Raw genomic sequence first — 556,655 nt, 5'->3', positions numbered from 1 at the left:
AATCCCAGCCAACACAGGGCACAAGGCAGGAACCAATCCTGGGCAGGGTGCCATCCCACCGCAGGACACACACAAACACACCAAGCGCCAATTTAGAATTGCTAATCCACCTAACCTGCATGTCTTTGGATTGTGGGAGGAAACCGGAGCGCCCGGAGAAAACCCACGCAGACACGGGGAGAACATGCAAACTCTACGCAGGGAGGACCCAGGAAGCGAACCCGGGTCTCCTAACTGCGAGGCAGCAGCGCTACCACTGCGCCACCGGGCCGCCCATATACGTACATAACACGGAAAAATATGAAAAACACAAAGAACACGAGGCTCACTGACTATGACCAGGGCTGGATGTGCAGTGTCACGGATGTCAGTGGCAGCACAAGGGCACGGAGTAATGTTCAGGGGTTAGACGGGCATCAGCATGACAGGATGAGGACATATAAAGCTGAACCCTGGCATAGGACAAAGCCTACAGGTAGTTGTGGACTAGCTGACAAGGAGTGATCCTCTTTTGTGTCCTGGAACCTCTTTATGATGGTCTTCTGGAGGTCTCACACAAATTGCATCACTCACATGACACCCACACACACACATACATACAATACAATTTATTTTTTAGAGCCCAAAATCACACAAGAAGTACCGCAATGGGCTTCAACAGGACCCTGCCTCTTGACAGCCCCCTAGCCTTGACTCTCTAAGAAGACGAGGGAAAAACCCCCCAAAAAAACCCATATAGGAAAAAAAAATGGAAGAAACCTTGGAAAAGGCAGTTCAAAAAGAGACCCCATTCCAGGTAGGCTGGGCATGCAGTGGGTGTCAAAAAGAAGGAGGTCAATACAATGCAATACAATACACAGAACAGAACAAATCCTCAATACAGTATAAAAATAAAAATATTACAAGTCCTGAGCAGAATTTAACAGTAGATGATATCCCATAATATGATTTGGATTTGTTTAGAGGCCTGGAGACCTTGGCCATCAAGCTGCCTCCCCCTATTGGCCATTCCACAGCTGAGCCAGCCAATCCGATGAAAGGACCTCTCTACCCGACGATTCCTGTGATCCTCCATCAGGGATGACTTTACCTTAGGCAGGCAAAATAACTTGGCAGGTGGGCAGTGGCACCAAATGCCACATTTGAGTACTGAGATGAGAAACAGAATAGGTGAGGGTGAGTAACAAATACTAACCATCATGTTACTTATGTTTTAGTGCTAATGACTGACAACAGAGATGAAGTCTGTACAGTTAATCAGCAGCTCTAGTCAGGGTGAGCTAAACTGAAGTCGTGAGAGTTAAAAGCTGAGACCGAAGGGGCATCTCTTATAGTAGAAGGCAGATCACCCCACAGTTTAAGGACCCCCTGTAACCAAAACCTCAACCTCCCACTGTTATTTTATTAATCCTTGGAATCGTAAGCCGACTGGCATCTTAAGATCATAATGTATGTTCCGGTTTGTAAGTCATGATAAGTTCAGACAAGTAAACTGGACCTCGGCCATTTAATGCTTTATATGTTAAAAGGAGGATTTTGAAATCTGCCCTAAACTTAACCTGGAGTCAGTGTAAGGATTTAAGAACTGGAGTTACGTGTTGGTATTTTCTTGTTCTTGTAATAATTCTTGCAGCAGCAAGAACAGTATGTATACAAGGATATGTCAGTAGTAAGATTTCTTTGGGCAGGGGGTGTGAAACCTGCTGAAATTCACTGACGGATGAATGCCTCCTGAAACTGGAGCATTGGGAGAACATGCAACTAACACTGGGAACTGAACTCATAAGTCTCTGGGGATGTCAGGCAGCAGTGGTAACCAGTGCATAGCACAACACTGCTAAGATCAGGTGTGTAGGTGGCCAAAGGCTATCATGGCAACATCTGGGCAAGGCATGAACCAGTCCACCACAGGGCCAGTCAGATACGACCCGTCGTCACAAACTGTCTGTCTTTTAACGAAGCTGTGACAATAGGGTGCGCATGCAAACTCCACTCTAGATAACAGCAGAGGGTGTCAACTCTTCAAACCTGGGACACTGGGGCCAGAAGGTAGAAGCTGTACCCAGCCGCTCCCCTGGGCACCATCAACAAATACTAAACTAGGACTGGAAAGGAAAAGAAATGCAAGCGACATCCAAACGTGGGCCACAGCATCGATTTGATTAAAGCTCGTGTCTATTTCTGGCACTAAGCGACTCCCCGCAGAGCAGGACGTTTTTCTTTCCTTTTTGTATTTTCATGTTTCCTTTCAAATTTCCCTCTTTTTGTGCACCAGCATGCATGTAATTATTGCCTTTTGTGTAAAAGCGTAGCTTGAGCCTTCCATTATAGTTCTAAATTTACTCACAATCCCCTTGGTGGCCCCTCTGCATCTGCCTGTATATCTCAAACAGTAAATTATTAACTCGTTATGAATTTTCATTCTTTCAAATAGATGATCCTCAACAAATGTGTGTGAAAATGCAGATTTCTTTCTTTCCATTGTCCGCAATGTTTGCGCATCTTATCAAAAATCTTCTCTCCTCCTCTGAGTGTCATCAGCCCATAGTTTAGATTATCCATGGATGCATTGTGAACCCATTTATTCGCTTCAGGGTCCTGGGGCAGCGTCAGCTATCATCTTTAATTCACTGTGTGAACCCATGGGCAACACCAGGCTCCGCTGGAGACAGAATGGGATTAGGACGTCAGGAGGGCCGAGGTGCGATCTGAGAGGGGACGACGTCTGATTTAACCAAAACCAAAACATGAAAATGTCTCTTTGTGATCATCTCAGATTAAACACATCCATTGATCTAATCGTCACCTCTCCAAGGCTCAAAGTATTCACAAGCAGAACCTTGAACTTCCTCCTACGGCAAAAACAAACAATCTGAAGCACATCCATCACCATAAGGTCGGTCCAGCTGGCACATTCTCCATGTCATTCCAGTGACATTTAGCCTTTACATATTGTGAATGACAATATACAGCTGGCATACTACTTTGACATCTTTATTATGTTAAGGTTCACCTTATTGCAGCTGCCTTACCTGATTAACATCAGGCCACACCTCTCTGCACAAGGTTTGTTGCATTAGGCCACACTTACTACAGCTGCCATTACTTGATTAACATCAGGCCATGCCCCTCTGCTCAATGTTTATTGCTTCAGGCCACGCCCACTGCAGCTGCCATACCTGATTAAAATCAGGCCATGCCCCTTTGTTCAAGGTTTATTGCTTCAGTCCACGCCTACTGCAGCTGCCATACCTGATTAAAATCAGGCCACGCCCCTCTGCTCAATGTTTATTGCTTCAGGCCATGCCTACTGCAGCTGCCATACTTGATAAATATCAGGCCACGCCCTCTTTGTTCAAGGTTTATTGCTTCAGACCACGCCTACTGCAGCTGCTATACCTGATTAACATGAGGCCACGCCCCTCAGCACAATGTTTATTACATTAAGTTACACCTTCTGCAGCTGCCATTCTTGATTAACATCAGGCCATGAGCCCCTCTGCTCAAGGCAGGATGTCTGGGCTCGCACCCACTACAGCTGCATTACCTGCTCATGACATTAGGCCACTCTCTTCTCCAGCTGTCATTCTGCTTTGACATCAGGCCATGTCCCCTCCTCATAAAGTATACTAGAATTGGCCACACTCCATCCACTGCTTATGCCATCAGGTCACGCTCATTTTCATACACTCTCCTCGGCAGCACTCATACTACATTGATATCAAGTCATACCTCTCCACACGAGGCTTGTTGCATTATGTCTCATCATTTGCATCCAATCCACTGCTTATAACAATAGGGCACGCCCATCTCCACACACCTCCTCACATTTGGTCACTCCCCTCAGGGTCTACCACTCTTTCAGCTATTTATGACTTTAGGCCAACAAATCTAGTAACAGCTGCCATACTGTATACTGACATTAGGCCACACCTATTTTCACTCAGCCCATGACATTAGGCCACTCCCTTGTCCAGTTGTAATCCTGCTTTGACATCAGGACTTGACCCTCTTTAACATGTCTATTAGAACTGGCCACACCCCCACCCACTGTTCTGCTGCTTAAAACATTTGGCAACACCCAATTTTATACTTTTCATGACATTAGGCCACTTGTCAAGACCAGTACTGTCACCTCTTCACTTGTCAAACTGCTTTTAGCATCAAGCGTTGGCACTCTTTCTACTGTTTGTGACTTCAGGCCAGCATACCCAGTTGGAACGCTCATACTGTCTGTGACATTAGGCCACACCCACTGCAGCTCCATTACCTGCTCATGACATCAGGCCACGCCTACCTTCATACACTCTTTTCTGCAGCTGCTAAACATCTTTGGCTTTTGGTCACACCCCTTCAAGTAAGGCTTACTACTTTAGACCACACCCTCTGCAGCTGATCCTGCTGCTTATGACAACAGGACACGCCCATCTCCACATGCCTCATGACATTAGGCCACTCCCCTCTGCAGTTTTAACATCAGACTCTCTGACTTTACACCAGCTGCCACACTGTTGCTGTTGCCTGCTGCCTCACCACGATGGTCACTGCTGGAGAGAAGACCCTTTAAAAACATAAGATGTTGCAGTTGATCGCTCAGGCACATGCTAGGCACACAAAGCGTGTCTCAGATAGGACATTTTGAAAGTTTAAAATAATTGGGCTGAGTTTCAAGATGCCTCCTCAGTGACAAGCTCACCATAATACATTCAACTTGGCAAAGATTGTGATGCCTCCTGTGTGTGTGTGTGTGTGTGTGTGTGTGCAGTTGACCCGGTCATGTATGTTAACTCTGGGGTCTGCTCAACATTGACCACCACATATGGTGTCACCCCAGCTTCACGACCAATGACCTAAAACCAGGGAGGTGAATTTCAGTTTCTGAAAAGTCTTTTTACGTCTCTGTATTTGGTTTAAACGGCTGTGCTGCTAAGAGTTCCGTGAACTTGAGACTCTGAGAATTGCACAAATCGAAAAGGCTAACAGATGGACCAAAAAACCAACTTAAGAACTTATGAATTTTACCAGGGACATTCAGGCTGGTGATGCTCACTCAAAGCTGCTGCTAACTTCCTCTTCAGGGTTTTAGTGCCAAATGTGATGCCAACATTTTGAAAATGATTTTATTCACTCTTAAGAATGATTGAAAAGTGCTGGCAACCTGTCCATGGCTGTAAACGACTTGGGCCTCCCTGACTGTAAACTTGATAAAACGGGTTTGATAAAGTAAAAAAATTAAGTTGGCACAGTGGCAGGGTAGATCGGGCTGCTGCACCTCAGTGCCCCAGGAGACTGAACTGAAATCCATGCCCAGGCTCTCTTTATGAGGATTTTGCACATTGGCCTCATGGAAGGTTTCACCCCACAGGGCTGAGAGGTGGCTCTGTGTTTAAGGATCTGCGTATCTGGAAGGCTGTGGGTTCAAACCCCATTACTGGCAGAAGGGATCTTACTCTGTTGGGCCTTTGGGCAAGACCCTTAACTTAAAACTGCTCTAGGGGTGCTATACAATGGCTGGCTCTGCATATTAAATCAAAAAATTAAAAATATGAAATCCTTCAACTGATTCAGGGTTCTAAATTGGCAGCATGCTGTGCAATGGACTGACATCAACCACATCTCCATTAATTTAAAATGGCATCATTGTCCAATCTGCTTAATCCCGATCAGGGTCGCATGGGGGTCTAGCATGGGGCGCAAGGTAGGAACAAATCCTGGACATGGCACCAGTCCATTGCAGGGTGAACACACACACACACACACACGCACACAAGGTCCAATTAATTTAACCTGCATGTCTTTGGACCCAATGGAAACCCACACAGACACAGGAGGAGCATGCAGACTCCACAAAGGGAGAACCCAGGACACGAACCCCTGGTCTCTTCTCTGCCAGGTAGCATGGTACCACTGTGCCACCGTGCTGCCCCAAATACAAAAGGTAAAAAAGTTAAATATGAATGAAAAATAAGCTCTTGTTTGTAGGCCAAGCAGGTCAGCTCAGACTTTTCTATTCCCAGCTACACATTGCAGGTCATTTATTAATACATAATGGATGCAATTTTTACGTGCAGGATAGATAGATAGATAGATAGACAGATATGAAAAGTGCTATATAATAGATAGATAGATAGATCCATCCATTTTCTAACCCGCTGAATCCGAATACAGGGTCACGGGGGTCTGCCAGAGCCAATCCCAGCCAACACAGGGCACAAGGCAGGAACCAATCCTGGGCAGGGTGCCAACCACCGCAGGACACACACAAACACACCCACACACCAAGCACACACTTTAGAACACAATCCACCTAACCTGCATGTCTTTGGATTGTGGAAGGAAACTAGATAGATAGATGCACTATATAATAGATAAATAGAGAGACAGACAGACAGATATGAAAAGCACTATATAATAGATACAGTAGACAGACAGACAGATAGATAGATAGATATGAAAAGCGCTATATAATAGATAGACTGACACCGGAGCCACGTATAAAACACAAATAAACTTTTATTGTCTTCACCCGTGGGGCACGTCTTCCCCATGTCCCACCAGCACAGCGCTGTCCCTCAAGCACAAAAACAGCAACACAAAATCACAAAACACTTCTCTTCACCACCATTCCTCCCAGTAAGCGTTGTCCTCCTCCTCCTGACTCCCGGAGTGGTGGCTGCTATCTCCAGGTGCTTGATCACCCGTTTCCGGTTGCACTTCTGGGTGTGGCTGGAGAACCTCCCAGACGGGCTCAGGAACCCTTGCAGCACCCCCAGGTGGCCACCCCGGGTCCCAACAGGGCTGTAGAGAACTCCATCTCCCATGGAGCCCTGCCAAGCACTTCACATCTCTGCTGCTCGTGTTGTGAAGAGTGGGGCTGAACGTACCCCAAGGAGACGCGGTCACTCCTCCGAAACCCCCTCTCAAACAGTGTTACAATGGGAGACAAATACAGTTTTTTTTTTTTTTACCTCCTCTTTGCTCAATCAGCTGCTGCTGCTGCTGCCGTGTAATCTTCATCTCACGCTGCGCACTTCTGTCATATCATGTATGTCCACATATTCGATCTCTTTTTGCTTTTGTCTTTTCATCAATATTGCATTGAAATTTGATTCTGTGTTTGGACTTTCATCGTGACAACGCAACGTATAAGTGCCCGTGAGTGAGTTTCATTTCTTTCTCTCTACATACAAGAAATGTGTCTGACAATAGCATTCACACAAATGAGAAATGATGTCTCTCACGGGATTTCACTTTCGGGGCGGCACCGTGGTGCAGTGGGTAGCGCTGCTGCCTCGCAGTTAGGAGACCCAGGTTCGCTTCCTGGGTCCTCCCTGTATGTTCTCCCCGTGTCTGCGTGGGTTTCCTCCCACAGTCCAAAGACATGCAGGTTAGGTGGATTGGCGATCCTAAATTGTCCCTGGTGTTGTGCTTGGTGTGTGTGTGTGTGCTCTGTGGTGGGCTGGCGCCCCACCTGGGGTTTGTTTCCTGCCTTGTGCCCTGTGTTGGCTGGGTTTGGCTCCAGCGGACCCCCGTGACCCTGTAGTTAGGATATAATGGATGGATGGATGGATGGATTTCACTTTCACCAAACAACAAATCTTTTAATTCTCGCAGATACGCCTCTTCATTGGGAAGAAACACTACTTTTCTTTTTCCCTGATGGCAACACGAATTAGACGATCTACAAGCCTCCAACTTAAAGTTTAAATCTGAACAATATATTCAATCTCTTTTCGCTGTTCTGTTATTTCATCGAGTAATATTTTTTGTTTCTTTGCACTAATGCGATCTTTACTGTCTTTTTTTTGAGACTTTTGAATTTTCGTACTTCCATTATCTCTAACCTGCTCTGCATGCGTACCACGCCAACGTTTTTGAATTCTTCACGATGTTCTACTTTGTCATCTACTCTTTGTCTTTTATTTCCGGCCCCAGGGTGTGGTTAAATCTCTTGGCACCAAGTCTTATCTTGCGGGGTGTACAAGTGTCTCTCCGAGAAAATCCCATCTTGTCTCCTTCCAACCTTGCAAGATTTTTTTTTTTTATAACAGAGAGACATTTTTATGAATATCCATATAGTGTGTTACATTTTGGGGGGTACACTCTGCCTATGCTGCAACACAGTACAATTTGTTGCAAGTATAGGGGTCTGCTTGCTTTCTGCATGCACTGTGATTTTGGTATACGACTCGTGTTATTATCTATTTATTCAATAAAATCGCTAATTATTGGGTAAAGCACAGTGTTAACACTGTGAAGCCCCTTTGAAGCCCCCGCTGCCCTTTCCTCTCATTGGCTCCTCTCAGCCTCGTGCTAAAGGCCGCTTAGCTGGAAGCCGAGGCCTGTGCTTTGATTGGCATCCTGGGTTATTAAAACTGCAGGTTGTTCTCCGTGATTAAGCAGGAATGAACAACCAAGTACAGGGTCCCCAGCAGAGAAGATTTCTTTTGGCTTTATAAGGACATTTTTTTTTTTCTTCTTCTTTTTATGCAACACATCACACAGGGAGCAGCGGGAATCGGAGTTCAAATGTTCGGCTTGCCTCCCGACTACGAACTCGAAGCCCAGAGAGGGCCGGGTGCCCCCGCAATCATTAGAAGCAGGCAGGCGGCGAGGGCGGCATCGTGGCTTATGACATCACCCACTGTGCAGAATAATGACCGATGCCACCGGACGGCTGTTTGATGGCACCTTTCTCTGCGGAGTGGCGGTGGGTTTAATGAGGTGGCTTAGGGCACAAATTGGCTTCTCTGCTGGTTCTTCTGATGACTTCAAAGAAGTGCGTTCTGACAACTGAGTACATCCAGATGAAAGGGCAGGCGAGGCTTTGAAATCGCTGGCGCATCCGCACTGTGGAAGAGAAGCGTTTGTCTCTTTTTACCTTTACAGGATGAGGAAGGAAAAATAAAAGAAAGAAAAGAAAAACATATCTGCTTCTTAGCTAAAGGAGACAAAGCGGCTCCAAATACCATCAAACAAGTGGGAGCAACAAGTTGGTGGTCTTCAGGTGTGACAGCGTCCAAAACTGATTGGCGTTTTAAAAAAAGAGGAGAAGAAGGAAGGTGGTGTAGTACGGCAGCAGAGGTGCCACCAAGCTCTTTGACCCTTCTGATGCCCATCTAGGTTGGCGCTAATGCCTTTTGGGTACCACGGAGGTTTTCTCTGTAAGAGGAAGTGCTGCCGTGAGGCACTGAGCCCGACGCCAACGTCATGACTGTACTGACTACAAATTGAGCATGTGATGGCTGTTAGGGTTCTACAGGACGTCAACAGAGTTCATATTACAGAGATGAGGAAGTTCTATTAAGATCTGGCAACAGAGAAAGACTGGCTCGGGCATCTGATCAGGATGCCTCCTGGACGCCTCCCTGGTGAGGTGTTCCGGGCACGTCCAACCGGGAGGAGGCCCCGGGGAAGACCCAGGACACGCTGGAGGGACTATGTCTCTCGGCTGGCCTGGGAACGCCTTGGGATTCTCCTGGAAAAGCTGGAAGAAGTGGCCGGGGAGAGGGAAGTCTGGGCATCTCTGCTTAAGCTGCTGCCCCCGCGACCCGACCTCGGATAAGCGGAAGAGGATGGATGGATGGATGGATGAACAGAGAAAGACAATGAGAAAGATGGACAATCGGGTAGTTACAAGGAAAAGCTGCAGGGAGAAAAGATCATGGAGGATAGAGACTAACATTCATGAAGAGTCTTTCTGATTGGATGAGACTGGCCAGTTGGAAGCATATTAGTTCCTTACAACATTTTAGAACATTAGAACAATCTAAAGGAGAACTGGCCATTCAGCCCAACAAAGCTAAACAGTCTTGTCCACCTAGTTCTTGGAGTTTTGAAAGTCCCTAAAGTCCTACTGTCTGCCACGCTACTTAGTAGCTTATAGATAGTATCACAAAAACGAGACATAAACAGATAAAGGTTTGGGGCAGCCACCCGTATAATATGGTATCCCGGCTGCAAAAGTCGTTTTTATCAAATAATCCGCACTGAAGTGCATACAACTGAGTCCAGAACAAGACTGAGGGAAAAGGGAAAAAGGGGCAGGCTTTTAAAGGGGAAGACAGGAAGTGAGGTCATAAGGATGGGGCCCACGTTCTTCATTCATTGGATTGAGCCCGGACGTGACATCACAGGGGCTGGAGTCGGTAAGGTCTACTTCCATTGGCTCGGTCCCAGAAGTGACGTCAAGAGAGCCAGGTGGAATCTCCCGGGAATGGTCTACAGGAAAGGGAGAAAAAGAGTCAGTGCACTCTGCCACATCCCGGCCTGCCTCAGAACTGCCTACATCAAGCCCTTTAGCTGCCTCCCATGCGCACGTATGTGACAATAGATAGATAGATAGATAGATAGATACTTTATTAATCCCAAAGGGGAAATTCACATACTCCAGCAGCAGCATATTGTACTATTAAAAACCAATATTAAATTAAAGAGTAATAAAAATGCCCATGTCCAAGTAGTAAAAGTGTCCAGGGAACAAGTCCACATAAAGGAAAGTGATAGGAGTGATCAGTAAAATAGAGAAAAAAGGTAGAAAAATAAATTCATACACAGAGCTGCTGGAACGACTGCCTTATTGCATGCGTCTACAGTTCTCTGTGTAAAGAAAAAGGTCTTAATGTTTGTGCGAAATTTACCCTTCCCAACTGTGTCCCTGTCTTCTTGATGAACTCATTTTAAAGTCACCGTCTCGATCCACTGCACTAATACCCTTCATAATTTTAAACACTTCAATCATCAACAACAACAACAACATTTATTTATTTAGCACATTTTCATACAAACAGTAGCTCAAAGTGCTTTACATATTAAAGAATAGAAAAATGAAAGACACAATTATAAAACAAAATAAATCAACATTAATTAACATCGAATAAGAGTAAGGTTCAATGGCCAGGGGGGACAGAAAAACAAAAACTCCAGACGGCTGGAGAAAAAATAAAATCTGTAGGGATTCCAGACCATGAGACCACCCAGTCCCCTCTGGGCATTCTACCTAACATAAATGAAACAGTCCTCTTTGGATTTAGGGTTCTCACGGAAGGACCTGATGATGATGGTCACGTAGAGTTCTGCCTTTTAATCCGTCCATCATTGTTGGAGCATCATGAAGCTTTGAGTAGGTGGAGGTGGCGCAGGCCACCACCACAAAGAAACCGGAAAAAGAAACAGAAAAGAGAGTAGGGATCAGTACGGATTTTAGAGCCACCATGAATAGTTATTATGATGAATTGAACATATAGAGTATCAGGATTAAGTTAAATTAAATTAAATTGAAGTTATAGAAAGGCCATGTTAAAGTAATGTGTTTTCAGCAGTGTTTTAAAGTGCTCTACTGTATCAGCCTGGCGAATTCCTATTGGCAGGCTATTCCTGATTTTAGGTGCATAACAGCAGAAGGCCACCTCACCACTTCTTTTAAGTTTTGTTCTTGGAATTCTAAGGAGACACTAATTTGATGATCTAAGGTTACGATTTGGAATATAAGATGTCAGACACTCTGATATATACGATGGGGCGAGATTATCTAAGGCTTTATAAACTACTGTATAAGCAGAATTTTAAAGTCAATCCTGAATGACACAGGTAACCAGTGTAGTGACATCAAAACTGGAGAAATGTGTTTGGATTTTCTTTTCCCAGTTAGGATTCTAGCAGCTGCATTCTGCACTCGTTGCAAGTGATTTATATCTTTTTTGGGTAGTCCTGAGAGGAGTGCGTTACAGTAATCTAGTCGACTGAAAACAAATGCGTGAACTAATTTCTCAGCATCTTTCAGTGATATAAGAGGTCTAACTTTACTTATGTTTCTTAAGTGAAAAAATGCTGTCCTAGTGATCTGATTAATATGCGATTTAAAATTCAGATTACAGTCAACAATCACCCCTAAACTTTTTACCTCCGTCTTGACTTTTAATCCTAATGTATCCAGTTTATTTCTAATAGCCTCATTGTATCCATTATTGCTAATCACTAAGATTTCAGTTTTCTCTTTATTTAACTTGAGAAAGTTACTATTCATCCATTCTGAGATACAAGTCAGACATTGTGTTAGTGAATCGAGAGAATCGGGGTCATCAGGTGCTATTGATAAGTACAGCTGTGTGTCATCAGCATAGCTGTGGTAGCTCACGTTGTGCCCTGAGATAATATGACCTAACGGAAGCATGTAAATCAAAAAGAGCAGCGGACCCAGGATGTCATCTCTTAGCCTCCTTTTGCTTAAACTGTAAAGGCTCAGCTCTTTTAATCTTTCCTCATAACTCATCACCTGTAGCCCTGAATCAGCCTAGTCGCTCTTCTCTGGACCTTTTCTAGCGCTGCTTTGTCCTTCTTGTTGCCTGGGAACCAAAACTGCACACAGGACTCCAGATGAGGCCTCATCAGTGTTTTGTGTTATAACCTCCTGTGACTTGTACTCCACACATCAAGGCGCTATATGACCTGACATTCTATTAGCCTTCTTAATGGCTTCTGAACACTGTCTGGAAGTCGATAGCTTAGAGTCCACTATGACTCCTAAGTCCTTCTCATAAGTTGGACTCTCGATTTTCAGACCACCCATTGTGTATTCAAACCTCACATTTTTACTTCCTATGTGCAATACTTCACATTTAATGACATTAAATTTCATCTGCCCAAGCCTGTATGATGTCCAATTCCTTCTGTAATGATTGACCGGATTTGCAATTATCTGCTAATCCCACTAGCTTGGTGACCTCTGCAACCTTAACCAGCTTGTTACTTATATTCCTATCTAAATCATTTATATTTATTAAAAATAGCAGTGGCCCCAGCACTGACCCCTGCTGGTCACCACTGTTAACATCGGCCAATTCTGATGAGGTTCCTCACACCATCACCCTCTGCTTCCTGTGTCTTAGCCAATTCTGCCCGTATCTACACCCCACACCCTGAACTGGCACTTCTTTTAGTTTGATGCCCACCCTCTCATGTGCAGAGGCGGCCTTTGGGGGTGGCAATTAGGGCAATCGCCCCAGACCCTGCGATAGGTGATTCTTTTGTCACCATCAGCTCATCATACAAATATGCGGGGCCTCTGCAAGACATTTAAATCCGTTATAGACTGAAATACGGTGCGTGGTGGCTTTCTTCGGAAACCACTCATAAAAGAGGACTTGTTACTTTAGAAGCCTTTCCCGGCATCTATACCAATAACCAAGAAAGCTCTTAGCGCGACATTTTTGGTTTGAAAATACCGTAATAATTACTCCCTTCAGTTTCGGATTTACACTGGGTCAGCAAAGAAGGCGACGCTAATACCATGCAGGTCTCTCAAAATGGCCTTATCTCGACTCTTCTTTCTTGTCGAACTATAGAGTGAGAAATCATGTTTCTTGCTTTCGGGTGAAAAGAGTGGTCCTTGGCAAGGGCGTTCCTAACGGACGCCTCTGGTCAATTCCTGTGACTGTTGCGAGTGCGGAAAGAAGCTTTTCAAAGTTGAAACTTATCAAAAATGATCTACGATTAACAACGTCGCAAAACAGACTGTGCAGTTTAGCTATTTTGTCCATCGAAAAGGAACTTGTCTCAACATTGGACTACGAGGATCTTATCAACGATTTTGCTCAGAGAAAAGCCAGAAAAGTGGACTTCCGTCTGTGACTGTCAAAGCAGCTGTTTGGTAAGTGTTTGTTTTATTACAAGTGTTCTGGTTCTCCGTAATTAAATTAATTTGCCGACTCCAGTGGGTTCAGCAGAAACAACTGTTATCTAGCTTGTTAATTTTGCGTGCAAAATGTTTCTGATTCATTAATTTAGTTGGTTAAAGGCCACTAAACCAATATAAGAACAATTACAATACGTAATGTAATCAAATGGCCAATGGTTCCTACATAAGGCACCATGTTTTTTAACAATAATAAGGCGGACAAGCCCGTTAGCGTGGTGGTATAGTATATAGCCTACACTTATGGCTCTCGGCCCTGCATATGACACTCGCCCAAGGCCCCGCGTACTCCTAAGGCCACCTCTGTCATGTGGCACCTTATCAAATGCTTTCTGAAAGTCCAAATAAATAATCTCATCTGCTCCACTCTGGTCGTATCCTTTCGTTGCCTCCTCATAAAATTCCAGCCTGTTAGTAAAACACGACCTCCCTCTTCTGACCCCACACTGACTGTCCTGTCCTTGCCAGGTGCTGCTCAATCGTATCCTTAATAATTCCTTCCATTAATTTTCCTGTGATGCACATTAAGCTTACTGGTGTATAGTTGCTTGGATCTGCCCGGTCACCCTTTTTATATAATGGGCTGATATTTTGGCATTTTCCAGTCCTTTGGAATCTCTCCAGTGCACAGTGACTTCCTAAAAATATGTGTCAAGGGTTTATATCTGCACTCGCTGGCCTCCTTAAGAACTCGACGGTAATTATCATCTGGTCTTCGAGAACATTAGAACAATTTAGACGAGAACAGGCCATTCAGCCCAACAAAGCGCACCAGTCCTTTCCACTGAATTTTTCCGAAAGAACACCAAGTTGAGTTTTGAAGGTCCCCAAAGTCCTACTGTCCACCACACTACTTGGTCGCTTATTTCAGGTATCTGTGGTTCCCTTCCTAATGTTTGTGTGAAATTTACCCTTAGCAGTACAGAGGCTTGTGGAAGGTCATGGTCACCAATGCTAGGTTTAGATATGGTGCCTAGAGTAAGAAATGAAACAAGAGAACACAAAGGTTTGGGGGACCAGAGGTGACTGCTGTTTATTTAGGAGAATGAGACGTAAAAATAGAAGCTGGAATTTTGGTGACTCTTCGTATCCTTTTCAGATGGGAGTCTACGGTTAACTGACTCTGTTTTGTTGGAGGTGGTTCTTATCAGGTGCAGGCAGCAAGGCGGAATCTGCCAGGCCTGTCCTTCGTCACCGTCCCTGTGCATAATTTTTATGGACAGAATTTCTAGGTGTAGGATGACCTGTTTTGAAGGCCTCAAGATTGCATCTCTGCTTTTTGCAGATGATGTGGTCCTGTTGGCTTCATCGCGTGGTGGCCTCAAGAACGCATTGGTTGAGGTTGAATGTGAACTGCTCTGGATGAGGATTGGCACCTCCGAGTCTAAGGTCATGGTGCCCTCTCCAGGTTTGACATGAGGTGCTGCCTCAAACGGAGCAGTTTAAGATTCTCGCAGTCTTGTACATGAGAGAGGGAAGATGGGAGTGAGGGATCGGAAAGCTCTCCGCAGTGATGTGGATGTTGTATCAGTCAGTTGTGGTGAAGAGGGAGCTGTTGATTTACTGGTCGATCAGCTATGGTCACAAGCTGTGAGTAGTGACCGGAAGAACCAGACCACGGAGAGGAGTGGCAGAAATGAGTTTCCTTCACAGGGTGTCTGGGCTCAGCGTTAGAGATGGGGTGAGAAGCACAGATTCAGAAGGAGCACAAAATAGAGCCGCTGATTTTCCCCATTGAGGAGGTTCGATATCTGATTAGGATGCCACCTGGACACCTCCCTTCAGAAGTGTTTCAGGCATGTCCAACCAGGAAGAGACCTCGGGCAGACCTAGGACACGCATGTGAGATTAGATATTGGCTTCAAACCTTTAAAATGGGATTTAACTACTCAAAGACAAATAATCTCCTCAGACAAGCCATAATGGACAGTCATTTGTGGAGCAGCCGTTTAGGATCAGCGAGACAGAGATGGATGGCGTATTACAGAATGCACTCGACCAGTTTAAGCATCTCAACAGTACAGAGAAGAGCCAATTGATGTTCATGGGGTGCAAGTCACAAGTGCATCTCAGGGCCAGAAAACTCAGAGTCAGCATGGAAATCATAGCTCAGGGTATTCAAATGCAACGCCACGACGAGCAACTCGAAATCAAAGCCTCGGAAATGCCAGACGCCACACGGCCACATGCAAGAAGATTATTTATCATGGCCTTTGGGAATTGTGTGCGCCACAGGAGCAAAGTCCTTCTGTTGCTCTGCTTCTCGACAATGGCTGCCTCAATATACTGACTTTATAACGTTCTGTCTATCTGGATATCTGCATACATACATCTGGTGCCTTTCACATCCATCAATCTGTACATTACTTAAAACATTTTTACATCTATCTGTTCTTTCCATTAATAAAAATAATGAATAAAATGCCTTTAACGTCTATCAATATATTTATATCTGTGCTACATATGTAACTTATTAGCTATCTTCCCTGAAGAGCATGTTACTCTCTATTATACAGTGTCTTTCATATTAATTTGTATATCTATCTCTGCACTATATAGCACCATTTATCATCAATTTATCTTTTCTAAAAAGCTCATTCCATTCGAATTAGTGTGGTGCTGAGGTGTCGCCCATTGAGCGGATGTGCTTGGGTCCTAACTTGGGATCCTGAGGTGGTTTGTCATGTGGTGGGTGCAGTAACACATTGTATCAGTGCTGCTCACAACCTCGCTCTCTTTCCCCCTTTTACTATCTATTTATTATACATTGCCCTTCACATAAATCTTGTGATGGACGGCCGACCGAAACCCTCAGGACGCTAGATGGTGACTTCCCTGCAGCTTAGCGATGCCCCAGATTCCCTCAGGGCACTATGGGAGATGGAGTTCGGCTTCACAGCCCTGCTGAGTATCGTGGGTGCTGCTGCAGAGAGGCACGGGGACTTCTGTTTCCCTTATAGCCCAGAAGTACTCCAAAGCCATGGGGGTGGAAGGACAGAAGTACTTCTGGGCTGAAGAAAACACAAGTCCCCATCTGACCCGGAAGTGCTGGTGAATCACATAAACGGAAGGACAGAAGCACTTCTGGGTCAAGGACCATATAAAGGGACTAGTGGAGACCCAGAAAGAGAGCCGGAGTTGGGAGGGAGTGTGACAGAGCAGCTGGGAGGAGAGAATTGTTATAATTATTGTATTGTTGTTATAGTTATTGCCTGTTTGTTGCGGTGGAGGTGCTTTGGGGCACTATTGAGAAGAAAGTAAAAATTATTCTTAGCACTTTTAACCTGGGTTATCTGTTGGGGAAAAGGTGAGCAATAGTGCCACGTAGAGTCCGCGATCACAATCTCTATATTTATCTCTGCTTTATATACTGACATTTATTATTAATTTATCTTTTGTAAATAGCTCCTTTCCTATCTGTTATATTGTGTCTGTCATATCTGTATCTAATATAAAGTCATTATTTATTAATCTATATCTCTATTGCTGCATTATATAGGGTGTCACACACGTACGCATGTTAGGCAGCTAAAGGGCTTGAGTAAGGGCAGGATGTGGAAGAGTGCACTGGCTCTTTTTCTCCCTTTTCTGCAGACCATTCACAGGAGATTCCACCTGGCCCTCTCCAAGTCACGTCTGGGTCTGAGCCTATGGAGAAAGACCTTGCCGGCTCCGGCCCCTTTGATGTCACATCCGGGCTCGAGCCAATGGCTGAAGACCCTTGTGAGCCCGACCCCTTTGACCTCACTTCCTGTCTTCCTTTTTAAAAGCCTCCATCTTCCCCTAATCCCTCAGTTCTGCTTTGGACTCAGTTTTGTGCACATCAGTGATGTATTCATTTTTCGACTTTGCAGCCAGGTTCCCAAATATACGGGTGGCTGCCTCAAACCTTGCTACGACTCTGTGTGGCATTTGTAACAAGGGGCATTTATTATTCATTTTTCTAAATAACTCCTTTACTATTGTATAGTGTCTTTTATATATATTTATATATATACAGGTATATATACTGTATATATATATATATATATATATATATACTGTATATATATATATATATATACTGTATATATATATATATATATATATATATATAAACTGCTCAAAAAATTAAAGGAACACTTTGAAAACACATCAGATCTCAATGGGAAAAAGAAATCCTCCTGGATATCTATACTGATAAAGACTGGGTAATGTGTTAGGAGCGAAAGGATGCCACATCGTTTGATGGAAATGAAAATGATCAACCTACAGAGCCCTGAATTCAAAGACGCCCCAAAAATCAGAGTGAAAAATTATGTGGCAGGCTAGTCCATTTTGCCAAAATTTAATTGCAGCAACTCAAATTGTACGCAGCACTTTGTATGGCCCCTGTGTTCTTGTATACATGCCTGACAACATCGGTGCATGCTTCTAATGAGATGACAGATGGTGTTGTGGGGATCTCCTCCCAGATCTGGACCAGGGCATCACTGAGCTCCTGGACAGTCTGAGGTGCAACCTGGTGGCATTGGATGGACCAAAACATAATGTCCCAGAGGTGTTCTATTGGATTTAGGTCAGGAAAGTGTGGTGGCCAGTCAATGGTATCAATTCCTTCATCCTCCAGGAACTGCCTGCATACTCTCACCACATGAGGCCAGGAATTGTCGTGCACCAGGAGCCACTGTACCAGCATAGGGTCTGACAATGGGTCCAAGGATTTCATCCTGATACCTAATGGCAGCCAAGGTGCCTTTGTCAAGCCTGTAGCGGTCTGTGTGACCCTCCATGGATATGCCTCCCCAGACAATCATTAACCCACCACCAAACTGCTCATGCTGAATGATGTTACAGGCAGCATAATGTTCTCCATGGCTTCTCCAGACCCTTTCACTTCTGTCACGTGCTCAGGGTGAACCTGCTCTCATCTGTAAAAAGCACAGGGCACCAGTGGTGCATCTGCCAATTCTGGTATTCTATGGCGAATGCCAATCAAGCTGCATGCTGCTGGGCAGTGAGCTCAGGGCCCATTAGAGGACATGGGGCCCTTGGGTCACCCTCATGAAGTCTTTCTGGTTGTTTGGTCAGAGACATTCACACCAGTGGCCTGCTGGAGGTCATTTTGTAGGACTCTGGCAGTGCTCATCCTGTTCCTCCTTGCCCAAAGGAGCAGATACTGGTCCTGCTGATGGGTTATGGACCTTCTATGGCCCTCTCCAGCTCTCCTAGAGTAACTGCTTGTCTCCTAGAATCTCCTCCATGCCCTTGAGACTGTGCAGGGAGACACAGCAAACCTTCTGGCAATGACATGTATTGATGTGCCATCCTGGAGAAGTTGGACTACCTGTGCCAGCTCTGTAGGGTCCAGGTATCGCCTCATGGTACCAGTAGTGACACTGACTGTAGCCAAATGCAAAACTAGTGAAGAAACAGTCAGAAAAGATGAGGAGGGAAAAATGTCAGTGGCCTCCACCTGTTAAACCATTCCTGTTTTGGGGGTCATCTCATTGTTGCCCCTCTAGTGCATCTGTTGTTAATTTCATTAACACCACAGCAGCTGAAACTGATTAACAACCCCCTCTGCTACTTAACTGACCAGATTAATATCCCATAAGTTTCATTGACTTTATGCTATACTCTGATTAAAAAGTGTTCCTTTAATTCTTTTGAGCAGTATATATATATATATATATATTGTCAGGGATGCCAGGGGCAATGACCCGGCCGGGACGCCATGTGGGTCTACGCCCACCCTGGATCACGTGGGGGCCGCCTTCCTGGTTTCTTTGGGGGCCACGGGTTGAGGGCATGGAAGCCCCACCCTGTAGGGGCCTGTGGTCACCGCCAGGAGGTGCCACAAAGCCTTGGGGACCTGCTACCTCAGCACTTCCGCCACACCAGGAAGTGCTGGGGGGAAGAATTAAAAGGGTGCCCGGAGAGCTGCCGGGAGAACAGCCGGCACTTCTGCCACGCTGGGGCATGGCCAATGAAGGAGTGTCGGGAATCACCTGGAGCTCATCCAGGAGAATATAAAAGGGGCCGTCTCCCTTCATTCAAGGCTGGAGTCGGGTGGAAGCAGGACGAGGCAGAAGAGAGTGTAGAGGCGGCCCGAAGAGAAGGCATTTGTGTGGCCAGGACTGTGTGTTGGGGTAATTGTGCACGAACTGAGTCTAAGTGACTTTAATAATTTGTAAATGTTGTAAATAATAAATGTGTGGTGGTGATTAAGAACATGTCCGCCTGTCTGTGTCCGGGTCGGCTCCACAATAAATATATATATATATATTGTAGAAATGACCCGGACACAGACAGGCAGACATGTTAAAAGTCACCACCACACGTTTATTTTACAATATTTACAAAGTCCAAAGTCAGTGCACACACAAACCCCAAGTCCTGGCCAAACAACACCTTGCCTGCCTTCGGGCCGCCTCCACTCTTGCTCCTTCTGCCTTGTCCTGCTTCCACCCAACTCCAGCTTCGAATAAAGGGAGGCGGCCCCTTTTATTAGCACCTGGATGTGCTCCAGGTGAACTCTGGCAATCACTCACCGACACGCCCCTGTGTGGCGGAAGTGCCGGCTGTACTCCCGGAAGCTCTCTGGGTGTCCCTGCTCCTCTTCCCCCCAGCACTTCCTGGTGTGGCGGAAATGCTGAGGTCCAGGGCTCCAAAGGCATTGGGGCACCCCTGGCGTGACCGCGGGCCCCTACAGGGTTGGGCTTCCAAGCCCTCAACCCGTGGCCCCCAAAGTAACCAGGGTGGCGGCCCCCATGTGATCCCAGATGGGCGCACGCCCACTTCCGGTTCCTCAAGGTGTCCCGGCCGGGTCGTCGCCCCTGGCATCCCTGACAATTATATATATATATGCGTATATCTATATCATAAATTGCATTTCATCTAAATCTCTCTCTCCCTCTAAAAATAGATATATGCACTGTGTATATATATATATATATATATATATATATATATATATATATATATATATATAAATATATATATATACATATATATATATATTCAGTATATATCACCATTTATGATCTATTTATCTTTTTTATCATATAGTGCCTTTCTATCTATCTATCTCTTATATAGTGCCTGTCATTTATCTTTTATATAGTGTCTTTCTATCTATCTATCTATCTATCTCTTATATAGTGCCTTTCTATCTATCTTTTATATAGTGCTTTTCTATAGTGTCTTTCTATCTATCTATCATTTATATAGTGCCTTTCTATTTATCTTTTATATAGTGCCTTTCTATCTATTTGTCTATCTATCTATGTATCTACCTTTTATATAGTGCATTTCTATCTGCCTATCTATCTATCTCTTATATAGTGCCTTTCTATCTATCTATCTGCAAAACACAGTGACATTTATTATTTATTTATCTTTGACAGTCAGTGGGGGGTATCAATAAATGGGAATTCATCAAGCTCTGTGGCACATCTCCCCTCTGTGGTGGTATACACACACTCTGGACTGTGAGCTCCAGGCATTGATGTGGTTCTTGTAATAATGCAGGTGTTCTAATATCAGAGACATTTTCGGGGTAACACAGGTGTGGGACATTGAGTGGCACCTATAGGTGGGACTGCTGGACACTTGACAATGAGTATCTTATAAATCCATAAAGCCACATGTAGCGCGTCAGTGGGTCACCCTCCGGGTTCCTCCCAGGTATGTAATTTCACTGCAGGCTGAGAGAGGGCACTGTCGCTAACTATACCATTCTCCTTGCCTCTGCAATGCCAACAAACCATCCAGTGAGGGCAACTGATTCCGGACCTTCCTGCCCCAGGACCTTAGAAGCTCAGGCACCCAGAAGGAGGCATCACTTATTGATGGGAAACTTGAAGAGATGGAGCTCCTTCAGACCCCCAACTAAAGTGATCCAAGATGCCTTTAGAGACAGAGGGTCTTCAGTTTACAATGCCAGTGGGTGACTTTTTTGTTATTGTGCCACAGTGTAATATATTTTGTCAAACAGGGATGGCCGGGTTGGATCCCCAGCATTTATTTTGTCTTTCAATTCGCCATTCCCTCAGAAGACTGCACTGGATATTTACTGTAGACACAACAACCAGCAGATCTGAATGAGCTTACAGGATACGGTGCTGCAGGAGATGTTAAGAAGAAGAAAATAGGGTGGCTGTCCACATTCAGTGAAGTGCCTGGTATGAAACCTCCAAGGACTGGCATGTCATGACCCCCAAGATGCCTGTGTTTTTTGAATATGAAGACCCCCCCCTCCCCAGGGAGGGATGAGTGTCCATCTCTAAAGGGGCTTCTAGCCCGGCATGACATGCATTGCCATTCACCCAAAAGAGTCTGCCTGCCTGTCTCTCAGATGGCCCCCTCGACACACTTCAGTGCGACAAGGACACAGTTGACAAAAGAGGAGAGTGGCACACCTTCTGGGAAAGGAATTCTTCTTCCTTTTTCTTTCTTTCTTTCTTTTATTCACACTAAAGCTTGGAGCCCAGGGAGATCGTAACATTTTCCTACAGCAGACCTTTCATTGAGAGTTCATGAAATGGCGTGCTGTTCCATCAGGTGGCTTTGCTGGAAACCGGTGTCATGTCGGGTCACATCATCGTCTGATGAAGGGATTGTTGAACGGTGTAAACTCGAAAAGGGCGGCTCGATGGGAGACTTCAGAGTGAGTTAGGAGGCATTTGTTTCTGATGTTAACAGTAGAAGTAGAATGGTATTCGGTGGATTCAGGAAATAGTCAGATCCATTCACTTTTCACACAATTTGTTTTGTTGCAGCCTTTGTGCTAAAATCATTGAAATTCATTTTGCCTGATGTTCTCAGGCTCTTCTAAAGTATGTGGTACTATCCTGTGACGAGAGGGGGTGCTGTTGCTGTCAGCGTTGTCTCCATTTCCCTCACAGCAAAGAGAACCCGCCCCTTGAGGGCAACAGAGCCAGAGAAGTCCCGCCCCCTCCAGTCCGACCGTCCTGTCTTATTTGGACCTAAGAGCCCAACTGTCAGGAATGACGCCAGACTTGTAGTTCTCTAGAAGACGCCACTAGAGGGCGATGAGTGGCAACTACCAGTGCTGCTTGTCTGTGCCATCATGCACCTCTTCTCTTTGTCTGTTTTGTTTGAAATGAAAAGAGGTTTGCCCAGCTGGCACCCCAATTATTCTAGGACTTGTTCTGCCCTTCTCACTCTGCTGCTCAAAAAACCGACATCTCTCATCAAACAATTCTCAATCCTCCACGATGTCAAAGTGAAAAGAGGATTTTAGTCATTTTTGCTACATTTTTAAAAGGTAAAAACTGAAACATTGCCACAAGTATTCAGACCAATTTCCACAGTTACATTATGAACTTGCTGCTTTGTTTCTGGGTCATACTGGAATCATTGAGTTTTGCCATCATAATAACAAGTCAAGTGACTTTAGTGTCATATCATCCATACACCATATTGTATCATACAGTTGCATAAAATCACGTTCACAGGAGTGCATTGCAACATATACATAAACAGAGAGCAAGTGTAAGACAGAAAACAAACTATACATATATCTATATCTCTATCTATATATACAGGGTGGTACATATCTAAGTATGCAGATCCAGATCGTGTGTATGACTTTGATTTATGCGGGGACGATTCCAGTCCGGCACGAAGACGATTTTTCATGTCGTCAGTTCGCACACTTCTCGATGGTCCGGGATTTTTCGGGTGATTTTCTATGTAATAAACTTAATAAGTTATAGAGTAATGAACAATGCATAATTAGATCTGGATCACCCTATATATATATATATATATATATATATATATATATATATATATATATATATATATATATATATATATATATATACTTAACCACCGGCGCCGCCGCGAGTGGCAGCCTTTTGAGCAGCTCCGTGTACGACTTTTATTTTTCTACCTTTTTCTCTATTTTACTGATAACTCCTATCCCTTTCTTTTATGTGGACTCGTACCCTGGACACTTTTTACTACTTTTACTACTTTTTTACTACTTGGACATAGATTTTTTACACACTGAAACTCGTCTATTCAAGTAGTCAACTTCAAACGCTGAGAACAAATGCCCACGCTGGTGTGGTTCCGTATTTACCTGACGAGTTAAGAAGGCGGTATCGTGGCAGCAGAGCCGGAGCTAAGCAAAAATCCCTTGGGATTAATAAAGTATCTATCTATCTATCTATATCTATATCTATATCTATATATATATATCTATATCTATATCTATATATATATATATATATATATATATATATATATATCTATATATATATATATATATATATATATATATATATATATATATATATATATATATATATATATATATATATACACAAATCCAACATCTGTCTGTCTGTCTGTCCGCGTCTCATGAGAGAACTACTTAACGGATTTAGATCGGGTTTTTTCTATATTTAGCTTGTACACTGCGGTCGATTTTGCGACTTCTCTCATCGCGCTAAGTATCACAGTCCACTTGCGGTACCGATTTATTTGCGTGAATCCAAGAGAGAGAGAGAGAGAGAGAGCTGCAGGCTGAGGGCCTTCCTCACTCACAAGACCAGCCTACATTCAAGTCGCTCTACCTCTCGCCATGTGTTGAAGTGCACGTTGCTTCCGCTTGGCTAGCAATACCTGTTTGTTCAGCAGACATCATCATCTAGAGATTGTTAACGAGTAACGTTTGATGTTTTTGAGATTAGACAGACCGGAGCTCCATGTGTTTTAGAGGGTAGCTGCTGATTACCAGAGATATCACGACCACACGCTTTTCTCCCCGCGCGGGGAATGCTGTCCTGTCAGAGACGTACCAACCACCTGCTTGGCCAGAATTACATTTTTTTTAATTGGTTTTTAAAGTTTGTCCTGTTTTACTACTACGTCGGTGGAGCCGCAGGGGTCAGCTACTCTTATATATAAACGTCTACGTGTGGAAGCGTGTCCAGTATGTCTGTATGTCCGGCCCAGAAGTGTGAGGCTACATCATGACGCTCAAAGAGAGCGACTCTGTCACCAAAGTGAAACCTCCAAGGGGAGAGAAACTCACTTAGCCACTGATAGACAATGGAGGAGAGCAGGTCGGCAAAAACGAAACTGACGCGGAAAGAGAGCCTTGCTTAGCCGCTAATGCACAAGCGATGCGACTGATTGATTGATTGATTGATTGAAGTGCCAGAATCCATGGTTTGTAGGAATCCGAGCTTTTTACAGCACAGGCTTACACAGCTAGTTATACTACAAATACATAAATAAATAAAAGGTAAGTGAATAGATAGTAGGGGCAGCATGGTGGCACAGTGTTAGCGCTGCTGCCTCGCAGTTAGGAGACCCGGATTTGCTGCGTGGAGTTTGCATGTTCTCCCCGTGTCTGCGTGGGTTTCCTCCCACAGTCCAAAGACATGCAGGTTAGGTGCATTGGTGATCCTAAATTGTCCCTGGTGTGTGCCCTGCTGTGGGCTGGCGCCCCACCCGGGGTTTGTTTCCTGCCTTGTGCCCTGTGTTGGCTGGGATTGGCTCCAGCAGACCCCCGTGACCCTTTAGTTAGTATATAGCGGCTTGGATAATGGATGGACCCTTCTTTTCAATAACAATCATAAGCCTTCCATTCATAGAGTCATAGCAGTTTCTTGATCAACTTTTTGTTCGGCAGCAATCACAGCCTCCCATCCCAGACGCTGTCCACTATCCAACCTGCTGTATCCTAACTACAGGGTCACGGGGGGTCTGCTGGAGCCAACACAGGGAGCAAGGCAGGAAACAAACCCCGGGCAGGGCGCCAGCCCACCACAGAGTAAATAACCAACAACTAATAATAAAAAGACAAATGTAACAAAGTGTAGTATGGCATACCGAGAGTGACGGCATGGGTGTACCAGCCCAGGAACACTGCCACCTAGTGGGTTAGGGGGACTGTACAATCTGTGATATTCCCCCCACCCCAAATCCAACCATTGCATAGCTACGTCCAGAAACAGGCACACCGGGAACGTCAGTCCAATGCCATCTCCTAGTACAACATACATCACTGGTAGTGGAGGACTTTGGTAGAACACCAGTCTCATATCTGAACCCAGCAGCTTCCCAGAAGGCAGCACTTCAGCGGTATGCCACCATAATGCTTACCTGGGACAAACCTCAAACACCTAATATCAGTGACAAACACCAACATTTGGGGAAGGAAAAGAAATAAAAAAGAGCCGGCAGGTGCATTATGTGCATCAATCGAGGTAGAAAAACTGGCCGAGTGGCGTTCTGTCAGATTTAATTGTGTTGTCAGACAAGCAAAGAAGGCAGTGCTTCCATCCTCATGCTGTTTTAACCCGTAGTCGTTTTCTCCTTGATTCCCTAGCAGGCAGCATTTTTTTACATGTGATTGTCTACCATTGAAGGCTGGTTTGCATTTTACAAATTCTGCTGCAGCACAGTCTGTCATCATACTGAACATCAAGTCTGTCCATCTTACCCAACTCGTATCCAGGGTGGAGTCATGGGGCAGCTAGAAATGACACTTAAAAGATTTCAGCACAAGGCCGCATCATAACAAAATGTGACAAACATGAAGGGTGGGAATACTTTCTGAATGCGCTGTATAAGTGGGCTCTCTCAAGTGAATCGGACTTTCTAGTCAGCCTAACACAACAGCTTTTGGTTTGCAAGGCAGCAGTCATCCCCTGATGCCAATCTTGAGTAATTCGGACCAGGATGCTGGAGGGGGAGCCTTCATATTTTTTTTATCGTTAATCCTCCAAGGCCTCCGTGTTTGCACCGCTTGTATGATCTACATATAGATTTTCAAAAAAAAAAAATGCACGTGCCACCAGGAGAAACTTGAAGTTTAACTGGTTCAGATGCCCGTTGTGGTCTCTCTAGCAGTGCCAAGCTCTACGCTCTGTGTGAATATTCCAGAAAGAGCCAATTCTTACATTTTTAAAGTCTGTTTAAAATGTGACCCAACTCCCTGGACTCTGCTCTCCTCCTCACTTTGACCTGCACTGTGCATGTCGGACCCCCTGCAGATTTAGAGCAGTGGCCATTTAAATCTATCGACTCAGTGATATGGCAATCATGCGCCACTGCAGTGAATCCCTGGCTGCTGATGCTGCAGGTTAATAACACGGACTAGCGGGTGATATTTAAAGCACACGGTACGCGGGTGTGAACAGTGGCAGCCATTCAACAAAAGGATTTACGGAAATCTCCACATATTGGAGGATTCCCAGCTGTTCTGAGGAATGAGGAAGATCCCGTAAGGACTTGGGAGACGATTCCTCTTTCAGCTTTCTTAGTTCCCTACTCTGCCAGCTTTTAGGATATTGCTGTCTTTGCCATCCTTCTCAGCTCAATCCTCACGGGCACACAGCGCAAAGAGTCCAGGACACAACTCATAATGGCACGCGTTTGACTGAAGCGCAGTTTCCTGCCAGTTTCTTTCTTACTTACTTATCCTGGCACACGGCACTGAACAACTCTGGCAATGTTGAGTAGTTTCGCAATTTATGGGGAGGCCTTTAGACAACTAGGGTTGAATGGCCACTTCTTGTCACAGTTTTCTGAATGTACCGGCCTCCATTGACAGGTCTAATTGTGTGACCCCTAAAACCAGGTGGCTGCGCTGTGATGCCCCGGTGCCCGCAGTCATGGGCTTCTTCTTCACAGCTCTGCAGGAACTTTTTCCTTAAGGCAGTGTTTCTCAACCTTTAAGTATTTGCGACTCGAGTTTTCATAACAGTTTTAATCGCGCCCCCCCTAACGTTTTTTTCAAAGGAGCCCACTAATACCAGTTTGTTCTTTTTTAATTAATGATATATCATAGATGCATATTTTATTATACCTACTTAACTTTTATCGACATTTATCTCACTCTAGATTTATTTTTCTAGCATCAGAATGCTTTCAATAGATGTATTTTTTATATTTTCGATTCTTGTTTTTTTTTTTTTCACATCTTCGTGCCCCCTTTTTGTTATTCTGCGCCCCCCTAAGGGGGTCCGCCCCACAGTTTGAGAACCACTGCCTTAAGGGGAGGTATGTTATTACTACTGTAGGTACCTAAGAAATCAGATTACTTTTTACCCTTTTTTTTTGTTTTTCAATAAAACCTCCGGTGCGAAACAGGGCCTCGCATGCACTCTTTAAAGTTAGAAGGCACAGAACAATTTCCAATTACATTCTAACTGAACGTTTTCTATTGCAAATGGCAAAAAATGTTCCGCTTCACTTATTTATCAGTCACGGGGACAAAACAGCTGCAGCTGCTCATAAAGGCGGGTCTCGGTGGAAAAGTAAAAAGCCTGCCGCCGAGTGCTGTCCCCGCTGAACGCGGACCTTCAATAAGCCAGATAAAATGTCATTTGCCTGCCATACTAAAGGGCCAGAAGACTCCTAATTAGTTGTGTAGCCTTTATCACTGGGATGATTATCATTCAAATAAGCTGTAACTTCAAGAATATTAACTTGACTTGGCCCCCAATGGACTGGCCTTGTACCCTCTGGCACCAGTGCTGTCGCCAGTCTCTCATGAACCACCCCTGAATTGGATAAAGCGGGTCTGAGAATCTTTTGTTGTTTTATGTTCTGTTTATTTGATGTGCATATTAGTCTTTTATATTTTGATATTCGATTCATATTAATCGTCATGAGGATGGTAAAGGAGTCTTCTTCTTCTTCTTCTTCTTCTTCTTTCGGCTGTTCTCATTAGGGGTTGCCACAGCGGATCATCTTCTTCCATATCTTCCTGACTTCTTCATCTTGTTCTGTTACACCCGTCACCTGCATGTCCTCTTTCACCACATCCATAAACTTTCTCTTAGGCCTTCCTCTTTTCCTCTTCCCTGGCAGCTCTATCCTTAGCATCCTTCTCCCAATATACCCCTCATCTCTCCTCTGCATATGTCCAAACCAATGTAATCTCACCTCTCTGACTTTGTCTCCCAACTGTCCCACCTGAGCTGACCCTCTAATGTCCTCATTTCTAATCCTGTTCATCCTCATCACACCCAATGCAAATCCTAGTATCTTTAACTCTGTCACCACCAGCTCTGTCTCCTGTGCCACCGTCTCCAACTCATAGAACACAGCTGGTCTCACTACCGTCCTGTAGACCTTCCCTTTTACTCTTGTTGATACCCGTCTGTCACAAATCACTCCTGACACTCTTCTCCACCCATTCCACCCTGCCTGCACTCTCTTCTTCACCTCTCATCCACACTCCCCATTACTCTGTACTGTTGATCCCAAGTATTTAAACTCATCCACCTTTGCCAACTCTACTTCCTCATCCTCACCATTCCACTGACCTTCCTCTCATTCACACACATGTATTCTGTCTTGTTCCTTCTGACCTTCATTCCTCTCCTCTCATATCTCCTCAACCTGTTCCCTATCGCTACAGATCACAATGTCATCAGCAAACATCACAGTCCACAGGGACTCCTGTCTAATCTCGCCTGTCAACCTGTCCATCACCATTGCAAATACGAAAGGACTCAGAGCCGATCCCTGATGTAAATCCCACCTCCACCTTGAATGCATCTGTCACTCCCACCGCAGACGTCACCACGGTCACACTTCCCTCGTTCATATCCTGTACAACTCTTACGTACTTCTCTGCCACTCCCGACTTCCTCATACAATTCCACAGCTCATCTCGAGGCACCTTGTCATATGCTTTCTCCAGGTCCACAAAGACACAATGCAACTCCTTCTGGCCTTCTCTCTACTTCTCCATCAACATCCTCAGAGCAAACATTGCATCTGTAGTGCTCTTTCTTGGGATGAAACCACACTGCTGCTCACTAATCATCACCTCACTTAACTGAGTTTCCACTACTCTTTCCCATAACTTCATGCTGTGGCTCATCAATTTTATCCCCCTGTAGTTGCTGCAGTCCTGCACATCCCCCTTATTCTTAAATATCGGCCCACCAGTACACTTCTTCTCCACTCCTCAGGCATCCTCTCACTTTCCAAGATTCCATTAAACAATCTGGTTAAGAACTCCACTGCCATCTCTCCTAAACACCTCCATACTTCCATAGGCATGTCATCTGGACCAAAGGATGGTGAAGGAGTATTATGGCAAAAATATGAAATTGGAAAAAAATATATACTTTAGGAACCAATTGTTGTAGTTACTACAGGTCAGAGCGGTTAAAAATGCTGAAATTGACTAGCCAGCTAGCCTGGGGGAATACAGATGGCTGAGATGGAATGGGGATGAAATGGGACTGGAGTCTTGCTGAAAGAGGACTGGGGTGAAGCAGGGAGTCACCTTACACTATCATATCTCACTGAAGGTACAGGAGGTACATCCAGGAAGCTGGACTAACATAAGGACTGGTGTGTCTGTGATACTTCATATCAAAACGGTGGATGCAGTTTTAATCAGGCAGGTGCTGCTGCTCAGATTTGTGAGTAAAAGAAGGATGAGCTGACACGGAGCGGTTCATGGGGGAATGGTACTAATTAATTATCTACCTGCAAGTGAGAGATCAGAGCAGCCATCTCTCAAATTAGCAGCTCCGGGCAGCAATTAGTGCAGTGCCTACACTAAGGGTATAGCAGCTCTGAGTAAAGGGAGAAGGGTTAGAAAAATAAAGAAAGAAATTGGAAGAGGATCTGAGAGAACCAGAGCGTGCTCGCAAGTGTGGACCAGTCGGGTAAAAGTCTCCAAGAGGGAGCATGAAAGTTCTGGGGAGATGGGTCAAACCTGATGAGCAGAAGTATAGAACAGGGGACATCGAGGGCTTCAGTGGACTCATTGTGTGTACCAATGGAAGAGGCAGGAAGAGACAGCTGAGCTCTAGTGACCTCTCAGTGGGCACCAATGGAGGTGGGAGAGAGAGAGAGAGCTGAGCTCTAGTGAACTCTTGGCAGGTAACAAAGGAGGTGAGAGAGAGAGAGAGAGAGAGAGAGAGAGATGGGTTCTAGTGAACTTCAATGGGTACCCACAGAAGTGGAAGAGAATGAAAGAGCTGGGCTCTAGTGAACTCTTAGTGGGCACCAAAGAAGGTGGAAGAGAGAGAGAGAGAGAGAGAGAGAGAGACGGGGTTCTAGTGAATGCTTGGCAGGTACCAAAGGAGATGAGGTGAGAGAGAGATAGCAAGGTTCTAGTGAACTCTTGATGGGTACCCACAGAAGTGGCAGAGAGAGAAAGACAGAGAGAGAGAGAGCTGGGTTCTAGTGAACTCTCGGTGGGTAACAAAGGAGGTGGGAGAGAGAGCTGGGCTCTAGTGAACTCTCAGTGGGTAACAAAGGAGATGAGGTGAACTGGGTTCTAGTGAACTTTGATGGGTACCCACAGAAGTGAAAAAGAGAGAGAGCTGGGCTCTAGTGAACTATCAGTGGGCACCAATGGAGGTGGAGTGGGGTTCTAGTGAATGCTTGGCAGTTTCCAAAGAAGACCAGGTGAGAAAATAGCAAGGTTTTAGTGAACTCTTGATGGGTACCCACAGAAGTGGCAGAGAGAGAAAGACAGAGAGAGAGAGAGCTGGGTTCTAGTGAACTCTCGGTGGGTAACAAAGGAGATGAGGCAAGAGAGAGTTGGGCTCTAGATAACTCTCGGCGGGCACCAATGGAGGTGGGAGAGAAGGAGAGATGGGTTCTAGTGAACTTCGATGGGTACCCACAGAAGTGGAAGAGAGAGAGAGATGGGGTTCTAGTGAATGCTTGGCAGGTACCAAAGGAGATCAGGTGAGAGAGAGAGCAAGGTTCTGGGTGACCTCTCACCAGGTATCCACAGAAGTGGCAGAGAGAGAGAGAGAGAGAGAGACTGGGCTCTAGTGAACTCTCAGTGGAGATGGAAGAGAGAGAGAGAGATGGGGTTCTAGTGAATGCTTGGTGGGTACCAAAGGAGATGAGGTGAGAGAGAGAGAGCAAGGTTCTAGTGAACTCTCGGTGGGTAACAAAGGAGATGAGGCAAGAGAGAGTTGGGCTCTAGATAACTCTCGGCGGGCACCAATGGAGGTGGGAGAGAGAGAGAGATAGGTTCTAGTGAACTTCGATGGGTACCCACAGAAGTGGAAGAGAGAGAGAGAGAGAGAGAGCTGGGCTCTAGTGAACTCTCAGTGGGCACCAATGGAGGTGGATGAGAGAAAGAGATGGGGTTCTAGTGAATGCTTGGCAGGTACCAAAGGAGATCAGGTGAGAGAGAGAGCAAGGTTCTGGGTGACCTCTCACCAGGTATCCACAGAAGTGGCAGAGAGAGAGAGAGAGAGAGACTGGGCTCTAGTGAACTCTCAGTGGAGATGGAAGAGAGAGAGAGAGATGGGGTTCTAGTGAATGCTTGGTGGGTACCAAAGGAGATGAGGTGAGAGAGAGAGAGCAAGGTTCTAGTGAACTCTCAATGGGTACCCAGAGAAGTGGCAGAGAGAGAGAGAGAGCTGGGTTCCTACTAACCTCTTGCCGGGTACCGACAGAAGTAGCAGGGAGAGATCAGAGAAGACCGAGTTCAGTGGTCTGCTGAATGATTGTGAGCGAGAGCACAGGAGATGTGAGGCTTGCTGGTGAGAGGAAATAGTGACGGCGAATCGGGACTCTAATTTTGCCTTTTATCTATTTATTGCATTTACTTCACCACACTGTTTTTGTGGATATAGTTATTTATTGAAACATTTTTTGACTGTACAAGGACTCTTTTGTTTTAAAAGAGAGAGAGAGAGAGCATACAGTTAGTATGTCTCCTTAGTAAAAAACATACAGTTTTTTGCCGTTTAAACTTGTCGTTGTCTCCTCACTTGCCCTAGTCCATCTTGGTCTATGAACTGCTAGACGTCCTGAAAGAGGTCAATGCCCATTAGCTGTGTACAAGGGGCATCAAAATGTAACAAAGAAGCTGTTTCTTTCTGCCACTTTCCTTCCTGAGGAGATGCCATTTCTGCTACTGTATGCAGAAGGCAAGACGGACCAAGCTGGACCAGAGACTAAGACAGAGAGCCACCAGGTAATCTAAGCATACTGGATGCTTAACATTAACCTGGTTGTATTAAAGTATTATTATTTTGCCATTGTTTGCACTCTTCTTGCTTATATTTTGGGCGATAGTACCTAAATAAATGTGTAACTTTCTCTCCTGTCTGTTATAGTGGTCTGTCTTGTTGCCTGAGATCATAAATATTAAAGGTAGTGTAACATATGAGGTCTATAGCAGAGATTCGGGGTCATTTTATTCGGGTCTATGTAATGAAGAGTTAAACAGAGAACAGGATGATCCTACCAAGAAAACACATTAAGTATTTGTAGATACATTCTCGATCCCCTTTAATTCGATTCAGGGTCACAGTCTGGAGACAGTTCACCTTTCTTTAAGAACTGGAACCAATATGAGGTTAATCAATAGAACAGCTTTATTGGAAAAAGGCGGCAAGCAGCCATGGCAGGCTGACAAGCATTTCTGATTAATTAGTCAAAGGCTCTTTCTTTTACAGATGGCGTAACATTAGTAAAGAAATAAAAAAAAACAAAATACCTGGGGGGCTCCCACTTCTCTGCTGGGAAATGAAGGTGTTGGCCTGCTTATGTGGCTTACTTTGGAGGCCTCACACTCTTTTGCCGTATCTAGAACACCTGCTTGTAGCACTGTCAGGGTGCTGACACCTACTAGACAGATGGGAAGGTTTCATACAAAAACACGGACAGACAGACAGACAGCACTTTATTTGTCCCTGCTCTTTACAGAAACTCAATAAATAAATTATAAGCAAACAGACACCTTTATTTGCTAAAAAGAATAAAACATTCTGACTTGGCCAAGGATAAAAAGGCAATCACAGTCCCAGTGAGCCTCTATTAAGGCATATTCTTATTAGTTGGTCGCCCCCATAGTGTTTCTTCACACAGTTCAGCTTAACCACCCAGCTACTCATAATGAAGTAATCTAGTATTCTCAGGCCGAAATGACTAATGGGGAGCCTTGCTACCACACTGCATTGTTAAAATTAGGATCAATTAGCTCCTAAGGAGCAAAGTGACCCAGAGGCTTTGGTGGAGATGGGGGGATAGACTTAATCTGGCCTTGACACAATCCATGATCATGATGTTCCAAAGCATCGATTCTGGATGTTCTTTTATGATTACAAGACTTCGGCCCAAGCGCTGTCTGAGGCCACACACTTAATACAGTTGTGCTTGAAAGTTTGTGAACCCTTTAGAATTTTCTGTATTTCAGTATAAATATGACCTAAAACATCATCAGATTTTCACTCAAGTCCTAAAAGTAGATAAAGAGAAACCAGTTAAACAAATGAGACAAAAATATTATACTTGGTCATTTATTTATTGAGGAAAATGATCAAATATTACATATTTGTGAGTGGCAAAAGTATGTGAACCTTTGCTTTCAGTATCTGCTGTGACCCCCCAATAACTGCAACTAAACGTTTCCGGTAACTTTTGCTCATTCCTGCACACCACCATTCCTCCGTACAGAACAGCTTCAACTCTAGGATGTTGGTGGGTTTCCTCACATGAACTACTCGCTTCAGGTCCTTCCACAACATTTCGATTGGATTAAGGTCAGGACTTTGACTTGGCTGTTTCAAAACATTCACTTTATTCTTCTTTAACCATTCTTTGGTAGAACGACTTGTGTGCTTAGGGTGGTTGTCTTGCTGCATGACCCACCTTCTCTTGAGATTCAGTTCATGGACAGATGTCCTGACATTTTCCTTTAGAATTCTCTGATATAATTCAGAATTCATTGTTCCATCAATGAAGGCAAGCCGTCCTGGCCCAGATGCAGCAAAACAGGCCCAAACCATGATACTACCACCACCATGTTTCACAGATGGGATAAGGTTCTTATGCTGGAATGCAGTGTTTTCCTTTCTCCAAACATAACGCTTTTCATTTAAACCAATAAGTTCTATTTTGGTCTCATCCGTCCACAAAACATTCTTCCAATAGCCTTCTGGTTTGTCCACGTGATCTTTAGCAAACTGCAGATGAGCAGCAATGTTTTTTGGAGAGCAGTGGCTTTCTCCTTGCAACCCTGCCATGCACACCATTGTTGTTCAGTGTTCTCCTGATGGTGGACTCATGAACATGAACATTAGCCAATGTGAGAGAGGCCTTCAGTTGCTTAGAAGTTACCCTGGGGTCCTTTGTGACCTCGCCGACTATTACACGCCTTGCTCTTGGAGTGATCTTTGTTGGTCGACCACTCCTGGGGAGGGTAACAATGGTCTTGAATTTCCTCCATTTGTACACAATCTGTCTGACTGTGGATTGGTGGAGTCCAAACTCTTTAGAGATGGTTTTGTAACCTTTTCCAGCCTGATGAGCATCAACAACTCTTTTTGTGAGGCCCTCAGAAATCTCCTTTGTTCGTGCCATGATACACTTCCACAAACGTGTGTTGTGAAGAGCAGACTTTGATAGATCCTGTTCTTTAAATCACACAGGGTGCCCACTCACACCTGATTGGCACCCCATTGACTCGAATTTCACCTTCAAACTAACTGCCAATCCTAGAGGTTCACATACTTTTGCCACTCACAAATATGTAATATTCGATCATTTTCCTCAATAAATAAATGACCAAGTATAATATTTTTGTCTCCTTTGTTTAACTGGTTTCTCTTTATCTACTTTTAGGACTTGAGTGAAAATCTGATGATGTTTTAGGTCATATTTATGTAGAGATATAGAAAATTCTAAAGGGTTCACAAACCTCCAAGCACAACTGTATATAAAGAGAGTAAACCAGAAGCCCTTTAGCCTCGATCACAGCGACGTGCCGTTCTGATTATTGCTTATAGTTGCCACACACTGCAGGCTCCTCCTCCTGCATCCTTGTACTGGATTAAGCCGGTTTCCGGATGTCATTTTATATTAAATATTCTGTACCTCCTGTACATTCACAATTTATTTTTCTCTCTCTCTCTCATTTGCCTGCCCTTGAACCCAGGGCACGTCTCTTTCCTGATTTATCTTTGTGAGTCTTTCACAGTCTGGTCATGAACAAGCACTTTGAGTCTCTAAATAGCTGAGCTGCGTCACCAGCACTATTTATATGTTATATTTGAACATTTCAGCTAATATTTCAGAGTAGCTTAAGGAAATTTAACGAGACAGCTTGTTAGACTTGGGCCAAAGAAGTAGACCGAGTCCCATTAGTTAAACATTAATTGATTCAAAGATGTCTGGCATGCGGTATGAAGATGGAAGGAGCCGAGGCACAAAAGGACAGCAGATGTCATGGCACCGGCTCTGTCAGTCATCTCAATATACTCAAATGTGAATTGTTGTCTTGTTTTTATCATGAAACACCAAGTGATCATGGGAGATCGTGCTGCTCATGAACTTTGTTGACATCAACTGAACCTTAAAAACATTTTTTATGGAGAACATGCAAAGTCGGATAATTGAGAAGTGTTACCTGTAATTTAAATCCCCAAGCAGTGAATGTTCTGTCAGAGAGAACGTGTCAGGATTTGGTTCTGATGTTTCACTTAATCCTTAATTTGTTGCTGTCACACATGTGTGTTTCTGTGGATCACACACACCTGACTGACTCACATCTTGGGATGAGAGGGGGCACTGCCACTGATGGCATCCATCCATCCATTATCCAACCCGCTATATCCGAACTACAGGGTCACGGGGGTCTGCTGGAGCCAAGCCCAGCCAACACAGGGTGCAAGGCAGAAAAACAAACCCCGGGCAGGGCGCCAACCCACCGCAGGGCACACACACACACACCCTGCACACACTAGGGACAATTTAGAATCACCAATCCACCTAACCTGCATGTCTTTGGACTGTGGGAGGAAACCCACGCAGACACGGGGAGAACATGCAAACCCCTAGAGTCCTGACTGCGAGGCGGCAGCGCTACCCACTGCGCCACCGTGCCACCCATTGACGGTATCGACTCTTTATATTCTAGCAGCCAGTAGAAGAATGCAAAATGGCTTTATTGTCATGCCATCCATACATCGAATTGCAGCATACAGTGGCACGAAATCACATTCCCCCGGGCACCGTGGAGCAACACATAAACAGAGGACAAGTGCAAGACCAGTAACAAACTATACTATACTATAAATAGACGAATAAATAATAGGTAATTGAATAGATAGCAGCAAATAAACAAGTAAATAATAACAACTAATAATAAAAAAACAACAGTAGTAACACGCATAACAATAAATAAGCTCCTAGCAGCAGATCTGAGGGCAGGGGGGCAGCAAGGAGTACAAGCTGTCACAGCACCGGGCAGAACAGGTTTGGGTGCTATGGTACCTTCTGCCAGATGGAAGAGAGACAAAGAGACCGTAGGGGTTGCGGGTTCTCCAAAATGACGTGGGCTTTGCGGATACAACACTTTATAAAGTTGTCTTTAATGGAGGGCAGAGGTGTCCCAACGATCTTTTCTGCTGTCTGCACTATACAATAAACTTATTTTTTTGCACTGAGTGCAGACGCTGATCACCACGAACACTTCTCAATTAAAATACAAGTACAGATTATACTAATTACTAAATGCAGAGCTGGTACACAGCGAAAGGCGGATTTGTGAAAACACAAAGAACAAGAGTAGAAACTGATTAGACATCAATGGAAGCCAACGACATCGGTCCATTCCTTAGTTGATGAACTACGGCCATTTGACAACGGTGAAGATTAAAACTATAAAAGTGAAAGTCAATAATAAAAAGTCGCAGTCCTGGAGACCTCGGCCGCCTACCCGCCCATTCTGATGAGACAAGATGAATTTTCCATAAGCAGGAGAGCAGCCTGGCAGTAGAGCAATGGCACCAAGTTACACATCCAGATACCGAGAAGAGAAACAGAAGAGAGGAGGGCTGGGAACGGTTTATAAATATTGTATGATGTTTATTTCCATACAAATGACTAACAAACAGAAATGCAGGGTGCACAGCTAATCAGCAGCTCTAGTCAGGGTATGCTACATAAAAGTGGTGAGTCTTCAGCCAGGATTTAAAAGCTGAGTCCGAAGAGGCATCCCCTATAACAGCAGGCACTATCTGTTGAAGGGCCTTACAGTCAGAGACTCTGCAGTTTCCAAACCAGACAGAGATGCAGCAGGTCTGAACGCTCTCTATGTAGAATGATTTCCTCAGCCACTGAAGGAAGTGGAGGCACTGCTGCAGCTTCTTGGCTATGAAGGTGGTGTTAATTGACCAAGTAAGGTCAGATGTCAAGTGCACACCAAGAATTTGGTATTCTCGACCAATTCCACCACAGAGCCTCATGATGTGCAGTGGGGTGTGGACACCACGGTCCTTCCCGAAGAAAACAATCATCTCTTTCATCTTGTCCACATTATGAGACAGATTACTGCACTTGCAGCAGTCCACCAGTCGTTGTAATTCCATTCTGTAAGGTGGTGAGACCCACCACCATTGTGTCATCTGCAAAAATTAATGATGGTGTTAGAGCCGTACAATCTTGAGTCAGCTATGCAGACTGTATAGAGACAACGACTAGACTTGTGCTGCAGCTGTTAGGTGCAGTTTGCCTACAATATAGATGGATGGATGTCCTGGGGCCTCATGCATAAACGGTGCATAGGCACAAAAATGTTACGTGCGAACGTTTCCACGCTGAAATCGCGATGTATAAAACTTGGCGTAAAGCCACACACATTTCCATGGTAGCTCATACCCTGGCGTACGCAGGTTCTGCGTTCGGTTTTGCAGACTGGCCGCACCCAGCGTCAAAGCAGTGCTACTGTTCCAGTGTGGTTACCCTTTCTTTTTTAGATCCACATCCCTGATGCAGCTTTATCATATACAGTGAAACTAACCGCATATTATTTATTAGTGTAACGCATCTGATTGTAATTAACTTGTAACAATATAATGGTCCAAGGAACAGCCATAGTAGTGCTACTGTTCCAGTGTGGTTACCTTTTCTTTTTTAGATCCACTTCCCTGACACGGCTTTATCATATACAGTGAAACTAACTGCATATTGTTTTAAATTTAAGGCATCTTGTTGTAATTAACCTGTAACAATATAATGGTCCACAGAATGGTCAAACTATTCTAAATACCATAACTGCTTTAGCGTTGTTACTCTCACTTCTTCTTCTTCTTTCAGCTCCTCCCGTTAGGAGTTGCCACAGCGGATCATCTTTTTCCATATTACTCTCACTGCACCACTCGGAGTATTTACCGTATTTACGTGTGTAACACACGCACATATTTTTCCTGAAAATTAGCATTAGTAAATCAGGTGCGCATCATACACGAGGAAATGTAATTCTGTAATGTTTACTTCTTCTGCTTGCTCTCTCTCGCTCGCTCTCTCTTGCTCGTGCACTCTCTCTCTCTCTCTCTCTCTCTCTTGCTCGTGCACTCTCTCTCTCTCTCTCTCTCTCGCTCGCTCTCTCTTGCTCGTGCACTCGCGCTCTCTCTCTCTCTCTCTAAACGCTTCCTATACAATCACAATGCGCGTCGTACACGGGGCAAAACGATTTTCCCGATTTTCTTTGTAAAAATTAGGGTGCGCGTCTTACACGAGAGCGCGTGGTACACGAGTAAATACGGTATATCAAAATGAATGATGGTGTTAGAGCCACACAATCTTGAGTCCGCTATGCAGACTGTACAGAGACAACGACCAGACTTGTGCTGGAGCTGTTAGGTGCATTTGGCCTACAATATAAATGGATGGATGTCATTTATCTTCAGGAACCTAGAAGCTCAAAGCCTATCATGCACCTCCATTATCATTTTCTAAGCCAACTTAATCTTGAGCAGAGCCTCAGAGATTATCCCAGCAAGCTTAGGCATCTCATGCATAAAACGGGGAGAACATTGCCAACTGGCATGTGAACCCTGCTGACCACTGTGCCACCACGCTGCCCAACATATCATGTGAAATGTTTCATTTAGGATGAAGTACCAACAAAGTGATATTCTTGACAGCTTATACTGTACATTTTCCTGTTCTTGTCTCCAGTCTCATCCATTTCTGATGTGGTCCATAACAAGTTAACAGTCAGTGGGCCAGTATTGATCATAAAAACACTGCTATTGATAACGGAGGCTCAGGGTCACCACGGCAGGCCGAGTCCTATTGACTCCATTGGCAGGCTCTTTCCATTCTTACCAAGCTTTGTCCCATAGGAGCCACTGAAGCGGCCAGCTTTAAATGGTGTCACCGGGCTTTGTCATTTGAGGCCTTTTCCTCACGTTCCAGAGTTCTCTCCTTCTGGCTCAATTAGCCATCCCCCTCCTTCTCGTTCCTCTGCTCAGACTGTCAATAAGATTCTACAGAAAATGAGCAAACACGTAATTATTGAATTATAAATTGTCGCATCCGTACTTTTACACTGACAGTCGCCAAAGCTGCATGTTCTGCTTTGTCTTTTCTGGATTAAAATGATCATTAGGTGACACCGTCTGATGTTGTCCAAAATCCCGACATCCAAAGTACAACAAATGTAGAGAAAAATAAAAAGATAAAGGGACACGTGAGGGAGCTGCGATGTGCAGTATAATAGCAATCCGGCAAGTGTTGTCCAAAAATGTACAAATGACACAAAACCCACCCATCGTCCAAACAGGCCATGTGAAGGCACACCTGTTCAGACTGGCGTTAATCCGAAATGTAAGGCTGGTAGGTCATCTGACCAGCTGCTTTCTATGGTACCACTGGTTTAAGAGGGAAGCACACAGGAGCTCGCTTTATTGACTCTGCCCAGCGTCTTTCTTCAGGGCTGCAGCTTCTCGGCAGAGTCAACTCACTCCTTGTTCGTCGCCTGGAGGGAAAAAAAGGGTTTCTATAAATAGCGGCCTTTTCTGGGCAGCATTCGTTTTGATTGTAATAACGCTCCCGTAACAATGTGGCTGCTTGGAAAGGCCATTAAAGTATTAATATGGCCGTCTGAAAGTATTGGTTCACTTGAAATAGTGGCTTCATAAGTCCTGATTGCACTCAAGGGGGTCTGAAAGGGCCAAAGGCCTACAGAGAGCGCTGATGGAACAGAAATAACCAAACAAACAATTATCACCGCCATCTATCATAAATGTGACCCCTGAACGAGCTTCATTAGATCGCCCGAATGATATTGCGGAAGGCGCATTAGTATCAGCTGGTGAAAATTTTCTTGATGGGTATGAGAACGCTTTTAGGCTTTGTGTGTGAGGAGAGTCTTTAATTTCTTTGGCCCCCCGCATTTTTTAAATGTGAAATTGCTGATGTTCATTTGGTTATTGCTATCGCATCTGCCGTCTCTCGTCCGTTTGAGTGAATTTTCAAAATGCGCACAACAATTAAACATTCATAAAAGAAATAAGAGAGAAAGTGCTCTTGTATCCTGGGGCACTGAGTTCACGTCACACGTTCTGTTCAGGTATTCCCTGCACTCCTGCCTCATTCCAAAGACGTGCCCAGCAGGATGACTGGTGGCGCTAAGCTGGCCCCACGTGTATGAGTCGGCGTCTTAGGTTTTGTCTTTCATGGGATTTTTGTTAATATAGAGAGGCAGGGCCACCATGACATCATGTCTGAGAGACCGGCGACCTTGATGTTTAAGTATTGTGGTTCTTTGTAATTAATGCTCAGATTTGTTTGTGGATATTTTTGCTTTTGTGTTTGGGGTTTCTGATTGTTGGAGAACAGAGCAGACTGGTTTCCTTTGGATTGCATTTCCGTCAAGTCATTTTGCCCTTTTTTTACATTTATTGTTCTCTTTTTAAAATACTTTTAAATACATCTGTTGGGAGACAAAGTCAGAGAGGTGAGATTGTGTTGGTTTGGACATGTGCAGAGGAGAGATGCTGGGTATACTGGGAGAAGGATGCTAAGGACAGAGCTGCCAGGCAAGAGGAAGGCCTAAGAGAAAGTTTATGGATGTGCTGAGAGAGGACATGCAGGTGATGGGTGTGACAGAACAAGATGACGAGGACAAGAAGATATGGAAGAAGATGATCCGCTGTGGCGACCCCTAACGGGAGCAGCCAAAAGAAGAAGAAGATTCAAGTAAAGTTTCCGCTTTGGCCTTGTCCTTCCACACCAGAGGTTTTATGACTCACTGTGCCTTGAAGGGTATTCTTGTGCATGTTGAACATGTGAAGTACTGTTTGAACTTTAAAAGCTACTTCCTTATTTTGGGCCTGTGCAGGCCTAAGCCTGCCTGCAAAGTTTGGGGTCTGCATGCCTGTTATATAGCTTATTTTTGGGGCCAAACCTAGTGACGGTCCTGGGGCCTCATGTATTAACGGTGCATATGCACAAAAATGTTACATGCTAACGTTTTCACGCTCAAATCGCGATGTATAAAATCTAAACTTGGCTTAAAGTCAAGCACATTTCCATGGTACCTCATACCCAGGCGTACGCAAGTTCTGTACTCGGTTTTGCAGACTGGCGGCACCCAGCATCAAAGCAGTGCTACTGTTCCAGTGTGGTTACCTTTTCTTTTTTAGATCCACTTCCCTGACACGGCTTTATCATATACAGTGAAACCAACTGCATATTGTTTTAAATTTAAGGCATCTTGTTGTAATTAACCTGTAACAATATAATGGTCCAGGGAATGGTCAAACTATTCTAAATACCATAACTGCTTTAGCGTTGTTACTCTCACTGCACCTTCTTCTTCTTCTTCTTCTTCTTCTTTCAGCTGCTCCCGTTAGGGGTTGCCACAGCGGATCATCTTTTTCCATATTACTCTCACTGCACCACTCAGTGTATTTATATCACTGTATCTGAGTGTGAATCACAGCTGTATAGCAGCTGATCAGGAAGAGAATTATCGGTATACAGCATCAAGCACACGCTGCCTCAGCCATACTGTCTATTTGAACTGCTCCCATACGCCAAACGCTTCAGAGCCTTTCCTGTACGGACCTCGCGGTTCACAAAAAGGTTCATCCCAAGAACGCTAAACGCACTCAATCAGTCCATCAAGTGCTGCTTGTAGAACTGTTTGTACTTATTAGTGCAATCACCTCGCTGTAAACTTGCACTACAGTTATAAAATTGCACAACTTGAGCCACTTTATTAAGTGCGTATTTATATATGATGATGATATCATTTTAAAAATATGTTTATTATATTATACAGATAAAACTTTAACTTCATTTAAATAATCTATATTGTTAATAATTAAACATGTGAGGACACGGTGTCGCTGAGCTAGCATGGATCTGGTCCTCCATTCACAGATTGTTCCAGCCTCGCGCTGTATGCTTGCTGGGACTGGCGTGATACCGGAAGGACAGAATAATTAAACATGTACTATGAAGATATTTCAATGTTCCTTAAAAGTTTTGAAGAATCGGCGTTCTAAGCTTACAGATGGCTTAACGTCTATTACAGAGCTGATTGTGTGGCGATTGGGTATTTGGAGAAAGAAAAGTAAGGACAGGAATTGGGGGTTAGTATGTTTGAGAGACACAGTACTACACTCAGCGCAGCAAGCATCTTGTGTGAGACATGAATGATCACTGCGCCACCGTGTTCCCATGTTAAATAACATGATTTAACTCCTATCATCATGAAAATGATATCACGTATACATCTTCAGTATTTTAGTTATTCAGAGAGCTGTAATATCAAGAATGCAATGGAGTGTGTGTCCTGTCAGAGGAAGTGAAAGCCTGGAAGCACGTAGTGATTCACACACATAGAGCGCACAGAATATCAAATACAAAACAAAGCATTTAACGTGCTACTTTAGTTACGATGGGATTTGAGAAACTAGTAAATTAAACGATTTGAAGATGAAGTTTATGATGTTCTACTTTAATAATAAAATAAATTATGTGATTAAAGTGGAAATTTTGGGATTAAAGTTGACATTTCGTGCTTTTCCCCACTGTGTGCCTATTTTTTTTCTCTGTACCCTAATAAGCATTCATATGACACTCAGACGGTGGGCTACGACTCACCTTTTCACGGTGACTTTGATATCTGACAACTTCTTTTCTATTTCGGGCACTGTGCAACTTTGTGAACTTGAACTTTCGAGTTTCTCTGACACTCTCTGTCACTCGATCAACTTCCTTTTGTTGTTTATACCACTGTTTAAACCAACAAATATTCTCTGAAATTGTTCTGTTTTGCCTTTTCACAGAACGCTGAGCTTAAGGGCTATTTATATTGATTTGCATATTCAAAGAGGTGTAATTCTGGGAGGAGACGGGGCAGGACAGCAGGCGCGTGCACGTGGGTTACTTTTCAAGCTGACCGGGATTTATGTAGCAGAAGAACGTTGAAGTTGGCATTCACACAGATTTATACATCTGGATTTTTTTGTGCGTACGCACATTTCTGCTTTTGTGCTTACGTCATATTATAGTGCGAATTCTACGCACGGCGTTATGAATGAGGCCCCTGGTCTGGCTGGTGGTATTTGCTGGCCTGCTCACCCCTTTTGCTATTTGGTGTGCACATATTCACAAGTGTGAGTATTAGTTGTTAAAGTTAAATATTGCTCAAATGTTACAAAGCTTTTTGCTCACACAACCATAGTCACATGGGGTAAAATACCAAGTAGTGTGGTGGACAGTATGACTTTAAGGACCTTCAAAACTCAACATGATGTAATTCAAGAGAAGTTAGGCGATTAGCGACGGGGAGCTGGTGGGATCAAATGATCTGTCCTTGACAAAATTGTTCTAATATATCATATGCATTGCATTTGTCATTCCAAAGGATGACACATCACAGACATTTGTGAGATATACTGTAGATAGATAGATAGATAGATAGATAGATAGATAGATAGATAGATAGATAGATAGATAGATAGATACTTATACAGAAGCTCTGGAGATATTATAACAAATGATGACAACTAAAATCCCCCTCAAATATGCACAAGAACTATAAAAGCAGTTTTGAGGTGGCTGCTGATATGATAGATAGGAAAGGAGCTATTTAGAAAAGATAAACAATTTATAATAAATGTCACTACATAATGCATATATATATTTTATATATAAACATCTATGCGTGGAAGTGTGTGTGTCTGTCTGTCCATCCCGGATGTGCGAGGCTACGCCATGAAGCTCAAAGCTAAAGAGAAACTGCAGAGAAAAGAGAGAAACTTGCTTAGCCGCTGATACACAAGCGAGGCAAGCACATTGGCAAAACAAGACCTCTGAAGATAAAGAAACTCACTTAGCTGCTGATAGATAATGGAGGTGAGCACGTAGGCAAAACAAAACCACCGAGAACAGAGGACCTCGCTTAGCCGCTAATGCACAACCGATGCGACTGACTGATTGAAGTGCCAAAATCCATGGTTTGTAGGGCACGGGCTTACACAGCTAGTCTTATATAGATTGATATGAAAGGCAATTAGTTATAGATATAGATATGAAAGGCACTATTTAATAGATAGGAAAGGAGCTATTTACAAAAGATAAATAAATAATACATGTCACTATGTTATGCAAATATACTAAAGATAGATAGATAGACAGACAGATAATGTTTGTTTCTTATACAGAGGCTCAGGAAATATAACAAATGACATCAACTGAAATCCCCTCAAATATGCATAAGAATTATAAAACCACTTTTGAGGTGGCTACTGATATTAAATGATAACATTTTATTCTATATTATATCACTAAACCCTGTTAATCCAGATTGGTCTTGTGCCAGTTGGAGCCTACCCTGGCAGCACTTTGCCTGAGAGGTTGTCAGTTCTTTGCATGGCTCATTCACACACATGCATGTACACAGAGCCCTACGTTAGCCAAATGAAATCCACAATGACAGTAAGAGTACCATGAAGTTGAGGCGTTGAGTTCCCCGAGCGTATCCCACACAGACATGATGAGAATATGCAGACACTACACAGACAATAACTGGGTGTGGGATTCTAATTCAGAACTGCAGCGGTCAAAAGTGCCGTTATAAATATTTACATTGCCACCTCCCAGGGAATGTGCAGCAAATTCTTTGAATTAATTGACAACAACTTTATTCTTATATTTTGGCTCCGATTACGTGAAGTTACTTTGGTTCTTTGATTTACAATTTTGATGTCATGTCCTTGGTTATTAGAGTTTTGTCCTCTCGATATCGATGATTGCCTGTTAATAAAACCCCACACTGTATCCTGAGTCCATTTCTTGTGGAGTTGTTTCAGGATTCATATATTCATACACAGCCCCTTAGCCTCTCTCACGCTTTTCCAATTTTTGTCACCACTATTACAGACATCTATGAAATAATAAAAATAAGTTACAGAAAAAGCCAAAAAATAGACTTTTTTGCTTAGGTGGAAAAAAAAAAGAAAAGACAATTGAAAGAATGATAAGAAATGGTTAGAGCTGCACCAGATAAATGCCTGTGCTACAAAACTGCAGCCTCTCGAAAATTACTGATGAGTCAGGCAGCACATGCAGTGTCAGAGAAAATGATAGCCTGCTGCGTTCTGAAGCTCTCTGCATGGCTATTGATACGCAGAAATGTGCGAGCTGGGAGCTGCAGGCCTCGAAATGATGACACTGACACAAAGTGTTGGCGCGTCTGGATTGTCATCTAATGCTCACATAATCATCAGAGCGACTGTGTAGCCTCGTGTATGAATTGACACGTGGCGTTCTCTCTAATATCTGAGTCAGATTTTTAGTAAGCAAGGAGTGACATGGCAGTGATACCTCATTGATCCCATGTTCTGAGTTTGAATCCAGCACCTGCATGGAGTTAACATGTTCTCTCTATGTCTGCTTGGCTATTCCAACAGTTACCCCAAGATGTGTATTGTTGGATGATGGCAGACTGCATGGTGGATTCACAAAGTAAGATGCTGCAGATGTTCTATCACTATGTTTCCTTAGAAAGTTGGCATCCTTCAACATTTGCAATAAGATGCTGCAGATGTTCTATCAGACGGTTGTGGCGAGCGCGGTGGTGTGCTGGGGAGGCAGCATAAAGAAGAGGGATGCCTCACACCTGGACAAACTGGTGAGGAAGGCAGGCTCTATTGTAGGAATAAAGCTGGACAGTTTGACATCTGTGGCGGAGCAACGGGCGCTGAGCAGACTCTTGTCAATCATGGAGAATCCACTGCATCCACTGAACAGGATCATCTCCAGACAGAGGAGCAGCTTCAGCGACAGACTGCTGTCACCGTCCTGCTCCACTGACAGACTGAGGAGACCCCACACTGTATGACTCTTCAGTTCCACCCGGGGGGGTAAACGTTAACATTATATAAAGTTATTGTCTGTTATACCTGCATTGTTATCACTCTTTAATTTAATATTGTTCTTTATCAGTATGCTGCTGCTGGAGTGTGTGAATTTATCCTTGGGATTAATAAAGTATCTATCTATCTATCTATCTATCTATCTTGCCTACTATACTAAAATTAGGATCTATCTATCTAGCTATCTATCTATCTATCTAAAATTCTCTTCTCTTTCTGCAAACTTTATTGTGCTGTAGAATTAATTTTGCCATTTTGACCCTCAATCTAAACTCAATAACCTGTAATGACAAAGTGAAAATGTGCTTTCAGAAATGTCTACAAAGTTTTAAAAATCAAAAACTGAAATCTCTCTTTCATAGAAGTACAGCAATCCCAGTTTCCAGTCCTCGTGGGCAAGTCCCCCGCCCAGCTTTACCAACCTGGATTTGGACACTTTACCCCATTCCTCCTGGTAGATCCTCTCAAGCGTGGTCCGCTTGGATGTGAAGCGTCTGTAAACTTCTGGTGCCATCTTTTAGGTCTGTGGTCTTTGGCTGGGCCACTGAAGGACACTCAGAGACTTCTCTTGGCTGTAGCGTCAGGTCACTGTCATGCTGAAAGGTGAGCCGTCAGCGCGGTCTGAGGTAGCATGCACTCTGGAGCAGGTTCTCTTCTGAATTTGGCTACAGATAATCCTTCATTGAAATCTGACCAGCCTCCCTTGTCCCCTGATGCTGCCACCACCATGTTGCACCATAGGGATGGTAGCGGACAGGTGTATTAATGAACCTTACAGGTACGTTTACGAGGTTCATCTACTCCTGTCCTTAAAGACTAACACACACACAGATACACACATCCAGACAAAGTCTCGAGTGGTGCCCAACTGCCAGTCACTCTGCCACATTCTGGATTCTCTACATACTGACTCTCTACCACCAGCACTAACAAACAGGCGGCCATCTTCATGACACACAGGGCCGGTTTAAGGTGGGTGCTATTGATGCTGCAGCATTAGGCCCATTCCTGAAATGGGCCCAGATGAAAACAGATGAGAATTTTCCGGAAGCTGAGCAGTTTTCCTTTGCTATATTAACCTCAAAATAATTCTTAGAATGAAATTTGGAGTCTGACATTCAGATGCCTAGACACAGCGTTACTTATTATACAGTTGCTGCTGTTCTTTGCGCTGTGACGTAACTATAACGTCGTTGTGTTTATTGTTAACCAAAGATTTCAAGCTAATGCTATGAATTTTACGTTAAACAGTTTACTTAGTAAATTAGCGGCATTTTTTGCTACTTTATTATTGTTCGGTAAGTGCCACGTAGTAAATTTTTCACTTTGAAAGTTAGTTGTACAGTAAAAATCGATGGCTATTTAAATGGTTATCTGTAAAGGTAAAACTAAAAGGCGCGCGGGCCCGGCATGGACGTTTAGAATTTTTAAAATCCTCGACAGGATTCTGGTCTATTATGAAATTTAAATCGTGGACAAATTTTTCCCCTCAAGAGCCTGAACTGAGTCACTTTGACCCAATGTCTCTGCAAATTCGTTTCGTAAGAGAATTGCGAATTTCATTGTTAGGTTTTCTGCATTAAGTGCACGTTTCTGACAATTGCTATTGAGTGTTGATGTTACATAGTTTGATGTTAATCTCGAGTTGTTACGATACTACGTCGTTATTATTAGTCATGTTCAATAAAGGCTGGCTCGTTGCGTCGCAAGCGATTAAGTCTCCTTGGTCGGTCTGAGTGCGCATGTACGGCGAGTGTCGAATGCACAGGCGCCAATGCTGAGAATAAATAGGCCTTTATTCCGCTGCAGCATCAGGCCCAATTTCGTCTTAATCCGGCCCTGGTGACACACATTCTTTTAGTTATACGCCACAAGCAAGCGATTCTCTAACCTGGAGGCGTGCCTTAGCCAAAATCACGTCTCATAGGATTCATTTACTCAGCAAGCTGCAACCCGCAACCAACCAACCAACCGACCTTCCTCCTCAATCTCCGTCGTCTCAAGACATAAATGTGGCGTAATGCTGTGCAAAATCAATGTGAAACCTAATCAGAGTCTAGACGGAAAAAAACAATCACAACTCAGGAGAAAAAAAAAAAAAATTTCCATCGAGATGTATTTGGACGTGGCCGTCTAACGAAGCCGGAAAGCCATGTAAAACACAGCTGGAAAACTCGACATACCCATTTAACCGCCAACGTGATGAGCGGCTCCGACAAAAACACAAAAGAAATTGTAGTGACGCATGCCGAGCTCAGCGTGTCAAAACGATCGCAATCCAAGGGGCACCGGCAGCCAGCAAATGAAGGCCCCTGATGGGACAATTGAGAACTTCAAAACTGACCGACTGCTCTTCCTACTCATTCTGTCCATTGGGTGCCATATCGGGGAGGAGCAGTAATTACGGCCGAAGCTTTACAAATACAAAAGCAACTGTTTGGATTGGAATGACTCGTCTGAGTGGAGCCACTTAACGCTTGCCAATCACCACTCGCATGCTTCACATGATGGATGTACTGTTGAAAAATTAGAACATTTAAGGCGGCACAATGAAGAAATTATGGTTGACAAAACAATATTAGTCTTTGGAAGTCTTTTTAATAGCATGTCGGAACAAAAGAGCAATATGCTCTAAGTTGGGCGGCACGGTGGCGCAGTGGGTAGTTAGGAGACCCGGGTTTGCTTCCAAGTTATGGAGTTTGCATGTTCTCCCCGTGTCTGCGTGGGTTTCCTCCCACAGTCCAAAGACATGCAGGTTCAGCATTGGCGATCCTAAATTGGCCCTAGTGTGTGTGCTTGGTGTGTGTGTGTGTGTGCCCTGCAGTGGATTGACGCCCTGCCCGGGGTTTGTTTCCTGCCTTGCGCCCTATGTTGGCTGGGATTGGCTCCAGCAGACCCCTGTGACCCTGTAGTTAGGATATAGCGGGTTGGATAATGGATGGATGCTCCATATTTGATGGCGTGTTATTCAAATCATAGATACAGAACAAATCTTTGTGTTCATGTAAAGAGTTGATCTGATGATGCAAGGTGTGATGACATCCGAAACAACATTCCATGGCAACCAGGAGCCATGTGCCAGCATCGAGAATAACAACATGGCCCTGCCCAAAAGCAAAGTAACTTATGTTATGGTACCATAAATTAATGAATCATTTTATTAGAAACTGCAGTGAGCTGGCACCCTGCCCGGGGTTTGTTTCCTGCCTTGTGCCCTGTGTTGGCTGGGATTGGCTCCAGCAGACCCCCGTGGCCCTGTGTTCGGATTCAGCGGGTTGGATAATGGATGGATGGATTTTATTGGAAAAACATTATTTTGTATTACGTAGTCAAATAACAAAGCAAAGGACAAACCCCTGAAAATCAAAGGAACAAAAATGACAAAGCCAGAATGTTAAGCAAAAACTTTAGTTGAAAAAAAGACATCAAGAGTTCAAAATCAGAGAGATACTTTTAGAAAGCAAATTTGTTCAGGAAGGTTTGTGTTATCCGGAATCTCGGGTAAGGAAATGATGTTAATTGACAACACTTAAGTCACGACCTTAGAGGACACACCTCCTAGAGACCAGGGGACGGGTCCTAGCAATGAGCACAGAAAATAGTGGTGCCCAATACCTAAGGAAAAAAGGCATTATAAAATGGAACAAAATACAATAACTAACTGTAAATACTTGAGTGCAGGGCAATTAAATAACATTGACTGAATATTTAATCTTGAAAACCACAATTGGTTTTGTCAAATCTGAGAAAATACAACAAAAAGGAACAAAGTATCTACTGGATGACAGCTCTATCTATATCGAGTGCTGGTCCCAGAATGAACAGTCTCCATTAGCAGTTTGGCTGGCTTATATAGGGGATCCTTCTGGAAGGGGCAAGACTTTAGGCTCTGCAGGGGAAGGGAGGTCAAGAAGAGGCGGGACTTCAGGCACTGGAGGGGAAGGGCCAAGAAGAGGCGGAACTTCAGGCACTGGAGGTTAAGGGCAGTCAAGAAGAGGCAGGACTTCAGGCTCAGCAGGGGAAGGGAGGTCAAGAAGAGGCGGGACTTCAGGCTCTGGAGGGGGAGGGAGGTCAGGCAGGGGTGGGACTTCAGGCTATGAGAGGAAATGAGGTCAGATATCTTCATGGACTTGCCCATCAATACAGCAGATGATAAGGGAGAGGCAGTTAGCAACAGCACCTCCTCTCAACCCACTGTGAAACTGCTTATTTTACAAGAGCCTTGAAGGTGTCTCCTGAGCGTGTGCATGTCCCTGAATATGCTGTAATCATAACAGCTGCCAGTCCATGACAGTCCCTGTCAATAGCTTGGCCCAATCAACCTAACATCCAAGTCTTTGGGATGGAAACTCCACCGAAACAGAGGGAGAACATGCAAACTGCTCACAGACAGTGGTCAGACTGGGATTTGAACCCAGGACTCTGGAAGCTGTGAGTTGGAAGTGCTCAAATTTCAACAAAATGCCACGGTTGAACCAAGGGGACATAAATCCTTTTCAGTTTTATTACCAAATAGACATAAAGGACACAAATGACTCCTTACAATCTACAGTTCATCCAGCTCTGAAGTGACATGCAGGCAGGAGGCAAATTGAGGCCAAGTGTAATGGTCCCATTTTTCATAGATAAGCTGCCCAAAGCGACGTTTATATAAATGCTCTACACGGGTCAATTAATAGGCAGTAAATGGTGAACTGTGTTTATGTACAAAGTTAAAGTACAGCAGAGAAAGCCTTGAGCGACGGAGTCTCAGCTCTAGTGAGTGATGAGGATCTGACTTGAAATATCCACTCATAAGCCTAGGAGGCATTTGTCTATCGCCATAAAAAATAAATGTGGTTCAAAGATTCATCATTTAAGAACAAGGCAAAGCAATTAAAGCACAGTGAGATCTGTGACGAATGGAAAGGTCATTCCATAACAGTTGTCATGGTCCTCTGTGCTTTCAACATGTCAGATCCACAGTCGCATGTCAAATTAGATAGATAGATAGATAGATAGATAGATAGATAGATAGATAGATAGATAGATAGATAGATAGATAGATATGAAAGTCACATAGTGTGGGGGTCTCCTCAGTCTGTCAGTGGAGCAGGACGGTGACAGCAGTCTGTCGCTGAAGCTGCTCCTCTGTCTGGAGATGATCCTGTTCAGTAGATGCAGTGGATTCTCCATGATTGACAGGAGTCTGCTCAGCGCCTGTCGCTCTGCCACAGATATCAGACTGTCCAGCTCTGTGCCTACAATAGAGCCTGCCTTCCTCACAAGTTTGTCCAGGCGTCCTTCTTCTTTATGCTGCCTCCCCAGCATACCATCTCGTAGAAGAGGGCGCTCGCCACATCCGTCTGTTAGAACATCTGCAGCATCTTATTGCAGATATTGAAGGACGCCAGCCTTCCAAGGAAGTATAGTCACCTCTGTCCTCTCTTACACAGAGCATCAGTATTGGCAGTCCAGTCCAGTTTATATAATAAATGGGTCTCATCTGTATATGAGTGAAAATCAATGTACATTTTCTAATGATAGTTCTCAATTGGCGCTTTTCCACTGCATAGTACGGCACGACACGGTTCAGTTCAGCTCACTTTTGGGGGGTTTTCCACTGGGAACGGTACCTGGTACCTGGTCCTTTTTTTAGTACCACCTCAGCCGAGGTTCCAAGCGCCGAACCGTTACCAAAACGTGACGTGTAAACTCTGCTGGTCACTGATTGGCCGGAGAAAATCGTCATTACTGCGTCACTGGCTATTCTTTTCTTTAAAGGTACACACACGCGGTTTGTGACAAGTTTGTGTCCCGTCTCTCCATCGCTGGACGCAGTTTGTTGCATAAGTGGATGAATGTTTCTTCAGACATTCGAAAGTTCTCCAGCCACTGAGTGTTTGTAAAACCGGGAACAATCACATCCCACCACTCTGAGGCACGGTTAAATGTCCAAACAGATGGTCTGTTGTGGCGACTTTTTTGCAAAATGTGGAAGATCTGTAATATACAGAATCAGCATTTTAATGTTACACTGGCAGTTAAGTTCATTTTATGCTTTGCAACAGTGATAAAAGTTAGCTAGTGATGTGCTTTTTTTAGATGCTTACCCTTGCGCGTCGTCGAGCTAAAGTGTTGTCGTTGTCTGCGTGTTGTTGTAAAAGTTCCACGGTGTCACGGCAGTAGAGGCGGCGCAACTATAACGACACGTGAATAATCCCGCCCACTCTAAAGCGGTACTAAACTGCAGTCGAAACGCAAACCGAGCCGAATTGAGCCGAACCAAGGTGAGCTGTACTGAACCGTGCTGTGCCGTACTATGCAGTGGAAAAGCGCCAAATGAAAACATGTAAAGTGAAAACTTGGGATGAGGCCTATTCTGGGGTCAGACTGAGTGATGATCCTGGTCTGGCTGGTGGTATTTGGAGACCCTGCTCACCCTTTTTTGCTACTTAGTGAGCACTTCTTCACAAAAAGTGTGGACATACTGTCTCGCCTTAGATTTGGAAGGTCAGGTTGCCTGGGGTGAGACCTATTCTAGGTAGGCTAGGGAAGGCCTTGGTCCGGTTAACGGGTCTTTTCCAAGGCCTCACACCCATCTTTCACTTTTTTGCATTGCACTGCCACTCTGACCACTCTGACCGTGTCTGACTTTGTCTGTTGTAACTGACTGTGGACCGCCCAGAGGTTTATTTTCTTCAGTGATGCTGCTGCTGCTGACTGGAGGTTTTGTTTTCCTCTCGTTTGTTGTCAACTGTTCACAGTTCAACAATTAATTAGTAGACTAATAGCGCTGGGCTGCATTTATGTTAATTGGTTTCAAAGTACTTTTGTTATGCTGTGTCTTTATGCGGACTCTTTATGAAATTAGCAATCTGTAAAGTCTGTGGTCACAGAGGCTCTGTGCCTGCACTCAGTGAAGGGCGCTATACAAACATGAACTGAACCGAGTTCAATTAGGAATGCTGTAGATTGTCATTTCTGTCCTTTGATGGGTGTTTTGGTGACGTTTGGTTACTGACACAGTTTGTCACGTACAGATTTTGCATATCTTTCTCCCACGTCCTAAAAGAGTGCGCGTTGGGTGAACTAGAAGCTCAAAATTGACCCCTATTTGATGGACTGGTGTCTCATGCAAGGTGGGCAGAACTGGACAAGTGGAAGGAATAGAAGTAGAAAATCAACATCCTTTACAGAGCAAGACACCTTACAAAGCAACAAAAATACAATTCCAGGTAATGAGATGAAACACAAGGTCATTCAGTACACAATAAACCTTGGTGAGTCTGCAAAGTGTATACAGCTTTATGATATTTTACAGCTAATACATTCTAAAAATAAAAAAGGTACTTGGGAACAGAAAAGTTGCTTGTCTTCAGAGTCCTTCTTGATGTTTGTACCCGTCCTTAGCGTGTCTCTCTCTGCTTGTTGGCTCTGGGCCCCCTGAAGTGACAGAGCTAACCGGCATCTTCACAGGAGCTAATGAAGTGCTGCTCTCTGTGACCGTGACACTTCAGAGTCGTCGTCGTCATCATCTCTGCGCTGAGCCCTGGAGGCAAGAAAGGCAAGGCGGCCGTTTATCATGTTGTGCCGAGTAGACTCTGCAGCGCAAGACCAATGCAAAGCATTGTCAAGGAGTGTGACATCTGGATGGACCGCCAGCTTCACATTATCTATTTACAGTCACTGATAAGAAGTGGCTGGCAATGAAATAAAAAAGATATTGGTATAAATTCCTCGTATTGAGCCATGGTCCGCCATACCAAGCAGCGAACTGGAATAGGGTAAGATAAAATTCAGTTTGATCAGAAACACAGACATCTAAACCCAGCATGGGCTACAAGGTGGGAGCCAAGCCAGGATGGGATACGATTCCATTGCAGGGCACAGATAATCCAACAGTCAGTCGTCAATTTGTTTAGTGAACTCATTTAATTCCATTTTAGACTTCTGAGAGTTCTGAATGTACGGTGTCTGTTTATGAGATAGATAGATAGATAGATAGATAGATAGATAGATAGATAGATAGATAGATAGAGTCATGCACAAGCACATGGGGAGCAGCTTTAAGACCCGACACGCATTGCGAAAAGTCGTGCCAGGGGACGATGGCAGTGTACTAACCTCTCTCTCTCTCTCTCTCTCTCTCTCTTCCCATAGAAAAGACGAAGTGCCGCCGCCATAATCCTGCCCGGACAACCAAAACAACAACACTTCCGGGTTCCTTTCTTCCCTCTGGTCCCCCATTGATGACGTCCACTACCCATCCACCACCACGCCTTCCCAGCATTCCACGTTGCTAATTTCTGATCCGGCTCTTTAAATGTCCATCCTACCATCCATTATGTTTCTAATGATTTTTGTAGAAAATAGTTGAACTGTTAAGTTACAGTATACGGGGTTCAAAACCTCAAACCTTGACCTGTTTTTGTTTCATTTATTACAATAGATAGATAGATAGATAGATAGATAGATAGACAGATAGATAGATAGATAGATAGATAGATAGATAGATGTGAAAGGCACTATATTGGATAGATAGATAGATAGATAGATGTGAAAGGCACTATATTAGATAGATAGATAGATAGATAGATAGATAGATAGATAGATAGATAGATAGATAGATAGATAGATGTGAAAGGCACTATATTAGATAGATAGATAGATAGATAGATAGATAGATAGATAGATAGATAGATAGATAGATAGATAGATAGATGTGAAAGGCACTATATAATAGATAGATAGATAGATAGATAGATAGATAGATAGATAGATAGATAGATGTGAAAGGCACTATTTTAGATAGATAGATAGATAGATAGATAAGGCACTATATAAGATTAATTCCATTTTAGACTTGTAAGTAACAATTGTACTGTGTCTGTTTATGAGATAGAGAGATATGAAAGGCACGATAGATAGATAGATAGATAGATAGATAGATAGATAGATAGATAGATAGATAGATGTGAAAGGCACTATTTTAGACAGACTGACAGACGGACTGAATGGCCAAAGGTATGTGGACTGTCCTCCAAATTATTGACTTCAGGTTTTCGTTGTCAGCAGCTTTATAAACTCAAGCACATAGCCAAGCGATCTCCTTTGTCACCCACTGGCAACAGAATGGGTCGTACTGAAGAGCTCAGGGACTTTAAGTGTCTCACTGCCACAGGATGCCACTTTGCCACAAGTTAGTATGTGAAACTTCTGCTCTGCTAGATCTGTCCCGGTCAACATCCTCTTAGCCATGAAGTGGCAGACCACGCAGACTTACAGAGTGGGGCCTCTGAGTGCCAAGGCACATAAATATCGTTAATCCCGTGTCATCACTCACAACAGATTTCCAAACTGCCTCTTGAAGTAACAACAGCTCAAGAATTGTGCATCAGGCGCTTCATGAAATGGGCTTCAATGGCCAAGCAGTTGTACACCAGCCTAAGATCATTATGGGCAATGCCAAGCACTGGCAAAATTAGTGTAAAGCACACCACCCGCCATTGGACTCTGTAGCAAGGCATTGCGTTTCACTATCTGGCAATTTGATTGGCCAATCTGGGTTTGGCAGACATCAGGAAAAAGTTACCTTCACAGTGCCAATTCTAAAGTTTGGCAGAGAAGGGATTATGGCAGGGTTTGGACTGGGCCCCTCAGTTCCATTAAAGAGGACTTTTAATGTCACAGAAGACAAAGATATTTTACACAATCTCCAGCTTTGTGACTACAGCTCAGTGAAGGCCCTTTTCTGGTCCACCATCACTGTGCTCCTGTGCACAAAGCCAAGGTCTAAGAAGACAAGAAGTAACTGCAGTGACGACACAGAGCCCTGACCTTAACCTGATTGACCAGCTTTAGGATGAACCACAATGCAAATTGTGAGCCTGGTCTTCTCATTCAACTTTAATGCCTGATCTCATAAACTCTCTTTTGACTGAATGGTCGCAAATTCCCACAGACACCCTCCAAAAAAGATTGGAAGTTGTTCTAGCTGTAAAGAGTGGGCACTTCTGTATTAACGGTTCTGGAAAGGGATGTCCGGCAAGCTCATGTGGGTGTGATGGTCAGGTGCCCAAAAACTGATTGTATGTGTGGCCAGTCTCTCTAGTTGGTCTTCAGGTCTAGAGAGCTGGAAGGAGAAAAATACCCTCATGGCATCTCAGCTGGAGCTTTCTAGTAGGCACATGGACGACTCTGAAGTCAGCTGGAAGAGGATTCTTTGGTGTGATGAGAGCAAAGCTGAGCTTTTTGGCCAACAGTCTAAACACCATGCTTTTCTGCCACAGGCCCTGGGAAGCTTGTCAGGGGAAAATGAATTCAGCAAAATACGGGTAATTCCTGGAGAAAAACCTGATGCAGTCTGCAAGAAACCTGAGCCTGGGGAGAAGACCAGCAAGACAACAAGCTCAAAGTATAAAGCCAAAGAAACACAGCAATGGCTTCAAAGCAACAATGAGAATGTCGTGCAGCAGCCAAGTCAGAGTTCGTATCTCAATCTAATGGAGAATCTGTAGCAGGGTTTGACAAAGGCTGTCAACTCAGAACCTTCATGACACCCGACAGAGCTTGAGCAGAGCTGCAAAGAGGAACGAGGAAAAATGGCAGAGCTGATAGAGAGGAAGACCACTGCACACACACTCAAGCCTATCATGTCTGCCATCTCCTAAATACTGACTTGAAGGGGGTGAATACTTATGTGATCAATTATTTCATGTTTCATATGTAATTCATTAACCCCACATTGCAGAGATTTGTTTTCACTTTGACGTTAAAGAGACTTTTGTTGTTGATCAATGTCATAAAGCCAAATTAAATCCACTGGGAATTTCCACATTAATTAAAGGATTAGTGTCTGACCGGTGGCTATGTTTCTGCCATTCCAACGGATGGCGCATCACAACCATTAACACAGCTTTTACAAATCTCATACCAAATGGCCTACAACAGAGACACATGCATTGCATTTATCACTCCAACAGTTGCCGCATCACAAACATGTGTAGTAATAATATGCATTGCATTTCCCATTCCAACAGATGGCGCATCACAACCATTAACACTGCTTTTACAAATCCCATACCAAATGGTGTACAACAGAGACTTACGCATTGCATATGCTATTCCAACAGATGGCGCATCACAACCATTAACACTGCTTTTACAAATCCCATACCAAATAGCATATAACAGAGACACATGCATTGCATTTATCACTCCAACAGTTGGCGCATCACAAACATGTGTAGTAATAATATACATTGCATATGCTATTCCAACAGATGGCGCATCACAACCATTAACACTGCTTTTACAAATCCCATACCAAATAAAATATAACAGAGACACATGCATTGCATTTATCACTCCAACAGTTGGCGCATCACAAACATGTGTAGTAATAATATACATTGCATATGCTATTCCAACAGATGGCGCATCACAACCATTAACACTGCTTTTACAAATCCCATACCAAATAGCATATAACAGAGACACATGCATTGCATTTATCACTCCAACAGTTGGCGCATCACAAACATGTGTAGTAATAATATGCATTGCATTTTCCATTCCAACAGATGGCGCATCACAGCCATTAACACTGCTTTTACAAATCTCATACCAAATAGCATATAATGGAGGCATATGTATTGCATTAATCACTCCAACAGTGGGCGCATGACATGCAGTTGTAGTAATAAACTCTATTGCACTTGTCATTCCATGACCCATATCAAATGAAATAAAACAGAGGCGTGCACATTTTACGATGCCCTGCAAACGTTAATGCGGAAGTCTACATTGGTTACTTATATTTCGGCCCACCTTAGATGGGTAGAGCACCTAGCATTCATAATAAAATGTGTACCCTCCCAAGAGGATAAATCCTTTGCATAGACAATAATTCTTTTCCATCTGTGTTCTTTTAAAACATACTCATTTATTATATGTGAAATAATCTAGTGTACTGTCAGTCCATTTAATATAATTAGACATAAGTAAAGGGGCCTCCTGTGTCTGGGCCTTCTCTTCCTGTCGCCTCTCACCCACTAATGAAGTCGGTTCAATTTTTCTGCCGATTTACTTCTTCTCTTTTCTTTTGCTCTGCAGCTCTTGCGGTGACACGCACTCCTTCTGTGTTCGGCTGAATAATAATTATTGCATAAGGCCTGTTTTACATAATAAGACCTGCAGCGTACAAAGAATGGGAAGCCATTTATTCGCGGCAGGATTCCATCCTGCTTTGCACTGAAATCCGCTTTTTATAACTGGCAAATGTAGAGCATTGTGTTCTATTCACCTAATCAATCAAGACCCCACTTACAAGAAATCAGCCGCTGCTGGGTGCTGCTGGCAGAACGTTTGGCTTTTTAAAAATAGTGACATCCAGCAGAACTGCATCTGGGAAAGGAGTCAGAGCGACGAAGGCTTGAAAGTTAAACGCGTGGAACTTGAGGGTCAGTTTGTTGACCGCAATTTAATAAGGTGACAGTGGGACGGTATGGACAGACACAGTGTCCTTTAGGTTATCCGAATTTAACAGGGACAGGCGTTAGAGACTGTGGATACCAAATAAAATATCCTGCTATGTGAGGTAAGCAGTAAATATCTCTGTATCCAGCAAGGTGTGCTGAAAAAGAGGAATTCACACTTTGTATCATGCACAACATTATGGGATGGTCGAGATATCTGTAGCTACATTAGAGTTGTGTTTACCCTTGGAAAAATTCATCAAAAATGCTAAAGTTCTTTAAAGAAAAAATAAAATGTGACTACATGTAACAGAAATGTAAATACCAAAATGTCAGCGTAATTATGGTAAGAGCAGCATGTCTAGTGTGCACGGCTGTGCTGATGCAGATTTAGTACATTTCCATCGTGTGACATACACTGTGCGCAGACTTATTAGGCAAGTGATTATTTTGACCATATTATCATTTTTATTTTATACTAGCTGATTACCCAGTGGGCGGCACGGTGGCGCACTGGTAGCGCTGCTGCCTCGCAGTTAGGAGACCCTTAAGGGTTCGTTTCCCGGGTCCTCCCTGCGTGGAGTTTGCATGTTCTCCCCGTGTCTGCGTGGGTTTCCTCCCACAGTCCAAAGACATGCCGGTTAGGTGGATTGGCATTGTCCCTAGTGTGTGTGTGTGTGTGTGTGTGTGTGTCCTGTTCTGGGTTGGCACCCTGCCCAGGATTGGTTCCTGCCTTGTGCCCTGTGTTGTCTGGGATTGGCTCCAGCAGACCCCCGTGACCCTGTAGTTTGGATATAGTGGATTGGATGATAGATGGTGTGGTGGGTTGGCACCCTGCCTGGGATTGGTTCCTGCCTTGTGCCCTGTGTTGTCTGGGATTGGCTCCAGCAGACCCCGTGACCCTGTAGTTTGGATATAGTGGATTGGATGATAGATGGTGTGGTGGGTTGGCACCCTGCCTGGGATTGGTTCCTGCCTTGTGCCCTGTGTTGTCTGGGATTGGCTCCAGCAGACCCCCGTGACCCTGTGTTTGGATTCAGCGGGTTGGAAAATGGATGGATGGATACATCACTCTGTGTGTAATGAATCTATATAACAAATGAGTGTTACTTTTTGATTTGAATTACTGAAATAAATTAACTTTTCGATGATATTCTAATTTATTGAGATGCACTTGTATACTGTAGAAGTGAGGATTTCGGTTAAAAGAAGATCAGATCCCAGGGAGAGGAGGTCTGCACCAGGGGTATTCTTCAAGTCCTTACCTCTTTGACCTGCTGATGGATGTTTTGAATCACGGGATACAAGACCAATCCCCCTGGCACAGGCCTTGTGCTGATGACATTGTGTTGTGTAGCACCAGAAAGGGGGAAGACGAGAGTTAGCTGGAAGAATGGAGAAGGGATTTAGGAGACAGAGGGTTGAAGAAGATAAATAGAAAGAAGGAGACAGGATACAAGAGGTTTAATGATGATCAGGATTCAGAAGTTAGCCTGCAAGGGAGAACTCTTGAAAAGATTGGATATGTTTAAATATCTGGGATCAGTGGTAGCCCAAGATGGAGAATCAGATGCAGAGATAACCCACAGAGGGTGGCATGGTGTGGTGGCGCACTGGGTAGCGCTGCTGCCTGGCAGTTAGGAGACCCGGGTTCGCTTCCCGGGTCCTCCCTGCGTGGAGTCTGCATGTTTTGTCTGTGTCTGCGTGGGTTTCCTCCCGCAGTCCAAAGACATGCAGGTTAGGTGGATTGGCGATTCTAAATTGTCCCTAGTGTGTGCCCTGCGGTGGGCTGGCGTCCTGCCCAGGGTTTGTTTCCTGCCTTGCGCCCTGTGTTGGCTGGGATTGGCTCCAGCAGACCCCTGTAGTTAGGCTATAGTGGGTTGGATAATGGATGGATGGATAACCCACAGAGTGCAGTGTAGATGGAACAAAGGGAGAAGGTATCAGAAGTACTCTGTAGAATCAAAGAATCGAGTTGAGGTTTTGAAGACAGCAAATGAGGTATGGAACTGAAACTTGGGCAGCAAAGAGAGCACAGCAGGAGAAGAAGATGGCTGCTGAAGAAATGAGGATGTTGAGATGGATGTGTGGAATCACAAAAAAAGTACAGAATAAGAAATGAGACAATGAGAGGTGCAACAAAAGTGACAGAGATATCTAAGAAAATACAGGAAAGTCGAAGGAAATGGTATGGACTTGTGACGAGGAGAGACAAGGAATATGTGGGGCAAAAGAGTGATGGGAATGAAAGCGTAAAAAAGGAGAAAGTGAGGGAGGCCAAAGCAGAGTTGGATGGCTAAACTAAAAGAAGATCTAAAGAAAAAGGGTTTGACTGGGAAGGAACTGGGTGGAGGAGGTTCACCAAGCATATCGACCCCACGTAGAGGTGGGAAAAGTTGAAGAAGAAGTTCATGACAAAGGTCGGGGAACACCGTAATAAGACATTCCAGTGTCATCAAACTGAAACTGCCTTCTCCAAAAGAGTTGGTAGAACACACTCAAGGGAACTCTTTGACTAGAGAAGCAGGTTGTTAAGACATTGACGCCTTCCTAACAGACGTTGTTATCTATCAGGTCACGTCAATTATTTATGATCCGACACACAGAATGCAGGTGGAAGAAATTTGATTTTATGACAGTCTAAATGTGTGCTTTGAATTCTACATTTCTGACCTTGTAAGCAAAAAAAAAAAAAAAGTTTTACAGTAGCAAAATATCACAAAGCTCCTTCAAGGGCTATGACTGAAAATCGATGGAAGAGTCACGTAGCGTGATGGGAGCTGAAGTTTTCCGACTCTCACATTCAGATCCTTTTTTTTTTTTTTAAGGGTTTCTGCTCCATCTGCCTGGACGCTCCAAGTCGTGTGTTTGTGTGTGTGTGTGTGTGTGTGTGTATGAGCATTATGCGGTGTCTGGGGTGACGTTTAATGCTACTGAAGCTCTGCTACCCACTCGTGACCCCTTGGGTTTGCGAGGTTTATGTGGTGTTATAATTAGACATTCTGTGAACCCCACAAGCCACCTTAGTTTAGTGTCCCTCTTGCAACCGTCCATTAGGCTTTCGGCCATGTTGTCTTTATAAGAAGCGCGTGTTTACAGCTCCAGAGTGTTCGTTGCCATTATAATTAAAGCCTGCACTTACTGCTTCACTTCTTGTGTGTTGATGCCCTACAAAAATCAGACCCAAACAGTTCAGCGTGTTTTCTCCATAATTGGCTGCACAACAGACTAATCGCTGAGCCTAAACTGCAAAACATCCCTAATTACTCCAGCAGGGTGCCTTGCATTAAAGCCGACAGACATCATTTTGTTTACCTTGTGCTGGTCTATTTAACGATAGCCTGTGTGACAATGGCAGAGGCTGCTCTCCCCATTTATACATTTTCATATCTTCTGTTTGTGTTCAGTCCACCCCTGCTATATAACTTATACATTTTAAAGAAGTTGCACTTCCATGGAGTTCTACAGTAGCTGACTTCAGATCTAATAGTTTGGGTTTAAAGCCCGTGCCCATTCACTGCCTACGCACAATGGAGACCCCTTCGCTTTCTGCACACTTTATTATGTTGTGCATTTCATTTTTGATGGGCAAAATTTCAATTTTTTCCCCCATCAATCTCTCAGTACAACCCATAATGACATCCATCCATCCATTTTCTAACCCGCTGAATCCGAATACAGGGTCACGGGGGTCTGCTGAAGCCAATCCCAGCCAACACAGGGCACAAGGCAGGAACCAATCCAGGGCAGGGTGCCAACCCACCACAGGACACACACAAACACACACTAGGGCCAATTTAGAATCGCCAATCCACCTAACCTGCATGTCTTTGGATTGTGGGAGGAAACCGGAGCGCCCGGAGGAACCCCACGCAGACATGGCGAGAAAATGCAAACTCCACGCAGGGAGGACCCGGGAAGCGAACCCGGGTCTCCTAACTGCAAGGCAGCAGCGCTACCACTGCGCCACCGTGCCGCCCCATAATGACAAAGTGACCATCAATTTATTTAAAAAACTAAACCTTAAGTCTCTCCTTCATTCATAAAACTATTCAGACCCTTAGTTCAGTACTTAGTGGAAGCTGCTTTGGCACCTTTAAGTCTACTTGGGTAAGTCTCCACAAGCTATTCAAACCTGGGGCCTCATGTGTGTAGAATTCGGACTATAACATGACGTAAGCACAAAAGAGGAGATGTACTTACGCACAAAAAAATCCAGATGCATAAATCTGTGCGTTCGCCAACTTCCACGTTCTTCCGCTACGTAAATCCCAGTCAGCGTGAAAAGAAACGCACGTGCACGCGCCTGCTGTCCCGCCCCGTCTCCTTACAGAATTATGCCTCTTTGAATATGCAAATCAATATAAACCGCCCTAAAGATCAGCCTTCTGTCAAAAGACAATGGCAAAAGTATGAGGGAAAATAGCAGAATTTCAGCGAATACCAAGTTGAGGCAAAGAAAAACGTACTATTCGTCGGCTTAAACAGTGGTATGAATAACAAAAGGAAGTTGATCAAGTGACAGAGTGTCGGAGAAACTCGAAAGCTCACGTTCACAAAGTCACACAGTGCCCGAAATAAAAAAGAAGTTGTCAGATATCAAAGTCGCTGTGAAAAGGCGAGTCGTAGCCCACCGTCTGAGTGTCATATTAAAGCTTATTACGGTACAGAAAAAAAATAATAGGCACACAGTGGGGAAAAAAGCACAAAATGTCAACTTCAATCACATAGTTTATTTTGTCATTAAAGTAGATCATAAAGATCATCTTAAAATCATTTAATTAACCAGTTTCTCAAATCCCATCATAACTAAAGTAGCACAATAAATGCTTTGTTTTTTATTTGTTCTTCTATGTGCTCTATGTGTGTGAGTCACTACGTGCTTCTTTAACGGGCTTTCTCTTCCTCCGACAGGACACAGAATCCATTACGTGATATTACAGCTCTCTGAATAATTAAAATACTGAGATGTATACTTGATATAATTTTCATGATGATAGGAGTTAAATCATGTTATTAAACATGGGAACACGGTGGCGCAGTGATTGTTCATGTCTCACTCAAGATGCTTGCTGTGCCGTGCGCGACCTTCGATGAAATACTTTATTGTAGCAGTCCTGTCTCTTTCAAATGTACTAACCTCCAATTCCTGTCCTTACTTTTCTTTCTCCAAATACCCAATCGCCACACAATCAGCTCTGTAATAGATGTTAAGCCATCTGTAAGCTTAGAACGCTGATTCTTCAAAACTTTTAAGGAACATTGAAATATCTTCATAATGTTTAATTATTCTATCCATCTGTTCTTCTAGTGTCGCGTCAGCACCAGCAAGAATACAGTGCGAGGCAGGAACAATCCGTGAACGAAGCTCAAATTACACGGTAGCGCTGCGGCACCTTGTAGTTAAAATGAAAGTTTTATCTGTATAATATAATAAACATTTTGCTGCATTTTATCTTGAAAATGATATCGTTATCATGTGTAAATACGTGCTTTAAAAAAGTGGCTCAGGTTGTGCAATAATATAAAGTGTATCGCAAGTTTACAGTGAGGTTATTGTACTTATAAGTACAAACAGTTCTGCAAGGAGCACTTGATGGACTGATTGAGTGTGTTTACAGTTCTTGGGAGGAAACTTTTTGTGAAACCTGAAGCATTTGCCGTATGGGAGCAGTTCAAATAGACAGCATGGCTGAGGCAGCGTCTGCTTGATGCTGTATACCGATAATTCTCTTTTCGATCAGCTGCTGCTGTGATTCACACTCAGATACAGTGATATAAATACTCCGAGTGGTGCAGTGAGAGTAATATGGAAAAAGATGATCCGATGTGGCAACTCCTAACGGGAGCAGCTGAAAGACGAAGAAGAAGAAGGTGCAGTGAGAGTAACAACGCTAAAGCAGTTATGGCATTTAGAATAGTTTGACCATTATATTGTTACAAGTTAATTACAATCAGATGCATTAAACTAATAAACATTATGTGGTTAATTTCAGTGTATTTATAAAGCCGCGTCAGGGATGTGGATCTGAAAAAGAAAGATAAACCACACTGGAACAGTAGCACTGCTTTGACGCTGGGTGCCGCCAGTCTGAAAAACCGAGCGTACGACAGGGTATGAGCTACTGTGGAAATGTGTGTGGCTTTACGCCAAGTTTAAGTTTTATACATCGTGATTTGAACGTGGAAACAGGCTTACTCAACATTTTTGTGCATACGCACCATTTATACATGAGTCCCCTGGAGTTTGACAGTTTATCCCTTAGCAATATTAAATAGAAAAATTACAAAATTGTCAAAAAAAAGCAACAGAAATGACAAAGAAAAGGAAAGTGTACTTAGGTCAGTGGTCAGATCCTGGCTGAAAATATAACAAAAAGGGTCAGTGGCAGTCATTAGAAATGTCAGGATGGCCTGATCAGTTTATACTCAACAGATTTTATATTTGATCAAAGTAGAACAAAGTCACACCAAAGTAATAACTGCAGTAGAAGTAGCATTGCCAGGAGCACAGAGTACAGGAATATTCTTACTTGTTAGCCCACCCAACCCTCAGCGTGCCACCACCCTTCAGTGCCATGATAAACGACAACGCATTAAAATACAGAAGTCAGTTTTATTTAACAGAAAACGCAAACCCACTTACCCGATGTTTCTGTTACTTCTGCTTCCACACCAACATTTGGTTATACTCCAGGTTCCTGAAATCATGTGAAAAAGCCAAAATGAGCCATTTCATATTTTATTTCAGGTTGTTTAGAAGTACCCACGCTGCCATAGGCCAGAAAGTGCTCGATAGGATTTGTTCATTTATATTAAACAAGGAATGATAATTTTGCCAGAATTTCCCAACTTATATCAACACAGCTTTAAAATACAAAAAAAAAGAAGAGAAAGTGGAGTCACAGCAGCCAAACGGGAAGAAATTCATTCATTTAATTTTTGTCATGTCTGGACAGCAGAAGTCCATAGTGCCAATCGTGTATGGGACAAGTTTGACAGCATGGTTCTGATGCCCAGGTAAGTTGGATAATGATCTGATACTGAACTCGGGCTTGATCTGGAGGACTTTTCCAGCCAGGGTGTGGACGCCTTTCAGTTTTCCAAATGATAACAACTACAGGGGCACATTGGACAGAAATGGCAGCATCCAGGTGTGCAACATGGCCGAAATGTGAGAGAGGACAATGGCAATGGTATCCTTGATAGGATTCATGGTGGTGCAGGAAATGACTTCAAGCCATGCCAATAAAGTTGGAATATTTGGCATTGGTGTCACAGGTTAGAAGAATCCAAGTGTTTGCATATTGGAAGCCAGCGTGGTTCACCTCTCCAAGCCATGCAGCAGGATTGATATATTCAGGCCTTGGTGTTGATCGTAACATTCTGTTGGTGAAATTGCGGCCCTTTAAGTACTGAGTAAAAGGTCTGAATACTTGTGTTAATTTGATGCTTCAGTTATCATTTTTAATAAATTAACACATATTTTTAAAATTCCGTTTCTGCTTTGTCATTCTGGGTTGCTGAGTGCCGGTTGTTGTGGGGAAAACATGAATTTGATTTTAGCAGAAGGCTGTCGCAAGCGAAGGGGTTGGAAAGCTTTCTGAATCCACTGTATGGTATATAGTGGGGGCTTTGTCAGAAATCTTACCACTCACCCAGTATGCTTAAGAAAGATGGAACAATCCCACAGACTTACATAAAAACAGTGGTCACAGTGGTATTCTGTTGGTCATTCTGATCAAAAGTAGGAAAGGCAAAGCCAGCTTGACGTGTTCCTCAAACTTTCCCATTCTTGAAAATGTCACCACTTCTGGAGTTCAATCTTGTCCTTGATAAGTTCTCGTCTGAATTTTCTGCGGAGTACGTCAGCACTTTATTGCCATTTTAGTGCACAACCCCTCGCTCCACTTTGGTCTTTCCTGAAATAAACACAGGAACAGCAGTGTAATTCATTTAAGATCTTAATTGTCAACTGTCACTCTCTGAAGCTCGGGGAAGCACACAATCAGTGATCTACGCAAAAACAGATTTAGGGTAGAAGAATGTTATTTAGCATCCTACAAATTTATACCTGATGTCCATGGCACCCTCAGTGTTTCTCAAACTCAGTCCTAGGGACCCCCTTTGGCTGCAGGTTTTTGTTCCAACCAGATTCCTAATCGGTGACAACACCTGATAGCACTGATCTCATTTAATTAGCTGCTATTATTTTTTCTTTTATTCGACGTTCAGAAAAGCATAGCAGTACGATTTTTACATTTATAAGACATTTATAAATACTTCTGCCTTTGCTATAGATTTAAATGCTTTTGTTGATTTCATTATACTTTGCCCTTTCTCTGTGCAGTTTTTCCCCCATCATTGAATCTTAATAATGACAACTTAAAATGAGCAGAGCAGACATGCTGGCAAACAACACACTGAATAATCAAAGGCTGCAGCTACTTTAGCGTCAGACCCACTAATTAGTAAATAATGGATTAGTTAAACAATTAGTTAAACACCTTGAAATGCAGAATGAAAATCAAGATGAAAATACTGTTAAAAAGAAAAAAAATACACTATTCCTATATAACTGCTTGGTTCTTTTTAATATTATTATTTTTTTTTGCAAACTTAGTTTTCCAATTAATATATTGCTCCCTAAACACAGAACTTGGGAAATATCAGTTCACTTAATTAGCCCAGGAGTTCAATTAAAAACAGAACCTGGTTAGAACAAAAACCTGCAGCGACAGGGGGTCCCCAGGACTGACGTTGAGAACCCCTGCTTTAAAGTCAGGTGGCTTGTCCACAATCTTAGATAAACAGATAGATAAACAGGTAGATAGATAATAATTTTAGTGTAGTAGGCAGGATAGATAGATAGATAGATAGATAGATAGATAGATAGATAGATAGATAGATAGATAGATAAATAAATAGATCCTAATTTTAGTGTAGTAGGCAGGATAGATAGATAGATAGATAAATAAATCCTAATTTTAGTGTAGTAGGCAGGATAGATAGATAAGAAAGGCACTATATGATAGATAGATAGATAGATAGATAGATAGATAGATAGATAGATAGATAGATAGATAGATCCTAATTTTAGTGTAGTAGGCAGGATAGATAGATAGATAGATACTAATTTTAGTATAGTAGGCAGGATTAGATAGACAGATAGATCGATCCTACTTTTAGTGTAGTAGGCAGGATAGATAGATAGATAGATAGATAGATAGATAGATAGATAGATAGATAGATAGATAGATAGATAGATAGATAGATAGATAATTTTAGTGTAGTAGGCAGGATAGATAGATAGACAGACAGACAGACAGACAGATAGATAGATAGATAGATAGATAGATAGTTAGATAGATAGATAGATAGATAGATCCTAATTTTAGTGTAATAGGCAGGATAGATAGATAAGAAAGGCACTATATGATAGATAGATAGATAGATAGATAGATAGATAGATAGATAGATAGATCATAATTTTAGTGTAGTAGGCAGGATAGATAGATAAGAAAGGCACTATATGATAGATAGATAGATAGATAGATAGATAGATCCTAATTTTAGTGTAGTAGGCAGGATAGATAGATAGATAGATAGATAGATAGATAGATAGATAATAATTTTAGTGTAGTAGGCAGGATAGATAGATAGATAGATAGATAGATAGATAGAGAACACACTATATAATAGGTAGGTAGATATGAAAGGCACTAAATGATAAATAGATAGATAGATGTGAAATTCTTTCACCTGGAGTGAAATTACCAGCAAAATACATTCCAGAGACATTACTTTTAAATATGAGTTATTGTTACAAAGCTATTTAATAAACAAAAATGTACCAACTGACTCTTTGTTGAAGTAAATAAAAAATATCAATATAAGTAACATAGTCACCAAATGCAGTTGAATGTTGTGCCATGCCGACATTGTCTTTTTTACTATTATTATTTCCTATATGTTTTTGGTATCTGCTTTAATTGGATTAACTTAAAGTGGCGATTTCTTGGGGACTGTTACCAATAGCTGTGGTGGGCTGGCGCCCCGCCCGGGGTTTGTTTCCTGCCTTGTGCCCTGTGTTGGCTGGGATTGGCTCCAGCAGACCCCCGTGCCCTCTAGTTAGGATATAGCGGGCTGGATAATGGATGGATGGATGGATGTTACCAACAGAATGAAGACAGCATGTGCTAATTTTCTTCTAGGACAGCCTTTACTGTCCAGCACCTTTTGATCTGAACAGAAGGATCCCAAACTTGGAAGTGTGTTGTTGGCCTGCTGCTCTCTGGGTGGCTCTGCCAAACTACAATGACAAGCGAAGGGGGCTTTGTCCTGTTGGTCACCTTTGTCTTTGGCTGCACCATGCCAGCTGGACTCCTTTTTCTTTATTCATTAAAAGAGTTCCATATTCCCCATCACTTCAGTAGCACAGATACCGAATATTTATGACTTGATAAAGAATGGAGGCTGTCACGAGTGACACTATTAACAGGTGGTGGCCACATCCTCTTTATTTCAGTGCCATATAATTGTCTTTAGATCATGACGCGATCACAAGTAATTTTTCCATGACATTTCTAGACTGCAGCTTATAATTGATATCTTTCCTGTTCTGTCAGTCATTACCATTATTCCGGTGCCTCTGTAATTTAGCATTTTTTTTTTTTAGTGACAGGAATAATGATTTTCTTGTAAAAATCAAACGAAGGCCCGTCACATATCTGATGCAATCCAAGGAAGCTGACAAAAGGCAAGCATACTTTAAGTCTGGGTGACACTTGTAATGGATGGCCTCCCTTTTAATGGAAGACCCTTCAGGGCCTGCTAGAGACAAAAAGACAAGAAGATATAAGAAAAAAAAAAAAAAACCTAACTGCATAAATAAAGGCATACAAATCAGGCCAGCACAAGTCCTTGTTGATGTAATAAAAGTAAAACATAACCTAACTTTGTGAGCAGTTAAAACTTCATCTGAAGGAAATACGAGAAACAATCGTTTTCATGTTAATGAGTTTTTTCTCAGTTTCGTATCCCAATCATGTTTTCAAACACTATGGCAAAGTCTCAGAGGATTATTTGAATGGGATCCAATTACAGACTAAAATCTTCATTAAAGCATCATTGGACGATATTTTTACTTTGCTGACATCATACTAATTGGCTACGATGTACCACTTTGCCATAGGAGTGATTCTAAAGTGGCAGCGAGCTAGCAAATTGTTGAAAAACGTTTAATTAAAGGCATAACAACGCAAGGCTAAATGAGCCGGGGTGTAGGCTGTGGAATTTCAAATGCGTTACTGTGGGCAGCTGGGCACAAGGAAGCACGACAATATGTAAGAAATCATGAAAAATTATGAGAGGCTGCCTGTTTTTTAGATGTTGGCAAAACAACTCGTTTGTGAGGTGTAAGGATTTGGATATGCGCTCTTAATTGCCTCTGCTTCATTACGGCAGTAAGTCAGAATTTATATTCAGTTTAGTAGAAGCGCATTTGCACTTATGAGCACAACGAGCTATAGAATAACTGCAAATGTAAAGGGACAAAATACAACGTAAACTCAAAACGTAATGTTCAAACATAAACGGAGTCATCATGCTATAGATATGTGTGTTTCCATATAATACCACTGATTTTGAGGAAAATAAATTAATTTGCATATATGGATGGGGCAGTTCTATGGTCCAGAGGTCAGTGCTTCAGGGCCCTGGACCAGGCTTTTTAAAAGACATCCCATCTTCTTCTTAGATTTAAAACAAATAGTAGGCATGTTAGGTTGTCTGGTAAGCCTTTATGTATGAAAATGTGCTATATGAGTAAATAAATGTCGTTGTTGTATGTGAGACCAGCAGACGTGAGTGCTGTCATGTCTGAGTGTGCCCTCTGATGGGCTCATCCAGGGTTGGCTTTTGCATTGCCACTAAACTTTCCAGGACAGACTTTAATTCCCGCAAGGCCATACAGCGGAACAAAGGAGTTTAGAAAATTACTGGATTCTGTCACAAGTAAATAGTCATCTCCTGTCATTATTGCATATTAGATAGATAGATACAACAACAACAACTTTTATCTATATAGCACATTTTCATACAAAAAGTAGCTCAAAGTGCTTTATATAATGAAAATAAAAGACAAAATAAGAAATTAAAATAAAACAACATTAGTTAACATGGAAAAGGAGTGAGGTCCGATGGCCAGGGTGGACAGAAAAAAACAAAAAAAAAACTCCAGACGGCTGGAGAAAAAAAAAAAATCTGCAGGGGTTCCAGGCCACGAGACCACCCAGTCCTCTCTGGGCATTCTACCTAACATCAATGTAGTTAGGGTTCTCACGGAGTCACTTGATGTTGATGGCCATACAGACTTCTGGCTTTTAATTCATCCATCATTGTTGGAACATCACGGTGCTTTGAGTAGAGACACCGGAAAAGGAAACAGAAGAGAGAGTAGGGGTTAGTGCAGATTTTAGAGCCACCATGAATAGTTATTATAATGAGTTGGATATACAGAGTATCAGCATTTTAATTAAAGTGAAGTTATGAGAAGGCCAAGTTAAAGTAATGTGCTTTCAGCAGTTTTTTAAAGTGCTCCACTGTATTAGCCTGGTGAATTCATATTGGCAGGCTATTCCAGATTTTAGGTGCATAACAGCAGAAGGCCGCCTCATCACTTGATAGATAGATAGATAGATAGATAGATAGATAGATAGATAGATAGATACTAATTTTAGTATAGTAGGCAGGATTAGATAGATATGAAAAGTACTATATAAGACAGACAGAACGATAGATAGATTTGAAAGGCACCCTATAATAGATAGATAGATGTTAAAGGTATTATATGATAGATAGATAGATAGATAGATGGATAGACAGATAGATACCATATAATAGATAGATAGATGTTAAAGGTGTTATATGATAGATAGATAGACAGATGGATAGATATAAAAAGCACCCTATAATAGATAGATAGATGTTAAAAGCACTATATAAGACAGACAGACAGAACGATAGATAGATTTGAAAGGCACCATATAATTAATAGATAGATAGACGTTAAAGGTATTATATGATAGATAGATAGATAGATAGATAGATAGATATGAAAGGCACTATATAAGATAGATACATAATTTTAAAGAAGCTGAATAAAATACTACATTATGACAAACAACAAATACACTTCAAAATGACTAAAAAAGAAATAACACATCTCACCTGGCTAAAGATAAAAAGTATAGTCCCAGTCCCTGTGAGGCGCTATAGAGACGTATTGCTGGTAGCATAATGGAGCCAGCAGTAGGGTTTCTTGACACTCTTCTGCTAATGATTTGTTGGCAGAAAATCATGTTAGCGTTTATGTGTCAGAGAGAGGATGTGTAGCATTGTTCATAATGGCACTCAGTTTTGTCTTTATTCTCTCCTCCTCCACTACCTCCAGAGGATCCAGCGTGTGTCCCATAACTGAGCCTTGTTGATTTGGTGGGCCTCACCTGAAGTGATGTTGGCAGCCCGCATTGCACACAGTTGAAGATGGCACTGGCCAGTGGTAGAAGATTTAAATATTTTTAACCCTGTATGTCAAAAACACGCAAAAAGGTTTTATTTCAAGACTGATGAATTTGTTTACTGCGGTAGACTTACTTAAGGAACACTGTGCCTTTTGAATTCTTCTCAAGATTATCCATGGATTTGTTCTCAAACCCTCTGAAATTCAGTTATGGAGTTCAGAAAGGCTGGAGGCAAGTGAATCAACCACAAGTGTGGTGCTGTTTCCTTAGAATTATTGATCTATTAATCCATATTGTAATCCACTTAAAGCCTTAAGAATGCTTGGTGGCTGGAGTGTGGCAAGAAGAACTGGGCATGAGACAGGAACCAACCCAGTATGAAGCACTAGATAATCGGCACTTAAACACTCATAAAGTCATGGTGCCCAGTTTAGAGTTACCAATTCACTTAAAGTGCTTGAGGACTTTGATGGAGCACTGGAGTATCTAGAAGAACACCCACATAGACAGGGGAGAAACATGGGCAGAAGAATAAACACCATATAGCCACAAGGTGCTACGGTGGATTTCCAGTTCCATAACGTGGCACAATGATAAATCCTCCTTCTAAAGAAATACAGTTAAAAGCTCAGGGTTTCATTTTTCATCCTTAGGACGAAATCTAAAACTTGCTGCAATACAAGACACGAAGAAGAACACTCTGCAATTGAAGCGACTTGCCAGCCTGACTGATTTCATTTTGTTGTCTCCACGCGCTGCTTCATAAAGATTATTCAGCAAGATTCATTTAAAAAAAACAACACAGATGACTGTAATGTCGCCAGTTTGATAAACCTGATGAATAGCTTTCATTTTGTTAATTTTAATGAAGCGATTTATTCTTAAGCCCTTGTGATCATCTTCAGGAAAATGAATGCTAGTTATCCCCCTTTCATAAAATATGAAATGAAAGTAATTTTATTTCCATAATGTTTGAAGTGCATAATGAGCAGCTAAAAAAAAAAAATCAACATTCTGATGGCTCAGCGAGATTCCCCAAAATCTCATTAAATAATGCTGGGTATACTTTTACAGACTGCATTTTCTAAATCATGCGTATTCCCATATCTCTTAGAAACTGACAAGTTTAATGCGTCCAGGTAATGAACCAAGGACTTTACATAACTTAGCCCCCTGTCTTTATATACTGGAGGAGGTTCAACCTTCTTGGCACCTGCCTGCCTGCCTGTCTGTCTGCCGTACAGCACACTGGAGTACATGCTCCATAACTTCTACTAGGCCAGCTGCTCTCTTCTTCCTGGGTCTGCCCATTTTTAGGACATCCAGTGTACCTGCGGCACAAAGAATCCCTGGTGATGTGATGATGTGTCATACCTGAGGGGCCAATTTCTGTGTCACTTCTTATGTGACCTAGCTGAGATTTTCTAACCTTACCTGCCTAAAAAACTGCCAGACCACCCATCTCATCTATACTAATAAAAGGCAAAGCCCTCACTCAGTCACTCACTGACTCATCATTAATTCTCCAACTTCTCGTGTAGGTAGAAGGCTGAAATTTGGCAGGCTCATTCCTTACGGCTTATTTACAAAAGTTAAGCAGGTTTCATTTCGAAATTCTACGCGTAACTGTCATAACGGTCGACAACGTCCGCCATGTTGAACTTCTTTCTTATTTATGGCCCCATCTTCATGAAATTTGGTAGGCGGCTTCCCTGCGTTAACCGAAACCAATGTACGTACTTATTTCGGTGGTATGACGCCACTGTCGTCCGCCATATTGAACTTTCCAACGGTCTTTGTTACTTATTAGCCCATCTTCAAGAAATTTGGTACGCGGGTTCCCAACGCTAACTGAATCCTACTTACGTACATATTTACGTCCATAGCCTGCAGCTCGGTCACCGTGTCAGGTGGCGTTGGGTCCCCCATCCCAACGCCTCCCACGTTGTTGGCTGCCTGCCTATATAAGGCCGTCCGTCGCTCCGGTCTCTACATTCCCTTCCTTGTTTCGCCATGGGATTCACGTCTCCCCGCTGATAACTACAACCTTTTTATTTAATCCACAGCTTCTCCGCTGTTTTATTGTTCGTTTATTACGATTATAGTTATTGTGTAGGTATTTTAGACTTACTTTACATTGTTCAGGTGCCCATTTCCTTTATCGTTCCAACCTTCTTCTTCATCCTAGCGTTTATCCCGCTTGGCAGGGTCCGCTTTTCTGCAAATCCGTCTCCATTTGGCACGATCGAGGGCATCTTCTGGGGCGGCATTGACGATCTTCATGTCTTCCTTTATTCTGTCCATCCACCTCTTCTTCGGCCTGCCACGTGGGCACTGACCACCAGGATCAAGCCTCATAGCCGTTTTTGCTACCGAGTTGTCGTCTGCGCGCACAACGTGTCCATACCACCGTAGCCGTGCCTCGCGCATTTTCTCCATGATCGGTGCGATGCCGAGGCGCTTTCTGATGTCTTCATTCATGACTTGGTCCCAGCACGTGTGGCCTAGGCACCACCTCAGCATTCGCATTTCTATCGTGTGTAGGGCCTGCTCGTGCTTGGCGGTGGCTGGCCAACACTCCGATCCATACAGGGCGACTGGGCGGACTACAGTCTTGTAAATCTTGGCCTTGAGGTGGTCAGGCATTCGGCGGTCACACAGCACGCCCGTTACTTGACGCCACTTCGCCCACGCGGCGTTGATCTGAGCTCGCACATCGGAAAAAAGGATGTCCCCGTCGTTACTGATCGTCGATCCCAAATACTTGAATTCATGGGTCTTCTTTAGGTCTTCTCCGTCGATGCTGATAGTGCCATCGGTTTGGAGGCCAGCTTCCATGTATTCAGTCTTCTTGATGTTGAATCTCATGCCATGGTTGGTCAGGTGTGTCTTCCATTGCTGTGTGTGTTGTTGCAGCTCACTTCTAGATTGGTTCGCCAGGAATACGTCGTCGGCATATAAAAGTGACCATGGTTGAGGAGATCGGCGGTCGCTGTGTCCATACAAAGAATGAACAGAAAGGGCGAGAGGGCTGAGCCTTAGTGTACTCCCACGTTGATGGCGAAGGGCGGTGAGATTCCCACGGGACATCTGACTACACTGGTGACGTTTATGTAGAGCAATTTGACCCAGTCGACGTAAGCTTCCGGGACTCCGTGAGATCGCAGGGCATGCAGTGTGGCACTCTATCGAATGCCTTCTCCAAGTCCAGGAATGCCATGCGGACCATTAGGTTTTTCTTTCGGTTTCCTTTATCATTCCAACCGTACCCCCATTAACATGTCTATCGAGGTGATCACCATCGATCAAAGAACTGTCACTTACCGAGTGGTTTCCATGACCAGAGATGGCACCTGCCTTTTCCATTCTCGGTGTTACATATTGCACGGCCATATCAGGCTCACTCTTGATATCCGGAGGAACATTGTGTCTTATGTATTGAATGACTGGGACAGGTTCAAGGTGTGGACTGATGACGGTACAGGAGATAATTAGACTACACAGGAGCACTAGAAGAGTGAAATGCTTAAGCCCTTCACCTATGGATCTGCATGTGAGTTGATGGCTGCCGTTGAATTGTTCGGTTGTCGCTTTCAAGTGTACCGAAATGGCTAAATATTTTACACCTTTCGGCAACCGCCAATGCCTCTTAAACATCTTAGATTGACAGGTGACGATTTGAGTAGTGGACACTTTGATGTTCATGAATGTTTAAACTCTCAAAAGCTGGATGTGAAGTTATCGATGAAACTGGTTGTGTGCTTACAACGCTTGACAGATGGCGAATGTCACTTCAACACAAGTCCTACAAATACTGTCGTCATTGAAACAAACCATGAAACTCAAACCGATTATGACAGCAGCAATCCAAGCTGTGAGATTTGATTCAAGATTACTGTTCACATGGCCAACTGTACGTTACATGCTCAAGAGTAATCTCAGCGCACAGCTTGGTCATATTACAACCGGAGGGCCGAACTCACAATGTGGTATACAAAGAGATCCTTAACAATTTATTATTGGTATATTTTCCCTCAGTTTAAAAAGGTGTAATTATCTTCTTAATAAAAATTTTAAGGCAGTACTTCGCCGCTGCAAAGTGCGGGTATTTTGCTAGTCAATAATAAAGAAGAAGTATCCAACAATTACTGGAGATTGTGAACTTACTATGGAAGATTGACACAGGAATTGTATCAAAATAAAGAAGATCCGGTCTCGGATGCTAAGAGAAGTATGTGAGCTGCTAGAAAACAACCCAACAATGATATGGACTGGGGGCTCACCTTTGCTTTATGGTTGTTGTATAAGCCCAGGTTTAAGTGTCAAATAAAGTCTTTGCTCAGCATGCTTTCAATATATTGGCATCCACATCTCCTAATCACATCTGTCTTGCTCACCCTATGAAATGTCATTTCCTTTGGTTCAGCTGCCAAGCTATGCCAATAAAAATAGATTTTGGCTTTTGTCCTTGCTACTGATGGACGTCTATTGTACACACAGAACAACTTTGACAGGCTGCAGTACATTTTTCTTCAATAGAGAGTGTATTAACTTAATAATTCTTTACATGTATATTGTGCTTTTTCTCACTACTTAAAGCGCTTTAAACAGTGAGTGGGGAGCCACTTCAGCTACCATTAATGGATGATGCAAAGGCAGCCATTTTTGCGCCAATATGCTGACCACACATTAGTGGTCAAGTGGTAAAGGGTTGGGACATACTTAGGCAATAAGAAATAGGGGATGATTAGGGGGGGCAGAATGACTAGGTTATGGTGGGCAATTTAGCCAAGACATCGGGATACTCCCTACTCTTTTCGAAAGATGCAACAGAGAGTCAGGACCTTGATTTTACATCTCATCCAAAGGATGGCACAATTTTCAAGGCGCAGTGTCTCCATCACTGCACTGGGCCACTGGAACCCACATTCAGGCCACAGGGTAAGCGGCACCTGCTGGTCGCACCAACACCTCTTCCAGCAGCAACCCAAGCATTTCCAAGTACTGGCCAGGCCCAAACATGCTTAGCTTCAGGTGGAGGACCTGTTCAGAACTGCAGGTGGTGTGGCTGCTGGTCATCACGACATCCAATACAGAGAAAAACAAAGGTGTAAGGAGTACTGGGTACGGAAGAATGATGGGCACTTAGAAACACACATGGCACCACATCCTGAACGAAGAACCCTAGCATCTCATTTGATCTCAGCGGATTACAACTTCATAGATACTGTAGATAATCTGCTAGATACTACAGAAAACTGGATTCTTAAAATTGGTAATTTACATGTGTTAAAAAAAGTATTACTGTATAAGCACATGAGAAAGTAAGCATTGTTTTATACTAAGCATTAAGATGTAAGAGTTAGGATTAAAAATACTTATGCCTACATATTCTTTATTATTTTGTATAAGCCAGAAAACACCAGTATTTCATAAGTCAAAGGTCTACGCTGGTATCCCAAAGGTTGCCGGTTCGAATCCCCGTCACTGCCAAAAGAGATCCTACTCTGCTGGGCCCTTGAGCAAGGCCCTTAACCGGCAATTGCTCCAGGGGTGCTGTGCAATGGCTGACCCTGCACTCTGATGCCAAGGGGTCTGCGAAAACTAACAAATTCCTAATACAAGAAATTGTATAAGGCAAAATAAAGAACAAAAAAAAAAAAAGGTCAGACGTGCTAGAGAGCTGAAGAATGGACACCTCGCTTAGAGAAGGGAATGTGAACTCTTTGGTTGTAACTTAACTTAATTTAATCCTGATACTCTATATGTTCAATTCATCATAATAACTATTCATGGTGGCTCTAAAATCGTACTGACCCCTACTCTCTTTTCTGTTTCTTTTCCGTTTCTTTGTGGTGGTGGCCTCGCCACCTCAACCTACTCAAAGCTTCATGATGCACCAACAATGATGGACGGATTAAAAGGCAGAAGTCTACGTGACCATCATCATCATCAGGTCCTTCCATTAAAACCCTAAATCCAAAGAGGACTGTTTCATTTATGTGAGGTAGAATGTCCAGAGGGACTGGGTGGTCTCATGGTTTGGAATCCCTACAGATTTTATTTTTTCTCCAGCCGCCTGGAGTTTTTTGTTTTTCTGTCCCCTGGCCATTGAACCTTACTCTTATTCGATGTTAATGTTGTTTTGTTTTGTTTTTATAATTGTGTCTTTCATTTTTCTATTCTTTAATATGTAAAGCACTTTGAGCTACTGTTTGTATGAAAATGTGCTATAGAAATAAATGTTGTTGTTGTAAATCATTACAGCAAGCAAGCTGGGATAGTAAGGGGAGAGAATTGCCCTTATCAAACAGATAAGATGGACAGAGGGGGTTTGACACCCCCTTAACTAAGAATTATTGGTGGAATCAATTAGAGGCAGAACTAGAGCAATGGAATGCTACGAGTCAGATGAGGAAGAATAATGGCTTAAATAATAAGAATTGTAATAAAAGTAAAAGGTGCCCATTGCTGGGGGCTCATTGTTCCATCTTAAGTGAGTCTTTATGCGTGCCATACAATAAAACTTATAAATAATATAAATTATTTTATATTATATTATTTATTATATCAATTATAAATTCTGCTGTCTGCTCGGAGTCTCTGAATGCCTTCATTGAGGCTTAGGGTGCCCTTGTTAGTCCACTTCAACAATACCACGAACAAATCCATTTCCCATTTGTACCTCTAAGACAATAAGACAGAGATCCGGCCACTAATAATAATCTACAAAGCTGGACATCAAGACGGTTAACCGTCAGGAGACAAAGAGTACAGATAAGAGGAGAATGGAGTCAGGGGTCGTCCTTGGACTGTTATTTTCTTGTGCTTTATATTAATGATACTGATTTCACTATTGTTATAGGACTCCAGGACTCCAGATGAAGCCTCACCAGTGAGTTATAAAGCTTAAGTATTAAAACAATCCAGATGAGAACAGGCCATTCAGCCCAACAAGCTCACCAGTCCTATCCGATTAACTCCTCCAGAATAACATCGACGAGTTTTGAAGGCCCCTAAATTCTTACCACACTACTTGCTCACATATTCCACTTGTCTGTGGTTCTCTGTATAAAGAAAAATTTCCTATTTGTGAAAAATGTACCTTTAACAAGTTTCCATTTGTGTCCCCGTGTTCTTGATGAACTCATTTTAAAGTCAGATCCACTGGACTGATTCCCTTCATAATTTGAAACACTTCAATCGTGTCTCCTCTTAATTTAAACTGTAAAGGCTCAGCTCTTTTAATCTTTCCTCAAAACTCACCCCCAGCAGTCCTGGAATCGGCCTCGTTATTCCCCTTCGGACTTTCTCCAATGCTGCTATGTCTTTTGTTTTGTAACCTGGAGACCAAAACTGCACACAGAAAACCAGGTGAGGACTCATTTAACTTGTGCTCTATACATCAGGAAACGTAGCACTGTGTGAGCCCCCCTAATGGCACCTGTCCACAGTCTTTCTGCAGACAGTGACCATTCCACTTCAACTCCCAAGTCCTTCTCATTTGGTTTTGATCTGATAGACTTATTAAACTCATGAAATTTGCAGATGACACTAAACTTGGTGGAACGGCAGACACTGAGGAGGCAGCAAAAGGAATTTATTCTGTAAGTGCCATGAGCATGGGAAAGGCGCTATATAAATAAAATGTATTATTATTATTATTGTCCTGCGGTGGGTTGGCACCCTGCTCAGGATTGGTTCCTGCCTTGTGCCCTGTGTTGGCTGGGATTGGCTCCAGCAGACCCCCGTGACCCTGTATTCGGATTCAGCGGGTTAGAAAATGGATGGATGGATGGATTATTATTATTATTAAGGAGACCTGGCCAAGCTTCAGAACTGGGTGAACACTTGGAAAAAGCAGTTTAATGCAGAAAAGGGCAAAGTGCTACAAGTGGGCAAAAAGAATGTCAATTATACTGTAAATGCAAGATGGGAGGCACTGAGCTATAGCAAGTGACCTCTGAAAAGGATTTTAAGCGTGTGTATTGACACAACATGTCCATTGTCTAAGAAACAGATGAAGGCTCGAGCCCCAAAGGTTTAATGAAAGCATGTGGGGGGCCACAAGAAGATGGGCATCAGTGGAGCGAAGAGCTTTGTTTGGTACATGATGGTTTATCTAAGTGGATAAATATGAAGGAGATTTTTGCGTATTGTCTTGAAAGTTAACGGCAAAAGTTAACATGAATACTCTTTTCAATTAGAAACCAATTTAAATGGCATAAGACCAGGGCTGTAAGAGAATGAAACATTGTACGGGCAGTGGCGGTTCCAGACCAACTTTACCAGGGGGGCCAGTGTTTTTTCATGGGGGCACAGAACAAAAAAAGGGCAATATTTAATTGTTTAATATATTAAGTGAATTTATTTGGAGCACAAACAAAATGAATTGAACATTTAACAATACAACATACAAATGAATTTCAAACAAAAGATTTCACATACTGTACATATGCACAAAAAACACATTTTAATTTTTGTACAGCAACATCTCTCTTTTTTGTATGCAAGATATTTTTCTTTTCATGTAGGTGTGTATTTGTTTTGTTATAAAGTTACTTTTTTACGGCATGACACTTAAATGTACACTCACATTTTCTGTTCAGTAATCTCTCATCCTCCAGCACTGGTAACACAGTAGCCTGTAACATTATAACAACAGTATTCTGCGTTTGTGATTTCTTGCAAAACCGTCCACAAATGCATCAAGGTTCAAAGCCTTGGCTCTTCTCGATTCAATGCTTAGCATAACATCAGCTTTAACAATTTGTGCTAGTGGTCTTCTTTCTCCTTTTTTCCTCTTCTGCATCCAAAACCCGCCGGCAAAAGAGTGAGCGTGCAGCGCCGTAAAGAGTCCGTGTGGAACGCTCCGGCATGTTAGTTCCAGTTTCCGTGCCAGCGCATATCACCGTAAGTAATTAATTAAAATTTTATCTCTTCAGCACAGGGGCCAGGGCCAGTTCGACAGGGGCACTAGCCCCTGTTGGCCCCCGTCTATAACCGCCTATGTACAGGTGAAAGCATAATTTGTGCAGGAAGGCTGGGGTTGTTCTAAGGTTCTAGGCCAAATCTTAATTCCAAACAATGGTTAATTTTTCTCATTAGAAATTACTAGCTGTGTAAGCCTGTGCTGTAAAAAGCCCAGGTCCTAGAAACTATTGAAATCGTCAGAAAAAAAAAAATGAAATGTCAGGTAATTGAAAGGAACTACTCTGGGCATCTCTCTCTCCTAAGAGGATTCGTTTTGCTAATGTGCTCACATCACTTGTGCATTAGCGGCGAGAGGAAAAGTAAAAGGGATACCATTTTGCCGATATTAGTGGCTAAGCGACTTTGTCTTACTTCTGAGGTTTCGTTTTGCTGATGTGCGGCCCTCACTTGTGATTTAGTGGCTAAGCGAGTTTCTGTTTGCTTGTTTGCTTACTCCAACTCCACCTCTCACTTCTGGGCTGGACCGAGACACACACTTCCACACGTAGATGTTTATATATAAGACTAGCAGACCTGGCGCGCTTCGCTGTACGTTTAACCGGCTAGTTTCGGCAGTGGATCGTGGTTTTTCCATTCTAGACGTCCTGTCTTTTTCGGATTCTTTTAACCGCCTGGTTTCGGCAGCCAATCGTCCTTTTCCCAATCTAGAAATTCCACCCGGGGGAGTAAATGCGAACATTAATTTTATTTTAATTCTTTTTCATTTTTATTACTCTTTAATTTAATATTGTTTCTTTGTATCAGTATACTGCTGCTGGATTATGTGAATTTCCCCTTGGGATTAATAAAGTATCTATCTATCTATCTATCTAGAAATCCTGTCTTCTTTAGATTCGTTTAACCGCCTGATTTTGGCAACGAATCGTTTTTTTCTAACGTAGAAGTCGTTTCTTGTTGAGATTCGTTTAATCGCCTGGTTTTGGCAGCCAAGCGCTTTTTTTTCCAACCTAGAAGACCTCTCTCGAGATCCGTTTAATGGCCTCGTTGATTGCATGTCTTCCAGGGTAGTTTCAATACCCATTTCTTGCACGGAGTCTTCTCCCCTTTAATGAGTGACTGTGTAAGCACCGTGTGTACTAAACAGTAAATTAGTAAAGGAGAAAGGACTAAACACTAAGGAAAAAGAACGGCAAGACCGCGTCAGCTGCGGAGCTCAGCTCGGAGCGAAATGAAGAGAATGAAATGACGTGAATGGGAGGGGAGAAGATGATCACGTGACTCCCCCACCCGCCTTAAGTCTCAATCCCTCCACAAACACACAAACGCAGTCTCTCGGATCCCAACTCTGCTTTATATATATATTGTGACAGTAGGGGGCACTATTGCTCCCTTGAACCCTCAGGTACCACGCCAAACACCAGGTAAAAGTGCAATAATTCTGTTTTATTATAATAATTATGTGCACCAAGCACCCTCCACTCCACACTACTCATAAACCAAATCTATACAATAATAAATCAATAATCAACAATCCTCCACTCCCAGACGCGTTGCCCTCCTACCACCCAGCTCAGCTCATTGTCTGGGAGTTCCCGTAGTCCTTTTATACCCCCTGACCTGGAGGTGTTTCTGCCCAACAGTCCACAAGTCCTTATTTCTTCCGGGTTAGGGTAAATAGTCCTTATCTTCACCCCGGAAGCACGTCACTTCTTCCTGTCACGGGATTATGACGCACTTCCGGGTTATAGGGCATAAATGAGTCCATTGGCCTCCCGACAGCGACTCCCAGTGGTCTCCAGGGTATCCAGCAGGGCTGTGCATAAAAAACTACATAGTCCATGAGGCCCTGCTGGAATTCGGGACCCGTCCATGCTGTCGGGAGAACTCCTCCTGGCGGCCCTGGGGCGAGGGCCGGAATAGGAAGCCGGCCATCCATCACAATATAGATAAGTTTACTATACATAATTTTAACCTTTCTGAAAAGTTCAATTGAAACAATTAGCATCAAAGAGAAAAAAAAACTACATGCTGTTCTCTGCAAAAAACTAACTTCAGTTTTAGCTGTTAATTTGCCAACATTTCCCACCTTTTGAAATTACCAAAGCATAATGTTTAATGGTCTCATCCTGATGTCACAGGCAGATGAGTACCGCAATCACTCTCCACCGCTATAACTGTAATACTCTCATCATTTTACACTTAAGTATTTTTGAAATCAAAATATAATACCAGTCTGGCAGGAAGCACTCATCCATGCAAAGAAACACTTCTGTTGTTCTTGTTGTTAAATGCCACTGTCAGAGGGGATAAATTATGGTGTAGCTTTTGCAAATAATTATTAAAAAAAGACTGTTGCAAGGAGCCAACTACCTTAGATAATGGAAAAATAAATATGGTAGCGTTGGAAAAAGATTTGAAATAGTTTGAGTCACTTAACTACTATAAGATATCACAGAAGATTATGCGACTTTCCGCTATGCCAGAATATTGAACTGAGCTTGTTTCAGCATGTTATATGCAGCTTTATAGAATCTGATAATATTTTGTATTTTATCTAACTAGGAGAAATGATTACATTATGACATTGCAGTAATAAACAATAGCTGCATTTTTTATGTACTGCAAAATAAAACATGCAATTTTATGAAATTGCATTTGTATCATTAAATCAAATATCAAATTTTCCTTTGCAAATCTGTGGGTAGCACACGCATATCTGGTTTATCAATCATAAGGCAGAAAACATTAAAATAGTACGACAATGTAGACAAGAACTGGCCATTTAGCCAAACCAAGGTCGCCAGTCTTATCCACTGAATTCTCCCAAAAATAACATCAAGTCGAGTTTTTAAGGTCCCAAAAGTCCTCCTGTCTACCACACTCCATGCTCACTTATTCCATGTCTCTGTGGTTCTCTGTGTAAAGAAAAACTCTCCAATGTTTACGTGAAATTTATCCTAAACCAGTTCCCAACTTTGTCCTCATTTCAAATTCACAGTCTTGATCCCTTCATAATTTTAAACACTTCAGTCATGTCTCCTCCTAAGGCTCAGCTCTTTTTAATCTTTCTTCATAATTCATTCCCTGTAGCACTGGAATCAGCCTGGTTGCTCTCCTCTGGACTTCTTTCAACACCGCTATGTCCTCTTTTTGCATCCTGGAGACCAAGGGTGCAAACAGTACTCCAGAGGAGGTCTAACCAGTGCGTTATGAACCTTGAACATAACGGTAACAAACCAGATACAGTGATCCCTCGCTATAACAAGCTTTGACTTTCGCGGCTTCACTCTATCGCAGATTTTAAATGTAAGCATATCTAAATATACAGTATATCACGGATTTTTTGCTGTTTCGCGGATTTCTGAGGACAATGGATCATTTAATTTGTGGTACATGTTTCCTCAGTTGCTTTGCCCAGTTGATTTCATACAAGAGATGCTATTGCGAGATGACTGAGAAGCTACCCAATCAGAGCACGTATTACATACTAAATAAAAATCCTCAATGATATACGATATGCTTCCCTGCGGTGCTTCACATACTTGAAAGCCCAAACAGCACGTATTGATTTTTGATTGTTTGCTTGTCTCTGTCTCTCTCACTCTGACATTCTCTGCTGCTAACGGAGGGGTGTGAGCAGAAGGGGTGTTCGCACACTCACCTAGAGGATACGGACGCTCCTCTAAAAAAATGCTGAAAGACTACCTTCACATTGCTGCCTTCCTTGTAGCTGCTTTGTCTGGCGGTGCCTCGCATACTTAAAAGCCCAAACAGCACCTATTGATTTTTGACTGTTTGCTTTTCTCGCTCTCTCACTCTCTGACATTCTCTGCTCCTGACGCGCACTCCTTTGAAGAGGAAGATATGTTTGCATTCTTTTAATTGTGAGACGGAACTGTCATCTCTGTCTTGTCATGGAGCAAAGTTTAAACATTTGACTAAAGGGTGTTATTTCATGTCTAGAGGACTCTAATAATGTTAGAAAATGTATTTAGAAGGTCATAAACAGATTTTCTATGCTCTAACTGCGAAAATGTTCGATTTATAAATAAAGAATCCTACTTCGCGGAAATTCATTTAACGCGGCAAAGTCTGGAACGGATTAAACGCGATAAACGAGGGTTGACTGTAATGGAGAACTCCCCACCAACATCTCCGGCCCTCGTCTCATAGTCGGCTCTCTGCCTTGCTGTACTTTGCAAAGCAATGCAAGGAGTGTTTGGGGGTAGCCTTTGGAGTCTCCAGTGCATTTCTAGTGATATAAACATTTGAAGAGTAGGTAATTTTGGGTAGCTGTTCCCATGTGGTGAATTGAGTTAGATGTAAAATGTTATTTTCATCAAAGAGTGGCAAGGTGGTGTTGTGATAACACTAATATACAATCATGCCCGAAATTATCAACACCCCTAGAATTTTCCCAGAAAATGCACCATTTCTCCCAGAAAACTGTTGCAATTCCAAATGTTTTGGTATACACGTGTTTATTTCCTTTATGTGCATTGGAACAACCCAAAAAACAGAGAAAAAAAGCCAAATCTGACATCATGTCACACAGAACTCCAAAAATGGGCTGGACAAAATTATTGGTACCTTTTCAAAATTGTGGGTAAATCGTTTTTATTTCAAGCATATGATGCTCGTTTGAACTCACCTGTGGCAAGAAACAGGTGCTGGCAATACAGCAATCACACCTGAAGTCAGTTAAAATGGAGAAAAGTTGACTCAACCTTTCTGTTGTGTGTCTGAGTGGGCCACACTAAGCATGGAGAACAGAAAGAAGAGCAGAGGACTGTCTGAGGACTTGAGAACAAAATTGTGGAAAATATCAACAATCTCAAGGCTACAAGTCCATCTCCAGAGATCTTCATGTTCCTTTGTCCACTGTGCACAACATAATCAAGAAGTTCACAACACATGGCACTGTAGCTAATCTCCCTGGACGTGGACGGAAGAGAAAAATTGATAAGACTGCAATGAAGGATAGTCTGAATGGTGGATAAACAGCCCAATCAACTTCAAAACATATTCAAGCTGTTCTGCAGACTCAGGGTGCAACAGTGTCAGCTCGAACTATCCGTCGACATCTGATCAAAATGAAATGCTATGGCGGGAGAGCCAGGAGGACCCCACTGCTGACACAGAAACATAAAAAACCAGACTGGAGTTTGCCAATATGTACTTGAGGAAGCCAAAATCCTTCTGGGCGAACGTCTTGTGGACAGATGAGACCAAGGTAGAGCTTTTTGGTAAAGCTCATCATTCTACTGTTTACAGAAAATGGAATGAGGCCTACGAAGAAGAGAACACCACAGTACCTACAGTCAAACATGGTGGAGGTTCTAAGATGTTTTGGGGATGTTTTGCTGCCTCTGGCACTGGATGCCTTGACTGTGTGCAAGGCATCATGAAATCTGAAGACTACCAAAAGATATTGGGGTGCAATGTAGGACCCAGTGTCTGAAAGCTGAGTCTGCGTCAGAGGTCATGGGTGTTCCAGCAGGACAATGACCCCAAACATACCTCTAAAAGCACCCAGAAATGGTTGAAGACAAAGCGCTGGAGAGTTCTGAAGTGGCCAGCAATGAGTCCGGATCTAAATCTGATTGAACACTTATGGAGAGATCTCAAAATTGCTGTTGGGAGAAGGCGCCCTTCAAATCTGAGAGACCTTGAGCAGTTTGCAAAAGAAGAGTGGTCAGAAATTCCAGTTGAGAGGTGTAACAAGCTTGGTGATGGTTATAGGAAGCGCTTGATTTCACGTATTTTTTCCAAAGGGCGTGCAACCAAATATTAAGCCAAGGGTGCCAATAATTGTGTCCAGCCCAGTTTTTGAGTTTTGTGTGAAATGATGTCAGATTTGGCTTTTTTTTTTCTGTTTTTTGTGTTGTTCCAATGCACATAAAGGAAATAAACGTGTATACCAAAACATCTGTAATTGCAACAATTTTCTGGGAGAAATGGTACATTTTCTGGGAAAATTCCAGGGGTGCCGATAATTTCGGCCATGACTATATAACAGTGCAACAAGGAGTGATTGCGACTCCAGTCACTTCTTAGATTAGGGTTGCACCAGAATACTGGTACTGTAATGGTACTACACCAGCATTTGGTACCGAAGTAACAAAATGTGTGTACTGTACCGTTTCATTTCCGGTATTCTGCACAACCCTAATCTCACTTCATTCTTAATGAATCAAAACAACTGGAAATACTTGGTGGACACAAGAAAGAATGAAAAGTGCAACTTGGTAACAGAGCAGCGTTACCAGAGTTAATAAACCAAGATTTTATGACAATGAAGGGGTAAACAGGCACAGTACCCCAAATACCGAAGGGCTTAATGGGGTTACGGGAATTGTTAAATCTCTCTGTGGTGCTCCAATACTCGTCTAGATGAACTTTCATGGCTGCTTTAGAAAGTTATAAACATTAGAGAGCTGTGAGCTACCTGATCTTGATATGTCACAGATGCCAGAGACTTGTAATTCACACATGACACAGCAGCTTATATTTGGCCACTTGCAAAATCAATACTGTAGAATACATTCAGGCTGAGAACATTTTGATTACCCCTCTTATTCTTTTCAGCTTAATCCATTTAATGAATACAATTACATACAAGGCACAGTCAACTCTCCTCATTAAAATGAATACTGGTTTGGACTGCCTCACCCCCCGGCTAGTGCTTCGGCATTCATGTAAAACAAAATTCACAACCTTTAATTGAAAAATGAAGACAATTTACCTCAAGATGGTGTACTCGTCCTGTTTATATGACATACGATATGTTCAAGGAAATCTTTACTCTGTAACTTCTGTAGATAATGGGCCACATCTCTGCTCTGCTCTTGATACCTGACCTCAGGATAACAAAATGTAAAGCTTTCTGAAACATAATTTCATTTCCTTGCTCTTTTGAAGGTGCCATGATCCACAGATGTCATTTCCAACTCTGCTCTCTGTTCACAGTATGTATTCACCGTTAAGCTTTCTTCATTTCAGGCTGCTTACTGTTATACAGCTGATTTTATCTTTTGTTCTCTGTCATTCAAACTAGAAGATAGAAAAAAAAAACCAAAATGTAAACTTTTTCAGCAGAGACAAAATCTTATTCAAATGCAATAACTAATATAAATAAAAACAGGAACTAAACTTTCTATAACATCAAAAATATTGGTGATGGATTTCATTATAGATTAACTGTATATTATCTTCTACCCCTAGGCGGTCTGAACACTGAACTCTGTGCTGAACTCTATTATTAGTTGTTGTCATTTATTTTCTACTAGCTGTCCCACGTGGCTCTGCCCACATAGTAGTGAAACAGGACAAACTTCAAAATCAATAAAAAAAAATAAATAAAAATGTAATTCTGGCCAAGTGGAAGGTACTGTAGGTACACTCCAACGTCAAAAGTTGGCACTGTATCTGATTGTTTCCAGCTCCGATGGAAGTGCATCCCCCATGCAAGGAGAAAAGCACGTGGCCGTGATATCTCTAGCAATCAGCAGCTACCCTCTAAAACACATGTAGCTCTGATCTCTCTCTCAAAAATGTCAAATGTTACTCCTCAACAATCTCTAGATGATAATATCTGTTGAACAAACAGGTATCGCTAACTAAGCGGAGACAAGGTATGCTCCAACAATTGGCAAGAGGTAGACTGATTCGAACGGAGGCCGGCTGGCGTGTGAGTGAGGAGGGCCCTCGGCCTGCAGCCTCTCTCTCAGATTCGCACCAATAAATTGGTACCTCAAGTGAACTATGATACTTAGCGCGATGAGAGAAGTCACTAAATCAACCGGAATGTTCAAGCAAATTATAAAAAAAACAAAAAAAACTAAAAAAACAGATCTAAAATCCATTAACTAGTTCTCTCAGGAAAGGTAGACAGACCTAAATACAGACAAATGTTTTCAATTTATATATATTGAAAATTATTACAATCTATTCATTTACTATTATGTATCAGTTTATAGTATAGAATATTTCTTTACCTGACTTGCACTTGTCCTGTGTTTATGTATATGTCGCACTGCAGTCCTGGGGAATGTGATTTTGGACCACTGTATGCTGTAATATGATGTATGGATGGTGTGTCAATAAAGCCACAGATTTATAAACATTTTAGCTAAGCCTCAGTCCTTTACAAGCTGCAAAAAATATCAGTTGTAACATCCTAAAGGTGTTGACTGATGACAAAACTGAACACATAAATAAGGTCTTGGAACAAGTTTTCAAACTTTTATTGCAAAACAATTCACCAATAGTTACCTGCTATGCTGGACATGAATTTTTTAAAGATTTATTTTCTGAAAAAAATTAGGTGATTATACTAGGCAGCTCAAAGCGGCAGAATGGCGGCATCACATAGGAATATTCAGAAACATGATTTCAAGTTTTATGAATGCTTAATCATTGAGAATTCAAGTAAAACGAACAGATTACAATATGCAAGCTTTCAAGGTAGCAAAGGCCCCTTTCTTCAGGCAAGTGTGTTTAATCACTTAATGATGCTGACACATTGTTCAGTTGAGCTAAAGATGTTATGCTGCACATTTTCATGGATGGATTCTACTTGCCCCAATACCACTTTCCATCGTCGCAATGTCTCCATATTTGTTTCTGTCTGGATTAAGTCAATGTAGGAAATTAATTGAAGCTTCTGTATGCTAGAAGCACGTGGTCAAACAGCTGGATGTAACTTTGTGCTGTCGTTTTCAAGAAAATTCTCAACAACATTACCGAATGACTTCCATGCAATTTCCTCCAGTGTCACTAGCAGATTTTAGAACTGCATGTCATCGATGATGTGTCTGAATTATTTACTCTTTACTGCTAGAAAAGTACAACATTTGCAAGTTTTGAAAGCAGAGACTATTCTTGATTGCTGGTTAATTTCAAACAGCTTGAACATACAGTTTGTCCTACAGTAGGGCTCAGGGGTACTCAACTCCGATCCTGGTGTTTTGTAGTGGCTGCAGGTTTTCATTCCAACCAGTTTCAAAATTGGATGCCAGGCCTAGCAGACAATAAAAACTGGTATTTAATTATATGGCTTGTTAGTGCTTTCATTCTTCCAGGACAAAGTTTTATCACAATACTATCCATATGTCTTGTTCTGGAACAGATATGTACCTCTTGATCCTTCCCTTCTCTCTCATTTAACTCAAAATATTTTATTAGCGCAGATACTTCATGATGCACATACAGTAAACAGGTTTAAATGGAAACCCGTTAGCTGAAGAGCTTTGACATTTAAAGCTAATTACTAACTGATAGCTGAATTTAAAACTTAACAAAGGTGTTCATGAAAATTAAGTCCAAAAAAAAAAAAAGTCTGCACCTCATTTGTGTTATTTTCGTGGCCAGGATATTAAGATGCAGGCAAAGTCTGGGGAGTATACATTTTAAAAAACATGAGGGTTTTAAATTAGTTAAATTTGTTTTTCTGTAAATACTTTCTTACATTCATCCTTCTCTAAATCGATTAATACAGTACTGGAAACATAACAAGTATAGTACAAGTTGGATGTGAAATAGTAAACAGGTTGTCAGTTTATCTACAATCTACAGTCATGAACGTGGATAACGGCTAAAATAGTGTGACTGCATAGTGTACATGTGGCTAAAACAGGTTTACTCTGCAAGGCAGCAGGGTTCATTCTCCCCAACAGGTGTCTGAATTTGACAAGTATTGGAAAATCTTTGAGTGTAGCGTCAGCACCTCCATACTGACATCAAACAGTAGAGAGTGGTACGGTTATGTAATTGAGCATGTCAGATGGGTGCCATTTGTCAGTGGCAGCCTACTGTGAGGAAACAACATGCTTGATAAGACCGTGAAGCCTCAACTGGCCTATATGAGTCTGAGAAATCTGGATTGTTGTTAGAGACTGGGAACCTTTGTGAGGCTTACTCAACTTATTACCATCCCAACTCTCACCAGGTCAAGCAGCTGTAAAATAATGAGAAGCAAAAGAACGAAAAACCACAAATACATGCGCATAAAATCACTCAAGAACTTTCGTCAATATCTGAACAGGTTACAGGCACCATTACTGTTTATAAATCCGTCAACAAAAAATGGCAATACAATAACTAACTTAGTTAAAAAAATGGTATTACAAAAAGAGATGAGCATATTAAATAAAGGTGAAATTAGAGAAAAATCAGACTGCTTTAATCATGCTAATACTTTTAGTGAAAATGTATACCAAAGAGTCATTATTGTCAAGTAAGTCACAGCCTGCAAACATATTTATTACGGCATTCTTTGAAACTGGTGAATTTATTCCTTTAATCATTAAGGAGAGGTATTCGCAATAGTTAAAAAAATGAATCTTTATTAAATGAAAAGAATTATTCTGGCAGGTCAAATATGAAATAGAATATACAAAAAACTTTACATCAGTTTTCCCATTCACACAAAGCAAAAAAAAAAAAAAAACAAAAAACATAGAACCTGAAACTACCAATTTCATTTCATTTTTATAAGAGGAACGAAGAATGAAAACACACCTTGGCAGTTAAGGATCACACAGCAGTAACCTGTGCAAAATTCCCAAGTTACGGAGGAATAAGAATTAAAATCTAAATACTGTCCTTCTAGAGAATCCAAACTATTTTGAAAATATAGTTAAACTTTTAAAACCATATCCAAAAGTATTGTTTTGAGAAGTAGATACATAAGAGATATGAAGAATGTAAGTTTGATAGCTTTAGAAACCCTGATAATTTAGTCCACAGTCCTTAAAATGTAATCTTTGTTTATTATTGATAATGAAAATAAACGGATATATCTAGATTTAAATGTCTTGAAAAATACAACTGGCAAGATTCAGTATGATTGGACAAGTAACAGTAAAGACAATGTAAAAACGGAAAAAATAAAAACATTTTTCTTAGTGGTTTGTAAGTGCCTAAATCACACCCTTTGGCATAGCTGACCAATTTTATAATACACTGTTGTTTTGACAAGAAATTAAAAACTAATTGTAATGAAAATAAGAACCCAAAGGTGGTTTTACTTTATTATACAATAAAATGCATAAAACACGTTTTCTTATTATTCTGTGTTCATTTTTAACACTCTTTTTCTCTTACTGTCTCCATTCAGATATTTGATCTTCATCATGTATAGTTCAGCCCTCTGCTCATATATTTTATTTTTTTAATATAGGTTTGCTGGTATCACATGAAGTCATTAAGTTCTGCCTCAATGGCAGCTGCCATTTCATCTGCCTCTGAGCTGCTTCTCTCTTCATCTTCATTACTTGAATCTTTACTTGATTCACTGTCTGAGTGTTCAGCTTCATCTCCAGCGCCATTTCGTTTGCGTTTATGTCCCCTTGAACAAGAAAAAGAAAAAAAAAAAAAAAAAGAAAGAAACAAAGGTGAGGTTTTACTATTGGTAATACTAACATTACAGACTTGCAGAAAGTATTATAAATGGAGGTGAAAATGCAAAACAGAAATAGATTAAAAATTATATAAATATAAAATATATGAATGTATGATCATAAAATAACTGACACCCTTAATAAATGAAGTAAACTTAAAAAGTTGATTACTGCAAAGGAACACAGTACATAAGTATAGAATAAGTCATATTATATAATATAGTAAGAAAGTAAGTAAAAATGTATATATGTATATATGTATATATATATATATATATATATAATAGAGCACATTTAAAACAATTGAAGTTGACAAAATTGCTGTAATGAATAAAAAAAAGAGTCAACAGTACAGGAAGGGATAAATAAACAATACAAAGCGACAAAATATAATAAAATAAACACACACCACCGGAGGCACAAGCCACCTCAACAGATAAAACCGTTGTAACGTTGAAGGGTAATGAACTGCATAACTTGGGGGCTATAATTCAGCACATATAGTCACCTTTTGATGTGGAACAACAAGCAGCTGTTGTTCACATTACTGCAAAGATCTACCAGGGGAGTAGGGTGTAATAAGTTTAGAAATATACGAGGAGGCATGGCTAAGAAGTGCATTAAAAACAAACAATAACACCTTAAACAGGACCCAGTAATAGACAGGAGGCCAATGAAGAGAAGCCAGGACTGCTGATATGTAGTCTCTATTATTTTTACCCATTAACCTAGCTGCAGCATTTTGGATCGGTTACAAATTAGCTAAAGAAGAGTGACTAAAACCAACATACGTTGAGTTACAATAATCTAATTGCGAGGTAACAAAGGTGTGGATGACCATCTTCAAGGTATTAAAAGAAAGGAACAACTTCATTCTGGAGGTCACCCAAAGTTGGCTTTTACCAGAAAGTTGACTTACTTATCAAATTTCAGATCAATGTCAAAAAAGTCTGGCTTTACAAATGATGAGAGCTGACCAAAACCAAATGAAGACAGGTCACGGTATATATTAGGGTAACACATAAGAACCTGTTTTCTTATCATTTAACTGTAGAAAAAGATAGGTTATCCATGTCTATTTCCTCAAAGCAGTTCTCAAGTATCACCAAACTTTAAAGGAAAATAAAGATGACAATCTTCAGCATAAAACTGAAAGGATACCTTATATTTTCGAATGAATCTCCCCTAATGTAAGTAGATAAAACAAAGAAAGGGAAGGCCCCAAAACTGAATCTTGGGGGACACTATAGTTAACAGTCTCTGTAGAAGAATATTCCTTTCCAATATTAACCAACATGGTTCTGTTGATTAACTATGAACTAAAACATCTGAGGAAGCACTCACAGAATTTCAAAAGATCTCTGGTCTCAGAATTAATCTGAATAAAAGTGTACTCTTTCCAATGAATTCTCAAGCATATAATATTAGATTAGACACCCTACCTTTTATCATTGCAGAACAGTTTAAATACCTCGGGGTAAACATCACAAGTAAACATAAAGCTCTATATCAACAAAATTTTGCGTCTGCATGGAAAAAATTAAACAAGACTTGCATAGATGGTCAACTTTTCATCTCACACTAGCTGGAAGAATTAACACTGTTAAGATGAATATTCTTCCTAAGCTCCTTTTTTATTTCAAAACATCCCAATATACATTAATAAATAATTCTTTAAGCAATTAGATTCAACAATAACCTCATTTATTTGGAATTCAAAACCTCCACGCATCAAAAGAGCGACCCTACAAAGACAAAAAAGGCAGAAGGTGGCATGGCTCTACCTAACTTCCAGTTTTATTACTGGGCAGCAAATATACAGGCGATAAGAACCTGGACACAAATAGAAGAACATACACAGGCTTGGACCGCAATAGAAGTAAAATCCTGCAGTACTTCTTTGTATTCCTTGCTCTGTGTTCCAATAAACACACGCTATCGGCAATATACAAATAACCCAATTGTGCTCCACTCACTTAAAATCTGGAACCAATGTAGAAAGCATTTTAAGACAGAGAAGCTTCTATCTGTGGCACCCCTGCAAGAGAACCACCTCTTTCAACCTTCACAAACATATGCAGTTTTTAATATCTGAAAAAAATTTGGAATTAACTTGCTTGGAGATCTTTATATAGACAACGTCTTTGCATCCTATGAACAATTACATTCCAAATTTAACATTCCAGCTACACATTTTTTCACTATCTTCAAATCAGGAACTTTGTTAAACAGAACCTTCCAGATTTTCCTCATCTTGCACCCTCATCCACGCTGGAAAAAATATTGCTCAATCTCAAGGAATTAGACTCCATCTCTACAATATATAAAATCATTTTACAATCCCTTCCTTTCAAAGATCCAAGAGGACACTGGGAAAAAGATCTTTCAATTAATATATCAGAAAAGGAGTGGAAAGTAGCAATACAGAGAATTCACTCAAGCTCCATATGCAAAGCATACAATTATACAACTCAAAATTATATATCGAGCACATCTGTCTGACTAAAACTCTCAAAATGTTTCCAGGGCATGATCCAACCTGCGAACGTTGCAACCAAGCCCCAGCCTCACTGGGTCACATGTTCTGGGCCTGCACCAAATTAACATTATTCTGGACAAAAATTTTTAATTACCTTTCAGACAGCCTTGGACTTATAATCCCTCCTAACCCATTAACAGCTGTGTTTGGGGTTCTTCCAGATGGGCTTAAAGTGGAGAAGGACAAACAAATTGTGATTGCATTCACTACACTTTTGGCACACAGACTTATTCTGATAAACTGGAAAAGTCAGTGGGAAACCGATGTGTTATATTATTTGAAATTGGAAAAAATCAAATATTCAGTTAGAGGATCCGTACAGACTTTTTTCAAAACATGGCAGGATCTAATCAGTAATATTTTAAAATAAGTTTATAAAGCACAGAGAATTTATTAATTTAGGTATGTTTACAAGCCTTAAATTTTACGCCGTTTGGCTTGCTCTCTCTCTCAGGGGTGGGGGATCGATCTGTTCTTAACTCAATTCTTCTTTTTGTAAAAACTTGATTGCTTTGTATGGATTGTAATAAAATTAATAAAACAAAACAAAACAAAAAAAAAAACATCTGAGGAAGGTACCTTGAATGCCAACAATATGGTCAAGGCGTTGAAGGAGTAGGTTTCGTTCAACTGAGTTTAATACAGCAGATAGTTCCAACAATATTAAAATAACACCATCTCCACAGTTAGTAGCAAATCTAAACATACTGTTTATATATATTCCCTAATGCACAAAAATTTGCTATTTTGTCTTGGTCAACATTATGTAGGGTACTTTCTTTGGAAAAAAAAGAACTTTAATGCAACTCATAATTGTGGCAATAAAAAAAAATTGCTGATGATACAAACCAGTAAATATTCTTTTGTTTTAATGCCGAAATGATCTATACATCGAAAGACAGAAAGATCATTATTTGTCCAAAATAGGAAATCTAGCTTATTATAGAAACTCAAATACTATAATAAAAACAAACAGCAGCAGCCAACCGTATGTCCAAGAAGAGTAACACAAGAGAAATCCAGCCATGCAGCATTCAGCTTTTGTCTGCCACTGGCTAAACAGTTCAAATTACTATTAATGTTTATAGATTTACATTCCTACTAGCACATATGAGTGTCAAGATACAGTATGTGAAGTTGTATTTTTAAAACAACCCTAAATAAGGACAACCAGAAACAGTTATAATAAAACAAAACATGCACATGACCTCCCTGTACAGTTTACTACAACTGGTATTACTTACTGTCAAGTGGATAACGTACAGTGGCAGTTTCTTGATAAAAGTCCAACCTAATCTGCCAATTTGGTAATACTGTATTACTACATGAATAGTCAAAACCCGTATGCTGTCTCCAGAACATTGTCTCATCAACCTATATTGCCATCTCATTTGTTTTCTAGGATTACAAAATATTAAAATTATTAAAATATATATCCCAAACTCTTCTCTGCTCATTTCTAAACTGATATTTTTGTCTGCTAACTTTTCTGCCACTATCTTAGCTAGGTTATTTTAATGTATTGTTCTACTAACTTTACGATACACTGGGTAGTTTTTAATGTATGGATAGATGTTTCCAGCAGCCTGCCACTTGTCTATATAAAGGAAGACTCTCTTAAGAAGTCATGCAGCTTGATTAAACCTCAGTAATTAAGTTATAGAACATAACCCACTATTACAAGGTGCAAGAAAAAATATATAGACAATACACAATCTGACGATGAAACTTATGTATGGTAAAGGGTCAGTTTTGTTTGATTACCATGTACCTTTTCAGTACTGTAGGATTTAAATTTTATAATACAGTATAATGGATTTATTTCATTTATAATAAATTCAATTAATATAAAAGATGATGCAGTATATGTGGGCATCTTTGTTTCAAATTTTGTGTCCAGTTGCTGTTTTTGGTGGAGGATTCCTGTTTTCCACACATATACACATTTTTCTCAGTATTTCTTCATTTTGTGACTCTAAACAGATCCCATGAACGTGTGCCTGCATAAGGGAGTGCACTCTGCCAAGGAATGTCACCATGTTCAGGTGTGGTTTGAGCTTTTTGCCTTTTTTTCTTCACAAAACCACTGCATAGCCCATATATTTCAATGTTAACGACTAACCAACACCAGTGTTAACTGAGGGTCTCTCTATATGCTTCCGGTTTCTTTGTAGATTCATATGGCAATTAAAAGTTGTTTATATGGGCATCTTTAAATATGCATATAGCTATAACTGTGAGAAAGGAGTTGATAATATTTACTATGTACCTGAAAGTGAATATCTAACTATTGTACATTATGAATACAAATAAATTGTGGTTAAGAACAATCTGCGTGGATTTAACTAGTTTAATTATAAATAATAACTGTTTAAACATCCATTTGGAATGACATTACAGTAGAGTCTCGCTTATCCGACATAAACGGGCCCGCCGAACGTCAGATAAGCGAAAATGTTGGATAATGGCAGGTGTTAAGAAAAAGCCTATTAAACATCAAACTATGTTATAATTTTACACATTACGAACCTAATAATCATGTTTTAAACAAAACAACAGAATAAATTAACTGAAAAAATGAACTTACAGTTACAGAATTGTCTGACGTTAAATACAGTATGTACTGTACTTAAAAAGTTCAGTCCTGTGATTATTTAAAGACATTTTTGATCGTAGTCTGCTTTCCTGACGAATGCCGTTTCTTCTCTGTGAAGTCTCGCCATCTTTGCAGCATCATTATGTCGATTCCTGTAGCTTCATCTTGTTGCTCAATGTAATTAATTGCAGTTTCTAGCCGTAACTTCGTCACTAATATAGTCAACATCCGTACGAGCGTATACTGTTTACTACAGCATTGTGACTGTGTGTGTGTGTTTGTGCTGTGATGTGTGAGTCCCCATATTGCACCCGAAAACTCGAAGCTGAGTCTCAGTACTTTTAGCAACACCATCTTTATTAAGCTTGAAATAGCAAGGTTATTTAATGTAGCGGGATCTGCCATTCTCCTACACAGACACAGCAGTCAGGCAGGGTCGGGGAGAAAGTAATACTGAGCCCAGCGCATTTATAATGTCCCTTGTTCCTTGTGTCACCCATCGATGGCAGGCGCTTATAGCATGTCCGCGACCTTTTCCAATTTGCTTTTACATCGAACTGCTACAGCGCTGGGAGACTGCGATTGCTTTGGGACACTCTTCCACATGTCATCCCGTTAGGTGGAATTACACAAGTGTTTAGAAACTCACTTACACCAGCCATGATTCTTTTTAAAGGTAAAGTGCAGGTTAATTTGCTTTATGCATTTTTACTTTATATTTTGTATTAATCATTTTTATATGAATAGTTTTGGGTTGTGGAACAAATCATCTGAGTTTCCATTATTTCTTATGGATTTGCATTGATATACTATTGCTTCGGACTGCGAGCAGGTGTCCGGAACGAATTACACTCGCAAACCGAGGTTCCATTGCAATTAGCTGCGGTAGAGTCGGGAGCAACAAAAAATAGACTACACTCACTCACGCAACTTGCAGTTCTTGTTGCCGATGGATGCATATTTTTTTTTTTTGCAGTGGAATGTGGGATAATACGGAATGTTGGATAAGCGAAGGTAGGGTAAGCGAGACTCTACTGTACAGTATTTAAAATGTATTTAACTTTTTTAATCTTTTATCTTCAGTATCTTATTTTATTTTACTTAAGACTTAATTTACAAAAATTGGTGTGTGCCCTCTGTCCCACTATTAAGTGATGTTTGGTCACTGACTGGTGCTAAAATTGTAATACATATAATGCATACACATAGCATGTATCATGAGTTCACTGTGACCAGGTCTTAGCAGATGAATGTACTACTGGGTTATTTATAAATAAATAATGTATACCCCAAAATTACAGTGATATTGACATAAACAAGAATAAAAAAAATGAATAGCATTAATTATATTAAAAAATGTATACTTTTTTCCCTACAATCCTGTTTACCATGATACTTCATCTCCCTCTAACTAAAACCTTCCAACCCCTATTCACAGTGTAATCAAGATTAATATCTGATTTTATTTATGTACTCCTTATGTATTGTGTTTCTAAACAGGAGTAATGCTGGTAGACTGAGTAATACAACTGAATAGGCCACATAAGTCACTGTCTTTTACTCACCACATCTACACTAGCACTATATATTATATTAATATGCTATTTTTACCATTATTTGTGAGGTTATTTTACTGTATTATTACTGCTTTTCTTTATAATTCTATCTTCTTAAAGTAATATGCAACTCTACTAAGCAGTATGATGATTAGCTCCATTATAGTTGCCATAGAGTATTCCATAGTACGTATCTACAATAGCAATAACGAGTCTTACTTAACAAACTACATGAAAATGTTTCCTCTGAAATAATGAGAGAGACCAAAATGTAGATGTGTGGCGACAGTGAAGTTGTAGCATTTGGTGAATAGCTACTTTATCTATACAAAAGCAACACAACCAAAAGTGGGAGCATAACCATGAAACATTTGGTGAATCCCCATGTCATCAATACATGTAGCACAGCAGCCAGAGAACAGCTAGAAGTTTTTGGACTGCTAAAATCTGAAAATCATCACTGTGCAGCACACATGCAACTCTGAGGGATATGTCCCTTGAACAGCCTTTCTTGGAAAGAAAAACACAACATTTGTTTGTACTTCACTTGCACTCTACAAGTATCAGTTGATCAAAACAGTTACAACACCTGGAGCATAAGAGCAATGGTGTATGCAGCATTTACCACAGATGAAACATACTTTCCAGTGAAATGCTCAACTAAAGCTAGCCTAGTTTTAATAGGTTGCTACAGAATACCTCATCAAGGTTCAGCTTTTTCATTTTAATGAAGATTTTATTACAGTAATTAGAAAAGAAATGGAACATAGTTTGAACAGAACTACAACAACAGAGACCATCTATGCCAGGCAACTATTAGTCATAACTGATGTATATTCCAAAAGCTGTGGTGGATGGATGGACAGACAGACAGGCAGGCAGGCAGGCAGAGCAGGAAATCTGGCATTTTACAGAAGCTCTTATATATATATATATATATATATATATATATATATATATATATATATATATATATATATATATATATAAATACATAAATAGATAAAAATATACATAAACACACTATGGCTTGAATGCACACCAGAATGACTAAAACAGTAACAACAATGTATTTCTTTTATAGCCCATAATCACACAAGGAACGGCCTCAAAGGACTTTAATGGGCCCTATTGTTTTTGACAACCCCCAGCTTTGACTCCCTAAAATGACAAAAAAAGGAAGAAAATTTAAAAATAAGGAAAACTTCTGACTTGAATGTCTCAAAGAGGCATTATACAGGTGTATTTCTGTTGGTATAAAGGAACCCCAGTGGCATTTCTGGACACACCTCTGCTAAATAATTTGTTGGCTGAAAGTCTTCAGTGTTAGCGTGTCAGAGAGCGGACATGCATCAGTTTTGCTATTATTCTATCCCTCCACTACTACATCCAAGGGGTCCAGAGTGTGTTACATAAAAGATCCTGCACTTTTAATCAGCTTGTTGATTTAATGGGCACCTCTTGAAGTGATGTTATCAGCCGAGCATACCACAACTTCGAAAATTGCACTGGAGTTGTAGAAGATATAAAGAATGTCACTTCCCACATAAAAGGAACACAGTCCCCTAAAAAAAAAATAACAGCCTCCTCTGACCTTTCTTCTATGTTACAAGACCAGTCCAACATGTCAAGTTGCAGGAGTGCACCACCTCTATATCCATTCCCTGAATAGTGGCATAGAGGCTCTTTGGGGTGGTGAAAGTCAATAATCAGTTACTTGGCTTTACTGATGTTAAAGTGCTGACAATTCTCTTTACACCAAGAAATAAAGTTCTGAACCGGACTCCTCTCTTCTGCCTCATCCTCCTTATTGATACACCTGTAAGAGCAATTATCTGGGAATTTCTGCAAATGACATAATCTGTTATTGTATTTATAGTTTGAGGTGTACAGAGGGAAGAGAAAAGGGGACAGGACTGTTACTCGTGGTGATCCAGGGTTGCTCACACAGTCATTCAGTCTCAAACACGATGGTCTGCCTAATAGATAAGATACATATACTTACAGACACAGGTACGTATAATAGATATATATATATATCTATCTATATCTATCTAACTATAGGGTCCAGGTATCGCCTCATGCTACCAGTAGTGACACTGACTGTAGCCAAATGCAAAACTAGTGAAGAAACAGTCAGAAAAGATGAGGAGGGAAAAATGTCAGTGGCCTCCACCTGTTAAACTATTCTTGTTTTGGGGGTCATCTCATTGTTGCCCCTCTAGTGTATCTGTTATTAATTTCATTAACACCACAGCAGCTGAAACTGATTATCAACCCCCTCTGCTACTTAACTGACCAGATTAATATCCCATAAGTTTCATTGACTTTATGCTATGCTCTGATTAAAAAGTGTTCCTTTAATTCTTTTGAGCAGTATATATCTATACTGTATATGTATGTATATGTATGTATGTGTATATATATATATAGATATAGATTATATATATATATAGATAGAGATATATAGATATATATATATAGATATAGAGATATCTAGATAGATATATATACATACATACATACAAATATTTGTATGTGCATAAGTAGATATATACACACCCTTTCTTTCTATATACTCTAATACACATAACTCCACCACACATTTCTTTCTTCTGTAACCCACTATTACTTCTGTCTTACAAACTGTCATTCGTTTACAATGTTAGGCACATTGCAATGTTTTCTCTATGACATTTTCAACATGGATGCTGCTGATACAGGCACACTTTGATCAAGATAAATGTAAATTTGCATAGGATTCACAATATGTAATTTATACAAACATCAAATTTACTTGTATTAATTGGATTCTAAAGCAAGGCAAGAAATCTTTTAAGAAATAACTGATGTCTGCAATGCAGAAAAAGAAGAAATCTTACATCTGTTTTCTGTAGAAAGATAAATTAGTTGTGATTTTACTTATGTCTGATGCTGTTGCGGCCACTTTCAGTTTTTGGGAACTGTTGCCTCAGCACTTAAAAAAAATAAAATAAAAGTACACTACTTCAAAGCAGTATGATTTCAGGTGGAACTTTACCCACTTGAGTAGTTCTAAACAAAAATATCAATTAATTTAAAATGCATGATAATGCAGTCTAAAAAGAGATACCCATCAGCTTCCCTTATGCATTATTACCCCGTTCTTTGTTTCAGCATTCCTACACATTTTAGATAAAGCCTCTTGCTGGTATTTTGGAGTACAATTGAATTCAATGAAAAGTTTAAGTCACTATAATTTACTTTAAAATATTACTGAGAAGGCAAAAAATACTGTGAAGTAAGCTTATCTGAAAACTTGCATTTCTAAAAATGTGAAGCAAGTTAACAGACATCCCCACCAGATTGTTGTATACAACATTCAATAAACTCCCTGCAATAGTCAGAAGATGTTGGCAGAAATTATACACACATACACTGTAATCTGCGCCACATAACGCACGTTAATGTGTTACCCTAAACACTGGTTGTGGCTTCAAGAAAGATTAGCAAAAAACCAAAAAGTAAACGGCACAGAAGAGAGGAGAAGCCAAACAAAGAAGCAAAGAGAAAAATTCAGTCCCTTTTAGTCATTTTTAAAAGAAAATTTTTAAAATGATTTCTTTTAAATTAGGTGACCAAAGTATAGGGCCTATTACAAATTATTTGTCTTAATACTTAGTAGAAATTCTCCTTGGATGGTTGTTGGGACAAATCCTTTTCCTATAATATTCAGTAAGGTTACAAAAGTCGCTGGAGCAGATCTTACACCATTCCTTTATGTGGAAACATTCCACATCTTTGATGTCTTTAGGTGTGTTTTTGGATGAGCCACTTTAATTAAGACAACAGGCTTTCAATGAAAACTTTGTATTATTATTTTAAATGTATTATTATTGTTTTCTATTTCTTAAAACAAGCATGGTTTACTTATTTTAATTCAGCTCTAACAACTGAGACTTGTTCCAACAGAAAAATGTCATCAAAACATGGTAGGAGTCACAACAAATTACTGGCTTTACCAAATGTTAATGTGTTAAATAATTAAATACCAAATCCTCACATATTGCTAAATTAAAGACACATTTCTAGAAGTGTTGCTCAAAGCTATTTCATGAATTTAATTCTGCACATTTCAATGGTAAAAATTCTTAAAGGGGAGTAACAATTTTCTCTAGCCCTAGAGAGGTCTAGCCTGGAAGCTGCAGCCAAACCAAAATATAAAAAACAAGAAACACAATCAAACATAAACAATTTATATATTTTTTGATTTTCTCACAAAGCATTTTCTTTCATAGCTGATTGTTAAGTTCTACGCAGTACGTGATTTGATCTGTTTAGTGCAGACCTTAAGAAGGCAAAGATAATTATAACTTTGGCTTTAAACAAACCAGCCACTACACTCAGTGGTGTCATACGGCATATACTAAAATCCTACTCGCGTAATTAAGCATAATATATAATACTGGAAAAATAAGCAACATGACAGCCAGACACAGAGCGTGACATTTGTTGTTACTATTTTAAAAGGTCAAAGCTCCAGCCACATATACATTGTGACAAGCAAGGCGCTAGTCAGATTACAAACTAATTGACTATTTGTCACTTGTTATACTTCTTTTTATAAACTGGCAGACAACATTGACAAAAGCCAATCAAAACAAAAAAAAAATGTGCAGCCTCTGCACCTATGGCTTTTGGCACACACAAGTAGTGTCCAAGAGAGTAACTTATAACAAGTACTGAAAACGTTAGGTTTTAAACATGGCTATGTCCAATACATGTGTTTAAAACAGTACTTTTGGTGGTCTACTTTTTTGTTTTAGCTTCCTTTACACACTATAATGACTGAACAGTTTTAGGTTATATCACACTAAATGCCAGTAAGACTCAATTAATCAAAGACTTAATTATTCAGAATGCAGTGAACCAAACGAATAATCTTCTGAGTGATGCATTACATAGAGACTGAAAATTAAAATAACAATACTGCTACTAGTCTTGGTCTTTCCTTGGAGGAAAGGTTATACAGATTAGTTAAGTCCCAGAAACAAAGAATACGGTGACAGCACTATAACAAAGGACAAAGAAGTATGTATATTCAGCCCTTTTTTTCAATTAAATAAATATTGCCCTCAATACAAAGCATGAGCGGTTTATGGGTGAAATAAAACCCAGAAGACTAGAAATGTTGGTGATAAATGATACTTTCACACTATACACTGATGTCTGCAATCAGAAATTATTATCTAGAAAGCAAAAGCATATCTAAGAAAAAAAAAATGTAGTTTTACAGACAAGTCCTGCCAGCTAAATGAAAAAAGTGGAACAACACCCCATAAAATAAAAGTATTAGGTTTCCCTACAGTGAAAGACTATAATATATATGTTTGATTTCTCAATAAATTCATTATATTTGAACTGACATTATACTTTAGTGCCTGACACTTTATGTGGCTTAGGGATATTGGGCAAGTGTTATTTATCACTTTAGATGACAGGTATTCAATTTCCCCAGGCAAAGTAAATATGCAGTAGTGAATAATGCCCAGTTGATGGAACCACATGCACTGTATTTCTTTTTTTAACGTTCTGTCATCAAATTGTAGCCAAGTGTTATTCTAGTTACTTTTTTAATACTTAAAATACTGCATATGTAAATGTTATTTGCTTTGAACTTTAGCAATTGCCTTTAACTTGACAGTCTCTTTTTGGTAAGGTGTTTTGAAACAGGTCTCTAAAAAGGGTATATACGTAAAGGCTAACTGACTAAAAAAATCAATAAACTACGGAGGATGAGTTATTAGCTAACGTATTAATATTAATTTATCTGTTGCTATTGGGATTGACTGAAAAATGAAAATTTAAATAAGGCCACCAACATAAAAAGCAACCACTGCAGTCCAAGCAGTATAAGGCGAAGTGTGAAAGTGTTTGGGTGCTTCAGGTAGCTTTATGTCATTTCTCAAAACTTCTGAGAACCTAATGAGTTTGGTTTATAGAAACAAGTTTAAATCCCAAAGCTAATATTAACAAAGCATGATTAACAAAGCTATATACTGTACATTATTTATATCTTTCTGATATCTAATATTTTAGACCTCAAAACACTTTTAACAGAATTTTTTCTAGGGCAAGCGAGGCATAGGCACATTGCAGAGTTTCAATGATTCTTTCATCTGTCTCCAAACTACAAGTAAAGAATGCACAATTTCTTAGCAGGCACTTAATATTTTTAGTAATCTGAAAATTATCAGTTGATATTTTAAGACTTTCTCTTATAAAGCCATTGGAATCTGAACACATAAGATCTCTTTCTTCCTCTCACTGCAGCTTTACAGAAAATCCTGTCTTCTGCATATATTTCACGTATGTCAAAGCTGTAATAATTTAAATATAATTTGACTGGGTCAACAAATTAGAGTGCATTCATTATTTACTCAAAAGACCTTCTGTTCATAATAATGGATAAATGCCTTAATTACTGAATTAAAAAGCTAAAGTGAATGCTAGAGAATTGAACATTAAAAGCATTATTAGAGATGGGGAAAAAAGCTGCTTAAGTGCTTATTGTAAATGTTGCTGTAAACAAACATAAGTGCTTTTGTGATTCAGTGTTTTGTATACATCATATGTTCATGATAATTCACAGTAGAAGTACTTATACTTAGGCACATCATGCATTCGAGTTGCCATTTTTATGCAAGTAGCTTTTAAGAAAAGAGAGTAAGAAAATTTCAACTAAGAACAGCGACTAACAAAATGCGCATGGTAAATTAAGACTAAATTGGTCCTGTGTGAGTGAGTATTGAAGTGTGAGTGAGACTGCCTCGTGATGGACTGGCTCTTCTGTTCAGGATAGGTTTCTGACTTGTGCATGATGATGCTGGGATGGATGAAGAACAGTCATGAAATAAAACTGGTTCAGAAAAAAATGAGTTGCAAAAGTATTCTGAATATGAATATATTATGTTAGTATTATAGCATATTTTATATATATATATATATATATATATATATATATATATATATATATAAAAAATACACAAACATACATTCATATACCTCTTCATCTGCTTGTTAAAGCAAAAATCTAATCAGCCAATCAATCAGCTCAATGTATTTAGGCATGTACACATTGTCAACAAAATCTGCTGAAGTTCAAACCGAGCATCAGAATGGGAAAGAAAGGTCATTTAAGTGACTTTGAGTGTAGCATGGTTGCTGGTGCCAGACGAACTGGTCAGAGCAGTTCAGAAATTGCTGACCTAGTACAATTTTTTTTTTTTTTTTGAACAAAGAATGGTCTGAACAAGGGAAAATATCCAGTGAGCGGCAGTAATCTGGGAGAAAATGCCTTGTCGATGCCAGAGGTCAAAGGAGAAGGGTCAGACTAGTTCGAGCAATTAGAAAGGCAACTGCAATTCAAAAAGCCACTTGTTACAACCAACATATGCAGAAGAAGAGCATCTAGGAATGCACAACACATTGAACCTTGAAGCTGATGGGCTACAGTGGCAGGAGTCCACACTGGGTGCCACTCCTGTCAGGCAACTGAGGCTACAATTCTGATCAAAATTGGACAATAAAAGATTGTAAAAATGTTGCCTGGTCTGATGAGTTTTGATTTCTGCTGTGACATTCAGATGGTAGGGTCAGAATTTCAAGTCAACAACATGAAAGCATGGATCAATCCTGCCTTGTATCAACAATTCAGGCTGGCGCTAGTGGTGTAAGGGTGTGGGGAATATTTTCTTGGCAAACTTTGGGTGCCTTATTAAACAACTGAACATCATTTAAATGCCACATGCTACCGGAGTATTGTTGCTCACTATGTACATTCCTTTATGACAAAACAGGCGTATCCATCTTCTGATGGCACCTTCCAGCAGGATAACGTGCCATGTTACAAAGATCAAATCATCTCAAACTGGTTTCTTGAACATGATGATGAGTTCACGGTACTCAAATGGCCTCCAGTCACCAGATCTCAAACAAATAGAGCACATTTGGACTGTGTTGGCAGACTCTCATCATGGAAATGCAGCAAATGAGTGGACCAAAATCCCTGAAGATCGTTTCCAACACCTTGCTCAATCTATGCCATGAAGAACGATGGCAGTTCTGAAGGCAAAATGGGATTCAACCCGGTACAACCAAGGTGTACCTAATGAAGTGGCTGTTGTCTGTCTGTGATGTGATTACACGTAGAACCACTGGGACTAGAACCTTAATCTTGGTTTTAATTGAAAACTTATGGCATGATGCGTGCTGGAGAAACAAAAAATCTGATTGGCAGCAATCTCTGCAAAGTTATCAAAGTAAGCATATTTCTTATGGCAAACTGATCGAGAAAGTGGCATAAGAGAGTGAAAAAGAAAAATAGCAACATCTGCCATGTGTGAAACAAAGTGCAGTAGCCGATTTTACCTTAAAGGAATACAGTAGACCCCCATGAAGTTGCGGTTCAGGGTTCGCGGACTCAGTCGTTTGAGGATTTTTCCTTAGAACCTAACTATTAATTATTAGCTGAAAGCGCAAATATCCTCCGCAATTTTTTATTGCTTTTTTCGTGGCAATACTGTGTTGTAGAGAGAACGGGAAGCAACCGCTGAAGGAAACTCAGTTTGGGATAGTGAAAGTTGCCAATCCGAGAGTGTTATCTCCCTGCTGCTGATTGATTGCTGCCCTGCAATGCGACTCCAGCTGAGTGTCCTCGTGTTTTCCATTTTGTTATTGTATTAATTTTGTTATTCTTAAACACACAAGATGTCGCAAATTGCCCTGCACCTTCTAAGGCTTCTGGCATTAAGTCTAAGTGCCAGAAGGAGTTTAAAACACTCCAGGAGAAGGTTGAACTACTGGATTTGCTCTGGGAACTAAAAAGTTATGCTGCAGTAGTGCGCCACTATGGCATTAATGAAAGCACCGCACGCTACATAAAGAAGAACGAAGCAGAGATCTGGAGTACCGTATCTGTAAGTATCTGTGATAATGCCAAAAAGGTAACAACGGTAAGGAATAAAGATATATTCAGGATGGAATCTGCCTTGGCATTGTGGATCACCGACTGCAGGAAGAACATCATCCCCTTGGACGGTAACATCATCCATGAGAAAGCACAATTGTACCAACAGCTCGCTACAGGAAACAATGTAGCAACTTCTCATCACAATGTTCCTGAAACCTATAAAGAAAAGCCAGCACGAAACCCCACCAGAAGAAGACCCGTCCAAAGATACGACTCCTCCTGAAGCTCCTGAAGAAGAGGTGCCACCTGAGGAGTTTTAAATCCTCTGCATCGTACTGCACAGCTACATCATCATCAATATCATTCATCATTGGTGAGTACCTGTACATTTTACTGCATTTTAATTAAATGAAATTATTATGTATTTACTCTACTTATAACAAAGAAAATGTGCTTGCATGAATTACAGTATGTATAGCGGTAACAACGGTATTTTACATTCTAGCACCGCGGGAGACATAGCAGTACAGTACTGTACAGTAGACGGGTTTACCTTTACATTCTGTTTTTAGGTAATGTATTAAGATAATTTTTTAGGTAATGCATTAAGCTAAGTTTGCAACAAAATGAAAGTGTTTTTGGGGCATACTGTATTTAGGGTTTAAACTATAAAAATAGGCATTTTTTAATCACATCCAAAAGTCGCAGTTTTTCACAATTCGCGGGTGCTCTAGGAATGTAACCCCCACGAATTTTGGGGGTGTACTGTAATTAGATTGAAAACCCAAGCATTTTTGGCGCTAAACCTGCTAGTACACATTAACTACTGGGGCCAGAACCTCGATCTTGGAAGGACTGCAGGTCTGTGTGTTTTAGTCATACTAAGGGGTTTTGGTGTTTCCCTGCTGCCACATGACTGGCTCATTAGATTACTTCATGGGGAAGCCAGAGTACTGGCGTTTCTGATAACTTACTCAGTGAAAGTATATTTTCATAGTCCATGTACTGTCAAAGGAGTACTACCTCTTTCTTATATCTCTGCATGCCCCAGGCATTACTTGTGGCATTCTGATAAACATGCCAGTGTATGCACATGGTACCTTTACATCATTGCATTTTTAGAGAATTCCACCAATTTTACCAAATTTATCATTTTTATATATACTGACATTTGAACATCATAATCTAAAAACAGCACTGGTATTGTCTAATGTAGTTTATTTTTTGCCATAGCAATGAAGTACAGTATAAATAAAATATTACTGCATCTTATAAATGAATTATACCAAAACAAAAACAAAAAAACTGACTTCTAAGTACTGAAACCTTTGCAATATCTTTTAAAATAGTTTCTAGGGCAGCCAACTGACTTGTTAAGTCACAGCAGCTGAATAGAGCTATGAAGGTGCAGTGTTTAGATGAAATAAAACTGTCCATGACAAGTCTCACAGTTATTGTAGTTCCTAACAAAAACTACATGATGAGATGGAGTTTCTATAGAAAACCCTGCACAAGGTTCTTGAAAAGCACCAGTCAAGGAGGAAATATTGAAAATATGTCAAAAAACATACATTTCATTTTAAAGAAACAGGGAAAATCAGAACCGCAACGATTCTGTGTACAACCGGGTATCCATGAAAACTAAGTATTCAGGAGAGAAAAAAATAATCAGGAATTCAACTATTAAATTCTATGGTAATTTAAAAATAATTATTGCCTTCCTTGGCTGACCAGAGACAAGCAGAAGTTTGAAAAGAAATGCCCACATACTTAGAAAATCAGTTGATCAAAAATTATATATAATTATATATAAAATCTCATGTGCAAGAACCTGAGACTAAGCTGAGGACATCTGAAAGATCAGTAGCTTTTAAGCTGATCATAGTGTGTTTTCAATACTTTTTTGTTTCTACCAAATAAATTTACATTTACTTTTCAGGTGCCTTCCATGGTGTTGATGATTTGGTGCCAGCCTCATACTGGTTTCTGGGGGCTTTGGTTGTGAGGTTGTTAGTGCACGTAGATACATTTGAGATGTATGCCAGGCTATTTAAGAACGAGGGAATGCTGTTGGCATTTTTCTGACCTTTACAAACAAAAAAATGAAAAGCACTTCATGTTCCCATAAAGATTTAAATGAAAATTCCAGTTTTTTTTAGCTTCAAAATGTTCATAATGCCCCACACAAAGGACATCAACCATCGACACATTGTTTTCAAAGAGAATGGCAAAATGTAACCTTTACAAAAGGTAGAATGATAATGGAGATTGACAAGTGGCCCAACAAAACATAAGAAAAATGGAAGAACAAGCGTCCACACACAGACAAACAATAAATAAAAAAGAAAAAAAAAATACTAAATTATACAAATAAACATAATTCACAACATTAACAGAAATTATAACAACCAAAGGACAGAAAAAAAAAGGAACAAAGAGGCCATAAACAGAAATTTAAATGTAAGCCAGGGTAGTGAGCGTAGTGAGTGAAATAAATATGTAAGGAATCAGTTTGTTTTTTTAATTTGATATTACGTAATTATTGTAATGATCAATGTCAAAGAGATGCAATTAAATGTTTTATAATATATAACAATAAAATATGAAAAAGTCTGGAGAGGAGTGAACTGTAGGATGTCGTCAAGATAAAAACTTTTTTAAAATCATTAGTCCAATAAAAACTGCTAGGGTACAATGGGAGTTATTTTGGTTGTTTTGTTTTGTTTTTATGGGCATATTAGATCTTCACATATTATTCATATGCATTAGCTCAAGAGCAAGGTCATAAAGTAGATAGAAATATTGCGACACTTATTAAAAAATAAAGCATTTTGTAATGCAAAGCCACAGCCTATCTACTTGAGCTAGACTGCAGGTGCTCACTATATGTATTGCATTTAAATGCTTAGCCTGAAGGGATAAAATATTTAAAACATCTTACTCATTAGTAGTCTAGAATTTGGCAAAAATTGTAGACAGGCTCCTGGCAATTTGGTACAAGAACATCGTTCAAAAGATTTAGGCAGCAATGTTAGGTTTTTGTGTGTCTATCTTGTTAAGAGTTTCATGATGACTCATTGGAGTGGAGGTAAAATTTCCTAGGCTCTGTCTGAGAAATACAGCATTTATTCAAACAACTCACCCTGCTTTCAAAAATGCAACTTAATTCTCTTCGTAGAGGTATAGAGATATTGTGGATTCTAAAAATGAAATCCAAACAGAGAAAATGGAAAAGGTGAAACTCATACCTGTCTGTTTCATGATCTTCATTCTCCTGCAGGCGGTTAATCAAGACAATTGACATCAGTTTTGCTAACAGCTACTACTCTTATCAATTGTGTCCTCATGTAGAGAGTTGGAAAGTGGCATGTAAATCGTGTCTGCATTATGTCGGCAGCAATGTAAGCAAGCTTGCCTCCCTGGATGTCTGCACAGTTGTCTTTACCTGGATTCAACCTATGAGACATATCTTACGTACAGTAGCATGCATGCACCTTTCACAAGGGGGTAATTGAGAATGTTTCCTAGATTTTGGATGAGTCAAATCTCTGTTAATTGAATATGTGTATTGAGAAGTGCAAAGCTCATTCTCAGTAGACAAATAAATGACTTGCTACAGTATGTCCTATTTCTTTGCTCAAGGCAATAAGACGAAGCAGCAAGAAGCTCTAACCTGCCTCAAGAGGCTTTTTCAGAATAAATGTGAAATTTGAAATGCAGTGAGCAAAAAATACAAAAAGGAGGCAAATAGATGACAAGAACCCCAAAGACATCCATTTATATTCTTTTTTGGTAACGTGTGCAAAGAATGCAAACTTATACACAAGCTGGAAGAAGTATAAAGTGAAAATGTGGAAAAATTACAAGCTTCCTCACTAGCTAAGCTTTGACAAAACCATAAGTAATACATGGTATGATAAATAAGAAAACATGAAAGGAACCACTCTCCCTGGTTCGATTAGTCACTTTTAACTGATTAGAAGTTAAAGGACAATTTCAAGCATGCCACCTATATCAACACCTTATGCACAAAAAGCCTAAAAGTTATTTTATATACTGTATGTAAAAGTTACAAAAAGAATATATAGCAAAAGACGATAATATATAACATTTAACCTACGTTCAAACTGGAACAGACTGCTCAACTGCCTTCCAGCCAGTTACTACAAAAAGTACTCTCACCACACACATCATGTCTATCTTGACCTTTGTCAATTTATCCAAAGTCTAGAGCCATTCTCCTATAGGGTTGAAGTCACAGCAAACATGCATTTTTAATGCTTGCAACACAATTCCAGTTGCTGAAATCCAAGCTTTATATGTGAAGACAAACGCCTTCAAATGACACTCTCTTTAGCCACAAATAATGATTCCTTTGTGCATAAGATGACAACTTATCCTTGAAGAGTTTTCTAGCTCATGATGACTTGTCTTTGAAGACTTGTCTACCCCTTTCAGAAATAAAGCTTCCAATATCATTTACTTCAACCAACCTGACAGAGTGCTTCTAGTGTGATGTACCTCTTCTGAGGTCAGCAATGTTATTTCTATCATCTTGAAAACTGAAGTTGCATGTGCTTTTCCCATTCAAAAAACTTAGAATGGAAAAACCTTTAAATTAGTACATAAATTTATAAACACTCACCGGGTAAGTGAGATATGTTCCGTCGCTCTCTTTTTGAATATTTGTTGTCAGGCTTTATCGTACTGTGCACCTCAATGGTAGCCATTTGCAACTGCTTTAAACAGTACCATTGTACATTTTCAGTAATAAAATAGGAATGTTGACAACCATGGCATCTTGACAAATAATAATATGCTCTAATTGTAACAACAAATACCTTTACTTTCCAGTTCTATTGTGTAAACTACAATACTAGTTATAGTGTTTATGTAAATTTCATACAAACTGTGTTGGTATTAAAGTTTCTCAGTTAACATAATTGAGAATGCAGTATTAAACTTTAAAACATAGCTATAAATATCTGCATTTTTATTGCTCTCTTATGGTTTATGTTTAACAGCAGAAGAAGCCAATATAATGTTAAAGAGTTATATGTGTGAACAGAGAGAATACAGAAACCAACAACATTAAGAAAACCAATAATTAACAGAAACTTGTTTTATTTTCTATTTTACTGAGATCCAATTTTGTAGGAAGAAAATGATCGAATCTGACAAAAGGGGCAGTAAATTAGGAGAAAGACCATCAAATAAGCAATAAACATAAGAAAGAACATCACTTACTGTGCATTTGGAAGAATTAAATTAGAAAGACACACACTTAATACAACACAGTAAGAAATGTGACTGGAGTCAGAGACCTCACTTATCTTTGTTTGTTTTTGATCATTATTATTTATGAGCCATTACCTTTCATTAGAATTCCTAACGTCAAATGCATTACTTTTTGGTAGCATTAGAAGTGCTTAACAGGAATCCCTGTTTTGTATTCTCCCAAGATAAATTCTGTCTGATGCGCTTTTTAATTTTATTATGTGATTAAATGAGGCAAACATTGACATATTACTGACTTTGACAGTGTAAAGGTGAAAAAAATATAGTCCAGGACAAGAGAGAAAAATAACTGCTTAAAAGTGACATTTAATATTTTAAATGATGTAACTGGTCACCTTATAGGACTTCAACTGCCTAAATGGCCAGGTGGTGGTCGTGGTAGAGGTGGGATGGGGGTTTGTGCTCATGCTGAAACTGCATATGTATCAAGTATCAAGATAGGGCTACTTATAAGTGAGACAATGGCTCTCAACAATGCACATGTAGTCAAGTAAACTTGTGGAGCGAATGTGTTACTTAGTAGCCAAGTGTCAGACATTTTATTCATGTTTATATTTTAAGTTAGGAGCACCTTCTCTCTTAAAAAAGTGTTTTTCTGTTATATGCACTACTAGGGGGCTTCGCTCGCCAACCCCTTTCACCAACCGCCAGCGGTACTTGCCGTTGTGAAGAGGGGGGCTGAACGCACTCCGAGGAGATCGGAGCGAAACCCCTCTTCAACGGTGATACAATGGGAAACAAATAATTGTTTTTTTTACCTCCTCTTTGCTTGATCAGCTGCTGGATTGCTTGTGCTGCATGATCTGCATTTCATGCTGTGATTTGAACGTTTAAAAGCATGTACAGCAGCTGTCCTTTTGTCTCACTGCCTTGTCTCTCTCCTCCCCCAGACATACTCACACATTATGCGATCTCTTTTCGCTGTTCTGTTATTTCACCGAGTAATATTTTACGTTTGTTTGCACTAATGTGATTTTTACTCTCATTGTTTTGAGACTTTCAAATTTTCCTACTTCCATTATCTCTAACCTGCTCTGCAATTGTATCATGGACTTGCTTCCAAAAGTTGCAGGTATGACAAGACTTGACCATCTCGTGGGACGTGAAAGTGTCTCTCTTCAAAAGATCAGGTCTCGTCGCAAGAGATATATTAAGTTTCAGAAAGATTAAAAAAAATTGCAGACAATATTCAGAAGCTCCCTGAAGTAGTATGCCTAAAGCCAAAAGAAAAAAAAAAAAAACTCTCCAGCAAAAGACACACTGATGTTTTTACATCTTAAAGGGATGATGCATAAATGTTTATGACTAGCTGAATCATTCTGCACAAGCATATCTGTTTTTAAGGTTAGCTATTTCAAAAGTGTCTACGGAATGAACAGACTTATTAAGGAAGCTACTGTTCATCTTAGCAAATACTGTAAGTAAATTGTTCAGAATGAATACTATTAGACACAGCCATGACACTTAACAGCTGCTTTTGTTCCCCACTTGTTAAAGGAGCAGCTTGATCAGACAATAGTGAAGCAGCAGAAATGTGAGGGGGAAGGGACATGAGGTGATGAGGTGTGATGCTCATCTTGCAGAAAATTTCACTCAGCTTTAGGGAAAGATAAGAAGGTAGCAGCACAATCCTTCAGATTGTACCTGCTTCAAATTGGTTTTCAACTGACCAATCATTTTTCAGCCTGGTTCTGTATATGTGAACAAGCAGGTTCTAGTAATGTCTTCAGCGATACAGCATGTGTGAAATGAACAACAGAAACTAAATTTATGGAATATATACATTGTTGTAAAGCTCTTTGTTACATCATGAAAATGTAATGCTTTGCTTTTGATGAGATTTGAAAAGATGAAAAAATCCTAGGAAGACTGAGTACTATCCATACTTTTTTTCCATTTGATTATGGCAAATCTGACCTACACTTTGCAGACTGATAGACATGAACAACCACTCTTCTAAAGAATTTCACAAACACCTTTCAATTGTTCCTATGTTGTTACAGAACCATTACTGTAATGGTAAGAGTCACATTTAGTCATATTAAGTTTGGACAAGCTTGGCTTAAATGAGGCCTGATTAAAATTCAAAGTATTTAAGCTTTTGACTCTAATTATCTCTTTAAATGGGCTCAATAACAAAAACAGGATCTATCAAATTGTAAAATGAAACAGTAAAACAACAAGGTTTGAACAGTCAAATCTGACAGAGCTAATTAACGAGCACACATTTAGGAAAGCAGAGTGCATTCTGTTAGGCATAACCGACCTACTACAGTCACAAGGCCATTATTGCCATCAGTCCACAGGTTTCTGCTTCAAGGATAAAAAAATATTTAGTTCAAATACTTCTTCCTTCCAGATGCTATTAGAATCTTCAAATTAAGTTTTACTTTAATAAACATACAAATACTTATACTGTCAATCATTACTTAAGTCTTAGTGTTGGTTTAATTTTTTACATGCAATAAGTATAATTGGAGTTTCTATTATGTTCATTACTATACTTACTTATTACTTACAAAAATGTTTGGTGTAAAAAGTACAATGCTTTATTAAAACAACCTAAACCATGTTTCAAAGTGTGGTGACATCATTATGTTTGCTTGACGAGTTCTTGTTTGCAGTGTTTAAAATGTGATGTCTTGGTCTTTCTGTAAAAACCTCAGAATAAACTAAATTTCTTTCTTGGGACAATAAACTTGAACTGAACTGACTGAGTTAATAAGAGTCAAAATTGCATTATACACATAAATACTGCATACGAAACAAATGAAAGTAGCACAAGGCTCTGATGCAATTACTTCCCCCATCAAGTTCTTCTGTATACGGTACTTGAATACAACCAATGTAAAGATCTGTCCAAATTCACTGTCAAAAATTGTATTAATGCAGAAGACGGGAGCAAACAGATTTAATAACACTTCATACTAGACTCAACTTTAATATTTTATGCAATACACTCTATCCTGCATTTTTTTCTTATATGTATTCTCATTTCCTCAAATTAATGTTTGTTTCTTTGTATGGCAACCATGTCATATCACACAATCCTGGCAACTCAGCTCAGCAAGGGATTTAATTTCTGTATTTATTTAAGGACAGTGTTCCTACTGTGTTTTTCTATTTCAAGGAGATACAGTAATGACTAGAAGTCTAGAAAAAAAGGTCAAGAATAGTCAGATGAAAACTATAAATAATTAAGAAGCATACTTCCAATTAAGGTACTTTAAAAACGGCAGACATCCGAGACTATTATTTCAAGCAGAAATGACGGGGAACTTTGTTTTTCAGATCTTTCTGAGAATACGACTTAACAGTATATTACTGTAAACTGAACTAGGCTGCAGTGCCAGCTTTGGTCAGCACTGAATGTTACCATTTGTATACATAGGGAAAAGGATTTTGCATTATTATTATTTTTTTAATTTATAAAAAAACATCTTAACCAGAAACTGCAGATCATTCTGCACATAGAACACAGGATGCAACATGAACATCAAGTCAACTTAATCCTGTTTAATTTTGTATACACAGAGGTTTTTGCATTTACTGCACATAACCCAGATAAGCCAACAGAGGTGTGTGTCTATGCAAGTTTTTTTTTTTTTTATAAAACCTTAGAATAATAATTTAAAAAACTGAAGACGTTGGCCTATTAGAGTGTTGATGATGTTTCATTATCAGGCTGACTATAGATTGTAAGATATTAAATGTGGTTTCTATTTTGAGGGTGCTACAATGGTGCTCAGATTAGCAATGCTGTCTAACAGCTCTAGGGACCTGCATAATCACTGTGTGGAGTCTGCAGTCTCTTTGTAGGGTTCTTCCAAGTCTTTTGCCTTTCACCGCATCTTTCTAGTATGTGCATTTTATGAATAGTATGCAGTTTACAAGTTCAAATTAGAACTCGGTGAGCATAAATATGAATTGATAGCAACCTTAGTTACCTTCTGCCTATAATTCCTATTGTACAAAACATAATAATAATTGTTTACATTTATATAGTGGTTTTCTCGCTAGCCAAAGCGTTTTAAACAGTGAGTTGGGAGCTACTTCAATCACCATAAATGTGCAGCATCCACCTGGATGATGAGACAGCAGCCTTTATTGCATCAGTACGCTCACCACAAATTAGCTGTTAGGTGACAGATAGATAGATTTTTTATTAATCCCAAGGGGAAATTCACATAATCCAGCAGTAGTATACTGATACAAAAACAATATTAAAGAGTAATAAAAATGCATGTAAAAACAGACAATAACTTTGAATAATATTAGCGTTTACCCCTCCGGGTGGAATTGAAGAGTCGCATAGTGTGGGGGAGGAACAATCTCCTCAGTCTGTCAGTGGAGCAGGACAGTGACAGCAGTCTGTCACTGAAGCTACGCCTCTGCCTGAAGATGACACTGTTCAGTGGATTCTCCATGATTGACAGGAGTTTGCTTAGCGCCAGTTGCTCTGCCACAGATGTTAAACTGTCCAACTTTACTCCTACAATAGAGCCTGCCTTCCTAACAAGTTTGTCCAGGCGTGACGAATCTTTCATCTTTATGCTGCCTCCCCAGCACACCACCGCGTAGAAGAGGGCACCCGCCACAACCGTTTGGTAGAACATCTGCAGCATCTTATTGCAGTTGTTGAAGGACGCCAACCTTCTAAGGAAGTATAGTCGGCTCTGACCTTTCTTACACAGAGCATCAGTATTGGCAGTCCAGTACAATTTATCATCCAGCTGAACTCCCAAGTATTTATAGGTTTGCCCCCTCTGCACAGTCTCCTCTGATGATCACGGGGTCCATGAGGGGCCTGGGCCTCCTAAACTCCACTACCAGTTCCTTGGTCTTCTGGTGTTCAGGTGTAAGTGGTTTGAGTCACACCATTTAACATAGTCTTTGATTAGCTTCCTATACTCCTCCTCCTGCCCACAATAGCAGTGTCATCAGCGAACTTTTGCACGTGGCAGGACTCCGAGTCATAATGGAAGTCAGATGTATGTTGGCTGAACAGGACCAGAGAAAGTACAGTCCCTTGCGGTGCTCCTGTGTTGCTGACCACAATGTCAGACCTGCAGTTCCCGAGACGTACATACTGAGGTCTGTCTGTAAGATAGTCCACGATCCAAGCCACCAATGATGAAGGGATGCGAGATACAGTAGTTAGTCAGTTAGATTCAGGGGATGATAAGGGGGCCAGAATGACCAGGCCCTCGGTTTTATGTCTCATCTGAAGGGCAGAGCCATTTTTACAGTACAGTACAGTTTCCCCATCACTGCACTGGGGTACTGGGATCCAAATTCAGACCACAGAGTAAGCACCTGCTGCTGGCCTCACCAACATCTCTTTTAGCAGCAACACAAGTCTTTTCCTGGATGGTCTCACATCCAAGTACTGGCCAGGCCCGAATATGATTAGCTTCAGGTGGATGACCTGTTCTGAAGTGTATACAGTATGGCTGCTGGCTGTGAAAAATAAGTGCCTTTCATAGCTAAACCTGTTTTGGGCATAATAATAATTTCTTGTGTTTTATCGTATACATAAGGAAACTTAAAATTGCTCATAATATACAAAGATCATCCTTTTGCTAGTTATAGATTTATTTGCAAATCTGGACAGCTTTTTCCATTTATTTTCTTTATACAAGTCCAAGTTGCTACTGGGAAATAATTGACACATCACAACAGAAAAAAGAGCGATAATTATAGTAACAGAAATGGACTTTGTGAATCTGAAAGCCAAGGCCTTCTAAAAGCCTCTAGGACATAAAAGAATTAAGAACTTTTAAAAAACAATTAAAACAATAAGTGAATACATAGTTTATTAAATGTCTATTATTCTTAGTCCATCCAGGCTTCTTGTTGTCTATGGCTGTTCATTCCTCTCTGTCAGTAGTTCACCGCCACTTTGTGATGGCCCAGATGCTGGTGACATTGGGCTCATTCCTTTATCACAGGACATTGATAGTCATAAGACAGATGGACTAGTGCAACGAGGACAAAAATGCTTTATTAAAACAACATAAACCATTTTTTCAAAGCGTGGTGACATTCAATAAAGTCTTGAATAAAGAATTGATTAAAATAGTAAAAGTACAGAAGATAGATTTATTTATTGATAAGTTTTATCCATAAACAGATAAAACCATGTACAGGACAAATTTCTCTCAATACTTCACAGTGGTCCACTTACTTGCCTCCCCCCTCAATCAGGTTGAGAGTCTGACAAATGCAGTGAACCTTTAGATTTCTGTCTCAGACATCATCCGAGTCCGGCTCTCTACTACTACCTCCACAGGTCCAGAAACCACACTGATTTGCAAAGGTTAATTTTACAGAAATGTCATAGGGTATGAAATAAGAAGTTCATGTCAGAAAATCTTGAAATGTTACCATGTTGGCAAAGCTAAAAAGAAAGCAAAGCTACACCCCATCTACTGTATGTCAAGTTTTTCTGTAGTAGTTTTTCCCTCCCTGCACAGTGGTACTAACTCACTGTTTAGCGAAATGTAAAAATAATAAACCGCTGATACACTAATACAGTAGATAATAAAGTCTGCATTGTGTTCTTATCCTTAATGTCATTGGCATTTTATTTCCAACACCATATTTTCAGTAAATTGCTATATAATGCTGCAGGCATGCCAAAAAAACAAAAAAACAAAAAACATGCTCTGAAAAAGGAACATTGAAAACAATATATGAAAATTCAGTGCAATTCCCAAATCTATGGATGGCCATAGATCAGGTAAAGATCAAATAACAACGTATTATGTCAAAAACTCAGAGATGGTGAATACTGCCTCCACAGAGATGTAATGCAAAAAGCCTAAAGTAAAGCAAGATCATATGAGACAGAAAAGCAGACCTAGCAGAGTGTCAAGTAGGTGGCATTTTTAATGCAAATATTATAATGTTGTTTACTGACACTTCTGTGCTTTAATTAGAGAAATAAAAATCTGGCACAAAACACTTGAAAGGCTGCCAAATACTTGGCACATGCTACAATATTTAAAAACTAAATGTACTCCAAAACAATATTAATCTCATTATTTTTGACATTATTTTCTAATAGCTGTTGGCACAGAAAGAAGTAAATGATCAACAAGCAAAATGAACAAAATATTAAATATGTAAAATAAAAAATGGTTATCAAGTGAAAAAAGGAAAACATCTAGCAGAAATTTAAAGGTTGAAGCAAACAAAAATGTAAATAAATAAATGAGTAAGATAGACATATTAAACAGAGCAGTACAGCTAGAGCTATAGGTTTAAATTTCCCCTTGGGATTAACAAAGTATCTGTCTATCTAATACCAAATGTCGGATTTTTGAACAAAAAATGTGTACTATAAAATTGGTATTGGCCTACTCAAGGCAGGAATCATTTCACCACACAATAATGCAACCTCATCCAGTCTACCTTATTATGCAGCATTTACAGCTGTTACTGAACATAAGAGCATGTTATTACACTGATAAGGAACTTCATGGAAACACAGAGAGAACAGGCAAGCTCCATTCAAGCAGCCCCTCAGCCTCAAAGTGAACCTTGAACCTGTGTGTTGTCAGGCTAATCACTATTCACAAAGTCTTCGAAAAATTCAGACTTGAAGAACTGTACTAAAGAAAGCTTTTACTTAAATTAGGTATAATAAACAGTTATAAATGAACTGAACTCATTATGATGATGTAGCTAAGCTTAGTTGATTCTCTTGGGCAAAACAACTCAAGAGTAGATGATGTTTATCTAACTGGCTATCTTATATCATACAATTTGGGCTACAGGACTGTAACCAGGATATTTTCAGGAAAAATAATATATCAATATAAAATAGCAGATTAACACCAGAATTTTAAGTCATACAAAACTTACCACATTTAAAACATTTTTTTGTTTTACCTGATCATAAAAATTAACTTAGAATACCTCATTAAAAAAGAATTTCAAGAAATTGCCTTTTTATTATAGTTTTTACAAGTTAGTGCCATTCAGGAATAGCTGAATCATGCTGCTTCTGCATAATGCTTTCCCCTAACAACAATCAGGTGAGCTAATGTGGGAAGAATGACAACTGCTCCCCATTCAACAATGGAGGGAAAATGTGTGATGCTTTGACATTATTTTAAATGCGGTATAAATTTACATTGCACCACTCCTGTGTTATGATTTAACAGGTCAAACTAGTAAAAGGCCTATGAATGACAACAGATCAATTAATGGATGTGTTCACTAAAAACGACCAACATTACATTCAAAAGGAAATTGGCAACACACTGAGTAGTAGTTTCAGTATCTTGAAAATATAACAGCACCATAAATAACTGCAACTGATATTTGAACAAGTCATTGCTGTATCTGTTAAAACACAAATGGTGGTGTTTATACAGTATGATTTCATTTGTATTTGTTATGTAGTTGACTCTTAAAAATAAATTCACTCACCTACTCTTAAAGTAACACACACCACGGTGTATTTTACTTCTTTGCCAGGACACTTTGGCCAGTGGTACCTTTGCAATTTCCTTTATAGATGGGGTGCACTTTCTAGTGTGAACAGAATAAGTTTTAGCATAAAAGGCATAAAGGACGCATAAGTGAGGAAAATTAAATTGTGCACATTTTTGTGAATCATGTACATTACATAATTATGGCAAAAAGTACTCTTATGCTTCCTAGGAAGCCTGTGGGGTTGTGGCAAAATGTACAAAACAGAAAAACCTTTCACGGTCATACATAGTCACATATGATCAATTTTGAGCAGCCAATCAACCTTAGCTAAAACCCTGTAGAAATGTGGAAGGAAACCAGAGAATTTGGGGAATACAAGGACATACATTAGGCAGAATGTGAAAATTTTGCATAAATAGTCTAACAGCATAAATGAAATTCTGTAACTTGTTTGCATATTGTGTATGAAAAATATTGCTTTTTATTTGCTTTTACATATAAATATTTACCATTTGCATTAAATGAATATACACTTATGATTTTTGTCTCCAAAAACCACATGATGCTAATGCTGTTTTTAAGAATACCTACAGTATACAAGCATACCATTATCCACTACTACATTTGTTGAGAAGTGTGCACTGTTAGCTACTAATATAAAGTTAATTTAAAGGCTTTTAGTAAGTCTGTTAAATAAGGTCAATAACAGATGCAACCTATAATCATATTGACCTAGCACACCTAGTGAACCATAGCCTGAAGGTGACTTTTAGATTGATGAAAACTTAAAATGTTTAAGCATACATAAAGTATACAGTATATAGCCTACATACCGTATGCACAATATTCTGTTTAAGTGTTGCTTTATTTTAATTTCAGAACTACTAAAATACCAAATTAAGAGAGGACTGAGATATTCTAATTAAGGGTCACTATTATGTATTTAGATGCAATTATAAGAAACAGTGTTTGTTAAAAAGATGAGTGGCTAAAGATAAAAAAAAAAAACACTTGATTAAGACAAAGGATAAAAATGAATTACTATAATTCTACTTAAGTACGTAATCTAGTTTGTATGTAAGAATATGTGTTAGATTTTTTTTTTAGAATAGCATTAAAAGGGTCAATGTATTGATCCAGATTCCAAAGATCTGAAAGAATCTCAGCCTGGGTCTCAGGGACTTTCATCTAACCTTTGAATGCTTCTGGTGACTAATCTACACCAAGGGTCATAAAGATCAATCCTTTGAAATCAGAAGTTAAATTATTAAACAGTGGGGTGCATTGATGCTATGAATTGTGAAATAAATTACACTAACCACAGTAGACACAAAAAGGCTAGCTGTACAGCTCAAAATATAGAAACAGGTGTTGCTCATAGTGCAGCCAGCGTCCCTCTTTCCTGTTGTGCACTCATTTTATTATAGGGACAATAGGTTGTGCTTTAACTCAGACACTTCCACTTGAAAGAAAGAAGTGTGAAATATTTAGGAGCCCACAATCTTTCTGAAGAATTGCACAAATGACACATTTTCTAAATACAGTATGCGGAAGTACACTGGATTTAAGGAGTATATTGCTAATGTGACTCTACAGGAACAGTTTAACCCCATATGCTTAAGAGTGAAGAATTTAGCATTTGCTGGAAGTAAACGCCATCTTCATAAAGTAGGTAAAGTTTGTTATTTTGAACTTCTTAATGCGGAGGGTGGGGAATCAACAGTGATTATAAAGTAACATGAAGAAACTTCAAGGTATTCAAGACAGAATGAAAACTGTACAAATGGAAACACTGTGCCTTTTGCCTTATTTGAAGTAATACAACATGTACAAATAACAATTTGTCAAATTGCAGCTTTTGATTTGAACTACAGAGAGAAAATTCATTTTTCCCCCTCAAATGAAATTATTAAAAAGAAGGATGACTATTTTAATCAAGAACTTACAGTATGTAAACCATGTTTGATCCTAGTGTATAAATATTAAAAAATGTAGAAAAAATATGTTCACATCAACGCAGGAATTAAAAGTCTGACTAATAAAAACGAGCAGTCAATATACCTAACCAAGGGAAGAGGTGTAATATTGATCAGACTAGAAATTTGCTGAACAACTCTTCACTGTTAAGATATGCAAACATTTGTTACACCTTGAATACTTTGTCTAGTTTTTACTCACTGTTACAGCCACAATATTCCATTTTTTAAAATGATTCTGTAATCACATACTTTACATTTGCTTCTATAAAGAAGATGTTGTACAAAACCCTGTAAGGTGTGAACTTGGGTGCAAAGATTTAATTAACCCATTTTCTGATAACCATAATAAGAACCTACGTTATGACTACTGTATAAACAAATGAAAGAAAGACATTCATTTTGAGATTAACTAAAACTTGACACAGTCATGATCTTCCTTTATCCACACAAAACCATCACAAACAGTTAAATCACTTAGCCACATTATGAAAACTCTTCCAGGCTTCAAATGGCTGGTATCATTCTTGCACACATGAAATAAATCAGTCTTCTGAAAGATGCATCAGTTCATTAACTACAATAAGGCTATGGTATAAGCATACTTCTTTTTTAAGATTAACAAAACCATTTTCGCAACTGTTCTCTTGAAGTACCCTTTAAAGATATTTTTTTCTGTAAAGCTAACACTATTATTCAAAACATACTTTACAATAGCCTTCTGATTCTCCTTTTTGCAACAACACAGGCTTGTTCTACTAAGTTATTGATCTCTCTTGGCAAATACAATATTTTATCTACAACTACCCATTTTGTGGCCACAAGGAAACATACTGCATATTATTATTATCACTACTTACTATTTGGCGGACATCTTCATTTAAATTTCAAATATAAAGTAAGTTGGCACTACAAAATTTGTTGACCATCTGACAAAACATCTCTACCTTACACATGGTGTTTATTTATTTTTTAATATTACATACAGTATTTGAAGTACACTTTAAGTGTTCAAAAGTATAAACCTGAGCAGGGGGAAAAAGTTGAGATACTTTAAATTAATTAATTATGCTGTGTTTTAGTATTGTTCTTATACGAAAACTTTTACAGAAGCCAATGGTTTATAAAGTATCAGAAAGTCATCAATCCATTTTGAACAGTATCAATTGTGAGAGAGGCAAAACCTGGACAAACGTTCATCCTGTAATTTCTGCCATTCCATCCAGGTTCGACTCGGTCCTTGTCCTATGTGGTCTCTGATTTCCTGCAATTGTAAACTGGGCTAAGCAGTTTGATGAATGAATTTCTCTAATAACCAAGTATTGCCTAGTGTCTAAATTAGCAACCATTTCCTTTAAAACCTAATGTGGAATAAGGTGCCAAGATCAACATTTAAACCTTCCATATAAGGAGCTACTAAAGCACAGATTAATAGTTAGTTCTGTCTTAACTGAAACAAAACATCAATAAAACAATAGAATTAAAAGCTGGGAGGAAAGCCAGAAACTTACTCCTGTTTACTGGTCTTTGAAATGCATAGTAAAAATAGAGACTCTTGGTTCATGATAAACTTGGCATGGTTTGCACCTGGCTTTGTTCTATCCCACCATTAAACACGTTGGTGCTAATTATGGAAAGCAATAATGTCCATTGAATTTATCCCAACCAAAATTACACACACTACTTTTAATAGACATGTTAGAATATATTGAAAATTACAATTTAACATTAACATAGTATGGTTGTGGCTTTCAAAGATACTACATTATAACTGTGCTACAAGTATACTGAACTGCTGGCTGGTTTACTGTACAACAGCCAAATTAGCTATTAAAGAAAATTTGAATCACATTGGGAAACACTACCCAAGAACATTAGCACTGTAAGAGGTTGCTCCTTGAAGTCAAACTTTACACCAGTGGTCTTCAGTGGCTGCAGGTTTTCACTTAAACCAATTTCTTAATTACAATCCAATTTATTTACTACTAAAGCTTTCCGATATTTGGACTTAATTTTAGTTACCTTGCCTGTTACAACTCCTATTAAAACCTTGCCTATTTTAATTTTTAGGAGCTGCATTTATGTTTTAATTGTTGCCAGTTTTCTTAACCAGAAATTACTTAATAATGAAATGCAGATAACCATTAAACCAGCAGCTCTCCAGCTAACGTGCTTCTTTTTAAACCTGTGCATATGCACCAAGAAGCATCGGTGTTAGAATAAATGAGAGGGGCATTGGAAGGACCGTGAAGTTTGAATCTGTTCTGGTCCACAAAACACATGGACAGAAGGAAACTCAACAGTGTAATTAAAATTTCTCTTGGATGAATGAAAGCACTAACAAGCCAAATAGATAAATACCAATTTTCATTATCAGCAAAGACTGAATTCTAATTAGGAAACTAGTTGGAAGGAAAACCTGCAGCCACAGCAACCATTGAGGACCCCTGCTTTACACTAATCTTTCAACATGCAATATGGATCATTGCATCTCTTAACATCCGCCAGTCAGATTCAATATTTTCTTAGAGATCAATAAAACGTCAGCTGGTTTCCACGCAATACTTACCAATTATAAATTTTACACAAAATAAGTATGTCTTTAGATAAATCTAAGGCTCTGATGATCACTTAAAAAATTAATGTGCTTCTTTATTTTGAAAAATAGCTGCTACCATATCATGTACCATACAGTATATTGGTGGTAAGTTAAAAACCTACTGTCAACAAAAGGCTCTCTGACACTACCTTATCAACTATCCAGCCATGTCCTAACCTTTTTCTCAAGACTGCAGGGAGCTGGAGAGAGTTTGGTGGATCTTAATTAGCCTGGTGTGACTGAATGAGTCCTACGACAGGCCTCATCCAATATGGTACTAATAACAGTATGGATAATATTTTTGTCCTGTTTTCAACAAAAAGTAAACACTGTCCAAAGCTTAGTACTCTTAGTATTCCCAGGCAGTACTAAACAATACACAAGTAGAGTACATAGTTAAGAAACTTTAAGAGAAGAAATTCACTTGCACCTGGATAACACTTTAGTTCAGATATTGCAAAAGAGCATCTGATCTTCATTTACTCCTGTGTAATAAGGCCTTAACAAAGGCTTCTTTTGGTCTTCATAACATTTATAGAACATTGGCAGATTGGTTATTCATCTCTGTGCAGTGTGGCCTATTGACTTGATGGTAAAATGATTTAACATGGATGATTTACAGGTTGTATACTAAATATGTAACATCAACAGAAATGTGTCTTAATTAAGCCATCTCAGACCACTCCAAAGTGACGTGTTATTAATAGGTCACACAGCCGAGATGGATAAATACTTTACTGATGCTTTGCAAGTGTTATGAAGACGTACAGAAGTGTTTGTTAAGGTCAGTTGCATAGTAGTCAATGAGTAATGGATGCATTTTTGCAGTACCTAAATGAAAGTTTACTGCAGATAAACAAAAAATGAATAGGAACAGCTAACAATTAGAAGTGTGAAATATGTCAGACATCAACATACACTTAATATTTAATATATTTCAAAGACTTTGTATGCTGTGATGCTGCTATTTTCACCAGTTTTTATGTCAAATGTACAAGGTGAAAAAGCCAAAAATGTTTTGTAAATATTTACACTTTAAACCCAAGAAGCAACACAGCTTTTAGGAAAACATTTCGCAAGTCACAATTAAAATAAAATGCTTTCTTTTAAATGACAAAGTTATTTAAATATCAGTTTTAAAGCTTTCAAACTAATGCATTAGGGCAATCACTAACATTTTTAGTATTTACTTGGAGTTAATAAAAGGAACATACTTCATTGATAACTATAAATACCTCCTCATGATCTCTTTCAAACAATGCAGCCAAAAAAACGTTATTTATTGTAGATTAGGTTGGAGGTTACAGTATCAGTAATGAATCAAAGGCTAAACCAACCCAGAACTTTGTCAAATTGTGAAATGTTAATGCCTGAAATCATTTTGATAGTATGGACCTTGGGAATCACAAAAGTCTTTTAATGAAAGTAATATGAACATAAAACTAACACATGAATTCCAACCAGAAGGCACCTTAAACAATAATTGAGCATAGGTTCAAGCGCAGTGATGAATCACAGTTTATGTTCATGCATGTACCTGCACAACACAATATATGCAACATGCACTCTCTATATCCACAAATGAACAGCACAGGGTTTTACACTGCTCCAGGAGAATGCCTTTTCCCTCGAATGCACAGGATTTTCTCTGGGTATCCTGAGCTTCCAAGAATATCAGTTTCAAACTATGGGTGACTTTAAACTATCCTGGAGAGAGTGATTGTTTGGTATATGCATAAGTGGGTCTTCTGATGTTCAGGTTTCCCTTTTTGGGTTCGTATCCAAGCCTTCCACATAGGCTTCTGCAGCCCTGAAGTTGATTAACAGGTTTGATAATGGATGGAAAAAAACTTTTATTTAAATAATTAAAATGCTATACAAATCCACTTCCTTAAATGACCTAAAGAACTATGCCAGTACTTACTGATTGGATGAATGCCTTCAATTTTAATGAAAAGAAAAAAGAAAAAAAAAATCACAAACACTAACAACATTACTATTAACATAATGCAATGCAAAATCTTTTTCTCCCTTCTGAATGACGAACCGTTTGAGTTTATGCAATATTAACTATTAGGAATAAACAAGTTTTATCACACTCCATCAACACCTGTGCATTTTTAGAACCCGGTTTACTTTTGTCATTTGACTAGGGATTCCTGGTCACAAATACTTAACACAGGATAATCTTCCCCAGAGTTGGAATTGATAAATTTTCCCCTTGAACACAGGATTAAATAATGATTCTTTCAGTCAGGCTTAGAGTCTCTTTATTATTCAAAACATTAACTTACTAAAGCAGAGCTGGAACAGTTACCTTTTCATGACAACACAATCTCACTAAAGCCTTCTTTATCGCACAGAGACTTGAAATGGCTCTGGTCACAACAGTGGTCTAAAATTCTGGCATCAGTAAGTAGATGGTTGAAACCACTTTACAATACAAAACAGAAGTCTGTGCAGCAAGATAGTGCTAAGGGCAATCAAATGTCAACTATAATGCAGACGTATGCATGTTATCTAGCAGCACAGACAGAGCCATCTTCATTGAAGCTTTCTTTCACGAATAAACTATGAAAGTGAACAACTTTCAGTTTCTTAAAAATAATTGATAAATGATGCAGCTGGCCATATTACACACTGATAAACAGATAAGCCAGAAATGAGCATTAGCACATTACAAACGTCTTTAACATCTAGTAGGGCCGACAGCATTGCTTAAATGTTTTCAATTTTAAGAAGCTGAAGGATTAGGCAGTGGGGCAGATGAAACTGAAGAAGCAACTGTATCACTCAAGAAATGTACTTTGTCAGCTGAGATATGAAAAAACTTTTCTATGACATTCAGAAATAATGTTAAGCTTACTAGTGCCATCTTTAACTTAGAATCACATGCTGTATTAATATGAATAAGTATAATTTTATGCAAAAATTACATAATAAAAATATAATGTAAAAGTTAAGAGTGTTTGAAAACAACGTAAAAATTAAATCAGAGGTAAGGACTAACTTTTTCTGTATTAATTTGGCTTTTAGTTATTAACCACTTTTTGTAACTCTCAATTGCTACTGTTGTGGTTACAGGTATTATTATGTTTGACAACCATATTTAAATTGATTTCAAAAAAATATATCTATATATTAAATACCTTGCTTACCCCATTTATTTTTGTAGTGATAATCAAGAAAAAGTTTTAATGTCTTGATTTCATGCAGGAAGAGAGAAAAAAGTTTTATATAACAGAATTCAATGGTGATCATCACAGTATAACAGCAAATGATTTGGAAAACATCCATGAAAAAAAAAATTAAATAGATAAAACTCATGTTACTCATGTCACATACTTCACTTGTCCATTACTCAGTCGTATGCTCGAAACGTGCAAAACACATGTATTTTTTGCTAAAATATTATTAATAGTTACTTCAGTAAAAATCACCTTACAACATAAACAGGAACAGGTTTGTCATAATACCATATTTCTGAATACAGGTCTCTTAACCAATGAATGAGGGGGAGGGGAAGTAACACTGATGTTATGTTCTTTCAGATCTTTTACTGTAAAATATCATGAGATTGCAGGTCTCTACTGGTAAACAAGTACAGACTTTTATTTTATGTGCTTCATTCTGAGTTAAGAAGGACCTGTAAACATTTTTGTTTGCTCAAAGACAGAACAAAGTTCTAATTAAATACATTTATATTACTTACAGTACTGTTCCTTTAGAGAAAATGTTTATTTCTTGTTTATACTGGGTGTGTCTGGCATACAGTTCTATAGTAAATGTTCTCTTGTTTGATATCAAAATAACTGCGAAATGAAATTAACAGATGTTCTGAAATGAATTAGCTTAGGAAGGGGTATAACAGTTGTGAGCACAGAATGCTGTCTAGCACTAAACTCTGGCATTTTCATTACATTCTCAATAAATGTTCATGTAGTTGTCTCTTCATCACTCTTACTGACACTGCAATGACATCAAGCTACTAGCAGGACTCATTTGCATAGTTACTCGATATCACCTGAAGCATCTTCACAAATTTCTCATTAGGATATGATTAAATAACCAGCTTTAGCAAACGAAAAGTAGAAAAAATTTAAATTTACAAATATTATGCTAGAAGCAGTCAGAAACATAATAGAAAACAATTTTGTTATTATTAATTACTTGTAGAATTATGCAAGCATCTGTTTCTTCTTTAGAAATAGAAACCAGCAGTCCTTTTTTCCAGTTTCCACATCCGCAGGTAATTTGGAACTCTATTTTGAGTAATGCAACATAAGACAGGTGATTTTTAAGCGTTATGTGCTTCAGCACTTGCTGGTCTGGCTCTGTGAGTTTGCATCGTTTACCACTTCTTGTCTGAGCTGCTGTTGTTCCTTAAAGTATCTATCTATCTATCTATTTATCTATCTAATACCTCCACTTTACAATAATAGCACTTATAGCTGACTGGGCAAATCTAGCAGAGCAAAAACTTTGTGCTGACTTGTGCCAACAATGTAATCCAATGACAACGCCATGTTTAAAGGCACTGAGCTGTTCAGTACCACCCATTCTACAGCCAATGTTTATCAATGATTGCATGGCTATGTTTGATTTTATGCCTCTGTTAACAATGGGAGTAGATGAAACACCTAAAATCAATTTTGGACAATAAAGTATGCCTAGCATGTTAAAATGACTTTTCAGTGTGACATATTAACAGCTCATGTGCCTTTAGAATATGATGTTACATGACCATTTCCAAACCTTATACTGCCTTACATATTGCAATTTTAGGTAAACCAACATAGTGAAGTGAAGTGGTTTTACATTGTTATAGTGTACAATATTCAGTGTTACAACTTGGGGTGAAGCAGGTTGTGATCCAGACTCTTCCAATTTAGAATTTATCACCAACCTCTGTAATTGCATCTTGGACTTTCAAACCAACAGACCTGAGGATATGAGGACTGGTAGCAAGACCTCCTCTACACTGACCCTTAATACAGGCACTCCCAAATGTTGTGTGCTGAAACCCTTTCTGTACTCCTTCTTCATCTCTGGCTGTGTGGCCAAGATATAGTTTTAACTCCAACATTATATTTGCTGATGACACCACCATGATAGACCTGATTACCAACAATGATGAGAGAGCATACAGAGCAGTTATCTACTTGCTGATTGAGGTGAGCTAGGACAATAATCTCTTCCTTTATGTCCACAAAACCAAGAAGCTGGTAATTGACTTCAGAAAGCAGACCACACATTCATACACATTGGAGGGGATGTGTTGAAAGAGTGAGCAGTTTAATACTTCTTGGAGCGGACCATAACTGACTAAATGAAGCAGGCACAACAGACTCTGCTCAGCCACCTTTCACACTCCTTCCTTGTTGCAAACAATACAGAACCATTGGTAATTGCACCAGTATACTCAGGGATAGTTTCTTCACAGAACTCTGAAGGTTGCTAAACAATCTATCATAAAAGCAAATATTGTATATGTATCTGCAGTCAAATAGGGGTTTTTATTTGCCATTGTAGCAAGCAATTCTTTCAGGAGGTTTTCTTGGTCTGCGAGACCTCAACTTGACCTCCACCATTTTTGGTAACTGCAATTTATTAATAACACTACAAACTGAAGAAACAGCTTTGCTATCTTCTTGTAGCCTTCTCCTGCTTTTAAGCATAAATTGTTTCATTTTTCAGGGTGCTGGCCAGATGCTTAGAGGAGACCAGGGCTGCTTATTGTTGGGACAAGGTTTGAGGAGTCAGAAAATTTATATAGCTTTGCAATATGCATCACCTGGGGTTTCCTAACAATGACAGTGAACAAGCCATAGTCCTATCGAGCTAATTAAGATCAGAGACCCTGGTAAAAATTATCTGAGACCTCAAATACCTTGAGTTGCCCCAACATTTGCATGGTGCAAGAAATCTGCAGCAGAGACCTGAAACGCAGTATACAGTATGCCATGCAAAGCATGCCCAACTGTAACGTGGGACGAACATCTAAAACACTTGCAAAACATACAAACCGGATTCCAAAAAAGTTGGGACACTATACAAATCGTGAATAAAAACTGAATGCAATGATGTGGAGGTGCCAACTTCTAATATTTTATTCAGAATAGAACATAAATCACGGAACAAAAGTTTAAACTGAGAAAATGTATCATTTTAAGGGAAAAATATGTTGATTCAGAATTTCAACAAATCCCAAAAAAGTTGGGACAAGGCCATTTTCACCACTGTGTGGCATCTCCCCTTCTTTTTACAACACTCAACAGACGTCTGGGGACCGAGGAGACCAGTTTCTCAAGTTTAGAAATAGGAATGCTCTCCCATTCTTGTCTAATACAGGCCTCTAACTGTTCAATCGTCTTGGGCCTTCTTTGTCGCACCTTCCTCTTTATGATGCGCCAAATGTTCTCTATAGGTGAAAGATCTGGACTGCAGACTGGCCATTTCAGTACCCGGATCCTTCTCCTACGCAGCCATGATGTTGTGATTGATGCAGAATGTGGTCTGGCATTATCTTGTTGAAAAATGCAGGGTCTTCCCTGAAAGAGATGACATCTGGATGGGAGCATATGTTGTTCTAGAACCTGAATATATTTTTCTGCATTGAATGTGCCTTTCCAGACATGCAAGCTGCCCATGCCACACGCACTCATCCAACCCCATACCATCAGAGATGCAGGCTTCTGAACTGAGCGTTGATAACAACTTGGGTTGTCCTTGTCCTCTTTGGTCCAGATGACATGGCGTCCCAGATTTCCAAAAGAACTTCGAATCGTGACTCGTCTGACCACAGAACAGTCTTCCATTTTGCCACACTCCATTTTAAATGATCCCTGGCCCAGTGACAACGCCTGAGCTTGTGGATCTTGCTTAGAAATGGCTTCTTCTTTGCACTGTAGAGTTTCAGCTGGCAACGACGGATGGCACGGTGGATTGTGTTCACTGACAATGGTTTCTGGAAGTATTCCTGAGCCCATTCTGTGATTTCCTTTACAGTAGCATTCCTGTTTGTGGTGCAGTGTCGTTTAAGGGCCCGGAGATCACGGGCATCCAGTATGGTTTTAAGGCCTTGACCCTTACGCACAGAGATTGTTCCAGATTCTCTGAATCTTTGGATGATGTTATGCACAGTTGATGATGATAGATGCAAAGTCTTTGCAATTTTTCACTGGGTAACACCTTTCTGATATTGCTCCACTATCTTTCTGCACAACATTGTGGGAATTGGTGATCCTCTACCCATCTTGGCTTCTGGGAGACACTGCCACTCTGAGAAGCTCTTTTTATACCCAATCATGTTGCCAATTGACCTAATTAGTGTTTATTGGTCTTCCAGCTCTTCGTTATGCTCAAATTTACTTTTTCCAGCCTCTTATTGCCACTTGTGCCAACTTTTTTGGGATTTGTTGACACCGTGAAATTTTGAATCAACATATTTTTCCTTTAAAATGATACATTTACTCGGATTAAACGTTTGATCTGTCATCTACGTTCTATTACAAATAAAATATTGACATTTGCCATCTCCACATCATTGCATTCAGTTTTTATTCACAATTTGTTTAGTGTCCCAACTTTTTTGGAATCCGGTTTGTATATGAGAACATTGCAATGCTGTCGGAAAGGACGGACACATGGTCTCTGATATATGCACATACCAATTCAACCAGACACATGCTTAACTGGGACATGGTGCAAGTAAGATTCAGGGCTAATACTGAAAGTGTCAGAGAGCTGGCTTAAGCATGGCTGTCAAATTAAAACACCATTAACAGATACTTGGACATGAATCCAGCATATGCAGGCTTAAAAAAAAAGAACAACATCCAAATAACTGAAAAAAAAAAACTTTAAGACAAACATCCTCCGAACCACACCTTGCTAATCCAATTCTTACACCCATGATTTCTGTATGTCTAATCATTTTCCTCTGAAGATAAGACCTGGTAGGTGTTGAAACCCAGGAATATTACATCTCTCTGTTATATAAAAAAAAAAATCTTGGGATGAGATGAGACCTGTTCAGAGAGACGAGACAGAACTTTCTCAGAAAGACATTTTCACGTCCCACAAGACGAGACTGTGCCAAGAGATTTAACCAGGCCCGCGGCCGGAAAAAGAAAAAGAGTAGATAACAAAGTACAACGTCGTAAGGAATTCAAAAACATTCAAAAACGAGATACACATGCAGAGCAGGTTAGAGATAATGTAAGCACTAAAATTCGAAAGTCTTAAAAAAAATGATAGTAAAGATCGCATTAGCGCAAACAGACGTAAATTATTACTCGGTGAAATAACAGAACAACGAAAAGAGACTGAAAATATTGTTCGGATTTAAACTTTAAGTCTGAGACTTGTAGATCGTCTAATTCATGTTGCCAGGAGGGGTCAGTTCTGTCTCTCAATTAAAAGAATATAAAATCTTCCCCTTCATAGGGGCGCGCCTTGGGAGCGGGACCCCCAACAGGAGCAGAGGATGTCTGGGGTATCTAAAATATAGTTTATCTAGAAGTCATAAGTACCTCTTCCTCTTTTGATGACTAAACAATATGTCAAAAGACTTCTTATGTGCCCTTACTGCGCTAAATAATATAAAAACAATGCAAGTCTAAGTATTTTAAAAATAGCTGATGAATCTCTATTTATTGCCAATGTTTTTTAACATGTTATTCGCTTTCCAATCCACATAAAAGTATAGTTCTGAAAGGAAAGACAGAATTAATGAACTGAACAATTCTGAACGTGCTGCTAGTACACGTTAACATTATTAGCTTGGTAAGGATAAAATAAGAAACAGCTGCTTCTTAGTTTTACAGGTAGATTAGGATGTAAAATAATACACCCAATTTAAAGCGTGCTGATTAGGCTTATTAGGATAGTTGTTCCCATAGCAGTTCACATTTAGCTTAGCAACAGTTGCTTATAAATATATTTGCACAAGCCCTATTATAACTATACAACTAAACCAAAAAAAAGAGAGGTAAACAAGAAACAAACATTAAGACATGAACCTTTCAGTGGTCACCATCCTCACAAAAACAAATGCCTTCTGACTTCATAACTGTGCCATTATTTCACTAGCAGTTTGCAAATTTGAAATTTCCTATAATTTTCTAATAACGTACAGCTCAAGCATAGCTTTTATGTTCAGTGTTAATGTCTTTTTAAATGACTGCAGTTTCAATTTCATATCTGATGGTCAGTCATAAAAGCTTAATTTTTTTTTTCTTTTTAAATCAAAATATAAGCAATGTTTCTCTGCTATCCTCAATTTCTCCTGTGAGTGGGAGTTAAAGGCAGTTTAAGCAAATCTGTTTACAGTATATAATGAAAAAAACAGAAAATTCAGATGCAGGAAACACTAGCTGGAACACCCTATGTTTTCTGTAAAAGGCAATCAACTGTATATTACATTAATGTCAAAGCAATGTCTGCCCAGCCACAAAAAGTACAGTTTAAACAGCAATGTTATGCAGCCTAAGGGGAACTGAGCACTCATCAAATGGGATTTTAAAATAAACTCTTAAAGCACAGAGTAGATTCGGTCCCATATGGCCTGACGGCAAGAGTACATCAGGTGAAGAAAAACAGCCTATGAAGCTAGAGATTAGGGCATTTTAATTTTTACAGTTTACTAACTGCTGAGCAAACGAAAAAAATGAAATACATAAAAAGGGAACATGAGAATTATTAATGCAAAAATAAGAAAGGAAGATTTTTGTTAAAAAAGTGTAAAAGTATAAAAAGTCCCCTTTGACCATTAAATGATTTGCCAGGCTGATTGAGAAATGTTACATCTTATGCTTCAGAAATGAAAGTCATTTTGCACACCACAAAACTTGAAAAACGAATGAACAGGCCAGCTGAATGGAGCCACTTGTTTATTTTTTTTTTAAAGACAAATATATTTTGGAGGTAAATAAAATAATTAATACAATTAGTATAAAAATGAGTTCTCCTTTCAAACAATTCCTGTATATAACACAATGACAGCATATTGTTAAGATAACACATAGTTTGCCAACATGTTGCTAACTTGAGTGTCAAAGGGTGATGGAGAAATGCTTGCATTGCTAAGCTCTACTATGTGGTACTTGTAATAACAGCAACACCATCAACAAAAACTATGTTTATTCATACAGCACATACACAAATGTACCTCTAAATGCTTCATGAAAGTAAAAGAAAAATGAAAGTTACTAAAGAAACCAAAATGAAAGAATGCCTAGTTTCTAAGTCTGCAATGGTTAAAATGGTCAATGTCTAAGTTCAACTTGATAACACATTCTATCGTCAGATAGCAAAGTTATTAATTTAAAAAATATACATATAAATATTGTTATTATGTTGCACTCAGTGAAAACAGCTGTACCTGCCACAGTGAATATATGCAAAGCTATGTAAGGGTATCCACCTTCATGACACTTTAGTCAACCTGTAGAGAACCTTTAACATAAGGCGGATTGTACCATGGTGCTCCAGGAGACACTATCAGAGCTTTCTCCGTAGCAATTACAAACCATTGCATAATCTTCGACTAGACTATTTTTTTCTGCTATTTTAAAAACATTAATTTTACTTATGGACATTTACTTGCTGTAACCCTCTTCACCTAAAAATTCAGATTTTGCTGGTTCCATCAAGTACAAGGAAAGAACCAGCCCACACAGTGATACCAACCCATCACAGATGACACACATACACACACACACCTAGGTTCTCTTATAATCAGGCAGTTTATAAATTCAATTTAGACCAAGACAAAAACGTAAACATATGTAGTTGGTAAAGCTCCACATATACACAAGGAGAAATTTATTTATTGCTCTGATGATGATCTTTCTGATCATAAAACAGGTCATTACAATAGCAACTGATGAGAAGAATTCATAATTAATTGCAGAATTACTGTATAACATTAGAATAGCCCTGTAGAGTGCCTTTTTCTCTGGCACAATTTGGGTCAAAAACTAATCAGCACATTGGCATCTCATAACGGGCTTACGTTTTGAGTTTGGTATTTTTCCGTTCAGCCATTTCAGCTCTAGACCATTCTCAAGAAACTGTGATAGACAGACAGACATACACTCACAGACAGACAGACACCCATCATTGAGATATCAATGTTTTCAGTATCAGGGGAACCTAAAATGTTGAAAACCGGAGATCGAAATTTTTGACGAATTTAAAGCAATAAAATATTAGGCTCTATACTGCAGTTGCATTTATTTAAATATTTTTCAGTTTACAGTTTAATCTTTTGTTTTCTTCTAAGAGTTTCCCATAGTTACTTCTCAAGATCACTACTTGGCAGTACATGTTTTATATGTACATGAAGATGTTTTATTAAATAGAGTCCTATACTGTTAATGTGTTCATGCGTGTGGAAGCACATGTGCGGATGTAGTTGCTGCTGATCAGTATTTTGGAAAGTTATCTGATAATCTATTGAAATTCTATACAACCCATTTTGAGTATTTAACATACAGTAGTAAACAGTCCTAGTAATGCTAATTCAAGAAGCAGTATTAATCTTCCTAAATGCAAGTTAGTAACTTTTCCAGGTTTTGCTTCCCATCAAAATTCCACTCTTATTAGATGTTTCAATACATATTAAATGTATAATTTTTAATAATATAATTTTTTCTTCCCCACATAATAAAAATGGTAAGAGATACAACTAGGTTTACAGATATAGAAATTAGAACAACTGCATCCATTTTGTCATTTTCAAATCCAAAATTAAAGTCATACTTGGACCAGTTGGTCTGTAATGAAGAAGCTGTTTCACATCAGTTTGACAAAATGAGGGCAATATGATTAAGTACATAATGGGGAACTTCTGAATACTGTATGAATATTGTCTTCAAAGTGATACTCATCCATAAATATACATTCAGAATTAACTAAAAGTAGTCCTCTTAATATGTCCTTCAAATAATGCAATACAAGAAAAATAGAAAACACTGCTGATAAGGTCAACATGCAAGCTGTTCACTTTAGTACTGCTATCCTTGTCACAACAGGAGCAAAACATTAAGCTACCAAAAGTTGCAAGTTTTACATTACTAAAAGTTTTAGTGCGTATCTGACAAATATACAACCTACCATGAATAGAAGGTGCCTTTGTATAATGATCTCTAAATTCATCAATACTTTAAAGAATGTGAGATTAGTAAAGATGATGTTAATTAGGTACAAGATATGCATTATCAATATCATGCACATTTTATCAGTATTGTTAAAAAAAAAAAAGATGTCATTAGGCAATGGTAGCATTACATTGTTAGTGTTTATGCATTTAAAGCCTAACTCTATTTTCTCTTAAGAGCTTGCATGTAATATCCTAATGCGAGGATTTCAGCTTGAATGATCATTTAAGAATCTCTTACTAACTTGGATAACAATACATTTTTCTTATTCAATGATATCATCCATAGATTTCACAAGCTGTGCCCTTTCATGCTGATGTACAACTAAAATGCAAGGTGGTATTTAAGAATAGGCTGCCTTGTTTGATTTTCATCTTCTGCTTATACCTCAATCAGTTATAAAGTCCACCTGTCACTCATTCATTCATTCATTATTAAGTTTTCGGGAGCAAAACTGGATTAATGGATTTAAAGCTATTGTTTTTAAATTGTTTTTTTTTTCTCAAAAGGATATATTCTGATACACATATTCCAATGTAGCCATGTTAACAGTAACCATTTTGATCAAGTTTATTCAGAAAGAAGAACGGAGTATGAGAGTTAGAAGGCAGTTGATTTGCATGAGGAATAAAATTTAGACAGATGTATTTAAAAGTCTATTTCAGTTTGCAAAATCAAAAGGAAACACTCATTGACTATGGAAAGGGCAGTCAGTAAAATGTCAGATTTAAACTGTAACACAGGATCTTTAGTTACTTTTACTCCTAAAGGTAGCACTTGAATTCTGATGCTTTCTCTTCATTTTGTTTTCTCTCAAACATTTTTATACCCAAGTTGCCTGGATAATGCTATGGCCTTAAATTAGCTTGTTTAATTAGTGCTTTTATGGTTGTGAGAAAAATGAATGTATGTTTACAGAAACAGAAGTTTTTATGAAATACACTTAAAAAATGTTGGTTAACCTTAGGTTTAACAATATAAGCACAATAACTAATGCATTTGCAATTAATGAATTGTATAATGAGCCAATAAACCTATATGCAAGATGCCCAACTCCAAGTTGTAGCCAGGCTGGAGAATTAACAAAGATGTTTAGTACACCATTCTAACAATATGAGGTATATTAGGAAGTTAAACACATTGTAAAAGACACAATCAAACATTTAGCCGAACTGTCAAAAATAAGACATGAGAGGGTCAGACGTTGTTCACCGAGTACAGTACTAACATTGCTCTACTAACATTGCTCACTTTCCCACTAATACCTAATGTTAGCAGAATTATTGGTTACCAGGAAGAATTAGTTTATTATTTATACTTAAGATGTCCGTCTGACAAGAAACAAAATGCTCAGACTTCTTGGAATGTGCCTTGACTTAATTACTTATTATGCTGAATAATAGCAGCTCCAAAAAAAAAGAATCTTTCTCAGAAACAAAGGTACTTTGAAGAATAAAATAACTGCTGAAGAAATTCTACCTTCAAAATGCCAAGCACGGGTAATGAAGAAGGGCTGAAAGCTTTATAAATTATTACAAAATGTGCAGTAACACTGAATTGGACGAGTAATGCTCATTATTTCTTAGGCAATAATATGTGTGTTAAAAATGATTAGTTTCTTGTATTAATCATATTAATTAACTGGTATGTTGTCAATCTACCTGACATTTTGGTGAGCTTGCTGCATGCTCTGTTAAAGGTTACCATCTGTAGAAACTGTTAGTCTTGTACAGCTACATTTCTTGCAAAGAACATTTAGTTAAACTTTTTTTAATCAAAATAATATGTTTTGGCTTCTCTATTTCAAAAGTTATAATCTACCATATAACAAAACACTAATGTCTGAGGAAGAGCAAGAGTGAGACACACGAGGTGGAGTAAAAGCGTAGGCGGCACACTGAGATTCGCTTTTAAAGATAGAAGGTATAAAAGCAAACCGAAGGTGAGCAAGTCACCTTGAAAATAATGACGGTATGAGAAGCAGGTTTTACTTGGAATGTGCTTGAGAAAGGATACCAAGAAACAACACTGAAAGTACTTATATGGCAAGAGATGTCAAATATTTTTAAATGTACTCTATTACCTGTGTTTGACAGGCAATATGGAGAGTCTTATATATAAACGTCTATGCGTGGAAGTGTGTGTGTCTTTTCGGCCCGGAAGTGAGAGGTGGAGTCGTGGTAAAGACTCCACCTCCGAGGAAACAGAAAACTCACTTAGTCACTAATACACAAGCGAGGCGAGCACGTCAGCAAAACGAAGCCTCAGAAGAAAGACAAAGTCGCTTAGCCGCTAACATTGGCAACATGGTATTCCCTTTTACTCTTCCTCCTGCCGCTAATGCACAAACAACATGAGCACGTCAGCAAAACGAATCCTCCTAGTCAAGAGATGCCCAGAGTAGTTCCTTTCAATTACCTGACATCTCTACATTTCAAATTTTTTTCTGACAATTTCAATAATTTCTAGGACCCCGGGCTTTTGAAAGCGCAGGCTGACGCAGCTAGTATTTCATTTATTATAAAACGTGTGTTTTAAATTATGCAAACATACGTAAAGGAAATAGAATTGTAATAGCCACATATTTTCTGTTAATTCACATGATATAGATCCATAAATTATTGGTTAGAGACAACTTTTTTTTTTAATTTTAGTTCTGTACATTACCACAATAAATTTTAAATGAAACAACTCAGATGCAGTTGAAGTGCAGACTTTCAGCTTTAATTCACTGGGGTGAACAAAACGATTGCATGAAAATGTGAGGCAACTAAAGCATTTTTTTTAACACAATCCCTTCATTCCAGGGGCTCAAAAGTAATTGGACAAATTAAATAACCACTGTTGTCTTCCGTGGACATCCAGGTCATTTTGCATTGCTGAGTTCACCAGTGCTTGCTTTCTTTCTCAGGATGTACCAAACTGTAGATTTTGCCACTCGTAATATTGTAGCAATTTCTCGGATGGGTTTTTCCTGTTTTCGCAGCTTAAAGATGGCTTCTTTCACCTGCATGGAGAGCTCCTTTGACTGCATGTTGACTGTTCACAGCAAAATCTTCCACATGCAAGCACCACACCTCAAATCAACTTCAGGCCTTTTATCTGCTTAAATGATAATGAAATAATGACGGACTTGCCCACACCTGCCCATGAAATAGCCTTTGAGTCAATTGTCCAATTACTTTTGAGCCCCTGAAATGAAGGGATTGTGTTAAAAAAATGCTTTAGTTGTCTCACATTTTTATGCAATCGTTTTGTTCAACCCACTGAATTAAAGCTGAAAGTCTGCACTTCAACTGCATCGGAGTTGTTTCATTTAAAATTCATTGTGGTAATGTACAGAACCAAAATTAGAAAAAAGTTGTCTCTGTCCAAATATTTATGGACCTAACTGTAATATAAAATCTGCCTATGAAATCAGTGCGATCCTGCCAAAATTGAATGTCTAAAAAATATATTGTTATAAATAAATAAAAGTATAATCCTAAGAAAAGTAAAATATTTTACATTTTGGGCCTTGTATGATAACAAATTCATATGCACATCTGAGTACTGGTAACCATTAGATATACACAAATGATAAAGCTTTGGGATTTAAAGAACTATCAAGATTCATGGTCAGTCTGTTGTCAATGAGACACTAAATATTTATAACTAGCCGACGGCATTCAGCGGTGTAAGAATAAGAACGGAAAACGGTGAGAAAGGAATTCAGAAATCAAGAAGAAAGAAATACTTCTTGAAAGACGCAGTTGTGAACAGGTGTTTTGCTGGAGACAACAGATAATGAGTCGAAAGATCTAACCCTAGAAAAAGCCACGTACAACTGACTGTGGCTGAAGACTGGTTGTTGTAGATTAAGGCAAATCTTTGCAAACATTTGTCCTTGGGACTTGTTGATGGTCATGGAGAAGGCAAGTCTGAGTGGGAATTGTGTGCGTTTAAATTTAAAAGGGAGATTGGTGTTGGAAGGAAGGAGAGAGATTCTGGGAATGAAAATTGTTTCAGAATTTTGGATAGCAATCTGTTTGCCCTATGTCGTAGTGAGAGTGCATTGCCGTCGTCAACTGTTTGTGTCAAGAAATAACCCACTGATAGGAACAGGCAGTTGCCGGATCCTGGAATAGAGATGACGTTGTGCAAAAACCCATCGACAGATTAAGATACCGTTGTTCATTTAATAACAAAAGCTTAGGAAACAACCGTCACAGTATAATGAAAATAGCAAGGAGCTAAACCAATGCCAAAAGTCGAGAAAGACCTTCCTGTAGCAGGCAACGGAAAAGACTCCCAGGCGCACACATGGCCGAAGTGAAAGGTCACGCGGTCAGGCTGGATATAGGGCGGTGAAGTGACACCAACGGGGTCATGAGAGAGGAGCGGGGAATGTGGTAGTCCGAAGGAGGAATAGGAATCGAGAAAAGCGGTATGGGGGTGTATGGGAGGCCGCAGGCAGCGTGGGGAAGGGTTTGGAAGAGGAGGAATAGGAATTGAGAAATGCCGTGTGGGCTGCGTGTGGTGTGGACCGGGTCTGAAGAGGAAGCAGGACGAACCAGAAGAGAAATATATATGAGATATTGTTCTTTACAGTCTGTACTTTCATTGCTGTCGAGTTGCCTAAAAGCCATAGCCACGGTCTTTGCCTGAGAAAATTGTAAAAGAAATGCTCAACCTATTCAACAGTGTGGTTAATAAAAGATCCCTAATTGTCCAGCTCTTGTAAAACACTAACAGTGACAGAGTTGTCCCAAAATTTTAGAATATACCTATGATTGTCCTTACATGTATTGAGGAAGTCAAAAAACAACAGTGATAAAACAATAAAACAGCAATTTAGGGGACTGGACTGCACTAATGTGTAAGATTCCTATCATAGCCATTTAGCTGAAGAGTTAAGAATGTAACATTTAATAAAGATCTGTTTTCTTAAATGAACTGTAAAAGTTTTTATATGGATGCATGACATATTTAGGTGCTTAATATTTTCCTCCTCAATACATATGACTGGTTGGCAGGCATTCAACCCAAACTGTAAGAAGTACATCTCTGTACTGGTTTCCAAACAAATTATTTATATCTTTAAGTTATGACCCTCTGTAATAAAGACAAAGGATAACACAGCTAAGGTTAGGTTATTGAATCAAATACACAGTTCACTTTTTGAACAGCAAAAGGATAACCAGAATGGCCATTCTCTTATAATCCAGTATGTGAAGACATAAAATAAAACCGTATGGACAACTAACAAAATCCTTAAATTTTATGTAAGAAATCCTTATTATTAGAACAGATTTAGGGCAGATGGTGGATATTGGGATGTGAAAACTATCTACAGTGAGATTTATAAAAAATACAAAATGAAAACATACCTCTGTGTAGCATCTTTCAAACTGCCTTCTTCACTTGATGGTGTTGAATGTCTTTCTTTAGTTGCAGTTTCAAGATTATCCACAGGTATACTCTTTGGTGCAGGTGTTAGTTCATCTTCCTTAAATTTCTCCGCTTTTCCACCTTCACTTTCATTGTCACTTTCTTCTCCTAAAATGTCATCCACCTGTAACATTACAGTACATTTTGGTTGATAATGCAGCCACTTAAAAAATAAACCTCAAGTTATCAAAACAATTCACCATATTTATTACAATGCAATAACTGTATTAGGAGCAAAAAAATCTTTCAAATATATTAACTACGTGTAATAAGAATGTAAATAACTATATCTGTGGTATCTTTTGAAATGAAGAAATTTACAATAATGAACACTCTTGTTGTTTTTCTAGTCAGAAGACTAAATGCAATAATATTTATTATATATATAACAAAACAAATCATATCTAGAGTGGATGGTTTCATTCTTCCATCTAGTCTCAAGAGACCACTAAGACTGCTTTTTATGCGATTCATATTTTCGGTACAGTATCTAATTAAAGATTAATCAGATGGTCTGTTACTGCTTGTAGACTGTAACAATTTAAACAATAATGAGAATACCAAACAAAAAAAAAAAGTAAAAAAAATAAATAAAAATCTATGAATCATTTTTATATATATTTTGCACATGATCTGCTACAGTACATTGAGCTTTTGTTAAAGACTTGGGACACGGCAACTGGCAAGTCCTACGTTCTGGGAGTACCACCTAAGGCCATTCAAGGTAATTTAAGGCAGGTTTAAAACAATATCAGTGTTTCTCTGTAATTAAAATGAGTAATCATTCCAGTCCAGGTTTCCTATTCCTTCTTTTTTTATTATATATGTATCTTCAGTGGAGGTCTATATTTAGAACAAATAAAATCCCTCTTAGCTCTCCTCTCATATTCACTCATGTTATACTTTTCCAGTGTCTTTATCCCCTAATTCCAAACCTATACACTCTCATTACTTACTGCTGTGCAAAATCTCCTAGAAACTCTTTATCACTTTCCATTACCTGGTCTGGCAAATTCCTTTCCGATACAACAGTGTGTTTGAATTTTGAATTCAGAAATGTTAAAATCTCTCTCTCTTCCAATTCTTTCTATGAGCGTCCCCTGCCATGTCAGATTTCCCTTATTTTAAATTCTCAATTCCCTCCCCCAATGTACTCCAGCAGAGGGTAATATTTGTTGTCAGATAATATAGAGAATTTAGGCATTTATATTTTAGTATTAAACATCACATTGTGTGTGCTGCTTAATTCCCTGATTCATTGTGTTTAAGTCCTAGCCTGCCATGACACAGCTTGCATGTAACTTTAGTCTTATGTGAGTGACAAAGATTACTGACTAACTATATTAAAAATAAAAAAGTGACTGTAATAAGAAGAAATCTGGAAAAAAAAACTAGTTTTTAATGGTATTTAGAACTATAAAACACAGCAAACTACAAATTAATATCAAAGAGGTGGATACATAACTTGAATTTTTTGCAGTTCCCTTACAGCCACATGGTTTCTCCGAATTTTATTTTAATGATTAATACATCAAACATGTTAGTACCTTCCAAGTTCTCTTTCCAAGTTACTTATTGATTAATTTATTTTAGAATGTATGAGCACCCCCGGGCTTCTCTTCCATTCAAGTTCCTTGAATGTAGACATAATTTATTAAAAATTAAAACAGCACTTGTTGGGCCAACTCAAGATAGGAGTTAAAAACGGACATTTCTGACGTTTTATCTTTAACGTGGTAATGAACTAGAACTACTTCTGAAACTCCAAAATGATGAAAACTAAAATTATGATTTGATGGCCACAGAGCTAAAATCAGATGTAGACATGACTTTAATATTAAGGAATCTCTTTTTAACCATTTAAAAAAAAAAAAAAAAAACCTGTAAGAAACTTGATTCATTTTAGATGATCCTGGAGCTGGAATGACATCAAAGTCCTGCAAGTAATTTTCCTTTCCATGTCTCATTATTATACACACATTCTTGCCCACAGACAACCTCTTTAACTGCAGCAAATATAAGGGCACTGTAGTAAGAGTTACAGACTATTTAAAGAACAAACAGGGGCTGCCAGGCAACCTGGCAAATGTAATTAGTGCTTAAAATATCCATTCTAACAGGGCGTTTCAGGCAGTAAACATGCCATCTTTTTAGAGAAACACTCAATAAGACCGCCAATTGTACTATAATTACATAAAATACAATAAATAAAAACAGCCAGTTTAGAGTGTCAGCCAGTAAACAATACATGATGTATAAATTACAAGAAATGCAGTGAACATATTGATATTGACACAGTTACTGCCTGAGGGTTTGCTGTATACAGGATATCTTGTTCTGCTGCCTCTGTGGGGGGAAATTAGATTTGTAAGATTTACCAGAGGGATATTATCTTCATTCTGCATCATTATAAAATAACTTCAATGTCGAAGTCAGAGTAAATCTACTACTATAAAGAACAACCTAAAAAGCCTGACCTTTGACTACTCAACAGACACAACTAATTTTTGTGGATTACAACCAGTAATTACAACCAGTGTTGAATTGTAGAATGAAAATACAAACATCAGTCATTCAGTTACAGAAAACACACCGATTAGCCATAACATTAAAACCACTGACAGATTAAGTGAATAACACTGATTACATTGTTACAATGGCAACTGTCAAGGAGGAAGATATATGAGGCAGCAAGTCAACAGTTGGCTCTTGAAGGTGAGATGTTGAAAGCAGAAAAAATGGGTAAGCTAAAGGGTCTGAGCAACTCTGACACGGTCCAAATTGTGATGGCAAGATAACCAGGTCAGAGCATCTCCAAAACGGCAGGCTTTGTAGGGAGTTCCTGATATGCACTAAATAGTACCTTCCAAAAGTGGTCCAAGGGATGACAACCAGTGAACTGGCGACAGGGTTATGGGGACCCAAGGCCCAGTGATGCATGTGGGAGTGAAGGCTAGTCTGTCGGGTCAGATCCCATAGTATAGCTACTGCTGCACATATTTCTTAAAAACTTAATGCTGGCCATCAGATACAGGTGTCAAAACACAAAGTACATTGCAGCTTGTTGTGTATAGGGCTGCAGAGCCATAGACCCGTCAGTGTCCATGCTGACCCCTGTCTACCATCAAAAGTGCCTACAATGGGCACATGACCATCAGAACTGGAACATGGTGCAATGGCAGAGGGTGGCCTGTCTGATGTATTATGTTTGCTCTTAAATCGCTTCTCCGCAATCATAAATATACACCTGACCGAATTGTGTATTCTTTGAAATTCAACTTGTCGTTGCTTTAACTGTTGTGGGACCACAGATTCTCATAGCGTATGGTCTATTATTGTGTAAATCCACATTTTGTGCATAAGAATGACGCAAATGCAAAAAGACTCTTTGCCTTTTATTTCTGACCTTGATTTGTCCTGCTCTTTTTTCAATTACACCTGGTTCTGATGATTGATCACCTTTTGTTTTGCGGTAATGCGATCTTTTCTTTGATACTGTAGCGACTGACATGATAAAGTGTCACAAAAGTTTTACTTGAACAATCGCTGACTTCATAACCCCAAACACAACTTTCTAGCACCCTCTTCAATCCCTCATCCCCCATGTCTTGCCCCTCTTACCGCATCAATCAATACCCCGCTATCAATCTTCCGTGCTGTACTCCGCCCTCCCTCAATCGGACCAAACAGTCACTTAAAACCAAAAAGGCCTCAACCTGGCTGGGATGCTGCAATACTTTCGAATTTTACTGGTTTCATATTCTGTACCTTTCTCTGCATGTGTATCGCACCATCGTTTGTTTGAGCCTTTTAAATTCCACTGCTTTCATAATCTCTTATCTGCCTTTTTTTCCTCTCCAATGCCTTTGGGTGTCTATTCTCCACATTGTCCTTATACGCTTTATATGTGTTGAGAGCACAGGATGTGTGTGCACTATGTGCTTTTACACGACTGACTGTTTTTTGATGGATGTGCTCTTGTATGATATCATTTCTAAGTAGGGTGTGTCTTGCAAGAATCTCATGTTTCATGTCCCTGCAAGACGGCCCTGGGACAGTCTCTTGGCACCAAGTCTCATGTTTAAGGTCCCCGCGAGATGCTCCGTGGCAAGTCTCTTTTGTCTCACGGGTCTTTTAAATGTCTTCTGAGAACTTCTGAGAAAATCACGTATCATTGCCTTGCTTTTGCATTCCAGGATTTCTTTTTATAATAGAGAGAAAACTCATCTTATTCATGTCTGTCAAAACCTTTGTTGCTCAGTAATTATTAAAGTTTGTTTGTCTTCATATTGCAAAAAAAGGGATCTCACATACACAGGTGCATTTAACCTTACACAGACAGGAGACTTCAGTTTAAAAGTTGTAAATGAACACAGGTGGCTTTCTGTCAGAAGACTGTCTCAATTCTACTGGTAGCAGCTGAGGCTATGCACTTTACTGAGTATGTGCTAAGGTTTAAATATGTTTCAAAGTTTATTCTTTCCAGTTTTGTGTTTTACTTGATTTTCCTTTATAATTAATGCAATTATGGTACATCTAAATGATTAGTATGCTCTGTCATCCAAACAAAGATAAAAATTCTACTTAAATGCCATCCATCCATCCATCCTCTTCTGCTTATCCGAGGTTGAGTTGCAGGGGGCAGCAGCTTGAGCAGAGAGGCCCAGACTTCCCTATCCCCAACCACTTCTTCTACCTTTTCCAGGAGAATCCCAAGATGTTCCCAGGCCAGCCGGAAGACATAGTCCCTCCAACATGTCCTGGGTCTTCTCCGGGGAAGACTTAAATGTGTCATAAGAAAACATTGTGGTAGCAGTGGGGTGAGATATAATACACAGATATCAAAAATATAATGTGGACTTGTATGTTAACACAGTAGTGTTTTGCCAAAATGTACTGTGTAAATCCAAAAGGTATACTAAAATCAGGATTACCAACTGATTCCACATGAATACCTATGACAAAATGTAACCTGTCATACTTAGTTTACCTATTTATTTATTCACTTCTGCCACCATGGACATATAATCTTTTCAGGCTCACACCAATGACTTTTTAATTGCTAAAATAGAACTGGGAATGCTAAAATTGTAACACCATGTCAAAAGAAGGCAGACTTGCTCTTAGGTTAGGCCAATTTGTTTCCACCTTTGGCAAAATTTATCCTGCTACGCCCCGGGCTCACAAACACATTCACTGGCTGAACTAAATAAGATTAATTGTCATCATACATAGTAGCATCATGACTGCATCAAGCCATATTTGCAGGTCAAATGCTGCTGGGGTATAAATTCTCAACCCTGAAACAATATCAGGCATATTGCTTTAACGGTGTTTTCATGTGATAGTGAAAGAATGCCACCAATAAAACTATATAAAACTGATTACAAGTCCAAAGAATGCATTTACATTTGAAAGCTGACAAAGGGGAAGGTAAAGAACAATCAAATAACCTTTGTTATAATCAGTATACATTTTTTGAAAACCATAGTACAATCAAGGTTTTAAAATAATAAATAACAGTAAGTCAAAAGATAAACTGAAACTTGCCTTCTGTAAATGTGATCCTATATTTCTTCTTTCACAGTTTTTTGTTCATTTCTGCCCCCTGCTGAGCTTCACCAATTAGGACATGTTATGTTTTTCTGTATAATTTAATATAGTTGTGCTTTAACATGATACTGTATCCAGTTGGTGCTGCCTTGTTTTAATGTGGCATCACGATATTCTTATCAAGTCACTTTTTTTTTTTTTAATATACATATATAAATATTTGGTCATATTACTCTCAGGTGTGTCAACCAGAGGGCTGGTTGATAAGTACTATAAAATATCATCTCCAAATAAACTTATACATAACTGGAATGCAACTCTTCCCATGTAGCATCTGCAGCAAAGTATTACAAAAGGAACTTTACTTGGAGTTGTGCTCAGATTTCATTGGTAACTGCAGTGCCATTTTTAAGTATATAAACTCTTGAAAATTCTCCTGTATTTATAAGAAAGCACACTATATCTCAAGATGACAGGACTTTTTTTTTTTTTTTTAATATGAGGAGAAGAGATAAAGAGAGCAACTTATAGGCTGCCACGTTAAATGACAAGCCAGTAAATAAATAGCAATCTAGAGGCAAAATTTTTTCTTATATCTCAGTAAACAATATTTAAGGTCACTCAGCTTTTGGAAAATGTCAAAGTTAAGTATTAATGGAAAATGGACAGGCCCACAGGAACAAGCTCTGTCAGTCATGTTGATAAGAGGCAATGATGGATCCAAACCTTCTGTGATCCTGCTTCTTGCAGCAAGATAATATCATATGTCTTATATTATGAAATTATCGTCGATGGCATTAAACAAATAAAACCAATAAAAATGCTATTTGGATTGTAAATACACATTTTCAATAACGCTACAACATCTAGATTAATAAAGGCCATCTTAATATTGACTAAAGGTCAATAAATTTAGCACAGAAACAAACAAAGCACAATTTTCCTTTATTATGTTTCCTGAATGAAAGAGAAAGCAGATATTTTATATAAGGAATTGTTATTTAAAGTAAAATGCTATCTTGCTGTCCACAGCAAACCTGGGCCTAACACTGAGTGGCACCAGGCAATTTCATTAACATAGTCAGTAATTACATGCTGTAAATGTTTTGATACAATAACTGAAGTGTTTGTTCACACTGTATGTTTAACCAAATATTTACACACACAACATTATTTACAAACACAATCTGTGTTCTGTTGGATACTGTGATGGATGTAGTATGAGCAAGAAAACCGGTATCAGTCTGAAAGTGTGTGTTGAGATGTTCAAATGAGTCGTAAAATATTTCCTTGCAGTGCCAATATAAATTCTATACTAAACATACAAAGATATTTTTCCAGACACATATGTAAATAGAACCTACATGCTAAAAGAGGTAAGGAATATATTTGTACACCTAACCTGTTATACCCATCTTAACCTGTTATAAAGAATAGTGTTTATAGTACATTAGTTATAGTGAATGTAAATCTCAATGGTCATATTATTTCCCCAGCTGGATATTATTTACTTTATATATAACATATACGTATAATTTATAAACATATACAATATTCCTTGAAATATACAGTAAATCTCTGTGCACGTTAGAGATCTTTTTAGTCTGAAGCAAGAATATACAAATGAACAAAATCTCCAAGTAGAAGTAAAATCCACCTTAATAAAAGGACAAGTGTCTGTGTGTCTGTCTGGTTACTAGGGTTTGAAGGAAAACATGTAGAAGAGTCAAAAAACAAAACACACAAGGATCTAAAAGTAAGAAAAAATGGTCTTATCAGCTTATTTTTTTGGCCAATGGTATACGCCAGCAACAGGAGCATTGTAGTGACTTTCTTGAAACCCTTGGGCCACATGAATGATGTTTACAGCTGTAATGTTAATGACTGATAATTTAAATGAATTAGTGAAAATAAACTGATGCATATGTCAGGAAACCGAAGCCCTAACATGACTAGGCTAGAGTTGCTAAAGCAGCCCAATGTGGTAACAGCCACAGCTGCATTTTCTCAACAACAACTATATGAGTGGTCAGCTTGATGAGCGATGCTGAGAGAAGAGGTGAAAATGGGTAGCTCTGTCCAAAGGGAGAAAGTCTGCTGTAAGGGAAAGGGATCAGGTGCGTATTATTATACTAGACCAAATGGATAACATGTGTATAAGACAGAAAACATGAGGCTACGTTGACTACTAAAATTTCAAACCATTTTAGATGGATAGCGCAGCTAGTCAGTAATATTACATACAATTTAGAATGCAAATTAATTTGAAACAACTGGATTAAAGATTTTAAAAAGTACATTTCTCTTCACAAAAATTACAAAACCAAAAAACGTCTCTAAAATGAACTCAATATTGCCAACTTTTGCACCATTGATGACCCTTTCATCAGCAAATAACGTCAACTGATGGATCCCAAGAGTATGCATTGAGCATGGTAGGTGCATAGGTTGACAGCTGAATTGTGTAAAGATTACACCACAAGCAGCTTAAAGGCACTTTACTGTGACAATATGTGATCTCATTAACCCAAAGGACTTGACATAAATTAAGGAGAAAGCAAACATTTACAGTTAAATGGAGCTAATAATCAATGTTCTAACAGACTGACCATTTCCCTCCAGTAATAACACTATTTGCTATGAAGATATTGTAATGCCTGAATAACAGTCAAAACATGCAGAGTTTCTTGGTTCCAGAAATTAAAACCTTAGAAAAAAAATGCCAGGTCAAAATTTAATATGTGCAATTAATGTGGAAAAACAAACAATATTAATACTAAAACCTAAACTAAAACCACTGTCAGCGTGAGAACAGCCAGGCACAATGAAAACTGAGTTGGCAGAAAATAATTTTATTCTTGCTACAATGAATAACGGTGATCATTTAAGCTAGTTCGATATTATTAGAACATCAGAACTGTGACAAAGGCCAGCTACTCAGCTGAACAAGCTCATCCATCTTAATTCATATTATTCATTTATGCATTTAAAACCAAATATTATCAATATTTTAGAAAACCAAGTGTGAATTCTTTAATAAACGTTTCTATAAAGCATTTCAAAAAGTAATGCTTTATTAAAATCCTATAAGCTTAATCAAAATGTGTCAAAAGTTTGATAATATGATAAAGTATTTATAACAGTGTTACAACTACTTCATCACAAAAAGAGCTTAAAAGAACCTCAATCATCCATTCACAATAATGCAGACCTACTCAATATCAAGCTGAGTGGTTTACAACTTGAGCTTTTTAACTTTAAAAAATAGAATGTTTGCCTGTGCATACTTTAAATGTTCATTGCTTAACTGAAATCATTTGCTGCTCTCCTCTTCAATTTCAGCCAGATCCAGATGACTGAACACACTCTCCAAATATATATACAATACTGTATTATTTTTTTATCGATTTAAAGAAGAGAGAGAACTCTTTAAATGAGCTGCAAAAGGAAGTACCACCAGAAATGACAGACTCACTGTCAGAAGCATTGCTGCTAACAAAGAGATTACAGAAGTAAACAAGAACTACTTTAAAATAATTAGCAAATCTAACAAACAAAACCTTACAGGTTGAACTATTAACTAATTTGTGGAATGCATTAAAATGGTAGTAAAATTTGATTTTCAGGAAAACTTAATTGACCATTAGGAACAATTATAGGAATATTTACAATAAATGAAAACACAGGACTTCAATCTTAAAAACATTCTCATCATTCTTTTATTAAACATATTCCTCAATGTGCCTCTGACACTCCAGTATGAATTCTTTAAAATGTTTATGAATGTAATTCACTAATGAATCTATATAATAAAACACAAATAGGCATCACTTTAGCACTGAGTTTGCCCATTTCCAATGAATCAGAGTTGAACATGTTATGTTATTTGAAAACCTGATCATCTGAAGCCATACAGAAAAAGTATCGGAATTTGAACCGCACTTGTGTTATTAATTGACATTCATGCAACTGATGGCTGTAAAATAACTGGCTGTATTTTTGAATTTGTCAGACGAAATTTGACAGCAGATTTTGTAATAATGAAGTCAAGCCAAGTGGCTTTGAGACCATTACAGTGCAAACCTTTAGCTGAGCTCACACTAGTATGATATAATAAAGCATTAGCTGTATTCTAACCTCTTTATCCATGCTTTCCAGGTCCTCTTTGCACAAAGTGTACAGTGGCATTGTCTCAGACATACTTGGCTGCCGCTTTCTACGTGATGGACCAGGCTGGTCATCATCCATGCTTGAATCATGCAATGCTTCCTCCCCTAGGGCTTGATAAGGCTGGACCACTCTGAACAAGAAAGGAGGGAGAAAAAAAAGAAATAAAATATATATTAATGAATAAACTTTACTGCGTGAAAACAAAAGTCTGCAGATATTAGCAATTGATAGTAATCAACAGAATTGCACATTAACAACAAAACCAACCAACCTGTGAATGTTGCACTGCACCTCACAGCACATTACCAAGTCCCCAAATTAAGAACCTGGAAGAAATATCCTGCAAGAAACTAGATCACAGGAATTGTAAAGCATAAAGCTATATTCTCATTAAATACTTTAGCAATGCAAGTGAATTCAAGAAATTCTAACTAGTAAAGCAAGCTGAAGTATAGGTGGGTGTTAATGGTGATAGCTTAATTTTGACAGATATATATTTTATATAAAGCATTTGTTTTGCTTAGTTAAATCAGCCATGAAATTCTGAACATTAATATTTTGGCTTTGTCCAAGTTTCCTCTCATCTGTTCTTATCCTTCCTTGTCAAATGTTCAGTTTCTGAATTGATCTGCTATAAATCTTTCCTAATTTGAGCACTCTGAATTTCACAACTGTACTCTCATGAACCACTGCACAATCATATCTCAAAGCTATACCATTAAAACACTCAATATTTTATTCAGGTTATTATTGGACAGACTATTCCAATTGCTATCACCCCTATACAACTCATTACAACAGCTGCTGTTCACCTAGTACATTTTGCTCTTCCTTACACTCAGGCTGCTCCTCTGCTTTTCTTTATCCACAGGTTTGCTGGATCCCGTCAAAACCTCTTATTCTGGTTGACAGCTTTCTGCCTGGTACTTCTCACTAGCTCCAATGAACCGTTCTCAGGTTTGCTCCTCCATGAAGATACCATTACATTTTCTTTACAGCTGGCCCTTTTCAGAAGCATACAACAGAATTTCTTTCTTTCATGCCCTGCTAAGAGCTTCACCTTAATAAAAGAACTACTCCCAAATCTGCCGATGCTCTTCACGTGACATTCGGAATGGCGACATTTTCTAGCACTTAACTCTGCTTTGGTGCTAAATGCAGTTCAATACTTCTCATACGCTATCAAAGACTGCTGTTCACAAATGGCTGTTAACGTTTTTATCTCATCAAGCATTAAAACATATTGAATATATTTTGATGGTATAAACGTGTCTGCTAAATAAAGGCTATTAAAGGATAACAACCTCAACTAAAAGTAGCTTCTTATGAATGATCTAATAACTGTGTATTCTTGTATTACCTTAAGGAGTTATCTGAAATGCATCAATCTGAGATTTCTTATAAATTTAATTATTTAAGCTAGGAACAGCTCAACACCTTTAATTCATACTAGAAACATTCTCTTCCTAATTGTATGCACATTAATTTGCTTAGCTGATACTTTTATCCAAAGAGGCTTACAAAAAGGGTCAACATAAGAGTAAACATCAGTCTGGGGGGCTGTTTAGAGAAAAAGTGATTTACGGACAAGGTACAAAACTGACCATCACAAGTAAACTGCTCAGAACTAAATACAAGAACAAAAACAGAAATTAATTGCTTAAGTGGGCTCTTCCTCTTCATTTGGACCTGACTATAATCTTTAAGACTGCTGATTTTTGATTGACAGACTAGGAATTGCTTCTGCATGTGTTAATTTTCTCCCTTGTTGCTAGCAATCAGTCTTCTTTGGTGGAATTCAATACAGATTTATTGTCCCAAAAGGAACATAATTGTCAATGGAGTTCTTGCAAAAAGACCAAGACATCACATAAAAATCATAGCAGCTAAATAAAAAATAGAAGTAAAAGTAATATTTCTAAAATCAAATCATATGTCATACATATAAAATTAAACCAGCATTAAGACTTAACCAATGGGTATTACAATGAAATTTGCCCTACAAGATAAGCATATGGATATTTAAAGCTATTTGGAAGATTAATAGCATTTGGGGAAAAAGGAGTACTTGAACTTGCTGCTTTATATCCTAAGAAACAAAACCTTGAGACAAGAATGCAATAACTGGAACTGTGAAGGTAGCAGGTACGTTTTCTTTAATAATATACACTGATTTCCATCAAACCACCTCAAAAATTGGGCTAGCAGACCTTGTTATTTTATTCTCTATTTTACTTTGTACCCGGTTTGTTACAATAATATTTCCAAACAGACTAAATGTATTTATTTATATTCATTAAAAAGAAATAAGAATGTTGGACTTGTCTTCTGGAGACACTAGAGGCATTGTTGAGCACTTTTACAGTTGACCTCTGTGTGTTGATTAACACTCAGTTTTAAGTCCATGACTGTCCCAAGATATTTATAACTTATCATTCAGCAATGTTTACTATCTGGCCTTTGGTGATTGTTTCTTGTGGGCAAATGGAAAAGGTTCTAAAGAGTTTCTTCACTAGACTTTACCATAAGGCTTCATCCTGGCCCATTTCTTTTAAATAGCTAAATTAATAACATAAAAATATATATTAAAAATGCTTGTTTTCCTAAAAACTACCATTTTCTGGTTACTGAATAGAAAATTAAGAATTTGAGAAAAACATGTATACAGTGCAGATATGTACATATTACTAAAACAACGCAACTTATTGATCAGCCCATGCAAGTTAATAATTTCACTGTAACCTGTACACATGACAATGATGACCCTATAAACCTAAGAGCAAATTACCGTATTTTTCGCTGCATAGGACGCACCTGACCATAAGACGCATCTGGGTTTAGAGGAAAACAAGAAAAAAAAAATATTCTGAACCAAATGGTGTACTAATATATTTAATAAAATATAGCAGAATAATATTCCAACCATGTAAACAGCGGTATTAAGAACCATCATCACGGTCATTAGCAAATGTGGAGAGACTTTATGGTTCAAGCACTCTTCCAGTTTTATGGAAAACCCAAGAACTCCTCATTGCTAGTGTCAGATTTTATGAAGCTCAGTTGCTCACAATCACTGATATCACTTTCTTCTCTATCGTCATATATGATACTATCTTCAGTCCCATGTAAGGCATTGCTAATGGCAGCTTCCTCCTGCAGCTACAGACTCTTCAGTACGTGAGCGACTCTCCACATTAGCGTTTAGATCTGGACAGTGCATGTGCCCAAAACATCAACATTTATATGTTACTTACATAAAAGCCAGATCGAATATTATTTACCTTGATTTATTTACTTACTTCCTACAGCGTAAAGTCACAACTAGACTGAGAGCTTCCTGTGTTTGATCAACACGGGCATGCTCAAAAAATAAATGTATAATGCCATGAAAAGTGCACGCCTGACACTTCAGTTCATAAGCAATGGTCCGAGAATGCAGTCGGACTACTTTTTTGGGCATTTTGAGATTCAATTCTGAGTGTGGGAGAGACAAAGACGTGAAAGGCAGCTGTATAATAGAGAGAGAGAGAGAGAAAATTGACAAGGTGCTGTCTTCACTCACTTGGAAATGGCCATAAAAAATCCTATTTGGTGAATCTCTTGAATATGGAAGAAGTTTTCAGACACAAGCAGTAATTTATTTACATTGATTTTAAAACTTTACTAATGTATTCAAATGCTCAATAAAATGAATTAAGTTTGCCCATTCTGCATTTCCTGCTGTATCTGTCTGAGGCCCACAAACTGACTAACACCAGCTCTTTCAGGAGGAATGAGCAAAAAATCCTGCCACGTACTTTGAGAAGCTTGTGAAAGAAAGAAATTAAAAGCCAATTCCACAAAATACATATATAGTGATTTTTGACTCACTAAACATCTGATAAAGTAAATAAAAGCTAAAAAAGTCTCAGCCATTATTTTGATGACTACTTGTAGAAATAAAGTTGATACCCAAATGAACTTAACACAGGGAATGAACAGACACATGGCATGTGCGAGATGTGAAACACTGAGTTTGAAAGTGTTTAGCCCAAGTGTATAGAAACATTTAGTTTAAACTGAATATATTTTGATACTGACAGTATTTTTTACATTACTCTCATACTACCATGACTCTTTAACTTAGACTTGATCAAATTCTTGTACAGCTTATTCCCACCTTATTCCCACCTTCCCCCCATTTCTGTTAACATATATAACATATTAATGTTTAGTTGTCAAGAATTATAATATTTAGTCCTGGTATTTCTCATTTCCCACCAAGATTTTAATTTTAAGATATTAATACACACACCCCACAGAGGACCTACTCAGAATTACCAATGTTATGTTGTTAAGCATGGTGCTGAAGGGCAGCAATGCGTTAATTAGATGTGTAAGTAAAAAGAAATATCACTATACTTTCTAAACATGACAATATACTTCACATACTGCTTTACGATGAAAATAAATAATAATTGGGATCAACAGTGACATAAAAACTGTCAGTGGCCTTTATAGAAGTAGATGTATTTGATGTTGGTTTCTTCTGCATTGATGACATCTTTTATTTTCCATGAACTCTGCATAAATATAAAATCTAGTTTTCCCTAGAAAGTCTGCCATAAACATTCTGCACGTAAAATAATTATTTCTTATTATTATAGAAGAAATATTTCTTGAAATGGTTATATATGTATTATTTAAGTCTACACATATTATTATAATAGCATTATAAAGGTATTGGTGTAGGCATGAAATAACTCCAACAGCACTTGTTGACACACTTTTAATGAATAATTTGTTGGCTGAAATTACGTAATTACAGAGTGTATATTTAAACATATCCACCTGAATAAAAGGATAACTGCCTGCATATCTGGGTGTAGTGCCAATCCCAGCCAACACAGGGTGCAGGGCGCCAGCCTACACAAACACACACACCAAGCACACACTGGGGACAATTTAGAATCGCCAATCCACCTAACCTGCATGTCTTTGGATTGCGGGAGGAAGAACGAAGGGATTGTAGTCTATATTTGTGTTATTACCATTATCTTTCCCTTGCATGTGTGGATGACAGTCATCCACAGAATGATTTCTGGATCCAAAAATGGCTGTTGTGAGAAATAAAAGAATAATGTATTGCATCCAAAATTTTGCAAAACAGTTATTGTATGCTTAATCCTTCTCATCTTCTTTTGTTCTTCATTTGTGCAATGCCTGGCCCTGATGTACTGGAACTCTTTCTCTCTGGCTGAATCCAAAGACATGATTATAAAATGTTAAGAGGTGGACAATCTAGAAAGTCTGGGCACCCAGGACTAATTTTTCATTTTGGAAAAACACCTCTCTAGACTCGCACAAAGCCTGGTAGACTGCTGGAAGTTTCAGATCTTTGGTCTACAAAATAATTTCTTAATAAAAAGCAATTTGATAAAAACAAAAGACCAAAGTCTTCATGTATAATCTTAGCTGGGTATCGCTATTAAAGGCAGCGGTTTATAGTGTGCCCAGTATCCTTAACCACCATATCACATGCACAGACCTATTAGTGAGCAATGTAGCCAAACTAAGCATCAAGTTTATAAAAATGGAAATCAAGACCTAGTCAGAAAACAATACCTTCCTCTAGTGTACTGTTGGCTCTGAAAAAGCTCCGTACTATTAGCCCAAACACTGCAGTGTGTAATCATAATTTTTCCTTTTATGGCAAGGATACCCAAAAACATCCTTTTTTTCTCACCTTATGGTTTCTTTAATAAATTATACACTGTGAAAGGAGAGTGATTTCTCCATTTTATTAAAATAAGGCATTTCTTTCACAAAGGAAATGCAAGGCAATGATTAAGAATTATTTAATGGAGTACATGGAGTAAAGTCCTTTGCTTTTTCAATGGGCTTTATAAAACACATTTTATCTATTTACTTAAAAAATGTCCTTAATCATACTAAAAACGTTAAGTGATTAGCATAATGAATTTAGTGCACATTTACAGTGTGTCAAACTCTTAAAAATTAAATTAACCCTTGAATAAAGAAATCTTGAATCAAGATTTCTGTAATGATACTGTACTTTTTCTGAAATTGAAATATACAGTCGGATGCATCCTTGTTAAACAGTTTTCACAAAGTTTTGAAAACTTCCTCATCAAAAAGTCTTTATTATCATAGCACACAATACAAAACCAGAAGTATTATTTAAAAAGAGACAGGCTGGAACTATAATGACTGAAAATGCAATCCTGAAACACTACAACTATTATGTTTGAAATACAAAGTGATCAAACAGCAGAAGTTCTTAATAGTGAGACTTTTATTATTTATCTTGGAAAAGAACATTTGAGCGAAGACATAATCAAACCATAAAACATACATTTAAAAAAAAAAAAAAATCAACATTACTTCAATTATAAAGGGAGATGAATACATATAACTCGGTTATAGTTAAAAGAATACTCTGAAATAGACAACCTTAACTCTACCTGAAGGAAGACTGCTCTCCATGGACTGAGAGAGATGCTGGAGGCTGGATATAGGATGGCTGGGTACAGCTTTGTGACCCCTTTCTGATCAACTTTCCAGTAACTGCATCATACGTTCTAATTTCAGGACCCGGCTGTCCCTTTGGGTGGATTGGTGTTGGGTGAAAAAGTGGTGTCTGAAATGCACCTTGGATCTCAGGAAATGTTGCTGGACTGTTAGTCCTAAACATTAATCACAGAAATAATAATTAGTAAGAATGGAAGGAGCAGACTGATTTACCACACTTCACACAAGGTTATTTAAAGTCTATAGATCTATTTATTTCTAAGTTTATTGATCTTGAAAATTGAGTACGCGTTTAGCATGAATCCAGCAATCATGCAATTTATACAGCTGCATCTACAATTCTAATAACTTCAAACTGTTGGTGTTCGTAAAGCACTGGGTCTCTTAAAATTAGCAGTAAATTTATGAAATGCGATAAATACAAATATTAAATGTTTTTTATTTTCATAGCAAATTTCAGGAATAAGTAATTAAAGCTTAAAGACAACAAAATAAAGTGAAAACATGAATATCTACAAAAGAAAAATGAGATTAGCACCTACAGTGCAGGCTCTTTAAGCAGAATTGTAAGGTTTTATTAAAGTAATGTGAAAATGTAAATTAAAAAAAATATTTATTATATAAAACTGCAAATATAATAAAAATGTGTATAGCTGACAGTTACACAGCATAATAAAAAAAAGTTAACTAAAACCCAATATTTGGAAATGTAAACAAATACAGATATCTTTATTACAATAATTTCCTGCATTATGCATTTAAAAAAAGCTAAAAACTTTGAGTGAAGTGTGGCTTTAAATAACATGAAATTGCAACTTTAAATCATAATTAAATCAACCAAAAAGAACAGGACAATTTCATTTTGCCTCTAAGGTACAGGCAGCATTCTAACAATTATATATTTGCCAGGTAAGCTTTTGCTCATGAGAAGCTAAAAGAAGCAAAATATGGATAGGAAAAACAGTCTGCTCCTCTTGCTCATCACCACAGGTGACCAGTTCTAGAAATTATGTTACGCTATTAATCCTCACTCAGGTGAAGATTAAGTGAGGAAATTAAATAATAGGGTAAGTAGTTTACATTTGTTAGCATTTCTTAAGCACTTTTTATTTCAAATGGTGTTTAAGACTTTCCCACAGTTTCTTTATTTTTTATATTTTGCATATTGAACTAATAAAGTAAGCAAATATTACTTCTAGTATATTGACATGATCAGTACTTTCATTACCTAATATACCATTTAAATTCAAACAGGAGTGTGCTGTGTTAAGAAAAAAGTTGGGATAGTATGGAAAGTGGGGGGTGAGGGGAGCTACACGCAGTGATTCTTAAATTTGCTTTGACTTTTATTTAAGCGCAGACAGCATGAACCTAAGATATTTCATCTTGTGTCTGGTTAACGTCATTTCATTTGGTAATATTACATCCATTGTTGCATTTCTGGCCTATAACACATTCCAAAAAAGTTGGGATGGTAAAGCATTCACTACTTTGTAATGTCGCCATTCCTTCTCACGAAACTTAAGACATTTTGGCACTGAGGATACCAAATGAAGTGTTTCAGGTTTTAGTTTGCCCATTCTTCCTGCAAATACGTCTCAAGGTGTGCAACAGTACAGGGTCATTGTTGTCACATTTTTTTTCGTTTCAAATTGTTTTCACACATCCTCTCTTGGGGACAGGTCAGGACTGTAGGCAGGCCAGTCCAGTACCCGTACCCTCTTCTTCTGCAGCCATGCCTTTGTAATGTATGCAGAATGTGGTTTTCCATTGTCTTGCTGAAAAAGACATGGATGTCCCTAGAAAAGATGTCCGTTTGAAGGCTGCATATGTTGCTCTAAAATCTCAATGTACTTTTCTGAATTAATGGTGCCATCACAGAGGTATAAATTAGATCTGCCAAAAGCAATGACACATGACTGACACTGGCTTTTAGACTTGTTGCAGAGAACAATTTGGATGATCTTTTTCATTTTTGTCCAGAGCTCATGGCGTCCATTTCTTCCAAGAAATGGATCTGGAATACCAATTTGTCCGACCACAATATACATTTCCACTGTGTGATGGTTCATCCTTGATACCATTGAGCCCAGAGAGGTTGTCGTCGATTCCGGACATGGTTAACATAAGGCTTCTTTTTTGCACAGTAAATTTTGAAGTGGCATTTTCAAAAGTAACTCTTTGCCCAAGTGGTTATATCAGCTATTGGTGAGTGATGGTTTACGATGCAGTTCCATCTGAGGCATCAGAGATCACAGGTGTTCTGCTTAGGCTTGTGACATTGCCCTTCACGCACTGTAATTCTTTCAGATTACATGAATTGTTTAATGACATTATATACTTCAGAGGGAGTAATATGCAAAGCCCTTCCAACATTTCTTTGAGGAGCATTGTTTTTAAACATCTCAATACCAGGGATCCTCTGCCCATCTGTGTTCCTCAAAGACTCAGCCTTTTGTGGATACTTCTTTTGTACCAATTCATGATTACAATCACCTGTTGACATCAACTTTTTGAAATCACATCATTTATTTACTTTAACTCATTACTGGCCCTAATCTGCCCCGGCACAACTTTTTTGGAATGTGTTGCAGGCCTGAAATGCAGGAATGGATGTACATTAACAAATGAAATGAAGCTAACCAGACAAAAATGAAATATCTTATTTGGTGTATACTGTCTGTGCTGAAATAAAAGTAAATTTAAGAATCACTGCATTTTTTTAATTTGCATTTTCCACACCATCCCAACTTTTCCTGATTTGGAGTTGTATTTCATAAATAAGTGCTGTATGACTACAGTGATTTAAGAAAAGTTATTTTACATAACATGCATACATACACATTGGGGGAGTGGATATTTAGGGCGGGAAATGACAAAAAGGAGGCATTCTGGACAGTAGGCCAACATGAACAGGCCCTGGGTGAAATACCAATAATAAAAGACAGGTAGTCTGGTGTGACGCCCTGGTGCTCTGGCACCTTGTACCTAGCTTGGATCAAGGACACCTGTAATTGTAACCAAGTGACCAGAGTGAGAAGATAGACAAACACAGACCCACGTTCTTTATATAAAAAAAAAAAAAATACAAAAGATGTTAATTATATATGTAACAATTCACAGTCATGTGACAAATTATTATGATGAAATCAGTTCTTGTGCACTGACACAATCAAAAAGTGCAGTTTGATAGATAGATGGTTCTTGCTCTCTTTACACTTCCCATCATTGCCCAAAGCAGGGAGACTACACTAGTTTACAGTAATGCCTCTATTCCAGTGGACTTCATTTTATACACACTGCAAGCAATTCCAAGCGATTCCCAATAACACCTGCAGTGTCTGTCCTTCCAAGTTCTTGCCTCCACCTCAATAATTGGAGAGCCTGATTCCAGAACACTGCATAACCTTCCTCCTCTTCCTTGGAGCTTGCAGAAGGCTGCTATACTTCACTATCAATTTATGTACATGCACAATTTTTTTCATTAATTTTATGCATAATTTCTCCCAATTCTTTAACTTTTATTCAGATTTCGGGGCAGTTTAGACCCGAACTTCCCCCATTACAGCTCTCCCTCCCTTTCAACAAGGTGTGGGTGGCATGCAACGCAACTCACTTAACCTCAGGTGGTACTTGACGTCCAAAAGTTTGGGAGCCCCTGCTCTAGAATGCTCCACAGGGCCACCTTCTGAACAAAATAAGTACTTTATTTGGCACAATCCACCACACTTTTTTGCTCCCCATAAAATACATGGTTCTTTAAAAAAAAAAAAAAAAAATTTCATAAATTTACCTCTGAGTTTTGACGTAGTCCTCCTTCAGTGGAAAAAGCTGTTCTTCTACTTTCTCCCACCGTTCTAGACATGCCCATAACCAATCTGGATTGACAATGCAAAGGTGTTTGCAGCCTTGTGCTTGCCTTACTTTTTCTGTGCCTAGGTAAAATATAAAAAAAATATCACTTTGACAAAAATAAACTTCTTTGTACTATAAAAATTGTTCTGCATAATATAACAGTGCTTCAGGAAAGCAGAAGGATGGACAAATTCTTCAGAAGCAAGATATTAAGTAAACAAACATACTTCAAGGAAAACTAACTCATTCTGCTTCTATCTGAGAGACAATCAAAAAATATTGTTTTAATTTTAGACGTTTACACTTATGCTATTATAGTTATTTGGGTGTGTAGAGATCTTAAGACGCCCATTATACCCTAGATGTTTCATACAGGGCTATTTTGAAGCCCTCAAATAACCCAATACTTGTGTCTTTGCCATGTTACAGAAATATCCAGATTCTTTCAGATCCCTTTCTGTGTAACAAATGGATACACAAGTGATGATAAAACCACAGAGTCCCAGAGATAAGAGTATGGAGCTGATTTCTATTCCAAGAGGAGCCTTTAGTTGATTGAAGCTGGTTAAATACATAATAAACAAACAAATGTTGTTTTATAATCACTTTTATGAAGTCCCTCAAATACCACTCATATATTTAAAGTTAGCAGTAAACTAGCTTTTTCATTAACATAGATGCACTTTCTTACCTGAAACATCTTAGCACACAGGTTATAACGCTACCATGAGAAGACAGATGAAGAGACACAAACATACTGCGTATTTTATACATAAAATAAATATAAACTAACCACTACAATATGCCACATCTAAAACAAGACAGGAAATAAAAGATTTTTTTGAATCTACCTGGAAAAAAATGAGGATATTATAGAATTTATTTCTCAGTTAATTTTGAAGACTAACAGAACAATTTTTACCAAAAAACATCTTGGTTACACTCTCACTGCAACATTTGTTGTTGAAGTACACACTGCAAAGACAGGCTGCCCTTAGCAGAGGAGTTCAAGTAGCCTTAGGCTTTGTTTTTGTGCTGCATGAAATTACAGACTGATTAGGATGGCACTGGTACTGTCACTTTTGTGGATAAACTATTGATCCACTGTACTGAAAGAGAAGCCGAGTTTCCCAAAGTGCTCTAAGGTAGGTGGTAGGTAGGCAGACATTTTAGACTTATTATCCCAGAGGGAAATTTGTTTGCAGCAGGAAAGTACAAAATACATGACAATTGTTGTTGCAATCAATAATGATTTCTAACCATACATAGAAATAATTCTGAACTCAGCAGGGTCCTGAAAACTAGCAGAATTCAAAATGCTCATTCCTCTCAGGATAAAAGATTTAAATCTGTTGCTGTTCTCCCTTGGGAATCTAAATCTCCGGCCTGGTGGCAATAAATGAAACTTAGAAAACAGAGGACGGCTGCTGTCTGACAGAATCAAATTGGCCTGCTTTCTAACTTGTTTGTGATACAGCCGTGGTACAAAAATAACGTTACTGATAATTTTAACAATGTTATTCAGACAGTTTTTGTTCTTAGTACAAAGATTCCCAAACCAAACCATAAAAGTGAATATAACAACAGATTTGATAAAATGACTTACAAAAAGGTATCATCATTTTGTCTATTTTAAAACAACAGAGTTGCCTTACAATCTTAGCACTAGTTTGGAAGGATTACATCTTTCAGCAGAACACAATAAGAAATCCTATGTAAACAGGAGGAGGCAGTCAGCAGGAAGGCAGGGAGCTGGAAAGAAGCATACCAGATGGGATTCTAAGGCTTCATGCCACCAGACTAAATATAAAAATAAATTTTTTCTTTTTAGTTATTATACATTTTTTAATGTATATATGTCTTCAAACTGTGCCTTTCTGTAAGCAACCCTGTCAAACATTAGGAATGCACAAATGGGCTACAGCCAGGGGCCCAATTTAAAATTAAAACAATCACAAATATGAACCTCTCTCAAGGAATAACTGAATATATACACTTACAGTTTCCCCTACTTGTACCACTCCACATCAGGTTGACTTTATTAACAGTATATAGTCAGTAACAAAAAAAACTGCTGTACTATGACAAGTGTCTATGCACTGAACAGACAAAACATTATGACCACCTGCCTAACATGCTATTGCATCTCTTGTGTGCTGTCAAAACAGATCCTGTCCAGATCAGTAATGTTTATGGCTACAGAAGAATACTCCAATATATTTAAAAGACTTGGATGTGCTTAATTCATTTTGGCTTGGAAATTATAAAGAATCATTTCATCTTGACATTCTTTCTTAGTATGAATATTTCATTCTCAGCTGGAGAAACCAACTCAGAAGAACAATGTCAATTTAACAGCACATTTAATGATATTGACAAGCTCCTTAAAAAAAAACAAAACAATATTCCCAATTAAAACATTATGTATAATGCAAAGTAATTACATTTTTGTATCTTTCAAATTCAAAATAATACAGTCGACCCTTGACATACAACCGGCCTGACATGCGAACAACTTGATTTACGACCAACATCTTACATTACGACCCCAATGCGGTCACGTGTATCCGCTTGTGCGATTGTAAACAAACAGCCGAGAGCGTTCGTAAGCGTCAGTCGGAGCCCAGAAACATGTGTTTGTGGACGTAATTTCGGTCAGTGCAGTGATTTATCTATCTATCTATCTATAATTCACTAAGACCATGGCAAGCAAGACGCATAATTGCTAAGGAAGGAAGAGAAGGTAACGAAGGTAAAGAAAGCGATTGTTAAGGGATGTTAGCTAGCGGGCTGGCGAGGCACATGATGATGTCATCAGGCTGAGTCAGCACCGGCTTGTTTTGGAGTGTATTATTACAGCGGTTCACAACACGGCCAGCTTTGAACTGAGTGCTCGATTACTGTCATTATTAACTTGAGAAACAGCAATCACAATCGAAATGAACAAGGAAATTGTGCGGAAATATGAGAGTGGCGTTCGTGTGACCGATCTCGCTGATATGTACAGCATGTCGAAATCCACCATCTTGACAGTTTTACAAAGAAAAGATTTGTATAAAGAGACTCCTTCTAAACAATAACCACCTTCCGTTTAATTCTCCTTCTCCTCCCTTCCTGCAGCCCAAAGACGTCAAATTAAATGGCGAGTACAGTATGAAATTGTTGTTTCTGGTAGGCTAGGCACTTTTTATAACTTTTTAGTTAGTACATTAGAAAAATTATTGGTGTTTTGGTAAATTATGCGCATTATACAACCCTTTTTTATTATGAAAAGGTTAAGTAAGTGTTGCTGTGGGAGGTTCGGAGCGCATTATGGGTATTTCCATTATTTCTTATGGGAAAAATAGTCTTGACTTACAACCAACTTGAGTTACAACCAGCCCTCGCGAACGAATTGAGTTTGAAAGTCAAGGGTCCACTTTAAATGCAGATCATATAGAGTATACAGCCTTCTTCCACATTGTGCATAAAATGATGGTAAAAAGCACATCTCAGATCATTCATAATCAATAGTAAAGAAGGAATTTAGCATGCCAAATGACCCAGAAAAGTTATTAATCTGCTTCTGAATGCTAAACAAACATATGGTACAGCATAAGAAATACATTAAAAGTGGGAGCTTGAATTGTAATAAAAGCAGTTTCCATTTACTTTTTTATCTTAACCATTCAAGCTCTATATGCCTGAAATGAGGCTTATTTTCCTTCATTCACCTCCCCTATTCCAGCCTCTCTTCCTTCCCACACAATCCATTTGTGCAGCTATGCTACACTGGGAGAAAGCGGGGGTGAGCATTATTATTATACTCGGCTGGAGATTTCAAAAAGTTTCAGTCCAATTTTAAGCAAAAAAAAAAATATATATAATGTATCAGTACTTCCAGCTTTTCCTTCTTTGGTTTAAATGTCTACTTTAATCTTTTTAATATTTTAAAAATGAATGTATGTATTTCTTAACCAGGATGGACTAACAAAGATATTTAATTAGTTAAGGCCATTCCTGGAGTTTTGAGAAATAATTGAAACTACAGTAAGTCTTTGTACTTAGCTAAAAAAAAATAAATAATTACTGTTCAAATTTTATAATTTTGATGAGTAACTGTATAATCAATACTGTTTAACCCATGGCATTTTTCATTTCTGTTGGTATACTGTACATAATTTACAAAAAACTACATCTTCTCTATGAAACATTGACACTTCTAGTAAAAAGGGATTCATTATAGTTTTAAAATGTCACACTTGTTCTTAAATTAGAATGACAATGGAGAAAATAAAATGTAAGGTTTATCTTCACCAGGGACATTAGCATTATGTTTTAAGGCAGGCCTCCAGTGTACAACCAGTGTACCGAGGTTCAGCTAATGATCACTTTTTATTCAGCTAATCTGCTTTAAGAGTTTAAACCAAATAATCATATTGGATATACGATTAATTTAAATTTGCATTGAGAAAATAAAATGTCTTGCTCCATTGTAAAACCAGAATAGCCATATTCTCACACTAAACTAAAATAAAAAAAATATTGTGAAAGTAAATCAGTCTTAGCTAACTGACAGGTTAACAAACAGTTTAATATGCGAGGTTAAAAGTGAATCAAAGTATTAATATGTTATGTTGGTAATGTATGTGATAGTAAAAGAAAGTGGAAATCATTGTTGGTTAATCTGTAGTCCTTGCAAATCCTCATTTTTACATCTTGAAAGGAAACAGCTCGAGTCTTCTCTTCTTTTGTTTATATTGCAGCCTCTCCAGCTTTTCTTATTGACTTCCCAATGTGATAAAATATACATTCTGTACTTCTCAAGAGAGACTAGTAACACTACACAGTATGCAGATAAAAAAAAAAAAAGTGATTTTAGCTTCAAGACTGAAAACATGTGAATAACTTTGATATAAAAGCTTGAAGAAAACACTTTTAAACAGGCTAAAGAAAAAAACAAAAAGTAATGGTCAGATTGCAACTCTGAAAATATTACATTTTTAACCAGGATTTAAAGGGGACACAAACAGTTTAGTGCAGGCATGTGTGCAATTGTGCCTCACAATGGATTGTGAATCAGATTGAAAACAGCGGGTTTAGAAATTAATCAACTAATAAATATATCTTGCACATGAATTCTAGAAAAAAAACTGTCTCTAACATTTTGCATTTAGTGTACTACTCCATAACCAGACTGCTTTTTATCTTGTTAAACAATGTAAGAACCCTTTCAAATCCAAAATGACATACCTGACCGAAAACAGTAATGAAACTACAGCACTACTTCAACTTTTATGATTCAGCATCAAATCATCCACATCCAGCCATACCTTACATGTCAACTACAAGCAAGATACTCAGAATTTAAAGATACCTTTGTAACTAATTTAGACAGAGTAGATTCAAGGAACGTACACACTATCGGAATATATAAAAAGGGATTGTAAACTTACCAGGTCTTGCTGCTATTAAGTGTGTTGTCCGGTTAGGATCCTTGGGGTTGAGCAGAAGGTGTTTACTGATTTTTGCACCAAGTGCAGTTGCATGATAGAATTCTCTTGTTCTTTCCATGGGGTAATTGGTGGGATAAAGTCCACTAAAAGTAACAGTCAAGCCTGCAAACACCTTGCCTTTCAACTCCGGGACTATCTTTCGGATATCTGGCATTTCGGAAGACTCTTTTAGAAGGTATGTGTCATACTTTGAGTAGTACTCCTTGTGTATGCGGACCAAAACCTCTTCCAAATATATCAAATGATCATCCCCATCCATGTCCACTTCCTCATCTTCATGTACCTCTTCTTCCTCCATACTTTGGTCCAGAGACCCTCCCACTGTCAACTCAGATTGCTCACTATTCTGGGACTCTGTCTCAGCCTCTTTCTTATCAGAGCATCCATTTTCCAAATCATCCAAGCCATCCTGTTCGGTGTCTGCTTGAAGCGGCAAAGCTTTTTCTGTAGAATCTTTGTGTTTATCCTCGGATGGCTGCTCTTCGACCTCTTTGTCTTCACCTTTACTCAAGGAGAATTTTTTTGTACTGTCAGGGTCACTATCCGAGGAGTTTTTGCCTGTTCCTGATTCATTTTCACTGTCACTGGACAGATCAAAGTCCAAATCATTTGTGACACAGTCATTGCTCCCGCTTTTACCCGACACGTTATCCATTACCGTAACAATACTATCCTGCTCTGTCAAAGTAGTGTTCTGTTCCCTTACATTCATACATTCATTATTCCTGTCGGAGTCTGTCAAAGTATTGATGACAGCGGCCTCCTTCCCTGATTGTATCTTGTCACAGTCTTTACCCTGAGAGCTTGTAGCATCACACTTTGTGAAAGTCTTTTCACATGACACACTTTTGCTGCCATTCTGTTCCTTGCTACAGTTCCTGAGCCCATTGCTCCGTTCCTCAACTGAGGAAACCAAAGAGTCTTTGGGAGTCGTCATAGTTTCTGAGGTCTCTGCAGATTTATTCACATGATTTGCTGTAAGCACAAACAAGAACACAAAATCAACTGGGTGATTGAAAGAGATATTTAATTTTCACATTGCTTAATTTTGAAGTTTCTATTTATCTTGTATATTGCAACTTTAGATTGCACTACACCTGTCCAAAATAACTGCCTGACAAAAATTGCCATCTATCACCATGACTCTTGTGAAGTATTCTTCTGGATGAGCAAGTTAAATTATAAACTTGGTAAAAATGAGAAGGAAACCAACTTAAACTGTTACCTGTACATTTTTGCCTATAAGCATATTCTCTGTGAAATAACATAACATGTTGCCAGTTCCTGTTTTTTATTTATTCTGTAAATTTTATCTTAAAACACATGCCAAAAATTTACTTGACAAGTGCTGGTATAGGAAAGGACATGTGTATACATGTGCAAGAGGCAACCATCCAAGAAAGTCTACGATGAGAATCAAACCTTAAATCAGAAAGTAATCATTTGGCAGAGAAAGTTTCTGTGGTTACAAACACCTGCCATTGTGGGTAGGGTGGGTTGTGTACTGTTTTCTAACACTATAGCAAACGATCAAGGCATTAACAGACTAAAATGTAGTACAATGTGTCAACAAAATGTTTTAAAAACACAGGTAAAAGTAAACTCGACCTTATTTAAAAAAGCCCCTTATGTTTGCACCTTCATTACCTTCCAGGTTTTGAGTGTGGTGATGGTGATAGATGGAGTGTTTATAACAAATAAACAGAACAAATATAGTGATGTGAACTTAAATATGCCATTCTACAGCTCACATTATTTCCGGGAACACTTTACTATTGTGCAAGGTAATCCAATTTATTAACATTGTAAGTGCTGTTCTTCTTATAGTATTGTAATGATTTGTTGACCATTTTCAGATGTCCTTAAAACTTCTATTCAGAAATAGTGCTATTGCTACAATCAAACCTTACCTCCATATTAGAAGTTGACTCATAGTTTCATCCTTTATAACTCTCAGATGGACGAATGCAAGTCCTTCCATAATGGCTCCATGGCTTTATCAGGTAATCCCATCAGATGAGCCAATTACTTGCATCTCATGTCCATTTCAAAATGCTTTTCAAGACCTTATTCGTTCTCAAGGCCCTGAAGTTGAAGACCCCAAAATGTCAGAGTAGTAGATAGCAGAATGCTGGAGACTTTCAAATCTCCACCATATATTGCAAAAAAATATGTGAATTGGGATTGATGAGTAAAAATTGGTCTGAAAGACCTGTGCTCATCAAATTAATTCTTACTTGGCTATGATGGGGAACAAAAGTTTAACTCTGAAGCAGATTTCCTGCACTAGATGTTACTAATCTAGATTTGTACCCTTCTTAACCAGAAACATACACTTTCTTTCAGCAGCAAAAGCCTCCAAATTATGGAGTCTTAAATAGAGAAATTTGAAAGAGGTGAGAAACTCGCTTTATTGATATAAAGACCTACATTCAGACGGTCTTGCTATATTTCAATGTACTACTTTGTCAAAGGAGGGAAAAACGATTAACGTTAACGGATTTTCTTACTCAGTGACTTATTCTCAGAGGGTAGCCATTTTACTCTTCATTCTTACATGAAACTCATCCTCTTGCTCAAGGAGAATGTGGCCCAAATAAATATACACAAACTAGAAGAACAATTTTGCCAACTTATGTTAACATTAACTATGTTCATTTCGACATATATGGCTTTAAAATTAAATCAAAATCTGAAAACAACATTAATTGTAAAAATCTGTGCTTTGGTAACAAAGTACACGCCAAAGTGATCTACTGTATTACTGGTCATGAAAATATAGAAATGAGCAGATGGAATTACATTTTAATTTTTTATGGTTTAACAAAATACACTAAAATGTTAAAATCAGAACCAACGTATACTTTGATGTTAGTCCCTGATGAAGCAGTGAACCTAAGAAAAATATTTTCATGATCCTGATAAATGGCACTTGTATGTGATTTGTAAAACTGAAAATCTTTAAAAACTAAGCTACAAGGAGGAGATATGATTAAGTGATTATAATGTTTTATGCAAGAAAGTAAAAACAATGTCAGGGCAAAAGAAATTAATAAACTATTTTCCTTAAAAAAATATTCAGAACAGATCATTCCAAAAAAAGGAACTATTTTCAGAAAATATGAACAGATTGCCTATGTTAACAATGCACTGTTTTTAATATAAGCACAGAACAGTTAAATTCCTGCAGCTCACGTGGTAAAAAAACACCCAATTGTACATTTTGCTCATTTTGATTTACACAGCACATTTACATTGGCTATTGCTTAAAATATTAATTCTTCCTCGACTTCCAATGACTGTGTGCCCGGACAAAATGCTCTCCTCACTGTGTCATTTTATCTACATGTTTCTTCCTTTTTCTTATAAAATGCTGTATTACAAATGTCCATTCCTAACAAAATCATTAAAATACACTCTTAAGGGATAGGAAATATTTCAAATAATATGAAGTACTTCTAACTCCGTACCAGTCTATTACAAATTAACCAATATATACATTTTCTACAACTAAAAATCACATATTTTCTATCAGTAAATACTTTAAACTTTTTAAGACATACAACTTAAGCAAAAACATGTGCTCTATATGTAAATGATCATTATATTACTGTATTAAAAGTCTTCAGGAACACTCATTCAGAACAACTCAGATGAAGCCAAGATGTGTATTATTGTTTAAGAATATTATATCAGGAGGTGCCCAAAATAAGTTAAAGCTGCAAGATGCCCATAAAAACCTGAAAAAAAATTTAGCATTAAAAAGAAATTTCCTTACAAATTATTAGGAACGGGCGGCACGGTGGCAGTGCTGCTGCCTCGCAGTTGGGAGACCCGGGTTCATTTCCCAGGTGATCCCTGTGTGTAGTTTGCATGTTCTCCCTGTGTCTGTGTGGGTTTCTTCGGGTACTCTGGTTTCCACCCACAGTCCAAAGACATGCAGGACTGCATGGCAATTCTAAATTGTCCCTATTGTGTGCTTGGTGTGTGGGTGTCTGTGTGTGTGTGCACCCTGCCCAGGGTTTGTTTCCAGCCTTGCACCCTGTATTGGCTGGGATTGGCTCCAGCAGACCTCCGTGATCCTGTAGTTAGGATATAGAGGGTTGGGTAATGGGTGGATGGATTATTAGGAACAGATTGGAAATTACTTTAACCTCACCCCAGATTTATTTATTTTGGTCTCAGTATAAAGCAATCTTAGCATTATGCATCTGAGGAAAAAAAAAAAAAAGTATATTTACCTTTCTTTTTAACTTGAGCTTCCTTTGAACCTGGTGGTGCATTGATGTCTCCTGTCCCTTGAAAATATATGTATTTCTTTACTGTTATGAGGTTAGGTGCAAATTTCCAGACATCCTCTCGATCATCGATAATACAAACCATGGAATCTCCACATGGAAACAGATTTCTGAAGAGGGGAAAAAAATGGGGTGGTGGAATGAAGAAATAAAAATCGTAATGTAAACTGCTGTACTGCCTTCAATGAACATATACTGTATACACCGAACACCAATTTAGAGAACACACTATTTATGTTCATCAACATTATTTTGTCTTGTATTCAAATTTTTTTAATTTACTTCGGTAAATAACAATAATCATAGGAAAAAGTAACAGTAACAATAAGCAACAACAACATAAATCACTTTATAAAGTGTGTCTGTAAAGGACTCAAAGTTTCGGATGCCTATATAGAACGATGAGAGAGGACCAACACACACAACAAGCCCAAAAACAGAAAGTAGAATTGGAAAAAGGAATATTTAGGGATTAAGATTAATAGAATAGCAGGGACCCTCAACTGCAATGGTAAATTTAGTGGAATAAATTAACTCTCTATTGGTCAAAGTTTAATGCCCTGTAATAAAACGCTGGGTCTGGTAGCGATATGCTGTGTTCCCCTTTATCACAGTCTCGTACAATTCCACAGAAAGATAAAATATAGGCCAGAAATGAGGTCTGTTCTATGAGGGAGGAAGGGGAAGCACGTCACTAACAAATTAACAAATTAAAATGTGGCACTATTTATTTCCACAGTTGCCTAGAGTGTCCATCTAGATTGGAAGGACATTGGAAGAAAAGACCATGGAAAATTGGATTCCTTGACACTTTTAAAGATACAAAGATAATTAGATGATGCAATGTCCTGCAAAAAAGATGAAATGTTACTGGCAAAATATTTTAATGAGCTAGCTAAAGGACTGAAAGGTGGGAAATGGACTGATGGCACAGGAAACTTTACAGAAAGAGTAAACTTTGCTTAAATGATTTTATTATCAGACAAGGTTCCAAATGTACTAAACAAACCAAGAATATGAAAAGTCAGGATCATTACCAAGAAAGATCAAAGCACTGATCATATAAAGAAATGCTATAGTATAACCATGAGCTACAATAGGGGTAATCAAATCAATACCACTATGACCAACAGTAAGAGCCCCAACTTATATATTAAAAAATAAAGGAGACAGAGTCAGGAAAAATGAACATCTGATGGCCTTAGTAGGGTTAGTCAGGTATCCTTTCTGTTCTTCTTCAAAATTACATGGAGGTTGGTGAAACTGAGAAACTTTAATATTAATGGCCTCAGCTGGGATGAAGTATGGCTAGGTGTATAAAATACCGAGAGCTGGAAACAAAGATGACCAGGGCTAATTTCAATGACATTTCCACTTTCAGAAATCTTTTTATTCTAAGGATGTGAACATAGTTTATGCAGTTTCTATCTTCTGGTTCAGCGAGCTTAGTTCCTAATGATGCCACCAAACTGTCCAACAAAGTAATCTGTTATCATGGTGGCAAATAAATTCCAGCAGCATCTTAAAGTCCAAAAAAAAATGTTTTCATCAGTTTTGATTTCTTGTATTTTATTTCGGGAAGAACCAAGCTCAGCCTGGAAGCTCTGTTATATGGATTGTTCTTGGCAGAAAGCTAACTGACAACAAACTGCTTTAAATTATCAAAAAGAATCTGCATATCTGAACAGCCAGTGCATCCTCACTCAGAATGCAAAGACTTCTTTTCAGGGATGAAGACTTCAGAGTAAGACAGTCTCAAACTGGACACCATCATCTTTTGGTTCCAGAATGTAAGTTTTTTTTTTTTTTAAATATAGTTATGTAATTCGAGGGTATGAGAATTCTAAAGTTAAGAAACAGAGAGTATGGCTGAAGAACCACCTTAGCGCATGTCCGCTAGCCACCAAATGCTACATGATCTTTTGTTATATGACTTTATAAATGCCACATGTGCAGTGTAAAATATTTGGTTAAATACAGCATTTTGAAGATTTCCTATTAGTGAAAATATTAGAATGTGCTGTTCATAAAAATGTTTGGAAGGAGGAATGCAAGCAACACACAACAAGTACACCTTTCACTGGCAATAAAAACAGGAAGGCAAAAATAGAATTTGCAAGGAAGTATAACCCATAAATTTGCCAAATTAAAATAAAGGCATGCTGGCACTAAGGTGCAGCTGACTCACTGGTAAAAGTGTAAAGATGATAGCAGCAAAAAAAGATTCTGATTAGTTAGAGAAATTAAGCTTTCCCTCCACAAAAAAAAAACTATACAAATGGTATTGAATAGGAACTAATCATTGCTGAAAACAATAACCCAAAATGTTTGATATGCTTAACCATGAATCTCGCTGGAGATGCAATCACCAACATTTTAAACCGGTCAAGTCAATCTCCTTATTTAAAATGTTAATACTGTGCATTTCACTTGCTAAACGGATGAGAAGGTGGAGTTAAATTAGACGTCAATTTTACCCCATCCAGGGCAGATGAAAGAATGCTTACTTGATACATTTCAGCTATCATAGTCCTGCTTTAGGACAGACAAAGCTACTGCATCTTTATGTATATCATAAAATAAAGTGAACATTAATGGGATTTAGTGAATGCAAAGCTATTTCTTGGCCTTGAACATCGCAATGATAGAACCTGTCTCACTCATAGTCAAAAACATCTATTAATAAAAGCGCTCTAGCTCAGTTGGAAAAAAAAAGTGAGTGGGGCAGGAGCCAGACAAGTACAGAGAATTACACAGCTCACTTTATCGACTACACTGTTTATGTGAACTATGGCTGTCACATTCATTTCGATTAGTTCACATCATTGCTACAACAGATGGACAGATAAGGCTAATTAATGTGAAAACAACATATTTAATGTACATTTGATTATTAAAGTTTCCTTACAGGAAATACTCTGGTTTCAGAAACTACTTTAGATGATAGGTCTAGTGTGAACTTTTAGCCCAAGTGGAATAAATTAACACAAAGTTCATTAAAGGCTTGCATCATTTGAAGCCATTTATACAAATCATCATCTTTCAGTGGTACTCTGGAAGTAGAGCTGAACAAATGATATCATGAAAGTGAGGAACAGTTTAATGGCTGTAAGTGGCATTGAAAAATTATGTGTAGCAATCCCATTTTCATCACACTTTGACTTGATCAGGATCAAGCACCAAATGCATCAGTGAGGCAGGAGGAAGAAAAGGTGCTAATGACTTCAGAATCAGAACTTTCATCGGCTTGTAGAAAAATCAAATTTCTGCACTAATAATCTCACTGTGTTACTGTTTAATATTTTTAAAATGTATATGACCTGCTGCTCAACTAAACAAAAATTTAATTCTATAAACCTATAATTAGCATATAGCAATTTAACCAATTACATCTAAAACAATAAAAAATGGCATATCAGATTGTGTCAGCCTTCTAGAAGCTAATTCCAGTGTATAGTGGGATTACAGGAGATACAGGGATTCTATATTAAAAACTGCACTATGTACAGTAGTTGAAGTGTTATATAAATACACATATACTGTATAAACAAACTCACAAAAATTCTACCTGAGATTCCCAGTCTTAGAGAAAGGATCAATACATTCATCTCTTGACAAGATTCGATGTGAAAACAACTTCTTTTCAGGATCTAAAAATCCTTTCAAAATGGAAAAAATAAAATAAGATTTACACAATTTGGAATAAATATGTTAACATAATTTTGAAAATTACTGAGTCAAGAAAAAGAAAGTACATTCTAAGAGTAAATATTTATGACTAAATCTAATTATTAAGAAATATATTCATTTTGCATTAAATTAATATGGTTAATGTGTTAGTATTTAAAAAATACTTTTAAGATGGAAAACCCTCACACAAAATGGGATTAAGTACATATATTTGATTAGCGTTCCCAATAGATATCTCTCAGAGCAGTATTGTCATTAAGTTCCAGTCCCCTTTCAATTCCCTGCAGGGCCCGACTTGTGCAATGTCAGGCCTTGCAGCGACACACTCAGGAAATTACGTGTATTAACATTAAGAAAGAAAGAAAAAAAACTGCAACAAACAAAAATGTAGAAAAACAGAACATTTGTTTTAATAGTACTAACCTCCTTGTTTTGAAATGTAAGAACATCTGCTCAGTTTTAGAGAAGGTAAAATTATTTGGCATTTAGTTTATTTTCATATTGAATGAAATCAGAAGGTATAGAACCTCTCTTAATAACGTAAACTAGAGAAATGCTGCCACCCAGTGATCAGTTTTTGCAATCTTCATTACTGAAAGAAAACCTGGATATGCACCGTATATCCCTATGACCCTCCTCAGGACTTAAAGCAGATTTGTACATTAATAATTACAGATATTAATTTCTTAAATGAATATACTGGAGGCACAGTGGTGCGGCAGCTCTTTTTCCCATACCCCCAAATGTGTGTGGGTCAGTTTACCTGGCAACTCTAAGCTGACTACAATGTGAGTGTGAGGGCCTGTGTATATAGATTAGCCTTGCAATGGACTGGTGCTCAAAACATGCATCACTGACCAGCACTATTTGAAATGTTATAGAGAAAGCATTTACCATCTATGTTTGGTTCTCTTATCTTTGAGCCGTACAGAGTCGTTTCTGACTTTTGCAGACTCACCAACATTGTTATTGCTTTTTGGAAAGATGTACAACCAACATACAGTTTTTCAACTTTATACATCATGTCCCTGTACAGTATACATTGTGAAGATGAGCAGAGACATAATATTCCACTCATCAACCGTTACTGGTATCTCAAAACATGCAATGGTAGAATGACAGTAATCTAAAAGGGAAGCTAAAACAAAAGTGTCCTTTTTAGTGACAATATCAGAAGAACAAAGTGTAAGCAGAGATTAAGCAACTCCACGTCTCAAATTTGCATCATTAAATGTGAGAATAAATAAGCATGAAGAGGACTATAGACAGACAGGGATATCCTATAGCACGCATATAATGCATATTGACTACAGTACTCAACCAACCATTTAATAAATTATCAAAAACTCAGAAAACATAAAAATTGCTTTTTGCCATACTTTGTTAATCTTGTTATTAGTACTGTACTCATACCAAAGCATATTAAGGTTTCACAAACTGTAAATTACTTCTGTGTAGTTTTGCAATAACTTGCTGATGTCAGTTTTAAACAAGAGACATGCACTTCGGATACGAATACTCTCTAAAGAGTCGAGTAACCACAAAATGTATACTAATACGCTACAATGCACAAAGTCAGGCAGCAGGGGAGAATGGCATGTATGACAAATTTCTGCCCTTGTTTCTGAAGAGGCATGTGAATGTTACTCGATAAGCAGACAAAAAAATGGTTGTTGCTAACAAACAGTTTGACAGATTATTTTGTGTCAAAAATTTCCTTTGTGTGCAGTAAACTTTTTTTTTCATTTTTATAAACACTGCTTACTATAAGAGCTAAAGTTAATGGCAACATTCACCATTAGTGAACAATGAATTGATGATTTATACTGTAAAATGAACTAGGCTATTCAAAGTAGATTAACCAGTGGATTTTATTAAAATTAAAACACCATCAGAAAGAAGAGGGGAAAAGAGCCTTGTTTGAATGAAGTTAAAGGAAATTTGTACTGCAGATTCTGTATGGTATACAAAAGGTGGAAGTTATCATTAGTGTAAGGGACGGTAAACTCCATTAGCACTGTGAAATTAACTTTTAGCACCCAAACATTACCATGTAGTAAAAATGGAGTAAAAAGCAAAGGTTGGAAAGGTTGTGCAAGGCCTGAAATATGTGGACATATTTATTCTCTCTCTAGAAGATTATGTACAGATGTCAAACATGTTTAAAGTTAATTTGTTAAAAAGACAAATTTTTGGACAAATAACAAACCTATTTATTAGTAATTTAAACATTTTGGAGTCAATATCACTGACGAACTAATGTGGCCACTGTACATCTCAGTAATCTAAAAGGCTCACCAATGCTTTTACTTACACACATATATAAGGAAAGCCTCAATGTGTCCATCTATGCTTACCAAATATTAAAAGGTGGACAGCCGAGTCTGTATGTTACAATCCATTTCAATATGACACCAGTTCAATTCAGTGCCTCAAAGTGTGATGGAGTCAGTACAAAATATTATTGGTACGCACTGTTCGTTTTTTTTACCCCCTACATCATGTCACAAGTTGCCTTAAAAAGGCAAACAGTTTTACTAAAGACACCGAGGGTCCTACAAAGACTCTTTTTCACTCGTCCATGCTGGCAGAAGGCGTAGAACTGCTACTGCTTGCAGCAGTAGATTCAATGACAGTTTTTATTCTACAGTTTTAGGGCTACTCAACAGCTGCTTGTATTGCTAAATACATAATATGTATGTTGTCTACTTTTATATTAAACTTACGATGTTTTACTCAGTCTTTTGTTGATATTGTATTATTATGACTACTATGTAAATATTTGTGGTAGACAAGCAAGCGACAGTAGAAGTGTGTAGAATGACATTAAAAATTTGTTACATTTTGGATTCATGTTAAAAACACCACAAAATAGTAATATTTAAGAATTTGCTTTAGTGAATTATTGCTATTTAAACAAACGCAGAAACAATCAAACCAACTAGTGTTGATTTTTTACACCAGACAATCATCTAGTGCAGGGGTGGCGAACTCCAAGCCTGGAGTACCGCAGTGGCTACAGGTTTTCATTCTAACCCTTTTCCTAATCAGTGACCAGTTTTCACTGCAAATTAACTTTTTCCCCATCACTTTAATAGCCCTGTTAGAAGAGTTCAGCCCTATGAATTAATTCCTTTCTTCATTAAATGACAGCCAATCAGAAATGAGATGTGAAACGAGCCAACAGATGACCAACTAAACTGGGGCTTCAAACTCCAACCAATTTTACTCCAATCACTTTCTTAATGAGAAGCCAACTCTTGCTGTTAATTAAACCAGTTAATTCAATTCCGTGGCTTGTTGCTGCTTTCATTCTGCCACAACACACATTTCGAAAACTGTTGTTTTTCTGTTCTTTCTAAGAGCACCGTCAAAATGTTTTGGTGACCTGAGAGATCAACCTTACCAAGACCATCACCTCTCTTTAATTGCAGATATTGTATAATGGGCACAGGGGAGCTAGTCATGTGACGGCTTGTTTTGTGTCTCATTATATGAAAACCTAAGCCACTGCGGCACTCCAGGCCTGAAGTTCACCACTCCTGATCTAGTGCATTTGAGCTTTCAAAATTTGTCACAGTGATTTCCCTGTCTGATAACAAACTTTGTTGTGTAGACAAAAAGTGCTGGACTGTGAACTGAATTCAGTTGCATTTTGAAGCAATCACAATGTCCTTGGCTTCTTACTGAAATCTACTAAAACAAAAAAAAAAAAGTGAGAAAGTCTGTTTTGCTAAAGATAAAATTATTTTCTCACCTGCAATTGTGTGTGCATATAGTCTACTACCAAAAGTGAACACGTGCAACTCATACAGTTTGGCAATCTTCTCAAGGAAGTCTTTGCAATGAGGCCGCAGTCGCGTGTGTAACATGGGTTCTCCTCGTCCCAGCTGGAAATGGAAGATTCCCTGTGGATAAAACAGAAAAGATCAACTTAGTGGGGGAAGAAGGAAAAAAAAAAAAAAAAAAACACACTAGCAAAGGTCACACCCCAAAAATACAGTAATGACTAGTGTTGATTGGTGAAATGCGCCAAAGTATTTTTTGCAGCGAATATGGTGTATCTTCTGGTGATCTTGTTCATCGAATATTTTCATGGAAAGTTGCTGTGTGGTTGGCTTATGCAAACATTAATTTTCCCTGAATCCCATGGTTCTTTGAGAGTCCAGCAGAACTGTCGTGCATGCCCATTGTAAAGGCTCCCTAAAAATGAACGTGTCCACATCACCATGCAGGATCGCTACAGTGCGAGTGCCATAAATTTTGTCATCAGTCTTGTCATACCAAACATTGTGTCCACAAATTAAAGGCATTAAATTGCCCAGAACCTGGGCAAAACTGAAATATCTGCAAGATCGATATGTAAAAGCAAAGAAAAAACATGGAGGAAAACCAGGGAGATACTTTGTTGTGCACTTAATGTTTGAACTATAAGCAGACCAGGGTGTGCATCTTCCATGTACCAGAGTATAAATGGACTTTGAGATTGTTGCTGCTCTGTTTTGGGCATGTATGATTTCACCACCAGATAAGTACTCCAGGTTTCCACCCCACATGCATTAAAAAAAGAAAAAAAAAAAACTTGTAGTATTTTTATGTACTGCTACCAGATATATAACACTGGCTTCTATGCAGCATCGCAAGTCAATATGCATGAATTATTACCCATGTTCCCAGCTACCATTAAACGAGCTTTAAAAGGAGCTGTTTCCCTTCCTGAGACAGAAAAAACAAGAGACCCTGAGGAGGAGGAAGAGGAAGAAGAAGAGGAAGAGGAAGAAGAAGAGATTTATTACTATGCTCAAACCTCTTCATGAAAGAAGAATTCTCAAAGATCGGGGGTTTTGGTTTGGGGTCGAAGACATTCCAGCTGGCTCCTGGAGCCACAATCTCAAAACAGAATAAGACAGTCCCATACCTCCACTTTGTTCTATGGCTAATGTGTGTCCACGACTGAAACGATATATATTTTATTCATTGCTAGTTTGTGGCCATACATGCCATCTGCATCTTTTATTATTTGAGTCACAGTGGTGCAATTGTTACCACTGCTGAATCACAGTTCATGTCACTTTTTTGTCCATAATAATCGGTCCAAAGAGTTGGCAAATGCTTTCCTAGCCCTCAGGGACAATTAAAACACCATTGCACCTTTATATTCCACTTAAAACTAGGTCAATTCCTTGTTCGTCATCGACTTCAATATATTTCACAGAGTTTTGTGAAGTTCCCAACCACTTCCATGATTTATTTCACTGAACTCACAGAATTGTGAACTCCACAATGTTCACTCATCACTAGTAATGATGGCACGCAATCCTGAAATCAAACAGATCATAAATCATTTTGTTGATCAGCTGTGCTGTACAAAACACATATATTGAACTTGATGCTGATCTTGCTCTCTTTATAGGAAGCCAATTCATTAATGTATAAGTGAAGGGGTACTTGATTGTTAAGGTCAGTGTTAATTCTTTGTGTGTGCTTTCAACATTTTTTTAGTAGAGATAGACACAGGGATTAGAGCACAGCGGATAAGCTATCTACTTCAACTAATTGTCAGGTTTAGAGGTAAAAACGTCCCAGTGATTGTTTTTTTAAAATCACTCTCTGTTGCTGATGCTTTGCTGCTGCTTTCCATGTATATTTCACCACAGTACTTGTCAGTATGATGCATGCTGTGGGGAATGATGACATACAGTATGGTTTTAGTTGCTTTAAGCACACAAGAGCAGGCAAGTGACATTGCAGTAGTCATCCTTTATAGTAAGGGGACAGGTAAAGCTTGCAACTTTTCTAAACATCACAAAATTGCTCTACATCATTTTGTATAATTCTATGTTCTTCTTCAACTTTTAAATAATCTGTTCCTTACTTTGAGCTTGTATTTTTGTGGCTGTTCACACCTTATTATTTTCCTATTATTGTCTGCTGTTTGTCCCTAGTGCATTTAGCTATTTGATGTTTCAGGGTGTCTCTTTGCAAGTTAGTTATAAGAACTGTCAATGTTCTCAAAAGGCCTCAGAAGTGAAGAAGCTCTTTCAGAGTCAATACAGTCTAACCTTTACATCCTTTCCTGTCAGGTTTAATACTAACGTGCCCTCATCATAAACTCTAAACATTCAAGTGCCACAAATTTCTGATTCATCACCAAGAGGAAAAAAAAATGATAAATCAATATACATCAATGCTCTCGGAGAAACAACTGCAAAATAAATTTTAGTAATAAAAAAGTCCTTCCTACAAACTGAAGGGAGCTGAAAATGCTATTTTCAGTAGCAAAATAAATGTTTAATGTAAAATAAATCGACTGGGCAAGACACAAGAAATAATGTTTTATTGAAAATGTGCCAATGATGCATAATGAAAAATGTGTATTCTTTCCTATACTTGAAATCACTTCAATGTATCAAGATATTATTCTTATTGGAGTTTGCACTTTTTGCTCACTGGCAAATCCAGAATAATTTCATATTCTACCTGGCAAGATGTAATCTGAAGAAGGGGCCTGAGTTGCCTCGAAAGCTTGCATATTGTAATCTTTTTAGTTAGCCAATAAAAGGTGTCATTTTGCTTGGCTTTTCTCTACATTCATAATGGCTAACACAGTACAACAACCTAGTACTATATTCTACCTGGGAAATTTAAAACTTAAAATTTAAAAAGATCTACTATACATGACTGTAATACATTTTTGGTAAGTAAGGCTACTGTTTAAACCCTGTGGTGAAGGAAAATGCGATCTCCTCTCTTGTCAATTACCAATGAAAATACATTTTGGAACAATATAAATCAGATGTCCATTGTCACATACTTGTACTTATTGTGGGTTTTGTCATTCAGCCTTTCCCTAGGCATTCCAACAATGCACCACAGTGTAAGAAAAGCCTCAAAGACTGTTGACAAACAAATGTCTTAAGTTTTAACTTATTTAGTATGGAATCATTTTGGATAACATTTTAATTGATAAAGATGTGTACTTTTTATGTTTAATTCAGTAGGCACGAGGAATGTGTTGTGATCTGTTGGTAAATGTTTTGCATATGCTGAGATTTACATATGCCAAAGAGACTCTATTTCTCTTGACTGCATAATTTAGGAAGTGTAGTAACTCTTTAAAAGTCAGGTTATTGTTTATGTCTATCCAATATAAAGGAATCAACAATTCCATCCATTATACTGAGTTTTAGAGTAGTGTCAAGTATAGAAAACTTGGACATACTGTACTGTAGCCAACAACATTCTTGAAGCAAGGCCATGCTGCAACACACTCACTCAGGAAAGACAAAGTTAATGTGCAAAGTTATGTTCCATTATTGATCATTGAATCATATGTATTTGGACAAAAAGGGTTCATCAAACCACAAACCCATATTTGTTGAGTTTGGATCAGACATTCTCCCAGCATCTATTTGTAATTGTAACCTGAACTTGCCAAATATTTGCTTACTGGGTTCAATGAGTATTCCAAAATGAATTTGTGATAGTCTGAGTGTTTGTATTTGTGGGCCCTGCTTTCCAAAATTCTATTTTAAATCAGGCTTAACATACAGTATGTTAATAAGATTAAAGATATTTTTAACCCCAATCACATTTTAACTAAAATGTTTAATCACAATTAAATTTGCTTAACAAAACAGATCCATGGTCTAGAAGCTACAGAAGGAGTGTAAAGAATTATCTATACTAATAAAAGGCAAAGCCCTCACTCACTGACTGACTGACTGACTCATCACTAATTCTCCAACTTCCCTTGTAGGTAGAAGGCTGAAAATTTGGCAGGCTCATTCCTCACAGCTTACTTACAAAAGTTGGTCAGGTTTCATTTCGAAATTCTACATGTATTGGTCATAACTGGAACCTACTTACGTACATATATACGGCCATAGCCTGCAGCTCGGTTGCCATGTGAGGCGGAGTTGCGTCCCTCATCGTCACGCCTCCCACGTAATTGAGTGCCTGCCCATATAAGGCCGTCCGTCAGCAGCAATCCAATAGACACGCTGCCGCTAAATATTCGCGGGTGAAGGACTGTGCTTATGCAAACGAAGATGAGATGGTCAGGGATAGAATAGTTTTTGGCACAAACTCAGCGAAAGTGCGAGAGAAACTTTTAAGTGGCGGGTCTGAGGTAACATTAAATAAAGCCGTGAACATCGCGAGATCGCACAAGCACAGCCAAGAACCTTAGATGCATGTACTCCGAGCGGCTCACGTGAACTGACTTTGCAGGTTTGGGAAAGGAAAACCCGTGTATGCAGTGTGTGATGTCTCAGATAAAGAGGAAGACAAGCTGTTTATTGATGCAGTAAGAAAGGAACAACCCTCTGAATCTGAACAAGCCTTTGTATACATATCAATAGGAAAGCAAGGTGTAAAGCTTAAGTTTAAATTAAGTTCATAGACACACTACAGTTAAATATTCGCAGGCAAATCCACAACTTAATACCGGGAATGCCTGTTAAACATCTTAGATTCACGAGTACCGATTTGGGTAGTGAACATTTCGATGAATGAAACCTGTTATCTTTACAATGGTTGACAAACACAGAATATAAGTTGAACACAACACATCCTCCAAATAAGAACCTGATTGAAAGAAATAATGATAATCAAATCCTTGATGACAGCAACACTCATAACAGTGACAAAACAATTACATTGACAATCATGTTACATTATTTTTAAAATGTTTCCTTTTCTTTTTCATAACTTCTTTAACACACTACTCTGCTGTGAAGCACAGGTATTTTGCTAGTTTCTTAATATAAGAAATACTGTTATTGTTATGAAACTGGGATGGCTGCATGTGCTCTGAGGTTAGGGGACTGTTATCCTCTTGGAATGAAAGAAAACCTACAACATGGTATGGTGGGTCTCCCCTATAAATCATTCCATAGGGATATGCCTTGAAGTGCATTTATGACTAAAGCCAGGAAGCACTTCTTTACGCTGTGAGAATTTAGAACAAATTACACAAAATATATAGCTGAAGCAGAAACTTCAACAACTTTTAAGAAGTATCTGAATGATATATTAGATATTAGCTAAATAAATGTTTGAGAAATTTCTTATGTTGCGCTCAGATGACCATAGGACTCCCATAATAATGGGATTAAAGTAAACCTAGTAGTTTTTTTGTTTTTACTATTTAAAAGAACATTCCACATATGCACTCATCCACTTGTTAACACCACAATATAGGATGATTTCTTTAAATTCATTACATCTTTAAATATCTACTCAGAAAAAGTTTGGGTGTATTTGCAAATAAACATTTTTTGAGTATTTCCAATACCATGGTCCCAATGCCATCCCCCATAACTCATTTTCACAGCATATGTTTCGGATGCGACCCATAAGCACTCCGCCATACATGATATATTTTCATGACTTGATTTACGTTTAGTATACAAGCTTCCTCCAAAAAAACTATATCTTCCTTTCTTACTGTACTTATAGTTTTTAAATTATTTTGATTGTTAAAAATATAGAAAACTCTTTCTGCATATATAATTGCCTAAATCAGTTGCCTTTTAATCTTACATCAAGTGACTTTTTGAACTTCAAAACAAAGATACTAAACCACAAAAAAGGTTGCTACATTTTGTTTAAAATGTCCAATATCTATATCTAAAGCAGGCATATGTCAAGCATAAAAAACAACTACCTTCCTGGTGTCCGGTAAAGCTACAATGAGCTTACATTATTTGCCATGGCTTACCTTGTTCGACATTCTCTGGCAATGCTGCTCTGTTGTGTGGATCAGAGTCTGGTCCAAGTCAACCATAAGCACCAGCTTCTTATTTCTGTGCAGACGGTGTTGGTCTTCTCTTCCTAGCTGCTCAGCTTGCTAATGAGAAGAAAGAAGAGTGACAAGGGAAGTTGTTTTTCTGGATTTGGTCTTTGTTTGGAGATATTTGTAATTTAACCAAGGTACTTTATTTAAAAGGCAGTAGGTAAGATACTTGAAGGCTAAACAATAAAACAAATGACAAGTTACATAAGAAAGGAGAAGAAAGATCATCTTGAAGGGAATACAGAAACGGGCTGTTAGATTGCATTTGCTTGCTGATACTGAAGAAAACACGGAAGTCACAATAGAAATGGAGAAAATAAAATTGTAGAAGCAACAAGAAAAACTAGAATGTTGATGCTTACACAGGTCAGAAAAACAAAATCAAAGAAGTGAATAACATGCAATAAATTATTAAATAAAGCAAAGCTGAAAAATAACTTACCTCAGAACTGACCATGAGCTCTGGAACACTGTGAACCATTGATACACTGGCTGTAGAAAATGGGATTTGCTGTTTCCCATTTTTGTTTTGTAATCTGAAAGGAAAAAAATATAAATACACCAAAAATATTACAATCTTCCATAAAATATCTTTTTTTTTTTTTAATTCATTAACTTTGTTAAGAAACAGTTTTATTCCTGTAATATTTTACTTTCTATTAAAACACAATTTTTGTTTTAAAGGAATACTATATTTGATACTATAACAAAAATGTAAACTGAATATGAAAATCTTTATGCATAACCTTCCAATGCAAGTCTTAGCAACATGATTTGTACATGCCTTTCAATAATATTTCTGTGTTACTTTCATTAATTTCACTACAAAAAATTAAAAAGTGAAAGATACATTGAACCTAAGAGTACCGATATACCACTCAAAGAATTCTACAAACGTTAATGCCTTTGTATCACTGGCTCTAAGTTTAGCCCACTTGTACCAGGCGTCTATTGTTGTCTCCAACAGTACAAAGGAAAACCCCTTGTATACTGTACAAAATTAAAGAAAGCTTCATTTTTTTCAAATATATAGTTAATTTAGACAAGCAGTTAAATAAAGGTTGCAGTTCTCAAGCCTGACCAGTGTCTAATAAAGTAACGCATTTGATAATCTTAACGAAATGCATAAGGTTATCTCAAAACGTTTTCATAAAGCATAAACAGTAAAATTTTAAATTCCCTTTGGGGACAAATAAAGGTATCGCCCATGTCATATATATTCCATATTATATGGGTGGGCAAAAAGTAGGTTTACAGTTGTGAGTATGTGAAACACGGAGTTTATTCTTATACCAGCAATGGTGCACTGCACGATAACATGCAGTGAATACACTTGACTTGAGCATTCATAGTTTTCATACTCTCTCTTTACGTTTAGCATTCGTTTGCTCAGAGGTTGATGCGCTTGCTGCTTCTTGAGCAGCTCTTCTATTCTCCACCCTAGCGGCCCGCTTCTTCTTTCGTCGGCATCTTTTCTCGTTAAAACTGATTAAGTCTATGTTTGTGTTGCAATTACTTAGTATGTTTTCTTTAATTTTTCACTTAAGTCTTCAATCTAGCTCAAGAATGATTTAAGATATGAAGAGGTAGGGGAAGTGACGGCGAAGGTGGTAGGGATGACAACGGTATCTGAATGTATGCTCCGCACGGCTGCCCTGCTGGCTGCTGCCGAGAGTCGATTCTACAATAAGATAAAATAGAAATAAAAAGAGGAATAACCTTGGAGGTCAATCATCACCCCAAAAGTAGACAGCAGAGGTCACGTAGTATATGTGTACCAAATTTCAGGTCAATAGGTCAAACGGTGTTTGAGCCACAGGTGATATAAAATCCTGGACAGACAAACGAACAGCCACGGTAGTGTATTATATATAAAGATTATTCTTCATTAATTACTGTATTATTTATTTGTATTATTTGTCTTCTTCTGCTGATTATTACTAAAGTGTGCTTGAGTGTAGCAATCAAAACCTGCATGCCTTTTTCTATACGAACAACCTTAAACCTACTTTTGCCTAACCCACCCATACACACACACACACACACACACATCTATATATGAAAATAGAATACATCTAAGTTACTTTATTACAAAGCCTATGATGGGTAAGCTTGTTATCTGGATTTTCCAAGTCAATCATCTATTTGTTGTAGTATCTTGCTTTGAATACGCATGTTTCCTTTTTATATAATCTACAAAAGTAAACATTTTTGTTTAATTTAGAAAACTCCAAAATATAAAGGCAAAAATATGAGATCTTTCATTCACATCATTGGGTTAAAAACTCAAAATTAGCTATGTTATATATATGAAGGAGATTAGCTCTTGCAGGAAGCAAACTAATACAAATTCAGTTCTTAGGAAGAACCACACTTGCTGACTTCAAAACCCAACTGATCCCAAAAGTGTGCCAGCATACTGCTGATCTTATTCGAATAACTAACCAAAAAAAAAAAAAAACAACCCACAGTAAATGACCAAAACAATCTTAACAAACACTATATGTTTATGAGCAGCATTCTGTTTTACTTACTGTGTGAGGTCTTGACCACATTCTGCACACAAACCTTTCATTACAATTGGGTGGCTACATTCTTCCACTCTGACCAACACAGCTCTGAAAAACAATGCAAATAAAATGTTTCAGCACTTAACATACATGGTCAGCCATTGTTTCTTTAAAGGCTTCTGCCGTTTAGATTTTATATATACACACTGACAAAAGTGAGGTTTAAATTTGGGAGATCAGCATGGTCACATATAAAGTAACTAAATTACAAGTCCATTTTCACATTCACAACCACTACCAGTGGATGGTCCATCAGGATCACAGCAATATCTTAACAATACAATAAAATACAATACAAATTTATAGATGGCACTGTACAACCATTTCACGATTTTCGGTACCAGAAGTAAATGTCGACTTTCCACTTTGCTTTGGAATCATTCTGGTACAGGTACTGTGGACTGAAAGCTGGCATTGACACCAAAGTGAAAATGTTAGTATTGATACAACTCTACGTCAGACAGAGGTGAGATACCTGTAACGTGGATTCCTCTGCTGCCTTCAGTGGCAAGTTGACTATACAAGAACATAAGAAGATTGTGTCACCTATCATATATTCTTTCCTACCAGCCCTACAGGACAATGTTTAGCTACATAATGCTAAGCACAAATGAAAACACAGTATTTTGCCTTGGCCAGCCCTGTTCTCACAACACAGATAATGTATATATCATCCTGGAATGGCAATTACAATTCACTCTACATTAATGCCATGTTGTAGAAGTGGGTTATACGATGCCTGGATATGTTATAGGACATCATTTGATGCACAAATTCCTCTGTATAATGAAGAAAAACTACTTTTCTTACCTATCATGGGAGTTTTACTCGGTAGCAGCGACACCAGTTCTTAAGGACCTATGAATAATCTTGTGAAGTTTGAATTTATTTGAATAACAGCTCTCAACCAAACTAGACCCACTACATTTTTGCAAATGATTATTATTTAGCTGAAACTTTAGCAGAAAGTGGGTAACAAATCATTATACAAATTTTAACTGCTGCTGAAATGGCAGGATAAGTTTCTTGTTCATGGCGAGGACAAGGGTATAAAGTTTGAGCATTGCAGTACAACATTTAAATCTCAAAGTGGAAAGTGTTTTAATTTAAAATCACTATTAAAAACTTCTGTGCGCTACATTTTATTTAGTAATATAAAAGATAAAAATGTAAAGAGCAGTGAAAAGTTAAACAGCGGTTGCACACACCAGATCATCAGTAGCCTCTAAAGACATGTAACAATTTTCATTAATTCCTTCACATTTCATATTGAGAGGCAAGCAAAGCACATTTAAATATAAGAGACACAACCATTTATTTTACTATTATATACAGTATACAAACAAACCCATGCACACTCATTCCTACTGCTCCATTCTCTAGAAGGCAAACAGTAACATAAAGTCATGGAGGGAATAAAAGGGTAATTGGTTTTGTGTTTGGGGTCTTCTCCCAAGGCTCAGGTTTCTTGCAGACTGCATCAGGTTTTCCTCCATTCATTTTATCCTCACAAGTCTTCCAGGACCTGCCGCAGTGAAGCATCCCCAAAGCAGAATGCTGCCAACACCATGTTTCACATTGGGAATGTGTGTTTTAGATAGTCTGCAATGTTCAAACACGGCATATATTCTGATGGTCAAAAAAGTCAATTTTGGTGCCTCAAAGAAATACTTGTAACTTGTGTCACTCTTGCTATCTCACAAGATATCTTTATAAAGCTGTTTTTTTTTTTACAAAAACAATAAAAAAAATATACTGTACATATTAATTCGCATCAGTGTTTACTTATACTTAGAAGCTACCTCAGGATGCCCACAACTTTGGTTCAGTAGGGCAAATGTTATTCTCAGATGCTAACAAAAGGACCAATTTATAATTTTCACAGATGTGGATCCAGTCATGTGCACATACAAACGAACATTATAGCAGAAACACCTACTCTCATTAGAAGAAGTGTCTGTGCACTTTCATTATTTTGCATCCTTGCTGATGGCACATGTGCTGTGACTAAAATACAGATGCTTTTGAGAAGCAGCAGAGATTTGCATATGCAAACTGTATGACACACACTTGAATATAGTATAAAAGGAGAACTATTGACTTTATGTATATGTGTAGGTAGTTCTGGTTTAAGAGCCAGTTGATTGAGTTATCCGTGTGATTTTGCCGACTGCATTCCTGTCACCTGCTCTACCAGTTACATACAGCACTCATCGCGCGTGCCTGTGTTCAGCATGCATATCCTAATCACTAATCCGTTACATACCATTACTAAATAAAAGTGGTAAAAGCACACCATTATTTTAATCAGCTTTTTCCAATCGTTTAGATGTGGTAGATGCTACCTTTATGACACATCTTTTCTCATGAGTGAGCTTGTGGCTTGCAAGCTGTTGAATTTTTATAGACCATTTCACAAAAAGTCTCACGTTTGGTTTCTATACAGCCAGTTGAGTGAAGCAAGCTCTGGTAGATTCACCTACAGGATTACAGTTTTAGTGTCTCCTTGTCAGGTTAGAAAGCAGGGCAGAAAAGTTGTACACCACCGAAATATTTCCTACTTTATCTCCTTATTAGACGGTTGGCGAACACTTGGCATCATATCCTGTAGTTCCCGCAAATTTTTCTTTTTAGGATAGCGAGTGTGAACTGCATGTACAATTCACGTCCACTGAAGTACAGAAAATAAAGTGTGCATGCAACTGACTCACGAGTACATCATTATACCAGCATTCCTAAACCAAAAAGGCATTCAGACAGTTGCAGTGAATATTTGAGACATATGTTTTAACGTTAAGTGAGAAGTCATGTGCATAATGGATAAATAAAACTTCTGCTGGGAGATTTATTCTTGATATATTTTTCGTGCAATTAAAAAGGGAGTTCCCTTTTAAAAATGAATAATTAATTATTACGAAATGTGATCAAAATATACATTCCTAATTGCAAGCTTAACTAATCTGTGTAAAAAATACAAGATTTACTATATTTACAAGTCATTAAAATATACCCTGGAAAGCAGATTGCTTAGGGCTTTTTATAATCAAAGTGTGAAAATGATTACAGTTGTGTGTGCTGGCAGTACTGCTTTAATCTAAAAACAAACCTCCAACATTTATTACTGTATGCCATGCTAGTCAAGGCTATAATTGCACGTCAGATCTGAAAAAGCTTATATCATAAAGCAGTAACCTAAAAAACATCATCTGTAGAGCCTCGCAATCACCAGAGTTGGCATTATGAATACAAGGCATATTAATCAATTGACCACATGTTCCTATGTGATTACTAAATGCTTAATGCAATGTTTCTGAACTTTTTATTTCTGCAATTTCTTTTTAGACTTCACTTCCTGTCACAATTACAACCCCAACCAGTGCTTGATTTAACCAGTTAAACCAGACAGCTGCATAAATGGTTCCAAGACTCAGGTCTGCACCATAAGCACTGTTACAAAACTTTAAAAACACACTTTTGTGTTGAAATATATCAATGCATACTCAACTAAACATTAATAAAATCTTACATTGGACAGGAACTTTTCTTCTCACAACAGTAAAGAAGCACACTCCAAACATGCATACAAATTCCGGTTGTAAACTATATTTATTATTATTATTAAAAACAAACAGAAATCAAATGCTCTTATATTAAAATATAATGCTCAATAGCTTAAACATTTTTATACTTGGATTACACTTGTTAGTCTTATGAAAATATAATGAAATTTTATAGACTTAATATAATATTTAAAATCACAGCATGTTGGCACAGTGGGTAACGCTGCTGTTGCACAGACTCACCATCCCAAGTTCAAAGTCTGAATCCAGTTATTGTGTGGAGTTTGCACACTCTCCTGATGTGTGTATGGGTTTTCCACTTTCCCAAAAGATGTGATTAATTGGCGACTCCAAATTGGCCCTGTGTGAATATGTGCAGAAGTAACCCCCAATGATAGACAGGCTCTTTATCCAGAGTCGTTTCCTGCCTTGCACCACGTGCTGCTCGGAGAAGATACAGCTGTCCACTATCCTTAACTGGACAGTAGCGAGTGAAATGAGGAACCGATATTGATATTAGCATTATCAAAGATATTTTATATGAAACAGCTTGCAAGTGCAGGGTTTTTGAATTATTGCTTTATTCAGTCTTTACTGAAATATAAAAAAATATATTGCAATGTCTTTGGTATAAGCCGACAGAAATAAACATACTTTACAAAGAATATAGTAGATCTAAAGCCAGAAACATTGTCAAGGCTTAGCGATACAGAACTTATAATTTGATTCAATTTTCAAGAGAACCCAATAAGCAAAGGCCAAAATATCACAATGTTCAGTACTTTGATCTTCCACAACTTTTTCTGAATGTTACATAAAATCTCAAGAGGTTCACTGCTTCACCTCCAGTTATAATGTGTGGGTGTGAGGAGTATGAGGGGAAAAAAAATGAACGAGGATAAGAGAAAGAGTTTACAACAGGTATATTTAGTGCTGCAGTTTGCTGATGGTTTAGTTTACCCAGTATGTCATTTCAAGCTGCAGACTATCTAAACAAATAACTAAAAAACACACTACTGCATGACACGTGGTGCCTATTTGTCCTACCACCTCCCTGGCAAAACAGTTCTCTGCTAAGCAAGATACTAAAAAATGTTCACTGTTCTGTTACATACCATATGAGCGGACAAGTAGCAGGTGAAAAGATAACAGTTGCAGTGACTTACCGTTAAAAAAAAAACAAAACAAACAAAACAAAAAACGCTTTCTCCTTTTTAACTCACACCCTAAAAATACCCACACTTTGGCAGAGGTTGAATAACTACACTAATTATCACACCAGAAGCGACACATCCATACAGCATAAGGCCTCATCCATCCATCCATTTCATGCCACCTTCACTCTGTACTGAAACACAATAAGTTTGAATATAAATAGCAGCCTTCATAGCTTTCATTTGTGTGACTTATTCCATATTCACTCATGGTGTAGACTGTGATGCTGGCCATTACATCACTGTTCATTGGGATTAAAAGTTCAAGTAAAGTTTCCCTGGGTAGTTGAAATAGTTCAGTTTCCAACAAAATATCACCACCCCTGCCAGAATTTCAAGTACCCCTTTGCAGAACCTTGTGTAAAGTACCTACATAGTGCAGAGAAATAAGGATTCAAGAAGCTGGATGTAAAATACAAGTTGCTCAGACACTAATATAGTGTTTACTATGCTGGTAGTAAAAAAAAAAATACCTGCACACATCATACAGATCGTTACATAAGAAAATTTTCATACAGTGGTGGTTGAAAGTTTGTGAACCCTTTAGAATTATATATATTTCTGCATAAATATGACCTAAAACATCATCAGATTTTCATTCAAGTCCTAAAAGTAGATAAAAAGAAACCAGTTTAACAAATGAGACAAAAATATTGTACTTGGTCATTTATTTATTAAGGAAAATGATAGAATATTACATATTTGTGAGTGGCAAAAGTATGTGAACCTTTACTTTCAGTATCTGGTGTGACCCCCTTTGCAGCAATAACTGCAACTAAACTTTTCCAGTAACTTTTAATCATTCCTGCACACTGGCAACAAAACATTCTTCCAATAGCCTTCTGGTTTGTCCACGTGATCTTTAGCAAACTACAGACAAGCAGCAGTGTGTTTTTTTTTTTTAGAGAGCAGTGGCTTTCTCCTTGCAACTCTGCCATGCACACCATTGTTGTTCAGTGCTCTCCTGATGGTGGACTCGTGAACATGAACATTAGCCAATGTGAGAGAGGCCTTCAGTTGCTTAGAAGTTACCCTGGGGTCCTTTGTGACCTCGCCTTGCTCTTGGAGTGATCTTTGCTGGTCGACCACTCCTGGGGAAGGTAACAATGGTCTTGAATTTCCTCCATTTGTACACAATCTGTCTGACTGTGGATTGGTGGAGTCCAAACTCTTTAGAGATCTTTTCCAGCCTGATGAGCATCAACAACTCTTTTTCTGAGGTCTTCAGAAATCTCCTTTGTTTGTGCCATGATACACTTCCACAAATGTGTTGTGAAGAGCAGACTTTGATAGATCCCTGTTCTTTAAATAACACAGGGTGACCACTCACACCTGATCGTCATCCCATTGATTGAAAACACCCGACTCTAATTTCACCTTCAAACTAACTGCTAATCCTAGAAGTTCACATACTTTTGTCACTCACAAATATGTAATATTTGATAATTTTTCTCAATAAATGACCAAGTATAATATTTTTGTCTCATATGTTTAACTGGGTTCTCTTTATCTACTTTTAGGACTTACGTGAAAATCAGATGATGTTTTAGGTCATATTCATGCAGAAATCTAGAAAATTATAAAGGATTCACAAACTTTCAAGCACAACTGTATATGGAAATCTATCATTTGGAACTATCACAAATTATTTTACGATTTACAATATACATATGTGCATGTATTGTGATAGATGGGTGGTATATTAATGAATCAAGAGATTTATCTTTCCTTAAGTAAAACAGACAGGGAGAGAATGTGCAATGTTTACTGAGTGGCAGACACAAGCCAGCAAGACCAGAAAGGTGATGAACATAGTATATATAATGAAAACTGAAAATAACTAGAGGAGATAAAAAAAAACAGTTGGAAAGATATATTATTTGAGTTGGTTCTTTGAGGCACAGCTATTTACGAAACTGTTAAATTTTTTGGGGAAAAAAAATTCTGTTTCCTTCGTTAATATTTCAAATTTTTATTCTGTGAAAATATACCACGTCTGTACAGAAAATACATATATACAGGTTACTACATTTAGTGCTCATTTATTTTCAGTCATTAAAGTGTTCAGAAGATACTGAGATATATCAAATATCACATTTCTGGTCAAAATAATCACATTATCAGTATAAGCCCTAGCTGCCAAGCAGTAGAATGAATTAAAGAGTGACAAAATAAAAAAGTGACATTACAGATACTGTACTCTTGACTCCGTTATTAGTGGTTAGTATTGCTAAATCACACATTTGACCTGCAACACAACATTGTGTGAAATTCACTCTGAATAGTGCCGTTTTCCTCTCATATCCCCAAAAAAGGTTAGATTTATCTGTGGCTATACACTACTGTACTGTCCGATGAGTGAGTTTTCATGTTGTGTTATTTAAAACTAAATCTAAGCATTTTCATAAAGACAGGTGAAAATTCTGAATTGTGAAATTGGCAGAAATCCATTGAACATGTAGCTATGCCATTTTGTAGACATCAGCACATTTTGTACTGGTTACTGCAGTAGCTGACTGTAATACAGACTGCCGAGTGGAGCACTTTAGCTATTAAAAGAGAGGCAGAACCATCCACCAAAACAACTTGGCAGCGCACCAAACAGCAGATTTTCATTATGTATCCACCCATTTCTCAAACCAACTTTTCTATTACACAGTCACAGCAGAAACTTAGTCATTAGGCAAGAAAGTTAGTGACTTTTCAGCAGTAATTAAGTGCAGTGGCATCTCATTACCAGTCCTGAAATTCATTGTTTTCATACAATTGCACTACAAAGCAAATGGGAGGATCGTAAAAAGAAGAAATCTATTAAGAAATTGTACTGTTTAGGCCAGGCAGACAACAACACACACACTGTATAGTGTATAGTGTGCTACCATTATACTATGTATTTCTTCTTCAAATTCATTAGAAACAACAAAAAAAAGGGTCAATTTATACATGAAACACAAAAATATTTTTTATTTATATAGCATTTTCCCGTAAAGTGCTTCACAGAAATTAATAAGGAGCAAGGAGACATGTACAACATTGGAGACAAATAATATCTGCATAAAGCACTACATAAAGATAAACACAGAAAACAAAAAGCTCTGAATTTCAATAAGAAGCACAATATACAACATACACAATATTCTACAAGAAATCCATGAACAAATACCATAAATTAGGATACAAATGCAAATCATCTTCTAATCAATAAGATAATCAATAATATCAGCATTTTAGTGTGGCTGGAACTTATTCTGGCTGCACTGGAGGCAAAATAGGAAATCTACCCAGACACTGTGCCAGGCCGCAGCAGGACCTATGCGTGCACTCTCTCATGTTTCACTACTTGTTTATTTTGTTAGGGTTAGGGTATTCTCTATAATATTGTGGCATGGGGTAAAAGTGATTAGTACTAATGGCTCACAACACCACAGGCTTTGGTTCAAATTCAGGCCCAGGTGCCTGCCCCTGTGGCCATCTGCCCATGTCTGCATGGACTTTTTTCTTCCGACTTGTATGCTGTGCCACACCCCAAAGATATCCATGCTATAGTTGTAGGTAATTCTGAATTGTCCCTACATAAGTGAGTGTGATTATTATAGACTGGTGTCTCATCCAGAGCTCGTTCTTGTCTTAAGACTAATGGTACCAAGATAGGCACAAGCTAGCTATGACACAAACTGAGTAAGTGGTCTGAAAAAATAAATGAACAAAAAAAAATATATCTAGGGATGATTGCTGATTAAAGAGAAATGCACATATAATTTGTAAAATATTATACACATGCACTATTAATATACACAGAGTAAATAAATGAAACTAAGTGGACAACAGCCAAACCATAAATATACATTGTAAACAAATAACAAAAAAAATTGATTTCAAAAGGCTAAATAAAATGCATAATTGCAATCTCTAATCCTATGCTACATATACTTTGTGAAATGTGAATTTTAATAAAGAAACAATAAAAATAAATCTAAATTAAAACAAACATACCAGTGCACATTATTCCCTAGCAAAGCACCTTTTTCAATTATAAGGAAGATGGAATAGATTTAAGCAATGCTCTTGGAAAAACCAGTGTGCTGATGTAACACAAGCAAAGAAGCTTATGAAATAGTACCATAATGGAAAACACATAATTGCATCACTCTGAAAGATATGCACCATTTACCCACAGGGTCACAAGCACTTGTTTTAATTATCTATCACCAGTGGGAATAGCAGGAGCAAAAACTTTGTATTAGAGATGTAACTGTCAAGATTTAATTTTAAATACATTGCTATTAACCTGAATATTTGAAAATTTATTTTAAATTAATACCAGCTTGAACTTCAGCATGAGAGTCCGAGAATTATATATTTTATATTAAAATACCTCATACCTAAATAAAGCAAGAAAATCCTGTTGCTCTTCCACAATGTAAAAAAGATGGCTAGCATTTTCCACTTTAATCCCATTACGGAATTTGTTCAGAAATACAAAAACAATATTCATACAAGCTTTGAGAGAAGGTTAATGTGACCAATCAGCTGTGACTTGCAAATGATTTCACATGTTGTGTCACACATTTAAATAAGGATGTCTGAAAGTATAGCAAGACGTGGAGATTAATCACTTTTTAGTACAGCGCCAAACATAATGCAACAGAGGTGTCTCCACTCATCCTCTGATTGTAATGGACATGGCTATAGTTATCCGTCCATCTATTTTCTAACTGGTTTATCCAGCTCAGATCATGGCAAGCAGGTCCTACTCCTGCTAAATTGGTCACTAGGAAAGAACACACCTTGGATCTAAAACTAAAACTATTTCCCTCTTTCTGTGGCTAGGGAAAAGAGCCGTTTCATATGTTCACTCCAAAATCAACTTTATGAACTGGAACATTATTGATAAGAAGTATAGTTGCTAGGAATTTCTCTTGGTGTTACAACACAATAAACAATGTGTAACACCACCACAACATTATATACACATTAGGGAAAAAAGCACAAAACACATATATAAAACAATACAGTAAAGCAGAATAACACTCCTGTCTAATAATATATCAAATCCTATATGAAATAATGATAAATGTTAACTTATATTGAAGGGAGGAATTTAAAAATTAGGAAAGACAGAAATTAATCACAAACTGTGGTTAACCAAAGTGACTGCAGTAGGACAGAAACTGTTGATATGTCTAGCAAGAGTGTGACACTTTTCCTCAACAATAATAAATGAATGGTTGCCCAGGTGCGTGTAGTCTTTTATTTTAAATTTCACACTCAACATGTAAAAGGGTTGGTAACCTTTTATTTTGCTATAACACTATTTGGTTCAAATTTATTTTTACAAATGCATTGGCCATAATTGTTATACTAAACCTTAAGGTTGTTTCACTAATGCAGTTTTTTTCCGGCCAGTGATGAGGTCTATGCTAGTCACTAGAGATGCTACATGAAGATGCACAGATCTTTATGCTAATCTGCTAGACACCAATGTTAAATGGTAGTTACCATACAAGATCCAAAGTTAGGCAGTGTGGTGAACTTTCTCTCACCTTTTAAACTCAAAGCACTTATGTTTAGTAAAAACAAATGTTAGTCTCCACCATTTTGCCCAAAAGACATGAAGCTTGGCAATGATTATCTTACTGTAACTTTTCTTTTGCAAACAGAAGAAATCTGACTGTGTTTTCAAGGCTGGACCAGAGATACTTCTTGTGATGATAACAATAATATGCCCCTTGTCATTACAGTTTCTTTGTGTGTGTGAAATTAAGAAGCACAAATATTTAAGCAAACTGCTATTTTTCTCCGATTTTTCAAATGGCCTGTATTTTATAGGTTGTTATGCCATGTGTATTTTTAAGGGATGGCAACTAAATAGAATTATCAAGCAGTGTGTGCTGATACGAAATATACTAGTGTTCTCACACCCCTCAGCCTTTGTTTGATCTTACATAGTCTGGTGTCCTAGGCTCCTTCCAGGCTAGAACTTACAAAAGGCAATTCCATCTCCTGCAGCTTTTAGCCACCTTCTATTAGTCATGAAGTGCTCCTTGTCATCTTGGATTCTTACCCCTGGAAAACTCTTGCAAACATAAAACTGCTTCACAATGCATAACAGAACAATGCTTGATGCCACTATCTCACAGCTGCAGGAGACTGGGTTCAAGTCTTAACCAAACCACCTTTAACGCAAACCCCTGTGTCTGCATGATTTGTTTTCTCCAGGTATTCAAACTTCCTCTTCACATTCCACAACATGTGTGAGAAGTTGATAGGCAACTTTAATATTGCCCAGTATAAAAGAGTGTTTATGAGTTTGTGCACGAATGGGTTAGCACACTTCCCAGGTTTGGTTCCAGCCTGGTAAAAGATGCTTCTAGCACAGGTCGTGGCTCTTCATGATCCTAATACTAGACTAATTTGATTTTCGAACAAGTTAATTGACCTCTTTATCTCATTCAGAATACTACTGTTCTAATAGCATTCTCTGTCAGTCACTAAAATTATGTTATTGTTCTGCTTCTCTCTCCCTTCACTGGCACCCAAATTCTACTAGGATCCATCTCAAAACATGTCTGACCTGCAGCTCCATGTGCTACTCTATTCTTTACCTACTTCTGTCCCTGGCCTCTCTGTGCTTCATACCGAGAAACCTAATGCTTCCTATTAACTGTACTTCCTCTGTGCAGACAAACTTACACGTCAGACACTTGGCTTTATCACAGAAGCTACAGAAACAGCTGGTCTTGACCATCTGAATTAGAGGATTCCAAGGGTATCCCTACAGGATACGACTTAATTCTATGAAGCCTGGAAATAATCTCATTGTTGTGCTTGGAGCAGATGGGACTGTAGTTGGTCCTGTGCAGGACAAAACATTCTAAAAGGAAGCAGGAGATGTATTAAACAAAAAAACAAACTATATAGTTGTATGTCATCCTCTGACTTCAACTGTTCCAATCCTACTAATTCTTTACAGCCTCTAAAAGATGAAAGTTACTACTGCATTGTTTAAGCTTTCTTCCTCTCTTCTGTCTTCTATCTATAGCTTTGTAACTACATCAGCCATCATTTAACTCTGCTTTTGGTATATGGATAGTCTTAAGAACGGGCTACAGTACTAAACTTTTTGTATTAGAAATGTTGCTCTCTACAGCCCGATACCATATTTCACTGTCAACCGAATAAATATGGTTACGTACAGTTTCCATAAAATGCATTCATATCCCTTGAACATTTTCACGTTTTACTGTTATACAACATTGATCAAAGTGGATTTCATTTGGCTTTTTTGACAAATGATCAGAAAAAGACTATTAAATGTAAAAGTGAAAACAGATCTCTGCAAAGGGCTCAATTATAAAATTTACAAAAAAAAAAAAAACCTCGGTAAAATCAAAAAGGCGAAGTGTGCAATACAGCAGATTGAAGCACCACAAATTATTTTGTTAAAGGCATGATGATTCTATCTTGTTGAGGACACGGCAAAAAAGAACATAGGATGTTTTAGAATAAGTAAACTCACCGACACTCACTGCTGCTAATCAATCTGTAAATACAGAGTGTGAACATGCAAAATTCATGCAGTCCCTGGTGCTATAAGGAACAAATGTCGGCTCTGTGCTACCATTCTTCTTATGCTAAAACATCTTTACTGAACTTGCTAAACTTCAACATGATTAAATTTAGCTGAATATGTGTTGATAAAGAAGTTTGAGTATTAATGTTTGCCCAGCCCAATCCAGGAATTGTTTCTGCCTTGCTAGGACTACTGGGAAAGGCTCCAGGTACCCTTCAACCCTGTCCTGAATAAGTAGGTTTGGAAGATGGATGGATGAATACGTATAACGTCTGTTCAGTTCTTGTCGTTCTATTACATGCTACATGAATGCACTCTCACTGAAGTACACAAATGTTTTATCAAACTACTGGCAGCAGGCAGTATCTTTGCAAAATAAAAAAAATAAATAAACCTGCTGTATTACGAAAGAATTAAAGTGATCCAAGCGTGCCTTTTTTAGTTATTATTATGCAGTTGTCTACAGAAAATTAAACATCTAAGCATCAACATTCATTTTCAATAACAGTACTTGGTAAAGACTTTCTGAGGTGAATTCACACCCCTGGCCCTAACTGGTGCAGCGGAGGAATGACAAACTTGGCCAAGTGTGGTGCACAGCCGATCTGCTTTAAAATGGCTAACTCTCACAACAATGGTTTGCTACTATCCTTCTATATAAAAGCGATCGGGATTGTCCTTCCGTCTCGTGAGTGCTACGCAGGCACGGAGTTTTACACACGCCCTGTCCATTTTGCAATGCACGATGGGATTTGTAGTTTCGTTTTTCCAGGTAAAAGGTGATTTTCTACTCCAGACTGTGCGATATCTTCTTCTTTCTTACTATATAAAAGCGGTCGGGATTGTCCTTTCGTCCCGTGAGTGGAAAGCGTAGCGGTATTCCGCTTATCACAGACTTACTACTTGCAGTTTGCGGTACGAAGCGACAAGATGTGAGCAGAGTTCTGGTGCTCCCATCGTTCCCTTGCTTTTGTGCGCGATGCGCTGGAAAAATAGACAAAATTATGTCTCCGGAAATAATTAATGTTGATGGAGTACAAATGCCTCACTGTGTAGTAAATATCAGGGGGGTTCAAAAGGGCGACCTCAATATAGAAAAAAAGTTTAAATTTCATCACAAAAATAACAGAAACTACGAGTATTAAAGTAATACCGCTCAAATGCAATATAACCAAATTAATGAGTTTGTATAAAACATCAAATTGATCTACATATTGAATTGCCTTAAGAAGTGGTCAACTTAAAAGTCGGTCGCCTTAAAAGGCGGGTTAGCCTAGTATCTTCATAAAACACGGTTATGGTGTATTGCAGCATGTGTGCAATATCAACACTTGGCTTTGAAATACGTATGTATTTTGTAAGTTTCAAGGCTTTTCTTTATAATAGGATGCCTGTACCCTTCACCTCTATTACATTACAAAATGCAACAGTGGGCTAGTTACTCATTTTTTTTTTATTTTATAAAATTTGTTTCACCTTATAACACCATTTAATATGGGAAACTAATATATAACAAGATTGTGAAGAAAGGACTTCAACCCTGGACCAAAAACACCACCTATCTTACAAAAAGAGCCCAGCAGCGTCTCTACTTCCTGCAACGACTGAAGAAGGTGCACCTCCCCAAACCCATACCACCTTCTACAGAGGCACCATAGAGAGCGTCCTGACCAGCTGCATCACAGTCTGGTACGGAAACTGCCATGCCTCCGACCACAAAGCCCTTCAGAGGATTGTGCGGACCGTGGAGTGCATTATTGGCAGTTCACTACCCAGTCTGCAGGAGATCTACACCTCACGCTGGCTTCATAAAGCCACTAGCATCATGGTTGATCCCCACCACACCTCCCACAAACTGTTTACTCCTCTTCCATCAGGAAGACGACTCTGCAGCATCAGGAGCAGGTCTGCTAGATTGTGCAATAGTTTCTTTCCTCAAGCAGTCCGGCTCCTGAACACCATGCTGCCCTCCTCCACACTGGACTCTTTACTCCTTACACTCTCTGGATTACATAGCACTACATAAAACTGTATATTCTTTTTTTTTTTTATATCATATATATATATATATATATATATATATATATCTTGTGTATTGCACCTTTTGACTCTGGAGGACGATATTTCGTCCTACTGTGTACTGTAAGTATATTGTTAGGATGACAATAAAGCTCTACTTGACTTGACAAGAAAAAACAAAATACCAAACTGATCCTTTAACCTAATACATACCAGTGTTGAGGGTAGAGTGTTAAAAGTAATGTGTGTTACATAAACAAGTAATACTCATTTTAATGAAGTAAAAATATCTGTGTTACTTTAAAAAACAGATAAACTTACTACAGAAGTTTATTCCAATCCCTCCAAAAAAAGTACAATCAAATTAAATATCTTGATATATATTTAATCCTGCATGTGCCGAGGGGCAAATTTAACCAATCCAGTTTGGGGCCACAGGGAACCAGTGACTATCAAAGTAGCACTGGGTGTAGGGCAAGGCATAATGAACAGTATGGAGAGTTGTAGAGTTCAATCAAGCCAAGCAGAAAAGTGTGTGCTATTATGCAATCCAGTACCAGAAACCTATAAATAAAGTATGTTTACTTTTCACCCAGCTGTTTGCTATAGATCTGCTGAAACAGTGTGAGCAGATGATGCAGTGGCCAGTGTTCTTACCATGAATTGTTGAAGGCTCAGGTCGGGAATGGAAAAATGGGATGGCTTTTATTTATTTTGTGAAAAACTAAATATATTTATAAAATATATGAAGGTGCACATCTGGGCTTAGAATTTAATCTGTGGTTGAAGTGGGGGGGGGGAAGAACATTCAATTGCCAGTAATTTCAGTTTCTTAGTTTTTTTGCATTTCAAACTTTACACAAATTCATAATCAATGAGGGGCTTAATCCCTCAGAGTTCTGCGATGACATACACACATTAGATCAGTGGGTGGGAGTGGGGATGTGTGAGATTTCCTCTTGGAGTGTTAATCAGGATGACATTTGGAAATTAGATACAAGACTGAATGAGAATGTTGGCAGTTGAGTGGAATTTGGCGGTATTCAACTATTTACTGCAGTTAAGCTGACACACTATAGGTGTACTTCAAACACTGCATTTAATAACAAATGATGTGAAAATATGCAGGTTTTCATACAAAAGAATAAAAAGTAACTCACTGTTTGTTAAGTGTTACATTTTATAATGTGTAATTATATACTTAGTTATTTAATTTTTGTAAGTATTGTAATGAAATTACTTCTAAAAAGTAACGTTTCTTAACACTAATAAACACACCTCTTGAGGACGTGGGAGAGACAACAAAGCAACCCACCGTGCCACCGTCCTGACCTCAAAAAAAAAATACGTTTAAAAATTACATTTTATCAACTAAAGCTTACGCAAAGGTCCAAATCAAGAACGTTTGCAATTAGTTGATACTGAATGCCATCCATCCGTTCATCTTCCACACCCGCTAAGCCAGAGAGGGTCGCGGAGGTGCTGCTGCCTACCTAGCAAGAAAAGGGCGCAAGGAAGGCAGCAATCACACACACTTATGGGAGCCAAATTTGCGTAGCCAATCTACTTAACCTGAATATTCTTAAACGGACTCAATAAATATATAATCCACAGAGCCTATTTCGAATCAACAATATACCCAACATGCTCGTGTTTGAAATGTGGGCGGAAGACCCACGCTGTCACCGAAGCGTTGAGAATGTTTATAAATATGACGCATTCACTACAATAACCCATCTGTCTCTTCGCGTTCATTCACACTTCGTCCATCCCATCGACACTACATCTAGCAGCCTTTAAACAACGGCAGGGCATAAACTTCAAATCAGACAAGCAAGCATTCGTAACGAACCGAAGTCAGCGAGCCGAGATCGGATCGAGACTGGCCCACAGGCCGGAGTCTCGGCGCACCAAGGCAACTGGCGCCTGGCGATACGCTACGCGACTAATCACGTGGGCTGCCCAGCTGCCGCCTCCAACCCCCCCCAAAAAAAAGTGTCCGAGAGGCCCCCTATCCCGCGTGGCGTCAACAATGACATGCTGAAGTGTCGAGATAACAACAATATGCAACTTTTTAGGCGAATGGACATGTACACAGCGGCCTCGAGTGAGATCCAGCACTCCAACATGCAGCACACACCCACCCACTGATGCCGAGGCAGAGCTCTCGCTTCTAGGCCTTAATCTGCAACTGCTACACTGTTTTTAAATATATCAATAATTGAGGCATCAGAGTTAAAAAAGGGCGACATGCTCGACGTAAGACAGACTGTGGCACGATAAACCAGAGTTGCCCACGCTGGGGAATGGAACGCGTCGCGGGACAGAACTGCACGTAACCGAGTCCTGCCTCCTTGCCTCCCCATCCATCATGAGTTGCTCGGCTGCTGCATGCTCCTTTATACTTTTTAGTTTAGAAACAAAATGCGCAGCTTTCTCTCTCCGCATGTGTTTGAAAATCGGCACGGTGGTCTTGCACTTTAAGCATTCACTTCAACTAAAAACGAGTCCCCTTTCCCCATACTAAGCAGAAGCGGGCATTTTCGGAGAACCATTCGGTCCAAACCCGCTGTCACCACTCACCAGTAGACGGGCCGTTTGTTTCCATGGCTACATGGTGGTCTCGAGAGTGGTGGTACTTCTTACTTTTCCAAACCTAATAGTACATTTTGTGCATATAGCACTTTTCCAATGCACACCTGTCAACTACTTCACCATGTGCACCCAAACATAATTTTTCTTACCCTGGAGAGATGACTTGTCCGAGCTGACAGCACAAATCCCGGACGATACCGGCGCGGTCCGACTTCACCTTCCTTTCTGCTGACCGGTTCAGTCTCTCGCCGCTGCTATCGTCTCCGGCTTCTCGTTCTGCAGGAATAGGTACACACAGGGCCAACACCGAGTCGATGTTCACCTGCGAGCCGGGCTTCACTTTCCACTCCACTAACCGTAAGGGACGGGCCCCCACCGGGCAGCGGATCTCCGTTACCTGCTTGGAAAGGGCCGTAGAAGTGGCTCTCACACCTCCACCACCACCACCACCGCCTCCTGTGTCCGCAGGGTCCTCCATTCGCGTCGCGCACGGCGAGTCCCTGGGCGGTGCGTGGCAAAGCGACGGGGATCAAGCGCGACGTTGGGTTTAAAGAGACAGCCCCGCGCGCGCGGATACAAACAGAACGACACGGGCGCTGCTGTTGCTGCTTCAGCTTCACGTTCGCTCTTCCCGCCCGTCAACAGGAAACACAAGACTTCGAGAGACGACAGCCGTGCACGGGCTTCCGGGCGGCAGCGCTCGCTGCAGGAGGAGGGCGGGAGCGAAATTTCACCTCTTGCGGGGCGCCTCTTCACTTCGTCACCACGGCCGAGGTGACAACGCAGGCGTTGAGCTGCCCTTCCTTAGATAAGAGAACAGCGCTTTGCTTTTTAGGATAAAGTGGAAATTTGTGTCTGGACATCTTCATAAACTTTGGCGCTTCCGTAGGCTGAGGAGCCCAAGCTCTCCAAGGTAAAAGGCTGAGCGGAAGGCTATAATGGAGAGCTTGATTTATTATCATTTGAGTTGTATAGCAGAGAGTTCCATGGCGGTCTGCTGTCAGCAACTTCTCATTCATCACTTTGAATCGAGCGTGCATTTTTCGTCTGAATAGCGCTTTGTAAATTTCCACCCACTTGGGACATTTTTGAAAAAAATAAGAGTTTGATTTATTTACGTATTTTCTCCATAATGTGAAACTATCCAGTTTCATTCATTCGCTAACACAAAGTAGAGTAACTCTTTGACGCTTCTTCGACCAGTGAATGCTACACCACCACAACAACAGATGGATATACTGTACATCTTGGATACAAGTTGCCATCCATCAGTGAAAATAGTCGTATATAACCAAACCTACTGTGTAAATGGAACGGGATCGTGACGTAGACGTTACGTCACATCGGTGTGCGTGATCTACAGCTGTAAAGTATGAACTACGCATTGAAACGTACAAATAGTGGCAAGTGTACACTTATAAAATTATTAGGTTAGTGACATTTAAAATAATCATATTTGTTGATTTTACGTGGCATTTATTAAGCTGAAAACAATCACATTATGTTGAAACAAAAACATAAATGCTCTTTTAACAGATTCGTAATTGGCCTCATAGATTATTTTCTTTACTCACCTATTTAAAGTTAATCGTACTCAAAATTAACACTTTTTTATTACTCAAAACACGGTATGCCCATTTTCACAGTTGATTTACCTAAAATAAACAACTTTTATAGATGTGGCCATCTTATATTTGCATAAAGATCCTCCGCTTTTGTTGCATTGTGGTTCAAGCTGTCTCAGCACCTTTGCAGAATTGAAAAGACAGTCAAAAGACTTTTATTAAACGGATTTTTTTCCACGTAGGTTTTTGCATGGCCGTGGAAGCTGATTTATGATCACTTTTTCTTAAATCTCGGGCTAAATTTGTTGCCCACCCTCTCTCACGAAAGAACCTTTTTCATTGCCTCCTATACAACAGAATTACTATTGTTAAAATGACCCAAAAAGTGCAATCAATCAAATTAAAAGGTAAAAGTCTTCTATACTTTTAACTATTTGCATTAAAACAATATAAAGGATTATGTAAATATTAATTACACCAAATATCTATAGAAAGTTTTAAATAATCTAAATGAATTGGAAATAACCCTTTTATTTTTTGAAATTACTAAAATCATCTATGTGCAGGTTAAAATAAAATAGATATGCTTAGGCCAACAAAAATTAAGTTTTGATCAATAAAAGCCAAAAAAGCAATGAGTGAATATGTTTGAATTTAGTTTTCTTAACAATTGTACTTTATGTTGGCGTTTGTATATGTTAAATCCACACTTTTTGATTGAATGGAAGTGTGAGGCATAATTGATGTACGTTCATTCAAATTGTTTTTGGAGTATATGGAGGAATATTTTTGGCAAAATAATGATAAATAGATTAGACATACAGTATATAAACGAAAGACCTGTGTGTGTGTGTATGGTGCAGTCCGCCCTGCTCACACTTAACCACAGCCACTAGATGGCACATGTCCGCACTTTTATTTTTTTTCAGTGCTTGCATGCACCTCACTTCTCACTACGATAGACGTGTGAGCAGAAAATACTGCCGCGCAACAGTCACGTCATGCTAATGACACAGACGAAGAGACACAGCATTTAAACAAAGCAAACGCTTCGGCTCAACAACGTGCAAGTGAAACACCTCAGCAACAGAGGGCAAGGCTTGAAGTTTTCTCGTAAAACATTGTCTATCTGGAGGAATTTTCTCGAGGCAAAGATTAATAGGACTCTTATGCCAGCGATACGGTTAAGATACGTTCTCACCAGTGTCTTCTCTTACAAAAGCCAGTGGGGCAGCAAGCACAGGTGGGTCCACATCCTCTGCCCTGGGTAATTCTTAAGAGTTCATCAATTAAAACTGCTAGGGAGTCTTTGGGTTGTTTTTTGCCCCGAAGACCACACACAGCTAGTTTTATTTATATAGCACCTTTCCCGTGCTCAAAGTGCTTCAGAGAAATTCAAAATTAACAACAGGGCATATACACCACAGGATACTAGATCCGCATAAAACACTAAATAAAGATAAACACTGCACATGAAGTGGAAAACCTAGGCCTAGAATAAGAGTCAAAAAAAGTCTGAATTAGTTTAAGCTGGCCTAGTTTGGAGTGTTCATATGGAATGTAATGATTTACTTTGTGAGGTACAAGTACATAATAAACAAGAATAGTTGTTTCAGATATTTGAAATATTAAAATTTGCGCTTCAATTTAAATGTTTAAAGTCTAAATATTCTCGATTCTAACAGAAATTTGTAATTTTTCGCCCTCTGATGGAGGTCCATAGACAGCTAGGCCCTTAGTAAAGAATGAAAAATCACATCATAGTGATAATCACTAACCTGGAAATAGCTTAAAACGATACCCCACATGACTATGTTTGAAATTTGTCATTTTGAACCTTCTGGGAGTGGCCCTTACAGGGCTAGAACCACCGGTAAGTGAATAACATTTTATATATATTACCATTTTCATGACTGGCAACCCCCAAATAGCACTCCACATGCCCATATTCCATCCATCCATTATCCAACCTGCTATATCCTAACTACAGGGTCACAGGGGTTTGCTGGAGTCAATCCCAGCCAACACAGGGCACAAGGCAGGAAACAAACCCCGGGCACGGCGCCAGCCCACCGCAGGCTGCACACACACCCACACACTAGAGACAATTTAGGATCGCCAATGCACCTAAATGGCATGTCTTTGGACTGTGGGAGGAAACCCACGCAGACACGGGGAGAACATGCAAACTCCACGCAGGGAGGACCTGGGAAGCGAACCCGGGTCTCCTAACTGCGAGGCAGCAGCGCTACCCACTGCGCCACCGTGCCCATATTACTAATCTCAATTTTGTGAAAATGTGTAACTTTGACCCCTTGTACCCCAATGGGGGTGAACCCTGGGAGTTTTTTGATGTGGCATGAACATCTTCAAGACTTTTTGATCATTTTTGTATTCGACATCTATTGAGTTACACTTCATCATAAGGGTGTAATTTCTTGCGCAAAATATAGTCCAAAATGGCTTAAAAATGAGGATTTGTATGGAGTAGAGAGCCAAAAATAGGGGTGAACTGAAAAAAGTTTGACAACTAGACACTGAGGCAAGTCATATGGTATATAATATGTTGGGGTTTTCTCATATTGGTGAGTAAGGAGGCGCTGTACAAAAAAAAATAAAGAAGTGATTTTAAGATGTTCATAATATAAAAACCTGAATAAAAATACAAAAAAATTTTTTTAAGTAGACCCTAAACAAATAACATAACTTGTGATACAAGTGCATATCGACTTGAGCACCTGGACAGAGAGGGTAAACTTAGAAAGAAAGGTCAGAATGTCAGGGTAAATTAAGAGCCTTCCTGAACAAATGAGTTTTAAGTTTTGTGAAGGTTAGGGGGCACCAGTGAGCCCCAAACACGAACACACATACAGTCCCAGGTTCAAAGAAAGGGTGTTTTATTACAAAAATAACTTGTTCACAGAAGCACTAAACAAGTTGTTTTCTCCTCTCGTTTTCTGTCCTCTCCATACCACACTGCACTGCACTGCACTGCACTGCACTGCTCTACTCCAGTCGAATGTTGCCTACCAGCTCTGACTCGCCTGGACAAGGCATTGTGGTCCATTTTATTGAGGACCCTCTAGTTCTTCCAATGAAAGAGCTTCAACTGATGGAAGCACTTCCAGATCATATGAAAGTCCCAAATAGTAGGGAGTATATCTTATATATGGAGCGCCCTCTTGTGGCACCACTGGAGACCCCAGCAGGGCTGCATTACTGGACTATAATTCTTGCCATTCTCTACTGTTGTCTGAATGGGCACCGATTTCCAGGGCTGCTGCCATCTACCATCCTGGGGGATAAAATGGCTCCTGGAGACAGTCCTTTACTGTCTTTACCTTCTATCCCAGCTAGGAAAGGTACCAGAGGTATAACGTGTTGGGATGCCTGTCCATCTGACTGGGACTTCCTGTCCGGGTAAGGATTTTTCACCTCTCTTAGCTGGGATGCCAGTTTCTTTCCATATGTTAGTTTCAGTTGTTTTTTAAAAGGATGTATTGAATCAGCTGATCTCGTTCACAGGTCTGCAAAATTAAATTAATAATTGTTTTAATTATAAATAATAGTTTTATTTGCATTCTTGAATACAAGTAACAGATCAAAAATTTACCTCATGTCACATTTTAGTACAAAATTGAAAACAAATTTAATAAAAATGTAACAAGTGACCACATATTTATGTATACAATATAATTCTAAAGTACTGTACTTTAACTACTAGTAGTTAGTACTTTTTACTAAAAAAATATTGATTCAGGCTAATATTTTTAAACATACTGTATATATGAATAAAAGATTAATACATATGTATTGACCCACATATAACTTCTCTAGCTTTTGCCACTTTTTAGTGTTTTTTTTTTTGGTAGCCCCTCGTTTGTACACTTATTTTTTTTGGTGTGTCCCTATGAATCATCCAGCAGTAGTCCGACACCAAATTCACATCTCAGTGTCCCTGCTACCTTTCTTCTATTTTCTTGATATCCTGATTGAATCTTTTACCCTGCTTTTCAATCACCACTCCAAGATTCTCTGGGAAAATTCCCAACTGTGAATCCAAAAATGTGAACCTTGACTCATGTTTTAATCCAGCTGCTTAGTAATAATAATAATAATAATTCATTACATTTATATAGTGCTTTCTTTGCTACTCAAAGCACTTTACATAGTGAGTGGGGATCCACTTCAACCACCACTAATGTGCAGCATCCACCTGGATGATGGGGTGGCGGCCATTTTTTTTTTGTGCTCACCACACATCAGCTGTTAGGAGATGAAGGGGTGAGAGATAGTTAGCCAGTCACAGGTGGGATTATTAGGGGGCCAGAATGATGAGACCATGGGTTTAGCCTGGACATTTGGATACCCCCTACTCTTTATGAAGGATGCCCAGGGATCTTTTATGACCACAAAGTAAGGACCTTGATTTTACGTCTCCTCCAGAGGACAACACCACTTTTAGAGCACAGTGTCCCCGTCACTGCACAATGGCATTGGGATCCATATTCAGACCACAGGGTAAGCAGCAACCCAAGCCTTTTCCTGGTTGGTCTTCCATCCAAGTACTGGCCGGGCCTGAACAGGCTTAACTTCAGATAGATGGCCTCTCCTGAAGTGCATGTGGTATGGCTGCTAACTAATATTTTTCCCCACTATTTATTTATAATTTACATCTTTATTGTTTCCAAAAAACTAAAAAAAATACTTCTATGGATTTACCCAAGCCTCTCGTTCCAAGTCTTTCATTGCACCATGAAATTCTGCATCAGAAATCCATTTTCTATATCAGGTCCAGAAAAAATGCCCTCTTTCCATTTAGCGTAAGACAAGCCTGGAATCTTTCGGCACAAATCCATAAAACAGGCTCCATCTTTTGATAGGGCTTTGACAAACTACTTGGCAGCTGCACTTTGTATGGATATACCAAGCTAGGTCCAATGGTGTTTTTGGCATCATGATGTAGCTTTCTTCTAGCTGGCCATTCCTTCTGAGCTCAATGTAAATTCTTGGCTCTGCTGTCCAACATACATAAAAAAAAACCTGAGAATTTTGTATGCCTTGACTGCTGACCCAGTAAAACATACAGAATGTTTTGGTCCCAACTTATAAACCTAAGAACGTATGAAGTTTGACAAATGAGAGGAGACCATTCAGTCTATTAAGCCCATTTGTTTAGCTGTGATAGAAGATTAGAAGGGGCACCAGCCAGTTGGGACTTAGCTGGTACGGGATGTAATAAAAGCAGGTGATAAAAGATTAGAAGGGGCATCTGTGAAAAGAGACTTTGAGTAGTTGGCGCAGGATGTAGTAAAAGCAGGGACATGTTTCTCAGCCTCAGAAAAAGAAAGGAATGAGCAAACACAGGATATGTTGCTGAAGATCTGCCATCTTGAAACGGCTCCATCCAAAGACCATCCAAAGCAGCAGGTTCAGGCCTTCTTAGGTTTAGCAGGATACTACTGTCTGTTTGTGCCTTGTTTTTATGAGAGGGCAGAACCCTTAACAGATCTTACAAAGGAGCGGGTTCCTAACACGGTGATATGGGAAACTAAAACAGAAGCTCCATTCTGTGACTTAAAACAAGCCCTAATGTCATCACCTGTGCTAATAATTCCTAAGTTCTCTTTATCTTTTATCTTACAGACTAACGGTTCAGACACAGGTCTTGGTGCTGTGCTGAACCAAAGCGTTAATGATGTTGAACACCTTAATGATGTTGAACACCCCATTATGTTCCTGAACCGGAAACTACTGGATTGGGTGACCAGGTATGTGGTGGTGGAAAAAGAAGGCTTAGTGATAAAATGGGCTATTAAACAGTTGAGGTACTATCTCCTGACAGACCATGCACTCCCTACAGTGGATGGCATATCATAAGGAGTCAAATCCACATGTCACCAGGCCCTTCTGCCTCATTGGTCCAAGGTCCTCTATCATTGAGGTGGTCTCCATACCAAAGCTGATGCTATCTCTCGTATTCATGACCCTACAGGTCTAGATAAGGGTTTAGCCGTCCCTGACACTCATCAGAAACAGCTTAAGGACCCTGATGGTTGTAATTCCCCACCGTTCCAGGGGCTGGCACTGTGTCTTAATGCTTTTCCTCTTCCTCCCTCAGCAGACTGGACAATTGACAGTAAAACCTCTGACATCACTTCTGGTGTCCTGACCCTGCCTTTTCCTTAAGACCATCCATCCTCAAGCAGTTCTTTTTGGAACTCGTATCACCGTTTTTACAATTATTATGTGTTTTTTTTTTGTGTTGCTGCATTCCAGTTATACACAGTCACCAGGGTGGTCCTCCAACTTTTTATCACTGTCTGTCTGTGGGTAGAATAAGGAAGGGAAAAATCAAAAATGGCACCAAGATTCCTTGCAGAAGAACAAGGTTTGGTAATAACATCACCAAGAATGATTGAAAAGAACTTCATTTTCCTAACCTGAGTTTGAGTGCCAATTAGCGTGAGATAAGTTTGTTGTAGTTTAATTTTAATGAGTTATAATCCATCCAGATTTTAATTTCATTGAAGCAAGTTTTGAACTGAGAAAACTCTGATGAACATTCACTCTTAACACTGAAAAAGATTTATCATTCAATAAATAACTATGCAAATAAATAAGAATACTCTGAAATGTGACAGTTCATAAATAATGGAATCTGAGCGTGGTTCCATTTTCCATTGTACCATGGTCTCAAATTCAAACGCTCATTCACATCTGAGCGCAGTTCCAATTTCATTCATGAGTGTTTTGCAGAAATGGTTTATTTTAACAATATTTTAGAACAAAATCTATGTGTTTGGGATGTTGTGAGCATACAAGTGGATGACTTGCTATGTAAATTATGCAACACGAATAACGTGAGATTTTTTTTGGTGTTATTTTCTGTTGTCCAGCGTTGGCCCCCATTGGCTTGTCATTCTATCAGACACTTTGTTCTGTTTAAATCACATATTCATCAGACCACTAGGACAGCATTTTTTCACCTAAGAAACATAAGTAAAGTTAGACCTCTTATATCATTTAAAAAGATGCTGAGAAATTAATTCACGCTTTTGTTTTTAGTCGATTAGATTACTGTAACGCACTGCTCTGAGGACTACCCAAAAAAGACATAAATCATTTGCAACGGGTGCAGAATGCAGCTGCTAGAATCCTAACTAGGAAAAGAAAATCCGAACACATTTCTCCTGTTTTGATGTCGCTACACTGGTTACCTGTGTCTTTCAGAATTGACTTTAAAATTCTGCTTATAGTTTACAAAGCCTTAAATAATCTCGCTCCATCTTATATATCGGAATGTCTGACACCCTATATTCCAAATCGTAACCTTAGATCTTCAAATGAGTGTCTCCTTAGAATTCCAAAAGCTAAACTTAAAAGAAGTGGTGAGGCGACCTTCTGCTGTTATGCACCTAAAATCTGGAATAGCCTGCCAATAGGAATTCGCCGGGCTGATACAGTGGAGCACTTTAAAACACTGCTGAAAACACATTACTTTAACATGGCCTTCTTATAACTTCACTTTAACTTAATCCTGATACTCTGTATGTTCAATTCATCATAATAACTATTCATGGTGGCTCTAAAATCCGTACTGACCCCAACTCTCTCTTCTGTTTCTTTTTCCGGTTTCTCTGTGGTGGCGGCCTGCGCCACCACCAACCTACTTACAGCACCATGATGCCCCAGCATTGATGGACTAAAAGCCAGAAGTCCACGTGATCATCATCATCATCAGCATCAAATCCTTCCGTGAAAACCCTAAATCCAAAGAGGACTGTTTCATTTATGTTAGGTAGATTGCCCAGAGGGGACTGGGCGGTCTCATGGCCTGGAATCCCTGCAGATTTTATTTTTTTCTCCGGCCGTCTGGAGTTTTTTTTTTGTTTTTTCTGTCCCCCCTGGCCATTGGACCTTACTCTTATTCTATGTTAATTAATGTTGACTTATTTTATTTTCTTACTGTGTCTCTTATTTTTCTATTCTTCATTATGTAAAGCACTTTGAGCTACATTTTTTTGTATGAAAATGTGCTATATAAATAAATGTTGTTGTTGTTGTTGTTTGTTATCTCCGTTCTGCATGATAACTCGAGGATGAAAAATTTTCTCGGCCCTCACTACAAACTACATGGGGTAAGTATTATATAATTTTTTTTTTTTTATTGATTTTTATTGAAATCACACAACATTCCATACAAATAAATACATTTTTAAAAAAATGAGATCAAAACAAATCAAACCCCACCCCTGTGAAAGAAAGCTAAGCCAGTAAAACTTAAAGCTAGTAAAAATAAGTAAATAGATTAATTAATAAGTGAATAAAGATAAATGGAGAAGAAAAATCTGCTTCGTCAGTGCTTTAAAAGCTTGTTCTAAAATGTTATCGATTAGATCCTGCCAGGTTTTGAAAACGTTCTGCACAGATCCTCTCGATTTTTTTCCTTCGATTTTTTCCAGTTTCAAATAATCTATATAACATCAGTTGCCCATTGACTTAAAAGAGGAGAGTTAGGATTCTTCCAGTTGAGCAAGATAAGTCTACGTGGCAATAGTCTACAGTTTGTTTGTCCTTCTCCATGTTAAGCCCATCTGTGAGCCCACCAAGCACAGCTGTTAGTGGATTAGGAGGGATTGTGACATTCAAGGCTGTCTGAAAGGCATTTAAAGATTTTGGTCCAGAATGATGTTAATTTGGTTCAGGCCCAAAACATGCGACTCAGTGAGGCTGGAGCTCGATTGCAACGTTTGCAGGTTAGATCTTGACCTGGAAACATTTAGGACAATTTTAAACGAGAAAGATGTGCTCGACACATAATTTTGAGTTGAATAATTGTATGCTTTGCACATATGGAGCTCGAGTGAATTCCCCGCATTGCTACCTTCCACTCCTTTTCTGAGAAGTTGAGTGAGAGATCCTTTTCCCACTGTCCTCTTGGATTTGAAAGGGAGGGACTCTAGAATGGTTTTATATATTGACGAAATGGTGTTTGAGTCCTCAAGACTGTTCAATATTTTTACTGGCATAGAGGTAGGTGGGAGGTGAGGAAAATTTAGCAGGTTCTGTTTAACAAAGTTTCTGATTTGAAGGTAGTGAAAGAAATGTATTGCTGGAAAGTTAAATTTGGAATGTAATTGTTTGTAGGATGCAAAGATGTTGTCTGTGTACAGATCTCTAAGTGATTTAATCCCAAATATTTTCCAGACATTGAAAACTGCATATGTTTGAGAGGGTGGAAAAGGTGGTTCTCGTGCAGAGGTGCAACAGATAAAAGCTTCTTTATCTTAAAATGCTTCCTACATTGGTTCATATTCTGAGTGAGTGAAGCACAATTGGGTTGTTAGTATATTGGCGATAACTTGCATTTATTGGGGCACAAAGCAAAGAATATAAAGACGTACTGCAGAATTTTATTTCTATTGTGGACCAAGCCTGTGTATGTTCATCTTTTTGTGTCAATGTCCAGGTTTTTATAGCTTGCATATTTGCTGCCCAGTAATAAAACTGAAAGTTAAGTAGAGTCATGCCACCTTCCGCTTTAGGGCTTCGTAAGGTCACTCTTTGGATACGTGGATGTGTTAAGTTCCAAATAAATGAGGTTATGGTTGAATCTAATTGCTTAAAAAATGATTTATTGGTGTATATTGGGATGTTTTGAAATAAAAAGAGAAGCTTAGGAAGGACATTCATCTTAACAATGTTAATTCTTCCAGCTAGAGTGAGATGAAGGGTTGACCATCTATGCAAGTCTTGCTTAATTCTTTCCATACAGAGAGAGACATTTTGTTGAATTTTATTTTATTTTTTGGAAGGATTGTTTCTTTATGCATTGTTCTCACTGACTTTGATTTTTGGGGTTTGTATCAGGAAGAGTGAAAGGGAAGGTCTACAGGACAGTAGTGAGACCAGCTATGTTATATGGGTTGGAGACGGTGGCACGGACCAAAAAACAGGAGACAGAGCTGGAGGTGGCAGAGTTAAAGATGTGAAGATTTACATTGGGTGTGACGAGGATGGACAGGATTAGAAATGAGGACATTAGAGGGTCAGCTCAAGTTGGATGGTTGGGAGACAAAGACAGAGAGGCGAGATTGTGTTGGTTTGGACATGTGCAGAGGAGAGATGAGGGGTATATTGGGAGAAGGATGCCAAGGATAGAGCTGTCAGGTAAGAGGAGAAGAGGAAGGCCTAAGAAAAGGTTTATGGATATGATGAGAGAGGACATGCAGGTGATGGGTGTGACAGAGCAAGATGACAAGGACAGGAAGATATGGAACAAAATGATCCATGGTGGCAACCCATAATGGGAGCAGCTGAAAGAAGAAGATTGAGCTCTGATGAAAGATTGGTCTGACCTCCCGTGAATGAACTTGTCACGAACCACGACTTACACCTCCCTCCTAGTCCTTCCTCATTAAAATACTTGTCTTCAGGGCATCAGTCCATTGCATGCCCATTTATTTTTTGGTACACTGTATTAAATCCCAAGGGGAAACTGTTTTTTTGCATGAGCTTTGGGGGTCAGAGTGCAGGGTCAGCCTTTGAACAGCAAGTTTCAAGTTAAGGGCCTTGCTCCAGGGCCCAGCGGCGTAGGATTATAGACCCACACTCTTGTGCCAGTTCAAAATCATCAAATAACTTAACCTGCACGTCACTGGAAATGTGAGAGAGAACTTAAGAGTACCCATGTTTGAACCCAGGATGCTTGTTCTGGGAATTGGTGGGCGCTATATAAAATAATAAGTAAGGGAGTTCAGGTGGGCAGCCAAGATAGGGTAGACAGTGCAGACATTAGAGGCAGGAGACTTTTCTCTTTGACTTTCTTTAACATTATCTGCCAATTGGCTCCGGCCTTTGTTCCTTGCTATAATAATTCTATTTCCATGTTTCAATGTGCAAAGTAAATTTTGAATTCAAGCCTTAGCATAAGTCAAAAGCTTCCTTTAGTTCTGGTCCCAATAAGCTCTTTTCCACTCTAACTCCTTATTGTTTTGTACGGCAATATAACAAAGAGAGAAACTGTCAAGCTTGTTCTGGTACAGCCTGCAGAATGGACCAAAAACATAAATGGGGGTATTTTATTTCCCCCCAAAACTCTTCAGATTTACCTCCCACCGGTATTGAATACTTTCTTGCAGAAGCCAACAACTAAAGGATGACAGATGAGGAGAGGATAAAGAATCAATATGAGAATTAGAATGATTAGTGAGAAACAAGAAGGCACGTTCACCAGTCGAAAGATTTATCACGCTAGATATCCAAGGGCTTATAGTGATATGCCCAAATGAATGCTAATGATGCCGCCTTCATTTTTATGTGCACCCTGTGATGGACCCTGGGCGTCAGAAAGCCCAAACCCCGACACGAATACAGAATCACAGTCCTGAGTTCAAATAAAGGTTGTTTATTAACCACAAATACCTTCGTTATGGTACAAAAAGCACAACCCACAAGTTTTCCTTCTGTTCCCAATAATTCTCTCACCACTGCACTGCCCTCCTCCAATCAAGTGTTGCCTCCCTACCACCCAGCTCCGAATCACCTGAATAAGGGAGTGCAGTCCCTTTTGTTACAGACCCAGGGTGATTGGCCGATGGAAGTACTTCCGGGTCTTACAGAAGTCCATAATAGAGAGCTTGTCTCCCTACAGTGCCTTCTCATGGTACCCAGAGGCCACGGCAGAGCTGCTCTGCTGGACTACATATCCTGACATGCCCTGCTGGTTCCTTATGGTGCACCGAACTCCGGGGCTGCTGCCATCTAGCGTGTTGGGGGAATAAAAAACCTCCATCCACATTTTCTCTTTTTAATGGGCTGTCTGTCCGACTCTTCCGATTCTTCGTTCCAGGTCTATTCCCTTTCCTGACCGGGATGTCCATCCAACCTGTGTGGCATCAACAACCCTAAAATGTCTTTCAGATATGCATTACCATCAAACCCTGAGGGCTTATTAATGGTACTGCAAACCCACTCACAACTGAATATCACCGGGAATCAAGGTAGGAGATGAACCATAAAGGTATCTGTGCTGTCTGTCCATTCTGGAGTCGTGGCTCTTGAGTCTTAAGTAAGTTTTGTCTGTAGTGGTAGGGTGTTGTACCATGTTAGCCATTGTGGATGCAATGAGAAGTCAAGAAAAATGACCCCTTTTATTGACGCACTAAAAAGATTGAAAGCTTTCGAGGCAAACTGAAGTAGGGGCCCGAGTTGCCTCAAAAGCTTGCATATCATAATCTCCATTGTCAGCCAATAAAACGTTATAGCTTATGGAATAAACATGGGCCGTCCTGCGCGCCGAACACAGACAGGCAGACCACAGAAGTCCAAAAGTATGCACTTTTCTTTTCTTGCCTTTTTCCAGCACGCAGCGCACAATCCAGGAGCAAATAATGCTCAGTCTCTTCTACTTCTCTCTTTGTTTCTCTCTTCACCGCCTCCACTCCTCCATGGAAGCTTTGTTCTCCACCTCCCGACTCTGGCTCCCCGAGCAGGGGGTGCTGGCCCCTTTTATAATACCCCCAAAAGTGCTCCAGGTACTTGATGGCCGACTTCTGAGTGTGGCGGACGAACTGCCCATGAGGGCTCAGCAGCTGCTGCAGTACCCTCTGGTGACATTCCACGGATCCCAATAGGGCTGCACCAAACTCCAACTCCCATGGAGCCCTGTGGGAGTCCTAGGCACCACTGCAACCCATTGGGGCTGCCATCTAGCACTCCATGGGAGGTAATGCTCTGGCCATGCTTGCTCTCCCGGTCCTCCCAGCGTGGAGGCGTCCCGGCCGTCCAGCACAAGCTAAATGTTTAATGTCATGAGGGTATTTGAGTCAACCGCCCAACTCAGTAGATTCCACCATACTCCCACAATCCACTGTCTGAAAAAGTGTTTCCAGGTTCCGATTCGAAATTTGACAATGACGCAGAGGTTACTCAAGTGGTTATCTAATGTCACTCCCACCATCCAAAGACATGCAGGTTTGGTTGAATTGGTGACGATAAATTGGTCCTGGTGTGTGTGTGTGAATGTGTGTGTGTGTTTGCCCATGAGATGGACTGGCACCCTGTCCAGGGTTGGTTCCGGCCTTGTGCCCTATGCTAGCCAGGATAGGCTCCAGCCTGTGACCCTGGCTTGGATTAAGTGGAATAGAAGATAATATGACATTCTGGAATGAAATATCAGGTGTTTTCAGCTGTTAAGGTAAAACCAAAAATATAAAAACAAATCAGCGGGTTTAGTTGTTCGCCAGTTTGCACACTTGGTTCAAGCTACTAATAAACTTCACCTGTAGACACCCTGCCAAGTTAATAATTCTATATGGTAATTATAATTCTTTAATTTTATACAGTGCTTTACATAGTGAGTAGCGTGCCACTTCAACCACCACTACTGGGTGGCACCCATCTGGATGATGCGACGGTAGCCATTTTTGAGCCCCGTGTGCTCACATTTGCTATTAGATGGTGAAGTAGTGATTGAGATAGCCAATTAGAGACAGCGGGTGATTATTGGGCCAGAATGACTTGACCGTGGTGGGCAATTTAGCCTGAACATTGGGATACCCCCTACTCTTTACAAAGGAAGCCAAGGGATCTGTTATGACCACAGAGAGTCAGGACCTTGGTTTTATATCACATTAAAAGACTGGCACCATTTTTACATCACGGTGTCCCCGTCACTGCACTGGGGCATTGGGATCTACATTCAGACCACAGGGTAAGCGCCCCCTGCTGGCCTCACTAACACCTCTTCTAGCAGCAACCCAAACTTTTCTCAGGTGGTCTCCCATCCAAGTACTGACATGCTTAGCTTCAGGTGGGTGACCTCTTCTGAGGTGCATGTGGTATGGCTGCTGGTTATAAAGGTCTTACCGCTTTATTGCCAAATGACTTTTCTAAGGCTTTAATGATTCAACAACAACATCACTCTCAATTGATAACTGAATGCGAATGTGATTTTTTCCATCAGTGCGGTGCTACCGCAAGGAGACAGCTAAGTTGTACAAACCCCTAATAAATAAGTAGAAACGTTTTTCAAGTTGCGATCTGCCGTCCATAAAGTGTTTCAAGTAAAGGTTTTGTCAGCTGGCACATTTCAACTTTAGACTTTTGAATGATGCCTTGATATACAAAAACAGCAGTTGGTTTCGTTTGATATTGGCTTTTCAACAGAGCAGAGGCTGTGGTGGTCTACAGCCGGAACCCTTGGCAATACTGACATCAGACCACATGGATGTGCACTTGGTCAGTGGGTTTCAGGGTGTGCTGCTGAATCAGTTCCTGTGCTCGTCTCTCGGGCTCACTCAAAATTACAGGGCGCCACTTATGAACAGATTGAAATTCTGTATGGGATCATCTTGGTTTAATGAGAGTTGTCCAACACTCTTATCACACCGGGCACATTCAGAAAGTGATGTCTTCGTTTAGTGTCGGAGCAAAATCATCACCTCGGTATGCTTCAGTATGTCTAGAACTAGAATTGAAAATGGCGCCATTGTGCATTTCTGAAGGACTGCTGCTGCTCTCGTACGATAAACACTTCTTCTTGACGGGCCTTACACTGCGTCAGCCCATATTCAGCTCAGCCTAGTCCCACAAATTGTGTTCCAACAACTGCCTTCGGTCAAGGGCTGCCATCCAGTAAACTCCAGAAGTGCATCCCTGCTACTGCTGGTGGGCGAGTTACATCAGGGATACAGTAAAGGGGCTAAAGAGGACGCAATCTGCCAGTCTAGAGGCAGGAATGTCAGTCAGTCAGTCATTATCCAACCCGCTATACCCTAAGACAGGGTCACAGGGGTCTGCTGGAACCAATCCCAGCCAACACAGGGCGCAAGGCAGGAACAAACCCTGGGCAGGGCTCCAGCCCACCACAGGGCACACACTAGGGACAATTTAGGATCGCCAATAACCTGCGTGTCTTTGGACTGTGGGAGGAAACCCACACAGACACAGGGAAAACATGCAAACTCCATGCAGGGAAGACCCAGGAAGCAAACCCTGGTCTACTTACTGCGAGGCAGCAGCGCTACCACTGCGCCACCGTGCTGCCCAGAGGCAGGAATGGATCTTTGAAAAACAAAGAACGTATATTTTGGTTAATGCTCTGGTCCTCCATGTGGCCCACAGGGTCCTGCACTGCAGCCCAGGTTTGGCTAAATCCTAAAGGTTCATTTAACACAGAAGCCTGCTGTATTAGCTGCCGACTGAAAATGTCTGAACCACTGTCTCCTGTTAGTGACTACGTGGAACTGCCAAATAAATATATATATATATATATATTTTTTAATGTAAGATCTTTTGTATTGTAAAATAAGTACCATAAATAATGAATTATGTTGGTGTTTTGACCTTGAACTTCAAGCACAGCTACTTGATGAAGAGTATAATTGTAATTGCTCCTTTTGCCACTAGGTGTCACTCAATGCATTCATTTTTCATTTTAGGACATGAAAGAGCCAAACACTCAAGCAGATCCTAAAGTCAAAAAGATCTTTAAGCATTTTTATTTTCTTCATTTTATACCTTCTTACAAATACAGATTAAACACTCAAACCTTACAAAAGCCATTCAGTTATTTTTAACAAAATTTCAAAATATGGAAGCTTAAGACCTAGCAATAAAAACAAGTTGGACGATATTGGCATAGCATAAAGTTCAGGTGCACTTGTGAAATACCAACTCACGTTTTTTATTTACTTTATCCAGGAATCAGTTATTACATTTTTATTTATTAAATAATTGGTGTAACAATGAGTCACATTCAACCGACAGTCAGTCATTTTCTAATCCACTTTGTCCTGAACAGGGTTGTGGGGGTCTGCTGGAGCTTATCCCAGCCAGCATAGGGCACAAGGCAGGAACAAACCCTGGGCAGGATGCCAAGGCAAACACACACACCAGGGCCAATTTAATATCACCAATCCACCTAACTTGCAATACGTTGGACTTTGGGAGAAAACCCACACAGACCAGGGGAGAATATGCCGACTTCACACAGAGAGAACCCAAAATGTGAACACTGGTCTCCTTACTCTGAGGCAGCAGCACTACCAGTGTGCCAACATGCCGCCCATATTCAACAGTAGTTGTGATAATACAATGCAGTTCCATGTGGTGGTAGACTCCATTTAATACAGGATTTTTAACAGAATTTTACAATGTGGTTCAAAGCGGAGAACAAGTAGCCTTTTGGTGGCTCGGTAGCTTTCATACACAGCAGACTGCAGTTCAAGTGATGTGACATGATGGCATCGACTGATGTGTGTTAGTGGTGGAGGGTCTGCGACTAACTGTTTTTCAGTTTTTCGTAAACATATTTTGAGGGTGGCACGGGGCAGTGGTGCCTCGCTGTAAAGAGTTGCATCCGATGTGTGGCGTTTGCGTGTTCTCCCCGTGTCCGGTTTCCTCCCAATGTTCAGAGACATGCACGGTTAGGTGAACTGGTGATGCTGAGTTGTCTTTGGTGTGTCTGTCTGGTGTGTGTTCTCTCTGCGATTGACTGGGTTTGTTCCTGCCTTGCCCCCTATGCTAGGTGGGATTGGCTCCAGCACCCCCCTGCGATCCTGTTCTGGATTTAAGCGGCTTAGAAAGTAAAAGGAAGAAAAATAAAATCGCATTTTTGAAAGTACACCCAATAGAGGAGCATCTGATAATTAGCAGTTGATAAATAGCTATTAATAGAAAATGACTAATTCCTATTACAATCTCAAGAGCATGGAGGAGATACCAGGACATGGGCCATTACACGATGAGAGCTGGGCAGGGCTTTAGAAGGGCATCAGCCCAGCAGCAGGACTGGTATCTGCTCCTTTGTGCAAGGTGGAGCAGGAAGAGCATCACCAGAACCCACCAATGACCTCCAGCAGGTTACTGGTGTGCCTGTTTCAGACCAAACTTTCACAGACAGACTCCATGAGGGTGGCATGAGTACCCGGCATCCTCTGGTGGGACTTGTGCTCTCAGCTCATCACCGTGGTATTCGGCAGAGAAGACGCAACTGGCATCTCCGCCATTGGAACCCCATTCTCTTCACAGATGAGGACATACTGATACTGAGCACATATGACAGACGTGAAAGAGTGTGGAGACGCCTGTGACGATGCGGGTTCCACTCCATGCTCCCATCTGGCTTCTGGGAGCTCTTGAACCCGACACTGTCGGTAATGTCACCGATGAGCTGGACAGTGAGGCACAACAAAGCATGGGGATGGTGCAAAAAGTGCTTTTATTTAAAATCAACAAACAAAACCAAACTGTGTCCAAAGTGCAGTGCTTCGAAAATGTTTCAATAAATAGATAAATAAATAATCCAATAAAAACGAGTGAACTGGTGGAGGTTAAAATCCAGCAGAAAAAATCCTTTTAAAACTGAGGTTAAAACAATGGCTGGAAGCCGTCCTTTTAAAAACTGATCCCGGTGCCTTTCTACTGGAGACTCCCCTGCTTCTCCCATCCAGGCTATGCACCAGAGGAGCCACCCTACCTGCAGTTGACCTTCTTTCTTCCTTCTACAGTTGGTCTGTTCGCCTTTCCGATCCCTGGCTCTGTCTGGTAGGCTTCACCAGACTGTGATTTGGGCTCCCCAGCGACCAGGGCGCTCACGCTGGGGATTTCACGTCCCAAGTCCCGACTCCCGCTGCATTCTCGACCATATGCGGTGAGCCATCCGTCCTTCCGGACACTCCCGTTCCTCACTGAATGCTCAGCGGGAGTGACCACAATCGACTCACTGCTCAGCTGCACCTTCGCTTGTTCACACACCGGCTTTCTCCTCCCTGCTTCTTACCGTCTTCTTCTTCTTCTCCTCCTATAACCTCTGTTCATTCTCCTTTGCCCCAGCCGCCTCGCGTTTCTATGATTTATCATGGGGACGTGGATCAGGTGTGGCAATTAGCAGCTCCTGGCATCAATTACGCATGCGGACGACTCCTCACCTATGCACTTAAGCGAGGACCGCCCGCATCACGAATTCACCCGGGAACCGCTCCCGCCACACTACCACACCCCCTCTCTAAGCCACGAGTGCGGTGGCTATCCATCCATCCATTATTCAACCCGCTATATCCTAACGACAGGGTCACGGGGGTCTGCTGCAGCCAATCCCAGCCAACACAGGGCACAAGGCTGGAAACAAACCTTGGGCAGGGCTCCAGCCCACCAAGTGCAGTGGCTATTTATTTAAAAAGTGGACTTTTTGACTTGAGCTGTGGACCCGCTACACCACAACGCCATGGTGAACGTTATGAAGCCTGCAATGTCATCCTGCATGACTGGTGTGGCGGCGGGTCAGTGATGGTCTGAGGAGGCATATCCTTGGAGGGCCCATGTGCTAGGCAGTGGTACCCTGAGTGCTGTTAGGTACCAACATGAACTCCTTAGAGCGATTATCAGATGGTGGTGCAGTGGGCCCTGGGTTCCTCCTGGTGCAGGACAATGCCCGGCCTCATGTGGTCAGAGTTCCTGGTTGACGTAGGCATTGATTCCATTGACTGGCCTGCCAATTCTTTAAATCTGAATTCAATTGAGGACCTATGGGATGTTATGTATCCCATAACACCACCAAGTAGTGCCACAGACTGTCCAGGAGCTCATTGATTCCTGCCCAGGTCTGGGAGAAGATCCTACAGGCCTCCATCCGCCGTCACATCAGGAGCATGTTGTCGGGAGTAAATACAGACATGTGGGGGCCGTTCACACTACTGAGTCACATTACGAGTTGACGTGATGAAATTCACACAAGCTGGATCAGCCTACAATTTCAGTTTTAGACTTTGATTTTCGATATCGGATCCAGCCCTCAGTGGGTCAGCAATTTTGGTTTCCATTGACCGTTGTTACATCATTTTGTTCTCAACCACAGTATTACTCAGTAAAGATTTTCCACTTGAATATTTTGTTCACCAAGATCTGATGTGTGATTTAAGTGTTCCCTTCATTTTTTTTTTTTTGAGCCGTGTATTTATCTTTTGTGTTCTGTGTTGTCCTTGTATGTTCACCAGTAAACTCCTGGCAAATTCCTAGTACACATTAGTGTACCACCCAGGCAATTAAGTGAATTCTGATTCTGACTGTAAACATTTGAAGAAGAAGAAGAACATCAACGCAATGGGTGGTCGGAAAATCGAGAGTACACCTTATGAGAAGGATTTAAGAGTCATAGTAGTGTCAGGGATGCCAGGGGCAACAACCCGGCCGGGACGTCGTGAGGGACTGGATGTGGGTCTGCGCCCACCCTGGATCACGTGGGGGCCACCGCTCTGGTTGCTTTGGGGGCTACGGGTTGAGGGCATGGAAGCCCCACCCTGTAGGGGCCCGTGGTCACCGCCAGGAGGCGCCCCAATGCCTTGGGGACCTGTTACCTCAGCACTTCCACCACACCCGGAAGTGCTGGGGGGAAGATTTAAGAGGACACCCGGTGAGCTGCCGGGAGAACAACCGGCACTTCTGCCACGCTGGGGCGTGGCCAACGAAGGAGTGTCGGGAATCGCCTGGAGCTCATCCAGGAGAATATAAAAGGGGCCGTCTCCCTTCATTCAGGGCTGGAGTCGGGTGGAAGAAGGACGAGGCACGAGAGGAGTGTGGAGGCGGCCCGAAGAAAGGCATTTAGTGTTGGCCAGGACTTTGAGGACTGTATTGGGGTGTGTGTTGTGCACGGACTGTGTCTGTGTGACATTAACTTTGGAAATATTGTAAGTAATAAACACGTGTGGTGATGGAAATCAACATGTCCGCCTGTCTGTGTCCAGGCCGGGTCCACAGTAGACTCTAAGCTATCGACTTCCCGACAGTGTTCAGAAGCCATTAAGAAGGCTAACAGAATGTCAAGATATATAGCACAATGTGTGGAATAGATAGATAGATAGATAGATAGATAGATAGATAGATAGATAGATAGATAGATAGATAGATAGGATACTTTATTAATCCCAATGGGAAATTCCCATACTCCAGCAGCAGTATACTGATATAAAACAATATTAAATTAAAGAGTGATAACAATGCAGGTAAAACAGACAATAACTTTGTATAATGTTAACGTTTACCTCCCCGGGTAGAATTGAAGAGTCACATAGTGTGGGGGAGGAACGATCTCCTCAGTCTGTCAGTGGAGCAGGATGGTGACAGCAGTCCAAGGAGGTTCTGCTCCACCTTTATAACACACTAGTGAGGCCTCATCTTGAGGGTTCACCAACAAAAGCACGACGGACATATGAGCGCCGACAAAACCGCGACGGACAAACTCGCTAACTGGTTTTCGACAAATGCACGCTGACAAAATCATCACGACAAAATCGTGAGAGAGGCCAAGAGAGTGGGACGCGTACGTGCGCATTATGTACGCATTATGTGCTAGGTTATAACTGTATTCAAAGATGCTAATTGCACTGAGTTTCGTTCCCCCGGAAGATGTTGGGTCCTCTTTCGATGAACTGAGCGAGAGTAGACCCGACAATCTCCAGAATGTTTGTGATTACTGGGAGGACAATTACGTTGGTCGATTGAGATGCAATCGACGGGCCAACCCGTTGTTTCCTATCACCATGTGGAACATGCGAGAACGTGTTGCTGATGGCATGCCGCGAACAAATAACTCAGTCGTGGGTTGGCATAACACGTCGTATACAAAGCGGAATTACCAGCAGTCAGGCAGCCAGCAAGTCTAAATACGCTCAACTATCAAGATGTCTTGTTGCAATTCTTCCTACATATGCAGGGCGTGATCTTAAGGACTATCTGCGTGCCGTGTCTCATAATATTGACTTCTAAAATAAACATTATTATATATGCTTTAAACTAGTAATTCATATTTAATGAAACTTGTGCGATTTTGTCTGCGCAATTTTGTCGACATGATTTTGACGCCGCGTTTTAATTTTGTCGGCACTCATCTGGAGTCCTGTGTGCAGTTTTGGCCTCCAGGCTACAAAAAGGACATAGCAGCACAAGAAAAGGTCCAGAGAAGAGCGACTAGGATAATTCAGGGGCTACAGGGGTTGAATTGTGAGGAAAGATTAAAAGAGCTGAGCCTTTACAGTTCAAACAAAAGAAGATTAAGAGGAGACCTGAGTGAAGTGTTTAAAATGATGAGGGGAATTAGTCCAGTGGATCGAGATGGTGACTTTAAAATGATTTCATCAAGAACATGGGGACACAGTTGGAAACTTGTTAAGGGTGAATTTTGCACAAACATTAGGAAGTTTTTCTTTTCACAAAGAACGATAGACACTTGGAATAAGCTACCAAGTAGTGTGGTAGACAGTACGACGTTAGGGACTTTCAAAACTCGACTTGATGTTTTCTTGGAAGAAATAAGTGGATAGGACTGGCGAGCTTTGTTGGGCTGAGTGGCCTGTTCTCATCTCGAGTGTTCTAATGTTCTAATCAACCCTCCTGGCCAGCTTCACCTATGAATAGCTCAATGGCTTGGATGAACATCTCCTCATATCAGTGTTTCCCAACTCCATACTGCAGTCCAACAAACAGGATAGTCTCAAAGGGGGGAGTTTACATCTCTTCATCTTTTGTTCATCTTATCTTATGTAATACCAGGTCTTTAACCCTGATGCCACCGGGGTGTGTTTATCCACTCAAGTACCCAAAGTGTGACATCACCCAGTTTGGTTTGCACGCTACTGTAGGCGTCTCACACAGGACGGCCACCGGACTTTAAAAAAATAAAATAAAAAACAGCTTAGGGTTGGTAAATAAAGGAATTCTTCAAAGCTGAACAGACAGCAGGAGGCGGCGTTGAAGACCTCGGGAGTGCACACAGTAGTAATTGCTACTTGTTCATAACCATAAAGAAGCTCTTCTGCCTCATAGACTCCGAAAGGACTGGTAAACAAGCAAGAAAACGAGTTTTCATTTGTTATTTCTAATAATAATATATCATATCATTCGACATTTCTGGTAGGCAGGCAGGCAGGCATTAATTACTAAGCAACATGGATCACTGTGTGGTGGACGTGTGGTTGAAAGGAGAAGGCGGTGCTGACGTGAAGTGCGCACATCTGGAGAATCTCTCGCCTAAATGGTTTTTTATTTATTTGATTTCCAGAAGGTGACCAGAGTGTTCCTGGGGTAACTGATGGCTGGCTAACATTCTCAAACTTCCCTTATATCAGGAAGATTGCTTGGCTGGCTATTGGATAGAAGGATGGAGCCATCAGAGGGCCCACTAGTGTAAACACCCACTCTCACACTTGGCCACTTTATCAGATAATCCAACCTGCAGATCTTTGGGAATCCATCCATAAATCCGTCCATCTTTATCCTGAGCAGGGTCACGAGGTAGCTGGAGATGATCCCAGCAAACATGGGGTGCAAAGCAGGAACAATCCCTGGATGGGACGATGCCAGTCCATCACAGGGTGTACACACACACAAACACACTAGAGAGCATCGCCAATCCACCTAAGCTGCATGTCTTTGGACTGTGGTAGGAAGAAAACCCGCCCGATACCATCAGTGTAGCTTCTGGTGACAACAGATTTGATCAGGTGGGATTGAGAAGGTGCACACTCCACATTGGAAACGAGCAGACATGGGATTCCAACTTGGGACGCTGGATCTATGAAGCAGAAACGCTAACCACTATGCCATCATACCATACTGATGGCTAAATAATACCCACAAATAAAAATGCCAATATTAGATTAGATAAACATTATTAATGCCATGGGGAAATTCAAAGAGAAATATAAAGAGGTTCTGTAGAAATGACGCTTGAAGCCAACAGCCAGATACTGGGTGGCGTGTGATCTTGGTGGTTCCCAGCTCACATGTCTGTTTTTCCACGTTTATATCAACTGGCTGTTGGCTTTGTGCCTCCCAGCTCCAGAGTGCCGGGTTCAAATCTTGGCCTGGTCACCACCTTTGCAGACTTTACACCTTTTCCTGTGTTGGTTTCCTAACTGCAGTTTCCCTAATGCAGTGCTTCTCAAATTTCTCAAAGTTTGACCTCGGGGAACATGCTTTTTTATTTTTCTATTTTGATTTTTTTTACTTTTCTAGAATAAAGTGCAATACCACTCCACTACATTAAGGGGCAGTGGCGCTCTCATTGGCAGAGTGTGCGCAGGGAGCATTCGCTCGGTGGTGTAGGGGTTTTGTTTGCACTGAGCATGCGCGCTTTGCACACAGTACAAAGTATACATACAGTATAAATGATACTGTTTATAGTCGCGTGGGGGGTGCAAGATGTGTTCTTCTTCCTAGGGGGGGCATGACAGAAAATAATTGAGAAGCACTGCCCTAATGTGACTGACTCCTGTGATGGACCCCTTTCAGGGTTCATTTTTGCTTTTCACCCAATACCATAGGTGTAGCTGGGGAGGGTGAATTTAAGGTTTGAACCCACCTTTGGAATATATTTTATGCAACTTCACACTAATTATCATTCATGTGAATTTTCACAGCCTCCCTCAAATAAATGGCTGATTAGGCCCCAGACTGGAACTGACAGTATACGCTCCTGTCCCAAGTGAGAGTAAATTTGATTAAGAAGGCCCAAGAAGTGGTAATGGCAATAAAATGCATTGCATTTGTCATTCCAACAGATGGCACATCTAAAATATTAACACTGCTTTTACAAATCCCATGCCAAATGGTATATAACAGAGACCTATGCATTGCATTTGCCATTGCAACAGATGGTGCAGCACAAACATTAACCCTTGCTTTTACAAATCCCATGCCAAATGGTATATAACAGAGATGTATGCATTGCATTTATCATTCCAACAGATGGTTCATCACAAACATTAACACTGCTTTTATGAATCCCAATATTAGATGGCATACAACAGAGGCTTATGCATTGCTTTTAGCATTTCAACTGATGGCACATCACAACTATTAACTTTGTTTTTACGAATCCCATACCAAATGGCATATAGCAGAGACATATGCATTGCATGGCGCACTAGCAAATGTTAACACTGAGGTCTATGTTGATTTTTTAGATTTCAACCCTTCTTATATGGGTAGCACAGCTAGTTAAAAATGAATGAAAAAAAATATAAAAAATGAATTTAAATCTAAGCCAAGGGGGGAACCTTGGCATAAACTTAACAACTATGAGCATACAACTGAATGACTTGAGATGTGGATTACGGGTAACGTGAGATTTCTTTTATGGTTGTGTTGATAATGTTTGCTGTTGTCCAGCATTGCTCACTTTCCATTCTGTATGAAAACATGAGATTACTTTTTATTTCTTGGCTATCAGTACAAACCGCATGGACTGAGTAAGTAAGTTTTAAAACATACCTTTCCTTGGTGGAGTATTCTGTTCAAATATTGTAATGGTGTTGACAAGTTGCATCAGCCTGTGGATACTATTAACAGTGAGTCACCAACTGTATGCGTTGGCATTCCATCTTTGAAATGAGCAGCTTTAGTGCCAGCTGCTGGGGAGCCCATAAAAATGGCAAGGCTACCACAGTCACATGATTTGCAACTGGCACAGCTAAAGTTGTCCTCTGTCGGAGACTTCAAGCACCATGTTGCACTACAATGTCTAATAAAGCCCTCAAGCGTTAAAACTAAACAGATAAGGGTAAACATCTGCCATTTACAAAACCCATGAGAAATGTGCAGATTCCCAGTGGATGCGTCTCTGGATGCGTGTCCAGCACTTTTCTTTTCTCCCTCATCCTCTCATATTCGGAGCAACCTCAGGCTCAGGATTGCCAGGATCTGTCAGCTCCTGACGGGTCTCATCTGCAGTGCATTAAAAAAATGCAAATGCTGCCATATTGAAACCCTGCCTAGAGTCTGGCTTCTAAAATGACACATCTGTGGTTGAAGTGCTGTTGTTTGCTTTCCACCAGACGCACAAATTCCTTTTCATCAACTCCCTGATAAATGAACACATTTGGACTGATGTGAAAATAATAGGCTTTTACATTTCACATGCTGTTGCCGATCAGCGGGACACGGCGAATGACACAGCTGCAAGAACGTCAAAAAAGATTGATTTTATATAGCCACTTTCTTGTATATACGTGGGCATTGGTAAATGTTGCACCCTCATAGCTATGATCGCTATGTGGAGTTTTGGGAATTATTAGTCGTTCTATAATAATGATTTTTTATGACACTTAGTTAAAACTTTATTTTATTTGTATTATCGCAATGCCATTTTCATTTACCATTATTTTAATGGACACTAATTTGTGAAGGTTTAGGGTGGCTGTGGCCATCTTATTATGCTGTTTGTGTGTCAATCACTATCACGTAAGGGAATGTCAGGTGACACGTCATTGGGTGACTGTGACAATTGACATGCTGGTCGCTATCATGTGAGGAGATGTTGAGCAAAGTGTCATTGGGTGAACGTGACAATTAACATGTCGTGACAATTAACATGTCGGTCACTGTCTAGCGAAGGGATGTCAGGCAAAGCATCATTGGGTGACATGTCGTTGGGGGACTGTGACAATTAACATGTCGGTCACTGTCCTGTGAGGGGATGTTAGACGAAGCACCATTGGGTGACACATCATTGGATGAATGTGACAATTAACACATCGGTCAATGTCATGTGAAGGGATGTTGAGCAAAGTGTTGTTGGATGACATGTCCTTAGGTGTCTGTGACAACATTTTGGTCACTATTATGTGAGGGGATGTTAGGCAAGGCATCACTGGGGGACATCGGGTAACTGTGACGATTAACATGTCAGTCACTGTCCTGTGAATGGATGTTAGACGGAGTGCCATTGGGTGACACATCATTGGATGAATGTGACAATTAACACATCGGTCACTGTCATGTGAAGGGATGTCAGGCAAAGCATCATTGGGTGACATGTCGTTGGGGGACTGTGACAATTAACATGTCGGTCACTGTCCTGTGAGGGGATGTTAGACGAAGCACCATTGGGTGACACATCATTGGATGAATGTGACAATTAACACATCGGTCAATGTCATGTGAAGGGATGTTGAGCAAAGTGTTGTTGGATGACATGTCCTTAGGTGTCTGTGACAACATTTTGGTCACTATTATGTGAGGGGATGTTAGGCAAGGCATCACTGGGGGACATCGGGTAACTGTGACGATTAACATGTCGGTCACTGTCCTGTGAATGGATGTTAGACGGAGTGCCATTGGGTGTTGGTCAGTGTCCTGTGAGGAGATGTCAAGCAAAGCATTTTTGGTTGACAGGTCATTGGATGACTGTGACAATTAACATGTCGGTCACTTTCATGTGAGTAGATGTCAGACAAAGCATCATTGGGTGACATGTCTTTACGGGACTGTGACAATTAACATGTCGGTGAAGAAGAAGGAGAACATCAACCCTCCTATGAATAGCTCAATGGCTTGGATGAGCATCTCCTCATATCATTGTTTCCCAACTCCATACTGTAGTCCAACAAACAGGGTGGTCCCAAAGGGAGGAGTTTGCATCTCTTCATCTTTTGTTCATCCATCCATCCATCCATTATCCAACCCGCTATATCCTAACTACAGGGTCACGGGGGTCTGTGTCTGCAGGGCGCAAGGCAGGAAGCAAACCCTGGGCAGGGTGCCAGCCCATCTTTTCTTCATCTTATCTTATTTAGTGCCAGGTCTTTAACCCTGATGCCTTGTGTAGCCCACAGGGGTTTGTTTATCCACTCAAGTACACAAAGTGTGACGTCACCCAGTTTGGTTTGCACGCTACTATAGGCGTCTCACACAGGACGGCTACCGAACTTTAAAAAAATAAACAATTAACATGTCGGTCACTGTCATGTGAGGGGGATGTTGGGCTTGATCAAGGTATGTGATATCCCACCTGGGCAAGAGGGGGCGCTGCGGCTAACATACTCTTCTCCTTCACTCCCGAGAAGCACAGAGAACCCGCCCAGTGAGGGCAGTTAGCCCCGCCCCTTCCACTTTGTGCCTTATAAGAAGCCCAGCTGCCTGGAAGCAGATGTCATTTTGCACTAAGAGTGACCCACTGGACAGAACTCGAGTGAACGACCCTTATTCAATTACCAAGACCCGGATACTTTGTTGTTGTGTTTAAGGGGCTATTTACTTTATCGCCAAAGAGGCACATTTTGTTTTGGACTTTAGTTATTACTGTATAATGCTGCAATCTGTCACTCCTACACCTGCCAATATATATATATATACATATATATATACTGTACATATTAATATATATACATTAGCAAAATACCCGCGCTTCGCATTGGTGAAGTACTGCCTTAAAATTTTTATTAAGAAGAAAAGTAAACCTTTTTAAACTGAGGGAAAATATACCAATAATTATTTGTTAAGGATCTCTTTGTATACCACATTGTGAGTTCGGCCCTCCGGTTGTAATATGACCAAGCTGTGCGCTGAGCTTACTCTTGATCATGTAACGTACAGTTGGCCATGTGAACAGTAATCTTGAATCAAATCTCACAGCTTGGATTGCTGCTGTCGTAATTGGTTTGAGTTTCATGGTTTGTTTCAATGACGACAGTATTTGTAGGACTTGTGTTGAAGTGACATTCAGCATCTGTCAAGCGTTGTAAGTACACAACCAGTTTCATCGATAACTTCACATCCAGCTTTTGAGAGTTTAAACATTCATAAACATCAAAGTGTCCACTACTGAAATCGTCACCTGTGAATCTAAGATGCTTAAGAGGCATTGGTGGTTGTCGGAATATAATATAAAATATTTGGCCATTTCGGTGCACTTGAAAGTGACAACCGAACAATTCAGCGGCAGCCATCAACTCACATGCAGATCCATAGGTGAAGGGCTTAAGCATTTCACTCTTCTAGTGCTCCTGTGTAGTCTAATTATCTCCTGTACCGTCATCAGTCCACACCTTGAACCTGTCCCAGTCATTCAATACATAAGACACAATGTTCCTCCGGATATCAAGAGTGAGCCTGATATGGCCGTGCAATATGTAACACAGAGAATGGAAAAGATAGGTGCCATCTCCAGGCATGGAAACCACTCGGTAAGTGACAGTTCTTTGATCGATGGTGATCACCTCAATAGACATGTTAATGGAGGTACGGTTGGAATGATAAAGGAAATGGGTACCTGAACAATGTAAAGTAAGTCTAAAGTACCTACACAATAACTATAATCGTAATAAATGAGCAATAAAACAGCGGAGAAGCCGTGGATTAAATAAAAAGGCTGCAAGAAGACGTGAATCCCGTGGCGAAGCAAGGAAGGGAATGTAGAGACCGGAACGACGGACGGCCTTATATAGGCAGGCAGCCAACAACGTGGGAGGGATTGGGACCCAACGCCACCTCACACGGTGACCGAGCTGCAGGCTATGGACGTATATACGTACGTAAGTAGGATTCAGCTAGCTTTGGGAACCCCCGTACCAAATTTCTAGAAGATGGGCCCATAAGTAACAAAGACTGTTGGATAGTTCATTATCATGGCTGACAGTGAAGTCATACCACTGAAATAAGTACGTACATTGGTTTCGGTTCGCGCCTACCAAATTTCGTGAAGAAGGGGCCATAAATAAGAAAGTTCAACATGGCGGACGTTGTTGACCGTTATGATCATTACGCGTAGAATTTTGAAATGAAACCTGCTTAACTTTTGTAAGTGACCTGTAAGGAATGAGCCTGCCAAATTTCAGCCTTCTACCTACACGGGAAGTTGGAGAATTAGTGAGGAGTGAGTGAGTGAGTGAGTGCTTTGCCTTTTATTAGTATAGATATATATATACACACACACAAGCACACACATTGTTAGTTATGTTACAATATTTGTTGTTATGATTGTCTGTTCAGAAACTTTAAAACCTGTGGTCAGAAACTGTCCCTGAACAAAGTCAAGATGTTAGCAGAGCTATCATGAAACTTGACTGATATGAGATGTACAACAGAGCATCTGCACAAACCCTTTGTGGAACTGGGGGAACCCCCCGTCCTTCCTGCAGACTGTTTTCCTGGTTTAACTTCCTAGAGTTTGTTAGAGCAGCTGTGAACTCTTTACTGTGTTCTGTTTCAAGGGAAGCAGCCAAGTCATTCATGGGATTAGTCTTGTAAGACCCCAAAAATTGCGGCAAGTATCCCCCAAAAATGTTTCACTTTTTTTTTTTTTGGTTAAGCGTTTTTCTTCATACACTTGAACTACTGCTGACTGTTGTTATACAGGTCGACCAGCAGATGGCGACAAACAAACAGGCAATCATGCTCTGCAAATTTTAAAACTTGTTTCTCGGTTTCTTTGGACTATAATTGTAATATCTGCTTACAAATGTCATTTTTAGGTCATTAGAAAACATATGTATTTCTGAACATCATCATCTGTTTAATATAAAAGGGTCATTTTATGAGGTGAATGCAGTATGACCATTACCAGCAGGTCGTTAGGTTTCTTTAGCTGGAATCGTCCAGATCTTCCCAAGCAAGAAGAAATCATCAGCCAAGTAGGATGTGCTGTGGAGAGGTCGTCTGTGTGCCTTGGACTGGGCTGCTGGTACGAGCCGTCACTTCTGCAGGGCCTCCCACAGGTATGAATGGCTCCATGACAGTGGTGTAAAAAGAAAGGTGAAGTCCCTGTTGGAAAATTCTGTTTAACTGGTTCATTGTTTTAGCCAAAAAGTCACAAAAAGGTGATTATTTTTATTAAGGTTTTGGCGCCATCTGGTGTCAAAGACAGGTAATAGCAATGCAGGAATTTCATCCACTCTGCGTCGTCTTCTGGTTGAATGACAACCTTACCTTCATCACGTGGACTTTTATTCTTCATAGCCAGGAGGAGTGGCGCTGGCAGTGACGACGGGTCTCCTCCTGTTTGTGTTTCTTCACTCTGTGGAAGGAAATGAAAAGAGAAAGACGAAACGTTCTACTGCCCCACTTGCACCCTTAAAATCGGACTCATCAAGCCTACGTGGGCAACACTTTGAGGATCGACTTAAATGTAAAAGAGTTTTAACGTGCTATCAGATGACCTAACGTGAAAGGTACCAACTAACCTATAAGGTTGTTTTCTTAATGGAGGAAATGAAGACATGTCAAAACCAGCCGTGTACCTGTTACCTCTTCCCTGTCTCAATGTCCATATTGTAACCCGCAAATTCAACCCTAGGGGACCTCCAATGGCAGGCTGCTCACTGACTGGGATCTGCCCTTTATTTCCAAACCTTTACTTCAACCCAGTTTAAAGCACCAATTAAGAAATTCACTTGAGGGTCTCCTAAGGGCCCTCAGGAGGTCAAAGAGTGGACAACCCTGTACTCGACTTTACTGAGTAATAATAGCAATTAGACAAAGGCTTTTACTTTAAAGTGTTTACTTGTAAATGATACTTATTTGCTTTAAAACCAGTAACAACGTATTGAAGGTAATAACACAGAATCATACAATCTGAGGGCTTTAAATCTTCCTTCAGTCTAAGCACAAGAAGAAGTATGATGCTGATGGCCATCCCACTCCCAGACATCTTTCTGTTCTTGAGCGTTATGAGGGTCAGATGACGAAAAGCTTCGAGTTTCATTTCAGCCTCTGATGCATCTTTAGGATTGCGATCTCCAAAAGTGTCATCGTAATTGGCAAAGCGGGCATCCTCCTACCAGTACAAACACGGCACACGTCTGATTGCTCAGCAAAATGTATACACATGTCAGAGATGATTCCCTTTTTTATTTTTTTACTAGAGATTTTTATTTCAGTGCTAAAAATCAGGCAGACCTCTGGGTAATTAATGCACGAAAACACTTCTAGACAGGATCTCGACATCTTCCTCTATGTGTCAATCGATTGAATTTCGCTGGAAGTGCAACACAGTTTGTTTTGCACAATTCAAATGGAGTTCAGTTTTGCACTACAGACACTCCTCACGCAATGACGATTTCTGTATCCTATGACTGACCAGGTTGTTAAGCGAATTGGTCGATAAGCGAGGTGATGCCCCCTACCGATATTTGACGCATACTGCACTGGTAGTGGGTTTGTGTTATTATGGCTTTAAATCCTGTCGATACTTTCACTGCCTCTTTCACTCTAATCTTTACACTTCAAGATCATCAAAATGGTCGACTGCGCCAGCTCCAAGTCACATGATATCGTTTTAACTTTCTTACCAGCTTCATAGTCATTTATTATCTTCATTTTCATCTCAAGAGTGATAGCCTTCCTATGGAATTCAATTTTTCACTACAGAAACTCCTCATTCAATAATGATTTCTGTATCCTTTGACTGATTGGCTCGTTAAGCAAATTGGTCGATAAGCGAGGTGATGCCCCCTACCGATATTTCAAGCATACTACACTGGCAGAGGATTAGTGTTATTATGGCTTTAAATCCTGTCGATACTTTCACTTCCTCTTTCACTCTTATCTTTACCCTTCAAGATCATCAAATGATTTCGTATCCTATGACTGAACAGAAGCTGCCAGCTCCAAGTCACATGCTATCGTTTTAACTTTCTTATCAGCTTCATAGTCTTTTGTTATCTTCATTTTCATCTCAGGATTGATAGCCTTTTTCTGGAATTCAATTTTGCACTACAGACACTCCTCACTCAATGACGATTTCTGTATCCTATGACTGACCAGGTCGTTAAGCGAATTGGTCGATAAGCGAGGTGATGCCCCCTACCGATATTTCAAGCATACTGTACTGGCAGAGGATTAGTGTTATTATGGCTTTAAATCCTGTCGATACTTTCACTGCCTCTTTCACTCTTATCTTTACCCTTCAAGATCATCAAAATGGTCGACTGCGCCAGCTCCAAGTCACATGATATCGTTTTAACTTTCTTACCAGCTTCATAGTCATTTATTATCTTCATTTTCATCTCAAGAGTGATAGCCTTTTTCTGGAATTCAATTTTGCACTACAGACACTCCTCACTCAATGATGATTTCTGTATCCTATGACTGACCAGGTTGTTAAGCGAATTGGTCGATAAGCGAGGTGATGCCCCCTACCGATATTTGACGCATACTGCACTGGTAGTGGGTTTGTGTTACTATGGCTTTAAATCCTGTCGATACTTTCCGTGCCTCTTTCACTCTTATCTTTACCCTTCAAGATCATCAAAACGGTCGACTGCGCCAGCTCCAAGTCACGTGATATCGTTTTAACTTTCTTACCAGCTTCACAGTCATTTGTTATCTTTATTTTCATCTCAAGAGTAATAGCCTTCCTATGGAATTCAAATTTACACTACAGACACTCCTCCCTCAACGACGATTTCTGTATCCTATGACTGACCAGGTCGGTAAGCGAATTGGTCGATATTTAGTCGCCGCCCCCTACCGATATTTCAAGCATCCTGCACTGGTAGTGGATTTGTGTTATTATGGCTTTAAATCCTATCGATACTTTCCGTGCCTCTTTCACTCTACTTTACAAACTACTGAGTACGATTTGAAGTTGCTGCAATGAAATTTCGGCAAAATGGACTCATCATTTTTTCACTTTGATTTTTGGGGTGTCTTTGCACCGAGCCCCCTGTTGGTTGATCATTTTCATTTCCATCAAACGATGTGCCATCCTTTAGTTCCTAACACATTACCAGTCCATATCAGTAGAGATTTTTTTTTTCCATTGAAATCTGGTGTGTTTTCAAAGCGTTCCTTTAATTTTTTTGAGCCGTTTATAGTGTTTGGAGTTTGTTTCACTTCTTCTCATTAATATATATATATATTCACTTTATTATTTTACATCCTGTTTGCCTTTTTGCTTATTTTGATCATCGATTGGGGAAGTGATTTGGAAGAAGTACGGCTTGTCGAGTCTAACGCTCCCTCAGGTTGCCGGTCCACGGGTCTTGGAGATGTACTTGCCGGTCCGGACAATTGGGTCGGCTGTTACAAGACAAAACATGCAACTTTGAACCCCAGCCGGGGAGGAAATGCTGGCTGAATCGTGACATGTGACACCAATTGCCCCAAACGTGATTGTGCCCTGAAATGGGGCGGACCATGTTTAAGAAAGCGTGGTGTGGCCAAAATGTGCACACATCCACTTAAATGAAAGTGCACTTTCATCACGATGTGTGAATTATTTGATTTGTAATTTTGAACTGTGGAGCAGAGGGGGGAAATCAAGGGGAGAAAATGTGCCAAACATTATGGAGGGCACTTTATGAGGGATCATCATGAGCTGACACCCATGAGTCCAGTGTCCTGGGTTTAAATCTCAAATCTCATTTGCTCTCTGTCTGAAGTTTGCTTGTTTCCCTTGGGGTTTCCTCCGATATCCTCAAAGACGTGCAGTTTAGGTTGACGGGTGACTGGCCCCCCTGGACGTGTGCATGAATGTTGGGTTCCTGCCTGACCTCCAATGCTGCTTGGCATGGACCTGAATTAGACTGAGCAGGTTTTGGGATGTTAGCGGAATATTAAAAAGTGCCAAGCCAGTGAGGTTCATGGTGAGGAGGAGGAGGAGGATGTCTGTCACTCAAGGGGGGTTTCACGGCGACTACTCAAACACAAAGTAATTCCAGACCTTCCGCTTGAGGCGCTGTGTTTCTGGTAACCCATCTGATCTGAAACATGCATGTAATTGGAAGTCTTCAGCCTCTGAAAACCCAACACACCTCAGGACGTCTAGACAGGCAGCTGGCATCGGTCCTTCTTTAAAAGAAAACTCCTTCTGTCAGGCAAGCTGGTGACTCAGCAGGTCGATGATATTTTTAGAATGTGGTCACACTGGGATGAGAGTGACCACCCCGGGCCTTCACAGAATGGGCCAGACGGTGACATCCGGGGAGGATACCTCCGTAACATAAAAAAAAAAAAGAAACGCTTTTGAAAAATGACTGTCATTGGAAAAGAGTGAAGGTAAGATTCTGTTAGGACAATTTTCTATTATCAAACATCCAAATGTTAGCAAGCAGCACCTTTAATTGAGAGAAATATCAGTAAAGGCTGCAGTTCAGAAGTCATGATGAGCGAAAGAAGTACGTTTCAATTGTGAAAATGACACAAAAATGAATTTTGCGGATGATTCCTTCATTGCGAAACGCAAAGCTCACTAAAAAATAGTGACAGACGTAATCTGTCACACTCCCGTCAAGTGTCCAGCTGCTATACCACCTGCACCTCAGAATAGGTCACCCACCAGAAGATAAGCATATTCAGGCTTGGCCAGTACTGGGATGGGAGACCCCTTTTTATAGGACACCTGGAAGGACTCCAGGTGTCCAACGTCCTTCTTCTGGCAGCACTTCCAGGTGAGGCAAAAGTGCTGCCAAACAGGGCTCAGTAAAAGTTCAGGCGCCCCCAGCAGGGTTCACAGGCCCCAACAGGGTCCCCATGGCCCCAAGGGGCTCTATTGATCCGGAGGAGATAGTGTCCAAAACAAGTCCTCCCTCCCCAGTCTTTCTGTGCCGAAGGTGTCCCGGCTGGGTAAGGGCTTTGGTGGACCACCACAGTTGATAAAAGTAATTCTCTTGGTTATGTTAAACATTTGCCTCTATATTAGTGCCTAGTATATGGGAGGGTCTGTTATAACTGAACTGAAATGAAATATTCTGACTAGTTCTTGTCCCTCTGCCTCCAGATTAGTCTCAGTTAGTGACCTGCCTTGCTGTAGGTAAGGCACAGAGGGCACACAGTTTCAAATCGTGCCTAGTTCTATGTAATGTAACATGCTCTATTGAACATGCAGCGCCGTACATATAGGATGTACTGAACATATGAAGTAAAGCATAGAGAAATAACATCTTTAAGTGTAGAAAACAACTGAAGTTTAACAAGAAAAAGGTAAGTTTGAAGAAGAAACATTTCTTCTGTTATATATTTTTGTTTTGCATGTGTAACAACTTTCCTCTTTTCTTGTGTGAACCGTTTGCCTTAAATTTTATTGGACAGAGAATTTTCTTTTGGTACACACTTGACTCATGCCTGATCCTGCCTCACCAACTGAGCAGATGCACAAAGTGTTTTGTTTTTGAACTGCTAAAAGCCTTAGCCCCAGTTTGATTGCAGTGCAGGCTGGGAAAGCCTGACGTTTTGAGTTTGGGGCCTGGCTGACTGGGGTGAGGCCTGTATTGGAGGCAGACTTAGGAGATAAGAATATAAGAAATTTGACAAATGAGAGGAGACCATTTAGTCCATCAATCCCATAGTTTAATTAATAGTTGGGCTGTCCCGATAGCTTATCAGATTCTTCAAAAAATGTCTCACGACTTGTCTTGAAACATAAGAAATTTTACAAACGAGTGGAGACCATTCATTTGCCTCTATATTAGTACCTAGTATATGCGAGGGTCTGTTATAACCCCCATGAGCTGAACTGAAATGGAGTATTCTAACTAATTCTCGTCCATCCGCCTCCAGATTAGTTTCAGTTAGTGACCTGCCTTGCCGTAGGGAAGGCACGGAGGGCACACAGTTTCAAACCGTGCCCAGCTGTATGTAACGTAACGTGCTTGAGTGAACATGCAGCACCATATGTATAGCTCGTACTGAATGTATGAAGTAAAGCATAGAGAAATAACTCATCTTTAAGTGTCGAAAACAACTGAAGTTTAACAAGGAATAGGTAAGATTGAAGAAGAAACATTTTTGCCTTTTATTCTTCGTGTGTAACAACTTTCCTCTTTTCTTGTGTGAACCGTTTGCCTTAAATTTTATTGAACAGAGAATTTTCTTTTGGTACACACTTGACTCATGCTTGATCCTGTCTCACCAACTGAGCAGATGCACAAAGTGTTTTGTTTTTGAACTGCTAAAAGCCTTAGCCCCAGTTTGATTGTGGTGCAGGCTGGGAAATCCTGACGTTTTGAGTTTGGGGCCTGGCTGCCTGAGGTGAGGCCTGTATTGGAGGCCGACTTAGGAGATAAGAATGTAAGAAATCTGACAAACCAGAGGAGACCATTCAGTCCATCAAGCCCATAGTTTAACTAATAGTTGAGCTGTCCCAATAGCTCATCATATTGTTTAAAAAATGTCTCACGACTTGTCCTGAAACATTTGAAATCTGACAAATGAGAAGAGACCATTCATTTGCCTCTATATTAGTACCTAGTATATGGGAGAGTCTGTTATAACCCCCACGAGCTGAAATGAAATGGAGTATTCTAACTAGTTCTCGTCCCTCTGCCTTCTAATTAGTCTCAGTTAGTGACCTGCATTTCCATAGGGAAGGCACGGAGGGCACACAGTTTCAAACCGTGCCCTGTTCTATGTGACGTAACGTGCTCGAGTAAACGTGCAGTTCCATACGTATAGCTCGTACTGAATGTATGAAGTGAAGCATAGAGAAATAACTCATCTTTAAGTGTAGAAAACAAGAAGAAGTTATGTCTGACGAAGAAACATTTTTCCTTTTTTTGCCTTTTATTCTTCGTGTGTGACAACTTTCCCTTTTCTTGTGTGAACCGTTTGCCTTAAATTTTATTGGACAGAGAATTTTCTTTTGGTACACACTTGATTCATGCTTGATCCTGTCTCACCAACTTAGCAGATGCACAAAGTGTTTTGTTTTTGAACTGGTAAAAGCCTTAGCCCCAGTTTGATTGTGGTGCAGGCTGGGAAAGCCTGATGTTTTGAGTTTGGGGCCTGGCTGACTGGGGTGAGGCCTGTATTGGAGGCAGACTTAGGAGATAAGAATATAAGACATTTGACAAACGAGAGGAGACCATTCAGTCCATCAATCCCATAGTTTAATTAATAGTTGAGCTGTCCCGATAGCTTATCAGATTCTTCAAAAAATGTCTCACGACTTGTCCTGAAACATATGAAATCTGACAAATGAGAAGAGACCATTCATTTGCCTCTATATTAGTACCTAGTATATGTGAGGGTCTGTTATAACCCCCATGAGCTGAACTGAAATAGAGTATTCTATCTAGTTCTCGTCCCTTCCCTTCCAGATTAGTCTCAGTTAGTGGCATGCCTTGCCATAGGGAAGGCACGGAGGGCACACCATCTCATCCAGATTCGTCATAACGGGTTCTGACAAATGAGAGGATGCCATTCAGTCCATCAAGAACGTTTGTTCAGCTACTAGTTACGCTGTCCAGATGTCTCATCCAGATCCTTCTTAACGTTTGGTAACAGCTCGCTAGTTTGCTTGTTTCACATTCCCACAACTCTTTGAGCAAAGATGCCCCTCTTAAATGCACAAACCCTCAATTTCCAATCCTGATCAGATTTTCGCTTACTGTAAGGCCTGTTCACCTCTTTTTTCTGTTGCCATTTTAAAAGATAATAAGAACAAAAAGCACCGGCAGAAATGTCAAATAAAAAGAAAGAAAGAATTGGGCCAGGGATCAAGCCCTGTGTATCCCATAAAGCTAAGAGGCCCCTGATCTAAGTTAAGTTAAGCAGGTTTGAAAAGGGAAGGATGGATGGATTTATTGTGCAGTGAAATAAAATAAACACAATAAATGCAAGCAAAAAAATAGAATTTTGACATTTCTGATGGGGAACGCTGTTGTGAAAAATGACCATTGATTGCACCCTGAAGCTTTCCTTCTCTGCTTTTCTGCCATATGGCCGAGTCTTTCTGCTCTCTATCTCTATAGCCCCCCCCCTCCACAGACCCCGGCGTGGGTGTGATTCAGCTGATGTAACTGCCATCTTGACCCAAATGAAACCCAGATGTTCCAGGGGGCTCCTCGGCTGGTGAGTCATCTCTCACTCTCGCTCTCTGACCAGACTCCTACACCGCCAGCTCTTGGGATCTCAATTTAACCAAACCGTTCCCACCGGGCCGTCCCACACGCTGACCCGGCCTCTACTTTCATATTGTTTCTGTATGAAAAATTCAAACAAAATTCAAACAAATCAAAGCACCAGATCAGAGCAGAGAGGATCACGTCAGGATTATTGGACGATCGCTAATAACGGTGACTCACAGCATTCGAGTTGGGAATCATCAGAACCGAATGATAAAATCAGACATGTGCCCACCAGTTTCAATGCAGCATTGTTTTTACAGAGGGTGGGATTATCAAAGTCCGTCCATCCATAAATCTCTCTGCTTGTTGACCTGTCACTCCATTACGTTTCCGGTTATGAAGGAACCAACCTTGGCTGGCCTGCCTGTCCTTTAGCATTTGCTGCTATTTCTTTCACTGCACAAACTCATGGGTATGTGTTAGGTAGCACAGTGGGCTACTGGACAGCATTGCTGCCCACCCTGGCTCTAGTGGACTGGGTCCAAACCACAGCCAATGTACTATCTCTGTGTGATTTATCATGTTTAGCAGCCATACCACATGCACTACAAAAGAGGTCATCTGCCCGCTACCCAATGGGCACCGTTTACGAAAGTAAATGCCAAGGGGCTCCTTAAACTCAAGCATATATACAAAGTACACAAAAGGGGGCCGTTTATGCTATTGAAGGGACACACACACACACTCGGGACACCGAGGTGGGCCATCCAGGAGATCAAAGTCTAATGATATCAAATACCCAGCAGGCATACCAACTACACTTCAGAAGAGGTCACCCACCTGAAGCTAAGCCTGTTCAGGCCCAGCCAGTACTTGGATGGGAGACCACTTAGGAAAAACTTGGGTTGGTGCTGGAAGAAGTGATGGTGAGGCCAGCAGGGGACGCTTACCCTGTGATCTGAATGAGAACCTCAATGCCCGAGTGCAGTGTGCTGTAAAAATGGTGCCATCCTTTGGATGAAACATAAAACCGAGGACCTGACTCTCTGTGGTCATTAAAGATTTCCTGGGCATCCTTCATAAAGAGTAGGGGGTATCCCAACGTCCTGGCTAAACTGCCCATCATGGCCTTGTCCATTCCGGCCCCCTAAATCATCCCCTATCTCTAATTGTCTCTCTCTCTCTCTCTCACCCCTTCACCACCTGAAAGCTAACATGTGGTGAGTGTCCCGGTGCACAAAATGGCTACTGTCACATCATCCGGGTGGGTGCTACACATTAGTAGGGGTTGAAGGGGCTCCCCATTCCCTGAAGCACTTTGAGTAGTGAGAAGAGTCCTATATATCCATCCATTATGCAACCCGCTGTATCCTAACTACAGGGTCACGGAGGTCTTCTGAAGCCAATCCCAGCCAAACACAGGGCGCAAGGCAGGAAACAAACCCTGTGCAGGGCGCCAGCCCACCGCAGGAGTCCTATATAAATGTAATTAATTAATTATGGTCTCCTTGTGTCCAGGTATATTTTATTCTTTCTGCGGGTGCATCCCTTAGTGAATGCATTGGACATGAACATCATTTCTGTCTTGGACCCAGTGCTGCTGGGAAAGTCTCCATCTTCTCAATATCCTGTACAAAAATTGAAATAAAGAGGTTCATAAAATGGTTTGATTGAACCATATCACAAAAATGCTATCCGTCCATTTGTCTTCCTAATTAGCCAACCCCATATATGTGATGGGCAGCACGTTCTAATCACAATGCCGCACAACGTTTATGTGGCATCTCTTTAACAAGTACTCTGCTGTTTCTAAAGTGTTAAAAGTGTTACAGAAAATAAAATAAAGAGTTGAGTCGAAGAGCAAGTAGGTTAATGGGAGCACTGCAGGACAATTGGAGAGAGCTGATGAAAGAAAGAGTGGACAGAATATGGAGAAAAAGAGATGGGGAGATATTGGTGATGCCCTGTGCCCGCAGACAATGGGCACCAACCACTTTTGGGATGCTTTGTAGTCACAAATGGAGATGGACTTGGACAAGGAGGGAGATAACAAGAAGTTACTTTGAAAAAGTGCAAGCAGTGCATGTTTATTACAAAGCAAAACTCAGCAGCGTCGTTGTGCAGTCATTTAAAAAACGATCCTTTACTAAATCAGTCAGTGCAGTGGGTAAAAGAATCAAATCCAACACAGAGTTCAGACCAGGAGTTTGAATCAAAACCAACCGTCTCACAATTTCTGGCACCAGTGCCCCTCTCTCGTCTCCCTTGCTCTCTCTGAGTTTGTTCAGCAGGTGCCAAGCGCCACTGATGGTGGTCTTCTTGGCTCTCTGTTGACCACCTCAGCCAGTAACCATCAAAAGTCCCTTGAGACCGTCTCTCTCTCTCTCCCTGCCACCTCCTTCGATAACTATGGAGAGATGCCCAGAGCCCTCAATCGCCCCTGCTCCGTCTTACTCAGTTCCTTCTTTCAGCCAAGGCTCTCCCTTCCAAGATCTCAATTATGTTTATTTTGTTCTTTTTTACTTTCTCGTATACGAAGTATAGGGAAAGTATTGTAATAGTCCAAAAATTTGACCTCAAGATTTTGATGGATCTCAACGTTTTAGACCTCTCTGAGTCCGATTTACTTTCTCGTAGGGAAAGTATTGTAATCGTCCAAAAATTCGACCATGAGATTTTGATGAATCTTGATGTTTTACACCTCCCTCAGTGCCATTTACTTTCTTGTAGGGAAAGTATTGTAATCGTCCAAAAATTTGACCTCGAGATTTTGATGAATCTTGATCTTTTAGACCTCTCTGAGTCCGATTATTTTATTGTAGGGAAGGTATTGTAATCTCTTATGGAAAGTATTGTAGTTGGCCAATAATTAGACCTAGAGATTTTGATGAATCTTGACATTTTTAGACTCGAGTCCGATTTACCTTCTTGTAGGCAAGATTACACTGTACTTTTCACTACATTCATAATGGCTAACACGGTACAACACCCTAGTACTACTTTCTTGTAGGGAAAGGATTGTAATCGTCCAACAATTCGACCTTGACATTTTGATGAATCTTGACGTTTTATACCTACCTGTTCCCAAAAATACCATTTTTGGAATTATGTTTGCGTGTCTGTCTGTGTGTGTGTATGTGTGTAAACACGATAACTTGAGTACACTTTCACTTTGGTCAACCAAATGTTGCATACAAGTATTAGGTACAAAACGTACATTTCTGTCACGTTTTGAGCTATTTCTGTTAACCGGAAGTGGTACTCTACCTTTTATTCATGCAGCTGCAGAGTCTGATTTATTCAACTTTACTTTTCTAATAATTGTTCAATATACTATTACTTTGATTTGATTTGTTGTTGATGGTTCTTTAATGTACTTAATAAAAAATATAATCATTGTCTTGCAATTTACTTCTCAAATATCCATCCCATTATACGAAAAAGTCGAGGGGAGACCACTGCGGCTTTTTTTTACGCTAACACCGTTGATTTTTTATTTTCTACTTTAAGATTATATTCTGCTATGTTCTTTGTGTTTTGTGGGTGGTTCTCCAAGAGGTGTGGCTACCTGCCCCAGCCCAAGAAAATCCACAGTCCTATGCGGTTCATTAAATACACTCAGGGTGTGGAGAGCTTCTCTAGTGTGTTTTTCATGCTTCCCTGAAATTCTGGATTTTTCTTACCAAGGTTGTAAAAACTGATTACTGTTATTTTAGACTAACAGCGTCATAAGCAGACAGCAAAACAAAAATACACATAGGCATCAGAAACATTGTGGGCTCCTGTGATCCTGTGGTCCCCGGCCAGTGCCCATTGTGTCCGTATGTTAAGATGACGCTGATTTTAGGGCAAAAGTCTAAGTTAGTAAGATCAACAGGGAGAATGCGTTAAATACAAATCATTTATTTAATTCTGACCCTCTGCATCAAGAGGAGCCAACTGAGGTGGTTAGGGGCATCTGATACAGATGCCTCCCAGGGCCTCGCTGTAGAGGTTTTATGGGCACAATCAGCTGGGAGGAGACCCCTCAGAGGACCCAGGGCATGCTGGGAAGGATTATATCTCTCTGATTGCCTCAGACCACCTTGGGGTCCTACAGTTTTAGTTGGCAAGTGTGGCTGGGGAAAGAGAAGTATGGGCCTCGCTGCTAAGACGGCTTCAGACAAGTGGTGGAAAATAAATTAATAAATTATTTGAATTTTTGAAAAATATTATATAAATAAAACAGCATTAAATACAGCATTTGTATTGGAAATAGAAAAATAATAACCTAAATTAAAAGAATCTTAAAAAGGAAAGTAAATGCAAACTAAATGTAAGGTGCACATGGTAATAAAAATGCATACAAAGTGCACATCGTAATGTTATAAAAAAATGAATAGAAAAGTTCTTCTCATAGAAATGAAAACCAACGACAGCTCACACAGTTATCAGTGTAACGTTCAATCTCATTCATTGCCCTTCAAGCAGCCTCATAGAGTGAAGTGAGAAGGTCAGGAGTTTTTGGTGTTATTGTTTGTTTTGATCATTTTTCTTTATTTTACTATTGATGGACGTGCTTGTGAGATTTTTCCACTTTCTTTGACTTTTTATATTTCCGTACGGATCGATAGCACAAGTTTATAATAGAGAACTGCCTAGTTTTGTGCCGTCCTGTCGTTGTCTCTCTCACTCACCCTGGTTCATCCTTGGCACAACTGCTTGATGCCCCCTCCTCTTGGTTGATGGTGGGTACGGGGGCATCACAACTACAGCAATCCCATAATGGTGCCCATTAGGGTAAATGCAAAATTAATGAGCGCTGTCTGGGCATGAAGGTGCCCTCCGATAGACTGCCACCCTGCCTTGTACATGGTGCTACCTGGCAGAAGCTCTGCCTGCCAAAGAACTTGGTTGGATTAAATGGGTTTGGTGACGGGTAGAAATGACAACTTCTTCTCCTTCTTTCAGCTGCTCCAGTTAGGGGTTCCCACAGCAGATCATCTTCTTCCATCTCTTCCTGTCCTTATCATCTTGCTCTGTCACACTCAACATCTTCATGTCCTCTCTCAGCACAGCCATAAACCTCCTTTTAGACCTTCCTCTTCTCCTCTTACCTGGCAGCTCTATCCTCTATATACCCCTCATCTCTCCTCTGTACATGTCCAAACCAACGTCATCTCGCCTCTCTGACTTTGTCTCCCAACCGTCCCACCTGAGCTGACCCTCTAATGTCCTCATTTCTAATCCTGTCCATCCTCATCACACCCAATGCAAATCTTAACATCTTTAGCTCTGCTGCCTCCAGCTCTGTCTCCTGCTTTCTGGTAATCAACGACTGCCATTTCGTATGGAAAAATAGCAACATGGATCTTTTGGTCGTCAGATATTCTAGAGCAATAAATGCAATTTTTAGACTGCCGCCCTGTCCAGTGCTATTATACCAGCTTGTGCCCAGTGCTGCCAGGATAGGCTCCAGCCCGCCCGTGACCCTCCATTAAACCAAACATGTTTGAGAACGTGTGGGGATTTCCTTCAAGGTGTAAACTTTTCATTTGTCTGTCTGTCTCCGCTCTTTGACAATCCATCCTCCTTACTCATAAAATGTGAGAAGATGTCTGAGGAGTGCATTGTAGCCCTTCAGCAGGGATTCTTCAAACAGTGGAAAATCTGAGTGGTTAACACACACAAGCGTGTGAGTCAGAGACCTGTGTGAATTTTTAATGGATTATGAAGAAGGCAAGAGAAAATATAAAAATAACTTCAAGCAATGTGACTGAAAGGGAACAGAAACACAGGACTGAACATCGAATGTATGCACCTGCACTGACAACCTCTACAGATACAACCGAGCCTGTCCACTAGAGGGTGCTGGTGGGCCATGCTTTGGGTTTCCGAAGGCCTGCCAAACTTCACAGCGTAGGCGACATTAACAAAGAGCAGCCAGGGGCAGAAGATTACTGCACCGGCCAGGAATATTTAGGACAAATCTGGGCAAGCCTTCATCTAACAAGGCGGACAAATTAAGAAACGCCTTGGGCCAAAGAAAATACAATACTGGTGTGGTGGCTACCTGCAGATCATCGCTGAGTAATCTCCATGTAGCTGATCCCTGTGATATACAAGTCTGACTCTTGAGAAAACGTTTGAGCCTGGGGGGCACAATTGACTGACAAACGCTGAATGAAGACTTGGAGTTAGCGCTGAAAAGAGAGAGAACTGAGCACAGAATAACTTAACTTTACATCACAACACTCAACACAACTAGCATAACATAACATATCATCATATGAAATATAAAGTGACATTGCAGAACAGAAGATAATAACACAATATAACACGGCATGATGTGTCCTAAAATAACATCATAGAACATAGCGGAGTCACATAACAAAACAAAACATGACATCAGGTAAAATAACACGACACGTCGTAGCAATGTTAGTTACACAGATAGTTAGATGTGAAAGGCACTATAAAATAGACACTGTAGAAAAGAAAGAGGTGACGTTCACTGAATTAGATGAATAGGTGGACAGATACAAAAGGCAGTATATGATAGCTAGATAGAAAGAGAAACCTGATACATGTGATGCAGATAGATAGATAGATAGATAGATAGATAGATAGATAGATAGATAGATAGATAGATAAGGCACTAAATGATAGATTGATAGATAGATAGATAGATAGATAGATAGATAGATAGATAGATAGATAGATAGATAAGGCACTAAATGATAGATAGATAGATAGATAGATAGATAGATAGACAGATAGATAAGGCACTATATGATAGATAGATAGATAGATAGATAGATAGATAGATACGTAGATAGATAGATAGATAGATAGATAGATAGATAGATAGATAGACCTTTATTTGTCTCCAGGGGGACATTTGTTTTTTTACAGAAGCAGAACATCGTATAACATCATAACATAGCACAACATAATAAGATTTAACATTACATGACATAACAATAAAACACACCATTATATAATGTAGCATTTAGCATAATAACATAAAATTACATCACATAACATAATATGGTGTAACATAACACAACATCTGTGGTGGGTTGGCACCCTACCCAGGATTGGTCCCTGCCTTGTGCCCTGTGTTGGCTGGGATTGGCTCCAGCAGACCCCCGTGACCCTGTGTTAGGATTCAGCGGGTTAGAAAATGGATGGGTGGATAACACAACATGGCATGATGTAAAATACCACAATGTGATGTAAAATAACAGCAGAATACGACATAACTACATAACATAGCATAACATAACATTTTATAACATCATATACTATAACTTTACATGACATAATACAATATAACTCAACATGAATTTACATAAAGTAACAGAACATAGCATAACAACATACCACAACATAATAAAAAATGATGTAACATAACATAACATAACATAACAGAAAATAACTTGATGTTAAATAATATAAAATAACTTAGTTTGATCATATAACATGAAATGACATGATGTTTCATAAGTTTGCATGAGATAACACATCACAACATGACATTACATAAAATAATAGAACAGAAGATAGCATAACAAGGACACAGTTGGAAACTTGCTAAGGGTAAATTTCGCACAAACATTAGGAAGTTTTTCTTTACACAAAGAACGATAGACACTTGGAATAAGCGACCAAGTAGTGTGGTAGACAGCAAGACGTTAGGGACTTTCAAAACTCGACTTGATGTTTTCTTGGAGGAAACAAGTGGATAGGACTGGCGAGCGTTGGTGGGCTGAATGGCCTGCTCTCGTCTCGAGTGTTCTAATGTTCTAATCACCTATGATATAACATAACCTAACATAACACAACATGATCTAACCTAACTTGATCTTAACCTGATACAACATAACACAGTATCACATGATATCATAACTTTGCATGATATGACATAACATAACACAACATGACATAAAAAACATTAAAATAACAGAACACAACAAAACATAACACAGCATGCCATAATGTAAAATAACATAACGGCACTTATTATGGCCACAGAACAGAACAGAACGCAGCATAGTCATATAACACAGCATTACTTGATGTAACCTATCCTGACCTTAACCTGATAAAACATAACACAGTATAACATGACATAACAGAATATCACACAATATTACATACAAAACTAAACAGAGCGCAGCATAGTAACATAGCATGGTATGATGTAACGTATCACAACATGACTTAACAGATCACAGTGCAGCACCATAACACGCCATGACATGATGTGCAATGACATCACTGAACTAACACAACACAACACGTGCCGTGAGATAATTCAGCTCTACATGACAGACGTAACATGATAACTCTTTCCTCATCCCCAGGCACTATATCAAAAGCTCCCATAGAAAGGTAAGACATGTTGTTTCATGTAGTGTCGGACCCCCTGAACCCCTTTGACTCCTGTAATGCAGATTAGTGTAGTGCCACCATGCAATTGTATGTATTGAGCTACAATAAGCACCATCAACATACAGAGTCACAATTATAAAAGACGTGACGCTCAGTCACTCAGAGAGTCCCCTGCAGCCAGCATGTCTGAAGGTCACTGTCCATCCAATAATTGTGGTGTTAGATGAATTGAACGGCTAATCTGAGCAAACAGACGCCCCGGTGCAAGGTCTCCATAAAGTTTAGGTGAGCCCATCTCCCACAGCTCCAGAAGATGGGGCTTCCTCGTTAGCAGCATTTAGTCCAAGTGAGTGGAGATCTTCCTCCTACTGGAAACGAGCATAACTCTGTCAAACTCTCACTTGTACCCAACATCACCCCATCGTGCTGCTGTCAGTGGATTAAACAGGTCTGGCTGAATTCCTATGTGAGTACGGCAGACCACCTGGGATTTTTCCATTTAAATCAAGAAGGAAAAGCAAGTTGACAAGACAGATGCAGACAGACACCATGTAATGCACAGACCGTCTGCACGTTTAGAGTGTACATATTCCATACAGCTCCCCAATATATGCTCTTTTGTTACCACATGACATTAACGCAACATAAAATAACATAGCATGACATGACGTGACGTGACATAACTTGACATTCCCAAACCTGGCTCGCGGGGCACCAGCGCCTAGCACTGACGTCAATTATGTTCTAACTTTACATGTGCTTCATATCTTTTGCATGTGTTTGGTTTTCTTCATCCAGTTGATTACCCGGTCTTGCCAGTCTTTTCGCTTTATAGTTCTGTTTTATATACTTTACCCGGTGTCCTAAGAATATCAGACTTGTTACCTATGCTTGTCTTTTTCATTTAACTCATATACAGAAGAGGTTAAGCATAAATTCACAATTTGGTCAAGATTTGACAATACGGTACAGAAGACAGAAGCCAATGCCCAGAATGCCTGTGTTATTGACAAGTCTTGCCGTGAAGGTCCCTGCTGTGTCATCTCGATGTGAAGAGTGACGTCTTCTGGAGATCTGTAACCTGAGGCCAACTGTCTCCTTTGATAAAGATCAGAGCAAGACTCTCAGAAATTCAAAAGCAGCCCACCGACTCTACCCATGATGATCATCAATTGGGGAAACTGCTCTTAGTGACACAAAGTAGCCCACCAACTCGGGTTGAAGATAATCAGGGCCTCATTCTCAGGAATCAGAAGTAGCCTACTGACTCCGCTGAAAGTCACTCTCCTTACTTTTCTATCCGAGACACTCGAACGTTGCCATCTCTAGCCGAGTTTCTTCCTTCTACGGAGTGGACTGCTTGATCCTAACCAGCCAGGCTTCCCGATGGGCCATTCTACTCGCTGTTGTCATCAACGTGTTATGGCTGGCTAGAGCTACCAGCATGTCATCTGCCCTCATCCTTGTAGATCTCCCTTCTGAATTCCATGCCACCCTCTCTGATCATGGCATCACTGGGACTGCCCTCAGGTGGCTTGAATCCTACCATTTGGGCAGACCATGTAGTCTCATCCACCACTTCCGGACTCTGACTGCTCATGCAGGAGAAATAGCATCTTTTATGCCAAAGCTGGGAGTGCTTCTGGTGCCACAGCATTGCACATTGGTAGCACTTCCAAGTCAGATGAAAGCCCTCAAAGAAGGTCCAACACTCCCAGCCCATGCCAGTCCATTTCAGACATGTTCAACAATTTTTATTATTTATTGATAAATGTTAATTATTCTATTATTTTTATTAACTAGCTGCACTGCAAGTAGACTTCAGCGTTAACGTTTATCGTACACCATCTTCAGGAATGTATTTTGTAATGCATGCAATAACACAATGCATTACATTTCTTATTTCAACAGATTGTGCGTCACAAACATTTGTAGTAATAAAATGCAATCCTACCAATGTTTCTGATGTGCCATCTGTTGGAATGGCAAATGCAATGCCTGCAAAAGTTTGTGATGCACCATCTATCGGAATGAAATATACAATGCCCAAGTCTCTGTTATATGCCATTTGGTATGGGATTCCTAAAAGTAGTGCTAATGTTTGTGATGTGCCATCTGTTGGAATGGCAAATGCAATGCATATGTCTCTGTTATATGCCATTTGGCATGGGATGTATAAAAGCTGTGTTAATGTTTGTGATGTACCATCTGTTGGAATGACAAATGCAATGTCTGCAAAGATTTGTGATGTGCCATCTTTCAGAATGAAATACACAATGCCCAAGTGTCTGTTATATGCCATTTTGGTAAGGAATTCCTAAAAGTAGTGATATTGTCTGTTTTTGCATGCATTTTTATTACTCTTTAATTTAATATTGTTTTTTGTATCAGTATACTGCTGCTGGATTATGTGAATTTCCCCTTGGGATTAATAAAGTATCTATCTATCTATCTATCTATCTATCTATCTATCTATCTATCTATCTATCTATCTATCTATCTATCTATCTATCTATCTATCTAATGTTTGTGATGTGCTATCTGTTGGAATGACAAATGCAATGCATATGTCTCTGTTATATGCCATTTGGCATGGGATGTATAAAAGCTGTGTTAATGTTTATGATGTGCCACCTGTTGGAATGACAAATGCAATGCTTGTAAAGGTCTGTGATGCGCCATCTATCTGAATGAAATATATAATGCCCAAGTCTCTGTTATATGCCATTTGGCATGGGATGTTGAAAAGCTGTGTTAATGTTTGTGATGTACCATCTGTTGGAAAGACAAATGCAATGCTTGCAAAGGTTTGTGATGCACCATCTATCAAAATGAAATATACAATGCCCAAGTCTCTGTTATGTGCCATTTGGTATGGGATTTCTAAAAGCAGTGTTAATGATTGTGATGCTCCATCTGTTGGAAAGACAAATGCAATTGATTTTATAACTGCAAATGTTCTTTTGGAATGACAGAGATATAGCTCTTGTGTCTCAGCCAGGGTTCCTCCTCTAGCTGGGGATTCAAATTAATCCTTTATGCCTGTTTTGCTCATTTTTGATTCTTTGATTTATGTTGTGCATTATTCTTTACTTTTGATTTTGGCTTTGTATGCAAGCTGCCTGTGTTCTTTCTCAATTGTTGTGAGGGTGGTCCCCCAAGAGGAAGGGGGCAACCCTCCACCCTGTAAATCCAGAGGCTCCTTTTTTGCTTAGTTTGCTCTTCATGTATTTCCAGTGCTTTATTTTGTGAGATAAACCCTTTTTATTTTATAAAGATTTGCTGTTTGCCTTTATTAGTTGCTGGGGTTTGACAGTGATATCTCCCTCTAGTGGCCACTATTAGAAGTGCTTTTGGAACTTACTGGGTTCATATGTCCTTTGGGACTGCAAGTTCATGACAATAGATAGATAGATAGATAGATAGATAGATAGATAGATAGATAGATACTTTATTAATCCCAAGGGGTAATTCACATACTCCAGCACAATACCAACCGGATGGACCGACAAACCCACAGACCTACAGACCAAAAGACCCTCAGACGATTATCCTTTTTTATGGTGGATTTGAGTTTTTCTTTTGAACACATCTTCGATTCTTGTCAAGCCTTACAGGTCGCATTTAACGGGAAGCACTCTGGTCTTCCGCATGCGACATTGGATTTATAATGGACTTTCATCTTCTCATGGCAACCTCGAAGTGTTGTCTTTTATCTAAGTGCAGCATCTTCACTGCTCTCTTTTTAAAATTTGTTTATTAAAATAAGGAAGACATTTAGGATTTACTTATCTTATTATTCTCGCAGGAACAGCTAATGGCTAACCTCTGACCACATTTAAATTCTTAATTCGCTATGGGCACGTGTTGTCTTGCATAAATGTGCACAGCCTAGTAAAATGTCTTTTTAATAGACTATTTTATGTATTAGAAAGAAAAAGAAATGTACTGGAGATCAAACTGGGTTAATCGAGAGTGCTTAGCAGGCAAACCACCTGCAATATTGTGAAGCCAAAAAAAAAAATTCCTTCTGTTCCCATAAAACACCAGCCTTGGGATGAGATGGGCATTCAGGGCCTTGGTGACTCAGCAGCCATTTCCTTTAGGGCATAGATTTGTCTTTTTCTTTCATCCGTTCATCCATGTGCCCAGGTCAGGGTCACATGACATAGGATCTATCCTGGAAGTGGCATGGTGGTCCATCACACCGACAGGGCCGTCTTAACAGCATCATAGGCACCTGGGCAAAGTAGAGCACAGGGACCCCTGTTTTTACAGCAAAATTGAAACAAACATAGGCATCAGAAAAGATATGGGCCCCTGTGCTTCTAGGGCCCCCGGGCAACTGCCCAGCATGCCCATGCGTTAAGACGGCCCCATTTTAAATTATTCATTCTCCTAACACAGAAGATAAAACAGGACGAAGGGACTTAGACATAGGAGAGCAAGCAGAGTCCACACAGGTAGCGACCTATCAGTTGGCATAAACTCACAGCCTGGAGGTATGAGGTGGCAGCAGCTGCATAATCCAGTGCTATGTTCCAGTGTGGCGAGGAAAGTAGGAATTTTATTTCTGCTGCAACCCACCATCCAAAGAAATATGCTTATTTTTAAAATGTCCCGCCATCCTCAGGCACAAGGCCAGAATCAACTGTGTGAGGTGTGCCAGGCCATCAGATGGCACTCTCTTGATGGACACGATGCCACTTTAGAGCTCTGAACCTCTGTACTTTTTGGATGCGGAGGAGTCAGAAAAACCCTCATAGACCAAGAGCAGGAGGGGACACGAAGCCCCCAAAACTTAAAAAAAAATTGGGTGAGTCAGCAGTGTGCCACCATGGCGACCAACGTGCATCCAAGATGGAATACCCCCACCCTAAAAATGAGTCGCGTTGTAATTGGCGCACCTGAATCAATTACAGAAGAAACACACGGGTTTTTCAACTTTTTTCTTTAAATACAAAATCACTTTGCCCGTCATGAATTTCTCAGATAAAACAGACTTCGCTGTAATGAAAATGAGTTGGAGCACCTTGAAGGCAAACCTCACATAACTGAGAGGCAAAATGAAAGAAAGGAGGCAAAAAGGTTCAAGTGGTCTTTCCAGACTGCAGTCGGAAGCGTTGAATGAGCCAAACGTGGCGGCGAAGCCCCTTGAGAGGAAGCCGGACCGGAAGGGGCGGGGCCAGGAGGCGACAAGCCGGAAGTGGCGTCACGGGGGCTGGCGGTCATCCGATCTGTAGGAACAAAAGGAGGACAAGCATTAGGCAGCAGTGCCAACCGCTGGCTCGGAGTGGAACTGCAACTGGATGAGCCCTTAAGTTGTGTTCCCAATTGCAAGTGTGTGACAGGGAAATTAGCTAGGACCAAAAAGTAAAAAAGTTTATTCTAATGGAATATTAGACCTATATATGTTATATCTGCGGTGGGTTGGCACCCTGCCCAGGATTGGTTCCTGCCTTGCGCTCTGTGTTGGCTAGGATTGGCTCCAGCAGACCCCCATGACCTTGTAGTTAGGATATAGCGGGTTGGATAATGGATGGATGGATGTTATATCTCTATATATATATAAAATCTAATGTCTGTCTGTCTGTCCACTTTTCATGAGATAACTGCTTAACGGATTTAGATCGGGTTTCTTTCTATAATTTGCTAGAACATTCCAGTTGATTCTGCGACTTCTCTCATCGCGCTAAGTGTCACAGTTCAGTTGTGGCACCGATTTATTTGTGCGAATCCGAGGGAGATGCTGTTGGCCGAGGGGAAAGGGAAGCGTGACATCAGAAGTGGGGAGCCAGGTGGGGCCCACCTCAGTCACGCGCCAGCTTCTCGCCACTTGTTGGAGCGCACCTCGCTTCCACTTAGCTAGTGATACCTGTTTGTTCAGCAGACATTATCATCTACAGATTGTTAAGGAGTAACGTTTGATGTTTTTAAGAGAGATCAGAGCTCCGTGTGTTTTAGTGGGCAGCTGCTGATTGGCAGAGATGTCACGGCCATGTGCTGTTCTCCCCACGTGGGAGACGCTCTCCCGTCAGAGCTGAACACGATCAGATACACTGGCAACATTTGACCTTCTGCTTGGCCAGAATTACATTTTTTAATGGTTTTCAAAGTTTGCCCTTTTTCACTTCTATGTGAGTGGAGCCACGGGGGACAGCTAGTATCAGCTTCTGCTGTTACCAGCATAGGTGAGATATCCCCACCCACAAGTACAGCAGCACAGGTGAGCAGAGAGCTGAGGAAACTTCGTGCCAGCAAAGCAGCGGGTCCAGATGGTGTATCGCCACGACTGCTGAAGGCCTGTGCGTTGGAGCTGGGGAGTCCTCTACAGCGCATCTTCAACCTGAGCCTGGAACAGGGGAGAGTCCCGAGGCTTTGGAAAACATCTTGCATCACCCTAGTCCTAAAGGTATCACGTCCTAGTGAGCTGAATGACTTCCGGCCTGTCCCTCTGATGTCACATGTGATGAAGACCATGGAGAGGCTGCTGCTTCACCACCTGAGGCCACAGGTCCGCCACGCCCTCGACCCTCTGCAGTTCACATACCAGAAGAAGGTGGGAGCGGAGGATGCCATCATCTACATGCTACACTGATCCCTCTCATACTTGGACAGAGGCAGTGGTGCTTTAAGAATTATGTTTTTGGACTTCTCTAGCGCCTTCAACACCATCCAACCTCTGCTCCTTAGGGACAAGCTGACTGAGATGGGAGTAGATTCACACCTGGTGGCATGGATCGTGGACTATCTTACAGACAGACCTCAGTATGTGCGTCTCGGGAACTGCAGGTCTGACATTGTGTGCAGCAGCACCGGAGCGCCACAGGGGACTGGACTTTCTCTGGTCCTGTTCAGACAACATACATCAGACTTTCAATACAACTCGGAGTCCTGCCACGTTCAAAAGTTCACTGATGACACTGCTATGGTGGGCTGCATCAGGAGTGGGCAGGAGGAGGAGTACAGGAACCTAATCAAGGACTTTGTTAAATGGCGCGACTCAACCACCTACAAATGAACACCAGCAAGACCAAGGAACTGGTGGTGGATTTTAGGAGGCCCAGGCCCCTCATGGACCCTGTAATCATCAGAGGTGACTGTGCAGAGGGTACAGACCTATAAATACCTGGGAGTGCAGCTGGATGATAAACTGGACTGGACTGCCAATACTGATGCTCTGTGTAAGAGATGACAGAGCCGACTATACGTCCTTAGAAGGTTGGTGTCCTTCAACATCTGCAATAAGATGCTGCAGATGTTCTACTAGACGGTTGTGGCGAGCGCCCTCTTCTGCAGTGGTGTGCTGGGGAGGCAGCATAAAGAAGAAGGACGCCTCACGCCTGGACAAACTGGTGAGGAAGGCAGGCTCTATTGTAGGAACGGAAGCTGGACAGTTTGACATCCGTGACAGAGCGAGGCGCTGAGCAGACTCCTGTCAATCATGGAGAATCCACTGCATCCACTGAACAGGATCATCTCCAGACAGAGGAGCAGCTTCAGCGACGGACTGCTGTCACCGTCCTGCTCCACTGACAGACTGAGGAGACCCCACACCATGCGACTCTTCAAATCCACCTGAGGGGGTAAACATTAACATTATACAAAGTTATTGTCTGTTATACCTGCATTGTTATCACTCTTTAATTTAATATTGTTTTTTGTATCAGTATACTGCTGCTGGATTATGTGAATTTCCCCTTGGGATTAATAAAGTATCTATCTATCTATCTATCTATCTATCTATCTATCTATCTATCTATCTATCTATCTATCTATCTATCTATCTATCTATCTATCTATCTATCTAGTTAAAATATAAAATCCAGCGTCTGTCTGTCTGTATATCTGTCTGCTTTTTACGAGAGAACTACTTAACGGATTTACATTGTTTTTCTTCTATAATTTGCTTGAACATTCCAGTTGATTTTACAACCTCTCGCATTGCACTAAGTATCATAGTTCGGTTGCGGTTGTGATTTATTTGCCCGAATCCGAGAGCAGTTGTGGGCCGAGGGGAGAGGGAAGCGGGACCTCAGGAGTAGGGAGCCGGGCAGGGCCATTCTCATTCACGTGCAGGCCTCCATTCAAGTCAGTCTACCTGTCGCCACGTGTTGGAGTGCACCTCGCCTCCACTTAGCTAGCGATCCCTTTTTGTTCAGCACACATCATCATTCTTTAACCTTAAAGAAACTGTTCAGAATTTCATTGAAAACTTACTACAGAAAAGAAAAAAGTAATCCAAAACAGAAATAGAAGATAAAAGTGAATGTAAAAACGATGTCATAACTCCCCTCGTTTCACCGATGTCTTTGAATTAGAGTGTCGTCCTTTATTTTAATGACCGTATCTCGACTTTAACGGTTGACGGCCATTCCAGCATCGTTTCTCACAATTCTTTCCTCGATCATGGCACTTCTTGTTTTCCTGACTGTGGGACTTTCGGATTTCCATCTTGTCACGTGTGTGCATTTGGGAAGCAACTGAAGGGCTTGAGTGATTGTACTTCCCTACCAAGACATGAGGTGGCGCTGTTTAATAACACTCTCTCTTCTCTTCTCCTCCCTCTGCAGAAAGGAAGGTTGGGGCTGTCACCATCTATGACGTCAGTTCCGGGGGTCCGTCCACCTCTTCTTTATGACCTTTGACGACTCAACTTTTCTTTATCATTTTCAACTTGTTTAATTATGCGGGGTGGGCTACAAGGTGCCCCAAAACACTTTTCTGCCTTTGTTCTCTTTTTACATCCATCCTTGAGGTTGATCCATGATGTTGTATTTGCCTTTTTGTGAGAAACTGAATCCTGATCTTCTACATATGGAGATGGGGATGGATGCTCAGACCATCCCAGATTGGGATTAAGACATGGAAAATGCTTAGGTGAAATTTCAAACCAATCGTACAATTTCCTAAAGCTGCCTTTTATTTATTTATTTATTTATTTTTTCTCTCGGTATGACTCAGTTAGGAAACAAGCACTTGTGCTGTGACTTGAGTCAGAGGCTGAATAATGAAGCTCGCTGCTGTATTTACATCTGTGATCATTAAGGCCTCGTCTTCTCAAGCATCATTACTTGGAGCCTTAATGCAGCGTAATGTATTACAGGGCTGTTTAATTCTTTCTTCTTGGACTTGATGTGATTTGACATTACTCAGGGTAACCGAGGAGCTAAAAATCAATAAGGCTCTATAAGCGTCTCAGACTCTGACTCGGCCTTAAAACATTAGTAGCCACGTGCATTTATCAAAAAGGGTGACAATAACTTGGGGTCTTTTTAAACGGCAACTCTGGTGGTCAATTGAAACACAAACTGAAGCCCTCAAGGTCTTGGTGTGACCTTAGAGGAACGACGAGGAGGCCACAGATCTTGGGGTGGAAGGTCCTGTTTGGGAGTGGGTGCAGCATGTATGACCTTCTCTCCATCTCCCCTGTTATGAATTTAACCTGGAGAATAGGAGAGGGGGAAACCGAGGAAAAAACCCTGGCCAGTATAAAATTATTATGGTGGAATAAAATGCTAAATAGTAACAGTAATACTACGGGAAATACTAAATAGTTCACTAATTTTATTAACCCTTAAACCACCACATACTTGGGGGCTAATGCACCAAGTCAAGTTGGGGAGCCTGCATTGGTACAGTGCGTTGGCACACCCACTACACGATGAAACAGCTCGGGATCCGGGTTGGAAACCCCTCAGGCAAACACGTGGTCCTGTCCCACCCTCCAGAAATGATCCCTATCTGCTGCAGCCAGGTGTTATGTGGGCTGCCCCTTGGCCTGGTCCAGCTACTCGGGTCCCCAACAATGAGGAACTTATGAACCGGATCACCCTCTTTACGGCCGTAGTTCTGTAACTGGCGCTCCTTCACAATGCAGGTCATGCAACACAAATGATTTTCCGGAGAGACACAGTACCAAAGGAGTCCAGTCTTCATCTCAGGTCACTGGATAGCGTCTGTGTCTCGCAACCATATAGCAAGACAAGAAGCACTAGGACACTAAGGACTTGGATCTTCGTCCTTTTCTATACATATCAGAAGTGCCACACACTCCTCTGCAGCGACCTCATGACCCCCCATGCTCTCCCAATCCATCTACTGACTTCATAGAAGAGTCACCAGAGACATGAATGTCACTGCCAAGGTAAGTAAACCTCTCAACAAGGTCAACACTCTCTCCGCAGACAGACACACTGCTGATTGCCGTGCCCAAGAGGTCATTAAAGGCCTGGATCTTTGATTTTTATCAGGACCCTCACAAGCCCAGACACTCAGACTCCTTGCTCAGTCTCTCGAGCATCCCGATCAGAGCCTCCACTGACTCCGCGAAGATCACAGCATCGTCAGCAAAGTCATCCATCCATCCATCCATCCATTATCCAACCCGCTATATGCTAACTACAGGGTCACGGGGGTCTGCTGTAGCCAATCCCAGCCAAGATCCGTCAATCTTTCTTCCTCCACAGATGCCCCACAGCCGCTGGACCCCACGACCTTGCCCAATACCCAGTCCATACAAGCATTGAACAGAGTAGGAGCAGAACACACCCCTGACGCGTGTTAATGCACCCCTGGACACCAAAGACTTATTTGCTGCACTTTTTAAGGAAACGTCACAATTCACCAAGAAAAAGTGAAGTTTTAATGGAACACATATTTGTTTCATGCAAAGAGCATCACAATTACTGCAACTCTGATCATTGCCAATAAGCTGTAAAAACTATATAAAAAAAAAAAGACCAACAATCTATTATTATATGTACGAGGTACAACTGACGCCATTGATGAAATTCAGTAAATCACCGAGCCAACTGCACTTGAACTGGCTGCACGCAACACACAGAGGCCAACGCTGATGCTGGCAGGCTCGTCTAGTGCAGCAGCTGAATCCCAGGGACAGTGATGCTGATTCACTAGGGGGCGCCAGTGCTCATGAGCTGGCTGCTCAACGAATGTACGGCGTGGACTGATCAGCTCCGATGTGTTGGCAAATTGAACCGGGAACCGACTCTCTCCGGTTGCGGCATTCAATGACTGTACGTTCGCCGAATATACTCAGCTCCGGCGTGTTGACAAATTGTACTGGGAACCGACTATAGCCGGTTCCGGCAATTTAAGGGTTAAATTTGATATAATTTGTTAATCCCCTGGGAAGGGGGCTGGGATATCGTCTTTCCGCATGAATCTTTGGGGGTCTTAGGGCAGGGTCAAGCATTACACAGCACCCCTGTAATAAGTTTCAGATTAAGCGCCTCGCTCAAGGGCCCGATGGGTCCTTCTGGCAGTAGCTGGATTTGAACCGGCCTCCACCATGAATGTTCCAGAGTTACAAAATTAATCTTCAAGGCTGTTTTTTTTTTTTTTGGAGAGCCAAATGACGGCCCTACCCAGAATTAGTGTAGTTGGTCCTAAGAATTTGCTCAGCGAGTGCAAAGGGTGCTAAGGATAGAGGGTCGGCTCAGGTGGGATGGTTGGGAGACAAAGTCAGAGAGTCGAGCTAGCGTTGGGTTGGGCATGTGCAGAGGAGAGATGCTGGGTATACTGGGAGAAGGATGCTAAGGATAGAGCTGTCAAGTAAGAGAAGAAGAGGAAGGCCTAAGAGAAGGTTTATGGATGTGGTGAGTGAGGACATGCAGTTGATGGGAGCAACAGAACAAGATGTTGAGGATAAGAAGATATGGAAGAAGATGATCCGCTGTGGTTACCCCTAACAGAAGAAGAAGAAGAAGAAGAAGAAGAAGAAGATGAAGAAGTGTACATTTGCCCTCCTTGTAGACCCAGCTACTGAGCTGGGCAAAAGTTTACTATATACGGGCTTGGGAAATTTTATTGCAAAAAAAAAAAACAGACAATAAAAAGAATTCTGCGCATTGGCTTACAACTAAAGGTTTTGAAAGATGAATATTAAAACACAGACTCCTCTTTGAATTTTAACGAATATTCTTATGGTTATGCTTTATTACAATGGTTTCCAACGACAGGACTGGCATCCTGTGAAGCCGATCCTCAAAGCCATTTTTTTTTTATAGGTCCATGAATGACACGCATAAGCCAAGTAAATTGTGTTCTGAACATTTTCCTCTTTGAACGATCGTGAGTTACAGCAAACTTTGTCGTCTTCTCTTGATACGCAATTTTTTGGGGCTTCTTGGGAAAAGCTAAAAAAAAATATTAACTAGGAGAGCGAAAATGTTTAACATTCCTTTTTTTTATTCCGTGAAAAAAAAAAAAAAAATAAAGAAGTCGTCTGCATCTCCGTCGGCGTTGAAAATGTCTTTGTTGTGGTTTGATTAGAGGCCTCGTATTTTTCGCAGCCCTGCTTGTCTATCGGTGTCGGCCAGTTTTAACTTTTTTTTTTCATATATTATTTATTTTTACGGTGATGTGGCTTATTGAAGTCCCAGCTGTTAACTTTTCTTTCTCACATGCATTTAATTAATCCCCTTTTGCAAATGATTGCCTTTAAACACCATAAGCCTTCCCAGATATTTATAAAGTTTCTCTGTTAATTTGCATTGCCTGATAAAAAGGCAGTTCATGGCTTTGTGGTGAGGTTTGTCTTACAGTACATCGGTGACATCAGAAGCCAAATTCTCTTTTCTTTTTTTTTTTATTTTAATTATATTGTTGTTATGCCTCCACAAAGTCAACATGTCAATGATGGCTGCATTTCAAAACGAGAACAAAAGTCGCACTTGGTCAAAGACCAAGAGCGGAGTGTGCTGCGCCGAACAGATGAGTCAAGTCGAGTGGCTTTACTGTCAGGCCGTCCATACAGCGCATTGCAGCGTACAGTGGCATGAAATGACAGGACTGCAGCGCAACACAGACAGTCATGCATACGCATCTGAGGATCACCACTCCAGGACCAGAGGGGGCGCTGCTTCCAACAGTGTTACCTCACTTTTCCCTCCATAGAGTGGAGAAGACGCCCAATGAGGTCAACTGACTCCACCGCATTCTGGTCAAAGCCCATCATTCGCACCAAGCACATCTCTGAATACAGAGACCCCTCTAACCTTGACTCGAGAGGCGCCTTTATGAGTTTCTTTGTTTTAAACAACGTTTGCTTCCCCAGCGAGCGCTTGTTTTGCTTAATCTGTTTCTAAATAAATGGAAAACCGGAAAGTTTGCTGAACTCTGATGATACTGAGTGGTCACAGCTACCTGCTGGGCACCGTTTACAAAAGTAAAATTGGGCACAATCCTTACATCAAGGGGCTCCTTCAATTCAAACATAGAGGGTGAATCAAAGTTATGTTAACACTAATGGTATGTATGTAATTATATACAATTTTTTTGGACAATTTATGTGCCACATATCATTATATATTATTATTCTTTCTTCTTCTTCTTTCGGCTGCTCCCGTTAGAGGTCGCTACAGCGGATCATCTTTTTCCATATCTTTCTGTCCTCGTCATCACCTGCATGTCCTCTCTCACCACATCCATAAACCTTCTCTTAGGCCTTCCTCTGTTCCTCTAACCTGGCAGCTCTATCCTTACCATCCTTCTCCCAGTATACCCAGCATCTCTCCTCTGCACAAGCCCAACCCAACGCTAGCTCGCCTCTCTGACTTTGTCTCCCAACCATCCCACCTGAGCCGACCCTCTAATGCAGCGGTTCTCAAACTGTGGGGCGTCGAATAAATGAACAAGACATCAAAATTAATTTTTTACATTTTTATTTCAATTTTAAATTTGCAAGCATATAATCACAACAAATGCATTATAACTAAAATTAAAATAAAACATTTCTAAAGCATAGATCTAATGACTAATGGCGCTTTTCCACTGCATAGTACGGCACGACACGGTTCGGTTCAGCTCACTTTTGGGGGGTTTTCCACTGGGAACAGTACCTGGTCCTTTTTTTTTAGTACCACCTCAACCGAGGTTCCAAGCGCACCAAACCGTTACCAAAACGTGACGTGTAAACTCTGCTGGTCACTGATTGGCCGGAGAAAATCGTCATTACTGCGTCACTGGCTATTCTTTTCTTTAAAGGTACACACACGCGGAAGTTTGTGTCCCGTCTCTCCATCGCTGGACGCAGTTTGTTGCATAAGTGGATGAATGTTTCTTCAGACATTCGAAAGTTCTCCAGCCACTGAGTGTTTGTAAAACCGGGAACAATCACATCCCACCACTCTGAGGCACGGTTAAATGTCCAAACAGATGGTCTGTTGCGGCGACTTTTTTGCAAAATGTGGAAGATCTGTAATATACAGAATCAGCATTTTAATGTTACACTGGCAGTTAAGTTCATTTTATGCTTTGCAACAGTGATAAAAGTTAGCTAGTGATGTGCTTTTTAGATGCTTACCCTTGCGCGTCGAGCTAAAGTGTTGTCGTTGTCTGCGTGTTGTTGTAAAAGTTCCACGGTGTCACGGCAGTAGAGGCGGCGCAACTATAACGACACGTGAATAATCCCGCCCACTCTAAAGCGGTACTAAACTGCAGTCGAAACGCAAACCGAGCCGAACTGAGCCGAACCAAGGTGAGCTGTACTGAACAGTGCTGTGCCGTACTATGCAGTGGAAAAGCGCCATAACTGACGAGCGGCGCCGCCGCTGCTATTATTTTCAATCCAGAAAGTCTAAGACGTATTGGTATCTGTCGCAAACATTCGGGTATCAGTAGATCAGGTGATAACGTGGCGCGACTGCACCACATTGGCAGCGTAGCCAATATTGCCAAATTGAGTTAAATAATTTACTGCGTATTGGGTTATTTTCATGATACAACTAACAGCGGTATAATATTTGTCGGATGACACATTGGTGTCCTCATTTACGAGATTTTTAAAAATTAAAACATATTTAGTCGTTTCTTTACATAAAAAAAATAACGAATTAAGAATTTATTCTTTGTTTTTGGGATTAGAATTACTACCAAAAACCACACAAGGCATTTTAACAGTTACTAAAGTTGTTAAAAAAAATAAATTGCAAATATGTCATCGAAGTCAGCCGAACACATGCAACTCTTATGGAAGTAGAAATGATAGGATACCGCGACAGCACACGAGTATCATACCGTTGTTAGCTGTATCATGGGCAAGTCTCATCTATCTTATATTATGCAGGGGGCGCAGAATTATTCCAGGTAGGTAGAAATGGGGGGCACGAAATACGGAACTTTGAGAACCGCTGCTCTAATGTACTCATTTCTCATCCTATCCATCCTCGTCACACTCAGTGCAAATCTTAACATCTAAAATTTTGTAAAATTTTGCCCAATCAATATGCAGACAACAATACAAATGATTCCAATTATTATATTATGTCAGTGGTTCTCAACCTGTGGGGTGGGCCCCCCTAGGGGGGCGCGAAGATTTGAAAAAAAGAAAACAAGAATCAAAAATATGAAAAAAAATATCTGCTGAAACCAAAACAAATGAACTTAAACTACATTCTGGCACTAGAACAATAAATATAGAGTTAAATATGCATCTACATTTCAAAAAAATGTTAGGGGGGGGCGCGATTAAAACTTATGAAAACTCGGGTCGCAAATACTTAAAGGTTGTATTATGTATTATTATTATTATTATATATGTGTTGAACGTGATGGCGAACAGGCTGAGACATTCGTGTAAATCATATGAAGTACGTTTTGTAAATGAATTGTTTCCACCATTCAAATGTTAACGTAATTTTGACTCACCCTGTATATACACAAAGGGCTGCTGTTAGTTAGACACCGAGGGTGACCATACAGGACATCTACTAATATCAACTACTCAGCAGCCATTCCACATGAACTTCAGAAAAGGTCACCCACCTGAAGCTAAGCCTGTTTGGATGATAGACCATCTAGGAAAAGGCTTGGGTTGCTGCTGGAAGAGGTATTGGCGAGGCCAGCAGGGGGCGCTTACCCTGTGGTCTGAACGTGGGTCCCAATGCCCCCTGTGTAGTGACGGGGACACTCTGTTGTAAAAATGTGAATGAGGCATAAAACCAAAGTCCAAACTGTTTATGGTCATAAAAGATCCCGGGGCAACCTTCATAAGGAGTAGGGTGTATCCTGATGTCCCCGGCTAAATCGCCCACCACATTTTAGTCATTCCAGCCCGCTAATCATCCCCGGTTTCTAATTGGTTATCTCTCTCTCTCTCTTGCCCCTTCACCACCTAACAGCTAATGTGTGGTGAGTGTACTGGTGCAAAAATGGCTGCCATTGCATCATTCAGATGGGTGCTACACATTAGTGGTGATTAGAGTGGCTCCCTACTCACTATATAAGATACTACGTAAATGTAAAGTAAAGAGTCATTATTATTATTACCCACTATGGACAATGAGGGGCAATATCCATCAACCCCACCTAGGGCTTCGACTGGCACTGGCAACCACAGAGGGGCTTCCGGTGGACAACAGACTTCCAGCATATAAAACCATGAACAGCTCATTTTCTGTATTCATCCTTTGGACCCTTCTTCCCTGCTGATCTTTGCACAGGGACTGATGAACGTGGAGGAAGGTTTCACCAGAATGACGAACAACGATGGAAAAGCAGCATGAGAACAAGTGGACTCCATCAGTGCTGACACTTGGACCCTAAAACGAGAAACATCAGATGCTTAGTACAAATGAAAAATCAGATGGCAAACGTGTAGCTCAGTTGAATTAATGTAATCATTAAGTGATTAAACACACTAGAGTCAATACAAGTTCATTTCAAGTTTCTCCAGATTCCTACGTCTTATCGTCAATCTGAAATTATATTTGCGTTTAGCTTGAAGCTCTTTAACACAATCACCACAAATGTTTCAGGAAGCAAAAATGTTCTTGTCCAGTGTTTTAATATCCTACTGTATCAGTGTTCTCTAAATCAACATGGAAGAGGAGATTCATCTGGTATAGCGGATCTACTGCAGATGGATTGGGAGATCATGGGGGGGTCATGAGGTCGCTGGAAAGGGGTGTGTGACACTCCTGATATCTCCACAAAAGGATGAAGGTCCAAGTCTTTAGAGACCTGGGGCCTCATGTATAAACGGTGCGTACGCACAGAAATGTTGCGTAAGAACTTTTCCACGTTCAGATCGCGATGTATAAAACCTAAACTTGGCGTAAAGCCACGCACTTTTCCACGGTACCTCATGCCTTGTCGTACGCAAGTTCTCCGCTCGGTTTTGCACCCAGCATCAAAGCAATGGTACTGTTCTTGTGTGATTACTCATTATTTTCATGACGCGGCTTTATAAATACACAGAAACTAACCGCATATTGTTTATTAGTGTAATGCATCTGATCGTAATTAACTCGTAACAATATAATGGTAGAGGGAACAGCCATAGTATTTCAAATACCATAACTGCTTTAGCGTTGTTACTCTCACTGCACCTTCTTCTTCTTTCAGCTCCTCCCGTTAGGAGTTGTCACAGCAGATCTTCTTCTTCCATATTACTCTCGCTGCACCACTCGGAGTATTTATATCACTGTATCTGAGTGTGAATCACAGCAGCAGCTGATCGGAAAGAGAATTATCGGTATACAGCTTTAAGGACACGCTGTCTCAGCCACTGCAAAACGTTTTAAAGCCTTTCCTGTACGACCTCGCGGTTCAAAACAGTTTCACTCCCAAGAACTTTAAATGTACTCAATCAATTGCTCCTTGTAGAACTGTTTGTACTTATAAGTACAATCACCTCACTGTAAACTTGCACTATAGTTATAATTATATTGTATTTACATATGATGACGATATCATTTTTAAGGTGAAATGCAGCAAAATATGTTTGTTAAATTATACACATAAAACTTTAACTTCGTTTAAATAATCTATATTCTTCACTGGGAGTTTCGTGAAGGATAGAATAATTAAACATGTACTACGAAGATATTTCAATGTTCTTTAAACGTTTTGAAGAATCGGCGCTAAGCTTACAGATGGCTTAACGCCTATTACAGAGCTGATTGTATGGCGATCGGTTACTTGGGGAAAGAAAAGCAAGGACTGCAGTGGCGGCTACGCCAATATATATTGAATATAAAACAGAAAGAGAAAATAACAACACAGCTAAAAACGCAGCGCAAATTTCGACAAAAGATAATGCTTGTCATGAGCACGAGGCTCATGAAACACATGTTTAATAACGTGCTTTAGCTCCTATCATCATGAAAATGACATCACGTATACATCTCAGTATTTTAGTTATTCAGAGAGCTGTAATATCACGAATGTAATGGACTCTGTGTCCAGTTGGAGGAAGAGAGCCAGTTTAAGAAGCAAGTAGTGATTCACACACAGATCACATACAGTAGAAGATCAAATACAAAACAAAGCATTTAACGTGCTACTTTAATTACGATGTAATTTTGAGAAACTGGTTAATTAAACGATTTTAAGATGAAGTTTATAATGTTCTACTAAATGACAAAATAAACTACGTGATTAAAGTGGAAAATTCGAGATTAAAGTTGACATTTCGCCTTTTTCCCCACCGTGTGCCTTTTTTCTCTGTACCCTAATAAACTTTCATATGACACTCAGACAGTGGGCTTACAACTCTTCTTTCCACGGCGACTTTGATATGTGACTTCTTTTTTATTTCCGGCACTGTGCGATTTTGTGAATGTGAGCTTTCAAGTTTCTCCAACATGCTATGTCACTCGATCAACTTCCTTTTGTTGATTATTCCACGGTTTATTTGAACAAATAGTATGTTTTTCCTTTGCCTCCACTTGGTATTCGCTGAAATTCTTATATTTTCCCCGTGCTTTTCCCATTGTCTTTTCACAGAAGGCTGCGCTTAAGGGCGATTTATATTGATTTGCATATTCAAATAGGCGTAATTCTGGGAGGATTTGGGGCGTTACATAATGCGCGTGCACGAGCGTTAGTTTTCACGCTGACCGGGATTTATGTAGCGGAAGAACGTGGAAGTTGGAGTACGCACAGATTCCTGCATCTGGATTTTTCTGTGCGTAAGCACATTTCGCTTTTGTGCTTACGCCATGTTATAGTGCGAGTTCTACGCACGGCGTTATACATGAGGCCCCTGGTGCGTCCTGTCTTGCTATATGGTTGTGAGACATGGACACTATCCAGTGACCAGAGATGAAGACTGGACTCCTTCAGTTCTGTGTCTCTTCAGAGAATACTTGGGCACCGCTGGTTTGACTTTGTGTTGCTCATGGAGTCCCGAATGAGGCACATGACCTGCATTGTGAGGAGGGTGTGTCAGTTACGGCACTACGGCCATGTGGCGCGTTTCCCAGAGGGCTCATAGGATGTTCATTGTTGAGGACCTGAGTGGCTGGACCAGGCCACATAACACCTGGTTGCAGCAGATAGAGGGTCATTTCTGGAAGGTGGGACTGGACTGCCTGTGTTGCCATCCAGGATCCTGAGCTGTTTCATGGTGTGGTGGGTGCAGCCATGCTCTGTACTGGTGCAATGCTCCCCAACCTGACCCTGATACCAGATCAATGGATATTCCACCCAGGACTGATCTGAAGGTTGGGTTGACCCGGTATGTCCATTCAAGTTTGATTTACTCAATACTCGCACTTGTTAGATGTTCCTCAAAACCAAAGTCACAGTTTGTTCTGCTCACATTCAAACCAGTGACTAGAGAAACACTTGCTAGTTCTTTCTTCTGTGATATGTGTGGGTGATTCACGGACATACAGGCGGGAGACGCTTTATTGTATGGAAAACTCTGCTAAGAAAGAGGAACAAACTTAAAATACGTGCATCGGTGTGGGAATGAAACAGATGAGTCATTTATTCGAGACGAAAGACAATAAAGCAAGACGGCAAACCATGGAAACTTATCACCCAAACGTAGCAGTCCAACCTGGAGGAGAGGCGACTTGGGACGGCAGCTCTGTTTGTTAGAAATGAAAATGAAAACAGTTGGGAATCCCAAAACAGAAACAAACCTGCCAAAAACTTAATAACCGCTTATAACAATACAGGGTGGTCCAGATCTAACTATGCAGATCCAGATCGTCTGGATGACTTTAATTTATGCAGGAAAGATTCCAGTTCGGCGCAAAGACAATTCTTTGTGTCGTCAGTTCGCACACTTCTTGATGGTCCGGGATTTTTTTTGAGATTTTCTATGTAGTAAACTTAATAAGTTATAACGTAATGAAAATTGCATAATTAGATCTGGACCACCCTATACATTTCATTAGCAGCAGATTTAGGTATGGGCGACATGGTTGGCAGCTGCCTGCGTCAAATGGTGCTATACAGGTTAAGCCAGTCACTCTGTAAGGGGCACCATTTCTGAAAGTTAAGGGGCACTGTGACAGTCCGTGTCAGCGCCACACTCCCTTGTCTCTTCTTGGAGCCTCTTCAACCCCAAACCATCCATAGTCATAGACCGAGGTGAGCCGGGCAAATGAGGGCACACACATTCAGCAAGGGGTTGGTGCAAAAAAAGGGTTAAATGCTCTTATTACAATCTCACAAAAACAGTGTTCAGAAAGCGCAGTGCAATTCAATCAAATCCACAAAATTTAGTGACCGTGGAGGTTGAAATCGACTCAATAAATAGGCCATTAAAGCGAGGTTAAAAAAATCACAGGCAGATGTGACCAGTAGGGGGCACTGCAGCATTTCCAATCTCAGACACAGTCCCAGGTTCAAATAAATGTTTTATTTCTCCACTAATTGCCTCACAATGAGGTACACTAAGCACAGTACCTTTCCTCTCCTCTCCTCTCCATCTCCGGATCAGCTTTGTCTTCCTCCCTCCCTACTCTGACTCCCTGGAGGAGACTGGACGACTTGCTTTTATGTGAATACTTCTGGTACTGGGACATAGTCTGATGGAAGCACTTCCGGGTCAGACAGGAGCGTCCTGAAGCGTGGAGTCCCTCTCCCTGCTGTATCCTCTGGTGACACCCAAGGACCCCGACAGGATTGTCCCTCAGGACTACAACTCCCAATATATCTCTACTGGGTTCACGCCAGCAGAGCGCTGCCATCTACTAGACTGGGGGAGGAACTGCCCTAAGTGCACCAGCATCCCCACATTATCCATTTGCGTCAATACCATCCCGGCCAGATTATGCCTCCTACCATGTTAGTATGGTATCCCAGTCGGGAACGGTTCCAGCAGGGCACTCACGCAGGAAACAGTTCTTTAAAAAACACACCAGCTCCGGTGCATACTTCTAAAATCCCTGACTTACCCTGTTTGGATTCTGCAGCACAAGGAGACGTTCACCAACAGGCCCAGACAACTCTAATATCCTGGTCTGAGTTCCAGCCCGCCAATCCCTTGACGTTCCACGGGGTGCCAGATCCTCATCGTCTTCACTGAGCACAGCCCCCTCTTGAGCGCCGGCCACATGTTCCTTCCCCAGGGCTCACTTTCCCGTCCACTTGCTTCCTCTCTGTCTTGCGCCGGCTCTCTCTTACTCCTGCCCTTCTCTCCGTCTGTTTCTTTAACCTCTGTCTCGCTCTGTTCCGATTCTTTTATTCTTTCTCTTTCTGTTTCTCCCTCTCTGCTGTGCTGGCTCTTCTCTATATGGCCTGATTAGCAATACGCCGTTACCTCCAAGGCGGGAATGAAGCACGCGATCAGCTAAGTACCACAATCAACCCAAATGGAGCCTGCATGTTCTCAGGATGCGACTGTTTATTTAAAAAATGTTAAAGGACACACCTTCACCACACAACACGCACCTTTTTTCTTCAGCTGCCAATTCCCAGCAATATATAAATAATGTCTACAATGACAGCACAGTCCTTCCGTGCCTCCAGTCCTCCACACAGGCTTTGTCCTTCTTCCTCCTGACTCTGGCCCCTCGAATGGAGTGAGGCGGCTCCTGAGAGTGCTCCAGGTTGCTCGTCAGGTCTGGTGGAAGTCCACTGTAGGGCTTTGCAGCTCCGCCTGGCGGCCCCCACGGAACTCAGCGATACTCTACCAGACTCCAGCTCCCAGCATGCCCTGCAGGAATCCATGGTGCCACAGCCCTCTAGTGTCCCAGGGGAGGCAGTGCCTCACAGATGCTCTCCACCCCTGGTCCTTTCATTCAGCTGGAGTCCTGGCTTGGGTTATGGCCGAGGCCGCTCGTCACAAATCATAACCAGAGAACTCAAACTACACAAAAACAGGATTATTTAAACTTTATTTTGTCACAATTTGTTTAATAAATCAAACACATTCTTATAAAACCCATAAAATGTTGTTGTTCTCCTCAGTTGCCTTTGGTCTATCTCGGGTTCTAGGTGCCAACCGAGTGTTGGGTATGTCCTGGCACGGTGATCCCTGACAAACATTATCAGCATTACTTGATAGAGTTTTGTATTTTTTTTAGTTTGCATCATTTTGAGTTTTGGTGTTCTGCCCTGAGTGGGCTCTCAACTCAAATCACAATGGCCGCTGTCATTTAAAGCCTGAGCCTGTTGACTTCATCAGTTATGGTGTTTGTGCTATAAAGAGCCTAATGAAATTATACTTTTGGTTAATAATTCATTTTTTAGCATGTGGTATTTGTTACATTGCAGTTGAATTTAATTACAATTTACTGCTGTACGGTGGATGAAACTGCCAGCAGCGTCTTTATGGTGCAAGTCCTCCAGCTGTGGGACACTTTCCTGTAGTAGCGCTATGATGCCTTGTCTAGAGCCGCGTGCTCCGGGCCTACACAGGCCCAACAATGGAGCAATGGTTTGTAAAAAGATTGATAGATGGATAGATAGATAGATAGATAGATAGATAGATAGATAGATAGATAGATAGATAGATAGATAGATAGATAGATAGATAGATAGATAGATTATTAATCCCCAAGGGGAAATTCACATACTCCAGCAGCAGCATACTGATAAAAAAACCAATATTAAATTAAAAGAGTGATAAAAATGCAGGTAAAAAAGACAGTAACTTTGTATAATGTTAATGTTTACCCTCCCGGGTGGAATTGAAGACTCGCATAGTGTGAAGGAGGAACAATCAGTCTGTCAGTGGAGCAGGACGGTGACAGCAGTCACTAGATAGATAGATAGATAGATATGAAAGGCACTATATAATAGATAGATAGATAGATGATAGGAAAGGACATAAATAATAGATAGACAGATAGATGATAGGAAAGGACATAGATAGATAGATATGAAAGGCACTATATAATAGATAGATAGATAGATAGATAGATAGATAGATAGATAGATAGATAGATAGATAGATAGATAGATAGATAGATAGGGAAGGCACTGTATAATAGATAGATCCGGGGATACAGCCGGCACTTCTGCCACACTGGGGCGTGTCGGTGGGAGATTGCCGGGAAGCACCTGGAGCACATCCCTTCATTCGAGGCGAGAGTCGGGAGCGGAGTGGACTGAGCTTGAAGCAAGGAGGCGGCCTGAAGAGGAAGAAAGGCATTGTGTGGCCAGGACTTTGGGGACTTGTGGGGTTTTGTGGTGCACCTTGTACATAGTAGTGTAAATAAACATTTGTTGGGTGAAATGAACGTGTCTGTCTGTCTGTGTCCGGGCCAACCTCTTCAAGATAGATAGACAGATAGATACTGTATAATAAGCTATAACACAAATAAATGGTAACATATTGTGACTTCAGGGGGCACTCACGAATCAATTCTGAGCCCAAATAAAGACCCAGGTAGCCAAAAGTATAAAAGTATAATAAAAGACGATGCAGGTGTGAAGACCTCCCTTCTTTACAGGTCAGGGCCCACTGGATGGGTTTCATCAAAGGTAGCCCAGCTCCAAACTCAAAGGCAGGTGTGGGGCCCACAAAGGCCCAAAAAATAGGAAAGGCTTTTAAAATGTTGTGTTTTCAATCATAGAATTTTCTATAAATATTGGCACTGAGGGCAGAAGATTTAAAGCTCAGATCTGACCGAATTGACGGCCACAGCCTGATCACTCATTCAGTAGCTCCAGGACTATGAGGACTCCATTTTTAACTCCATTTTATTTTTGATTGTTTTCTTTGCTACCTTAAATCAAGTAAACTAGCAGTCAGAGCAGACAGTGGAGGAAGAGCCCCTGAATACTGTAGCAGCCTGGGGGTCAAGGACTGATGAAGACAAGAGTGGCACAGTTGATTATGGTCTTTTGGGGGCTGATAGTTAAGTGACTATCAATCTGACACAGTCTGTAAATAGGGGCGAAAAGAAAAGGCAGAGAGAAGATTCAGTTATGAATGGCAGGCCTGTGCTGTCCATCCATTCTGAGCCTGCTGAGGCAGCGCTTGTGAGACAAACTTGACCAGGCCAATTAATTAAAGCGTTTAATAAAAAGAACAATGAATTGTTGACTAAACAGAGGTGAGGCAGGCCATTAGGGATATAAAAAAATGAACCAACTCTTCTTTAAAAAAAAGCCCCCCAGCTGGCCATCTTATTTATGTTTTCCCCTTAAGGGATTTCCTCTTTTTTGTTCCTTTTTTTACCAGCGTGTTACAGACTCAGCAGTGCATCATCGTCATCATCATGATCAGCATTGCTGAAAATAACATTTAGCACATGTGGCTCCTGCTTCAGGTAGCTGTATATTAGTCAAAAATGTGTAACTAAAATTTAGTTTTAACAGTTTTTTGCACTTCAGGACCCAGCATGTTGTGAACAGTGCAGCCCTCTGACCACTAGGTGGAGCTGTGCCTCCAAGACCACGAGTACTATTGGCCAAGGGTGGGCCAGGACCACTATGCACCCATCACCGGTGGCCAACAGAACAGTTTGTAAAGAGAAACACTAATACAACCTGACACTTTCTACATCTCCAATCCCGGCTTCTACTGTATCTCAGTGTGATATATTTTATTTTGTATATTATATTTTCTTTGCTTCTAATAGATTGGAATGGAATAAGAAGGCAATATAGCAATTGAACCACTCTTGTCCACTAACATTTCAGGTTTTGCCACTTTCAGGCTCTATAGATGTTGATTTCTTTCATCCTTTACTCTGCTAAAGGAAGTCATTTGGATGTAATTTGGTAATGATAGTCATAAAGGGTAAGATGGGCACCATTCACTACATCTATCTATCTATCTATCTATCTATCTATCTATCTATCTATCTATCTATCTATCTATCTATCTATCTATCTATCTATCTATCTATCTGTCTGTCAAAAAAGAGGATGTACATCTCAAAAAATCAGCAAAAGGCCTGACTTGCCATCACTACAGGTCTGGGCCCACTGGAGAGCCTGGCCCCAAACTCAAAAGATAGGCATGAGGCCTGCACAAGCCCAAAATGGAGCAATGTCTTATAGATAGATAGATAATAGATAGATAGATAGATGGATCCTAATTTTAGTATAGTAGGCAAGATAGATAGATAGATAGATAGATAGATAGATAGATAGATAGATAGATAGATAGATAGATTGATCGATGGTACTTACATTGTCTCAAGGATAAATTTAGGTTTTAACACATATAAATGGTAACATATTGTGACTATAGAGGGCACTCACAAGTCAACTATGAACCCAAATGATGAACCAGGCAGCCAAAAGTGTAAAGGTGTGCAAATAGAAGATGCAGGCCTTAAAAAACAATAGAATACCAGAGTTTTCTTCTTCAAAGGTGTGAATCCAATTTCTATTTTTCTTCCCAAGCTCAAAAGGCAGGTGTGAGGCCTGCACAAACCCAAAAGAGGGAAGGCTTTTACCTATATAGATAGATAGATAGATAGATAGATAGATAGATAGATAGATAGATAGATAGATAGATATGAAAGACGCTATATACTAAATAGATAGATTTGAAAGGCACTATATATAGATAGATAGATAGATAGATAGATAGATAGATAGATAGATAGAAGACACTAGATAGATAGATAGATAGATAGATAGATAGATAGATAGATAGATAGATAGATAGATAGAAGGCACTATATAGATAGATAGATAGATAGATAGATAGATAGATAGATAGATAGATAGATAGATAGATAGATAGACATGAAAGGCACTATATAATAGATAGATAGATAGTATTATATTTCATCTGAACGTTCTCCACTGGCTGGGCTTCAAGTTCCTATTTCATGTCTCTGTTGTCTTTCATGCATGAGTACTGCCATCTCACACTTTATGGCACTGCCTGATCTGCGTCACCCCACATGATGAGCATACTATGAACTTACTTCATAATTCCACATTGATTCCTTGTACATTGTGTCCTCATTGATGGGTTAAACATGTTGTGCCCCTTGCTGTGTAGCGCAGATGGGGTAGTGACAGGGACCGCCCCCACCAAGTATGTAACACTGATCGCTTGCATTATGGACTCTGTGGGAGTGGTGGTACCCACCTGTATGTGTATTTACTGCCAGTACTCCCAAGCTAAAGGAGGGAAGTGCCAGTATGGCAGGCCGGTGCAAATGAAGCAGACAATTTAACACCGATCACTGTGTGCTTGTCAAGGTGAATCCATGGAGAATTAGCCACACTGCGTGGTGTTGAGTCATATCAAACCATAAAAAAGTCTGATTCAGAAAACATGAGTCCTATGATATAGAAATCACAATAGATGTATTACTATTTATATTTCTATCTTTTTGATGTTAGGAAAAAATTGTGAAACATCTTTTGCAGACACAGGGTAACAAAAATGAGGAGTACGACTCCAGACAAAGGAGCGAGCCAGTGCCACACTGGCATTGCATGCAAAAGATTGGAACTCCGTAAGCACAATGATCAATAATTTTATTTACTTGTTGCTAGTTTGCAGCCATTTGTTATGTTTGTTTGTAGTTTTCGTTCCATCTGCATCTTTTGTTGTTGAAAGCCTTGTGTCGCAGTGCTTGGAACTGCTGCCTCACAGCTCAGGTCACATTTTTGGTCACATTAGCCAGTCCAGTATGGATGACAAACACTTCCGTAGCCCCCAGGGACACTTAAGTGACCACTGCACTATTATGATCCACTCAAAACCGCCTCACTTTCTCCTTCCCTGTCGACATCAATGCATGTTTCTCCATTTGGCTAAGATCCCGAACATTTCAGCCATTTCCCTAAACTCATAGACAGCTCATGCCAAGGATTCACAGCTCCACAGTCCCACTTGTCCTACTCAAGACCTGGCTTGGGCACAGTCAATGTGAAGTTGGCACATTCTTTGCATGCCCGTATGGGTTTTTTCCATGTTTTTTAGGTTGGCCTCACCGGAGGGTGTGTGCCCCATGACAGAGTGGAACTACAAACCAGTTCACCCAGTACTGCCTGGAAAGGCTTGGGACGTGGTGACCCTGAACTGGATTGCTGAATGTCTAAGAATCGTGTAAGTTGATAGTTTTGATTGAGCAAAGTTTCTGGAATTTTTTATAAGAAGAAAAATAAAACCAAAAAGAGACCACAACCTCCCTCCCCTTTAGTCCGCCATACACAGCACTTCGGTGATGGCCTGAAGTTTTAAGCTCTCCATAATTTATCACCATGTTTGCTCCTGGAGGTATTTTAATGCTAATATAACTGAGAGACATTACTTGGTGTTTCGAGATGAAGAATCATCTATTTTTTATGACATATAATATAGAAATCGATAAAGAAAAAGGGACAATAAGCTGGTTCCGGATAAAAAGAATCATTCACTTGCCAATTTAAAAGGAGGCAGCAGGGCCCAATAGGGACTCTGTACCCTCTTTGTGAGCCTTTGTTGGCAGCCACCGCGCCGTCCTAATGCCCACGGCCTGCTGCTCTCCTCAGATGTTCTCTATTTTCCATCTCTTAGAGCTGTGCCCTTGGACCCTGGCGCCGGCCTGGGTTCCAGCTATTTACTTAAGTTCTTTTTTTATACTTCAGCTTGGGAGACAGAGATAGCATTGACATTATTATCAATTAATCAGTGGGTAGAATTTAATTAAATGAACACGCAAAGAAATAGCAGCATGGCCACATGGCAATTCACGGTGACGCGTCAATGCAATTCCACCTACGTGAGAGAGAAGGCAGATTTCGTTTTTTAATTTTAGTGGGAGCAGAAAATGTGATGTAATCGAGAGCCGGGGTCCGATTTAACATGGGGACACAAGTTGAAAACTTATTAAGAGTAAATTTCCACAAATGTTAATTTTTCTTTACACAGACACGAGTAGTGTGGTAGGCAGTAGGACTTTCGGGGTCCCTCAAAACCTGACTTGATGTGATTTTAAAGAAGTCTGTAAATGCCAGACGTACGTTGTGTCCCTGAGCAAGACCCTTCACCTGCAATTGCTCTGTCCCGTGTATGACGTTAATCTACATCCCACCCTTCAAGCAGGTCCTCCAACTTACAAGGAAAACCTTGGAGGTTGGTGGCAGGATTGGCACTCCAGCCACCATCAAAAAACCTCCTACTGTTCCAGTGTGGTGCTGAGGTGCCACCCGTTGCATGGCTGCACTTGGATCCCAATCTGGGTGGTTTGTTGTGTGGTGGGTGTGGCAACGTGCTGTACAATCAGCACATTTATGCCAACCCCTCTCTTCTCTCTCTCAGTGGATAGGATTGGCAAGCTTGTTGGGCTGAACGGCCTGTTCTCATCCAAAATCTTCTTCTTCTTCCTCTTTGTCTTTTCCCACTTCTATGTGGGGTTGATGTGCTTCATCAACCTTCTCCATGCACCTCCTTGCCAGTCAAGTCCCTTTTCCTTCAGATCTTCTTTTACTTTATCCTGATGAACTCCACTTTGGCCTCCCTTCACTCTCTCTTCTCCTGGACTTCCAATCCCATCATTCTTTTGCCCAAATCTTCATTGTCTCTCCTTATCACAGGTCTCCACTGCTTCAGCCTCCTTTCCTGTACTTTCTTAGATATCCTCTCCCACTTTTATTGTGCCTCTGATTGTCTCATTTCTTATTCTGTCATTTTTTCGTAACTGCACACACATCCATCTAAACATCCTCATTTCTGCCCCATCCAAATTCTTCTTCTGCTGTGCCCCCTTTACTGGCCCTGTCTCTGCTCCATACATCATTGCTGGTCTGACCGCTGTCACCTTGAATTCTTCAATCACACGACACTCCGGATACCTTCTTCCAATTGTCCCATCCATACTGCACTCTATGGGTTATCTCAGCAGGTGATGCTTCATCTTGGGTTACCACTGATCCTCGATGTTCAGACTTCTCCACTCCTTTCAACAGCCCTCCATGCAGGCTAATGTCTGAATTCTGATCCTCATTACACCTCTTAGATTCCATCTTCTTCCAATTTATCGCCAATCCTCCATCTTTCAAAGCTCTCTTCCTTTCTCCCAACTCCCTCTCCACTCCCTTCTTTGTGGTGGTACACAACACAATGCCATCAGCACAAAGCAGCACCAGAGGGACTGATCTTTTACCCCATAAGTCAACACATTGTAAATGATCCTAAAAAAACAGGGAAAAAAGGTTTGGGGGGAGCCTCCCATATACTTGTAATTGGCTGCCAAAAATGAAGCAAATTGGTGGTTCAAATGATAGATAGATAGATAGATAGATAGATAGATAGATAGATAGATAGATAGATAGATAGATAGATATAAAAGTCACTTTATAATAGATAGATATAGATAGATATGAAAGGCACTATAAGATAGATAGATAAAATGACATACAGACAGATATTTTAGCGTAGTTGGCAGGATTAGATAGATAGACAGACAGGGCATTGATAGATAGATAGATAGATAGATAGATAGATAGATAGATAGATAGATAGATAGATAGATAGATATGTTATCAATCCCAGGGGGGAATTCACAAATTCACAAATGATACAGATCAGTCCATAGGAAAGAATGAAGCAAACAGGCAACAGGCATTATGGTCATATAGTTGGAAACAGGAAATGATGTCATCAGACAGGAACCGGAAGTGATGTCCTTGGGGCTGGGGCCAAAAATGACATGGCCCGAACCAGAAGTGACATGCTTGGGGGCCGAAAACCAGAAAGCGACGTGGTCGGGACCGGAAGTGACATCTTCTGGGGCCCCGGAAGTGCCATCCTCGGGGGCCAGAACCAGAAGTGAAATTTTGGGCCTGGACCCAAGAGTGACGTCCTTGGGGACCGGAACCAGAAAGTGACATGGCCGGAACCGAAAGTGACATCTTCGTGGGGCCCAGAACTGGAAGTGACAACTTGGGACAAGAAACGGAAGTGATATCATTGGACCCCAGCAGAATTTCCCCGTGACCGATCTGTCAATGGAAAAGAACAAGGATTAGTGCACTCTGCCGTCCCCTGGTTTGACAAGAAATTCTCGTCTTTTGAACCTTTTAGCTGCCTCCCATTAACACGTGTGTGACAACATCCATAAGCGAAGCAAAGAGTTAAGGACTTCAAGAAGACCCCCGGTGTAGACCTCCTCTAACTGGGCTCCTGTCTGGTATCCCAACACTACTTTTAACCCTAGTCCTCACTCCCTCATGCATATTCCTGGACCATCCTCACACACTTCTCAGGTCCTCCTTTCTAAGTCGTGCTCCTCCAGACCTCTTGACATGAGACTCCACCATAAGCCTCCTCCAAGTCGATAACCGATAATGGTAATACCTCTCACCCACTCCGAGGTCCCATTCCAAAACCAGATAAGCTAAAACAGTCAAAGCAAAAACTTCAGAAAAAAAAGTAGAGAAAGCCGTGCATGTCGCAGATGATGGCAGCATTATCATGCAAAGGCCAAATGGATGCAGCTCTAACAGTGATGTGACATCTTGATACAAATCTGCAGCAGTTGGCATGCAGCAATTCTAGTACCATGACAGATTTGTATCCCAGTGTGTGTGTGTGTGTGTATCAGCAGTTGTGTCTGGGATTCTTAGCCTCTTGCAGGAATCTCCGCTAATCTAAGGAGAATCCCGCCTTCCTTCTGCTTACTTAATGTCAAGAAAATGAGCCTGACGTGAAGCAGGAATGGGGTCCGCTGGGGTCCGCCATGTCTCGTTTGCACAGAGAGAGAGAGAGAGAGAGAGAGCGAGAGAGATAAAAACCCCAAACCTCATACCCGTCAGTGGCCGCATGTCACATTATCCGCTTGTGTTTTAATAACAAACTTATTTTCCAAAGTCTTGCAAAAATGAAAAATGAGAATTACAGCATGCAGAATTATGGTTTTCCTGGAGAGTCAGCAGTTAGTGAATAACCTTGAAACTTTAAAGCTAGAAAACAGCTTGCAATTCTTTAGAGGCCTCAGAATTATAAAAAAAAAAAAAAAAGCCGTGTGTCTCCGCGAGCCCATGAAACGTGGAGGCCCACCATATCGGATTGCTTACCAAACAGGCCTATAATCCCAGAGTAATCCCATTTGTGTTTATTTTATACTGTTTTGAAAAGTCTTGTATTCTGAAATTGCCTATTTTATGGCAAAGTCTTACACTCTCCAGATGTTAACATTTTTGCAGTTTTCTCGTTTCTAATGCCACTGTGTGCTATTTTGCCTTTCAGAACTAAAGAAAAGCAGCACATTGAACCATATCGATGTTCTCACTGCATCAGCAAACATTATCAGCTGATAGCACACATGCACGTTCCTGGCTAAGGTGAGGTAAGCAGTTCCACCCCAGGATGATAGGGGGCGCTGACACTAATGCTATCTTCACCTTCCTGCTCCACAGGAAAGAAAAAAACACCCAATAAGGACAACTGACCCCGCCCCAACACCCAGAGATAAACACCCCCTCTCCACCCAGAGATAACCCCGCCCCTTCTGGCCTCAGCTCTATAAAGCCGGCCCATTCCAGGAAGGTGGCCTCAGATACCCAACTAAAAGTAGTGAAGGGCAGATATCCTGAGCACTGACCTGACTGATAAAGCCTTAAAATTGCTTTTTCTGTTTGAGCCACTTGTCCTTTTTGTTAATATTAAAAGGGGTTACCAAGGGGGTACTTCAACTTTTCTTTGACTCCTCGAGTTGTCTGCTTACCTCGACTAACCTTATGCTGAACACCCAGTTTCTAATTATTTATGTCCATCTGTGTATTTTCTGAACACACCTTCTTCCTTTTATGGTCACGAGGAGGTGGAGTCTATCTTCAGTGTCCACTTTATTGGGCCCACCTATTTGTTAAGGCAAATAGTCCACTCCTCCAAACAACCCATCATGTGGATACAACTCAGTCTGCAAAAAGCTCAAAAGCTTTAGTTGCTCTTCAACCACACATTACGTTGGCCAAGACGTGTTACGTAAATCAGATCTTTTCAAATTCACATCTGCTACTCCTCCCAGAAATGATATTATTTTACATGTTATTTAGGCTGTGTAGTTTGTGTGCTGACTCAAGGTGAGACAGTGAGAATAGGATCATGAGAAAAAGACATAGTCATGGAGAGGCAGAGATCAACACCACAAAGGACAGCCAACCAAACGGCTACAAAACAAGGAAAATCAGAATGCTAACGCAAAAATCAGCTGTTAATGCTTCTGGACATATCTTCAGTGATGTTCCGGGACGTTTTAGGGGTCTTTTAACACCCTCCAGGTGACCCAGTTGAGGTGGATCAGACCTCAGCTTGAGTCCAGATGGCTAATTGGCCACATTGCCCCATGGTTCTCCTCTTTTGAGCCATGACAGAGGGAGCTTAATATACCATTGAGGGAGAAGACTCTAAGAGGGGGGTAGTAATAGCAACCCTGGGTATACACCTGACAGGGACACATAAGGTCCTTTGCAGGTCCACACCAGCAATTGGGCGTTAAGTTTTAAAATACATTCCTCATTCTCTTGTGTTGTTACATGAGGTGTCAAAACTGACTAACAACCCCAAGATGGAGGACTGGTTTAGCTCTTATGCTGATGGTCCTTGACCACACGTGTAATGGCTCTCTTCAAATTGGGCAGACCTGGTAACTGAGCTCCCCTTGAGTGTCCTGGTGATTGGAGTTTGTGTTACCATTGATGATGCAGGCTGTGAGTGGAGGGTAGAGTAGGGTCCCTGGGTGCGGGTCAGACAGGGTCATTGTCAGGGCCACACCAGCGATCTGTCATAAGGTCGCTAAATCCATTCCTCCTTCTCTCTTATCCTCCAGTTTGTTACATTTCAGAAGTTGTAATATGACATACGAAAAACCCCGAGAAAGGGGATTGAGTTAGGAATGATACTGTTGGCCCTCTCTACCATGTGTATGATGGCTCTCTTCAATGTGGGCAGACCTGGCCTCATTGCACCCTTTAAGCATTCTAATAGATGGAGTTTGTGTTCCCCTCAATGGTGAAGACTCTAAGAGGAGGGTAGTGTAGAGACCCCGGGTTTGGACCTGTGAAGAACACAGGGCAGATCTTGTGTAAGGTTGCTAAATCCAATCCTCCTTCAACTCGTGTCCTCATGGTTGTTACATGAGGTGTCAGAAGTTGTAACAGAACTCTACTAACAATCCCAAGATGGAGGACTGGTTTAGCTCTGATGCTGGTGGTCCTCTCATCCATGTGTGTGATGGTTCTCTTCAGAATGGGCAGACCTGGTCACCTAGCTCCCCTTGAGTGTCCTGGTGGATGGAGTTTGTGTTACTATTGATGATGAAGGCTGTGAGTGGAGGGTAGAGTAGTGACCCTGAGTCCAGACCGGACAGGGTCCTTTGCAGGTCCACACCAGCCATCTGGCTGAAGGTTGCTAAATCCATTCCTCTTTCTCTCGTATTCTCCAGGTGGTTACATGAGGTGTCAGAAGTCATAATAGAACTCAACTAACAACCTCAAGATGGAGGAATGGTTTAGCTCTGACTCTAGTGGTCCTCACGACCACACGAATAATGGCTCACTTCAGAGTGGGCAGACCTGGATGCCTAGCTCCCCTTGAGTGTCCTGGTGGATGGAGTTTGTGTTACTATTGATGTTGAAGGCTGTGAGTGGAGGGTAGAGTAGCGACTCTGGGTTTGGACCTGAGAAGAACACAGGGCAGATCTGGCTGAAGGTTGCTAAATCCATTCCTCCTTAACTCGTATCCTCCAGGTGGTTACATGAGGTGTCAGAAGTCATAATAGAACTTGACTAACAACCCCAAGATGGAGGACTGGTTTAGCTCTGATGCTGGTGGTCCTCTCATCCATGTGTGTGATGGCTCTCTTCAGAATGGGCAGACCTGGTCACCTAGCTCCCCTTGAGTGTCATGGTGAATGGAGTTTGTGTTACCATTGATAATGAAGGCTGTGAGAGAAGGGTAGAGTAGCAACCCTGAGACCAGACTGGACAGGGTCCTTTGCAGGTCCACACCAGCCATCTGGCTGAAGGTTGCTAAATCCATTCCTCCTTTACTCATATCCTCCAGGTGGTTACATGATGTGTCAGAAGTCATAATAGAACTTGACTAACAACCCCAAGATGGAGGAATGGTTTAGCTCTGATTCTGGTGGTCCTCTCGACCACACGTGTAATGGCTCACTTCAGAGTGGGCAGACCTGGACGCTTAGCACCCCTTGAGTGCTCTGGTGAATGGAGTTTGTGTTACTATTGATGTTGAAGGCTGTGAGTGGAGGGTAGAGTAGCGACTCTGGGTTTGGACCTGAGAAGAACACAGGGCAGACCTGGCTGAAGGTTGCTAAATCCTTTCCTCCTTCACTCATATCCTCCAGGTGGTTACATGATGTGTCAGAAGTCATAATAGAACTTGACTAACAACCCCAATATGGAGGAATGGTTTAGCTCTGATTCTGGTGGTCCTCTCGACCACATGTGTAATGGCTCACTTCAGAGTGGGCAGACCTGGACGCCTAGCTCCCCTTGAGTGTCCTGGTGGATGGAGTTTGTGTTACTATTGATGTTGAAGGCTGTGAGTGGAGGGTAGAGTAGCGACTCTGGGTTTGGACCTGAGAAGAACACAGGGCAGACCTGGCTGAAGGTTGCTAAATCCTTTCCCCCTTCACTCATATCCTCCAGGTGGTTATATGAGGTGTCAGAAGTCACACTAGCAACCCTGATATGGAGGACTGAGTTAACACTGACGCTGGTGGTCCTCTCTATCACGCATACAATGGCTCACTTCAGAGTGGGCAGACCTGGCCGCCTAGCACCATTTGAGTGTTCAGGTGGACAGAGTTTGTTTTCCCTCGATGGTGAAGACTGTGAGAGGAGGGTAGTGTAGCAAGCCTTCGGTCCGAAGTCGAGAGGAACACACAAGATCCTTTTCAGGGCCACACCAGGTTGCTGAATCCATTCCTCGTTGTTAATAACTGAAAAATCGGGAGCACGGCAGAACCCAACCCTAGAATGGCGGGCCACTTGTGTCTCCCTCAAGTTCACATCCCCAATTTTAAGTCCCCTATTAGCCAAACACACACACACATCTCAGAACTACAGGAGGAAAGCAGAGCACCTGGAGAAAACATTTGATTTATCTTCCGATTTATTGGACGACACAAAGCAAGTCCACCGGAGGATAAAAAGCCGGGCATTTGAAGCGGCTTTCCTCAAATTCAATCCAGTTGTGAAGGCTTAGCGTACGGACCGCTTTAAGAGCCTGCTGGGCTTGTTTGTAGCTCGCGCGCGTATGCTCACCCACACATAATGTCTCTCTAATCCTGCGCGAGGGTCGCCAATGAGTTCATCGTCTAGCAGCTGGAAGTAATTTGCTTCTATACGTTTCCGTCCCAAGTGATTGCAGACATTGTTTTAATCAGCTTCTTAATATGTATTCCATTTTAGTTTCGACTGTATCAGACACCAAATGAAGAAGCAGAAAAAAAAAATGAATTGCAGGCCTTCACAAACAGACACTTTTGTTTCTTTCCCATTTTTTTTTTCTGATTCTGGCAACTGGTGTGAACTGTCATCTGGCTCATGAAGACTTATTTTTATTATTATTATTTTTTTTTTGGGTTGTTGGACTAATTCCATGGGCAGCAGGTGTACTTTCTGCAGTGAATTGCTGCTCGTGTTTTATTAAATTACTGGTACTTCTTTCTTTCAGCGCTCCAGTCAAACACAGGGAGCCGGGGTATTCTGGAACTTTCTTTTAAGAAAAAAAAAATAAAAAAACAAAATGGTGAATAAAAAAACAAAAAAAAGAATGGGAACAATCAGATGAATTTGTGGAGAGCAATTTTAAAGGAACGTCAGGAAGGGGAATGTAGGAAATACATCTGCCTGGACGAAAGTCACCAACCTGAAGAAGAACACTGAGGCCAGACATTCTCCACCTGCCTCCTGTCCCGCCTCCTGTCCCGCCCACAACTTCAGCTCATTCACCATTGGACGGAATCACGACTTATCAGAAGTGCAAGAGTTATCACCAGGGCTGCTGGTTCTCAGCCTCCTTTCCTCCTCTTATGATTTCTACTTTTTCCTCCCTTTTTTGACATTTTTTCCTTGTTTTTTATCATTTAGGTTTGTCTTCGTTTTCTTTTTTGTTTTCTGTGTCAACTGAGACTTTCAGGTGCTGCGTTATTTGAAGCTGCAGTTACTTCCTATATTATGGGAATGGGCCCACTGGGGTCCGCTGTGTCTCGTTTGCACAGAGAGAGAGAGAGAGATAAAAATCCCAAATCTCATACCCGTCGGTGGGCGCACATCACATTATCCGCTTGTGTTTTCATAGCAAACTTATTTTCCAAAGCCTCGCTCGATCGCTTGCTTGCGCTCTCTCTTTCTTGCTCTCTCTCTCGCTCGATCGCTTGCTTGCGCTCTCTCTCTCTTTCTTGCTCTCTCTCTCTCTCTCGCTCGATCGCTTGCTTGCGCTCTCTCTCTCTTTCTTGCTCTCTCTCTCGCTCAATCGCTTGCTTGCGCTCTCTCTCTCTTTCTTGCTCTCTCTCTCTCGCTCGATCGCTTGCTTCCTCTCTCTCTCTTCTTCTCTCTCTCTCTCTCTCTCTCTCTCGTCGCTTGCTTGCGCTCTCTCTCTCTTTCTTGCTCTCTCTCTCTCTCACTCGATCGCTTGCTTGCGCTCTCTCTCTCTTTCTTGCTCTCTCTCTCGCTCTCGCTTGCTTGCGCTCTCTCTCTTTCTTGCTCTCTCTCTCTCTCTCTCTCTCGCTCGATCACTTGCTTGCGCTCTCTCTCTCTCCCTCTCTCTCTCTCTCTCTCGCTCGATCGCTTGCTTGCGCTCTCTCTCTCTTTCTTGCTCTCTCTCTCTCTCTCTCTCTCTCTCACTCGCTGCACAGGGAGAGACTGAACACGTGCGGAAAACATCGGCGCATGCAAACCGGAAGGAAAACTGGCTTGTTCGTCACCCGAGTGTATGGTCGTGAACAGATGTGAAAGTTTGGCAGACTTTTTGGTCGTAACCCGATTTGTAAGTGGTCCGAGTCGTTCGTAACCCGAGGTTCCACTGTATAATATGCTACCGTGGCTGTCCGTTTGTCTGTCCAGGATTTTAAATCGCCTGTAGCTTGCAAACCGTTTGACCGATTGACCTGAAATTTGGTAGACATATACTACGTAGACATATGGGCCCACTGGGGTCCGCTGTGTCTCGTTTGCACAGAGAGAGAGAGAGATAAAAATCCCAAATCTCATACCCGTCGGTGGGCGCACATCACATTATCCGCTTGTGTTTTCATAGCAAACTTATTTTCCAAAGCCTTGCAAAATTTAGAATCTTCATATACATATAGACATATACTACGTGACGTCTACTGTCAGCTTTCGGGGTGATGACGGGCCCAGCCGGTGCAGCTCACCGTATCTCACATTGCAGGCTTGTGATCGTCATCTCTGATACACCATGTAGATCTGTAATGTATCGTACTTTTAAACCCCGTAAAAGAAACTGTTCTACTGACTCAGCTTGAATGTCAAAGGATGGGCCTCTTTGTCACTTGAACGGGTGTGTGGCTTAGTCCACTGCATCAGTTCTTCGACATTTTCACAAATAGATTAATCGATATCGTTGTCTAAAAGGGTTGCCAACACTGTCATTTCTCCTGATAAATCTTTGGGTTTCTTTCTGAAGTACATGATTTCTTCGGCAGATCCATTTCTTCGGCAGATAGTAAGCATTTTTCTAATTAATTTCTGTGATATCTCATTAACCTCCATTTCCCGAACATGACATGTTGAATTAGCCATGAGCAATTGGAGGAAGACGATTCACCAATCAAAACACGGTATGCGCTCCACTTTGACGAGTGACCGTTTTATTTCAAGCCGTATTTCACGATGTGCTAGAGGGAATATTATGGACAAAATAAAATAAATAAATAAGCAACAAAAGCATATTTTGTGACACATTTATTTATTTGTGCTGATCTTTCATGCAGGTTTTATTTATTTGCACATTTATTAGTTTAATTTGGTCCAAAGTATTCCTCGATAAAGGGTCACTTTTCAGGTTTATCTGATTTAAGCAATACCACCCCAGGCCAAAAGGGGACGCTGTCACTAACACTGCCATCTCTTTTTTTCACCTACGGTGGTGAGAAGACGCTCAGTGAGGGCAAATGACTCTGCCCCTTCCAGCCAGAGCCCTTAACAGTCCAGCTGCCCCCAGAGAGAAGCTTCTCAATCCTGCCAGCAGAACGGAGCCCCCGAGAGAACCAGAAAGTCACAAAGACTACTTTTTGACCCCTCTAGGTCAGGTGGAACCTCCCGATGATAAGAGAGTCTGCCTCCAGAAGCTCCCCTGAGGACCCCAACAGGGCTGCCCACCAAAACTACAACTTCCATGCAGCTCTGCAGGTGCCCAAACAGGACGCATGCCAAAGTGGTGTCGCCACCTAGTGTACTGTGCAAGCAAATGGTCCTGGGATGCAGTCTCCCCCCAACCTCGTTCATCTATTCTAACAGCCTCTCGACCAGGAAAGGTACAACTAATCAGTCAGGTCAGGATGTCCACCCACCCACACCCTTCCATTAGAAGGGTCTCCTGGTCAGGTAAGGAACCATACATCCCACCTGGGATGCCAGCCAGCCCATGTTGCCCTTTATATCACATTTCTTTCACCTTATTCTGGTTTCCTGCCACATTCCAGCAGGTGCCCACTGGGTTAACTGGCGACTGAAAACGGGATTGGTATAAGTGAATGTGGATGTGTGCCCTGAGAAGACCTGCCACCCCATCGAGTCACGGCTCTTGTGTTGAGTCAGCTGGTTCTCGGCTCAACTGTTTGATCCCTGTTGCCAGGTAACGGAAGCAGTTGATTCAAAAATGTTAACGGACATTTTTTGGGACAGAGATGCTGCGATGCCCGTGCTGCGAGTGATCGCAATAACAGTGATCAGCCCAGACTTTGAGAAGCACTTTAACAAGCAACCTTTTACACCAAAGCTCACATTCCTTCAGGATACGCTCATCAGCTTGGACAGTTTTTAGTCTGTGTCATGAGGAGTTTCATTTTTAGACACCAAAGACCACTTCCAAGAAATCCAGCTTTATTATTTTTTTTTTAGAGGGTTTTGAGTTAAAAGGTTCCAGGAGCACATGTACTCAGAGACATTAGTCATGATACCTTGAAACTGGAATTAATGGTCATGCCAGTCTACCCACAAGTCTTAATCTGAGCTGGCGTCGCATGCCTCTGTATTAATGCAGATGAAGTTAATTTCTATAGACATGTCAGACACGAGAACTTGGGCAGCGAAGGAAGAGAGTGACGCCCTAGAATGGAGAAACACCGATGAGGTCACTTCCTGCACCTCTGTAGCCACACCCCTTTTGGTCTGGACTGTATATAATTGAAGCCTCCACTGCAAGTCGCCATTTGCTTTCAGACCAGCTTCAGAGAAATATGGAGCTGCACACCTCTAAGAACCTTCTTACATAACACTGGTGCTTATTTTCACTTTCCTTTAGTTATTCAAATTCAATGAACCATCCTTCATGAGCCCAACCTTCATTTTACTTTGTCCATTTTCAATTCACAATGTATTATGCTCCGTTCTACATCTGCTTTTTTCCATTTGGGGGTCATAAGGAAGCTACTCCAGCACTGTCAGACAGCCATACCACATGACCTTCCACCTGAAGCTAAGTATGTTCGGGTCAGGCCAGTACTTGGAAGGGAAACCATTCAAGAAAAGCTTGGGTTGCAGCTGGAAGAAGTGTTGGTGAGGCCAGCAGGGGGCGCTTACCCTGTGGTCTGAACATGGATTCCAATTTCCCAGTGCATTGATGGGGACCCTGTGCTGTAACTTCGAATGAGATGGTCATAATGGGTATCCTTCATAAAGAGCAGGGTGTGTCCCGATATTCTGGCTAAACTGCCCTCTATGGTCTGGTCATTGTAGGCCCCTAATCATCCCCTGTCTCTCTCATCGCTTAACAGCTCATGTGTGGTGAGCGTACTGGCGCAAAAATGGCTGCCATCGCATCATACCGGTGGATGCTACACATTGGTGGTGGTTGAAGTGGCTCCCCAACTCACTATGAGTAGTGAGAAATGCAATATATAAATGTAAAGAATTATTATTATTTGAGATATCAGAGGTGAGAGATGAATTGCATGGCCATACAGTTTTTTTTTTTACACTTCAGTGAATATTCTGATATTGTAAAAAGATCACAAGAGAAAATGTAAAATGGTTAGGAGTCCAAGATCAAATCCACATCTATCTATCGACCTGGTGGCATGGATCGTGGACTATCTTACAGACAGACCTCAGTATGTGCGTCTCGGGTTACTGCAGGTCTGACATTGTGGTCAGCAACACAGGAGCGCCGCAGGGCACTGTACTTTCTCTGGTCCTGTTCAGCCAACATACATCTGACTACCAATACGACTCATAGTCCTGCCACGTGCAAAAGTTCGCTGGCGACACTGATATGGTGGACTGCATCAGGAGTGGGCAGGAGGAGGAGTATAGGAACCTAATCAAGGACTTTGTTAAATGGTGCGACTCAAACCATCTACACCTGAACACCAGCAAAACCAAGGAACTGGTGGTGGATTTTAGTAGGCCCAGGCCCCTCATGGACCCCGTGATCATCAGAGGTGACTGACCTATAAATACCTGGGAGTGCGGCTGGATAATAAACTGGACTGGACTGCCAATACTGATGCTCTGTGTAAGAGAGGACAGAGCCGACTATACTTCCTTAGAAGGCTGGCGTCTTTCAACATCTGTAATAAGATGCTGCAGATGTTCTACCAGACGGTTGTAGCGAGCGCCCTTTTCTACGAGGTGGTGTGCTGGGGAGGCAGCATAAAGAAGAGGGACGCCTCATGCCTGGACAAACTGGTGAGGAAGGCAGGCTCTATTGTAGGCACGGAGTTGGACAGTTTGACATCCGTGGCAGAGCAACGGGTGCTGAGCAGACTCCTGTCAATCATGGAGAATCCACTGCATCTACTGAACAGGATCATCTCCAGACAGAGGAGCAGCTTCAGCGACAGACTGCTGTCACCGTCCTGCTCCAGTGAGAGACTGAGGAGACTCCACACTATGCCACTCTTCAGTTCCACCCGGGGGAGTAAATGCTAACATTATATAAAGTTATTGTCTGTTATACCTGCATTGTTATCACTCTTTAATTTAATATTGTTCTTTATCAGTATGCTGCTGCTGTGAATTTCCCCTTGGGATTAATAAAGTATCTATCTATCTATCTATCTATCTATCTATCTATCTATCTATCTATCTATCTATCTATCTATCTATCTATCTATCTATCTATCTATCTATCCTATCATCTATCTATCTATCTATCTATCTATCTATCTATCATATAGTGCCTTTCTCTATCTATCTATCTATCTATCTATCTATCTATCTATCTATCTATCTATGTCTGTGTGGAAAGATGAATTTGAAAAAAATAACAGAAGTTGTGCATCAGCAACATCGGTGCACCTTCCATGGTGAACAATCACAACTGAGGGCACATTTGTGGTTCTTTGAAAGGCGGAGAACAGAAATATTGGAGAAAGTGTCAAGTCGAAGGTGGCCGCTTCTTCCTCAATGCTGTTGTCCTCCCGACTAAGCAGGACATCACTACCCAATCTTCGCCCCTCAATGGTTTGTCCTGTTTTGCTCTTTGCACATATCAAGATTGCCCTATGGCTCCGCCCCCAGTCCCTCCCCTTCTACCTTCAGGTTTTCTCCTGGCTCCTCCCATTCTTGTCTGTGGCTCTACAACATTAGGATCGAAGTGTGAAGTAGGAAGCAACTCTGGTAGACATCAGTCCACTTATTAATAATGTAGCGCACATGTTGTTGGGTTTTTGGTGGAAAACAGAAACAGAGCCTTAAGGAATAAAGTAATTTATAAACATATTTTTGAAAGGATACCACATGGAGATTCTGAAAATGGGATAACAGATTTATGTATCAGTCTTTTTGACTTATTCAGTGCTGCCAAAACGTATCCTGGTAGCAAGGACTCAACGTAATACTTTATTTTACCGGCATTAAAACGGTTAAGCATTAATGACAAATACATAACTTAAATGAAGTGATATTTTTGAGAATTTTACATTTCTAAGTGCCACTTGTGAAGAAGAATTTTTGCAGGGATTCCCATGGTATGCTGGCTTGGAAACTTTTTAAGACGGCCTGAGACTTTAATTTACACATCGCCATCCAACTCCTGATGCATGAACAATCCCTATTCTCCAGGAGGATCTCCTTCCAAAGGCTCCTGATCAGTAACACATGTTCAATCAGTGTGCCAAAAAAACGAAAGGACGAATTTGGAAACTGACTATGCAAATTAATCTTTCTTTTTTTTTTTTTAAGTGTAGCCTTCACAAACCCCAGCTTCTCAAATCCAAGATTTGTTAGACTTTTTAAATTCCCTCTTTGTTTCAGAAATAAAATGTAAAGTTGGCAAGGATGGACCACCTCAACCTTAGATCAGTCTGCTTCTGTTACTGAGAAATCCCCTAGCATAGTCTGCTTCTGTCAGAAAATACGGCCATGGATTCCTCCTTTTGCTGCTCCGGTAAGCTTGAATATCACTGAGGTTATCTAACTCACAATATTTCAAACAAATAAATGTTATAGTCTTAACAAAACGCTTTCTGAACCACATGTGTGTAGAAGAATATCCCAACCGCATCCTGGTACAAGGCAGGAACCGAAGGTGAATGGTGTGCCAGGCCATCACATCACTGTGACGACACACGAAAAGCGCAACTTAACATTTTCAATTCCAAAGGGCGTAGCAGTGGCAGATAAGGTCAGATTAAGACCCCCTGAGACCCCTGGAGGACTCTGCTCCTTAAAACGAGAGTAGATCCTGCTTTTAACAGGCCGACTCATGGGCGCTGGGTCAATAAATGCAGCGTGTCATTTCTCAAACTTTTCTCGAGCTTTTTATCGGGTGGGAGGTATGGGTGCCCCCCTTGGTCATTTCCATTCTCCGATACTCGATTATTTCATCACTAGCTGTGTAAGCCCGTGCTGTATAAAGCCCGGGGTCGTAGAAACTACTGAAATCACCAGAACAAAAATTGAAATGTAGAGATGTCGGGTGATTGAAAAGAACAACTCTGGGCGTCTCTCTCCTAGGAGGATTCGTTTTGCCGACGCATCTGAGAAAGAAAAAAATTAACTGCTTGCAAGCTAATAAGGGTTAAAAGCTGACAAAGCGGTTTTGCTCTAACGGCAGGTTATTCATTACAGGCGTCTGTCATAAGACAGGGTGCAGTAACCTGACCGAGGACAATTTTCAGTTTCTTTAGGAACCTGTCTATTTGACACAGGAAAGATGACCTTACCTTCTTTAGGGTCTATCTGACAGGCAAAAAGAAAAGAACAGATGGCTCATTAGTGTAATGAAATAAAATGTTTAAGTAAACCATATTATGCTTTTTGATTAAGCAAGGAGAAGAGGGAGGAAGAAGAAAATATAAAAAGCCAATCAAAAAATTGTAACTTTGCTCTTCTGCCTTGCAACGTAGAATCCAGGTACTCATCTGTGACTGAATACAAATCTAATTGATTGAACTTGTCCTGTCTTCCTCGGGGGGTTTTCTTCTTTACATCGCTTGTGCATTAGCAGCTAAGCGACTGTCTTTCTTCAGAGGTTTCCTTTTACTGACGTGCTCGCCTTGCTTGTGTATTAGCGGCGGGGGGAAAAGTTAAAGGGATACCATACTGGCGATGCGCTCACCTCACTTCTATATTAGTTAGTGGCTAAGCGAGCTTCTCTCTCCTCTGAGGTTTCATTTTGCCGATGTGCTGGCCTCAATTCTGTATTAGCGGCTAAGCGAGTGACTCTTTCTTCTGAGGTTTCGTTTTACTGACGTGCTCGCCTTGCTTGTGTATTAACTGCGCGGGGAAAAGTTAAAGAGATACTGTATTGCCGATGTGCTCGCCTCGCTTGTGTATTAGCAGCTAAGCAAGTGACTCTTTCTTTGGAGGTTTCATTTTGCCGATGTGCTCGCCACGCTTCTGTATTAGCGACTAAGCGAGTTTCTCTCTCCTCTGAGGTTTCATTTTGCCGATGTGCTAACCTCGCTTCTATATTAGCGGCTAAGCAAGTGACTCTTTCTTCTGAGGTTTCGTTTTGCTGACGTGCTCGCCTTGCTTGTGTATTAGCGGCGGGGGAAAAGTTAAAGGGATACCGTTTTGGCGATGTGCTCGCCTCGGTTCTGTATTAGCGGCTAAGCAAGTGACTCTTTCTTTGGAGGTTTCGTTTTACCAAAACGCTGGCCTCGATTCTGTATTAGTTAGTGGCTAAGTGAGTGACTCTTTCTTCTGAGGTTTCGTTTTACTGACGTGCTCGCCTTGCTTCTGTATTAGCGGCTAAGCAAGTGACTCTTTCTTTGGAGGTTTCGTTTTGCGACGTGCTGGACTCGATTCTGTATTAGTGGCTAAGTGAGTGACACTTATGAGGTTTTGTTTTACTGTGTGCTCGGCTCGCTTCTGTATTAGCGGCTATGCGAGTGACTCTTTCTTCTGAGGTTTCGTTTTACTGACGTGCTCGCCTTGCTTGTGTATTAGCGGCGGGGGAAAAGTTAAAGGGATACCGTTTTGGCGATGTGCTCACCTCGCTTCTGTATTAGTGACTAAGCGAGTTTGTCTTTCTTCTGAGGTTTCGTTTTGCTGATGTGCTCACCTCGCTTCTGTATTAGTTAGTGCCTAAGCAAGTTTCTCTTTCTTCTGAGGTTTTGTTTTGCCGACATGCTGGCCTCGATTCTGTATTAACAGCTAAGCGAGTGACTCTTTCTTCTGAGGTTTCATTTTGCTGATGTGCTCGCCTCGCTTGTGTTATTAGCTGTCAAGTGAATTTCTGTTTCCTCGGAGGTGGAGCCCTTACCCCGACTCCACCTCTCACTTCCGGGCCAGACAGACAAACACACACACACTTCCACGTGTAGACATTTATATATGAGATGCGTTGGTGTGGTCGCCCTGTTTAGATTGTTTCATTGAGCAGACCCCTGGGTGCATATCGAGATTGTTCTGATGGTAGATGGTAAATGCATCCTGGGCACAAGAGAAAATCCAGAGAAAAGTGACAAGGCTGATTCTTGTACTGAGAGGGATGAGTTAACCCTAACCCTACAATTCTTGTCCACCACAAGTCATACATATAGGACTTTGGATGAAGAGTGTTGAACGTACTTCCATCTCTTGGTAGTGAGCTGACATGAGTTCTTTAATTCACATCATAGTACTTGAAGCTTTTTTCATATCCATCTGTGAGGGACAATACATGAGGACCGGCATCTCGGCCAGAGTTCTACTACTCCTAACCTGGTCAGGACATAATATGGCACGGAAGGACTGGCGAAGACAATTTGCGCAGGACATTGTCTCCTTCAGAACGCTAAGTTGTAGCCCTCCTGGGTTACGGTACCAGCACGGATTCCCACAGGGCAGGTTAGAAACTGGAGTTCATTGGCACAGTCCTGTTGGGTTCCGTAGGGGACACCAGGGGGTGCTGAGGGGACTAGCGAGCCCTGCTTTGTTGGGTTCCTGCCTCATCCGGAAGTACTCCCAGACTACAGTCTCGGGGCACCAGAAGTGTTTCCTGTTTTTCAAGAAGAGCAGGAGGAGGAGGACAAAGCTTGTGAGAGAAGTGGAGGAGAAGTGACAGAGAAACAGAGTCATGGTTGTGGGGTGAGAAATGCTTAACTGTAAAAGTTTCCCACAATAAAATCCTCTTTGTTCAGTAGCAGACTTGTGTTCAAGCCTGTGTGTCAGGTGTTTGAGGAGCTGCAGTGCACCCTGGGGACCACATCATCCCATTTTATGAATATTGACTATTTTAGTTAAGAAATAATAAACTCCATACACCAATAATTCCAGTTTTAAATTGTGCTTTTTTATTATACATATATCAAAAAGTCAAACAAAAAATATATAGAGACTTGCAAACTTACAATATACAAGCCAAGTAAACCAAATTTAACAATTAAATAATGCAACAGAAAATATTTTGTACTCTGGAGTAGAGCGGGACGACTCTTTATTTTAGCATTGAAGAGATAAACACAACGGAGAAACGAAAAACGCCCAAGCAAATGTTACTTCCACGTTTGTCTTCAAATGACCTGAAGGTAAATGTAAATACACGTCCACCACGTTAAACAGCCTGCTAAAGAGGTGACCGCCGAAGGGAATCGCCCTTTGGAATGTGAGCGTGCTCCTTGCGCCTTTCAGCCAGCCAGGAAGTGACAGGCTCGGCCGGCATTAATAGTGCTACCCCCCCTTTTACATTCAGATGCAGTAAACTTTTCCAGGTAATATATTGAACACTTCATGGACACCAAAGCAAGACGAGCAAAAGACAAACGACAAACACAAATGAAGGCCATTCTAGAAAGAGGATGAAATTAGAGACGAAGCAGGACTGAGAAAAAGTCTTGGTATGTCTTGAGAATATTTTACGTGTATCTGGGGAAGGTAAATAAAGTTTGTCGATCATCAGAATGAAGAGGAATTATTATATTAAATATTAGAATGGGTTTGCATTTTATCCAGAATTCCCGAGTTCTTGATGGTTGCTGGCACAACGGACATTCAATGCATGTATCACATTTCTCAGAATGGTACACTTACGTGATAAGTCAGATTATAGATCTACGTAGCTCCACAACGATCAGTTTATATTATAAAATAGCAGATTGCCCGTTACCGTTGCTTAGACGCATAATGGCAATGGACGTTTTTTCGAACACTGTCCTAAATGCGATATTGTAAATGTTTAATCCATTCATTCTTGTTTGCTATGATGTGTCGTATGAGCAACCTTTCACCTATTCTTTGACCGTGCTTTCTACATGATCATGATGACATGACCAACGGTCAAGGACAGTAGTCGAAGGAAAATTGAGCTACACTTACATCTTCAACCAGCAATCAGAAAAGAGAATTCTGGGAGAAATGCTAATTTTGAGTCCAACTTTAAATAGAGTTCTGCGAGAAACCTGAACTTTGGATCCATTTTTCTCGAATTCTGAGGGAAACCCAGACGGTCAAGAAACATTTCATAAAGTTCTGGGAGAAATTCAAACTTTAAATCCATTTTTTTGTAGCATTTTGGGAGAAACCTGGATTTTGATGCAATTTTTCATAGAATCTGGGAGAAACCTGAACTCTGGATGAATTTTTCACAGAATTCAGGGAGAAACCCACACTTTTGGAGGAATTTGTCGCAGTATTCTGGGAGAAACTTGAACTGTGGATCAAATCTATACAATTCTTTGAGAAACTCGGACCTTTGAGCAACTTTTCATAGAGTTCCAAGAGAAACTTTGAAACATTGAATTCAATTTTTCATAGAATTCTGGGAGGATCCTAAACATTGGATCAATTTGTCACAGAGTTCAGGGAAAAACACAAACTGGATTAATTTTTCAAAGAATTCTGGGAGAAACTTGGACTTTCAATAAACGTTTCTTACAGTTCTGGCAGAAACTCGAACTTTGAATCAATTTTTCTTAGCATTTTTGGGGACACCACATTTTGATACAATTATTTTTAGAGTTCTGGAAGAAACACGAACTTAGGATCAGTTTTTCGCAGGGAACTTGGACAAACACAGGGTTGATTTTTCATAGACTTTTTGTAAGAAACCCAAACTTTAAAGCAACGTTTCATCGAGCTCTGGTAGAAATTCGAACTTTGAATCCATTTTTTGTAGCATTTTGGGGGGAAACCCATATATTGAAGTAATTCATTTAGGGTTCTGGGAAAAACCTGAACTTTGGATCAATTTTCAGAGAACTTGGGGAGAAACACAAGCTTTGGATCAGTTTTTGACAGAATTCTGGGAGAAACCCAGACTTGACGTATGGCTGTCCTTGACCAAAACGAGAGAGAGGGAGAAAGAGACTGGCTTGATCAAATTATGGGTCTTATTTTTTTTTTTTTTTAGACGTTTCCGCCTGTCCATGTGAACTGCTGCATACCACACAGTAAAGTCAGTTCATCACCTCATGAAAGGTTCCTTTAATGAGGTAACTTTTGTTAATAGAAAAAAAAAAAAATCTGACCGCATGCACAGAAAAAGTCAGCCCTTTATAAAAGAAACATACATGCAAAAGTTAGGCTTACAGATCTGAGAACTATCAGTACAATAAAACAATTTACATAGACAGATACGGGTCATCTGGATAACTCCTATACATACATCCCCAGGATTAGAAGCCATATTTCATTTTAGAGTTCACAGTAATGTGCAAATATTACCAATATGGCATCACAAGTAAGACATTGTGAATACAGAAAACATCATTTCTTTAAATTCCCATAAATACATTATATTTAGAAGGAAATACATTTCACCATGTGCCTTAGCATCAGAAGCCTGAAAAAAATAAAACCAAACCGACGTGACTCAGTAATAATGTAACCAGGTCTAGCACAGAACACGATCGACCGGCTAAGGCACAATAATTTATATTCATCGATATCTATATACAAATGAAACCATGCTACAAACTACTCTACACACGTAAAAATGTTAACTGTTTATTTGCATACAATATGCTGTTCACTGTATATATGAATCTAAATTTATAATATAATGCATAGGATCGACATGCCCTAAAATGATACACATCTACTATATAGAAATGCTACTTAGTATCGAATGAAGCATTTTATTCTGAACTCCATTAAACATATAAAGATCAACTGGTTTGCTAGCAAGTTAATTTTAAAAGGTCATTTAAATCGCAACTGAATTCTCACTATGAGACACTTGCATAGCTTCTTAGCCATCCTACTCGCAAACTGAAAATATTACGTCATGGTGAAGGACTGTGACTAGCAGGTGGAAGTTCTCAAGGCTTTGGTATCAACTGAGCTGCTATTGCTAGATCTTGGAGTAAGCCAAGAAAGATTGTCCGAGATTTGGATTAACTTCACAAAAGTAAGAAATAAAATGAACGAAAGTGCTATATTTACAAGCAGTTGCAATTTGGTTTCATGAAAATGTAATTCAAAATATGTGTGGTGTTGATGAAAGATTTTTTTTTTTTTGGATTGTCAGGATTTTAAAGTTTTAATGTCAAACCGCAAAAAAACTGAGTACATTTATGGGTGGAGTGGCTTTCTGGTGTTAGCGAAAAGTCGTACTCAAAGGAAGCGCCACTTTGTAAAGATTTCAAGACTTCTCCATAATACATTTATCAGTCGACTGTTCGGTTTGCCATTTACAGCGAAATAAGCGACCATTTCCTAAAATCAGTGTCGAGATCGAGCTCATATTGGAAAAAACGTTATGTAAAATTCAGCACTCAGTAGACTCGTAGACTACAGCGTTTAACTTTTTAAGGAATACTCCATCCAAAAAGGGATGCATTACTCACCTCACACTATAGGTACTGATGGCTGAGAATAAAAACTTTTAACTACATGTTTTCATCCAGAACAGAGATAACAAAATTCCAGATACAACGGGCTTCCAGATTTTTAACAATAAAGCAAGCAACATCGAAACATCCCTTAAAAAAAAATCTCGAATTACTTTGCATAATCCACATGTCGGTTACCCACTCATATGTTCACAACATCCACAACACGCATATTTTTTTGTCACCCATGAGAAGATTTTACAGAAATGGTTAATTTAGCCTGTGGTGGGCTGGCGCCCTGCCCGGGGTTTGTTTCCTGCCTTGCGCCCTGTGTTGGCTGGGATTGGCTCCAGCAGACCCCCCGTGACCCTGTAGTTAGGGTATATAGCAGGTTGGATAATGGATGGATGGATGGTGTTAGGAGTTTTCTGAGCATACAGCTGGATAACTGACATTTGGATTATGCGACACGAGTAATCTGAGATTTTTTCACAGATGTTTTGAGATCATTTTTGGTTGTTAAAATCGGGTTGAAATTTTAGCCATCTGTTCTGCCTAGAAATGAAATTGACGGGCAAGGAAAGGGTAAACATTAGTCAAAAAAGACACTCAAGTGTCAAAACTAGATAGAGTCCTGTCAGGCTGTTGTATACAGATAAGTGGGTGCCTGGTAACTTGTTTGCGAGATCTGCGAGATTCTCACACAAAACACATTAGGCCGCTTGTTGTCGTCTGCCTTATTGAACATAGACACTGTAAGAGTGCGATTCTCATTTAAAATGTTATGATACAGATGAAATAATCAGTCTAAAATATTGGTAACGTTTTACAAACTGTTATTCTATTTAAATAATTTATTATCAAAACTACTAGATTCGTATGATATTATAGATAAGTTTTCCGTAATCGATTTGTTGATGCTGTCTACAGTTCCAAAAAGTGCGAAATGTGAAATTATCGTCCTTAACATTAGAACTTCACAATAGATTTGACAAGAACAGGCCATTCGGCCCAACAAAGCTCGTCAATCCTATCAGCATAATTTCTCCAAACATTGAGTTGACTTTCGAAAATTCCTAAAGTCCAACTGTCGACCACACAACTTGTTTTTCTGTTCTCAGTAAAAAAATATACAGAAACTCTTGTATAGCATAACCATTTTGATTAAAGGCAGCTGCTGAATTAATATAATAAGGTAAAATGGCATAACAGTCTTAAAGTTTGTTATTCCAATTCAGTGAAGTCAGAGATGCAATAAAGTTGTCATGAACACTATTTTGTCCGCTTAAGATATTGTGAAGATCTGACAAATGATTAGACTGCTTAAATAATTTCATAGCAAAACTACGAGAACTGTGATATATTACAAATGAGTTTTTCGTAAATCTTGCATTGCAAAGTGCGAAAAGTGGTCTCGAGCATTAGAACATTATGAGAACAGGCCACGTGAGCCAAATAAGCTTGTCAATCCCATCGGATTAATTTCCTGAAACATCAAGATGATTTTCGGAGACTCCTAAAGTCCAGCTGTCGACCACGCGACTTGTTTATCTGTTCCATGAATCTATGGCTGTCGGTGCGAATATACACTTTCTAACGTTTGTGCAAGTTACCAAACCAGCCCGATCTCCATCGGTAAAAAAATATAAAGAAACTCTTGTGTAGTATTAGCATCTCAGTTAAACGCAGCTGCCAAATAAATATAGTGAAGACGCAACATGGCATAACAGTCTTAGAATTTGCTTTTCCCAATTAGGGATGTGAAGGAAAGGCGTTGTGACCACTACTTCATCTGCTACAGATATTGTGAAGATTTGACAAACGATTCGACTGCTTAAATAATTTAGTATCAAAAGTACGAGATTCACAAAATATTACTAACGAGTTTAACGTAAATCGATTTGTTGAAATATTTCAGATTACCATTCACGCGGTTAAATGCATCTTATGTAAAAGTCTCAGATTTGTGCTATTTCAATATGGGTCTAACTCACCTCGATGAAGTGAAGGATAAAATAAAGATGTTGTGAAGCCGATGGTTGTGAAAATATGACAAATGATCAGACTACTTCAATAATTTCATATCAAAACTATGAGATTTGTGATATATTTCAAACAAGTTTTTCATAATCGATTTGTTGATACTGTCTACAATTACAAAGTGCGAAATGTCGAAATGTGGTCCTGAACATTACACATTCTCAACAGTTTTTTACGAGAACAGGTCTTTCAGGTCAACAAAGCTCGTCAGTCCCGTCAGATTAATTTCCCTAAACACACTGAGTTGACTTTCGAACATCCCTCAAGTCCTACTTCTTACCACACAACTTATTTATGTGGTCGATGATTCTACGGCTGTCTGTGAGAATATATTTTATAATATTTTTGTAGGTAGCCTAACCAGGTTGATCTCCTGCTGTAAAAAAATAAAATATAAAGGAACACTTGTATAGTATTGCCATCTCGGTTAAAGGCTGCTGCCAAATAAATAAAATGACATAACATGGTTTATATGTATATATATATATTTTCCATTCAGAGATGAGAAGGAAATAATAAAGATGTCACGAACACTACTTCATCTTAGGATGTTGTGAAGATCTGACAAATGATCAGACTGCTTAAATAATTTAGTATCAAAAGTATGAGATTCATAAAATATTACTAACGAGTCTAACGGTTTGTTGATGATATGCACATAAATATTTCAGATCACACTTTACGCAGTTAAATGTGCTTTGTGTTAAAGTCTCAGATTTGTGCTGTTTAAACTTGGGTCTAACTCGCCTCAATGAATAAGATGGTCGTGCGTTTGTCTCGTCGTTCTGAAACGACATCTGTACAACACTTCGACAGGCACTGTGGCGGATTGAGTTCTGCACTTAAGCAGAAGTATTTGTCACGTAGCCTTCTGTAAAAATGAGTGCACTGTACGTCAATATCACGTTTTATGGAGATGATCAGTGACAACTGATCGATCGCAGGAAGCATGACAAGGAGAGCCGTAAAAAGGCACTCTAACAATAAACTCCTTTTGGCAGTGAATTGACTTTACAGTTTCTGCAGCAAAACTTCTCGCCTAAGAGAGAAGCTTCGTAAAATTTGGATGAAGGCCTGGAATACAATAACAGCAAACCTTATACCAAGAACATTTACATTTATAGTAAAAAATAAAATAAAATAAAGCACAGCACAAGCGTAAATGTCATTTATCGATTTCTTTTTTGATTTACTTGTAAACATAATTTCTTATAAAGAAAAAAAAAATGAGTGTCCTCACGTTCAATGTCTCTTACATGCATCTTGTCTTTGTTTGTACAATATAAGAAAACTTTAAGGCACGTCCACCAACTATCAGACGTTTAATCAAACTGTGCCACAGACGGGTCGGAACAGGTGCAGTCTCCTAATTGGCTGGCGTTGAAGTCCAATCTCCTTATTGGCTGTGAAGTCCAATCCTTTTTTTTTTTTCGTAAATTGATTTTTATTAAAAAAAAGCCAACAAAACAACAACAATAAAAATAATCCTATCAAGGAGTTAGTCCGTGTCTTTGTTTAAGGCCATCAGGTTCTTTGTGTACTGTTGCTGACAGAGGTAAGGCTTTTTTTCTTAAGACATTCAACAAGGCTGGAAGATCAGTTAGTCATTTAAATGAGATTACATACGATTCCTGCAGTTACACGTGTATGATTGTTTTCCTTGGTTGCATATTTCATGTGTTTTAATAAGTCACTGTGCTTTGGAGATTTCTTTTTTTTTTTATCCTTTTCCAGGATGATTTCAGCAATTCCTAGGATAGCTTGAAACTTTATGCATGGCTGTGAATGGAGGTGCTTGAAAGATCGTTCCTTATGATTTCATTTACTGTTGAGAGAGAGAAAAAAAGAAACACAACATTAATTATGAGCAGCGTAAGCCATCACAAAATATGAGATTGTGAAAAGAAAGAAACTGCTGAGTCACATCAGAAGAAACACAACATTAATTATGAGCAGCGTAACACATTACAAAGTCTGTCGTCGGGGAAATAAATCGCAGAATCACATCGAAAGAAACGTAACATTAATTATGAGCAGCGTAACCCATCAAAAAAACTTGCATTGAGTAAAGAAAGAAACAGCTGAGTCAGATTGGAAGAAGCACAACATTAATATTGAGCAACGTAAACTGTTACAAAATACGAGGATGTGAAAAGAAAGAAACTGCTGAGTCACATCAGAAGAAACACAACATTAGTTGTGAACAGTGTAACCCGTTACAAAGTCTGTCGTTGTGAAAAGAAACCGCCAAGTCACATCAGAAGAAATAGAACATTAATTATGAGCAGCATAACACGTTACAAATTCTGTCACTGTGAAAAGAAGGAAACTGCAGAGTCAGACTGTAAGAACCACAACATTAATATTGAGCAATGTAAACTGTTACAAAATATGAGGTTGTGAAAAGAAAGAAACCGCTGAGTTGCATCGAAAGACACACAACATTAATCATGAGCAGCGTAACCTGTTACAGAGTCTGTCGTCGTGGAAAGAAACCGCTGAGTTACATCAGAAGAAACACAACATTAATTATGAGCAGCATAAAACGTTACAAATTCTGTCACTGTGAAAAGAAAGAAACTGCTGAGTCAGACTGGAAGAACCACGACATTAATATTGAGCAACGTAAACTGTTACAAAATATGAGGTTGTGAAAAGAAAGAAACCGCCGAGTCACATCGAAAGACACACAACATTAATCATGAGCAGCGTAACCCGTTACAAAGTCTGTCGTTGTGAAAAGAAACTGGTGAGTCACATTGAAAGAAGCACAACATGAATTGTGAGCAGCGTAACCCGTCAAGAAGACTTGCATTGTGAAAAGAAAGAAACTGCTGAGTCACATCGAAAGAAACACAACATGAATTATGAGCAGCGTAACACGTTACAAATTCTGTCACTGTGAAAAGAAAGAAACTGCTGAGTCAGACTGGAAGAACCACAACATTAATCATGAGCAGCGTAACCCGTTACAAAGTCTGTCGTTGTGAAAAGAAAGAAACTGGTGAGTCACATTGAAAGAAGCACAACATGAATTGTGATCAGCGTAACCCGTCAAGAAGACTTGCATTGCGTAAAGAAAGAAACTGCTGAGTCACATCAGAAGAAACACAACATTATTTATGAGCAGTGTAACACGTTACAAAGTCTGTTGTCTTGGAAAGAAACCGCCGAGTAACATTGAAAGAAACGCAACATTAATTATGAGCAGCGTAACCCATCAAAAAGACTTGCATTGTGTAAAGAAAGAAACTGCTGAGTCAGATTGGAAGAAACACAACATTAATATTGAGCAACGTAAACCGTTACTAAATAAGAGATTGTGAAAAGAAAGAAACTGCCGAGTCACATCGAAAGAAACGCAACATTAATTATGAGCAGCGTAACCCGATACAAAGTGTCGTCATGAAAAGAAAGAAACTAGTGAGCCACATCAAAAGAAGCACAACATGAATTATGAGCAGCGTAACACGTTACAAATTCTGTCACTGTGAAAAGAAGGAAAATGCTGAGTCAGACTGGAAGAACCACAACATTAATATTGAGCAACGTAAACTGTTACAAAATATGAGGTTGTGGAAAGAAACTGCTGATTCACATCGAAAGAAACACAACATTAATTATGAGCAGCGTAAGCCGTTACAAAGTCAGTCGTGAAAAGAAACTGCCGAGTCAGATTGGAAGAAACTCAACATTAATTATGAGCAGTGTAACCTGTTACAATATACGAGGATGTGAAAAGAGAGAAACGGCTGAGTCTCATCGAAAGAAACACAGGCCTCGTTATAGATTTCTAGTGCATTTTAACAAAAACCAACTGAAAGTTAATTTTAATTCCCATTGTTTTCCATCAGCTGATCTCGGTACCATAGACTTGCTTACCGAAGCTCCCCATTGCACTTGTGCTCCACCACACTACTTGGTTTTGTATGGCATGTTAATATGGTTCTCCGAGTGAAGAAGAACTTACCCTTAACGAGTTTCCAACTGTGTCCCCGTGTTCTTGTTGAACACTCTTAATTGCGGACATCTTGGGTTTGAAATAGAATGTGTTAACTCAGAGATACAGCCAAAAGCTCAACCACTAGTAGTGGATGCACGTACAGGACTGAGAATGTAAGCAGTAATAGCGCTGGTTTTGCACTCCGCCTAGTGCCAGACTCGCAAATTAACTTCCAAGCTGCCCTGAAATTTGAAGTTATGCTTCAATTTTTAATTTTTTCACTTATTTAAATAATTTTTCATTTATTGGACATGAACGTTTGCATTCTTTAAAAGTTTGTAACTTGAAGATTTGTAAGTAGGAGACTTACTGTTGTTATGTGAAAGAATAAATTGGAGGTAACAGTAAAGTATTTTGGCTTGCAGTAAATACTGCATACGCATTTGTTTGCAAATGTCATGAAGAGAACTACTGAAATGGTAAAGATATACTAGGAGAAGGTGGATGTCATATACAAAATGTATTAAGAGATGATTAAAAGAACAAGACTGAACAATAGTCACGGACACGGGAATTTCAAGGATAATATCTAAACCTAAACGATACAAGAAGAACAAGATTATGATAAAATAGACTTTTATTTACTAAGTTATCTGGGGGTGTAAGCCGAGTAAATGTCAGGTGATGTGTATACATTACTCAGCACTATTATGTAAATTCAGTTGTTTATAAAAATAGACCCCTGCCCTTATTTCTTTGACCGTTTTGTAACAGACTGCTGTGATGAATGCTCCCTCTTCAGCATTTGCTATAAGAGTAAATAAAGGACGCAATGGATGAGTTTCCTCCTGCCTGGTTTTGTGACTCAAAGACGTTTTATCAAACTTGTCCTAGCAGAGGATAAGTTGCTTTCTTCAAATAATAATTTCATTTTTTCCACAGTAGCAACTCTTGACAGTAGAAAAGTACAACTGGAGATGTTAGGCATCCCCGAGGGAGTTGTTGCTACATAAATGTTAGGTCTAAATGCTACTCGGTGTGTGTCTGTCTATCTTACGATTCGTTACAATACTTTTAGATATTAGCTGATTCACTACACACATAATGTGAGCAGTGTTAAGAAGGGTTCCACTATGATACAAATGTAGAAATAGTAAACTATCTTTTAGTTATTGAAGTCGTACACTTGCTAATTTAAAGTCTCAGCCCGAGGTGTCTATGTGGATTTTGCCTACCTGTGCAAGTTGTTCACCACTTTCTCCGGCTTTCCTACCACATCCCACAGAGGTGGTGGTGGTTCACTGTGAGCCCTGTGATGGACTGGCACCCCGTCTATGCCTTGTGCCTGCTGCTGCCCTCATCACCCTCAACCTGTGAATTGACTCTGCTGATCTGCATGTCATCTCATTTAGGCATCTCAGGTCAAGTCCTATTTGACTCAGTGTCTCAACACCAAAATGAATAGATCCGCATCAGGCGACTTGTGAATCTACAGTGGATCCAAAACGCATTCAGTCCCCTTCACTTTCTGCTCACTTTATTTTGTTGTACATTTCATTTTACGTGGACCAGCAATTTACATTTGATAGCCCATAACGATAAAGTGAAGGAATTTTTTTGCAGAAAGGCTTGCAAATTCATTAAAACTCAAAAACTGATTTCATCCAGTTCCTAGAAGTGTTCAAACCCTTTGCTGGGGCATTACATATTGTGGTCAGGTCCATCCTATTTGACATGTTTCTAGAACTTGATTGGAGCCCACCTGAGGTAAATTGAATCGATTGGTCATCATTTAGGAAGGCACGCATGGACCTGTGTATTCAGGCAAGAATATTAAGCCTAAACCAAGCCATGATGTCCAAGGAACTCTTCCCGTAGACCTTTGTGGTCAAATTGGGGTGAGTCATAGATGAGTGTGACGGCATAAAACCATTTGTAAAACTTTTGAGGGTTCTGAAGAAAATGGTGACTTCGATAATTGTGAAGTGGAAGAAGCTTGGAGGTTTCAGGACCCTTCAAAGAGTTGACCATTGAGCCAAACTGAATAACTGTGCAAGAAGGGTTTTCATCGGGGAGATGATTGAGAACCCACCGGTTATCTAACAGATCTTCATATAGCCTCTGCTGAAATGGGAAAACCTGTTGCAAGGATGACCATCTCAGCAGCTCTCCGGCATTTAAGAAGTCTCCAGTTTGGTGTTTGCTTAACGGAAGTAAGAGGACACAAAGAGCATAAGGAAAAAGATTTGCAAAAATTGAACTCCAAGCACAATGTCTGTCAAACCTCAGGCACTGTTCGTCCCCTGCCAAATGCCATCTCTACTGTGAAGAAGGAAGATGGGCAGCATCATGTTATAGGGGTGCAGGGACAGGAAGAGTGATAAGAACTGAGGAAAGGATGAATGCAGCCAAATCCACAGAGTTCTTTGAGGAAAACCTCAGGCTGGGGTGAGAGTTCACCTTTCGGCACATGAGTGGGAACCAAGCCTACAGCTAAGACAACGCTGGGGTTTCTTTGGGACAAGTCTCTGAGTGTCCATGAGTGGCCCAACCCTAGCCTAGAACAAAACCCTGTGTGTGGAAAGACCTGAAGATGGCAGTTGACAGACACTCCCCATCCATTCTAATGGAGCTGGAGAGAATCTATCATGGGATACACTGCCCAAATTCAGGTGGGCAAGGCTTATTGAGACAAGAAGACTCAAAGATTGAACTGCTGTCAAAGGGGCTTCAACAAACTCCCGAATTAAGGGTCTGAAGACTTGTATGAATGAGAGATTTCAGTTTTTGATCATGTTTTCTCTTTGTCAGGATGGGTTATTGAGCCCTAACCCTAATCCTAACCCTACCCCTAACCCTTAATTTATCCATTTAAAATTAAATCTACAACACAATAAAGTGTGCAGAAAGCGAAGGAGCCCAATTACTCCCAATTAATCCCCTGTATGCAAGGCTTCCATGGCGTACTCCTTCAGTCCGGCTACTCCACGGAGTGACCATTACATCAGCCTGAGTGTTTGAGGAAGTATTTCTTATCTCCTCCAGTGCCTCCATACTTGGTACCCCTAATCCAAAGGACGCAGGAAGGATTATCTCATACTATCTGGCAGTGAGAACCTTTGTGCCTGTTTTCCTTAGAGATGCCGCTCTTTTCTCTTCCTCCTGCAAAATGTCAACCCCTTCATTTTCCCACACTTCAAACAAGAGCCGTTTATCAGTTGTGATTCTTGGCAGTCGACGAGGAAATGGCTGGACATGGCAGGAGCCAACCGAAGCTAAACAAAACAGCAGCACGTCTATTTTCCTTGATGTCCACGCTGATAAATGAAAATGTCACGGCTGAGGCGATGGCTGCATTCACAGATCCTTTACTCGATGACCTAAATTGGGGAGAAGTCACACGGAGAAGCTGCGCTGCGCTTCTTGAGCCTGGTGCTGCAGGTTTCCTTTTTCCTGTCACCGGGGTTGGCGCAGATTACGGGACCGGTCCTGCTCTTCTGATTCTCGAGAGGCGAGGCCAGTGGGTCAGTCATGCCTGGCAGGCTCAGACAACGAGAACATGCAGAACCGAGCGCCATTCTCCTGGCTCTTTAGCTCACCTGCCTACTAGAGGTGGCTGTGCCACAAGTGCCAGGGTGGGATGGATGTTTTTCAGACCCCTATGAGGTTGAATGCTTTGTTCTCAAGCTCCTTTACCATGTACTGACTTATTTCTTTCTACTTATTTCATTTTCTTGTATTGGTTAGGGTCAAAGTGACAACACGCCAGGCCTACTGTTACCCCAGCTGGGTTCTGATGTGAGATGTACAGGCTGACCAAGTGCTAGGGTGTTGCCTCCAGGGGGTTTTATTAGATAAATGAAATGCCTGGGGTTTGTTTCCTGCCTTGCACCCTGTGTTGGCTGGGATTCGCTCCAGTAGACTCCCGTGACACTGTGTTAGGATATAGCGGGTTGGATAATGGATGGATGGATGAAAAGATACAATATTTACTTACTGTTCTATTAAATTGAATTCAGTTATTCAAATCAGTTTATTCTTGGACTTCAACTGTCACTGAGTGCAGGCTCAGAATGCTCAGAATGAGTTACAATTACAATATGAAAAGGGTAAAGTCAAAAACTCACTCCGTTCATTGGAAATAAGTGACTCACGCCTCAGGGCAACAGGGAAGAGGGAAACAGAAATTAGACTCATCGGTTAAACACATGGGAACTAAAGTCACATAAATATAAAGACATATTAACAGAAGAAATTAGATAAGAAAAAGAAAACAAAACCTACAACCGTCCATCCTTATTATGGAACCTTCTGTCTCCTGCACTGATCTGCATGGAATACGATAGTAATTTGTAGGCAAAATCCCTAATGGACTAGAATTATAGATATGAAAGACACTAAAATACAGATAGATGACCATGAAAGAGTGACAGATAGATAGATAGATAGATAGATAGATAGATAGATAGATAGATAGATAGATAGATAGATAGATAGATAGATAGATACTAATTTTTTTATAGTAGGCAAGATAGATAGATAGATGTGTGCCCAGAGAGTGTCTTTGGGTGTCCTAATCAGGTAGGAATGACAGGGTCAGGAACCCCAGTGTTGACAGCCTTTCTAATTTTACTTTATTAGAAAAGAGAAAAAAAAAACAGAAGGAGACGTGGCGTCATTGCTGTCACTGCACCAGAAGCCCTAGCCTTTCTGCACAGCTGACATTTAGGAGTGACGCAGACCAGACGTAGGGGTTCAGTATTGAACCTGCGTCCAGGAGAAATGGCATTGCAGCCTTGGATCCGCTACATCCAGACCCAGGAAGTCGCTATTAACACCACATGGTCTGTTTGTCATTTTCTTTTCTCAATTAAGTGATCTTTCTATGAAATAGTCTAACGTCACAGTCTACAGCGGCTCATCTGTGTTGTCTTGTTTTACAAACGACACTATATAATAGACAGATGAAAATGAAAGGAGTTATACGGCAGATAGTCAGACAGATGGATAGATTTGTAGTCCTTTTTGCATTTTCAGATGTCTATATTACATATATTTATTTTCAAATGAAAGGTGGAAATGACAACAATGGGAACTTCATAAGCTGGTAGACAGAATCTGTCATCTGTCTTGTCTACTATACTAAAATATCTATCTATCTATCTATCTATCTATCCTGCCTAATATACTAAAATGTCTATCTATCTATCTATCTATCTATCTATCTATCTATCTATCTATCTATCTATCCTGCCTAATATACTAAAATGTCTATCTATCTATCTATCTATCTATCTATCTATCTATCTATCTATCTATCTATCATTTATATAGTGCCTTTCCTATCTATGTTTCATTGAGATATGTGAAGAAAACTTGAGTATCTAGAGAATCAAACCTAATAGAGCCAAGGACGAATATTCCAACTCCACAGAGAAGGTGCATTTGAACCCGCGTGTCTTGGAGCCGTGAGGGGGCACTCAAATACAATGCCACCTCTCGAGCTCTACAAAGTGCCAACTGCCTTGCCCATTTCTCTTCCACCATTGCATTTGAAGGACACTTTCAACCTGCTTTTCTGTTGTCTGCCTGCCGTTTAAAAGGCGGCTTGGTGTGTTTAAGCCTTTATTTATTTATTTCAAATCAGTTTACATTTTCCCAAAACAATGCTTTGTACCGCACTGAACAACAGCATCTTGCTGAAAGGCAGACTTTAAAATAAATAAATAAATGAATGCCTATTTTTACCTAAAGAGACTCTTGCTTGTAACTCCAGGCACCTCTGCCAGTTTATTACTTTGTGTGTTGACACCTACCTCTAACCGCAGGGTTTTATTTTTATCTACTAATACTTTCCATTTTCAAGTTCATGTTTTCCACTGACACAATAAAAGGAAAAAAAAAAGACAGAAAAAACAGCAAAGCCGAGCCACCAGTCACTTTGAGGCAGAGCTTTGCCCGTACCTGCCGGCGCTTCACTCCCTAAGAAATGCAGCGAGCCACTGAAACAGGATGTGGCGACTGTTAGATCACAAAAAAGACACACAAGACAGTGCAGACTATTTATAGCTAACTGATGCTGCTGTTAAATATACGCGAGCCATCTCAAGAGAGAGCTGCTTGTGCTTCAAGTGCAAACCACAAACCCCTTTGTCTTGTTTTTGTTGAAAAGGAGTATTCTATTAATAGAAAATATTTGTTGCAAAACAACACGTCGAAGGGGCAGCAAGCACTTGCATCTCGTATGCTCATCAGCTTTGGCGCCCGAGTCGAGTACACACCACTTCATTTATGGCAGGTATAAACCGAGGGGCATGCCATCCAGGGGGTCGATATTTCCTGCCTTATGCCTGATGCTGCCGGGAGGGGATCTGGTGCCCATGACCCCTGTATTGACTAAGAGAATGAAGGATGGATATGTGAATGTTGTTGGGCCGGGCTGACGTCTCATCCAGTGTTTCCTTCAGGTGGGCTTCCAAGAGAGGACTCGCTTCTGAAAACAAATGTGTGGATGATGATTGGTTCAGCACTGCCACCCTGCCAGCTCCATGCCACTGGGTTCAAACTGCAGTTGTACACACACTCCTGGGTCAGGCAGAGTGGTGGCTCTGATGGTAGGGATCTGCACTGGTAATCAGAAGGTTGACGGTTCGAATCCCATAAACGCCAACAGTGACTCTACTGCTCCGTTGGGCCCTTGAGCAAGATCCTTAACCTGCAATTGCTCCGTCCTGGGTATGACATTAATCTGCAGCCCTCCAACCTGCAGGGAAAATCCTGGGGGTTGGTGGCAGAATTGGCACTCCAGCCACCATAAAAAAACCTCACACTGGTTCCATTTCATTTAAACTGGTGTGGTTCTGAGTTGTCACGTGTCACCTGGACTCGGGTCCTAATCTGGGATCCTGAGTTGGTTTGTCATGCGGTGGGATCGGCAATGCTCCTAACCACTCTGGGTCTACAATGGATGATATGAGTGTTCAGTTAACTGCTTCTAAAACAAATAAATGAACACAAGTGCCAGTGTGCCTGACTAAACTGTGCCCAGCAGCCAAGAGGTCTTCCACCTGAAGCTAAGCCTGCTCAGGCCCGGCCAGCACCAATGCTGCCAATGGACTTAAAACTGAGGTCCTGACTCTCTATGGTCTTTAAACATCTCTGGGCATCCCAATGTTCCGGCTAAATTGCCCACCATGGACTAGTCCATTCTGCACCCTGTTTCTAATTGGCTATCACTCTCTCTCATTTTCTCACCCTTTTACCACCTTACAGTTCATGTGTGGTGAGTGTACTGGCATAAAAATGGCTGCCGTCGCATCATGGTGGTTGAACTGGCTCCCCACTCACTATATTAAGTGCTTTGAGTAGTGAGAAAAGTGCTTGGGTTGCTGCTGGAAGAGGTGTTGGCGAAGCCAGCAGGGGGCACTTACCCCGTGGAGTGCAGTGACTGGGGACACTTATTCTGTAAAAATGGCACCGTCCTTCTGATGACATGTAAAACTGAGGTCCTGACTCTCTGTGGTGTTTAAACATCTCTGGGCATCCTTCATAAAGAGCAGGGGGTATCCCGATGTCCTGGCTAAATTGCCCACCATGGACTAGTCAATCTGGCGCCCTAATTATCCCCTGTCTCTAATTGTCTAACAGTCTTTCACCACTTTGCCACCTAACAGCTCATGTGTGGTGAGTGAACTCACACAAAAATGGCTGCCGTCGCCACTATCATATGGTGGCCCACTGGTTAAAGCCTATGATCCAATCTGAGTCATGAGTTCATATCCTGGCCCTACAGGTCTGTGATATAGCGGGACTACGGCACGTGCATTTTAAATAAAGATATAATACACTCACGTTTCTGGGTGGGGTGTAGGTAGCGTGGCGGATGTGGGGGTGGCTGATCCAGTGTTCATGTGAGCATGTGACTGTGGGATTGACCTGTTCCCTCATTAGTGCCAGCACCATGAACGCCGCACCTGCCAAAAAGGGAAGTGAGGTGCTAGGGGAGAACAAAGAAAAAGAAAAGAATGAAGGCATGGAGGTTTAAAAGGAAGGAAAGGAGAAAAGGGGCAGGAATGGGACGAAGTGAGAGAGGATGCAGGCAGTTGGGATAAGTGAGCCCCCCAGTCGAGAAGTGTTCAAGAGGGTCCGCTCCGGCTTTTTGGGAAAGGAAAAAAAAAACACGGAGAGAAGGTGCAAACTCCACACTCAGCCACTGGATTCGAACCCGAGTTCTTTTTGAGACAACCACTTGATCACGAAGAAAGTGCGCCTATGATAAAGCAGAATTCTAGTCAAGGGGTCAACTCGGGGAAAAAAAAAACAAAAAATGAATGGTGATGAATACGCTTGTGCTTGAAGGCAAGCAACTCGCTAGAGTACAAGATTAGGAGAAAATTACAGTAAAAGAAGACGAGAACTGGACATGCAGAAAAACGCTGCCAAGTGAAACGGGGGAATGCAGGTAATGAGAGTAAAGTGCACTAAATATTAGGGAACTGATTGTAATGGGAGTATTAAATGACATCACTGGAAAGGCAAATCGGCGCAGCCGAGGGCCAGTGTGCCCACTAACTTAATGTGCGAGTGTGTTTCTAATCTGTGTGCGCCCTTTGTGGCGGCACCGTGAGGCATCGTTTATGAAAGACAATCCTTGTGCTTTAAACAAGACTAAACCTCGGCTAAGCGATTTCTTTTAAGAAGCCAGGCTCCTTAAGGGGCTCCTTTTTTTTTTTTGCCTTTAATGCAGCCGCAGTAACATATCGCCTTGATCTGCTGGGCTGGCCTCCTGAATTAGAAGAACACAAGTGCCACGTTGGGCCACATGGCCACCCTGGCACTGAAATGGCTAATTTTTAATCTGGCATAGATAGATAGACAGAAAGATATACATGAAAGGGACTATATAATAGATAGATAGATAGATAGATAGATAGATAGATAGATCCTACTTTTAGTGTAGTAGGCAGGATAGATAGATAGATAGATAGATAGATAGATAGATAGATAGATAGATAGATAGATAGATAGATAGATAGATAGATAGATAGATAGATCCTAATTTTAGTATAGTAGGCAGGATAGATAGATAGATAGATAGATAGATAGATAGATAGATAGATAGATAGATAGATAGATAGACGTAGATGTAAAGGGCACTATACAGCGGACAGATATGAAAAGGCCTATATAAGGTGGGCACCTTGGCACTTTTAATTGTAATGCAGGTTGATTTTAAAGCATTCATTGATATATCTCACTGTGAAAGGCAAAGTCACTTTAAGGAATAAAATTTAATGAATGGATTAAAAGAGAGGCATTAGGCATCACCATTAAGACAGCATTCACACAGAACTACTGAACACATAAGGGGACATCCATCCATCCATCCATCCATTTTCTAACCCGCTGAATCCGAATACAGGGTCACGGGGTCTGCTGGAGCCAATCCCAGCCAACACAGGGCACAAGGCAGGAACCAATCCTGGGCAGGGTGCCAACCCACCGCAGGACACACACAAACACACCAAGCACACACTAGGGCCAAATTAGAATCGCCAATCCACCTAACCTGCATGTCTTTGGATTGTGGGAGGAAACCGGAGCGCGGAGGAAACCCACGCAGACACGGGAGAACATGCAAACTCCACGCAGGGAGGACCGGAAGCGAACCGGTCTCCTAACTGCGAGGCAGCAGCGCTACCACTGCGCCACCATGCCGCCCACGGTGGACGGCCCCTAGGGGACATGCGAGTATATAATGCACAGCGTTGTCAACTCAGTCATACTTTAGTCATAAAGCTGGCATAAGTATTTGTTAGCAGATCGATGCCATGTGCTTTTTCAAATGAATGGTCCCATTTAATCCATAAAATTATCCTGTCATGTGCCCACCCTACACATATAGGCTGTGGCTCTTGTAATACTGTGTAATGAACTGGCACATTATAAAGGTAGTTTTTGTTCAATTATCTGTTTTATTTTCATAACCAGGAAAGCCATTTACACAATCAGCTGAATATAAGATGGGGCGCTTCTGTAATCAAATGGACATTTGCAATCAAAGTGAAATTATGCTGTTTTACTATGTGTTTAATGTAGTTTGTGGGCTTAAAGTTAAATATGAAAGGCACTATATAATAGATAGATAGATAGATAGATAGATAGATAGATAGATAGATAGATAGATAGACATAAAGGCACCATATAATGTTCTAACATGAGCCATGCCAGGGTGATGCCTCCGCCCAGCGTACTAGGGTGAGCCCATTGTTGCAAGACTCAGGGTCCCGCAATTCTTTCGTTATTCTGGAAACCCAATTGGGAGAAAGGGAAAAGTCACCATCCCAGCAGGGATTCCCATCCATCCATATTGTTCATCCATTACGGCGGACTATCAGCCAGGTTCCGGTACGTGTGTATAGCTTGTCACATCAAACCCAAGAAGACCCCCAGGTTTGACCTGCTGCCAAAGTCCTGGGTTAAGGGTCTGAATACTTTCATATGAGTTTTTAATTTTTAATAAAGTCCTAAAATCCTGTTTTCACTTTAATCGTTGTGGATTATTAAGTGTTGTTTGATGAAGTAAAAGTGAGTTGAAATGACTTTTCGCACAAAATGTGTAAAAGGTGAAGGGGTCTGAATACTTTGCAAAGTCGCTATATATAAAGTGATGTTAGCATACAGGCCTTTCCCCAAACCAGTCTGCAGCCCACTGGGCAAAGCTGCACTTGTTTCAGCAGCATCAGAGAGCACCGGCAGACGAAATAGCAGCTGTTGGGGAGACAGTGATGCCGACTAGTTTACCTCCTCTTACTGCAAGAACATCCCTTTGCTTTCTTTTCACATGGCAGCCGGTTTGCCCTGAAAGTGAAAATCCAACCCAGCGCAAACAAACAGTCAAGGTAGGAAAAATGTTCCATTGTAGTGCGCGTCCCTCATTTGTGTCAGCGCTATTCATCCGTGCCAAAGCGGAGCATACTCAGCTGGGAGGATCATGTTTTATTAAAGGCTGGCTGCTGCTACTTGTTGTCAGTCAGCTGCTGCTTTATCCTAGGCAGGCCTTCCAAAAATAGCATGCCCTGTGGCGATGGACCATTGTTGTTAACAAGATAAAAATAAGTTTTTGGTTCCGAACAGATCTCGTACACTTGAAAGGATGAAAGATCGGACTTTTGTGTGTGCGCATCGCTGCTGAATGGAATGTTCGCAGGTTGGCTTTTTCCATGACTCCACTGTTATGTTCCAACACCTTGCGCTCCTGCCCGTGTTATTTAAGGAAGCCATTGTGTGCCAAGCCCGCTTTGAACTTCATTCCAGCAGCCCTGCCTGCCCGTGGCAGGCCACGGCACCTTCCCGATTTGGATCCACCCGAGCGCGTAATCACTCAGTAATCCGTTTCATTAAAAGGATGAATTTGAAATTGTCTTCTACAAATCCTCACCTCGCCTCCAAAGTGACACATTTCTACAAATGTGCTGAATCACCAGAGCAGGTATTTGCAGGGAAAATCTGCCCACGAAATGAAGGCGAGCAGACACCCGGTGAGACGGCCTCATGCTCGGTGGTCTGACTTGACTCTTTACACGCGAGACCTCTGGCAGTGGTGGTTGGACTTGGTCCGCTCCACTGATGTCCACCAGAAGGTCTCACGAGTAATTCATTACGTGGTCTTAATGTTCTCGAGTGGCCCAGCTAGAACCCAACTGAACATCTCAGGAAAGACCTGAAAGTAGCTGCCCACTGACCTTCTCCATTCAACTTGACAAAGCATGAGGGATCTCAAAACCGATGCGCTCGAGTAAAGCAACCAATGCAACCAGGGGTCTCGCAGAGCCAGGCATGATACTCAAACAAGAAAACACGTCTGGGGACAACAACGACAACCCGGTAGAAAAGTGTGTAGTAAACAACAGGGGAAATCCTGTGCTGCAAGGCTCCTCCTATAGGGCTTCTTCCTAAAATACCCTTCCCCAAAATCTCCAGTCCGTGCATTTTAGCCCACCATTGGGGTTTCAACTATGTTGTTTTAACTAAGACATCACTATATGACCTAACAACAGCAAATCGAGTTTAGATAAGCATTGTGATCTACGGATGAACAACGTGATAAAACGCTCGGCTATTCTGTTACGGCATGTGACATTGCATTTCAATTAGACAGTAATGTTAATTGTTCAGGCGTGAAGTCAGAAGGTGGATGTTGTGCAGTCGCGTCTGTGCTTTACTGGTGTCATTAGGCAATTTCTTGATTCGGTATGCTGAGTCCTGAAATTCGCTTCTCCTGTGGTTCTTCGTTCTTCTTCTTCATATCTTAAATCATTCTTGAGGCAGATTGAAGACTTAAGTGCCAGCTTAAGTGAAAAATTAAAGAAAACACACAAGTAATTGCAAGATAAACCCTGACTTAATCAGTTTTAGCGAAAAGATGCTGACGAAAGAAGTGAAGAAGCGGGCTGCTAGGATGGAGAAAAGAAGAGCTGCTCAGGAAACAGCAAGTGCATCAGCCTCTGAGCAAATGAATGGTAAGCGTGCAGAGTAAGAGGAGGAAAACTAGGAATGGTCAAGTCAAGTGGATTCACTGGGCGTTATCGTTATAGCAGTCGCTGTTTCTGGTACAACCGTAACACACGTCTGGCTTCAGCGAGATTATACCACCAGCAACCTTCAAGTTTAGCCTCATTTTGTCCACTTTCTGCTACACTGATTTTACTGCCTATAACTTCATCAAGCTTCACTCAATAGTCAAGTCCCATCCTTCAAAACAACATTCAGACCTTACTCTTACAGAACTTGTACAGCACACATATATTACAGCGAATAAGTTATAAAACTCAGTAGCGTATTTACTGAAAATTGCACTATGAGTGTTTACTTGTGTCCATAGGTGTTGGAATAAACTTCCAAACACTGTGAAGTGTCAACAAATGTATGAGGAACACATGGAAGAACATTGTTATCTCATATCGACAACTAATATGTCAAGTCTTACTGTTATGAAGCAATACAAAACTCATATGAAAGTATTCAGAACCTTAACCCAAGACTTTGACAGAAGTTCAAACCTAGGGGTCTTCTTGGGCTTGACGTGACAAGCTATACACATGTACAAGTGCTTAGCTGATAGTCTGCAGTAATGGATGAACAATATGGATGGATGGGAATTCCAGAATAACGAAAGGATTGTGGGACCCTGCCTCCTGGGACCACAGATAATATCCTAAGCCCACTCTCCCTCCGGTCCTTCCATCACATTGGCGTCTATCTATCTATCTATCTATCTATCTATCTATCTATCTATCTATCTATCTATCTATCTATCTATCTATCTATCTATCTTGCCTACTATACTAAAATTAGGATCTATCTATCTATCTATCTATCTATCTATCTATCTATCTATCTATCTATCTATCTATCTATCTATCTATCTATCTATCTATCTATCTATCTATCTATACCCTTCCCCAAAATCTCCAGTCCGTGCATTTTAGCCCACCATTGGGGTTTCAACTATGTTGTTTTAACTAAGACATCACTATATGACCTAACAACAGCAAATCGAGTTTAGATAAGCATTGTGATCTACGGATGATCTATCTATGCATCTTTCATTGAGATGTGGGAAGAAAATTTGTGTATCTCAAGAGTAACATTAGCCCACGGAGAATATGCAAACTCCATGCAGAAGGACCTACAAAAATCTATCTATCTATCTATCTATTGTGGCAGGCAGCTGGGGTCCATGCCCAGCCAGGACGCCCCTGCACACTATTTTCAGGGGGAGCAGCCCTAGACACTGCAATACCCCGGACTAGATGGCCACCCCCTGGGTTGGAGCAGTGCCTCAGTTTCCCACAGTGCTCCATGGGAATTGAGTTGGGTGCAGCCCTGTTGGGTTCAGCAGGCACCACCAGTGCGTGCTGTGTTTGGGACTTCTGATCCCGGGTGGGCAACATATTCATCACACCCGGGAGTGCAGCCGGAACTTGGTGATCAAGCACCTGGAGCACTTCCGGGTGAACTATAAAAGGAGCCAACGACCACCACTCAGCGGCCGGAGTCGGGTGGAGGTGGATAAGGTTTCCTGGGAGGAGTAGTGGTGCCAAGGAGAAAAAATAAAAGTGCTTGGTGTAACTGGTGTGTGATTAATGTGGGACTGTGTATTGCCTGTGGGACACGGGGAAGATGTGTGTCCACAGGAGAAGAAAAATAAATACTTTTATTTAGGTTACACGTGCCTCCTGTGTTCAGTCTGTGTCTGGTCGGATGCTATATAGCGTCTTCTTACACTATCTATCTATCTATCTATCTATCTATCTATCTATCTATCTATCTATCTATCTATCTATCTATCTATCTATCTATCTATCTAATCCTGCCAACTACGCTATCTATCTATCTATCTATCTATCTATCTATCTATCTATCTATCTATCTATCTATCTATCTATCTATCTATCTATCATACAGTCCCTTTCATTTCTATCGATGTATCTCGAGAGTAACATTAGCCCAGGGAGAATATGCAAACTCCATACAGAAGGAACTACAAAAAGATAAATTCTGGTGTCATTTGAATGCCGAAGCACCCCCTCATGTTGTAGACAGCGGTCTGTCCGTCAAATTGCACACAACTGAATCAGGATGTTCAAAAAAGTTTATGCAGAAATTCAGCCATGTTTCAGGGAAGAAAGAAAAACTTTGTGACGTCGTATCAGGGTACGCAGTATGATGTTTCAATGGCAAAACACAATGAGTGCTTTTCTGCAGCCTTTGTAAAATTTAGCATTTTTGTTCGGACCTGCTGACAGGTCCAAAATCCTGAAGTTGAGTATAACAGGTTAAGAAGTAATCCCCCTAATTCTTTAAACCATTTTTTTTATTTTGCCTTCCTTTTACAAAACCGAGAATGCCAATGTTTAAAGAGAGTAGCGCATGTTGTAACTGAGTTTTGTCTTGGCCATATAATGCATATGCTCAGTCATTGTCTCGCTGAGGGTAACTCAATCTTGCAGCCACTTAAACCTCATGCGTCCGCGGACCACAATGCTTTCAGCTTCTTCCGTGAGTCTACTGCGTATGAGTGAACACTTGATTCTAAAGTATAAATTGAATTTCTCTGACGGTGATATAATTACTTCTTCCTTAGACAGATTCAAAAACATTAGATAGATTAGGCAATTTATCAGGCCTTATTAGATCAATCAGTCGGAGATTTATGATTTAAGTGGCAACGTAACCACTGAAACAATGCCTGAGAAGACGGCCAAATTGAATTACCAAGAAATATTTAGCATCAGCTTCACTCCCAAATATGATTGTGTGATGCAGCGGGCTGCTACAAGAATACAGGATGAAGAATTTGTCAGAGTGAAGGCTCAACTGCCGTGAACCGTCAACAGCATAAAATCGAGCAATATGGCGTTACTAGGATTTCATCCTCAGGTGGGCACTTGAACATGTGGGGACAGCACAGCAAGTGAATGCCACAATGAGCTAAAGCTTCTTGTTTTAGAGACTTTTCAGCCCTTTAGGGTGGACACTTTCCAGGCTCCGCCCACCAGTCACCACGCCCCCTTGTTAATGATTTTCATTCAAGCCTCTCACAGCAAAACAAAGCTTATTCTGCGCAAAATTCTGAGAGTACAAAAAGTGAAATATTTTGTTTATTCACCCATCCATTTTGCGCCACTTATCTGGGTCCAGGATGCGGGGGCCAGCAGTTTGAACAAACATCCCTTTTCCCTGCCACCTCCTCTGAATCCTCTTGGGGTGAAAGCTGGGTGTTCCCAAGCCATTCGAGAGATATATTAGGCGTCCCAGAGATGTCGTAATCAGATGCCGGACCACCTCAGCTGGTTGCTTTCAATCCAGAGGAGCAGCAGTTCTCTCCCTATCACTATGGCTGAGCCCCAACATCCTGCCATGGAAGGTCATTGCCATCGCTTACATCTGTGATCTTGTTCTTTCAGTCACAACTCAAAGATTGTGGCCATAGTTGAGGGTAGGAACTCAGATCGACCAGAAATCGAGAACTTTGACTTTTGGTTCAACTCCCTCTTCACCACGACTGACCAGTTACGACAGACACCACTCTGATCTGCCTGTCGATCTTCCGCTCCCTTCGCCACTCACTCGTGAACAAGACCACCCCGGGATACGTCAACTAGTCCACTTGAGGCAGCACCTCGTCCCCAACTTGAAGAAGAGGGCGCCTGTCACCCAAGTGCACATGGGAGACAGCTAGAGGGACCAATCAAAGGTAATTCCATGCCAGGCCAGGGGGCAGCGGGGTACACTAATCTTTCCTCTGAAATTCCTGCAGATCAAATACAGGAAATTCTGCCCTGAAGACGTCACTTCCGGTTCCGGCCACCAAGTGACGTCACTTCCACCAACCTACTATAAAAGCATGACCACCTCCACATGTATTCAGTTCTGTTTTGGACTCAAACCTGTCCACAACTTTGCTTGTATTTGCCCTTTTGCAGCCAGGGATTAAGTATGCGGGTGGTCTGGCCCAAACCTTTCTCTGTGTGTCAAAGCTGATTATTTTCACACAATCCCACCCTTTTCTTGCTCAGCACCATGTGATTCTCATATCGACCGTTTCACATTTAGCCCACTGTGCATCTGAGGTCACAGCCCGATGACGCCAACAGGTTCACATCACTGGCAGAGATGAGATTCTGAGATCACCAAACTGCACACTTTCCACTCCTTAGCTGTCATTGAAATTATGAACACGGTCGGTGACAAAGGGCAACACTGGCAGAGTCCCACATCCATCTTGAACGAGCCTGACTTACTGCTCAGCAATGCGAACCAAGCCTCTCGCTCCGGTTACTCAGGGAATGAATAGCCCATAATATCAGGCCCATACCCCATATGCCCTCCTACAGGACACCCAGAGGGAGGCGGTCATATGAAGTGGCAATTTATATTAGACATGCAGTATATAAACGAAAGACCTGTGTGTGTGTGTGTGTGTGTGTGTATGGAGCAGTCATCCTCAACCACAGCCACTAGATGGCGCAGGCCTGCACTTTTACATTTTTTTTGGGGCTTGCATGCACCCCACTCCTCACTACAAAAGAACTGTGTGTGCAGCAAATGCCGCAGTGCAATGACACAGGCGAAGAGACACAACTTTGAAACAAAGCAAACGCCGCAGCTCAACAACGAGCAAGTGAATCATCTCAGCAATGGAGGGCAAGGCTTGAAGTCTTCACAAAAAACATGGGACTTTCTCAAAACAAAGATTAACAGGACTCCTATGCCAGCGATACGGCTAAGACCGCCAGTGGGGCAGCAAGCGCAGGTGGGTCCACGTCCTCTGCCCTGCGTAATTCTTAAGAGTGATCGGACGCCCTCTCAAAGTTCACGAATATAGTGAAACTGCTAGGGAGACTTTAGGTTGTTTTTTTTGGGTTCGCTTCCCGGGTCCTCCCTGTGTGGAGTTTGCATGTTCTCCCCGTGTCTGCGTGGGTTTCCTCCCACAGTCCAAAGACATGCAGGTCAGGTGCATTAGTGATTCTAAATTGTCCCTAGTGTGTGCTGGGTGTGTGGGTGTGTGCCCCGTGGTGGACTGGTGCCCTGCCTGGGGTTTGTTTCCTGCCTTGCGCCCTGTGTTGGCTGTGATTGGCTCCAGCAGACCCCCATGACCCTGTAGTTAGGATATAGCGGGTTGGATAATGGATGGATGGATGTCTGGTATAATTATATACACTGTGGCGGACCACCAGGGCTATTACATGGTCGGGACGCCAGCTGGATGAAAGGACCGGTGGGGAGAGAGAAAGAGATAGCATCGGCGAGGCACTACCTCCCCTGGGACGCTAGAGGGACAGCCATTCCTGGGTGGGTGTGGCACCATGGATTCCCGCAAGGCATGCTGGGACTTGGGAGTCTGGCACAGTCCTTTTGGGTTAATCACTAACACTTCAAAAGTGCTTTACGGGGCAACACAAGCAGGAGCTCTAATCACTAACACTTGTGGCGGACGCCAATGTGATGGAAGGGCCGGAGGGGAGAATGGGCTTAGGATATTATCTCCCCTGAGTGGTTATAGGAGCCATGGATTCCTGCATGGCATGCTGGAAGTTCTGTTGGGCGCTGTGGGGGCCACCAGGGCGAGATGCTGAGCCCTACAGTCTACTTCCACCACATCTGATGAGCCACCTGGGGCACTCCCAGGAGCCGCCTCACTCCATTCGGAGAGCACGAGTCGGGAGGAGGTGGACGAAGTGGAAGGACTGAAAGTCAGAGACAAGAAGAAGACAGAACTGTGATTCGGTGCTTCTGAGGAGCTCGGAAAACGCTCCAAGTGTGAAAATAAAGAGTCTCTGCCTGTCTGTGCTGGGTTAGGGCTGCTGTACGCGCCACCTTACTGAGCGATGTCTTAGGACCACTACATTGATACTGGGTAGGACCTCCTTTTGGCTTCAAAAACCCTAACCCTTCTGTGGATTCCACAAGATGGTGGAATCATTCCTTTGAGATTCTGGCCCATGTCGATACGATTGCATCATGCGGTTTCTGCACATTTGGCAGCCATTCTACCACATCCCAGAGGTGTTCTGTTGGATTCTAATCCAGTGACTGGGAAGCTGGGCATGCTGGGCAGTTGCTCGGGGGCTCCATGAGCACAGGGGCTCACGTTTTTTCTGATGTCTATGTATGTTTCTGTTTTGCTATCAGTGCTCTACTTTGCCTAGGGGCCTATGATGCTGTTAAGATGGCCCTGCTGGGAAAGCCACTGAAGTCTTTGTCACGATCATGTGTGAGGTGGCTTTTGCTTTGTGACTTAATGCATTATCACGCTGGAAGTAGCCATTCAAAGATGGGTCAGTTGTGTATACGAAGGGAAGCACACCGCCAGCCACAATACTCAAACAAACTGTGGCATTCAAGTGATGATTAATTGGAATCAACTAATCAACAGGCTCAAAGTATGGCAAGGAGGACACATCATTACACCATCATATCCGGTGATATATCCGGCCTGTTGCTCTGACGTCACATGTGATGAAGACCATGGAGCGGCTGCTGCTTCACCACCTGAGGCCACAGGTCCGCCATGCCCTCGACCCTCTGCAGTTCGCATACCAGGAGAAGGTGGCAGTGGAGGATGCCATCATCTATATGCTACACCGATCCCTCTCACACTTGGACAAATTATGCTTTTGGACTTCTCTAGCACCTTCAACACCATCCAACCTCTGCTCCTTAGGGACAAGCTGACAGAGATGGGAGTAGATTCACACCTGGTGGCATGGATCGTGGACTGTCTTACAGACAGACCTCAATATGTGCGTCTCGGGAACTGCAGGCCTGACATTGTGGTCAGCAGCACAGGGGACTGTACTTTCTCTGGTCCTGTTCAGACAACATACATCAGACTTCTAATACAACGTGAAGTCCTGCCACGTGCAAAAGTTCGCTGATGACACTGCTATTGTGGGCTGCATCAGGAGTGGGCAGGAGAAGGAGTATAGGAAGCTAATCAAGGACTTCGTTAGATGGTGCAACTCAGACCACCTACAACTGAACACCAGCAAAACCAAGGAACTGGTGGTGTATTTTAGGAGGCCCAGGCCCCTCATGGACCCCGTGATTATCAGAGGTGACTGTGTGCAGAGGGTACAGACATATAAATACCTGGGAGTACAGCTGGATGATAAATTGGACTGGACTGCCAATACTGATGCTCTATGTAAGAAAGGTCAGAGCAGACTATACTTTCTGAGAAGGTTGGCATCCCTCAACATCTGCAGTAAGATGCTGCAGATGTTCTATCAGACGGTTGTGGCGAGCGCCCTCTTCTACGCGGTGGTGTGCTGGGGAGGCAGCATAAAGAAGAGGGACACCTCATGCCTGGACTAACTGGTGAGGAAGGCAGGCTCTATTGTAGGCACGGAGCTGGACAGTTTGACATCCGTGACAGAGCGACGGGCGCTGAGCAGACTCCTGTCAATCATGGAGAATCCACTGCATCCACTGAACAGGATCATCTCCAGACAGAGGAGCAGCTTCAGAGACAGGCTGCTGTCACCATCCTGCTCCACTGACAGACTGAGGAGACCCCACACTATGTGACTCTACAATTCCACCCGGGGGGTAAACGCTAACATTATTCAAAGTTATTGTCTGCTTTTACATGCATTTTTATTACTCTTTAATTTAATATTGTTTTTGTATCAGTATACTGCTGCTGGATTATGTGAATTTCCCCTTGGGATTAATAAAGTATCTATCTATCTATCTATCTATCTATCTATCTATCTATCTATCTATCTATCTATCTATCTATCTATCTATCTATCTATCTATCTATCTATCACCACCAGCCTGGACGTTTGATACTAGGCAGGTTGGGTGCAGGGATTCATGCTGTTGGTACCTACCTTCCATCGAGATCATCAGACCAGTCTTTAACTGTCCAGTTTTGGTGAACCTGTGCCCACGGTAGCCTTAGCTTTCTTATTTCTTTGGCTGAGTGTAGTGTAAACCCCACGTGATCTTCTGCAGTTGTAGCCCACCCCCCTTCAAGGTTTGACGTACCGAGCGCTTTGAGACGCTCTTCTGCTCACCACAGTTGTGCATTGTGGTTATCTGAAGAGACCATAGCCTTCCTGTCAGCTCAAACCAGTCTGGCCTTTCTGTTCTGATCGACAAGACTTTTCCGTCTGCAGGACTGCCCCTCACTGGATGCCTTCTTTTTGCTTTTCGCACCCTTCTGAGTACACTTGAGAGACTGCGGTGCGTGAAAATCCCAATTCCAGAAATACTCATAACCCCAGAAATCACGCCACGTTCATAATCACCGAGATCCCATTTCCTTCCCGTGTGAACATTAACTGAAGCTCCTGCCCGATCGTATGTACTGCATTGCTGCCATATGATTGGCTGAGTAGATAATTGCATGGATGTTCCTAATAATTTGTGCAGTTAGGGTATAAACTGTCTGTAAATACACACATTGGGAACAAAGTAAAAGCTACACTGCAAGTCCTCCACTAAAGACATCAGACAAGGAGGCCTCACTAAGGAATAAAACGCATGTCGATCGCCATCCCGTTTTCATTGGGTCCATGATGATAAAAGAAAGGCAGACACAACACGGCCTTAATAATTCATGCACACAGTTCCAAATGATATAATGTCCACCAGATAGTCTACATTCACACAGCCATTTAGTGCACCTGCCTGATCCAACTTTTACAGTTGATGGGAGCCAGAGGCTTTCCAAGCAGCACAGACAGTCCTGAGTAAATAGCAGGAAATAAATAATAAATACTGAACTGCCGTAAAAACGTCTTTCGTATGGACTTCAATGGAAATCAACATGCAATGAAAATGCCCAACATAAAGACAACGGTGATCACCATTTCCCAACAGGTCATTAAAAAATGATAACTGCAGATGTACCCGTCCGATGTCATGGTAGAGTACACTGCGTGGGACGCCAGTCCATCGAAGGAGGCGCCATTGCTTAAACCCCCTCACTCTGCATCATCTCTGGAAATGTGGGAGAAAAGGGCCAGTGCACACCATGTCACCTGGTCAGGAAAGGTCCCGTGTGCCGCTGCGGCCCGTCATGACCCCTGTTGTCAACACCTATCTCCAAAAAGGGTGTACCCATGGACAGTTCTCATGTCACTTAATGCCTGCTGTTTATAATGAGACACACACGTCTCCTCCAGATATCCGAAAGAACAGCGTTAGTTAAGAGGGTGTGAAAGAAAAATTAATTGTTTGCAAGCTACTAAGGGATAAAAGATGACAAAGCTGTTTTTCTATAATGGCATCTGTCATAAGACAGGGTGCAGTAAGCTGACTTCGGACAACTTCCTCTGTAGGAACGCATCTGTTACACACAGGAAAGATGACTTTTCCTTCTTTAGGGTCCTTCTGACACGTAAACAAAGCAGAAACAGATGGCCCATTCTGCTTAGGTGAACGATATTATGCTTTTTGATAAGTAAGGGGAAGGGGGAGGAAGGAGAAAATATAAAAAAGCCGACCGAAAAAGGGAACTTTGCTCTTCTGCCTTGCAACGCATGAATCCATGTACTCATCTGTGACGGAATAAACAGCCGATTGATTGAACTATTCCTGCCTTCCTTAGAGGTTTCTTCCACAAGGGCAAACCCTCTCCTCACTCTTTGTTTTGATGGAGCAGAAGAAAACCAACAACGCCCTCTAGTGTCAGAAATGGTGGTGTGTAACACTGGAGCACCTCAGGGTTCTTCTCCTGCCTCCTTTCCTGTTCCTCATCTATACAATGGACCACCAGTCCAATAGGAGCATTTGCCATCTACAGAAACTTTCAGAGGACTCGTCAATCACAGGCTACATTAATAACAGAGAAGAGTCGGAGTACAGGAAAGTTGTGGAGGTCTCGGTCTTGTGCATAGACTACAACCTGTCATCCTAAGGTTGTACTGATGGTCTCCAATGGTTTTCTGCTTGTTTTTCAGGCTCATTTGGTTATGGACAATAGTTTTGTGGACACCTCACCGTCATGCCTAGATGAGCTTGTTGGGCATTCCATTCTAAACCCTTGGATATTAACCCTTAAACCATCGCAACTGGCTATAGTCGGTTCCCCGTGTGATTTGCCAGCACACCAGAGCCGAGTATATTCGGCGAACGTACATACGTTGAACGCCACAACCGGCTATAGTCGGTTCCCCGTGCAATTTGCCAGCACACCAGAGCTGAGTATATTTGGTGACCGTACATTTGTTGAACACCACAACTGGCTATAGTCGGTTCCCTGTGTGATTTGCCAGCACACCAGAGCCGAGTATATTCGGCGAACGTACATACGTTGAACACCACAACCGGCTATAGTCGGTTCCCAGTGCAATTTGCCAGCACAGCAGAGCCGAGTATATTCGGCGAACGTACATTCATTGAACACCACAACCAGCTATAGGCGGTTCCCAGTGCAATTTGCCAGCACATTAGAGCTGAGTATCTTCGGCGAACGTGCATTCGTTAAACGCATCAACTGGCTATAGTCGGTTCCCTGTGCGATTTGCCAGCACACCAGAGCCGAGTATATTCGGCGAACGTACATACGTTGAATGCCACAACCGGCTATAGTCGGTTCCCTGTGCGATTTGCCAGCACATTAGAGCTGAGTATCTTCGGCGAACGTGCATTCATTGAACGCCTCAACCGGCTATAGTCGGTTCCCAGTGCAATTTGCCAGCACACCAGAGCAGAGTATCTTCGGCGAACGTGCATTCGTGCAATTTGCCAGCGCGCCAAAGCTGAGTATATTCAGCGAATGTACATTCATTGAACGCCACAACTGGCTATAGTTGGTTCCCAGTGCAATTTGCCAGCACGCCAAAGATGATCAGTCTGTGCCGTACATTTGTTGAGCAGCCAGCTCATGACCACTGGCGCCCCCTAGTGAATCAGCATTACTGTCCCAGGGATTCAGCCGCTGCACTAGACTAGCCTGCCAGCATCAGTGTTGGCCTCTGTGTGCTTGTGTACAGCCAGTTCAGTTGCAGTTGATTTGCTGAATTTTATCAATGGCGACCTTGTACATATAACAATAGACTGTCGTAGTAGTTTTTTTTTATAATTTTTACATTTCATTGGCAGTGTGTAAAATGATCAGTGCTGCAGTAATTGTGATGCTCTTTGCATGAAAAAAATGTGTTCCATTAAAATTTCACTTTTTTCTTGGCGAATTGTGACGTTTCCTTAAAAAGTAAAGCAAAAAAGTATTTGGCGTCCGGTGGGTACATTAACCCCCACCCCTTTAAGGGTTAATGAGGAGTTGCCCACAGCCACCTCCACTCTTCTTTCCTCAAGATTTTGGAGTGGGTCTGTGTGTGGGGGGGTTTGTGCCGAGTCAGCCAATAGGGCATTTGTGATGTCGGATGAGAAGACCTGCCTCATATCTGTCGTTCCAATTCATTCGGGTTCAGTAAGGTTGAGGTCAGGGCTCTGTGCGGGTCACTCGAGTTCCAGCATGTCTTGGAAGTGCACAGTCGTCTATAATGTCTTTGCTGTCGATTTAACAGCACCCTTCACTGGAACCGAGACGCCTAGGTCAAACCCTGCCATTAGCCCACCTCCACCAAGACTGTACAGTGGGCACTACACATTCCAGAAGGTGGTGTTTTCCTGGTGCCGGCCAAACCCAGTTTGGTCCACCAGACTGGCATATAATGAAGCATCATTCATCACTCCACAGAAGACGTGTCCACTACTCCAGAGTCCAATGGCGGTGGCCTGCTTCACACCACATCAGCCAACCAGCATTGCGCATGGAGATCTTAGACTTGTGTGCAGCCGCTCGTCCATGGAAACCCATTTCATGAAGGTCCCAGTGCACAATTCTTGTGCTGCTGTTGCTTCCTGAGGCAGTCAGAAACTGTTTTGTGAAGGATGAATCAGAGGAGAGAACATTTTAATGCGCTATGCGCTTTGGCCCTCGCCAGGCCCCACTCTGTGAGTTTGTGTGGTCTACCACTTTGTGGTTGAGCTTTTGTTTGCTCCTCACAATAACAGCACTTACAGTTGACCGGGGCAGGCCTCGCAGAGCAGAAAGGTGACATCCTGTGACAAGGGCCACATTTAAAGTCACAGAGCTCTTCAGTTCTGTTTGTCAAAGTAGACAGCACAGCCATGCGCTTGAAACACCCCATGTGGAGGGGCGTCCACATACCCCTTTATCTTTACTACCAGGTCCTTTAGTAGAGCGGTGGTCTTTCAAAAGCAATACAAGCAGCAGCTCTAATCACTAACACTTGTGGCAGACGCCAATGTGATGGAAGGGCCGGAGGAGAGAGAGTGGGCTCAGGATATTATCTTCCCTGGGCATCCCCCCCTGGGTGACTGTGGCACCATGGATTCCCGCAGGGAATGCTGGGAGTTGGAGTTTGCTGCAGCCCTATTGGGTACCATGGGTGCCACCAGGGAGAGCTGCGGAGAAAGCAGAGCCCTGTAACATCGGGGAGCACTTCCGGAACACGCTAATCCCGGGTGTGGCTTAAAAGGTGCCAGCTGCTGCTACTCCCGGTGCCAGAGTCGGGTGGAAGAGGACAGAGCTTGCTGGGAAAGAGAAAGAGAAGAAGAGAAGAGAAGCAAGAGAAAGAGGAGAAGTGACCTGTGCCCTTTGTTTATTGTGCTTGCTGTACTGTGTTGAGCAGGTGGGAAACGAGAGAAAGCGTTTGCCACCAGAAAAAAAAAATGGAAAAGGTGTGTGCTGAACTTGTGTCCTGCGTCTGCTGGTGTCGGGATTGGGGAGCCGGGCGCCCCCTGCAGGCTACAAAATATACGCACGGGTGATGAGGATGTCCAGGCCAGTTTGCAGAACATCTGGTGGGGCCTTTCATGCAGAATCTCCTCATGGTCTGCAGGCCATAAAAAGCCATCCTGCTACTCCTCATTCTTGTGACTGCCCAAGAAGTGTTTTCAGTTAGTTACGTCGGTGCTCATTTTGCAGGGTGATGCAAGTTTTCTTGAAACTCTCACTTTCTGCAGCCTTTCTGCGGCCTCCGTGACTCATTTGTTCTATACGTATGCTACCAAGTAGTGGGAGTTTAACACACCGCGCATAGCACGTCGTTGACGGTTTCTTTTCCTTAGCTGTCATCGTTAATGTGATATTAATGACACTTGTGGATTCCTTTTAAATCTGGGGGGGATACGTACTGACTGCATATTGGGCCTGCCTACCCAGAGATTCCCCTTTAGCAATTACTCATTTACCTTTAGAAGATCTGCTTGTGAACACTCAAGTGTTGTTACAGAGTCTTTGTTGATCTTACTGATAAATCGATGATGAATATGCTAACTGTTGATCTCGGGCAGCAAACATAAACTCTACTACTTGAAGTTTGTTTGTGCCACCTTTAAAGACGCCTTGTTAGCTTAACTGTAAATTGGCCCATTGTGAGTGAGTGAGTGTGGGTACAGGGGTCAGTGTGCCCTGCAATTGACTGGTGCTTCATCTTGGGGTGATTCTCACCTTCTGCGCCATCCAGCCATCCATTTTCTGAAGTCACAGGGAAGATGAAGCCTAAAATATCGGTCACAAGGCAGGAAAAGCCCCTGGACAGGGCACTAGTCTACTGCAGGGTGAACACACACACACCAAACACTCACTATAGCCAATTTAACATCACCAGTTCACCTAACCTGCATGTCTTACGACTGTGCGAGGAAACCCACGTGGACACGGGGAGAACATGAAAACTCCACACAGGGAGGATCCGGGCAGGAACCCCAGTTTTCTTATTTATTGTGTTCTGATCAAAGATTTTTATTTGTCCTATTAGTAAAAAGGCAGCAGGCAGAATTCTACATGGAATGCTAATCCAAACCTGAACACTCACACACACGGGTGGTCAAATCGTTTTGAGCTGAAACTCTTAACAAACACATGTTAATATTTTAATATAAACATCATGAACACTAATAATACACGTGTTAGAACTAAACTGTTCTTGGTCATTTACGGAAAATGTTTTGTCTTACTTGTGCAGCTCTGCTGTAACTGATTTCAACAGATCAATAGATAGATAGATAGATAGATAGATAGATAGATAGATAGATAGATAGATAGATAGATAGATAGATAGATAGATAGATAGATAGATAGACTATATGATAGATAAAGATAGGCACTATATGATAGATAGATAGATAGATAGATAGATAGATAGATAGATAGATAGATAGATAAAAGGCACTATATAGATAGATAGATAGAATATATGATAAATGCACTAGATAGATAGATAGATAGATAGATAGATAGATAGATAGATAGATAGATAGATAGATAGATAGATAGATAGATAGATAGATAGATCCTAATTTTGGTATTATAGGATAGATAGATAGATAGATAGATAGATAGATAGATAGATAGATAGATAGATCCTAATTTTATAGTATAGTAATAATATAGTAGGCTATATACTATTCCTGTCCCTCTTTTGTATTTCTCATTATAATAGATTTTAATAAATAGATATTCAAAAGCACTATATAAAAGCTACAGATATATATAAAAGTCATTATATAATAAGCAGATATTCAAAGGCACTATATAAAAGACATAAATAGACATATATATAGAAAGCATTTTATAATAAATAGGTATTCAAATACACTCTGTAATAGATAGATAGATAGATAGATAGATAGATAGATAGATAGATAGATAGATAGATAGATAGATAGATAGATAGATACTCTATTTCTAAAAGATTCAATGACCTTCTAGAGTTCTTTTCACACCTTATACGTCTTTTTATATTTATTTTAGATATGAATGTAATTATATAAAATACATAAGACAAGTAGATAAAAACACCATTTAAAATGACATCCAAATAATCCAAAGCCTGTTTAAGATCTGTCCCCTGCCAATGTCCCGTGCTTTCACTCGCTCATTTCTGTCGTTGCCCCAGATACTCCACCAATCGCAGTGAGCTTACTAACCTGAATATTTTCTGCTTTGTGCCACAAGTCCATTTTGATTCCAAGCCACATAACTTAGTGGTCTGGAGCTTTTAAGAGAGTATTTGGTCCCGGGGATAGTTAACAATGCTAAGTAGGACATTTTGTACTTAATGCACGCATTACTCAACAGTAGTGAAATGTGATGGTTTGGGGGGCCGGTGCAGTTAGTGATGCGCCTTCCTCGCGTATTCTAAAATAATAACTAAAAGCAGTTGCCGTCTCGCACGCAGCTTGGAGCGTTCAGAAGCTCCCGGCTTATGTTGTCATAAAAGTGTCGTTCATAAATCGTTGGTCGCCCTCTGCCAAGAGCTCATCAGAATATATTTACACTTGAAAAGGAGACGCAGCTTTCCCCCCGAATCCCAACCTCACTTCGTTCTTACAACTGTGTCAGCCACATTATTTTCACAGTCCCTACTGCATTTGCCAGCAGGAGTCTGGCAGACGCACACAAACCCCTCATAAAAAAAGGCACTTAAGTACTTCAATTCTATTTAGACTTCTGGAAGTCACTTCTCTGTTACCTAGTATTCATTTTGTACTAAATGGTTTGAATTAAACGGAAAAAGCGTGGAGTAGGACAGAAAAATGGCAGAAGGTCATACAGAGAACTGTTAAGGTGTGAAGTACACGTGGATGTGTCATGATGGCAGTGACATACAGTCAAAGGGACTTCCTTGCAAGGCCGTTTTTTTCCTGTCATTCATTCGGACACTTTCATCATCCTGAATGCTTAATAGATATTTCTTCATCATGCTTCTTATCCACATAACATAACTGTACTCTTGGCCTGTCATGTACTTTGGAGTTAGTGTCTGTTTTTTGGATTTTGCCAATCTTTCACGTGGCTACGTTCACCTGCCTTATTGCTTACTTGTGCCTTTTGTAGCTTTCTTCTTGGATTATGGACTTAAAATAAATATTACTTTTTTTATATGATTTTGCTTATTAATGTGAAAAAAGAAACAATATCTAAAATACAGAATTCAAATTCCAAAAATTTCAAAAGCCAAAATTCAGTCAAAAAATACACAAAGAAATCTCAAATTTCAAAAAAAAAATTGAAAAGGAAAGTAAAATTTTGAAAAGACAAATAACAAAATGGCTATTAAAGTAGATTAGCAAAAAAAAAAGACCAAAAATAACAAATCAAAATCTAAATCATGCCACTATGCGCAAAGACGGCCGTATTCCATTTTTTCGCTGCAGCGTACTGCAAGTAAATGGTTGCATACCGGCATCTCCCATGCTGACCTTCAAGGTTGACCCCCTGCCCTTCCCATCCGATTAAATGCACGAATATTTTCCCTATTGAAACTACAAGGGGAACCCGCCCCATTCAATCTAACGTGTGGTTATTATCCCGATTGGAACTACAATGGAAAACTCCACCGATTCAATCAAATGTACGTTTATCATTCTGATTGAAATACCAATAGGAACCCTGGGTCCACCATCCAATCTAAATATATATATATATATATACTGTATATATATATATATATATAAAATCCAACATCTGTATGTCTGTCCGTTTTTCACAAGAGAACTAGTTAACGGATTTACTTCGGGTGTACCATAGTTCGATTGCGGTAGCGATTTATTTGCGTGAATCTGAGAGAGAGGCTGTGGGCCAAGGGCTCTCCTAACTCACACACCAGACTTCTTTTGAGTCGCTGTTCCTCTCACCACGTGTTGGAGCGCACCTTTCCTCCGCTTAGCTAGCGATACCCGTTTGTTTAGCAGACATTGTATTCTACTGACTGCTAAGGAGTAACGTTAGACATTTTTGAGAGAGAGAACGGCCCTATGTGTGTTTTAGAGGGTAGCTACTTGCCACAGATATCACGGTCATGTGCTTTTCTCCCCACGCGGGGGACGCTCTCCCGTCAGAGCTGAACATGATCAGATACAGATACATATCAGATACGTCTATTGGTTTTTAAAGTTTGGAGTATGTTGGGAGAAGGATGTTATGGATAGAGCTACCAGGTAAGAGGAAAAGAGGAAGGCCTAAGAGATGGTTTATGGATGTGGTAAAGGAGGACATGCAGGTGATGGGGGTAATAGAACAAGATGACGAGGACAGAAAGGTGTGGAAGAAGATGATCCGCTGTGGCAACCCCTAACAGGAGCAGCCGAAAGAAGAAGAAGAAGTCCTGTTTCACTACTACATGGGTGCAGCAGTGGGGGACAGCTAGTCTAATGTATGTGTATCATCCCAACTGAAACTCAAAGGGGGACCCACCAGTCTTGGTCCCACCATTGCTGGCTCCTTTCTCGTACCCACACATCTCTTGGTGCAGCAGTGCCAGCAATAGCTGTGAAAACAGCAAAAGTGAGCTGTCTGGCTTTTATTTTTGCCTTCTCGCCCTTATGATGTACAGCTGACAAACTGTTTGCCATCCTCAGATGCAATGCATACACCAGCTACTAGTGCGTCCATTTTTGTTGGTTTCAATACCACGAGTCGACTCACAAACATGAAGTTTTTTTTTATTAAGACTTGTGCCAAAAAGAATCAAAGCGTGCTTTTTCGGAGGACATATGCGTTCACATTACAGTTAGATACAGCAGGTCATTTGTAGGTATGAACGTGTCATCGACTGAGGGAACACAACGTCCATAACAGAAATGTTGGGGCACCAACCTGGGTCGCCCCTTGAAAGAACTGCAGAGTTCCAAAATAAACAGGCGCTCGATGGCGCAAAGAAACAGAAGCAAACAAAAAGCAAACTGCCTACGTCAAGGCTCGGGGTGGTTCACTGCTCTGACGGTATTCGCTTATGAGCTCCGCTCTGCGGTCTGCTCTCTTCAGAATGAGACAGTTTCTGTTGAGAGAGCCCCAGCTTTATAGCGGCTGGACTGGAAAGGGGCGGAGTCAGGCACCCTCCGTGGGCGGTTTCTCAGGGCTGTGGGAAAAAGAAGAGATGACACCACCAGCGATAGGCTAATGTGTCCCGGAGTGGTAGTGCTTTGTTCTGATGTGCCAGGAAGGTTAGCCTGAAGCCCATGTGACATGCCGGATCAAAATTTGGAACGTTCCACGTGATAATGTGAACCGTCAAGGGAAGCAAAAAAATCAGAATTGACCAATGAAGCTTGTGATGTGAACGTAGCGTCCAGGGTATGGCATTAGGAAAGAGGAAGGTCTGTGCGGCGTGGTTTGGGATGATTTTGGGTCCTTAAGTGCTGCCATCATTTATTTTCGTCGCTAGGTCGTTGCCAGGGGCGTGGCCTCTGAGGTCGGGACCCATGAGCAATCAACTCGACGAGATAAAAAGACAGCCGTGAGTCGAAATCCTTATGCGATCTGCGGATACCAAACCTCTAAAGAAGTTCAACTTTATCGTTGTCTGTTTTTGAACCGCGTGCACTTTGCAGTTCTGATCCTCTTATTCTCTCAACCACGGTGATTGGGTTTCGGTTTCGTTTCAGGTTTTACCTGTTTTTTGTTTTTTTTTTTTACCCGGATTTTCTTCAAAAAAATTATATCTATCAGTTTCCTGACCGAATTCGTCTTCCTAGGTGGGCCCAACAGGGGTGGGTAGGCAAGCAAACCTCATTCATGTGGACTCGAGTCCATTAACATTTTCAGCCATGAAGTTATGATTTTGATGTTTTGCGATGGTCAGGGGTTTGTTTCTCTCTTGAGTCCTTTGCTAGCTGGGGTGGGCTCTATCACCTCCCCAACTTCCTCACAAGACCCTGTCCAGGACTAAGCAGCATAAAAAATGACTGACTGACTTATCAATGTGCTGGTTACAATAGTGAGCAGCTCAATCCACGACGGACTAAATCCACATTCTGTTTCTTTATATGTCAAGGCCGGTAAGCAGAAAACGCATAAAACTTCACGGGTGAAAGAGTCTTGTGAAAGAAGAAAGGAAAAAAAAAAAAAAAAAGAAAAAAGCTAAGGGCACGTGCAGTTGTTTGCGCCGAAGGAAGTGATTACAAGCATATAATCAAGACAGCAGAAAAACATGTTAACCGGAGCTCCCTCAGGAGAGCAGAGGGGTTTTCTCCACTGGTTTCCGAGCGCATACAGAAGCATCTGCTCGACTGCACACGTGTCAGCTCCACCTCCCCGGCGTTCACTCGAGGGGAACATTTCTTTCTGTTTTCTTTACTTTACTTTCTGGGTGCCAAAAACGTTTTATACGATTCACACAAAGCGATATCAAATAACTCGCAGGACCCCCGGTATACTGAAAACACAAAATATCCCCCTGCCCACCCCTAGCACCACCACCACCATCCTGACCCTTTCTGGCTTTTATGGTCGAATGCTGCCAAACGTCGCCATGTGCAGAACTGCAACTGTTTCTAGTTTTCTAGTGTATTTATTTATTGTTTTTAAAGTAGCGCACACACACGCACACACACTTCTTTCGGGCTGGCCTCCTGTCTTCTAGCCTCTTTTTCCTGTTCAGTCTGGGCCATGAGCAGCTGCCGAGACCTGATAGAGAGAGATGGCTCAGGGAGGAAGAGGAGGATGACAAAGTGGCTGATAGCAGTTCACTGCACAGCACTCAAGTGTTCCGAGTGATAACATCACATGTAATCAGTTTTATTGTTTACTGTTGGGTGGGGGGGCTAAAAAAAAAATAAAATAAAGAAAGAAAGAAACAGCACATGGCAGCCGGGGGAATTCTTATTCTCTGAGTGATTACTGCAGCTTTAATCATAGGGACTGCTGCACTGTAATAACTATCAAAAAATTATTAGCGTATGTCCCCGCAGACCAGGCTGAGCCCTTGGGCAACGATATGGAGCGCCTTGAATGGGATCCAGATGACTTCTGTGCTGGGAAAGATACTGGGCAGCGATGCTGTTACTAAAGCTCTTTCACTGGGTATGTGGCGTAGTGCAAGGGTGGGCAACATCGGTCCTGGAGGGCCGCAGTGGCTGCAGGTTTTCGTTCTGGCCCAATTGCTTAAATAGAGACCCTATTGAATTTTATGGCTTGTTAGTCAGCAACGTTAGTTTCTTATATTGTAGATTTATGTATATCCCAATAATTCCAAGCCTAATACGGGTCACTTGCAGCCGGTCACATTTTTCTCTTTAGTGTTTTATGAAACCAAATCGTGCGTGATGGATCCACACAGGTGTCAGTGGAAACAAGTGGGATGGAGAACTGCTGGCTCCTTTGTCATTTGCATCTTATTGCTAATAAGGAGCCATTAAACGCAGCAAAGGCAGCTGTTTAAGACTATATTAAGCAATTAAGGGTGGGGGGCCTTAACAAGCGAGACCACTAAAATGAAGCATCAAAATGTCAGTTGTGCAATAATTGACTCCAAATTGAGAAACTGGTTTTGAACAAAAAACCTGCAGTGACTGCGGCCCTCCAGGACTGTCGCTGCCCACCCCTGCCACCCCTGACCTAGTGGCTCACACATTTGGACCTTAAACCACAAGGCTGACAGCTCAGTTCAATTCCTTCCTCTGCTCCACTGTGTCTTCTTCTTCTTCATCATCATCATCTTCTTTCTTCTTCATCCATCTGCTGATGCTGATGTTTTAACAAGATGTCTCCATTGTGCTCGGCTTCTCGAAATATTAAGATCAGTTCTCAGTTTCAATCCGTAAGAGTCCAAGCCGTCTTTTATGGTGTTGTTCTGTTTCATTCTCTGCTTTCCTCTACTCAAACCCACCGAGTGGACAGTGAGAGGAGGGTTTGGAGCAGACCCTCCGAATTAGTGGAGTGGAGTTGATCATTTGGAGGAGAGATGGTGCGGCGCTGGGTGCTTATTTAACCTTACTGGATTCTTTTGTATTATCAATTTTGATTCTTTCAATTTTTGGAATATTAATACTCCTTGGAAGAAGAAAACCATTTCTTTTAGATTTATTTTTCACTGCAGAGCTCCAGAAGGTGCACTTTTTAATACCTGTAAATTGTTGCTTTTATCTCCTGATGGACTCTCTTGTGGTATGTGATGACCCACCAGGACGAGAGGCGGTGGTGGTGGTGGTGGGGGACCAGCGCTAAACATCATCTTCTCCTTCTCTCTCTCCGCAGCAATAAGAAACCACTCAATGAGGACATCTGACTCCGCCCTTTCCTGGTTCCCATCTATAAGAACCCTGGATTCCCGGAAAGAAGGCGTCACGTGTTACAAGGACGAACCGATAGACGGAGCTCCTGTGAGAAGGTGACCTACAAATATTTTTACTGTTTTAGACCCAAAACCTTAATAATAGTAATTTTTTACATTTATATAAAACTATTCTCACAACTTAAAGCATTTTAGCGAGTGGGAGCCACTAACCACCACTAAGGTGTAGCATCCAACTGGATGATGTGATGGCAGCCATTTTTGTTTGTGTCTCACCACACATGAAAGACTGAACACAAGAAAAGGATCATAGGAGTCATGCTTATTTTTGCATTCGTGTGGCCGACGATGACGTTTAACTCGTTTATTTTTTGCACAGTTTAACGACATCGAAGTATTTTTTTGCCATAGGAGAACTCCAGATAGTGACTTGTGCACTTAAACATGCATTTTTAAAAAGCCAGGTTTCTACTTTAACCAGGTTATTCACCTTAACCTTACTGATGTGTGTGTAAATGTGCTTAGTGTGTCTGTGTGTCTCACTCACTCCTGGTTTTCTAGGTGGGACATGAACTACGACATGCCCAGGGATTAAAGTAGTGCAAAGATTTAAGAAGCACTGGGCATCACACATCCCGTTCCCCACCTTGTATCCAATGATGCCTGGATAGGCTGTAGCTCTCTGTTAACCAGAACTGGAGGAAGAGGGCTTAAAAATATGTTATTTTCACACATATCTGATATCCCATCCAGGGTTGGCCCCGATAAAGTTTGATAAAGCAACGTTCTCTCACCTTAAGGATGAATCTCATACTCAAGGACATCAGTGGAAAGGAAGGGGAAGTGAGTTTAGGACTGAAAACAAGTAGCACTTCTTTTACGCAAAGAGTTGTTGGACTCAGGAACAAACTACCGAGACATAGAGATGAAGCAGAAACCTCGACAACCTTGAAGAAGAATTTGGATGAGATATCGGGATAGAGTAGCTATTAGCTAAACAACCAGGCTTGATGGACTGAATGGTCTCCGCTCATTTGTCAAATTTCTTGTTTCAGCACAAGTCTTGAGAACCATCAAGAAGACTCTAGATGAGATATCAGAATGGCTTAGCTGCTAGCTAAACAACCAGGCTTGTTGGACTGAATAGCCTTCTCACGTTTGTCAGTTTTCTTATGCTTCAGGACACATCTTGGGACATTTTTTGAAGAATCTGATGAGATACCAAGGACAGAGTAGCTATTAGCTAAACAACCAGGCTTGATGGACTGAATAGTCTCCTCTCATTTGTCAAATTTCTTGTTTCAGGACACGTCTTGAGAACCATCAAGAAGACTCTAGATGAGATATCAGAATGGCTTAGCTGCTAGCTAAACAACCAGGCTTGTTGGACTGAATGGTCTTCTCGCGTTTGTCAGATTTATGTTTCAGAAGAAATCCTGGAGACATTTTTTGAAGAATCTGATGAGATATTTGGGGCAGTTTAGCTATTAAATGGGCCTGATGGACTGAATGGTCTCCTCTCATTTGTCTAATTCCTTATTTCAGGACACGTCTTGAGAACCATCAAGAAGACTCTAGATGAGATATTGGAATGGCTTAGCTGTTAGCTAAACAACCAGGCTTGATGGACTGAATGGTCTTCTCGTGTTTGTCAGATTTCATATGTTTCAGGAGAAATCTTGAGACACTTTTTGAAGGACCTGATAAGATATCAAGGACAGAATAGCTATTAGCTAAACAAACAGGCTTGATTGACTGAATAGTTTCCTCTCAATTGTCAAGTTTAAGGATAGGTCTTGAGAACCTTTTTTGAAGAATCCGATGAGAAATCAGGACAGCTTAGCTATTAGTCTTAACTAGTGGGTTTGATGGACTGAATGGACTCCTCTGATTTGTCCAGTTCCTCATGTCCTGTCCTGAACTACCACGCTACCGGGATGTCTCTGCTATCTTGACATTTGCTACATGCAAATAAAGCAACTCTTCTGTTGCCAGGTGGACAAGTTGAGGAGATCCTTGTGAAATTGCATGTTTGGTGGTATAATTTGGCAAAACACAGGCTTTATGGAATTTGAGTGCTTTGCTGGAATGTTGGCTCTTTCACGGTAATAAAAGTGCATTCTTCTGAATATGACAAACTGACAAGGCGTCTGCACGTTGTGTTTACCCGTGTTAGACACGCTTGGTGGGCTGACGTTTGTGTTTAACACTTTCACTGCTTATTACTTACAAACAAAAAGGAACAACATCATCTGAGGTTTGGGAACGTGACGTGGCAGTGGACCCTTTCCAGATGGGATTATACAATTACATCAATTATTTTGTATTGTGTAAGAACGCTTAGGGATGCCAGGAGGTCAGTCAGTTCATTTACATTGCTCAGTAGCCTACTGACTCAGTTACCATCATCGTATTCCCTCCAGTTAGCCATTTGTTTCATCCGATTAACCAGTTCAGAAGCAAGAACTAGCCCTGGACACCAACACACACATCCGCACTCGGCCAATTGAGAGGTGCCAGTGAACCTAACACCCTGTGCTGTGATCCCCAAAGGTCATGCGAAAAGACAATTTCCCCTCTGGGATTAATAAAACATACCATCATCATCATCATCATCAAAATACAAACTATTTTTACAATAAAAGAAAGAAAATCTGAGTAAAAGAACACAAAGACGTCAAGCAAAGTCCACACGGAGAGTCCGGGATCTGAATCCAAGTCTCTGGGGCAGCGAGTCGGCAGCAGCACTAAGTGCTGCACCAGATGTCTCTGACAATTTATACATAATTGCAGCAAATACTCATTTTCATCCCAACAGACTGATCCGTCTCTCAGTAACAGAATTACTTTAAAGAATCAATTGGCTCTAACCAAACTGGAAGTGTCACCTTTGTCTCACTCTACAGTACATCTCAATGCAGTGTGTCACTAACTGGCAGCCAGGAATGATGTCTGTGTAGAGGTTACAGTTAGAGTTAGGAATAGGGTAGGGGATTAGGCCTCCATCAGAAGGCCTCTTGTGCAACAAGGTGATGCGATGACAAGGAGCACCAAGGGGTGAGGAGCAGCCCAGCGTTTTTAACAAACTGTACTACATAAAGTAGTACACTGTAAGGTGCGTTCTTTACTACTGTGCATACACGCTACACTCTGGACACTCTCAAAACTCTTCTATACAATCTCGACTCTAAACTCTCTCTTCATCCCACTCACTATACTTCAGACTATCAAGTCATGTGCTCTTTACTCTAAACGCTCTCTTTCATACAGTCACATTAGACACTCCATGCTTCAAACACTCCCAGTGCTCCTCTAGACACTTGACTTCTTTATAATCTCCTCCATATACTCTTTAGTCCAGACAAGCTCTGTACTCTAGACCCTCATTCTCTGTACTCTAGACCCTCCCTACATCCCTCTATACACCGACTGTACATTAGACTACTGTATCTTCATACACTTTCGCACACTCACTTCACTCTAAGCACTCTGTATACCATTCCATAGAATCTTTATAGACATACTCAAAACTCCTCTATAATTTCTATTCTCTAAACACTCGGTAAAAGAATCTCTATACTCTAAACACTCTCTGTACATTTCTATACAGTCTATATTCGCAATACCCCCCCAATAATATGCAATATATCCTTTATACTCCAGACATACTCAGTATGCATCTATATATCTTTATACCGTAAACACTCTCAATACTCTACAATAGACTCTCTGTACTCTACTAGCTAAACTTCATCCACTCTTAATACTCTGTAATATACTTTATAATCTCTCTAGACTTATTTATACAATCTACAGAATATTCTAAATACTGCAGTCTCAACACTGTGCAATATATATATATATATATATATATACATATATATCTAGACTCTAAACACTCTCAGTATTGAGTCTATTTCTCCATATGATAACACTATCAATACTGTGTAACATAATCTCTATACTCCAGACAGTCTCTCTATTCTTATATCAAACTCTATACTCTAAACACTCGCTGTACTCTATAAAATACGCTCTATACTATTGATACTCTCTTCACCAGACGTTATACGTACACCTTCCTAATAATAATTAAGAATTCTTTTAATACTATCTCTATACCATAGGCATTGTAAATTCAATCTTTACACTCTAAACACACTCAGTACTCCAAAGTTTATTCTCTATACCCTAAATAATTTTGGTACTGTGTCATATACTATCTCTACTATGGACGATATACTCATCTATGCAATCTTTATACTCTAAACACTCTCAGTACTCTATCATATACTCTCTATACCAGGGGTCCTCAATCCCAGTCCTGGAGAGCCGCAGTGGCTGCAGGTTTTTGTTCTGACCTGGTTGCTTAATTAGAAAGCAATTCTTGCCATAAAAGCACTAACAAGCTATGAAATTAAATTAACTCTGCTATGTCAGGTCATTCTCCTATCCTAGATTTTCTTTCCCTTTCTATCATGCAAATGATTTGAAGGCGAAAATGGACGAGTAATTCTCAGTCCTTCACTTTTTTCTCTTCATTTTTCTTCCAAGTATTTAATTAAACCCAATAGTGCAGATAAATACACACAGGTGTAAATGTAAATAAGCTAAATGGAGAAATGCTGCTCTCTCTTGTCATTTGCATGTTATTGATAATAAGGAGCAATTCAAATAGCTGTTTAAGACAAAATTAAGCAATAAGGGCTCAAAATCACTAAAGTGAAGCAGAAGTGTTACTTTAGCAATAAGTGCTTTTTATTAAGCAACTGGGTTGGAGCAAAAACCTGCAGCCACTGCGGCTCTCCAGGACTGGGATTGAGGACCCCTGAGCTAGACTATATGTTGTGATGGACAGCCGGGGATCCTGCCCGGATGGGACGCCCTTTTCAGGAGAAGACCAGGGGAATGGGCATACTACAAGGAGTACCTCCCCCGGGACATGAGAGGGCAGCCCCCTTGGTTTACATCGGGCCACGGAATTCAAGCTTAGAAGCGCAACCCGGTGGGGGTCCGTGGCCACTGCCAGGGGGCACTTGGACAGTTCCAGAGTCTGGACATGCAGCACTTCCGCCACACCCGGAAGTGCTACGAGAAGAGGAGAGGGGTTCCGATGCGGCACTTCAGTCACTCCCGGATGTGCTGCTGGATGTTAATCTAGGGACACCTGGAGCACTTCCGGGTGCACTATAAAGGAGGCCGCCTCACTCCATCCTAGAGCGAGAGTCGGGAGGAGGAGGACTAAGCTTGGGAAGAGAGGAGTAAAGGTGGCGAAAGGGAGAGAAAGACTGAATATTGTGTTGGAGCACTGTGTTGTGTGCAGGACCATAAGAAATAAAATGTGTGCATTTTCTGTCTGTGTCTGGGGCCTATCTTCTACAGTGTATAATTTCTATACTCTAAACATACTGAATATTCTGCAGCATATTCTCTAAACACTCTTGGTGCTTTGTCATGCTTTCTGTATATGCTAGACTATTTCTATACTCATCTATACAATCCCTATTCACTAAACACACTGATGACTCTACAATATACGTTTTATACTCTAAACGTTTTGGTACTCTGTCATATACTCTCTATACTACATACAATCTGTATGCAATCTCTAAATCCTAAACACACTCAGTACTCTGTGGTTTATACTCTAAATTCGTTTGGTACTCTCATATTCTCTCTATACTACATATAGTCTGCATGTAATCTCTATACTCAAAACACACTCGGTACTATGAAATATGTACTCTAAACATTTTTGTTACTCTGTCATATATTCTCTATACTATAGACCATCTCCTATCCTATCACCTATACAATTTCTATTCTCTAAACGCTCTCAGTATTCTGTCCTATACTCTGTATGCTATAGACACTCTCAGTACTCCACTGTCACACACTCTACACAATCTAAATACTTTCATTACTTTACTGTGTAATATACTCATTATACTCATCTCCATGGCTCCTGTACTCACAACCCTCTCCATATCCCTCTAGATACTCTTAGTAGTCTGTTATAAACTCTCTATACTCCTCATAATTTGCTCCCTGGGCTGTTTTTTGTTAAAAAACCTTTATGACAGCTGGATAAAAGGAGAATCGCTCCAGCAGTTTGTGAGGGTCTTCATGGCGACCATACACCCTGAGTCAGTGTGTCTGCCCCCGATATGCCAGACTGTTCAAACAGCAACACCATCCAGACAAGGGAGTAATCAGAAGCAGCCATTCCTTTAACGAATGGTCAGTTCAAATAAAAATGACAGGGAGGTCAAAGGACCCCCAATTCCTGGTCTTCTTTAAATTCGTACTAAATACCAGATGAGGGTGTCATCACAGCCAGTTAACTATATGATTACTTTTACAGCTGTATGGCCATGAAGGACTTACACAGGTGGGCATTAGAAGCTGTCGAGGTGATGACAATCGAAAGGGGCACAGAGGCAAGAGGCACAGCCAGGGTGGAAAAACAGAAATGGGGGGTGTGTGGGGGGGTGCATGATAGAAAAATGTAAAGAAGATGTCAGGCGGGCAAGAGGGACACCAAACATATGAGTACAGTGCAGGGGGGACATAGCCATAGTGGCAGCAGGTGAGGGCCAATGTACAGTTTGAGCAGGCAGGCACCACTCGGGGGGCTACAACCCAAATATATTTTTTGTGTCTTCTTCTTGGATTAAGTGGGTTTGAGAATGTTATGGTAATTTATGGTATTTATTCTGATAATTTTGTGTGGATTTGATTAAAACTAAGAAGCTAATTTTCCTTTTCATGTTTTCAGTTACAACAGTGAAACCCGGCAGTCACTGCTTTGTGCTTCCATTAACTGTTTTCCATTATAAATTCCTATTAAACACTTTTATCTGATTCTTTATATGGGAAAGAAAGGGAAGAGAATGGAAAATGACAAAAAAAAAAAAACAGTAATAGAATAACCAGACTGACAATGACAGATAACAAGACAATAGTGACATCTTGAATTCAAAATTCCAATTAAGTCAAACACAATCGGAGTTCGACTTTCTTATGAAATAACCACTAACTGCTATCAGGTGTGTATAAGGAACTGAAATAATTCACTCATCATTCCTGCTTTTAGTTTCTTGTTATGAGTTTATTATTTTTTTATTAAATTTGAGCATTTGTCATTTTGTTATTTTAACCACCCTGATATTTATTTCTCTTTATCAATAAAAATATGTGATTTCTTCTGGATGTGATCCTCCCCAGAGGGTTAGTTTATGAGGATTCATGGACCTGAACACATTTCTAAAGTTATTTTTTGTGTTTTAATAGTTATGTAACGCCCCAAAGAGAGTGGGCTTTGTTTTTTTTTTGCAGTTTGACGTATCACTTGATGTATCTTTTTTATGGCAATGAATTATTTCATTCTTTAAGCCTCATTTATAACTGAGAATTTAGGCTCCTTTTTATGTTCTTGAACAGAACCAGTACTTATCCTTGGGGGCTACAATGCTAATAGCTTTTGGCTATGGATATAAACTCTAAATAATGAAAGGCTTTTAAAAAGTGCCGGGATTTCATGAGGGAGACTCGAGTCTGCTAGCGGCCCATTTTCATCGCATGCTGTTTGCTGCTCTACAATCAAATATCGAGCGTAAAGTGGGGGGTCGTGTGGGGTTAAGCACCACTCTGCAGAGCCCAAGTCTCGTCAATAACCTGATTTTATAGCTTGCTGTTTAAGACCGTCAAAGAAGTTTAAAAGAACTGACCAAACAACGCTAGAGTTTGTACAAAGAAAGTCAGGAAATGTCCCACAAACTCAAAAACGTTATCTATCTATCTATCTATCTATCTATCTATCTATCTATCTATCTATCTATCTATCTATCTATCTATCTATCTATCTATCTATCTATCTATCTATCTATCTATCTATTATATATTGCCTTTCTATCTATCTATCTATCTATCTATTTATCTATCTATCTATCCTGCCTATTATACTAAAATTAGTATATGTCGTGGCTGACACTTGTGCAACCTTTATTGAACTTCTCTATCCATTCATAAACACTTCTTCATGACAAAACACTTTCTCCATGTTGTGCCCAAAGACTATGATAAATATTGTCACTGGGCACACCCTCACACCAGTAAAAAAAATCACTAGATGTTGCTCTTCTTTCGAGCAGAACACAAGTGGGGTGGACATTGTTACTCCCGCTGCAGTTACAAATGATCTGACGTAACACAATGACACCTGCACAGCTGTGACTGAGGAGATAGAGATGTCATACAGAAACTGGACTGTAGATCATTTTTACTCATTCTCGTATCTATCTATCTATCTATCTATCTATCTATCTATCTATCTATCTATCTATTATATCTGCCTATCATATCTATCTATCTATCTATCTATCTATCTATCTATCTATCTATCTATCTATCTATAGTATCTATCTATATCTATCTATCTATCTATCTATCTATCTATCTATCTATCTATCTATCTATCTATCTATCTATCTATCTATCTATCTATCTATCTATCTATCATATAATGCGTTCTATCTATCTATCTATCTATCTATCTATCTATCTATCTATCTATCTATCTATCTATCTATCATATAGTGCCTTTCCTATCTATCTATCTATCTATCTATCTATCTATCTATCTATCTATCTATCTATCTATCTATCTATCTATCTATCTAGGGCCTGTCGGCAATACACCTGGGGCGGACGAGTGGAAATACGATCTCAATGGCGAGACTCGATCATTTTATAGTTTTAAGCACCTGTTAGGCTTATTTAAGGTGTGCTCTATTGTGCCTACTGGATTCTCTGATCACAGTTTGGTGTGTTGTACACTTATTTGTAACACTTACAGACCCGTAGTCCATACTGGCATTTTAACACACTCCTCCTTAAAGATCAGAACTTTAAAGAGTTATTTGTTCATTTCTGGGGAGGCTGGAAGGCTATGAAGAAGGAGTTCACCAGCTTACAACAGTGGTGGGAGGTTGGGAAGAGTCACATCCGGGCCTTGTGTCAGGAGTATACCAGAAATGTCACCCGAGTATTGCGGTCAGAAATGGCAGCTTTAGAAATTAAAATAGCTGAATTTCAACAGCTTCTAGAGAAGGGTCCAAATGAGCAGCTTCAGGCGAGCCTGACTTCTGCTAAACTGGGGTTGGCCCACCTGCAGACCAGAGCTCAGGGGGCTTTAGTGAGGGCCCGCTTTCAACGACTGACTGAGATGGATGCACCAACTCAATACTTTTTTGGTTTAGAGAAAAAAAACTCGCAGAGTAAAATCTTACATTGCATAAGAACACCCGATGGCAGAGAGACACAAGAGCCCAGTGAAATAAGGCAGGTGGTCCGAATTTTATGAACTTCTGTTTGCTGCAGATGGTGATGGTGGCAGTGAACACCAACAGGCCTTTTTGCAGGACTTACCGCAGCTGCCCAACGCAGATGTGGCACAGCTAAATAGAGAGGTGACCTTTGCAGAACTCACCACAGCCCTGGGACAGCTGAAAACAGGGAAGGTCCCTGGAATCGATGGAATACCAGTGGAGTTTTATAAAGAGTTCTGGGATGTCATCGGCCTGGACTTATTGGAAGTGTTCCGTGGAGTTTTCAGACCGGCTTGTTACCACAGAGCTGCCGTGAGCCGTGATCACGCTGCTGCCGAAGAAGGGAGACTTGTGTCTCATTAAGAACTGGCGGCCTGTGTCTCTCTTATGCGCTGATTATAAAGTTCTCTCTAAAGCCTTAGCCAACAGGATGGTCCAAGTTTTAGGGAGAGTGGTGCATCCTGATCAGAATTACTGCGTGGCTGGCAGGTCCATCTTTAATAACATTTTTTTAATTCGGGACATTTTGGCTGCTGCAGAACTGTTTGGTTTTCAGACTGGTCTTATTTTTCTTGACCAGGAAAAAGCTTTTGACAGGGTCAGTCACTCATTTTTATGGAATGCCATGAAGGCGTTTGGGTTTGGGGGGTCTTTTATTAAATATATTCGCTTACTTTATAGTGACATTTCTGGTATCATAAAGATCAATGGTGGCTTGTGCCCTTTCAGTGTCAGAAGAGGAGTCAGACAGGGCTGCTCTTTGTCCGGCATGTTATATGCTCTGGCGCTGGAGCCTTTCCTGGTGCACCTGAGGAAGGTGCTGACTGGTCTCTCCATCCCCAACTGCAACATGGACCCTGTGAAAGTCACTGCTTATGCAGATGATCTTGCTGTAGTCATCACAAGCCAGAAGGATTTGGACAATTAACAGAAGGTCTAGGAATTACAGTAAAGCATCGGCTAAAGTGAATTGGAACAAAAGTAGTGCAGTGCTGTTGGGAACTGGACAGGATGTAGTCCTCCTCGACTGGAAGGAGGTCTGCAGTGGACAACTGGAGGCTTCCTGTACCTGGGAGTCCATCTTGGAGATGACCACTACATCCAAAAGAACTGGGAGGGTCTGTTGGACAAGGTTACAGCTCGGCTTGCCAAATGGAAGTGGATACTCCCTCAGTTATCCTATAGAGGACGGATGCTGGTCATTAATAACCTGGTGACCTCCAGCCTGTGGCACAAATGTATTTGTTTGCAACCTCCACTTTTGCTTGTTCAGCAGATACAGAAGGCGATCATAGATTTCTTTTGGACTGGTACCCATTGGATACAGAAGGGCGTTCTATTTTACCATTGGATGAAGGCGGACAAGGACTTATTGACATTACCAGCAGGATTGCTGCTTTCCGCCTTCAGACCATTCAAAACTGTTGTATCCTGTTGAGCAGAGCCAGTGGATGAACTTAGCCGTACTCTTCTTTAAACAGGCCAGGCATATGGGACTTGGGAAAAGTTTACTGCTGTGCCACTTGGATAAGATCAAGACTTTACAGGTGCCAGGTTTTATAAAAGCCTTTAGCAGCATGGCAACTACTGGCGATAAAAAAGGACTGTGATGACCTCTCCACATTTTGGGTCCTTCATGAACCACTGTTCTACAATCCTGCTGTTGGCACTGCTACAGGAATTTCTGAAAACTTTATTAATCATTTCATAATACATGGAATAACCACGATAAAGGACATAATTGACTGGGAAAATTACACTTGGAAAAGTGCACAAGTGGTAGCAGTGGAGACAGGAGTGCACTCAGTCCGCTAATGGAGAAGTTTCTGTGGCAGGTACAATCATCAATGGACAGGGAATCCATGACACTCCTGCACGGAATTTTCTTATCACAACTGAAGCCAATTGACAAACGCCTTTTCCAACACTTACTGTGTCTCCGGCTGTTGAACTGAGGGATGGTGAGACTAATGTTTTAGCCTTAAGTTCTCTAGAGGCGTTATCTCTACCTACAGTGCCGGGGAAACAGCTGTACAGGATTTGTGTGAAGGTGAACAACCTGGAGCAGCTGAGGACACGAAGACACGACACACCTTGGAGAGACAAGCTTGGAGCCCCTCAGGACTGAACCCTGCATGGAGGGTTGTACAAGCCGCCATTGGCCAGTAGGGTGGGAGACCTGCAGTGGAGGTTGGTACATGGGATACTAGCGGTGAACTCCTTCTTATCGATTATATGTCCGGGGGTCTCAGATTGCTGCCCTTTTTGTGGTCTGAGGGAAAGTGTCTTTCATGCTTTTATGTATTGTGAGAGGCTCCAGACCTTTTTTAGTAAAATTGAAAGAATAGTAGAAGGGCTGGGGGTCCCGTATAATGGCACGGTGTTTGTGTTTGGGGTTAAATTACTAAACACACCAGAGAAAATATGAACTTAATTAATTTTATTATCGGGCAAGCAAAACTGTCAATATGGAAGACCCGTAAAAACAAGATTACTGGGAGTGGAAATGAAGATGTTGTTGTCTTTTTAGAAAAGTATGTGAAAGTAGGATATTAGTGGATTTTAATTTTTATAAGTCCACAAATAATTTAGCAAAGTTTAAGGAAATGTGGTGTGTGAATAATGTGCTTTGTGTATGTGATGAAGATAATTTGCAATTTGTGCTCTGAGTTTGGTGTTTTACTCCTTTATAAATTGGGTTGATAAATTAGAATAAGTGGGATTGGAGGGTGGAAACAATGGGAGGGATTAAATAAATATATATTCCAAGAACAATATGAATATGTAATGGTTTAAAAGTGAATAATCATCATTAGGAATGTGTGTACGTGGTTTTTTGTAAGACTTAAGTTTTGAGTTTACTGTGTTTTTTTGTGTATTTATTCCTGTGTTTATTCAATAAAGTTTGGTTTTAAAAATAAAAAAAATCTATCTATCTATCTATCTATCTATCTATCTATCTATCTATCTATCTATCTATCATATCTATCTATCTATCTATCTATCTATCTATCTATCTATCTATCTATCTATCTATCTATCTATCTATCTATCATATCTATCTATCTATCTATCTATCTATCTATCTATCTATCTATCTATCTATCTATCTATCTATCTATCTATCTATCTATCTATCTATCTATCTATCTATCTATCTATCTATCTATCTATCTATCTATCTATCTATCTATCTATCTATCATATAGTGCCTCTCTTGAGATTCAGAAAGGGCACTTAACAACGGAGAAGCGGAACACAAAAGCCCCACTTAACTCAAGTGCCCACTTTACAGAGCGGCTCAGACACACACTCCACACACACGTCTGCTCCGATTTCACTGAACTGTGCCCACCTCTCAACGCACTTCAGCCTGAACTTGGACAATCATGCTGGTCGGCTTCCATTTAAACATGGCAGGGTTTTGGGGACTCAAGTGGCTTCTCTCAGGTGAGGATTGTGCTGTTGGTGACTGTTAAAGTCCCCCTCTGTGATTTTGCACCTAGTATGTCATCCCCTGTGTGGAGGTCTATGAGCTTTATGGTTTAAAAAATATATATGTATAAAAAGCTGCAAGTACCAGTGACTGGGACCATGCAGCTTCAGGAAATATCAAAAGCCGATTAGGATTACAGTCATAATAGTTAATTCAATTTATATTTCAGTTTTCTCAGTGCTCAAAGGACTTTACATGGAGAGATAGCACCCCACCCAAAAACGTGAGCGTATTATCTATTTATTTATCACAAACCTGTAGGGCCAGAATTTGAACCCATGATTCTGATTGGATCGTTGCCCACCATATGATAATAATAATAAGTGCTGAGCCACTTGATCCACCACTAATGTGTGGCATCCACCTGGATGATGCGATGGCCACCATTTTTGCGCCAGTATGCTCACCACACATTAGCTCTTAGGTGGTGAATGGGGTAAGAGACAGTTAGCCAATTAAAGATGGGATGATTAAGGGGCTAGAATGACTAGACCGTGGTGGGCAATTTAACCTAGACATTGGGATACACCATACTTTTTACGAAGGATGCCCAGGGATCTTTAATGACCACAGAGAGTCAATACCTGTCCCCGTCACTGCACTAGGGCATTGGGATCCCCACACAGACCACAGGGTAAGCTCCCCCTGCTGGCCCCACCAAAATTTGAGTGCCTAGTGGGCCACTTTTGGTAAGCAGAACTGGCACTGGCCAGGTTAAGTCACATGATGTTGACGCTCATCAGATCCAGAAAGTTGGCCACTGTAAATACCACCTATAAAACAATTACACTTAACATTCAGGGTCAAGAGGGGCAACACCAGGCACCCCAATGCAGTTTAAAGTCACCAATGTACCCAACATGGGACGAAAACAAGAAGAGCGTTCAACGTAGTCAGTGCTTGGGCCCAGGATGCCAACTCGGGAGTCTGTACGTGTGCCACCACAGTGCCCATAATGCAACTGGGCTCTCTTATAATTTGTACTCCACCATCTTTCTCAGGTGAATGGAGTCATAAATAATAAAGACATTTGTTTATAATAAAACAATAACCGGTAGGCAATCTTCAGCCTCTGGTGCATTATCATCTCCAGCATCTGACCCGACATTCCGAGAAGGCAACCAGGGGGATGGCATTTCTTGTCCGTGCCAAATAGGATTTGGTGATGGCTGTCTCTCCACTGGGAGGGCCACTAGAGGTCGGGGGGGTGAGAAGAGTAAAAGCAACTCTCTTCCCGCTGTCTCGACAGTCTCCCTAAAACGGTCTAGCACTCCTGAAGTGATCTGGCTGCCTCCATTAAAGTTCTGACCCTAATGAATTATTCCCCCCCTTTCAATAACTAATTCCTACCCACCACTCCAACCTCCAATAGCCCTCCCCCCTCACCCCCAAATGTTAACGACTCAGCATGTTTTATCACAGCATGTACTCTCTCAATCATCATTAGAAATGTGGAGAGCCTGGTCCTGGGCACCTGGCCAGATTAGCAAAAGTTTCCATGAGGAAAGCCTTTTGTTTCCTCAACAGGAGAAAGCGGTGGCAGGGAAGAAGGCTGTTAAGATTTTGTTATTTTTTTTTTTTTTTGCCGGCTGGCTTGTTACAGTGAGACGATCTTTGTTAACTAGAATGCTCTACCTGCCTGTGGCACCGATCACATCTGGACTCTCGAAAAAAAAATCAAAGAGACCAGCCTGCCGTTTTACGAAAAGCAAAAATAAAGACATAATTAGGGCTGCGCCAGACAAAACTACAGGGCTTCATAGTCAATCACGGTAATTATGAAAATCTTTGAATATAAAGAAAAGAAATCTGTACAGAGTAATTGGGTCTATTATGTTTCATTTTTAAAACGTACGCCACGTATGCAAATATTTCAGTTTGCCCCTGTGAGCATTAAAGAAAGTAAGAGCAGTCGGGGCAGTGCACATAAATAGGGGAGGACGATATCCATCATGAATGAATCTGGGCACAAACGTGTATGGAGAAATAGAAGAAATCTTCATTAGGAATGATTATGACGTTTAAGGGTGGGCATGGTGGCACAGTGGTTAGTACCCCTCCCTTATAACTCCAATTTCCTGGATTTTGATTGGTGACTGTGGGGAACTTTTACTTTCTCGTATACGAGGTATAGGGAAAGTATTATAATCGTCCAAAAATTCAACATTGAGATTTTGATAAATTTTGATGTTTTAGAACTCTCTTAGTCCAATTTACTTTCTTGTAGGGAAAGTATTGTAATCGTCCAAAAATCTGACATCGAGATTTTGATGAATCTCGACATTTTAGACTTCCCTGACTCCAATTTACTTTCTTGTAGTGAAAGTATTGTAATCGTCCAAAAATTCAACCTCTGGATTTTGATGAATCTCGACATTTTAGACCTCCCTGACTACGATTTACTTTCTCGTAGGGAAAGTATTGTAATCGTCCAAAAATTCAACCTCTGGATTTTGATGAATCTCGACATTTTAGACCTCCCTGACTACGATTTACTTTCTCATAGGGAAAGTATTGTAATCGTCCAAAAATCTGACATTGAGATGTTGAATGAATTTCGATGTTTTAGACCTCCCTGACTACGATTTACTTTCTCATGGGAAAGTATTGTAATCGTCCAAAAATTCAACCTTGAGATTTTGATGAATCTCGACCTTTTAGACCTCCCTGAATCCGATTTAATTTCTCGTAGGGAAAGTATTGCAATCGTCCAAAAATCTCCCAGAGTTCGAAAATATATATTTTTTTAATTATCTCTGTGTGTCTGTCTGTCTGTGTGTGTGTGTGTGTGTGTGTGTAAACACAATAACTTGAGTATGCTTCCACTCAGGTCAACCAAATTTTTCATACAAGTATTAGGTAAACAAAGTAGATTTCTATCAACCTTTGGGCTATTTCCGCTAACCAGAAGTGGTACTTTACCTTTTATTCATGCAGCTGCAGAGTCTGATTTATTCAACTTTATGTTTATAATAATCATTCAATATATTATTAAGTTGATTTGATTTGTTGTTGATGGTTCTTTAACATACATAATATAAAAATATAATCATTGTCTTGCATTGTCTAGGGGAGACCACTCCCAATTTTTAGAACATTAGAACAATTGTGATGAGTTCAGGCCCTTCATCCTAACAAGCTTCTCCATTGTATTCATCGAAATTCTTCAAACTAACACCAAGTTGAGATCTGAAGGTCCCTAAAGTCCTACTATATGCCATATTGGCCCATGATCTCAAGTCTTCAAGATAATACACATTGTTACATGGAATAAATGGCCAAGTAATGTGGTAGACAGTAGGAGTTCAGGGATCTTCAAATCTCAACTTGTTATTTATAAGTCTCTAAAGTCCTACTGTCTACCACAGTACTTGGTCATTTATTCCATGTATCATGTGGTAGACATTAAGAGCTTAGGATCCTTCAAATCTCAACTTGATAGTATCTGAGGTCCCTAAAGTCCTACTTTCTACCACCCTACTTTGTCATTTAATTCATGTATCAATGTGCAATACCGCAACATTATTTGAAGGTCCCTACTGTCTATGATAGTACTTGGTCATTTTTTTGATGTATCAATGTGAAGTGTTTTCAGGAAGTTCCTATAGTCCTACTGTCTACCATACTGCTTGGTCATTTATTCCATGTATCAAGTGGTAGACAGTAGGAGTTTAGGATCCTTCAAATGTCGACATGATAGTATCTGAAGGTCCTTAAAGTCCTACTGTCTATCATACTACTTGGTCATTTATCCCATGTATCAATGTGAACTATCTCAGTGTTTTGGAAGGTCCCTGAATTCCTAATCTGTACTAGAATACTTGGTCATTTATTCCATGTATCAAGGTATTCTTTCTTGATGTTATTTGAAGGTCACCAAAGTCCTACTGTCTACCATAACTACTTGGTAATTTATTCAAAGTATCAAGTGCTAGACAGTAGGACTTTAGGAACCTTCAATTTTTAGAATGGTGGTATTTGAAGGTCCCTAAAGTCCTGCTATCTACCATACTACTTGGTCATTTATTCCATGTATCAATGTGAACTATCTCAATGGTATTTGAAGGCCCCTAAAGTCCTACTGTGTAACACACTACTTGGTCGTTTATTCCATGCATCAATGTTTACTGTCTTGGAGATTAGAGATCAGAGCTTGCAGTGGGCCAGAACAGCGAATCAGTTTTATTCCATTTGAGCCTCAGCACTCTGGCAGTAAATGGTTGTGTTGCTAGTGTACAGGGGGACCCTTCTTGCTAGATTAAGAAATTATCTGGAATTTGCAATTCACTGTGAGGAAGATCCAGAAGCCAACAAAAACAGAGAGTACTGGCAATTATGTGCTTCACCTTCATGCACTACTAGAGAAAGTATTTTAAATGAGAAAGGAACAGGAAACGAACAAGAAGAAAGATTTCTGCCAATTTTGTTAGTGAGAGGTCAAAACGACCTTATAACCAGAACCAAAACTAAACCCAGGAATCAAAATCGGAGAGAAAGAAGCAAAAGTCGAAAACCGGAATTCAAACAGATCTTTCGACAGAAACCAAAACGTAATAAAAAATTCAGAGTCAAAAAGACAAGAGCAAGGATTTGTTAACAGAAAAATCCTTAAAAAGAAAGTCTTACTCCAATATAACAATGATTTACTATCCATGATGTGATAAAAAGTGTTTTCAGCGTTAGAACGCTAGAAAAATTGTGATGTGATCAGACCATTCAGAACAATGAGCTCATCCAACCTATTTGTCGAGATTCTCCAAAATAACTCGAGATCTGAAGGTCCCTAAAGTCCTACTGTCAACCACAATACTTGGTAATTTATTCCATGTTTCAAGGAGATCTGTCTAGGACTGGAGACCATGGACTGAAACAGCACATCAGTTTTAAGAAATTGTCTAAAATTTGCAACTCATCGTGAGGAGGACCAAGAAACCAAAAACAGAGAGCACAGGCAGTTATGTGCTTCACCTTTGTGCACTGCTGGAGATAATAATTTAAGTATCTATCTATCTATCTATCTATCTATCTATCTATCTATCTATCTATCTATCTATCTATCTATCTATCTATCTATCTATCTATCTATCTATCTATCTATCTATCTATCTATCTATCTATCTAAATGACAGAGGACCAGGAGATGAATACGAAACAAGACTTCTGCCAATTCTGTTAGTGGGAGGTCAAAGTGACCTTATAACCAGAACCAAAATTAGGAATCAAAATCGGACAGAATGAAGAAAAAGGCAAAAACTGGAACTTTTATCGGAACCAAAACACAATCAACAATTCAGACTTAAAAAACAAGAGCAAGGATCCGTTAACCGGGAAATAATCAAAACGTCACTTTGAAAAATAGAACGTTAGAGAGATTGTGAAAAGAACAGGCCATTCAGCCAAAAAGCTCGTCCATCCTATTCACGGAAATTGTCCCAAACAACTGTCACAGGAGGCTGGGTGTCAGACCTGGCCGGGACACCTGGAAGGACCGGAAGGTGGTGTATACATCTCCCGGGCCACAAGGTGGCAACCGTCCTGGATGTTGAGGGGACCACGGGGAAGGAGCAAGGAGGCTCAAGCCCAATGGGGCCCACGGCCTCCACCAGGGGGCGCCATGAGCGTTGTGGAGCCCAGGAGATCGACACTTCCGCCACACCAGGGAGGGTGGAGGAAGGACCTTCCAGGGATGCCCGGAGTGCTTCCTGGTGCAAGGGCAGCACTTCCGCCACAAGTGCTGCCGGAAGAGCGTCATCAGGCACCTGGAGCACATCCGAGTGGGAATAAAAGGGGCTGTCTCACTCCAATCAGGGAGCTAGAGTTGGGAGCGGGAAAAGGACGAAGCTCCCATGAGGAGAGGAAAGGCGGCCCACGGACACTGAAAGAGAAGCCTGTGAGGAGGGTGATTGGTGCTCGGGGCACTGCGTACAGTGTGGGACTTATTTGTGTTAATAAAAGTGTGTTTTTGGTAAAGTGCTGGTGTTAGTCTGATGGTGTTCGGACCCAAGCTCATACATTAAGTTGAGATTTAAAGGTTCTTACTCTCTAATGATAGGTGATTTGCAAACGATTTGTTCTTTCTGCGAAAAGCGCTTCCATGATTTCATCAGTCCCTGTCATGTGGATGTTTAAAGCATATGGGCAAGTACCACCCGTCTGACTCCTGACTCTTGTTCACTTTACTTAGAACTAAATCATTATCGGCGAACGAGGACTCTGACGCTGGCGATTCTCTCGTTCATCATACAAGTACAATACAGGAACAGCACAATTATATTTGAATGTTTTAAATATTTGCTTTGTATAATTCATGACTCGAATGGGTGAACACAGAATACAAGGTAGAAACATAATATTGAACAAATACATTTATTTGCTGTTCATTCAACAAATTACACAAAACTGAACCTTATAAAAATATTATTGTAATTTCTAATGATTGTTTGCTTTCAACTTTACCTTAGCGCACACTTTTTTACAGCTCATTGACGGCACTGGCCATGAGTCATTCACAAATTTCTTTCAAGTTCAAACCGAATCATTACCCGAGTACATGTCCTTTGATTCTCGTTCATTTTATTTGCAAATAAATTCTCGTTTGTTTCTTTCGGGAATTGTATCATTACACAGTAACGAGTCACACGATTCTCGTCCATTTGATTCTCTTTGAGTTGTACAATTCTCGTTCATTTGATTCCACTGGGCATCGGGAGCATTTTACGGGTTTGTGCTGGACAAATAAGGGTAAGGAGTGAAGTATGATACCCACGCTAACTTTTTCTTTTTTTTTTTACATCTGTTTACTTAGAGTGGAGAAGGAGAAAATCCTCGGTGAACTGCTGAAGCCACGTCTAGTACTTATAAAAGCTCCATTCGTTGTGGTCTCAACTCAAACCTACCAGAATTCGATGTTTATTCTTGGGCTATCTTCTGCATCCTCTGAAGATCTTTTATTTAAGGATGGCAAGCACTGATTGTTTTTTCTTGGCATGACTGTGCCCTCATTTTGCCCACTGGACATTGACATAAAATGGGATATCCTATGAGACGCCAACTCTCATTTCTTTGTCTTCCCTATTCATTTACAGCAATTATAAAAATTGATTCTCTACCAGTGTAGCCAACTCCATACCATGTCAAATATTTCTACCAGTATGCCATCTATAGTGATTATATTGCACCACCTCTACATAAGACTGCCGTTTACCTTCTGTTTCTGGCTAGAATATGATCCTATTAGGGCTTCTGGTACTACATGGTGCAACTCAGCCTATGCATAAATATCACCAAAAATGAGCTTTTCTGTTGGTGTGCCATGACAAATTAGAATCTTATGAAAAATCTCCCCTTTCCCTTCTCTATACATGCTTTTTGCATTGCAGGGTTGCATGAAATCAAAGCCAGTCCTCAAGACACAACAGTCCGTCGCAGACCACTCTCATTCATACCGGGCAAACTCAAAGTTTTCCATTAATCTACTATACTGTACATGTAATAAGGGAAAAAGGAGGCAAAGGATCCTCAAAAAAAAAAGTTCGGGTGCCAACCTGCCCACCCTTATTACTGCATTGGTATAAAGAAATTGAACAGAAATGTGCGCACGGTGCCGCAACAGAAAAGAGGCGCACTATTTGGCTTGTTGAAAGATTTGTCTCTGCCGAGCAGGTCTGCGTCAGGGAGCTCCATCACGTGGGATTGCTTTCTTGAGAAGGAGACGCCATTTTCTGGGAGTTTTATATGGTCATGACTGGAAGAGGCGGGGTTTTTGAGGTAGTGGGTGGGGTTTTGGTGCCCTGAATGAGCGTCTTCTCGGTTCTCCAGTGGAAAAGAGAGATGGTACTATAAGCAGGTGGAGCTCACTCTTATCGTATACCTTACTTGATCCCAGAAGGTGACCCTCAGATGGGTGACAATGCCTTTGAGATGCATAAGAAAATTGAAATACGTAGAGAAAACGCATGCAGATAAGAATGAGGATTAAACCAGGAGCTCCCAGGGGAATATAGGAAAATAGAAAACAATGCAAATGACAGTATAATTGTGCTGTCCACATTAATTGACCTCAAGCTAACCTTAAGGCTGGAGGGAGAGTCCATACCGTAGTTCTAATTTCTCTAAAGGTGTCATGGAGCACCACAGCCCGCTCAACTGTTGCTTTGAGGAGCACAGAACTTCAGCAGCATGTCTAGCCCCACCTTCAGAAATTGCAGCTCATTACTTCAAATCTTCATAAATAAAGCCTTCAGCTGAACAAATGAAACAATATAATTTTTCCAAAACTACCTGACGATTACAGGGATTTGACATCCAAATTCCTTTGAGATCCACACTTGTGTTTCTCTTGTACTTACTGCAGAGACGCACGTCGTTTTGATAATTATACCTTAAGGCTATAATGTTGGGGCCTGTTTCTGTAGCTGGCACAGGCTTCAAGGACCAGCAGTAGCTTCGGCTAACACGCTGTCATTTACAGCACAGAGCAGAGCCGTAAAAGAACCCGAGGGACGCCAAGACACCCGGAACGTGGAGAGCAATGGAATGGGCTTCAATGGCCTCTTATTCATAAGCACCCCAATGCTTTTTTCAGATTTCACAAGAGGAGCAATCTGATTGTGCCTCAAATAAAGATGGGGCTGGAAAGGTGAGCGTTGCTGGCTCCTCACTCATCTCTGCAGATACACACGTCATCACCTCCTCACTCAGCTCAGGCACCTTCTGTATGTTCAAACAGGTTCGAATAGCTCAAGAAGCACACACTCAAGCCATCTCAAGTACGTAATTGCAGTCCAGTTGCTCTCCTCTCCTTTCTATCCAAAACACTGGAACCTGCTGTCACTTACCAAGCGTCTTCCTATCTTCTATAGAACAGATCCAAATCAGTCAAGTCTGCAAGAAGGGCCTGAGATGGCTCTGCTTACCGTTGTGGACATGTTATGGCTGGCTAGAGCTACAAACATGTCATCTGTCCTCGTCCTGGTAGCTCTTTGCACTCCCATTGAGATGGTCAACCACTACAGCCTCCTTGCCATCCTCTCTCAGACCTTGGCATCACTGGACTGCCCTCAGGTGGTCTGAGTCATATCTCTTGGGCAGACTCTTCAATGTGTGAGAGTCAAGTGTGCACCAGTCAAGCACTGGGGATCTCTGTTGGGTTCTTTCCTCTTCTCTCTATACACCTCCTCACTAGGCCCTATTATCACGCCCCATGGTTTCTCTTATCAGTTACTATGCCATTCCCTGCAGGGGACCACTCGATATCACCTAGAATCTTCGAACGTCTCACTGATATTACAGCCTGGGTGAAGGAACGCCAGCTCACCTTGTCACAGTTGTTATCCAAATTCGACAGTTTATTCAACAAGCGTCACTTGTCAACTCGGTTTATCATAGCTAACACCTACCAAGACTGTTCACAACCATGGTGATCGATGACCCGCTGTCCTTCACTGCCCATGTTGCAATTCTCCTGGTCTTGCAGATTCACTGTACAAAACATATATATATATCAAGATCAGACCATATCTGACAGAATGCAGCACAATTCCTGGTCCAGGCTTTGGTGTTGTCACGTCTGGAATATCACAACTCTCTGCTGGCAGAAGTACTGGCATATGTCACCAACCTGCTGCAGAATATTCAAAACGCAACGGCAAGTCTGGTGTTCCACCAACTGAGGTAGCACATGTCACTCCTCTTCATATCACTACATTGGCTTCAAGGAAGCTGCACTTATTAAGTTCAAATCCCTGCTGTCCACCTACACAGTAGTGAATGGATCAGCACCCATATATGGAGACACTTCTGAGGTCCTAAGATTCGAGCTGAGTCTTTGGGAATAGGAGCTGTCAAACACGTGAATGAAAGGAGTATCTCAGGGAATATCATATCTAACTTCGGAAAGGCTTTTGGCCTGACACTGCCACTAACGCTTTAGAGTGAAGGAGAACAACCCGGGACAAGATGGTTGATGTCACTTTCTGTTGAAGCAGTGCCAGCTCTACCTGTTAAATGTTCTCATCTACCTAAACCACCTACCAAGAGGATCTATCTGTCTATCTATCTGTCTATCTATCTATCTATCTATCTGCTCATGAACTCCTGGTACCTCAAAGCATGTCTTGCTTTGTTTTGTTTGAAACCACAAGCACCAAGGCAAGCCCCCGTGAGGAGACCAAAAGGCCAGAGAGTCCAGCACAGTCCTTGAAGGTCATGAGGACTGGGGAACAAGCTCTTACACTACCTCTGTGTGATACAAAAGAAGATTCTGGTACAACGGTCCTATGGTGACCTTCAACAAAGCTGGAGGAACACACCCTACAGGAGATATTACAACATGTTGTCGTCAGCTGGAAGAGTCATGGGACAGCTAGAGTCTATCCGGGCAAGCAAAGGGCACACGGCAGAAACAACTTATGGAACAGGGTGCCAGCCCATTGCAGGATTACCAGACATGGATGTTTAAAATACATTATATACAGTCAAGTCAGCTGGTTAGTAGAGTGCACACTTGAAGAAAAGCTAATTTCATTGTCCAAATTAAATCTATCTATCTATCTATTATATAGTGCCTATCTATCTATCTATCTATCTATCTATCTATCTATCTATCTATCTATCTATCTATCTATCTATCTATCTATCTATCTATCTATCTATCTATCTATCTATCTATCTATCTATCTATCTATCTATCATATGGTATATTTCATATCTATCTATTAAATAGCGCATTTCATATCTATCTATCTATCTATCTATCTATCTATCTATCTATCTATCATGCCAAACCTTCATAGATCACAGAAGCAGCCACAAAAAGGGCTCAAGAACACCTGGCACCTCAAAGCCTGTCCTTTCTTCCAAGATGAGACTGAAAGCACCAAGACAAGCTCCAGTGGTTTGACCGAAACGTCAGAGAGTCCAGCACAGTCCATGAAGAGTGGGGAACAAACCCTTCCACTCAAACTACCTCCATGGGATACAAAAGAAGAGACTGCTAGAACAACTTAGGTGATCTTCGACAAAGCTGGAGGGACATTATCTATTCTTAACTACGGACATTAAAAGTTTGCCCACAAGACATGGATGATCTGAGGTACTAATTTTGGCATTAAGTCAGTTCACTTGCAGTCACTCTAATTTTATTGATCATTTGTGATGGTTTTTATGGACACAGTGGCATTGATTTGATTTAATTTTAAAACAAAACCACATAGAAATATTGACCTTCATCAGGGGACAACCCAAACATACACAAAGTGTCTTTGACTCTCACCTTTTCAGTACTTGTTATTTTCTGCCCCATTTTCTATTAATACATCCTAAAGTTTGATAAAATTTCTGAAGTTGGTCATATGGTGTGCTTTTCACCTCCAGAGCTCATGAGCTCCTAGCCTCACATTACAGTCTCACAAAAGAATAAAATGCTAAACCTATCAAGTCATAAATCTTTATTGTGACTGGGGAACTTATATCCGCAATCATAACGGCAGCTCTGTTTTCTGCCATTTTTTGTTAACAACCAGATTCCCTTACAGATCAAAGTGTTTAAATTGCAACAAGTCTTTGTGGACAAAAAAAAAGTCAGAGTTACCATTTTTTCTTCGGGATCAAGTTAGTACTTTTACATGTAGACATTTGAAAGACATTTCCTTTTCTGCACTGTAGTAGGCCAAATTATAGTTCTGGTGCTCAAGGGGAGCTCATGTATCCCATTAACTTTAAGAATCACCGCACTACTGGGACACTTGGTGGTGAGTGCTAAATCTCTGTCCAATGAAGTCATCTAATCAAATTTCAGAAGATCTCATGCTAACATATAACTAATAAATCTTGAGGAAAACCCTTGGCTGATGGATTTTTCATACTACTGTGTGCGGAACTCAAAACGGGAAAGCCTAATTTTAAAGATGCATTTGCAGTGCGATGTTTCCACCACATACTCAGAAAAGGCTCAGGAAAAAACCAAGAAGGCTTATTCAAAAACTGGATGACGCAAGTGTGCCATTTACTGTGGTCAGCCAGCGGCATCCTGGAGTCCCTCCTGATTAAAATGAATGTTGGAGGATCCCTGATGTTGCTGCTATCAAATGACACAGCCAGCTATTTTCAAACCTCCTGTTACCAAAGCTGCTAAAAAGACGCCAGCCAGTCATGTTCAGCTCTGCCTTCTTCTATCCAGATTTTAATGGTGCAAAAACGAAAGACGTTCAATACTGCCTTTTAACGTGAAATATTCAATTAATATAAGGTTAAGCTTGAATATACCATGAGGAGAATCTATCTGTCTATGTGCCCTCTTTCAAATAGTGCCTTTCACATCATCTATCTATCTATCTATCTATCTATCTATCTATCTATCTATCTATCTATCTATCTATCTAGCGATCTATCTATCCTGCCCACTATACTACAATTAGGATCTATCTATGAAAGGCCCTATATAATAGATAGATAGATAGATAGATAGATAGATAGATAGATAGATAGATAGATAGATAGATAGATAGATAGATAGATAGATAGATAGTGTAAGAAAGGCGCTATATTGCACCCGACCTGACACAGACATGACACGGGAGGCACGTATAAAGGCCAAGAAATTTTTATTTTCTTCACCTGTGGGGCACGTCTTCCCCGTGAACCCCACAAGCAATACACAGTCCCAAGTACAGCACTTAGCACCACCAAAACACTCTTCTCTCTTTTCTCTTTCCACACCACTCCTCCACAGCTTTGTCCTCCTTCCACCTGACTCAGGCCACTGAGTGGTGGTTGCTGGTACCTTTTATGGCCCACCTGGTGCTTGATCACCTGTTTCCAATTGCACTTCCGGGAAAGGGAGATTAGTCCAGCTGGGCTCAGGGACCCAGGTTGCACCCCCTGGCGGCCACCCCAGACCCCAACAGGGCTGTGGAGAACTCCATTTCCCATGAAGCCCTGCGAGAGACTGAGGCACCACTCCAACCCAGGAGGTCGGTCATCCACCGTCCAGGGGGAGGTACTGCACCCTCCAGGGCTGCTCCCCCTGAATACACATCGAAGGGGCCTCCTAGCTGGGCATGGGACCCGGCCGTCCGTCACAATAGATAGATAGATAGATAGATAGATAGATAGATAGATAGATAGATAGATAGATAGACTTAAAAATGATTTGCTTGAACATTCGGGTTGATTTTGCGACTTCTGTAATCATGCTAAGTATCATAGTCCGCTTGTGGTACCAATTTATTCAAGAGTGGGAAATGTTGCTAGTGGTGTTGTCTCTGTTCTCACAGCTCCTGGAAGACTGCCCAATGAGAGGCAACTGACTCCGCCCCTTCTGGTCAGAGGAGCTCCCAGAAAGTGGTGTCTCATATGGACGCAGACACAGCCCAGGATGTAGATCTACCTCAGAACTGACCGATTATTAGGAGGCACTCTGGCCTTGTGATTTGTTTGTCTTGCAAACAAGCCCTTTTTATGTTTTAGGGGTGACTGGGCTGGCACCCCAACATTTATTTTGGATCCGGCATCGTACATTACTTGATCACTATCTATCTATCTATCTATCTATCTATCTATCTATCTATCTATGAAATCCAATGTCTGCCTTTCTGCGTGTCTGTCCGCTTTTTACGAGAGAACTACTTAACGGATTTTGATCGGGTTTTTTTATCCTATAATTTGCTTGAACATTCCGGCTGATTTTGCGACTTCTCTCATCATGCTAAGAATCATAGTTCGCTTGAGGTACCGATTTATTTGAGCGAACTCGAGAGAGACGCAACGGGCCAAGGGGAGGGAGTGGCGACCTCCTCACTCAGGTACCAACCTCGGGATGTTCCTTACCTCCACTTAGCCAGCGTACAACAGAACTACTTAACGGACTCAGATATAATTTGCTTGAACATTCTGGTTGACTTTGCGACTTCTCTCGTTGCGCTAAGTATCATAGTTCGCTTGCAGCACTGATTTATTCACACGAATGCGAGAGATGGGCTGTGGGACGAGGGGAGAGGGAGGCGGGAGGCTGGGCAGTGCCCTCCTCATTCACTTGCCAGCCTCCCCATTCGAGTCGCTGTACCTGTCACCACGTGTTGGAGCGCACCTTGCCTCCACTTAGCTAGCGATACCTGTTTCTTCAACAGATTTTATCATCTACAGATTGTTAAGGAGTAACGTTTGACATTTTTGAGAGAGAGGCCAGAGCTACGTGTGTTTTAGAGGGTAGCTGCTGATTGGCAGAGATGTCACGGCCATGTGCTCTTCTCTCCACGCGAGGGACGCTCTCTCGTCAGACCTGACATGATCAGATACAGTGCCAACGTTTGACATTCGAGCGTACCAACCTTCCGCTTGGCCAGAGATACCCTGCCAACTTTTTACATTTTTGGCAAAGAAGTGTCAGCTACATTCTTGCCCCGACAGCAAAACCTAAAATATTGCATATCAAAAGACCCTCGGATACGAAAGCCATCAATATAAATTCTTCCCAATACAAATGATCACTTTTTTTTTATATTGATTGTTAAAGTTTGTCCTGTTTCACTACTACACGGGCAAAAACGGGGGGCACAGCTAGTATACTATAAGCAGGCTCATCTATGCAGATTAGTAATTGTTCAGTAAGCAGCATGAAGCCCAAGGCTTACGTCAATAGGTGTCTCATGAGCAGCGAAGTGAATATAAAAAGCAGACACCACGCCATCCCAGATGTGACTCTGTGTGTACGGGACACGCGTGAGGCAAAGTGATTCCCAGCGGGGGGCCACTGGCAGCCCCGAATCACGAGCCTCTCTTGCCATCTTAACCCGCATCAAGTGCAGCCCCGTGTTCACGTGCAGGATTGCCGCCGCTGGGTTGGTACGCTTCCAGCGAGTCTTCTCCGCTTCTGGATGTCTTCGCTGTTATATTTTGGATTGTGCTTACGCAGCTGGATGGCATCCCGCCAGGCAAGTAAATAAAAATGCAAGAGCCCTAAGCATTCCTTTGAAACTTTGGTGGTTTTTCAGAATTATCCATTGGTAGCAGTAATTAGCAGCTTTGGGCAGACGACAATCCTGCAGTTCATCTGTCTTACCGGAGCAGAAGCTTTTGTTTGAGGCCCTGCCGTTATTCCGATATGTAAAAGTGACTTATTTTGGCCCGCACATAATGCTGACAGCTTTAATGTACCTGGAGTTCGTCAGATGGAACAGAGCTTGACCTTAGGAGTTACTCCATGTGGAATTCTTTGGCTGTGCTTTTGTTCTTATTGCTCAATTCTTATTCCTCATATGGCTGGAGGACACCACCAGCACCACTAAAAAGCATTTCACCTCAAGCAACGCTTGTGTCTTTGTAAAAACTAGCAACTGGATTCTGAAAGGATAGTCACGTTTGAGGACAAAACCTCCCTTATGGGTGTCCATATGAGTCTGTGTACTGGAATTGGGCAAAAGGGTTTGGGACCAGCAGGGGTACCCCATTTATGAAGAAGAAGAACTGGAAGTGAATCTAAAAGGTTCAAAGAAATGTCTCTTCTCTGTTGTGGAATTGCATTTGTTAAGTGTCTGTGGTCTAAAAGGGCACAACTTCTGGTGCCCTCACTGTTTAAACAGCCCCCCGGGGCAGAAGAGTCGGTAGAGTCCAGGGCTGTACAGGAAGTGATGTCACGGCCTGTCCCGGGACTCGTCGTCTTGTCGAAGGGGGAAGATGGAGAGAGAGGTCATTAGCTATCACTTCTTCACTGACGCTGCGGATGGCTTTCTTACCTCTTCAGAGCTGACCTGACGCTCCCCGAGTGGTTGTGTGTGCGACCCTTGCAAATTTTGAACTCCATTTTGTTTTTCCGTCTGGCCTTTCTGGTCACAATAACCTTTTCCTGATCTTTGACTACCGCTTTCCATTACAAATTTGTCAATCTTCAGCTCTCCAGGAGTGTTCACTGCTCCCTTTTCTAATGCTGTACTCACTGGCCACTTTATTACGTACACCTGTTCAACCGCTTGTTAACGCAAATAATCGAATCAGCCAATCACGTGGCAGCGTTTCAGCATGCAGACATTGTCAAGATGAGCTACTGAAGTTCAAACCGATCATCAGAATGGGGAAAAAAGGGGGCTGAAGTGACTTTGAAGGCGGCATGGTTTTTGGTGCCAGACGGGCTGGTCTGAGTATTTCAGAAACTGCTCATCTACTGGGATTTTCACTCACAACCATCTCTAGGGTTTACAGAGAATGGTCTGAAAAGAGAGAACATCCAGTGAGCGGCAGTTCTCTGGGTGAAAATGCCTTGTTGATACCAGAGGTCAGAGGAGAATGACCAGACTGGTCTGAGCTGATAGAAAGGCAACGTTAACTAAGATAAGCACTCATTATAAGTGAGGTATGCAGAAGAGCATCTCTGAACACACAACACATGAAACCTTGAAGCAGATGGACTACAGCAGCAGGAGACCACACCGAGTGCCACTCCTGTCAACTAAGAACAGGCAACTGAGCCTACAATTCACATGGACTCAACAAAATAGGACAACAGAAAACTGGTAAAACGTTGCCTAGTCCGAAAAGTCTCGATTTCTACTGCAACATTCAGATGGTATGGTCAGAATTTGGAGTCAACAACATGAAAGCATGGATTCATCCTGTCTTGTATCAACAGTTCAGGCTGGCGCTGGTGGTGTAATGGTGTGGGGGACATCTTCTTGGCATACTTTTGGCCCCTTAGTGACAAATGAGCATCATTTAACTGCCACAGCCTACCTGAGTATTGTTGCTGACCACAGTGTACCCATCTTCTGATGACTCTTTCCAGCATGTCACAAAACTCAAATCAGCATGACAAGAAGTTCAGTGCACTCAAATGGCCTCCACAGTCACCAGACCTCAATCCAATAGAGCACCTCTGGGATGTGGTGGAACGAGAGACTCGCATTGTGGATGTGCAGCCGACAAATCTGCAGCCACTCTGTGATGCTATCATATCAATATGGACCACAATCCGTGAGGAATGTTTCCAGCACCTTGTTGAATCTGTGCCATGAAGAATTATGACAGTTCTGAAGGCAAAATGGTGTCCAACCCATTACTAGTAAGGTGTACCTAATAAAGTGGCCAGTGAGTGTATGTTTCAGTAAGGGAAAGAGTGCCCGCGCCATCACGAGTAATGGAGGTTTAACACAAAGAAAGATGGTGCGCTTATTTCCGGGTTTCTCGCAGTATGGTTTGACTTCGCTGAGCACATCGATCAGACTGACGATTCATTTTTGGCTCGCCCTTCAGAAACAGTGCTAACTGTTTAGTTTCCATCACGGTTAATGGACTGAATGGTTTCCTCTCGTTTGACAAATTTTTTATGTTTTCATGTAAATGGCCCCAATATCACAGCAAGAAAGCCTGAATTTTGAGTTTGGGGATAGGCTGCCCTGGGAGTGTGTTATGAATACGACACAAAACGAGGCTCAAGAGGAGATGTTTAGTCATTAGAGTAGCCACCAATAAGCCTGGGAAATGGACAAAGCAATAACCTAGTCGAGAATCAGAGTAGGGTCGGGAAACCATAAGAAGAACGCCAAAAACTGAACGTCAGGGCTCAATAGTCAAAGACAAATGAAAACAAGAATGATTTTCTTTTTATAAAATTTCCAGTGCTCGTATAACATACACTGCATGTTGCTCATCTACACTGAGTGACACAACGATAGACCACAACAGACGCTGTTACTATAAGCAAACAGTACCACAGAAATGCAGTGAACGCGACGACTACAACATTAATTTCTACAGCACATTTCCGTACAAAGAATAAATGTCAAAGTGTTCAGAAAGATTTCAAAGAAAAGGTTGCAAGCAGAAACAAAACAAATTAGAAATCGATAAAGGCAAGAATGAAGGCCCACCCAACATCGTGCCGAGGGTGACGTCACCAGCATAATCATACAATGAACCAAACGCTTGGTTTTTCAAAAAGGCATCACAAACATCCAAACAACAAAACCCAACTCGTTTTTGAGAAGGATTCACCATTAGGGTGAGGCCTTTCTGGCAGGCCGGCTCCCCGTATTGTGCTTCACAAATCAAAACAGAGAAAGTCTCATTGGTGATTTGTGAACTTTAAGGGCTGCTGTTGTCCTCATGCAGTTCGTTTAAAGATCTTCAGCACATCAAATCCAATGCAATGTCAGTATGACAACAGAGTATTTACAAGTATTTATTGCTATGATTTATTATTTACAGGCCTGTGAAAAAGTAAGTGCACCCCATGAAACGTTTTTCGCATTTTTGAACATACGTGGACATATCAAGATCTGATCTTCATTTAAGGAGGATTGTTACATAAAGGTGATAGAATGAAACAAACATCGTACCACATTTACATGTTGTAGTCCATTGTACAATTTAGATATTTTGCATTTGGAAAAAGTAAGTGCACCCCTCCATTTATGACCACCTCAAATATTTCAGATCAGAATCAGGATGCCGATGGCAGCAGACGGGATCTTGTCTGAAGCTGTCTTCGTATTTTAAACTCCAGCTTTTGGTTTGCTTTGCTCTTTTGTTGTTGAAGTGTGTGTTATCACCACACCAAAACCAAAAGAGCTCTCTGGGACCTTCTGCAATTAGGTTAGAGATGCCTAAGAGCCTAAGAAGGGATTTCAAAAGTAGCAAACTAACCATTCCACTGTCTGGAAGATCATCTTCAAGCAGAGAAGATTTCATACAACTACCAAGTTGCCCAAGCCAGGTCAGACCGAGTTAGCCAAAGAAAGTTCAGTCTGACAGCAGAACATGAGATACCAAATGAAGTCTTTAAAAAGCCCAGAATTTCATCACGGGACCTACAGGTAGCTCTGGTCACTGAAGATGTCAAAGTGCACAAATCCACCATTAGAAAGAGGCAGTGCACATGAGATCTGCATGGAAGGTAGGCCAGGAGGAAACAAATACCATTCAGAAAGAACGTCAGGATGAGATAAAAGATTCTTTTCGAACACTCAAACAAGTTCTACAATAATGGCTGTGGGGTTCTTCATAGATCCATTGCTTGCCAAAGAACCATTGAATTCAAAGAAGAGTTCTTTACATATGAAATTGGTTCTGTCCAACCAATCAGAGTAAGCATCAATTGAGTACTGTTATGTAAATTCAGCTATATACAGTATAAATATGACCATTCCATTCAAGGCAGCAATGATGGAGTGAATCCCTTCTCATGATGAGAAATAAAAGACGCAATGGACAAGCTTCCTCCTGCCTGGTTCTTCAGGTTGATTATTAATATATACAAGTGTGTGTGTGTGTGTATATATATATATATATATATATTTTATATATATATATATATATATATATATAAATATATACACTGTATATACAGTATATATATATATAGTCACACATGTGTGCATGGGAGACAGCTAAACGGATCAAAGGGATGTAATTCCACGCCAGATCAGGGGATGGCAGTGTGCACTGATCCTTACTCTTTTTCTTCGGCAAACAGACCAAGGGAAATTTCACCTGGATCCGATGACGTCACTTCCGATTTCAGCCCCAATGATGTCACTTCCCCCTGCCTGACTTTAAAGCTGCCATGTTTCCCTGTCTGTTAGTTCTTGTTTGGACTAAAGTCTGTAAAACTCGGAACCAACTATCATCTTTAGGCAGCCTATTTTCAAGTATACGGGTGGCTGCCCCAAACCTCTTTCTGTGTCTGTCTTAATCCTTTCACACACACACATATATATATATATATATAAACATATATATATAAAAGCCAAATACCATGGACTCACTCATCACTAATCACCCGAACCATGACGACTTGCGACTTGGTTTAAGTGTGAAATTTCTTATAGTTTTTTAGACCCATTTGTATGTCTGTCCATTTTTCACGAGAACTACTTAACGGGTTTAGATTGGGTTTTTTTCTATAATTTACTTGAACATTCTGTTGATTTTGTGAATTTCTCATCGTGCTAAGTATCATAGTTCGCTCGCGGTACCGATGTATTAGCACAAATCTTAGAGAAACTCATTGGGCTGCGGGGAGGGGGGCGGGGCCATCCACACTCACGGGTCTGCCTCGAGGCATAATCTTAACTCCGCTTAGTTAGCGAACGAGAGAACTACTTATTGGATTTAGATCTTTTTTTTTCCTATAATTTGCTTGAACATTCTGGTTGATTTTGCCACATCTCTCATCACACTAAGAATCGTAGTTTGCTTGCAGGAGCGATTTATTCTTGCTAATCCGAGAGAGTGGCTGTGGGCTGAGGGGAGGGGAAGAATAACGTCAGGAGTAGACAGCTGGGCCGGGCCCTTCTCACAGTCCTGCTTCACTAATACGCGGGCGAAGCCGTGGAGGATGGCTAGTATATACATATATACTGTAAATATAAATATATATATATATTTATATATAAGTCTGTGCTGTAAAAAGCCCAGGCTCCTACAAACCATGGATTCTGGCACTTCATCATTAGTTGTGCATTAGCGTTTACGCAGTTAAGGTTCTCTTTCCTCTTCGGTTTTGTTTTGCAGACGTGCTCACCTCTGTTGTCTATGAGTGGCTAAGCGAGTTTCTCTCTCCTTGGAGGTTTCATTTTGCCGATGTGCTCGCCTCGCTTGTGTATTAGCAGCTAAGCGAGTTTCTCTTTTGTTGGCAGTTCCATTTTGGCGACAGAGTCGCTTTCTTTGAGCGTCATGCTATAGACTCGCATTTCCAGGCCGGACAGAGAGACACACACACTTCTACGTGTAGACATTTATATACAGTATATATATATATACATATATAAAGGCAACGATTTCTACCTCACAAGTGAAAGCCCAGATCTAAATCCCACTGGGATACTTTTGGAGGATCCGTGCATACAAGACACAGCTAAAAGAATTCTGCATGGAGGTGTGGGAAAACCATTTTCCTAGTCAATGTCAGGGCCACTAGGCAGTTATAGGAAATGAGGGGGCAATGCCAAGGGTGGACTTACTGTTTCCACAGCCGGAAATGGAATGTCTGTTCATTTTTTCATTGAACAAATTATTGCAAAGACAAATTTTTATATCACCTTTATCCGTAGATTCTGTAAAAATGAAGATCAAATCTTTGATATGTCCACATGCATTGAAAATGAAAAACATTTCATGGGGTGCTCTTACTTTTTCACATGACCATATTTTGCTGTGATAGCCGTGGCCTCCCATTCCAAAACATTGTCTTGGCAATAAAGCATCTCCCTTACCATGGCATTCAGTTTAGCGCAGAGTCATTGAGATACCCTCATCATGCCCAACTTACCGTCATCTAAGTACATCTGGTCCAGCTCTTCTGGCTCTCGCTTGACTGTAACTGGCAATGAGGTCTCACTGTTTTCTTCCTCTAAGCCTGGCAGTGAACCCAGATGATTTGTGGGAGGACTGTTTTGTGGAGTCTTCTGGTGCTGCTGTCCTTGGGTCATGGATGTTGAGGAATGGGATGGGCTGTAGGCCTGACCGTAGGGTGCCTCCTGGGTATTGGAAGGAACCGGAGAAGAAGACGGACTGTTGGGATAGAGAGTTTGTCGCAAGTCATGAGAATTACTGCTCAGATGGCGACTCACCTGAGGCTGCAGCATGATGAGAGATGACTGATCAGGGGAGCTTGAGGGCACATCTATGGCTCTTGAAGGCACCTCCTGGATAATAGGAACACCTGCACTGGGCTGCTGGACGCCAGCAAGCTGGTTGTGCCCAATGCTGCTAAGGCATTTGCTGTAGGCGGAAGAGGAGAGCTCGTTCAGCTTGGAGTTAGAGTTCAAAGTGGGGGACCCTGACAGCATCACAGTGTTTCTCTGGTGGCAGGATGAAAAATTTCCCATGAAGCAAGGGCTGGGATCTGAAGGCATCAGGGTGGTCAGAACTTGCTGGTTGTAGAAAGATTTAGATACAGTGCTTAGTCCAGGAGCCACCGGTCCACAGATCGGAGAGAGTTCATAATCATCTGTCGGCTCCGTTTTTATTATTGGAACTGGGTGAGAAAAAGAAAAAAAAAAAAAAGTAAAATAAACATACAAATTCATATAAGTAGGCCTGTGGCTAGGATACCCGGAGCAAAACAAACAGCTTTTTGAATAAGACTTTGTGTGTTAGTTGCTTAGGTCTCCCACCCAGAAAAAAAAAAAAAGGAGACGAAGAAAAAGAAGAAAAAAAAAAAGAAAACAGATGACTCATCAGCACAGAAAGTCACAGCTGGTTCTAATATAGGAAAGGCATATTTTCTTTGGAATCTCCCCCAACACTAATGTCCTATAAAATGTATTTTTAAATATTTTGCTGCTGTAGGAGCCTTAGACCCAGGGGCTCCACAGTTTAAAACAAATTATCTGCTATCAAAATGTAAAAGACTTCAGCCATACTCAGCTTCTGGCCGCTTCAAGCTACTGATGGATACGTTTGATAAGAGGTAACAAAGTAGAATGGGGGGCATAGATAGATAGATAGATAGATAGATAGATAGATAGATAGATAGATAGATAGATAGATAGATAGATAGATAGATAAGAAAGGCACTATATGATAGATAGATAGATAGATAGATAGATAGATAGATAGATAGATAGATAGATAGATAGATAGATAGATAGATAGATAGATAGATAGATAGATAGATAGATAGATAGATAGTATATACATATTTAAATATATACCATATGACTGGAGTGTCACCCCGTTTATTCAAATAATAAAGGAACTGAAAATAACAAGCGCTCAATGGTGCAATAAAGTGACAAAAGCAAAATGTTGCCGTTGCCTGAGGTTCTAAAGCCTCTGGTCAGGATTCAGGGTCACACCTCCCGATAGAGACATGACCTTTCTGTGACCGCCTTGCTTTTATACCTCCTGGACTGGAAAGGGCAGGGTCAGGTGCCCACAGTAGGTGTCCTCTCTGAGCCGTGGGTGACAAAAGAGACAGGAGTGCCAGCAACCACACCCTCCAGCGTCCCAGGGTGTATTGCTTATGTCTGATGAGCCTGGAAGGTGACCTTCTGATGTGCATACGTGACAAAATATACACACACACACATATATAGATATATGATATAGTATGTGCCAAATAATAACAAAAGTATGTGATGTGTGTTTAGACCTAATTGGGGCACATCAGGTGTACACACATTTGCTTTCCCTTATGGAGATCGAATCTCGGACGCCAGCACCTGAGGCGCCATGGCGGCTGGTTCATTTGGTTCTGTTACTTGACAGGCTGTAAACTGCAGTATTATTTCTATAGGTCTGAATTGCAATCTGATTATTTGGGTGGTCACCTACTACGTAATGCTTGTGGTTGGTCAACCAGTCGCCAACCATCTGCCATGTCCTCTCAGTTGCAAGGAGTAGATCACAGACATGTTTGAGAGTCTGCTCCTCACATCTGAGAGGGTGTGGTGGATGTTTGCCAACTGGCCAACCAACCACAAGCGTTACCAGGTAAGAAACCAACCAAATAATCAGAATGCGATTCAGTTTGATGTAAGACAAACAATTGTAACAGTGAAATGCATTGCGCTTGTCATTCCAACAGATGGCACCTCATAAACTTTAACACTGGTTTTACAAATCCCATACCAAATGGCAAACTGTATAACAGAGACATACTGTATATGATTGAGGTCATTAATGTTAGGTAGAATGCCTGGAGGGGACTGGGCGGTCTCGTGGCCTCGGAAACCCTGCAGATTTTATTTTTTTCACCAGCAGTCGAGTTTTTGTTTGTTTGTTTGTTCTCTCTTCCCTGGCCAATGGACCTCACTTTCATTCTATGTTAATTAGTGTTCCCTAATTTTAATTTTTATTTATTTTGTCTTTTTTTCTCTTTCTTCATCATGTAAAGCACTTTGAGCGCCATTGTTTGTATGAAAATGTGATATAGAAATAAATGTTGTTGTTGCTGCATTTTTCATTTCAACAGAAGACGCATCACAAAGATTGGTAGTAATGCTATCTATCTATCTATCTATCTATGATCTTTGTGTTTTAATGAAATGTAATTTTTTTTGATTTTCTTATTTATGTGCGGAGTAGGAGGAGTGTAAAGGGGGAGTAGTGGTGGTTGTCTGATATATACCTTTTTTTTATCTTGAATATTGGGATTGTTTGTCTTATGACTGTATATTGTTAATGTTCATAATAAAGGTCATTTTTAAATATCCTTTGTATATAGTGCCTTTCCTATCTATCTATCTATCTATCTATCATATAGTGCCTTTCTTATCTATCTATCTATCTATCTATCTATAATATAGTGTCTTTATCTATCTATCTATCTATCTATTCTTTATCTATCTATCTATCTATATAAGAGAAACTTTGTGACTGTATCTTAATTTTCCATGAAAACATGAGATCCAGCATTTTTCTTGGCCATCAATCAGTACAAACAACACTGGGTAAATAACAAGCAGCAAAATATATGTATAAGTTTTGGGTGGAGACACTTTACAGAAAACAACAAAAGCATTGCTTTTGTATATCAAAGGTATTTTGAATTCCAGAATTATCACCCAATTATATGTGTAAAGTCAAGTTCCCTAGCACAATTTTCTAAAACTGCCTTGAAATTAGGGTTTTAAACAGAATTACATATTTTCTAAGTGATTAAATTTGGCATAATTAAAAGAAAGACTACAAGAAAGAAAATCTATTGAAATATAACCAAAAAAAAATCATAAATAAAGAACAAAGCGCCTGTGTATGTGTGTGTGTGCAGAACTAGCAGGGTGGCCATCAGGTAACAATAAAGGTCACTCTTGTCCATGAAAATCTACAGCTCCTTAAAGACATAATCCTTACATATATATAAATATATACACTTAGTTGTCTGAAGTAAAAAGGCATTTGTGTCTTCTCTGGATGGCTTTAGGTGAAGGATTAGAGTTTACTTGCTGAAGAAATGCAAAGCACTGAGGTCAGAATTAGGCCATGGTTGACACTCGGCTCTATCAAAGTCCTTTTTTATCCCTCCTTTGTCTGGCGCGTGGTTGTATTAGATCTGCGTCCAATGATTAAGTTAGCATTTTTCCAAGTGTAGTGATAACATCTGTTTGAGATGCAGAAGAAAGGAAAAATGACAAAAAATCTGTAGAAATGTTATGAGAGTTTACGCTTTATCTCACTTTCCTATGGGAACAACAAATGCCCTCATCGGTGAGACCACTGTGGAGCGGGATGGTGGGACTGAGCTACGCCGTGGAGGCACAGGCCTTAATTTTCTGTACATACTGTCTGTATCTCCATCCATCCATCCATGTCGTAACTTGCTTATCCAGAAGAGGGTCATGGATACTGTGAGATTTCTGAGCTCTTTAGAGACCCTCCCCAACGGTGCTGCACGCCGAAATACAGTTGACACATCTGTCGAGGGTTGCTTGTCTGTCGTCAGGGCAACCGCAGGTTTGTGGCACTACCGAGGAAACTAGAAGTTCATAGCCTCCCTGCGTAACACGTCTGTCACCCGATGGGCGATGTGGAGAAACGGTATAAACCAGCCACCGACCTGGCCCCATCCCTGCTTGTTCGCTGTGTCTGTGTGTGTATTGGAATGGTACCTCCTGTTTGAATAAATCGCCTGACTGTTCCTGTTTTGATTGGAATAAAGTTGGTTTTCTTGAAGTCTTTGGACTCAGCGTCTTCTCTCGGGTACAATAAATAAATAAAGAAAGAAAAATAGCAATCTATCTATCTATCTATCTATATATATATATACTAGGGGGTTCACCCCCTTCTAGCTTCACTTGCCAACCCCCATGGCCTGCGCTATGTGCCAGTCACTTCACGTCTCTGCTGCTTGTGAAGAGGGGGGCAGAATGCACCCTAAGGAGACGCGGTTGCTCCTCCGAAACCCCCTCTTAACAATGGGAAACAAATACATTGGCTTTTTTTACCTCCTCTTTGCTCAATCAGCTGCTGCTGTGCTGTGTGATCTTCATCTCACGTGGCACTTCGAACATTTAAAAGCCTGTACAGCAGATGTCCTACTCTTTGTCTTTTATTTCCAGCCCCGGGCGTGGTTACATTTCTTGGCACAAAGTCTCGTCTCGCAGGACGTGAGTTATCGATGTTTTAGTTTATAATTTGAAAAACGGAATAAGAATCTGAAAATCTAACAACATCACATTAAAGTTCAATAAATTCTGAAAAGAATGATACCAAACATATATATATGTAGGTTTTAAAATAGGCCCGATTTAAAGTGTGACAAAAAATGTGATATCGTTCCACTTTTAGGTTTAGGATTTTATATATATAGAGTAGATATATATATATATATATACATATATTTTGTGACCGGGACACCAAAGGAATGGAAACACCAGGGTGGGAGAGAGCATCAGTGAGGCAATACCTCCCCTTGGGATGCTAGAGGGCACCACAGTCTCCTGCAGGGCATGCTGGGAGTTGGAGCTTTGACACAGCCCTATTGGGTTCCATGGTGGCCACCAGGGGGAGCTGCACAGCCTTATAGTGTACTTCTAGCACACCTGATTCCAGGTAATACTGATGAGCCACCAGGAGCACTCCCAGGACCTGAATAAAAGGAGCTGCCTCGCTTCATTCAGAGAGCCAGAGTAGGGAGGAGGTGGAGAAAGCTTTCCTGAGAGGGAATGGAGGCGGAAGGAGGAAGGAAGGAACAAGGAAGAGAGAAAAGAAGAAGAGAATAGGACTGTGAATTGTGCTTGTTTACTGTGTTGCAGGGAGAGAGAAAACGCTCCCCAAACTGTAAATAAACCGTGCACGTTGGACTGGAACTTGTGTCTGCCTGTCTTTGTCGGACTGGGGCGGCTGTACGCGCCCCGGTCCACAATATACCGTTTTCACTCGTGTACCAAGTGCCCTCGTGTAAGACGCGCACCCTAATTTTTACAAAGAAAATCGTTTTGCCCCGTGTACGACGCCCAAGCAGAAGAAGTAAACATTACAGAATTACATTTCCTCATGTATGACGCGCACCTGATTTTCTAATGCTAATTTTCGGGAAAAAATGTGCGTGTGGTACATGCGTAAATACGGTATGTAAAAATAGGCGTCAGAGGGTCTTGTCAAAGGTATGTGCTACTACGAAAGGACACCGGGGGGCATTGACGGTCATTATCTCTTTTTACATTCATAGCTCCAGGAAGACGCCCAATAAGGGCAAATGACTCCGCCCTTCAGGTCTAAGGACTATAAGACTGAGATGTCCCCTGAAAAGGTATGGTGTCTCACTTGGGGAACCTGAAGCCTTGACTGCTCTTCACAGGTACTGAATCTTTCTTATTATTAGAGGCCTTAGGGCCGGCCTACACTTCACGCTCAGAATGTGTACGCACACACATCATGGCTATCAGGTGTTCCCAGCATTCATTTGATGCGTCTTCTGAGCACGTCCGCAAGAAATGAATGTGACGCTTGTGCAAGCTGCTGTACCAGCAAAAAATTGGAAAGTTGGAACGTGACTTTCAACACGTGACGGCGAACCGCTTTGACGATCCTCCGGGATCGATGTTTGATGCGGTGAAGCAAATCATCAGATTTAACTGCTGACATACAAATGTATTCGTGGTGCTTTTCTTCATCTATTTCTTGCAAAGGCAATACAAGCGTTGCATGGTCCCCATCGTAATGACGCGATACATTTTAAAGGTCTCATGTACCATCTTCTGTGCCATCTTTTTTTATTTTTGCAATAGCCACAGAGGTAAAAAAACTTGAGAATCGGTGGAGAAAAAAAAAGAGTCTCTTTCATGATTAAAATGGAATATTCGGCTTTAATCTCATAGTTTATTTTGCTATTAAAGTTAAAGATAACCTTAAAACTGACCCAGTTGCTAATCGCACTCTTGCGCTGACAGCAGCAGCAGGCAGTGATTTCCACAGAGAACACAATAAATTTATGATATGCCAGCTCTCCGCACATTTGGAATCCTCAGATTTATACTTGTTATCAATTTCATTATTCAATGTGTTAAAGCACATATATTACATATTACAGATAAACTGTTAACTTCATTTAAATAATGAATGCTGTTAATAATAACACATTTGGGGGACGGCACGGTGGCACTGCTGCCTCACAGTAGGTAGTCATGTCCCAGGTGTTCCCTGCCTGGATTTTGCATATTTTTCTGGTTTTCCCCCTAAAAATACGGGACATGACCCTGACGACGGTATGCAGAAATGGCTTTCATACTAGGAAAAGGATATAAGACCTCAAAAATCACGACATCTTTCTGGCACGAGCGACGGAGCTCAGATACCAGTTGGCTAATCAGCCCGAATGCTTTATTGGTTTGTTTTGTGACGAGAAGCGCACGCCGAATTAGCATTTCTTTGTGTTTTACGTGTTGGTGTTCTTAGATATTAAGCGGGACGACCATTTTTCTCCATTTCTGCAACTGGCCCCAAACGTGTGGACTTGTAAAATACCAAACTTATCCTTTTAAGAGTATCCACGCTTAATAATAATAATAATAATAATCGTTGACCTTTAGATAGCATTGTTCTCACTACTCAAAGCATTTCACATACTGAGTGGGGAGCCACTAATGTGCAGCGCCCACCTGAATGAGGTGATGGCAGCCATTTGGTGCCAGTATGTTCACCACACATGAGCTGCTAGGTGGTGAGAGAGATAGCCAATTAGAGACAGGGGATGATTAGGGGGGTAGAATGACCAGACCGTGGTGGGCTATTTAGCCTGGCCATTGGGATACACCCCCTACTCTTTATGAAGGATGTCCACGGATCTTTTATGCCCACAGCGAATCAGGACGTCAGTTTTATGTCTTATCAGAAGGACGGCACCATTTGTACAGCACAGTGTCCCCCGTCACTGCACTGAGGCATTGGGATCCACATTCAGATCACAGGGTGAGCGCCCCCTGCTGGCCTCACCAACATCTCTTCCAGCATAGCAGGGACCCAAGCTTTTGCCAAAGATGGTCTCCCCCTTCAAGTGCTGGTTGGGCCCAACATGCTTAGCTTCAGGTGGGTGTCCTCTTCTGGAGTGAATATGGACTGGCTGGCCATGCAAAACTCACGTCGCAGGTATTGAAAAACTCTTTTTCATTACTTTTTTCAGGCTAAACATTGTTGGTGACAAGATTTATTAAAGATGAAAAAGGCCTAGCCTCATTTGTCATTTGAAGGTTCTGTAGACGTTTGGCACTTATTTTTAAATTTGGCCAGTAATTCATTGCATTTTTAATCCCACTTAATGTAAATGATTTCATTTGCCTGACACGGGGTAGGCTCTAATTTCTTTAAAGGCCCCTTTAATCTGAGATCAAGCCGTAGTATTTCAGCTGCCATCGAGGTGCGTGCTATAAATAGTGTTCTCGTTTCTATCACCGATTTACGCGATCAGTGTCTAAATATACCACAGACTGAAAATGAGTAGGAGTTTATAAAATTTCCTTGAACTGTAATATTCGGACGCATGTAGCCTGTATGTTGATAGCAGCTGCAAGAACACTTTTTTCCATGAACTGAAGTGTTGAAGGACCCACAGAATGAACATCAAACACAATACCTCAAGATATTTCCAAATAGCCCACTACAATGGGAAGAGCAATTCTATCCCTAATCCGCTCTTGTCAACAATGGGGTGCGTCTCTGCTTAACCGATGGCACATAAGCTCTCTCTTTGTTTTTTTCTAGTTTTTCTTGTAATAATAATTGTGGGAGCCTTCTGATAAGGGGACTTAAGGCTGACTTACTTGTGACACATGTTCCACTTCTCGTATGTATTGTCACTCATGGTCACCTTCCAGGTTCGCCTAAAGTAAGCAGTACCACCCTGTGATGAGAGGGGGCGCTGGCGTTAACAGTTTTGTCTCTTTTATCTCTCGAGGGCACTGAAGCAAAGGAAGCCCCTCTTAAAAGCGGAAAACTCCCGGAAGGCAGGGCCAAAGTAAAGATTCCAGTCAACCTAAAAGGGACATCTTCAGGGAACGGGAAGGAAAACCAAAAACCCACAAAGACGCAGGGAGAATGGGCAATTAATTCTCCATTTTATACATATTGTCACACAGGCGTCTTAGGGTCACGTTTTGGGCTCATCTGAGGTAAGCAGTACCAACCCGGGACAAGAGGGGGAAATGCTGCTAGTGGTGTCGTCTCTGTTCTCATAGCTTCTAGAAGAGGAGCTCCCAGAAAGTGGTGTCTCATTTGGACGCAGATACAGCCCAGGACGGAGCTCTACCTCAGAACTGACCGATTATTAAGAGGCACTGCGGTCTTGTGATTTGTTTGTCTTGCACCATCGAGCCCTTAGATAGATAGATAGATAGATAGATAGATAGATAGATAGATAGATAGATAGATAGATAGATAGATAGAAGACACTATATAATAGATAGATAGATAGATAGATAGATAGATAGATAGATAGATAGATAGATAGATAGATAGATAGAAGACACTATATAATAGATAGATAGATAGATAGATAGATAGATAGATAGATAGATAGATAGATAGATAGATAGATAGAAGTCACTATATAATAGAATAGATAGATAGATAGATAGATAGATAGATAGATAGATAGATAGATAGATAGATAGATAGAAGGCACTATATAATAGATAGATAGATAGATAGATAGATAGATAGATAGATAGATAGATAGATAGATAGATAGATAGATAGAAGACACTATATAATATAATAGAATAGATAGATAGATAGATAGATAGATAGAAGGCACTATATAATAGATAGATAGATAGATAGATAGATAGATAGATAGATAGATAGATAGAAGTCACTATATAATAGAATAGATAGATAGATAGAAGACACTATATAATAGATAGATAGATAGATAGATAGATAGATAGATAGATAGATAGATAGATAGATAGATAGATAGATAGAAGGCACTATATAATAGAATAGATAGATAGATAGATAGATAGATAGATAGATAGATAGATAGATAGATAGATAGACTTAGATATAATTTGATTGAACATTCCGGTTGATTTTGCGACTTCTCTAATCACGCTAGGTATCATAGTCCGTTTATGGCACCGATTTATTCAGTACCAACCAATCCAATGTCTGCCTTTCTGCGTGTCTGTCCGCTTTTCACGAGAGAACTACTTAACGGATTTTGATCGGGTTTTTTTTTCCTATAATGTGCTTGAACATTCCGGCTGATTTTGCGACTTCTCTCATCGTGCTAAGAATCATAGTTTGCTTGAGGTACCGATTTATTTGAGCGAACTCGAGAGAGACGCAACGGGCCAAGGGGAGGGAGTGGCGACCTCCTCACTCAGGTACCAACCTCGGGATGTTCCTTACCTCCGCTTAGCCAGCGTACAACAGAACTACTTAACGGACTTAGATATAATTTGATTGAACATTCCGGTTGATTTTGCAACTTCTCTATTCACGCTAGGTATCATAGTCCGTTTATGGCACCGATTTATTCAGTACCAACCCGGGACAAGAGGGGGAAATGTTGCGTAGCGGTGTCGTCTCTGTTCTCACAGCTTCTAGAAGACTGCCCAATGAAGAGGTAACTGACTCCGCCCCTTCTGTGTCAGAGGAGCTCCCAGAAAGTGGTGTCTCATTTGAACGCAGACTCAGCCCAGGACGGAGCTCTACCTCAGAACTGACCGATTATTAGGAGACACTGCCTTATCTATCCCACCCCTTGGCAGGTGCCGCTGTAATGAGATAATTAGTGTTATTCATCAAGAACACCCCACATTTTATGAAGGGAGACCTAAAAATAATGAGAATTTTTTTTTTAAATTGTATATTTCTCAGTACATTTCCAAAACGTAACCACCCTCAAAATACTCTCCCTGAGACCCAATACACTTGTCTGACCATTTTCCATTGTTCAGAACTGTACAGAAAATCTTGCAAAGTGACTGCCTCCATTATTTGCTTCTGGACTACATCCTGAAAACGCTTTCCTTTAAGGTCCCACCTCACTCTTGGAAATAAGAAATAAATCGCAGGGTGCAAAGTCCAGGGAGTAGGGGGGCGTGGAAAACGTCATCCCGTTTATCGTGCGAAACTGCCGCACACTCAGTACTGTGTTGTCGTGATGCAGAAGCCTTCGCCCAATCGGCATACTTCGAGTTGTTTTCTCCTCACTGCATCACGCAATCGCTTGAGCAATTCAAGGACGCCGCTAGGCCAAAGGATGCAGAGGGCAGTTAAATACACACACCTAGTGGCAAATGTCAGAACTAACGCCCCTCCAGCCTACAGAAAAAAAGTAATTTTGGGTTCCCCCCTCGTCTGTAATCTAATGCAGAGTTGCCTGAAGTTTGCGACTTCCACCTTTTCAGTTGCTGATCTCTCAGTCCTGCTCATAGGATACGCGGCACCTTCTCTTTACACCTCTTAAGCGAGCTGCTCATTGCTGTTTTGACGTGGATGCTAATTAGCTCTCTGCAGTCTTCTGCCAACGAGATTAGAGCGGAGCTCGTGTGCCGTCCCACCGGGACTGCAAAAGTGACATCCTTACAGACAAAGAGACCCCATTTTTTTTTTTAAGCAAGCGTATCTGAGGCTACACCATGTCGAGGGCCTGACAATGGAGGAACCGGAGGGCTTGTGTGGCCCAGGAGTTCAAGGCCGATTCAGTCAAACACACAGACCTCCACCTTTTTACAGCAGGGATTTGAAAAGGAAAATGGTTATCACTCTGCATTCTTCAGTGGGGAAGTTCAAGATTAGGTCAGTGATTGTTTAGTGAAGTTACTGACCACTGGGGAGAGTACAGAAAGGCAACGGGGGCTTTCCTCGGCATCTCAAGTGCAGCACGTGAGTATAAACAAGCAAAGGCTGCTCTGTTACCTCAGTGGGCTTGAACTACAAAGTCGAACCCAAATGAGAAAAGCTTCTGACAAAGCTGGATTCACTGCGCCGTCTCTGGAGGGGTACGGATTTGGTTCAGATTGAGCTGCAGCATTTCCTTTTTGCAGAAGGCCGAGATGGCAAGTGGCTGTTATTTTTCGATTTATTCAGTGACTCATAAGTGCAGTACAGTGCCAATTTGTGTCCTTTTCACACGGATACTGTGAGTCAGATAATGACGGATGTGACATTCTAGTCTGCATTGTGCAAGGACGGGAGAGCCTGGATGGCCTTTACAAAGGAGAGAGGTTCGAGTGGATGTGCGCAGCGATTTAGGGGTTAACCCGTTACACGACTTTTGGTCAGAGGGGGATGTCGAACTGGACTGTGATGCCAGCAAACCAGCAAGAAAAAAATGAACAACTCAAACGCGACACAAGGTGAACTCAAAGGGGTCAAAAGGGGGGAACACAACATGGAATTTCTTAATAATAATAATAGCTAATTATATTAATATAGTTCTTTTCTCGCTACTTAAAGCGCTTTACATAGTAAGTGGGGAGCCACGTCAACCACCACCAATGTGCAGCAGCCACCTGTTTGATGTGACGGCAGCCATTTTTGCGCCAGAACGCTCACCACAAGTGAACTGTTAGGTGGTGAAGGGATGAGAGAGACAGCCAATTAGAGACTGGGGATGATTAGGGGGGTAGAATGGATGGAGTCGTGATGAGTGATTTAGGCAGGACATTGGGATACCCCTACTCTTTACGAAGGATCTTTAGATAGATAGGTAGATAGATAGATTGATAGATCCTGATTTTAGTATAGTAGGCAAGATAGATAGATAGATAGATAGATAGATAGATAGATAGATAGATAGATCCTGATTTTAGTATAGTAGGCGAGATAGATAGATAGATAGATAGATGTGAAAGGCACTATATAATTGATAGATAGATAGATATGAAAGGCACTATATAATAGATAGATAGATAGATAGATAGATAGATAGATAGATAGATAGATAGATAGATAGATGTGAAAGGCACTATATAATTTATAGATAGATAGATAGATAGATAGATAGATAGATGTGAAAGGCACTATATAATAGATAGATAGATAGATAGATAGATAGATAGATAGATAGATAGATAGATAGATAGATAGATCCTGATTTTAGTATAGTAGGTGAGATAGATAGATAGATAGATAGATAGATAGATAGATAGATAGATAGTGTAGTTGGCAGGAATAGATAGATAGATAGATAGATAGATAGATAGATAGATAGATCCTAATTTTAGTATAGTAGGCAGGATAGATATATATATATACATATATATTAATATTAATAATGTTTTCTCTTAATTGGCCACCATAGCCTATATTTTCTAAAAGTATTCACTTTTTGAATGAAATACTAAAAATGGTAAAAAACAGAAATAGTAAAGCTAACATCATAGGCAACTTTAAATAGCATCTTAGGGTACCTCTTACAGAGCAATGAATGAAACAATAATGCATACATACACACATGTACATACACACAAATATACATACATATGAACAGATAGATAGATACTGTAGATAGATCCTAATGTTAGTATAGTAGGCAAGATAGATAGATAGATAGATAGATAGATAGATAGATAGATAGATAGATAGATAGATAGATAGATAGATAGATGCTAATTAATATTAATTAAAGAGTGATAAAAATGCAGTGCAAGTTAAAAAATGCAGGTGGAGAGTGCATGGCAGGTATAACAGTCAATATCATTGTATAATGTTAACGTTTTCCCCCCCGGGTGGAATTTAATGACCTCAGAGAGTCTTTATGCCCCATCTGGACTACAGTGCCATTAGGGTAGCGCAGTGTCCCCATCATTGCACTGGAGTATTAGGGTAAGCGCCCCTTGTTGGTTTCACCAACACCTCTTCCAGCAGCAACCCAGGCTTTTTCCTAGATGGTGTCCCATCCAAGTACTGGCCAGGCCTGACCATGCTTTGCTGCAGGTGGTTGATCTCTTCATATGGTCTTCTTATGTGTATGGCAAATTTAGACGCAATATCTCTGGCCTTCGCAAACATCTCTGGCCTTTTGCTCTGTCGTTAAAAATCAAGATAACATTAAAAAGCGAAACTCTTATTTCAATCTGAACACAAAGCATCAACAAATAAGAAGACAGAGTGTGGCTACAGCTCTGGGCTTTCACAGGGAAATGCATTTACGTCACGTTCTGTCTGGTTTGGAACTAAAGCGTCTTGCAAATGAGAGTACAGCTCCCCACGGCCTGCTGAGGAGACCACCAGGGAAATAAGCCATCTCAGCATGGAAGCTGCGACACCGAGTCATAGAAGTTCACTCAGACTTGTAAACAAGGCAGGTTTTGCAGTGTTACAATAACGGGGGGCTCTTATGTCAGTCAAAACAACAAATGAGTTTCCTCTGATCTACAGTGCAGAGCAACCCGAACTCGAACCCTACCCGTAACAACACACACACGTGCACACTACGACTGGCATTAGGGTAGCCGCTCGTGTCAGGGGGGCACAATCAGCCTTCACCTTCCAAATGTTCAAGTACAGAGCAGTGGCTTCCTCCGACTACGCCACTTTGGTAGGCTGCCCCTTTTTTTAATGAGCTTTCTAAACAATAAAGCAAGAGATCAGAGAAATAATTGTTATGGAGATTAACTCAGGTTCTACTGCAAGACGAAGGAGGAGGTGGAGGACCGGCCGCTTCCAACCCTTAAGACCATACAATCCTGCAAATTGATGATATCTCATGACCAGACTAATTACGGTGATGGACTCTGACGAGATCTGATTTCCTGCCCTTGGAGCTTTTATTAAATTCAATCGTCAAATTGGTGAAATGAAGATAGGCAAATTGAAATATCCTTCATGACTTGATGAACAGTAATGGAATGTCGAGGATGTCTTTTCGAAATGCTTCTGATATTATTCAAGCGAAAATGAACCGTATTATGTGACGGCAACATTTAATGGCATAAATAAAACATAATACTTTAAAACCTGCTTTAGGCAATTGGAGGCCATGAGTGGACAGCGGGCGCAACATAGGAAATAACCCTAGACAGGGTGCCAGTCCATCACAGGGCACACTTGCAATAATAATAATAATAATAATATTAATAATAATAATAATAATAATAATAATACATTTTATTTATGTTGTCTGCAGTGGGCTGGTGCCCTGCCCGTTGTTTGTTTCCTGCCTTGTGCCCTGTGTTGGCTCCAGGAGACCCCCATGACCCTGTAGTTAGGATATAGCGGGTTGTATAATGGATGGATGGATTTATGTTGTGCCTTTCCCAATGGACCAGTTTGGAACTGACCTAACATGAAAGTATTTGGGTGGGATTAGTTTTAGACCTTGAAATGGAGTAAAGTAACCATTACCAGAGGACCCCTGTAATTTCAAATTCCCGAACAAATTGCTCATTTCAATTAATCTTGATGGACGGCGCATTCACGTCACACTTAAAATTAGGAAGCATTTTAATTTCTTTAAAAAGTTTGTAAAACAAAAAAAATCTCCGGGTTAAAACTAGTCCCCTGTCAGTAAAATTCTACAATTTCCTGTGAAAACGGCTTTATTCCCTGGGATTTTAAAGGTTTTTACTGGAAAAAAAGGAGGCAGTTGAAAAACTTGAGCAGAGTCTGTGTGACGCACATCGAGCCGCTTCAAACCGGTTCACACCGCGTCGGTCCAGCGGAGGAGTTTGTCAGCTCCAAACTCAAGCAACTGCATAGATGCGTCTCGTATAAACGTTAGACCCGAGGATTACTCAGGCGTTAGTCCCGAATGTTACTCATAGCCGCGGTATGTAAGTAAGCGTCAGGCCTAAGTGATACCCGGGCAACTGTGCAGCCTCCTGGCCGCATAATGGCGTCTCGTAAGAAATGTTTTTCAGCAGCCCAGGTGTTGCACACTCTTGACAGCGATACGAGCATTAATGTCGAGAATCCTCTCATCAGCAGTGACGATGAAGTGAATCTGTCCTCAGGCAGTGAAATCGAAAGGAATTCTGATAAATCTGAAAATGACGCTCAATCGTGTTTGGGTCTCTGTTGACCCAAGTAAACCATCACCGCCTCGTTTTGATTTTGGGAGGCAGCAAGGAATAAAAGTGAACGTCGACAGCCAAGATCCACTTACTTACCTGAAGTTCTCACTTGATGATGATGATGATGATGATGATGTGATCGAAAGGATTGTTGTTGAGATGAACCGTTATGCTGAACAAATGGCCGTACGCCTAAGCAGTTTTCCCGTTCCAAGACATATCACACAAAAGACATATTTTGACACAATATCATCATTACTATTATTATTATTTGAATCATTATTATACTTTGTACTTTTAGTGTTTTGCACATTTTACAGTAGAAAGACAAGATTTAATAAAAAATGTTACTTTCAAGCCTTTCTTTTGAGAAGAAAAATGTAACGCTAAGGACGTCTTTACGGTGTGTGAGGAAGAAAACATTCAGCCGCATCCTGGGTGATTTTCTAACGAACCAGGAAACAACCCTGGATGGTGGGCTAGTCCTTATCAGGGTCCTCTCTGTAATATCCACACATATAATCTCACTTTTGTTTTCAGTTTTTTGTAATATTTGGTCACCATCTTAATTTTCTATACTGATGTCATGCTCCCGATTGCTCGTGTGACGTCACTGGATGGCGTGTAACCCTCGGTTGATGAAAACACTCTTTCTCATTGCTGCCAGTTGGCTTCCTTTCCAGGTAGGCCTTGGCGTTAGGTTTTGGTATTTTGGCTTTGAGGGCTGCACGGTGGCGCAGTGGGTAGTGCTGCTGCCTCACAGTTAGGAGACCCTGCGTGGAGTTTGCATGTTCTCCCCGTGTCTGCGTCGGTTTCCTCCCACAGTCCAAAGACATGCAGGTTAGGTGCATTGGCGATCCTAAATTGTGTTTGGTGTATGGGTGGGTATGTGTGTGTGCCCTGTGGTGGGCGCCCTGCCTGGGATTTGTTTCCTATCTTGTGCCCTGTGCTGGCTGGGATTGGCTCCAGCAGACCCCCGTGACCCTGTAGTTAGGATACAGCGGGTTGGAAAATGGATGGATGGATGGATGGATGGATGGTTTTGATTTGACCAAAGCTAGTATTGGCATTCGAGTTAGGCTTCTGGTGTCCCTAAAAATAAAATTCGGTCCAGCGTATGAAGAATTAATTCAGATCAGGACAATTGGACATTGAAAGTGTCCCGAGAAGTGGAAAATCAGAAAACCTGAAGACATTGAAATATGGCAAATGCAGCCTATAAGTGTGACATGCTCTCCAATCCAAGGTGGCACACCAGCTTCACACAAAGACATCCCTAGGCATCGAGAACGATAACCAAGGGTCCCGAGGGCGGGGAGAAATGATCAAACAATCACGCAAACAATCCCCATGATGTCCGTCTCTCAGATGAGACTCCACACTCACACAGGGCTGATTTAGTGTCAACCCTTGAAGTCTAAAATGTGTAGATGACTCCGAGACAAACTTAAACTCAAGACTCTGGAGCCTCGAGGAACAATTAATGGCCCCCAAACTCAACAAAACCGGGAGCCTTTTATGAACTGCATGTGTCAGTTGTGACAGACAGACGACGAACGTTCGCTGAAAATCTCTGGCTTAATAGGCAGCCAAGTGAATGCCTTTTAACTACCACTGCGCTTAAAAGACATTTTCAGAAATGATGGGCTCTTTGTTTTAAATCTATCACTTTTTGTCCTACTGCTCCAATGGAGCTCATTGTGTGCTCTTTAAATTGCCGCGCGGTACGTCTACATGGTGGCGGCGGCGCCGATGGCTTATCTGGGACTCCATTTGCCTTCCAATTGCTAGTCTTGAAATGAAAAGAAAAAAACAAACTCACTTCATTTAATGAAGCCGTGAACGGGAAACAATCTGGCGATAAGGCGGCCCTTTTTAGTTCGGGCCTCTGTGTGGTTACAGATGAGTTCTTCTGTAAGTGGTCCCCAAGTTTTATCTGCAGCGTGTTTTAATAAACTAAATACACGACGACATGCTGTCTTACATTTTCTCCTTAAGTCTGACAACAAATGTTGGCTTTGACAAAAGGAGCCTTGTGCTGCTCTGTGTGAATAGCCACGTGAACACTGGAAATAGAAATGAGTACGCTTCAGAGCAGATAAGCTAAGGTTATTAAAACAGGAACAAAAAAAATAAATAAAATCTCGATAAAAATCATTTACCGTGATTTATTTAACGGGCAGGTGGCACGGTACCAGAGTGCCCAGCAGATCCAGGAGATTCTTGGGTTTGAATCCCCGGCTCAGTCCGCATGGAGTTTGGAGGTTTATCCTTCTTGTCTGTGTTGGTTATAAGTGATTCCACTCCGTTGGACACTCGAGCAAGATCCTTAACCTGCAATCGTTCTGTCCTGGGTGTGAAGTTACCCTGCATCCAGCTCTGCAAGCGGGTCCTCCAACCTGCAGGGGTTGGTGGCAGGATTGGCACTCCAGCCACCGTAAAAAAAAACCTGACACTGTACCGCTCCATTCAAACTAGTGTGGTGCTGAGGTGTCACCTGTTGTACAGCTGCACTCGGGTCCTAATCTGGGATCCTGAGGTGGTTTGTCATGTGGTGTCTGAATCAGTGCCTGCTCCCCAACCTCCCTCTCTCTCTGTGTTGGTTACCATTTGGGCAGCTCACAAATCCCTGAAGATGGACAGGTTAGGTTAACTAAGATTGATGCAGTGCTTGTCAAGGCCCATATGGAACCCCAGATGATTGTTGGGAGAGGCAAGTTATCAAAACAGTGCCCCTTGGTAATCATGGTGGGATTCTGGGGGACCAGGGGTAAGGTTTGCAGAAAGTTATAGCACACTCCATAGCACGCTTTCAGTATTATTAGACTTTGAGGATGGATGAGAGGGTGGGGTTGTTACCCCCTCTGTGTCTGGAGCATGTGCCCCTTGAATGAAGGTCCAAGTCTTTAGAATCCCAGTGCTTCCTATTTTGCTATATGGTTGCGAGACATGGACATTACTCAGTGACCTGAGACGAAGACTGGACTCCTGTGTCTCTTCAGAGAATCCTTGGGTACCACTGGTTTGACTTTGTGTTGCTCATGGAGTCCCGAATGAGGCACATGACCTGCATTGTGAAGTCAGTTACGGCACTACGGCCATGTGCCTTGATTACCCAAGGGTGATCCAGCTCATAAGATTCTCATTGTTGGGGACCCGAGTGGCTGGACCAGGCTGCAGCAGATAGAGGGTCATTTTCAGATGGTGCAATTGGACTGTGTGTGTGCCTGGGGGTTTGCCATGGTGGGAGCAATGTGCTGTACCAGTGCATGCTTCCCAGCCTGACCTGACCTGACCTGCACCCCTCTGTGCCCTTAGTTTTTGTTCCGAAATGTTATAGAGCAGGCACCACTTGTGCTATGTAAATAGCGCCCATAGCACGGTTTCAGTATTATTAGACTTCGAAAACAAAGCGAGGGAGGTTGGCCCCCCTTGGAGTCTGAAGCACATACCCCTTGAATTAGCATGGGAGATCCAGATCCAGCATGGTGGTACAGGGAAAACCCTAAGTCCAAACAGAGGGGCTCCACGTACTTCACAGCATGCTCTTTCCTCTTCCCAGCTAAAGGCCAGAAGACTGCCAGAAAAGGACCCGCCCACTAAGGTCACCGGTGTTGCATAGTTTAAGACCCGCCCAGTGAGGTCCTCGAAAGAAAGCACCAAATCTACACTTTCTGATCACATGACTTCCAGTTTGAATATAAGAGAACAGTAGACACTGAAGGAGGGTCCGGCAGTTTGGCTTTGTCTGGCAATGGACCTGCGACACAAATTAGTCTCCTGTGGGAGCTTGACAAAGATTAAAAGGACTGAAGCTATTGATTAACTGTTCTGCTGATCTGAAAGGGGGTTAGGTTTTGGGCATAATTTCCGTACCATTGTGTCCAAGTGCCCCCCACATGGAAAAAACAAGAACATGCGTAAAGGACGTGTGACTCAATGAAAAGCAATGATTAAACCCCATCTGATTGTGATGGTGGGATGAAAACCAGGGACCCTGGGAAAGCAGCTGGCAACCAACACTGTTGTCACCATTTCATTTTAATTATTTCTCATAAGAAGCGCTTTACAGGGAAGGAATATCATCTTTATTCTGAGTTTAACTGCGTAAACGGAGGTTTATTGGCATGTTGGTTTGGCAGTCAGCTCCATATTTGCAGAACTGCGCTTTTACGGTGCCACTTATACCGTAGCTCTACGTTTATGGTGCCAATAAACAGACACGTCTGCATGAATGAGGTGCGTTGTAATGGGTGTCGTTCTTGAAGGTCTTGTGAGTATTTGCCACAGGATTTGGAAAAGGTTTGCATTTTATTCTGGGCTTTTTGACCCTGACGAATCTTAAGCAAAGATTTATTTTGCTCTACTATTATAATCTTTTTGGAAATTACGCATTTTTCGTATAGCTCCTGTTGGTACTTTCATCTACTCTCTCTATATATAAAATCCTAAGCCTAAAAGTGGAACAATTTTGTGCAATGATTTTTTGTCACGTTGTTATGTCACATTTTTTGTCACGCATTAAATCAGGCTTATTTTAAAACCTACATATATATGTTTGGTATCATTCTTTTCAGAATTTATCAGACTTTAATGTGATGTTGTTAGATTTTCAGATTCTTATTCCGTTTTTAAATTATAAAGTAAAAAATATCAAGAACTCACATCCCGCGAGACGAGACTTTGTGCCAAGAGATTTAACGACGCCCAGGGGACGGAAATAAAAGACAAAGAGCAGGACAGCTGCTGTACAGGCTTTTAAATGTTCGAGATGCAGACCATGTGGCATGGCAGCAGCTGATTGAGCAAAGAGGAGGTAAAAAAACTATTTGTTTCCCATTGTATCACCGTTTAAGAGGGGGTTTTGGAGGAGCGGCCGTGCCTCTCTGGGGTGCGTTCAGCCCCTTCGTCACAACTCGAGCGGCAGATACGTGAAGTGGCTGGTGTGTAGTGCAGGCCAGGTGGGTTGGCGAGTGAAGCGAGCAAGGGGTAAGACCCCTAGTATAATTATATACGGGGTTTTGACACATGGAGGACCTGGATTCAAATTCCGTGTTGTTGTATCTTACTACGTTAAAAATTTTACATTTTTTTATCTCGACGGTCGCCACAATTTGAGACTTTTGTTATGGCTGTCTCCACCAGTCCCTACAGATTTTATTTTTTCTCCAGCCGTCTGGAGTTTTTTTGTTTTTTCTGTCCCCCCTGGCCATTGAACCTTACTCTTATTCGATGTTAATTAATGTTGATTTATTTTGTTTTCTTATTGTGTCTTTTATTTTTCTATTCTTTATTATGTAAAGCACTTTGAGCTACTGTTTGTATGAAAATGTGCTATAGAAATAAATGTTGTTGTTGTTGTTGTTGTTCCATGGAAACACTTCCCAGAATTCTCCAGAGTGTGCTCCTTTGTGACGTAATCAGGTTGAAGGGTTAAAGGACATCCTCGGGAGTTGCACGTTATCTGAGCTTGAAAGATTTCTCTAAGATCGTGACTGAAACCGATTTATTTTCTCGACTTTTTGGGTAACAAATCTTTTGCTCCCTGTCTTTGACCCTATCGGCTTTGATAAAAGATCTGTTTAACTCCCGGTTTGGATGCTATGCATTCCCCAGTTATTATTTTTTTTTTTGCATTTTTAGGTGCGTTTGCATATACAATAATGTGAAAAGCACCTACTGCAGTAGCCACTTCTGCCTGTCTGCTTAAATAACTTGTGGACGGGTTTTGTTGAGATTTACATTTCAGTTTTCTTTGAAATATCTCAAACGGATTGCTCTGTACAAAGGTTAAAAATGTAAAAATCTCCTATAACTTTTGGCAAACTCGTCTGTCGTAAAACAGAGGAACTTAGTGACTTAGCGACTGAGAACAGTTACTTTAACTTGTATATTTTGTTCTTTTTTGTCCCAATAACGAGATCGGAAGAAGAAGAATGACCACCCTGGCATCGTAACCTGCTGCTACTTACAAACTACTGTGTCTGAAGTCTTGATCTTGGGAGGACCGGAGGTCCGCATGCTTCCTGATTTTCTGTATAATAAAGCATTAAGTTCTCTGTGTGTGTGTGTTCAGTCCCTGCGTGCAATCTGATTGGTCAGTTTTTTTCATCTTTGCTACGATTGGTCAGTTTGGCTTTAATTGAAAGCGTGAGAGTGTGAGACACTTGGAGAGGAGTAAAGCCAAACTGTGTGTTGCCTTCCAACACGGGAAGCAAAGAGACGGACGGGAGTCGAACAGACACTCTTGAAATGAACAGAGTCTGAGAAGCAGGCTTTACGGGTACGCGCTCGACAGAGGGGGTCGCCGGTCAAGAGGAGTTCAGACAACTTGAGGGAGGTTACCGAAGGCTGAAGGTGCACGTAGGGCACGACATATCACATTTTTTTAAATGTATTCTATTACCTCTCTTCGACAGATCACGTTGGCTAGTTTAACGAAATTTTATCAAAAATCGTGTACATTTTGCCAATTGTGAACGTACAACCGGATGACTAGGCTTATGGATTATGTGACACGAGTAACTGATTTTTTTTTATGGATATTTGTGATATCCATTCTCCATGAAATGAGAATGGCCCTCAGTACAAACTACATGGGGTAAGTAACCTATAGGAATACATCCTTTTTCGGTGGAGTATATCTTTAAAGCTGTCTGAAAAAGAATGATGCAAAATAACGACTGAATCACATAAGCCTAACCTAATTAGAAACACGCAGCTGAAAGCAATAGAATAATGGCGAAATGGCGTAGTCAGTTCCTGTTGGAGCGAAGCCATCAACGATTAGAATTTGCTTGAATACTTCATGTGATGAAACAACTCAGAAGATCAGGGCACAGTAAACACATTGTGTGGAATCAACGGCCACAATTCAATGGAGTAAACCCAACAAAGTTGTTTTTTTTCCAGTGCGGAAGGCTCTGATTAAAACTCTGACCTTCTTAATGGGACCTCCAGGCAGGGGCCCTGAAGATTACAAATCACTTAGCTGTACATTTCATGATTAACTCCGAGGCTCTTTGTGGCCAAGGCTCTTAATGGCACTACTTCTATAATACTCCGGTGAGGATTACCTCCCGTGGGCCACCGCTTGATCTTTCGTAGGAAAGTGATGCAAGAGATGTTTATTGGACCAGAAGCCTTGAGCGACTCCATGGAAAGAGGTACACGAGCTGAAGGCTAAGTCGACGTTAAGGGGGGAGTTAGTGCTGCCACTGTCTCTTAAAGTTCATATGTTCATTCATATGTTCATTTATATTTCTTCCCATCTCATCATGACATCTGATGATGCTTTACTATGACAACAGCAGCTCTTCCAACAATGAGATCAGAAAGAAATAAAATAGGAGACATGATCTTTGGTCCCCTGCTTCTCAGGTTTTTTTTCCTGAGGGGAAAACAAAAATTACCCCGATATTCACACAAGTGCCTCCTTGTGAGTTTCAGTGGAGATCTCAGCAAAGTCATACAATGGGATCAGATTGTCAAAGTAGTGTCTTGACATTGTGGCCTGCAGAGGGCCCTCCTGCTGCCCAAACCCGACACAGACAGACGCAGGACTCAAGTTAAGTACACACACTTTTTAGGTATCTTTCTTTTCCCGTGGGAAACGCCTTTCCGCCGTTTCACACCCTTATCCCAATCTTTTTCTTCTTCCTTTTCTCTTTCCTCCACTTTTCCTGGCAGCTTCATCTTCTCCCACCCGAGTGGTGCTTGAGGTGATCGTTGTGCAACTTCCGGAAGAGCTGCCCATAAGGCCACAGCAGCAGCTGTAGCACCCCCTGGTGGCGCCCATAGATCCCTACAGAGCTGTATCAAACTCTAGCTCCCATGGAGACCTGCGGGTGTCCAAGGGGGGCTGCCACCTAGTGCGCCGGGGGAGGTAATGCTTTGAATATGCTCGCAGCCCCCGGTCCCCCAAAGGTCCTTCTAGCACGGAGGTGTCCTGTACACCATAACATTTAATTTTTGTAACTTGAAAGTATTTACCTTTTGTGCTTAGAAATAGATGGGGAAATTTATGGACTGTTGTTTGTGGCAATAAAACTCTTTACTCTGATTACTATGTAGACCTTGCTTCTGAGTAATATTCCTAATTTCTCTGATTTACATTTCAGTCCTCCAATTAGATTACACTCATTCTGGAAGTAAAGGCAGACAGTGAGGCTTAGTGGTTACAACTGTGGGCTTCCACTCCTAAGGTTATGAGTTCAAATCCCACTACTGACACCAAATGGCCACAAGAAAGTCACTTCAGCTGCCTGTGCAACAATTGGAAAAACAAAAGAAATGGAACCAGATGTTGGAAGTCATCTCAGATAAAGGCATCAGTGCAATAATAAATAAAAATGTGAAGTCTTAAAAGAAATTAAAGCAAGGCTGGAAGGAGAGCTCACAAATCAGACCAGGCTTTTCAAACCAAAGTCTCCGTTTGGATTCCTTTTACCTCAGTTGTAACTCAGATCTCATTTTTGTCTAAATCTAGATCTCCTAAGGAATTTTAGGAGAAACATCTGTGATTCTTAAATGAAACCTCTTTAAGAATCATGAGCCACCTGAGATCACGCTTTGAGCAGTAAAACTTTCCTATGGGAAGGAAAAACTGCAAAACAACAAAAGGAACAAAAAGAACAAAAAGAACATCTAAAATCTATAAAAATATGGTGGGCATGTTACGTGTCACTATCCATCTATCATATATAGTGCTTGTCATATCTAGTTACTTATTTTATATAGTGCCTTCAAGTCTATCTATCTATAGCGCCTTTCAAATCTTTCTATCTATTTATTATATACAGTAGTGCCTTTCACATCTATCTATCTATCTATCTATCTATCTATCTATCTATCTATCTATCTATCTATCTATCTATCTATCTATCTATTATAGTGCTCTTCATATCTATTTATATAATGCCTTTTATAATACCTTTTTTATATAGCACCTTTCATATTTATTTGTCTGTTTTATATAGTGCCTATTATATCTATCTATCTAATGTACAGTGGGCACGGTGGCTCAGTGGGTAGCGCTGCTGCCTCGCAGTTAGGAGACCTGGGTTCGCTTCCCAGGTCCTCCCTGCATGGAGTTTGCATGTTCTCCTCATGTCTGCGTGGGTTTCCTCTGAGTGCTCCGGTTTCCTCCCACAGTCCAAAGACATGCAGGATCAATGCATTGGCGATTCTTAAATTGGCCCTAGTGTGTGCTTGGTGTGTTTGTGTGTGTCCTGCGGTGGGTTGGCACCCTGCCTGGGATTGATTCCTGGATTGGCTCCAGCAGATCCCTGTGTTTGGATTCAACGGGTTGGAAAATGGATGGATGGATGTACAGTATGTAGATTACCATACATGAGAACATTTTAAAAAGTGGAAAAGACAGATGCCTGATGATCAAATATCTTTATTAAAAAATAACAACAGTAAAGTTTAAAAAGGAACTCCATTTCCAAACTATTTTCAGAAATTTTAATTTCATCACATAAAAAGAATATTAAAGATTCATTTTAAAAGATTTTCAATTTCATCATGTAAAAAGGAATATTACAAGATTTTTTTTCATGAATTTTGATTTCTCAACATAAAAGAAGAATATTAAAGGATTACTTTCATGACTCTCAGTTTCAGCATGTATAAAAGAATATTCAAAAATTATTTTTCATGAACTTAAGATTTCATTATGTAAAAAAAGAGAATACTAAATGAAATGCAAAACCCCATGGTAGCAAATAGCAGGTACAATCAATGAAACCCCTCTTGGTGATTTATCGCCCAGAGCCCACCCATTAAGAAAGTGCGCTGGCAGAGAAGGGCCTGAAGGGGCCGAGTGGCTTACCAGAGCCCAGCAGCTCCCTTCTGCCGTTTGTTTATCACTCGGTGCTAACAATCCAAACACAAGTGCACGAAGGCCACTGTTTCTTACAAGAACCTGAGGCGCCTCTTGTCACAAATTAGACTCGGAATCAAATTTGCAGGTGGATACAAAGTTATTATCACAGTTGAGACAATCTACATACAAAATGCAATCAAAGCTGAACCCCCCTGAACTACAGAGTACACAACAGAACCACCAGATTTAAATGAACATTTGTAAGTGTGTATCTGAAAACCAAGTTCCTACAGAGACATTATTAAGTGTTAAGTTGAAACTGGACGCCACTAATAATATTTATGGAATAAGTGCAAGCTTCAGCCTATAAGAAATCAGTGCATTTAAATGCTGTTTTGTGCTACTCAATGCAAAATCTAAATTGGTGGTCTGATTAACATAACACAAGAACTTAAAACCTGCAGCATCACGGGGAGACACACAGCCGCAGAGGGAGTGCTAGTCCGCACACAGAAAGCACCCCTTGGAATTTTATTTAACGTAACGTCTTTGGCATGGAGGGCATGGGAAAACCTTGGCGTGAGATTCTAACCCAGGATGCTGGACCCCTTGAGGCAGCAGAGCTCATAACTACATGACTGCCACCAAAGATAAACGAAGATTTGCACAAAATGCAGTTGAAATGTAGCCAGTCTTTGATTTTCATATCTAGATAATGGAATTCCGGGTTGTGGAGGTGATCTTTTATTGAGTAACATCAATTGTGTAGAATGTTAAAAATGTTGTGATTAGAACAGGCCATGGAAGGTGGTTGCTGGTCATGTGCTGCTAAAGCTTGACTATTCACTATTGTTGCTGAAAGAACACTGAACAGGATTGTCTAAAATAACATCAAGTCAAGATTGGAAGTCCTCTAAAGTCCTACTTTCCACTGCAATACTTGGTGATTTATTCCATGTATCCATGGTCCTTTAAGGTAAGAAAACACTTTCAGATATTTCTGCTCAATCTGTTCTTAAGATGCTTGCGGCTGTATCTTTGTTGAGCAATGGCAACAAGAACTGGCCATTCGACATTCATCTATCCTATTCCTCTAGAGTGTCCAAAATAACATTCGTTCAAGATCTGAAGATCCCTAACTAGGTAATTTAATCCATGTGTTTGAGACTCACTGGTCTTCTAAATTAGAAGAAAACCTTTTGTATTATTTTTGCAATGTTTTTCCTTAAAAGGTTTGCAACCAAGCCCAGATGTCCTTCTTGAAGAATCCATTTTAAAGTAACAGCTGAGATCCACTACACTGAATATGCGTTCTATCACAATCCCCATACAGTGAAATTCCTCATAACTGACTTCTCAGAATCCTTCCCTGAGGTAAAATTCGGAAAAAAACGAAACTATTTCTTGGGTGGATGAGATAAACTTCATAACATGAGGAAGAAGACCGAACGATAAACCGACACTGAGTTATTTCTATGGTTTTCTTGAAGTTATTCCTCACTAAAGCCCCCTGTAACACTAACGTGGCTTTTCCAGTAATTATCGTTCACAGTACTAATTTACACAACTCTAGTGAACTGCTGTCACTTGTGATTGCCCGTCATGTAGGGTGACATCTCCTAGCACTCTATGACAAACCAGAACAGATTGTCGGAACTTGTTGGTCTGGGTCTTGTGTGTGTGAGAATTGATAACCAATGAGCACCAATGGTTGCTACAAAGAGAAAACAATCCAATCAGATCTATCAGAAGAGGAAACGAGAAGAAGCAGGGGCCCTGAACCAAACAGAAGAGCAAATGCAAATGTCAATTCAATGAGCCACGACAGATTGGAGACAAGAAAAAAAGCTGCTCCGTTAACACTGACACAACATGTTAACCATCTAATTCTTTCGGGGCACAATAGGAAAATTTGAAAGTGTGCTGAGAAGTCACTAATGGAGTCGTGCTAATCGTCATTAAGGCAATTTCCGTTATGTAATCTGACATCCTCAAAGGAAACAAGATGGACAAGCTGCCTCCATTCCTTCTGTGTGACATACTCTCTCAAGTAGGTTGAGCTCAGCCTATTCAATAAGCCTTGAGACGTCCCGCCTGATTGGCTAACAGTATTCTCTTGCTGAGATCAGCAAAGCATGATGTGCACATCCAGCAATGAGGGCCTTCCTCACCTACTCAGCTGTAGCCTATGAAACTGATCTACCATAATAACAATAGACTGGCACAGATCATCGGTGAAAGTACACGCATATCGACAAACACTGGATGGCGGATAGAACAGGACTTGTTTTGGCAGCGGTTTATTTTATTTTATAATAATTTGTGCTATTTGATTTTGACTTTATGTTCAAAGCCACCCATGCTACTTTTATTGGTGGTTCTAAATTTGCTGTTTGAGTGTGAATGGTGGTAAGCGATGGATTGGCATCCTGGACTGGTGTCTGGAGCCACACCACCTGGCCTTCAGTAACTTCAGGCCTGGCCAGGCCTTGGAGGGGAGACCACCTAGGAAAACCTTGGGTTGCTACTGGAAGAGGTGTTGGCGAGGCCACCCAGGGGATGCTTACCCTGTGGTCTGAATGTGGAGCCCATTGCCCTAGTGCAGTGATGATGCCATCCTACAGATAAGACAAAAAACTGAGGCCCTGACTCTCTGTGGTCATCCTTCCTAAAGAATAGGGGGTATCCTGATGTCCAGGCTAAAGTACCCTCCATGGCTTGGTCACTGTAGCCCCCAAATCATACCCTGCCTCTAATTGGCTATCTCTGTCTCACCACTTCACCACCTAACAGCTCATGTGTGGTGAACACACTGATGCAAAATTGGCTGCTGTCACATTATCCAGGTTGGTGGTTGAAGTGGCTCCCACTCACTAAAGTGCTTTGAGTAGTGAGAAAAGCGCCATATAAATGTAAAGATTTAATAATAATAATAATACTATTATTATTACTGTTATTATCCTGTCCAAGGCCTATTATCCAATGCTGCCTTGTGTCCGTGAACCCGATTCAACACATGTGACCATGTAAGGTTGTGTTAAATTGCCCCAGTGAATCTGAATGTGTCCCTGTGTGTGAGTGGGCTCTGTAATGTGTTGGGGTCCCGTCCAGAGTTGTTTCCACCTTTGTGCTCAGATGCTGCTGGGCATAGGCCTCACCCTTTTGTAATTTTGAGTTGAGGTTGATGTGAGGAGGTGACGTTATTTTATCTCAAAATATTACTGCAAGCTAAGCATGCTTTGGTATTATTTAGTAAGTACATATGGAAAGGTTTTTGCTCAGTTGTCTCCCTGATTTCTCCATCAATCCATCATTAACCCTTTTGCATGTCCATTAGAAAATACCCATCAGTCCTTATCTGAGCGATCTGAAAATTCCTGGTTGTATTGAAACAGTTTAATACAATTATAGCCATTCCTCTGTTAACATGCTGGTCTGCATCATTCATTGTAACTTCAGTCATAAATAAAACTTTGTTAGAATAAAAAGCAGTCGTCAAGACATCAATGCACATAAGACACAAAGAGAAGTGAAAAAGTTTCTGCAATGTGTTTGCACGTTTTCATTTACATTCATTTGCCCTGTAGAAGATTTTGGACCCCCTGAGAACCCTTGAACAGACCCCTAAAGTTTTAACGCTTTCTACGGTTTTACATGTTGGCACTTTGGATTTTCCTGCAAATGGGGTTTCAAATTCACAGTCACACTGCTCTGACACAACACATTGTATGCACCATGGAGGACAGACGGAAGGACAGGATGGACAAGCGGAAGCCCAGAGCAGTTCCACTCCCAGTGGTCCTACTGAGGCATCCCAGTTTGGACACCCACAGGGGTACACGGGAATTGGAGTCCAGAAATGCAGCCCTGGTGGGGTTCCCTGGGTGACATTAGAGGGTGCTGACCTCCCTGGTTTCCATATGAGCAGAAAGTGCTTCCACGAGGGCACACTGTGGCATCAGAAGTATTCACGGGGTACCTCACCAGGATGATTCAGAGTCAAGATGCATCGGGCGACACTCAGAGGAGCGGAAGGAGAGAAAGAAGAGACACTGGATTGGAATTGTGGATGGTTGTTTATGCATGTTTGGTGATTCAAATTTTGTGTAAGTAAAATTCTTTATTTGAACCTGGGACTGTGGTTGGCACTATCGTGTCTGAGGTTTCGGGTTCAGTGGTGTCCCCTTGTGGTCACAACATAAAAGTTAAAAAACAAAAAAAACACACTTACTAAAATGCTCATTGGCCATTTTATTAGACTGCCCACCTATGTAATACTGGGCCGGACCCCACTCTTCTTCCAGAACAGTCGACATTTCTTAGACATGAGGACTGAAGGAAGTGTAAGAACCATTCCGGTTAAAGTCCACTTTGATATGCATTACAGTATTCCTGCAGATTTTCTTCCACCCCTTCCATTACACCTCTTATTACACTGGAAGGTCTGGGAACAACGCACGACATTGGAGCATAGATCGAAGGCACCGCCATATTTGCGAGGTGATGCATGCTTTGACAATTTGACAATGTGTGAGCCTCACACCCGGAAAAGCCTATCAAGTTTAAAGGGGATGACGAGTAGAAACCTAACGTCAGTCCAACATTTTAATTTCACTTACGCGCAATCAAAACCCAAGATTTACAGTAAGGAATTCAAAAGCAAAAGTCCAGAACCGGGAAATCAAATGAGCAGTAACTAATACTCGCACAAAATATCCGCAACCTCGGATAGTAACTCATCTGAAATGCTGATTCTTATAGCAACGCGATGATGATGATGATGTCAAGCGTGGAACTTCTGGGACCACGTTTCATAACTGTCACACATGTGCGCCTTGGGGACAGCTTAAAAGCTCTGGTGGAGGTAATTCTACACCAATCCACAGGGTGGCGCTGTATTCTAACGTCTCTGCTCTTCCCTCCTCTACAGACCGGATGATTGACAACCTCATCACCTCTGACATCACTTACAGTGTCCGTCCCCCTGGACCCGCCTCTTCCTGCCTGGCTGGCATTTAACCAGAAGTGTCGCCATCTTGGATAGTCTGATCTGAGACTCACATCTTTAGTGACATTTTCTTTTTTGTTGAAAAGCTGCATTAATTTTGCCTTTACAATATACGGGGTAGCGGCGTCACCCCAACTCTTTGTCCTCTTTTACTAATAGCAGCTGTCTTCATGTCATGATGATGGTGATGCCTCGGGTGACGAAAGCAACGCAAAATATTTTCAAATAACAGAAAACAACTTCGATAATGAAATCAGATTCAGCTCTTTAAAAATAAGACGCTCATAATAGGAAATAACGATTAAGAACCATTAAGGAAGCATGGCTTAAACAAATGTACAAATATCTGCCAACATAGAGAATCACAGCACAATTCTTAGGCACACTGTGGCATTCAAATGAAGCTTAACTGGTATTAACATGTGCCAACAAAACTTTCCCCCACACCACTAGACCACCACCACCAAAACCAGTCTGTGCCATTGACACAAGGTAGAGTGGATCCATGGATCATGTCATTTATGCCAAATTCTAATCTTACCATCTACATGTGGCAGCAGAAATCAAGATTATTCAAACTAGTCTAGTAGAAGTGGAACTCCAACGTGGCCTTCTGCTTCCATAGTTTCGAGGACCAAGCATTCATTGATGCCCTTCTACACACCCAATGCTATCATCTAAATAAATGTTGTTGTTGTTGTTATCTGAGTATTGCAGGTTCTGAACGTGCTTGGCCGTACCCCTTCTGATCTCTCTCGTCTCGCCCATACAGCTGCCCGTATCAGGATTTTGTGGTTGTTTGGCCTGCCCTGTATAAACTCTAGAAACAGCTGTTTCCGAGAGACTGGGGCCACCACGCCTGGCAACAATAACCATCCCACCGTCAAAGTGGCTTAGATCAGGCGTCCTTGCAAATCAAAGATGCTGTCTAACAACAAGTAAGCCCCTTGATCGTGTCGGCATGTTGCAATTACATGATTGGCTGTTTGGGAGAGAAGTTTGACCTAATAAAATGGCCAGTATATGAGCTACGTGCACACCAGTATGTTTTTTTTGAAACCATAAAGATCTCCATCCATGATAACATGTTCACGTCATATACCCAAGTATCCATGACCACACTAAAATGACCGAAAAACGTGTATGACATAGATGTTTGCTTACACTGGGCATGTGTGCATCAGCGAAAAAGTCCTTGAAGGGCCGGTAACATCTCCGGCCGCAGGATTTATCGCAAAACTGTAGCGACCAGTAAATTATTTGCCTTTTTTATATGTATGCAGCATTCAAACTGTCGAAAACAAAATTTAGTTGCATAAAGGGAAGCAACACAACAAGCGCCATGGAAAGCAACTCTGCTATGTTGGAATACGGTTTACTTCTGTGAAGGGTGACCAATCAGGGAATGAGACTTTGGTAATGGACAGGATCGAATCAGGGAAGGGCCATGCAATAAGCACAAACAAATCAGGGTCCGTGTTTTTGCCCATCAACGTTATAATGCTGAGGCTGCATTTTCAGAAGTTTACGATTCTGGAGAGAGCTTTCCAAATGCTCTCATTTTTGGAGGTTGAAAACACAAGGGACGAAAAGTGGGAAACGGAGACTAATATCCACATTTTTAGTCAAAATTTGCCAACATACATAATCATAATGTCATGCTCAGGTACACTGTGGTAATGAAATGATGCTTAATTGGTATAAACGTATAAATATTTAGGGTATGGCCATGCAATAAGCACAAACAAATCAGAGAGCGGTCAGAGTCCGCATTTTCGCCCGTCCACATACCAATGCTGAAGCTGCGTTTTCAGAAGTTGACGGCTCTGGACAGCCTTTATGAAAGTCTTCATTTTCAGGAGATGAAAATGCCGGGTTAGTGTGGACGAAAGGTGAAAACGGTGGGAAATATCTGCATTTTCAGTCAAAATTTGACAATGTACTTAATCATAATGCAATCGTTAGACAGAGTATGGCATTGAAATGAGGCTGAATTGGTATTAACAAGTAAACATTTATGGTAGGCCCACACAGTAAACATGAAAAAAAACGATTAAAGTCTTCATGTTCAGGAGTTAAAAACGCTGGGGTAGTGTGGAGAAATGTCTGTATTTTTAGTCAAAATTTGCCAATGTACATTGTCATAGCACAATCGTTAGACACACTGTGGCACTGAAATGAAGCTTAAATGGTATTGACATGCAAATATTGATGGTAGGGCCATGAATAAGAATAAAATATCAGAGCATGATTAAAGTCTGCATTTTCGTCCATCCACATTACAATACTGAAGCTGCGTTGTCAGAAGTTGACGGCTCCAGAGAGCCTTTTCCAAAGTCTTCATTTTCGGGAGTTGAGTGTGGACAAAAGGTGAAAACGGTGACAAATACCTGCATTTTTAGTCAAAACTTTATCAATGTTCATAGTCATAATACAATCTTTACTCACTGAAAGAAAGCTTAATTGGTGTTAAAGTGTAAATATTTATGGTAAGGCCACGCAATATGCATAAAAAAAAATCAGAGCACGTTCGGAGTCTGTGTTTTCGAAAAAAACGTGTTTTTGCCTGTCCACGTTACAACACTGAGGCTGTGTTTTCAAAGGTTGACGGTTTTGGAGAGCCATTCCAAAAGTGTTTATTAATGGTGGTTGAAAACTCTGGGGTAGTGTAGACGAAACGTAATAAATGGAGATGAATATCTGCATTTTTTCGAAATGTAGGGTAGGGCGACATGATAAGGATGAACACATCACAGTATGTTTAGAGTCTGCGTTTTCGCCCGTCCACATTGCAATGCTGAGGCTGCATTTTCAGAAGTCGACGGTTCTGGAGAGCGTTTTTGAAAGTCTTCATTGTTGGGGGTTGAAAACGCCGGGGTAGTGTGGATGAAAGGTAAAGTCGGAGACTAATATCCGTATTTTTTAGTCAAAATTTGCCATCATATATAATCATAGACACACTGTGGCATTGAAATGAAGCTTAATTGGCATGAACAAGTAAACATTTATGGTAGGCCCACGCAGTAAGCATGAACAAATCAGGACACGATTAGAGTCTGCGTTTCCGCCCGTCCACATTACAACGCTGAGGCTGCGTTTTCAGAAGTCGACGGTTCTGGAGAACATTTTGGAAAGTCTTCATTGTTGGGTGTTGAAAACGCCGGGGTAGTGTGGATGAAAGGTGAAGTCGAAGACTAATATTCAAATTTTTTTGTCAAAATTTGCCAACATATATAATCATAGACACACTGTGGCATTGAAATGAAGCTTAATTGGCATGAATGAGTAAACATTTATGGTAGGCCCACGCAGTAAGCATGAACAAATCAGGACACGATTAGAGTCTGCGCCGGGTAGTGAGGATGAAAGGTGAAAGCGGGAGACTAATATGTCGTCCACATTACATAACGCTGAGGGCATGCTTAATTGGTTTTAAACAGAAGTTGACAGCTCTGGAGTGCGTTTTGGAAAATCTTCATTTTTGGGTGTTGAAAACGCCGGGGTAGTGTGGATGAAAGGTAAAGTCGGGGACTAATATCTGCATTTTTTAGTCAAAATTTGCCATCATATATAATCATAGACACACTGTGGCATTGAAATGAAGCTTAATTGGCATGAACAAGGAGTAAACATTTATGGTAGGCCCACAGAAGTCAGTAAGCATGAACAAATCAGGACCAACGATTAGAGTCTGCGTAAACATTTATGGTAGGCCAGTGGCCAAATCAGGACACGATTAGAGTCTGCGTTTTCGCCCGTCCACATTACAACGCTGAGGCTGCGTTTTCAGAAGTTGATGGCTTCTGTGCGCATTCACAGATATCTTTGTTTCCAGGTGTTGAAAATGTCGGGACACTGCGGACGAAAGATGAAAACAGAGAATAATGTCTGCGATTTTAAATGAAAACTTGGTAGTGTGGGGCCCAAGTGACCATTTCAGTATTCCCCAATGCTATCGTGGACTAAGCTATATTATTGATTGCTTTCACGTGTTAAGTTTTTACAAAATTTATCACCAACAGAGTTTGCTCTGATTTCATATTGGCTCTTGATGACAACATGTTGACCCACCTTTTACATATATATGTGGCAGGAAATGCCGTTTCAGTGTCCTACATGGTGCATAGAGGCGTGGCAGACCTAATAGTGTGATTTGAACTGGGCAGTCAAATCTCGAAGATCATCGGAGAGCGTGCTCAGTGCTTATAGGGCCATTAAATTGGCAACGGTATTGCTGATTGAAGAAGAACGTACAAACACATTGCAGATCATTTTTCACTTACCCTTCCAGTGGTGAGTTGAGCTTTCCACGTCCAACTCCATTGATGTTGCTCAAGTCGGGTATCGCTGATGATTTTGTGAGGTAAGGACTTAAGAGATCTCCATCATCTCGAAGATGCGCTTTTCACAGGCTCACAGATCTTTTACCAATTCACCAAAGCATGCAAAGTCATGATAAGGTTTGTTACTGAGGCAAGCAACATCTTTCAGGGGATTCAAAGGGCCGAGTGCCGTGATTGTTTTTTTTTTTTGAAGGCTTCCCCAGCTGATAACGTAATGAGAGTCAACCCTCGGAGGAAGGAGAGTCGAATGGTCAGGGTGTGCTGTGCCTATCGTGTTGACAATCTTCTCCAGTGCCATCCATGATCAGCCATGGGAAGTGCGGTGCGGGTCCTTCATGCATGCATGTTATAGTTCATTGTCATCCACGGTGCAGAAATTCTGGAATCACAGTGCTGATCAATAATTGCCTGTAACGTGCCCCCATTTCTGTGCATGTCCAAAATCTTGTCTGCATAGTCTCCTGAAAGACAAACGCTGTGTGCCTCAGTAACAAACATCATCACTCATTTGCAGGAACTACAGACTGTAAAGCTAATGGCGTTCACCGCGCATGGCTGTTTCTATCATTGTGCATGAAGGCCACATGTGCAGACTGAAGCACATCACTCATAAAATTAGCATTGTGCACACACGTGTGATACTTTTACACATTTTACACTATTTAACACTTTCATTTATAAATGTGTTCATTTATGAAGCCCCCAACTCCACTCTTCTAAGGGACTCGTGGACCAAAAAAAAAACGAGACCACTTGGTGAACACTGCAAACATCAATTATCGTCACACAATGGGCTATGCATCCAAATTTAAGATACGCTGAGGACTAGAACACAAAAATAATCGTAAAAATGAACATTTACCATTGGTTGGAAGATACGTGAATCGCTGGTATTGGCTTCTCTTCCGCTTCCCGTTGCAGACGTAAAAATGCACTTGGACCGGACTGCTTATCCTCTGATTTCGGTAGGGTGGGATCTCAACCAGAAGCTGGGTCTGGAAAGACATTGAAAAAGAGTGAGACTCAGGAAAGTACAACGGTGGCTACTACCTGTCAGCCCAATTCCATTTCTGATTTACATGCCAATATGTGCCTTCAGTGGAAACCCTGGCATTCAAAACATGTGCTCCAGGTGTCCCATGATTTCTTCCAGGGGTGGCAGAATTGCTGCACCAAAGGGCTCAGCCATTCCTGCAACACCCCATGGCGGCGCCCATGAAACCCAACAGGGCTACTCCAAACTCCAACTCCCAAGAAGCCCTGTGGGAGTCCGAGGAGACACCGCTATAGACCAGGGGGGACTGTCATCTATCACTCTGGAGGGAGGTAATGCCCCGAATATGTTCTCTCCCCCAGTCCTTCCACTGGCCGTCCACAGCAATTTTCCCTCTTCATTCTCTCTCAGTCTTTATCTCAGTTTCTTTCACGCTCTCTTCCTGAAACCCCATTTAGCAGTTTAAAACACACGGACTGTAGGAATTAGGGGCGGGAGATTTCGGAAGATGGGTGGAGCCTCAGCGGGAAAGGATTTCCTGTCTCTTCACTGCACACTTTCTAACAATTAAGAACCACGTCTGTCCCCGTCAGACTACTGAGCAGAAGCAGCCTTATTGAGGAGGGTCTCAAATGTATGACCCTTTAGAGACCTGACACGCACATTTAAAGCCGAAACCGCAGGACTTGTACACTTCAGGGCCCCTCACACACAGCCCACAAAAGATAAAGAGCAAGAAAGGCGGAGTGCGCTTAAAAATTACGAGAATTGTATTTCAAATAAACTTTCACTGCTACGTTTATACGAAGTTATTACACAAGCATAAAATATTACGATCCATCTGTAACTTTCTTTAATTATACATTAAAAAAAAAAAAAACCAGCCACTGGCAGGAGTTTGTGAAAACAATTCTCTACTCCATTAAAGGAGCCTTCACTCCTCTCATATTTAACTGCCATCTTATTGCTTCATCTGTAAAATAAAGACGGAGTGATTAAAAAAAATAAACAAATCACACGGCGCATATTTATGTGCACTGCCAGATTAGAGAGAGCTGCACACTGAAATCTTTGCTTTCCATACCTTGAAAGATTTTTTTTTTTCTTTTTTAACCACTGATACTAAACATTGTTTAGGCAAATTGTATTCAAGCCTATTATAGATGAATATGAAAGAAATATTAACATCAGGGCGTTATAATAAACAGCGAGTTACGAGGTGGCTTAGTGGTCAGGGTGGCCGCCTGACCGTTTAGCGATCTGCATTTGTCTGTGTGGAGTCGCCATGTTGTCTCCGTGTCGCAGCATCACTGTGCCATGGTGAAGAGCAAACTCAGCTAAAGGTGCCAGTCTGACTTATGCTGCCACACTTCATAACACCAAGCCAGCTGAGACAGCTCTGAACTGGAAGAACAGGAAGTATAGAGTAAGGGAGAACTGGCAAACTCCTGGCCACTTTAATAATAACCCTAATTAATAAAAATAATAACAATCATAATACATTTTATTTATATGGCGCCTTTCCTGGCTCAAATTTTAACATCGAGTTGATCATTAGCTCTACATCATCACATTCTGTGGTGGGCTGCATTACTTAAACATGGCTGAGCCATCGGGTGCAAACATTTGACAGCTCATGCAGCCATTTTCTCAAATTTTCATTGCATCCCAGTCAGTTAGTCGATCAGTCAGTCAGTCATTGTCCAACCCGCTATATATCCTAACTACAGGGTCACGGGGGTCTGCTGGAGCCAATCCCAGCCAACACAGGGCATAAGGCAGGAACAAACCCTGGACAGGGCGCCCGTCCACCGCAGGACACACAAACACCAAGCACACAATAGGGACAATTTAGGATCGGCAATGCACCTAACCTGCATGTGTTTGGAATGTGGGAGGAAACCGGAGCACCAGGAGGAAACTCACACAGACACGGGGAGAACATGCAAACTCCATGCATATATATATATATATATATGCACATATACAGTATATATAAATAAATATACACACAAAATATATACTGTGTATATCTGCGGTGGGCTGGCGCCCTGCCCGGGGTTTGTTTCCTGCCTTATGCCCTGTGTTGGCTGGGATTGGCTCTGGAAGACCCCCATGACCCTGTAGTTAGGATATAGCAGGTTCGATAATGAATGAATGAATGAATGAATGAATATATATATAGATATATATACTGTACACACATATATAGTATAGATATAAATATATACACAGCATATATATATATATATATATATATATATATATATATATATATATATATATATATATATATATATATATATATATATATATATAGTGAAGGACAGCCTGGTCCCATGCCCGGCAGGGACGCCCTTGCTGCTAATGTTCCAGGAGAGCCACCATGGGCAGTCCAATACCTCCCCTGGGATGCTTGGTGGCAGCCTCCCTGGCCGACGATGATTCCCCAACCACCCGCAGGGCTCCATGGGAGATGGAGTCCTCCACAGCTTGGTTGGGGCCCGGGATGGCCGCTAGGGGGGGGGGCTGTCTGCTTCCAACAGCCCGGCTGGACAAGTCTTCAACCCCACCCGGAAGTGCAATCGGGACCAGGTGGTCAATCACTTGGAATGCTTCTGGGTGGGCTATAAAAGGGCCCAGCCACCACCATTCGAGGAGCCAGAGTTGGGAGGAAGGAGACGAAGCTTGAGGAGGAGGAGGAGTGGTGGTAAAGAAAGGAAAGGTTGTTGCTGTGTGTTGTGATTGCTGCTTGGGACTGTGTATTGCCTGTAGGTCACGGGGAAGATGTGTGCCCATGGGTGAAGAAAAATAAAAAGTTTGTTTATATTTATACGTGCCTCCGTGTCCATCTGTGTCGGGTCAGGCGCCTATATAGTGCCTTTGTTACACTATATATATATATATATATATATATATATATATATATATATATATATATATATACAGCAGCGCTACCACTGCGCCATTGTGCTTCCCCATTGCATCCCATCTTGAAATAAAAATCAAAGAAGTAAAGTAAGCCTGGCACAGCTTGCACTTTGGGATCTTATACTTACTGGCTTAAAGGCGTCCTTATCAACTTTTCCCTCCATCTCCCATACATGGTGGCCATCTAGAAAAACAAAAGAAAAGAGAGGTGTTAACATCAAAAACAGAAATCTATTCCAGGGTTATGGTGGTAGTACTAGGTTGTTGTACTGTGTTAGCCATTATGAACATAGAGAAAAGCCAAGCAAAATGACACCTTTTATTGGCTAACTAAAAAGATTACAACATGCAAGCTTTCGAGACAACTCAGGCCCCTTCTTCAGGCAAGATGTCATACAGAAACTGGAGTTCCCTGTGTTTATATACACACACTAGGAAGAAACAATATTGGTAAATCTTTAAATGAGAAATCTTAAGAGTAAGAGTCTATCCTGGCAGCACTGGGCACAAAGCAGGAACCAGCAATGGACAGGTGGCAGGTCATTCACAGAAGTAGCATTTTAGAAGGATAACAGCCATTTATGGATATTTAATAACAGAACATTTCGTTTCCACATCAGCCTAATATAATTTAGCGCAGCAGGGTGGGCTGCAGGCTTTACGTCTGGGCCTACGCGTAGGGTTAGGGTTGTCCATCTCTCTAAAACTTCTGAACGTCTTTGGGGATGTGAGGGGAAAACTGGAGTATCGGAGGGAGGCACAACATGCAAACTCCACACTGGTGACTTTCAGGCGTGGCATTTGAAACCAGGATGTGTACTGCACTACTCGGCCCCTCCAAAGCCTACAAGAATCAAATCAGATCAAGTTAAACCCCCGCCACACCCTCAAGCAAATCCCAGTCAATAATAAAATCAAATTCTCGTAGTCAAAGCAATGTGTTTACATTTATAAGAATTCATTTATATTTTTGTAGGTTGCATTTCAAACACAACATGTTGTTGATCTCAATCCTCTGAGACACCAAACCCTGTGTGACATTTAGAAGAAGTTTAACTCCGGATCTGGTAAATATTTCCCACCCACATTTTCTCTCCAAATCATCCACAGTTCTGAGGTGGCAGCACACTTTCACATTTTCAGGTTTTCAGAATGGTTTTCCTCAACATGGGCGTACATTTATATATATAGACCTGCATTTTCTTGTTTATCTTTTCAAAAGGAAGGCTGCCTATCTAGGTGCTAATCTTTAAACCGCACGTTTGGAAGAAAATATGAGAAGTTTCATTTTTTTGTATTTCGCTTCTCCTAATCGCATTAACTGCTGAATTCTTCTTTCTGCTACAAGGTGTCCTTTGAATCCGTTCAGGGTTTCCTGCCGGTTTGTGCACTTCACCAGAATCTGCGAAATTACTTAGTCTTTAAACCCCATTACCATGGACTCTATTTCCGTAAATATAAGCACAAGATATTATAAGAGCATTTCCTGAGTTTCACAATTTCCCTTCAGAAAATACCATAGTGAAGGAAGCCGTTTGCCACATGAGAGTTCTGGACAAGAAGAAACGTGCGTCCTCCAGGGTTTTTACCTTTCCCGTTCACTTTATCAAGATGTTGAAGAAAGTTAAAGAAAGCACTATGAAAAAAAAATCCAAACTAATAAAAGTATGTGCATATATAAATAAATAAATATACATATATATATATATATATATATACACATATACAGTATATATAAATAAATATATAGTACATATATATATATATACACACACACATATATAGTATACATATAAATATATACACAGCATATTATATATAATATATATATATACATACACGTATACAGTATATATATATATATATATATATATACATACATATATATACTGTCAGGCACATGCGATTAGGAGGCATCCTGAAGGAGGCGCTCTTGTTAACAAATTCTCTCTTTCCATCCACAGTTTAGAGAAACTTTGAATGGAAGGCCAATGATGTCACTTCTGGGTCTGCGTTATTAAGACCCGCCCCTTCCAGAAGTCAGAGCTAGAAAACGAAGGGGGCGGTCATTTTTTTTGGCTAACCCGGACTGAGAAGGATCACTCAGAAGCACGGCAGTCTTTTCTTGTGTTAACACCATTGTGTGCTGTTTATTTCGGCCAGCAATGTCTCTCTACCTTTGGACTAAATGGGGGCCTGCTGGTTCCCCAGCGCTCCTTTGTGGCTGAAGTCTGCTATTATTACGATATATATTGTCAGGGATGCCAGAGGCCATGACCCGGCCGGGACGACGGGAAGGACCGGATGTGGGTTTGCACCCACCCTGGATCACGTGGGGGTTGCCTTCCGGGTTGCTTTGGGGGCCATGGGTACAGGGGGACCTTTGGGGACCTGTTACCTGGTGTGGCGGAAGTGCTGGGGGGAAGATTTATGACGGCCCGGAGAGCAGCCGGGTGGACAGCTGGCACTTCCGCCACGCTGGGGCGCCAGAGGAGGAATGCCGGGAACACCTGGTGCTCATCCGGGTACTGAATAAAAGGGGCCGTCTCCATTCATTCGAGGCTAGAGTCGAGTGGAAGGAGGACGAGGCAAGAGGAGCTGTGGAGGCGGCCCGAAGACAAGGCATTGTGGCCAGGACTGTGTGTGAATTGGGGTTTGTGCACGTGACAGGGTCTGTGTGACCAATGAACTGGAGTCTTAGTGACCATTATTATTATTGAATATAGTGTAAATAAATGTGTGGTGGTTGAAGAACAACATGTCCGCCTGTCTGTGTCCGGGCCGTGTTCACAATATATATATATATATATACCTGTATATATATATATATATATATATTTGTATTTATATATATATATTATACACACACACACACATATATATATATAGAGGTAGTCCCTAGGGTACGGACATCCGACCTACGACTTACGAACGGGACACCAGCTGAGACGCATGTGCCTCAGTAACATCTGGAGGAGGGCGAGTGTACCTCGGGCGGCTCCTGCCGGCAAGCGTTGACCCATGGTCCATAGTCACCGGGGCCACAGCTATCGCTTGTGTGCAGGAAGGAGGCTTGATGGGGCGGTTCGCTGCTTGCCCACTACGCCGCCGCAACTACTGCTCCTTATTGGACGCAGGCTGGATGGAGTGGAGTGGGGCGTTTCACTGCCCGCCCACCACACATGGCTGCTCCGTTCGTTCTCGGTGGGTGTCTGGTAATGCTGCAAGCAGTGACCCCGGTTGAGGCAATTGAGGGTGAACGGGATGGCTGGGGGTAGCATTGTAGTGTGCCTCGGTTGGCTGCCTGTTGAATGGGGGCGGTGGTGGGCAATTCACTACCCGCCTTTAGCCGCACCGTGTTTGTTCGTGGTGGGCGGACGCTGCAGGCAGCATACTGTAGTGGAGGTGACTGTGAGGTGGGCTAGTGGTGAACTGCCCCTCATCGCCCCCATTCAATCTCAATAGCAAGCCTGCTTGTACTGTTACGCACATAGCAGGAAGTTGTCTCTCGTTCAGTATATCAGACGTGTTGACGACGGGTGCCTTCCTGCTGTGATTGTGTGGACAGTGCTGTGCAGAAGAGCTCATCTTAACCTTTTGTCTTCACCCTTCAAGAATGTCTCTGAAACACAAATCTGATGCAAGTGCTGGTGATATGGTAAAGAAGAGAAAAACCATCATCATTGAAAATAAAGTAGAAATAATAAAAAGCTCAGAGAGAGGTGTAACTCCATCATTCATTGGCAGAGCACTTGGTTACAGTCGCTCAACACTAGCATTTATTAAAATAACGTACCTGTTCCGACTTACATACAAATTCAACTTAAGTACAAACCTACAGTCCCTATCTCGTACGTAACCCAGGGACTGCCTGTATATATATACCTGTATTTATCCAGGACAGTTGGAGAAAAATGCTGCCACCATGCAGCCAGGGGGAACACATTGCCAAAATTTAATGTTCATAGGAGTCCCAAATGAACATAACACACATATGTGTTTCAGATGTGGGAGTACTGGGAAAAAAAGTCAGTGACCAGGTTCAGAAATGCTGGCCACACTGCATCTCCCCATTTTATGAACCGTGGAGACGGTTCTGGCACTGCCCTAAAGCCTTCTTCACAACTACTGAACCTCTCTCCTTGAAGTTCTTGATGATCCGATGAATTTGATCAATTTAGGTGCAATCTTGCTAGCAGCAATATCCTCGCCTGTGAAGCCCTTTTTGTGTTTCCTTGCAGGTAGCCATGGTTAACAGAGGAAGAAGAAGGATTTCAAGCACCACCCTCCTTTTAAAGCATCCAGTGTGCTATTCTAACTCAGTCAGCATGACAGAGTGATCTCCAGCCTTGTCCTCGTCGACACTCTCACCCGAGTTAACGAGAGGATCACTGAAATGATGGCAGCAGATCCTTGGGAGGTAGGGTTGACATGCAGTGGGAATGTTTTTTTTGGTGATGAAGTTCATTTTCATGGCAAAGAGGGACTTTGCAAATTATTTTCAATCTATCTGATCGCTATTCATAACGTTCTGGAGTAGATGCAAATTGCCATCATGAAAACCAAGGCAGCAAACCTTCCTAAAATTCACATTTGTGTCATTCTCAAAACTTTTGGCCACGACTGTATTCCTCCATTCAGTTGGTCTCAGTCCCTTTTTTTAAAAAGTTATACGGTGCGTCAGAGGCTAAGCTGCAGTCCAGAGCCAGGACATCCTGGATTTTAAAGTCTGATCTGCTCAGCTTTCCTCCTTTCTCTCTCTGTCTCTGCCCAGACCTGCTCCTCCCTAAATTCTTATGAGGCTCTACAAACATGGCCTACCACAGTCAGAGCAGCCCTACAAGCCCAGTCTGGCTTCAGAGCAGCAGCAGGTCGAGCCGACAAGCAGCACAGGCTGTTGTCCTCAGCTCACACACACACACACACACTCTGTCTCCTAATTTTTCAAACCAAATTTCTTTTTTAACATTTCCTACAAACTCCGTCTGTTTTCTCAGCCTTGAGTCAGTCAGGTTTAGGGACAACCTGGGCGAGTTTTGAAGTGAAATCTCTGAGGGGACACGCGCGCGCACGCACACGCACGCACACACTTGCACTTTCACATTTCTTGGGCTGCCCTTGAATGAATAACCCTTTTTTTCCCTTTTTTTTTTTTTCATCCCCCCGCTGTGTTTATACAATTATTTTCAACCACTGCTCTTTTACGGCTGTGACTCATTTGCGCTGTCTGCAGCAGAAATGACGCCATACAGAAGCCTCATTGTATCCCGAGTTGTTTTAAACCAGCTGCGGGTTCTACTGGTAAACACAGTCCTTCCTTTGGATTGTCACTTGACTGCAAACCAAGTTTCGGCACACATAATAACTTTAATTTTTGACCCGTTTGAGCCATTAATTGCAAAAAACAAAATCTCAAAAATGATTGCTTTGGCTGTTTTGAACATTTCGGGAGAGTCGAGAAGTAGCCGTAACGTTCATCCAGGTATCCATCCAGTTTTCTAAAACTGTTTTTCTTTTTCCATGACATTGTCGTGGAATGGTAGGGAAAAAAAGTGTAGGTGGGATGCTTGTCCAGGAATGTCACCAATCGACCACTTTGTTCTGAGAGCACCGAGTGCAAGGCAGGAGCTGTCTTTGAAAGGGAGTAAGGGCCCACCGCAGGCCAAAAGGGAACAAGAGATGCCAATTAAGGTCATGTCACTTTCAGAAATCCTCAGATGTGAATGACGCGTGCCAACAAGGGGGTCATGTGAGAAAGAGCATCAGCGTCAGGGCGTGGAGCATTTTGAGAATTGTCTGCAATGCAACATCAGCAAAACTAAGGAACTGCCTATTGACTTATGCCATGCCAGAGAGACTCTCTGCCGTAAGGTGGGTAGTGCCATCCTTTACATATTCTATAATTGTGTGATAGCAAGGCGATTTCATCACATTAGAACATTAGAACACACTACATTGTGATCTGTAGCGACAGTAGGGAGCCGGTTGAGAAGACCCTGGAGAGGTGGAGATCTGCTCTAGAGAGGAGAGGAATGAAGGTCAATAGGACCACCAGGACAGAACACATGTGTGTAAATGAGAGGGAGGTCAGTGGACTGGTGAGGATGCAGGGAGTAGAGTTGGTGAAGGTGGATGAGTTTAAATACACGGGATCAACAGTACAGAGTAATGGGGATTGTGGAAGAGAAGTGAAGAAGAGTGTGCAGGCAGGGTGGAATGGGTGGAGAAGAGTGTCAGGAGTGATTTGTGACAGACGGGTATCAGTAAGAGTGAAAGGTCTACAGGACGGTAGTGAGACCAGCTACGTTATATGGGCTGGAGACGGTGGCACTGACCAGAAAGCAGGAGACAGAGCTGGTGGTGGCAGAGTTAAAGATGCTAAGATTTGCATTGGGTGTGAAGAGGATGGACAGGATTAGAAATGAGGACATTAGAGGGTCAGCTCAGGTTGGATGGTTGGGAGACAAAGTCAGAGAGGCGAGATTGTGTTGGTTTGGACATGTGCAGAGGAAAGATGCTGGGTATATTGGGAGAAGGGTGCTAAGGATAGAGCTGCCAGGGAAGAGGAGAAGAGGAAGGCCTAAGAGAAGGTTTATGGATGTGGTGAGAGAGGACATGCAGGTGATGGGTGTGACAGAACGAGATGAAGAGGACAGGAAGATATGGAAGAAGATGATCCACTGTGGCAACCCCTAATGGGAGCAGCCGAAAGAAGAAGAAGATGAGAACAGAACATTCAAACATCAGCAAAACTAAGGAACTGCCTATTGACTTTTGCCGTAGCAGCGTGACTCTCTGCCGTAATGTGGGTAGTGACATCTTTTACATGTTCTATAATTGTATTATAGCAAGGCGATTTCATCACATTACAACATAAGAATACGCTGCATTGTGATCTGTAGCGATAGTAGGGAGCAGGTTGAGGAGGCCCTGGAAAGGTGGAGATCTGCTCTAGAGAGGAGAGGAATGAAGGTTAGGGAACAAAACCGAATACATGTGTGTGAATGAGAGGAGGGTCAGTGGAATGGTGAGGATGAGTTTAAATACTTGGGATCAACAGTACAGAGTAATGGGAAGTGTCGAAGAGAGGTGAAGAAGAGAGTGCAGGCAGGGTGGAGTGGGTGGAGAAGAGTGTCAGGAGTGATTTGTGACAGATGGGTATCAGCAAGAGTGAAAGGGAAGGTCTACAGGACGGTAGTGAGACCAGCTATGTTATATGGGTTGGAGACGGTGACACTGACCAGAAATCAAGAGACAGAGCTGGAGGTGGCAGAGTTAAAGATGTTAAGATTTGCATTGGGTGTGAAGAGGATGGACAGGATTAGAAATGAGGACATTAGAGGGTCAGCTCAGGTGGGACGGTTAGAAGACAAAGTCAGAGAGGCGAGATTGTGTTGGTTTGGACATGTGCAGAGGAGAGATGAGGGGTATATTAGGAGAAGGATGCTATGGATAGAGCTGTTAGATAAGAGGAGAAGAGGAAGGCCTAAGAGAAAGTTTGTGGATGTGCGGAGAGAGGACATGCAGGTGATGGGTGTAACAGAACAAAATGCAGAGGATAGAAAGATATGGAAGAAGATGATCTGCTGTGGCAACCGCTAATGGGAGCAGCCAAAAGAAGAAGAAGACGAGAACAAAACATTCAAATATCGGCAAAACTAAGGAACTGCCTATCGACTTTTGCAATACTAGCGACTCTCTGCCGTAAGGTGGGTGGTGACATCTTTTACATATTCTATAATTGTGTGATAGCAAGGCGATTTCATCACATTAGAACATTAGAACACACTACATTGTGATCTGTAGCGACAGTAGGGAGCCGGTTGAGAAGACCCTGGAGAGGTGGAGATCTGCTCTAGAGAGGAGAGGAATGAAGGTCAATAGGACCACCAGGACAGAACACATGTGTGTAAATGAGAGGGAGGTCAGTGGACTGGTGAGGATGCAGGAGTAGAGTTGGTGAAGGTGGATGAGTTTAAATACACGGATCAACAGTACAGAGTAATGGGGATTGTGGAAGAGAGGTGAAGAAGAGTGTGCAGGCAGGGTGGAATGGGTGGAGAAGAGTGTCAGGAGTGATTTGTGACAGACGGGTATCAGTAAGAGTGAAAGGTCTACAGGACGGTAGTGAGACCAGCTACGTTATATGGGCTGGAGACGGTGGCACTGACCAGAAAGCAGGAGACAGAGCTGGTGGTGGCAGAGTTAAAGATGCTAAGATTTGCATTGGGTGTGAAGAGGATGGACAGGATTAGAAATGAGGACATTAGAGGGTCAGCTCAGGTTGGATGGTTGGGAGACAAAGTCAGAGAGGCGAGATTGTGTTGGTTTGGACATGTGCAGAGGAAAGATGCTGGGTATATTGGGAGAAGGGTGCTAAGGATAGAGCTGCCAGGGAAGAGGAGAAGAGGAAGGCCTAAGAGAAGGTTTATGGATGCGGTGAGAGAGGACATGCAGGTGATGGGTGTGACAGAACAAGATGAAGAGGACAGGAAGATATGGAAGAAGATGATCCACTGTGGCAACCCCTAATGGGAGCAGCCGAAAGAAGAAGAAGATGAGAACAGAACATTCAAACATCAGCAAAACTAAGGAACTGCCTATTGACTTTTGCCGTAGCAGCGTGACTCTCTGCCGTAATGTGGGTAGTGACATCTTTTACATGTTCTATAATTGTATTATAGCAAGGCGATTTCATCACATTACAACATAAGAATACGCTGCATTGTGATCTGTAGCGATAGTAGGGAGCAGGTTGAGGAGGCCCTGGAAAGGTGGAGATCTGCTCTAGAGAGGAGAGGAATGAAGGTTAGGGAACAAAACCGAATACATGTGTGTGAATGAGAGGAGGGTCAGTGGAATGGTGAGGATGAGTTTAAATACTTGGGATCAACAGTACAGAGTAATGGGAAGTGTCGAAGAGAGGTGAAGAAGAGAGTGCAGGCAGGGTGGAGTGGGTGGAGAAGAGTGTCAGGAGTGATTTGTGACAGATGGGTATCAGCAAGAGTGAAAGGGAAGGTCTACAGGACGGTAGTGAGACCAGCTATGTTATATGGGTTGGAGACGGTGACACTGACCAGAAATCAAGAGACAGAGCTGGAGGTGGCAGAGTTAAAGATGTTAAGATTTGCATTGGGTGTGAAGAGGATGGACAGGATTAGAAATGAGGACATTAGAGGGTCAGCTCAGGTGGGACGGTTAGAAGACAAAGTCAGAGAGGCGAGATTGTGTTGGTTTGGACATGTGCAGAGGAGAGATGAGGGGTATATTAGGAGAAGGATGCTATGGATAGAGCTGTTAGATAAGAGGAGAAGAGGAAGGCCTAAGAGAAAGTTTGTGGATGTGCGGAGAGAGGACATGCAGGTGATGGGTGTAACAGAACAAAATGCAGAGGATAGAAAGATATGGAAGAAGATGATCTGCTGTGGCAACCGCTAATGGGAGCAGCCAAAAGAAGAAGAAGACGAGAACAAAACATTCAAATATCGGCAAAACTAAGGAACTGCCTATCGACTTTTGCAATACTAGCACGACTCTCTGCCGTAAGGTGGGTGGTGACATCTTTTACATATTCTATAATTGTGTGATAGCAAGGCGATTTCATCACATTAGAACATTAAAACACGCTAGATGAGTACAGAACATTCAGCCGATCAAAGCTCCCCAGCCCTAGCCATCCAAATAAGATCCAGTCGAGTACGCATACACTGCGGTTTCTTCAAGAGCTCCGCCGACCCAACAAGCTGGTTAAAAAGGCAGGCTCAGTCAACTATGGGACTTTACATCTTGTGGACGTGGCCGTCAATCATGCCAGGAGCAGAACTTGTAAGAGGAACCCCAATATTGAAACCCGTACCCCACTTCTCTTCCCATTCCCTAACACTCTCTCCTTCTCTTTCTCCCAATCTTTCCACTGGAGCCCTTCTTCCTAACACTTCTGTAAGAGCCAATCTTAGAAAGTTAAAGCTTTGAGTTAAACCCGTATTAGTGTTTGCTTAATTTGAATAGAATATAAATTTCTTTCATAGTTATAGACAATGGTGTCGTCTTTTTCCCTGTACATTAGTATGAGGTAGAACTTTCTTGCTCTTGTGATAACTGAGTCAGTTGTTGTTTAGAACAGGTCCCAGTTCACAGCGACTTAAAAGACCCGTTTTTCAACTTAGAAATGGGATAGGCGTACAGTTTTCTGACCGTCTTGAAATGGTTCAGAAACGTTTAGAGATGGTTTCCCTGAATAAGCAAACTTAAAGACATGAAAGAAGAATTTTAAGCTTTAAACCGAACTTTTCTTTTTTTTGTTTTGCTTTATCAATTTTCTCTTTTTTTGTGTGAACTGTTTTACTGTGAATTTTTACTAAAGCATTTAAAAACGAAGATATTTCGTCTGTGGAATCATTTCGACGCGTCTGGCTTTTGCTGAATCCCATTTTGTATGCTAGAGCTGCTGAACTTTGGAAATTTTGGGAAAACACGGCTACAACTTCCTTGATCTCCTTCCATTGACCAAGTAACTTAGGCAAAAACTTCTTGTCCACAGAGGGGAGACACATTCCTCACCTCTGAGCTGCGATAGAAGCCGCTGTGTCACCAACAGTCCCCTTGAATTTGATTTTTCGATGTTAGTCTAAAAATCGTATTTCTTTTAGGACGTGTCCATCCATCTACACAGGTGAAGCAGAGAGCTTCAGGGAGCACGCTCAAGCCCTTAAAGTCAAAGGCCATACAAAACCGACAGTAGAACAGTTAACGCCTCTTGGTCACAGCCATACTGATCCCTCTGTTGTGTGTTCTTTCACAGGACTTCAAAGACACTTTTCCAAGAAAAGCAGAAGAAGACGCTAAGTTCATTCCCGGCCGGATCACATATTCCTCCAGGTCTTGATGACTGACTCACTTTTTAATATCTCGCTTCACCTTCATCTGATCTACTCCCACCTTGTCTTCTTACACCAGCCCCAGCTTTGTCCCCTCCTGTATATGTTACCTTGTCAGTTGTACACCTGGTGAAGGCGATACAGCCGAAACATTACATCTTTAACTTTGCTTTTCTAGCATGGAAATAACCTTAACCTTGTTTTTAGCTATGGGACACCTTTTGGATCTGCTGGCGGTAGTAGTGGAGGAGAGAATGCTGGCCATTATGAACAATGCTGCACATCCCCCTTCTGAAAAATTAGCTTTGAGGTGTTTTAGATGAATTATTCAACAGAAGTTTGACAAGAAGTGCTACTGGAGCTCCTCCATTACTGCAGAACTGTGCACACAATCACAGTCACAGTCACCCGTCTGCATTTAAAATCAAACCGAGCTGCTCTCTCGTGAGGCTCTTTCTGTGTTTTGTGATCAGTCAAACACTTCAAATGAGAGCTCCATGGCGTCTCGGCTTCATGGGCCTACCAGGCTGGACTGGTACTTAGTGGCTGGTGCTTTGAAACATAAAGGCCTTGTCATGTTCCACGACTTTTTCCATAGACTTTCAGTCGCAAATTTTATTTACATCATCTTAGTGAGTCGGAGGCAGTCCTCTCATGCTCTTGTCACCTCCAGGCATTTAGTCTGACATACCCAGCAACTCGGTCCAACCAGTCTGAGATTATTGCTGTATCCACCATACCTGGAAAGCATTCAAGCAAGCACCAGCTCAGCCATAGTTGTCAAATAAAGGTGGTGAGCTCATAATATTTCAGATATGTTAAAACTGTGCCGGAAAGTCATCACGGAGTCATCTGAAGCTGACGTCACACTACATGACTTCTTCTCGGAGGGGATGATGGGTTTGATGATGGCAGTTGCTGAATCTTTTTGCCAGGTCATGTCAGATTACATGACTAGATCTCCCTGGGCAAATCAAATGACTGTGTGAAGACTTTCTAGCACAGCTTGATTTCAAGCTCGCCTTCTTTTCTGACAGACACTACCTGATAGAGCCGGTGCCCATGCCAAGGGTTTGCAGGTTCGACGAGCTCAGCTCCTAATTTCAGCCCTTTCCTCCATCCAACACAAGACAATAGACAGACGAGCCTCTGAAACACCCTGGTTCATTATTCCTAGTTAGTCGAATTCCATGCATTGTACTTCCGGGTGACATCCATTGCCTGTCAGCTCTCATGGGATGTCAGACTACATGACCGGCGGTCACAAGAGCGTGGCACAATTGTCTCCAACACGCTAAGATGAAGAAAATGAGGCTGAGAAACCGTCAGGGGGTTTTAATTTGTCATTCTCAGGCTTAAAGTGGAGAAAGACAAACAAATTGTGATTGCATTCACTACACTCTTGGCACGCAGACTCATTCTGATAAACTGGAAGAACCCAAACTCTCCTCTTTTAAGTCAGTGGGAAACCGATGTGTTATATTATTTGAAATTGGAAAAAATCAAATACTCAGTTAGAGGACCTTTTTCAAAACATGGCAGAATCTAATCAGTAATATTTTAAAAATAAGTTCATGAAGCATAGAGAATTTATTAATTTAGGTATGTTTAAAAGCTGTAACATTTTTATGCCGTTTGGCTTGCTCTCTCTCAAGGGTGGGGATCGATCTGTTCTTGACTCTATTTTTCTTTTTGTAAAAACTTGATTGCTTTGTATGGAGTGCAATAAAATTAATAAAAATAAATAAATAAATAATTTGTCATTCCTTGCAGTTGCAAGTTGCTAGACGCGATCAGCAACTACAGCTATTAAGTTTGATGTACCCTCAGTCTAGAAGTTGTGTAATATGCCACCAGCTTAATTTATTGATTTTCAAAAACGATTTTTAATATGGTAGCCATTTCCCATTGAAGGTTTAAGTGAGATGGGTTTTATACTGGGCGGCACGGTGGCGCAGTGGTAGCGCGGCTGCCTCGCAGTTAGGAAACCTGGGTTCGCTTCCCAGGTCCTCCCTGCGTGGAGTTTGCATGTTCTCCCCGTGTCTGCGTGGGTTTCCTCCCACAATCCAAAGACATGCAGGTTAGGTGGATTGGTGATTCTAAATTGGCCTTGGTGTGTTTGTGTGTGTCCTGCGGTGGGTTGGCACCCTGCCCTGGATTGGTTCCTGCCTTGTGCCCTGTGTTGGCTGGGATTGGCTCCAGCAGACCCCCGTGACCCTGTATTCGGATTCAGCGGGTTAGACAATGGATGGATGGATGGATTTTTAATATGGTAGCCATTTCCCATTGAAGGTTTAAGTGAGATGGGTTTTATACTGGGCGGCACGGTGGCGCAGTGGTAGCGCGGCTGCCTCGCAGTTAGGAAACCTGGGTTCGCTTCCCGGGTCCTCCCTGCGTGGAGTTTGCATGTTCTCCCCGTGTCTGTGTGGGTTTCCTCCAGGCAATCCGGTTTCCTCCCACAGTCCAAAGACATGCAGGTTAGGTGGATTGGTGACTCTAAATTGGCCCTAGTGTGTGCTTGGTGTGTTTGTGTGTGTCCTGCGGTGGGTTGGCACCCTGCCCAGGATTGGTTCCTGCCTTGTGCCCTGTGTTGGCTGGGATTGGCTCCAGCAGACCCCCGTGACCCTGTATTTGGATTCAGCGGGTTAGAAAATGGATGGATGGGTTTTATACTGGACTTACTGGTGTTGAGAGGGTCAGCACTCCTTCGATTTTTAATCTTCTCTCAACCTTAACCTTTCTGTGCCGAACTAAACTTTCCAGGATGTTAGCCCTATTTCTAATATATTTGTTTTTATTGTTAGAGACACATTTAAATAATAGTTCTACTGTATGGGCAAATAAAACTTGAACTTCTGAGTGCTGTGAAAAATGGGAAATGGTTAATTCTGCACCTTGTAACAGATAATTCATTTTCAGAATGTCCAGACACAAATTTCTTTTTTGCTTTCCAGGCAACAGTTCGCTTAAAAAAAAACCATTTCTTTTCCGGGTAAAAAAATGACATAGCCAGAAAAGTACAGCTGAATAAAGAAATAATTAGGTGGAGAAAAATCACTCGGGGACTCCGAGGGTGTTGCGTGGGTCAGCGCTAAGCCAGCCACTCAGCCGTCGGCCTCATCTTTTTCACGGCTAAACTGAACGAGGCCATCCATTGATTTTCTAACCTGCTTAGGCAGTGGCGATTGAAGAAAATTGGGGAATAAATTCAGAGTCGGGTGCCTACACATCACAGGACGCACACTTACTCAACTGAGTCACCAGTTAGCACAACGTGTGGGGAGTCACTGGGGACGAAAATCAACATGGGCGTTCTGCACAGATGGTAACCAAGCAGGGATCTGAATTGAGGACTCGGGGAAACCACAACACCAGCATCTATCAAAATGGATTAATTAATTTTTTAGTAAAAAAGTAGAAAGTAGAACTACCATCTATCCTGTTTTAGGTGCATTCTTATAAAAATACAAATGTGCTGTAATTGCGAAACAAGCAAGAATATTTTTCTTATTGAGCAGGATCAGAAGATGTGTTCGGAAAGCAAAGAGACGAAACCTGAAAGATCATGAAATGGAGCATCAGTACAAAAAAGAGAGATATAAAAATGGAAGTCGAACGATAGCAAGTGATGGATGAGTTCCAAGAAGACTACAGAGAATTCACAGTGAAGAATAACTGTGTTCCACAAAAGGATTCTGTATCCGTAAACTCGGATGAGGAAATACCCAAAAGGAGGAGCTATAAACCCATTGTATCGTAATTAGGAGGTCTCGACGGTGAAAAAAGGGGAAGGAGTTAGCAAGAGTGCCCTCTCATGGTCGGGAGGATGCATAACACTTCCAAAGGAGCCCTGAGGATGCTCCATACTTGCCTGTGCCAATGTCATGAAATCGTTTGTTTTAAATATTTTATGTCGTATACAAATGTACAGTTTCTGTGACCTGTCCCTAACAGCGCCGGTACTGATTTAACAATGGAATAAACAAATAGTGTTGTCTGTAAACAAACAAAATGGCAGTGATGAAGGTGCAAAATAAAAAGAATTTTAGAATGAGATTCCTCATCTTGAAAACCCCCCCAAAATGAGTGAATGAGAGTAACGTGTGTAGGTTGTTATGTTGACGACGACCAAAGCAAATTACACAAAATAGCACGACCTGTTAACATCCAAAATAGCGACATGAAAAGACGGTAAACATTTACATCTTCTTCAAAGAAATAAACTAAATAAATATATATTTTTCTTATTGAGTAGGATCAGAAGATGTAGTCATAAAGCAAAAGGTCGAAACCTGAAAAATCTCGAATTTGAGCATCAGAACAAAAATGAGAGGCAAAAAAAGAAAGGTGAATGATAGCAAGTGATGGATGAGTACCAAGACGACTACAGAGAATTCACAGCGAAGAGTAACTGTGTTCCACAAAAGGATTCTGTATCCGTAAACTCGGATGAGGAAATGCCCGAAAAAAGGATCTATAAATCCATCGTATCGTAATTAGGAGGTCACGATTGTGAAAAAGGGGTAAGGAGTCAGCAAGAGCTCCCTCTCATGGTCGGGAGGATGCATAACACTTCCAAAAGAGATGTGAGGATACCCCCTACTCGCTTGTGCTAATGTCATGAATTTCTTCATTTTAAATATTTTATGTCGTATACAAAGGTACCATTTCAATGACCCGTCCCTAACAGCGCGGTAGTGATTTAACGATGGAGGAAACAAATAGTGTTGTCTGTAAACAACCAAAATGGCACTGATGGAGGTGCAAAATAAAATACAATAAAAACTAAGCAATGATTCAAAAGGCTAATTTTAGAATGAGATTCCTCGTCTTGGAAATCCCCTCAAAGTGAGTGAACGAGTGTAGGTTGTTATGTTGACGACGACCGATGCAAATTCCTCAAAATAGCACCGCCTGTCAACATCCAAAATAGCGACGTGAAAAGACGGTAAACATTTAGATCTTCTTCAAAATGGATTCCCAAAGTTTGGAAACCCTGGATTAGCCATCAAGAAGTCGGAGAAACTCTTCAGAAAAGCAACAATAAAATGAATACAATACACAAATCCCAACAATAAGGGTTGTTGGTAAGTGTGAGGAGGGTGACAGGCCACCCCCACGGGACACACAGGAGCATCAACGTGTAGGCCGACCCTTAGAGACACATTTTATAACATTGTCCTGATACTCCACTGTACATTAGTGAGTCACTCTTCTTTGGTACCTCGGGGCATCCAGGTCTTCTTCTGGTTTTGGGGTCAGTTTTAGCACTCTAAGTGGTTCAAATTCATGGAACATTGAAATGAAATGAATATTCAGCTCATTTAATTAAGAATTAAGAATAAGAATTTTCAGAAGTGGAGCCACCACGCTGCGCACAACATTCGCATAAAGGGAAACAGTAAATGGCTGGCTGGGTTGAGGAGAGCTGTAAGCCGAAAATGAACAAAGCTGATATGTAAACAGGGGCTCAAGACTCCCATCTTCTTAGGACGCGCAGCTCCCTAGATCACTGGGAAGCCGATATTATACCCTTCACCGCGGCTCTGTTTTGTTTATCCAGCACTAAGCTATATTTTCGACATCTTACAGCAATTAAAATCACAAGCAGCTGGTTGATTTCCTTTTGAGATATACGCAGATATGAGAAATACCAGAAATTGTATATTTTCTGTTAGCCACAGGCAACCATTAACCGGGCACTCCAACATGTCTGCAGCTACTTGATGTTATGTCTATGGGGATAATTATTTGTATTAAGGAAGGTAGGAGAAATGGGGCTCGTCTACGCGAGCTGGGTGACGGCCAAGGCGGAGGGGGAGTTGCCTCCGAGTGTAGAATTAGAAGCATTCTGCAGATGTTACCGAGAGCCAACGGAACATTTTGTGGTGATCAGTCCTCTGGCGTACGCTGGCATGGCATGAAAAGGTATCCCACACAAATCCTGCAAACACTCCACTTCTTCCGTCCATCTTTCTTTCTTGGAAAAGGTAGTATTTCTTTTTGTTTGTTTGTTTTCCTAAACAGGGACCCCCGACAAATTGTTCCATCTCCCTCCTTCATTTTTATCTGCTTCAAAAAAAATAAATAAATAAATCCTGCAAAACATGTTTACTCCGGGAGGTTGACGTAGTGGTCTAAGGTTTCCCTCTTGGAGTGTTTCCCAGCGCGGGGGCGGCGAGATTCCCTCTTGGTTCTCCAGACGTAATATGAGGACTCATCTACCCCTCGTCTGTGCCACATAAGAGCGGTGTCACCCGCCATTAATGAGCTCCTCTCGTTTCTTTTTCCGTATAGGACTGACTGCGAGTTTTTAAAGGCGTGTTGCATTTCTGTTAGCTAAAAGGAAAAAACACACACACACGGACTCGGACTTGACGGCTTATTCTTATATTCTATTTCAATCTCTTTACCATCTGCTTCTTCTCCTCCAATAAAAGCCTTTATTTATCAGGAGTGCCCCATTTGTTTATCTCCATTCTGTATCTGAAACGGTAACATTTCAGTTTAGTGCCCCCAGTTTTTCTGTTCACAAAAATGACATGTAGGCTACTCTTCATCCAATATAAAATAAAGATTTTCGTCAAGTGATGTTCCTGCTTCTAGGTTATTAATAATCGTCCTCTAAAGCTGAAACTACGCACAGTTCCTTCTTCATTTACAACACAACATTCTCCAGTCTGTTTGATCTGATTCAGGCGTCAAATGGGGTGGAGCCAATCCTGACAGCTCAGGGTGTAACCAGTAATGGACAGGGTGCCAAGTATGCCAGCCGGTCTCAGAACGTCCTCACCCACACTTACACAGTGGGCAAGTTTAGAGTTGTTCATTTAATCTAGATAGTTTCTACCCACATGTTGTAAGTATGCTGAACACTCAGCCAAGTATTGTATAAATATATATATTTACACAGGGGTGGGCAAAAGTAGGTTTATAGTTGTTTGAATGGAAAAAGACGTGCAGGTTGTTATTATTACAACAGCTTTATTAACTCATTAGCTTAATTGCCTTTATTAACTCAAAAGAATGTCACAATGGCACAGTGCACTTACAGTAGGTACAATCTCATAAGTGCTCAAATTGCCAGCCTTGAGTACCCACAACTATAAATCTACTTTGGCCCACCCCTGTATTTATCCATCCATCCATTATCCAACCCGCTATTTCCTAACTACAGGGGTCTGCTGGAGCCAATCCCAGTCAGCACAGGGTGCAAGGCAGGAAACAAACCCCCGTTAGCCCACCTCAGGGCTCTCGCACTCACATACACACCAAGCACAATTTAGGATCGCCAATGCACCTAACCTGCATGTCTTTGGACTGTGGGAGGAAACCTTGCACAGACACGGGGAGAACACGCAAACTCCACGTAGGGAGGACCTGGGAATTGAACCTGGGTCTCCTAACTGTGAGGCAGCAGCACTACCACTGTGCCACCGTGCACCATCCATAAGCAACACAAAACAATTCAATGGAGGTTCTGACAGGTCCATCCTAGAGCCTAGCTGGTGAGAAGTTTCAACTCGTTTGATACTGTCAGTCGTTTGTGAACCACTGTTGAGTTCAAGTGTGTTTTTCAAGTTTGTCATTAATAACGGATATCGGGCAACTCATTAACATGAAATTTTGTTTTAAATTGCAAAAAGCTAAGGAAACCCATCAGATGTTAAAATCAGTTTATGGTGACACTGCACTGACAATTAAGACTGTTTTCAAGTGGTTTGATCAATTTCGTAATGGATCTGACTCGGTTGCAGACGAGAAAAGATCAGGACGTGCTTCAACATCAATAACTGAGGAAAACGTTGAAGCGGTTTCATTCCTCATCATGACAACGCTCCTTGTCACACATCCCTTCCAGGACGACAATTTCTGTCAAATAAAAACATTACGCTGTGTCCGCATCCACCTTATTCGCCGGATCTGGCACCGTACGACTTCCGGCTGTTCCCTAAATTGAAAATGACCGTGAAAGGCAAACGATTTCAATCCATGGAGGACATCCATGAAGCCACGACAGCCCAACTAAAGACGCTCTCGAAAGAAAACTCCCAGAACTGCTTCGCAAAGTGGCAGGAGTGTTGGGATAAGTGCACTCAAAGTGGAGGAGAGTATTTTGAGGGTGACTAGTAGTTGTAAATCTTTTACTGCAATAAACGTTTCTTTTTTAAAACATTCAACATGTTTTGTGATCACACCTCGTATATATATATATATATATATATATATATATATATATATATATATATATATATAGAGAGAGAGAGAGAGAGAGAGACATATCTTCTTATAGAATACGCTACCGTGGCTGTCCGTTTGTCTGTCCAGGATTTTAAATCGCCTGTAGTTCACAAACCGTTTTGGACTATTGACCTGAAATTTGGTACACATATACTATGTCAAGGGCGGCACGGTGGCGCAGTGGTAGCGCTGCTGCCTCGCAGTTAGGAGACCCGGGTTCGCTTCCGGGTCCTCCCTGCGTGGAGTTTGCATGTTCTACCCGTGTCTGCGGGGTTTCCTCCGGCGTCCGGTTTCCTCCCACGATCCAAAGACATGCAGGTTAGGTGGATTGGCGATTCTACATTGGCCCTGGTGTGTGGGTGTGTTTGTGTGTGTCCTGCGGTGGGTTGGCACCCTGCCCAGGATTGGTTCCTGCCCTGTGTTGGCTGGGATTGGCTCCAGCAGACCCCCGTGACCCTGTATTCGGATTCAGCGGGTTAGAAAATGGATGGATGGATACTATGTCATGTCTACTATCCGCTTTCGGGGTGATGATTGACCTCCAAGGTTATTCCTTTTTTTATTTTTATTTTATTTTATTGTAGAATCAACTCTCGGCAGCGACCAGCAGGGCGGCGTATGCGTATGGGTGCCGTTTTCCTTCCTACCACCTTCACCGTCACTTCCCCTCTCTCTTCATATCTTAAATCATTCTTGAGGCAGATTGAAGACTTAAGTGCCAGCTTAAGTGAAAAATTAAGGAAAACATACTAAGTAGTTGCAACACAAACACCGACTTAATCAGTTTTAACGCAAAAATGTGCCGATGGAAGAAGAGAGGAAGCGGGTCACTAGGGTGGAGAGAAGAAGAGCTGCTCAGGAAACAACAAGCGCATCAACCTCTAAGCAAATGAATGCTAAACGTACAGAAAAAGAGGAGAAAAACTAGGAATGCTCAAGTCAAATGGATTCACTGGACGTTATCGTTATAGCAGTGTGCCGTCACTGGTATATACTGTATATATATATGTGTTGGCTGGGATTGGATCCAGCAGATCCCTGCGACCATGTAGTTAGGATATAGCATGTTGGATAATGGATGGATATATATATATATATATATATATATATATATATATATATATATATGTATATATATATATATACAGTATATATATATATATATATATATATATATATATATATATGGCATCCATACTGGGATATATATATATATATATATATATATATATATATATATATATATATATATATATATATATATATACAGGGTGTCCATAAAGTCCATGTGCATACAGTATATACAGTATATATATATATATATATTGTAAAGGATGGTCTGGCATCCAGACTGGGATAGTGCATGGTTCATTACTTGGATGGGATGCTGCTGTACTGAATGGTCAAGAAGAAAGGTACCAGGTGGTTGGCAGGAGCTGACAACCTTGGAGTAAATATGCTGGTGACCCAGCAGGGATGGACCAAAGCTCCTTACCTGACCAGAAGTCCAATGTAATTGAGGAACAGGGGAGGATGATGACTTCAGGTCAGTGACTCCTCCGTTGGGCTCCATGGGGTTCTCTGGGATTTCCACAGCTGCAAGGATTAGTAATGTGTACTTTGTGGGGGATCTGTTTCATGCGTAGACGTTTTTTTATAAGATACTATAGTACTCCATGCAAGCCTGGTGAGCATGGGGTCACAGTGAAAGTGCAAAGAATTAGAGAGAAAGAGACAAATGACAGTCAGTAACCCCATCTCTATTTCCCCCTGTTGTCTGGAAGAGAAGCGATCGTGGACGTGAATTCTGGGAATCAAGTGTGCTCTGCCCCTTCCAGTCATTCAGGGCATGAGGACGACACAGACCGGATAAAGACTGTCACTCATTAGACCACCTCTGAGGAGGAACAATCAAAAGGCGGCGTGACGTGCTCACAAATCATTCAACCTTACTTTTAACATCTGGACCTGGCAAATATACTTTTTTCGATTTTCCCAGATGGATCTCCGAATCCTGGACGTTCGCCTGTCACTTCTCTCACGCAGAATGAGGGAGAACATTCATACTCCACGCAAACAACACCCAGGCTGCAGTCGGAGCTCAGGTGAGGAATTGACAAATGGCTGTCTGACATGTCCTCACTTCATGAGTAAGTCTGGCTAACAGAGATTCTTGCCCCCTTGAGTAAGTTCACCTCTGTGAGTCGTGAGGCGTGAGTCACGCTCTGTAGGGGCACTGCCATGACAGTCGGGTGCATTACAATGCAAGGACTCATTCTTCAAAGCAAACGACCACTCTGACCATAAATCACATCTTGTCCAGCTCACCCACGTCATACCTACATGCTTACTCAGAGCATTTCTGTGTTCACTGGCCTTCAGGCTTTACCTTGGGTCAGTTGCCAGATGTTAAAAGACGATTAAGAAGAAAAGCAGCTTAATGTAACATGCAGGAAACGTATCGGAATGAATGAATCAATCAGTGTATCAGTGTACTCATCAATCAATGAGTGAGATTACACAAAATTTTACAAATCAATCAAGAGACAAGAACAAAACGCACCATACTGCCAACAGAGGAAAACCTCAACTCTACAGAGCCTTCTGACCAAATGAGACTGCAAATGTTATTTTATGCCACTACAAACATTCTCAAACCTGCTTAATCCAGTTCAGGCAGAGGGGCTGCGGCCTGCTCCAGCAGCATCTGGTGCAAGCCAGGAACCAACCCCGGGCACTGTGCCAGTCCATTGCAGGGATCATTCATTCATGGAGCCAGTGTACCTTGATGTTATATTACGTGACTTCTAATCACTGGGGGACGTCAGATGTGCCGACTGCGGGTTTCTGATCCCAAATGCTGGACCCCGTTAGTTTAAACGACTGATAAAAATTGCTGGGCGTGTCAAATTTAGTGACTCTATGTGAGCCTTCCATTTTCGTAATAGGCAATAAGTGTGCTGCCTGATGGGTAAACAGGTATGGCGAGTGCAGGTGCCATCTCTGCCTTTAATTTCTTTTGTCCATTCTGTCGTGGTACGTAAAACACGAGACATCAGACAGATGAGCTTCTCTCCTCTTTGTGAGGTCCAAAGCCCCTGCGTTCCTTATTCTTCAGTGAATTGTATGCATTGTAGCTCTGAATGAGCACTCATTGTGCTCACTGTGTGATCTTATCGCAGACTACTTGGAGTGAGTCGTTGGGTAGCAATAATAATAATAATAATAATAATAATAATAATAGTTCTTTACATTTATATAGCACTTTGTCACTACTGCTGCAATGAGTGGGGGGCCACTTCAATCACAACTAACGTGTAGCATCCACCTGGATGCTACATGGCGGCAGCCATTTTGATGCCAGTACTCTCACCACACATGAGCTATTAGGTGGTGAAGGGGTAGAGACTGGGGATGATTAGGGGGCTTGCCTGCCAGTGGCATTGTGTGACACCATATTCATAAAATAATAAAAAAAAATAAAAATAAATAAATAAACAAAGAACTCACAGAAATGGCCTTCATTAACTTGTCACATGTGTGTAAAGCAACAATTTTGAAATGGAAAAAATCCTTCCATAAACTAGAAATTCACGTCTTAATTTGGAAGAACTTTTAAAAACAAAACAAAAAAATATATAGATAGATAGATAGATAGATAGATAGATAGATAGATAGATAGATAGATAGATGTGAAAGGCATTATATACATTAGATAGATAGATAGATAGATAGATAGATAGATAGATAGATAGATAGATAGATAGATAGATAGATAGATGTGAAAGGCATTATAAAATAGATAGATAGATAGATAGATAGATAGATAGATAGATAGATAGATGTGAAAGGCACTAGAATAGATAGATAGATAGATATAGATAGATAGATAGATAGATAGATAGATAGATAGATAGATAGATAGATAGATAGATAGATAGATAGTGAAAGGCATTATAAAATAGATAGATAGATAGATAGATAGATAGATAGATAGATAGATAGTGAAAGGCACTATATAGATAGATAATAATAGATAGATAGATAGATAGATAGACAGATAGATAGATAGATAGATAGATAGATATGAAAGGCACCATATAGTACATAGATAGATGTGATCGGCACTCTGGATAAATAGATAGATAGATATTAATATATATATATATATATATATATACAGTATATATATTATGAATATAGATATACAAAGAGATGTGAATGTATGCATTTTTGCACACTTGAAGTGAACTTTACATTTCTCAGTAAATGCAGGCACCACCTGGCAGACGCTCATTACTCTAATCTTTTCAATTCGACGTGAATTGTAGGGACTCAGCATCGCCGCCAAGAAAAATCCTTCCTGTCTGAGGATGTCTTTCTCATCTTGACATCTTCCCCTGCATGGCCAATTATTGTTGATCTTAAAGAAATAAGACACCTCATTTACAAAAAAAAAAAAAAGTCCAAAACAAAGGAGGCTCCGGTGAAGAATAGCGATGGTGCTGCCCGTCGCTCAGTCCCGTCAGGCTGTTTACTGTTAGTGCAAGTTCAGGCTGCTCCTTAAGAGGCCCAGGCAGCTGTCCAATCAGTCCAGATGTAAAACTGTTCCCAATCAGGAGGGAATTCCCTTTTGTCTGAGTCACACTGAGGCTTTCCCTTCACACCCACCCCATACAAAAACTCACATGCAGAAAAATGTGAATAAACATGCCCATGCGAAAAAAAAAAGTGTTTGTGCCAAGAAGAGCAAGCGAGACGGAGACGGAGAAGAAGGAGAAGGAGAAGCTATAAATGAAGCAGCAGTAAACACTTACTTCCTGAGGAGCAGCTTTTAAGAAATGGCGCACAAGAAATGTTAGTTGCTAAATTTAAGCCTGGCACAAGGGCAAGTGCCCATAGTGTAATTATTGCCGGGTAGTTTTTATGCTGTCCCCTCATCTTTGTGCGTTTTCTTCTCCTTCTCTTGGTTTTCCTCCCACTATCCCCTATGTCATGATCTGAGTTGTATTTTTATTTTTTAGCATTTGTTCCACTGGCCATTTTGGTGGAGGCCAAAAGAACACAATTGGTTAGTCGCTTTTTGCTAGCAGCCTGGCATGATCTCATACTGCTCTGGTCTTAGTACAGCCGTGGACAAATGTGTTGGTCCCCTAACAGCTCATTGAACAAGTGCTGCATGCCCCCTGAAAAGTGATTGTCCCCTGTGCACCTGCATGTCTTTGACATGTCATCGAGTAAAGCTAAGCAAGTGTGACAAGAGATCAAGTGTTTCTTATTCGAGAAAGAGATTCTAAAATGGCCCATTTGACATATTAGTTGGTACCTCTAGTAAAGACCCTAAATCAGGGGTCTGCCAACTCCAGTCTTGGAGGGATGCAGTGGCTGCAGGTTTTCATTCTAACCCTTTTCTTAATTAGTGACCTGTTTTTACTGCTAATTAACTTCTTTTGAATTCATTTTAATTGACTTGCTCTTGAAGAGTCAGACCCCACAATTGTTCCTTTATCCTTAATTAGCAGCCAAATAATAATGAGATACAAAATGAACCAAAATATGTCCAGCAAACTGTGACCATCATACAATATCTGAAAATAAAGAAAGGTGAAGGTCTAAGGAATATTGATCTGCTCAGGTCCACAAAACATTTGACCAGAGCTCTTAGAAAAGAGAAAATCAACAATTTCGGAAATTTCTGCTATTGAACAATGTGAGCAGCAAAAGCCATGGAGTTAAAGAACGGGTTTAATGAACAACAAGACTCGGCGCCTAATTGAGCAACTGGTTGGAGTGAAATTGGTTGGAGTTTGAGGCCCTGACTTAGTTGGTCTTCTGTTGGCTCACTCACTTCACATTTCATTTCTCTTTGGGTGCCATTTAACGAAAGAAATGAAGCAATTCAGAGGAACAAATCTTAACAAAGCAAGTCAGTTAAACTTAATTCAAATAAGTTAATTAGCAGCAGAAACATTGCACTAATTAAGAAAAGGGTTAGAATGAAAACCTGCAGCCACTGCAGCCCTCCAGGTCTGGAGTTGGGGACCCCTGCCCTAAATAACTGGATCTTTAGTGATTTTCCAAAACTCGCTGTTTTCTTGAATTCGTATCACACACACACACGTGTCTCCAATGGTACATTCAGTCATTCGGCCGATTTCAATGGAGAAAAGTCATCTCTCTGCTATTTGGTGTCCCACACTGAACATGGAGCCGAGAAAGTAAAGGAGAGAGTTGTGTGAGGAGATCAGAAAGAAAATGACAGACAAGCATATCAAAGCCAAAGGCTAAAAGACCCTCTTCAAGCAGCTTGATGTTCCTGTGACAACTGATACAAGTATTATCAAGACGGTAGCAAACCACCCTGGGTGCAACCGCAAGAGAAAAATTGACCCCAGAATGGGCAGACGGATAGAAAGAATGGATGACAAAAAGCCCAGGACACCCTCTAAAGAGACACAAGCTGAACTCCACGGTCAAAGCCCAATATCATTAACAGTGAGATTATAGTACAGCATTATTGTCATGTGGTGTTGTCTTGTCTTTTAATACGATGTAATTATTGCATTGGCAGTGATATTACACAGTATAATAGAATTATTGTTAAGATGCATTGTAGTGTAATATTATTATTATTGCTTGGTTGTTTAATATAAGATGATTCTTATATTAACATTGGTAATATATTATAGCAGTACTGCTGTGTTGTCCTGTTGTGTTACCATTTAGTGTCACGTGATTATTGCCGTGTTGTGTAGTGTAAGGTGATTATTGCATGAACAGTGTTGTTATATTAGAGCATTATTGTCAATTATTGTCCTGTTGTGTTGTTGTTTAATGTAACGTGATTATTGAATTAACAGTAGTATTGCATTATAGCTTTATTGTCATGTTGTGTTGTTGTGTTGTGTTGTCTTTTAATATGAGTTAATTATTGCATTGGCAGTGATATTACACAGTATAATAGCATTATTATCAGGTTGCATTGTAGTGTAATATTATTATTATTGCTTGGTTGTTTAATATAAGATGATTCTTGTATTAAGAGAGATATTATATTATAGTGGTACTGCTGTGTTGTCCTGTTGTGTTACCATCTAATGTCACGTGATTATTGCCTTGTTGTGTAGTATAAGGTGATTATTGCATAAACAGTGATATTATAGTACATCATTATTCTCAATTATTGTCCTGTTGTGTTGTTGTTTAATGTAACGTGATTATTGAATTATCAGTAGTATTGCATTATAGCTTTATTGTCATGTTGCGTTGTTGTGTTGTCGTTTGAAATAACTTGATCACCGCCTTACCATCAAGTATATTATACCATTTTACTTACGTCGTATTGTGGCCAGTAACATCATCTGTAAAATCAGCTTTTAACTGCTCCTTTAATCTGCCCGTCAGTGTTATTACTTTTGAACCGAGTCCTTACAGCGAAGGAGTAAATCACATTATGGTTCAAGAAGTAACACTTTGCACGGTGAGCTCAGCGCCCGAGTGCAGACTAATTAGAATGTGTCGTTATCGTAAAGGACCTGTGCTCGTTTTGTTTGTTTGTTTGTTTTATTTTCGACATTCCTCTCCGGGGATTCCCTCCGGGATGACTCACTGGCTCTCCAGCCCTGGACTCCCAAGTAAACACAGGCAGCCTTTGTCATCCTGACCCCAGAGGGAGCGCCGGCGCGGCCCTGTTGAGAGTTTAACAAATAAACAACTCGACCTTCTCGCCGGTGCGTCTTGACCATTATGACATGAAAGAAAATTGCAGTTGCCCCCTTTACAGACGAGACCAGGGCTGTAACTCTAACTGGGGAGGAATGAAAGATTTTGCCTTAAATAAGTTCACTTTCCGTTTCGTCTTTTTTCGAGGTCTCTGGAATGACAGACACGCCAGCAACTTGTTAAAAAGTAGATTTGTATTTCTGGAAGGTGTTCATTGGAAAACATTTTGGAAAATGAATGGACGGCTTAACCTTATTTTCTGGCAGTGATGAAGCCTGCCACCATTCCACAAGGCGGTAGTCACTGAATGTTTTGCAGAACTCCAGCTTTTTGTTTCTGTTTTTTTCCAAGGAAGGTCTAACCTTTGGCTCCAAAGGAAACAGAAGCAGCACACCGGTGATGGCTCCGCTTAGGGAGCGGTTCAGTCTTACTAGCTAATTCCTGCACATTCTCTCGATCATGAGGAGCTATGGTGGCTCAGTGGTTAGTGCACAGATCCAATCCTCTGGGTTCAAATCTCATGCCTGGATCTGTGGAGTTTGCATGCTTTCCCTTGTCCCCCTTACAGCACCCTCAAAGACATGTGCGTTAGAATAACTGGCAAATCTAAACTGGGCCATGGGGTACACTGGCACCCCATCCATAGTTTTGTCCTGCCTCATACTGCTGCTGGAATCTGGATGAAGTGGTTTGAGTAAGTTACATCACGTCATAAAAGACTGGGATTGTGGGATTGTGTACATGCCATGAGATTCCTGCTTTGCACCCGATACTGCCAGGACAAGCTCAGGCCCTTAGTGATCTGAAATGTCACAGAATCAGCCTACATTATCACAGGCGTTGCGGCATGAAGGCTAAGGCTTTGGATTTTGGACTTCAAACCCTGAGGTTGTGGGTTCAAATCCTGATACGGACCATAAGCAAGTCACTTCACCTGCCTGAGCTCAACTGGTTCATTAAAAAAAGAGAAATGTAACCGGTTCAATTTTAAATGTTCTACGTAAAGCACTGTGGTGGTATCAGGGTGTTGGGCTGCCTCTCTGCAGCAGGGTGCCTGTCCATCTCAGTTTATCATATTCCCCTGAAGGCTTTGTCAGTGGTCAACCCAAAAAGCCTCCTAAAGGTTGCTATGACCGGCTGTTCTCCGAATTCAGACATTGCTGCGCTTCTGCTACAGGAATGGAAGTCCTACCTGCTCCTCTCAAGAGAACATATTCTCATGACGACTTTGCCAGTGGTTGACCCAAAAAGCTTTCTAAATGTGCCATATCCAGTGGTTCCCAGAATCCAAATAAAGCTCTCAGCATAACCTCTTCTACTAGACATTTACAGACCTGTCCATCTCAATATAACATACTCTCATGGTTGATCAAAAAGGCCTCCTAAAGGTAGTATAACATGTTGCTCCCAGAGTCCTGACCCTGCTACACTTCTGCTATTGGAACCGAAGTCCTACCTGTCCATCTCAAAGTATCCTATTGTCCTGATAAGTTTGCCAGTGGTTGATCTCAAAAGCTTTCTGAATGTGCTATATCTTGTAGTTCCCAGAATCCAGATAAATGCTACATCTTCGCCACAGCCCCAGAGGTCCTGCCTGTCCGTCTCCATATATCAAATTCTTCTGGACAGTGGAAAATCTGTCCATCTTAAAATATCATATTCTCTTGATGACTATGTCAGTGGTTGACCCAAAAGGCTTCCTAAAGGTATTATAACTTGACGCTACCAAAATCCAGACCCCACTACACTTCTCCCACAGGAACAGACGTCCTACCTGTACCTCTCATTATAACATATTCGTCTGACCACTTTGTAACTGGACAAACTCTCCATCTCAATACATCATATTATTCTGATGACTTTGCCAGAGGTTGAACTAAAAAGCTCCCAGAACATTCTATATCATGTTGTTCCCAGAATCCTGATAATGCTATATCTTTGTAATAGGCCCAGAAGTCCTGCCCGACCTTCTCAAAATAACATATTCTCCTGACCACTTGACCCAAACGACCTCCTAGAAGTAATGTAACCTGTTGTTCCCAGAATCCTGACCCTCCTACACTTCTGCTATAGTAACAGCAGTTCTACCTGCCACACTCAGTACAACATATTCACCAGAGAACTTTGCCAATGGCCAACCTGTCCATCTCGATATAACGTTCTGCTCGACTTTGGCAGTGGTTGACCCAAGAGGCCTCCTAAAGGTATTATAACTTGATGCTCCCAAAATCCACACCTTACTACACTTCTGCTATAGGAACAGAAGTCCTACCTGCACCTCTCAGTACAATATTTTCACCTGACGACTTTGTAATTGGACAGCCTGTCTGTCTCAATATATTATAACCTCCTAAACACTTTGTCACATCCAAAAGTGTATGAACGGTAATGGCTGTCCTTATTAAAGCAGCACGGCAGTGCTTATTGCTGTGATCCAGTTTTCCATTCCTTTCTGGCTCCGTCCATGTTGGTTCCCCACTTCCAGCCCCCTTATTCCCTTTCACATCCCAAAGACAAGCTGGCTATTCCAGTAATGTCACTTAATCGGCCTGAATGTGGGCATGTGCGTCAATACCCGCCTAGGGTTTTCTTGCTAGTGTGTGCCCGATGCTGTCATCATAGGCTACAGCTCCCTGTCACCCTGTTCAGAAATAGGGAGTCTCCTGTCAGAACCTGTGCGATCCTCCCCTCCATGGAGGAATCTAGATGACTTACTGCCATGTTCTGCTAGCCTGACAGCAGGCACTTGTGTTTCCATTTGATGGCAGAAGCTCAGGGATTCCCTTTGGGAGAAATGGCACTGCTTACTGTTACATTCACTGTGAGCAAAATTAAAAAGATTGTAATATTACTAAATGTTAATCTGCTTTTTTTTAATTATGTAATTTGATCAGAAGACGACAATTAACAGTGCCCCAGGCAGCCAAGATCACGTTAGCCATAAGGAACATCCTGTGCCAACTCTTTTGTCCTAAATATGAATATGAAACATCGACAACAGGACCCCTAATGCTCGGCGTGTTCTTCTCAGTCAGATAATCGAGTTAGTTAGCCGGCTAACTGAGCCGCTGAAGTGGCCGTCCTCTTGGGACTTCCCTTCAGTCTGAGTCTGTTAACGTCGAAAGGCTCTCGGCACATTAACAAGGACAGGGGAGAGTCAATTGCAGACTCTCTGGAGCGCACTAATGCTGAGGGTTAATCAGTCAAAATGTCAGAGCTCCAAAGTGGTTAGAGTTGCTTCTTCTAAGGCGGGCTGCACGGAAGGAGAAGGCGGGGGAGTGCAGGGGTGTTTCCATGGCTTGCTTGCTATGGAATCCAAAGCTCATGCCAACTTTGGGGAAACCCGCTTCCAAAACAACAGAATTCTCGTCTCACGGCTCACTTGTGCCTGCTCATTAGATCTCAGACGACCAAGAAGCACTGCGTGGCTTTTTCAGGACTAGACAAACAGGCAGAATCGTTAGGTTTTTTAAGTATATTATTAAAACTGAAAAATGACAACATAAGTAAATGCCATTCAAATAAATGTGCTTTATTTAATATAGCAACTTTCACAGTGAACATGTCCTCAAAACACTGCATGTACAGTGCCCTCCATTTACTTTGAGCTATTTCTCTCCTCCACAGTTTAAAATTACAAATCAAACAATTCAGAAGTGACTAATGTGCACATTGCAGACTTTCATTTAAGGGTGTTTGCATACAAAATTTTGATCAGACCGTGTAGACATGACAACACTTTTGAAAGATGGGCATTACTGCAAATGTTTGTGATGTGCCATCTGTTAGAATGACAAATGTAATGCATGTTACTATTAAGCCATTAAGAAGGCAAACAGAATGTCAGGTTATATAGCGCCTTGATGTGTGGAGTACAAGTCACAGGAGGTTCTGCTCAACCTTTATAATGCACTGGTGAGGCCTCATCTGGAGTCCTGGGTGCAGTTTTGGTCTCCAGGCTACAAAAAGGACATAACAGCACAAGAAAAGGTCCAGAGAAGAGCGACTAGGCTGATTCAGGGCTACAGGGGATGAATTATGAGGAAAGATTAAAAGAGCTGAGCCTTTACAGTTTAAGCAAAAGAAGATTAAGAGGTGACCTGATTGAAGTGATAGATAGATAGATAGATAGATAGATAGATAGATAGATAGATAGATAGATAGATAGATAGATAGATAGATAGATAGATAGATAGAAAGGCACTATATAATAGATAGATAGATAGATAGATAGATAGATAGATAGATATGAAAGGCACTGTATGATAGATAGATAGATAGATAGATAGATAGATAGATAGATAGATAGATAGATAGATAGATAGATAGATAGATAGATAGATAGATAGATAGATAGATAGATAGATAGATAACTTTATTAATCCCAAGGGGAAATTCACAAGACATTTTTCACCAGCACAGCCAGTTCGTCGATCTTATTTGGTAGTGAGTTTACATTTCCCAGGATCACAGAAGGCACTGACGGTTTATAACGCCATTTTCTCTCAAGTTGTCTCGATTTAATCTTATTTTTATCTTTCAGGATCACAGCTGCCCGATATCGCCATTCTTACCTCGTCTCGATTTAATAAATAAGGAACCACACCGGCATAAGCATTTCTTCTCAGTGCTTTAAGCTGACTACTTGAATAGGCGATTCTCGGAGTGTAAAAATCCATGTCAAATAGTAAAATAGTAAAAATGTGTAAAAAGTGTCCAGGGAGCAATTCCACATAAAAGAAAGTGGTAGAAGTGATCAGTGAAATAGAGAAAAATAGAGATATAAAGGTAAAAAGATAAAGTCGTATACGGAGCTGCTGGAAAGGCTGCCACTCGGATGCGGTGCCGGAAATTGTCTAGTGTTTAAAATTATGAAGGGAATTAGTCCAGTGGATCGAGACTTGTATTTTAAATTGAGTTCATCAAGAACACGGGGACACAGTTGGAAACTTGTTAAGGGTAAATTTCGCACAAACATTAGGAAGTTTTTCTTTACACAAAGAACGCTAGACACTTGGAGTAAGCGACCAAGTAGTGTGGTAGACAGTAAGACGTTAGGGACTTTCAAAACTCGACTTGGAGGAAACAAGTGGATAGGACTGGCGAGCTTTGTTGGGCTGAATGGCCTGTTCTCGTCTCGAGTGTTCTAATGTTCTAAAGTGTTTGTGATGCACCATCTGTTGGAATGAGAAATGCAATACATACTGTATGTCTCTGTTATATGCCATTTGGGACAGGATTCGTAAAAGCAGTGTTAATGTTTTTGATGCCGTCTGTTGGAATGATAAATGTAATAATAATAATACATTTTATTTATATTGCGCTTTATATTTAACAATCTCAAAGTGCTACAAAATAAGAATAAATTAACAAACAAGATAACCCATAGAAATAATTTAACAAAATGCCTTTCTAAAAAGATAACTAATTTGAAAGGATCAGTCGACTGTGAGGCTCTCAGGTAGTCAGGGAGAGAATTGCACAGCCTCGGCGCCACAGAAGAAAAGGCCCGATCACCGACACTGCTAAGCTTAGTTCTGGGAACTTGAAGAGTGTTAGAATGCACAGAGCGGAGGGTGCGTGAGGAAGTATGAGGGATAAATACAGGGGAGCAGATCCATAGATGCACTGATGGGTAAGGAGGGAAACCTTGTACTCTATTCTAAGTGGTACAGGGAGCCAGCGAAGGGTTTTCAAGATAGGAGTGATGTGATCATGCTTTCGCACCCTCATCAGGATCCTGGCAGCGCTGTTCTGAATGTACTGGAGTCTCTGGATACTCAGGAATCCCAATGAGGAGCGCATTACAGTAATCCAGCCTGGACGAGACAAAGGCATGGACAAGCCTCTCTGCATCTGCCAGGGTAAGTGTTGGACGGAGTTTAGCAATGTTCCTGAGATGGTGAAAAGATGACTTACAGAGATGTTTAATGTGGGTGTCAAAAGTGAGTCGAGAGTCCATTTTAACACCCAAATTGGTAACAGTTGTAGAAAGAGGAATGTTTTGACCAGAAAAAGTGATACTGGTGATGGTAGAAGAACGAAGATGGTGTGGTGTGCCAACTAAAATGGCTTCTGTTTTAGATCTGTTTAGCTGAAGGAAGTTGAGCCTCATCCATGCCTCTATTTCCTCCAAACAAATAGTCAGTGTAGATGTTGGCAGAGGAACAGTAGAGGAGGTGGGAGTAGTCCTAAGATAAAATTGAGTGTCATCGGCATAACAATGGAAAGATAGACCATGTCTGCTAATGACACTTCCAAGGGGGAGCAGGTAAATGATAAAAAGGATGGGGCCCAACACAGAGCCCTGTGGAACACCACAGGTAACATTATGGGTGTGCCAAGAGCGACATATTCAGTTCATCAGGTCAAATAGGATGTAAACCAATTTTGAACAGTTCCTGAAAGTCCAGTGGTGTATTGCAGACGGTGAAGAAGAATATCATGATCAAAAGTATCAAAAGCAGCTGTCAGGTCAAGGAGAATGAGTAAAGAAGGAGAACCAGTATCTGCTGACATCAGAAGGTTATTAGTGACCCTGACCAGGGCTGGATGTAATGCGTACACCTCTGCTATACGCCATTTGCTTTGGGATTCGTAAAAGCAGTGTTAATGTTTATGATGGCCATCTGTTGAGATGATAAATGCAATGCAAATGTCTCTGTTATATGCCATTTGGCATGGGATGTGTAAAAGCTGTGTCAATGTTTGTGATGCGCCACCTATTGGAGTGACGAAAGCAATGTATTTTATTACTAAAAATGTTTGTGATGTGCCATCTATTGGAGTGACAAGTGCAATTTATTTTATTATGACAAATGTCTGGAATGTGCTCTCTGTTGGAATGACAAATGCAATACATGTAACTCTGTTATACACCATTTGGTTTGGGATTCATAAAAGCAGAGTTCATCTCTAACTATTCATGGTGGCTCCAAAATCCGTACTGACCCCAACTCTCTCTTCTGTTTCTTTTGCCTGCGCCACCACCACCTACTCAAAGCTTCATGATGCACCAACATTGATGGACTGAAAGCCAGAATCATCATCAAGTCCTTCATTGAAAACCCTAAATCCAAAGAGGACTGTTTGACTTATGTTAGGTAGATTGCCCAGAGGGGACTGGACGGTCTCTTGTTCTGGAATCCCTACAGATTTTATTTTTTTTCTCCAGCCTTTGGAATTTTTTTTTTTTGTTTTTTCTGTCCACCCTGGCCATCGGACCTTACTTATTCTATGTTAATTAATGTTGACTTATGTTTATTTTTTATTGTGTCTTCTATTTTTCTATTCTTCATTTTGTAAAGCACTTTTTGTATGAAAATGTGCTATATAAATAAATGTTGATTGATTGATTGTGATGCACCATCTGTTGGAATGACAAATGTGAGGCTTTTTATTACTATGAATGTTTGTGATGCTCCATCTGTTGGAATGACATTAGCAACCAGCTGGGCACACAGACACTTGCCCTTTTATTAAGGTTGATTCTTATTATACAGGGGGGTCCAGATCTAATTATGCAGATCCAGATCATCTGGATGACTGATTTATGCGGGGACGATTCCAGTTTGGCGTGAAGGCAATTCTTCATGTCGTCAGTTCGCACACTTCTCGGGTGATTTTCTATGAAATAAACTTAGTAAGTTAAAGCGTAATGAAAATTGCATGATTAGATCTGGATCCCCCTATATGTGTATTTGTACCTTGTTAGCATATTTAAGATTATATGTTATGTGTATATTTGCTCTTTTTTATGTATGCTTTTGTAACCCTTCAGTGTCCTCCGGGATTAATACAGTTTCTGTGTATTTATTTAAACCTGACATTTTCTGCTTATCAGTCTTTAAATATGCAAGTTCTTGACCTGTCACTTCTCCTTTCCATCCAAGATGAACAAGAAATAAAAAGAAAATCCCCCACCCTGTTTCCAGCTCCAAGCAGACCGAGGGCAGCTGTTACTAAACCAGCAATGGGTCTATCTGAAGAGTTAAAAACATAAGAAAACCTCGTAGACAAACCTGGGCACTGAGTGCAGAATTGCAACGTGACGCACACTCACCTGGGGCCTTCTCCACAAAGATCACTTTGGAGTCAGAAAGGAAGTTGTGTCCATTCAGAACCATCTTCTTTCCTCCAGTGACTGCAAAGCTGTCCAAAGTCTGTTTCTCCACCAGTGGAAGCTCTTGGGCCGATCGCTGGGCTGTAAGGAGCACAAATGACCTCCTTTCAATCAACATTCTCTTTTAATCTCGCCTGCTCCAGCACAACCTTTACCCCCTAATTTTTCCCTTCATATTTATAAACCTGTCAACATGGAGGGATGCAACCATAATAAAAACACTGCTAATCCAAAAGGCTTTCTGCATCACTTGCTGGTATTTATTTAATTGGAGACGGCATGTATGTGTTTAAATAATTACATGTTATTGGAAACAGATGCGGGATGGAAAATGGGGCTCTTTAGACAGTTTAAGGAAGGAAAAGGTTAAACGTGTCATTGACGGAAGGCAGCAGGTGCTAAATGTCTTATGAGCAGGGGCAGGGACCAGTGGACTCTGATCGCAGCCCCCCACGGACCCCCTGAAATGCACTATGAGGCACTGTAAAGCACGAACTGAAAAAAAAAGAGAACTAGGAGACGTCTCTGCTTCTTAAGAACTTTTAGCTCTTCAGCAGCAGACGCGTCTTCATCCTAAATGTGGCAAATCTGTAATTTATTAAAGTGGCATCAAACATCCATCCACTCATCCATTATCCAACCCGCTATATCCTAACTACAGGGTCATGGGGGTCTGCTGGAGCCAATCCCAGCCAACACAGGGCACAAGGCAGGAAACAAACCCCAGGCAGGGTACCAGCCCACCACAGTGGCATCAGACAAGGAGAGGGAAAGTTCAACGAAAAGAGACAGGGAGTTTATAAGGGGCAAAGATACCATGGCACAAGCAGGGCAAGTGGAGCACATGCAGCAACAATCAGCTTTGGGCTTAATGTGCCAATTACTGTGATAGGTGGTCTCTTCAACTTTTACCAGAGGAAAAATATGAGGGGGATAATTTATAAAATAATCAATAATTATACCTTGATAGTACATCTCTCTGTCTATCATATAGTGCCTTTACTTTTATCTGTTTAATAAGCTCTGCTTTCATCCATCTACATGCTGATTATATAGCGCCTTTCATATCTATCTATTTATTATATAGTGCCTTTCACATCTATTTATTATATAGTGTCTTTCATATCTATCTATCTATCTATCTATCTATCTATCTATTTATTATATAGTGCCTTTCACATCTATCTATCTATCTATCTATCTATCTATCTATAGCGCCTTTCAAATCTATCTATCTGTTTATTATATAGTGCCTTTCACATCTATCTATCTATATTAAAATTAGGATCTATCTATCTATCTATCTATCTATCTATCTATCTATCTAATCTATCTATCTATCTATCTATACTAAAATTAGGATCTATCTATCTATCTATCTATTATATAGCACCTTTCAAATCTATCTATCTATCTATCTATCTATCTATCTTATCTATTATATAGCACCTTTCAAATCTATCTATCTATCTATCATATAGCACCTTTCAAATCTATCTATCTATCTATCTATCTATCTATACTAAAATTAGGATCTATCTATCTATCTATCTATCTATCTATCTATCTATCTATCTATGCCTTATTAAAACAGCTGTTCCAAAGCTCCAACAACTCCTGATACTCCAAACAGTAAATCATGGAGGTGCTGTTATGGAGTACAAGTGATTGTCGGCCCACTTCAAGCGTTGGTCTTAAGACCTTTTTTTCTAGTTTGTTAATACAAATAGAGGACAGAGGACTATAGGAGACATTCTACTGGGTTGCTCAGTCATGATAAAAGAAGGCTGGCTCGCCAGTGAATGCTCCAATCTATTAATTCCAAGGCTGACGTTTTTTAAATCATCTTCATATCAGAAGCCCAAGTGAGTTGTTAAAATTGAAGCTTAAAATTCAGTGCTGAGAAACCTAATAATAAGAAGAAAAAAATGGAACTCATCCCATTGGTGGCATGGTGGCGCAGTGGGTAGCACTGATCCCTCATAGTTAGTAGACCCGGGTTTGTTTCCCGGGTCCTCCCTGCGTGGAGTTTGCATGTTCTCCCCGTGGGTTTTCTCCGGGTACTCCAGTTTCCTCCCACAGTCCAAAGACATGCAGGTTAGGTGCATTGGTGATTCTAAATTGTCCCTAGTGAGTGCTTGGTGTGTGAGTGTGTGTGTGTGTGTGCGCACCCTGTGGTATGTAGTATGCGCCAATAACAAATAATAATAATAATAATAATAATAATAATAATAATAATAGGTAGGTTGGTTGGGAGCATGCACTGATAACAAGTAATAATAATAAGAAGAAGAATAATAATAAATGACATAGATAGAGGGGAACCACTTTAACCACCACTAATGTGTAGCACCCACCTGGATGATTTTTGTGCCAGTATGCTCACCACACATGAGCTGTTAGGTGGTGAAGGCGAGAGAGTCAGTTAGCCAACTAGAGACAGGGGATGATTGGGGGGCCAGAATGACTAGACCGTGGTGGGCAGTTTAGCCAAGACATCGGGATACCCCCTACTATTTTTGAAAGATGGACCTCAGTTTTATGTCTCATCTGAAGGACGACACCATTTTGACATCACAGTGTCCCTGTCACTGTGCTGGGTGGCATTGGCATCCACATACAGACCACGGGCTAAGCACCCCCTGCTGGCCTCACCCACACCTCTTCCAGCAGCAGCCCAGGCTAATCCTGCCCTACATCTCCTCGACTGTCTCCACACTCAAAAGCCCACACAGATTTACGTAACTTTGTGGCGTTTTGCCCCACCTGCTCTGCAGAATGATAAGACATTGAAGAATCCGTCTACTTACAACACTCGATGGGGTTGGACGCTGCCTGCAGAGAGATGGTTCGGCCATTAGGTTGACTTATGTGCACCCGGAAGACCATTCGCACCCGAGTGTTTTTGCGACCGATGTCTGTCTCCCCTTTGCGGAGCTCGATATCGGAGTTTCGCAGCTTCAGGATTCCAGCACAATCGATTCTTTCAGGATAAAAGACAGAAAAAAAAGAAAAACAGGTTTCATGTTAGTAAAAGAATGTGCTTTCCACTTAAATTCATTTTTTAATTCACTTAACTAAAATGCATAATGCATATAAAAACATCACACATGATAAGAACAACCATTTTTGTTTAGGTTGAATTATTCTGTTTAAATGAAACTTTCATTTAAACTGGGGGAGTGCGTCCCAGCGCTTGGTCTGCAGTCAAACAAATGAACAATGGTGGCTTTTACTTCTCTCTGTAAATCCGAAGGACGCTCATTACTACCCGACAGTCTGTTCAGTGTCTTTACCTGTTGGCTTCAGTTCATTGCATTGGCAAGTTGAAAAATTTTAAGTTCTTAATTGAACAAAAGGAATCTCACCAACAGCCCTGTAGCAAATTCTGCACCACCTAAACCTGTTTAATATGAGGGTGATCCTGGAATAAAACGTGAAAAAAGACCTTGCAGATTGTTGCGTTGTAACTCACTTCCACCTTAATGAAAGGATACGTGTCTGTGTGTCTGTCCCGTTGCTCTATCTCTGTCATACCAACAGATAGTAAACCACAAACATTTGTAGTAATGTATTGTAGAAATGCATTGCATTTGTCATTCCAACAGATGGCGCATCACAAACATTAAAACTTCTTTTATCAATCCTATGCCAAATGGCATATAACAGAGACATATACATTCATTTGTCACTACAACGGATTTTAAAAATTGCAAAACTTTTATAGTAATAAAATTAATTGCATTTGTCATTCTAACAGATGGCACATCACAAATATTAACACTGCTTTTACAAATCCCAAACCAAATGGCATATAACAGAGACATATGCATTGCATTTGTCGTTCCAACAGATGGCACATCACAAATACTAACACTGCTTTTGTGAATCCTGTACCAAATGGCATATAACAGAGACACATGCATTGCATTTGTTATTCCAGCAGATGGCACATCACAAACATTTGTAGTCATAAAATTCATTGAATTTTTTATTTCAACAGACGGCACATCAAAAACATCAATGCTGCTTTTACAAATCCTGTACCAAATGGCATATAACAGAGACACATGCATTGAATTTGTTATTCCAGCAGATGGCACATCACAAACATTTGTAGTCATAAAATTCATTGAATTTGTCATTCCAACAGACGGCACATCAACAACATCAACGCTGCTTTTGAGAATCCCATACCAAATGGCATATAACCGAGACACATGCATTGCATTTGTTATTCCAGCAGATGGTGCATCACATTTATAGTAATTCATTTTATTACTACAAATGTTTGTGATGCGCCATCTGTTGAAATGACAAATGCAATTTATTACTACTTGCATTACAAGACACATTCCAATAGCTGGTGCACTGCAAACGTTAACACTGAGGTCTACGTTGGGGACTTAGATTTCAATTTGTAGTCAAGCTAGTCTACTTATAAAATATGAAATTGATTTTCTCAGAAAAAAATAAAATATACACTTGTAGGAATTTCTGATGTAGCAATATAATACTTATTGTGCTTTGATAACACTTTATAATAACTTTTTTTTAACTTTCATTAAACCTCACAAATATTTACAACAGATGCATATTTTCAACTTTTGAATATTACTGCCAAATGATTGTAAAAATATAAAGTAAAATAACAATATAATTGACAAATGTTAGTAGTATATGCATGATCATTTAGTCAGTCAGTTATCCATTATCCAACCTGCTATATCCTAACACAGGGTCACGGGGGTCTTCCAGAGCCAATTACAGCCAACACAGGGCACAAGGCAGGAACAAACCCCGGGCAGGGTGCCAGCCCACCGCAGGGCAGTGCCAGCCCACCGCAGGGCAGAATGATCATTTACAATTCCTTAAATGAAGACGAGCTAAGAATCTATTAAGCACTACGCAGTCTTTGTTAAAGGAACACTCCACCTCCAGTGTAAGCCCCGCCCCCTTCTGGTCAGGTCGCCTTAAAAGGAGATGACCGCTGCCCGCGGTGTCTCACTGGAGTCCGTGAAAGACGAGTTCCGTTGTGAGATCCTAGCGAACCCTGCGCAGATGAAGGACTCCGTTGTGGCTGAGCAAACTTTTTCTTTCTGCCATTTTGCTTTTTGTCTCTAACGAGCAAACGGAGTTACCAGGGTGGTACCCCAACAATTCTTGCTGTCTCACAGAGGTACCCCCGGTCAGAACAGTATACAAGGATAAATTTCCAATATAAAAGTAAATACATTACAACCACAGGTAAAAACCTTACATGTAATTTGTTTTTTTTTTAGATGTGACCCCATGACACCAAGGGGCCTCACGCCAGTTCAAGGGAAGGTCTGTAGAACAATTCCTGGGCATTTCATTCCTGCAGCAGACAAATTCTCCCAGAAAAATGGGCCAGTCTGCAGACATTCCACAAGAGATAAGTCCCAGGTAGCCTTGAGCACCGCTGCAGATGTCAGGCATGAGTTACGCACCGGCAAACCCCTACGCGAGCTGGAAGGTGGGCAACATTTTTTTGTCGACATTTAACATTTACAGAGGCAGCACCTCCAACATTGTGAGCGTGGAAGCACATCTCATACATCAATTCGCTGAGATGCGCCAGCCGCTGTTGTTGTTTCCACGCCAGACTTGAAAAATACCAAAACAAGTTTTGAGCGGCCAGCTAGCAAAAGGAAGAAAATCCGAGGAGGCCAAAATAAACGAAGCAAGGATAAGCCGGAAAGGGACCTGAAAGAAAAGGGAGATCAACAAACCGGGAAATACATGGCAGCGGACCGAGGCATCTGACGTCAAAGCACTCGTGAATCAGCTGTCAGTTTCAGGAGCAGAACATAAAGGGGTAACATCTGAACAGAGGCGAATTCAGAGCATCTCCCCTCCTGCACTCGGGCTACCCCTCTAACATGAGTGGTCCGCTCGGCCACTTTATAATAAGCCACGTCCAGACCCTTGTGTGACCTCAATAAACCCCCAAATGCTTAAAAAAAGAGATTACAATGGGTGCAGGATGAGAAATCTTCTAATTATTGTGAATGTTTCTTTCCTTGACGCACGTCCGGATTAGGGTTATGGTTAGGGTTAGGGTCCGCCAAAGACGCCACTCCCAGTTGCCATGTGTTTTTGTGCGAGGCGGGCGACGTTTGACGTTATTAGCGGGACACATCATATACTGGCATAACACGTACAGTGGCCTCCACGTTTGGGACGAAGACACTGATTATCTCATCTGCTCCACAGATTCAAATTACAAATCCAACAATTTGTGATTAAAGTGCACATCACAGACTTTCATTTGAGGGGATTTGCAGACATTTCAGTCACATGACACTTTTTCTATGGGGGTCTACCCATTTCAGGGCACCATATTGTTGGGCACACAATAATGGCAGGTCTGTTAAAGCCATTGTCATATTGAGCACTTTGTCGCATATCCCTGGCATGCACTGACTGCTTGAAGTCTGCCATTCATAGACATCACCAGGTGGTGAGGGTCTTCTCTGGTGATGCTCTGCCAAGCCTCTAATGCGGCCATCTTCAGCGCCTGCTTGTTTCGGAGGGCTTGTCCTCTTCAGTTTTCTGGAAGGCCTGCTCAATTGGATTTAAAACAGGTGACTGGCTTGGCCATTCAAGAACGCTCCATTTTCTGTCTTTGAAAGTTGCCTCAGCAGTATGTTTGGCTCCTTATCTTGTTGTAGGATGAAGTGCCGTCCACTGAGTTTGGAGACATTTACTGGAACTTGAGCAGATCAGATGTTTCTACGCACATTGTGCCATAAGCAGGTCCATCATCAATGAGAAGTGTGCCAGCCATACATGCCCATGCCATAACACCCCCAGCACTGCCATGTTTAACAGGTGAGGTGGTCTGCTTTGGATCTCGGGCAGTTCCTTTTCGCCTCCACACTTTGCTCTTGTCAGGCTCATCTTTGTCTCGTCTCTCCTCAAGTCCCGCAGGCTCTATTTAGTCCTTTTTCCCAAACTGTAATCTGTCCGTTCTGTTTTTGTGGTCTCCATCTTGTAGTGTGGCCTCCTCTGTGTTTCTGTTCATTAAGTCTTCTGCTGATAGTCGTCTCTGACATACTCATCAGCCCCCTAAAGACAGTGTCTGGTCTGTCATACATGTGTTTGGGGTGAGGATTCCTCTTTCATCAGCAGTGGAGGTCTTCCTTGGCTTACCAGTCCCTTTGTGATTACTTAGTCCACCAGTGTGTTCCTTCTTCTTTGTGATATTCCAGAAAGTTCACTGAGGTCATCCTAAGGTTTTCCTGATGTCTCCAATGGTTTGATTCTTGTTTTGGCTTCTTTGACTGTCATCGGCACAGCTCTGGTCCTCATGTTGAAAAATGGCAACTACAGGCTCCAAAAGGGTAGAAGCAGGCTGAGATATCTTATGAAGCATTGAAACCCAAGTGAGGAATCACAGACACCAATTGTCCCAACCATTATGGGGGGACTGTGTAGTAAAAATGTTGTGTGACCAAAATGTCTGCAAATCCGCCTTAAATGAAGTGGATGACGTGAACTTTAATCATAATGTCTGAATTGTTTCATTTGTAATTTTAAGCCGTGGAGCAAAGGGGGAAATCTCTCTTCTCCTCTTGTTGATGGGTCCATTGTTCTTCAAAATGATGGACTCCTTCAGTTATTATCCGTCTCCAAAGTGCATGATCACCAGCAAGTGTCTAGAGCTGCATCTGTGGAATGGAGCAGGCCTTGAGAGAACGCTTCAAGTAGTTCTTCCAGCGTTTCTTCGGTCTACCTTGAGGTTGGGATCCTTCAGCGAGTTCACCATACAGGTCCATCCAGGGAAGCCGAGACTGATCTATACGGTGTTATGGACGGCCGACGTTTCAGTCTGGCCGGGATGTCCCTCAACCAAGAGAAAGACACATCCCCCGGGACGCTAGGTGGCAGCTCCCCAAGACAGAAATGGTTCCCTGGATTTCCGCAGGGCAGCATGGGACATGGAGTCCAGTTCTTCGGCCCTGTTGGGTGCCGTGGGTGCCACCAGGGGGAGCTCACCAAGAACCCAGGGACTATTATGGTGACGTTAACCCGGAAGTACATAGGAGTCAAGAGGACGGAAACCCGGAGAAGGAGTTTGACCCAGAGATGGAATACGCCCGGGTCAGAGACTTTAAATGGACTATGGGAAACCCCAGCAGATTGAGCTGGAGTTGGGTGGTAGAGGACGGAGCTGCTGGGAGTGGAGGAATTGTTATTTAGTATTGTGATTATTGATCTATTTATTGTGTATAGTGGAGGTGTTTTGTGCACACTATTGTATTAATAAATTCATTATTGGGACTTTTACCAGATGTCTGACATGTGGTCTGAGGGTTCAAGGGGACAATAGCGCCCCCTATCTGTCACAACAGATAACGTACCCGTGTGCAGCGGAAAACACGGCTGAGCAGCATGGCCTCGATGCTAGTTGATGCGCAGCATTCTAGATTTTTAGTGTGTGGAACCCTGTCCTTCCAGGTGATGACCAGGATCTTCTGGAGACAGAGGAAGCGTCAGTCACTGAGGGGCACGCTTACGTACACATCGTCACTCACTTTCCTTCAATTCAATTGAGAGCAGGTATTTGGACTCGTGCTGGATCTGACCTAAAATTTGGACTTAAAATCTCAATCCCAACTTTCAGACCTCAGAACCTCTACCAAGACAATCATGACGCAAATGATGAATAACTTCAAAACCCCTCCATCTTACTCCAGGCTCCCTGGGGCACCACATAACAGCTGGCGCTTGACTGCCTGGCATGCTGTGCCATCACGCCATACTGTGCACCGCTTCTCTCCAGATAGCTGTGAAGTTCTGATTGTGTCAAACGCAATAAGGAGTGTGTTTCCCCCATTGTGTCCAAGCAATAAGTAGTGTGAGTGGGGTGGCCGTCCTGATGGTGTCAAAGAAATAAGGAATGGGATGTGGGGGGGTCCCAACCGCATTGAAGCATTCATGGGAAGGAGGAATTCCCCCATGAAGTTCCGATCCCATCAGAGTGTATAGTCTAGGAAACGTTTCATGAAGTCTATGAATGGACATTTTCTCACAACTGTAATAGCGAAGTGGCGCAGAGGACTGAGAGGACACCTGACACTCACTTCCAGGACCAGAAATCAGGAAATCTTGTTTCCGTAGCGTTTTAAAATGTTCGCCTTTTTCCAGTACTCTTCGGCATACGGCACAACCCTAATTTGTACCTGCTGAATTTTGACAAGTACTTTAAAACTGTGTGAGATTTGGATTTTTTTTTGTTTTAATGCTTTATTTGGGTGGCAGGAGACCCGAGTTCACTTCCCGGGTCCTCCCTGCGTGGAGTTTGCATGTTCTCCCCGTGTCTGCATGGGTTTCCTCCCACAGTCCAAAGACATGCAGGTTAGGTGGACTGGCGATCCTAAATTGTCCTTGGTGTGTATGTGTGTGTGGCCTACGGTGGGATGGCACCCTGCCCGGGGTTTGTTTCCTACCTTGCACCCTGTGTTGGCTTGGATTGGCTCTAGCAGACCCCGTGACCCTTTAGTTAGAATATAGCGGGTTGGATAATGGATGGACGGATGTTTTCATTTTTTTTTTTTCTTGAGTGGGGTAAAGTCTGCAGACGTCACAAAATGTGTTGCTGACAGCAACTCAGACAAAGATTTCCGGTTTTGTGTTCTTGTTACAAATAAACAATAAATGAGGCAGAAAAGATTCTGAACGATTCTCCGCTTGCAGGTTCCCCCTGTTGTGGATGGCCGGGGTCCTTGCCTTGTCGGGATGCCTCTTCCTTGGAAGGACCGGGGGAGCAAGTTTGGACAGCCCCGGAATGTTAGATGGCAGCCCCCCTGGGTGGAAATCGCGCCTCGGACTCCCGCAGGGCTTCATGGGAGATGGAGTTGGACACAACCCCGTTGGAATCTGGGGGGACTGCCAAGGGGCGCTGCAGCTGTTCCTGAATCCGTGTGGCCGGTTCTTCTGCCACACCCGGAAGTGCTGCTGGAAGTGGGGCAACAAGCACCTGAAGCACTTCTGAATTATAAAAGGGGCCAGCGGACAGTACTTGGTGAGCCAGAGTCGGGTGGAGGAAGACAAAGCTTGCCGAGGTGGAGTGGAGGAGTAAATAGAGAAGAAGAAGAAGGAGAATTATTACTATTCTGTGGTATTGTGCTTGTGGGACTGTGTTGTGCCTGTGGGAAATGGGGAAGGAGTTTTCCACAAAGTGAAGAAAAATTAAATATTTGTGGTTTTATCAGTGTGCCTCTAGCATCTATCTGTGTCGGGTTAAGCGCTGGTATAGTGCCATCTATTGTCACACCCCCTAAAAACAAAAAACACTTTTAAGGACAGACAAGGCCAGAATAGCAAGAAACCAGACAGACAGACACACAGACAGAGAGAGACAGACAGACAGACAGACAGACAGACAGACAGGCAGGCAGACAGACAGACAGACAGAGAGAGACAGATAGACAGGCAGACAGACAGAGAGACAGACAGACAGATAGGCAGACAGACACACAGACAGAGAAAGACAGACAGACAGGCAGAGACAGACAGACAGACAGACAGACAGGAAGGGAGAGACACACAGACAGAGAAAGACAGACAGACAGGCAGAGAGACAGACAGACAGACAGGCAGACAGACAGATAGGCAGACAGACACACAGACAGAGACAGACAGACAGACAGACAGAGAGACAGACACACAGCCAGACAGACAGGCAGGCAGACAGACACACAGACAGACAGACAGACATTAAAAACGGAGCGGATTTGTCTGTTGTCCTCGCTCCTGTGTGTTTTAACTTAAAACCGTGGCTCAGTAACGAGTTAAGAGTTAAGTTACGCTCTTCCCCGACTTTACAAAAAAAAAAAACGAAAGCTGGTAGCATCTCTCAGTATTTCAAAATGAAAATGACAAGCTCTGTCATTTTTTGTTTTCATTTTAAAATTATTACAGATTTTGGAACAGAAACTACACAGTGGTCGTGTACTAATTTAAACCAGATGTAGTGAGAGGAGAGCCTGGTGCAGGAACAGGGAAAAAAAAATGCAGACTTACAAAGAATATTTGAGCTGCCGCCCCTGCTGCTAAATGGATTCAATTTAGTAAAAATGAAATTGAAGATGCCGGCTGATTAGCGTGATATGAAACAGTAATGAATACACAGCCACTCATGACAGCACATCTCAGGGTACTGTGTGCTTAGGCACTTGGTGGCTTTGCCAGGATACTGGAAGTACGCATAACACAATAATACTAATACTACTACTAATAATAATAATACATTTAAATAGTGTTTCACATAGTGAATGAGGACCTTGATTTTAGGTCTCATTTTTACAGCACCGGGGCATTGGGATCCACATTCAGACCACAGGGTAAGCGCCCCCTGCTGGCCTCACCCACACCTCTTCCAGCAGCAACCCAAGCTTTGTCCTTATTGGTCTCCCATCCAAATGTTGGCCGGACCCAAACATCCTGTCTCCAGATAAAATGCTTATTTGCCTGAACACAATAACGTGCTTTAAACTTAGGAATAGTATAAGGAATTCGGGGGCTAACATAACAAAACGTGAAAGGCCCTTTTGGATGCACAGAAGTCTGTCCACAGTGTAGAGGAGAGAAGGATCATTGAAGATCCAGTTTAGTCTACTGTGAGATACTGAAAAAAGAAAACACACTGCGGCTTCAAATGATCTGCTTCTGTGTTAGGGTTAGGAGGCAATGATGGACCCTCCAAGGAGATAAAATGAAGTGCTGCACTGAGAACGTGGCTGTAGTGCAGAAGAAAAGAGAAGAGTTTGACATTTTGGAGCTGTGGTGCTTGAGCTAGGCGACAGCAGTTTTGAGAGAAGATGGAATCAGAAGATAATAATAATAATAATAATAATAATAATAATAATACATTTTATTTATATAGCGCCTTTGCCATGCTCAAGATGGCACAGAGAGGTCAGAATTCATGCAGGGGTCATAACTGGGGTGACAACAATTAAATAACAAAGCTCAGAATTGCACTGACTGAAAAAGGTAATCAACAAACAAATGTTATGAGAACTGACCAAGAGAAAGGATGTGATCAAAAAACAGCCAAGAGTCGATACCCGGAACTGAGAAAGAAAGTCGATAAAGCAAAATTGCTAACTAAAATCAACGTGAAAAGAACACAGCACTTCTATTGGCGGGAACCACAAAAATAAGAATTGTAAAATTGATATTTAACTCTTATAACCCGGTGTCACACACGGGCGCATGGGACGCAGTCTAAGGGCTTCACTGAGGGTATGACGCAGAGTCAGGGGTTGACTAATTGTTACTAATGCCTTTTCTCCCTCTTTCACAGACCACCAGAAGCAAAGCTCAACTAGAACTTCTGCTGCCAAAAACATGCCCTCTTGCAGACCTTACTTCTGGCTAAGATCCCGCCTCTTCCTGTCCTGCATCTATACATATTCAGCAATGCACTCCCCTGCCCAGTCACAGTTTTTGACTCTTATTCTGCTTATTCTGTGTGTTCATTTGTCATTCCAACTGATGGCACATCACAAATATCAACACTGCTTTTACAAATCCCATACCAAATGGCATATAACAGAGACTTATGCATTGCATTTGTCATTCCAACTGATGGCACATCACAAACATCAACACTGCTTTTACAAATCCCATACCAAATGGCAGATAACTGGGACTGCATTGCATTTGTCATTCCAACAGATGCTACACTGCAAACATTTGTAGTAATGCAGTAATGCATTTACTGTAGTGATGCACCAACTGTTGGAATGACAAATGCAATGCATTTTATTACTACATGCATCACAAAATACATCCCAGTAGATGGTTCACTGTAAATGTTAGCGCTGAGGTCTACACTGATTGCTTAAATTTCACCCCGTCTCAAACAGGTAGTGCAGCTAATATAATTAATGTAACCAATAGACTCCTTGGCCTTAGGAAACCCTGGTAATCCTAGTCAAATCATTTTTAGTGGCCAAGGAACACTTGGAAAACATTAAAGTTGTAGGGCGGATCATGACAGGAGTCTCACGTACAACTCCAGGAGCACAAGTGACCCCTTGTGAAGCATCGGTGTGTTGAGGTCTTGGAACGGTGTGGAGACTAACTCTAGGAGACTCTGATTGGCTAACACGGAGTAAACAGCATTTTTCCGAAACCGTGAGGGTAGTCCATTTCAGGGAATCGTGAGTCAGTGTCAGGACCTTGATGATTACTGAGAAACTGAGAGGAAGGCTGGACCAGTCCAGCCACCTCGGACGTCTGATTTATGTTTTGGACACTCGGTGCCCACTGCTAGAACGTCCAAGAAGGCGGCGAAGGAAAGAACTGAAACAGTCCAAGAGGTAACAAAACTAGAAGTGAGGACAAACACCTGTTTATTGTACAGGAAAGACTTATATAATTCAGGGTTAGACTCAGTCAATGGAAAAACTTGCGAGCGACTTACGGAGAGTATGCTTTATTAGATTTTTTTTCTTATTTTATTGAATTCAGCATTCATTCACAGTGACCACATCAGAAACAAGTTTCACCCTTTTTTTCCAGTCTGTAGCCTTGAATAGTAACAATTGTGTGCATTCTCTTAACTGGAAGGGAAAAACGGGCCAAAAGGGTTTATTTACTTAGCATAAGTGCTATATACGTGTGTGTGCATGTGCAGTGTGCAGCATCCATTCTGTACGTCTATATGCGACTTTGATGTTTGGCTCATTTATTGCACCGCATTGCCTAACCCTGTGCGGTGCTGAATTAGGGCCAGCTCTGCTGTTTTGTCCCTCAGAAGGAGCCCAGCCAACATTAAGCAGATCCCCAGCCAGAGACGGAGGCTGAAAGAGTCCTGTTGCAAAGGCTCCTTTGAGAACTAAATAGGGTGTACTGGAACTTGAGCTGCTGGCTTTATAAGCGGACGTTTACTACTGCGTGTTTGGGGGGCTGCTCACTTCAAGATGGCCTTGGGTACCAAATATAGACGCTATAAAGTCACAGCTAATCAGTTGCCATAGGGATGGGTAAAGTTTATTTGGGACTTTTCCAATTTTTAGAATGACTGCCGGAGCAAGGATTGGGGGGTGGGGGGTCTAGTAGGTGGAGCAGGTCCTGCACGTCTGCAGAGTGTGTGGACCAAAAACATCAAGAAAGAATAACACGGCGTTCAGATTCAAATATGTGCCATAAAATACCAAATGCCACGTGTTGATTTTTCTGTTGAAATTTGCTAACCATCTGTGATTCTCTATTCATAACCAGTCCAAAACACAGAATTTTATGAAAAATGTCTACCCCAGAAAAGTAAAAAAAAAAAAATGAAAGGAATACTCCATGCAGTAATATTTGTTTTATATGTTCCTCACCATGTTGCCCAGTGCTTCCCCAATAGACTATATCCCTTCAATACCCTAAATTGGATTCAAATGGCTTGGAGAATATTAGAATGTTTTACTACGGGGCAAAGCCCCCTGGTCGCTTTGTTCGCCCACCCCCTCCTCACCCCCCCAGGGCGTGCTTTGCGCCTCTGCTGCCTGCGTCGTGAAGGGGGGGAGGCTGAACGCACCGAGCTGCGTGTTCTGCATGTCGCTCTGAGCGTCGATCATTTAAAAGCCTGCACAGCAGCTGTCCTTTGGTCTCACTGCTTTGTCTCGCAGGACATCAAAGTGTCTTTTGAGAAGATCATATCTTGAGTTTTTTTCATTATAATAGAGAGATATTAAAGGAACAGTCAGGTCAGGTCAGGTTGGGGAGCATGTCGCACCCACCAGACAACGAAACAGCTCGGGCTCATGGAGGGCAACCCCCAGGCAGAAACATGGTCCAGTCCCACCCTCTGGAAATGACCGTGTATCTGTTGCAACAGTGGGCTCCCCCTTGGCCTGCTCCAGCCACTCGGGTCCCCAACAATGAGGATCTTGCGTGCCGGATCACCCTCGGGAAAACGCTCCACATGGCTGTAGTGCCGTAACTGACACTCCCTCACAATGTGCCTCATTCTGGACTCCATGAACAACATAAAGTCAAACCAATGGTACCCAAGGATTCTCCAAAGAGACACAGTACCAAAAGAGTCCAGTCTTCGCCTCAGGTCACTGGAAAGGTTCCATGTCTCGCAACCATATAGCAAGACAGGAAGCACCAGGACTCTAAAGACTTGGACCTTCGTCCTTTTGCAGAGATATCTGGAGCACCACACACCCCTTTCCAGTGACATCATGATGATCCCCCAATGCCCTCCCAATCAGTCTACTGACTTCATAGGAAGAGTCACCAGAGACATGATTGTCACTGCTGAGGTAAGTAAACCTAAAATTTAATTTTTTTCATATGTTCCTCAACCCATGTAACCTGTAGTGATGGCCAAGAAAAAATTGTAATCTCATGCTAGTCATTCTCAAGTCTACATGCATTTCAGAAAAGGTTGTCTACCCGAAGCTAAGCACGTTCAGGTCCGGCCAGCTGAGAGCTAAAATCTCTCCTGTGTGTCTTGGGTCTGCCTCAAGGTCTCCTTCCGGTTGGCCATTCCCAAAAGATCTCACCTAATCAAATACCTGACCCACCTCAATGGGCTCTTTTTGATGTGGAGGAGCAGCAGCTCCACATTGAACTCATTGACCCCCTCTCTAAGGCTTGAGCCCAGACACCCTGTGAAGGAAGCTATTTTCTGCCATTTGTATTTGTTATCTTGTACTTTCAATCACTACCCAAAGGTTGTGGCCATAGGTGAGAGCAGAAATGCAGTTCGACTGGAAAACTGAGAGCTTTGCCTCTCGGCTCAACTCTCTCTGCACCACAACTGACCGATACAATGTCCACATGACTGCAGATGCTGCTCCAAACCACAATTTTAATCTCCCATTCTCTTCTTCCCTCACTTGTGAATAAGAATCCTCCACTTGAGGTGGCACCTCATCCTCTACCTGGAGAGGGTACAACATCCACCTTAATTCTGATGGTGTTTTGATCTGTCGATCTCACACTTCCTTTCTCCCTTCACTTGTGAAGAAGACCCCAAGATACTGAAACTCTTCTGCTTGAGGCAACACCTCATCCCCTACGTGGGACAACATTCGCATAACTACTTGTGCTTGCTCAGATCTGCCGGTTGATCTCCCAATCCCTTCTTCCCTCAGTTGTGAACAAGACCCAGAGATCCTTAAACTCCTCCACATGAGGTAGCACTTCATCCCCTACCTGGAGAGGGTACAACATGTACCTAACTGCTGATGTTGCTCTGATCTACTTGTCGATCTCCCACTCACTTTTTGCCTCACTTGTGAACAAAACACCAAGATACTGAAACACTCTTGCACTTTTGGTAGCATCTCATCCCCTACCTAGAGAGGGTTCAACATTTGTATTACTGCTGATGCTGTTCCAATCTACATGTCGATCTCCAGCTCCCTTCTTCACTCAGTTGTGAACGAGACCCCAAGATACTTAATGTCCTTCACTTGAGACAGCACCTCGTCCACAATCTGGAGAAGGTACAACATCCACATGACCTCAGATGCTGCTTCAATTTGTCTGTTGATCTCCTGCTCCCTTCTTCACTTCACTGTTAATAAGACCCTAAGATACTTAATCTCTTCTACTTGACACAGCACCTCATCCTCAACTTGGGGAGGGCAATCCACTCCAGCTGAGAACCATGACCTCAGATTTGGAAGATGCTGATCATTATCCCAGCTGCTTCACGCTTAGCTTCTATGCTTTTGTTATGTTTTTTTGCTTGTGGCCATGGGTGACAACAGAAATGTAGTTTGACTGGTTCAGCTCAACTCTCTCTGCCCACAACTGACCAGTACATCATCCACATGACTTCAGATGCCGCTCTCATCCACAATTTCAATCTCCCACTCTCTTCTTCCCTCACTCGTGAATAAGATCCTCCACTTGAGGTAGCACCTCGTACCCTACCTGGAGAGGATAGAACAACCACCTTACTGTCGAAGCTACACCAATCTCCTGGTCAATCTCCCGCTTCCTTCTTCCCTCACTTGTGAAGAAGACCACAAGATACTGAAACTCCTCTGCCTGAGGCAACACCTCATCCCCTACATGGAGAAGGAACAACATCCCCAAAATTACTCATGCTGCTCCGATCTTCCTGTTGATCTCCCGTTCCCTTCTTCCCCGAGTTGTGAACAAGACCCTAAGATACTTAAACTCCTCCACTTAAGGTAGCATCTTATACCCTACCTGGAGAGGGTACAACATCTACCTTACTGCTGTTGCTGCTCCGATCTGCCTGTCAATCTCCCGCTTCCTTCTTTCCTCACTTGTGAAGAAGACCACAAGATACTGAAACTCCTTTGCCTGAGGTAACACCTCATCCCCTACACAGAGAAGGTACAACATTCCCATTACTACTCATGGTGCTCCGATCTTCCCGTTGATCTCCCGTTCCCTTCTTCCTGAACAAGACCCTAAGATACTTAAACTCCTCCACTTGAGGTAGCATCTCATCCCCTACCTAGATCACCCTACTGCCGATGCTGCTCCGTTCTGCCTGTCGATCTCCCGCTTCCTTCTTTCCTCACTTGTGAAGAAGACCACAAGATACTTAAACTCCTCTGCCTGAGGCAACAACTCATCCCCTACCTCATCCCCTCCATAGAGAATGTACAACGTCCCCATTACTACTCCTGCTGCTCCGATCTTCCTGTTGATCTCCCGTTCCCTTCTTCCCTGAGTCCTGAACAAGACCCTAAGATACTTAAACTCCTCCACTTGAGGTAGCATCTCATCCCCTACCTAGAGAAGGTAGCATCTCATCCCCTACCTAGAGAGGGTACAACATCACCCTACTGCTGATGCTGCTCCAATCTGCCTGTCGATCTACTGCTTCCTTCTTTTCTCACTTGTGAAGACCACAAGATACTTAAACTCCTCCACATGAGGTAGCACCTCGTACCCTACCTAGAGAAGGTACAACATCCACCTCACTGCTGCTACTGCTCCAATCCACCTGTCGATTTCCCACTCCCTTCTTCCCTCATTCATGAACAAGACCCTAAGAGCCAAAGTTTGTGGCCATAGTCAAGGGCAGAAATGTAGTTCAACTGGTAAACTAAGAGCTTTGCCTCTTGGCTCAGCTCTCTCTCTGCACCACATCTGACCGATACAACATCCACGTGACTGCAGAAGCTGCAATTTCTCTAAGATTTTTCTCGATATTTTCTCAAGATTCACTAGGTGGTGCCGTGGTTAAGCCTTTGGACTTCAGACTCTCAGGTCGTGGGTTCAAATCCTACCACTGGCACTGTGTGACCCTGAGTAACTCACTTCACCTGCCTGTGCTCCGATTGGAAAAAGAAATGTAAAATGTTGTATCTCAAATATTGTCAGTCGCTGTGGATAAAGGCATCAAACAAATAAATAAATGTCAGATCGTCACGGATTATTATGGGGGATCCTAACATGAATTAACACGCTTTGCATCCCATCCACCAGACAGATACCAAGGCATTCCCAGGCCAGCTGGGTGATACCAGGACATAATAATGATGGCGTCATTCTGGGTGATTACCCAGCAAGCTGTTATCCTGGACCCAAGGCTCGTCTTACAATCTGCAGTTACAGCATCTGTGTGCTTAATAAAATTAAATTCAATGGAACTGGATAGACAGATTGAATGGTGTGACAGAAACAGAAGCATTTCTAGACAATTAGTCAAAAAAAAAAGTAGAACTTAAAAAGAGCAAGTGGCTTACATGGCTCTCATGTTGTTTTCAGGCAAGAGTGGGATTTCCAGCACCTTGGTGTTAGAGAGCATCACTTCATGGCTGGCTGTCGACACGGTCTTGCCGGTGATGCGATGGACCTGGTAGAAGGCATGTGGTCTCAACAGGCGGTCGTCTGCTGTCCCGATGAACAGCTGGAGGGTGAGTGGCTCGTTTTCCATATAACCGTGAAGCTGGCAAGAGAACAGAAAACTCCAGCTAAGCACCGTACATGAGAACTGCTAAAGGCCAATTTATAGCTTTATGGGCAGAGGCCCCAACACACAAAAAAAAAGGAAAGAAAATTAATGGCGGCACAGCTAAGCACTGGGCCTTGTTTTTTCGTGAATGGTACGCTTCACTTCATTTATCGTTAACGTGTACCAAAAAGAAATACATAAAGAAATAAATAAATAAAAGAACCCTTCAGGCCATTGTTGTATTTTGATCTTTCATTATTGAAGTAAATGCACCTCAGCTAAAGGTTTTATGAACTAATTAGTGGCTAACTTTCATCATGTTAAAAAGCTTGCACCGTTTCAAAGGCTGAGAAGTAATGCCTGATATGCTAAACCGGCAATTACCTCAGTGCCGAAATTCAAAGCGACCCTTGTAAAAGTGAAAGTAAAGCAGTTAAAGATGTGGTCAGGCTAAGAGAACCCAGCAACACGAGGGGATTTCCTCTCATTGCTCATCTCTAACTGCGGCGGCCATCCTTCTTTCGTTTGTTGTCAGCAAGGACCAAACTTTCTAAAACGTCTGAATGTCTGTCACTAATAATTCAGCGCTGTATAAGGAGTGCGGATTTGCCATCAGGGCATTCTGAATGTGTGCACAGGTGGCCCCTGTACATCTCATTATGGGTTTTATCATCACTCGGAAACGTTCTTGGCGTTGAAATCACAAAGGGGGAACTAAAGGCTCAGCGAAATGATCAGAGTGTTCGCGTACCAACCCCTTGCTGACTTTAGTGTGCAGACACTCGACCGTTTTGTCGAGCCTTTAGTTGCCACTGGTTGAAACGATCGAGTGCCTTCTTTTTTTTCTTTTGGCTGCTCCCGTTAGGGGTTGCCACAGCGGATCATTTTCTTCCATATCTTCCTGTCCTCATCATCTTGCTCTGTCACACCCATCACCTTCATGTCCTCTCTCAGCACATCCATAAACCTCCTCTTAGGCCTTCCTCTTCTCTTGCCTGGCAGCTCTATCCCTAACCCTAACCTTAACCCTACCTAACCCATAGCATCCTTCTCCCAATATACCCAGGATCTCTCCTCTGCACATGTCCAAACCAATGCAATCTCACCTCTCTGACTTTGTCTCCCAACCGTCCCACTTGAGCTGACCCTTTAATGTCCTCATTTCTAATCCTGTCGATCCTTGTCACACCCAATGCAAATCTTAACATCTTTAACTCTGCCACCTCCAGCTCTGTCTCCTGCTTTCTGGTCAGTGCCACCATCTCCAGCCCATATAACATAGCTGGTCTCACTACCGTCCTGTAGACCTTCCCTTTCAAATGATCGAGTGTACAGGCGACAAAATCAAAAGTGGGAAAAACCGCGTAGTGGGATGAAACCAAGTGAAGTAAATTGTAAGATCAACTTTCTGTTGGAGAGCTCTATGACCACAAAGTTTCTGCAAAGCTTCGCTCCTTCTGGTCCTGACAATATAAACAGGAGCTGCTCCTGATAGGTGGCAACACAGAGGGCGGAGTTCCGACCTTATTTGTTGTCATGGCCAAAAGCCAGCTACCATATTTATGCGTGTACCACGCACACATTTTTTCCCGAAAATTAGCATTAGAAAATCAGGTGCGCGTCATACATGAGGAAATGTAATTCTGTAATGTTTACTTCTCTCTGCTCATTGCACTCGCTCTCGCGCTCTCTCTCTCTCACGCGCTTGCTCTCTCTCTCTCTCGCTCGCTTTCGCACTGTCTCTCTCTCTCGATCACTCTCTCTCTCGCTCATTTGTTCTTGCCTATACAATCGTCGTCATCTCTCTTTCACGATTTTGTTTGTAAAAATTTTAGAGCGCGTCTTGCACTCGTGCTCTCTCTCTCACGCTCGCTTGCGCACTCGCGCTCTCTCTCTTCTCTCTCGCTTGCGCTCTCTCTCTCTTTCACGCTCGCTTGCTCGCGCACTCGCACTGTCTCTCTCTCTCGATCACACTCTCTCTCGATCACGCTCTCTCTCTCTCTCTAAATGCTTCCTATACAATCACAACGTGCGTCATACACGGGGTAAAACGATTTTCACGATTTTGTTTGTAAAAATTTTAGAGCGCGTCTTACATGAGGGCGCATGGTACACGAGTAAATACGGTATTTTCCTAGAAGTTTATAAGGGATAAGTGCTGTGAGACTTGAAACGCGAGTGTCTGTTTCTCTTTTCCGGAGTCTAGAACGGCTCACAAAACCCCGGGGATGTCGTGTTTGGTTTTATTTTGAAGCCAGTCATGCCTGCTTTAAATCAAACCCAAGTATGTGTTTGTGGCTGTTTCATTTCACCCGCAGCATGAGACTATAAAGGGCTATTTTGTTTCGCACTCCCATCACATGCCATCCTGCTTAAGGCATTAATGTCCGCGTTGACTCTAAAGAGGTAGAACCCAGAGCTAAACGAACATATTCTTACTATTGTGCGACACGTCTGCTCTAAATTAAAGGCTAAGTTTTAACTGTGAAGTCGATTGGGTGATTTTCAGCCCTAATGGCTGCTGTCTTTTCTGTTCTAACTAAACGGGGTGACCCGGTATAATCAGAATATAAGCTTAATGTGACTGTGCTCTGTGCAGATATTATAAATCTGCTTCCTCTCACATGTACAGCTAAAGGCCAGTTTAGCACACAGGGGCTCATCATTTAGGACTGCTAGGCAAGCATTAGAAGACAAGAAAGGGACATCTACGAAAATGGGTATTGCACTATTTCCGTGTGTTAGAGTCAGCATGAAATTGAATCCTCTCTTTGCCTTGTTTGGAATTGTATTATTCACCTAAGTGGGGGCCTCCACATGGAGAAAGACTATAAAGTCTTGGAACATTACCGGGCATGCCTTTGAAGCCGATGGACGGATGGGAGATAATGTCATCCGATCCTGAAAATCCTTCCAGCACAGCGACGAAAATGGCAGACTGTATACATTGAGCTCCCACCTCGGTAAAAAAGTCTTGCTATGGCTTCCTCGTCTGTTATCGCCAGTAAATTGTCATTAAAGAAAGTGAAGTTATTTTTTCTTATGGAATTTCTTGTCGCCGTATCACTTTTAATATATATTACACCAGTAATGGCGTACTGTACGATAACGTGCAGTGAATACACTTGACTTGAGCGTTCCTAGTTTTCCTCCTCTTTCTCTGTACGTTTACCATTCGTTTGCTCAGAGGTTGATGCGCTTGCTGTTTCCCGAGCAGCTCTTCTTTTCTCCACCCTAGCGGCCCGCTGCTTCTCTTCTTTCGTCTGCATCTTTTCGTGTTAAAACTGATTGTTAGTTTTTGTGTTGCAATTACTTAGTACGTTTTCTTTAATTTTTCACTTAAGCTGGCACTTAAGTCTTCAATTTGCCTCAAGAATGATTAGTGAAGGTGGTAGGGAATGAGAACGGCGCCCATACGCATGTGCCACACGGCCGTCCTGGGGCACGCTGCCGAGAGTTGATTCTACAATAAAATAAAATAAAAATAGAAAGAGTAATAAAAACCATCACCCCAAAAGCTGATAGTAGACATCACGTAGTATATGTGTACCAAATTTCAAGTCAATACGTGAAACAGTTTGCGAGCTACAGGTGATTTAAAACCCTGGACAGACAAACGAACAGCCAGAGTAGCGTATTATATAAGAAGATAGTTTCGGGTTATGTAACACACTCCCTACAGGAAAACACCTGCGGCCTCATGCATAAAAATGCACAGAAATGTTGCGTAAGAACTTTTCCACGTTCAAATGGCAATGTATAAAACCTACACTTGACGTAAAGCCACGCACATTTCCACAGTACCTCATACCTTGTCGTACACAAGTTCTCCGCTCGGTTTTGCAGACTGGCGGCACCCAGCGTCAAAGCAGTGCTACTGTTCCTGTGTGGTTACTCCTTATTTTCCTGACGCGCTTTATAAATACACTGAAACTAACCGCATATTGTTTATTAGTGTAACACATCTGATTGTAATTAACCTGTAACAATATAATGGTCCAGGGAATAGCCATAGTATTCCAGATACCATAACTGCTTTAATGTTGTTACTCTCACTGCACCTTCTTCTTCTTTCAGCTCCTCCCGTTAGGAGTTGCCACAGCGGATCATCTTTTTCCATATTACTCTCACTGCACCACTCGGAGTATTTATATCACTGTATCTGAGTGTGAATCACAGCAGCAGCTGATCGGAAAGAGAATTATCGGTATACAGCTTCAAGGACACGCTGTCTCAGCCACGGCAAAACGTTTTAAAGCATTTCCTGTACGGATCTCGCGGTTCAGAAACAGTTTCATTCCAAGAACTATAAACGCACTCAATCAATTGCTCCTTGTAGAACTGTTAGGACTTATAAGTACAATCACCTCACTGTAAACTTGCACTACAGTTATAATATTACACAACCTGAGCCACTTTATAAAGTGCGTATTTATATATGAGGACAAGATCTTTTTTAAGATGAAATGCAGCAAAATATGTTTATTATATTATACAGATAAAACTTTAACTTCATTTAAATAATCTATATTCTTCACTGGGACTGGCGTGAAGGATAGAATAATTAAACATGTACTACGAAGATATTTCAATGTTCCTTAAATGTTTTGAAGAATCGGCGCTCTAAGCTTACAGATGGCTTAAAGTCTATTACAGAGCTGATTGTGTGGCGATCGGTTACTTGGAGAAAGAAAAGCAAGGACTGCAGGGGCAGCCACGCCAATATATATTGAATATAAAACAGAAAGAGAAAATAACAACACAGCTAAAAACGCAGCGGCAAATTTCGACAAAAGTTAAACGCTTGTGTCATGAGCAAAAGGCGGCTATGCAGTGTCCGCAATGGATGTGGCCATCCACCGTGCATAAGATATCATATTGACATTGGCGGCTAAGGGCCACCGATTCTTTCTCTGCCCAGGGCTGTCACAAGCCTACAGCCGCCCATGAGTACTGCTGCAATAAATAAGTTCATCGAAGGTCGCGCACAATCACTGCGCCGTGAAACCCATGTTTAATAACGTGCTTTAACTCCTATCATCATGAAAATGATATCACTTATACATCTCAGTATTTTAGTTATTCAGAGAGCTGTAATATCACGAATGTAATGGATTCTGTGTCCAGTTGGAGGAAGAGAGACGGTTTAAGAAGCAAGTAGTGATTCACACACATAGAGCACATACAAAACAAAGCATTTAACGTGCTACTTTAATTACGATGTGATTTGAGAAACTGGTTAATTAAACAATTTTAAGATGAAGTTTATGATGTTCTACTTTAATGACAAAATAAACTACGTGATTAAAGTGGAAATGTCGAGATTGAAGTTGACATTTCGTGCTTTTTCCCCACTGTGTGCCTTTTTTTCTCTGTACCCTAATAAGCTTTCATATGACACTCAGACAGTGGGCTACACTCACCTTTTCACGACGACTTTGATATCTGACAACTTCTTTTTTATTTCCGGCACTGTGCGATTTTGTGAACGTGAGCTTTCAAGTTTCTCCAACACGCTATGTCACTCGATCAACTTCCTTTTGTTGATTATACCACGGTTTATTTGTACAAATAGTATGTTTTCCTTTGCCTCCACTTGGTATTCGCTGAAATTCTTATATTTTCCCCGTGCTTTTCCCATTGTCTTTTCACAGAAGGCTGAGCTTAAGGGCGATTTATATTGATTTGCATATTCAAAGAGGCGTAATTCTGGGAGGAGTTGGGGCGGGACATAAGGCACGTGCACGAGCGTTACTTTTCACGCTGACCGGGATTTATGGAGCGGAAGAACGAAGAAGTTGGAGTACGCACAGATTTCTCCATCTGGATTTTTTCTGTGCGTAAGCACATTTCGGCTTTTGTGCTTATGCCATGTTATAGTGCGAATTCTACGCACGCCGTTATGCATGAGGCCCCTGGTTGGTATTTCTCAGAGGGCTTTCATCGACTTGCCAGCCATCATACACAGCACAAGGCAAGTCATGGCCACATGTAAGGGTCCAGGGGGCCAGAAAATGAATTGCCGATCATGAAGCTGACCTTTTTTGAAGGAGCAGTATTGTGACACTGGGATGCTTATCTTTACACTCAATCTGGTATTAAAACCAGTTTCTGCAACTGTATTTATTTTCTTTGTGGCATCTTGGTATGCATTTCCGGGTATCTCATGCTGAGATGTATACTGAGGTATCCTTCCATGGGCTTGCAAATATTTGACATTCTGCAATACTAACAACTTTGTTTGCTGAAGTGAAAGAAAGGAAGGATTAGGCAAGGAAGCTGAATAGGATTGTCAGCCATGTGCGGGCCTGGGTTGGTGGAATTGTGACATTTTTCTTTCCCCTTTAATGCTTTATTTGTTCAGGTTATGTGAAGGTTAAACACATTTAGTTATGCCCAAGCTAATTTTTTTTTACAATCGTGCAAATCTCAGGTCCTCTTTCTGTTCATATGGTGGGATTTCCCAGGTGTTTGTGAGCTTTTTCCTCCCACATCCCACTCGTGATTTGTGGGCTTGATGTTTTAACCTAACAGCGACATGGCTACCAAGTTTAAAGGGGACGATCAAAGCACTGGACAGAAACACGCCGGACGCAGGTAGGAATGTGCGGCACCAGAAGACGAAAACGTCTTTTGAAAACACCAAGCCAAAATTCGAAACCAGAGATCCACCCTCTTTTGTGCCTAAGCACAAGCAAAAGCCAAAATTTATGGTCAAGAGTCAAAGTCCAAGTTGAGTACAGTAAATGCGAAACAAAGAAACGCACTCGCCAACGCTCATCGCACTGGAAACAACTACTACAATTAAAATAAATGTAGTAAGGTGACCATTCGTCCCCGTTTTCCGGGGACAGTCCCCTTTTTCGGACAACTGTCACCACTCAGAAAAATGTCCCTGTTTAGTCCCCAGTTTCAGCTGGTTCACTTTTTTGAATGTATCTCATCACCACGATAATGTGTTTTCACGGAGGTTATGCTTTACCGCATCCTGCAACTTTGTCGAGAAATCACGTGATAAGCTTTTGCTTTGCACTCTTTAGTTTTTAGAGTCCCTACTCGTGATCTGTAGATTCTAAGAGAGGCACGCCGTGCTCTGCCTCTGCCTGTGTCTACACGTGGCTTGCTTCTGGATGGGAGAGCAGCGTGCCGGCTCTTTTCTTCCACCTGTTGTTTCTGCATTTTGCCGCGGTGATCCCTGTGATTCAACATGAGTGCTAAAAGGAAGTGTCAGTTCAATGATGGGCTTCAGCGTGAATTTTCGTGTTTGCGTCCGACCCCGGATGCTTCTGTTGTGATCTGCAGTGTGTGCGACTAAAAGTTTTCCATCTTCAATCACTGAACACGAGGGGAGTAGTCTACGCTCCTTTAGCCCCCCAATGTCCCCTGATTGGCCCAAAAAATTCTGGTCACCTTAAATGTAGCAACTCAGAAAAACCCATAATGGGAATTAAGGATTAATAACGATAAAGCCTTGAAGAAGCGTTCAGAGATTTGCCAATGTAGACAAGTAATGACGCCATGCAGGTTTGTTCTGGCATCGCACCCAATGCTGCTCACTTAGACTCTGCCCACAAGTCCTGAGCTGAATTTTGAATTGAGAAGGTTAGAGTGCAACCCTCCCCGGACCTGAGAGGACCCTGTGATGGTCCGGCACATTGCTTACTTCTGATTTTGACAGAATAGGATCTGCTTCCCGCTTAAATGTGAACTGGATTGAGCAGGTCTGAGAAGGTGAAACGTTAAAACCATAATTTTGTTTTTTACGTTATATCCCAACTGAATGTATTCATTCTTTTCTTGCGTTCCTCGTGTTTTCTTTGGGCTCGACATGGACCTGAGCCATGCAAGCAGCATCGAGCAGAAATGTAGGATGGCCCCATAAGAAGTGCCAAAAGGGAAATCTGCTATTACTGGTTAACCCGACAGAATGTTTTGGGATTTTTAAGAGGGAAGAAAAAACGCCACTGAACTGGGGGGAAAACATTTCGAGTTGGGAAATAGAAGGCATCCCAGCCCAGACTGAGACCCAGAAGTGAGGAGACGAGAAGCGGTAAGGCTGCCGGCCACACCACAATTGCCATCCTGTCAAGATTTCCTTTCAGTAATTACACACCAGCAATAGCGTGTGCTCTTCAAAACCACTGGCTTGTCTTTCTCGAAAAGTGTTGATTTGATAAAAAAGCGACAGTTCCATGGTTTGTACTGCTTGTCACTCTTTCTGCTGCCTCACACCATAATAAAATAATTAAAGATACAAAAATACGACACTGTGTCCACGTCTTTGAACGCCGTTGGGATAAGAATCGGCTGCTCCCTGCGGCCCTCCACTGAATAAGCGGGTAAAGCGTTAAAGACGAGTGGCTTTTTGAATAGCTGGTAGATGAAGTTTTAGAGTTGGTGCACTGGTTGCTTTAACGTTTTATAACTGTAATGAAAATTTTCAAACTATGAAAAGCAAAATTAGTGGAAAATATTTGGACGAATGAGTGAACGTGAAAGGTGCGCTAGTGAAATTCTCTGAATTACAAAAAATGAGGAAGGTTTCCGTGCTTTCGAGGTCAGCAAGATAATCCTCTGATCATCCAAAACTCTTCATATTCACATTATTGGGGGTCACAGCCACATATATTAGGTGCCTAACGTCCACCATAATTTACATCTGTCAACTGAAATATCTTACGGTCTTGTCACCTCATATGACTTTTCAATTGCAGGCTTCATTTAGGCGTGTTGGTGGCAGTAGTGGTGTGCTACTGTGTCTTCAAGTCGTGTTCTCTGACATACCCAGCAGCTCAGTCCAGGCAGTCTCCGACTCTCCCTTCTCTCTTAAGTTGTAAGGGGCGGGCTCTGTGCGCTTTTCAGAACTGACAACCAATGAGCATTCAGATGGAAGTACCATTCATAAAATGAGGGACATGTGCTTTGGTCCTGACAAACATCTATCTGATGTTACACGTTTTATGTACCACGATAGAATGGAAAAACGGAAAAGGGCCGAGAGATTTCAAACTTAACGACCGTTGTCATCTCAACACGTCAGAGTACGCAACTGTAAATCACATAGTGTGTCAAATTAGACAATTTTGTGAAAACTTTCCCACACAGTTATCACATTCCCAAAGCACACCCTTACTTCTCACAGCCAATAACGTGGCAGAACCTTTACGGTATGACGGGTGCCTGTTAGGTTGACTAGCAATTCCCAAACAGAACTCTGGACTTGAAGTGTGGGCATGAGCTGGCGCTCTGTCCCCGTCCCCGTCTGCTTCCTGTCTTATAAGCCCAATGCTGCAAGCTTATGCTCTGTAAACCCATAACTCTACATTAAGTGGGCTTGAGAATGTTATGCAACATAGATTTGACTAAGCAAAGTTGATTGGAAGTGATTCACACACATGTGCATCTAACATTTCAAAATACAAAACACAATAAAGCAATGAAAATAATGAACAAATGAGGTACAGGCTGTTCAACATTGAACTCAACACCACTGAATGCTTGACTTCCAAGTATGCAAATTGCCCAGGGCCTCCTGTTCTCAGCTCTGAATGAAATGCTGCTTGATGGACAACGGATCTGCCCGATTTCAACACCCTGTCATCTATAAAACATCACACCTTGGACCTCATTTGCACAATATGAGAATGCTGTCCTTTGACACCTCGGTTCAATGCATTTTGTTAATTGGGTCACTGCTGCAGATTATTGTGCAGATACTGTGTGAATTTGGGTATCTGAGACAATAATAAGATACCTACTGCATACTGACAGTATATACAGTCACAAAATAGCATGGCCAACTGTCTGGTTAGAACCCATCTGGGTTCACATGAAACAAAAAAACACTTGAACGGCTAAACAGTGTGTACGTTTATGATGTGTACTTTACAGGAGAAAGCCTGATGATATTTTTGGTTCCTTAAGTGTCAAAAACGACTGAATATTTAGAAGGGCATCAGTTCAGGGGGTCAAAAGATCACAGCCAGGGCCGTCTGAGCCTGAGGTGATACCATGTCTTTGGGGTTTTGTCCAGCTGACCTCTTAATTAGTGTTGATGATAGATAGATAGATAGATAGATAGATAGATAGATAGATAGATAGATAGATAGATAGATAGATAGATAAGAATTTTAGTATAGTAGGCAAGATAGATAGATAGATAGATAGATAGATAGATAGATAGATAGATAGATAGATAGATAGATAGATAGATAGATAGATAGATAGATAGATGGATTCCTGCTGCTGCAAAGACCCAGCTGAAAACTCTGGCCTTGACCTACACTTCTCTGAATGACGACTTGATTCGGCATTGTAACGCTTACCGCTCAGAATTATACAATGTGTCCCCAAAACTCTAACCCCATCCTGTTCGTACTTTCCCAACACAAATTCTTCCAAAGACCTTCCACGTTGCTCCTTTCATGACTCAGTGGGCTAAGGGTTTAAATTACAGAAAACAGAACCTAATCAAAAGTTATTTAAATGTAAGGTATCAATCATTTTTATGAAAGTTTGGGAGCCGCACCAGTCCAGCTGATATGATGGTCCTCCAGTGTTTCCCAGGCTTGTTGCAGAATAAAGAAATTGTAAATGAAGAGCTATCTGGTAAGCAAATGCTAGTAAAATGTCCAAACTGAGGGCAAGGGAGTTACCTGCCTTCAAACCGGAGTAACACAAGTGGGATGTCCTCCTCACTATAGATGGTGATGACAAAAATCGAGGATGTGTGTATACGGGGTGTTTACAAAGCGAGATATTTTGTGGCATAAAGGGCGTCAATTTAAATTACCTATAAACAAATCTTCCTGTTTGACGTCCAATATCAAACACGAGGTAAGCTCTCCCTTTAATCGCTACACAAACATCTCAGGGGCTCTCAGATCCGAGCTTATCGAGAACAGCTTGACTTGACTGAAGAGCTAATGCCAGCCTGCTTTTTGGTTTCTAACAAAAGAGGCTTCACCGGGTAACACCCATTACTTAAAGTGTAGCTTGGAAGGGGGCCAGCACAGGCCGCCTTTCAAAAGCTTTTACCTTCAGTAGCTTGACTGTATTTACTACTAGGGCTCATATAACAAAGCTTTTATTTATTAGTTTAAGAAGGCGCATAAACATTCAAAAATTACAGAAAGAGAAGCATAAGTCACGTATACCAGTGTGATAGGCCAGGGACTGAGGAAGGACACTTCAAAGCATTTGAGCTAAGGACTGCCTGAGCCTAATACAGCCGTCAAAATGTCCAAGGGGGTATCACTACACGTGACGTACTCGAGAGTTCAATTCTCTGCCCTCCGAGAACTCCATCAAGATGGCAAAAGTGACCATGTGGTGGTGCTGTGCTGTATAGGGGTATCACTTGGGAAATGCATCTTAGCGACTGACTGTGGATGTCTGCTCGAGTATGCCAAGCTGAACTCCTGCCCTGTGCCCAATTCTGTTAGGGCGAGCTCTGGCTCCCCACCACCGTGTGCTGTGATGGCTGGGTCAGAAAATGCCAAAAACACAACTGACCAAAATCCTCTTGTCATACCTCTCTGGGTCTGGAATGCATTAAGAGCCCTCATTCAAGCAAAATGAAGAAACAAATAACATCTGAAAGGCCATGCCTGGCGGCCCTGAGACCCTCTGTGGTGGGCCTGATGATGGGTCTGCTGTGTGCACAGGAAAACCGGACGATAGCAAAAAAAATATTTAACTGAAGCAAGAAAGCTGACATTGAATGAATCTTCTGCAGGACAAAAGAACTTTAAAGGACTGTTTATTTTCTATATAGTGCCCTTTATATTTGTCTGCTTATCTATCTATCTATCTATCTATCTATCTATCTATCTATCCTGCCTACTATACTAAAAGTAGAATCTATCTATTATATACTGCCTTTCATATCTATCTATCTATCTATCTATCTATCTATCTATCTATCTATCTATCTATCTATCTATCTATCTATCTATCTATCTATCTATCTATCTGTCTATCTATCTAATAGAGCTTTTCCTATATACCTCTGTTATTGGTCTATCATATTGTACCTTTCCTTTCTATTACATACTCTACACTTCCTATCTATGTATCGGTTATATAGTGCTCTTCAAATCTATCTCTTTACGGCACTCTACTTTAACCCACAGTGTTGCTGGTCCACTTGTCAATCCTGCCTCACTGTGTGTCCCTAAACAGTGCCTTGACCTGCCTTCTTCTCCAGCTGACAGGGACATCTTTAAACAGCTTTGACATATCCTGAACTTGGTAGTCAGCTTAGATAAAGGTGTCAACCAAATATGCAATAGTAATATTTTTGCTTTTCAATCTGTCCATCTTTAATTTAGCTCATTTCATATTTATTTTTTTCATCTTAATAATATAATGCCTGTCTGTCTATATATTATATAGTGTCTTTCAAATCTGTCTATTATACACATCAGTTCTCTTTATATCTATCTCTCTATTATTTACAGTCTATCTATCTATCTATCCTGCCTACTATACTAAAATTATAATCTATCTATCCATTATCCAACTTGCTATATCCTTACTACAGGGTCACAGGGGTCTGCTGGAGCCAATCCCAGGGGGCAAGGCAGGAAACAAACCCTGGGCAGGGCACCAACCCACCACAGGGCAACACACATACCAAGCACAATTTAGAAACAGCAATGCACCTAACCTGCATGTCTTGTGACTGTGGGAGGAAACCCACACAGACACGGGGAGAACATGCAAACTCCACGCAGGGAGGACCTGAGAAGTGAACTCGGGTCTCCTAACTGCGAGGCAGCAGCACTACCACTGCGCCACCGTGCCATCTATCTATCTATACTAAAATATCTATTTATCCTGCCTACTATACTAAAGTTATAATCTATCTATCTATCTATCTATCTATCTATCTATCTATCTATCTATCTATTATATAGTGCCTTATCTATCTATATATCTATCTATCTATCTATTATATAGTGCCTTATCTATCTATATTATCTATCTATCTATCTATTATATAGTGCCATATATATCTACCTATCTATCTATCTACAGTATACTAAAATCAGGATCTATCTATCTATCTATCTATCTATCTATTGTGGTCCCCCGGCCGGGACGCCCAGGAGGACCGGAGGAGGGCTTGTGCCTCCTCCAGCCGGAGAGGGGACATCCGTCCTGGTTATGCTGGGGGCCTTGGGTACAGGGCTTGGAAGCCCAGCCCTGTAGGGACCCGTGGCCACCGGCCAGGCGGCGCCCCAGTGCCTAAATATCCCGAGAGCCCAGCACTTCCGCCACACCAGGAAGTGCTGGGGGGAAGACTTTGGGGGACACCTGGAGAGCTGCCGGAGGACAGCGGCACTTCCGCCACGCTGGGGCGTGGCCAAGGGAGGAATGCCGGGAACACCTGGTGCTCATCCGGGTGCTGTATATAAGGGGCCACCTCCCTCCAGTCATTGGCAGAAGTCGGGTGGAAGAGGATGGAGCTGGAGTGAGGACTGGAGGCGGCCAGGAGAGAAAGGCACAGAGACTGTGAGGCCTGGACTTGGGGGAATCGGTGCAAGAGGCACTGGGGTGTGAGTGCACAGTTTGTAAATATTTGTAAATAAACAGTGTGTTGGGTGATGAGCAACATGTGTGCCTGTCTGTGTCCGGGCCAGCGTCCACACTATCTATCTATCTATCTATCTATCTATCTATCTATCTATCTATCTATCTATCTATCTATCTATCTATCTATCTATCTATCTCTCTTCTGCGGTCCCTTTAATTCTCTATCTCATGTGCCACATGAACACACAGACTCCATCGCCGAGTGACCTGAAGCACACTCTACTTCACACATCCTTCTTAAGTGGTCCAGTGGTCTTGTTTTCTTCCGATGCTGACCAGTTGCTGTCCTTGCTGATATTCCACACTTGACTCTACCTCTGCCCACAGGCACCCCCGCTGGCTTGTGTTCAGCTCCTACAGTATTGAATGAGGGTTACAAGTGTTTTTCATTTATCTTATTAAAGCCTATAGTTTAAATAAATAATGACATTATCAGACTTAAATTCTGCTCTTCTATCCCCCCAGGGCAGAGGGTTACTGTTACAATAAGTTTGGCAACTGTGGGTGGCAAAATTTAATTTGACGACTGTGATTTAGCTGCTCGCTGTTTAATAATTAAACGCATCTATTGAAGCAAATTTTTGTTACAGATGGAAAGCAGTTTTTTCAATTAACCACTCAAGCAACTAATAGATCATATTTTGCTTAGTTTATTTTTTGGTTTATCGTGCATTAGAGGTTAGCAAATGCAGATGAAGTTGTTCGGTCCAAAGAAATGTGCTTCACGTCTAAGTGCATGAAGGCGCTCTGACGTTGCCAATATACAACACTTGTCCGAGTGCCAGGGCGGCTGCTTTTGTCATTAGCTGCTTGATTTCCAGCTTTTGCTGCCACCTCCTATTTCTTCTGGAGAGATTCTTGCTGTTTTTATTCCTAGCACTTGTCAAAGTGCATTTATTAATTTAAAATGCTGTCAGTTGCACTCAAAGTAGAATCTGCAGTTTATCACCTTGCAATTTGTAGAATTTTGATTATTGTCAAGAATGTGCAAAATTATTAACAGAAGGAGAAGAAAAACACACACATACCTCCCTTCAGTAAAAAAAAATAATATGGAGGGGCTGTGAGATGAAGTGGCGTGCCATCCAGTGTTGACTCTTGACTTTAGTCCACTGCTGCCAGGAGAGACCCTGGGCACCCTGGATATAATTAGGCAGGTCTGGCAACATCATGTTATTCCACATGGACAGCACAGTGGTGTAGTGACAGTGTGTGTGTGTGTGTGTGTGTCCTGTGATGGACTGGCACCCTGTCCAGGGTTTGTTCCTACCGTGTGTCCTATGCTAGCTGGGACTCCAGACTCCAGCACCCCCTGTGACCCTGTTCAGGACTAAGCAGGTTAGACGATGACTGACTTGACTTAATAAAGAGTTCAGGTGAGGCCCGTGGGTTCCAATTATGGGTACTGTTAATTCTACAGCTCATTAAGACATTTTACACTGTGGTGCATTTCCAGTTTGTTGAAGGCCCTTTTCTGTTCAAGCATGATGATGCCCCTGAGCACAAAACCAGGTCCATAAAGAAATGGAGGAATTTGAGTGGCCTGCGCAGATACCTGACCTCAAGTCTACTGAACACCTCTGGGATGAATTGAAGTCAGTTCTTCTCATCCAACGTCAGCACCTGACCTCGCAAATGATCTTGTGGACGAAATGGCACACATTTCAACAGCATGGACTGTTGACAAATGAATGAAAGGAAGAAACACATCTTCAATTCAAAAGCAAAGCATTATGGGAATGCCTTGTATTTGCATGATGCATGTCGATTTTTCCATATGCGTGCGTGTCTGTGTGGGCGTGTTCAGTCCCATTTGGAGCAATCTGATTGGCCAGTTTGGCTTAGATAGATAGATAGATAGATAGATAGATAGATAGATAGATAGATAGATAGATAGATAGATAGATAGATAGATAGATAGATAATAATGCATTTTATTTATATAGTGACTTTCCCATGCTCAAGGCACTTCTTAAATCAGTAATTTTGCATTGATGACCCTCCTGATGATGAAAAGGAATGTCTGTTTCACTGTTATGGCACAATTCATTATTTTGCTTAGAATTTAGAGGTTCATCTTGACCAGTGTCATTCTCATTTTGAGTGACTGCCATGATATCCACTATTTTACCTCTGTATCTATGTCATCATAGCTTATTCAAGAATCCTTTATTTACACCAGAAGAAGAACACGATGACATTGCATTTCTATTATGTTTTTCTGAAAACTCATAGTGCTTTACATAGTGAGTGTAGAACCACTTCAATAACTGGCAATGTGTACCATCCATCGGAATTATGCAATGGCAGCCATCTTGCAGCAGTATGCTCACCACCAGAATACTTTTTATAGGCACTGCATGTTAGGAAAGAGTTATTGATGTAATTCATTTCAGGCTTCCACTTGATCCAGAATAGATAGATAGATGGATCCTAGTTTTAGTATAACAGTCAGGATAGATAGATAGATAGATAGATAGATAGATAGATAGATAGATAGATAGATAGATAGATAGATAGATCCTAATATTGGTATAGTAGGCAGGATAGATAGATAGATAGATAGATAGATAGATAGATAGATAGATTCTAATTTTGGTATAGTAGGCAGGATAGATAGATAGATAGATAGATAGATAGATAGATAGATAGATAGATAGATAGATAGATAGATTCTAATTTTGGTATAGTAGGCAGGATAGATAGATAGATAGATAGATAGATAGATAGATAGATAGATAGATCCTAATTTTGGTATAGATAGATAGATAGATAGATCCTAATTTTGGTATAGATAGATAGATAGATAGATAGATAGATAGATAGATAGATAGAATTTTGGTATAGATAGATAGATAGATAGATAGATCCTAATTTTGGTATAGATAGATAGATAGATAGATCCTAATTTTGGTATAGATAGATAGATAGATAGATAGATAGATAGATAGATAGATAGATAGATAGATCTAGATATTTTGGTATAGATAGATAGATAGATAGATCCTAATTTTGGTATAGATAGATAGATAGATAGATAGATAGATAGATAGATAGATAGATAGATAGATAGATAGATAGATAGATTCTAATTTTGGTATAGTAGGCAGGATAGATAGATAGATAGATAGATAGATAGATAGATAGATAGATAGATAGATAGATAGATAGATAGATAGATAGATAGATAGATAGATAGATAGATAGATAGATAGATACTATTTGGTGTAATTAGCCTGCTTGGCTTTGGTGATGCAATCAAGAAAGGAACTTTGTGTGCGAGACACCCAAGGAGGAGAAAAGGCATAGGAGGCACACTGAAAGTCACCGTCAAAGACGGGAGGTATAAACACAGACAGGAGATGAGCACGGCGCCTTGTAATATAGGAGTCTGAGAAGCAGGCTTTACAGCAACGTGCTTGAGAAGGAAATTCAGATACACACAGACAACAAAGAAAGGTGCTGAATGTACACAAAGGGCTAGGAAATATTTTTATATGATTCGATTTCTTGTCTTCAAACAGGTAGCATGGCTAGTCAGTAATATTTTATCAAAAAAATGCATTTTGCACTTTTTGAGCATACAACTGGATAACTGACATGTGGATTATGTGACACATTTTCCTTTTGCCGTTGATGTTTGTCACAATGTTTGCCATTGTACAGCATTGGTGACCATTGAGTTCTTTTATTTTATTAACTTGAAGATGAGACTAAAATGATTTCTCTGCCATCACTACAAAATACATGGAGTAGGCCAGCCATTTTCAAACCCACTTAGTCCTGAAAAGGATCACAGGGGTCTGCTGTTGTCTTTCCCAGTTATGATAGGGTACAAGGCAGGAACAAACTGTGGACAATGGCGTCACTCCATTGCAGGGGCACTTGGAGTAAATAATATAAAAAAGAATCTTATTTTTGGGTGTTCCTTTAACATAACATAAAATACAATTCTCCAAGCCACTTAATTCAGTTCACGGCAATGAAGGAATGGGGTCTATCTTGGAAGCCCTGGCCACATGGCTGGTCTTACCTGAGCAGCCCAGCACAAGGCAGCAGGCCACCAGGCCATCGCCAGGCCCACTCACACACAAAGCCAGTTTGAATTCACCAGTTTACTTCACACCAGAACTACTTAATCACATTTGGACTTGTGGTGAGGACACAGGGGTCTAAGCCCTGGACAGTTGCCTCCAGGAATAAAACAGCCCTAGAAAGAGCATCAGTCCAATGCTGGTCCTCTCACCCATCCACAAGTAGAATCACCAATCATTTCAAGGTGTCGAGGAAAACCTAATTATTTTGGGCAAACATGCAAACACCACAAAGATCAACAAGGCATGGGAGGCCCGGATCCATGAGACAGCAGCACTGCCACCCAAAATGCTCACATTACATCTAAGAATGAAGCTAATCAGTGCCAATTTGGCTTTATATCCACAAATTAGGCTACATACCATTACTTATAGATACCAACCAAAATATCACCCAAATGATGAAGTACGCCTGAACGTTCAGTTGCAAATAAATCCAGCTCCTTTTCAGATGGCAGGATTTTGTGGTTCAGCTAGATTGGAAAGCCTAATGCACTTGCAAAGTATGAATTTGTTTAAGAAAATGAGCTGCTGCTCGGAACTCGTGTTTATTTTTCCAGCTCTGCGAGTTTGTTTGATAAAATATCAGACTACACAGCCCTCCTCCTCCTCCTCCTCCCTTGTAACATTCAATTAACATATGGAGAAATTTCAAAAGCGCTTCTCCACGTGGCATTGTCAAGCATGCTGGCACAGTTAAGATGCATTAAAGTGCACTTCACAGGGACTTGGCAGGCGAGGGCCTCATTTAAAAGGGCTCAAGATAAGCCGTTAACTGTTCACATTTGTTGCTACAATTAATTTCTGGTTGTTCCGTCTGCAGGTTTTAGCTTCTCGTTTATTATCAGAATGTTGACTTTTGTTATTTTTTTTTGTGTGTTGAAGAAAGGGGCACGATCTTTAGTAGTAAAAAGACAAATTGGTTTTACCCATTTACTTTATCTAACATACCAAGATACAGAGTGCGGTATACTAGCCATGCTTTATAGCTGTAGAAAAAAAAAAATTTACAGGAAAAGTTGCCTGATTCTCCATTTAATTCGAAGTATCCTATCAACGTGTGCACATCGGCTTCCACAAAACGTTACCATCAATCACAAAACTGGAAAGAGTTCTGTTCGGGTTCGGTCTCCAGTGATGAATTTTTTTGTCACAAAGTTTCACTGGACATTTATTGAACCAGAGACCAAAGCATTAACAGGACATGTCAGCTGATTCACGATTTAATTTGAAATATCCTACTAGTGCGTGAACATCGGGGTACACAAAGCCTAGCCGTCAATCCCAAAACTGGAAACATGTATGTGTTTGGATTTGCTGTCCAGTGATGAATTTTTTTGCCACTGGAAATGAATCATTCACCTGCCACTTTGAACACCAGGGTCAAAAGCATTAACTGTAAAATTTGGCTTATTCTCTGTTTAATTAAGCCTAACCATCAATCCCAAAACTGGAAAGACTTGTGTATGGAATTTCATTAGAGACGGATCAATCACCCATCACTTTGAACCGGAGACCAAAACATTAACAGTAAATGTTGGGAAATGTCGACTTATTCTGGAGTTTTTATGAAATATCCTACTAGCATGTGCACGTCGGGTTACACAAGGCCTAACCGTCAATCCCAAAACTGGAATGAGGTGTGTATGGATTTGAATATTTTTTGCCATGGAGTATCACAGGAGATGAATCATTCACCGCCTCTTTCAACTGGGGACCAAATATTAATAGTTTCATTTGAAATAATCCACTAGCGTGTGCACGTCTGGGTCCACAAAGCCTAACCGTCAATACCGAAGCTGGAAAGAGATGTGTTCAGATTTGCGGTCCAGTGATGAATTTTTAGGTCATGGAGTATCACTGGAGATGATTCATTTACCCATTGCTTTGAACCAGAGACCAAAACATTCATTTGAAGTGTTGTCTAATTCTGGAGTTTATTTGAAATATCCAACTAGCGGGTGCACGTCTGGGTCCACAAGGCTAACCGTCAATCCCAAAAACTAGAATGATGTGTGTTTGGATTTGAATTTTTTTGTCACGGAGTTTCATTGGAGATGAATCTTTCACCCAGCAGTTTAAACCAGAGACCAGAACATTAATGTGAAATGTTGTCTTATTTTGGAGTTTATTTGAAATATTCCACTAGCGTGTGCACGTCTGGGTCCACAAGGCTAACTGTCAATCCCAAAACTGGAACGATGTGTGTTTGGATTTGAATTGTTTTGTCATGGAGTATCACTGCAGATGAATTATTCACCCACCACTTTCAACTGGGGACCAAACATTAACAGTTTCATTTGAAATAATCCACTAGCGTGTACACGTCTGGGTCCACAAAGCCTAACCGTCAATACCGAAGCTGGAAAGAGATGTGTTCAGATTTGTGGTCCAGTGATGAATTTTTAGGTCATGGAGTATCACTGGAGATGATTCATTTACCCATTGCTTTGAACCAGAGACCAAAACATTAATTTGAAGTGTTGTCTTACTCTGGAGTTTATTTGAAATATCCAACTAGCATGTGCACGTCTGGGTCCACAAGGCTAACCGTCAATCTCAAAAACTAGAATGATGTGTGTTTGGATTTGAATTTTTTTGTCACGGAGTTTCATTGGAGATGAATCATTCACCCACCAGTTTAAACCAGAGACCAGAACATTAATGTGAAATGTTGTCTTATTTTGGAGTTTATTTGAAATATTCCACTAGCGTGTGCACGTCTAGGTCCACAAGGCTAACCGTTGTGGAGGACTGCCAGCCCTCATCCCCAGGCCATCAGGAGGAGCTCTCCCGACAGCATGATCGTGCCCCGAGGTCCAGCAGGGCCTCATGGACTATGTAGTGTTTATACACAGCCCTGCTGGATGCCTTGGGGGCCACAGGGAGTCGCTGTAGAGGGGCTTGTGGGCTCTTATGTGCCCTGAGACCCTGGAGTGCGTCACGGTCACGTGACAGGAAGAAACGACGTGCTCCTGGGTTGAAGAAAAGGACGGTTTACCCTGACCCAGATGGAATAAGGGACTGTGGTCTGATTGGGCAGGAACACCTCCGGGTCAAGGGCTATAAAAGGACTATGGGCCAGTCCAGACACTGAGCTGAGCTGGGAGGTAGAGGGGCGAAGTGTCTGGGCGAGGAGGAGAGAATATTATTGTAGTGGTGTTTAATTTATGAATAGTGCGGAGTGTGCTTTGTGCACAGTATTGTTAATTAATAAAGAGTCTGGGACTTTTACCTGGTGTCTAGCGTGGTACCTGAGGGTTCCAGGGAGCACTAGCGCCCCCTAATGCCACACCGTCAATCCCAAAAACTAGAATGATGTGTGTTTGGATTTTAAATTTTTTTGTCACGGAGTTTCATTGGAGATGAATCATTCACCCACTAGTTTAAACCAGAGACCAGAACATTATTGTGAAATGTTGTCTTATTTTGGAGTTTATTTGAAATATTCCACTAGCGTGTGCACGTCTGGGTCCACAAGGCTAACTGTCAATCCCAAAACTGGAACGATGTGTGTTTGGATTTGAATTTTTTGTCATGGAGTATCACTGCAGATGAATTATTCACCCACCACTTTCAACTGGGGACCAAACATTAACAGTTTCATTTGAAATATCCCACTAACGTGTGCACGTCTGGGTCCACAAAGCCTAACCGTCAATATCAATACCAAAACTGGAAAGAGGTGTGTTCATGGAGGTTCACTAGAAGTGTTGGATTGCAATTGCAATTTTAACTGGGGTACTGAATCCAGTTTTCAGACCTCAAACCCAGTACTGAAACAGTATCAGAAATAATGGATAATCCCCTACCCTCCATCTCACTCAAACCTGCCTGGTTGGACACATAGTTTCTTGATTCCCCAGTTTGAATTTTTGTGTCCCCCTGCACATCCTCAGTTTGTCAAAGTGAGAGCTTCAGAGCATCAAAGGTCAGAAGAATGAAGTGCTGAGCACAAGGCCTCCTGAACCTACCATTTACTTCCAGTACCAAAAGTAACAACCTGCTGGTATTGCACCATTCTAAAAATTGGGTTTGTTGATAATTCTTCAGTACCAGTATACCACGCAACCCTAATCACTAGAGAGGAATCTCAGGCCCACCACTTTGATCTGGAGACCAAAACCTAGTCAATGGAATGGGATGGCTCAAGTTCAAGGTGATAGGATCGGCAAAAAAACATCATGGCAGGCTTCACTTTGGTACCCTGCATGATGGGGGCACCACTAAGTGCTGGTCTGTTCTCTTGGTTCTCCTCCAGATGCATTGGATATGGACTCCAATGTCTCAATCGAGTGGGGTCCCCCTAGGATTTGGAACATGATTTGTATGTACTCATACATTAGATTGGAGAGTGGGAGAGGCGTTCCACTTGGTGGTGAAAGTGGCATGTGCCGGTACCCAACCACTCACCTCCCACAGTGAAAAAAGGTAAATTTGTGTCTCTCACCAGTACGAAACCAGGAAACTATTTTAATACACTAATTAAATGCATCTTTTTATTGAGAAAGACGCCATTAAAAAACTCTATTGGAGTTCGTTTTTTGATGGTGAATGGGACAGAAACATTCTTCACGTACTGCCAGCGTGAAAACTCAGCTGGGTCTAACAAATTAGATCTTGTACAGTTTGTTGCAATCAAATGTTGCAGTGAGGTGCTAATCATCTCATTATCTAAGCAATGAAGGGATGTGACTTAAAAGGCAAATCAAATTTAAGGTTATACGAGATGTCACAAAGACCATTGAATACAAATCCAGGGACGATATGCTCAGGCTATTTAACACGCAAGTGAGACCACATCTGGACTACTGTGTGCAGTTCTGGTAACCACAGTAACAAGAAGGACATAGCAGCACTTGAAGCTGTGCAGAGGAGAGCAACCAAGTGCATCATGGGACATAAGGACAGGTCCTAGTCAGTGTGACTTAGAGAATTAAACAGGTTTAGTCTCGAGCAAGATTAAGGCATAAGAGAAGGTTTATGGATGTGGTGAGAGAGGACATGCAGATGGTGGGTGTCACAGAACAAGATGGAGAGGACAGAAAGATATGGAAGTTGATGATCCGCTGTGGCAACCGCTAATGGGAGCAGCTGAAAGAAGAAGAAGAAGAGTCTCGCGCAGAGGAGACTGCATGGTGATTTAGTCCAGGTATTTAAAATTCTCAAGGGGTTAAATGAAACGCACTGTGATTCAACGACATAACAATAAAATATGAAAACTTCCAAGGGAGTGAATACTTTTTAAAGGCACTGCTTGTTATGAAAGAGTTATTGATGTAATTAATTTCAGGCTTCCACTTGATCCAGAATACAGGTAGATAGATAGATGGATCCTAATTTTAGTATAACAGTCAGGATAGATAGATAGATAGATAGATAGATAGATAGATAGATAGATAGATAGATAGATAGATAGATAGATAGATAGATAAGAAAGGCACTATATAATAGATAGATAGATAGATAGATACGAATTTTGATATAGTAGGCAGGATAGATAGCTAGACAGATAGATAGATAGATAGGTGCGATATAATAGACAAGAAACATGCTACATACTAGACGATTCACAGATCAACACACGCATACTACAAATACTCAGTCAGTCAGTCATTTTCCAACCCACGATATCCTACCACAGGGGTCTGCTGGAGCCAATCCCAGCCAACACAGGTTGCAAGGCAGGAACAAATCCCGGGCAGGATACGAGCCCACCTCAGGGCACACACACCCACACACCAAGCACACACTAGAGACAATGTAGGATCACCAATGCGCTTCACCTGCATGTCTTTGGACTGTGGGAGGACACCCACGCAGACACGAGGAGAACATGCAAACTCCATGCAGGGAAGCGAACCCGGGTCTCCTAACTGCGAGGCAGCAGCACTACCCACTGTTCCACCATGCCGCCCCATACTACAAATACTTTTTCAGTTAATTATGAATCAAGTTCATAGTGCATAAGTTTCACTCATCCCTGGGCATAACAAAGAGGTTGAGTTTTATATTTTATTTTTTGCTGTTTCTAGTAAACACACAGCACTTTGCCCTAAACAATCACATCCTGTTTTCAGTTAACCACAGATTTTTAGGTTGAATACAGAAACTGCGCTCAAATTAGGTCAGTCTACCTTTTGTTTAAACCATTTACTACATTTTGACAACTGGGTCATCACTAAAATAAAAAAAAATGCACAAATTTAAATTAGCTCACTGACGCATTAAGTAAAATGACAGTATCATGTATCAAGTGACCAAGGCTAACAGCCCTAAATTGTTCAGAGGTGTGTGCTGCTGAATAAATTGTAGATAAAGTGGAAAATTCAAGAATTTGTTGCCCCGAGAGTGAAGGACGACATCACCAATTCACCCTGACGTCATTTCCCCTGCAGTCTGCAGAAGACCCTTCTCTCCTGGTCAAGCCAGTGCAATAACAACAATATTTTTTACTTCTATAACACATTTTCATACAAACAATGTCACTCAAAGTGCTTTATAAAACGTCAGAGAGAAAGCTACAAGAAAACAAAAACAAACAAGATTAAGGAAGAATACTAATGAATGCATAACAAAGAAAACACAAACACATCTATGCAATCTTATAAAACATAGAAATATCACAATGAGAGCCTCTAAAGATAAGTCTGGTCATAAGGGTGGGAAGATAGAAAAAAAAACAAAAATAGTAACGGGGTTGGACATAAAAATATCTCAACTGGTGGTCAGCATTCATTAACAGACCAGAGGAATGAACCTCTCCTTCCAAAGCCATTTTTAACTAAGATGAATAAGCAATTTTATGTTATGGTCCCACGGAACATGGAACTTAGGTTCATTATGAATTATATTTTATTGGTGCTCTGTTTATTTTGTTACAATAGATAGATATGAAAGGCACTATATAATAGATAGATAGATAGATAGATAGATAGATAGATAGATAGATAGATAGATAGATAGATAGATAGATAGATAGTGTGGTCTTTGGCTGGATTGTCATCCCGGCCAATACTCCCAGGCCGCTAGAAGGAGCCCTCCCTGCAGTATGGAGGGGCCCCGAGGACCAGCAGGGCATCATGGACAATGTAGTTTTCATCCACAGCCCTGCTGCATACCAAGAGGGAGCTGCAGGGGGGAGCAAAGAGTCATATGTGCCCTATAACCCGGAAATGCGTCATAGGAAGAGCGACGACAGAAGTGACGTACTTCCGGGGTAAAGAAAAAAAACTTGTACCTGAAGAATCACATGGACTGGGGATTAGGAACACTTCCGGGTCAGGGAGTATAAAAGGAGTGTGGGTGGAAGGGTGGCAACGCATCTGGGAGTGGAGGATTGTATTTGTGATTGATTGTTGGTTGGCATATGAGTATAGTGGAGGAGAGGGTGCTTTGTGCACTGTGGCATATAAATAAAGTCAACTATTGGACTTTTTCCTGGTGTCTGGAGTCTTGGACACGGGTTCAAGGGAGCGATAGCACCCCCTTATCTGTCACAATAGATAGATAGATAGATAGATAGATAGATAGATAGATAGATAGATAGATAGATAGATAGATAGATCCTAATTTTGGTATAGTAGGCAGGATCGATAGATAGGCACTATATCATAGATAGATAGATAGATAGATAGATAGATAGATAGATAGATAGATAGATAGATAGATAGATAGATAGATAGATCCTAATTTTGGTATAGTAGGCAGGATCGATAGATAGGCACTATATCATAGATAGATAGATACCAAGTGTCAAATGAACACTTTTAAGTGTGTATACTGTCCACCTCTTTATGGGGAATTCACATAAATATTTCAAAGTGTTCATTTAACACCGGCTATTTTTCTGTTAAACATGGATAAATATTAAAGTGTGTTCAGTTGATATCTATGAATAGTTTCTGGCTCCCAGTAACCCCAGATTTAAGCGAGTTCAAGACTGTTATATTTGGATAATAATTGTAAGAATGAATGTGAGCAGAGCAGCGTATTCAGCATTGTTTGCTGCGTTTAAAGGCTGTAAGGCAGACCTTTACCTTTCTGCAGTCTTAATTCTGTTAATCGCAGAGCCTTGGCAGCTGTGCTTTAATGTCATATTGTGCAAAAATTGCACGCCAAGGTATTCATTGGGCTCTGGTTACATCACAATACATGTCCATTGTTAGATATCTGGAGATATTTCAGTGAATTACAGCCTGTGCTCTTGTCTCAATTGCCTCTCTACTGTGCGCAAAAGCAACAGAACTTTGGCATTCTCATTTAAAACTCAGAGGAAAATGAACACTTAATAAACCAGATTGGCCACCCACAAACTAGTTTCCCATCTTATCTGCAGTAAAAAGTCATGAACACGCAGAAAAGTGTCTCTCAGAGGAAATCCACCCACTGCCTCTCTGTATCTTCACTTATTACCCACTAATCCAGAACTTCATCTGCTCTCTCCACCAATTAGCAAAGAACCCACCGACGGGTTAGTAACTGAGCCTCTCAACCACATAAACAAGATCATCTTTTTTTTCCAAAAGAAGTAAATGAAAAAATAAGGCTAAAGTCAGGGTGCAAAATTCAACCGCTGCTTTTCCACTGTTTAAGATGTCACACCACCTTTGGATTTCCTGTTTTGATTTTCTCTATTTGATGTTCTTAGAGTTTTTTTTTTTTTTTGTTTTCTGCACTGGACAGAATATTTTATTTTAATAATAATAATAATAATAATAATAATAATAGTACATTTTTTTTTATATAGAGACTTTCCCATAATCAAGTCATTTTGCAGTGATGACCCTCCTGATGAAGAAAAGCAATGCCCATTTCACAGTTATGGCAGAATTCACTGTTTTACTTTGACTCTAGAGGTTCATCTTGACCAGTGTCATTCTCGTTTCGAGTTACTGCCATGATATCCATTATTTTACCTCTGTAACTATGTCATCATAGCTAATTCAAGAATCCTTTATTTACACCAGAAGAAGAAGAACATGACGATGTTGCATTTATTTAATGTTTTACTGAAAACTCATAGCGCTTTGCATAGTGAGTGTAGAACCACTTCAACCACTGCCAATGTGCAGCATCCATTGGGATTATGCGATGGCAGCCATCTTGCACCAGTATGTTCACTGCATGTTAGCTGTTAGGTGGTGAAGGGGTGAGAAAGGTTGATAGGGGATGATTAGGAGGCAAACCAGACAGATCAGGCCGTGATGGGCAATTCAGCCAGGACATTGGGAAACACCCTACTCTTTACGAAAGACACCTATGGATCTTTTATACAATACAACACGATACAATTTATTTTTGTATAGCCCAAAATCACACAAGAAGTGGCGCAATGGGCTTTAACAGGTCCTGCCTTTTGACAGCCCCCCAGCATTGACTCTCTAAAAAGAAAAGGAAAAACTTCCCAAAAAACCCTTGTAGGGAAAAAGAAAAATGGAAGAAACCTTGGGAAAGGCAGTTCAAAGAGAGTCCCCCTTTCCAGGTATGTTGGGCGTGCAGTGGGTGTCAATAAAAAGGGGGGTTGTTACAATACAATACACAGAAAAGAACACAAGTAATCCTCAAGTATGATCACAGTGAGTCAGGATGTCGGTTTTACATCTCATCCGGCACCATTTTTGCATCACGTTGTCCCCCATCGCTGCACTGGGGTATGTTGATCTATACACTGGCCACAGGGCCTCACCAACACCTCTGCCAGCACCAACTTGAGTTTTCCCAGATAGTCTTCCATCCAAGAACATGCTTAGCTTCAGTTGGATTAACCTGTTCTGAAGTGCATGTGGTATGGCTGCTAGCAAACCAAGCCAGAGATCTACGGTCTGAGCATCTACAAATCTGTAATTAAATTAAATGCCAGGAGATTCTTATAAGTATGCCTTTGCAGACTACAGACAGTAGCACAATATAAACAAGACAATCAATAAAACATCATATACTACAACAAATCTTATACAACTACCATTATGAGCAACTGTTGTACAACCTCATGACCTAACCTTGAACGCGTTACCATAAAGTCTGCTTCTCAGACTCTGTTATGTCGAGGCATCATACTTCCTTCAATAATGAATGGATGAAGGAGAACAACGACTGTGCAGGATAGCTGTGGTCTTGAATTGGTCTGTTCACCTTTCACCGTCAGCATCCATTAAGTATGTCCTGTGGGCCCGTAATATTGTGAGCCGACTCCTCCACTCTCTGTAAGGTCCTGCATCCCTGGGCTGAGCAGGTGCTCTACCAGAATGCTATTCAAAAACTGACAACTGACTCATATGTGAGCACACAGAAGATGGCTTTCCTCCGACATTTGAGTTGTTTATTTATTTACTAGGGTGCTTACCCCCTGCTCTCTTCGTTCGGCAACTCCCATTGCCTGCGCTATGCGTCTGCCACTTTGCGTCTCTGCTGCTCGTGTTGTGAAGAGGGGAGCTGAACAAATAGGTTTATTTTTTACCTCCTTTACTCGATCAACTGCTGGCTTGCTGCTGCTGCCGTACCACATGATCTGCATCTTGTTTGGCGATTCGAACATTTAAAAGCCTGTACAGCAGCTGTCTTTGTCATCTACTCTTTGTCTTTTATTTCAGGCCCCGGGCGTGGTTAAATCTGTTGGCTCAAAGACTCGTCTCGAGGGACAAGAGTTGATGATGTCTTTTAGTTTATATTTTAAAAACGGAATAAGAATCTGAAAATCTAACAACATCACATTATAGTTCAATATATTCTGAGAAGAATGATACCAAACATATATACAGTAAGTAGGTTTTAAAATAGGCCCGATTTAAAGCGTGACAATAAAAGTGACATAAAATCGTTGCGCAAAATCGTTACACTTTTACTGAATAAAACAGAATAAGAATCTGAAAATCTAAAGAATCTGAAAATCTAACATCACATTAAAGTTCGATAAATTCTGAGAAGAATGATACCAAACATATATACAGTAAGTAAGTTTTAAAATAAGCCCGATATAAAGCGTGACAAAAAACGTGACATAAAATCGTTGTGCAAAATCGTTGCACTTCTACTGAATAAAACAGAATAAGAATCTGAAAATCTAACAACATCACATTAAAGTTCGATAAATTCTGAGAAGAATGATATCAAATATATATATGTAGGTTTTAAAATTAGCCCGATTTAAAGCGTGACAAAAAACGTGACATAAAATCGTTGCACTTTTACAGAATAAGACGGAATAAGAATCTGAAAATCTAAAGAATCTGAAAATCTAACAACATCACATTAAAGTTCGATAAATTCTGAGAAGGATGATACCAAACATATATACAGTAAGTAGGTTTTAAAATAAGCCCGATTTAAAGCGTGACATAAAATCGTTGCGCAGAATCGTTGCACTTCTACTGAATAAAACAGAATAAGAATCTGAAAATCTAACAACATCACATTAAAGTTCGATAAATTCTGAGAAGAATGATACCAAACATATATATATGTGTAGGTTTTAAAATTAGCCCGATTTAAAGCGTGACAAAAAACGTGACATAAAATCGTTCCACGTTTAGGCTTAGGATTTTGTATGCAGTATATAAATTTAAAGTAGATTTGTCAGTTGATTGACTGGCTGTATTATTTATCCTGTGAGTCTGTATTCTTGTTTTTTTTGTATGTTTCTACTGCTTTATGCGTTTGAATTTCCCCTTTGGGATTAATACAGTTTGATCTAATCTAATCTAATCTAAGTAACAGTGATGGTGAGATTTCATAACAAGACATGAGGTCTTGTGCCCACCTTTGTCGAGGCTCAGCACGAAACAGGTAACTAATTTTTTGAGACAAACCAGGAGTTGCATGCAAAAGGGAAAACAAAACAAATAAATTATAAACAAAGCGACAGAAACCCAGCAAAGTCGAAAACCAGGAAAGAAGTCAAAACTGGGCATGACATGAAAATCAATTAGCAACAAGAGAGTTTTCTTTTTTGTATTGAAAGGATTGGATTACGCTTGGCACAAACATGGACCTTTAATCCCATCATGCCAATGAGCCCGAGGTCATGACCCTGGAGACCACGCCCCTACAAAAATGGGCTGCGTCCCTAACGCCGGCTATGCAAAATGGTGTTTAATACACAAAATGCCATAGGACCCTGAAATTCAGCTCTGATCATGAGACGTTTGAAGCCATCAGCGAGGGTGAGTTCAGAATTGTGGCTGTTCATCAGGGGGAAACGCAGAGCCACACAACGCCAAACTTGGAATCACAGAGTCACCTGACGCGTGTCTTTGAAGATGTGGTAAGAAAACCAAAGGGAAAACTCAACGTGGAAGTGGGGCAAACGTGCAAACTCCATGCGGTCGCAGAATTCAAACAGGATACATAAACCACTGTGCCACTACTTAAACATGATGCACTCCTTAAAGAGCAAAAAATGAAATATCGTTCTGAACCGAGAACAAACAGGTAGCAAACAGGCACTTGGGGAGACATCGTGGAATGGGAGATTCCCAGAGGTGAATATTCTCTCGTGGGATACCCCCACAATTCCGATCTCATTATATATGACACAAGGGGCATCTCTGGCCCATATCCACCTATCTGTATTACCCCTTGGGCTTTCTGTTTTGGAATAATTATATTTTGCTTTAACTTACAGTATGTACAGCTAGAAAGGAGACTTAAATGAGTAAAACTTCAGGTTTTAGTTGGACGTGCAAGCAAGAATTTTATATTCTTTTACATTCCATACACTGCCAATATACAATACGCAAAAACAAAAAATGTAGACAAGTATTAGCGTGTTTGATTTTTCAGTATACTTCTATTTGCTCACTGAATTCTCTTTTTCTCTTGTCTCCTTTTTTTTTGTTATTAAGCTGTGATGCACATAAGCAACTGAATTTCCCATTTTGGGATAATAGCATTAATCTTGACCTTGGCCATGAATGTTTGCAATGCCTTTCTATTTATAAGCAGTTTGAAGACCACGGACATCACCAGCTGTGAAAAGAAACAGGACTGACATTTTGGGCTTCTGATTTTATATTTTCGGTGTGCCACCCAAATGAAGAAAGCTAAGCTTCCCAGGTTGGCGTTAACTAACTCGGGTTTAGAGGCAGAAACACACTACCATGATACCAGAATGTAAAATATAATGAAATTGAATAAAGAGGGTTCACTAAATCAAAGATTGAATGAATAATTTCAAATGACTTATTATATAGCATAACAACGTAACATTTTCAAACCTGCTTAAAGGGACACTTCAAGCAAAAATACTCACCCTGTGGACGTTTATAATGATGGCCGAGAAAAATGTTTATTCTCATGTTTTCATGCAGAAAGGAGAGAAAAATGTTGCAAGATGTGGCAAGAACTCATCCAAAGAATCCTAAAATAGGCCTGTTGTGCTGGTGCTTAACTTTCCTACTCTACTTGCTGTTTTATCGTATATAAAGAAGTATTTTAGATGGGAGTCTCTATTCGTGTTACTCTGTTTTTTGTCTTTTTGTACTGGGGGCGGGTGGCACGGTGGCGCAGTGGGAGGAAACCAGAAAATGTTTTAAATACTTCCGGAATACTCAGTGCACGCATCCTAAACAGTAAAATAAACTCGAATGGGTGTCATATTTTGCCCTCTGGACTACTGAATGAGGAGGAGAGGCAGGTCTTCATTTCAAAAATCCATTCCCATGAGGCTTTAGTTTACTGGTCAGTACATTTTTATCAGCCACCACTACAAAGTACATAGAGTAAGTAACATTTAAAATAATATTTTGGGGTTGAGTATTCCTTGACGTCAATTTAGAGTTGCAGCTTTACTGCATAAGCAGAAAAGGGACCGGAAATACAATAAAGTCTAGAGTCAGGAAAAATACGTCAAAAATCAACCAGTTAAGGAAATCTGTTACCAAAAACCAAAGTCAAAAGAGGATCGCTAAAGATTCAAAGACAAGTATCCCTATAATTGTACACATAAAAGGTTTTTGGTTATCCATAATCATGGTTAGAAAACTAAACGTCATGCAAGTATCAAAAGCATTGCGACTTTCACAACTACACCAACAAATACATTGGTGAGCTGTGTCTAAGTAACTGGTGGTGGTCATCACACTAACAGTTAAAAATAAAAAGAAACAAAGGAAATTGTTTTGTGACGTCACCGGTACATCTAATAATGATGCAATCATAATCTATGAGGCTGCAGGAATCGAAATACTGTACATTAATAAAGGGTTTTGAAAAAATCGTAACTGAGTTGTAACATCATTCTCTTTCCATTGTACATCTTCTGTCATTACTTGTTACCATTTGTCAATATGTCGTTGATTGGTACAGATAGCCATTCCTTGATCTACATTCCCTTATGTAAAACAATCTAGTACCTGTAATGTTAAATTGTTACATTTATTGTCTAAACCAGGGGTGCCCACACTTTTTCAGCTTGCGAGCTACTTTTAAAATGACCAGGTCAAAATGATCTACCTACATTAAAAATTATATATATATATATATATATATATATATATATATATATATACTGCATATATATATATATATATATGTCAGGGATGCCAGGTGCCATGACCCGGCCGGGACATCATGAGGGACCGGATGTGGGTCTGCGCCCACCCTGGATCACGTGGGGGTCGCCTTCCTGGCTGCTCTGGGGGCCACGGGTACAGGGCATGGAAGCTCCACTCTGTAGGGGCCCGTGGTCACCGCCAGGAGGCGCCCCAATGCCTTGGGGACCTGTTACCCCAGCACTTCCGCCACACCAGGAAGAGCTGGGGGGGAAGACTTTGGAGGATACCCGGAGAGCTGCCGGGAGAACAGCCGGCACTTCCGCCACGCTGGGGCGTGGCCAACGGGGGAGTGTCGGAAGCACCTACAGCTCATCCGGGTCATGTATAAAAGGGGCCGTCTCCCTTCATTCGAGGCTGGAGTCGGGAGGCAGAAGGACGAAGCAAGAGAGGAGAGTGGAGGCGCCCGAGAAGAAGGCATTGTGGCCAGGACTGAGATTGTTGGGGTATTGTGCACATTTGACTGGGTCTGAGTGACCATTATTGTAAATAATAATTGTAAAATAAACGTGTGGTGGTATTTTAACAACATGTCCGCCTGTCTGTGTCCGGTCGGCTCCACATATATATATATATATATATATATATATATATATATATATATATATATATATATATACTGAGTATCAGAGGTGCATAGTAACGAGTTACATTTACTCCTTTACATTTACTTTTTTTAAAAATTGTACTTCTAAGAGTTAGTTTACTGCACCATACTTTTTACTTTTACTTGAGTACATTTGTGAAGAAGAAACGCTACTCTTACTCCGTTAGATTGGGCAACACTCGAATCGTTCCTTTTTTTCCATTAGATAAAGTCTGACAGACAATTTTCAATCTGCTCTGTGTATTGAATGCTGTCGAGTTGCGCACACGCCTTCCATTGCGTCTCCAGCTCTGACGCGAGGTTTTAGGTGTTCCCCAAATCAAGGCGCTGCAGCTTTGAGGACAGATGTTGCACTTTTCGTTTGAAAGCATTAACTGAGCTAATCGTATTGACCGTTGGTTTTCTCTTTTCCTTGCAGCTGTAAATTAAGCTCATTCAACATGTTGGTCAGATCGGAAAAAAAATGCCAAGTCTAGCGGCCATTGATCGCTATTAAGTTGCTTCTATTCTGCATGTTTAATGACAAGGAGAAACTCAATTTTTTACGGCCAGGGGTCTTGAAATCTCAGCAGGAATTTCTCCCTAGCCATCTGCCTCAACAAAGGCATCTTTTATCGTCTCTCCATCTTGGAAGAACTTCTTATGCGTAATGATCGAATGACTCACTCAGAACGATGCTTCGGTGTGTCTGCCTTTGCTTTTGAATTCAGCAGAGTGAAAAATGACGGCTGTCCGATTAACTGCGATTTTAGTTCCCTCTCCTTTCTCTTTCTCAGATCGCTTTTCAGAAGGACGTCAGTTTCATAGTTTTTATGAACAGTACGAAAGTGCCTTTCCACATTTTCCTTCTTTGGAACAGCAATGATAGATTGATAGATCAGACAAACGCACTTCGATTGTGACATTGTGAGAAAAAAAATCCTCTTCCAATTCCACATCCAGCCCATAAACAACAATTCCTTTTTTTAAATCCCTTCTTTAGTCAATATAGATTGGAAGGCTAACTAGATCACTTAGATAGCTGGAGTTTTGCAGTAGCTTGCACATTTGATCGTGCGTGCAGGATGACCAGTGTGTTAGAACAAAACAGATCTCAGACTGGCCGCCCTGTATGTCAATCAAGTGGCAAATGCCATAGGGAGGATATATAATAGACTAACGTTTAAAAGAAATTTTTTTTGAATGCCACACGATCTACCTGCACTACCTTTCCATTCTACCGGTCGATCACGATTGACGTATTGGGCACCCCTGGTCTAAACATTGCATTCTGGCCCTGGAAAATGTAATTCCATACTAATATATAATGTACCAAGGTAAGTGTATAGATGGTATGACAATAAAGCCCACTTCACTTCACTTGACTTATCATTAATGAAGTTAGTTTTCTTTACTGTTAGTAATTCTGGTATGCATTTGAGGGGGCTTGTTGTTTGTTATAATATTTATTTATTTACCAAGGCAGGTAATAGAATACATTTCAAAATATTTGATGTTTGTTGCCTGACATCTACCTTTATGCATGCATCTGAACCTCTCTTGCCCCACACTCCCTCTGTTGAGCGCATTAACATTAAGCCTGCTTCTCGGACTCTGTTACTTCGTGGCACCATGCTTGCTTTAATAATGATTGGAGGAAGGAGAAAAAGGACTGTACAGGATAGCAGTGGTCTTGTATAGTACTGTACGTCTTTCACAGTCACAGTTCATTCAGTTTGATCTGGACAGTTTATAGCTGCATGCCCATAATACTGTGAGCCTCTCTGTAATGACCTGTGTCCCTGGGCTGAGCAGGTGCTCTACAAGTATGTTATCGAAAAAAGTGACAACTGAAATATATGTGGACATACAGAGGTTGGTTTTCCTCACACATCTGAAGAAAGAAAGCAGATGATGACTTTTCATAATGAGACCTGGGGGTGTAATTTCATACCACTGTATAATATACCAAGATAAGTGCATAGATGATGTGACAATAAAACCTACTTCACTGGACTTGACTAATCATTAATGAATTTAGAACTTTTCTTTACTGATAGCAATTCTGATGTGTATTGGGGATGGTCTTCTTATTTTGTTAAATATTGCTCGGTATCCTTGAGTGTTTAGAAAGGCGTCTGGAAATAAAATGTATTATTATTATTATTATCTATTTATTTGCTAGCACAGGTAATAGAATAGATTTAAAAATATTTGGTATCTGTTGCCTGACATGTACCATCATCTCCGTTCCACAGGATCCTTGTGTATCTGAACCTCTCTTGTTAAACACTCCCTCACTCGAGCGTCTGCTTCACAGACTCCATCATATTGTGGCACCATGTTTGTTTTAGTAATCAGTGGAGAAGGAGAGAAATGACTATGTGGTGGTCGTGAATAGCACTGCTCACCTTCCAAAGTCTGCATCCATTAAGTTTATCCTGGACAGTAGGGAGCTGTGTGCCTGTAACACTGTGAGCCGACTCCACGACCCTCTGTAATGCCCTGCATCCCTGGGCTGAGCCGGTGCTCTACAAGGATGTTACCAAAAAAGTGGCTCATATGTGAACAGACTTCCCTCACACATCTGAGGAAGTAAAGGAGATAAATGAGCTTTCATACTGAGACCTGGGAGTCTAATTTCATACCACTGTATACTGTACCCAGTTAAGTGTAAAGATAGTACAACAATAAGGCCAACGTCACTTGACTTGACGTATCATTAATGAAGCTAGTTCTCTTTACTGTTAGTAATTCTGGTGTGTATCTGGAGGGGCTTCTTGTTTTTCGTTATAATACTTAATTATTTATTTACTAGTTCTGTAAGCCCGTTCTGTAAAAAGCACGATGGCCAAGAAACTATTGAAACAGTCAGAAAAAAATTGAAATGTACAGATGTCAGGTAATAGAAAGAAACTACTCTGGGTGTCTCTCTGCTAGGGGGTTTCGTTTTTTCGACATGCACACATCGCTTGTGCATTAGTGGCTAAGCAACTTTGTCTTTCTTCAGAGGTTTGTTTTGTCGATGTGCTCGCCACACTTCTGTATTAGAGTTACATTTACTCCTTTACATTTACTTTTTTAAGCGTAATTTAAGCGATTGACTCTTTCTTCAGAGGTTTCGTTTTGTCGATGTGCTCGCCCCATTTCTGAATTAGCGGCTAAGCAAGTGACTTTCTTTGGAGGTTTTGTTTTGCCGACGTGCTCACGTTGCTTGTGCGTTAGTGGCTAAGCGACTTTGTCTTTCTTCGAAGGTTTCATTTTGCCAATGTTCTTGCCCCGTTTTTGTATTAGCGGCTAAGCGAGTGACTTTCTTTGGAGGTTTCGTTTTGCCGACATGCTCCCCTCGTTTCTGTATTAGTGGCTACACAAGTGACTCTTTCTTCTGAGGTTTCGTTTTGCCGACGTGCTCACATTGCTTGTGTGTTAGTGGCTAAGCGACTTTGTCTTTCTTCGAAGGTTTCATTTTGCCAATGTTCTTGCCCCGTTTTTGTATTAGCGGCTAAGCGAGTGACTTTCTTTGGAGGTTTCGTTTTGCGACATGCTCCCCTCGTTTCTGTATTAGTGGCTACACAAGTGACTCTTTCTTCTGAGGTTTCGTTTTGCCGACGTGCTCACATTGCTTGTGTGTTAGTGGCTAAGCGACTTTGTCTTTCTTCGAAGGTTTCATTTTGCCAATGTTCTTGCCCCGTTTTTGTATTAGCGGCTAAGCGAGTGACTTTCTTTGGAGGTTTTGTTTTGCTGACATGCTCGCCTCGCTTGTATATCCATGGAGATGCAGCCCTTACCCCGACTCCACCTCTCACTTCTGGGCCGGACAGACACACACATTTCCATGCGTAGACGTTTCTATACAAGATTAAGATAGCTAATAGGAAAAGTTTAAAAAATATTTCATATCTCTACCTTCATCGCCTTAACTCATTATTCTCATGTATCTGAAACTCTCTTGCTTGGCCCTCCCTCTGTCGAGTGCATTCCTGTAAATCCTGTGTGTGGGACTGGACACACACACACACACGCCTTAGTGTTTTATTATATACAGTACCAGGTTGAATATCTGTAAATAAATTCTATTTCATACACACACCAGGGACAAATAATGCACTACAATTACATTTATATTTATTTGCTTAGCAGACGGTAAAGCGATCTAAAACAATTATCGAAAATATCAGTCTTTGGGGCTGTTTACATAAGAAATAATTTTTAAAAAATCCTAATTAATGCAGAAGTCATTTTTCATCTAATATAACATCATCATAATATAACATAGCATACCACACTCAAACTCACCTAATTAAACATTAAAAAAATCAAAGTTAATACCCACGCCTGCAATGTATTCCACTGTAGTCTTGTTTGTAACCCATGACGGTGTACATTGTGGTTTATAAACTGAAGATCGCTGTAATGCAATCAGTGGGTTTGATAAATGGACAGACAGACAGATGATTCATATTTTAGACGCACATTTATTTATTGCTCACAAGATTCTCTGGAGCCCAGGAATTGCTTAAAGGTTGATCAGACTTCAGACAGCCACCGAGGAATAAGGACTCAAGGTAAGGTGGTGCGATTCATTGGAGATCCAGAGGGAGACTTTATCCTCAGTAGAGAAGATAAATTAATTGGTTTGAATTTCTATAACTGCTGCAGACCTTCTTACAGGCCTAATTATTTTAATTCTCGTTCTGCTCCAACTGAACTGGAAGTATGTCAAAGGTGTTTCACGCCGGTGTTTATTCGTGACAATGGTTTACAAGCAGAAACTTGTCATCGACTTAATGATTTATGTGTCTAAAATTTGCTATTAGTTGAAAAGTACGAGTGACGCGGGATGGAAAAAGTACCTGAAAAAACATGGGTGATAAATTGTTATCATTTAATGACTATAAAATAATAATAATGATAAAAAAAAAAACACTGCAAATCAGCACACTCCTCTAATTAGCGATCAGGTCTGGAAATGAATTCTGTGGAAATCTGGGAATACGGCTGCATAGGAGAACAAAAATCATAATAAATTAAGCAAACAAAAACCTACCTGCACAACAGGATGTCCTCCAGCAGACGCCTTTACCGCTCCTCTGCTTCCTTCCGTCTCATAATGAGCCCGGTGATGAGATTTGGGCTGCACTTCAATTTGCAGTTCATAAGGTCCTGAGCAAGATGGCAGCTGCCAGTCAAGTGCAGGCAAAGAGGGGCTGTAATGGAAGGGAGTGTCCATTAAAAAATCATGAGCAATAGATTTACGCACACCACAAGCGGCACGCCGACATTACTTTTGGGACCAGAAGTAGCAGTTCATCCTTCACCATCTAACATTTGCGATATCATCAATAATGATCATACTGTGACATAAGTAATTTAAAAGCCCTTGATATGGGCTCTGGCTAGGTTATGAAGATTAATGGATAAGGTAAGGTGTACAGTGGGGATTAAACAGCTTCCTTTGCTTGACATGTTTATCTATAGTCTTTCATAATTTGAGCTGCGCTTGCAAAAACAACTGCCAAAACCGAAGACAAGAAAGCCTTGCACTGCATCCCACTTTCAATCAGTACATTCGTGGACAGCTGTCTCCACTCACCATCATGGATAAAGACAAGGAAATAAAACACTTGACATCTTAAGAGTGTATCTTGTAAAAGAAAATGAAAAAATAGATAGATATGAACGGAGATATATAAAAGATGGACAGATTGAGAGGCAAAAATATTACTATTGTGTATTTGGTTGACACCTTTATCTATTATGGATATGTCAGAGCTGTTTAAAGATGTCCTTGTCAGATGGAGAAGAGGGCAGGTCAAGGGACTGTTTAGGGTCACACAGTGAGGCAGGGGTGACAACTGGACCAGCAACACTGTGGGTTAAACTCCAGTGTCTCAGACAGACTGACAGGCAGATAGGCACTAGTTTATTTATCCTTAAGGGGAAGAAAAATATAAATATTACAAAAAAATCACAACCACCCCACCAAACACATGCAAGAACTTGCGTTGGCAAACGGAAGAACTGGTCCCAGTTGATAACAGGCGTGTAGGTGGTAGTAAGATGTGATCAGATCTGTACTCTATTAGGATAGATAGATAGATAGATAGATAGATAGATAGATAGATAGATAGATAGATACTGTAGCGTAGTTGGCAGGATTAGATAGATAGATAGATAGATAGATAGATAGATAGATAGATAGATAGATAGATAGATAGATATACAGGGCTTTTCAAAATGAAGGAGCAGATTTAAAAAATGTATTTCAAACAAACTGTATAAGACAGAAACACATTCAAAGTTCAAAGTTAAAAAGCCTGCCTAAAAGTACCAATGAATGCCACCAAGCGCTGTTTCTCATTTATAGTAAAACAGCGACAACACCACAAGAGAAATCATTTTGCGTGCTGTAATTTTCCGAGGTGTGAGTCCATTGGATTGTGAGAGGTGGAAAACAAGATCTTGCTCATCGTCTATGGCCTCCCAGGTCTCTAGATCGTATGCGCTTTGATTTTAATCTATGTGGGTACATTAAAGAAAGAGTGTTTGTTCCACCTATGCCTGATAATTTTCAAGATTTGCGACATCAAATTGAGGAAGCTGTGAATTCAGTAACTAGGGATTAGTTGACTCGTGTGTAGCAAGAAATAGTCTACCGTTTTGATGTTTGTCTCGCTACACTTGGTGCCCATGTTGAGTGCATGCAACCTCAAGAACCATTGGACCAAACTTTGAACTTTCCTTGGTCCAGTGATGTGCGGAATGTGCTTCTGTCTTATACAGTTTGTTTGAATTAAATTTTTGAAAGTTGTTCTTTCATTTTGAATAGCCCTATATTTTAGTATAGTAAGTAGAATAAGATAGATAGATAGATAGATAGATAGATAGATAGATAGATATAGATAGATAGATAATGAAAGGCACTATATAGATATATAGGTAGGTTCTATATGATAGATAGATAGATAGATAGATAGATAGATAGATGTGAAAGGCACAATATGATAGATAGATAGATAGATAGATAGATAGATAGATAGATATGCTTTATAATGTTAAGTCGTGGGACAATATTCTACTGTTGTCTAGTAAATGAAATAATACCATGCAAAAAAAAAATAATATTCCTAAGCTTTCCACCAATCAATGATAATTCTAAGGTACCACATGTAACTGAGGTCGGTGATATTTAAATGCCACAGCACAACTTTGCTTAAAATATCAAAACAAGGGAAATGCAGCGTGTTGTTTCATAAATGTGAACATGTATGTGTGTTGAGAACATTATCTCATACAATTAGATGAAGAGATGGCTGCTCTGCTACATGACACCAGACTGACAATAACACACTAGTGTAAAGTTGGGACATGGAGTAAATATCACAAGTAGACAAGTGACTCAAGATACTCACTAATAAATAATCAAATCTTTACCAAAGTGATGTGTGTCCTAGCAAAACCAAAGCACCGCACAGTGAGCATAAACTCCAGTGGCGTGCAATAAAGAAGGCCATTGCCATTTTTCACCAGACTGTTTTTCTCCATTTCGATGTCAAGTTCATTTCCTTGGCTAGATTATCTTTATTACACACTTTATTTCCTGCAGGAAAATGTGCCAGTGGAAAGAAAGTTGCTGTGTAAATATGAAATAGTAGGATAAAAGAAGCTATAGAAAAGAATAAAAGCAATCACGTCAAAAGGAAGTGAGGTCGCGTGCTTTGTGAAATTTAGATCAACTCTCAAGGAAAAAAAAAAAAAGAACCAAAAGCAAAATGTGTGTAGCGTGCAGCAAATAAAATCAAAACCCATTATGTTTCTGTGATTTACAGTAGAGAAGGTTAAGCAGATATACAGTGGATTCAGAAAGTCTTCAGAGTCTTTTGTGTTCTGCACAGTTTATTGTGTTGTAGATTTCATTTTAAACATTTTTGCCCATCAAGCTCCACTCAATTTTCTATAATGACAAAGTGAAAGCACATTTTGGGAAAGGTTTGATCAGAATACTTTTTGAATTATATACTACATATATATATAATAAAATGGCAAGTGTCTGTGAATCTGTGTGTCTGTCCAGTTGCTAATGTTTCTATCATTCCAACAGATGGTGCATCACAAGCATTTGTACTAATAAACTCTACTGCACATGTCATTCCAACTAATGGCATATCTCAAACATCTGCAGTAATAAAATGCATTACTACAAATGTTTCTCATATGTAATCGGTTGGAACGACAAATGCAATACTTATGTCTCTGTTATATGACATTTGGCATAGGATTTGTAAAAGTAGTGTTAATGCTTGTGATGCACCATCTGTTGGAATGACAAATGCAATGCACATGTGTCTGTTAAATGCCATTTGGTGTGGGATTCGTAAAAGCAGAGTTAACATTTGTGATGCAGCATCTGTTGAAATGGAAAATGCAATGCAGTTTATTACTACATGCATTACAAAATACATTTCAATAGTCATGTCTCAAATATGAGGGAAACAAAAGATTTTTTTGAAAATTATCCTGATTTTATGATTTATGTGGAATGTATAAGTTCTGGCAAATGGATAGATAGATAGATAGATAGATAGATAGATAGATAGATAGATAGATAGATAGATAGATAGATAGATAGATAGATAGATAGATAGATAGATAGGGCTATTCAAAAGAGCAGATTTCAAAAATCTATTTCAAACAAACTGTATAAGACAGAAACACATTCCACACATCACTGGAAGAGGAAAGTTCAAAGTTAAAAAGCCTGCCTAAAAGTACCAATGAATGTCACAAAGCGCTGTTTCTCGTTTATAGTAAAATGGCGAAAACACCACAAGAGAAATCATTCAATGTGCTGTAATTTGCAAAGTATGTGTCCACTGGTTTAAATGAAAAAATATAAACATATATATACTGCGGTGGGCTGGTGACCTGCCCGGGGTTTGTTTCCTGCCTTGCACCCTGTGTTGACTGGGATTGGCTCCAGCAGACCCCCATGACCCTGTAGTTAGGATATACCAGGTTGGATAATGGATGGATATATATATATGCTTATTTATTTGATTTGTGATCATGGCAACCTATAAAGACAATGACTGCCAATTGTTGATTAATTTTCTTGTTTATTTCTTTCCATCATTATAAGGGGCATACCCTTGTGGTACCCCAAATATTCTTTCTGTGTCTTTCGTTTTCCCACTACAAAACGAGATGTGCTGGTCTGAGGAAAGCACTACCACCCCTGGACACCAATCTGTTATCTCTTCTATCACCCACAGCTCAGAGGAGCCACTCATACTCATAGGAGGTAACTAACCCCGCTCCTTCCAATCCTGGACCTATAAAAGCGAGGCACTCCCAGAAGGTATTGTCTCCTTCAGGAAATGAGTGGCCCGTGTTACGGAGCGCTGACCCTGTGACCGGACCTAAGATTTATTTTGTTACTACCTCATGCTATTGGGTGCCTGTCACTTTCAGTTATTTTACTTTCTGTGTAAATGGAACCTCAGCATTTCTTTTGAGTCCCTTCCTTTCCTTGACTGATGGCAATATGCCTATACATATAGGTCTCTTGGTCTGGAATCCCTGCAGATTTTATTTTTTTTCTCCAGCCGTCTGGAGTTTTTTTTTGTTTTTTCTGTCCACCCTGGCCATCAGACCTTACTTATTCTATGTTAATTAATGTTGACTTATTTTTATTTTTTATTGTGTCTTCTATTTTTCTATTCCTCATTTTGTAAAGCACTTTGAGCTACATTTTTTCTTGTATGAAAATGTGCTATATAAATAAATGTTGTTGTTGTTATACAATACATATATACACATATACATATATATACATATACATTTATATATATAAATGATATGTATATATATTTTATATATAAACGTCTACGCGTGGAAGTGTGTGTGTCTGTCCAGCCTGAAAGTGGGTGGTGGAGTCGGGGTAAGGGCTCCATCTCTGCGGATATGCCAATGTGATGTTGTAGATATTAGCCGATCTTCTGCTGAAGGTTCAGAACCTAAAGTTTTTAAACAGAACCAGAAGAAAAAACGTTGAGAAAACAAAGCTAACGTCATAATCAGGAGGAACAAAATTCTGTCGTCAGAATGTTCCCCTCTTATGTTATTTAATAGTTCTTGTGCTATGGAGTTGTATATATCATTTTTCCTTTACTTTCCTGGAACAGTAAACAATTCATGTAAACTTGTAAAAAAAAATACCTGGTGGAAATATGAAAGATTTACTTTAGCTGTGTGTCACATAATTACGTACTAAAATGTTTGTCTGCTCCTTTTGATTACAGAAAACACAGTAAAGAGAGATGAAAGTTATAAGGTGCTGGCCCTACAATTAGCTGGTCGTTAGCCGGAGCCGAAGTGCCACTGCCACCAGCGCCACACACTTTAATCACCGGTGCCCTGCGCTGTGCCAGGTCATTTGTTAACTCGAGTTTTGACAAAGGCTACTGGGCGCATATTCTAAAAAAAAAACAACCCTTAAGATCTGCAATAAACGTAACGTCGCTCGTACTGGACTCTGAAATTAAACTAGCAGGGATCTGTAAACAGTAATTAAAGGACACCACTAATGAGATAAAGAGTCACGACAAGCAGCACTAAATAAACCAGTCTGCCACTAAATTTAGTGTTCATTTCTGTTGTTTATCTTGTTGCAGAACTAAAGGCCAACTAGGAAGTGTAGACAGAGCAGGGAAGTGAGAATAGAAAGAAATGCAGGAGATCACGGAGGATGAAAAGAATCCAAATGGTACAAGCTGAACAGATGGAGATTTGAACAATTGTTTCTGTTTTTCCTTGTATTTAACAAAAATGCTTGGCCAACAAAGTAGTTAGCAGTTTTCTGTTATTTATTTTCTACAACTGTAAACCTGAAAATCGCAATCAACCCAACTATTAAGAAGATTAACCAGTTCAGACTCACCATGAACCAAAGCCATCTGCCATCAGAACTCTTCCTAACCAGCAGAGGGCGCAAGGCCTGGAACAAACCCTGGACAGGGTGCCGGTGCTTCACAGGATGAACACACACACACACACCACAGCCAATTTAGCATCGCCAGTTCACCTAACTTGCATGTCTTTGGACAGTGGGAGGAAACTGGAGCCCCCCCGGACGAAATCAATGCACATATATGGAGAGAACATGCAAACTCCACCCAGGGAGGACCCAGGATGAGAACCCTGGCTACCATGCTTCCCACTGAACTAATTTAGAAATTTCAAATCTACAATATACCGTGTGATTCTGGATTATGGCTGTAAGATATGGAATGCATATACAGTATGTGGGCATAAGAGATTTATGATCTGTCTAATTTACACAGATCACTTACTGGACAGTACATACAGAACGTACTTTGAGGGCATCACGACCACACAGTTACTTTATTGTTAAAATTACAGCTGTAAAAATCCATCCCACCACACACTTTGCAGGAATGAGACATTGTACAAAGAAGGCTTAGTTTGCACAGCATAGCACTGTAGCTGCCACATGAGTCATCCCAAAAGTTGTGCAGGAGGGAGATTGTTATCATTTGGAAAAAAGAAACCAAAAAAACGCTAAAATAGACGTCAGTAGCTTTTCCAAATTTCCTTTAACCCAAAGAGGTAGTCTTTCAGCTGCCTTCTGTACTTGTAAGGTCTCCTCTAACTTGGCAAAATGAAATAAATAAAAACCTAAAAGCAAAGGAGATCAAATGGTAGAATGAAGGTGTTTTAAATCTTTTTTTATGAAAACCTTAATCATTAACTAATAAACACCTTGGCGTTGTTCAGTAGTACAGGGGCTCAGTATCTACTTCTGATTTTATGACCTAATGGGGAAAACAAAGACTCCTCCATAAAGAATAAGGAACAGGGTATGGTGTTCTCTCTGTCCGCACTACAGCTTCCATGAATGTTGGGGGGCCTACACTGATGAGCCAAGACATTGTGACCACTAGGATAATATGCTGTTGCTCTTTCAAGTGAGCCACCAAAACAGCAACCAGCCAAAGCAGGGACTCCATCAAGACCTGTGAAGGTGTCTGGTGCTGGCACATTAGCAGCAGATCCTCTAACTCCTATAAATTGTGAGGTTGAGTCACCGTGGATTGGACATCTGGTTGACTAAATTGTGATCTGGAGAATTTGGAGTCCAATCCAACACATTGACCTCTCCCTCATGTTCCTCAAACAATTCCCAACAGCTTGCTCAGTGTGGCAGGGCCCATCATCCTGCTGAAAGATGCCACTTCCCTCAGGTAATACCACTGCCAATAAGGGAAGCACGTGGTCTGCAACAACCTTTAGCTAACCGGTACATTTCCATGTAACATCCACATGAATGCCAGGCCCCGAGGTTTCCCAGCAGAACATTGCTCAAAGCATCAAACTCTCTTCACTGTCTTTTCTTCTTCCCACAGTACATCCTGATGCCACTTCAGCCTCAGGTTAACAGCACACATGTACCCAGTTTTCCACATGATGCAACACAAAAAAGGATTCTTCGGACCAGGCGACCTTCTTCCTCAGGTTAATTTCACACATGTACCCAGCTGTTCTGATGATGCAACGGAAAATGGGATTCTTTGGACCAGGTGACCTTCTCCTATTAATCCAAGGTCCAGTTCCAATGCTCAGGTGCCCATTGTAGGCAATGAGTCTCTGACTGACCTGCGGCTACACAATCTGATATGCTTATAGCACATTACTCCCGTAACAATCATTAAAATTATCTGCAATCTACATTAATTACTCCAATAACATCAAAATGATCTGCAATATACAGTAGTCTTTTTCCATAATAATCGTTAAAATTATCTGCAATCTACAGTAGTTACTCTCATAATAATCATAAAATCATCTGCAATCTACAGTACTTACTCCTGCAATAATCATAAAAATTATACACAATCTACTGTGGTTATTCCCGTAACAAACATTAACATTATCCACAGTATATGGTACTTATTCCCATAAGAAACATTAAAATGATTTGTAATCTACGGTATTTAGTGCCGTAACAATCAATAAAATTATTTGAAATCTACAGTAGTTACTCCTGTAACAATCATAAGTTACTTGCAATCAACAGTAGTTACTCCCATAACAATCATAAAAATTATCCACAATCTACCGTAGTTATTCCCGTAACAAACATTAAAATTATCCACAGTATACGGTAGTTATTCCCGTAACAAACATTAAAATGATTCGTGATCTACGGTATTTAGTGCCATAACAATCATTAAAATTATTTGAAATCTACTGTAGTTACTCCTGTAACAATCATAAGTTACTTGCAATCAACAGTAGGTACTCCCACAGCAATCATAAAAATTATCCACAATGTACTGTAGATGTTCCCGTAACAAACGTTAAAATTATCCATGATGTATAGTAGTTACTTTCGTAACAATCCCTAAAATTCTCCGTGATCTACAGTAATTACGACCATAACAGTCTTATCTGCAATCTACAGTAGTTATTCCCGTAACAAACATTAAAATTATCTGTGATCTACAGTAGTTACTCCCGTAATAATCATTAAAATTATCAGCAATCTACAGTAGTTATTACCATAACAATCGTAAAAATTATCCACGATCTACTGTAGTTATTCCCGTAACAAAAATTTAAATTATCCACGATCTACAGTAGTTACTCCCATAACAAAAATTAATATGATCTGAGATTTACAGTAGTTGAACTGTTGGTTCGTGCCAGTCTTTTGTTAACCACTCACATCAATGACTCTTGGCTTCCCAACACCCCGTCAGTCATTTGTGGTTTATTCATCCTCGGAAGATCGTCAGTAGGTATTCACCATGGCTGACTGTGAGCAACACACAAGTTTTGCTGTTTTGGAAATGCTGCGGTTCAGTGGTCTGCCCATAACGATCTGGCCCTTATCAAAGTTATTCAGATCTTCACACCTGCCCAGATCTTCTGCATTGAACACATTGACTACGAGTACCAAATGTCAGCTTATCGTCAAATATATCCCTGACCTTGGCATGCGCCATTGTTCTGAGATAGTTGACGTCATTCACTTGCTATCGGGGTGTTCAGAATGTTTTGGCTCATCAGTGTAAGTTTGCCCTTGTAATTCCAGCTAATTTTACCCATCTACAGTTCACATAGACATGCAAGTTGGCTCAAACATTATCAGATGTGAAGTCAATTCCTACATACATTCTCAAAATGACTCGGTCCATTTTAAGGTCAGGGGAAGGATGGCTTAGCTATGGAGGAATATTTTGGACAAAATGAAATAAAAAAATAAATACGTAAATAAATGAAAGCACTTTGAAATGTGACAATGAATAAAGAAAAAGACCATGAAATGTGAGTGTAAATAAATGAATGCATCAGGAAATATATATTTTTTTGTTGTTTATGTTCAGTATTTAATTTTCAAGATATGGCTTGAATTTAAAACTTTCAATTCAGGGCTGAGAGTGCGGCTGAGAGGGGTGTTTTAATTGGTGAATCGTCAGTACATCGGACATAAACCTTCAGTCATCCAATGCCTCGTTTAGAGCAGACATGTCAGATAATAACAAATTCAGAGTTTATAGAATTAAAGTCACCACTTTGCACAGGAATTCAGGGTGACTTTTTCTTGCACTCGTAGTCAACGTGCACAGTCGCAACTCTAAGAATGAGCACAAGCCACAGGATTCTCAAGTCAAGCAAAACACGTACATCCACTGCAGAGCTGGTAGTGGGGCGTACATTGTGAGAAGTGCTGGTACGCATAGACTAACTGCAAGACCCCTAATGGCAGAATGGGGAAATACCAGTGCAGAATACTAGTGAGTACCAGCCCACTTCAAGCACTGCATCATGGGGTAAATAAAGACAACTTCTGCAGATATCAGGTTGTTTTGAGCTGGAGCATTGAATCATCAGTTATATAGCCCCTTTTACAGGACAGTACCAAGTTGCTCTAAAAAGTGTGTTGTAGAGAAGATAAGGAAGACTGACGTATACAATAGGAAAAATTGCACGGAAACCACAGAATTATGAGAAATGTCCACTAATGTTTGTAACATAATCTGTAAAGCCATTTGTTTATTCTTAAAATGTCATCCTCACAGGAAAACTGAATGTATTTGCTACTCGATAATCTCGATCACCTCGAAAACCCTACACCTGTGACAACCAATCATTGTATCCGTTTCTCATAGCAGTCTGAATCCGAAACCTTCAACCGTTTCTTCACTTCTTCAATAACCTTGTCATTAATCCCATAGGTTGCATCTTTGAGGGCTCCAAAGAGGTGGAAATAAGAGGTAGTGGAGTGAAATGTGGATGAGGAGAAACATTTCAGGACACTATTGTTTTGGGTTTTCATGTATGGGCATGCGGGTTTCAGTAACGTTTTTGTGAGGTGAACATCATCTAAAAGCTTTTACAAGTTTTAAAAAGCTTGAATATAAAGTTAATTGTGACAAACTCTCAAAGAGTATAATACCTTCTGCCACTGAATTCACCAGGTAAAAAAACAACCCTCACCAGTTTCTATGAAGGAAAAGCATTTGCTGTCTTTTTTTGTGAGATGATCCAGAAGAAAAAGCTTCCTCCCTCACCCTGTAACGGTAGAGTGCATGCAAGCACCCTTCTTTCTTCACTCTTAAGTGATCGACGGGTAAGTTTTGTGGAACTCGACATTCACACAATTTTTAATATCCTAAAGCATAGTTCCCTAAACTCTGGGTTGCCACCGTTCAATGGGAAAAGGTTGTATGCGGTTTGTGAATTGTCTCACAATGGGTTGAATTTAAGCAATCGAAATTTCTCTGATATGTCACAAGGAAATAATAGTTTAACAAGCACTGTCTTAAAGCATCGATAATATTCACACTTCCCCTCGACACAGAGAGAGATCTGTTGCAGGTATTTTGTTCATAACCCATCCATCCTCTCAGACGAGTTCTTTGGCATGTTGCAGCAATATGGGGGTGGCTGCTGTTTTTGGCTGGGTGTGCCAATGTGCTCTGCTTAACCTTGCTGAGAATCCACATATCATGAAAGCAGGTCACAGAAGGTAAGAAACTTTCTCAGACTTGCTCAGCACAAAGCAGAGTTGAAAGGTTGTTGGTGGGCCTATGCTGGTGGCATCGAAACAAATGAGGCCACTCATACATCCACATACACAATCATACGAGAACAATTTAATTGCTAATTAACCTGGCACACATGTCGTGGGGATGTGGAAGGAAAGCCAAATCAATGTTTTCAAACCCTATTCCACTGTGAGTTATAACCCAGTAGAAATTCAACATGGAAAAATGTGTCCTGTTAGGGTTAAGACCAGCTTCTTGACCGTTCTGGCTAGTATAAAACATCCAAATTCACAACAAACTCTCAAAAATAATAATAATAAAAATTCTTTACATTTATATAGTAATTTTCTAACTACTCAAAGTGTTTTATATAGTAAGTGAAGAGCCACTTCAACCACCTGGATGATGAGATGGCAGCCATTTTTGCGCCAGTAGGCTGTTAGCTGTTATGTAGTGAAGGAATGAGACAGGCAGCCAATTAGAGACAGGGGATGATTAGGGGGCCAGAATGACCAGACTGTGGTGGTAAATTTAACCGGGACATCGGGATACACCCTACTCTTTACGAAGGATGCCCAGGGATCTTTAGTGACCACAGAGAGTCAGGACCTCGGTTTTATACCTCATCCGAAGGACGGCACCAGTTTTGCAGCACAGTTAATACAGCTGTATGTCCAGCTATTCAGTCGACATTTAGCACTCTATGTCAGTCATTAAAATATAATGTTTATGTTAGATTGTATTAAAGTTTAAACATAAAAATCATGCCATAGGTAATCAACTTGAAGAAGTACAGTAATTGCAAGTTACCTGATATATGGCTTTGGCTTTGACCACGTATAGGGATTCTGTGGCACCGACAAAAACTCCCCACAGAAATGCTCTTTCTTGAAGGGCATTCGAGAATTTTGGAATTCTTCAACTCCCAAGTCCAAGGGGGAAGGAATCGTGCTGCCATCATCTCCACCTGGTTCCACTTTTAAGCTCATAGTGGGGCTATGGTCATTGTGGGTCTTTCTAGACTTCATTGGGATGCCATCGTTCAAATCAACGCTGCTGTCGGTGGAGAGGGCATTGATGGCTGCCACAATGGCAGAATTGGTGTACTGATTGGTGGTGACAGACCAAGTCTCATCTGTCACACTGACCCTGGGAGAGGTCTGTGGCGAGGGTGTCGGAGAGTGCTGAGGAGAATATGACTGGTGCCTGTAGGAGACGCCGTTGAAACTGTACTTTCTCTTCCCCCCACAAGGCGAAGAAGGACGTGAATTGCGTGTGGTGAACCAGGTCTCATCCGTGACGCTGGTTCTGGGAGACGTAGATGGAGAGTGTCTTGGAGAGTTGATAAGCGTGCATGCTGGCAGTCCATCTTGTGCAGTGCCCTTAGGTGAAACACAAGGAGACTGCCAAGGTGAATTCTGGGGGGAGTTGTCATAATTATAGGAGTAGCCCGACTCATAAGAAGAAGCTTCGGAATTGCAGCTTCTAGAAGATAAACTGCTTGCTGGACTGAGGCAGCTGGGATCCCTGTAGTTGTCGGCATTCGGTAACGACAGAGTGACAATCGAGTTTGCTCTCTTAGCACTTGGGATGCTTTCTTCGGCCTCATCCTCTTGATTGTATTGACTGTGTAGCCCGATTGGGTAAGGGGTAATTTCAATCCTGGGGCTTTCCAAAGCTGGAGCTCCATTCGGCCGAATAGGTGGGAGACAGTAGCTCGAGGTTAGGCTATCCACATGGCCGCCATACGTCGCCTGATGACCGGAAGATACAGAAATTACAGGACTGGACTGTATGTTGTTGTAGGGTGTGACCAGACAGGGATTCCCCAGAGGTAAGGAGATGCTGATGTTGGAACTTGTATAGCCGAAGGCTTCTGAAAGAAAACAAGGAGAGTTAATCAACATCCTGAAACCAACAGTGCTGTACTTACACATTTTTGGACTATTATGTAATATTACCTAATAAAAGGAAAAGTTAGAATACGTAAAACCTCATAAGCATAAATCCAATTTGTCTTTTTTAGTGTGAAATACTACAGTAAATTTCCGTCATTGCATTCATTCTGCAGAATCCAATTCCTGTTGGACTGGGTGCAAGCCTGGAAAAAGCCCTGGACAGGATGCCAATCCTTTGCACGTTTTTGTTAATATCTATTTAATAATAGATTTAAATAGATTTAATCTATTTAAATCTATTTAATAAATGGACCCAGCTATATTAGTAACAAAATGCATGAACACAATTTCATTGGAAGTATTTTACGAATGATTCGTTAATTGCTTATAATGTCAGTAAAGAATCAATGGTAACACTTTAAGTATCCATTACACTGCTACCTGAAAACTTTTGAGGGTATCTTATGGATTTTGGTCTGCTGATCAAAAAAAAATACCTTAAAATTTGTATGTATTGTTTTAATACGATTGCATATTTTCATTATTATAAATATACAAATCAAATGTGGAACACCTTTGCTGGTTTAAAATTAGCCCTGCAGCTAGGATACGCAAGGTACTGCAAATGGGACCACCGTGCTAAAGAGTCTCATCACATTATAAAGAACCCATCACTTGGTAAGCATCACAGAACAGCGTGGCATGTGAACCGCTTGTTGCCACAACAAAGTTATTTTTTATTTCCTCTTCATATACAACTTGGACTGATGAAAAGGTTTGTGAAGCTGAAGAACACGGAATTGGGTCGATATTTGAAGTGGATGTTTCCACGAATAACCAATGCCAAGTTTAAGGAAGGCATTGTTGTTGGTCCACAAATCAGATACATCATCAATGACAAGCAAAGATCTGCTAGTGGCATTGGAGGAAATCACATGGAAGGCATTCAAAGATGTTGTTGGCAACTACAGAGCACCAAACTACAACCAGATGGTTGACAACCACTTCAAGTGTGATATGTCGCTAAAGATTAATTTTCTGCATTCACACTTTCCTGCTGGCCTTGGTTCAATCAATGACGAACATGGTATAAAGTTGAAATGATGGGAAAGTGGTATCAGGGCAAGTGGAATCCATTAATGTAAGCCAACTATTGTTGGGCCCTGAAACGAGAAGCTTCAGATGTGGACCACTACTCTTAAGTTCCCACTGTCCATCATACAGTGGGATCCTCAGATCAGCCCTACTGTGGTTGCTCACAGCCACTGGTGGAGCACCTAGAAGATGACTGAATGTGTCTATCTAGAGGAAGTAAAAGTTGTAACACGATTTCTGTAGGTGAACCTGAAGAAGGATCATCACTGAGCTTCGAGGGGCGAGAGCTGAGGTACTGCGTGTCCACCTAACCCTGTCTCCCTCTGCCCTCTGGATTCTTCGGTATCCACACATTCAGGTTTTTCAGGAAGTTAACCTTCATGGATAACAAGAATTGACTATATTTAATGGTTATAAAATATAGCTCACTTATTCCAGATAATGGTTGTAGGGGCCTTGGACACGGGGCGCCAGTTCATCGCACTGCCACTCAAACACACGTTAGAAAATCACCAGTTCTATCTATCTATCTATCTATCTATCTATCTATCTATCTATCTATCTATCTATCTATCTATCTATCTATCTATCTATCTGTCTGTTTGTCTGTCTGTCTACTATATAGTGCCAATCAAATCTATCTATCTATCTATCTTTCTGTGTTCCAGTCAAACACAAGACTTCCACGGCTTTGTTGTTGGCTTCTTGGATGTCTTCCATCATGCATGGATGGCCTAATCTGGGGCAGATCAGCAATGGCGCTTTTCCACTGCATAGTACGGCACAGCACGGTTCAGTTCGGCTCGGTTTGCGTTTCAACTGCAGTTTAGTACCGCTTTAGAGTGGGCGGGATTATTCACGTGTCGTTATAGTTGCGCCGCCTCTACTGCCGTGACATCATCGTAAACGCGCCACAAGCGACCTCCTGAAAAACTTTTTCATTCCGCGTCGCCCCATCCAGCTCTCGCTGGATCCGCTCCTCGGCTACCAATGAGAGGAACGTCTGTACTTCCTCAATAGACCACGAAACAGCCATTTTTGGTTAAAACAAAATGATACGTCCGAACCTTCGCTGGCTGTGCTAAAAATCTAGCGGGTCTGTTGTGTCTCATGTCGCAAGTTCAGTGACGCAGTAATGACGATTTTCTCCAGCCAATCAGTGACCAGCAGAGTTTACATGTCACGTTTTGGTAACGGTTCGGCGCGCTTGGAACCTCGGCTGAGGTGGTACTAAAAAAAGGACCAGGTACCAGGTACTGTTCCCAGTGGAAAACCCCCCAAAAGTGAGCTGAACTGAACCGTGTCATGCCGTACTAGGCAGTGGAAAAGCGCCACAAGTGATTAGGATCCTGGAAGGCACCACACTCACTCATTTGGCAGAAGACCCTGTTTTTGTCAGGTGGGCCTTGCATCTTTGTACACCCATTCTAATACGATTTTGAGTTCTCCACAATGTGTGAGGCAGGTTGCTGCCAGGGGACAGTTCCATATATCCATCGATTTTCTAAACACACTTTATCCTCAGCGGGATTGTGTCAAAGCTGGAGCCAATCCCAGTAAGCACTGGGCACAAGAACAATCCCTGGAAAGGATGCCAGTCTACTTCATTTTCTACTGAGGACCCTATTTATGGCAGGTCATTTGTACTGAAAGGCCTAATTGTGGTAGATAGGGTTAGGGTTAGGATTAGGGTTTAGGGTTAGGTCTTTTCCAATTTAATTAAAAGAAATTTCAAAGTTGTACACCTCTAAATAATAATATGCCTCCAAAAAAATGCCATCGTGGCAGCACATGATGTACCCGAGAAACTCGTAAAAAAAAAACACAAGTCAAAGCAAACTTCCTTTGATCAAATCATTTGAGCAGGCTGTGGTCCTTTCAAGTGGTTTTGCGATGAATAGAAGTCACGACGCATTGGAACATCTCTTTAGGTTGTAATTTCTTTCTTTGTTTTAACGTGGTAGCAAAATAAGCCCATATTTGGTGGAGACCCTTCCAGACGGGGGAGTTTGAAAGAGGTCAGAACAGCCCACCCTACCAGCTAGAATTTCACCGTCTATGAAGTCATGATCATCAGGTAAACGGCTAAAAATAATCTGGTATGGAGCACATGAGGAGAAACAGATACAAGATGAGACGTATTTACACAACAGATCCTCTTGTTTCCCCTTGCAAACACTTAGCCTTAAGAGGACATATACTACTGCGTAAGGCAGTAAGCAAGACCTTCCCGTCTCTGCTGCATTTAATGTACCAACCTTTGTTACTGGAAGAGTCGGGATCCTGATTGTATTCAAAGAGAAAATCAAAATCAAACTCCTGGTCTTCAGTAAGAGAGCTCATCTTTCTCTTTGAGCGGATGATGTCTGGTGCCGTTATGAGTAAATACCCAAAGTCTGGTTCACCGTCACTCTTGTTGTAGCATGGAGTTCCTCCACATGCAAGCCGAGACGACGCGGGCTGAGCGATGTGACGCGAGTTCAGCGTGCAACTGGATGAAATTTGGTGGCTTAGAACGTGCTTCAAGAATGGCTTGCGATGTAATTTTATGTGGGCGGGCGGAACAGCCCACTTGCTCGCTCGCTTGCTCTCTCGCTCTCTCTCTCTCAAGACTCTCACTCATTTCAGTATCTGCCACGATTGAAACTCGAAAAGTTAACATTTCCAGGTGTGCTAATAAAAGCACAAAGGAAGGGGAAAAAAAAAATAGATGTTACTTAAATTGGTCGCACGGTAGCCTCCCTCATTTTGACACCAAGTGCTGCAAGAAAAATGGAAGTGAAAGCTTTACCTTCTATATATAAATACTCATTTAGGCAATGTGTGCTCATTTCCTTTTAATCAAACTGCTGCTTCAAATCTCATGATTGTTCTCCACCAAAAATAAAATCCTCTGTCACGTTCTGAATCATGAGTTTACCTTTCTGTTCTTTTGGCTGTATTTCTGCCTACAACTAACAAAAGGCCAGTGCTGAGAAAACAGGCAACAAAACCTAACAGGAAAACAACACCACAGAAACACACAACCGGTTACTGGGTACATCTTTAAAATAGTAAGGGTAGAGTAAGATGCTTCCCTTTCCTGTGCTGTTAACACAAATACTAGCAGCTGCAATATAAACAGTAGGTACATATAGTATATATAAACATGAAGATATTGCAGCATATATACACACACACACAAATAGTAATGTTTGCTAACTTAATGTGCTAACACTTTTCTATTTATTAATTCAATTACACACACAAAAAACACATATTTGTTTAATAATTGAGTGCATTTCTCGTGACCTAATCTTGCCCTTCTTAGTGTTTTAGAGATCCATTCCTTCACATTTGTCATCGACAATGTGGAGGCAATCCGATGAGCAGGGGTGTTTCTCAAACTCATAGTTGTTCCCCTTCAAGAATCTCTACCGATCGACATAGCAGGGGCGTTTCGCCTATCTGTGATGAATCTCGAACCCTCTCTCTGGGGATTGGATTGCAGGTCATCTGGTTTACTCGCCTTGAGTCAGCTAACCCTCCGCCAAGCTTGATCCTAATGATGGTGTAACCAGGCGTACCACTGACGTATAATGTCCTCAATGGAGTGGAGCTCTGGAGATCGGCAGCTGGAGTCTTTCGCAAACGAAACGTAGCAAGTAAAAACAGATTGGCTGCTTATCGACAAAGTGCAGGCAATCCAATGAGCAGAGGTGTTTCTTAATCTCATAGTTGTTCCCCTTCAAGAATCTCTACCGATCGACATAGCAGGGGCGTTTTGCCTATCTGTGATGAATCTCGAACCCTCTCTCTGGGGATTGTATTGCTGGTCACCTGGTTTACTCGCCTTGAGTCAGATAGCCCTCCGCCAAGCCTAATCCTAATAATGGTGTAACCAGGCTGTAAGAGCCATTTGTTAGTTATTTAAGTTATATTAAATCTTTGCCTAATATATTACTGCATAGTCTATGGGAGGTTCTTACAACCCCCAAAAGTTGAATTGAATTGCTATATTCAAACTGTTTCTAGCTTCTCTGACTATAGATTAGCCTCAGTAAGTGACCTATCTTACCATGTGTAAGGCATGGAGGGCACAGAGTTTTAAACCATGTCTTACGTGCTCAATATCGCTCAGTATCACTGATGTATAATGTAAGACGACGCCTTCCTCAATGGAGTGGAGCTCTGGAGACTGGCGGTTGGAGTCTTTCGCAAATGAAAAGTAGCAAGTAAAAACAGAGCCTTAAGCGACAGCGAGCCATTCCTTCACCTTTGGGAATTGCTGCTCATCCACAAAGTGGGAGCAATCCGATGAGTAGAGGTGTTTCTCGAGCCCCCCCAACTATGATTGTCCCCCTTCAAAAGTCACTGCCGATCAACATAGAAGGGACGTTTCGACTATCTGTGACGATTCACCCTGGGGACATAGCAGAGGTGTTTCAACTATCTGTGACAAATCTCCCTGGTTGTCCCCCTTCAAAAATCGCTGCCAATTCGACATAGCAGGGGTGTTTCGACTATCTGTGACGATTCTCGAACCCTCGTCTTAAGGATTGGATTGCAGGTCAACTGGTTTACTTGCCTTGAGTCAGATAACCCTCCACCAAGCTTGATCCTAATGATGGTGTAACCAGGCGTACCACTGACGTATAATGTAAGGCGACACCCTCCTCAATGGAGTGGAGCTCTGGAGATTGGCAGCTGGAGTCTTTCGCAAACGAAACGTAGCACGTAAAAACAGAGCCTTAAGCGACAGCGAGCCATTCCTTCACCTTTGGGAATTGCTGCTCATCCATAAAGTCGGGGCAATCCGACGAGCAAATCGACATAGCAGGGGCGTTTCGAGTATCTGTGACGATTCCCCCTGGAGACATAGCAGGGGCATTTCGAATGTCTGTGACGAATCTCCCTGGTTGTCCCCCTTCAAGAATCGCTGCCGATCGACATAGCAGGGGCGTTTCGACTATCTGTGACGATTCTCAAACCCTCTCTCTGGGGATTGTATTGCTGGTCACTCTGGCTTACTCGCCTTGAGTCAGATAGCCCTCCACCAAGCCTAACCCTAATTATGGTGTAACCAGGCTGTAAGAGCCATTTGTTAGTTAATTAAGTTGTATTAAATCTTTGCCTAATATATTACTGCATAGTCTATGGGAGGTTCTTACAACCCCCAAAAGTTGAATTGAATTGCTATATTTGAATTATTTCTAGCTTCTCTGACTATAGATTAGCCTCAGTAAGTGGCCTGCATTGCCGTGTGTAAGGCATGGAGGGCACATGGTTTAAAATGGTGGCTTACGTGCTCAATATCACTCAGTATCACTGATGTATAATGTAAGGCCCTCCCAATGAAGTGGGAGTTCTTGAGATCGGCAGTAGGAGTCTTTCGCAAACAAAACTCGGCAAGAGCCTTAAGTCGCAAATAAATTCCAACTAGTGCAGCAACAGGAAGGACAGCAAGCTACCTAAAATAATGGTGTAAGGAGCAACAATCCATTGGCTTGGTGTTAGCAAGCACTGCAGAGGTATGACCCAACATTGGTGTCAGCAGTGGGATTAGGGGAACACCTAGAGTCTGCCCCAGACATCTAAAATAGACTTGCTGGGCTCTTCTGATGAGTTGTGAGATGGTGCCAAGGCTGAGATCCGGGATCAGCATCAGTATGGAAAAGAGGACTAAGAGGCTAAGAGACTGCTACCTCTGCAGTTCCACCATTGTTTCTCTCATTGGCTTGGGTGTGTGATCACCAGCGAAAATTAGGGCACATGGCATTGGGGAAAAGTGGGGCAGATTGAGTTGCCACTTGCCTCAGGTGACGGTAAGTGCAAGGGTGGCAATAAGGCTGCGTAGCAAAAGGACGGGGCAAATCTTGCAAGTTTTTACAGAGCAGTCATATGGGGAGAGTCTCAAAGCTGAGATATGGACCAGGAACATCAATAAAGGCAAACAGCCAGCAGACTGGTACATCTGCAGCTCCACACTATACGACGGGCCAATCGCCACACAGAGGTACAACGTTAAACACAACTGCTGCATGGCATGCCAGATCGGCATTCAACATCCCCACTGTGCCAACTGATGATGAAATGCTCAGGAAAGAGCTGGTCTTTCTCACCAGCTGCAGAACTACAATGGAAATGAAGACCATCCCGCCACGTCCAAGAATGTGTGAGCAGTTATGAGGAATTGGAAGTGGAAATTGTGGGCATTGTGTCGGCCTTAAAACCTTTCCGTAATTAATGATAGGTCACAAAACTTGTGACCAAATATATGGAATCCTCATAGTCGAAAACTTCCTATGGGACAATTCAAAAACAAAAAGCTTCAAAGAGAAAATAAAATACCCAGTGACGACAATCTCACAAAATCTGAAGCACCCATATAAGTCAACAAAGTAGTGTTGGAACAACGTTAAATAAAATTTTCATGCAAAGAACGGCGAACAATGGGGAATCCTCACAGTCCAAAGCCTCATAAGGGACAATTTAAGAGCAGAAAGGATACAAAAAATTCAGAACGAAACAAAACGGTAACAAGTATGATGGATACCTTCAAGACAACAATTATAAAAACTGAAAGAAACCAAGAGATCATAACGGCTGTAAAATGCAATTTTGAGGGTCCTGTGCCGAGAGTGGCACTTCAAATTGAAAACCTAAGGGGCACGCATTGCTTGGTATTATAATAAAAAAAACTTTATTGAGGTGGCACTTGTACCTACTGAATGTAATTACACGTTTTTGTATATAAAAGTAACCATTATTTTCATTTTGACTGTTTTAAATCTTACATTTCCAGACATTAACTGTTAACTGGCCACATCTCATACCCTTTCCGGGTAGCAGGGGCAGAAATATTAAATCACCAATGAAACCTTCAGGTGAAATGCCATAACAGAGAAAAAAGTTCATTTTAAAAAGCGTAATATTTATAAAAATGAATACACTTGAAATCACATTCTGCATATTTAAGGATTTTTGCAAATTACAGTTGAGAGAGGTTGTTAAAGGCTACTGTGTCTGCCAGCTGTAGCAAATCAGAATGCTAGGAATAAATAATGTGAGCAGATGTAAGCAGATTATCTTTCGTCTTTGGTGTGTCAGTGGAGAAGATGAACTGAGGCGAGAAGCAATCAGATGGCATCAGTGATGCCCACTGAAATCCTATCATCAGAATTACACGCTGAATTTAATGCTCTGGCCTAACGACTGTATGGTTCAATCAAAAATGATATAAAAGCAACTTCAAGGCATCAAGCAAATGCTAAAACATATAATTAGTAAATCTTATGTGAAAGTGAATGACACCGGATGGCACTTTCTGTTATCTCTCTGAATTTTACTCAAGATGGTGCCAAGCATGCACATCAGAGGGTCACCTTCTGGGTTTATCAGAGGTAAGCACTACCACCCCGGGGCACCAGGGGGTGCGATCGCCAATTCCCACACGGCTCCGAGAAGACACCCACTGAGGGCAATTGACCCCGCCCCTTCAGGTCCAGGTGCTATAAAGACGGGGCGCTCCAGAAAGGTGGGATGAGTTACCCACATTACGGAGCTCCGACCCTGTGACTGACCCGCTCTCCAGAGCCAATCATTTCAATGCCAACAGCTAAGCTTTGTTTTGTTCAAACTAAATGACAAAACAGAAATCTTAGTGATTGGCAAAAATGGATATAATGAGGGTATTAGAAATAAACTGGATCCATTAGGCTTATAAGTCAAGACAGAGGAAAAGAATTTAGAGGTAATTATTGACTCAGACCCAAACATCATAATGTTTAGGAAAATTGGCGTGTGATTCCTCAAGTGGGTTCCACGGCTTCAAAAGATACCTCGGCCTGCTTCTTCCTTTTGGAGTCTGTAGCCACCATTGTTGAACATGAGGAAGAGCTGTGCCAATGAAAGCCAAAGAAGCCAAAACAAGAATCAAACCATTGGAGACATCAGGAAAACCTTAGGATGACCAAAATCAACTGTCTGGAATATCATGAAGAAGAAAGAACACACTGGTGGGCTCAGTAATCACAAAGGGACTGGTGGGCCAAGGAAGACCTCCACTACTGATGACAGAAGAAAAAGCCCCCAACGCCTGTACGACAGACCAGACACATGCTTCAGGGGAGCCAATGTGTGTGTGTCAGAGACGACTATCAGCAGAAGAGTTCATGAACAGAAACAGAGGCTGCACTGCAAGATGTTAGCAACAAAAAACAGGACGGCCAGATTACAGTTTGTGAAAAAGGACTTTAAAAAGCCTGCAGAATTCTGGGAAAAGGTCTTGTGGACAGACGAGACAAAGATGAACCTGATCAGACTGATGGTGAGAGCAAAGTGTGGCGACCAAAAGGAACTGCCTGAGATCCAAAGCAGGCCACCTCAATTGTTAGACATGGTGTTGGGAGTGTTATGGATTGGGCATGTATGGCTGCCTCAGGTCCTGGCACACTTCTCTTCATTGACGATGGAACTGCTGACGGCACAATACATTCTGATGTGTGTAGAAACATCTGATCTGCCCAAGTTCCAGTAAAGGCCTCCAAACTCATCCTACCACAAGACAATGAGCCAAACATACTGCTGAGGCAACAAAGGTGGAAAATCCTTGAATGGCAAAGTCAATCACCTGATTTCAATCCAATTGAGGAGGCCTGCCATGTGCTAAGGAAAGAATTGGAGGGGACAAGCCCCCCCGAAACAAGCAGGAGCTGAAGATGGTTGCATTAGAGGCTTGGCAGTGCATCACCAGAGAAGACCCTCAGTGCCTGGTGATGTCTCTGAATCGCAGACTTCAAGCAGTCATTGCATGCCAGGGATTTGCGATAAAGTCCTAAATATGACGATGACTTTAACTGCTCTGTGCCAACCATTATGTTGCCCTGAAATGTTGCGGCTTTGTAGAAAATGTATTGTTTGACCAAAATGTCTGCAAATCCCCTCAAAATGATAGTCTGCGATGTGCACTTTAATCACAATGTCTGAATTGTTTGATTTGCAGTTTTAAATTGTGGGGCAGAGGAGGTCTTCCATGCAAAAATGTGTCCTTGTCCCAAACATTATGGAGGACGCTGTATATGAAATAACCAGACACGGGTTGGTATTCAGTTTCAATACCTAAGCTTTTAAGACGATTCATTCTTTATTTTTTTTTTTTTGCTTAATCTGGGCTTGGACTTTTACAGATTTAAGCCACTATTTGCTTCAGTTTATTCTAAGCACTCAGTCAAAGAAAAGCTTAAGAGGTCGGACTTCCAGGGACTAATGAGTGGGCTACATCACCAAATTCTGAATGTCATTCCTTGTTGTCTCTACTTGATAAATATTTTCCGATTCTGATAGTGTGACCACAGGGAGGAAGCCAAAAGTAGGCAATACATACGTATGCAAAATGACATCAGGGAAACTTTGGTCCGTTGTCCTTATTTTAACAGGACGTCACATGATGCGGAGCACATTCATTAATAAGTCAGTCAGTCAGTCATTCTCCAACCCGCTATATACATACATGGGGTCACGGGGGTCTGCTAGAGCCCATCCCAGCCAACACAGGGCGCAAGACAGGAGCAAATCCCGGGCAGGGCGCCAGCAAACCACTGTTCATTAATAAGTATAACACTTTAAAGGAAAGAAACTGATTTTCCTATTTAATTCAATCTAAACAATACACATTTTATAATGTGCATGGTAGGTTTATACCTTCCATCTTTTTACTTGCATTAACCATTTATTATTAGTCACATGACCTGTCACAGAGCATTAACAGAAACAAATTCAAAAATATTTGTTATCTACCTTCACAACGGTGCTCCAGTTTCCTCCCACAGTCCAAAGACATGTAGGTTGGGTGCATTGATGATCCTAAATTGTCCCTAGTGTGTATGGGTGTGTGGGAGTGCCCTGCGGTGGGCTGGCGCCCTGCCCAGGATTTGTTCCTGCCTTGCACCCCGTGCTGGCCGGGATTGGCTCCAGCAGACCCCCGTGACCCTGTGTTAGGATATGACGGGTTGGAGAATGACTGACTGAATGAATTTCGCCACCTTTTGTAGGCACCCACGTGTGTCTGAACTTCCCATGACGAGTGTTCCCATAATGCCTTCATCTCAGACTCTTCTCATTCCTGTCCCCTTTTCCACTGCTCGTCTTTGAAGGCGACTCTCGGTGGGCCCATCATGACCAGATCTGAGCTACCCGGTAGCAACACGTGTCCCCTGCGCCTTCACTCCTCTGTGTGCGTCTCCCACTCCCACTTCCTGTTTTGATCACGTCACCAAAGCCAAACTGACCAATCACACCAAAGCTGAAATGACCTGTCACACCGAAGCCAAACTGACCAATCATACCGAAGCTAAACTGACCAATCACACCAAAGCCAAACTGACCAATCAGATTGCTCGCAAGGAATGGACATACACAAACAGACCTTAGTGTTTTATAGAAGTTTGACGTTACATCGATAAGCAACAAATCATGACATGTATGCCCCTGATAGGGTGCAAGCCTTTTGCAGGTCCTCAGGACTTTTACACTGCAGACATTTTACACACCTGCACTACAAAAAATCGCCCACTAAGACTGAAGTGGAGCTAAAAAGTCACAATTCACTTAGACGGCCAAAGTTCACCTCGATGGTCCAAAATGCCATCAAGCTGAAATATGAAGTCCCCACAGTCCTGCTCTCGACCTGCTCATTTACTTAATTTGAAATTCATTCCTTGTGCATTCAGCAAGCATGGGTGAAGAAACACCAGAGCTGCTCTCTTATCATTAGCAAAGTCAGACATTTTCTTCTTCTTTTTTTGTAATGCTTATGTGTGTTTGAGGGTTTTTTTTTTTTGTTGTTGTTTGTTAAAACATTTCTATATTTCTTGACAATCTGTAAAAGCTAAGTTTCCCCTGGGACAAATAAAGTGCTAACTATTGTGGTGTCCAGCCGGGACCCCACTAGGTCGAAAGGACCGGGGGAAAGAGCGTTTCTGGAGCATTGACCCCCCCACCAACATCCCCCCCGAAGTGCCAAAGGGCAACCCCCGGAGAGCAGGTGGTACCATGTGTTTGAAGCTCAATCCTGTTAGGACCCGTGACCACCACCAGGGGGTGCCTGGAGAGCTCCTGAGCCATTAATTGCAACACTTCCGCCACATCCAGAAGTGCTGCCTGAAATGCGTCAACGAGCACCTGGAGCACTTTGTAAAAGGAGGCAGCAGCCATTACTCTGGGAGCCAGAGTCGGGTGGGAGAAGACAAAGCTCTTCAGGAGGTGGAAGAGAAGAGAAGAGAAGAGAAGAGAAGAGAAGAGAGGAGGAGGGAAACAGAAAGAAAAAGAAAGGACTGTACTTTATGTAAATAACTGTAAATAAACGCGAGTGCTGTGTGACAACTTGTGTCTGCCTGTCTGTGCCAGGTAGGGTGGCTGGTAGAAATATACATACATACATACATACATACATACATACACCTGTATATTTAAGTCACAATTCCTAAGTCAGCTACACTCTGAATCCATATGAAAGTACTGTATTTTTAATAAATAATATTCAGTAAAGTGTTTATTTAGTGAAGTATGCCAAGTGCCTTTGAATAGCTCAACTAAGGGTGGCACCACACCTAGGTGTCAAATATTTAAAGACAGTAATCTGAAAGGGACTACAGAAACGAAATATTTTTTGAACGTGCACACAGGTCCACTAAGAGGGGCCCTCTAAGCTACGACCTCTTGAAGATGCTCCCATCTGCCATTTAGACGGCAAAAAGGACACAAAGTGTGCAGTTACCAGAAGGTAACACACATGTCTATTCACCCACTTACTGAGGGGAGCACGGTGGTGCAGCAGTTACAACAGGCGCCTCGTGGCTCCAGCGCCCTATGCTGGTTGCCATCTGTACCCCCATGTCTGTCCGCTTTTCCTTCCACATTCCAAACACGTGTGTGTGTGTGTGTGTGTGTGTCAGGATGGCTCCCATCCCCAAGTCAGTCCCATGTGGCGCTTTGCATGAGTGAAGCCTGCAATGAACTTCTGCCACATCCATCATGTGTTCCTGCCTTGTGTCTGAAGCGTTAGGGATCGGCTCCTGGCACCTGAACCGGATTAAGCAGGTTTGTTCTAATATGCCATTTGATTCCCACTGGCATGGTCTGTTAATAAACTAACATGTACTTGTCTTCTTTTCAAAAGGAGATCTGTTTCTTATTTTTTTTAAGGAAATACAATATAGAAGAAGAATGGCTTAATTACTGAATACCCGCAAGTCATTACATTCTCATTCCTACCAGTCTGGTAAATTACTAAATACAGTTAGTAAACCATTGGCTCTTCTCTTTTGGCTACGGTATTCTGCCTCCATAATTGTTGCCTTAAAGAATATAAAATCTCAGTGACATTTCCTGCAATCTATTGTGAAATTCAATTCAAGTAATATTTAAATGCACTGTACGTTTAAATCAATATCGCTTCTTCTTTTTAACCCTTGTAACCTCACATTAGCTGCACAAAGGCTCTTCCTGTCCACCGCATAAAGGGGGAAACCTGCCAGGCCGCGGTCTGATCATAAAGTGAATCTTAGAAGGAATGTCTTTTAACCTGTGCGGTACTGCGGCTGAGGATAATTGAAAACGTTAAATGGAAGAGTCCTTGAAACGGCAATTGCAGAAGACCAAAGACTGCAGAGAGAATGAGATAAAAAGTCCCTGAATAAAACAACGCAGTAAGTCATAATGAACGCTGACTAACCACCAAAACCGTAAACCCATTACTGGAAGATTAATGTTTTAATTGACTGAACCAACAACGTATTATGAGGAATTGAGTTTTAACACAGCAGGTTTAGTGTTTGTGGTCAACTCTCTTTGACATCCAGACTGCATTATTTTATGTTGGATGAGATTTACAGAGACAACAGGGAAATTCAGGTGGGCTGGGATGGGATCGGAAATAACAGTTTTAGACGGGAAAATTGTGTGGTACATACAGTATGGTGGGGAGTACGTTACTCTCCCCTTAAAGTAAAGTAAAATACAGAGAAGGCGAAGCCAGTCGTACTCGCCGAACCAGCATCTGTTCCACGTCTCCATCCAGTTTGTAATTATGGAGAGATGAACATGAAAGGCACAATACAAATGACAGACTGAGGACATGTTACAAAAAGTGATAGATAGATAGATAGATAGATAGATTGATAGATAGATAGATAGATAGAAAAAGCATTATAAAAAATATTCTGTATACAGTAGATAGACATGACAGGCATGGCAAAACATCCATCCATCCATCCATTTTCTAACCCGCTGAATCCGAATACAGGGTCACGGGGGTCTACTGGAGCCAATCCCAGCCAACACAGGGCACAAGGCAGGAACCAATCCTGGGCAGGGTGCCAACCCACCACAGGACACACACAAACACACACTAGGGCCAATTTAGAATCGCCAATCCACCTAACCTGCATGTCTTTGGATTGTGGGAGGAAACCCACGCAGACACGGGGAGAACATGCAAACTCCACGCAGGGAGGACCTGGGAAGCGAACCCGGATCTCCTAACTGCGAGGCAGCAGTGCTACCCACTGCGCCACCGTGCCGCCCGCATGGCAAAACAGAGACGTGAAAGTCACTATATAATGCATAGATATGGAAAGCATTTTGTTACATATATAAATAGATATTAAACAAATTCTAGAAAATAATAGGGCATGCCAATATATAGACAGGAAGGCCATGACAGATAGATAGTGTTACCCTACATTTGCGCGATAGACATATGCGCGCCGACAAAATCGCGAAAGTTTCATTAAATATGAATTACTAGTTTAAAGCATATATAATAATGTTTATTTTAGAAGTCAATATTATGAGAGCTTTCCATCAGCACGGCACGCAGATAGTCCTTAAGATCACGCCCTGCATATGTAAGAAGAATTGCAGCAAGGGCGTCCCACTCCCTTGGCCTCTCTCGCGATTTTGTCGGCGCGCATTTGTCGAAAACCAGTTAGCGGCTTTGTCGCCGCTCATTTGTCTGTCGTGGTTTTGTCGGGGCGCATATGTCTATCGCGCTTTTGTCGGTGAACCAATAGATAGATAGATAGATAGATAGAAGGCACTATATGATACAAAGATAGCCCTTTATTTGAGAAGAATTTGGCTTTTGACAGATGCTTGATAAATAAATAAATATATATTATTATAGTATAGCTAATAACAACCTCTCTCAAATACAAGCCAGCATGGCTAGAACACTGAAAAATAAAACTTATGACTTGCATAAACATAAAAAAGCAGTCACAGTGAGGCACTATAAAGGCGTATTGCCATAGGTATGAAGAAGCCCCCGTAGTGTTTCTGGACACACTTCTGCTGAAGTCCTCCATGCTGCCGTGTCAAAGATAGAGGCTGTGCAGTTCTGTTCATAATGGCCGTAGGTTTTGTCTTCATCCTCTACTCCACTACTACATCCAGCGGGACCAGAAGGCGCCCCATAACTGAGTCTGCCCTCTTAGTCATTCACTCCCTGGAGGTTTCACATTTTATTGTTTCACAACATTGAATCTCAGTGCATTGTGGCCTGTCAACAAATAGACTCTTTAATGTCAAAGTGAGACATCTGTTGTCACTTTGAGATTAAAGAGTATTTTTCTGTTGATAAGTGACAAAAAAAAATAAACTCACTAGGATTCAATTTAATATAAAATATGACTGACTGACTTTATAAAAATATATTGATGGATATTAAAGGTATAATAGAACACATTAATATAGAGGCATGAAAGAAATTGTATGGTAGATAGATAGATAGATAGATAGATAGATAGATAGATAGATAGATAGATAGATAGATAGATAGATAGATAGATAGATAGATCCTAATTTTAATATAGTAGGTAGGACAGATATTCAGATAGTGTGGACCCTCAGGGTTTATTCGGAGCTGAGGAATCCCTTTGCCTTGTTCCCCAGCAGCCACTCAGTATAAAGCACCAAAGATAAAACACTCTTCTTTCTCTTTTGTTTCTCTCGCCTCCACTCCTCCTCCAGCAAGCTTTGCCCACCTCATCCCGACTCTGGCTCCCTGAGTAGTGGCGGCTGGCTCCTTTTATAGGACTCCCATAAGGACTCCAGATGTCCAACAAGCTTCTTGTTTGTTTTCGTCATGAGCCGAGGTCGGCTCAATAAGATATACAGTACATGAATACATTTCAACTCTTGATCCATCCATCCGTCCTTCTACTAACTGACTTGTCCATCCCATCCCAGGCTCATGGGGTGCTGGTGCATTTGCCAATCACAAGGGCACAGGACAGATAAAATGCCAGGCTAGTGCAGGACTCACTCAAAGAAGCCCATTTGGGCCCATTGGCCTAAAACACGCAGAATGTGGAAGGGAAACTGGGTTACCATGAAGGAAGCCCAGTTAGACACAGACTGTGATTTGAACCCGGCACTCTCGAGGTGTGAGGATATGGCTCTATCCAGTATCACTGGCCCATTGCTCCACTGTGAGTCTAAATAACCAGTAATGGGGTAGTCATGAAGTGTTTTGGCTTCTGAATTATTTTTTTGTATGACTCATTTCTTTTTGTGATTTCTTCAAGTCCGTATCTGTTGTTTCTCTCCACCGTGGGTCTGTCAGCTATGTCTTTATTCACACTTTATTGCACTGGATTTCATGAAAATCAGCGTATTCATGCTTGTGATGCAATACTTGATTGTATATAGTCATGGTTGGCACTGCTTGTAAAATAATTCTAAGCACAGTTTCCCATGAGCAATCACCTGGAATTCTTCTGTTGCACTGCTTAACCTTAGCAATCTGAAGAGAAAATGTCCGGCTCTTCTGCCGGAGTGGAATGCTGCGCACCTCGTTCCTGACGGGACAATTTGTCTTGGCTCATTTTCCTAAGTAAACATGAAGCCAGGATGGTTTCCTGTTGGCCTCTGTGCGCTTGTTAGTGAGTCTAAGCGAAGCGCTCCGATACGGCCAGCGTCTCTTACAACAAATACTAATTTACATGTCTATTTCGGTGCGGTAATCTCATTTCTTCTACGAGTTGGAATGCAAAGTGAATGAGCAGCACATGCAATAATTTGTGTGCACTAAATCTAAAAAACCCCAAATTGTTCCTAATATTTCTCAAGCTAGGTAGGAGAAAAAGGGCACGTTGTAATTTTGGTTTCCAACAAATTCTTCTTTACTCAACTCATCAGAAATCTAAAACCTGAATGATTTTGTGGCGGTGGGTTTGGGGTTGGGGCTGAGGGGTGGGGAGCTGTGACTACAGATACCTACTGGCCTTTTAAAAACCAATCTGTCTGCTCTTAAACAACAGTGATAATAAGTATAGAAGTGGACCAGACTAGTGAGTGAATGATAGATGGCCCCCGATTTACTGACCTTACCGTTTCATTTTTAATTGTGTACTCAAACACTCCAGCTACAAGAGCATCGGCTGTGTAATTTAACCACCAAAAGCTGGCTCTCCCTCCATCTGAGGTCACCACAGAAGTAATCGGGGGATAAGCATCTTGCAATAGTCAGCAGGATGGTAATGTAAAAATGTAACGCTTTACCACCAGCCAACCAGCCAGCCAGCCAGCCGAGGGTAAGGAAGCTGCCAGTGCCCAGGGCTGGTATCAATTAGAAGATTTATAAGCCACTTTCAAAGAAATCTCGAGTAATCAAAGACCCCCCCCCACCAGCCACACATGACATCAACCTTCTATAAAACACCGAATGCACAATTTGAAAAGGATGTGAGTCTGCACGAAGGATACTCAGGCAAACATGTAAAGCGTGACTCTCCTCCTCTCTTAACTGTCGAGCAGTTCTTAACGACGTCTCTTGTCACATCCAACTGAACTGCATAGATCTTTGTGATCTGTCGTTAGCACCGGTGGTTGGCGCTGCCATCTCCCAGGCCCAGTGTTCTAGGTGTGTTCATGTGGAATTGTCATGTTCTCTCTGTGTCTTCAGTTTTTCTAACCATATCCACAAAGACGGAGGTGTCACACATGTGTGATTAGGAGGCAGCTAAAGGGCTTAAGTAACCAGGGGGTGGCAGAGTGTGCTGACTGTCTCTCTCAGTCTCTTGCAGACCATTCCTGGGAAATCCCATCCGGTTTCGGACGCCAGTGATGACGTCACTTCCGGTCCCTCGAAGACGCCACTTCCGGTTACAGAGCCGCTGACGACGTCACTTCCGGTCCCTGTAGATGTCACTTCCAGTTCCGGCATGGATGACCTAATTTCCTATTCCAGCCCTTAAAACCATAGACATATATAAGTAGACGGCGCATTCACTGTGTTGCCCAGCGACACGATACGTCCTATTGCGAGTGGCAAAAGTGTCATTTAAACTAATACATGCAGATGTGGAAACCGGGTTTTCTGATGAAAAATCAATAACGTTTAAAACAGTATCGTTTACATTCAACAGATTTTGGCGAATCGTTTAAATGCAATTATTTATATCCATTTATACACTAATAATGGCAATTATTAAATAATAATATTATTATTAAATAATTTCTCCCATATAAGTAACATTTCTCAGACTGCCTTCTTCCATCAAACATTTCTAGACTTCGTCCTGTTCTTACACAACACAGTACTGAAGTATCGGTTAATGCCCGAGTCGTATAGATTACTGTAATGCTATTCTATCTGGCATCCCACAAAAACGTATCCATCGCTTACAACTTCTTCAAAATTCTGCTGCCAGGATAATAACCTGCTGTTCTAAACCCACTGAACATATCACACCAATTCTCTCTCAACTTCACTGGCTCCCTGTTCACTACAGAATGCAATACACAATACCGCTCTTAACATTTAAAACTCTCCACAACCTCCCTGATCTCCTCCAGACTGACACTCCTCTCGCTCACTCAGATCCTCATCTGCAGCTCGACTTTCTGTACCACACGTCAGACTCCGTACTCTGGGCGCTCGAGCGTCTCTCATTGTGCTCCTCAACTCGGGAATTCTCTTCCCTCTCGTATTCGTCAGCTCGATTCACTAACATATTTTAAAACTGCCCTCGAAACTGGCATACCAATTGTGAATTTTGCACTGTTACTGCCAGTTCTCTTTGTTTGTTTGCTAATTATTGCTTTTTGATTTCATTCTCTTGTTTTAATTTCACTAATGTTGTTTAATTTTATTGTAAGGTGACCTTGAGTGCTAAGATTATAAAACTGGATTTTCTAATGGCCAAATATAATCAAAACAAATGTTCAGCCTTACCTATGAAATCTGGTTTGGAGCGTACAGCGGTTTGTAAAATCCCAAGCAGCACATTATTAACTACTTCACTCCACAGGAGTGCCACTCGCAATATGGCGGCGACGTTGACGCACGATGATGCTGGTCATGCGGCGTCTAGTAATTCTATGTCTATGCTTAAAAACGCCATCTTACCTCTACTTAATCAGTTCTGTTTTGGACACAACTCAACTTTTTCAATCCTTTTTGCAGCCAAGATCATATTATACGGGTGGCTGCCCCAAACCTTTGTGACTGTCGGGAGTCTTATTTGTTACACTGGATATAAAATTTAAAGAGATTGTTATTTTCATGGGAATTCTTACATATGCATTATTTTCACTTTTACTTTAAAACTTCAGTAGAAAAAATATTTGGAATTTACTTTTAAGTCAATATCGCATTTAATTTTGATTCTGTGTTTGGACTTACATCGTGACAACGCAACGTATAACTGCCCGTGAGTGAAATCGTTTCTATTTCTCTAAAATGTAAACCGACTTTTTCGAATGTTTGTCCCTGTGATTTGTTAATTGTCATAGAACAAATTATTCTAACGGGAAACTGTACATGTTTTAATACAAATGGCTTATCAAGATCTCCTCTTGTATCTAATGTTATTCACGGAATATGTACCACACTACCTTTCTTGTCGCTTGTTAAAATTTTACATGTTAGAATTGTTCGACCAATTTTTAATACAACTAATCTTGTCCTATTGCATAGCCCATCACTCAGATGTAAATTACGCAATAACATCACGATACATCCTTCTTTCAACAGTAATTCGGCCAATTTAAGACCACACGGTGTTAACGCTTGTAGATATTCTACGGGATATTGTAAATTGACGTTTTCAACTTCCACATGATCACCACCAACTGCTTCAGGATAGTCTATTGATATGCATTTAATCAATTTGCTGTGTAACCGATCGACAATTTTTGTGTTAATTCGTTTGACTTGATCGTTTCTCACTGCCATATTTAGATGAATGGGTGATTCTAAACTGGACCTTCGTAAGTGTGTGTGTGTTGAAAAGTAAGCCCTTTAATGGATTGGTGTCTGTCCAGGTTAAGTCCTGGACTGCACCTGATGACCGTGGTCTTGTTTGAAAATAGTTGTAAGTAGGGCGTGACTTGAAAGAATCTCGTGGCAAAAGTCTCCGTCTTGCAGGACTTCTTTTCATAAAGTCTCTTCAAAAAGTCTCGTCTTTTCCCAAGATTTTTTTATTATAATAGAGGGATTATAATTATTCAGTGTCCGTTTCCTCTCACATGACGTCTTTGTGGTTTTAGCTGGTAAATCCAGGCTACAACAAGAAGCCAAAGTGAATTACCCGAACACCTTTCTAAGGATGCGTTCAGTGCCCGTAAGTGAGATCTTTTGCACTTCACTAGCTGATGGATGGCCTGGGAGCATCTTCAAGTTTTCATTAAGATCTTTCTTTAACATATGTAATGCTCCAACTATAACTGGCACGGTTCTAGTTTTACAGTTCTACATCCTGCTAAGGGTGGCACAGCGGTAGCGCTGGGTTCGCTCTCCAGGTCCTCCCAACGTGGAGTTTGCATGTTCTCCCCGTGTCTGCGTGGGTTTCCTCCGGGTGCTCGGTTTCCTCCCACAGTCCAAAGACATGCAGGTTAGGTGCATTGGCGATCCTAAACTATCCTTGGTATGTGTGTGCCCTGCGGTGGGCTGGCACCCTGTCCGGGATTTATTCCTGCCTTGCGCCCTGGGATTGGCTCCAGTAGACCCCTGTGACCCTGTGTTAGGATATACCGGGTTGGACGATGACTGACTGACATCCTGCTAATCTCGATTTCCAAATCCTTGTATTTACTCATCTCCCCAGTTTCTTTTAAGATGATGTTCAAGTCGTCTGGGACGGCTATATCGATCAACAGGCAGGTTCTCTCTTTCTTATTATGCAGCACAATATGAGGACGATTCGCTAGGATTGTTCTATCTGTTGTGATTGGATCATCCAACATGATGGCGATAGCGTTGAGGTTCACGACCTTTTCTGGCTGGTGTTCGTAATACTTGTCTGGCACTTGTAACCCTAGATTCTTGCACATAGTGTAGTGTACATAACTGGCTACTACTATTATTACTATTATAAAAAAAACTTTTGACTTGGCTAAAGATAAAAAGTGAGCCACCATAAAGAGGCACAGCCATACGTCTAAAGGAGTTGTGGTTCCCGACGCACTTTTTTTGAGTAATTTGGATATTACTGAAGAAGATGGCATTAATCAAACCAACTTTCTCGGCCTACATTTTAATTGACTTGCTTATCGAGATTCAATACTCTTAACCATTTCTTTTTTTTTCTTTTCCTTAACCAGCAGCCAAACTTTAGTACATTACAAACGATTTTGACGTGTACGGGCCATTCAGCCCAACAAGGCTCACCAGTCCCACCTAATTTCTCCTTAATAACATCAAGTCAAGTCCTGCTGTCCACCACACTACTTAGTCACTTATTCCATGTGTCTGTGGTTCTCTGTGTGAAGACACACCTTATAACATTTGTGCAGAATGTACCCAGTATTACAAGTTGCCAACTGTGTCCCTGTGTCCATGATGAAGTCATTTTCAAGTCACCGTCTTGACCGACTCCCCTAATTCCCTTTGTAATTTTAAATACTTCATTCATGTCCCCTCTTGATCTCTGTTTGTGTAAACTGAAAAGGCTCAGCTCCTTTAATCTTTCTACGTACCTACCACCCTGCAGTCCTGGAATCAGCCAAGTTTCTCTTCTTTGGACTTTTTCTATCACCGCTACGTCTGCGAAGTCCAAAACTACACACACTACACCAGATGAGGCCTCACCAGTGTGTTATAAAGCTTGAGCAGAACCTCCTTGGACTTGTACTCCACATGTCAAAGCGCTACATCACTTGATATTCTTTTAGCCTTCTTGATGGCTTCTGAACACTGTCTGGACGTTGATAGTATCAAGTCCACTACGACTCCTAAATCCTTCTCATAAGGTGGACTTTCGATTTTCAGACCTCCCATTGTGTATTCAAACCTAAACCTGGAGGCCTAAAAAGCACATAGGACTCCAGTTGAGGCTTCACCAGTGTGTTATAAAGCTTCAGCATAACCTTCTTAGACTTCTGTACACCTCAAGGCGCTATATAACCTGGCATTCTATTAGCGTTATTAATGACTTCTGAGCATTGTCAGGACATTGATAGCTTGGAGTCCACTACGACTCCTAAATCCTTCTCATAAGGTGGACTTTCGATTTTTAGACCTGCCATTGTGTATTCAAACCTAAACCTGGAGGCCTAAACTGCACACAGAACTCCAGATGAGGCTTCACCAGTGTGTTATAAAGCTGGAGCAGAACCTTCTTAGACTTCTGTACACCTCAAGGCGCTATATAACCTGGCATTCTATTAGCGTTATTAATGACTTCTAAATACTGTCAGGTTATTAATAGTAACGAGTCCACTATGACTCCCAAATCGTTCTCATAAGGGTGACTTTTGATTTTCAGACCTCCCATGGTGTATTCAAACCTAAACTTGGAGGCCTAAACTGCACACAGAACTCCAGATGAGGCCCCACCAGTGTGTTATAAAGCTGGAGCAGAACCTCCTGTGACTTGTACTCCACACATCATGGCCCTATATAACCTGACATTGTGTTAGCCTTCTTCTGTCCCCTGACTTGATGTAGACAGTAACAAGTCCTCTATGACTCCTAGCTCCTTCACATCAGGTGTACTTTCTAAGGTGTCAGACCACACAACCCCCCAGCCATTGTATATTCAAACCTAACATTTCTACTTCTTACATGTAACACTTCACATTTACTAAAACTAAATTTCACCGTCCACAAATCTGCCCAAGCCTGCCTTCTATTATTCCGTAATGCTTCAGCTGTATCTAGAGATTATCTGCCATCCCATCTGTCTTGGTATCATCTGCAAAATTAACCAGCTTGCTGCTAATATTCCTATCCAGCTCCTCTGCAGTACATATGGAATATTAAAAACAGCAGCGGTCCCAGTACTGAGCCCTCAGGGGCACCTCTTTTAACATCACCTAATTCTGGTAAAGGTTCTTCACATCACAACCTTCTGCTTCTTGAGACAGTTTTGCACCCATGTACACGCTACGCCCTGAACTCACACTTGTTGCAGTTTGGTGCCCAACTTCTCACATGGCACCTTATTAAAATCCCTTCTGAAAATTGAAACAAACATCATGATGCAGCCCACTCAGATCGTGTTCTTTTGTTGCTTCCTCATATAATTCCAGCATATTAGTAAAACACAACTCCCCCCGTTGGAACCCATCTTGACTGTTCACTAAAGCCAACGTCACATTTCTTCTAGTCACCTCTAAACCGTATTAGTTTACTTAAATGAAAATCACTAAGCAAATCACAAAATTAGTAGCTGCATGCCGATCTACGAGCACAGCCATAATTGTCAATTATTGTGACAAGCTACCTGATGGAGCCGGTGTTGTACGAAGGGTCAACAGGTTTGGCAAGTTCAGCTGCAATCTCGGCTCCTTTTTTCTGATTCTGTTGTGCTACATAAAACACAAGACATCACACAGATAACCTTCTTTTCTAATTGTGAGGTCCTGCACACCCGAGTTTCTTATTCCACGTCCCAGCATTCTATGCATTGTACTTCCGGATGAGCATCCACTGTCGTGCACACCGAGCCGCCCGTACGACTAAAGAGAAAATCAAACCTGTCTGGAAATTCTGTAAAAAGTCGTCTAATGCGAAATGGCCATTAGTCTGCTGTTCTGGCTCTGAGGCTAGGGATCTGTGCTGGCAATCGGTGGGTTGCCACTTTGAATCCCATAAACGCCAAAAGTGACTCTACTCCGTTAAGCAAGGCCCTTAACCTGCAATTGCTCCGTCCTGGGTATGATGTTAACCTGTGAGCAGGTCCTCCAACTTAGAGGGAAAACTTTGGGGTTGTTGGCAGGACTGGCACTCCAGCCACCATAAAAAAAACTTCACACTGTTCCAGTGAAGTGCTAAGGTGTCACCCTCTGCACTCGGGTCCCATGCTGGGTGTGCCAACACGCTATCAGCACATGCTCCCAACCTCCCTCTGTCTCTCTTGCCACGTGATGCTCAATCTTTTCCTTAATAATTCCTTCCATTAACGAAAAAAATACTGAGATGCAAAGCGAGCCAACAAATGAGCAGCTGACTTGATCCCATGTTCACCTGTGCGTCCAACACACAGTATCGATTTCACATTTAACACCTAAAAAGACAACAGTGTAAGTTGGAGAAGACTTTTGGATGGAAATCTGGAAATGTCTGGTGTGGCACAGTGAGAGCACTAACACGCCATAAATTAAGCAGCAGCAGGAACGGGCTTCTAATTCCATTACAACCGGAAGGGATCTTACTCTGTTGGACCACTTGAGCAAGGCCATGAACCTGAAAACTGCTCCAGGGGTGCCGTACAATGGCTGACCCTGAGTGCTGAAACCCCCCACAAAGGTCATGTATAAAGATAATTTCCCCCTCAGGGAATAACACAGTGTACCAAATAATTGAGAAACTGGTTGGAACAAAACTGGTGGCCCTCCAGGGACTGAATCTGAGACCCCTGAGATAGCAGGACATTGATTACTTTGTTTTGCATCTGTATCTAAAAAATAAGTCCATTTAAATTAAGAAAAAGAATCGGGTCCGTTTTTAAAAGCAAACAAAATGGAATAAAAACCTGCACCAACTGGAGCTTTTCACAGGGTCGTAGTTTGACAAACAGAGCACGTTTCCTACTTTACTTCTAAAACTGTTTGGAAAAGCAGTGAGAGAAATGATAATAAACATATGTGCTTTACTGTATGTAGGTACTGGAGAGAGCTGAGGCACAGCCAGCAGCATTGGCTCCTTCTATATTTCAATCGCTTGTTGTGTGGGTTTCCCCCTGGGGTCGTTGGTTTCCTCTCACAGTCTGCTTTTACATTAATTGGCCTGGTGTTAATGTCGACGTACGTATGTGTGAGAGAGCGCTGTCGTCAAGTGCTAAACTGTCTAGGGCTCATTCTGGCTTTGGGTTCCAGCATCCTAACTAAAGTGTATGCCATTAACTGTGCTCAACAGGGCATTAAGGGCACCTTACTTGGTTCCTGTGTGGTTTTGAATTCAGGCATCTTCTGTCACTATGTAGTAGTTTCTGGGTTTTTCTTTAAAAATATGACTTGTCACTTCTGACACACATGGCTGCCTCATGGCTCTAAGAGACTTAAGAAAGGCACTACATGATAGATAGATAGATAGATAGATAGATAGATAGATAGATAGATAGATAGATAGATAGATAGATAGATAGATAGATAGATACTATACTGAATAATGTTAATAACAATGATCATAATACATTTTATTTATATAGCATCTTCCTATGGTTGAGTATAGATAGATAGATAGACAGAGTGACCACTAGGGGGCATTACAGCACCCCAGACACAAATCTCAGTAAAATATTTGCACTAATACCTTGCACAAAGGTTCCAAAAGTGGAATAAACACAAATATTATTCTTCTATCTCTCTTCCTCTCTATTTTTTCTCCTCGACACCCGATTCCAACTCACATGAATGAGTTTGAGTGGCTTTGCTCATCTTGGACCCAAAAGTACTTCTAGTGCTAGGACAGAACTCATTGGAAGCACTTCTCGGTCAAACGAAAGTCCCATAAAGTAGGGAGCATAACACTCTGCAGCATCCCCTGGTGCCACCTGTAGACTGCAGCATGGCTGCCTGAGAGAACTACAGTTCTAAACATTCCTTGCGCGTATCTGACTGGGTGCCAAAGCCCAGTGATGTTGTCGTCTAGCGTGTTGGGGGAGCATGCAGCCTTGAAACAGAGCCTCGCCCAATCTCTCTATTATATTGGCCTCCCAGCTGGTTATAGGCCAGTATGCCTGCACTTGTGTGCTGTCCTTTACAATAGACAGATAGATATGAAAGGCGCTATATAACAAACAGACAGACAAAAAGCTGGATCCTAATTTTAGTGTAGTAGGCAGGATAGATAGATAGATAGATAGATAGATAGATAGATAGATAGATAGATAGATAGATAGATAGATAGATAGATAGATACTAATTTTGGTGTAGTAGGCAGGATAGATAGATAGATAGATAGATAGATAGATAGATAGATAGATAGATAGATAGATAGATACTAATTTTGGTATAGTAGGCAGGATAGATAGATAGATAGATAGATAGATAGATAGATAGATAGATAGATAGATAGATAGATAGATAGATAGATAGATATGAAAGGCACTATATAATATAACATTGCCAGTTACGTCTTCATCTCCCTGCACTCCTAATTTACAATACGCAGATTCAGAACATGTGTTAAGCAGCTCATTTGTTGTGCCCATTCCTGGCAGAAGCCACATGCACAGTAAAAGGGGGCACAAACAAGATGTGTACACTTGCCCCTGTTTCTCTCTTCATTGTCATTCAATGGAGACTCCTACCCCAGAAAGCCACTATGAAAAAAATAATCTTTCAAAAGCCATATTTTTTGGTAAAAACAGCAGCCTCCTGCAAATATCCGTTTCAAATTCTGAGTATTTTTACAGATTTCAAATGAAGCACATGCCACATGTGGTTGCCTTTACGACTTCTGCAGCTAAGAAATGATTTTTTATTTTCAGCAATGACCCTGGGGGGGGGGTCGAAAAGACTAAAAGCGGGAGTTTGAAGCAGTAGAATTTTTTTACTTGATGGCTTTAATTCAGGGATGTGGGGGTCAGAGGCTAAGCCAGCTACACTGGCACTGGATAAGAGGCAGAAACCAACCCTGGATGGGATGGCAGCTGATTGCAGAGACCACTCACTCAGTCACTTGCTCCTCTATTAGCCCCCTATAGCAGCACTTATTAAGTTCAAATCCTTGATGTGTGCCTATTAGAACTGTGCGCAGGTCAGTATGTGCTGTATATGGGGGTCCTATGCTGCATCAGGAACACTCAAGTCTGCAGATGAATGGTGTCTGTTGATGCCAACTTTGCATGGGATCAAATTTCAGCCCAGACTCTTTTCATGCGTAGTTCCTAGTTGGTTGAACGAGCGGCCCACCTCCATTCGAAATTCTTGCTCCCTCGGTGTGTTAAAGAAGCGTTTCAAGACCCTCTTGTTTGGTGAATTTCTGTCTAACTGATTCTAGCTGTTTTTATTAACCATGCAATTTGTTTTGAGATCTTCGCTTGTGGTGACCAATTTTGTCACCCTGTCCTGTAACACTTGTTCCCAAACCGTCCCCCAGACTGATGTTTATTTGATACAGGAGAAAACAGGATGAAACGACACCTTTCATTCCACCCTACTTTCTCCTGTATCAATCTATGGCTAAAACGGTACAACACTCTACTGCTATGATGTCTATTTGATAAAGCTGACCTTTTGTTTTTTGTAAGTTTTTTTAAGATTGGATAAAAGCATCTGATAAGCAAATAAATGTCATATGGGGCTCATTTAGAGTTGTCACTCAGCCTAATGCATGTTTTCGAGAGATGTGGAGGCCATTTAATGCACACACGAAAAGAACTTGTGAACGCCACACAGACAAAGTCAGGCCACGAGATTTTGCGCCCCACTCAGATTGTAGTTTTTGTTGCTTCCTCATAGAATTCTAGCAAACTAAAAAAACACAATCCCACCCTTTGGAACCCATCTTGACTGTTCACTAAAGCCAACGTCACATTACTTCTACTCATTGGGTACGTCAGACTTGCTGATCTCATCTGCAGACCATATTAGTTTACACACATCGTTAAGCATGGCAAATTTAGCAACTCCGTTCTCCCTGCCAGCACTGCCACGCTCGCGCCTTTCCATGACGTGCCACAAGATGGAGCCGGTGTTGTACGAAAGGTCAACGGGGCTGGCAAGTTCAGCTAATTTTTCCCCCCCAATTCTGTCGTGGTACATAAAACACAAGACATCACACACCGAGACAATATCTGACCATGAGATTCCAGCGGAAAAAAAAAAAAGTGACATTGGTGCTAACCACTGTGCCACCGTGCTGTCACCCTCACATGAATTTACTTCATGAAAATATGCCAAGACCCAAATGAGTGCTGCCAATGGACCACTCTGTCCCTCTGATGGCGATACTTTAAAATCAGCAATAGTAAAACGCTCTCAATGTAACAAGCAGGGTTCAAATATTCGGTACGGGGAGCTCCTGCTGATTCAAGGACTTTCAAAAGAGTCAGTGAGGGTGGCAAGAGGTGACAGGTGACAAAACACCCATGAAACTCAGTGACACGTGCCAGACGCTCTGCTTGCTGCCCATGGAGGCAAGTAAGGCCTTTAATTGCAATGAAGTCTAAATATATACTATATAAAGTTCTAGATATCATACATAAAGTATCGGGAATCTACTTTAGGGGTATTGTTAGAATTTAATGGATGCCAATGCCATACATTCCTTATTTGTATTGTTAACTTTTTCTGGGTGCCTTAATTCTATGCATTATATCTGAGTCATTAATAAATTACTAGTCAATATATTTTAATATTGTGTGTAAGATAATCCATTGAATTTCCGAAAATATTTATTCTGGTTTGGCATACTGGGATCCGTGCCAAGTCTTCAGGATGAGGGAAGAAATGAGAGCCGCTCAACGAAAACCCACATGAACACGCAGAGAACGTGCAATCTCCACACATGGGTGGCGACTGGACTTGTAATCACAACCGGGTCCTTGGAGCAATGAGGCGGGTGCGCTAAGCACTGTGCCCTGAATGAGGGCATGGCATTCAAAGGAATCAGTAAACACAATTATAATTACATTTGAAAAGTGTCCTTTTAAGCCAGCTGTCTCTACTGCAAATTTGGAACATCAGGTACAAAGCGGGAAGCAAATTTAGACAGGGAGCCGTTTACTCACACAGACACACATATCTGTCTGTTCGTCGTGGGACTGGCATGAATGTCTTTGGGTGGCAGAAATCAGGATAACCCACAAAAAAGTCCATGTGGAGGGAGTCAAGGAGAGCACGCAGACTCCATACTGGAGATGTGGCTGCAGCACTTTGAGCAGAGCAAGGTGCTAAATAAATCAAATGCATGATTACGAGAAGGACCCTGGAGCCGCGAGACAGCAACTCTTACTACTGTGCCACAATTACGGTCAACTCTGTGTTGAAAACTTTTAAATTCAATGATAAACCACACGACATAGAATTGTAAGTCAAAATTACGTGCAAAGTTGTGCACAGTTCCTTTATTACAGGTGTCACAGTTGCAACCTTCTTATTAAAAATACTATCATTGACTATACTTGTTACATGAAATGTTAAATTCATGTCTTGTGCAACTTTTTATTATTTTTATTTTTTTTTTAATTCTGTGTGGTATTTGTGCCTAGTATGACAGCACATTCAGTAGTAAGCAGTGTTAGATTTATGCATGTTAATTGTGGTCCATTATTGCCATTTTTTATGACATATTAATTAGTTAAAAATAATTACACCTTTAACATATGCATTTTATATATATATAAAAAAGCTTATTTTACACACAATACAGCATCTCAGGCCATTAGTGACAAGGTGCCACAGCAGTTAGCATTTGACACTTGGTGTTCCAATGCCACCTGAGGTCACCAACTCTTACTACCGTTCCACGATTATTGTCACATTTTTAAATGCAATCTTAAAAACTTAACATCACACATATGACTCTGAGTAATAAAATGCATAGAATTCTATGTCACTAATATGTGACAAGCTGGGCGCAGCATCTTTATTAGAGATACTTGCATCCTTATTAATAAAAGCACTATCACAGACTGTTATTGTCGCATGACCTGTTAAGTTCATGTCTTAAGTAACTTCTTATTGTTTCTGCTTGCTTTTTTTAAGTGCTGTATAGTATTTCTGCCTGGCATGAATGAAGGTTAATACACACATTATGGTGGTCCGCTATTGACAATCTTTTAAAACATGTTATGAAATAATTGTATGTTTATGTATTCTCTGTATTTACAAAAGCTTACTTTACACATAATACACCATCTCATTCCATTGGTGGCATGGTGCCGCAGTAGTTGGCATTTAACTTTGGGTGTTCCCGTGCCACCTCCAGTCCCCAACTCTTACTACTGTGCCACAATTATGGTCAGATTTTTGTTGAAACTTTGTATATTAATTGATAAACAGTTAGCAATACATATGTGACAGTGGGTAATAACTGATGTACACTTCTTGTTCACTAATGTGTGCAAAGCTGGGCACAATATTGGGGCTAGAGATGCAACTTTTGCACCCTTCTTATTAAAAACACTATCATAGGCTATAATAGTTACATGAAATGTTAAATTGATGTCTTATGCAACTATTTAGTGCTTCTGTCTGTTTCTTTTAAACTGCTGTATGAGGTTCTGTCTGTGTCTATGTGTAGTATGAATATAGTATGAAAAATTAAATGTATGCATATTACTGAGTTCCATTAATGCCATTTTTATGGCATATTAATAAGATGAAAAATAATTATACCTTTACATATACATTCTATATACACTCACACATACACACACACACATATATATATATATATATTCTATTTTAAACGCAACATTCTGTTTCATACAATTGGTGGCAAGGTGCCGCAGTAGTTAGCATTTAATGTTTGGTGTTCCAATGCCACCTCCAGTTACCACCTGTTTCTGCTGTTGCACAATTTTATATTTGGCTTAACATTTTTAAATACAATCATAAAACATTAACGTTACATATATGACTGTACATAATAAATTATGTACAATTCCAGTTAAATAGTATGTGCAAAATTGGGCGCAGTATCGTTGCTCGAGGTGTAATTTTTGCACGCTTCTTATTAAAAGCAGTATCATTGGCTATAATTACTACATGAAATTATTAAATTCATGTCTTACGCAACTTATTATTTGTGTGTGTGTGTATGTTTTTATAATTGCTTTATAGTATTTCTGCTTACCTTGACACCACACATGCAAAATTAGATTCATGCACAGTACGGTGGTCCAATATTGACAGCTTTTATGATATGCTTTTATGTATACATATAAATATATATACATACAGTATATACAAGCTTACTGTACACGTAATACAGCAGCTGATAACATTCCTGGCACGGTGCCGCAGTAGTTCGCGTAAAACAATTTTCGGTTCCAATGCCGCTCCCGGTCGCCGTTGTCTGCATTGCTGCTCTATTTGGATTTTCTTCCTGATTTGGTTCAATTACCTGCGGGTCTGGAGATTCTAAATAGGACTACATGTAAAATGCTTGTGAGTGGACTTGCGACCCGCCCTGGGTTGGTTCCCGTCCTCGTGCCAAGCGCTGCCAGGATGGGCACCTAAGGCAAACTTCAATTAGACTAACCCACCTTTTGTTATTATTTCTAATCATTTACTAACGATATAAAGCCAGCTGCGCGCTATTTAAAGTAATACTTTTATTTTTATGATCACTGTTATACAGGTAATAGTGCATTTCCACTAAAGTGAACTTGCACGTTGCAGCACTGGCTGTCATGATCTGCAATACTGAATCTTTCCCCACATGAATTCGATATGAACGTCATACAGAATGATCATCAGAAGCATGCACAATGTTGACGGAGTAAAAAAAAGTATACAACATTACCTTCTTCCGCCGATTTCATGTTGCTGAAGGAGGAGAATAAATGCAATCCTAAAGTTTCTTTTGCCAGAGTGGAAGAAACCAGAGGTCCGAGTGCAAAGTTTGAAGAGACGCTCACGTTATTATTATTATTGTCCTGCATTCAACCCGATTGGTTCGCCTTCCCCTCTGAAACTCTGAAGTATAGTACAGTGGAAAAAAAAAAGAAAAAAAAAAAGAAAGTCAACGTGCAAAAGGACGGACCGGGGGTGCAGATGGATGATGGGGGCAAAGTGTTGAAGAAGCGAACCGTTTTTTGGAGGCAGTAGAATAGAAGCGTCTGTAGCAGCGGCAGCAGCAGCAGCGGTTTATTGTGATGCCAACTCGCGAGCCCTTCCGTCTGAAGGAGCGCTCCAGTGGGCACGCTGGGATTGCGCAGCGGGGACTGTGTGCGTGTGCGCCTGGGAGTGAGAGAGGCTCGAGTTTTTTTAGCTGAGGGCTGCCTTTCCTCTGAGACACTGACTGGCTGGCTTTTGCTGTGTATGTTTTTGCAGCCTCTGCCTGCCTCGCCTGCCGAGAGTCTCGCAGTAACACACTGGATCTCTCTGACGCACGGCAGCTTTGCGCCTCTTGTCTTTTTAAAGCTGGAAAACACCTCCGAGCCCGCCCCCCTCGTGGTGACGTCACCGGCCGCTGCCAGCTAGTGAGCCGCACGGGCCGCCGCCCGCTAGACGGGCTGGCTAGAGGGCAGGAAACGGCGGGTGGGTCGGACGGCCGGCTGGCTTGGCATGCTGTTGGGATTGCGGGTTTTCTCTCTCTCTCTCTCTTTCTCTCATTTTTTTCTGCTACGTGGAAGATGCCGGCTGGCAATCGTACAGTAAAGAAATGCCCTCACTCGCTGACTTTCTGGAGCGTCTCATTTGCTATCTAGTGGTAAACTCGTGTCATTTTTTTTAAGTCTGCATATTCGAAGGAGATTCTCGGGAATCGCCTGCATGCTTTCATTTAAAGCCCGAGGGAGGATTTGTCGTTGACGGGCACTACGGAACAGCCGAAGTTTTCACCCCTTTTGACTTTTCACTCACTTTGATCCTCAAGACTGATCTTTTATGGAGGGTGATGTAAAACTTTACAATGTGCATCTCAATCTAGCCGTCGGAACTCGGAGTGATCCGACTAGTGAAAAGTTAACGCCGCCCGACATACTGTAACATTTGAGCAGTTGTACCGTCGCGGTTGCTGCCGCCGTGTCGTATGAGAGAACGGTGCGTGTTTTTTTTTTTTGTTTTTTTTTCTGGCAGGTCGAATCCCAAAACTGAGTACATATGTCATCTTTGTTGCGTCAACCTTCATTTTTCATGTCATTTTCTGACTCGCTTAATCCAGAGCACAGTCGCAGGGAGTGCTGGAGCCTATCCCAGTTAGCACAGGACGCAAGGCAGGAACAAACTTAGGGAGGGGGCGCCATTCCATCGCAGGGCGAACACACACACATCAAGTGACAGTTTAGTGTCACCAGTTCACCTGACTTGCATGTCTGTGAGAGGAGCCCCACAAAGACCCCGGGAGAACATGTTAACTCTATGCCATGAGGACCCTGGATGCGATCCCAAGTCTCCTTACTGTGAGGCAGCAGCGCTACCACTGCACCACATTACCACTGTGTCACCCAAACTTTAATATATTCATTAATATTTCACCTTTCCCATTATAAACTAATCTTAGCTGCACTGAATCTAGCAGTTTTGCTGCCCTACGCTCTTAAAAATCCTGGTTCTTCAATGGCACTTTATGGTTCTTTACTGGGTAGTGCAGTTCACAAAGCACTTTTTATTCTGGGAAGGATTCTTTGCATATAATGTTGGTTCTTTGCACTTTAAGAAAACTTTTTAATTTGTTGAAAAAAAAAACAAAATCTTGTATTGTATAGAATACCGAGCAGGGCACTAAGTGATTACGAATCAGGGCTTGGTCTGTGTTATTGTACGAAAATAGCAAGATTCGCATTGGGATTTCACAAATCTGTTATCATCTATTCATGGCTGCGGAGCCCGTTACAGATCTAAGTAAATAAAAAGGTTCTTCCTGGAACCTTCATGTGGGTGGATCTTTTGGGAGCCAAAGTTCCCTTATGGCATCGCTCTGAAGAACCCCTCGGGCGCCTTTATTTTTAAGAGTGTAGGCGAAGCTGCAACGGCGCCCCACACAACACAGTACTGTTGAACTAAAATACAAATCGCTGAAACTCAGAACTGCTTTGTCTTGACTTCATCTTCATGAACCTATAGAAGCAATTTTTTCGAGATCCATTATTTGGGCGAGTTCCCTGTTGTTGAGAATTAGAGGATTCATAAGGATATGCTAGTGTTCAGAGGTTTAGAATCACACAGAAATGGTCAGGTTTGGGATACAACTGGATAGCTTTGTTTTATCAAGAGACTATAAAACTGTTTAAAAATATAGCAAAGACATTACCGATGTTGCTAATGGCTATCACTTCTTAGAATGACTGATTTTTATCTTCTTCTTCACGTAGGACTGCAAAGCCCCATTTCTAGCAGCCATTCCTTCAGTGCCCAAACGGTAAAGTCCCTTGGCTCATCCTTAATATTTCAAATTATAATTGGTTATTAGAGAAACCTTTGGGTTGTAAGGTTCTGACATTCCTGAAGTTACACTCTGGCTTCAAAAATGACCAAAATGAAACAGCTTTTACAATAAACAGCCACACGAGCTGGACGGGCATCCTGGCCCAGAGGAGGGGATTTGTTCCTTAGGCATCCCAACCAAGAGGAAAGAAGGAGCCAAGCCTGGAAGTGACAGCCACAGGAGATGGACAGATAGCCCACCAGAAGTGGAAGAGATATTGCTGGGGACCTTTTATTCCCCCAGAACAGGAGATGGCAGCAGCCCTCCACATCAGCACCCATTTGGGAACCAGTAA

The 556,655-nt window shown here is 41.1% G+C and overlaps 2 protein-coding genes, 1 long non-coding RNA gene and 1 pseudogene across 8 annotated transcripts; 1 reads left to right on the top strand and 3 right to left on the bottom strand.

The window, feature by feature from the left end:
• Nucleotides 1-75,003: 75,003 nt before the first annotated feature.
• Nucleotides 75,004-90,357, bottom strand: LOC120515539 (annotated as a pseudogene).
• Nucleotides 90,358-92,086: 1,729 nt separating this feature from the next.
• ctdp1 (CTD (carboxy-terminal domain, RNA polymerase II, polypeptide A) phosphatase, subunit 1) lies at nt 92,087-208,263 on the bottom strand. Its single transcript, XM_039736516.1, has 13 exons — nt 207,784-208,263; nt 190,638-190,721; nt 188,546-188,639; nt 188,029-188,157; nt 182,062-182,212; nt 178,183-178,273; nt 174,558-174,724; nt 170,257-171,291; nt 164,760-164,901; nt 160,900-161,121; nt 154,403-154,565; nt 144,652-144,836; nt 92,087-93,107 (listed from the first exon to the last, which is right to left on the bottom strand). Exons 1-13 carry the CDS (start codon nt 208,110-208,112, stop codon nt 92,951-92,953), a joined length of 2,949 nt encoding a protein of 982 aa, XP_039592450.1. The 5' UTR covers nt 208,113-208,263; the 3' UTR covers nt 92,087-92,950.
• A 137-nt stretch (nt 208,264-208,400) lies between these two features.
• Nucleotides 208,401-216,917, top strand: LOC120515469. Its single transcript, XR_005630663.1, has 3 exons — nt 208,401-208,547; nt 214,846-214,970; nt 216,879-216,917. It is a non-coding gene; the product is annotated as an uncharacterized LOC120515469 (long non-coding RNA).
• An 86,164-nt stretch (nt 216,918-303,081) lies between these two features.
• nfatc1 (nuclear factor of activated T cells 1) lies at nt 303,082-554,315 on the bottom strand. Of its 6 annotated transcripts, XM_039737224.1 has the most exons (11): nt 553,736-554,315; nt 520,649-521,714; nt 508,813-508,972; nt 470,729-470,931; nt 454,820-454,992; nt 451,950-452,090; nt 417,176-417,231; nt 413,985-414,117; nt 378,604-379,010; nt 378,303-378,510; nt 303,082-308,531 (listed from the first exon to the last, which is right to left on the bottom strand). In XM_039737224.1, the coding sequence occupies exons 1-11, from the start codon at nt 553,872-553,874 to the stop codon at nt 308,476-308,478; spliced, it is 2,742 nt and encodes a 913-aa protein (XP_039593158.1). In that variant the 5' UTR covers nt 553,875-554,315; the 3' UTR covers nt 303,082-308,475. The 6 variants fall into 6 exon arrangements, with proteins under 6 accessions (XP_039593158.1, XP_039593154.1, XP_039593155.1 ...); XM_039737220.1 differs by having other exon boundaries at nt 378,303-379,010; XM_039737221.1 differs by having other exon boundaries at nt 378,303-379,010; nt 520,649-521,711.
• Nucleotides 554,316-556,655: the final 2,340 nt, after the last annotated feature.

Source organism: Polypterus senegalus, chromosome 15, assembly GCF_016835505.1.
Source record: "Polypterus senegalus isolate Bchr_013 chromosome 15, ASM1683550v1, whole genome shotgun sequence".
Classification (NCBI taxonomy): Eukaryota; Metazoa; Chordata; class Cladistia; order Polypteriformes; family Polypteridae; genus Polypterus; species Polypterus senegalus.
The sequence above is the reverse complement of the archived record's forward strand: the minus strand, read 5'-3'. Positions and strand labels throughout refer to the sequence as shown.

Bases quoted from the DNA above. Each gene is read 5' to 3' on its own strand.
- ctdp1 (XM_039736516.1), bottom strand. From the start codon at position 208,112: ATGGAGGACCCTGCGGACACAGGAGGCGGTGGTGGTGGTGGTGGAGGT. The intron at 188,158-188,545 runs GTAAGTTATTTT...TCTTCTCATTAG, and splicing joins AGCTCATGGTCAGTTCTGAG to CAAGCTGAGCAGCTAGGAAG. The intron at 178,274-182,061 runs GTGAGAAAATAA...CCATTTTGAAAG, and splicing joins ATATGCACACACAATTGCAG to GATTTTTAGATCCTGAAAAG.
- nfatc1 (XM_039737220.1), bottom strand. From the start codon at position 553,874: ATGCAGGACAATAATAATAATAACGTGAGCGTCTCTTCAAACTTTGCA. The intron at 470,932-508,812 runs GTAGGTTTTTGT...TTCTCTTGCCAG, and splicing joins GAGGACATCCTGTTGTGCAG to CTTCACGGTTATATGGAAAA. The intron at 414,118-417,175 runs GTAAGTATAAGA...ATGTCTTTCCAG, and splicing joins ATAAGGACGCCTTTAAGCCA to ACCCAGCTTCTGGTTGAGAT.